We start from the raw sequence: 576,716 nt of genomic DNA, 5'->3' as shown, positions 1-576,716 counted from the left end.
CTAGAAGGTGTAAGTTAACTACCATGGCCAGCAAGATCTCCGGATCTGTCCCCCATTGAGCATGTTTGGGACTGGATGAAGCGTCGTCTCACGCGGTCTGCACGTCCAGCACGAACGCTGATCCAACTGAGGCGCCAGGTGGAAATGGCATGGCAAGCCGTTCCACAGGACTACATCCAGCATCTCTACGATCGTCTCCATGGGAGAATAGCAGCCTGCATTGCTGCGAAAGGTGGATATACACTGTACTAGTGCCGACATTGTGCATGCTCTGTTGCCTGTGTCTACGTGCCTGTGGTTCTGTCAGTGTGATCATGTGATGTATCTGACCCCAGGAATGTGTCAATAAAGTTTCCCCTTCCTGGGACAATGAATTCACGGTGTTCTTATTTCAATTTCCAGGAGTGTAGATGTCCTATCATTTTGTCCCTACCCTTACCAGTGTTTTCCACATATTCCTTTCCTCTCCGATTCTGCGCAGAACCTCCTCATTCCTTACCTTAGCAGTCCACCTAATTTTCAACATTCGTCTGTAGCACCACATCTCATCTGTTCCGGTTTTTCCACAGTCCATGTTTCACTACCATACAATGCTGTACTCCAGACGTACAATCTCAGAAATTTCTTCCTCAAATTAAGGCCGGTATTTGATACTAGTAGGATTCTCTTGACCAGGAATGCCCTTTTTATCATTGCTAGTCTGCTTTTGATGTACTCCTTCCTCCGTCCATCATTGGTTATGTTACTGCCTAGGTAGCAGAATTCCGTAACTTCATTTATTTTGTGACCATCAATACTGACGTTAAGTTTCTCACTGTTCTCATTTCTACTACTTCTCATTACCTTCGTCTTTCTTCGATTTACTATCAATCCATATTCTGTACTCATCAGACTGTTCATTTCATTCAGCAGGTCATGTAATTCTTCTTCACGTTCACTCAGGACAGCAATGTCATAAGCGAATCGTATCATTGATATCATTTCACCTTGAATTTAATTCCACTACTCAAACTTTCTGTTATTTCCATCATTGCTTCCTCTGTGTACAGACTGAACAGTAGAGGCGAAAGGCTGAATCCTTGTCTTACACCCTCTGTAATCCGAGCACTTCGTTCTTGGTCGTCCACTCTTATTATTCCCTCTTGGCTGTTGTACATATTGTATATGACTCGTTTCTCCCTATAGCTTACCCCTACTTTTCTCATAATTTCGATAATCTTGCACCGTTTTACATTGTCTAACGCTTTTTCCAGGTTGACAAGTCCTATGAAAGTGCCTTAATTTTTCTTTAGTCTTGCTTCCATTATTAACAGGTACGTCAGAATTGCCTCTCTCGTGCCTTTACCTTTTCTAAAGCCAAACTGATCATCATCTAGCCCATCCTCAATTTTCTTTTCCATTCTTCTGTGTATTATTCTTGTCAGCAACTTGGTTGCATGAGGTTTTAAGCTGATTGTGCGGTAATTCTCACACTTGTCAGCTCTTGCAGTCTTCGGAATTGTGTGGATGATGTTTTCCCGAAAGTCAGATGGTGTGTCGCCAGACTCATACATTCTACACAACAACGTGAATAGTCGTTTTGTTGCCACTTTCCCTGATGATTTTAGAAATTCTAATGGAATGCTATCCATCCCTTCTGCCTTATTTGATCTTAAGTCCTCCAACGCTCCTTTAAATTCTGATTCTAAAGCTGGATCCCCTATCTCTTCTAAATCTACTCCTATTTCTTCTTCTATCACATCAGACAAATCTTCCCCCTCTTAGAGGTTTTCAGTGTATTCTTTCCATCTATCCGCTCTCCCCTCTGCGTTTAAAAGTGGAATTCCCGTTTCACTCCTAATGTTATCACCCTTGCTTTTAATGTCACCGAAAGTTTTTTTGACTTTCCTGTATGCTGAGTCTGGCCTTTATATATCCTCACAATAATGTGTTAACTGTTCCAACTCGCGCCAGTAAACCTGTGCCTGCCAGAGTATCAGTTTCACAAACTTCTAAGACTGACAATGCGCTGCCATTGCCCCCAACAGAAAATTTTCCACCTGCACTGTCTGGCACATTCACTGAAGGATCTTCACGTGTTTCTGCCCAAAACGGGAAAGTTAGCACGAATGAAATGGAACCTAATGCAACAGTGACGAATCAACAGCCACTGGTGTTCTGAAATTTGGCAGTGGAAGTGATCCACATCCAGTGCTCTTGGGTTCCCCACCAAGGTGCAAAGAGAAAACGAAGGCAATGGAAATTAAATAGCTTCAGAAATCATGTAGAAGAACTAAAGCTAGACCAGCTTGCCCATGCCTTCAGGAAATACATTTCAGAGATTCTAATACTGAGGGGCTATCGCCCACATAAAAAAGATGAGTTAAGTACCGAAAAGACTTCAACGGTCACCCTAACAACCACATAACAAACAGTTGCTCACTGTGCATTTTTTGTCATTTCACTTGAAATTGTGTTTCATTAATCTGCCGCCGTAGGCATCACTGGATAGCGAGGCACCCTTCAAGTTACTCAACCACTCTCCCCCAGAGTTCCTCCTTTTAAGAGATTTCAATGTATATAATTACTCCTGTCCAAGATGTCGAGTAGTTGAAAGGGTATTAAGATCTGAAACGATATGCCTCCTGAAAACGGTCTCCATGACACATTTTTGCACAGTAACAGGGTCATTCTTCGTCATTGATCTAACTGTTTGCCGGCGGCTGTGGCCGAGCGTTTCTAGGCGCTTCAGTACGGAACAACGCGGCTGCTACGGTCGCAGGTTCGAATCCTGCCTTGGGCATGGATGTGTGTGATGTCCTTAGGTTAGTTAGATTCAAGTAGTTCTAAGTCTAGGGGACTGATGACCTCAGATGTTAAGTCCCATAGTGCTCAGAGCCATTTTGGTCTAACTGTTTGCTCTCCTGGTCTCACAGATTCTGGCCAGTGAAAGGTGGTGGATGACCTCCACTCTAGCGACCACTCCCGTATTTCTGTCCACCTTTTACAAAGATCAGAGTCTGAGAGAGAGAAAACTACCCAAGTGGTTGGTTTGCAGGCCAACTGGACGCTTTATAGCCAGTTGGCTGTACTTGAGCGCCAGCACAACGTCTGAGATTCGATCCATCACATCACCGATGTGATCCATGCTTCTGCTGATGAGTCCATACCACAATCGACTGGCCTTCACAGGAGGCAACCTGTTGCTTGGTGAAACAGTCAATGTCGTTGCGGTATATGGATCAGGCAGACGGCACTGTATAGATTCAAGTACAGTCTATTGGCAGAGAACCTTGGCGGCTTTCATTTAGTATGAGCGAAAGCCCGGCAGACAGTAAAGATGAGGAACAAACGATCATGGTACGAGTTTCTGAAGTCTGTTAATCAGTCAGGTTCCACCAATGGAGTATCGTAATCAGTAATGAAGACATCTGGGAAAGGGATGTTGAGTCCATTAGCCGCCATATGAGACAGTGAAGTCCTGGACGTTACGACTGTAAAGATCGCACAGATCATGACACAGTATTTTTACGAAGTTTGGGAGAGAAGCGGACATCTTTTCGATTGCTACAACGTGTGGGAACTGGACACAGCATTAACTGCAGCTGGAGGGACTGTCCCCGAGAGGACTTGATACAGTATGGTGTGCTATGGTACTTTATCCAGTACCTGAAGAAATCGTACTTACCTTTTTCGTGAGATATGGAGTGATGAAGAATAACCTGATGCTTGGAGCGAATCGGTAATGATCCCCATTCTTAAACCAGCGAAGGACAGCATACACCCTAGCAGCTGTCGTAATGTCGCTCCTGCAAGCTATGAAGGAAAGACACTAGAGCAGACGATCAACTTGCACCTTGTTTGAACTCTGGAATCTAGAAATCTCCTCAGTCGCTTCCAGTATGGGTTCAGAAGATATTTTGGGAATGAAAACGTGCTCGAGGTAGGCTGTATTCTGTTTATTATACATGCAATCGGCCAATTTCAGCTGTGGGTCATTTTCAAGTACCTGTAATATGCTAAAAAATTGTGACATTTACCAATGGAGATCTTAGTTTTTAGTCAGGCTAATATCCCCCATAGGAAGTCCGGCATATTTGTAGAGGTTTTAACATGAAAATGAATGTCACTTTTCCACATGTAACATGACACATGATATATGAGCTATGAATCAGCTAGTGCTATAAGTCTTACAAAGTATAAGTTCTAAACGAGGCTATCTTCCTCAAAACTATAGCTACTACTTCCATTTCGCATCAAGCTGCACAGTAATTTAGATTCCCCATAAAGGCAATGCAAAGTAGTCCCCTTCCATTCACTTAACCTGCAGGATCCAACATCTGTACTGTAGTATATTGTTGAAATAAATGCAGTGACATGGTGTAAGCCTAGTATGGTTTACAGTTTTATTCTAACATTTTATAAAAGTAAAGGGAAAAAATGCTACCAATATACAGGGTGTACACACTCTAGAGATTGCTCGATGAGATGATACCGAAAACCCATCGACCAGGGAAGACACGATTGAGATGCATCCGGACATTAATAGCGAAGTGGGCTGGAGCAACATTGTGTAGCACTCACATAACCCATCGAATCATCAATGGCACTTCTTCCAGCGGGGGAGGTAAAGTCACCCGCGATAAACGCCGATGATTCTGGACTGTTAGGCGACGTGAAAGGAAGATGCCCCAAAATATGGTCGCCCATTATCCCAGCCCACACGTTCTAGCTGCACCAATGCTGATGATTCGCTGTCACCATATTATGGGGGTTCTGCATACTCTATCCCACAGATGACTGTTATGAAAGTTGAAGATACCACTCCACGTAAAGGTGGCCTAATCTGTGAACAGGATGGATTATGTGAATCGCAGAATCATTGTTGCCTGCTGAAGAAACCAGTGACAAAACTGTTCCCGAAGTGGAAAGTCTGTCGCTAGTAAGCCTTGTACACACTGTAAGTGATAATGGTAGTAACAATTGTCATGGAGAATGTTCCACACGGTCGTCTGGCGTACCCTGTACTGCCGGGCCAACTGCCTGGTACTGACACAGCGGTCCCCTTCCACAGTGTTAATCACATATTCCTCCAAGTCTGATGTCTGAACATTTCGGCAACGTCCTTCATGATTTCCTGCTTTCTGAAACGACCCAGTATCAGAAAAACGGCGAAACACTGTTGCCAACATTGAATGCTGTGGTTGTTGCCGGCAGGGATAGGTCTTCTGATACAACTTTGCTGCCAGCCACCCGCTGCCATTCGCCTTGCCATATTTTAAATACTTGTTCGAAAGCTCTCAATTCGAATACGGAACCATTGTGTACAACGCTGTATCACATCCACCACAAGGTGATCAGTAAGAGAAGTGAATCCGACACAACATTACCAATGACCGTGACAGAAGAGGGAGCGAGGGCATGACGTTTGAGGAACAGTATCACACTCTAGGAGGAAACCAAGCGTACTGTAACTGTGGCTGAATGTTACAGCGCGCATTAGATCGCAGTCTCTGTAACAAAGTATGATTGAATAACTGGTGTCTAGTATTACCGGACATAAGTTCATTAGACCATTTTTGTTTCGTATCTTCTCATTGATCAATCCCTAGAGTTGGACATTGTGGAAAAAATCACCCTGTACATAATCTGTTACTGATCCTAATGATCCACATGTATTTGTTACTACATCATTATCATTTATAGACGGACTGGCACACTTCATTAAAAGGCCCGACGTAATCTCTCGCGGTTCGGACTTTGTACTGTAATTTATAAAACTTCATATGGCGTGACATATTATGTGTGAGTATTGATCTTCTACTTTTATATTGAAAATAGAACACGTATGAGAGCATGTATGTCATCCAGTAGCTTACTTAATGTTATCGACCATACATAGGATTCGAAACATCTTTGGTCATACCATAACAACTTTGCCTGTACTGGCAGCTTTCTGTGTCGGCAGATGGACGTAGTCATGCACAGTATTACGTTATTTTTGATCACATACGCGCAGAAGTATACATATACCTATCCACATGTGAAATGAACCTGGAAGTTTAAAATATGTTAGTAACTTGGGATACACTGCATATGTATGTGCGAGACCGTGGAGACATTTAATGTATGAACGAATGTCACCATTTTTGAACGTATTACAGTTGCTTGAAAATTACCCAAGGTTGAAATTGGCCAATTACACGGATAATAAACAGATTACGGTCTACGTGGACCATGTTTTCGTTGAGGCTGTGGACCCCCACCCTACTGCAGGCGGCTATACAGGAGGGTTTCCTACGAAAGTAGCATTTAACACCAATTGAAAAGGAATGCGGCACTACAAGGACAGTATCATCTGTCATTACACGAATGGCTATTTCGTGGTCGTCTTCCCATTCGTCTGAGGTCCTTCCTCGCTGAACCTCATTTCCAGAGCAGAGTAAGGACTACTCTTTCCGATAGATTTCCTCGGGTTCACGGTACAGAAGATGCTGAACTACACCACTATGGCATGACATTGGCCAAGGAGCCTACACGACAAGCCCTATACAGAGCGTGTGTGCAGAGACGGCGAGCTGTCGTTGTCTGCTCGGCGACGATTCAAACTGTTCGGTATACGGGCAGGGCGGCATTTACTGAATCCAGGAGTGTTGGGTTGGGTTGTTTTAGGGGAGGAGACCAAACAGCGAGGTCATCGGTCTCATTAGATTAGATAAGGATGGGGAAAGATGTCGGCCGTGCCCTTTTCAGGCATTTGCCTGAAGAGATTTAGGGAAATCACGTAAAACCTAAATCAGGATGGCTGGACGCGGGATTGAACCGTCGTCCTCCCGAATGCGAGTCCAGTGTGCTAACCACTGCGCCACCTCGCTCGGTCTATCCAGGAGTTATCCGATGAACGTGCACAGATAGGGTTCGCGCAAAGCACCGCCCTAGTGATCGTGATTTCAAATTCCAATCCGATTCTGATTCACTTACAGCTCTACAGACTATCCAGCACATGTACCCAGTACATACACTCGTCGATAACGTCCAAGACACCCTCCTCCAGTCGCAAAGATAGATACCTGCACACGTGGGGATTTGTGAAAATGAGATAGTTACAGAAGAATATACCCCTCTCAACGTAACCCAATGCCCTGGTGTCGTGCTGTCGTAGCTGGGTAGATCGGTAATGTGTAGTGGACTGACAAGACAGCCAGTCCACAGTGACGGGTAACCGAAAGGCACGCGCTTAAACTCACGCAGGATGGCGTGAGGTCTGAAACAGGATACGTAATGAATGCTATAAAGAAAAGTACGTAGCTTCTGGAATACTTAACTTTAATCCATAAATGTAGAACATTGTTCTTGTTGATACAGTATTATCATCTCAATATACTCGTAACTTGGTGATGGCGCCTTGCTAGGTCGTAGCAATTGACTTAGCTGAAGGCTATGCTAACTATCGTTTCGGCAAATGAGAGCGTAATTCTCCGTGAACCATGGCTAGCAACGTCGGCTGTACAACTGGGGCGAGTGCTAGTAAGTCTGTCTAGACCTGCCGTGTGGTGGCGCTCGGTCTGCAATTACTGACAGTGGCGACACGCGGGTCCGTCGTATACTAGCGGACCGCGGCCGATTTAAAAGGCTACCACCTAGCAAGTGTGGTGTCTGGCGGTGACACCACATAATGCGTCTTTGGGGGAAGAGTGGCAGGGTGTGTGATAGGTAACAAGCTGAGATCAATAAAAGGGGGCTATAAGGCTGTGGCGCACCTGCTCCGGTCTGTTAGTCTGTCTAACACGTCTTCGAATAGGTTAGAGCCCCCTGACGCATGGCTTTCTTCTCTGACTTGAAGAACCGCCAGTTTGTGATGTATGTGGCTTGCTGATTACAGTTCACTACATTTTAATTGACTGTAGTGCATATAATAACCACAGGCTACAAGCCGATTTATTAGCAGACTTCCCTCAATTTTAGGCGGTGATATGAATGTGGAACATGTTTTACGATCTTGTGGTTTGTTTGCCATTCTACCTATACTCTTAAGTAGAAGTTTTTAGTCTGTGTAGAGGATGGTTATTATATTAATGATCGGCGAATCGTATTTTCTGAAACTACTCTTTGTGTCTTTTCATATCAGGTTGGTGTTTTAATAGCCTGTCTTGAATCGTTTCTCTCCTTATACCTTTCGGAAGGACTGTGAGTGCTAATGCGAGGAAGAATGGAAGAGGAAGCACATCTTCATCTGATATGTCTTAACCCAATCCGTCTCAGGCAGTAATCGTAAGTGGGCTAATTACCACGATGTTCAGCGTCCTAAACAAGTAAAAATAACAACATATTATTTCATTCCTGTTTCATTATTTTAGAACCTCTTTTTGGTTTTTGTTATTATGACCATTTCAATATTTTGTGTCTTTAGGTCATTTTCCAGTTCTGATTCCTTATCTCTGAAACTACGGACATTCCAAGTAGCCGATTTGAACACACTGTCTATTCCAAGTAGTTTGTTCCGGTTGTTTCTTGAGGTCGTGTTCAATTTATCTGTCCGGCTTGCTTTCTGTCGAGAATCTGGGAATAATATTACAATCCTCCCATTATAGGCTGCCGGCCTGTTGCTATGATAGCTGGGTGCTGGGGCTGCCGCCAATAGGAGTCCCAGAATACTTCTCCTTCTTTTGAGTTCAGGCTGTCTCCCTCAGTGGTTGCCTTCGCTATGGCTGGGGATCCTTCTCTCCAGGTTTTGTAGTTGTCCTTCCCTGTTTTGCATCAAGGTTGCTTCCTCAAGAGAAATGCTTCGCAACCGTTCTGAGACCACTTCTGATCCCTGAGTGTAACCAGACATTAATTGGCAACCCCCCCCCCCCCCCCCCCCCGCCCGTCGTACCCACTATCATCAGAATTAGCGCCTAACTAAACTTTAGAACAAAACCGAATTTCCTTTGAACACTTAACAACATTATGTTTTTGATCGACGAATTAATGAGTCAAAGGGACAACTGGTCTTACTTATTTCTAACAACCTTTTTTATAAGATGATGAAGTAATTCTCAGTATATCGCGAATGGTACTTACAGCTCCTTGCCAGATAAGAAAGATTACTATCCATGTTGAGGGTACATACTTCATAACACTTAAGGGGGATACTTTACTGGTCATTCCACCCTATAATGCTATATTTGTTACCCCGTGACAGGACAGTCTTTCATCTGGTCTGTAATAATACACGTCTATCAGTATAACTTGAAATCGCGGGAAAAACACAAGTCGTGAGTTACCTGCTACACGAATTTGCAATAACATTGAAAGGAAAAACAATAATTAAATATCATGGGAGTTGGTAAAGTACACTGCAGCCCATATTTAATAACAGAATGGACACGAGAACAGTAGCATATCATAGAGAGAAGAATGGAAAAGTACATGAAGCGAAGAGGAATGAAGTGCTGGCAGCTAGTAATTACCCATACGAACACACCGATGATGCTACCGTACGGCAACGAGCTTGGCGAGTGTATGAACAATCACATTCAGATGTTGAGCCCGTCACAATTAAAACAAGAGTCAATGGACGAGGTAAATGACGAAGCTTGCGTGGAAGACAGTAAATACGCGAATGAATCTATTGAAATGCTGAGTCCATCGCAAATAAAGAAAGAACAGATATAGATATACGATGTAGAATCAGATCATGAAGACGTGCTAAGGCAGCATAGTGAAAAATTATTAAGCACATATAACCTATTACAACTTTTGACCTCATAAATCAGAGCACAGAGTAGTCACCGTAGGAATCAAATTGAAACATTGGTTAATCAGTCGGGTAGAATTGCTAGTGTCTTTGATAATAAACTCAAGTAGTGTTATTAGCCATGACAATAAAACTAAAATACAGAGTATTAAAATCCAAGCCGGCCGGAGTGGCCGAGCAGTTCTAGGCGCTACAGTCTGGAGCGCGACCGCTACGGTCGCAGGTTCGAATCCTGCCTCGGGCATGGATGTGTGTGATGCCCTTAGGTTAGTTGGGTTTAAGTAGTTCTGAGTTCTAGGGGACTGATGACCTCAGAAGTTAATCCCATAGTGCTCAGAGCCATTTGAACCATTAAAATCAAAGGATTTACAATGTAAATAAAAAGCAGACATTTTGAATACTAAAACCAAGGAAATGAAAGTGGAAACAGGCAACATAAACACTAGTGTTGCTATTATACAAGGAAAAATTAACGACATGAGTTCAGAGTTCGATTCGGAAATCTAAAATGTCCTGGAAAGTATGGAATCTACAGTACATACAATAGTACATGAAAAGGTTTCTAGTTTGACAAGCGACATTGTTGGTGAACATATAAAGTAGGAATACCACATTTGAGAAAAACCATATTTGATTCGGAAAAGGACTGAGTAAACAAGCAAATGATTATAAACAGGAGAATAATCAAAACACTCTCACATTTAAAGCACAATTCGCTATCTTGAAAAAAAAATTTTAGAGATAAACAGAATTATGTTGCTGAGTTGCTTGTAGTAAATTGTTGGATGGTGAAGACAAATCTGATTCAGCTAAAAGGCATAATCTCTGTTGATCCATCGTGGATAGGGACAGCGGCTGGTGAGATATTTATCAAAGAAAGATCACCAAACAGCCGTATGTTTTCAGAAGTTGTTATTTTACGTATACAACCAGTTTCGGCGTTTCATTAATGCTATCTTCAGGTCTATATGCACTCCATGTACAGAGAATCAGATACATCGACGCATGTGTAACTTGAGCCATCAATACCTGGGTTCCGTGAGTTTTTTGTGGATTGTGTACTTCGAAGACTTGTCAAGAGCTGTTGTCAAGCCTTCGAAGTACACAATCTACAAAAAAATTCACGGAATTAAATTACTGATGGCTCCGGTTAAACATGCATCGCTGTAGCTGATCCTCTATACATCGAGTGCATAGAGGCATGAAGATATCATTAAATAAATGCTGAAATTGGTCGTTTAAATGAAATAACAACCTATGAAAACATACGTCTATGTGGTTATTTTTCTTTGGTAAAAGGCATGATAGGTGGCACCCATTGAATTACTTGAAAACTACAGAAGAATTTTTCATGAAGACGTGACAGACCAGGAAAAGATTAACGTAATAATCAGTGTATTGGCGAGTGATGCCAAAAGATGGGGCCTGAATTTCGACACAAATCAAATTACTTTTACGGATTTTAAACAAAAGTTTACTGAAGAATAATAGTCTGAACTGAAACAAGATTGTTGTGGCGAGAGTTCATAATGCCCAGAAGGTATGGCAACAGGAGCAGAAATTCTATGACAAATTTCTGCAAATCAAGGTTCAAGAAATTAATCCATTTAAGAAGCAGACCATTCGTATCTTAAATCATTTACAAGCTATAAAAAAAGCTCCCGGAAGATTCAGAAAAGTACGTATGTAGTTATCACAAATTCTTTTCTAATAGGTCTACAAGTTTGCTTCTGCCGTTTTTTCTCAAAGTTCGGGGCTTTATTGTGAAAAACTTACCAAAAAATTATGATTCATAGTATTGCGTATCGCTGGCCACTACATTCTCCCATCTTTCAGATAGCATACGAATCGCGTGGCGGAAGAACTGGGCGTCTTTTTTGGGGATCCATGAATCGATTCAATTTTGCACTTGTTCATATGATCGGAAGTGCTGGTCAACCGGACTGTATGTCACTGATCGAAAAAGGTGGTAGTCAGAGAGAGCAACGTATGCAGAATGCGGCGGGAGGGATAGGACTTCTCATTTCAAAGTTTGCATATGTATTTTGACGGGTTTTGCGATATGGGGTCGAGCACCATCCTGCTGCAAAATTACCTTCACGTGTCTATCGCTGTATTGTGGCCATTTGTGTTTCAGTGCTGGGCTCGAACGCATCAATTTCTTTCGATAATGATGTCCTGTGACTGTCTTCGTCTGTTTCAGTAGCTACGAAAACGTTCTGTCTTCCACCGCCATGCCGGTCTTCGACATCAAAATCAGCGTTCTTAAGGCTTTGAAAACATTCTCTGCATGTTCTTCCACTAATAGTTCTCTCACCATTGGTCTTACCCAGCATTTTAAGAGCCGCAACTGCAGATTTCTTCATTAAAACAGAAAATTAAAACTTCCCGCAAATGGTGAGAAATGGCTACGTAAGTTGACGTACTTAATCGAGAATAACCTTACGATGCAATCACAAATCGACTAATATTTTTATGGCACTATGTTTTCAGATTTCTAAGCTTATTGTATTACACCTGTGACCTACCACCTGAACCCCACTTGCCGCTACTGCCGTCTATTGCAAAACGGTGGAAGCAAAGTTGTAGACGTATACTTTTTTAGAAGACCACTGGAGTGGGAATCGTGATTACTGACAGGCAAACAACAACTGGAATTATCACAATGATAATGGTCAGGATGACAATAGAAGATATCGCGTCAATGTAATGCGCCGAGGAAGAGATAGAGGACGATTTAATTCAGCCATGCACGGTATAGATTTTGTGCTACAAAGAATGGTCAGGATGACAATAGAAGATATCGCGTCAATGTAATGCGCCGAGGAAGGGATAGAGGACGATTTAATTCAGCCATGCACGGTATAGATTTTGTGCTACAAAGTTATAAGGACAAAAACAATGAGGAAAATAAGGGCTACATATGTTGCAGGCCAAAGCAATACGGAGAAAGTATCTCAGACCAGACGTAGGAAACAGCATTGAAATACGTATTATGAATTCTGTGCACAAGATAGTAACCATATAGATGTAGATATGAAGTCTTGGGAGTGCTAACGGCTTAAAAACATATGTGCACGGAAATAAATCACGGCAAACAGGTAATAAAAAAACTGTGTGATTACAGCCAGAGCTCCCACTAGTAACGGATAGAGCCGAAAGATCAGTTGTGAATGCACTAGTCCTGTCAGTGGACGAGTGTAGTGACGACACAGTAGCAAGCAACGAACGCGCCCCAATAGCTTGTAACGCCGGAAATGTATATCCTCCTATTTCCATCTATTGTACTATAATTTTTTTCCTTATTTTGTTACCTGAAGATATGACATTTCCGTGTCTTTATATATTGTAATTGTTCTACTATATATATATATATATATATATATATATATATATATATATATATATATATATATATATATATATATATATATATATATATGCATTTATGTCGATGTGTAATTGGTTTGTTTTGTAAATGTTATTTGTATTTTTACACTGAGTCTGGCCTAAGGAAAACTATGCTATCGAACGATTACATCGATAGGTCGTGTGGAGAACCAAAGTGTTTAGGATCTTTGGTAGTGTTAACTCTGCCGCATGGAGCGCGGGCAGAGAGGTCGGGCTGGAGTAGGGCGGTGGAGCAGGTGTGTTGTGTTACGCTCCCGGAGCTGCCGCGCTTTCGGGGTTTGGCAGCATGTAATTGCGCTCGACTGGCTATGATAGTTTCTGACACGGCGTCGCGGACGAGAAGCATTAGCTGGCGCACATCAAGAGCCTGTTTCGCCTGGTGACCGTGTCGAGAAGAAGGAGCGCCAACATCCGCAGCTTCTGCAACAGCGACGGCCGACAATGAGTGTCTGTCGCCACCTCCCCGATCGACGACTGCAAACCTTCATTCAACCAACAAGGAAGACTAAAAGCACATAAAGTTTTAGAACTGTATGGCAGACCTCAGCTCTTCAAACTGTTGCATCACAAAAATACAGCAACTTAGCATGAACCTTTGTTGCTCATTGTCCCAATTGCATTACCAAGCAGGGTCCCTTTTCTGGAATGAACCCAAGTGTCGTTGAAGTTCATATGCCAGCATTAAAGTCATATCATTCCATTTCACTGCTTTAATTCCAAAGTTCAGTTAAAGTATTCATATCTGGCTACAATACTAAGATTACACAAGCAGAAATTAAGAGTGCAAGTTTTGTTACCATATTTTAGCTTACCTGTGACTACAGCTCAGCTTGGTACGTACTAAATTTTACTATTGTTAATTGTGCAGAATCATTTAATTCAAGTTCAAAGTTAAATCTCTTATTTTTTAATTGGGTGGATTCAAGTAGCTTTTGAATTGATTGTTGAGGTAGCCCGAGACTAACCCAATTTTATTGAATTTCGTAGTGCTTCAGAAACAAAGTTCACTATTACTTTCAGTCACTAAATTAACTTTCAATTTTCCGGTTTTATTAATTCTTTTGCTAAATTGAGTCAGAGTGTAGTGAAATTTATTACTTCTGACAAACATCCAGTTTTCACACAGCACGTGTCAACCTTCAGTTGCCACGCTTTTAGTGCTAATTAAATGTGCTTAATCTTTCGTTTTCAGTTATTATACTAGTTGTCCTTATGACTGGCGACCGTAATTTTCCCCAAATCTCAAATATCTAATTAACGCCAATTAATTGTTAACGTAACGATCGCACATTTACTTTCTTTATTAATTTTACCCTTTTCTCAAAATTAATTTTCACCAATTTCATTTGCTTTTTTCCTTTCATTTAGTTGTAACCCTTTCCTCCCTCTTTACCGACAAATTAACTTCTGTGACGATTGCTTTTCCCACATTTCCATTAGGTGCATGTGGTTTAATTTTTCACTGTGATTAAGGGCGATAAGTGAGGGGGAGGTTACACGTGGCGACCTGGTGACTGGACAAGCTTCGGATTTGAGGTTGTTCTGGACACGAATTTTGCATTGTGCAAATCTTGTAACAAAGTACTTGTTACAAACAGGTAGTTACGTCAGCGAGAATAAGTAGTGGGAGGAATCCTAATTAGATTTGAGATTTGGCATTTTTATTGAAAATTGTTAAAATGAGTGAAGGCAACTGTTACCAAAATTTGGTAGACGGAAAAGGAACAACGGTCGTACAGTGGGAAACGCGCACCGCGGAACCCATTGTTCAGGGGCAGGGGGCTAGCATGAAAGACGCGACCGCCGAAACGCAACAAAGAGCAGTAATGGAATTCTAAACTTTAGAAAATGTTTCGGAATCGGAAGTGAAAATCAAATCCGAACCCCTTGATGACGAATACGGGGGGCAATTAAAGAGGCACCCGCTACGGAAGTAAAACCGCTGGTTTCCGCGAATTTAACTGATTTATTGAATTTTTTGATTAACGAAATCAAGGCTCAGTCTAGCAAGATAGAAACTCAGTCGGCAGAAATTAAAGCTCAGTCTGCCAAGCAAGAAGCTCAGTGCGAAAAAATTGACAGGAAGCTAGACAATCAGAACAAAGCTATTAATGTTGTTAACAACAATGTTGGAGTTGTTAACACAAACGTTGATAAAATCAAAGAAGATATTGTTGTGATTAATACCGAAATCGGCAATCTTAAACAGGAAATGGTAGGCGTTCAGGCGGAAATTGCGAGCATAAATACTCGTTTTGATTCCGAAATTAGCAGAATCGAGAAAAGTGTAGGAGAAGCAGTTGCGCCGATCATGGAGAATAAGGTGACGGAACAAATTCAATTAGTGCAAAAAGAGGACCAACATAAGGTGGAAACTTTAAAGGCTTTAGTGCCCACTCCCTGTTTCTTTGGCTTAATTGCAAGTGCCTTGTTAATTTGCCGGGTAGAATATCCATTCCATGCCATAATACCAAAATTTGCCAGAGTGACGCATTTTATTAAGACTGCCACTGCACCGAAGATAACGGAAAAGGCCAGTCACGCTATTGTTAAAGAGAGAATTTGCCACACACGACGAAGATTGGATGCCATTTCAGAAGAATTGTTCCATCTGCATCTGAAGATTGCAGCACATCTGTCTACTGTATCATGGGACTGGATTGATGGAGTAACCTCCGCCAAATCTGAATGGGTACACAAGGATGCAAGATCTCGGCAGATGTCAAAATTTGATCGTCTGGTGCAACAACAGTCGTCGCCACAGGGGATTACTGCACATCGTTCCGTTGTTAACCTCACGGACAAGAATTTGGACGACGCGACGCTGTCGGATTTAAGTAAGGGTTTGAATTTTGCACCTACACCTAGAGCAAACAGGGATAAACAAGGATAATGGAATGTAGTCGAATTAAGTCGGGTGATGCTGAGGGAATTAGATTAGGAAATGAGACACTTAAAGTAGTAAAGGAGTTTTGCTATTTGGGGAGCAAAATAACTGATGATGGTCGAAGTAGAGAGGATATAAAATGTAGACTGGCAACTGCAAAGAAAGCTTTTCTGAAGAAGAGAAATTTGTTAACATCGAGTATAGATTTAAGTGTCAGGAAGTCGTTTCTGAAAGTATTTGTATGGAGTGTAGCCATGTATGGAAGTGAAACATGGACAATAAATAGTTTGGACAAGAAGAGAATAGAAGCTTTCGAAATGTGGTGCTACAAAATAATGTTGAAGATTAGGTGGGTTGATCAGGTAACTAATGAGGAAGTATTGAATAGGATTGGGGAGAAGAGAAGTTTGTGGCACAACTTGACTAGAAGAAGGGATCGGCTGGTAGGTCATGTCCTGAGGCATCAAGGGATCACAAATTTAGCATTGGAGGGAAGCGTGGAGGGTAAAAATCGTGGAGGGAGACCAAGAGATGAATACACTAAGCAGATTCAGAAGGATGTAGGTTGCAGTAGGTACTGGGAGATGAAGGAGCTTGCACAGGATAGATTAGCATGGAGAGCTGCATCAAACCAGTCTCAGGACTGAAGACCACAACAACAACAACACCTAGAGCACCACTTTTGATAAGTTTTGTGAGTCGTGTTGAAGAAGCCGCATGACGCCTTCCTATGGAAACTGCAGAGGAAGTAAGGAGGGAAACTTGCCATGCTCCTCTGAAGGCTCCTCCTCAACACAGTAACATTACCTCCGCAGAAAGGGCTGCACTGCGAAATCTCCGAGAAGATCCGGACGTTGTGGTACTGAAGGCTGATAAAGGCAATTTAACTGTACTGTTACCTCGCAGTTTGTATGTGGATAAGATGTATGGTCTCCTAAATGATTCTGCCTACAGGAAGATTGATAACGACCCTACAGGATGTGTGCAGCGGAAGACATCTACACTCCTGCATTCTTCCTCGTTGCCTCCAGAGACGATCAAGCGCTTAAGACCTCATGGCAGCGTACCTCCAAGACTGTATGGCCTTCCGAAGGTACATAAAGACGGACTACCCTTACGGCCAATAGTGAGTAATATTGGGACCACCACTTACGATTTAGCCAAACATCTTGCATCCCTGCTGAGGCCATTTGTGGGCAAATGTCCACATCACATACGTAGCTCGGCCGATTTTATCAACAGACTGGGGGCTCTCCGCCTAAGTACTTCTGATCTTTTAGTTAGTTTTGACGTGGTGTCTCTTTCTACAAAGGTACCTCTTGCAGACTCCTTGGCACTGATTGGCACTAAGTTTCAGGTGGGAATCACTGCTTTGTTTCGCCACGCGCTCTCCTCAACATACACTCCTGGAAATTGAAATAAGAACACCGTGAATTCATTGTCCCAGGAAGGGGAAACTTTATTGACACATTCCTGGGGTCAGATACATCACATGATCACACTGACAGAACCACAGGCACATAGACACAGGCAACAGAGCATGCACAATGTCGGCACTAGTACAGTGTATATCCACCTTTCGCAGCAATGCAGGCTGCTATTCTCCCATGGAGACGATCGTAGAGATGCTGGATGTAGTCCTGTGGAACGGCTTGCCATGCCATTTCCACCTGGCGCCTCAGTTGGACCAGCGTTCGTGCTGGACGTGCAGACCGCGTGAGACGACGCTTCATCCAGTCCCAAACATGCTCAATGGGGGACAGATCCGGAGATCTTGCTGGCCAGGGTAGTTGACTTACACCTTCTAGAGCACGTTGGGTAGCACGGGATACATGCGGACGTGCATTGTCCTGTTGGAACAGCAAGTTCCCTTGCCGGTCTAGGAATGGTAGAACGATGGGTTCGATGACGGTTTGGATGTACCGTGCACTATTCAGTGTCCCCTCGACGATCACCAGTGGTGTACGGCCAGTGTACGAGATCGCTCCCCACACCATGATGCTGGGTGTTGGCCCTGTGTGCCTCGGTCGTATGCAGTCCTGATTGTGGCGCTCACCTGCACGGCGCCAAACACGCATACGACCATCATTGGCACCAAAGCAGAAGCGACTCTCATCGCTGAAGACGACACGTCTCCATTCGTCCCTCCATTCACGCCTGTCGCGACGCCACTGGAGGCGGGCTGCACGATGTTGGGGCGTGAGCGGAAGACGGCCTAACGGTGTGCGGGACCGTAGCCCAGCTTCATGGAGACGGTTGCGAATGGTCCTCGCCGATACCCCAGGAGCAACAGTGTCCCTAATTTGCTGGGAAGTGGCGGTGTGGTCCCCTACGGCACTGCGTAGGACCCTACGGTCTTGGCGTGCATACGTGCGTCGCTGCGGTCCGGTCCCAGGTCGATGGGCACGTGCACCTTCCGCCGACCACTGGCGACAACATCGATGTACTGTGGAGACCTCACGCCCCACGTGTTGAGCAATTCGGCGGTACGTCCACCCGGCCTCCCACATGCCCACTATACGCCCTCGCTCAAAGTCCGTCAACTGCACATACGGTTCACGTCCACGCTGTCGCGGCATGCTACCAGTGTTAAAGACTGCGATGGAGCTCCGTATGCCACGGCAAACTGGCTGACACTGACGGCGGCGGTGCACAAATGCTGCGCAGCTAGCGCCATTCGACGGCCAACACCGCGGTTCCTGGTGTGTCCGCTGTGCCGTGCGTGTGATCATTGCTTGTACAGCCCTCTCGCAGTGTCCGGAGCAAGTATGGTGGGTCTGACACACCGGTGTCAATGTGTTCTTTTTTCCATTTCCAGGAGTGAATTTTATGTTCAACCAAGAATATTTTGAACAGATTGACTGCGTCGCCATGGGTAGCCCCCTGTCTCCCTTGGTGGCCAACCTTTTTATGGAGGATTTTGTGGAGAGAGCACTTGAATCAGCAGCCCTCAAACCAACCGTTTTTTGGAGGTACGTGGATGACACTTTCGTAGTGTGGCCTCATGGAGAAGAAAAATTAATGGAGTTTTTGGATCACCTCAACTCCATTCATGAGAACATTCGGTTTACCATGCAATTAGAGAAAAATGGTTGCCTCCGTTCTTGGATGTGCTAGTTATACGGAAGAGTGATGGCTCTCTGGGGCATTCGGTTTATCGAAAGCCCACACATACTGATTTGTATTTAAATTCGTCCAGCTGCCATCACCCATCACAAACAATGAGTGTCCTTAAAACACTTGTACACAGAGCTCATGTAGTGTCAGATGCAGATATTTTGCCTGAAGAGCTTGCCCATCTGAAGAGGGTTTTCAAAGAGAATGGATATTCTACCCGGCAAATTAGCAAGGCACTTGCAATTAAGCCAAAGAAACAGGGAGTGGAGAAAGAAGAGAGCGCGTCTACTAAATCTCTAAATTTTCTTCCCTTTGTTGGCAACATTTCCTTCAAAACTGCAAGAATCCTCCACGGTTTCGAAGCGAAAGTAATTTTCCATCCACCATCGAAGATTTCCGACCTGCTGGGATCAGTGAAAGACGATCTGGTATTGCGGAAGGCGGGAATTTATAAAATACCTTGTCAGTGTGGCATGTCATATATAGGATAAACATTGCGAACAGTAGAAGAACGTTGCACTGAACATCAGCGCTGTACTCGCCTTTTGCAACCTAGCAAGTCTGCAATTGCTGAGCACTGCATTTCCACTGGACACTCAATGGAGTATGACAAAACAACAATTTTGGCCACAGCATCATCCTTTTGGGACTCCGTCATAAAAGAATCAGTGGAAATTCGCATGACAGACAATCTTATCAACCGTGACAATGGCTACCAACTAGATAATGCGTGGAACCCCGTCATCTCTAAGATCTGCTCCAGACGAAGATGGCCGCGGCAATTGACAACGCCGAAGACAGCTGAGTTCTGCAATTGCACCAGCGAGGGCTCTGCTGGCGGGCGGTGTGGTTCGTCTCTCCACATGATTTTGACGCATGCGCGGAATACTCACTGCACGCTATATATTACGGAACGGAGGGCGTCTTCGTCAGTCTTCGATGGCTACTGAGGATGGCTGGCAGTTGTCCAGTCGAAATATCGTGAATGGAAGCTAACGACGACCTGCTGCAAGCCCGAAATCTTTTTGAAAATGTTAAAACGCGTTACTGACAGAGTGAAAACTTGCGATTTATGTCAGAAGGAGAAGGTTACCAACTGTACGAGTCGTGGTCCTATGCAAAGTATAAGGCCCAACGACACCTTTGAATTACTGTGCGTGGACTTGTATGGACCTTTGCCCAAGCCATCAGGAAACTTTGCCTACATTTTAGTAGTGCTAGAAGCTTTTTCCAAATTCTTCAGTCTACACCCGATTAGGAAAGCTACAGCCAAAGCGGTCTATAGCAAGCTTGTGGACGATTATTTTGTTCATATTGGTAAGCCCAAGGTGACTCTATCAGACAATGGGGCACAATTTACTTATAGGTTGTGGAATGAAGGCATGGCAAGTAATGGGGTCGAAGTGATCCATATTTCAGCTTACTGTCCGGCTGTAAAGCCCACTGAGAGGTATATTCGCGAGCTAGGCCGACTTTGCCGTACCTATTGCCATCATAACCATAGGACATGGGGCAAATATGTAGCAGAATTTGAGAGAATTATGAACACCTTGAGACATGAGTCTACGGGATTTTCTCCAGAGGAAATCCTGTTAGATGATAAAAGTAAAAGTTTAGTGGAAGAGATAATCAAATTCCCTCCACGGATTGACATTAGTATTGGTGTGAAAAAAGATCGTTTGCGAGAAATAATGAAGCTAAAAGCCGATGCTCTCATACGTCGTCATGACGCTAAAGCGCGTTTTGCTAAGTTTGCGATCGGAGACTTAGTACTTGTAAAAGCTCATGAGAAATCGAGCGAGATAGACAATGAAATCTCTAAATTTAAGTTTGTTTATAATGGACCATATAAAGTCATTGGTATACCTCACACAAATGCTTATTGCTTAGAGTATCCAAGCTCTGGAAAACTATTAGGTATACGGAACATTGTAGACTTGAAATTGTACCAACCTAGGATTGATTAATACCACAGAATGGGTAATTTGTACAGTATGTAAATATAGAGAGTAAGATTTAACGATTTGCTAGATTGCCATGCTTTTCCCTGACCAAGAGGACATTAAAGAAGTTGTAATTAATAAGTAATTAATTTTGACTAAATGATTTAAGAGTAACTGATTATTAATCAATTGAAAAATCCAAGCTGCTAGTTTAAGTTTTCAGCTGAGTCACACTAGATTAAGGAATGTAAATATGATTTTGTAACTAGCTGTAAGATTTCATAAATATGTGACTTACTAGTCATTGCCGATGTACTTAGACGCTGTTTTAAGTTTCAGGTTAGTACATGCGTGTGATGATGGACAGTATTCAGTTATCCACTGTAATAGTGGTAATGGACTCCTTGAGATTACTCGGGAGTGAGTTCTTCCGAAAGAATTCAGTGAAACGGACGTTCTGGAAATGCCGTTACACAGGCGAGTAAAATCAAGCGTACCGCACAGCCGGGCGCAACAATACTGGCGAGGCGGAGCCGCTGTCTGCTCTTGTGCCGCTCTCGGCATTCTTTGTACTTGCGGGTGCGGAAGGCGGAGTTGTTTTTCTTCCCGGACAGCTGATGTGAAAGAATTCTGCTGTCAATATTTTTTTTCGGTCTGCTGTATATTATTTTCTTGTTTAGCGTTAAGTGGACTCTCATGACGAGAATATTAATTATGAAAAGGTTATATAAAAATGTGTATTCTATGTAGTTAATTATTAGTTTGCGTATTTTGATACACTTGTTTTTTATGACCATGTACTCTGGTTAATTTTGTAGATAATATTCCATTTCTTGATACTGTTAGGGATTTTGCTGATTTAGAATAGCTGAACCATTTTCTATGTTTTCTATGCATTTTAAAATGTTGTCAACCTGTTTTCTTTTGTGTAAGATGACAGACTGGAATAAGGTTAGGAGTGTCTCCACTCAATTATTGTGGTCTAAAAATTGGTTTATGGTTAATTAGCCTAATGCTAAATTTTCTTGATTTTTGAGCATATGCATTTCCGCTGCATTTTTTCCTTTTTGGGACATTTTCTGAGTCTGTTTAGGTTACACGAACATCCTCAGACAATGTGGGGCACGTGTAATGCCGGGAATGCATATCCTCCTATTTCCATCTATTGTACTATAATTTTTTCCTTGTTTTGCTACCTGAAGATATGACAAATGTAATGTATTGCGAATACATAGAAAGAAGGATCCTTTATTGTATGATTATATGATAGCAGAACAAACACTGGTAGCAGTTACTTCTGTAAAATATCTGGGAGTATGCGTGCGGAACGATTTGAAGTGGAATGATCATATAAAATTTATTGTTGGTAAGGCGGGTACCAGGTTGAGATTGATTGGGAGAGTCCTTAGAAAATGTAGTCCATCAACAAAGGAGGTGGCTTACAAAACACTCGTTCGACCTATACTTGAGTATTGCTCATCAGTGTGGGATCCGTACCAGATCGGGTTGACGGAGGAGATAGAGAAGATCCAAAGAAGAGCGGCGCATTTCGTCACAGGGTTATTTGGTAACCGTGATAGCGTTACGGAGGTGTGTAACAAACTCAAGTGGCAGACTCTGCAAGAGAGGCGCTCTGCATCGCGGTGTAGCTTGCTCGCCAGGTTTCGAGAGGGTGCGTTTCTGGGTGAGGTATCGAATATATTGCTTCCCCCTACTTATACCTCCCGAGGAGATCACGAATGTAAAATTAGAGAGATTAGAGCGCGCACGGAGGCTTTCAGACAGTCGTTCTTCCCGCGAACCATACGCGACTGGAACAGGAAAGGGAGGTAATGACAGTGGCACGTAAAGTGCCCTCCGCCACACACCGTTGGGTGGCTTGCGGAGTATAAATGTAGATGTAGATGTAGACATTTCTGTGTCTTTATGTATTGTAATTGTTCTACTATTTGTATATATATATATATATATATATATATATATATATATATATATATATATATATAGGGTGTTTCAAAAATGACCGGTATATTTGAAACGGCAATAAAAACTAAACGAGCAGCGATAGAAATACACCGTTTGTTGCAATATGCTTGGGACAACAGTACATTTTCAGGCGGACAAACTTTCGAAATTACAGTAGTTACAATTTTCAACAACAGATGGCGCTGTATGTGATGTGAAAGATGTGGAAGACAACGCAGTCTGTGGGTGCGCCATTCTGTACGTCGTCTTTCTGCTGTAAGCGTGTGCTGTTCACAACGTGCAAGTGTGCTGTAGACAACATGGTTTATTCCTTAGAACAGAGGATGTTTCTGGTGTTGGAATTCCACCGCCTAGAACACAGTGTTGTTGCAACAAGACGAAGTTTTCAACGGAGGTTTAATGTAACCAAAGGACCGAAAAGCGATACAATAAAGGATCTTTTTTAAAAATTTCAACGGACTGGGGACGTGACGGATGAACGTGCTGGAAAGGTAGGGCGACCGCGCAGCTAGTGCAGCAGGTGATCCAACAGCGGCCTCGGGTTTCCGTTCGCCGTGTTGCAGCTGCGGTCCAAATGACGCCAACGTCCACGTATCGTCTCATGCGCCAGAGTTTACACCTCTATCCATACAAAATTCAAACGTGGCAACCCCTCAGCGCCGCTACCATTGCTGCACGAGAGACATTCGCTAACGATATAGTGCACAGGATTGATGACGGCGATATGCATGTGGGCAGCATTTGGTTTACTGACGAAGCTTATTTTTACCTGGACGGCTTCATCAATAAACAGAACTGGCGCATATGGGGAACCGAAAAGCCCCATGTTGCAGTCCCATCGTCCCTGCATCCTCAAAAAGTACTGGTCTGGGCCGCCATTTCTTCCAAAGGAATCATTGGCCCATTTTTCAGATCCGAAACGATTACTGCATCACGCTATCTGGATATTCTTCGTGAATTTGTGGCGGTACAAACTGCCTTAGACGACACTGCGAACACCTCGTGGTTTATGCAAGATGGTGCCCGGCCACATCGCACGGCCGACGTCTTTAATTTCCTGAATGAATATTTCGATGATCGTGTGATTGCTTTGGGCTATCCGAAACATACAGGAGGCGGCGTGGATTGGCCTCCCTATTCGCCAGACATGAACCCCTGTGACTTCTTTCTGTGGGGACACTTGAAAGACCAGGTGTACCGCCAGAATCCAGAAACAATTGAACAGCTGAAGCAGTACATCTCATCTGCATGTGAAGCCATTCCGCCAGACACGTTGTCAAAGGTTTCGGGTAATTTCATTCAGAGACTACGCCATATTATTGCTACGCATGGTGGATATGTGGAAAATATCGTACTATAGAGTTTCCCAGACCGCAGCGCCATCTGTTGTTGAAAATTGTAACTACTGTAATTTCGAAAGTTTGTCCGCCAGAAAATGTACTGTTGTCCCAAGCATATTGCAACAAACGGTAAATTTCTGTCGCTGCTCGTTTAGTTTTTATTGCCGTTTCAAATATACCGGTCATTTTTGAAACACCCTGTATATATATATATATATATATATATATATATATATATATATATATATATATATATATATATATGGATTTATGTCGATGTGTAATTGGTTTGTTTTGTAAATGTTATTTGTATTTTTACGCTGAGTCTGGCCTAAGGAAAACTATGCTATCGAACGATTACATCGATAGGTCGTGTGGAGAACCAAAGTGTTTAGGATCCTTGGTAGTGTTAACTCTGCCGCATGGAGCGCAGGCAGAGAGGTCGGACTGGAGTAGGGCGGTGGAGCAGGTGTGTTGTGTGACGCTCCGGAGTTACCGCGCTTTCGGGGTTTGGCAGCATGTAATTGCGCTCGAATGGCTATGATAGATTCTGACACGGCGTCGCGGACGAGAAGCATTAGCTGGCGCACATCAAGAGCCCGTTTCGCCTGGTGGCCGTGTCGAGAAGAAGGCGCGCCAACATCTAGCTTCTGCAACAGCGACGGCCGACAATGAGTGACTGTCGCCACCTCCCCGATCGACGACTGCAAACCTTCATTCAACCAACAAGGAAGACTAAAAGCACATAAAGTTTTAGAACTGTATGGCAGACCTCAGCTCTTCAAACTGTTGCATCACAAAAATACAGCAACTTAGCATGAACCTTTGTTGCTCATTGTCCCAATTGCATTACCAAGCAGGGTCCCTTCCTTTTCTGGAATGAACCCGAGTGTCGTTGAAATTCATACGCCAGCATTAAAGTAATATCATTCCATTTCACTGCTTTAATTCCAAAGTTCAGTTAAAGTATTCATAGCTGGCTACAATATTAAGATTACACAAGCAGAAATTAAGAGTGCAAGTTTTGTTACCATATTTTAGCTTACCTGTGACTACAGCTCAGCTTGGTACGTACTAAATTTTACTATTGTTAATTGTGCAGAATCATTTAATTCAAGTTCAAAGTTAAATCTCTTATTTCTTGATTGGGTGGATTCAAGTAGCTTTTGAATTGATTGTTGAGGTAGCCCAAGATTAACCCTGTTTTATTGAATTTCGTAGTGCTTCAGAAACAAAGTTCACTATTACTTTCAGTCACTAAATTAACTTTCAATTTTTCGGTGTTATTAATTCTTTTGCTAAACTGAGTCAGAGTGTAGTGAAATTTATTACTTCTGACAAACATCCAGTTTTCACACAGCACGTGTCAACCTTCAGTTGCCATGCGTTTAGTGCTAATTAAATGTGCATTAATCTTTCGTTTTCAGTTATTATACTAGTTGTCCTTAGGACTGGCGACCGTAATTTTCCCCAAATCTCAAATATCTAATTAACGCCAATTAATTGTTAACGTAACGACCGCACATTTACTTTCTTTATTAATTTTACCCTTTTCTCAAAATTAATTTTCACCAATTTCATTTGCATTTTTCCTTTCATTTAGATGTAACCCTTTCCTCCCTCTTTGCCGACAAATTAACTTCTGTGACGATTGCTTTTCCCAAATTTCCATTAGGTGCACGCGGTTTAATTTTTCACTGCGATTAAGGTCGATAAGTGAGGGGGAGGTTACAAGCTGATGAGATCGTGGCCAGTGAAAATGTAGGTAAGCAAAGAGAGAAGTTCCAATAGTCCGCCCCTGATAGCTGAGTTGTGCCGGCACGGTAGCTCAGCGTGTTCGGTCAGAGGGTTAGCTGCGCTCTGTAATTAAAGAAAAACTGAGTTAATCAATCATCAACGAACTTAAACGGATGTCATACGACGTCCGCCCCGAACACATGCAACGAACAAAAGCGAACAAAATGAGATTTTGCAGGCACGGTAGCTCAGCGTGTTCGGTCAGAGGGTTAGCAGCCCCCTGTAATGAAAAAAAAAAAAACTGAGTTAATTGAGAAACGATGAACTGAAACGGGTGTCTTGCGACGTCCGCCCCGAGCAGATGCAACGAACTAAACTGAACAAAATGAGATTAAAGAAAAAAGCGTGTTTGATCAGAGAGCTGGTTGGCCTCTGTAATAAAAAACTGAGTGAAAGGATCAACAACGAACTTGAACGGATGTTACGTGACGTCCGCAACGACCAATCACAACGATCAACAACGAACAAAATGAAAAATAAAAGAAAAAAGTGATCAGCCCGACAGAATGTCAATCCTAATGACACGGGTTCGATTTCATCCCCATCGACGCGCAAGTCGCCGAAGTGGCGTCAAATCCGAAAGACTTGCACCCGGCGAACGATCTACCCGACGGGAGGCCCTAGTCACTCGATGTTTACATTTTAATAGCTTCAATAATAACAAAGTAGAAAATACTTCTCATCATGAATTGTTAGCAATGACCAATTGATGTGACCAGATCGACGATGTGTATAAGGGACTAAAGCAATGTACAGACTTTGAAAGAGATTGTGCTATCAGAAAGTCAAATGAAGATATAGGTAGAAAAGGGATCGTAAAAAGTAGCTCATAAACCGACAAAAAGGAGAATGGTGAAAGTGCGAAAAGTGCCGCACAGAGTTTGCGTGAAGAAAAATTCGAAGAGGTGATCGTGCAGCGGTGCGGTGCTATGCTGCTGCTGATAACATTCCACTCATCTCGTGAGTCTCTTCTCACACGCACGCCTCCTTTAAGTTACTGAAATGTAGTTCTCAGCCGGAAAAGGCTATAGAGAAAACAGATGTTCACTTCGTAACCACAAGTCGCACTAAAAATAGTTTTGTCGGTGAGAGGTTAATAATGATTAAATGAACGTAATTACGTGGGAAAAATTTCACACTGTTACGGTAATGTTGCGTACACCAGTTACAAAAGCCTTACGTTAAGCCGTACAAAGTCTGAACAGTCTACAGACGCGCATCATTCATAACCATAGCCACTTTATGGTAATTATTAGTTATCCTTCACAGAAAGTTTACAAACGGATTGTTTCTTTTAAAGTAGCTCGCTCAAATGTTGCTAAAATCAGCCACACGTAATAAAATGTTCACGTTCGCTAGTAAGCAACACGCTACGCGGAATTTAGATATTTAAAATGTCACCAAAAGTTCTGAATTTCAAACCGTACATTAAATCGAACTCTCTTCCACACTTAACGGCACTTCTCAAACATTTTGGTGCCGAAATATCACAATATTAAGCATTTTCATCGGAGCACATATCAGTAGGTTTGATGACTGTGAGATCCAAGCCCCGACCCTCCTCATCTCCCTACACAAAAGAAGTTTCAGTTCCCAAAATACTCTCCAATATGCTAATTGCTAATTAGCAGAGAAACATCGCAACTAATCGGAAATCATCATCTAACCCGCTCAGTCCCGCGCATATGTACAGAACTAATCAAAATTTATCACTAAATCCGACAGTAAATTACCATAAATAAATTTTGAAAACGCACAAATGTAAAATTAACTCCCTCTTAACAAAAATGTTTTACGGTAATCATAATCTTATTCCCCCAGTACCATAAACTGATTCCCCGGTACGAATGACTGGCACGCACGTCATTTCGAACATCCTCACGAGACTAGTTACTTCAATGTATAGTATAAAAACTTCACATAAAACATTATTTCATATTCACACTTTCATTCATTCTCATGACTAAGCACAATTATAATGGTAATTAAAAAAATTAGAAAAGTAAACAAGCAAAACTGCAAATAAAAATTACAGTATTTTGACTGCAGCTCCAGCAGTGTCCGTCAGCTAGAAACTACATACTCTCGGGCATCTGATGCCACCTGTCCTGCACATGACTCATACTGCACGTATGTTCACTGCTGTTATATGTGATCTCAATAGGCACGATGTAATGCGCTACGCCTCAGTAGGAAGGGAAGTAATATGTACCCCTTACAGACAGGAGAATGATAGACGAAAAGGAAATCATTAGCATTGCTGATGAAGTATTCCCTAACAATGAAAATATAATAGAGCAGACTGTTCTAAATAGCAAGACGATTTCTTACGAGTTATTGAAATAAAAGTCTCATTAGAACCGATGAAGACAGCTTACATGAAGAGCCTGCTGTGATAGAGAAGGAATTATGAACACAGAAGAATGCCGTAACTTTAAATGTTCAAATTAGGATAAAAGATGAGACAAATAATTTACCACATAACAAAAAAAAGCGTTTATGTCGGATCCAAATAGTGTCCCTGGGTGGTCAGATTCGAAAGATAGTACCGATGAAGAATATGGTGAGGCAATTAGATTTGATGAATTCCTGACTGAATACAGTTACGCACCAGAAGACGAGATAATTTCAAAGCTCGTACCGGAAGTATAGACAGAACCGAAAAAGAAAGGACCGGTGGATGATAATATACACTGGCAACATAGTATTCAGGCCGTTAATAATTTACAGAGCTCGGCACCAAAGAAACCACCGGAGACAGCTAAAGCACTGTAGCCAACATTCCTTTGGACGAAATTAGGCCTCTTTAAGACTTGTCGTAGAAAGATCAGCAAAATGAAATTACTGCTACTATAATTAGAGGGTGTGGGAGAGGTTTATGTCGAAATTTAAATGTATTTACAATGGTTTGAAGTACAAAGGACTCTTCAAACTAACCTATGATATCTGTTACATCCAAAATACAAGAAACTATTTGGTGTTTGCAGTGTGTTGGACTTAAAAGCTTATGTCCGTGGACAGAATAAGGAACACAGTTATCCAGGAACATGGAGACAATACTCTGTGAAATGTTGTTGTACAAGTATTCTTGTAAATATTGTTCTTGCGAATTTGAGTTCATACTGTCATATGAGTTACCATTACAATCCTGCTAATTTAAAAGCATAAGTTTCAGATTCTGTGCGATTTAACTGGGTTTGTAATAACCAAGATTTTCAGTAAAATGGAATGAAACGATGTGAAAAGAAACATGATAATCCAGAGTTTGCAATGCATAGTCATCTGCAGCATAATAATGGACATGACTAAGTCTACAGAAGGTGAAAATGGACTGCCGAAATTCTAAGTGGGAAGCAAATGGTTTTGCTAAGCGAATATGATAAAGAAGTGTTTATTAAGGACTGTCTGAATTGGTAAAGTGGCAGCAAAAATTTTTTGCTTACTGTAAATAGTGTGTACAATAATGTTTTGTTTTCTTTCAATGGACTGCTTATACTAATTAATAGATAACTATATACTTCAGATAAAAGTAATCTCTTTTAGGCCGGCCGCGGTGGTCTCGCGGTTCTAGGCGCGCAGTCCGGAACCGTGCGACTGCTACGGTCGCAGGTTCGAATCCTGCCTCGGGCATGGCTGTGTGTGATGTCCTTAGGTTAGTTAGGTTTAAGTAGTTCTAAGTTCTAGGGGACTGATGACCACAGCAGTTGAGTCCCATAGTGCTCAGAGCCATTTGAACCATTTTAATCTCTTTTAAACAGAGAGATTACTTTCATATCAAATAAGTTTATGAAAGACGGTTGATTAGTGACTTTCATAAACTGAAAAGGAAACTTCTATTAGTTTTCTGAAATTTAAGTCATTATAAGCGTAAATATTTGCCATAATGCAAATTAAATGAACTGCTTAAAGTTATAAAAAAACATTTAATGTATCGAAACTATTTTGTAGATAATATTGTATGTAATGAACTGAAAAGAATCTGTCTTGTATAGTTTTTTTTATAATTTTTAACGATGTATAAGTTTTCTATGTATATTTTCTACACACTGTTATGCAAAATTTTCTGTGGTAAAAAAACACTTACTATGCTAGTGTGTTTATACTGAACTTAAATGGTGGTAATCTTTGGCAATTTGATGAAATCATATTCCATGTAATGTAATCTGTGTATGAATTAATTGTTTTTCATGAACACTGTTTGTGGCTATGCTCATCACTGAATGAAGTGTTATAGATGTTTCGCTGATGGTATCCTTAACAGGAAACAACACTGAAACTTGGGGCATACGTAACACTTAAGTCAATCATCAACAATGTAACATCTGTATTCTTTAATTTCTTTGATTTGATGTATATGTAAATATTTTTTCCTATCCTGTAATTTGACACACTCTGGAAGTATTTTGTAAATGTCATTTTTTAAGCTATGTCACTTTATGTATTGGATTGCTCGTCCATGGTTAGGACATGCGGGATTGAACACGATATAAAATCTGGAACGAAATCTGTCTGCAACGAAAACGCTTAAGCGAGCTTGTGAAAATTGGAGTGGTGCTATTTGATGTGAGAAGTCTTTGTGCTGTGTAGTCAGTGACTGACTAGATCTCCACAAGTCAACACCCCGATTCATCAATGAGGCAAAGGTGTCTGCAAAAGTGGAGTACAAAATGTGTGAAAGCTTATGGGACTTAACTGTTAAGGTCATCAGTCCCTAAAAGTGGAGCAATTATGCCTCAGATGTATGTTGTTGTTGGCCGTTTATCATGACATTCACTGGGTTGCTCTAAAATCTGCATTTACGATTCCAAGAAAATATTTTACAGAAGATACTGCATCAAGAATCATCACTGCACCATACGACTTTGTTCAAACACCTCAAAATATCGCAACTGCATCCACCTTTGAGCAAAGTAATATTTAATCCTGTAAATGCGTGCATGGACCAGTGTTTGCTGAAGTGTTCAAATAATAAATGATTAGTACTAACAGTGTATTACAAACTGTGTCACTCACCATGAAGTGATCCTGTTCCTGCTACAAGAATGTTCCGAATTTCCCTTTTTGTATAAGGTGAAAGTGCTTAAATTATTAATTGCAGTTAATTAAAGAATTGCTAAATTTTATGGAGCAATAGGATTCGGTATTGTAAGAAGTCTTTTATGTGATGTTCTCCATGTGGTAGAGTTCTGAAGTTCAGTCTATAGTAAAAGGATTGAAAGACTTCATCAGGACGTGTGCTGTGAGACAGAACAGTTTTGGAGTCTCTCTTACGTTATAGTCAGTTAACCATGAAGCCACAGTGAAAGTTCATGTAAAAACTTTATGAATTATTTATTCCTTGCTGCGAGGGTTGGAACTTTAATAGTGGCAACTATTTATTTACAGCTCGTACAAAATAGATACGTGTTTCAAAGTTTTACTGGCCTTCAAAGTAGTCACCAGCATTGGGTATAACCCGATGCCAGCGATGGGGAAGTCGTAGGATACTCTTAGCAGTGCCAGTTGTGTTGACAGTTCGAACTGCGCGGTCTATTGCCCGGCGAATTTGTAGCAGTTCTGAAGCGAATGCCGTGAAGTGTTTCCTTCAGTTTAGAAATCGAGTTGAACTCACGAGGGCTTAAGTCAGGGGAGTGCATTAGGTGGTATAGCACTTAGCAGCCCCATCAGTCAAACAAATCAGCAACAGCTTGCACTGTACATGCTTGAGCATTGTCCTGCAAAATGATGGTCAGGTCCTGCAGAAAGTGTCATCACTTCTGTCTCTATGCTGTTCATTTTTGGAACACAACCTACGACCAGCTTAGACTCAGAAGTGATGTCACTTTCTGCAGGACCTGACCACCATTTCGCAGGAGAATGCTAAAGCCCTAGTGAGTTCAACTCAATTTCTAAACTGAAGGGAACACTTCACGGCATTGGCTTCAGAAGTGCTACAAATTCGTCGGGCAATTAGACCGCGCCGCTCGAACTGTCAACATAACGGGCACTGCTAAGAGTATCCTACGACTTCCACATCGCAGGCAAAGGGTTATACACAATGCTGGTGACTACTCTGAAGGTCAGTAAAACTTTGAAACACGTATCTATTTTGTACGAGCTGTAAATAAATAGTTGCCACTATTAAAGTTCCAACTCTCGCATGAAAATCATGAGTTGCATTATCTTACTTGGATTATAATAGACTCATGGTCCTTGTGTACAACTCATGATCTGTACAATGCGAAGATTTAAATAGAGTTTATGAAAACTATCAGTGCTCATGTTAGTTAAAATAACAGCGTGGTAACTGTATCGAAATTACCGTCATTCTGAAGCGAAGATTTAGGGTCACTTCATGTCCAAATTATGAGTTCTTTACCCTGTCGGGTGGTGCATATAATAAGCATTATCTTTGCACACTGAAACGCATGCCGTACGATAGTGTGAAGTAGTTTGTTGACACTGTACTTCTACAGATGTTAGCTCTGCTCATGATAGTTATTTTGCTCTAAAAAAAAAATTCGCGTCACGTTGGAAGGTGGCCCCAGTTTCAGCCGTTCTGCGCATCCCCCGCCATTAACTACTTGCAGCCAATAAGATTCATTCTTTTTCTTAAAGATAGCCGCAAGTTACAAACCAGCTTGCGAGAATCTCTCTCCCGCACGTTGCGTTGTTGCCGTATTTTGCGACAATCCAGTTTAGTTGTGCGACTGGATTCGTGATTTCCTGTCAGAAAGATCACTGTATGTAGTAACTGACGGGAAATCATCGAGTGAAATAGAAGTGATGCCTGGCGTTTGCAACGAAGTGTTTTGGGGCTTGGTCGAGCGTTTCTAGGCGCTTCAGTCCGGAACCACGCGGGTGCTACGATCGCAGGTTCGAATCCTGCCTCGAGCATGGATGTGTGTGCTGTCCTTAGGTTAGTTAGGTTTAAGCAGTTCTAAGGCTAGGGTACTGATGATCTCAGATGTTAAGCCCCATTTGATTTTGTTTTGGGGCTCCTCTGCTCCTGATCTACTAAATGATGTAGGAGGCAATCTGAGCAGACCTCTCAGACTGTTTGCAGATGATGCTGTAAATTTCCGTTTTATAAAGTCTCAGAGATTAACACAAATTAGAAAACGACTTAGACAAGATATCTGTACGCTGAGAAAAGTGGCAATTGACTCTAAATAATGAATCGACTGAAATCATCTACATGAGTACTTAAAGGAATCTGCTAAATTCGGTTTACCTTTAAACGATTCTAAAGGCTATCAATTCAACTAAATACTTAGGGATTACAATCACGAATAACTTAAAATGCAGCTGTCACATGGATGACGTTGTGTGGAAAGCAAACCAAAGACTGTGATTTATTGGTAGAACACTTATAAAATGCAACAGGTCTACTAAAGAGACTTCGTACACTATGCTTTTGCGCCCTCTTCTGGATTATTTCTGTCAGGTGTGGGATCCACAGGAGATAGGACTGATCGAAAAAGTTCGAAGACGGGCAGCGGATTTTGTATTTTCGCGAAATAGGGAAGAGACTACCATGGATATGATACGCGAATTGGGGTGGCAATCATCAAAACAAAGGCGTTTTTCGTTGTGGTAGGATTTTATCATGAAATTTCAGTCGCCAGCGTCCTCCTCAGAATGTGAAATACTTTGCTGGAGCCCACCTACATCGGAAGGATTGATCATCATAATAAAATAAGAGAAATTAGAGCTCGCACGGAAAGATTAAAACGTTCGTATTTCCAGCGCGCTGTTCAAGAGGGGAAGGATAGAGAAATAGCTCTAAGGTGACTCTATGAACGCTCTGCCAGGCACTTAATTGTGAATTGAATAGTAGTTATGTAGATGTAATGTAGATGCTTCACAAGCAGTCGAGGAGGTTTATTTCCCGCATTTATAACTTCTTCAAATGTGAATCTGAAAGCGATAATTCTATTTTTGACATTTTGAAGACTCAAGAACGAACTGCAGAACCACACGTCGGCAAGAGAACTGTACAGAGAATAGAAAGCAAAAGTGTCGGAGTTGTAGAAACCTCAGGGAAATTTGTTTTAGTGTCACGTGAAAGAAACTTGTAACTCAAGAAACCTGTAACACAAACAGATGGTTTTGACAACTGTGTTTTACAATGCTCCCATTTGAAATGTATATGTTACCGGCCAAACCTGATTTTAGGATGAACTAGTTTCGCCTAGGTCAAACTCGTTCATTCTGTCACCGATAGGATAAAACAGTTTAGCTTAGGTCGAATCGGTTTTTCCTAGTTAGAATTTACATGCTTTGGGATAAACTGGTAGGTCCTAGTCTGAACTAATTTCACCTAGTTTGTATCTTCTATAAGCTTTTCAAAGTGAACTGAATAAAGGAATAGAAATAAAATAGTCAATATGATTCATTAGAGTTATTTATTAACTAATCAGTAATTTCACATTTACCACTAGATCAACTTACATATATCCATACACAGAAATCACCTTATCTGCAATTTGCTTATTTACTTATTTTTGCAAGGTTTACTTTGGTGGCACTTAGAATTGCAGAGTACTTTGTTTTTCTTACAATTGCATTTGTTTGTTGTACAGTTTTTCATGCAACTGCCTTTCACGAAGCCTTGCCCTGATCCAACACAATGTTTTGTGGCTGCAGTCCTTAAAGATATTTCAATATCCTGGTTAATATCTGCCACATCTAAAAACCTCTGAATGCAGACGTCGAAATCAGTTCTAAAACCATAAGAAAAGTTAAAACAAATATTTTTTAAATATTTTATTACAAAAAATTATGGAAAATTTTAATAAAATTATACCTGCCATAATGTTTTCGAAATACGCCATGTTTGGTGCCAACTTTGTAGAGGCCCTCATCAGATTTTGAAGTATTACTCCAATTATGTTTCGAATGTCACCTCTGCCTTTATCTACATCTGGAATAGGTAGGCTATGGTTACGTTGTCTCCAGTGTCAGCTGATGGAGGGAATTTGTCAGAGGAAGCTTTCATTCTTTTAGCTTGCTTCGTTTTTAAAAAAAAAATCTGTCGCAATTTTTCTAGCGTTTTGAAGGTCGTTTGTGTCAATTTTTACAATGTTATCATCATCACTGTTTTCGTACTGTTCAGTATTGCTGACATCTTCGATTGCCTTCTTTAGGTCATCTTCATCCTGAATATCATTTATGATTTCTTGAGACAACGAGGAAGTGCAAAGTCCTACTCTAGGTTCGATTCCGAATAATGTTATGTAAGGTGACTGTTTTATGCCAGAGTGGTAAGCTCGATTTTTCATGAATTGGACCACTTCGTCGAACTGTTGCCCGTTAACCAAGAATTTATCATATTGTCAATGTCTTGGTTGGCACGTTCAACAAAACTTTGGCTGTGCCTTGGTTTTCCACACACAATTTTCAGTTCTGGCCAAAAATTTGCGAGTTCGCTTATACCATTATTGACAAATTCTCCGCCATTACCAGATAGAAAAATGTACGGCGCCCCTACAGTTAGGAATACGTCATTCAAATGATAAGCCCTCTTTGATGCTAACGCACGAAGGAGAACAAATTTTGTGAGATGGTCTTGGTAAACTAAAATGAATTTTAAATTCCAGTATGGTTGTGTTTGGAAATCAATCAAATCGACTTGGCATCTGCTATTCATTTCCAAATGGACAATTGGCTTTGAAACTAGCCCTGTTTTATCTTCTTTTGTTGACAAACATCACACATTGATAAATAGAGGCATATCATTTCCTTTGTGATGTTGGCATATTTTTTTTGATGTCTCGGCGGTCACCATGACCAACAGCTACATGAGCTGCGTTAATTACATCATAAAGTTCATCAGCTGGAACAAAATATTTTATATTCCCTTCACACCGTGCAATGCGCTTTTTTACATCACCAATTTTCAAACCAGCAAATCGTTTCAGTCTTCTTTTGTGTAATGATGTTCTTTTTTTTTCAATTTTTCCGTGTCTTCTACTTGTTTAACCAAATCCGCATATTCGTCTACTGATAACACACTATAAGGAGAAGACATTTTGTTTTCACTCTGCAAAATTTCCATCAGAAACTTTTCTCTCCACAGCTTTTGATTGGCTTGTCTAGTACACGAAGGCTCATCCATAATGAAACGCCTCACAATAATTATACTAGGATTATAATAAAATTTTTTAAATGCAACCAGCAACTTAACGCGCCCACTCGTCGACGCAAAATACCAGTCAAAACAAAGAACGGTGCGAGCGAACAACGGTTGAGAGGCGCGAGGGGCGATCCAGAGATGATTCGGGGTTCCCTGTTCGTATAGGTAGCGACATGCATTCCGACTAGATAAACTTAGTTCAGACTAAAGCATGTAAATTCTAACTAGGATATTTTTATTTACTTTATTTATCGTATGGCTATACATGCAACATTAATACATCAAGTGTTAGACATTAAAATCTTATAACAATCATAAATATAATTTATGTTTATATTGGTCAGTTAAAAGGTTATATCGAGGTCTGAGATCCATTCTAGCGCCGATGGGGATGCCTCCAGGAAGTCGGACCAGTTCCCTGCATATGCTCGCAAGGAGCATTCACCATGGATGTGTTGGATCGTCTGTCTAGGGGCACCGCAGTCGCATTCTGGTGACATCGCTCTTCCCCATTTGTGTAGTGAATCCGCACACCTGCAATGTCCAGTACGTATTCGATTTAATGCGGACCATGTTTTCCGTGTTAGTTCCATTCCAGAGATGTTGCAGTTATAGCTCTCAAACCAGGTCTGTAGTTGGTCATTTGTCTTTTGGTTCCAATCTAGTCTCCATTGTTTCATGTGGTCATAGTTATTATTTTGAAGCTGCTCAGCTGTGCGTATGGGTGGCTTTCTTGATTTCAATCGAGTGTGTCGCAGTTGTGAAAATTCTTCTTTAATTGGTAGTTCTGGTTTTGTCTCAATCTTTCTGAATTCGTGCAGTAGGGCCGCTTTTCTACGCAGGTCCGGAGGCAGGATATTACATAGCACCGGTAACCAGTACGTCGGCGTTGATTTAACAATTCCAGAAATCAACCTCATTGTGTTATTTAATTGCCTGTCAATAAGTTTGGTGTGACAGCTATTAATCCAGACTGGAGCGCAGCACTCAGCCACAGAGAACACTAAGGCGATAGATGAGGTGCGTAATGTTTTTGCGTTAGCTCCCCAAGTAGTACCGCTAAGTTTCTGGATGATGTTATTCCATGTTCCAATTTTTGCAGTGGTGTTCTCCAGATGTTTTCGGTAAGAAAGAGTGCGATCCAATGTTATACCTAAGTACTTTGGAAACTTATTATGTTTGAGGTTGGTGTTTCCGAGTTTTATGTTAATAATTTCATTTGCCATTTTGTTATTAAGAAGGAATGTAGATACTTCAGTTTTGTTAGGGTTTGGCTTGAGTCTCCATTTCTTGAAATAATTGTATAGTATTTCAACGTCATTATTAAGGACTTCCTCTGTATTGAAGAGATACTTGTCTCTGGTAGCCAGTGCTATGTCATCCGCATAGCAAAATTTTCTTGACTTTGTGTTTGGGAGATCTGCTATGTAGAGGTTAAACAGAAGATGGGCCAATACGGAGCCTTGCGGAAGCCCGTTGTTAATAAGTTTTGTTTTGCTTGTCTTTCCGTTTAGGGTGACCTGGAAGGTTCTGTTACTCAGCATATTATGTATTAAGGATGTTAGAATCTGGCAAGGAATCACTCTTAAGAGTTTGTAAATTATTCCATCTCTCCAAACAGTATCATATGCAGATGTTAAGTCTAGAAATACAGCACTTGTTTTCAATTTCTGTTGAAAGCCAGCCTCTATGTAAGATGTTAATGCCAGAACTTGGTCACAGCAACTACGGCCAGGTCTGAAGCCTGCCTGTTCTATAGGTAAGTTCTCCATAATAATGTTAACTAGGATAAACCGATTCGAACTAGGCTAAACTGTTGTATCCTATCGGTAACAGGGTGACCGAGTTTGGCCTAGGGGAAACTGGGTGATCCTAATTGCTGGTTTGGCCGGAACATATATAAGAAGGGAATACTCAACTTCACAAAAACTAATTACAATTATGCCTGAGTAAAGTGGTTTCAAAGGTAGCGCTTCGTCAATTGGTTTCAGATATGTTAAGAAGAATGTTTTTAATTGAAAGAGGTGAAATAGAAGCAGCACGAACCACGTCTGTTATAAAGATGCACGACACCCATAGGAGGAGGTAGTTCTACAGTTCTACCTTGGAGAATCATGAGTGAACCAGAATCATTCCGTGAATACCTGCTGCAAAATGAGTGATGATGCTGGCGGGTCTAAAGTTCACATAGGGAAAGGTTCACGGATACTTATTCTGCGTGCTGGCTCTTCTTCTGAGAGTAAACTTTTATTTAGATGTAAGAAAGTAAAAAGATGAAAGGAAGTAAAAAGGTCCTATTCTTTCAAGCTACACCTTCCGTATCTTTGAGATAGTAAGAAAGCGGCGTTCCTAGTTCCTTCTGCTTTGTACCCACGGTCTTGCACTATCGGTCTAAGGCGCTGAAGTCATGGACTGTGCGGCTGATCCCGGCGGTGGTTCGAGTCCTCCCTCGGGCATGGGTGTGTGTGTTTGTCCTTAGGATAATTTAGCTTAAGTAGTGCGTAAGCTTAGGGACTGATGACCATAGCAGTTAAGTCCCATAAGATTTCACACACATTTGAACATTTTCTTGCACTATTTCAATCGGTAACTACGTTTCAGTTGCTCATATATCTTCGAAATCGGTTTTAGCCTTCAGAATTGTTTCTTTTTCTTATGGATACTTGCACATGCAGTGAATGGCCAGTATATCGGTTCGACCTACCTGGACACACTAGTGGAGGATATTACATGGATCATCCTCCCAAGCCGCCTTCGTTTTTTTTTCTTTAAAAAATATTGACGATATCTCTGAATGGAACTACATTGACTAAGAATGTTGGATGGATTAATGTGATTATTTTTTTGACTAAAAATCTTCAGTTAAACTTTATGTAATAGCACAAACTTACAGTAACGTAACACCGTCCGAATAGGCCTTGAAGGCCCAAAGGTACCATCCAGCCGCCATGTCATCCTCAGTGGATATGGAGGGCCATGTGGTCAACACACCACTCACCTGGCCGTTGTCAGTTTTCGTACCGGTGGCGCTATTTCTCCGTCAACTAGATCCTCAGTTGGCCTCACAAGGGCTGAGTGCACCCTGTTTGCCAACAGCACTCGGTAGATCCGGACGGTGACCCATCCAAGCGCAAGCCTAGCACGACAGCGCTTAACTTTGGTGATCTGACGGGAACCTGTGTTACCATATGGGCAAGGCTGTTGGCACAACTTGCACGCAAGGCTGTTGGCACAAACTTGCAGTAAAATTTACAATTATATTTCAGTTCTTACATATATTGTTGCACCTGAAGATACGGCAGTTAAAACCCAAGTATTACCCACTGTCATAGGTGTTGTCACTCATCTGAAGCAAATTTAATTTCTACCAAATATACAGTAAAGAATGTAAACTCGCTGTTGAATTAAACTACACTTCCAAGAGAAAGTTTGTTTGGCAGACGTATACGGAAGCAACAGTACACAGTAGCGTTTATTATAGCCCGCTTCACGTAGGACGGACTGGGTGTTGTGTGATGTCCTTAGGTTAGTTAGATTTAAGTAGTTCTAAGTTCTAGGGGACTGATGACCATAGATGTTAAGTCCCATAGTGCTCAGAGCCATTTCACGTAGGACGGCACTTTTCGCGCATAGAGGCGAAGCGACTGGCTTTTAGCCTTCAGCAGTGTTTCTTTCTCTCATAGATATTTGCACATGCAATGAATGGCCAGCATATCGGTCCTATCTACCCAGACACACTAGTAGAGGATATTACATTGACCACCCTCCAAAGCAGCCTTTGTTTTAAAGGAAATATTGACAATATCTCTGAATGTGAATATCTTGACTAAGAACGTCATGTGCACCTATGATGGGTTAATCCGATAATTTTTGTGAGTAAAAGTTGTAAGTAGGCTGTTTATGTTTTCTTATTGGCAACGTTACGTAGTGCTCAATATGAAAATCACTGGCTGTGATGTGTGCAGTCTGTGGCTGCTTTGCATTGTTGTAATACTCGCCATTGTAGTGTTAGGCAGCTGGCTGTGAACAGCGCGTAGCGTTGCGCAGTTGGAGGTGAGCCGCCAGCAGTGGTGGATGTGGGGAGAGAGATGGCGGAGTTTTGTAATTTGTCATGAACTGATATATATATTATGACTTGTGATGATATTAAGGTAAATACATTATTTGTTCTCTATTAATATCTTTCATTTGCTAACTATCCCTATCAGTAGTTAGTGCCTTCCATAGTTTGAATCTTCTATTTAGCTGGCAGTAGTGGCGCTCGCTGTATTGCAGTAGCTTGAGCAGCGAAGATTTTTGTGAGGTAAGTGATTTGTGAAAGGTATAGTTTAATGTTTGTCAGGGCCATTCTTTAGTAGGGAATTTTGAAAGTCAGATTGCGTTGCGCTAAAAATATTGTGTGTCAGGTTAAGCACAGCCATATATAAATTGTTCAAAGGGGACGTTTCATATGTCGACCCTTAGCCTAGGATACCTCACTGGAATCTTCTGATTTTTTCTTGTAGTTTGTGTATTTAGTGTAGCTTTTGTTTATTGCTAGCGCGTAATTGTAGAGAGAATCTCCTTTGTAGTTGTAGTTTTTCATTGTTGTAGAGTAAAACAGTTGTGGCATGCATGTAGATTTGCACCAAGTATTTCGCAGCTGCAATTAACTAGACATTATTTCCATTGCTACGTTATTTTATTTTGCTCTTCAAATTGTGTTTTTCTGTGTTGTCGTGTGAAATACTGTGACAATAATGGCGTGTGAAAAACGTAATACTAGGCTCCAAAGTAAACTGAGAAATGACAGTGAAGACGAAGGCAGTGTGTTAGCGCCGCAGAGTAATGAATTAACTAATGTTCAAAGTAGTAATTTGGTAATTGCGCATAGGGAAATGGAGCGGGCGGCAAACAATGGCACGGACAGTGAAACAATTAGTGAAGAGGGAAGCATTATCGATCGATCGGTCGGCAACAGCTCGCCTCAGGAATCAGAAATAACAGGACACAATTTCGCAAATACTGTAGATTCAGGTTTTGGGTCATCACCGTTTTCTCAAATAAGTCAAGACACATTTTCTGCTTGTCAAAATGTGAATGTTGTCGGTGCAAATGCACTGCCGAAAAGCGTAGAGAAACAGATTCCAGACACTAATACATTATTATTGCAATTAATGCAACAAATGGAACAAAATCAGAGACAAACACAGCAAAAGCTTGAAAAGTTAGACACAATGGAACAAAATCAGAGACAAACACAGCAAAAGCTTCAAAAGTTAGACACAATGGAACAAAATCTTAAAAAGTTAGACTCATTGGAGCAAACTCTTGAACGAACACGTGAGGATTTAACTGCTGAGTTACATCACATTGAATCGAAATGTCAAAAAGTCTGTAACGACGTAAAAACACAAATTTGTGAGCATTTCCAACCTATTTTTTCGCGTCATGAAAATGCATTACAGAATCACGAAGCAGCCATAAAAGAACTGCAAACTATTGTTCATGAAAATCACAACACCTTGCAAGCTAAAATTGACGCAGTTGCATCTACCGATTCGGTTACGCAACTTGCAAAAAGTCAAGAAAACTTAAAAGACACAGTAGACATGATTGCAACACAAATGGACACTCTGAAACTTGGTTCAGAAAAACATAGAGAGGAAATGATTTCACTATCGGATAAAGTAGCCGAACTTTCAGATAAGTTCACTAACTTATCTACAAAGGTAGATGATGATCTGAATGACACAACACCTGTAGCTTTCATGGACACTGAAGAGTATGAACAAATTAGAAAATTCAAACAAAATCAAAATCAAATCAATACACAACACCAAAGAGAAATCCGGGAAGTACAAGATCAGCTGACACAGGTAATACAAGAATTACGTATTTCAGAGAACACTCGCGCTCCAACACGGGAAGAGGGACTTAGAAACACGGAAAAGCTGCAAAATAATAACACAGGGCATTTCGGAAGTAATGAAAGAAATTGGGAATGTGCACCGAATTTTGAGATGGAACGGCCGACACGACCTAACAATGACCGATATGCGACTCGCCGACATGATGATTTTGACTATAAGCTGTTCATTACTACACGTAAATTCAAAACATTTAAGAATTCTGGCAACGACATCCATCCACAAGCATGGCTCCATCAATTCTCTCATTGTTTTCCTCCCAACTGGTCATTAGAACACAGATTAGAATTTATGTGTGGCTATTTAGAGAATGAACCAGCTGTAAGAATGCGATCGGTCATTCACGATTGCCACAGTGAAGGAGAATTTTACCATGCCTTCCTCTCAGCATATTGGTCTCAAGCCACACAAGACCGCGTAAAACATGGCATCATAATGATGAAACATTTCGAACAATCTGAATTCTCCAGTCTTATGAAATATTTTGAAGACATGTTGCATAAGAATCAATATCTTTCAAACCCATACAGCCCCTCAGAACTCATCCGCATTTGCTTAATCAAACTGCCTGAACATTTACGACATATTATTTTGGCAGGACGTTGCAAAGACGACATTGAAGCATTTCAGGGACTCTTACAAGAATTAGAAATTGACACTGACAGTCGCCGGATGCGAAAACAGGAAAACAATCACTACAGGTCACATACGTCACAATTCCGTGACGACAGAAACAATAACTGGACACGACAAGGCTATTCTTACAACGCAAATCGTGACCAAAACAGACACCACCCATATGACAACCACTGGCAGAGTAATAATAGTTACAGAGAAAGATCGCATTTCCGTAGTAATGAATATGACAGAGGTAACCACAGAAACAGACAATATGGGAACCAAAACAATTATTACCAGGGGAGACAGAATAACTTCAGACGCAACAGTTCAGCGCGGAGTTACGATTCAGGGAGAAATTCTCCACCACGTGACCGACAAGGAAGAAACTACGGATTCTACCGAAATGACGACAGACGATATGATCATAACGACAGACGTCAATTGCATCAGAACTGGCGGGATTCAAACAGAGCAGGGCCCTCTCGGCAAGGCGAATTCGTAGAAGTTAGGTCTCCTAATCCCAATAACGACGCGCGCCAACAAAGAGACAGACAATGACTCGCACAGCAGGCAGCCGCGTGCGCCAAGTGGCTCAGAGAAAAATAACATAGACGCTAACCTTGAGAAAAATTCCAGCATTCCTTACCGACGTATACAACATGATAATTGCATTCAAATCAAACTGTGAGTACTAGGATGAGTAAAGGTTTACACCACATTTCACATGTAAAACCATTTATTGACAGATAATCTGCCTCTTAACTTTGTCTTTGCCATAAAACGTTTCACTTCACGTTACTAGTATGCTTTAGAAACTGTTACCATGCAACAATGTTTGAAGTTAAATATCCAATCAAGAACCAAGAGAACTTATTTAAACAGATATGACGAATGCATTGTTATAGTGAACAGACGTCACAGTGTTATTGTGTGTGTACATTCTTGCTTGTTTGTTGCACGATTACGTAACGACTATAAGGCTCACATACTTAGAACATTTACCAGTACTGCTAATGAGATTTTAATGCAACATTTTGGTTTACTTGAAAATACATTCCGGATTTAAAGTACTTTCTGAGAGATACCAGATGACACAGAGGTTAGTTTATGTGACAGCTACACGATTTTTATCACGACGCTACTAATGAGTGACAATTTACAATGTTGCTTTTGCAGTGTATCTGTTTTATATCTGCACAGTTTTCTGAATTCTTCTAGGAAGAAAAACATGTTTTAGTAGTAACTTTTGTGGTATAGCAACAATGAGACAGCCTTTTTCGTGGCATAACAATACGTTACTGTACAGTACTTTCCTCATCACGGCAATAAGCGTAATAACTACGATATCTATACGCAAAGCATTTCACTTTTGTTTATCATGAGGTAAGTACATTGACTTCTGCAGAACTTAGCTTTCGGAGGACGATAACTACGACACTTCCACAAAGATTATGTTACAAGACGCACAGTTTAGCGCTACAGTACACGTATTTGAGTGAGCAATTTTATACTTAAAACACTTATTTTCAAAGATTTTTTAATTACAAAGAAAGTTTTCCGTGATACATTTCATTCCATTGCTGTAATCTGTAACACCTGAGGGTATAATTACATTAATCCTCAGGGGGGTACACGCCTACTTTGTGTACCATGTGTGTGGCAACCACAAGGAACCCTAGCTAATATGGTATTTGCTTATACAACTTTACACATCGGTACCATATTTCTCTAACACACAAATTACACAGCTATCTGATCATTTAACTGAGAGATAAACTTTTTTTATTACATCAGTGACATATGTTTACGCAATTACAGAGTTGGATTACTTTACACTTACGAAATTGTATTTTGTCTGTACTGTGTGATCTGTTCATATTTTTTTGGAACCATTGTGATACTATGAGAGCTTTGAATGATGTATTTGGTAAAGGGATTATGATTTTTAAAGTACGTTTGAGGCAGATGACACTTTTGACATGAGCAGAGAATTTTTTTTAATTATTGGAGGAAGTTACGACGATTTTGAGATTTGACTGAAGTGTTATGATGTTATTATTACGACGACGATGTGTATTATGTTGTTGAGGAATGTTTATTATGCTACGTATTTCTCACGATGAAATATTGAAGAAGTGTCGACGAATATGTATATGTATAATGAGGTAAGGAATAATGAGTAGTGTTTAGGGACTCTGATTTATGAAAAGGATGTTGGAAACCAAGAAACGTACTTTAAGAGTTATGAAATGTGTGTGTATATTCGTGAATGTATTACAATGCAGACGAAATTTTTTTGGACACTGTTATATCAATAGCATTTTGTTTCTACAGATTTGCAACGCTAATTCTTGACCTGTGAAATATTTCTATGTGAGACTGTTGCAGAAACTGCTGTCGTAAATATTTCCGTAAGAAAGTTAAGTGACCACCTGCACGTAATGCGTCGTGGGCACGCAGCTGTTATTTACACATTTTGTTTAATATCAAGTTTCTAGCTGCACTGCAGCATTGGTTAAAATAAAATTTAATATATGTACTAATATAAATATTTTATGCCTACAGATCCAGTAAATAATTTTATGATCTATCCAAAACAAATGAGGGAGCACAAAAAAAAAAAAAAACATTTCCCTTCACAGGAATTGCATAAATAATTTTTTTACGATTTGGTAACTTATCTACTAGCGTAAGTTTTTGTGATGCATCACTCTAATGTTAAGATGTGACATAGGTATTAGACATGGCCATTTTAGTGTAATATTTTTTCTGCTTGCGCTATGTCATGTTTAGGTATAAGTTGCTGCTGTTTGCCAGGCATAGTGTTATTGAATTTGACTTTTGCTAATTTATACTGTAGCTTGCTTTGCAATTTTCCATTTTTTTCATTGCTGTTTATAATAATTGTTTTACGTGCTGCTGCATTGCCTCGTCCCTTAGTTTAGCATCTGAGCTCAGTAGATTTAAGTTAGCTTAAGAGGGGGTAGCCTCTAAGAGAATGAGTTGCGATGAATTGGAAGAAATGCATTGAGAAAACAGGTTTAGGTAGGATTTTCTTGGAAATAAATGTTGAGGTAAGAAATGTATGAACATATAAATACAGAAAGCATGCTTAGATAGAATTTGTTGGGTGGAAACAAAGGATGAAATAAGAGGAAAGATATATGAAGTTTTGGGTTGGACTGCAGTACCACCTGTTACACTGAAAACGAACCCTGTCCTTTCCTATTGGTGTTATCCCACTATGTGTTTGTGTACCCTTGTGTATTTGTTTTCTTCCTGTCTCTGTGTAGTTTCATAGAATTTTTTCTTCTATTAATATTAAGCTACATTCACTATGATGAGGAATACTGTTATCCTCAAATATAATTGGCATTCATAATATGTTATTTACCTTATAAATATGCTTACACATTATTTATTCTGTTTAATGCTCATGTGTGAAGTTGATGTTTCGAAAGTTATTGTGATCTTTTATGTATGTACTCCTGTCATAATTCCTGTAACACTGACGTATATGTCTATTTCTATTCTTTTGTAACGCCTGTTTTACTACAAATGTTATCTATATTATTATGTTTTTAATGATGAATTGTGTACCTTTGTAATTGTATTCTTATGTTATAAAATTGTAATTGTCACCAGTTCATGATATTATTAACTTGTTAGTTACATTTCACTGCACACGTTTCTGTTGGTCATAGTATGTGGACAATATGTGAGAAGTAGGGACTGTTAGTGTTTGCACGTGTGTTAATAACTCAGCAAGGGACTGGATAACAGCATTGCTGGTTCTAAGGACAATTTCAAAAACTTTGTGAGTGCACAAGTGGTGGTTTATGGACTTGCTATATTATCCGCAAGACTCTTCAATGGTGATTGTGCACCTGCACAGTCACAACAGATGGCTGCTGGCCATCTCTTCAAGGACTACAGTAGGTTTACATCTTTGATGATCCATCAATACCATTATTTCTACAAGGACTGCAGTGGGTCTGCACCTCTGGTGGCCCACCAATACCGTAATCTCTACCAGGACTACAGTGGGTCTGCTCTGTGATGACCTACCTACCAATATTCATCAAAACTTCGACTGACTCTGCAGTGGGTTTGCTCTGTTGTGGCCCATTACCTGTATGCATATCAAGAGTCAGCACTGTCTTTCCATTGGAAGGACAACACTACTTCTTCAAGACTGCATGGAAATCCACTACTTCCGTGTGCATTTTCTTTTACTGCTCAGACTTTGAAAAAAAACACTGCTATTCTACTGTTATGTACGATTAGGACTGTCTTTATGGACTGTGAGAAAATTTTAGCTTTTGACCAACATTGTATCCATAAGTGTGTGCATTTGACATGTTTGTTATTGTAATTATGAAAAATTTTATCAAATCATTATTGGCCACTGCCCAAAAAATATTTTGTAAAATTTTTTGTGGGGAGCATGGGGGCTATGTAAGTAGGCTGTTTATGTTTTCTTATTGGCAACGTTACGTAGTGCTCAATATGAAAATCACTGGCTGTGATGTGTGCAGTCTGTGGCTGCTTTGCATTGTTGTAATACTCGCCATTGTAGTGTTAGGCAGCTGGCTGTGAACAGCGCGTAGCGTTGCGCAGTTGGAGGTGAGCCGCCAGCAGTGGTGGATGTGGGGAGAGAGATGGCGGAGTTTTGTAATTTGTCATGAACTGATATATATATTATGACTTGTGATGATATTAAGGTAAATACATTATTTGTTCTCTATTAATATCTTTCATTTGCTAACTATCCCTATCAGTAGTTAGTGCCTTCCATAGTTTGAATCTTCTATTTAGCTGGCAGTAGTGGCGCTCGCTGTATTGCAGTAGCTTGAGCAGCGAAGATTTTTGTGAGGTAAGTGATTTGTGAAAGGTATAGTTTAATGTTTGTCAGGGCCATTCTTTAGTAGGGAATTTTGAAAGTCAGATTGCGTTGCGCTAAAAATATTGTGTGTCAGGTTAAGCACAGTCGTGTAAGAATTGTTCAAAGGGGACGTTTCAAAGTCTTCTAGTAACCTTCACTTAACAGCAAAAATTTGCAAAACAGTTTATGATCGTATTTCAGTTCTTAAATATGTCGGTTGGACGTGTAGAAGCGGCTGTAAGGCGTGAAACCACGTGTTGTTGTGTCGTCTTCATCATCATCATTCACCTCCATTACAGTCAAAGGAAGGCAATGGCAAACCACCACCGCTAGGACCTTGCCTAGTCAGCGGTGTGGGTCTCCCACATCGTCCCCTACGCTCCTCGGAGTATGGGACCTCACCATATATATATATATATATATATATTACTGGCAAAGGGAGAGCATTATAGGGTGGAGTATGGAATCATTAGTATTAGCATCCAACTAGCGTTTTATTAAATTATTACTAAAAATACTTTATCTGCACCCCTCTTCTCCCTAGCGACACTCGTTTAAACCATTTCCTGCGACCCCATTTGAAATGAATGACGTTAAAATATGTGCACTCAACTTATTGTTTGTGAATCACTTACTCATCGCCGGCCTCGGTGGTCTCGCGGTTAAGGCGCTCAGTCCGGATCCACGCGACTGCTACGGTCGCAGGTTCGAATCCTGCCTCGGGCATGGATGTGTGTGATGTCCTTAGGTTAGTTAGGTTTAAGTAGTTGTAAGTTCTAGGGGACTGATGACCACAGTAGTTAAGTCCCATAGTGCTCAGAGCCATTTGAACCATTTGAACTTACTCATCCAGACATGTGTTCGGGCTGGAATCTCACAGACTGGAATAGAATTGTCTTCAGTGATGAGTCCCGCTTCGAACTGAGCCCTGATGAACAGTGAAGCCGTGCCTTGAGACGCCTCGGACACCTGTGGGATACCAACCTGAGTGCTGCCCGCCGTAAGGACCAGTAACCAGGAGTGGTGGTCTGGGCTGCCACTTCATTTCATAGCAGGAATCCTTTGGCTGTCATCCGCACCACCTTACAGCACAGCGGCGCGGCGAAGATATTCTACGCCCTGTTTTGTTGCCCTTCAAAAAAATGGTTCAAATGGCTCTGAGCACTATGGGACTTAACATCTGAGGTCATCAGTCCCCTATAACTTAGAACTACTTAAGCCTAACTAACCTAAGGGCATCACACACATCCATTCCGAGGCAGGATTCGAACCTGCGACCGTAGCGGCCACGCGGTTCCAGACTGAAGCGCCTAGAACCGCACGGCCACTAGCGGCCGGCTGTTGCCCTTCGTGGCGAGCCGTCCTGGGCTTACATTTCAGCTAGATAATTCCCGTCCGCACAATAGGAGAGTTTGTAGTGCTGTTCTTTCTGTTTCCCAAACCATGCCTTTGCCTCAAGATCGCCGGATCTCTCCCCAATTGAGAACTTTCGGAACGTTATAGGCAGTTCTCTGCACCTACCTCGGGACTTTGAAGATCTAATGCCCAAATTGGTCAGAATTTGTCTCGATATTCCTTAGGAGGGCACCGAAGAACTGTATCCATCAATGTAAAGCCGAGTAACTACACGCGTAAGGACCAGAGATGAACCAACGCATTATCGACTTGCTCAGTTTGTGAAACTCTTCCTCTTGAATAAGTCATCCAATTTCGGCTGCAACTGTAATCATCTGTTTTTATGTTCATATACATCATAACAACTGATTTCTGTCTCATTCGAATAATTCCTTCTTGGTGCGTCTTTTTTTCTTATCTTAGGTTGTTGTAACTATCTTTTAAAATAATTTACTGCCGCGATCGAAACACAACTGAACACTTTTGTTTTTAACCCTTAGAAAATTTTATTTTACCCCTCATGAAATAATTACCCTCGGCTGAAGAACTACTGCTTCCCAAAGCCTTTGAGTCCCCCCGTACGTTGTGGACTGCTCTCCGTCTGATTCCTGCCCAACAGACGTGTCTGGTTTGGGTAGTCTGCCAGGAGTTTAAGCTCCCGCCAGCGTAATTCTCCGAATCACAACAGAGCGATCAGACCTCGCCACGGTTAGGTGGCAGTCCACGAGGGGGCGTTTTATTTAATTCATTTAAAACAACGTCAGTGGATTGAAATAAAACATACACCGCCTGAGAAAAAAAGTAAAGCACCCAAAAAGGAGGAGGAAGAAACGAAATGAAACTTCACCAGTTAACGGTTGTGTGGTGTTATTTCAATGATTAAAGTATGGAGTCATATTTACAAAGAACTTAGCAGTATGAGCCCACTGATCAATATGACGTTGCACCCTATATCGAAATAGATCAACGTGGACTGAACAAGTCGAGTGTTCCCGAGGAGTGGTTTTTGTGTGGGTAATATTAACATGGGTGGCACTACACGGGAGCACTGGACTCACCAAGTCCGCTTTCCCGGGTGGTGCTGGTGAAGGGGCATGTCCGTCTAAACTATCCTATCTTATTTTTGTTCTCCTCCTAAACTATGTCACAAATTTATAGTACCCTACTCCCGAAATCATGCACTTTTCTTTTAAAAAATAAGTCCAGCTGCTGCAAGTAAATAAAAGATAATACTAAAGAGAAGACAAAAGAACTCCACGCAGCCCCACCTCGAGGAGCTGCATGGACAACAGTGCCCGCGGCCTCAACTGCGCAGCATATTTCTGCTGCGCCGCGATGGACGTGGGCGCTGGCTAGGAGGTCTGTTTGGGGCACCATGGCCCTCATAAAATAGTAAGATGGCAAGTGCTAGTAGTCATCATGCACCTTGAAAGAAAAGTCTCCGACCAATGGTGCGGGAGACACAGAATGTTCCACAGAGTCGCAGGTATGAAGGGGTTACGATGTGCTTGGTGCATAATATGGCGATCTTCTCTTGTGGTGGTCAGACGTGGTAGACCGGAACCTTAAGGACGGATGTGGCTGCCCTCACATTCTCATGCATTTCAACATCACGCTGCTGTCACATCCGACTGCCTCACAAATATGGACATTACGCAATTCGACTATCTGGACAATTGGAAACTGACAGTGAAGCCAGTATCACACACTCTCTGATACCCGTTATACCTGTCACAGAGAAGCGTTAACTCCAGTCGTGTACGAAGGAAGGTCAAAAATTAAAGGGTTGCAGTTTCTCGCCTTACGGCTTGGTAACACTGCTAGTATTCAGGGCCGAAGTATTGTCGTCTGCAACAATTCCGTACAACGAATCACTCTTATTCCCGCATTAGTCGTTGTGTTGTAGCAGACCGCGAAACGTGGCAGCTCCGTTGTCGATCTGCGCCAAGGTAGAAATGGGGACAGTGATTCGCCTTTTGTTTGCGGGAGGTGTTACAGGTGCTGAAATTATTCGTCGAATGCAAGATCAGTATGGTGACATTTGTTTATCGCGAAGCAGAATCTGCGAATGGATAGAGCGCTATAAACAGGAAAGAACTTCTCTATGCGACAAGGAAAGATCGGACAGGCCATCGATGCCAACAGCTGAGGACAAGCTAGAAGTCGTTGAGGTTATGGTGATGGAAAACAGACGAATCAAGTGGATGAAATCGTTAATACCTTACATATCAGTCACGGTTCAGCTTCTTCCTTCTTGCACGACAGGCTAAATTTTCAGAAAGTGTGAGCAAGGTGGGTACCGAACGAATTGTCAGAGTAGCATAAGGCGCAAAGGATGGACATCTCTCGCAAACATCTGGACCGTTATCATCGCAATGGGGATTGATTTTTACAGCAAATGCAGACGAACGTGGATGCATCATCACGAACCGGAAAGTAAGGCGGCCAACGTGGTTTGCAAACACCCATCATCAATCCGAAGGTAAGAAATTTAAACGTCAACCGTCAGCTGGTAAGATTATGCTAACACTATTCTGGCACATGGAAGGAGTTGTAGCCGTTCATTTCACCCCAAGGGGCGAAACTGTGAACGTTGAGAACTACTGCGATGTGCTGCGAACTAAACTGGAACCTGCAATCAGATCCAAAAGTAGCGGACAACTTCGAAAAGACGCCATCCTGTAGCAAAATAACGCTCGGCCACATTCTGTCAAACGAACGGCCCAAACAATAAAGGAGTTGGGATTCGAAATGCTGCAACACCAGTCATACAGTCCAGACCTGGGTCCAAGCGATTTGCGTATGTTTCGACCATTGAAGGAAACTCTCAGGGGAAGAAGATCTGCAACAGATGCAGTGCAAAACTGCTTACGTGCGCATTCAAAAACCTTGTTTTCCGACGGAATCAAAAAACTTGTGAAACGCTGCACAAAGTGCGCTGTGTGCAGGGAGGTTATGTAGAAAAATAATGTATATTTCAATTGCCTATCATTACAATTAATATTCCTTTTCTAAAAAGTCACTTCACATTTTGTCTTCCTCTCGTATGTACCCTAAGATGGTGTGTATGTTGTCCGAAGTTTCACTGAAATACGGATACGTTTTCTGGGTGCTTTACTTTCAACTCAGCCAGTTTATTTACCATTCTGGTTATGGTTTCAGATTTCGTTTTCTACTTTGAAGAAAATAATTTTGGGTATTAGGCCGCGTGATTATAAAACACTAAAGCCACTAAACTGTCGGCGTTTAGACCGACTTGCTGTGGTCCCCTTCAGAGCAGTTAACTGCTGAATACTGGTGAATGTCTTGTCCTGTCTCAGTAATCTAGTCGCTACTGCAGACGTCGCATGTCTGGGATGTGGTTGGACAGTTTTGAAGAGAGGTTGTTGTGGAGGGAGATGTTTCGTTGTCTAGATTACTGAAGCGTGAGTAAACAAAAATCAAACGTAAATAAAATAAGCAAGAATCACACACCAGTAACATACAAAAAGCAACTGTTTTTAAAATGGAAAACCAAGATCAATATAGTAAATATGTTTCATACCAGACCACTACCAATGTTGTAAATAAGTTAAACGAAGGGAATATGGTAGTTAGTCTTTCCGATGGGAATGCGAGGCTGTCTCTTACGAGAGGGAGGAATTGAGTACAAAAAATGGAAAAGGATGTAAGTACCAAAAATTAAAAAAAAATGACTTTTATTCTGAAAAGGGTTGTATAAGCCAAGCGTAATGAAATGAGAAAGGTTGCAATTGCCAGAAAAATTCCTGCTAGTTTCAAGAGCAGTTCGAAGATAGCAGGAGTGTTCAAGAGCCAGCGGGGCTGAGATGGGAAGGGATGCAAGTGCCACCGACATGATGTATATGCCTCAGCTACGCAGTAGCTTTCATTGGTGACAGTACGTTGACACGGCGGTGATTTTGGTCGTTTCACGTGTGAGTCCTTCGGTTGTGTGTTTAGTGTACCAACCAGAAAATGGAAAAGCCTGTTAGGAAGAGGCTGATTGTTCGTAAGAGACGTGAAGCAAGAGAAAAGGGCCAGCCGTACATTAACAGTCGTGAGAAAGAGATACCTGCAAAACAAGCACCAGCAGAACAGGCAAGCTGCTCTTTAAGTACAAGTGTAAAAACATAAGCAGTGAACAAAAACAGTTACGGTTTTTGGAGTTTTATAAGTTGATGAAGAAAGCCAAGGAACATATTTGTTGAATCATATTCAAATGTTACCTTTTTTTTTTAATGCTTGTTAACAGTTTACTGTGAATCATTTAAGTAGAAAAATATTAGGCACAATCTCCTCTCTTACAGGTCATGGTATGCTGCACCACACTACTAAATTACAACAACTTTGTGAAAATGCAGATGTACTGAAAATGCTTTTGTCCCCAATCCTCTTACAAGAGCATTATACACTTTTAATCATTTCAGTACAATAAACGGTAAAAAATATAGTTAGAAAACTTTGTATTCACTAAATCACAGCCATAATGACGGTATTGGTCGCAGACGTCATGGGACGTACGAAAGTGGAGCAGAGAGTAGGTGGACTTGTACTTTTGCTTATAACATCCCCGATGGTTCATGGAAAATGTACAAGTGTGCAAAAAAACCTTCAAAGAAATTTTTTCTATATCTGAAAGGAAATTGATAATTTTACAAACAAAAAATAAATTAGGTTGCTTGGTTTTTGAGGACAAAAGAGGGAAAACACCTGCATCAAACGCACACAAGTTTAAATTTACGGAAGATGATCGAAATCTTGTAAGATATCATATAAACTCATTCCCCAGATAAGAAAGTCACGACAGCCGAAAAACATCAAGTAATGAGTTTTTGTCATCTGATCTAAATAAACACCCAATGTACGTGGCTTTTAAAAAACGAAATCCTGCAAGTGATGTTACCTACAGTTTTTACGCAAAAGTGTTAAAACAAGCTTGTGTTATGGTGCGATAATTGCGGAGCACAAAACAAAGACCAGATGATGTTAATGTCTGTTATTTATTTAGTCCACGAAGAATTTATCGTTCAATTGATGTGAAATATGTTGTAAGTGGATACAGCTACATGAGCTGTGACCGTGATTTTGGGGTGATTGAGAAAAAACGCAAAGCTGCGAAAGCGATAACACCTAAAGATCTTGAAACGTCAGTCGCAAGTGCAAAATTGACAACACCTTTTACTGTAGTATCTATGAATTATGATGACTTCATAGATTTTAAAGGCCTTGCTGAAGACTACCTAAATACAAAAGGTCTCGCTATAAGTAAAATTTCCCACTTCCGCATTTCCCCCAAGAATCCTAGCACAGTGAAAGTGGCATCAGTTTTGGGTCTTGAAGGTGATGTTATGGTAACTTGGAAAAAAGTTGTTTTAAAGAAAGATGCTAGTCTTGACAATGTACCGGATATTCATGACTTGCCAAAAATTCACTTTAAATCCAAAATCTCACAAGAAAAGAAGAATGATCTTTTGGAAATGATAGATTATATAGATAAAGAGGAAGGCAAGGACTTCTACAGAACCCTGTTGAAGAAAAAAGATGAAGAGACTTGCAACATGAAGGTGTAGGAAGAAGATGAGGAATAGGACTGCTTGGAGGAAAGAAGTACAGCACTGTAAGTTTATTTCGATTACTAAATGCAGATAACTTTGCATTTCATTTCTCATATATATACATGTTTTTAAAATAAAATTGATTTAGTCATAAACGGTCAACTGTATCAGAACAAATTTCGAAAGTGAATTAAAAGTCAAAACATTATGAATACACCTGAGACACCCAAAATAAATTTAGACATCTGATTCAGTTTTTGGTTTTCAGGTGGCTTATACTTATCGATGAAAGAAGAAGCGAAATAAACTGAAGACAAACAACTTTGCTTCAAAAAAAAATCCAAAATTTTATTTTATACCTTTTTTTATATTAGCCTACCATTGAAAGAGTAAAATTATATGTAAAGTTATTAAATGTTCTCAAAACTACAATGTACTTACCATCTTCTTTTAACATAAACCCTTGACTTACATCCTTTTCACAAACTTAGTAAGGCACTTCCAGTGTTTTCCAGATAACGAAAGAATGGCACTACTTTTTCCGTATTAGTTTTGTTCCCTTTATACACATTCATAAAAAACTGTTTTCATGTTTTGTTGGCGTGTTTTGATATACACATATTTTTTTAGAAAATTAATATAATCATCCAATATTTAAGACACATTTATTTGAAGATTGAAAATTCTAGTACACAATTAGAGTAGGAAACACAATCGTATAGTTGTTGGCATACAGTTTTTCATTTTATTTCATTTCTTCTTTTTCTTTTAGTATTTTATAGCAGTAGTTGAAGCAGTGTATTTCGTTTTGTAATCTGTTAAACATACAGTATTTGGTAGTCCCCGAGAAAGCTCATGGCAGGTGGCATTAGGCTCCAGTATTATCCACTCTTTGTTCTGTTCCTTTCGTTTATGCATAGAGGGGAGAAGGACTGTCTGTATACCTCCCTAGGTGCCCCATTCTCTTTCATCTCATTCCCACGAGATAAACGGTAAATGCAGCAGAATTGTTGTATCTACGTCAGTGTCGGTTCTCTAACTTCACCCAAGAGTGTTTAGTCAGAAGAAATTCACCGTATTTGAAGGATTCACAATCAAATTTCAGCATGTCTACAAATTCCATCAGTGTTCAATACTTTAGTATTTCATATACAGGGACAGTAGCCTTGTCTAGGATTGGTATCACTGGGGTCTATATTACTGTGTCCAGATTCGCGATATTGTCTCTCAGCATGTTCCATTGCCCTTCCCTGCTACTGATTTCAAGCACTTGTTCCAATTCATATAGCTTCCTATATTACCGCCAGGTGTTTGAGATATGTAACAGGATTAAAATGCTTAACGCTAATCCCATAATATTTTACTCATTTGTTTAATCTGATAAGATTAGAGCCTTCAGACTTTCTTTTACATCAGACCAGGGTTTCATCCGTACATTTTCTGCATCTTAGTTTAATTTAATAAGATAATAAGTAAAATTCTATAAATAACATTACTAACAATAATGGTAGTAACGGAGCTGCAAGAATCATTCTTCATATATCAAAAGCTATTTGTAATTATTGCTGCTGGCTAGAAATGAACAATGATACCAGAGCTACTAGCATTAATGAAAACAATATAGCAGTAGTTTCAGTAGCAACAAGCGAATACGAAAATCCAATCGTCAGTTCGGGAACAAAACTGAAATAAGTGACCTAACGAGTACCAAGGGAGGTAAATCTTGATTCGCTGATACAGCTATGGATTTTGGATTTTCGGGAAGAAGGGTGCTTAGTTGTCACTGGGTAGATCATTAGATTTATTTTAAAGCTATAGCTGTAATTCATTTCACTGATACTGCGAAGGAGATCATTCCAAAGTCGGTATACTATTTTTTTCTTTCACCTGTTTATGGGCACTACCTTGCAAATTTAAAGAGAACTTCCATTCAGTACTCTACTGTAAATTTCGCCTAATACCCTTTTGAAGACTGCGTTTAACATCTTATCTCAAAATGCTGCAAAGTAGCGATTACAGATCATCAGTTTCAGTCAGATTGTATTATAAGTATGGATTAAATTTGGTGATAGGTTTATCTTAAGTGTTAAGCCATTGTGAACAAATAATTATCATACCCTGCTTATAGACACAAGAGGCAATTTTTTGTAACGAATATGCACACGTCAAAAAAATATTTTCAACATCCAAGTTCCTAGAACTCCTGAAGATAGATGTTGACTGTGGATATTGTATCACAGACACAGTCCCTTTGACTGTTCAGAGATGTCACTAAACGCGTCCAAAGATGTAAACAACCATGCATGAGCAGCGCCTATAAGATGGAGGGGGTCCGACAGCCGATAAGTTCCAGTCATTCCACCAGAAAGGAGGTGCACGGCTCGTGTTGTCTGTAGGTCAACCTTGCCTAGACGGTCAATACCGTGGTTCGATCACGTCGGCAGTGTTACTTTGTGCCAGGAAGGGCTCTCAACAAGGGAAGTGTCCAGGAGTGAACCAAAGCGATGTTGTTCAGACATGGAGGAGATACAGAGGGACATGAACTGTGGATGACATTTCTCGCTCAGGCCGCCCTAGCGCTACTACTACAGTGCATGACTGCTACCTACGGATTATGGCTCGAAGGAACCCTGACAGCAACGCCAGCATGTTGAATAGTGCTTTTCGTGCTGCACAGGATGTTGTGTTACGACTCAAATTGTGCACGATAGGCTGCAAGATGCGCAACCTCACTCCCGACGTCCATGGCGAGGTTCATCTTTGCAATCACGACACCATGCAGCTCGGTACCGATAGGGCCAAAAACATGCCGAATGGACCTCTCAGGATTGGCATCACGTTCTCTTCACCGATGAGTGTCGCATACGCCTTCAACCAGGCAATTTTCAGAGACGTGTTTGGGGGCAAGCTGGTCAGAAGAACGCCGTAGACACACTGTTCAGCGAGTGCAGCAAGGTGGAGGTTCCCTGTTGTTTTGGGGTGGCATTATCTGGGGCCGACGTACGTCGCTGGTGGGTATGGAAGGCGCCGTAACGGCCGTCCGACGCGTGAATGCCATTCTCCAACAGATAGTGCAACATATCGGCAGCATATTGGAGAGGCATTCGTCTTCATGGACGACAAATCGGGCCCCCATCTAGCACATCTTGTGAGTGACTTCCTTCTGGATAACGACATCGCTCGACTAGAGTGGCCAGCATGTTCTTCGGACATGAACCCTATTGAACATGCCTGGGATAGATTGAATAGGGCTGTTTACGGGCGACGTGAACCACCAACCACTCTGAGGGATCTACGCCGAATCGCCGTTGAGGAGTGGGACAATCTGGACCAACATTGCCTTGATGAACTTGTGGATAGTATGCCACAACGAATGCAGGAATGCATCAATGCAAGAGGACATGCTACTGGATATTAGAGGCACCGGTGTGTACAGCAATTTGGGCCACAACCTCTAAAGGTCTCGCTGTATGGTGGTACAACATGCAGTGTGTGGTTTTCATGAGCAATAAAAAGGACGCAAATGATCTTTATGTTGATTTCTATTCCAATTTTCTGTGCAGGTTCCGGAACTCTCGGAACCGAGGTGATGCAAAACTTTTTTTGATGTTGTGTATGTAGAAAATGGCTCTAAGCTACTACAAATATCTCCAAAACAACAAATCTTTTCTATGGTTGTTTGTTGTTGCTCAGGATGGATTACAGAAAATTAGTGAAATATGTGTACTACCATATTCAGCGAACAACTTTGTTGTAGCTGTTCGTATATTTATTTTCCACTTCCGTGAAATTTGCTGTCGATATAACAGAACACAAAATAAGATTTTTGCGAACCAACTTTTAATGAAGTACAGATAGAAAAGGGAGTTCGCTTTGAGTTTCCTACATGAAACAGCATGGTCAGCAGACTTAATGCTTACACAAAACAATCGAAATATGCCTGCTGTCTTGGTCTGCAGCTCAGCTTCAATTTATTATCAGAGTTTTTGACAACTGTAACGGCCTGATTTGGCATGACCCTTTAGCCAAGAGCGTACGACAGTCCGATAGCAATACCAGGTACATTCGTCCCAGCATGGACGATGGAGTAGGTGGACAGAGACCTCGTCGTGTACCACGGGTATATGCCGGTCGTCTTGAAGACGATGTTGAGCGTGTACTTGTAGCCGCTGCTGGGGTTGATGTAACTCAGGACACGTGGAGCACGACTGAGTGTGGAGTTCCATAGCGGGATGTCCAGCTCCTGGCCGTAGCTGACGGCGCCCTTGAAGGAGCCAGACGCTACCAAGTACGTCTTCACCGCGGCCGCACTGCTCGCGAGTTTCGTCTCGTACACGAAAAGGTCAATCGCCTCGTCGTACATTCCATTCACCAATGGACCTGGAAAAAGAAACAACACGAATAGTCGCAGTTTTTTAACACAGGGTGATAGGGAAGCTAAAAAAACAACTGCCAACGCTTGAAAACAGGCGCAAATTGTTCCGTAATAGCCTGCTTGCAAACGTTCAAGAACCAACTTTGAGTGATGAATACAGGAGTATGCTACCACTGTGTACATTTCGAGCCCGTAGGGATCGCGAAGACAAGGTTAGACTAATTGCAGCGCTCACAGACACCTTTTAGCAGTCGTACATCCCGTGCCTCGTACGTGAGAGAAAAAAATAGATTTTTTTTTCCATCAGTCTCCTGACCGGTTTGATGCGGCCTGCCATGAATTCCTTTCCTGTGCCAACATTTTCATTTCTGAATAGCACTTGCAAACTACGTCCTCAATTATTTGCTAGATGTATTCCAGTCTGCATCTTTTACCTTCTACAGCTTCCTCTGATGCCATCGAATTTACTCCATGATGTCTCAACAGATGTCCTATCATCCTGTTCAACCAGTCCCTTTTTCTTGTCAATGTTATCTTTGTATTCCTTTCGTCGCCGGTTCTAGAGAGAACCTCCTCATTTCTTACTTACCAGTCCTTTTAATTTTCAACTTCCGTTTCTAGCACCACATTTCAAATGCTTCGATTCTCTTCTGCTCCGGTTTTTCCTACAGTCCATGTTTCACTACCAAAGGAACATTCTCACAAATTTATTCCTCAAATTAAGATCTATGTTTGATACTAACAGACGTCTTTTGGCGAGGAATGTTCTTTTTGCCAGTGCTAGTCTGCTGTTTATGTCCTCCCTGCTCCCTCGGTCATGCGTTATTCCGCTGCCTAGGCAGCAGTATTCCTTAACTACTTGATCTCCAATTCTGATGTTAAGTTTCTCGCTCTTTTCATGTCTGCTACTTCCCATTATTTTCGTCTTTCTTCGATTTACTCTCAATCCATATTCCGTACTCATTAGATTGTTCACTCCATTCAACGGATCCAGATTCACTTTCCCTCATGACAGCAATGCCGGCAGCGAAAATTGTTTCTGATATCCTTTCAACCTGAATTTTAATTCCACTCTTGAACCTTTTTTTTGTTCGCTTCTTCGATGTATTGGTTCAACAGCGGGAGCGAGGGTCTACTTCCCTGTGCTAGACCATTTTTAATCCGAGCACTTCGTTCTTGGTCATCCACTCTTATTGGTCCCCCTTGGACCTTGTACAGATTACATATTACCTGTCTTTTCCTATAATCTACCTTGATTTTTCTCATAATTTAGAACATACTGCACCATTTGACATTGTCGAACGCCTTTTCTGTGTCGACAAATCCTATTAACGTGTCTTGATTTCTCTTCAGTCTTGCTTCCATTATCAATCGCAACTTCCAAACTGCCTTCCTAGTGCCTTTAGCTTTCCTAAATCCAAACTGATCGTCGTCTAACAGACCCATAATTCTCTTTTCCATTGTTCTATACATCATTCTAGTCAGCAACTTGAGTGAGCAGTTAATAATTCTCGCACTTGTCGGCTTTTGCTAAATTCGGAATTGTGTGGATGATGTTTTCCCGAAAGGCTGATGGTATATCGCCAGTGTCATACCTTGTACAAATGATTTTAGGAATTCCAGTGTAATGTTATCTACCCTGTCTGCCTTATTTTATCTTTAACAGTCTAAAGCTCTTTTAAATTCTGCTTCTAATATTGGATCACCTATCTTTTCCCTCTCAACTCCTGTTTCTTCTTCCATCACGTCATCAAAAAAATGGTTCAAATGACTCTGAGCACTATGGGACTCAACTGCTGAGGTCATTAGTCCCCTAGAACTTAGAACTAGTTAAACCTAACTAACCTAAGGACGTCACAAACATCTTGCGGTTCCAGACTGCAGCGCCTTTTAACCGCACGGCCACTTCGGCCGGCCATCACGTCATCAGACAAGTCTTCCCCCTCATAGAGGCCTTAAATGTACTGTCCGGGTGTCGAACACCAAATCTTTGGACCTCTTGTCTGGTGCTTAATCACTGTGCAACCAGGCTCATAACAACCGAATGCTTTTAAGGAGCTTTGAAGTCAGTAGCTTACCTGAGCCGCAGAAGCTGATCTGCGATGGGATGATGATGGACGTTAGGGTGGCTGCGGTGGTGAAGTACCACGTCTCGTTGCGAGGTCCTAAGGTGGAGCCGTACAGCAGGTCCGTTTCCTTGGGGTTGCGCACCACCTCCTCGTAGCGTGCGTACTGCGCCACTGTTGCTGCAAGAGCACACTTCTCACTAAGCGATCAACTATTTATACGTTACTGAGCATACAATGAAATCTTTAAGTGATAAGTATGTAGCGAGACATCCTCCTCTAGCATTACTTTTCCTCAACAGTAGTTGTCGATACCACTATTATTTTTCGAATTTTGGACAGTTCAGTATTATTTCAGTCGTTTTTCTGAAAACTTTCATATAATTTTCAAATGTTCAAATGTCTGTCAAATCTAATGGGACTTAACTGCTAAGGTCATCAGTCCCTAAGCTTACACACTGCTTAACCTAAATTATCTTAACGACAAACACACACACACCCATGCCCGAGGGAGGACTCGAATCTCCGCCGGGACCAGCCGCACAGTCCATGACTGCAGCGCCCAGACCGCTCGGCTTATCCCGCGCGGCCATATAATTTCATACACAGGAAGTTATATTTCAAGCTAAAATTTATGAAAAGGAATTACTTTATAAAATATTTTAGTTTCGATATTTTAACCTATAAGTACTACTTCTGAATGTAGAGTTAAAATTATATTTTTAGAAACATTTGAAATTACGAATTACTTGCACACATAAAATTTCTATTATCAATTATAATTACGCAATCCTGTACTGTTTACTACGTTTATTTCTGGATTCATTTATGAAATAATAATCGAGACTAATAATGTAACGAAAACTACTAGGAATTCATTTACGTAATTCTGCAGGCTTTCGTGACCGTTATCACTGAAGTTAAAACTTCTGGGTTATTAGGCCGCGTCATATTTCTACTAAAATGATCGACGTTTCAACCCCTCTGCTGGGATCTTCATGAGGATCTTATGGTGTCCACTACTGCTAGAACAGTGTTTTAGCAGTAGTGGACACCATAAGATCCTGAGGAAGATCCCACCAGAGGGGTCGAGACGTCGATCATTTTAGTAGAAATATGACGCGGCCTAATAACCCAGAAGGTTTTAACTTCAGGAATTCATTTGTTAAGAAAAATTGTAAACCCTTTGGAATATTGTTATTTTCCGCAGAGTGTGAAAGTCGTAAGCTTGCCTCTGATGTGATCGGACGTATTTTTGTATAATAGGTGCGAATAACGTAAATTCGGTAAATTCGACTTTGTTAATGTGAAAAATCAAATACTGATTTTTTTTGTGTCATCAGTCTTCTGACTGGTTTGATGCGGCCCACCACGAAATCCTCTCCTGTGCCAACCTCTTCATCTCAGAGCAGCACTTGCAACCTACGTCCTCAGTTACTTGCTGGATGTATTCCAATCTCTCTCTTCCTCTACAATATTTGCCCTCTACATTTCCCTCTGTTACCATGGAAATCAATCCCTCATGTCTTAACAGATGTCCTGTCACCATGTCCCTTCTGCTTACCAGTGTTTTCCACAAATTCCTTTCCTCTCCGATTCTGCGCAGTAGCTCCTCACTCCTTACCTAATTTTCAAGATTCGTCCGTAGCACCACATCTCAGATGTTTGGATTCTCCTCTGTTCCGGTTTTCCCACAGTCCATGTTTCACTACAATACAATGCTTAACTCCATTTGTACGTTCTCAAAAATTTTTTTCCTCAAATTAAGGCCTACATTTGATACTAGTAGACTTCTCTTGGTCACGAATGTCCTTTTTGCCATTGCTAGTCTGCTTTTGATATCCTCCTTACTCCGTCTGGCATTGGTTATTGTACTGCCTAGGTAGCAGAATTCGTTAACTTCATCTGCTTCGTGACCGTCAAGCCTGATGTTAAGTTTCTCGTTGTTCTCATTTCTGCTACTTCTCATTACTTTCGTCTTTCTTCGATTTACTCTCAATCTATATTCTGTACTCATTAGGTGGTTTATTCCGTTCAGCAGATTATGTAATTCTTCTTCACTTTCACTCAGGATATGTCATCAGCGAATCGTAACATTAATATTCTTTCTCCTTGAATTTTAATTCCACTCCTGACCTGACCATTTCTTTTATTTCTATCATTGCTTCTTCGATGTGCAGATTGAACAGTGGGGGGGGGGGGGGGGGGTGAAAGACTACGTCACTGTCTTACACCCTTTTTGCTTTTTGGTCCGAGCACTTCGTTCTTGGTCGTCCACTCTTATTATTCCCTCTTGGCTCTTGTACATATAGTATTTTACCCGTCTCTCCCTACGGCTTACCCTTATTTTTCTCAGAATTTCGAACATCTTGCAGTATTTTACACTGTCGAAGGTTTTTTCCGGTTCGAAATCCTATGAACGTGTCTTGATTTTTCTTTAGCCTTGCTTCCATTATCAACCGCTGCCTCAGAATTGACAGTCTCGTGCCGTTACCTTTCCTAAAGCCAATTGATCGTTATCTGGCGTATCCTCAATTTTCTTTTTCATTTTTCTGTGTATTATTCTAGTCAGCAATTTGGATGCGTGAGCTGTCAAGCTGATTGTGCGATGATTCTCGCACTTGTCAGCTCTTGCAGTCTTCGGAATTGTGTATGATGATTTTCCGAAAGTCAGATGGTACGTCGCCAGACTCATGCAATCTACATACCAACGCGAATAGTCGTTTCGTTGCCCCTTCCCCCAATAATTTTAGAAATTCTGACGGAATGTTATCTGTCCCTTCTGGCTTATTTGATCTCAAATCCTCCAAAGCTCCTTTAAATTCTGATTCTAGCACTGGATCCCCTTTCTCTTATAAATCGAAACCTGTTTCCTGTTCTATCACATCATACAAATCGTCCCCCTCATAGAGGCTTTCAATGTATTCGCTCCACCTATCCTCTTTCTCCTCTGCATTTAACAGTGGAATTCCCTTTGCACTCTTAATGTTACCAACCTTGCTTTTAATGTCACCGAAGGCTGTTTTGACTTCCCTGTATGCTGAGTCTGTCCTTCCGACTATCATTTCTTTTTCGATTTCTTCACATTTTTCCTGCAGCCATTTCGTCTTAGCTTACCTACACTTCCTATTTATTTCGTTCCTCATCAATTTGTATTTCTTTATTCCTGAGTTTCCCTGAACATTTTTGTACTTCCTCCTTTCATCGATCAATTGAAGTATTTCTTCTTTTACCCATGGTTTCTTCACAGTTACCTTCTTTGTACCTATATTTTCCTTCTCAACTTCTGTGATGGCCCTTTTTAGAGGTGTTCACTCCTCTTCGACTGTACTACCTACTGAGCTATTCATTATTGCTGTACCTATAGCCTTAGAGAACCTCAAGCGTATCTCGTCATTCCTTAGTAATTCTGTATCCCATTTCTTTGCTTACTGATTCTTCCTGACTAATATCTTAAACTTCAGCCTACTCTCCATCACTACTATATTGTGATCTGAGTCTACGTCTGCTCCTGGGTACGCCTTACAATCCAGTATCTAATTTCGGAATCTCCGTCTGACCATGACGTAATCTAACTGAAATCTTCCTGTACCACCCGGCGTTTTCCAAGTATACCTCCTCCCTTTGATATTCTTGAAGAGAGTATTCGCTATTACTAGCTGAAACTCGTTACAGAACTCAATTAGTCTTTCTCCTCCCTCATTCCTTGTCCGAAGTCTATATTCTCCAGTAATCTTTTCTTCTATTCCTTCCCCTACAACTGCATTCCAGTCTCCCATGACTATTAGATTATCGTCTCCCTTTACATACTGCATTACCCTTCCAATATCCTCTTACACTTTCTCTCTCTCTATAATACCTTGATGGCGAAGGGGACACTGTGGCTAGGCCTCGTATTGCGACTCCTGCCCACTCTGCCCTCCCCCCTGCATGCCCTTATTCCTTAAAAAAAAAAAAAATGCCGCTTCCGGAAAATGCTGGTGCGCCGGCCCCAGATCGAATCCGTCCGGCTGATTAACGACAGTGGTCTGTGTGCCAGCCAGGTGGTTTTCCACATCCCACTAAGTGAATACCAGTTACATGATTCGCAAAAAAAAAAATCAGAAGACTTTCGCTCACTTTCACGTCAATAACACTATACGCAGACAAATCGGATACACATACTGCGTCCCAAGACCTAACGGGGTGTGGCCAGAGGAGGGGCATTAGGCCATCCCTTAAATTTACTATGCCACGTCACTAACCATGTCGACCCCGCGCCGATGAAGGACAAAGGCACAAGCAAAAGAAAGTTTGACACTTAGAATGCGAACTTGACGACTGTATGCCAGGGGATGGGCTGAAGATGGTACTACGTACCGAAACCGGTAGAAAATAAATAATTGCGCTTATAGCCTAAAACATGTACTGCTTCAGGAAGAAGTTCTGCGTCGAAGAAGTGACAGTAAATGATCGATTCTATTAAGTCAAACGATTAATTGTGTAATTCGTCGTGAGCATTTGTGTCTGCAATTAACCGAAAAATCTGTGAAAGTATTGTTAACAGTACAGCTATTGTTTACGACCTAACTGTATGTATCGCAAAACTCCTAAGGTGGGCATGTCATTTCGATTTTTGTAATCATTGATGTGCATATCAGAGAGAGCAAGTTATGTTACTGTTAAACAGTCGCTGGTCGTGTTGTGGCACAGTCTTCGCCTCTGTGCAGTGTAATACATTCTTAGTTGAAGTGTGGTGGGTGATGGACTTATTCAGGAGTGCTGTGTTAGCTTGTGATTGTATCTGTCAGATGAAGAAAGATTTATTGTAAAGAACAGCAAGGATGAATATGATGTATCTATTAAAAGGCGAAAAGAATATAAACCTAGAATTTATTTATTTTTTTTTTTTTTTTTTACTTTGTCAAGAGAACTTTATTCACATGCTCAGAGGTAGACCACCGCACTTCCCTGAGTCATGCATTAACACCGCAACTGATTAAGCTGTTTGGTTTTTATAGAAATTCCCTGTTAACATTATACCCTTTTTAAAACACTAACTTTTTTTTAAGCATAGTATTGTTCAGACCAATGTGTGTGAAGATAACGCGAAGCTTTACTCTGTGTTTTTGAATAGTTAAGTTGGGATATCATTTCATAGGAATAGTTACTCTCCTCATCCCATTTTTTATCATTACACATTACCACATTGCGCCACATGGCATGCAACAGTTTGAATACTGTTTAGAAATTTTATTTAAAAATAGAAATCCAGCTTAGCCACTGCCTGCTTGCTGCTTGATGTTTGCTGTTGTTCTTTCGAGAAATCTGGAACAATGTTATCAAGACGCGAGGTAAGTAGAAATTTAGATTATGGCCAGATAATTGTTTTACTTCAGTGCCACATTTAATATAAAGACAAGTTGTACTCAGACCAGTTACAGTTCAATTCAAATTAGGTTCTGTTTAGTAAAAAGTTAGCATACGAGCTTTAGTTGGCTAACAGTTTGTGGGTACATAGTTTTGGTAATAAGTAGATTTTATTATAGACTTTGGGCTAAATTTCACACAGAAACACTTAGTAGGGAACTTACAGGCTATGCTTGTAAAACAAATCCGCTTACACGTTCCTATTTATTCTCATACCGCCTCTAACCCCTCTGCTCATCGGCTACACCACAAATCTCTTCCCCTCTCTCGGATTTTCCCTCCAGGGTGTACGAGTGTTCTGCTCTGTTCGCACGAACTGCGTTACCATACTACAATTGGATTAATATTTAACTGAGAACATTGTATGCTATCATTTAAAGTAACCACTGCGAACGATGTGGTGCGAGTCAGTCAATTTCTTCGCGATGAGGAGCGAACAAAACCTACATAGCATAAAACAGCTACTTCAAAGAAAGAAAGAGTCAAAAGATCCCCATACGTCGACATCATATGCAAAAAAATCGGAAAGATGCGAGCAGAATTCTTGCTCTTAGCGTTCTGTGTAAACTTACTTACGTGTATAGATAATACTAACAGCTTCGTATGACACAACGGCTCGGTGCAAATCTTTCTACTGGACGCCACTTCGACGACTTGCATGTTCCTAACCCACCCCAGTTATCCAACTGAGGAAAGTGGACCTACATTTTTACGTGCAATTGGAACGACGTTTTGTTTCTGGAGATTCCTCACACCGTTGAGAGGTGAATGCTCGGTTAAAAAGGAAACCGAAGAATCGACGGTCCGACCGAGATTCGATTACGCGACCTCTCGGTTTCCTAGCACGCGCTTTACTGCTGGGGAACCAGGGCCGACGTATCTTTTCCATTTCATTGACTCAGAAGCTTAAATTACTTATTCTGCCAAGACACCGTAGACCTTAGTGCTCGGCATAAATTTCAGTGTGGTACTTCCACTCGATCTTGAGACCTTGGTATCTGACTTAAATTGCAACTCGATATCTCTACCTGTTGTTGAGAAAAAAGGGTTTTAAAAAACAGGCAGACTGATGGGCCGATAACAAATGGCAAAAAAATATGTTTTATTTGATATCTTCACGGTAAATGATAACAGCCAAACAGTTGCAGGATAAAGATTTATTAAAATTCTTGACCACAGTTTCGGTATATCTAAATATACCTTCATCAGAAGTAAAACACATTAAAATCACATTCTGCACTGGAGATACATAAAACAATTGTGCCAAAGGCGTCGTCAGTAGTTAAAACATCATCTCCATTTATACAACATAATTATAGACAGAGGGTTGATGCGAACATAGCATAGCATCACTATCTATCCAGCTCACAGGCGACATAATGATGCTATGCTGTGTTCGCATCAACCCTCTGTCTATAATTATGTTGTATACATGAAGATGATGTTTTAACTACTGACGACGCCTTTGGCACAATTCTTTTATGTATCTCCAGTGCAGAATGTGATTTTAGTGTATTTTGCTTCTGATGAAGGTATATTTAGATATACCGAAACTGTGGTCAAGAATTTTAATAAATCTTTATCCTGCAACTGTTTGGCTGTTATCATTTACCGTGAAGAATTTCAACAGTAGCTGTTTCAGCCATGTTTAAAATCTTTATTTGATATAATAACAAATTAACAATTTTAGTATCTTATCCTTTACTTGTACTGTGAAACCTTGTTTCTCATCAAATTTAATGGTTCTAACTCGAGGAGAAATACTCTAAATGTTGAGTGACTAACAGTTTGTGTAAGTAATTAACTGCAGCTGTAAATGTTTAAAGAACAGCACTTTTTTGCTGTCAGGTGTATGTATTTAAATTTATTTCATCACTGGAAGAATAGTTATACATCTGTTGCATAAAATAGGCTTGCTTCTCAAAGAAAACACATTAGCATACCAAATGTAGCGATGACAAACTGCCTGTGTTTCTCAAGATACTGCCAAATTATGATTATTTTACATTCCCCAGATTTTCATCGCTTTGTTTAGTATGCTAATGTGTCTTCTATGAGAAACATGCATTTTTGATCCAAAAGATATATAATTTTTCTTCCAGTGATGATGACTGAAATGATTTAAACCAGTCGAGAATAAATTTAAATGTATGCAGTTGACGGCAAAAAAAATGCTTTTCTTTGATGAATGTGTTTGCGAGTATCGAAATATGTGACATAAATGGCTGTATCTTTTGATTGCATTGACTTACAACCTTAAATTTTACTCTCCCCCCAAGGACCGTAGACCTTAGTATGTGACATGAACTTCAACTTGATACCTCCATCCATTCCTGAGAAAATAGGGTCTTAACAGTCGGATAGACGTACAGACGGACAGACAGACAGGCAACAAAGTATAAAATGCATGTTTGACCATCAGCTGCTTTTACTTTAAATCCAAATATCAACCGTTTTCAGTCACTGACCATCTTCACAGATACTATAGGGCTAAAATGGTTTAAACCACCACATTACATTTGTCATTACTTAAATAATTTGTAGATATATTGATATTCATGACATGCTCTACACTTTATTTAAGTAATGACAAATGGCATGTGGTGGCACATTACATGTGTCATTAATTAAATAATGTGTAGATATATTGATATTCATGACATGCTCTACATTTTATTTATGTAATGACAAATGTCATGTGGTGGCTTAAACAATTTGACCCTATAGTGTGCGTAAATATGATCCATGGCTGAAACCGGTTGATATATGGTTCAAATATCTCTAAGAACTATGGAACTTAACATCAGAGGCCATCAGTCCCCTAGCCTTAGAACTACTTAAACCTAACTAAACTAAGGACATCACACACATCCATGCCCGAGGCAAGATTCGAATCTGCGACCATAGCAGCAGCGTGGTTTCGCACTGAAGCGCCTAGAACCGCTCGGCCACACAGGTCGGCGTTGATATTTGGGTTTAAAATATAAGCAGCACATGGTCAAACATGCCTTTTACACATAACTTGACAGCTTTTGATAGTCACCTCCCAAACATGTTTAGGGTAACGAAGTGATTATGTAAGGGTTCCGTTTTTGCCGACTGAGATACAGAATCTTAAAAATGATGTAAATTACCGCAGGACTCGCAAATGAGAATAAATTCTAGTTGTTGTTGTTGTTGTTGTTGTTGTGGTCTTCAGTCCTGAGACTGGTTTGATGCAGCTCTATCCTGTGCAAGCTTCTTCATCTCCCAGTACCTACTGCAACCTACATCCTTCTGAATCTGCTTAGTGTATTCATCGCTTGGTCTCCCTCTACGCTGCCCTCCAATACTAAATTGGTGATCCCTTGATTCCTCAGAACATGTCCTACCAACCGATCCCTTCTTCTGGTCAAGTTGTGCCACAAACTTCTCTTCTCCCCAATCCTATTCAATACTTCCTCATTAGTTATGTGATCTACCCATCTAATCTTCAGCATTCTTCTGTAGCACCACATTTCGAAAGCTTCTATTCTCTTCTTGTCCAAACTATTTATCGTCCATGTTTCACTTCCATACATGGCTACGCTCCATACAAATACTTTCAGAAATGACTTCCTGACACTTAAATCTATACTCGATGTTAACAAATTTCTCTTCTTCAGAAACGCTTTCCTTGCCATTGCCAGCCTACATTTTATATCCTCTCTACTTCAACCATCATCAGTTATTTTGCTCCCCAAATAGCAAAACTCCTTTACTGCTTTAAGTGTCTCATTTCCTAATCTAATTCCCTCAGCATCACCCGACTTAATTTGACTACATTCCATTATCCTCATTTTGCTTTTGTTGATGTTCATCTTATATCCTCCTTTCAAGACACTGTCCATTCCATTCAAATTCTAGTAATGCATGGTAAAAAAAATGTAACTGGTAAAGTACGCTCATAACTCGAGAAGAATAAAATTTTAGGCTACATACACTCCGTAAGAATAGAGCTCTAGTTAGACGCCAGTTTTATTCTCACACTGTTAAAAGGCATTTTCAGTCACTGGATTTAACTAATTCGGTAATTTACAGGACTGGTTAAGAAGTTTTTTTTTTAACTTTTACTAAGTTTTCAGTTTTTCTTGCGTTAACTGTGTAGGCAACTAATTAAACATGTTCGACGCAAAATACAGAATCTCACTCTGAACCCTAGACAAGGGATTAACCAATTTTCCGTTTTTTTCTAAATCACTCCAAGTGAAAACCGGTATCTTACAGTTGTACAGCTCCACATAGAAAGTTTTTCGAATTAAGTTCAAGGCCCTCGAAATTCTTGCCATAGATATTGTGATCCATTTATTGGCTGTGTTCTTCCTTTACGTCAGTCAGTTGTTATACGTCATCTTGTTGTCAGTGATTACGACCGCATCGTCAGCATAGTGGATGTTGTTGATCCACTCTCCGTTCTCTTGATGTCTCATTTCCATATATTTTAAAGCGCCGTGAATATTTGCTTCTGAATTAAGGATGAATAAATTAGAGTTGGCACTAAGCCCTATATTATCCCTCACTTGATTTGTCTTGAGCTGGACACATCAGTATCTGAAGTTACCAGCGCAGTTTCGTTCCAATGTACGTATTCAATACGTCGGATGTCCTGACCTACAATAGTTTTTTTAGCAGCTGCATTAGTTCATGATACTGCACCTGAAGCATAACAGACCAGTTTGGAAAGCATATTGAACAGATCGGTACCACAACTCTCAGTTCATTGACGGCAAGTCAGCGCCCAGATTCCAATTAAAAAGATAATTATAATGTCAGTACCAGTAAGTTCTACCTCTTGGATGACGTAATATGTAAATGATTATGAAACACCAGCATATCAAACCTATAAAACTCGGTCAAATGGTAGGAACGCCTCAAACTATCGTATTCTGTTTAATTAAGAAATAATGAAATCGGGTTATACCACATTGCTCATTTTTGTTTTGTCGGCCAAAATACCTGAAGCAACGTTTGAAATAACATGAGAACCATTATTGTCCACATTTGTAACTAATTTATGTTACCAAATTTACTAATTTTCAAATTAATTATGAGACTTTGCGAAATAACGAAACCCAGTACATGTAAACAAATCGTCAAAAGATACTTTCTTTGCAAAAAAAAAAAAAAAACTCTTAATACTGGCCAATGGTTCTAATCGAATGTATATCAAAAAAATGGTACAAACACTGTGCTTACTGTTGTCATTGTGTAATTAATGAAACTGTTAAGATCATTGTTCGTTCTGCATAGCTGATGTAAATTCAAATGATAACACTGTTTTCTGCGTGAAACGAATAAAAGCGAAAATTTCTGCCTGTATTCATCTCAAATTAATTTGATGAAATTTTTTTTAATTGTAATATCTAAAAATTGTAATATCAACAATGAAGAAATTGTTTGGAAATGTCTATAAGAGCGTGAGTTGTGGAATTCGGGATTCTCTGTTGATCTGATATCCACGACGGACCGCCTACGTTGCTCTGAATAATAAAATGTCACAAACTGTAAATCGGAGTAACTTTTATTTAATTACTTAGCACGCTGTGTGGACATACGTCCACATCCTGATCCTGTGAAGAACTCCAGGACATCGAATGAGAAGAAGTTAAGTACCTGAATTACACCACTCATCTGAACTGTCTATATTTCGTCGAGTCTTATATCGTTTTTACTGTCAAGAAATAAAAGACATTTAGTTGAAGAAGTTATGTCTCATTCTCAGTCAAGACCCTTTCTTTTAATCTTCAGCAGTTCTGTACTAGCCTTTTCATTGCAAATATCCCCTCTGGAACCCAGCCTCTAACTCTGAACAGTGAATCACGTACCTTTTCTCTAACTTTCTTTGTATAGTCTTCGGTATATTACCTTCTGTTTGTGACTCCTCAAATGACATTATTATCTTCGCATTTGGTACGACAGTCTTCATTGGCAAGGGAGTAAAAGTGGAACACAAACATTGTTTGTGGTAGCGGCCGGTCTCATAAACGATGCAATATATTTGATTTAAGGTTGTAAATCTTTCGCCTAAAGGTTTTATAAATTAAAATCACATTAATTAGGAGATAATGGTTTTCCGATAACCTGGAGACGAATCTTACGACCACCTGATCCTTTTCACGTACAGCACTAGATCTGTGGGATATTACGATCAGGATGTTCCCACATTTCCGGTAGACACATAAAAGCTGGGGTAGAAGTGTTCTACACAGGCTAATTACTCCCTGACGGGTAAAGTACAATATTCTAAATCATTTTTATTATTCATTAATGTTTTCACTATTTCATACGACTGTAAGGCTGATGATAAAAGTTACAATAATTAGATTTTTTTTCATTAACGTCAGACATAATGTGGAGGGGATTATATTTTGTACCACAACTGTATGAACCACATCTTCCTCTCAAAATACACCCCCTATGCACATACTTGGTAGTTTGTACCATACATCTGTGACATTTCCCACAGTTGATTAAATATTGCATCATTATTCGTTTCGAAACAATAAACGAACTAACTGACTGCACAACGCAACTGTAACTTTGTTACCACACTGCTGTAGGGCTTACACAGTATTATTATTATTTTATTATCCGTGGAAGTTGTGAGACCAAAGCACTGGCAGCCAAAAGTCATCCAGTTTCTGCCAGTTCAGAAGTAAGCAGACCGAACAAGTGATTTAAAGACAGCAGGTCTAATTATTGAGCATACATTTTAATTTGGTTGATTTTAAATAGTGTGCAGGGTGTGGATGAAGCAAATGTCGGTAGGGAAGGAGGTGGTGTTTTGTTACAAGTGTGGATTGCTTTCTTTTGTGACAAGGAGTTGTGGGTAGCACTGGGTGATGCACTGACAATTGCTTCATCATTCCGTGAAAAAAAAATAGTTGGTAAAAATAAACAATAGAAGTTGCCTCTTTGACTCATTAGTTCCTGGTTTAGCAAATCGTCAAGAGAAACTAAATATCATTCATATTTCGTTATTTTGAAAATTGAACTGTTCGGATAAAACTGTTTTTCATTCCAAAGATTAATTATGATGATGTGGGTCAAGGCAAGGCGGGAGGGGGGAGGGGGTACTAGCTAACATCTGATTCCATTTAGGGGTGATGATCTCAGACAGATCTGGAACCACCGCCGTAGGAGAAGATGGGATACTACTGGATAAGAGTTGTATCGAACAACATTTGTTTCTAATCTTTAACGCTAGTGACAGAATCTGTCGTGCCATTGCGGAGAGATTTACAGAGGAACAAGACCGCTCACACGATTTTGAATCAAAACAACAGGGTGTCTCGGAGTGGCAATTTATCTGTTACCAAGAAATTTTTCGGTGCACAAATTTAATTTTAGAATGTTGTTTTTTATTTACAAGAAAGTAATGTTACATTTTATTGAATCTTTAGGAATAACATGTTATTCTCTATATTGTAGGCTGTGACAATGTCTAACCCAAGTAATAACAATGGGAACGTGAAGCTACCACAGCGGTACATTAAGGTTGTATCGGACAAAGTACTTTCTAGTCGTACCGGATAAAGCAGATGGAATAATCTTAATCTTTTCTGATTCTTTTTTAACAGGAAAAAGTGTTGACTTAAATGAGATGAAAGCAACATGAAGAAAGCCATAGAAAAAGACCAACTTCTTGAAATATTCTGAGAAGCGAGTGAGGAATGTTCAGTTCCAAGAAGTACATTAGGTGACAGGCAAAGAGGGTTTTATGAAATCTGTTTTAGGCAATAATAACATTTATGCCAGAGAACATTCAGTGACGAACAGGAGACAGTGTAGAATGATCATTTTAAAAATTTACAGATCCAGCTTGTGCCACCGACTAAAGACGAATTCTTAAATCTAGAGCACAAATATGCAGAACAACTGAAGATACATCATCGTTTCAACGAGACAAAATGGAAGCGGGTAAAGACTTTTACTATGTCTTTCTGAAAAGACATGAAGTCTTAAAAGGCTGAAGACAGTTCACAAGCCTGCAGCGAGCAGTAGCAGGTTACAGCAAAGAACGAGTTGGCAGATTCATTGACAAACTGTGTGAGCTGAGGGACAAGTTCGAGTTTATAAACATTTACAACCCAAGTAACACTTTTTTGCGACAAAAATGCCTTGTTTTAGACATTACAGTTTCTTTTTCGATCTAGCTCTCCAAAAATTAAAACTATCAAAATGCAAAGAGAAGAAGAAATATTAACAATTCAAGAAATGTATATTCTTCTGACACAGTGTATTGTAATTCTATTAAGTAACGTTTCATAGTGTTGTTTCTCGTGAAGAATGTTCCAATGCGACCTTCATAAAATACTATTATTGAGACAAAATGTTACTTATTCGACACTACCCGATCTTCCCACAGCATGAAAAATCAGCATATCTCTATTGCAGGACTTGTTCGTCCGTCTTACCGGATCCAGCAGCTGCCAACAGCAGGACGATCACCAGAGTCTTCATCATTGTGGCCGGAGGCGGAAACTGTGGTCTCCTTTATACGGCGCTGCGACTTCCTACTGCAGAGAACAGGGTTCCAAGAGATAAGACCTTTTCGACGAACTAAGACGCAAGTGTTGGGACTACGTTCGTCACACGATGGAATTACATTGTGGCAACAGCATTAGTGGTCCTGCAGCAAGGCGGAGACTGCAGCCGGGTGATCGCACTACACTGCGAGAGAAGTTACGTACACATGTTTTTGGACTCGCTGTCGAAACTCGGCGATAACAGCTGTAACGCAGTGATTTATGTAAGCAGAGATATCGCCAGTGGTGCGGCCAGAGCTACTGTTCAGTCCAATCCCTTCCACGAAGGAAGAAAGAGAAATCAAGTCATTTCTTCAATTTTGATCACAGATTCGAAGTCCTGATAAAATTCCGAGTAATCAAATTGCGTGCACATGGAGTATCGCCTCAGTTGTGCGACTGGATCCGTGATTTCCTCTCAGAAAGTAATAGTAATGGACGGAAAATCAAAGGAAAATCCGGCCTTATCCAAGGAAGTGTTACAGGCCCTCTGCTGCTCTTAATCTGCATCAATGATTTAAGAGCTAATCTGAAGAGCCCTCAGATTATTTACAGAGGATGCTGTCATTTGCCGTCTAATAAAGTCATCAGAATATCAAAAACAGTTGCAAAACGTCAGATACGATATCTGAATGGTGCGAAAAGTGGCAATTGTCTTCAAAATGTGAGGTCCTCCGCATGAGGACAAAAAGGAATCTCTTAAATTTAGATTACGTGGTAAATCACAAAAATTTACAGGCTGTCAATTCGACTAAATACCTACAAATTACAATTCCGAACAGCTTAATTGGGACCGATCACACAGATAACGTTGTGGCGAGGGCAAACCGAAGAATACATTATATTGGCAGAACACTTAGAAAATGCAACAGGTCTACTAAATATACTGCCTGCACTACGTTTGTTCGTCTTCTGCTAGAGTACTGCTGTGCTGTATGGGATCCTCACCGGATAGGACTGACAGAGGACATCGAAAAAGTTAAAGAAGGGTAGCTCCTTTTGCGTTATCGTGAAGTAGGGGAAAGAGTGCCACGGATATGATAAGCGTTTTAGAATGGCAATTATTAAAACAAAGGCGTCTTTTATGAGAATACAGGCGAATCTCGATGATAAAATCTTCTCGGATTGACCGCCGAGTCAATGCGTCTGACTGTATATAATTCAATGTAATTACAATGTAAGTATTGTAAATTTCAGGGATGTATCCAAGAAAATTTTAATGTAACTATAGGAACGATGAAATGGCAGTAGCAAAGTTGTTTATCTTTGCGTATGGAGGGGCTCTGCCAGGGGCGATTCTAGAAGTCGGTCAAGGGTGGAGCTAATGGGTGAGGGGGAGGGGGTTTGGGGGAATGGAATATCGGTTAACAAAAGGAGAGTTGGGGTCCTACAACCGACAAATTGGTAAAATTTGGTTTAGCTTAAAGTAGTTTTTGGTAACCGTTTTGGATTTCAAGGTAAAAAATGTGTATTAATAAATAATAAGACGCCCACTTTAAGTTAAATGATATTTATTGGTTTAGACAGTAAGCTATTTGATGCTCTTATGCTTTTGTTAAAATGTGTTTGAAATACATTGCAACCTATATTACTACATAATTAAATCTGTTGGAATAATATATTCACTGATTTCTGAAGGCATTTTATCCATTGTAATATGATAATCCGTTGGGGGGAGGGAGGGGCAATAGCCCCCATACCACCCCCTTGCCACCGCCCTTGGTCTCTGCTGCGCTGCGAGCAGAGAGGATGATGATGATGATGATGGTGTTTGGATTGTGGGGCGCTCAACTGCGGGGTTATCAGCGCCCGTACAAATTCCCAACCTTTTCTCAGTCCAATCTTGCTACTTGCATGAATGATGATGAAATGATGAGGACAACACAAACACCCAGTCTTCTCGAGGCAGGTGAAAATCCCTGAGCAGAGAGGAAGGAGAACAGTTTGTCATGAAAGAGTGCGGAAGCGTTTCTTTGGCGCTCCCCTGACGTGGTGTGCAGCTATGATCGCGCTAGTGTGCGCGCACCTAATTCGTTAACCCATACGCCGGCCGTGGTGGCCGAGTGGTTCCAGGCGCTTCAGTTTGGAACCGCGCGCCCGCTACGGTCGCAGGTTCGAATCCTGCCTCGGGCATGGATGTGTGTGATGTCCTTAGGTTAGTTAGGTTTAAGTAGTTCTAAGTTCTAGGGGACTGATGACCTCAGATGTAGTCCTACAGTGCTCAGAGCCATTTTTTTCCGTTAACCCTCGAGTCCTGAGAGCACGGAAGGAGTGAAAAGGCGGAGGAAGTTGCAGTTCTAGCTATTGCCGGTGCCATAATTGTCCGTGCCTCTGGAGACGACTCGGGGTTTTTCTCATTGAACAGCAGCAGCAGCAACAACGGCAGCTCAGCATTGTCGTCAGCTACATTCCCCGTCGTCCTGTTAACTAATAATGTACAGGCATTCATTACCCAGTGGCATTTCTTTCACAAAGCTTAACTTTCTTGAATAATAACTTGCAATAATTAAAACTTGTAGTTCACCTGCGTCGTCATTGTGCTCTGACATTATTACCAAGCAGGCCATTTCCTTCCAGTGCAATCACCGAGTGTTGTAAAAATATGAAAACTGATTAACTATTTACTGCCGGTTTTGTTTGTTTGCTAACGATCAGTTTCATTCTAAATATTGCTACCTCAGTAAATGTTCATTGTCGTACTCCATAGGCTTTACTAATTTGCAATTTTGAGTATTAACTTCACTGACTGAAAGTTACGTAAAAGTTCACTGGAAAAAGTAATAACTAATGACAGCACAAATTAAGAGTCAGAAATATTTATCCTGTATTTAGCTTAGCAATTGGTTTCTGCTGGCTAGGTACGCATCTCATTGTTGTTATGTTAAAAGTTTCTCATTTGCTGGAGGTAAATTCAATTCAATCATTCAATAATTAAAAGTAAATTGCTTGCCTTTTTGCCAGATATTACACTGCGATACGCTGAGGTTACTGAAAGCCATTCTTTATGTCACAAACCTTCAGTTACAGTCAATCATTTATTTAATCAGCAACTTCATTTACCTTTACTTTCCAAATTTAGTGTTTCAGAATAAGTAACTGCAAATTCAGCGCTTTGTGACTCATTGATTTTCTCGTGAACTGTTGTGTTGTGGAAAAGGGTGACAACCTTTTGTTGCCACGCCGGTGATTATTTGCTTAATTTTCTTTGCCGTAACCTTTCTTAAGATTCTAGATATTCACTGTCTTAGTGGGCTGCCGACCGTTTAATTATCCCTTTTTTGCTAATCAGTACTTTTTGTATTAAAATACTGCGTGGTACCCTTCCTCCCCCCCCCCCCACCCCCCCCACCCCCCCCCCCCCCCCACCCCCCCCGCCCCTGTGTGGTTCGTGAGTGACTGCACTATATTCCGCCCATTTGAAAAATTATTATCAGTATTTAGAAAAGATACTTCCTCCAGATGGGTCTGTCGTACACTTACCTCCAACTAACCGGTATTATTTTTCTTCGGTAACGATTGCCATATTCACTGTAAAATTTCATTAGGCATACGCGATACGGTCAATTATGTAGTAATCCAGTAGGCCGATGAGGAAGGGGGAAGTTCCAAGTTCCGTTCTTCATGGGTCTGCGAACTGAAGACCGAACTGGTGGTTCCCCACTCTGTTTTCCACACAACGTCAGAGGAAGTTACTGCACGGTGCATCACCTAGTTTACTGACCCTGACCCTTCAGAGCGAACCTCATGAATCACTGGCTACGCAGCGCGCAAACGTGCCGGGCGAGCGTTGATCTGCCACAAAGGGCATCGACTCTACACGGAGTGTAGATAGGGGTACTAATAACAGTAACGCAAGAAACGCTTATGGACAGAATCTACGCAAACCTCTGCGCACTGTTCTGCTTTGCTAGAGGAGAAATTGGTTCTGCATGGCAGCTGTAGTGTTCTTCTGGGAAAGGAACTTCTGTCACCACCAGCACTGCCCGCCTTTCAGTTTGCAGACAGATTATACCTGTCTAGCATTCCCTGTACAGTTCCCTTACATAAATAATTCACTAAACGCGTGCGTATACAGTGGAGTTATTTTCAGTTTTTAGGAGAGTACTTATTTGCGGTTGTTAAGTGAGCTGTTGCGTAAAAAATGTTCAACCACTTGAACTATCACACGCCTACCACACGGAAGACCATCTCACAGTGTAACACGCTGTCAATATGTATTCGACAAGGTCGATTTCATTTTCTCTGCTATCACTGGCCGGAATGCTTTTCAAAGCGTGAGGCTCATAAAATGCATCACCCTAGCGTCAGCTCTTGCAAAACCTAAAGAGACCGAGAGAGTTAAATTGGCTCCCTCTGCTACAGAAGTAGGTATCCTAGGTATTACGAAATTTCAGATATTTTAACGTACGTCAAACAGTGCATTACAGCATATTACTGTTCTACACTTGAACATGATGAATCCCATTCCATCACAAACAGTAACACTCGTCCTGGATAATATACTGTGGATTTGTGGTAAGTGGCTCTGGTCAGTGCAGACCATTCTACAAGTGCCAGCAATTTCTGAACGGAAAAGATTTATGTAGTCTACCAGTAACACAGTTAATAATTAAGAGAAGAATAATAACTTTTGGTCATTCATTAATTCACAACCAAGTGACTGCAACAGAATTACATGGCTTTACAACACGCTGTCAACGACAGACAGCAGCAAAGTGCCACAATTACAAGACCAATCCCTTACCTATCAGTACTATGTACGTCACAGCCAACATGACGCTTACGAACTATACACTTCTCAGCCACTAATTATAGGAATACATTTTACATAAAAGCTCACTTAACAACTGCATATAAGTACTCATTTAATAAACTGAAAATAACGCCACTATGTAAACACATCCTTAGTGAAATTATTTTGGCTGTTCAAATAAGAGAAATGGACAGGAAATTCCTGGGAAGTGTAGTCTGTCGGTAAACTGAAAATCGAGCAGCACTCGTGGTGGATGAAGTCGCCTTTCCTAGAAGAATACAGAGGGTACCTTGAGTACCTCTATCGGTTCTCCCTTCTATTCCAGTCTCGTATTGTTCGTGGAAAGAAGGATTGTCGGTATGCTTCTGTGTGGGCTCTAATCTCTCTGATTTTATCCTCATGGTCTCTTCGCGAGATATACGTAGGAGGGAGCAATATTGTGCTTGACTCTTCGGTGAAGGTATGTTCTCGAAACTTTAACAAAAGCCCGTACCGAGCTACTGAGCGTCTCTCCTGCAGAGTCTTCCACTGGAGTTTATCTATCATCTCCGTAACTCTTTCGCGATTACTAAATGATCCTGTAACGAAGCGCGCTGCTCTCCGTTGAATCTACTCTATCTCTTCTATCAATCCTATCTGGTACGGATCCCACACTGCTGAGCAGTATTCAAGCAGTGGGCGAACAAGCGTACTGTAACCTACTTCCTTTGTTTTCGGATTGCATTTCCAATGAATCTCAGTCTGGCATCTGCTTTACCAACGATCAACTTTATGTGATCATTCCATTTTAAATCACTCCTAATGCGTACTCCCAGATAATTTATGGAATTAACTGCTCCCAGTTGCTGACCTGCTATTTTGTAGCTAAATAATAAGGGATCTATCTTTCTATGTATTCGCAGCACATTACACTTGTCTACATTGAGATTCAATTGCCATTCCCTGCACCATGCGTCAATTCGCTGCAGATCCTCCTGCATTTCAGTACAATTTTCCATTGTTACAACCTCTCGATACACCACATAAATGATTTCAAACCTCTTACGACCTGATGCTAACATTCTTTCTGGCTTACAATACTAATATTGCAATCGTTGAGCACATGGTTCCGAATGGGGTGTAAACTCAATAAGATATTTAACTATAGAGAAGTGGATTTTAACCTTGAGCAGAAGTCCAAATCCAACAAAATCCCATCTGTTAGTGAAATCTGACACAGGCACCTTACGTAACACAGCCAACAAAAACCAAGGAACGCAAGTATTACACAATGGGGAAAAAGAGTAGAATCAAAGGCTACAGCCAAGTATCTAGGCTTAAAAATTGACAACCTGCTGAACCGGAAGAAAGACCACACAGAAAATCCCAACAGCAAAACCAAAACAGGGCAAAATGAAATTGCTTGAACTCAGGGAGCGAGGAACAGCTGCCCCAATAGAACTACACATACGTCCGTTAGACCAATACTAGAATATGTGGCAGTAGCATGGTATGGAAATGGAACAGAATAAAATCCACTGGTAGCAGAATGTTACGCGCTATCGGGCAAATACCGTACATATCAACAGCAACGTCACATATAAGACTAGCAACAGAAGCCATGGGAAAAAGATTAGTTAAACAAATAGCAACCTACGGAGACAATATGCATATCACTAGCGCTTTAACGAAAATTCCGCTCCAACTAAACGTACCAGGATACAAGTATCCATGCCGACCACTCATCACGGCAATAGCCACGGCAAAACTACATCCATGAAAGCACGCCAAAATTCAGTCAAGAAAGACAAAGACCTACCACAGCACTTACGAACACACTAAGAAGCTAAATATAAGGGGCGATCAAAAAGTTTCCGTTTGACGGCGTTGCTGCAGCGTATACTGAGGTGACAAAAGTCATACCTCCTAATATCGTATCACACATCCTTTTGTCTAGCGTAGTGCAGCATGGACTCAACAAGTCCCTGCAAGTCCCCTGCAGAAATATTGAGTTATGCTGCCTTCATAGACGTCCATAATGGCGAAGGTGTTGCAGGTGGAGGATTTTGTGGACTGACTGATCTCTCGATTATGTCTCATAAATGTTCGATGGGATTCATGTCGGATGATCTGGTTGGCCAAATCATTCGCTCGAATTGTCCAGTATACTCTTCAAACCAGTCGGGACAATTGGGCCCGGTGAGATGGCGCATTGTTATCCATAAAGATTCCATAGTTGTTTGGAAACATGAAGTTCATCATTTGCTGCAAATGGGCCCCAAGTAGTCGAATTTAACCAGAACCCAGTCCATTCCGTGAAAACACAGGAGCCACCACCAGCTTGCACAATGCCTTATTGACAATTGATTTCATGGATCCGTGGGGTCTGCCCGAAGCTCGAATCTTACCATTATCTGTTACCAACTGAAATCGGAACTCACCTGAATAGGCATGGTTTTCCAGTCGTCTAGGGTCCAACCTATATGGTCACGAGCTCAGGAGAGGAGCTGCAGGCTGTTAGCAAGAACACTCGCATCTGTCATCTGCTACCAAACCCATTAACGCCAGATTTCGCCTAACTACCCAAAGACTGGAAAGTTGCACAGGTCACATCAATATTCAAGAAAGGTAGTAGGAGTAAGCAACTAAATTACAGGCCCATATCGTTAACATCGATATGCAGCAGGATTTTAGAATATACATTGTGTTCGAACATTATGAATTACCTCGAAGAAAACGATCTATTGACACACAGTCAACATGGGTTTAGAAAACATCGTTCCTGTGAACCACAACTAGCTCTTTATTCACATGAAGTGCTGAGTGCTATTGACAAGGGATTTCAAATCGATTCCGTATACCTGGATTTCTGGAAGGCTTTTGACAGTGTACCACACAAGCGTCTCGTAGTAAAATTGCGTGCTTATAGAATATCGTCTCAGTTATGGGACTGGATTTGCGATTTCCTGTCAGAGCGGTCACAGTTCGTACTAATTGACGGAAAGTCATCGAGTAAAACAGAAGTGATATCAGGCGTTCCCCAAGGTAGTGTTATAGGCCCTTTGCTGTTCCTTATCTATATAAACTATTTGGGAGACAATCGGAGCAGCCATCTTCGGTTGTTTGCGGATGACGCTGTCGTTTATCGACTAATAAAGTCACCAGAAGATCAAAACAAACTGCAAAACGATTTAGAAAAAATATCTGAATCGTGCCAAAAGTGGCAGTTGACCCTAAATAAGGAAAAGTGTGAGGTCATCCACATGAGTGCTAAAAGGTTACACGATAAATCAGTCTAATCTAAAAGCCGTAAATTCAACTAAATTCCTAGGTATTTCAATTACGAAAAACTTAAATTGGAAAGAACACATAGAAAATGTTTTGGGGAAGGCTAACCAAAGGCTGCGTCTTATTGGCAGGACACTTAGAAAATGTAACAGACTTACTAAGGAGACTGCTTACACTAAGCTTGTCCGTCCTCTTTTAGAAAACTGCTGCGCGGTGAGGGATCCTTACCAGGTAGGACTGACGGAGTACATCGAAAAAGTTCAAAGAAAGCCAGCACGTTTTGTATTATCGCGAAATTTGGTAGAGTGTGTCACAGAAATGATACAGGATTTGGGCTCGAAATCATTCGAAGAAAGGCGTTTTTCGTTGCGACAGAATCTTCTCACGAAATTCCAATCACCAACTTACTCCTGCGAATGCGAAAATATTTTGTTGACACCGACCTACATAGGGCGGAACGATCACCACGATAAAATAAGAGAAATCAGAGCTCGTACGGAAAGATATAAGCGTTCATTCTTATATACGATATTGGAATAATAGAGAATTGTGAAGGTGGTTCGATGAACCCTCTGCCAGGCACTTAAATGTGATTTGCAGAGTATCCATGTAGATGTAGACATAGGTATGTAAACGCCGCTGCTCTCGGTCGTTAAGTGAAAGCCGTCGGCCACTGCGTTGTCCGTACGTACGAAATTTGGTATTCTCGGCACACCCTGGACACTGCGGATCTCGGAATATTGAATTTCCTAACGATTTCCGAAGCAGAATGTCTCATGCGTCTAGCTCCAATTAATGTTAATTCCCGTCGTGCGACCAGAAGGACGTCGGAAAACTTTCCACATGAATCAAATGACACCTCAGCCATTGCGTTGCTCTTTTATACCTTGTGCACGCGATACTAGTGCCATCTGTACATGTGCATTCCATGACTTTTGTTACCTCAGTGTATGCAACGTAGCGCGACTCCGGTGCGAGTACATAAGCGTCGACAGGTGGTCAGGGAATTAGTGTGGCATTCGTGTCTTTCAGACATGGGTGGGTAAATGTGGAAACGAACTATGGCGCAACGTGTCGTTATTCGTTTCTTGGCTGCCGAAGGACAAACACCGGTAGACATCCATCGTAGAAAGACGAATGTACAGGGTGGTCCATTGATCGTGACCGGGCCAAAAATCTCTCCAAATAATGAAAAAACTACAAAGAACGAAACTTGTCTAGCTTGAAGGGGGAAACCAGATGGCGCTATGGTTGGCCCGCTAGATGGCGCTGCCATAGGTCAAACGGATAGCAACTGCCTTTTTTAAAATATGAACCCCAATTTTTTATTACATATTCGTGTAGTATGTAAAGAAATATGAATGTTTTAGTTGGACCACTTTTTACGCTTTGTGATAGATGGCGCTGTAATAGTCAGAAACATATGGCTCACAATTTTAGACAAACAGTTGGTAACAGGTAGGTTTTTTAAATTAAAATACAGAACGTAGGTACGTTTGAACATTTTATTTCGGTTGTTCCAATGTGATACATGTACCTTTGTGAGCTTATCATTTCTGAGAACGCATGCTGTTATAGCGTGATTGCCTGTAAATACCACATTAATGCAATAAATGCTCAAAATTATGTCCGTCAACCTCAATGCATTTGGCAATACGTGTAACGACATTCCTCTCAACAGCGAGTAGTTCACCTTCCGTGTTGTTTGCACATGCATTGACAATGCACTGACGCATGTTGTCAGGCGCTGTCGGTGGATCACGATAGCAAATATCCTTCAACTTTCCCCACAGAAATAAATCCGGGGACATCAGAAGTGGTGATCGTTCGGGCCATGGTATGGTGCTTCGACGACCAATCCACCTGTCATGAAATATGCTATTCAATACCGCTTCAACCGCACGCGAGCTATGTGACGGACATCCAGCATGTTGGAAGTACATCGCCATTCTCTCATGCAGTGAAACATCTAGTAGTAACATCGGTAGAACATTACGTAGGAAATCAGCATACACTGCACCATTTACATTGCCATCGAGAAAATGGGGGCCAGTTCTCCTTCCTCCCATAATGCCGCACCATACATTAACCCGCCAAGGTCACTGACGTTCCACTTGCCGCAGCCATCGTGGATTTTCCGTTGCCCAATAGCGCATATTATGCCGGTTTAAGTCACCGCTGTTGGTGAACGATTCTTCGTCGCTAAATAGAATGTCATCGTCCCGTAATTTCTCTTGTGCCCAGTGGCAGAACTGTACACGACGTTCAAAGTCGTCGCCATGCAATTCCTGGTGCATCGAAATATGGTACGGGTGCAACCGATGTTGGTGTAGCATTCTCAACACCGACGTTTCTGCCGGCCAGAGTGGCCGAGCGGTTCTAGGCGCTACAGTCTGGAACGGCGCTACCGCTACGCTTGCAGGTTCGAATCCTGCCTCGGGCATGGATGTGTGTGATGTCCTTAGGTTAGTTAGGTTTAAGTAGTTCTAAGATCTAGGGGACTGATGACCACAGAAGTTAAGTCCCATAGTGCTCAGAGCCATTTTTGAACAGACGTTTTTGAGATTCCCGATTATCGCGGAATTTGTGTGCTACTGATGTGCGGATTAGCCGCGACAGCAGCTAAAACACCTACTTGGGCATCATCATTTGTTGCAGGTCGTGGTTGACGTCTCACACGTGGCTGAACATTTCTTGTTTCCTTAAATAACGTAACTGTCCGGCGAACGGTCCGGACACTTGGATGATGTCGTCCAGGATACCGAGCAGCAAACATAGCACACGCCCTTTGGGCATTTTGATCACAATATCCATACAACACGATATCGACCTTTTCCGCAATTGGTAAACGGTCCATTTTAACACGGGTAATGTATCACGAAGCAAATACCGTCCGCACTGGCGGAATGTTACGTGATACCACGTACTTATACGTTTGTGACTATTACAGCGCCATCTATCACAAAGCGAAAAAAGTGGTCCAACTAAAACATTCATATTTCTTTACGTGCTAGACGAATTGTAATAAAAAATGGGGGTTCCTATTTAAGAAAACGCAGTTGATATCCGTTTGACCCGTGGCAGCGCCATCTAGCGGGCCAACCATAGCGCCATCTGGTTTCCCCCTTCAAGCTAGACAAGTTTCGTTCTTAGTAGTTTTTTCGTTTGACTCTTATTTCGTGAGATGTTTGGCCCGGTCACAATCAATGGATCACCCTGTATACGGTGCAGCATTGTATGTTGAAAACAAAGTACGGGAAAACTGCGGCAAGGGGTGGTGCTGCTTCATGACGACGCATGTCGCCATATCGCAAAATTCATAATGCAGAAGTTAAACCAACTCAGGTGGGAGACACTCAAGCACTGACCCCATAGTCCTGATCTCTCCCCATGCGATTCGCGCGCCTTCGGTTTCTTAAAAAAAAAAAAAGGCCTAGAAGGGACGAGCATTCCTGTCGGACGAGGGTGTGCAGCAGGCAGTTACGGACTTCTTCACGAGGTACCAACATTGCAAATCCACAGCCTGCAGTCTGGGACGCTCTATCATCCGACCCAATTTTCTGTGACAGTATTCGATACCGAAGCCTGATTTCTTTCATTATCATGTTTCAGTTTGATTTACTTCGACACTCTCCTTAGGGACTGGACTTTATTCTGTTAGTTTAACTCTTAATGGAAATTTTTGTAATTTCTGATTTGTCGTAAAGCAATTCAATTACTCCTCAAGGGGCTACTGTTTGTGAACGATACCTTAACGAAGACACAGTGACAGTGCTGTGTGTTATTTTCCGTGTGTACACTACAGGGGAAAAAAATTGCACTTGGAAAAACGATGTCGATTTTGATCGGATGACGGCCTAGTAGATGTACTGATAATGGTTTCAGCGTCGTCCGAAAACAGCCTTTAATAAGGCATGCTCACAGTGAGAATGCTCAGTGTGGTGCAAACGAGTGAAGCAAGGAGGCAACCATACCACGGAGACGCACTCGTGCTGCCTACAGCCAACTGAGCGAATTTGAAGGGGTCAAATTGTGGCCTTCAGAATGGCAGGCTGGAGAATTGCCACACAACTTGGACGTGCTGCGTCAGTTGTGCAATGAAGCTGGTGTTAGTGCTCAGGTAAACATGCTCACGTCTGTAGACGAGGTACTGGACGTCCACGTAGCACAGATGTCCACCAGGGTCGTCGTATTGTAAGGGCAGCAGTGGCAGATCATACAGTTAACACAGCATAGATGAGAGGGCTTCTGAGCCCAGACGTGTCAACACGAACTGTTGCGAACAGGTTACTAGCAGTGGGTTTAAGGGCACACACGTCCATCCTGATCTCCATTCACGCTTCAGGATCGATGTGCATTGCTCGACAAGTGTCATCAGAGGATCATCTGGAAGATGTAATAGCACGCTGTGCTCTTCAGCCATGAAAGCAGATACTGCCTGCACGCAAGTGAAGGTCGTTTGCGCGTACGACGTATACCTGGTGAGTGTTGAGTCGTAGAGTGCATTCATCCAAGACACACTGGCCTCGTCCCAAGGGTTTATGGTCTGGGGTGCGCTAAGCTACAGCTCTTGTTCAACTTTGATGTTTCTGGGGGGCCGGCCGCTGTGGCAGCACCGGACGCCGTCGCGCACGCACCGCAACCTCCACGCCGCTCTCCGCTACCGCTATGGCCCACACAAAGCAAACGGCCCGCAAGTCCACCGGCGGTAAGGTGCTGCGCAAACAGCTCGCCACCAAGGCGGCGAGGAAGAGCGCGCCCGCCACCGGCGGCGTCAAGAAGCCCCACCGCTACAGGCCGGGCACCGTCGCCCCGCGAGAAATCAGGCGCTACCAGAAGAGCACAGACCTGCTCATCCGCAAGCTGCCATTCCAGCGCCTAGTGCGCGAGATCGCCCAGGACTTCAAGACCGACCTGCGCTTCCAGAGCTCCGCGGTCATGGCCCTGCAGGAGGCCAGCGAGGCCTACCTCGTCGGCCTCTTCGAAGACACCAACCTGTGCGCAATCCACACCAAGCGCGTCACCATCATGGACATCCAGCTCGCGCGCCGCATCCACGGCGAGCGCGCCTAAACCGCGCCGTGGCACCGCCCACGCACGCCCACCGCCCGTGTAACTCGAAGTGCACGCCGGCCCGGTGGCCGAGCGGTTCTAGGCGCTACAGTCTGGAACCGCGTTACTGCTACGGTCGCAGGTTGGAATCCTGCCTCGGGCATGGATGTGTGTTATGTCCTTAGGTTAGTTAGGTTTAAGTAGTTCAGAGTTCTAGGGTACTGATGACCTCAGATGTTCAGTGCTCAGAGCCATTTGAACCATTTTTCAAAGTGCACTGCAATACGTGCAGCAACTTCCGTGGCCAGCACAATTTCCGCATTTATATCCACTTGTGCGAAAAGTGACTTGGGCGACACGTCAACCAACAATTCTTACTGAACTACGTGAACACGTAAAGCAGATGTGGCGTAACGTATCCCAGGACAGTATTCGCCGCCTGTACGATAGACTGGATGGCAGAGTCAGCGCTTGCACTATCGTACGGGAAGGCTACACCACTTACTAATAGAGTGTTGCAACATATGTGGATAACTGGTACCTCAGAACCACTTGCGCTATTGATTTGTAAATGTAATCATTTCATGTATTCCATATTCGCTGCTACAACAATAAATCTTGACTGAATTGGAAACCTCTAAAATGGTGTACTGATTTTTTCCGGCAATGTATGATCTGGTTGCATTGGTTTGTAGCTCCTTACTGTCCCTCTTCTGTTTAATTAATTCATTATTAGGCGACGAAACACCTGTAGCAGCAGAGCAAGCCTGTCGGTGCTACGGTCCAGGGGCAGGAGATAATTAGGTGTGTGATATGTTAAGGAATAATGACAGTTGCTACATCTCCGAAAGCCACTTATTCCATCTTTCCATAGTCTGCGTAACAATAGACCAACTACAAAACCATGCTGCTCTACGAGCGAGGAAATGCTAAGTACTAACTCCTCTTTTCCAAGAGAATATTCGTAGCAAGAACTTGAGTTATCACACTCTCTCGTAATGTCAGCTAGAATAAATAGCGAGAACTGTCCCCAGTTTGCATCATTTTCGGTACTTTACCTTTCCCAATTCGTATACCTTGATGCATTCTGCCAATCATCCATTCCCTGACCATGTCGTCAGTTCAGATGTTGAAATGTGCAGGTGACATACTTCAGCCATATTTCACTACCTGGTTTATCGCTGTTTCTGGTGTCAGCTCTTTGCCAGTACTCTTTCTTATTTTGGTGTTTTTATATAAACTGTAACGTAACAGCTTTGACAAACGAACACCATGAAAACCTTAAAAACTTTTGACACACATATTGTGTCAAAGGATCGATAGCTACCTACCAGCAACGCTGTGAATCTTTGGAACCACATAAATGAAGCTATGTTGATATGTATTAAAAAGTCAATTTTCATTCCTTTAATTAAATAAGGTGAGGATCAACAACGGATTTTCCTTTTCCCTCTTGCTTGGGTGGTGTTGCACCACATGGCGGGCATAAGGGAAGGAAATGCAGACAGGTTAACCTTAAGACTGGACGTGGATGAGGTGTCCACAACTAGAGATGTCCATTTGTAAAGTGCTTAAAAGTGCATCGAACCATATACAGAATGGTGTGGCTGTTCAAGATACTTAGAGAAGTCATCTCTGAAATTATGGATCGTAGACTACACGGCTATCTGCTTATAGTATCTGTTGAAGTTTTTGAGCCAGAGCTGCAGTACTACCAATTTTTTCTACAGCCATTATGGTGATCCTTACTAATCAACATGGTCAGAGAAGTGAAGAACTGGTATAAATTTATTTTCCAACACAGTTTTCAACAACACAGCAACTTTCACAGCAAGAATTCTGCTACAGATACATGCGGGAAATAGACTGCCTACGCAGTAAACATAGCCATGATAGTTACTGGTTTTGGGGTAAATACACTGAAAAAATCATGAATACTCTAAATCACGAGAGTACAGGTTTTACTTCTCATGAAATATTGCTAAATAAATTCTCTAAAAGTCTGGTAGAAAAATTAATAGAATTCCCAGCACGTAATGAAAATACTATTGGTGAGAAAAAAAGGAATTATTTAGAGACAAGATAAGCAAACAAGCTTAAGCTAGAACTCTTAGACATGAAAATCTGAAAATTCAAAAATTTTAAATAGGGGATTTGGTTCCCATAAAGACTCGCAGGAAATCAAGCAAAATAAACCATGAAATAAGCAATTTTGAGTTTGTATACATTAGTCCATTTCAAATAGTAAACATACTGCTTGCCAAGATATTATTTGGCATTTCCTATTTCAAGAAAATGCTTGTAGGTCGAAAACATTATCGATTTGAAGCTATATGAACCAAGAGTTCAAGATGACAAACCACAGATGTAAAAGAGAGTCTGGCAAGAAAATAAGTAAATACGTTGCTAAAGAAAAATCGAAATTTCATTTACATTTCATGAATTACTCTGTGTATGTGTAAAGCTAAGTAACTAGAAAAATACCAATATGAGTTTTCAAGTTTCAGAAAAACTTGCATGATATAACAAGTTAATGTGCAGATCAACTAGAAGACAGTGTTTTACATAAACCTCAAATCGAAAAAGTAAATAAAAAAGAGGTTTGTGGAAGTTGCTTCACAAAGTTTTGTATTACAAAAATATGATATGTTTAGCGAGAAAGCTGAATGAAAAAGGGTAAGAAAATGAGAAACTGGTGAAGAAATTTAACTCACTGGGTGAGAATCTACAAAAATTTACACAATGTACAACAATGTGTTGAAAGAGAGTCACACACTTTGTAGAAAACAGTTGACAAAGAATTTCCATTATTTATATGTACTCCATAAAAAAATATATGTGTTATTTCATTAGCTGATAATCTGAATGAACATGTAACTATTGTTACACTGCTACTCAGGAAAAAGTTATATTATGCCAACATACATTTCCTTGGATATGTTCCTACAGGATAATTCAGACAATTGGCGGTATATGTAATGCAACAGCTTCATTTAACAAATAAACATTATAAAAATCATAAAATTTTAAGGTAAAGAATTTGTATCAAAATATCGATATATACCTGCTAACAATGTTGTGAATCTTTGGAATCACCTAAATGAAGGTGTATTAATATGTGTTAATAACTGTTCTGATACGAGGGTTGCCCAGAGAGTAACGCATCGCATTAGTTTTTTCTCAGCCGAAAATAATGCTACGTATGCCAAACGTTACGTATGTATTATTTGAGATCTCCTGAGTGAGCGCGCCGGTTGCCGTCACTTCCGACAGATAGCATAGCTGCAGGACAGTTTCAAAATGGCATCTGTAGGTGAATTACCTTACAATTAACGTCCCGTCATTGAATTTCTCACTGCAGAGAAAGAAACTGTGGGGAATATTCACAAACGCTTGTGCAATGTCTATGAAGCATCTGCTGTCGACAGAAATACAGTTAGTCGCTGGGCACGGAGGGTGAGGTCATCGGAAGGTGGTTCGGCATAGCTTCACGATTTGCAGTGATCGGGGAGACCATCGACGGCTGTCACACCTGACATGTTGCAGCGAACTGATGTTGTCATTAGCGAGGACAGACGCATTATGACTCGGCAGTTGGCACTGCATCTGGTCAATCAGCAAAGGAAGTTCACACAGTGAACCACTGGCACCGCCACCAGGACAAGGGTTAGTACCGAAAGGGCATACGCACCCTTGTTTCGCGCTGGAGGAAGACCATAGAACGGGATGAAGATAACACGGAAAAATAGGGTGTATAGATAAAACACTCTTCTTTTGTGAGTGTAATTCTCATTAAGTTCAATAAAGAATTGTAAAAAAATGCGGTGCATTACTTTCTGGGCAATCCTCGTAATATAACAAAGAATGTAAATATTGGAAATAACTAATATTGCTAAGGAACATATTTTGTGAAAGTAAATATTCAAACATTTAACTGTGCAAGGTGGGGCCCACAAAGGTTTCTCCTTTCTCTGCTTGTTTGGATGACCCAGTAACACCATGTGGTGGGCAGAATGGAAAGATTGGCACACAGTGTAGCCTTGAGTGCTGATGTGGTTCAGGTGTGATTTTTTTTGTAAAGTGCTTCGAATCAAATACAGTGTGGTACGGCTTAGAGAAGTCGTCTCTGAAATTATGGGTCACAAATTGCAAGATTTTCTGTTTATAATATTTGTTGGAGTTTTTGAGCCATACCTGCAGTACGAACAATTGTTTCTACAGGCATTATGGTGAGCCTTGTTAATCCACATAGTCAGAGACATGAAGAACTCATATACGAGGGCAGTTCAATAAGTAATGCAACACATTTTTTTTCTGAAACAGGGGTTGTTTTATTCAGCATTGAAATACACCAGGTTATTTCCCAATCTTTTAGCTACACAACACTATTTTTCAACGTAATCTCCATTCAATGCTACGGCCTTACGCCACCTTGAAATGAGGGCCTGTATGCCTGCACGTTACCATTCCACTGGTCGATGTCGGAGCCAACGTCGTACTGCATCAATAACTTGTTCATCATCCCCGTAGTGCCTCCCACGGATTGCGTCCTTCATTGGGCCAAACATATGGAAATCCGACGGTGCGAGATCGGGGCTGTAGGGTGCATGAGGAAGAACAGTCCACTGAAGTTTTGTGAGCTCCTCTCGGGTGCGAAGACTTGTGTGAGGTCTTGCGTTGTTATGAAGAAGGAGAAGTTCATTCACATTTTTGTGCCTACGAACACGCTGAAGTCGTTTCTTCAATTTCTGAAGAGTAGCACAATACACTTCAGAGTTGATCGTTTGACCATGGGGAAAGACATCGAACAGAATAACCCCTTCAGCGTCCCAGAAGACTGTAACCATGACTTTACCGGCTGAGGGTATGGCTTTAAACTTTTTCTTGGTAGGGGAGTGGGTGTGGCGCCACTCCATTGATTGCCGTTTTGTTTCAGGTTCGAAGTGATGAACCCATGTTTCATCGCCTGTAACAATCTTTGACAAGGAATTGTCACCCTCAGCCACATGACGAGCAAGCAATTCCGCACAGAAGGTTCTCCTTTGCTCTTTATGGTGTTCGGTTAGACAACAAGGGACCCAGCGGGAACAAACCTTTGAATATCCCAACTGGTGAACAATTGTGACAGCACTACCAACAGAGATGTCAAGTTGAGCACTGAGTTGTTTGATGGTGATCCGTCGATCATCTCGAACAAGTGTGTTCGCACGCTCTGCCATTGCAGGAGTCACAGCTGTGCACGGCCAGCCCGCACGCAGGAGATCAGACAGTCTTGCTTGACCTTGCGGCGATGATATCACAAGCTTTGCCCAACGACTCACCGTGCTTTTGTCCACTGCCAGATCACCGTAGACATTCTGCAAGCGCCTATGAATATCTGAGATGCCCTGGTTTTCCGCCAAAAGAAACTCGATCACTGCCCGTTGTTTGCAACGCACATCCATTACAGACGCCATTTTAACAGCTCCGTACAGCGCTGCCACCTGTCGGAAGTCAATGAAACTATACGAGACGAAGCGGGAATGTTTGAAAATATTCCACAAGAAATTTACGGCTTTTTCAACCAAAATTGGCCGAGAAAAAAAAGTGTTGCATTACTTATTGAACTGCCCTCGTAGATTTATTTGCTAACACAATTTTCGACAAGACAGCAACTTTCAAGGCAATAACTTTCACTGAACTAATTTTCTTAGAAGGGAACAAGGAAATCACAGTCATATAGAAGAACAATTTTTACTTGCTCAGAGTTTAAGAATACAGTGTTTGTATTTGCAGGAACTCCTAGACAAGGAACAATATCGCTGGCAGTGACTGAGACTCCATGCCAGAGATCTCTGACTGGCAGTTTAATTAATGGCAGGGTTGTGATATGTACGAGAATTCTTGTATGCATACGAGAATTTCGTCATTTGTACGATGTACGAGGCAAAAGTGAATATCGTACACGAACATAGGAGAATTTTGCCTAAAACTTTTTTTTAAGCGTTTAATCCGATCGATAACTGGAGTCATTACAGACGACTTACTCTACCCTATCCTATCCTAACTTAGTCTACAGATATCACAGAAACATACATGCCCACGGGGGAACTCGAACCTTAGTAGTTGCGGGCTCGTAGCTCGTCACACCACACCAAGTCGTGTGGCTATGGAGGCGTGTCCAAATTTTTTACCAAATATACATTATACACATTTGTTTGGAAAATAATCAATTCATCTGTTATATTTTAAAAATGATTAGAAACTGTTACGAATCCATGCAGTCTCTGTCAATCAACAAATTTCAGGCAGGAGAGAGAGCGCCAAACTACCGACATGACAAAACGATTAAAGTCGAGAATGAGGCTTAGTTCAAAGCCTGGCTCTGGAAAATAAATTAAATAAGCTAACAATAACGAATCACTTTGCTTTGCATGACATATTTCACTCAGTTCGAATTGTTGAGTTTCAGAAATAGAGCGGCCAACGAATCTCAAAGAACTACATGGAACTTAAATCCATGGAATATTACTGGAAAGCAATTAACAGTAGACCTAATTATCCTACAATACTGTAGAATTGTTAAGTACAAACGAAAGACATTTCATCAGACGGTATTGTTTCGTTTTCAACAAACGATATTCTTAACAATGCGTATTTTGCGTATAATCATTACGAGTATGTTTAGCTGAATTCATTTACTGTGTAGTTTCTTTTTGTAAGTGTTTCGGGTTACTGTGTGTTACTGTGAGTGGAGAAATGGGAAGTGACAGTGAATATGAAAACACAAGCACGAAACTTCCGTGCACGCCGGAGAAAAAACGTCTAAAAAGAAGTGAAATCTCGAAGACAGAATGGCCTGTCCATCGACAAGAAAAATTTCGTGATGAGTGGCTACATGTGCCAGGTTTACGTAATTGGCTGATGCAGATAGTGATCCGCTCAGGGCGCGATGCAGATATTGCAATACCAGCACGGTTTCCGAAATCCATTACATTAAAAACCATTCCAGAAGTAAGAAGCACCTAAACATGGTGCAGTCTGCTACCGTGCGACAGCCTTCAGCTGCTCAATGTGTCACAAACGCACAACCAGTTAAGAGGAAGGTTGTTAAAACCGAAATCAAATTATCAGCATTCTTAGCAGAACATAATGTGGCATTTTTAGCTGCTGACCATTTAACCGGTTTGTTAAAAGATATTTTTTCCAGACTCGGATATTGCAAGGGCAATGGCTCTTAAACGGCACAAATCACGTGCCATTGTTTCTAATGTTATTGGGACGTCACACAAAGAAGTGTTGGCGAAAAAACTACAACCCGCCAAATTTTGCATAATGACGGACGAGTCCACCGATATCGGAACTGTGAAAAATTCCTGCGTGGCGATCCGCTTTTATGACAAAGATTCAGGTAAGTAATAATAAGAGCTAGTTTTGAAATAATAACCAAATTAATTCTAAAACAAATTTTCCTGTTAAGTTACCACTTTGTATCACTTCTCCTTTTACAAGTTGTATTGAAAGTAAGTTTTGGGAGCTATAAAGTTTATGAAGATGGAGACTTAAATGTTGAGAAAGCTTCTACTGCAGAAAATCTCTACAATGGTGTAGTAAAAACGTTTCAACAGCATAATATTCCATTTGCCAATATTATTGGCTTTGGAGCAGATGGTTGCAATACTATGATGGGAGTTCGTAATTCTGTAGCAATCAGATTCCGAGATAGCTGCCCGGGAATTTTTGTAATGAAGTGTGTTTTGTCATTCGGTGCATATATGCGCAAGCGAGGCGTGCAAGAACCTTCTAAGAGCTTGTGAGGACCTCGCGAGGAATATTTATGGTTTTTTCAAACACAGTGCGAAGAGGCAGGCAGAGTTCAAGGAATTTCAGGTATTGTAGCATTTTATATCTCATAGACTTTATTTTACGTCAGATCGTGTGGAAATAGGCTAAATATTATGTTTTATTCCAGGTATTTTTAAACTTGGAACCACACAAAGTACTACATCCTTCACAGACACATTGGCTGTCAATGATCGCGGTTGTTAGGACACTGCTGGAAAACTGGGATGCTCTAATGCTGTTTTTTAACCAAAAATAGCTTTCTGAGCGAGTTCTAAGTGCTGAACAAGTTTTTAACTGTTTACATGGCTCCTTTGCAAAAATGTATTATATGTTCTTAAAGTGGATTCTACCAAAATTTACTACTTTCAACGAGTATTTCCAGTCTAGAGCAGTAGTAATTGTTGACCTTCATGACAAGATTAGAGCTCTCTATACAGAAATACTTCTGTATTTCATGAAACGCACTTATGTCATGGGAAAAAATCTCAGTGATGTTGACCCAAAAAATGCAGCTCATCCTCTGGAAGATTCACAACTGTATTTGGGTGTGAAAATTCTCAAGAACGTTGGCACGCCAGAGATAAAGAATCACCCACATCTTATCAAGAATTTTTATCATCGACGCGGGAACTTTCTTGTGGTGAGTACACCTCGTTTGCCTGAAATCATATATAATTTGTGTTTTGTTTTCTATACATTTGTGTGTTTATGTGTGGCGTACCTAATGAGAGCTATTAATTCTCAAATATTACAGACAGCTTCGTGCCAGATCAAATTACGGTATGATATGGAAGATAAAGTGCTGTCCAAACTAGCGGCACTCAAACCTACTAATGCCCTGTCACAAAGTTTCCGAGATACACCACCTTCACTCATGCCTTTAATGGAACTGTTGCCACGTATAATTCAATTCCTCCCTCAGATCTCGATTTAGCACAAACTACAGATGACCAGTGGAGGCGTCTCCCTCTGGTTTTGGCTTGTCTCCCAGACTCACTACAAAAGGAACAATCACCGGGTAAAATGTGGAATGTATTAAATAACGAATCTGAAGAATTTAAGGAACTGAGCGTTTTCGCTCTCTCAATTTTGAGTTTACCTCATTCAAATGCAGACTGCGAAAGAGTTTTTTCTAAGGTATGTAAAGCAATGAAGCTAATAACTAGTTAATAATATGATTTCATACTTGTCAGGTTATTGAAGTTTCATGTTCAACTTCAGGTAAACCTCATGAAAACCAAAATTAAGAACAGACTCCAAAGCAGTACACTGAATGGAGCACTTCTTGTCTCTGAATGCATTAAAGAACGACCAGGAAACAACGGAACATGTGTAACTTTTGAGCCAACACACGAAATGTACGAGAAAATGACGTCGGACACTCTCTATAAAACGAAACAGGAAGAAGAAGATGTAGACATAGAATTTGTTTCATAATTACAAATTCTTGTTCATAGTTTTATTCATTTGTAAATAAGGTTTTGTAAAGCTGGGTATATATATACTACACGAGAATTTCATGAGGTTGGTACGAGAATCGCGCTGTCTAGATATCACAACCTTGATTAATGGTTTCCAAAAGTGTAACTGTACCTCCATAGACTGACTTAGTATGAATGAAGAGTGTGCCTTTTCGGATTCCGGTTGTGTTACCGTACATCCTACATCCCTTATATAGTAGAGCACTACATTGGTGATGTGCGATGACTGTGTTTGCACTCAGTTCAGAACGTGTACAGCTATTGCGCTGGTACATTGCTGCCTTTATTCCCCCATATTACTGCGCATTTCATGCATTCAGATAACAATTCTCGTGCTATGATGTTCGGGGTTATGGATGACACTCTTCACACAAGTAAAATTATCAAAAGTGGTAGTTACATCCTTCACGAAAGTGCTCCGACAGTGAAGAATAGCGCCCAACAATGAAGTGTGGTAGGCAAACTACTTAGTGTTTTCATAATGGCCTCCACGCCACCCAAAAACCAGGCTATTTCCAGGCGACATCAGGCTGATCGACATCCAGTACTGTAACATTCCTAGTGAATATATTTTGTGAAACTAAATTTTCAAGCATATAATTACGCAAGGTGTCATCTGCTAGTGACGGTAACGAGCGAATGAAAAAAATAGATTTATTTGGTTGTTGGAAAACAACTCATTCGGTTGTAGTTTTGTGTATTGGGTAAATTATTCTTTTTTTTTTTTTTTAGTGAAACTAGTTTGTAGGAGCAACTGAATGATATCAGTCGCTTCAGTCCGCTGGACTACTCATTCATTCTTTGGAGTGAAACCAGTCTGTGGAAGCAACCAAATGAAAACAATCGAGTTGGTCGGTTGTAGTTTTGCATGTGGGCTGGATAATTATTCTTTTTTTTTCGAGATAAAGAAGTCTGTGGGGGCAACCAAATGAAAATATTCGACATCGTTGCAGCTCTGCACATTGACTGAATTATTCATTCTTTCTTTTCAAGTGAAAACAGTCAGTAGTTTTTCTGTCGGTTGTACCATGTATTCATTCTTTCAACTGAAGCCATTCATCAGTGTTTTAGCTGACTGAGCTATCCATTCATTCTTCTGAGTGAAACCGGCATGCAGTACTTTCATTACTTGAAGTAAAGCAGTGCTACATTATACCACCTGATGTTTGCACTATCCCCAGGTGTAAACGCAGGTTTATCTCAGTGGTATAACAAAGTTAAAACAAGCATTGTACATGTTCGTTTTCGCATTCGGGAGGTCGGCGGTTCAAACCCGCGTCCGACCATGCTGATTTAGATTTTCCGTCATTTCCCTAAATCGCTTCAGGCAAATGCCGGGATGGTTCCTTTGAAAGGGCACGGCCGACTTCCTTCCTCATCGTTCCCTACTCCAAAGGGACCGAAAACCTCGCTGTTTGGTCCCCTCCCCAAAATCAACCACCCAACCATGTTCGTTTAATTATATGCGGAATGCAGTAATTTTTATTTTCATCACTTAAAACTGATTCATTCATTGTTGTGAACTGAGTTGTTCCAAGCGATATTAACACAAAACTAATTAAGCTGACGTATCGCTGGGGTACGCGTGCCTTCACTTAAACTGACGACTCCATACAAAAATTTCGAAAATTCCGGGCATCTGGGTCAAATCCGGTTATTTTCCCGGCCACACAGTCTGTAGACGATGAACTGATCGATGGCCGCGATGTACAGCGGGGACGTGAGAGGTTCAAAAGGCTCTGAGCACTGTGGGACTTAACATCTGCGGTCATCAGTCTTCTAGAACTTAGAACTACTTAAACCTAACTAACCTAAGGACATCTCACATATCCATACCCGAGGCAGGATTCGAAGCTGCGACCGTAGCGAACGCGCGGTTCCAGACTGAAGCGCCTAGAACCGCTCGGCCACAACGGCCGGCGGTCGTGAGAGGGAGAATGTTTCCTCGCTTGTGTTCCAGTGCTGCCAATGCCAGCGAGCGCGCGCGTTCTACAGATTAGCTTACATCGGCAGAGAACAATAAGAATTTGTGAAAGCGCATGATGCAGACGCTCATGTTCAAACGTAGTAGTCATTTGCGGTGAATAATAAGAACATCAACGAAGTCAGTAGAGTAGAGGGCAAAAGACATTTAAAATAATCAGTTGTCTGGCGGGCCGGGCGTCGTCGTGGTGCATGCGATCTCCGAATATATATATACGACCTCTTCCCATTTCTGATATATACATATATACCTCTTCCCATTTCTGATATATACATATATCAGAAATGGGAAGAGGTAGAAACGTGTGGTTTGCGACACAACGTTCCTACACACCATACACACCAAAGGGTCTGGTAGCCCCTTAACAGAGTTCATTGTGTTAAGATGACAATATTTTCCAGACCAAATTGGGAATACATTAGAAAAAAATTGTTGCAAAAAATATCTTAATTAAATATAATGCACGCAAAATACCACTTTCATTTGTTACAAAAGTGCATTACTCCATATTTTATTAGTACCTCCTAAGAGCAGACATATCGTATTACCAGTGCTGTAAATTTTCTTCACTACGTCTGTATTCTTCAACAGCGTAAAAAAAGAAACATTCAGCTCACAAGTTTCAGCATAATTCGCTCTAGTCACTGATTTTGCTTTCACAGTTTCACCTATTCCCATTTCTGAAATATTCGTGATAGAAGTTGTAAGGATCATTTTGGAAGATCGTGTATTTGTAATAGGAGAGCGTCTTAGCGTGCTTGCCTCTGGTTTTTAAGAGGCTAAAACTTACGAACTACGGTAGAGTCCTCACTTAATAAATTTTAGCTAAGTTTTATTACAGTATGTTTATTTCGTATCTCCAGAATTTCCCCAGACACGAGAAAAGGTCTATGGTTAGCCCAGACAGTTGTATAAAATCTCTCCAGTACGCCTCTCCCATAGAACAAGAACCAGTCCGGGGAAACACAATGTTGCAAAATAATAAATCTCCCCTAAGCTAATTAACTGAAATGTATTTGTGCTCATTGTAACATTGATCGAGTATCCTCGCAGCTCATTTGAACACGAGTACAAAACGAAATTTTCATTCTGCAGCCGAGTGTGCACTGGTATGAAACTTCCTGGAAAATTAAAACTGTGCGCGTGACCGAGACTCGAGCTCAGGACTGACACCTATCGCCGGCAAGTGCTCTACCGGCTGAGCTACCCAAGCATGACTCACGACCCCGCCTCACAGCTGTACTCCCGCCAGTATGTCGTCTCCTACCTTCCCAACCCCCAGGACGCCTAAGGGGAGGAGGGGGGGGGGCGGGTTTCGTTGAACCACAATTTTTTTCTGTGCCGTGCTTTTGCCCAAGTAACTTTCATACTACATATTCCCTTTAAGTTATTGTTTGTTGGCTATTTTATGAAACGTTAGTGTCAATATATTTTATAGAAAATTCCTGCTTTGAAAGAAAAAATAAACTTATTATGGGTCCAACAACACCCCCTCCCCTTAGGCTTCCATGCTATAGAAAATTTCCCCTAGTAGGATTTCGTATTTCTCATCTCTACAACAATGCAAGTTAGTTCTTGTTGGTTGGTATTCTTGATATTCACAACAATCGGTTTTCTGTTATTTATCTTGTAAACTTGCAGTGAGTTAGTGTAGTTCCCGACTGTTCACACCCAGACTTAGAAATGACTAAAAGAATACGTGACTCGTCTTTAGAAAGAGTTCTGAATGAAATTTTAGATGAAGTTTCTGACTCGGGGAGTGAAAGTGAATATGAGGATAGTGTTATGGAGTATGATTCAGATCGGGAAAGTGATGTGGATGTTAGAGAAGATGAAGATAGCGCAGCTTCAGGCAGTGACCATCAGGATGTTATTGTGGCCAAGTCTGGAAGAAGGTACGTAACCACACAGCCTAGAATTCCTCGGAGGTCCGTTGCTAATATAGTAAAAGAGCAGGCAGGAGTAACTCCAGCTGGTGTTTGCCATTCACCTGGATAAGCCTTGAAGTTACTTCTTACGCCTGACATCAGTAAAACATTCAAATGAAGAGGCAGTTAGGCGAAATGTTATTTTGACTTATGAGAAAGAATAGTGTGATAGTGTGCCTTTATAGAAATCCTAATACTTATGGGGGCAAATAAGGACAATTCTGTCAGTGTACACGATCTTTGGTCATACCTAATGGGTCGGCCAGTACACAAGGGTGTTATGGTAAGAGAACGTTTCAAGGAACTTATTGCAATCGTAAGGTTTGATGACAAAAGTACCCGCCAGCTAAGAAGGGAAGCAGACAAGTTCACAGCAATCCGTGATGTTTTCAACAAAGTGAATGACAGGTTTCCACTACTGTATAAACCAGGGGTCCACCTCGCCATTGATGAGATGCTCAGCTTGTTTAGAGGGCGCTTCCACTTCAAAGTATTTATGAAGGATAAACCGGGCAAGTATGGCATCCTTAGACGTATGATGTCCGATGCAGTTGACAGATACGTCTTGAATATGGAACCCTATGCAGGTAATGTTCAGAATTTGTCGAAAGAAGAACGAGGTTCAGCAGCTGTCGTCAAACGTCTGGTAGCACCTGTGAAAAATACTGGTCGAAATGTTACTACAGACCGATACTACACATCGGTGGATTTGGCGGAAGAGTTATACCAAGACTACAAAGTTACTACAGTAGGAACTCTCCAGTCAAACAGGAAGCATATTCCAGACATAATGAAGAACACGTCAAATCGAGAGCTATACTCATCAATGTTCTTGTTCACAGACCCATCGACAGGTAGGCCTCCAGTAACTTTGGTGTCCTACATAGCAGAAACGAAACCAAGTAAAAACTTACTGATGTTGTCACCAATGCACCAAGATAAAGGCACTGTTGGAGGAGAGAAGAATAAAACCCAGATAAACGCATATTATAATTCCACTAAAGGTGGAATTGATACCATTGATCAAATGGCGCGTATGTACACCTGCAAGAGGGGAACAAAGAGATGGTCTCTATCTGTATTTTACTCTCTCATCGACATTTGTGCTATCGATGCAATCTAAGTAAACCAAAACAGTATTGTGGACAGTGTCATAAATACACTCCTGGAAATTGAAATAAGAACACCGTGAATCCATTGTCCCAGGAAGGGGAAACTTTATTGACACATTCCTGGGGTCAGATACATCACATGATCACACTGACAGAACCACAGGCACATAGACACAGGCAACAGAGCATGCACAATGTCGGCACTAGTACAGTGTATATCCACCTTTCGCAGCAATGCAGGCTGCTATTCTCCCATGGAGACGATCGTAGAGATGCTGGATGTAGTCCTGTGGAACGGCTTGCCATGCCATTTCCACCTGGCGCCTCAGTTGGACCAGCGTTCGTGCTGGACGTGCAGACCGCGTGAGACGACGCTTCATCCACTCCCAAACATTCTCAATGGGGGACAGATCCGGAGATCTTGCTGGCCAGGGTAGTTGACTTACACCTTCTAGAGCACGTTGGGTGGCACGGGATACATGCGGACGTGCATTGTCCTGTTGGAACAGCAAGTTCCCTTGCCGGTCTAGGAATGGTAGAACGATGGGTTCGATGACGGTTTGGATGTACCGTGCACTATTCAGTGTCCCCTCGACGATCACCAGTGGTGTTCGGCCAGTGTAGGAGATCGCTCCCCACACCATGATGCCGGGTGTTGGCCCTGTGTGCCTCGGTCGTATGCAGTCCTGATTGTGGCGCTCACCTGCACGGCGCCAAACACGCATACGACCATCATTGGCACCAAGGCAGAAGCGACTCTCATCGCTGAAGACGACACGTCTCCATTCGTCCCTCCATTCACGCCTGTCGCGACACCACTGGAGGCGGGCTGCACGATGTTGGGGCGTGAGCGGAAGACGGCCTAACGGTGTGCGGGACCCTAGCCCAGCTTCATGGAGACGGTTGCGAATGGTCCTCGCCGATACCCCAGGAGCAACAGTGTCCCTAATTTGCTGGGAAGTGGCGATGCGGTCCCCTACGGCACTGCGTAGGATCCTACGGTCTTGGCGTGCATCCGTGCGTCGCTGCGGTCCGGTCCCAGGTCGACGGGCACGTGCACCTTCCGCCGACCACTGGCGACAACATCGATGTACTGTGGAGACCTCACGCCCCACGTGTTGAGCAATTCGGCGGTACGTCCACCCCGTCTCCCGCATGCCCACTATACGCCCTCGCTCAAAGTCCGTCAACTGCACATACGGTTCACGTCCACGCTGTCGCGGCATGCTACCAGTGTTAAAGACTGCGATGGAGCTCCGTATGCCACGGCAAACTGGCTGACACTGACGGCGGCGGTGCACAAATGCTGCGGAGCTAGCGCCATTCGACGGCCAACACCGCGGTTCCTGGTGTGTCCGCTGTGCCGTGCGTGTGATCATTGCTTGTACAGCCCTCTCGCAGTGTCCGGAGCAAGTATGGTGGGTCTGACACACCGGTGTCAATGTGTTCTTTTTTCCATTTCCAGGAGTGTATGTGTGTAACACACATTCAGAAAAAATTGTGAAGTGTGTCTCATGCCTTGAAGTTGAGGACTCAGAGTAGTCTATTGCATATGAACACATCTGTATTTTATATTGTAATATGTCAATTTTTTATTCACTCAATCCAATATTTATAACAATTAACAACATTTATAAATCGATACCTTAGTTAAAATACATAGACCATTTTGAAAGTTGTAATTTTTCGTCAGTAAACTTATTTAATACCTGTGGATTCGCCGAACACCCCCACCCCCCACCCCCTTAGGCATCCAAGTTAGAAAAAAAGGCTTGGGCGTCTTAGGGTTAACAGAAGCTCTCCCGCGAACCTTGCAAGTCCTGGAAGACAGAATATTGCGGGGACATTGCTTAGCCAGTCTTGCAAGATTCGGGGGAGAGCTTCTGCAAAGCTGGGAAGGCAGTAGACGAGGTACTGCCACAAATACAGCTGTGAGGACAAGTCTGGAGTCGTGTTTGGGTATCTCAGTCGGTAGAGTGCTACCCGTGAAAGGCAAAGTTCCCGAGTCTGAGTCTAGCATACAGTTTTAATCTGCCACGAAGTTTCATATGTACAAGAGGTTGTAATGTAGTTAAAGTGGACAGTTGTAAGGTATTATTTTAAGTGTGTGTCTGCTCACTGTGTGCCAGACTTGGGAACGCGAGAGCCGCCTCGGATTCCCCGTTTCTTCGAATCGCTTTGACCAACCAGTCTTGTGTGCAATTTTTTACGCAGTTTCTCTACATTCTTCTAGGCGGATGCTAAGTTAGTTAATCATTTCAGCCTCATTTACACGATTCACAAACACTTACAAGACGAAAAACATATCTACATACTATCACTATTATGCAGACACATTTCGACACACATAATAATACCTTTAGAGGTAACCTTGTGCTGCATCATCAAGAAGCTGAAAAGTTTGAAATTTTTAAATGTATTTTGTTCGTTTCTACCTCATAAATGGAAACAAAATATAATACTGCCAGTGATTCTGATGTACCAATAGCCTGATGAAGACAAAGAAGCCTTAATTGTTACGTAAAAATATGTATGTATGAATCAGAGTAATATATTTGAATGGGAGAAATCACATGTGACTGAGTAAGACTTGATCCTCAAGGTAAATTCAATGCGATATACAGTTTCTGCTAGGATGATTCGTATTATGAAACTATATTAAGCAAAGAAATTCAAATGAAGTTAACGAATGATAAACATTTTTCGAATAAAATGCAGTTGATCAAGTCAGCAATTTAAAAAATTGTATGGTATGCGGTTTATGTCCACGTCACGTCAGCACTAACTGAAAAAGAATTATCGAAGTTGAGTGTTAACCGGCGGCAAGAGAGAGACATAATTCAAAAAATTTAAATGAAACATAATTGTAAGTAAAAAAGTTTTTTAATATAACTCATTTTTAAAAAGGACCTAGCCCCTTACAGATTCCTAACGCCATACAGATAGTCCTGCAAACATGTGTTTGTGCATTTTCAACAGCTATGACAATACTTGTAAAATTTAAAATGAAAAACGTGAGACTCATGTAATAGGTAACTGATGCATGAACAGTTCACCTAAGTCACTAACAATTTTATTGCACTTCAAATAATATATGAACTGATCTGTGATTTTTCTCAACGATAGGTACTCTCTATACTCCTTACTAGTATGTACTGTTTTCATTCTTGCATATATTTCGTAGCTATTAAAAATTCACAAGTACAAATTTTCAGTACCAGCTGCATAGAGTTAAGAATCTGTATGGGGCTAGGAGAGATCATTTAATACTTCTTGGTCTGTTTTAAAAAGTGTTACTTTAACAGTTTTTCATTTAAGTAATAATTTTCTGCTTTTTAGTGTGATTTTTCTATAGATTTCAAACATTTTGAAAAAGATTACAACAGAGACATGTAGTAACTATCAGTTTTATTATAGTTTCTCTTCAACTGAGTCAATCAAAATATTGCATCCTCTTACGTATATCACGCGAAAAGAACGCGACTGTAAAAAATGGAGAGAATGAACTCACAAGGAAGTTTAGCATCAATCGTTCTTAACTGCGAAACATTCGCGTCTGGAACAGGAAAACAGTAAATAGCAGTGGCACATCAAATGTTTTCCGCTATACACCAGAAAAGAAAGCCATTTAATATTGCATTGTCATCCAGTTCCGAGCTAAATTGAAAGTTTCGTGTCTTTAGCTTAGAGAATATAGGTGAAAATCAGTCGCAAAATTTGTACCGAACAGACATACACATAGACAGATCGAAAAACAAAGTACCCTCCGCCAACAACAGATTCGAAAGCGAGTTAATATTGCAATATCATGCAGTTCTGAGCCATGTTGAAGGTATCAAGTATGTAGCTTATCAGGACGTTAGTTTAAAATCGACTGCAAAATTTGTACCAAACGAACAGACAAAAAACTGAAGTAGTGAAAACATGGGTAAAAAGTGATAGTTCATTTATATATATAGATACGTTTACAGTGCAGCACCAGATATTAAAGCCAATCAAAAACTGATATTTAGTACCGCAAGTACGAAAATTCGTAGTTAAGTAAGCAAGTACATACTGTTTGAAAACACTTTACTTTTAGAAATATTCACTTTATTCACATGTTCTTGAAATCTGTCCGTGGAAAAAGGTTGTCAATCCTAATCATGGTTCTCGTACAACCAAAAAGGCTGAAAAAGTATACGAATAAAACCACTCAAACCAGGTGAGAGAAAACATTCATATAACGCCCGCAATCGACAGAGACTTGCGTCAGCCGGTTGTCTTGCATTAAATGAAACCACTCAAACCCAGTGAGTGAAAACACTCATACAACGGCCGCAACTGACAGAGTGTTGCTTCAGTTGGTTGCCTCGCATTGAGTGCAACCACTTAAACCCGGTGAGTAAGTGAAAACATTCAGCTGACCTGGCCGTAGACAACAGTTTCATTTTACTGAATAAACTGATTGAACGAAAAAACAATCTACTGACCAGTCGGTTGTTAAAAATAAACGGTTGTCCCATCACTATAATCGGCACTGCGCAGGAATTCATTGACTCCAGGTCTCATGCAGCTGGCTGCATTATCTCCTGACTCATCTACAAACCAAATTGCTTAGCCTTTTGTCCTTTGTGAATGTCGCCGTGGCAATCTACTGGACTGGGAACTCATCTTAAGCTGCCACCTTTTATGGCTGGATCAGCTATGGCTGTAGTTCAGCATCATGCAGTAGGGTGGTAAGGAGAGTTCTGACGAGGAATTCGCTGACATCAGCATCAGCACTTTCTTATCTATGGTTCCGGATTACAGGTGAGACAACCACGCATTTCATATTTCGCTGACAGCACCATCAGCACTTTCGTATCTCCAAGGTCATTCCTGGAATCGTGACATCCTGCCATGTGCCAAGGACAAAGAGGGGAAGGGACAGGAGGCCTCCCTGCACCACCTCGAACCACTTCAAATTTTGCATGAAACACTGCCCTGCCCCCAATGCCCCCACTCAGCAGCCAAAAGAGCACGAAGAGCAGGACTGTGTTCATTCTTTTGTGAGAGCGAGACTCGATTGCAAATCACGTGTATGTCATATTTCACTGACATCAGCATCAACGTCAAGCCACGAACACCCCCTTGCCCCCTCACTCCAACAGCAATTTGCATTGAGCACCTCCTGCCCCGTACCCTGTGCACCTACGCTCCTGCACGCCTCACCCCTCCGCAACCATGACATTACAATATTACAACTTACTTGCATGAATAACTGCATACACTTAAATTGTTTAAAATATCTGTCCACGCAAGAAGCATGCAAGTATCGATCTAAAAATATTGTCTACCTATAATTAAAATTTTGAACAGGACTGCACTTCAGCAGCTAGGCATTCAAGAGCTTCAATGGATTGGAAATAACAGCCAACTGGTTGCGAAATACAGGTTTGTTAAACCTTGACCATGGTATTGACAGTTTTAAAACTGTCTATTCCAGAAGCCTTTGTACCTACTAACAAGTATTACGACATTCTGTGTAGAGCAGACATGATATCATTACAATAAACAAAATTACAGGAAATGATGACAAATAATTTTAGTGTAGCATACTGGTGTACAATCATATATTATATACAGGGTGTCCGAAAAGACTTTCCCTGATTACATAAATTGCTAACTCAGGCTAGAAGTAAGATACAAATATGAAACTTGTGTCGAATTGTTTACAACTATCAAAGTTTTTTTCTGTTTTAGATTCGCAGTACATAAGTAGTGGATGAGGTGCAGAAGCCATGTTAACCACTCAGGAGAAGGCACAGTGTGTCCATGAGACACGATCACCAACCACAGTGCAGAGACACTCCCACTCAACATTTGGAAGGAATCCACCTGATGTCAAGAGCATTAAAGCCTCGTATGAGAAGTTCAAGAACACAGGATCGGTTGCTGACCTTCTGAGGTTTGGTCGACCAAGAACCTCAGCAGACAGGGTGGAAGCTGTAGAGCAGTCCTTTCTGTGAAGTCCGAAGAAATCGGTGCGCAGGGCCTCACGTGAATTACAGATGTCAAAAAGCTCTCTCCATGACATTTTACACAAACGTTTATTGTACAGTGCATACAAAGTGCAAATCGTTCAGGCCTTGTTGTCTAATGACAGTACACGTCGATATGACTTTGCGGTCGAAATGCTATCACGTATTGAGGACGATGATGGTTATCTCAGACGAATTGCCTTTTCCGACGAAGCGACCTTTTTGTCAGTGGAGTAGTGGATCGCCATAATGTGCGTATTTTGGGTTCACAACCCCCTGGCGAGGTCATGGAGTGCACCAGAGGCAGTCAAAAGGTGAATGTTTGGTGTGCGCTATTGCACGATCGAATTATCGGGCCATTCTTCTTCGCTGAGGCTACCATCACATCTGCAGTGTATCTGGACATGTTGCAACTGTATGCTGTTCCTCAGCTGCTTCAGTATCACCCTGATGTCTTGTTTCAGCAAGATGGTGCACCGCCTCATTGGGGTTTGGACGTCCGTGCCTATCTGAATATGACCTTTCCTGGGCAATGGATTGGTCATGATGGGCCAACGGTTTGGCCTCCACGCTCTCCTGACATAACCCCATTAGACTTCTTTTTATGGGATGATGTCAAGGACGAGGTCTACCGAACACGTGTACCACATCTTGAAACCCTGCAGCAACGGATAACCACAGTCGTTGAATCGATCCCTCCAGTGATGTTGGCTAATGTGTGGACGGAAATTGAATATCGCCTAGATGTGCTACGTGCTACTAAGGGTGCTCATGTGGAAGTTTACTCATGTGTGAAAAAAACTTTGATAGTTTGTAAACAATTAGACACCAGTTTCATATTTTTATCTTACTTCTAGCCTGAGTTATCAATTCATGTAATCAGGGAAAGACTTTTCGGACACCCTTATATACCTGATGTGGGCATCATTGACACTGTCTAGTAAATGTGCATGTAACCCACTTAATCACCATTTAAAATACATGATTTAAAAATAGTAGTTCTTGTTTAAACATATGTGACAAAGGATCTAACAATGTGTAGCGTACCACACGAAAAGTTTGTATGTATGTGGCATTTAAATATAAAACGTGACATTGGATACCACAGGGCGTAAGCAAGCCATGTACAGAGCTAATGACATTCACCAACTGGCTGAGGAGCAGAGGCACTAGCCTTAGGTCGCCTGTGGTAGGTAGCATTCCTGCACGTCCTGTATTCAAGTAGCTGCAATGAGTAGCATGTGTGATTTAGCAAGTACATATTCATTACTAGAATTAACGTATTAACCAAAATGTTGACAGGGGGAGAGGGAAGTGATCAAAAAGAGTGCCATTAAAGTCATGCGGCTGCTACCTATTGGCCTAACTATCATTATGTTTTGTTACTATTAAAGCAACAGCAGGTTGTAGGTTTTTCTTAAAAATATCCATGCACAGCACTCTCTCGCTGCATTTGCATCTTAACAGTGACAACGACTGATGAAGATGTCTACTATAAGTACCTAAAACCAAAAAGTCGGCCATTCGTCAATCACACTTCTAAGCATTCAGTATTCTCTACTAAATTCATTTATTTCTGTTCACAGCATGACGTGAAGGGAGTGCTGACAATGAAGATATAGAGGCAACTTGTTGTTGTGGCATTCTAGAAATTGTCGGCAATTACACTATGTGATCAAAAGTATGCGGATACCCCAAAAACATACGTTTTTCATGTTAAGAGCATTGTGCTGCCATCTCCTGCCAGGTACTCCATATCAGTGACTCCAGTACTCATTAGACATCGTGAGAGAGCAGAATGGGGCGCTCCACGGAGCTCACGGTCTTCGAACGTGGTCAGGTGATAGGGTGTCGCTTGTGTTATACGTCTGTTCGCGAGATTTCCACATTCCTAACCATCCCTAGGTCCATTGTTTCCTATGTGATAGTAAGTGGAAACGTGAGGGGATACATACAGCACAAAAGCGTACAGGCCAACCTCGTCTGTTGACTCACAGAGACCGCCGACTGTTGAAGAGGATCGTAATGTGTAATAGGCAGACATCTATGCAGACCATCACACAGGAATTACAAACTGCATCAGGACCACTGCAAGTATTATGACAGTTAGACGGGAGGTAAGAAAACTTGGATTTCATGGTCGATCGGCTGCTCATAAGCCACACATCACGCCGATAAATGCCGAGCGACTCCTCGCTTGGTTTAAGGAGCGTAAACACTGGACGATTGAACAGTGGAAAAACGTGTGTGGAGTGACGAATCACGGTACACAATGTGGCGATCCGATCGCAGGGTGTGGGTACGGTGAATGCCCGGTGAACGTTATCTGCCATCGTGTGTAGTGGCAACAGTAAAATTCGGAAGCGATGGTGTTACGGTGTGGTCGTGTTTTTCACGGAGGGGGCTTGCACCCCTTGTTGTTTTGCGTGACACTATCACGGCACAGGCCTACATTGATATTTTAAGCACCTTCTTACTCCCCACTGTTGAAGAGAAATTCGGGGATGGCGACTGCATTTTTCAACACGATCGAGCACCTATTCATAAAGCACGGCCTATAGCGGAGTGGTTACACGACAGTAACATCCCTGTAATGGATTGGCCTGCACAGAGTCCTGACCTGAATCCTACAGAACACCTTTGAGATGTTTTCGAACGCCGATTGCATGCCAGGCCTCACCGACCGACATCGATACCTCTCCTCAGTGCAGCACTCCGTGAAGAATGGGCTGTCATTCCCCAAGAAACCTTCCAGAACCTGATTGAACGTATGCCTGCGAGAGTGGAAGGTGTCATCAAGGGAAAAGGGTGGGCCAACACCATATTGAATTCCAGCATTACCGATGGAGGGCGCCACGAACTTTTAAGTCATTTTCAGCCAGGTGTCCGGATACTTTTGATCACATAGTGTATGTAAATATTGCCTAAATAAGTGTGTACCGGTGCTCACAGCAATCGGTGTGACACCTCTGGCTCTGACGTTCCTATCATCCACGCCACCTAAATGTCCTAACCATATGACCATAGACATAAATAACAAACGTGTTATATTTCGCATCAGAATATTTCCGGGTTCACATACACAGTGCGCCCGACCTCCTTCCACTCGCCACTACCCGAGCACCCGTCGACGTCATCGTCAATGGTGGAGCTCCCAACTGCTTTCGAGCAATATGTTCAGTGTTCGGGTATTTGTTATAACGAGAAATTAATTTAAAGTACTCTAACGATACGGCGGCGCCACACATGCGTCACGTCTGTGTAAAGTAGCCATCTAACACACAACAGCGTAACGTACAGAATTACTCAGTGGTCGGGTATTTGTTATAGCAAATCACTGTTGCCACAAACGATCGTATGATGTCACACACCGTCCATTAGCAATACAGTGCCCAGAATTACCTGTGATATTTATCAACCAATGGCAATATTACCGATAACAGCGTCACTAAAGCGGAGTTATTAAACGCAGTTTTCCGAAATTCCTTCACAAAAGAAGACGTAGTAAATATATCAGAATTCGAATCGAGAAACAGTGCCAACGTGCGTAATTCAGAAATAGCTTAAAGCACTTCATACAGGCAAGTCTTCCGGTCCAGATAGCGTATTAGAAGGTTCCTTTCAGAGTATGCAGATGCAACAGCCTCATACTTAGCAATCATATACAAGACTCGCTCGACGAAAGATCCGTACCCAAAGACTGGAAAGTAGCACAAGTCATGCCAACGTTAAGAAAAGCAGTAGGATTAATCCACTAAATTACAGGCCTATATCATTAACGTCGATTTGCATTAGGATTTTGTAACATAGACTATGCTCGAACATTATGAATTAGCTCGAAGATAACGGTCTATAGACACACAGTCAGCACCGATCTAGAAAATATCGTTCTTCTGAAAAACAACTAGCGCTTTATTTGCGCGAAGTTATGAGTGCTATCAAGAAGGGATCTTAAACTGATTCTATACTTCTAAATTTACAAAAGCCTTTTGACACTTTTCCTCACAAGACATTTTTAATCAGACTGCGAGCCTTTGGAATATCGCTTCAGTTGGATCCGTGATTTTCTCTAAGAAACGTCACTTTACTTAGTACTCGACGGAAAATCATCGAGTTAAACGTAGGTGATATCCAGCGTTCCCCAAGGAAGTGTTATAGGCCCTCTGCTGTTCCTAACAACATAGAAGATTTATGAGATAATCTGAGCAGCCCTCTTAGATTCTTTTGCAGATGATAATGTCATTTACTGTCTAGTAAAGCCTTCAGACATCAACAATGAACAATAACAGTGAATGATACCGCAATGCAGAATGCATCTCTTGCAGCGTCTTTATTATGAGATGGACGTAGAAGCTATTTTCACATACCAATAGACGAAACTGCAGAACGACCTTAACAGTACATACACGAAAAACTTTAATAGTAATAGCCAAACTAATCAAATTAAGATAACGTTGTGTGCTCCCCTACACACCACCAAAGTCCGCTTCTATTACTTACGTAAGTGTTACACGCATACAACCTGAATTTGCTGTAAATGGGAAAAATTTTTTGCTAGTCTCAGCCTGTTCTGATAAAAGTACACATCAAATTGAGCCCAGACGGTGATGTGAGCTGCCTAACCCCCTAACTTGTTAGTACTTGTCGAGATGGTGAAATATGAAAATATGTACATAGGAAAGGCAGCACTGCCGGAATAATATTGATTGTGGGTACCTGTCTTTAATTTGACGTGTTTCGCCTGTTTTAATACAGCGCTCCTGTGTCGTATTTGTCGGAGTCAGCGTAGTTTATGAAAGCCGTATGTAGACAGTAAACAGTTAATAATATTGTTTGGCGGGATGGTTTATCTGTGCACCTGTACCCAAATTGCAGAACATTGTGAAACAGAAGACAGCAGCAGTTCTGTAAGGTACACTACAGGCCATTAAAATTGCTACACCACGAAGATGACGTGCTACAGACGCGAAATTTAACCCACAGGAAGAGATGCTGTGATATGCAAATGATTAGCTTTTCAGAACAATCACACAAGGTTCGCGCCGGTGCCGACACCTACAACGTTCTGACATGAGGAAAGCTTCCAACCGATTTCTCATACACAAACAGCAGTTGACCGGTGTTGCCTGGTGAAACGTTGTTGTGATGCATCGTGTAAGGAGGAGAAATGCGTACCATCACGTTTCCGACTTTGATAAAGGTCGGATTGTAGCCTATCGCGATTGCGGTTTATCGTATCGCGACATTGCTGCTCGAGTTGGTCGAGATCCAATGACTGTTAGCAGAATATGGAATCGCTGAGTTCAGGAGGGTAATACGGAACGCCGTGCTGGATCCCAACGGTCTCGTATCACTAGCAGTCGAAATGACAGGCATCTTATCCGCATGGCTGTAACGGATCGTGCTGCCACGTTTCGATTCCTGATTCAACAGATGGGGACGTTTGCAAGACAACCACCATCTGCACGAACAGTTAGACGACGCTTGCAGCAGCATGGACTATCAGTTCGGAGACCATGGCTGCGGTTACCCTTGACGCTATATCACAGACAGGAGCGCCTGCGATGGTGTACTCAACGACGAACCTGGCTGCACGAATGGCAAAACGTCATTTTTTCGGATGAATCCAGGTTCTGTTTACAGCATCATGACGGTCGCATCCGTGTTTGGCGACATCGCGGTGAATGCACATTGGAAGCGTGTATTCGTCGTCGCCATACTGGCGTATCACCCGGCGTGATGGTATGGGGTGCCATTGGTTACACGTCTCGGTCACCTCTTGTTAGCATTGACGGCACTTTGAACAGTGGACGCTACATTTCAGATGTGTTACGACCCGTGCCTCTACCCTTCATTCGATCCCTGCGAAACCCTACATTTGAGCAGGATAATGCACGATCGCATGTTGCAGGTCCTGTACGGGCCTTCCTGGATACAGAAAATGTTCGATTGCTGCCCTGGTCAGCACATTCTCCAGATCTCTCACCAACTTAAAACGTCTGGTCAATGGTCGCCAAGCAACTGTCTCGTCACAATACGCCAGTCACTACTCTTGATGAACTATGGTATCGTGTTGAAGCTGCATGGGCAGCTGTATCTGTACACGCTATCCAAACTCTGTTTGACTCAATGCCCAGGCGTATCAAGGCCATTATTACGGCCAGAGGTGGTTGTTCTGGATACTGACTTCTCAGGATCTATGCACCCAAATTGCGTGAAAATGTAATCACATGTCAGTTCCAGTATAATATATTTGTCCAATGAATACCCGTTTATCATCTGCATTTCTTCTTGGTGTAGCAATTTTAATAGCCAGTAGTGTATATGTTAGCCGACACCCCTTGGATGCACGCTGAAAAACACCGTTTATTAGCTTTTAAAACACATATACGTGCTAGCACAGGGGCAAACATGTGCCTACCGATAACTTCGTTCACTACTGTGCTTGTAATTTGACATATAGTTAAACTATACTCATTGACGGGAAAAAATCGCAATATCAAGAAGAAGTTGTGCGACATAAACGAAAGTAGGTATGCGGATTTGTAGATCTGAAAGATAACGTCTATTCAAATTTCGCTCCGCGCGGGGCAGCTGCGCGGTCTTGGGCGCCTTGTCACAGTCCGTGCGGCTCCCCCCGTCGGAGGTTCGAGTCCTCCCTAGGGCATGTGTGTGTGTGTGTGTGTGTGTGTGTGTGTGTGTGTGTGTGTGTGTGTGTGTGTGTGTATGTTGTTCATAATTTAAGTTACATTAAGTAGTGTGTAGGCTTAGGGACCGATGACCTCAGCAGTTTGGTCCCGTAAGACCTTACCACAAACTTCCATTTCAAATTTCGCACCAGTCGCATAAGAGTGGCACTATTAGCGCCACTACGAGGATGTAAATCAGCTTTGCTTTAAATAAACGCTGTAACGGTGATGAGTTATTGTTAGCTAAGAATGCCTTTAAAGCAATAAAGAAGCCATTATCAACACCTCACTGAGTTTGAACGAGGTCGTTTAATAGGACTACGTGTTGCTTTTGCGATATCGCGGAAAGACTTGGCAGGAATGTAGTCACTGTACTTGATTGCTGGCAGCGGCAGTCACGAAAATGTATGGTTGCAACAACACCAGGCTTCAGACGGCCACGTGGTACTACCGAGAGGGCAGACCCTATATTGACCGACCAAGTGCAACAGGCATGGAACCAGTCACACAAATCTACATCCGGCACTTATACAATACAGTGGATACACGTTTGCATGCTTGCATTCAACGTTCTGGCGGTTACACCGGTTATTAATGTATCAGCGTTTCTCTTTTGCAGTGGCTTTACGTTAAACTGTGATCTTGCAACGTTAATCGCTTAAATATATTCCCGATATTTCATTCCTGTACGTTAATTACGCTTTGGTGTCGCGATTTTTTTTCCGACAGTGTATTTTTTGGTCTACAGTTGGAGGTATTCCACGTTTACCTTCAAGCAAACATTGCGCTCCACCTAGGAAAACAAACTGTTTATGCTGGAAGTTACCTTAGAATGCGCTTACTATAATGTAAGCTGCCATACCTAAATTTTGAAAATGGGTTCAGCTATATCGCTCACTGTCCATAGAGGTTTAATATGGCGCTTTTGTGTCATATTTGTTGTAGGGTGTGTAGTTTATTAAAGCTATATGCAGACAGAACCCTACAAAGCATTACGATCACGACGCGCTGTGTGAATGTGCTTACAGTCTGTCAGAATTACTTGAGGATTGACAGTTCGGCATGAACACGTGGAGCAGCCATGTTCCACGCGTAGTCTAACATTACATTCAACTAGCTCAAACTCGCCAGTTACTCGTTTTAAAAATGTTAGCGAAAACGCAGTTTTTTTCTGACGACGTGACCAAATTTTGGGTATGCGGGGAATTTATTGAAGTTAAGTGAACACATTAACGGACTGTTATCTCAGGAAAACATCAAATATTCATCCACTCCAAACCGGAACTCTGTCCGAGTTTTCTAACACGAGACAATTTCAGTTACATATGACGCACAGCGGTCCACGTGAAGTACTAAACGGTCGGCCGTATGGTTCGTTACGAGAAAGGGACACTTAGGTTGTAATTAAGCTATTATTAATTTTTCTGATTCACCTGCTTATTTCAAACGTAATCAAAAACGATTTTATGCTTGTTTAGCGCGGTGAGATAAAGTATCTTAAATAGTCGAGAAAGTACACGGGAGAGTGGTAATGTTATTACCATCCGGCGAACAAACCCAATACTGGACGCTTATGAGTATAATAGTACCCGTGCTGGTACGGAAATCACGACAGAACGGATCAGGCGTACCACAGCCTTGACCAGCAACATATTCGTATGTCAGACAGCCGCGACGCAGGAATCATAGGCAAATATAGCCCCAATCAGCGCACCATCCTTGCCTCTAAGGAAAATATAAAGTAGTTCTTTATCCTCGCCCGTAGAATTTATCCTCGACACTAATATACCTCACAAAAACTTAAACATCTGACATAGTCAGTGGAGACCCGTGAGTGTACATTCTGCATGTTCACAAATTCTTAAATTCACATAAATTTGAGAGTGTGAAACTAATAGCATCTGCTTTATAAGTGTTATGTTTATCAACACGTTTACACAACTACAGCCACTGCCAATAATAATAACTGTAATAATAATAATAATAATAATAATAATAATATTCCCCGTGGAGGCCCGGGAAAAGAATAGGCCTCCGGTATGTTCTGCCAGTCGTAAAAGGCGACGAAAAGAACAAACCACTAATAGGGCTAACCCCCCTTTTAGTGTGATTAGTTGGTTCAGGACAGAACTAAAGAAGCCTCGGACAAGCGCCGTCATGGTCGGGGACGACGCTTGAACCCTATGCCCGCCCACAATGGTAACGACACTGCTAGCCAACTGGAAAATGATTTAAATCCAAATAGAGGTGTTTTGCAGGATGTGCTTTCTGCAACCACCCTAGAAGGAAAACAAAGACAGAGGATGAGATGGTCAGATGAAGTTAATCGACACCTCATGTTCTGTTATTACCAAGCAACAAACCTAGGAACCAACACAACTGGATACAGATCACAAGTATACACAACATTTATTACCAGATACCCAGAATTAAAATTTTTAACAGAACAACGACTAGCTGATCAGATCCGTGTAATAATAAAAAATAACAGGATACCCCAGTCAGAATTAGAAAACAACAAGTACAACAAATACTGGAACAAAATAATGTGCAATCAGAATAAGAAGAAAATACAGTAATGGACTCAAACATCCCAGAGCAAACAAACAAAGAACAACACGCACCAATTAAACAATCAGAGGAAAACGAAATCTTAAGACAGCCACCAGAACAAGCACAAATAGAACACGAAGTGACACAGATGTTAGATATAGAAGAAAAATTTCAGCTAACATATATAGAATACAAAGACACAAATACAGACATTAGACCATTCTTGCATAGACCACCAAATAACCCACAAGTCGAAACAACAATAAAAACTATCAACACAATCATACACAACAAAATAAATGAAAACACAACTATGGAAGAGTTACAACTACTGGTTTATATAGGAGCACTCACTACACTAAATATACACACTAGGCAGAGATCAGAACCAACCAACACACAGAAGAAACCCACAAAACCAGCATGGCAACACAGGCTACAGATCAAAATAGAAAAACTGAGAAAAGACATCGGACAGCTAACACAATTTATAAGAAATGAAATCTCGGAAAAAAAAACGAAAAAGGTTAGGTAAAATCTCACAACAAGAAGCGACAGAGCAATTAGACGAAAAGAAGCAGAAATTACAAGCATTAGCCAAACGACTCAGAAGATACAAAAAAAGTGAAAATAGAAGGAAACAAAACCAAACATTCAACACAAACCAAAATAAATTTTACCAGACAATAGATAACACACACATTAAAATAAACAATCCACCAAACATAACAGACATGGAACACTTCTGGAGCAACATATGGTCAAACCCGGTACAACATAACAGGCATGCACGGTGGATACAAGCAGAAACAGACACATACAAGATGATACCACAAATGCCTGAAGTGAAAATTTTGCAACATGAAGTCACCCAAGCAATTAATTCTACTCACAATTGGAAAGCCCCTGGAAATGATAAAATAGCAAATTTCTGGTTAAAGAAGTTCACCTCAACACATTCACATCTAACTAAATTATTTAACAGTTACATTGCAGACCCATACACATTCCCTGATACACTTACACACGGAATAACATATCTGAAACCTAAAGATCAAGCAGACACAGCGAACCCAGCTAAATATCGCCCCATAACATGCCTACCAACAATATACAAAATATTAACTTCAGTCATTAAACAGAAATTAATGACACATACAACACAGAACAAAATTATAAATGAAGAACAAAAAGGCTGTTGCAAAGGAGCACGAGGATGTAAAGAGCAACTGATAATAGATGCAGAGGTGACATATCAAGCTAAAACTAAACAAAGGTCGCTACACTACGAATACATTGATTACCAAAAAGCTTTTGATAGTGTACCCCACTCATGGTTACTACAAATCTTGGAAATATACAAAGTAGATCCTAAATTGATACAGTTCCTAAACATAGTAATGAAAAATTGGAAAACCACACTTAATATCCAAACAAATTCAAACAATATCACATCACAGCCAATACAGATTAAGCGTGGAATATACCAAGGAGACTCATTAAGTCCTTTCTGGTTCTGCCTTGCTCTGAACCCACTATCCAACATGCTAAATAATACAAATTATGGATACAATATTACTGGAACATACCCACACAAAATCACACATTTGCTATACATGGATGATCTAAAACTACTGGCAGCAACAAATCAACAACTCAACCAATTACTAAAGATAACAGAAGGATTCAGCAATGATATAAGTATGGCTTTTGGAACAGACAAATGTAAGAAAAATAGCATAGTCAAGGGAAAACACACTAAACAAGAAGATTACATATTGGATAACCACAGCGACTGCATAGAAGCGATGGAAAAAACGGATGCCTACAAATATCTAGGATGCAGACAAAAAATAGGAATAGATAATACAAATATTAAAGAAGAACTAAAAGAAAAATATAGACAAAGACTAACAAAAATACTGAAAACAGAATTGACAGCAAGAAACAAGACAAAAGCTATAAATACTTATGCCATACCAATATTGACCTACTCATTTGGAGTAGTGAAATGGAGTAACACAGACCTAGAAGCACTCAATACACTTACACGATCACAATGCCACAAATATAGAATACATCACATACATTCAGCAACAGAAAGATTCACATTAAGCAGAAAGGAAGGAGGAAAGGGATTTATCGACATAAAAAACCTACATTATGGACAGGTAGACAATTTAAGAAAATTCTTTCTAGAACGAGCAGAAACCAGCAAAATACACAAGGCAATCACTCATACAAATACATCGGCTACACCACTGCAATTTCATAACCACTTCTACAACCCTTTAGATCACATAACATCAACAGATACGAAGAAAGTAAATTGGAAAAAGAAAACACTTCATGGCAAGCACCCGTATCATCTAACACAGCCACACATCGATCAAGACGCATCCAACACATGGCTAAGAAAAGGCAATATATACAGTGAGACAGAAGGATTCATGATTGCAATACAGGATCAAACAATAAACACCAGGTATTACAGCAAGCATATTATTAAAGATCCCAATACCACAACGGATAAATGCAGACTTTGTAAACAACAAATAGAAACAGTAGATCACATCACAAGCGGATGTACAATACTAGCAAATACAGAATACCCCAGAAGACATGACAATGTCGCAAAAATAATACATCAACAGCTTGCCTTACAACATAAACTTTTAAAACAACACGTTCCTACATACAAGTATACACCACAAAATGTACTGGAGAATGATGAATACAAATTATACTGGAACAGAACCATTATAACAGATAAAACAACGCCACATAACAAACCTGACATCATACTCACCAATAAAAAGAAGAAATTAACACAACTAATCGAAATATCCATACCCAATACAACAAATATACAAAAGAAAACAGGAGAAAAAATTGAAAAATACATCCAACTGGCTGAGGAAGTCAAAGACATGTGGCATCAGGATAAAGTTGACATCATACCAATTATACTATCAACTACAGGAGTCATACCACACAATATCCACCAGTATATCAATGCAATACAGCTACATCCAAACATATATATACAACTACAGAAATCCGAAATTATTGATACATGTTCAATTACCCGAAAGTTCCTAAATGCAATATAACACATACCGTACAGTTAAAAGGAAGTGACGCTTGATCAAGGTCCGCGTCACTCCATTTTTAACCGGACTTAACGTCTGAGAAAGTGAAAGATAATAATAATAATAATAATAAGAGGCATAACTTACCTGACAATCAAAATGGTTCAAATGGCGCTAAGCACTATGGGACTTAACAGCTGAGGTCATCAGTCCCCCTAGAACTTAGAACTACTTAAACCTAACTAACCTAAGGACATCACACACATCCATGCCCGAGGCAGGATTCGAACCTGCGACCGTCGCGGTCGCGCGGTTCCAGACTGTAGCGCCTAGAACCTGAAAAAAGAAAAAATTGTTTTTGTCGAATTTTTTTGTTTGTACATAATTAAGTACTGTTTAGGGCAATATTGAAATAATGTGAAAGCTTTCGTAACTCTCCATTTTGCAGTTTTGTGCAAGTGGGACTTTTCGCGATTATCCCTTTTTTTTCGGACAAAGGTACAAGATCCCTAACAGGATGTATTAGTTCACGAATTTACTTTCAGGCTGAAAATCAGATATCCATACGCTGCAGCCACGCAACAACTTGTGCTAACTGTAAATTTCCTTGTTAAATGTTCGCTTGTAGTCGCGTTTATTTGACTTCGTCACTCTCTCAATTAAAAGATCTGTTCTCAAAAGCTCTGGTTTCTTTGCGGCTAACTTTACCTGGTAATTTACATTTCTGTTTCCAGAACGAGAGTTTCACTCTACTGCGGAGTGTGCGCTGATATGAAACTTCCTGGCAGATTAAAGCTGTGTGCAGGACCGCGACTCGAACTCGACACCTTTACCCCGCCCCCGCCTTCTTTTTTTTTTTTTCTCCTGATCTCATTTTGTTCGTTACTGTTCGGGGGCAGCTAACCCTCTGACCGAACACTTTGAGCTACCGTACCGGCATCTGACTGAGCTACCCAAGCACGACTTACGACCCATCTTCACAGCTTTCAACTTTACTTTTCTGGCATCTTTTAAAATAGATTCAACATAATTCATGTTTACACTGCACATGAAAGCCAATTCCTACCCAGTAAACAAGCAACTCCAAACACAAAGCGCCTTTTGGGGAAATAATTAAACTCAAGCACTTATGTCGACCAACATGGTCACTTGATTAGAATATACACTCCTGGAAATTGAAATCAGAACACCGTGAATTCATTGTCCCAGGAAGGGGAAACTTTATTGACACATTCCTGGGGTCAGATACATCACATGATCACACTGACAGAACCACAGGCACATAGACACAGGCAACAGAGCATGCACAATGTCGGCACTAGTACAGTGTATATCCACCTTTCGCAGCAATGCAGGCTGCTATTCTCCCATGGAGACGATCGTAGAGATGCTGGATGTAGTCCTGTGGAACGGCTTGCCATGCCATTTCCACCTGGCGCCTCAGTTGGACCAGCGATCGTGCTGGACGTGCAGACCGCGTGAGACGACGCTTCATCCAGTCCCAAACATGCTCAATGGGGGACAGATCCAGAGATCTTGCTGGCCAGGGTAGTTGACTTACACCTTCTAGAGCACGTTGGGTGGCACGGGATACATGCGAACGTGCATTGTCCTCTTGGAACAGCAAGTTCCCTTGCCGGTCTAGGAATGGTAGAACGATGGGTTCGATGATGGTTTGGATGTACCGTGCACTATTCAGTGTCCCCTCGACGATCACCAGTGGTGTACGGCCAGTGTAGGAGATCGCTCCCCACACCATGATGCCGGGTGTTGGCCCTGTGTGCCTCGGTCGTATGCAGTCCTGATTGTGGCGCTCACCTGCACGGCGCCAAACACGCATACGACCATCATTGGCACCAAGGCAGAAGCGACTCTCATCGCTGGAGACGACACGTCTCCATTCGTCCCTCCATTCACGCCTGTCGCGACACCACTGGAGGCGGGCTGCACGATGTTGGGGCGTGAGCGGAAGACGGCCTAACGGTGTGCGGGACCGTAGCCCAGCTTCATGGAGACGGTTGCGAATGGTCCTCGCCGATACCCCAGGAGCAACAGTGTCCCTAATTTGCTGGGAAGTGGCGGTGTGGTCCCCTACGGCACTGCGTAGGATCCTACGGTCTTGGCGTGCATCCGTGCGTCGCTGCGGTCCGGTCCCAGGTCGACGGGCACGTGCACCTTCCGCCGACCACTGGCGACAACATCGATGTACTGTGGAGACCTCACGCCCCACGTGTTGAGCAATTCGGCGGTACGTCCACCCGGCCTCCCGCATGCCCACTATACGCCCTCGCTCAAAGTCCGTCAACTGCACATACGGTTCACGTCCACGCTGTCGCGGCATGCTACCAGTGTTAAAGACTGCGATGGAGCTCCGTATGCCACGGCAAACTGGCTGACACTGACGGCGGCGGTGCACAAATGCTGCGCAGCTAGCGCCATTCGGCGGCCAACACCGCGGTTCCTGGTGTGTCCGCTGTGCCGTGCGTGTGATCAATGCTTGTACAGCCCTCTCGCAGTGGCCAGAGCAAGTATGGTGGGTCTGACACACCGGTGTCAATGTGTTCTTTTTTCCATTTCCAGGAGTGTAAATGAGGTAGCGAGATCCATAAGGGCCTAAGGCACACCGCCATCAATTTTAAGTGACTATCAGAAAAACCAGTGATACAGCTTTTCGTGAATTTTGATATATGCAATGTGTGCCTACAGCACAGATAAACCCGACTCACCATAAGATCAACAGATTTCAGTAACATGAATAAATCCTACAACCTCCAAATCGACGAAGATAGCCTTTAGGCCCTTGTGATTCTCACAAGGGAAACTCTCTATCGCACCCCCATTAGATTTAGTGGTAAGACGACCCAGTGGATAGCCCGTCAAAAACTGAACACAGATCAAGCATGCAGACAGGAAGGTGTGCTGATCGGCACAGAAAGCGATACAGAAACAGTGAACGGTCCAAGCTGAACAAGTGCCATAGCAAGCACTCATTCAGAGGCGTGGCGTAGTGGCGTAGTGACGAACAATCGAAACGAAGCGTATTCGGTCAGATGGTTAGCTGCCCTTTGTAATATAATAAACTGAGTTAACCGATCAAGAACGAACTTAGGGTGTCTTACGACGTCCGCAAAAAAAACTTATCGTCCTATTTGTTTTTAATTTTTTTTCACATTATGAACTGTCCTTCCGGTCATGGAAATGTTTGTTCTCTTTCTGTAGCCTTTTATAGCGATTCTCATACTATACACTGATTATAGAAAATGAGTCATGTGGTAAGAATACGTTACTGTCGCAAGTAAACGTGATGAAAAGTGAGAGCAGGCGAGATACCACATAGACGTCTCACAAAAATGAAAACAACAAATAAACGGGTGTGAACTGTTACAACAAAGGAATTCAAGAGTCAAAACTTCCAAAACGGAACACAACCACCAGTCTTTCGGCTTGCTCTATATTGCACTTCTTCTCCTGGGACCGCTCGCTGTTTCTATTTTGCTTTTATTTCACAGTTCAGTACACTTTCTTCCTGTTTTCATGCTTGTACTTTGTTCATGTTTCGACGGGTTGTCCACTGGGCCCTCTTACCACAAAATCGGAGGGGGGTGCGATGGGGAGCTTCCCTTATCACCGCCTCAAATGGATTACTGTAAGATAATAATATACTACAGCTCATTCAGAAACCCACAAAACAGGTTTACTTTAACACATACTGACCTCCGACGTTACTACAGTGTGCAGCGAGCGAATTAGAATATCTGAGGAATGTGCGTGCTATTATACAGCAGGATTTATGCCGAGCGAACGTGGATACAAGCTGCTACTGTGTACCAGCACCTGGTGGCACTGACGTAAACTTCTAGTTGGGTGGACTGGCAATGGCACATAAATATGCACATAAATGCGGAAGCTAGCCATTCTGCAAGTTGTGCTGTTTGTCGAGTTTTCCCACAAGTGGTCCCTGTGAAATGTCCAGTTCTGTCGGCAGCCAGAACAGTGCATTGTGTCAGAACTCAGTGCAGTCAAATGTGATCACATTATGACGCTCGAACACTCGGTGCTTTCGTAGCTAGAGTAGCCGAAGGGTTTGGTGTTTCAAGAGCCACCGTCTCAAAAATAGGTACCGCAGAGAAGGCGAAGTGAAAAAAAAAAAAATTATCCGCCAAGTCACAACGCAGACAAAAGTGTGTTTAGTGATAGTGATAGAAGGTCAATGAAGAGGACTGCAGCAAAGAATGAGAGTACGATAGCTGCAGAAGTCACTGCAGAAACAAATGTCGCACTGCCAACACCAAAAACAACGCGAAGGAAGCTTCAAAAGCAGGGAACTGCATGGTGAGCTGGACTTATACAACCACTCGTCAGTGATGAAAACGTCCATAACGGGAAAAACGTGGTGCTGAAGCCATAATATCTGGACTATGGAGCAATCGAAGAAAGTCATTTGCTCATATGAGCCTTGTTTCACACTGTTTCCAACGTCTGGCTAAGTTTATAAGAGCGAACCATAGCAGTGTTTCAGTGATGATCTGAGCCGCCATACCGTGATACTCAATGGACCCACGTGATTACTCTACAAGGTCACATTACTGCTAAGAATTATGTAGCCATATTGGCCGATCAGGTCCAATCCATGGTACCGTACTTGTTTTCCCAGGGATGATGTGCTGTATTCCAAGACGACAGGGCCCATGTTCACACAGCTTGCATCGTTCAAGTCCCATACCGCGTGAATGAGGACGAATTGCCTCATCTCCCTATGACCAGCACAGTCAACAGATCTCTGCATTATTGATCCTGTGAGCCACATCCATCGCGAGCTTACCTGACATCAGGAAAAATATTGGATATCACTTCAGTGATGAATCATGCATTATTGTTAGTGAGACCATCAATACGAGTTGGATTCAACATTGGTCTTTCATTAAGTCTGCCTTGTAGGGTCAGTGGCGAAACCGTGTTTCCACTGTAGGGACTGGGAGAAGGAGAGAAGGCATTTAACAAGTCCTGCATGACTGAAGTTGGAAGTGGCGCAGAAGGGGAGACATTTGGAAAAGAACGGATACATCTGCAGGGGTAAGGCTTTTGGGTGACAGGTTCATGACTGTGTTTCGTATCTGTTTAGGTTCTGAATTCTGTGTGGTGATGGTGGGGGTGGGAGGGGGGAATTTTTGAGGGTGGGGTAAATGTAGTAGGTCTGCAAAGAAGGGTTTATCAGCTATGAGGAGACTAGAGGAAGGTTTGGAGGTTGCTGAACAGGTGGTGGATGGTGGTAGTCCAAGGTGGGAGTAAGAAGTGAACAGGGTGGAGAGTTTTTTGAGGTGGCGACCTGCATATTGCTCTAGTTTCTGGAGCGCGAGAGTTTCAGAGTGTGTTTTGGGATCCAGGAATTTGAGATTTCATAGCAGGAGAATTTTGCCCATGGAGAGGAGGTATTGCAAGGAGGTTTGAGCCTAATCTAGATTAGATCCACCTAATATACTCCCATCCAGATTGGATTCATCTAACCTAGTCACATCTGCCAACCCCATTCATCACACATATCCACCCACTGACCTGCAACCCACATTAAAATCTTTTTTTTTTTTTCTTTGATTTCATTGTGTCTTCACGTCAATTTCAGTTGGTATTCGCTTTTCACTATCAGCCTACTCCCTCAGATTTCATTTTATTTCCTCATACTTTGTACATTTCATCCTTTTCGTGATTTTTCCAACGTGTTTAGGTGTATTTTCGCGAATTTTCGGACGTAATTCTACGTTATTTGCGTATTTTTACGCGTTTTTGTCCACCACCATGGATCCCTGCTCCTTAGGTCTGCGTCAATACAGAAAAGTTTCCTTGTCCATAACCAGAACCCACTCCCACATACTGTTACTGCATTGTTGCTTGGCTTATGAACCTCCCAGACGCCCTTACCACCAAACTACCCACATCCGGCTGCCACCCTTCCTTCCACAATGAGCCCCATCTGTTCAGATTCCATCAACCCTTAACCCTTGCCAACACAGCCCTGCAAAACCATATAAATCAGGCCCAAATCTCGTTGCAATACATCCTTTCCATCCGCAAATTTCTCCTGCTATGAAATCCCAAATTCCTGGATCCCATAACACACTTTGAAACTCTTGCCCTCCAGTAACTAGAGCAATATCCCCAACACCACCCCAAAACACTCTCCAACCTGTTCACTTCCTACTCCACCTTGGACTACCATTATCCACCACCTCTGCAACAACCTCCAAACCTCCCCCACGTCCCCACATAGCTGACAAATCCTGCCTTGCAGGCCTACTCCATTCTTCACCCCAACCCCAACCCCTCCCCCACCACCACCACCACCGCCACCACCACACAGAATCCAGACCCTAAACAAACCCGAAATACAGTCATGAACCTTTCCATTGAAAGCCTTCCCTGCAGAAGTGTCAGTCCTTTCAAAAGGCCCCAGCTTTTGCCGTGTTTCCAAATTAAATCATGCAGGAGCCTCCCACTCCCTACAGTGGAAACAATTTTTCACCACCAAGCCAACCAATCAGACTCAATCAAAGACCAATGTTGAACCCTACCTGACTCAGTTTACTCCTCCATCCAACTGTGATCCACCCCCACTTGCCCCAAATCACCCCCTGTTAACTTTCCAGAATTTCTTAACCTTGGACCTTACTTCACCATCATTCCCCAATACTCTCAACATACAAACTAAACTTACATCCACTGCAAGAACCACAATCCACCACCTAAAAACTGTTCCCGACGTTATAATTCTATATGCTGACAAAGACCCAACCACTGTTGTTTTGAACTGCAAGATTACCTGGCAGAAGTATTCTGCCAGCTGTCAGATACATCCATCTATAAACCCTACCACTGCAACCCTATTCCAGAAATCCAGCAGGATCTCCAGTCTCTCTGCAAATCCTTACACCTGTCCCAGAGTCTCTCACTGGAGTCCATCTCTCTCCTCACCCCTACCACTCCCCGCACTCGTACTTCCACAGGCTTCCTAAATTCCATAAGCCCAGCCCCCCTATGATGCCCCATTGTGGACAGTTACTCTACCCACACTGAGACAATCTTTGCTCTCATAGACCAACACTTTCAGCCTATTACCCACAACCTATCCTCCTGTATAAAAGATATCAACTATTAGCTCCACTGACTCTCCACAGTTCCTGTTCCTTTACCACAAGGTGCCCTGCTCATCGCTATTGATGCCACCTCCCTTTAACTAACATCCCTAATGCATATGACCTTACCGCTATTGAACACTACCTTTCCCAAACCAATGGATTCCAAACCAACAACCTACTTCCTAACCACCACGACAAACTATATCCTCACCCACAATTACTTCTCCTTTGCAGGCATTACCTAGAAACAAATCCAGGGTATGGCTATAGGCATCGGCATGGCACGATCCTATGCCAACCCATTCATGGGCCATCAAGAGAAATCCTTCCTAATCACCCAGAATCCCACACCCTTCCCCTGGTTCAGATTCATTGATGACAACTTCGTGATCTTGATTGAGGATGAGAACACCCTCCCCACATTTCTCCAGAAACTCAACAACTTCTCCCCCATTTGCTTCACCTGGTCCTACTCAACCCAATAAGCCACCTTCCTTGATGTTGACCTTCACCTCAAAGATGACTGCATCAGTACCTCCACTCATATCAAACCTATCAACCACCAGCAATACCTCGACTTCGAGAGCTGCCATCCATCCCATACCAAGAAGTCACTCCCAACAGCCTAGCTACCTGTGGCCATTGCATCTGTAGTGATGGTCCACACCGGTAGCTGAGTGGTCAGCGCGACAGACTGTCAATACTAAGGGCCCGGGTTCGATTCCCGGCTGGGTCGGAGATTTTCTCCGCTCAGGGACTGGGTGTTGTGTTGTCCTAATCATCATCATTTCATCCTCATCGATGCGCAGGTTGCCGAAGTGGCGTCAAATCGAGAGACCTGCACCAGGTGAACGGTCTACCCGATGGGAGGTCCTAGCCACACGACATTTCCATTTTATCTGTAGTGATGAGCAGTCACTATGGGACCAATGACCAAGCAGATTGGTCGCTCCCCCCCCCCACCCCCCTCTTTAAACCAACCACCCAATCAGTCACTCTTGAAATATACCAGGGTTCTCACTGGCGCCTTCACAGGCTTTAATTACCCTCCAAACCTTGTGCAAAAACACATTTCCCATGCCTTATCTTTCCACTCAGCCACCACTTCCCAGACTTCCACCACCTGCCACAGAAGAGCATTCCCCTCATGTCTCAGTACCACCCAGGATTGGAGCAATTGAATTACATTATCTGCCAGGGTTTTCACTACCTCTCATCATGCCCTGAAATGAGAAATGTCCTACACTATCTTTCCCACCCCTCCCACAGTGGTATTCTGCCACCCACCCAACCTACACAACATCCTTGTCCATTCTTACCAACCCCTGCTCCAAACCCATTGCCTTATGGCTCGTATGCTTGTAATAGACCTCAATGCATTACCTGTCCCACACATCCTCCTACTACCACCTGCTCCAGTCCAGTCACAAGCATCACTTATTCCATCAGAGGCAGGGCTACCTGTTTGGAAATTTGTGGTAAGATCTTATGGGACCAAACTGCTTAGGTCATCAGTCCCTAAGCTTACACACTACTTAAACTAACTTAATGCTAAGTACAACATACACACCCATCCCCAAGGGAGGACTTGAATCACCAATGGAGTGAGCTGCGAGCACCGTGGCAAGATGGCTCAGACCGCACAACTACCCTGTGCAGCAGGACTACCTGTGAAACCAGTCATGTTACCTATAAGCTAAGCTGCAGCCACTGTGCTGCTTTCTACGAGGGCATGCCAATTGAAAAGCTGTCTGTCCACATAAATGGCCACCAACAAACTCTGGCCAAGAAACAACTGGAACACCCCATTGCTGAATACACCACCCAACATGATATTCTTCATTTCAGTGACTGCTTCACAGCCTGTGCCATTTGGATCCTTCCCATCAACACCAGCTTTTCTGAATTGCACAGTTCCCATTCCAGCACTTCACAGTCCTCTTTCCACCAACGCACCCTCCGTCTTTTTTGCCCCCTACCCTGCCCTCCATCTAACCTACTGACTGCACCTAGCTGCCCCATCCTCTCTCCACCTCGTCCTGTATGCTCCCACAAGCAGCACTTTACCATCCCCCCTTCCTACTGTGCTATCGCTTCCCCTCCCCACCTCAGCCTCCTCCTTACATCTCCTGTCATGTGCTATTGCTTGCAATCTGGCTTCAGCTGCCAGAGACTGTGGTCATGTGTGTGTGAGCTGCATTTGCATGAGTGTGTTGTGTGTATGTTGTCTGTTTTAGATGGACGCCTCATTGGCCAAAGCCCATTTTAAGACAGTCTTTTTGTTGTGCCTGTCTGCAACTCAGCATCTCTGCTATATGGTGAGTAGCAACTGTCCTTTCCAAAATACTGGGACATTCCTTTCTGGATTTTCCACTGTTTCACAGCATGGTAATAAGTTTCAAACAATGGAAAATCCAGGATGGAATATAACAATATTATGAAAAGGATAGTTGCTGCTCACCTTATAATGGAGATGATGAGTCGCATAGGCACAACAAAAAGACTGTCACAAAATGAACTTTGGGTCAACAATGTCTTTGTCAAAAAAGAAAACACACACACACACACACACACACACACACACACACACACACACGCGCGCAAGCTCAACTCACACATACATGACCACAGTCCCTGGCAGCTGAGACCAGACTACGCACAACTTATTTTCAATTTCTTTGCATTTTTGTATGTTTATTTTGACATTATACTTGCTCCCTCTGCAAAGTAGTGCATAACTCATAAAACATTACAATATTAAGTAATGAAATTTTTCATTCTGTATAAGGAAACACTATGCAGGTACATGCTTTTGTGGAAGTATTCCTTACATTGATCTGTAATGAAACTTTATATAATGACAAATTGATATGTTCACTGTGAAAATTATGTGATTAACAGTTATTAATTCAGTCAGATGTTTCTCTACAAGTGATAGCTTGTTCACAAATTCAGTTCGACCAACTCCTTTTCTGATCTAACAAAGTTACATTACAGTAAGGCAACAAGTATCCTTTACGTTAGCTCATCCAAAGTAACCCTCCTTTAGAATTCCTCTAAATTTACTGTGGAAATAGCACTCATTGTATCTGTAATACAAATATTCTTTTAACATAATGTGCTGAAAATACACACATTGGGGCTCAATAGTAAACTTGCATTTCAGCACCTCTGTGATCTCCCATAAATTATTCATACACATTTTCCAATTACACACCAGTCAAAATGCAACAGAAGTGAGATTTGTGTATAGGAATGCATCCATCAACAAACAAATAAACTCAAGTGCAAGTTTAGCAGTGGGTCACTAAGACTGTGTGTCTTTACCATAGAAAAAAGTGAAATACATGTGCAGTAATGTTACATAATACATAATGAAACTCTCCAATTATCTTGGTCCTTGAGCATTGACCTTACAACATGTGAACAGCGGTAGTGATCAGCGGAATCATAAACAGGAGGTTGGTGAGTGACAGATATATCAATCAAATCAATTGCAGAATTAATGAGTGTTTTGACAGACTAGGTGCTATATTTATAAACTCACATAAGTTTTTGGGCGAGGAACGTGTAGCCAAGGATGGACACATCTAAAGAGATGACCTTCAGCAAAATATTTATGGATGTTCATAAAATCATTAAAACTAAGGGAAACTGATATTTACTTGAGGAGATGTAAAAGAAAAATGTCTGTTAGCTGAAAAGAAAACTGCTAAAGAGTGTCTACAAAAATGTATGCTTAATACCATTAAAACAAGCGAAAATTCTTATTTGATGCAATGGAATATAGGTGGGTTCAATTCTAAATCTTCCAGCAGCCTAAGCTACAAACTTGATGAGTTACAAATTCTTCTCTCAGAATGTAAAAACATGAAAATTATTTGTTTAAATGAACACTGGCTTAGCTCTAATACAATAAATGCTTTAAATAAAATTGAAAACTTCAGTGTTGCAGCAGCTATTACAGGAAGAAAAAAATATACTGAGATTGCTGCATACTCTTGGACTCTTCTATAAGCTATGGAGTGAAAACAGATTTTAATTGTTTAAATGAAGATTGTATATTCAAAAATTGTTGCATACAGCTTAAAGACCTTAATATATAAATCATTTCAGTTTATAGAGTTCCAAAAAGGGCTTTAGTTGCACCGCTCCTCTATAAATTCCAGTGCTTGCTAGATAAACGAAAGAAATAAAAGAAGAAAAAAATTGTAACAGCAGCAGATTTTAATATGAACACTGAAAATGACAATAAAGAATTTATTGATTCAATTAAAAAGTCTGGTTTTAAACTAAATTTTTCAGACTTCACCAGAGAAAATAATCATTCAGCAACATGCATCGACAGGAGTGTAACGAATTAGTACTTTGATAAAGTATATAAATTCTGTCCAGGCTTAGGACTTTCTGATCACTCAACCTTGTTTATCTCACTGCCAAAAACTGATAAACATAATATATGAAAAACTTATATCAAAATAAGTTTCAATAAAACAAATATTGAAATATTCAATGAGAAACTAAGTAAAGTTAAGTGGTGTTTGGGGGAAGGTGATTCAACAAATACAAACTTTAGTACATTCTTAAACAGTTTTCTTGAAGTACTTAATGAAACTTTCCTGCCAAGATCATATTGCAACAAAACATCAAGTAACATAAGATGGATCACACCAGGAATAAAAATATCCAGTGAGAGGAAAAGAAAGCTACACAATCAACTGAAGAACAACAAAGATCCTGATTTTGCAAAATATGTTAGAAACTATAAAATCATTTTTAAAAAGTTGTGAAAGCTTCAAAAACAAATAGCAAATAACAGATTTATTCTAGGGCAGAAAAATAAAACAAGGGCAGTATGGTCTGTAGTTAAGTCTGAATTAGGTGTCCGAAACCACAAAAAAGACATTTCAAAAATCAAACTTAAAAATAGGTTGTAAATCCAGCTCATATATCTGAGTGCTTTAACGAATATTTCATAAATGTAGCAAAATCTGATTTAGACATAGCACATTATGAGCAGAAAGTAAATAGTTTTGGGTTAAAAGGCAATACTGGTGAATGTCTTAAAAAATTCAACACAGTTTGAGAAAAATTTGTTGAAAAGTCACACTCTCCTTAAAAGACAAAAACTCTGCTGGCTGGAATGGGATACCCACCAAAATAACTAAAAACGTTTACAACACAATAGCTCATCCTCTCTCTCTCTCTCTCTCTCTCTCTCTCTCTCTCTCTCTCTCTCTCTCATAATAAACAAATCCTTTGAAGAAGGTTACTTCCCTGATCTCTTGAAATACACGAAGTAAAACCATTGTTTAAAAAGGTTCAAAAGATGATATAGGAAATTATTGCCCCATCTCTATACTCCCTGTCACATCAAAAATACATGAAAAAATTGCTGCTTTACAGACACAAAGCTTCAGCACACAATGATATCATTTCACATAACCAATTTGGCTTCCAATAAACACAGTAGATGTGATAAATGAGTTTATTGGATAAATTACTTCACCACTAGATAGGAAAGCTAAGGTTGCAGGAATATTCTGTGCTCTTACAAAAGCATTCGACTGTAAACCATGCCCTGATGCTTTTCAGACTCAACAGGTATGGAATAAGGGATGTTGCCTTGAAACGGTTTGAATCATATCTCTTGGAGAGGAAACAAAGGGTAGTAATCACATCAAATGGAGCAGATTACTTCACAGAGTGGAAAACTGTGTCACAAGGTGTTCCTCAAGGCGCAATCCTTGGAGCCCTCTTATTCCTATTCTATGTAAATGACTTGCCTCTCAATATAAATACTCATTTAACTTTGTTTGCAGATGATACTTCAGGCCTAATTGAAAATGAAAATTCTGACACGTCATGAATACGTTAAGTAACCTGGAAACATGGTTCAGTCTAAACATTTCAAAAAACCACATGATGAGTTTTAAAACTAAACAGTCAAAAACTGAAGAAATCTGTATCACTCACAACAGTCAAGAAATGGAAGAACTTGACTCAGTCAGGTTCCTGGGACTAAACTTAGACAGAACTTTGAGTTGGAATCCTTGTACAGAATATCTAGCAAATAAATTAAACAGCCTTGCATTTGCAATGGAAGTTTTAGCCTGTGCCACTGATATGGCCACCAGGAAAATAGCCTATTACAGCTACTTTAAATCATTTATTCGATATAGCATAATTTTTTGGGGAAACTTGGGAAACATTACACGAATTTTAAAGTTGCAAAAAAAATCATTTGCAACATATGCTCTGCTCAGCCGAGGGCATCATGTCGACCATTATTTGAAGACCTAAAAATATTAACTGTCCCCTCTTTATACACATCTATGAGGTAGTTCTTTTTCTTTAAAAAAAATCATTTTGAACGCTCATACAGCACAAGATATAAAGAAAAATTTATGCTCACCTCTCATCGCTTAAAAATGCGTGCTCAGACTCCTCAGCATATAGTCAAGAAAATTCACAACACAATGAAAGAGTGTGACTTAATGGATATGAAGATGAATATTTTAAAAAGCAAGTTACATGATTTTCTAATTAAACGGTTCTACTACTCTGTGGAAGATTTCATGAGGGACGCAGTGATACTTTGAGCTGGATCGCTAAAATGGAATAAAAATTTATGATAGTTATAGGAGATGTAAATACTTTAAGTTTGACAAACTTTAAATAAGTAAATTCTCCACAAAGTATTATTGTAAGTGTGACAAAATTTTAAACAAGCAAACTGCAACCTTGAAATGTCTCCTATACATCAGACATATGTTCTGAAATCGTGTACATTATGAGATGAATAAAATACGTTCCAAACTCATAAATGCAAGTAAGTAAGCATGTGTCCATCTGACAGGAGTATTGACTAAATGGCTTCACACACTGCTGTGATTCACATCACTCAGACAATCTTTTCTGCATATTGTTCAATATGACTCTTCATACCTTCTGTGTGTGTGTGTGTGTGTGTAGCACAAAATAAATATAATTCAGATTTTATCACCAAGATATTCCCAGTAACATAATAGGGTATTTACATTAAGTTAAATTAACAATCACTCTTCTAGTGGTGTGTGCAGCACAAACAAGGCAGAACTCTTTCATGTGAACATGTTTGAAACATCTATGTGACTTACCAAATGAAAGTGCTGGCAGGTCGACAGACACACAAACAAACACAAACATACACACAAAATTCAAGCTTTCGCAACAAACTGTTGCCTCATCAGGAAAGAGGGAAGGAGAGGGAAAGACGAAAGGATGTGGATTTTAAGGGAGAGGGTAAGGAGTCATTCCAATCCCGGGAGTGGAAAGACTTACCTTAGGGGGGAAAAAAGGACGGGTATACACTCGGCGAGTGTATACCCGTCCTTTTTTCTTTAAAAAAAATCGTTTTGAACGCTCATACAGCACAAGATATAAAGAAAAATTTATGCTCACATCTCATTGCTTAAAAATGCGTGCTCAGACTCCTCAGCATATAGTCAAGAAAATTCACAACACAATGAAAGTGCTGGCAGGTCGACAGACACACAAACAAACACAAACATACACACAAAATTCAAGCTTTCGCAACAAACTGTTGCCTCATCAGGAAAGAGGGAAGGAGAGGGAAAGACGAAAGGATGTGGATTTTAAGGGAGAGTGTATACCCGTCCTTTTTTCCTTTTTTCCCCCCTAAGGTAAGTCTTTCCGCTCCCGGGATTGGAATGACTCCTTACCCTCTCCCTTAAAACCCACTTCCTTTCGTCTTTCCCTCTCCTTCCCTCTTTCCTGATGAGGCAACAGTTTGTTGCGAAAGCTTGAATTTTGTGTGTATGTTTGTGTTTGTTTGTGTGTCTGTCGACCTGCCAGCACTTTCATTTGGTAAGTCACATCATCTTTGTTTTTAGATATATTTTTCCTACGTGGAATGTTTCCCTTTATTATAACCATGTTTGAAACATCTTATAGATAAACCCTAATGACTTCTTTTTAATAGTCTGTCGGAGACTCAGTAGCTTGATGGCAAGAAGAATAGTGTAAAGTAATAGTGATCATGCTCATTGAGTAACACAGACTTCATTTTCCATTTACCAGTACCATAGAAATCATGTGAAATAGCACATAAAGACAATACACTTTTTACACTTTTGAGCAGACTGACCCAAAAAAAGTGTAAAATGCAGGAAAGGGTAAAATGCAGGAAAGCATAGGAAACACTAAAAAAAATGAATAAATTACTCTTACTGTCTTTCCCTTTACATTGCTTAAAATATGACATTAAAACAATTTAAATTTTGCCTATTTACAAAAATCTGAAATAATTAATAGTTTTTGTTTCAGCAATTAGCTCTATTGTTTCGTGAAATTGCATTGAATTCTACTGTGAGATAGTCATTATAATATAATGGCAATAAAACTTGTAAATCAATATTGGTTAAAACTCTAAAGTTGTCAGTCTTCATAAACAGAGAACAATAGACATGAAATCTATAGCTTGTTGCCAACAAGGAAGTTGTTCAATTCAGGAACATTCTGCATGAGAAAGAGGGTGGAGATTTTTATCATGTTACAGAGAATCTTTAGGAGAAAAGTGTACATCTGACATCAGGTTGCACGGACCTAAGACTGTGTGCCTAATAAGGATTAGTGTTTCATGTGGAAGTAACGACAGTTCATAAAAGCCCACTGTAGAGATGGCTGTCTTAAAAAATGATGGTGAGATTTTGGGAGTTGGTGGGAACTCGAAAGATAAGGCAACCTTGTACAAAAACAAATCTCCCATGCCTTATCTTTCCAGTCTCACACCACCTCCCTAGTCCCACACTCTGGCCACAGAGGAGCATTCCCCTCATAACTCAGTACCACCTGGGACTGGAGCAACTGAATAATTCTCTGCTAGGCTTTCAACTACCTCTCATCGTGCTCTGAAATGAGAAATGCCCTACCCACTATCCTTCCCACCCCTCCCACAGTGGCATTCCACCATCCACCAAACCTACACAACATAATCATCCATCCTTACACAACCTCTGCTCCCAACCCCCTACCTCATGGCTCATACCCCTGTAACAGACCTAGATGCAAGACCTGTCCCACACATCCTCCCACCACCACCTACTCCAGTCTGGTCATAAACATCATCTACCCCATCAAAGGCAGGGCTACCTGTGAAACCAGTCATGTGATCTACCAGCTAAGCTGCAACCACTGTGCTGCATTCTATGTGGGCATGACAACCAACAAGCTGTCTGTCCACATGAATGGCCACTGGAAATCTGTGGCCACAAAACAAGTGGACCGCCCTGTGACTGAGCATGCTGCCAAACAAGATATCCTTCATTTCAATGACTGCTTCCCAGCCTGTGCTACATGGATCCTTGGCACCAACACCACCTTCTCTGAATTGTGCAGATGGGAACATTACCTGCAATACATCCTATTTTCCTGAACCCTCCTGGCCTCCACCATCATTAGTCATTGTCCTCACCCACCCAGGCCCTTTCTTGTCCCATTCCAGCACTACACAGCCTCATTCCACCATCACACCAAGTCTTTTTACTTCTCTCCTCTTCTGTTACGCCCCTCCCCACCTCTCCCCAGCCCTCAGTCTAACCTGCAGCACTTCACTGTCTGCCATCTCTACCATACTATCCCTCCCCCTCCCCACCCCAACCTCTTCCTCACCCCCGCTCAGTCGCCACTCCCTTCATGAACTGGTGCTGCTGTTTGCAGTGTGGTTTCAGTTGCCTGAGACTGCAGTTGTGTGAGAGAGAGAGAGAGAGAGAGAGAGAGAGAGAGAGAGAGAGTGTGTGTGTGTGTGTGTGTGTGTGTGTGTGTGTGTGTATCTATTGTTGATGAAGGACTTACTGGCCAAAAGCTTTATTTGTGACATTCTTTTTGTTGTGCCTATTTGTGACTCAGCATCTTCGCTATATGGTGTGTAGCAACTTTCCTTCTCAGAATATTGCTGCTACTCTTTTTCAAATAGGAATATAATAAGATTTTATGAAAATTTGCTCATGAGGTTCAGCTTTAGTTTACACTGATAGTGCTTAACTCTTACAAGTTTCTCACTAAACACATCTTGATATTCAAATAAAAATTCTTTCAATTCCCTTTCTTGTTCTTGGTTAATCTTACTAGCCTCATATCTTTTGAATTTATCAATTCATACTACCCATCTTCATCTTCTTCCTCATCACTACTGTATTTTTCATCAGTTACATAGCCCCTACCCTCATTAGAACAATACTTTCTATATGACTGACCTTGCTACTGCAACTTAACAATTTCTTTTTCCCAGTAATCCCACTCTCTGTTTCTGTTAAAATGAGTTCCTCAGTTCTCCAACAAAACCATACCTTTACTTTAACAATCCAATCAGACTCCAAAATTAAGTCCTCTTTAAGCTCAGAAATGACAAGACAGCTTTGTACAAAGAGCACACTATCAGTTTCAAACTCTAGCCTTACTTATAACTGAATTATTTTACCGTGCTTTCCAGTAGCTCGCTTAATCTTGACACCAACAACAGGTAATTCAATAAAATTCTTGTTGTATTTAATTCTGTCTCTCAGTTTCTCATAAATTCCAAAGGCTGGACTGCCAGTGTCTATCCAACAGTCCCCCTCCCAGTTATCTGTTTTAACATAGATGCTCTGTAACTCCAGCAAGATAGTGCTGACAGGAAAATTGAAGTAACACTTTGTTCTTGTCAAAAAGGCAGAGAATAAACCATTATTCATGGAGAGAATCTGAAAATCGAGTGATGAAAGGTATTTTATGTGTCAGTTGCAACTACTGGTTACGCAAAAAGTGTTTGAAAGTACACCCAAAATTCATCATATTCCATGGGCATACCATGTATGTTTACTAGTTGAAAGAGCTGATCTTGTAAGTACAGTAGGCTTAAAAATGAAATTATAAAACTGCTTCAAAAGAGCATTGAGGCATTAAAAACCTAAATATTGACTACAAGGAAAGAGAATGATAGATTAATACAAGAACAGCAGTCCTGTGTGTGTGAAACCTACCAAATGGGATTAAATGAAATAGAATCACATGTGTGTGAAAAATCTCAGCCAAATATAACTCAACACTTTAAAAATATAAATTGTGAAATGTGATCAAAAACATGCAAAATCCATCCACTGGAATATCGATAAACAAATATAAATGGAAAACAATGACCTAAAAAAAGGACAAATGTGAAAGTAATGCTGCGAAGCTGATTGAAAATAATGAATTTCTTGTTACCGGTGACTCCATACTGAAAAATGTTACAGTTTCAGGCTGTGAAATCAAAGTTTGTCTTGGAATCCAGTCAAAAAGTATCAGTAAACATTTTCAAAACATTCTGAGTGTGGAACAAAGTGAACTGAAGTGGAAATGAAAAAAGGGCTAATACATATGTGTTTTAATTCATTTAGGGACAAATTCCATTCAGAACAGCAGTGAGGAACAAAAAAATAAGTATAACTTGAAACTTTATTTGCCCAGCAAAAACTGTTTTTACAAGCTCAAGAATTGTTATTGGTGGAACCTTGCACAGAAGGTTGATAAGTAATACATACACCTATATAAACAAGACAGAAAGAGGAATTAGGGAATAGTGTGACAAGCTGGGTGCAGTCTTCATTGACACACATAAATTTTTAAGTGATAAATGTCTGGGAAAGGATGGGGGGCACCTGACTCAGCGAAATGCTCTTAGATGTCTGCAGAATCATTAAAAGCAAGGGAAACTGAAAATTTCCAAAGGGTGTGATAAATCAAAAATGGCAGTTGAAAATAAGAACTATAAATAAAATGGAAACTATGATGCTCTTCAAATGATAAACAAACACAAAAGCTCTGTCCTGATGCATTTGAATATAAATGGTTTAACAGCAGAACGTCCAAATCTCAGGTACTCTAAAATAGATGAACTGCAAGTTATACTTTCAGAATTCATAAACATAAAGTAGTATGCTTATATGAACAATGGCCTGCAAAGGAACACATAGCAGTTTTAAATAGAATTAAAAATTTTAAACTTGCCAGCAGCTTTTGTAGAAACAATACATCTCATGGAGGCTCCTGTATCATATTTGATGCCTCAGTAAACTATAATGTGAAAGGGGATTTCAGCTGTCTACATGAAGAATGTATTCTTGAAACCTACTGTGAAGAGCAATATGATTTGAATACTGTGATAATATCAATGTACAGAATTCCTGGAAGATCTGTCACTAAACGTTTTTTTAGACAAATTTCACTCTCTATTAGAAAAAAAAGGTTGTTATCACAGAAGACTTCAATTTAAATACATCAATTGAATGCAGTGATGCTGTAAAATTTAGTAATTTAATCCATAAATCTGGGTTTAAGTTAAACTTTATTGTGTGCACTAGAGAAAACTTCCAATCAGCAACCTGCATTCTTATGAATTATCAGTTCGATGGTACAAGAAGGTTTTGCCAAGATCTATGGATCACTCTGCTTTGTTTATAGAGAGTCCAAAAACAGAAAAACTAAAATCTGAATCTGATATGAGAAGGAATTTTAGTAAAGAAAATTCAGATTTCTTCTCTGTTAAGTCAAGTCTTGTAAACTGGCTCACTGTACTCCATGCAACCAAAAAATATTTAGATTGTTTCTTTGGTGTGTGTTCAATGACACAAGTAAAGACTAACCTGGATTGGAATAACCAGGAGTAAGAGTTTTAGTGTCAAAAAAAGACAGCTGCATAATCTCTTTACTTCCTCTCTCGTTTTGCCATCTGCCTCCTTAAATTCATTTTATTTTAATTTTTGCCTAATTACCATTAATATGCATTAATATAATCTACAGTTCCATAAAGAGAACAATTGGTACTCAGTCTTAAAGAATATAGCACCAGGCCTAATTTTGTGCTTAGTTTTGTGTATGTAATTAATTTCCTAATTTATTTTGACTATTTGTAGTTAATATCTTTTGTTATAGGGTGAAATAATAATTGTTTCGTGACTTAGATTTATTGTTGACTGTTAAACAAATATAAATTGTGCACTAATTATGAATATTTGGAAGAATAACTGCTAGGATTCTTAAAGCATTTATTTGGCTCCATTCGAAAACATATTAGCAAAGCCAGCCCTTAACTAATTCCAAAATAATTACCAGGTTTGTCAAAAGTATTGTTTGTATAACTATATCTGTTAATTTCATTGTTTAAACAAATAATTTGGCTTAACCTTTGTGGTAGAAGAAACTGTTAAAATGAAGGAATTTTTTGATGTATTCAGTTAATTGAATGAGTTATGTTTTAAGTGCAATTTCTGTAACTTAAACACTGAACAATGTATAGTTTCAGTGCCTATTATTGTGAGGATATATAAAGGCTTGATTTTTGGTCCAGACACAGTCAGTCCATGGCCGATTTTCAGAGGGAAATTAGAACTGTTTCAAATAACAATGCATCAACTTAACAGTGGAATTAGTGTAACACAAATAGGTCGTGGCTTAAAACAATGACAGTGTCTGTTCAATTTCTTTGAAAAATACCACTTACCTTATTATTCTGCAAGAACTGTGAACTGTGTGGTTAGGTATTTACTGCTCATAGATGTTCAACAGCACACTATTGTAGCAGTACGCTGTTGTTTGGCTGCAATCTATTAATGAGGCTTAACATTTACCAGTAGTGAACTGGCCATATAACTGTGTAATATTGGGGGGTTGTGAACAGTGAAAGTAAAGAACTGTGAAACCCAACTGTGCAACTGTTGGCAATATCATTAATAGTAGTCAGTGTTTAACTTCCACGCCCCCCCCCCCCCAATTTTTCAGCCAGTATAACAATGCAGTAATTTGTAATTTTGTAATTTATTTTCGTGAAACATGTAATTACATGCATAGCAATTGGTAGTACAATACAACAATATACAATCCAATTTTACTTTATAATAGGAACTTAAGAATGCAGTCCAAATTAGTTGACATAATAATACTTTAGATTTTAATTTCTACAGTAAGCTATAGAAGCACTGCGCAATGAGCCATGATTTTAGAAGTTTTTTGAATGTCTCTCCAGTTATTACCTTCAGTTCATTTGGCAATGCATTGCAGAATTTTGCTCCATAAATATATGGACTGTTTGCAGTTTTTTTCAGTCTTCTGTGTATCCTATGGTAATTTAGTACTTGTCTAGTATTGTGATCATAAATTTCTGCATTACAACAGGTATATTTCTTATCTTCTACAGTTGATACTATTGTTTCAAACATATACATTGAATATATAACCGGAATTTTAAATTCTATAAACAATCCCTTACATGATGTTCAAGCATCTTTTTGGCTAATATTCTCAAGGCTCTTTTCTGGAGTTTAAATACACGGTCTACTTGAGTTTTGGAAGCCCTGCTCCACAATGCAAGACCATATGCTAGAAATGGATGTATTAAACCAAAATACATCATCCTCATTGTTTGGGTATTGACAAATGGAGCTATTCTTCTTAAAACATATAGGCTGTATGATGTTGTTGTTGTTGTTGTGGTCTTCAGTCCAGAGACTGGTTGGATGCAGCTCTCCATGCTACTCTATCCTGCGCAAGCTTCTTCATCTCCCAGTAATTAATGCAACCTACATCCTTCTGAATCTACTTAGTGTATTCATCTCTTGGACCTCCACGCTGCCCTCCAATGCTAAATTTGTGATCCCCTGATGCCTCAGAACATGTACTACCAACTGGTCCCTTCTTCTTGTCAAGATGTGCCACAAACTCCTCTTCTCCCCAATTCTATTCAATACCTGCTCATTAGTTATGTGATCCACCCATCTTATCTTCAGCATTCCTCTGTAGCACCACATTTCGAAAGCTTCTATTCTCTTCTTGTGTAAACTATTTATCATCCATGTTTCACTTCCATACATGGCTACACTCCATACAAATACTTTCAGAAACGACTTCCTGACACTTAAATCAATACCCGATGTTAACAAATTTCTCTTCTTCAGAAACGCTTTCCTTGCCATTGCCAGTCTACATTTTATATTCTCTCTACTTTGACCATCATCAGTAATTTTGCTCCCCAAATAGCAAAACACCTTTACTACTTTAAGTGTCCCATTTCCTAATCTAATTCCAGCAGCATCACCAGACTTCATTCGACTACATTCCATTATCCTTGTTTTGCTTTTGCTGATGTTTATCTTATACCCTCCTTTCAAGACACTGTCCATTCCGTTCAGCTAGTCTTCCAGGTTCTTTGCTGTCTCTGACAGAATTACAATGTCATCGGCGAACCTCAAAATTTTTATTTCTTCTCCATGGATTTTAATTCTAACTCCTTTACTGCTTGCTCAATATACAGACTGAATAACATCGAGGATAGGCTACAACCCTGTCTCACTCCCTTCCCAAACAACTGCTTCCCTTTCGTGCCCCTCAACTCTTATAACTGCCATCTGGTTTCTGTACAAATTGTAAATAGCCTTTCGCACTCTGTATTTTACCCTTGCCAGCTTCAGAATTTGAAAGAGAGTATTCCAGTCAACATTGTCAAAAGCTTTCTCTAAGTCTACAAATGCTAAAAATGTAGGTTTGCCTTTCCTTAATCTATTCTCTAAGATAAGTCATAGGGTCAGTATTGCCTCACGTGTTCCAACATTTCTACGGAATCCAAACTGATCTTCCCCAAGGTCGGCTTCTACCAGTTTTTCCATTCGTCTGTAAAGAATTTGTGTTAGTTCTTTGCAGCTGTTACTTATTAAACTGATAGTTCGGTAATTTTCACATCTGTCAACACCTGCTTTCTTTGGAATTGGAATTATTATATTCTTCTTGAAGTCTGAGGGTATTTCGCCTGTCTCATACATCTTGCTCACCAGATGGTAGAGTTTCGTCAGAACTGGCTCTCCCAATGCTGTCAGTGGTTCCAATGGAATGTTGTCTACTCCTGGGGCCTTGTTTCGACTCAGGTCTTTCAGTGCTCTGTCAAACTCTTCACGCAGTATCGTATCTCCCATTTCATCTTCATCTACATCCTCTTTCATTTCCATAATATTGTCTTCAAGTACGTTGCCCTTGTATAGACCATCTATATACTCCTTCCACCTTTCTGCTTTCCCTTCTTTGCTTAGAACTGGGTTTCCATCTGAGCTCCTGATATTCATATAAGTGGATCTCTTTTTCTCCAAAGGTCTCTTTAATTTTCCTGTAGGCAGTATCTATCTTACCCATAGTGATATATGCCTCTACATCCTTACATTTGTCCTCTAGCCATCCCTGCTTAGCCATTTTGCACTTCCTGTCGATCTCATTTTTGAGATGTTTGTATTGCTTTTTGCCTGCTTCATTTACTGCATTTTTATATTTTCTCCTTTCATCAATTAAATTCAATATCTCTTCTGTTACCCAAGGATTTCTATTAGCCCTCATCTTTTTACCTACTTGATCCTCTGCTGCCTTCACTACTTCGTCTCTCAAAGCTACCCATTCTTCTTCTACTGTATTTCTTTCCCCCATTCTTGTCAATCATTCCCTAATGCTCTCTCTGAAGCTCTCTACAACGTCTGGTTCTTTCAGTTTATCCAGGTCCCATCTCCTCAAATTCCCACCTTTTTGCAGTTTCTTCAGTTTTAATCAACAGTTCATAACCAATAGATTGTGGTCAGAGTCCACATCTGCCCCTGGAGTGTCTTACAATTTAAAACCTGGTTCCTGAATCTCTGTCTTACCCTTATATAATCTATCTGATACCTTCTAGTATCTCCAGGATTCTTCCATGTATACAACCTTCTTTCATGATTCTTGAACCAAGTGTTTGCTATGATTAAGTTACGCTCTGTGCAAAATTCTACCAGGCGGCTTCCTCTTTCATTTCCTTCCCCCAATCCATATTCACCTACTATGTTTCCTTCTCTCCCTTTTCTTACTATTGAATTCCAGGTCACCCATGACTATTAAATTTTCATTTCCCTTCACTATCTGAATAATTTCTTTTATCTCATCACACATTGCATCAATATCTTCGTCATCTGCGGAGCTAGTTGGCATATAAACTTGTACTACTGTGGTAGGTATTGGCTTCGTATCTATCTTGACCACAATAATGCGTTCACTATGCTGTTTGTAGTAGCTTACCTGCATTCCTATTTTCCTATTCATTATTAAAGCTAATCCTGTAACAACCTCTATTTGATTTTGTATTTATAACCCTGTATTCACCTGACCGGAAGTCTTGTTCCTCTTACCGCAGAACTTCACCAATTCTCACTATATCTAACTTTAACCTATCCATTTTCCTTTTTAAATTTTCTAACCTACCTGCCCAATTAAGGGATCTGACATTCCACGCTCCGATCCGTAGAACGCCAGTTTTCTCTCTCCTGATAATGACGTCCGCCTGAGTACTCCCCGCCCGGAGATCTGAATAAGGGTCTATTTTACCTCTGGAATATTTTACCCAAGAAGACGCCATCATCATTTAACCATACAGTAAAGCTGCATGCCCTTGGGAAAAATTACGGCTGTAGTTTCCCCTTGCTTTCAGCCGTTCGCAGTACCAGCACAGCAAGGCTGTTTTGGTTAGCGTTACAAGGACAGATCAGTCAATCATCCAGACTGTTGCCCCTGCAACTACTGAAAACGCTGCTGCCCCTCTTCAGGAAACACGCGTTTGTCTGGCCTCTCAACAGATACCCCTCCATTGTGGTTGCACCTGCACATACATTGTCTTGCCAATTTGCTATGTCCATAGTAGTTTGCTATCTATGCATATACCCAGGAATTTACACTCACTGCAGATTTTCCCTACAATATTACTATCTTGAGAATCAATACAAGTTTGCAAACCACCGACATTGAAGGGGATTATATTTGTTTTTTGTAAGCTGACTTTTAGATTGTCATTTTCAAACTTTTCCTTTGCAATATCTATAAATTTTTTTACCTCTATCCCAAGATTAAGAATATCATTTCCCCAAGAAAGGCCTGAAGTGTCATCTGCATACATTTTAATGAAGGTATCATTTTTTAAAATCTTTGGGAAGTCATTGACGTAACATATAAAAAGGAAGGGACCAATTATCGATCCCTGAGGCACACCAAATTTAATATTCCTGACCCTTGATGTATAACTTTTTAATGTTTCTCTATTATTGTGTGAGATTGAGGTACACTGTCTTCTGTTTTTTAAATATGATGTGATGAGGTGCAACAGTTTTCCACTTATGCCATCTCTGTCCGGTTTTGACAGAAGTACCTTATGATCAAACCTATTAAAAGCCTTTGATAGGTCTAGGAAAACTCCAGCTACTTGCATGCCTTCATCAATTTTGTCAAGAGCTTTCAGCATAAATTGAAGTGTTGCAGTCATGGTGCTATGACCAGTTCTGAAACCATGCTGAAAATCTCCCATGATGTTGTGCTTATTATAATGCTCTAACATATATTTCAGAATTATTTTTTCAATTAACTTGCTAAAAATGGAAGTTAAGGCGTGTGGTCTGTAATTTTCTACTAGTTGTTTATCACCTTTTTTGTTGAGAGGTTTAACAATGGCTAATTTTAGTATTTCAGGGAACACTCCTTCTTTTAAAACACTATTTATTAGATGCACCAAAGGATACAACAGATTGTTTTCATACTGCTTAAGTAAAAATGGAGAAATTTCATCCCAGCCAACGGATTTTGTGTTTTTACATTCTCTGAAGAGCTGCAAAATATCCTCTATTTCAAGTTCATGGAGTTGATTAGCTTCAGAATTGTCCTCAACAAGACTTTCAACAGGTACTTTATCTGTGGTACAAAAGTCAGATTCGATGATAGCTATGAACTAGTCATTAATAATGTTACTGATCTCTTGAGGATTGGTGACACAATATCTGTATGTTGATATTACCTTTTAGTTTTGTTTTATTGTCTCTTATTTCATTTACTATTGACCAGCAGGTCTCGGAGATACAATCTGAATTTTGTATTTTCGAGTTAATCTTTTCAGCCTTCAATTTTTGACTTCCTCACGAAGCTGGTACTTGTGTTGTTTGTATTTATCCCTATGCTCATTTTTTTGGCCTCTCTTTGTATCATATACATTTCGTCCATTTTTTCTTTCAGTTCTTTGGTAGAATTATCAAATTCCACGGGCCTTGACTGTCTTGCCTTATTCTTATTAATCTTTATCTTTCTGATGGGAATACTATTATTTAGATGATAAGATATTGTATCTAGAAAGGCATCCCATTTGTTATTCACTCCTTCAGCTTGAAATACTGGATGCCAAGATTCATGACCAAGGCTCTCTCACAGTTGATAACAGAGAGATTTCTTTTGTATTCATAAATTTTCTTTGGTTTTATACAAGGATCTCCCTTTAGCACTAATAGTTGGCCTAGATGGTTAGAGATGTGACTATTTGCAACAGCAGCTGTGGCAATATTTTCACAATTAGTAATAACATGGTCTATAGAGCTTGTACTAGTTGGAGTGATTCTAGTGGGCATGTCTCCCAACAGATCTTTTGTGCCATAAGAACAGATACAGTCTTTGAAGCATTTGCTTTCTTGGGAATCTTGTAATGTGTTGACATTAATATCCCCTAATAATATAACATTTATATGCTCTTGCCTGGATGTTAATAGGGAATTAAGAAAGAATTCAAAATTTCCATTTGGTGATCTGTACAATGCTAAAATAAAGTATACAACAGACAAGAATTTTAACTCAATTGCTACAACTTCACAGTGCAGATCAGTGGAATACTCTTTTACCCAAACGATATTTTCATAAGATTCTACTAAGTTATTTGTTCTCAGGTAGATAGCCACTCCTCCACCTTTATGGTTAGCACGACAGTAAAAATCAGTTAATGAATAATTTTTTATTTTAAACAGGTGTATGTTATCTGCAGATTTTTGGTGTTCACTGACAAGCAGTATGTGGGGGTGTAATAGCTGAAAGATAGTGGTCGAAAACATCAATCTTATTACCTAATCCCTCTACATTATAATGAAGGAAAGAAATATTGCTTTCCTCAGGCACATTTTGTTCAAATGTGTGTGATATCTTATGGGACTTAACTGCTAAGGTCATCAGTCCCTAAGCTTACACACTACTTAACCTAAATCATCCTAAGGACAAACACACACACAGTCACACACCCATGCCCTAGGGAGGACTCGAACCTCCCCCGGGACCAGCCACACAGTCCATGACTGCAGCGGCCTACACCGCTCGGTTAATCCTGCCCGGCTCAGGCACATTTTGTGCTTGATCACCCCCTCTTCTGCTTTTTAGTTTCCCTTATTATTTATAATGTTGCAAATATCAGTAATCATCTTAGTGGAAGTCTTGGAGCCTAACCTGTTTAAGTGAGTACCATCTTTCCCCAGACATTTGTTGCTTAAAAACTTATTTGGATCGATAAATATTGCTCCTATATTATTACAGATCTCACGAATACTACAATTTATCCTCTCTATACAAATATCACTCATAGACCTCTGTAGATTATTCCGCTGATTACAATTCTTCAAGACCTGTGTAAGTTTCTTGCTGATCGGATTAAGTTTCTAGTTTCACTGACAATTTCGTCCTCGGTGGTGCTGCATAGTGAATTTGTTCCTACATGAATGTAAACACCTTTGTAGATTCTTGTGGCTTCACATGAAGATCCCCAATGAATTCCGAATATTAAGTGATTATTTAATTGATGGATCTTGATACCACGGCGATCGTCGAGTCTCGATTTTAGCACATCAACATTTTTTAGTAATGAGTCACCTATAATGAGAAAGTCTTCTTGATTTTCCTATTCAGTACTGTGATGACTAATTGGTTTTTTTCTCTATGTGATGTTGTTCCAGTGATATTTGTTTCTTGAATATGTGTTTTCACTTTGCACTTCTTCACAAACAGTGGATATTAAAGGTTCAGAAAAATGAGCATCGTCACTTCAAGTTTTCACTGTTTAGATTGCTTACAACACCTTTCCTGCTTTTGATAGAAGATTTTACAATTTCAATATGACCATCACAAACCGTGGCACTTAATGATTCAGTAAACTGCTTAATGATTCAGTAAACTGGATATCATCACTTTGCAAGTTTTCACCGTTAAGTTTGCTAACCACACTGCTTCTGCCTTGGGAGGAGGTTTCACTTTCATCTTCTACACATACTGTGCAGTTAGAAGATTCTGTAAACTGGGCGTAGTCTATTCGCTGGTTTTCACTGTAACATTTGTTTACAAATCTGTTACCGCAATTGAAATGGTGTTTTTCATTTTCGCATTTTTCATAATTACTTTTTTCATGTCTCATCAGCTCACTATTTACTTGTTTCAGCAGTGCTATTTCTGATTTTAGATTGTCAATTTAAGTTTTCAGAGATTTAATAACTCGTTCTTTTGTGTTCACTGATGTCGCTAACGTTACGTTTTCCGTATGTAAACACTCGAAACATGACCATTGAAAATCGTTGCTGACGAATTGTAAACACGTTTTCGCACACTTTTCATGTAGACAGTAATTGCACATACACACCTGATTCCTTTTATAACATATTTTTGACATTTTTTACATGCTGTATATCGATACTGAGGACTATCACCAAAGTAATAAAGCAGGTGAATGTCACACGTCTTTAAGACAGTTGTATTGCCAGTAAATAAACTGGCAAACAGTTTATTCATAAACAAACAAAAAAGTAAACAAAAAGGGCCGTCTAGACGTTCTGAAATCCGAGTTTGGAGTAAATGTTAAAAGTCAAGGAATTTCACAAATTAAATTTAATAGTGATATTCTACATCTACATCTAAATACATCCTCTGCAAGCCATTGTACAGTGTGTGGTTGAAGTTACCCTTTACCACAACTAGTCATTTCCTTTCCTGTTCCATTCGCAGAAGGAACGAGGGAAAAACGACTGTCTATATGCCTCTGTGTGAGCCCTAACTTCTGGTATCTTATCTTCATGGTGCCTAGGTGAAACGTATGTTGGCGTCTTTAGGATCATTCTGCAGTCAGCTTCAAATGCTGGTTCTCTAAACTTTCTCAGTAGTGTTCTTCAAAATTAACATCTTTTTCCCTCCAGGGATTCCCACTTGAGCTCCCGGAACATCTCCATAACACTGGTAACAAATCTAGCCACTGGCATCTGAATTGCTTCGATGTCTTCTTTCAATCTGACCTGGTGTGGATCCCAAACACTTGAGTAATACTCAAGAGCAGGTTGCACTAGCATCCTATGTGTGTTCTCCTTTACAGATGAACCATACTTTCCTAAAATTCTCCCAGTATACCGAAGTTGACAATTCACCTTCCCTATCACAGTTCTCACATTCTCGTCCCATTTCATATCACTTCGCAGTGTTATGCCCAGATATTTAAATGATGTGTGTGTGTGTGTCAAGCAGGACCATACTAATGCTGTATCTGAACATTACAAGTTTGTTTTTCCTACTCATCTGCATTCATTTATATTTTTCTGCATTAAGAGCCAGCTGCCATTCATATTATTGCAAACCCTGTTCAGATGTCAAATTGCTTAAATCAGTTCTTTGTAAATGCAACAAAATCAGATGTGGCAATGTAAACAATCAATTTTTGAAAATATAATCTAATTGGATAGATAAAATATCTATTCACCAAGCGACAGTAGAACACACACACGTAAAAGAGGGTTATAATTAGGCAAGCTTTCGGAGCCAGTGGCTGCTTCTTCAGCAAAAGGGTTGAAGGGGAAGGGAGAGGAGTGAAGGAAAAGGACTGAAGTAGTCTAGGAAAAGGGGTAGATTTTGGAAAAGTCACACAGAACTGTGGGTCAGGTGAGACCAGATGGGATCAGAACATATCTCCCTTTCCCTTCAACCCTTCTGCCTGAAGGAGGATCCACTGGCTCCGAAGGCTTGCTGATTATATACCTCTTTTATAAGTGTGTTCTGCTGCCGCTTGGTGACTGGTGACGAGATTTTTCATCTATCCAATTACATTGTAAAATCTGATGTAGATATGACAGTCCATCAGAACAACATGAATTTCAAGCACATAGGTAACAGACAAAATACTTTTTAAAAAAATTCGATTGAATCACTCAGAAAGATGTGAATGACACTATATGATCACTAAAAAATAAAATTTCAGCTGGATGTGATGAATATCTCCCATAGCAATCAAGGTAGTATGTCATTATTTCACACCCATTGACTGTTATCCTAAATCAGTCCTTTGAAAAAAGAGTGCTTCCCAAATATCCTGTAGTATGCTGAGATAAAGCTGCAGTTTAAAAAGGGATCAGCAGAAAATATGGGAAACTATCGTCCTAAATCTCTCCTTCCTGTCTTTTCAAGAATAACTCAAAAACTTGTAGCAAAACAACTTGAAAAATTTCTTACAGAAAATGATGTTATTTCTAAAAGTCAGTTTGGTTTTCAAAGAGGAAAAAGCACAATAAATGCCATCAGAAAAATTTCAGAAAACATAAGCACCTCATTAGACACCAGTAAAAATGTTCCAGGCATATTCCATGATCTAACAAAAGCCTTCAATTCAGTGAACCACTCACTACTTCACAAACTTAAGAGCTAAAGGATCAAGGATACCGCACTAAGTAGTTCAATTCTTATATGACATAAAGGGAACAAAGAGTTAGGTTAACATGAAATTCAGTTAACTGCTACTCTGAATGGAAAACAATTTCCCAAGGGGTACTGCAGCTTTCAATACTGGGCCCATACTTATTCTTGTTGTACGTCAATGATTTGCCATCAAATATCAATGCTCATTCAGTCCTGTTTGCAGATGACACCTCAGTCCTGATAGAAAATGACGCTATTGAAAAGTTTCCAGAGTGTGACAAAATGTTCTAGGAAAACTTGAATCATGGTTCCATAAAAATGGACTAAAAGTAAATGCCACAAAGACCCAGATAATGCAGTCTCTAAATCATCAGCAGTGGCCTCTCTAAAGATAACTCATAATAATCAGTTGATAATATAAGAAAGCCATGTGAAATTCCTAGGCACAAACCGTGACAAAAGTCAAAACTGGAAGACACAGGTACACTTCTTGACAAATTAATTAAATATCCTAGCTTTCGCAACGCGTATTTTATCTGGTGCCACTCATATGAACACAAGAAAGAACATCTATCATAGTTATTTCAAATCAGTTATTCAGTACATGATAATTTTCTAAGGAAATTCTACAAGTAGCACAAGGCTATTAATTCTTCAGAAGAAAATCATTAGAAATGTGGGCTGTCCATAAAATGAGTCGTGGTGCCCATTATTTAAGCAATTAAACACCTAGCTGTGCTACCCTCTCTCTACCTTGTTTGTGTATGCTTCCACAAGCAACACTTCACTGTCCCCCACCTCTACCCTGCTGTCCCTCCCTCCTCCCTGCTCCAGCTTCCTCTTTACTCCCACCACCAAGACTGGTTCTCGCATCATGCACAACTGCTTGCTGGCTGAAAGCTTACTTGTTTGACAATGTTTTTCTGACAATGTTGACTGGAATACTCTCTTTCAAATTCTGAAGTTGGCAGAGGTAAAATACAGGGAGTGAAAAGCTATTTACAATTTGTACAGAAACCAGATGGCAGTTATGAGAGTCGAGAGACATGAAAGGGAAGTAGTGGTTGGGAAGGGAGTGAGACTGGGTTGTAGCCTCTCCCCAATGTTATTCAATCTGTATACTGAGCAAGCAGTGAAGGAAACAAAAGAAAAATTCGGAGTAGGTATTAAAATCCATGAGGAAGAAATAAAAACTTTGAGGTTCGTCAACGACATTGTAATTCTGTCAGAGACAGCAAAGGACTTGGACGAGCAGTTGAACAGAATGGATAGTGTCTTGAAAGGAAGATATAAGATTAACATCAACAAAAGCAAAACGAGGATAATGGAATGTAGTCGAATTAACTCGGGTGATGCACAGGGAATTAGATTAGGAAATGGGACACTTAAAGTAGTAAAGGAGTTTTGCTATTTGGGGAGCAAAATAATTTATGATGGTCAAAGTAGAGAGGATATAAAATGCAGACTGGCAATGGCAAGGAAATCATTTCTGAAGAAGAGAAATTTGTTAACATCGAGTATAGATTTAAGTGTCAGGAAGTCGTTTCTGAAAGTATTTGTATGGAGTGTAGCCATGTATGGAAGTGAAACATGGACGATAAATACACTCCTGGAAATGGAAAAAAGAACACATTGACACCGGTGTGTCAGACCCACCATACTTGTTCCGGATGCTGCGACAGGGCTGTACAAGCAATGATCACACGCACGGCACAGCGGACACACCAGGAACCGCGGTATTGGCCGTCGAATGGCGCTAGCTGCGCAGCATTTGTGCACCGCCGCCGTCAGTGTCAGCCAGTTTGCCGTTGCATACGGAGCTCCATCGCAGTCTTTAACACTGGTAGCATGCCGCGACAGCATGGACGTGAACCGTATGTGCAGTTGACGGACTTTGAGCGAGGGCGTATAGTGGGCATACGGGAGGCTGGGTGGACGTACCGCCGAATTGCTCAACACGTGGGGCGTGAGGTCTCCACAGTACATCGATGTTGTCGCCAGTGGTCGGCGGAAGGTGCACGTGCCCGTCGACCTTGGACCGGACCGCAGCGACGCACGGATGCACGCCAAGACCGTAGGATCCTACGCAGTGCCGTAGGGGACCGCACCGCCACCTCCCATCAAATTAGGGACACTGTTGCTCCTGGGGTATCGGCGAGGACCGTTCGCAACCGTCTCCATGAAGCTGGGCTACGGTCCCGCACACCGTTAGGCCGTCTTCCGCTCACGCCCCAACATCGTGCAGCCCGCCTCCAGTGGTGTCGCGACAGGCGTGAATGGTGGGACGAATGGAGACGTGTCATCTTCAGCGATGAGAGTCGCTTCTGCCTTGGTGCCAATGATGGTCGTATGCGTGTTTGGCGCCGTGCAGGTGAGCGCCACAATCAGGACTGCATACGACCGAGGCACACAGGGCCAACACCCGGCATCATGGTGTGGGGAGTGATCTCCTACACTGGCCGTACACCACTGGTGATCGTCGAGGGGACACTGAATAGTGCACGGTACATCCAAACCGTCATCGAACCCATCGTTCTACCATTCCTAGACCGGCAAGGGAACTTGCTGTTCCAGCAGGACAATGCACGTCCCCATGTATCCCGTGCCACCCAACATGCTCTAGAAGGTGTAAGTCAACTACCCTGGCCAGCAAGATCTCTGGATCTGTCCCCCATTGAGCATGTTTGGGACTGGATGAAGCGTCATCTCACGCGGTCTGCACGTCCAGCACGAACGCTGGTCCAACTGAGGCGCCAGGTGGAAATGGCATGGCAAGCCGTTCCACAGGACTACATCCAGCATCTCTACGATCGTCTCCATGGGAGAATAGCAGCCTGCATTGCTGCGAAAGGTGGATATACACTGTACTAGTGCCGACATTGCGCATGCTCTGTTGCCTGTGTCTATGTGCCTGTGGTTCTGTCAGTGTGATCATGTGATGTATCTGACCCCAGGAATGTGTCAATAAAGTTTCCCCTTCCTGGGACAATGAATTCACGGTGTTCTTATTTCAATTTCCAGGAGTGTAGTTTAGACAAGAAGAGAAAGGAAACTTTTGAAATGTGGTGCTACAGAAGAATGCTGAAGATTAGATGGGTAGATCACATAACTAATGAGGAGGTACTGAATAGGATTGGGGAGAAGAGAAGTTTGTGGCACAACTTGACCAGAAGAAGGAATTGCTTGGTAGGACATATTCTGAGGCATCAAGGGATCACCAATTTAGTATTGGAGGGCAGCATGGAGGGAGGCCAAGAAATGAATACACTAAACAGTTTCAGAAGGATGTAGGTTACAGTAGCTACTGGGAGATGAAGAAGCTTGCACAGGATAGTCACATGGAGAGCTGCATCAAACCAGTCTCAGGACTGAAGGCCCCAACAACAACAACAACATCTGTGACTCATTATCTCCAGTATACGGTGAATAGCAAATAGCAATCTATCCTTTTCGTAACATTGTCATTAATCTCTCTGGAAATAATTTAATAACCACCATCCCTCTCAACTTGTGAAATATTTAGGTTTCAGATCCACCCCCAACAACAACCTGCATAGCACCGCACTACCACCACTGTATTGTGACATTTCAGGAGTGCTTAAACCAAATGTATTTCACTCATCTCCATTTGTACTTCCTCTGAGAAGTGAAACTATTGTTTCTAGAATGACAACATACTTCCAAGCAGCAGTAATTGCTCTTAATTTGAAAAAAGAAAATTACTCTCAGTGCTTCCATTATTCACTGACATTCTTAGAACATAAATTATAAATGGTGTTCTGGGTCACTCTGCTAACAGTCAAGAATTTATTTTGGTAAAACTGCTTGTTGTCAATACTAATAAGATTTTAAATGCAGAAGTGAAGCAGGGAAATGGGGGGAGTGAAGCAGAAACAGGAATAAGTTACTCAGCACAAATGCAGCAAAAAAAAAAAAAATGTTCATTTATTGATCTTCTGGTTGTACTCTAGCACTCCCCACAATTTGTCATTGAAATACTAGGTCAGTCTTACATGAAGTGATATTCAACTCAAAATTATCTCTTAGGAACTATCACACTCCATTAGGTTCCAGGTGGATTCATTGCAAGGATGATATTTTTATCTTTCATACTATACACAAACAAAGAAAACATATTATTGTTTTACTGGTTCTACAGCAGTACAATCTAGTAACACACTCCCCAACACTTCACTGATTTTAAATTGTGCCATGTAACATTACTCTTGCTCATTAAATTTACACACAGTTCACAAAAAATATATTTCTTTGAACTGTAACATTACTTACCTAGTATTATCTTACATATAACTAACAGATGATTTCCCTAATATAAATATAATTCTTTACTTTGTCATCACAATATGTGTAAACGATTCCTTTCTCACTAATTTAATACTGAAGTAACATAATCTGGGAAGTAACTCCTTTAAATAAATCCAGAAGAGCAAAAAATAAATAAATAAATATAAAATAAAATTAAGAAAAATAAAAATATAACAAAATCAGGGAACTGACAATATACACAAATTAAGCAACAGATACCAGGCAAAATGTCAATATATGTCAGGGAATGTTTTTCTTGACAAATAACAGATTTGCAATTTAGGTCATCTTTCTAATAATATGAACTCAACGTATAGTCATTTTTGCATACAACATCAAGAGTATCTGAGTTATTTATAAAAGACAATTGAAACTCCAGGTTGGAATATCAACAATATTAGGAAAGGGTCATTCTAGGATAGTCTCCTAATATTGTTTATAAGCAAACAATTCTTCACAAAAGTGATTATTGCTAACACAAAAATTCAAATGCCAGCAACATATAAAATGGCTTATTTCTTCTTCATTTTGGTCATCAAAAGCTTTTCTTTTGAAACATACTTTAAAAAAAAGTATTGCTAAGTATGCAGTATATGTGATTGCTAAGTATACAGTATTCTCAAATCTTTTAGGCAGCTTTCTTGTAGTATTTGCTATCAATGCTTAGTAGCCTTCCTGCGAATGTTGGCAGACATCATCACATACGCCTTACTGAAAGTTTCGTACAATAATCTCATATTTTACAAACTGATAAGCAAAATGAAAGGGGCTGCTACTATTTATGAGTTATTTCTTTCAGAGTTTAGAAATGACTCAACATTTTTTTTTAATGATAGAAGTGACCACAGCTTTAAAAATTTCCATCTATATTGTTCAAACAGCAGCAAAAGCACAGCTTTTTAAAGAGTTTTATTATTTCATTGTACTGTGTTTTAGTTGTTGTAATTTGTTTCACATCACAGTTCTTAAAATTAAAAGTTTTGAGGAGTTCTTGCAGTCATCCTTGCAGTTCTTTTTATAGGTCAAGAAAACATCATACTTAAAAAAATTAATTATTTGTCAGGTAAACTTTCAAAATATCATTTGTTGCAGTAGCAAATGTATTTTCCAAAATGCTAATTATCAGTACTTTACCATAAAGAAAGATAATTGCGTAACTGTTAAAGTGACATTTATATGACTGTTGTTTGCAGTTGCAGATCAATATTGCAGAAAATGGCTTTCACACTATCATATACAATGAAACAGTGCCATGCTCTTTTTTGTCATTGACTACTATTGTTTTGCTTAAGTGCGTGTCTGTGTGTGTGTGTGTGTGTGTGTGTGTGTGTGTGTGTGTGTGTGTGTGTGTGTGTAGGGGCCCACGCGAGTGCATTTCTGATTACAGATTGTGCATACTTTCGCCTTCCATGCTAATAAAATTTTCTTTTGACACATAATGAGAACTGTTTGCAAAAAAATTGTTGAAATGAACCACAATGGCAGGACCAGCACTGTCTCCAAGAGTGGAAGTTGTATAGCATACTCAGAAATGATAGTGGCCTATTTTCTATCAACTGCAGAAGTGCAAATGTGACAAATTCCAATACACCCACCATTTACAATAACATAAGGAGTGACAGTTCCAAATGTAGCAATGTCTCTCCCAATAGCAGTAATTATGGGAAAGGCAATGCTATCATTGGTAGCATCACTGTTTCTCCTAACGGGGAGCCTTCAAACAAGAGTCCATTTCTGATGGTTGCAGCACCAGCATTAGGATTATCGCTAGAAACAACAGCAGTGACAGTCACACAGACAACAACTCAGGTAATGGTGTAAAGACAGCCAACAGGAATCTTGAATGCCCCAATGGCGATCGCTCAGGAAGCGACAATAAGCTGAGTGACACAAGGTCTAAATGTGATGGTGTTCAGAAAAGCTTGAGCCATAACAGTGATGGTATGTATATATTCAACTGGGGACCTAGAAGTGATGTAGAGGCTTTGTCCCCGCCATGGCCCTCAGTGGTACACAACCCCACAGTAGGCTACAGGAGTCCACTCACTCACCTCGGGTTATTGTGCAGATCGGTCCCCAGTGGAACCCCTCCCCCCCTCCCAGGAACATCTCATTTGAGATGAGTGTAACCTCAGTGGTTGCGTGGTAGAGTGATTATGGTGTACACGTATGTGGAGACAGTGTGTGTGCAGCAATCGCCTCTGGGAATGATGTAGGTGAAAGCGACAGAGACGGAAATGAAGGTGACAAGAAGTCTAATGACCATCAATACAATGATGTTATTGTCACCAAGAAGCTGAGGTCCCCAAGTGCAAGCCACAACAACACTGATAAGTGTGAAACTGGTGAATATGTGATGATCATAACAGTGAGAGCAATAGTGACAGAAACAAGGATAGGATTATCGAAGACATTACCAAATGTGTCCAGAGGCTTGTTGGCTGTTGTTACAAAGATGACAGTGGGAATTACTATATGCCTGACAGTAGTGGTCCAACTGCTGAAAGTAGTAATAAAACAAGTTCCAATGTCACTGAAACTGACACCACTGATGGTAGAGGTTACATCAGTGGAACACTTACTAATATAAAAGGTTTTAATATTGGTACTTTGTGGAGCTCAGTGGCACCCTGCCAGTCCCAGTAACAGCAATAAAAATGACACTAACAATGATAGTAATGATTCATGGTATTCTCACAAAATCAATTCAGAAAATTATTTATCTGTTGAGGATAATTTCACAAAACACATGAAGCTGGAACCCACTGCCAATCTTGATTTTGAGAGGATACAACATGAAAGCTTTGAATGCAATTGCTTTGATTGTACTGATATTACTAGAGAATAAATGATTGAATATGCTGACATTTGGTACAATATGTTAGGAATTACTTTCATTTATTGAGAAGGAAATACCTTACTGAGAATCCCATTGGGAACTTTCACTAAAAAAATTCAGTCAACATGCACATATGCCTTGGTATAGTGTTTATACCAATACTCTCATTTTTTATAGCACAAGCAAGCTATCTTATTTTTGTATGTTGATTTATGATTGTTGTTAGATCTAAATTTTTATTTCTTACTGTTAATATTAGTTTTATAAAGCAATTGATTTAGTAATGTCTATGTACAGTTTGTTCTTTCACACTGCAAGCAAGTTACATGAATGTGTTTGAAAGGAAACTATTATTGACTTAGTTCATGTCTTCATAGAGATACTATGAACAATTTATGTCTGATATGTGTTACACCGTCTATGTAAGAATAAAGTGTCTGTGGTAAACAGCCCTTTATTTTAAAAATCCATTTATAATCATTTCACGTGGAATCTCCAACTATCTGAGGATCACCTGTTGAACAAAAAGAAGCACAGTCCATACAGAAAGCAACTGCTAGTTGATAAGAAAATGGTGAGGGTCAACTAATTAATTGGCAATGTTTGACAGTTGATTAACTGTCCAGGTGTAACTGTTTGCTTAACACTATCTGATGTGAAACACTCAGCACCAATTTGCTAACTTCAACAATTACCGAGTTTCTCAGTATTACAGATGAGAGAGAGAGAGAGAGAGAGAGAGAGAGAGAGAGAGAAGGAGGGATTCAAAGACTATCTGCAAGTTGCTTCTAGCATCCAGTTAGAACAAAACCTGCCCCCCCCCCCTACACACAACACACACACACACACACACACACACACACACACACACACACACACACACACACACATATTCACGCATTACGTATATAAACATTTATGCGACCACTTTTGTGTGGTTCTTCTCCCAACAATTTGTCATTGATGTATTAGATCAGTGATAAGCAACTCAAAATCATTTTGTATGATCTGAACAACTGTAATTTTCTAAAGGAACTGACACACTCCATTAGGTTTCAGGTGGATTGATATTTGTAGTTTTCACAATATACACAAATAAAGAAAACATATTACATTCTTATTGGTTCTACAGCAGCGTAACCTAGTATTGCATTCCCCAACACTTAACTGATTTTCAGTGTCGCCACACAAATTTAGTCTGTATGTTCATTAAATTTACATATGGTACACAAAGAATATATTTCTTTGAGTTGTAACATTAATTACCTAACATTGCCTATAATTGCTTTAAAAACACACTTAACTAAAAGGTGACTTTGCTAATATAAATAATATCATTTATGTTGTCATCACAATATGTGTAACACAAATTCCTTTCTCAATAAGTAAGAAGTAAAGAGACATAACCCTGAAGTAATTCCATTCAAAACAAATATTATAATAAATTCAGAAAAAAACCATGCCACTGACAGCATACACAAATCAAGCAACAGGTAACAGGCAGCAATACATGTTGCGAAATATTTTTCTCCATGAATGGCAGATTTGCAAATTGTATCATCTTTCTAATAATACAAATTTCACATACAGTCAGTTTTGCATACTACATCAAGAGTATCTGAACCGTTTATAAACAAACATTTCTTGACAAAAGTAACTATTGCAGCACAAAAATTCAAATGCCATGAAATGCGTTATTACTTCATTTTCAACATCTGAAGTTCTTCATTTCAAACATTACTTACTTTACAAAAAAACCTGTCTCTCTATTGCTATGCAATACAGCTTAAAATATCAATTTGCTTTAAGGAGCTTTCTTTGAACTACTATTTGCTATCAGTGCTTGGCAGTCATTCAGCTTATGCTGGCAGTCATAGGCTTTACTGAAAGGTAGGTGTAACAGTCACAGGTTTCACAAACTGATTAGCACAATAAAAACAGCTTTTAGTATTTATGAGTGATTTCTTTTTAATTTAGAAAAGACAACATTTTTAAAAATAATAAAAGTGAGCACAGCTTTAAGAATTTATACCTCTATTATTCAAACAATAGGAAAAGCACAACTTTTTAAAGAGTCTTACTACTTCATAGTAAATGAGTTTTGGTGGCTGTGATATGTTTCGCACCATGGATCTTATAATTAAAAGCTTTGTGGAGCTGTTACTCTTATTCTTGCAGATATTTTTATAGGTGAACAACACATCAAATTTTAGGAGAAAGTTATGTGTCTGGCAAACTTTCAATATATTATTTGATACAGGGGCAAACATATTTTCCAAAATGCTAATTATTGACACTTTACAATAAAGGATGTTAACTGGCTAAATCAATAAAGTGACATTCGTGTGATCTGTATTCTCACTTGCAAAGCAATATTGCAGAAAATGGCTTGTCATGTTATCATATACAATGAATATATGATACCTATGGTAATGAAACAGATGCTTGCTATGCTCTTTTTTCAGTGATAAATTTCATTTTACTTATGTGAGTGTGTGTGGGGGAGGGGGGGGGGGGCATGCAATTCTCTGATTACAGCTTCCTCACAGCGTAAAGAGCAGACTGTAAATTTGCTTTTAAAAAAATATTGATTTTTAAAACTCATTAACTGTTAGAAATACAAATTTAGAACTAATATCTACAATAAATCATTTTACAAAAATAAAATGATCTCACTTGTGCTGTCAAAAAAATTACTTGTATTGGTATAAACACTACACCAAGGCATAGGTGCATGATGACTGACCTCTTTTTTTTTTTTTTTTTTTTTAATGAAAGTTCCCAATGAGATCCTCAGTAAGGTATTTTCTCAATAAATGAAAGTAATTCCTAACGTATTATACCAACTGTCAGCACATTCAATCATTTATTCTCTAGTAATACAATCAAAGCAATTGCATTCAATGCTTTCATCTTGCATCCCCTCAAAATCAAGACTGGCAGTGAGTTCCAACTTCATGTGCTGATAAATTATTTTCTGAATTGATTTTGTGGGAATACCATGAACCATTACTATCATTGTTAGTGTCATTTTTATTGCTGTTATTAGGACTGACAGGGTGCCACTGAGCTCCACAAGGCAACATTATTACAACCATTTATACTTTTAACTGTTCCACTGGTGTAACCTCCACCATCAGTGGTGTCAGTTTCAGTAACATTGAAACTTGTTTTATTACTACTTTCAGCAGTTGGACCACTACTGTCAGGCATACAGTAATTCCCACTGTCATCTTTGTGACCAAAACCAACAAGCCTCTGGACACTTTTGGTAATGTTTTTGATAAGCTGGTCTTTGTTTCTGTCACTATTGCTCTCACTGTTATGATCATCATAATATTCACCAGTTTCACACTTATCAGTGTCACTGTGGCTTCCACTGGGAGACCTCAGATTCTTGGTGACAACAACATCATTCTATTGATTGTCAATAGATATCTTGTCACCTCCATTTCCATCTCTGTCACTTTCACCTACATCAATGCCAGAACTAGCACTTCTGGTTCTGTTACCGTCATTTTTTTATTCATCACTATTACTGTTGCTCTGGCGCAAGCTTTTATGATCACCATCACATTTAGACTCTGTGTCACTTAGCTCACTGTCACTTCAGGAGTGATGACCATTGGATCACTCAAGATTTCTGTTGGCTATTTTTACATTCCCACCACTACCTGAGTTGTTGTCTATGTGACCGTCACTGTTGTTGTTTCTAGCGATAATCCTAATGCTGGTGCTGCAACCATCAGAAATTGACTCTTGTTTGGAAGGCTCCCGCTTAGGAGAAACAATGATGCTGCAAAGATAACATTGCCTTTCCCGTAATTACTGCTATTGGGAGTGACATTGCTACATTTGGAATTGTCACTCCTTATGTTATCATAAATGGTGGGTGCATTGAGATTTGTCACATTTGCACTTCTGAAGTTGATAGAAGATAAGCCACTATCATTTCTGAGTATGACTACACAACTTCCACTCTTGGACACAGTGCTGGTCCTGTCATTGTGGGTCATTTCAACAATTTTTTTGCAAAAAGTTCTCATGTGATGTCAAAGAAAATTTGATTAGCATGGAAGATTAAGTGCTGTTTGTTTATAGTGAGTGCAGGAATGTACATGGAGAACTACAGGATTCTCAATTTCTTGCTGTTTTTCGCCACATTACTTCTTCGAGATTTTATGTGCCCCCCTCCGCCCCCCGCACTCCCTTTTGTGTTTATGGGATAGTGACCAACACAACAATTACTGTAGAGCACAATCAGTATTGTGTTTTTCACCTTTCATTTCTGCTTCCTTACTTATTTGTTAGATTTAGTGTAACCACAGACAGAGACACAAGGCGTATACCTCTGACACAAAGAGAGTGCACCTTGTGTTGGAATGCTGTTTTTCATGAACTTATCATTTTTTTTCTGTAACACATTGGATACTGCTGGAGATTACATATAGTAATCTCTACATAATAAACATAAATTTTTAGCTATTTTTTGTATGGAGGTTGTTGTATATGAAGAGTGACCACTTTTTTAATTTATAGTGAGGGAGTGAACACTGAATCATTGTGATGTCATTAAAAAGAGATAATCTAACATTTCATTATCTTATATTGCTGTTGTTGGTGATCCAAAAAGTACTTCAATGTTTTGTTACATTTGAAATCAAAGCATTTACATTTGACCACAGAATTAATTATCAAAAATAATATATACTTTGTGTGTTTTGAAAGCTGCTGCTCTGAATTGCCACTAATAAACTTACACAAAGAGACTACATTTTATTCTTTTAATCCCCCTACATGTATCATGATGGTGTATTCGAAGAAAATAAAGGAACTGTACATCTGAGTGGAGCAGATACAACAGATTGCATTTGTCAGTTGTCACTGTAGTGAACTAAAAAGTTGATTCCCATTTCAGCAAAATGGTGACTGAATTTTCAGCATATGGAGTGAGTTATAAATAACTGTAGTATTTTCTTATGAACAAGAATATTTTTTATCTTCATGTTCTATATATCTTTATCAAACTCTCTCAAACAAAATTCAATTATCTTTAACTGACAAAGTGAACAGCAGTAGATCACAGAACAAAATATCACCACACATCTACACACACTGTTAAATAACCAAAGAAGCCTTCAATATAAATAGTTGTTTTATTGATTTCTTTGAAACCTTTTACTCTAACTATGGAGAAGTCAGGATTTCTTTGTCTGCACTTATAAAGACCACAAGGAATATTTCAAAACAGTGAAAAAACACATTCTTGAAATCTTCAGATTTTAATTTTCCATTTGCATAATGAGTATTGTCCTCCTTTCCAATGTAGCAACAAGAGTGGACACATGGACAGACAACATGTTACAAGTACACTGTAAAATACTGCTCTGATCAACATTACATAAAATTAAGGCAATAAATAAAGAATCAATATTTTACATTGTATAGTGTCATATTCTTCCACACATCACTGTTTTGAAAATGATTTATATCGAACAAAAAACCTACTTTCCTTTTCACAATCCTATATAGTGTTCCAGTATCTTATTCTTTGATCACATGGTCCAATGTGTTTATACACAGTGACAAATATTAATACAAACATATGAAAAAAAAAAAAAAAAAACAGAACCTAAAATTCATCCTCATGTAAAGTGTTCTACCCAAATTTTACTTGTACCTATATCAACCAAATGCAGTTCTTGCATAATGCCAATATGTTCAAAAATACTTTTCACTTGGAGAACGATCATTAAATATCACAAAATAGTAAGACCCTCAGATACAAGGGATGGAATATGAAGAATATGCAGGTACAGATTATTGGCACAATATTGTAACCACATGATACCCACAGTTCACTTCTGCCGGATTTATTGTTCTGGAGTACCCTAGCTCTTCTCATACTCCTCTTTTAATTTGGTAAGAAGAGCATCACACATCTTCTTTGCATCTCCAAGCAACATTGATGTGTTTGGATTGTAGAAAATGGGGTTGTCAACAGCAGCATACCCCACACCAAGTGATCGCTTCATGACAACAACCTACAAAAGTAATCATACAATAGAATATATTTTCTTCAAACACTTATGTAAATACAGTCAAACCTCCGTACAAAGACTGCCAGTAGAATGATAAACCGGGTACAGCAATAATTTTACATGGCCCCGACTTATTTCCTACATGTATGATGTTAATTACCCCTCATTACAATGATTAAGTAATTTTTGCAACAAACTACTACAATGAAGACAAAGTTTTGTGGATCTTACTATTTTCTGCTTCTTAGAATCTGACCATACTGGTATATATCATTTGTTCACTCTCTCGGCAAATAGAGTCACACAGCTCCATGTCTGAAGCAGTGTTAAGTGTATTGGTCTGTACATTGTTGAGCTTGAGTTGCAGTCAGAAGTGTTTGTTGGGCTCATACACAGTTCATTTCCTTTCTTTTTGTAATCTATGAAATGTTTTTAAGTTGATGTAAATACACTTTATAGTTGGCTAATAAGATATAGGCAATGGCTGAAACTCAAACAGATAAGATTAGAGACAAAAATGGAGGTTTTCGAAGACATCGATAACAGACTGAAAGAGGTCGACATGGTGAGGAAGTACATACTTGCAAATCAATGTTTCCTAGGGACAAGTTAAACCCTTCAAGAACAAGAACGAAGACAGCTGCTGCTGACAATGATGTGGACAGTGCTACACTGCAGTTGGTTTAATGAGACATGTTTGTAGAGCATACCAATTAATGGACAATTGATATATCAAAAATCCTTCAATTTCACTAAGTTGCTTGGCAGTTCTAATTTTAAAGCAAGTAACAGATTGTTGTAGAGATTTAAGGAGGGACATGGTGTCATTTTTTAAAGTCATTTCCAGCAAAGAAAAACTGGCACATTTAGGTGATGCAGAAAGTTTGTGTAAAAACGCAAGTGCAAACTGGTAAAAAAATACAGTCCTGAAAACATATGCAGTGCAGATGAAATGGGATTTCTACCAACTGATGCCAGAAAAGACAATTGCCTTTAGAGGAGAAAAATGTAAAGGAGGAAAGCAGTCTAAAGTACATCTAATGGTTCTTCTCTGCAGCAATGCGTCAGGGACACAGAAATCAACACCAGTGGTGATCAACAAATCCCTGATGCTTACAAAATGTAAGAAGCTTACCAGATAAGAGGACATACATTTTATTTTACCTTCCCTTATTTTGGTAGATGATTCAGTATCTTCAGCTACAATGTTATGAGCATGCACAGAGAGCAAATACAGTACAGTACTCTGTCAAATTAATTTTATATATTTTTTTCATTATTCTAAATAGGATTTTTTTTATTCCAGTCAATTGCGAGACAAATTGGAAAGCATGGATGATATCTGCTCTCTTTAGCAAATGGCTGATTTTGCTTGATAAAGAGATGGCAAGGAAAAATAATAAAATTGCGTATCTGGTGGATAATTGCAGTGGCCACAACAGAATACCAGCATTGAAGGATATAGATCTAAGCTACTTCTCCCTAAACTGTACTTTGTCCCTTAGGACACTAGACATGGGCATAATTAAGAACTGCAAGACAAAATACCATTCACATCTAGTCCAACATGCAACTGCAAACATTGAAAGAAAGGTGGGCATTCTCTACAGTTCAACAAGAAGTAGGCTTGTGACATGACTGCTAGTTCCTGAAACAGTGTAGTGCTGAATGTGATTGTGAACTGCTGGAAAAAAGCAGGTATATCCAAAAGGAAAGCTGTTGGTGAGAATGTTGTGGTAAACAGAAAAATGCAAGATGATGTTCAAAATGATCTTGAGACGTATTCAGCAGTAACTGATAAAACCATAGACATATCAGTAGTTGAATGTGTCAGTGGATGACGAGATATCTGTGTTTGAAGCATACAATGACAAATCTATCATCAAAGAGTTAAAGTGTAATTTGCCTGCTGAAGATTCTGGCAATGACAGTGATGTGATAATTGCATATCCTCCCACCTCTGATAGAGCTAGTAAATCAGTTGGAAACTATTCATCAAATAGCACCTTAAATCCCCAGTGTTCCAGCCAAACAATTGATTGCCTTAGGGGAAATAACAACAATATTTACAAGAGAATCATTAAGGGGAAAAAAAACTAAGGAAAATAAGGGAGTTTTTCTATACACAAGTGTAAGAAACTCTACTAATAAATGGAGTGAACAAAATGTGTGTGATTATTTGTCTTTTAATGAAGTTTCTTGTCAAAAAAGTACTACAGTACTGTATATACTGACCTTTAAAGTACAGTATTCTAGTAATAATCCCTTAACAGAACCTCATTATAACGATAACCCTGCTATAAATGAATACTGTTCTATCAAGGTTTGACTGTATATACAAAGGATTTTATAAAATGTCAATGATGCTGTATAGAGTAGACATCAACTCAAACATTTTTTTCAGTGTTTCTGGTTCTCACTTTTTTTCTGCATATGCTTTTTTCATGATTGATGACAACACCTGACTATGATCATGAGAGAGGTTTGTCTTCTAATTACACAGTAGTTTCCACCATTATAACTTCTAGACAATTTATCAACAATTACCTATTTATTCAAAAGGCTTGATGCTATTCAACTTTATAAATTGGTTGTTGCCTTAAAATATTCTATCAACAGGCAAGATCAAACAATGGAAAAACCAAGATGGAACATAACAATATTAAGAAAAGAATAGCTGCTACTCACCGTTTAGTGGAGATGCCGAGTCGCAGATAGGCACAACAAGGTCTTTGTCGTAAACATACCCCCCCCCCCCACACACACACACACACACACACAAGACTACAGTCTCCGGGCATCTGGGCAGCCTCAGCAGCCAGAGACCTGGTCGTGTGTGTGTGTGTGTGTGTGTGTGTGTGTGTGTTTTTTTCCACCGAGGATCTTGTTGGCCGAAAGTTCACTTTCCAATAGTCGTTTTGCTGTGCTATCTGCGACTCAATATCTCCGCTACATGGTAAGTAACAACTTCTTGATAGGTGACTATCAACAGTGCAAGACAAAATAACTTAATTTATGTATAGCAATGCAGAAAAAACATTATCTATACTAATTTTGTAAAGTAATGGAGAAAAGCAAAATATGGTGACCACAATAACTTTTCACACACATTCCCAGCTGAAACACAACACTGTAAAGAAAACCAGCTTACACTTCATGTTAATGATTATTTCTTATTATTGTGCAAAATTCACTTGATAACTAACCTGATCAGCTTTCCACACTCTCAAGACAGGCATACCAGCTATTATAGAATTTGGATCATCTTCAGCTGCACTGTTTACGGTATCATTAGCACCAATGACAAGTACAAGATCAGTCTCCGGAAAATCATCATTGATCTCTTCCATCTCTAGTACGTCATCATATGGCACACCAGCCTCTGCCAAAAGCACATTTAACTGGCCTGGCATGCGACCTATTAACAAGGAAAGCACTTTTCAGTTTATAGGTCATTCTGTGCATACTGTGGAGTGAGCTCTTATGCACAAACCACAAATCCTGCTGCTCTGCAATGTAAATATTACCACTGGAATTGTGACACACAAAATACAATTAATTGTGCACATTATAAGTAACAGAATCATTAGCTTCACTTCAAATCTTCCCAGATGTAAAACTTAACACACACATTCCCTATTTACTAGAACATAATAGCAACAACAGTTTCAGAGGCACATCAGATGCATTAATGTAACATTGTAACAACCTTTCAGAGCCAAGTCTTCTTCCATCATGAAAGAGAAGTGGCTGCACCACAGTAAATTTCTGGTTCATCCCCTGGAATTTTATGGCATACACAAACCATCTTTGGATGTAATCTAATCATACTTAAGTAACAGGAAACAGTTTGTATCAATTAAAAATAGATGCTCCTCACTGAAGGAAGTTCGGACTGGAGTGCCTCAGGGCTCGGTCCTAGGTCCTTTTCTGTTCATCATTGCAATTAATGACTTACCTTACCATGTAGGAGCAAATTCAATTGTGTGTTATGCAGATGATACAACATTGCTCAATACACACCATGACACAACAGAACTGCATCAAGCAACACAGGAAAAACTAGAACTAGTAATGGATTGGTTTTCTTCTAATGAACTCCTGTGTAATCCTGATAAAACACAAGAACTAATTCTGGGTCTAACTACAGCTGTTGAAAGCATATCAATAAAATCGTTAGATTCCACGTTGATTCAAAATTAAACTGGGGGATACACATTAGCCATATCTGCAAGGAAATAGCAAGAGTGTGTTATCTCATCTGGAGACTGACAATGTAGTCCCTGATGAGTATCTAAAGGTGGTATATTTTGGCCTCTTTCAGTCACACATTTCCTACAGCATATTGTTATGGGGACATTCTTGCTTTGCCAGTGAAATTCTGAAAATTCAAAAAAAAAGTAATCAGAATAATGAGCAAAGTTAAGCCCAAGGAACACTGCCGCCCCCTCTTTATCAAGCACATGATATTAACTGTTGTGAATCTATACATCTACACAGCACTGCTTTATGGCAAAAGCAACTTAAGTGAGTTCGAGGCCAGAGAGAACATACATCCCCACAACACCAGAGGTAAACTGGACTTTGACATACCAAGACAAAGACTCACAAAAACTGCAAACTCACACAAAATAATGAGTTTAAAACTCTTCAACAAACTTCCAGCATCTGCTCGGTCACTGACCAGTAATATTTTCAAACATAAGGTTTATGACTGGTTACTCAAACGCCCATTTTATAAGATAGCAGAATATTTTGAAATAATCATTGATATTAGTATATAATAATATTCCTAAAAGAAAAGGAATTAAATTGTAAAAACTTTACCGTAAAGTCATTGTTAATTGTATATTTAATGCTCAGACCTATTCTGCTGTAAGTGGTCAATGGTCAATAAACTGAAACTGAAACTTACTATTTCTGCATATACACAGCAAGATGGAGTTACCATGTCTGTCAGAAATCGATCCATACTTGCTGCCAATGGTGCTGCGAGCTGCTTTAAGGTGGATTCACACTTGACGGAACTTCACCGTCATCATCACATAAGAGATTCTCCTATGTAGTTCCAATCGTGGCGTTAACACACGCCATTAACGGAACGTCTTTGGAACGTCATGTCAGCATAAGTCAAGGTTTCTCGGAAAGAACGTTTTGATGGGCCATAGCGTAGCCTACTTGGTGAGCAACTGTTACATTAAGTACACAATGTGAACTAATATGAAAGTATTCCCCACTGACTGCTATTGCAAAAAGATCTTAATATGTATTGGAAGACAATACTAAGTTAAAATATTTTATTTTATACACTGAAGGAATCCACTGCAAAATAAACTATACGTAGCTTTCTCAGTGTGCTTTACTCACAATTTTTCCAGTGGAATAGCAACAATAAAAACCAGGAATAAAGCTGATGTGGCATACAGAAGTTTAAAATAAGATCCATAATAAATTAACGATGAACAGGAGGTAGCAGACATACATGTAAACATAGTTCAAGTACGCTAAAAACGTCCCATCTAGCCATACCATAGGCAAACCATCAGCTTCTGTCGAGGTGATATTGGACACCCAAATCTTGAATTTCTCTTTGTAATTTACATTTGTATCTTGCTTAACAGGTCACCAAAATTGTTGTTTAGACATTCTGAAACATATATAGAACAATGACTTCTCTTCTTCCAGCTCCTTGTGAAGAGTGTGGAACTCTCCTTAACTGTCTCAATCTTTCAACATTTTTCTAACCTAGACTCTTTTTTCTCTCTGTTCCTCATCATCAAGTGCAACGATAATCATTGCAAACTGCTTTGAACTAATTTTAGGCATTTCCTGACGATCTACCATGAATTATGAAATAGCACCTCTGCCAAGTATTTTATGAACCCTGTAACATCATGACATTCTTTCAATGTTGACATGCCATGTAGTGTGAATCCACCTTTGGGGCACGCACACTTGGGAGACTTCCTGTCGCACTACTGTTTCGTCTTTCCCATGACTAACTAATCAAAAGTTACACTTTTTTTAAATGATGAGAGTACAAACTGCTTTAACACCTTATACTTGTCGATTGCACTATAATAACCATTAAAAACGGGTCTACAGTCAGGAAACAGTTGCTCATCATGTGCACTACCTCAAAAATCTGAGCAACTGGAGAGCAAAATAAAGTGGCTCCACAAAAAGTCTCGCAGGTGCACACTGTATAAAATGGCCAGTTGGATGATATTTACACCCTAAAATATTCATTTTATGCTTTGAAAACTTCTATGAAAAAAATATGTATTCCAACATACCTTATTGTTCCAATTCACAGTGGTCCATGCAGGATTTACTTCCAATGTGTGAACAACTGAATAAACTACACTGAATTTTCTGACAGTTCATTTAACTTGTGTCCATAAAAAGTAACGCACATTTACTTGTGTTCGCAAAAAGCATCGCAAAACTTTAACTCCAAATACAGCCACTAAATGTAATCACTCAGGTCTCTTAATTAATTTAGTTATCTGCACAACTTATTATTTCTCCCTGTTCCACAGCAGTGAAGTGTCTGTATTTTTAATATTATTGTGTCACTGCCTTTTCCTCACAGGTTACAACCACGTTCATCATTAATTTATCACTGTCAGCTTTTTTATCAAAAAAATGGTTCAAATGGCTCTGAGCACTACGGGACCTAACATCTGAGGTCATCAGTCCCCTAGAACTTAGAACTACTTAAACCTAACTAACCTAAGGACATCACACACATCCATGCCCGAGGCAGGATTCGAACCTGTGACCGTAGCGGTCGCGCGGTTCCAGACTGAAGCGCCTAGAACCGCTCGGCCACTCCGGCCGGCTGGCTTTTTTTATCCACCCTATTTTCAAAAGAACTACTTTTTTCATCTGGCGTATCAAGTGAAAATATTTTACACATGGTCCACTTGATTGCTGAATCAGGGCAACCACATGTGTGTTGGTGAATACATTCCATGTAATCAGTGCACAAGATTTTAAACTCACATGATTATGACTTGTCAGATGCTGACTATCTCCTTTACTTTGGAGGAAGACACAACTTCCCAAGAGTCACCAACTTCAGAACCAAGAACAGTTGAAATTATGAAACTAGACTGACACTTCTTCCGAGGATGAAACAGCTTAGACGTTACCTTGCCTTTATGCATGGTGATTAGTTGGTGGACAATCTTGTCTCTGACGAAATTCCTAATTGCATAAATAACTTTGTCACAGCATTTCACGTGTTTGCTATGAAAGTAAATGTATTTAATGGTTTTGCAACATGTTTCATTCAATGTGCATTTTAGTTTAACACCAGAGTGCAGCCTGTAACAATATGCCCACATTTCTTTTTGATTACCATAAACATTTAGAAAATGCTGTCCGAATTCTGATGTATCAGGATCTTCATACAAGTGCTTCAGGCTTGCTTCAAACTATTCTAGTATTGACTTGCGGTCCCTTTCTTCCAAACATGTCAAGGTCTAGTTTTTAGGTTAAAGATAGCTCTGTGTTCCCTATAAAGAATGTTGGACTCACTGGATAGGGAATTAGGAAAGGAAGGTGTTTCCAGGTTAGTTTAGCTTCATTTAGTTAGCTACATATTGCATAGATCATATGAATGATGAGTCAGTTTACACGATTACATTAATGAGAACATTATTATTTTTAGTCCTACTAATTCAACTACACTGAACTTTTTTTTTAATGGCTACTAGTTTTTAAGTAGAAATTTGTCACTGGAATAGGAGGAGTTGTCCAGGAGAAATAATTTTAAATTATATTTAAAACTTGCTTTGCTACCTGTCAGACATTTTATGTTATTAGACAAATGAGCAAGAATTTTTGTTGCTGCATATTGAATTCCTCTCTAAGTCAAAGTCACTGACAGCTTTAACAATGGGTAATGAAGCTCATTTTTCTCCTGAGTGTTGTAGGCATGTACATCACAGTTTTTCTCAGACTTTCATGGATTATTTATGATGAAGTTCATTAGCAAATTTATGTATTGTGACAGTGTAGTTAAAATATCTAGCTCCTTGAAGAGGTACCTACATGACATCCATGGGTGAACACCACAGATTATTCTTATTGGTTCCTTTTGTGCAATCAATATATTTCTTTATAAGTGATGAGTTACCCCAAAAAATTATTCCATATGACATTCTTGAGTGGAAACAAATATGTCAGGAGGCTCTACTTTTTTTCCAAGATTAGCAATTATTTGAAGAACAAAAGCACCTGAACTCAACTGTTTGAGAGGCTTAGTAACATGCTTCTTCCAGTTCAAGTATTCATCAGTGTGTACACTCAAATATTTGGAGCATTTGACCTGATTCATTGACTCCTACTTATTTGTTACATCAATTGTCATTATGGCTATATAGAACTGAATTTAGTGTTTTTTTTTCCAAAATTTGGGGAGAGTCCATTTTCAGAGAACCATTTAACAATGACTTCACTTGAAGATGATGGACACAAAACTCAGCGACACATCGGAACAATACGACACTGCCACTCAGCTGATCACCCAAGAAGATTTCATCATTGAAATTGATCCTACTTCCTATAGGTCACTTTTAATGCTATATTCTAAGCTGATAGCCAGGCTGTTTCCTGCTCCTCCTATTAAAGTACTTTAGCCTCATCATAGAAATCTCTACTCAAGTCCACTATGTTCTCTGTCACCTAGCTAAGCTGGGCACTAGGTTTCATGATGCTTGTGACTTGGTATTCTTTGCCTAGCTTTTCCTGTAGCAATTGGCCACATCTCTCCCATGACTGCTCCCTAGCAGCAAGACTCTCTTCCTTCTAAGTAACAGCAGTTGGCCTCATCTCTCCCATGACTGCTCCCTAGCAGCAAGACTCTTTTCCTTCTAAGTGACTTTTCTACAGACTTAGCCTAAAAAGTCATTCCTACAAGTCTGCTTTACCCTAGTAAACTCAATAACTTGCCCTACTTCAGAAACAAGTTAAACTGATTGCTACTGGCCGGAAATTGATTTCTGAGATTTTCTCCTTTTTCCTACTGCTGATCACCTTCTCCCAGCTCCCACAATCTCTTTCCCCTTTGAACCTATCTAATTCAAAATATGCTGTTTCTAATTCTGCCTGGAGGGCACAAATCTTCCGTCCCTGTTCCACAATTTTCTTGCCCCGTTACATAATCTACAACTCCAGGAAAGACCTTCATTTGACACTTCTTTAGCTTCCCTACTGCATTCTCCCCAGTGAAACACAAACCCACATTTCTCCCATACCAATTAACTTATGGCAACATCCACATCTGTCACACATGACTCTACCCTTACAGTAAACTAAAAAGCACTACAACACATTTAAGTTGTAATGAAGTACTAATCAGTAAAAACTTGTCTTTTGGTGAGTTGTGCAGCTAGCTTCCAGGCATCAGGCAGATGCATAGCAACAAAATCAAAGTTCATTGAACAAACACTAGACAAAAACTATAAAAGCGCCATATTTTCTAACACCACTCTTAAACTGATGCTATCAGGATATTATTCAAAGGACTGTAATGGATCCAAAGCAACACATAATGATTATACAGTGAGCAGAAGTTAACACTTGGTTGTAAACACACCACTAATTTTCCCTAAATGTACATTTTAAATCATGGAAGACATTAAATGTATGAAAAGTCTAACAAATAGGATATTTATAACAATGATATTAAGCAAAACACAATCCAGAAGTTATGGAGAGCACTGCAGTGTATTCAAGACAACTCTTTAAGACTACTCCACCACTGTTGTTTATGTACGAGCACTTCAGTGCACCCATCGTCCACGGCTGCCAACTGCCAACTTAGGAGTGAATAACACATGAAAGATTACCCCAGGATGACTGGGTGGAAGGGGAGGAGGATAATAGCTGTATGGAGGTTGGAACTGTTTTAAACAAGGTTGTTTGTGGGGTTTTGGTTGACTGTTATCAGTGGGGAGTGTGGTGAAGAAATCATACACAGCTCTCCCATGCTATCTCCTTCTCTTACACCTGTAAACTTAATTAATCAACGACCAACCAGCTCTCTTCTGATCATCCAGCATCACCCTGGACTTGAAAAGCTCAACCACATCCTTCACCAGGGCTCCGACTACCTCCCCATTTCCTGAGATGATGACTATCCTATCCAAAATACTACCAACATCACCCAAAGCTGTGTTCCACCACCCACCCAACCTACAAAATATCCTTGTTCATCCCTATTTCAGTTCTGCATCTCATGGGTCATTGCCTTGTGACCAACCTAGGTGTAAGACCTGTCCCATATAACCAACCACCTCCTGTTACCGCATTCCAGTCAGTCATTTCCCACACTATAAAAGGCAAGAGCATGTGTGAAAGCAGCATGAATAGCCAATCCATACTGTGGCTAACTACAAACTTGGCCATCCAGTTGCCAAATGTGCTGAGCACTGCAACACAGCCATTTGGATACTCCCTTCCAGCTCCAGTTTATGTGAAATATGCAGATGGGATTTTTCTCTATGGCATATCCTGCACACTCGCAATCCCCCTGGCCTGAACCTTTGTTGACCTGTTTCCCCACCTCAACCTACCTTTTCCCTTCTCTCTTCCGCCTACACCACTCATTCCCCATTCAGGCCATGTACTGCCTTCTCCCACCGCTCTTCTTTCCCTCCCCCTTGCCTTGTGTATCCATCCCCACCCCCTCCCCACTTCCATCTGTCCAGGCAACTGACACCAATAAACAACAACCAGTCTCACAGCAGCTGCAGGAGTGTGCATTTGGATGTCTCTGATGTTGTGTGTGTGAATATATGCACTTTTACCAGAGAAAGTGCAAAAACTCAAGAGTCAGTGTAAATACTGTCTTCTGTTGCATGATTGTATGTGACACAAATCAGTCAGCTATAGGTGAGTGGTGCCTTTCCTTTATTTTACATATTATTCTATCCAGTAATTTCCATTGTCAATGACAAATTAAAATAGAAATCCTTGGGAAGTCTATAGTTTTCAGGTAGAGCCCATTATCTGCTCAAGACACATGTTCGTACTCAGTCATGCCATAAAACTTCAGAGTTAATTAAAGCTAATGGAAGTTATTTCAAAGAATAATGTAAGAAGAACATTAACTGATCACAACTTAATCAAGAACACATACCAAGAGAATTTATTGTGCCAACCCTATCACTTCTAACAAAAATGAAAATTATCTTAACCAAATTTGATATTCATTTTCATCTGATAATGTTTCCTAAGGAGAAAATTGCTTGCTCGATGAAGCTGAATAGAGTTTACCACTCTTGGTCAAAAATTAAAGCACTATGAATGTGGCCACTCTAAGAAAAATAATAAAATTTTATGTTGTCACAAGTGTATTTACTCTAAAATGATGTTACTTGATACAGCATCAAGATGTGTTTACATGAAATTGTTCCAAAGTATCATGTCTAAAACCAAACAATTTCTGCCACTTAATTCAGAGTGTATTAAGCTTTCAAAGCAATAAAATACAAAATATACAATAATCTCTAAAAATAATTGATTGATTCTACTTTGTCATTGAGGGTGGTGTTTTCTCTGAACATGAAACCCATGTAAAATGTCAGGTCTATATCCAGTATTCTTCCTGGAGTTGAAGCTCTTTTTTTCCATGTTTGCTTTAACAATACGTATGTTTTTGGACAGGGTCCGCCTTCGGCAAAACATAATTTTTTATTTTTTTTTTTTTTAACCCAAACATGTTTCACTGCAGTTGCAGCACCTTCAGTGGGCTTTTATTTTTCATCTGTTAAAGAGTGTTCCTTGCTGTTAGTATACATGTATCTATTACTTTTTAAATCTTAATTACAGATATTTGAAAAAAATAATACATAAATGAATTCATAATTTACATGTTTTTTCAAATATGTATGATGTATACAAACAGCAAAGAACACTCTTTATCTTTAACAGATAAAAAATAAAAGCCCACTGAAGATGCTGCAACTGCAGAGAAGCATGTTTGGGTTAAAAAAACAAAATTGTGTTTTGTTGAAGGCAGACCCTATCCAAAAACATATGTACAGTATTCTTCTATTTACAGTGCCCATGAAATTTATGATTTTACCTCAATAATTCATAAATTACTCATCATAAACATATGAAACTTTACACATCAGGTCATTCTTGACCTCCACTATTGAGACACTTCATAACATCAATAAGTTATGAAATATCTTATATTTATAAGTAAAACTGCAACAAATGACGAACACTGTGTGACTGATCTGATATCAACTGAAAATAATGATGACACATGGAACTTGCCCCACCATATTGTGCTCTGGAAACTGAAAATTAACCTATTTTTTGTTTCTGTGAACTGAAATGCAAGCATTACAATCATAAAGAACTAACACTTGTTCCCATTTCCTAAAGTTTGAAATTTGAGGATAAAATATAGCTTAACAGCTATCATTTGCTTACCAGCCACAGGATGGATGCCAAACCTTACTTTCTTCCCCTTCTTCTTCAAAATTGACACCATCTCAGCCAATGGATATTGCGCCTTGGCCACACACAGACCATACCCTACAACAATAATTTTATCTCTCAGAAGGAAATTCGTTGCCACATTACAATGTATAGAAAATATACAGAAAATTGCCCTATGACTGTTACATCTTTTAAAGTCTACTTACCTGGTGTAATAATTATATTTTTCGCATTTTTGATCATGTCCACTGTACCGTCCACTGAAACCTCGCTATGTGTTCCTGTAATTTCTTTTGGTTTCCCAGATCCTGTTGATGATGTACCATATCCTCCAAGAATTACATTTGGTAGGGACCTGTTCATAGCCTGCAAAAAGGAAATTTCACTTTTTATCACAAGTATTGTGCTGGTTTCATAAAAAATGCATTTTCTTTGATGTACATCTCTCAGTAATCAGACACTACACAGAACAACTGAACTTTTCACTAATCAGAAAGCTGAGGTCTCTAATGACAATGGCCTTTCAGTTCTTTATCAGATGTGCAGGTTTTGATTATTGATTTTTTTCTTATATTACTATGTCTGATATTGCAACAAGGACTCTCAAATTGCTAAAAAATAACTTCTATTAGAAATATTAAGAAGTAAGTTTACCCACAAGAATAAAAAATAATAATTACATTGGTTTTGTATCAAAAGAGAAATTCACTTGAGGAAACTAAAAAATTATGAAGGAGAATTGCTGTCCAATAGTTACTTTAGAAGAGGCAAAATTTCAGTACTGCCAATAAACAAACAAAAAATTCCGTACATTTCTGGTACCCTAGATTTCTGAATTAATTGTTCCTTACTCAGGCTGTAAGGAGGGGTAGTTTTGGGAAGGTGAAAGGAAGGTCTGGTCACTCAGACGCCAAAATGGAGGGACCTGATAGTTGTAAGGACAAAGGGAGACAATGAAGTTTGAGCTGTGTCTCTTTTCACCCTCAGAACAGGTGTGTATCTCTCATCCTGGCATCTGAGTGACATGCCCTACCTTTCTGATCTTCCTCCACCTACCATTCTCACTTTCCAGAGGAAGGAACTATTTTTTTCCAAAAGCTAAGTTAGTGTCTGTACTTTTCTGTTTGTATACCAACAATAGTAAAATTTTGCTCCCTTTAACAAAGTACTGATCAGCAATTCTGTCCCATAACTTTATAGTTCCCTCAAGTTAATTTTCCTTTTGACGTACTGGAGTAGTCTGATTCACAGATGCCAAAGAAATGATGATGTGTTACTATGTGTGCATTAAATAATTATAAACAGATTGAAAATCATACCTTGCACATAATGTATGATAGAATTGCACCTGAGGAGCCGATAAGAGCACCTACGATTGTCATGAGATTGTTATTAAGCATGAAGCCCTCAGCACACAATGCCCAGCCTGAATAGCTGTTGAGAACAGTGATGACAACAGGCATGTCTGCACCTGTTTGTAGGTAAAGTCAATGGAAAAAAGTAAGTAACATTTTATGTAATCTCAAATAATTGACACATTTATGACTCCAAAGGAAAAAAATAGAAATAACTTAAAATTCATACAATTACAATCTACATAGTTTATTATTAGAAAAATTAGTGACAATCAATTTTGTAAAAAGCTATAAAGGGCAAATTTCACCATTATTGCCAAGAGACAAATCTTGAATATTATGTACAATTTTCACTAGTACTTTCTGATAGTACGTCAGGTACAGCTGCCATGTACAACATCTCTGCAGACAAAAAATGTGATCCCAGAAATAAGTTACTACCGGATGAGAAAGAAAATACTCTACTTTGACTGACAGATCTTACACATTATGCTTCACGTCCAAATCAAAATAAGAGACATCTGGCAGACAACAGTTTCAGTACTTCAACAATTAGTCACAAGAAGAGCATTCTTCCCTTTGGAAAGCACTGTGCTAAAGACATCTTCAGTACACATTTTCAACTTACCAGTGTGCAATGAAATTGTTTGTCATTCTGGGAGCAGCTCAATAAGTTCTACTATGTTAAATCCAGAAATGGGAAACATTTAAAGAAGCTGGTTATGAGCAGTCAAAACACAATTTGAAAGACCTTGAATGTTGAGTTGTAACCAGTTGGTTAAGTATGAAAAAATGCAGTTTAGGAACTTAGAAAGGCAAAGAAGACAAATAAAATGTATGTAAAGCTTTTGATAGATTTTTTTCCTTTCCACTGAGTTTTTTCTTTAACCTTTCTTTCATCCCATATTTTACTTTGACAAAGACACTGTGATTCCTAATATTTGTGGTTCTGAAACTGTTCTATATTATGGAGCACAACTACGCAGTTCAAATGTTGACCTCAAAAGAAGACTAAATGGAAAAGTGGTAGAAAACACTGAAAGAGAATCACTGAATGGATATGGACATTTTTGAAAGTGCCACACTGGTGGCCAAAGAAAAGTTCTGAATGGAAACCACCTGGCAGATGTAAACGTAGCAAACCATGTCACTCTTGCAAAGATCACATCATTGAAATAATGGAGCATCACAGTGTACACGAAGAGGATGCCCTAAATAGAGAGGCTTGGCAGAAGATAACAGGAATATGGAAAAATATTTTAATTAGTTGATCTTTGTAATCCTGTAATAATAATAATAATAATAATAATAATTTTAATTTTATCATAATGGATGACCACGCAAACTGCGAAATTTTTCTGAAACAGGATGTCATCTTAGCACTGTTTGGATAACAGCCTATATCAATGAATGTCCAGTTAATGATTATGACAACAGCTCCATAATTACAGAAAAACAACAAACAAGGCTGAATTCACAGCAGTAAAGGTACTTAAAAACAACAATCAGTGTCAGAACAGTAAGTAAAAATCAGAAAAGTGCACAAACTGCTCTGAAAATCTGAATGTTATATTTAAATGAAGTAAATAAAGGCATGTTGTCTGTACCCACCTCCAATTGCTGCTGTAAGCGTGACTCCCATAGTAGAAGACAGAGCAGTGGTTGCACCCAGCATGGCAAGGCCTGTGCTCATTGAAGGATCTGCAAAATACATTGCCATAGCCCCTAGATTGGCAGCTAGAAGACCAGAGTTCAGAGCATGTCTTCCTGGCAATAGTAGTGGTGCTGAATTCAGTAAGCCTTGAAGTTTGCCATAAGCCACTAGCGACCCTCTGAAAAGAAAACAGTTTTCCCTTGCATAGTCTGAAATAAATGCAACTTTCAGAAGTTTTCTTCTTTGTAAAAACCATGGTGATAATAAATGAATGCAGAATTTACATGAAAGTAATTAATACAATAGTTTTATACAAAGTAGAAGCACAAACACTAAACCTAGATGTTACACACTTACTCAAAATCATAGAATGCTTGCTCATTATACTCTTAACAATTATAATAATGTTGGCATTTCAGAATTTTATGAAGGAGATTTCTTCCCCAGTGAAAGTAAGAAAAATGGAATAACAAAAACAGATCTGTGTGATGTCCACTTTTCACATTTGACCAGCATGATTCCTGCATCTATATTTGGTAACTAGGCGCGCGCACACACACACACACACACACACACACACACACACACGACGTACGACCATGGTATATCAAAGAGTAAAGATACATTGACCTAACACTGATTCTTTAAGATGTTTACTTATTGCAGATTTGTAAATAAATGACCACTAAGGTTCACCTCCATTCCATAACGTCACTTCCATTGTAACAGTGTATGCTGTTGCATGGAGCAGTTCACTTCTCTGACCCAGGAAATGATAACATGGAGTAACTGCCCAAACAGCAGGTATCCCAAACATGTAACAAAACTCGCATTGTTGTTCCGCCTTTGAGACAACCAGTGTCCATTGGGACCAGTGTTCATGCACAAATGACACAAATTTCAAACAGTTTAAAATTCTAAATGAGTAACTGAATGACCTCAGTTACCTGAGGCAGCAGTCATGTGTGTGTGTGTGTGTGTGTGTGGGGGGGGGGGGGGGGGGGGGGGGGGGGGTTGGTCTGTTTTTGACGAAGACCTTACTGGCCAAAAGCTTTATTTGTGACAGTCTTTTAGTTGTGCCTATCTGTAACTCAGCATCTCCGCTAGTAGCAACTTTCCGTTTCATAATATTGTTAACTAACAGCAAATACATTTACACAGTTGGTCATCATTTTTGGCCAAGCAGATGTAGGGTAGCACATGGCTTTACAAAAAGTGATAGTTAACCACACAATACATAAGATCACAACAAAAAAAATGTATTGAAATCTACATCCATATTCTACAAACGACTATGGACCATTTGTAAGAGGGAACTTTTCATTGTAGCATTCCAGTTATGTAGAAGCATGAGAAGAATGACTACATAAAATGTGTCTGTGCATGCTGTAATTAGTCAAATCTTGACTTTGTGGTCTAAATATGAGTGATACGAGGGCTATGCCGAAAGTTTTTAGCACCCCGTAAACCGTAAGGCGGAGGACAATGGGGTTGTTTTCATTCAAAAGAGCGATGTTTTTCGACCTCCGGACCTGCGCGTGCAGCCCCTGGCTAGCAGTGATCCCCCCACAGCGCAGTAAGAAAGCACAGGCAGTGCTGAGTGAGAGACGGTGCAGGATGGAGCTGTCGCGCCTCGACTTTCGCGCCATGATTTTTTACGATTATAAAAAGGGTTTAAGTGCCGAAGACTGCCATTCTTCTTTGCTGCACGTTTTTGGTGAAGTTTCCCCTTCTAGCACCACAGTTGGAAATTGGTTTCGTGAGTTTTGGAGGCGTCGGCAGTCAATTGAAGATGAATCATCCCGGTCGCCCAGCAACAGCTGTGACTCCTGAAAACATTGATGCTGTGAGGAAAATGATCAAAGAAGATCCACATCTTACATTTTGCGACATTGAAGGTGCCCTAAATATTGGATCAACAGCAGCACAGACCATCATTCATAGTCACTTAGGCCTTACTAAGAGATGTGCCCACTGGGTGCCACATTCCCTGACAGAAAGCCTAAAGGAGGTGAGAGTGGACTGGTGTCGTTTAATGCTCGAAAAATTCAATGGAGGGAAGTCCCCAGACACCTACAATATCGTCACAGGTGATGAAACTTGGGTCTACCATTATGACCTTAAACGAAGAGACAGCATTCTGTGTGGTGCTTTCCAGGGGAGGAACCACCCACAAAAGTTCGACGAAGTCGGAGCTCTGGAAAAAAGATGGTGGCAAGTTTTTTCACAAAGATCGGGCATCTCACCTCTGTGACCTCAGACACACGTCGTACAGTCAATGCTGAATGGTATGTGAATGATAGTCTTCCAAAAGTCAACGCCACATGGAAGTCACAGCATCCTAAGTCCAAGAGTGGGCACCTTCTGCTGCATCACGACAATGCATCTGCGCACAGGGCAGCCAGAACGATGGACTTTCTGGAGAAGGAAAAAGTGCGAGTGTTACCCCATCCCCCCTATTCACCTGACCTGCCCCCCTGTGACTTCTTTCTGTTCCCTAAGACTAAGGAAAAAATTCGAGGGCAGCGGTTTTCATCAGATGAAGAGGCCATTGCAGCATACGAGAGTGCACTAAGTGACATCCCAAAAGAAGCTTGGACTGACACATTTTCTAAGTGGTTTCAGAGAATGGAAAAATGTATACATGCAAATGGAGAGTATTTTGAAAAGTTGTAAACGTTTTTTTGCAAGTAAATTTTTTTCACACATTCTGCTAAAAACTTTCGGCGTAGCCCTCGTATGTAGTGAAATGCATTATATCCCCAACATCTTCACTTAGTACTGGTTGCTGAAACTTTGGAAATAGGTTTTGCAGAATAGTTGGTATGTTTCTTCAAGTGATGCCAGTTCAGGATTTCCAGCATTTCAGAGGGACTCTCCCATGAGTCAAATAAACCTTTCATCATTGGTGATGCCATTCTTTGTATACATTCAACATCCCTTGTTAGTCCTATCTGGTATGCATCCCACAGACTTGAGTAATATTCTATTTTGATCATATAAGTGTTTTATACTGGTTATATTTTCCCAGCATCCAAACAATAAACCTAATTTAGCCTTCTGCCTTACCTACTATTGAACCTAATTAATTCATTTCATTTCATTTCATACCCCCAAAAATTGTTACATCCAGATTTATGAATGAGTTGGCTAATTTCAACTGTAATTAATTGACATAGTCATAGGAAACTACATGTCTCCATTTTGTGAAGTGCAGTTTTTTTCATTTCTGAACTTTTAAAGCAAATTGCCTACCTTTTATGTCATTTTGAAATCTTATCAAATTTTATCTGGATACCTGTGAGGTTTTTACAGTATAGTTATACATAAGAAGATAAATGCATCATCTGCAAAAGTGGTTAGTTGTTATTAATACTGTCTGCCATATCATTAATATACAACATGAATAGTAACGGTCATGACACACATTCCTAGGCGTACCTAATGTTGCTTCTACAACTGTCAATGACTACCCATCTGGGAAAATATGCTGCAATCTTGCTAAACAAGAAATCCTCAATCCAGTCATAAATTTTGTTTGATGATCCTTTATGAATGTACTTTCATTAATAACCACTGACATTGAACTGAATCAAGTGGTTTCTGAAAGTGAGAAATACTGCAACTACCTGCTTGCCTTTACCCATGGCTTTCAAGGCATCATGTTAGAAAAATATGAGTTGCATTTTGTATGACCAATGTTTTCTGTACCCTTGCTGCTCAGCATGGAGGAAGTCATTCCATTCAAGTTATGTCATTACATTTCAGCTCAGACTATTAAATATTTCTTGTAATGCAACAACTTACATTTATCTTTACTGCTAATAACAAATGCAATGCCACGTAAAATGAGTTATCTTCAGCAACCATTTCAGTTAAATCCTAAGAAGTATTTTAATTTATTTTATAAAATAAATAATCTGAAACAGGAAACACGGAAAGCTGTAGTTTATGATACTTACTAACAATTTCATACTTACGTGAAGGTGACACCACCAATATAAGTGCCAAGAAATATTGCAGTCTTCACGACATTAGCTGCTGGGTCAATTCCAAAAGTTGGGAAATCATGAATGTAGGTAGCAAAACATGTAAGCACAGCTGCCAGACCCACAAGGCTGAAAGAAATGAATGTTATTTTACCAAAATATATTCTGCTTGATTTGACATTAAGTTATCACCCCAAAGACTTATTTAATACACACAACCACAAATTGTACAGGATGTCCCAGGAGGAATGATCAATATTCAGTGATTTGACAGGAATGCTCATCTGAAGAAAAAATCATCATGTGGACATATGCCTTATTCCGAATGGTTTCACATATAGAACACATTTAATATACACTTTTTTGGTGTGTGTGTGTGTGTGTGTGTGTGTATTGTGGTGTGTTTTGTTTTGTTTTCTTTTCTGAAGAAGGCTTTGGTAAAAAGCTCAAATGTAACAGTCCTTTCATTCATGTCCATCTGCAACTCGTGTTGTCTTTACATTGAGTAGCAATTTATCCTTTTCACAACATTGATAAGTAGTAAGTAAGAATTTTTAATGTGGATGTGCCATTCGATGCAACTTACTTCGGAATAATGTCTCAACCAGCACTGCAGCTCTATTGGCGTAATGGATTGTATTGCATGAAGTGGGTGAGGAGAGAAAGGAGGCAGGAAGAGTGGCTGATGGCCGACTGAGAAGAGGAATTAGAACAGAGAAAGAGGGATAATATTATAGGGTATGGTGTGTTTGTAGGAGTGAAGTCAGGGGCATGGGGATATGAGTGGAGGTAGCTGTAGGTCAGGAGAGAGTCAAAACTGTCAGTTTTTCTGCACAGTTCAGTGATCTGATAGACTGTTAACATAAGATAACCCTAAGCTGAAATCTCTTTTATACAGATTTGTAAAATTATTGAAGTCTGAAATATGCCATGTAAAACTGTGATTGGCAAAGAAGATATTGTGGGAGATCAACATGTTAAGCAAATTATCATTCCTGAATGTCTTTTTTCTCACATCAGAATTGTAAGCACTAAAATCTTGTATTATCCCCTTAATGTTGCCTGGGTCTGCAGAAGCTTGTAACTAAATTAAAACATGGTGGCACATACATTTTTATATCTTCTTGTAATAATCCAAAGTGTATTAACAGAAAAAATTGTTCTGTTTCCTTTCAGCAGAATAGCAAGTTCAGCAGCTTTAGATTTCAAAAACTTGATATTAAGGTACTGAAATAAAATTAAGTTTCCATCACATGTGGGGAGATGTACATTATTCTGGGGTAATGTGGAGGCATGTGGAATTAAAAGCACCGCACTAAGACTTAATTTTGGTTTTGCTGGTTTACCTTGTGGCAACTTCACACATGTTGTTACAACTTTACACATGTTTTTATGAATTGTCTATGTATTGGCGAAGTCAAGATTTGTTATACATAACTATTAGAGCTGTACAGATTGATATCCCTGAGACCAAAATTCTGAAACACTGTAGGAGTTGCTAAAAAGTAACAGAATATCTTGTTTTGTAGATCTGGAGTTTTCAATTTCTTGCCTAATGTGTAGCAGAAATATGTTACAAATTTCCACCAGACCATAAACTCCATTCTAATCCCAAAATTTGGGATGCACGGTATAGCCTCTTCAGTTCCGTGTTTCAACTTTGGCAAACTGTTAGTTACTGCCGGGATGTAGACACAGTTTTCTATAAGCTCCAAAGGAAAAAAATCACATGGTGTGAGCTCAGGTCAATGTGGAGAACTCCATCATATGGACCATTATGACCAATCCAACAGTCAGGGACTTTCAACATTCAATCACTCTCGTACAAAGAGACGCCAATGGGGAGGGGCTCCATTTGATTGCCAGATAAAAGTTTTCAGATTCACCATCTAACTGGCAAAAGAGCCATTCTTGCAACCATCCCTCTTACAGTAGCTTCATTGGAAAAAATGGTCCATACACTTGATGTTGGGACACAGTGCAGAAAACTTTTGATTTTAGGGAATCTATTCGATACTGTACAAGTTCATGAGGATATTCTGACCCCAAATAAGAACATTATGGGTATTTACCTTCTCAATTAGATGGAAAGTTGCCTCATCACTTGCCAACAGTAACCAATATGGATCCAAGGGTAAACGTTTTCTTTAAGCTTTCCACTTTGTCAACTTAAGTTGTAGACTTGCTTTCTGAACAGAGTTCTTAGGACTATGGAGGTCACATAAACTCTGGCATGGTCCAACATATTCTTCAGACACTTTTGGTCATCTCATGCCTTCACCTTTACACACATCTGGTTTTTCTTCAAATTGTTGATGATGATGATGATGATGATGATGGTGATTTGAGGTGAGGGGCGCTCAACACCGTGGTCATCAGTGTCCTGACGAAAAAACAGCATGCTAAACTCATGGGTGGGGACAAAGGCTGTCCCCATAGGCAGAGCAGTTTATAACGTATTAAAGTCTATCTCCCTTCCCCACCAATTTAGGGATGCGCCCTGACATTTCACAAAATTTCACCACTCTTGTAACACTGGAATCAGTATCTGCGAGGATGGTGGGCAGACCTCCATGAAGACAGAGGACTGCCCTAATATCAGTATATAGGACACACATTGACAAAATATGTTGAACTGAAAGTGGCACACCACAAACTTTACAAAGTGGTGGATCCTCTCCTCCAGAGGAGGAACCCATGTGTCAAAGGGCTATGTCCAATGCGCAGTTTGGTAACCAGAACCTCCTTCCAATGGTGAGGCTGACATGAAGTCCACCAAGCCTTTGTGGTCAATTTGAGCAACCACAATTTGTTTTCTGTCTCCTGCAACCATTCAGTATCCCACTGACGCATGATGCGTCTGTCAGAAAATGAGATGATGGTGTTCAATGAGATGGGACATTGATGGACAGCACCATCCTGACATGCTTCCTTGGCGGCTTTGTCCCCATGTCGTTGCCCTGGATCCTGATGATGTCAGGTATACAGCAAAAGATCACCTCCTTGCCATGGGTTTGGAGCCACTGTAAGGAGTCATGGATGAGCTGAATTAGCTGGTCTACTGGACACATTTGGTGAAGTGCTTGCAGTGCACTAAACAAGTCTGAACAAACAAGAAACCTTGTTCAGTGGTGTCTGTGAATTCTGGAGAGAATTTACAGACTCTATAAAAACCCTGTCAGGGAAAACAGCAGAACAGTGGAGGACATTCTCTTGCTGGGATCCATCTGCATAAACAACAATGAAACATTGGGACATACTTAAAATGGATGATAACAAAGTTGTAAAAACATAAGCTGGAGTACAAGTTTTCTTGTACTGTGTCAAGATTAAAATCACTTTGGGTCTCTGAAGAGACCAAGGCAGCAAAGCACTCCATCCCTGGCTGTTAATTTTGATGCCTGATAGATCCACATCCTTGAGAGGGTCTGTAGCACATATCCCAAATGGCTTGGTTTCATGGGGCCGATTCCTGAACAGCCGTTCAAAGGTGGGTTGGACCACTAAACTAAATGTCAATGACCTAGGTGACCCTGAGATTTTCAGCACCTGTCGAGCCAAAAGGAGATGTCACCGAATCCAGAGTAGTCGTTCACCAGCCTTTGCACATACACTCTGAACTGGGCTGGTCTAAAAGGCTCCAGTCAATATCCAAATGCTCTCATGGTGAAGAGCATGTAACATCTTGAGGTAGGAAGGACAGGCTGATCCATAGACCATGGTGGCATAATCTAAATGTGATCAAACAAATGCCCTATAAAACTGCAGGAGGCAGCACCTGTCAGCTACCCACGTTTTTCTGCTACGGCATTTCAAAATATTCAATAACTAGAAGCCCTTTGTTGGTAGGTCTTTCAGTTGTGGGAGTCAAGTTAATTTCAAGTCAAATAATAAATCCCAAAAAGCACATAGTGCCTTGAAAACATAAAATATTGTTCCCCACTGTGAGCACTGGTTGGTTAAAACCTCGATGAACATGGTTAAAATTGACACATGTAGTCTTCTTGCATGAGAACCAAAAACCAGTTGTCCTGGCCCAGGTTTCCAGCCTCCTAATGGTCAGCAGTAGCTGCCTCATCATCATTATAAGATCAGAGGAAGAGCACAAGATGGCAAAGTCATCCACAAACAAAGAGCATTTGACAGGGCTCCTGACTGTGAAGCAAATGCCATTGATAGCGATGACAAACGATGTGACACTGAGGACACTGCCTTGGGAGAACTTTTGTGGCAACTGCTTGCATGTCCATGGAAGAGGGACAGAAGAGGAGTGGCATCAGTCATGAATGAAGACAGCCATTCCACTTTAAGCCCTGTCTTCAGTAGTATCACCTGTATGGGTGGTAACCCTGTAATGTAGATGTGTCGGTGACTAAGATGCATTTCACGTAAGCAGATGCAGAACAGTTTCTCCAGGACCAGGAGCTCTAATTCTTCCAAATGTGAACGATATCCATTTAAATTCTACTCCAATACAGAAAACCCTGTGGAAGTCGTCGTTTAGCGATGGTTGCTCTTTCCTTTCTCCCTTGGAGGCGGTGATTTACCGGGGAGGTCAGGGGGACCGTTAGCTAGTTCCCAGCTTTCCGGTTCCTCAATTGGAAGTCCATATCCTCCTAAGCAGAGTCCCCATCAGAAAGGGAGAGAGCTCACCGATCTGAAGGTTTAACTACCACTTTCTTCGACTTGGAACTATGTTTTGAAGGACGTTTTTCTTTACTGAAGGGAAGAGGTGGTTGCCTGGATTGCGGGAATGGCTTAGTTGGCTTCTGATGGTGGGTAGTGGTTCATGGCTTAGGTGGTAAGCCCATTGTTGATGGCTTCCCAACGATTTCAGTTGCAAGTGGAGCATTTCCCGCACAGGCACAATGACAAACGCATGTGCTTGCACTTGAATCTGTGGTCTTGAGTTTGTATGGAGGCATCACACTTGGCGATTGGCATCTTAAGGGCTGATGCAAAAGAAGTTGTGAAAACCAGAGGTTGCATAGCTTTGGAAGTATGTTTTAGTTTCACCATAGGGTATGCGTCTCTTTCAACTCCTGAATTTTCCTTTCCTCATTGTAAACCTCACACTTCCTGCTCCACACTGGATGATCCCCAGAGCAGTTCACACATTTCAGAGGAAGTGTACAAGAATTGCCTTGTTCATGAGCTGAGCCTCCACAATTGCCACATGTAGCCCTCCCATTACATCCCATAGTGGAATGGCCAAATCGTTGACATTTGTAGCATCACATTGGGTTAGGAACAAATGAGTGAACCTTAAGATGAATATAGACTGCAAGGATATGTTCAGGTAATTCCGAAGTACTTAACTTAGAATAAATGTTGCTGATTTTCCCAATTTGCCAATGACTCTCCTCATACAGTTCTGCACTTCCATGATGCCCATATTTTTCTGTTCTTCAAGTAAACTTTGCGGGGTCCACCTCCATTATATTAGAGCAGGTAACCACACCCATACTGAAGTTAATATGCAACTCCGACACAACTCGGTGGTCATCTACGGCCTTACATCCCAGGAGCTTAGATATTTGGGTTGAATTAGCAGTTTTAACTATAAATGTTCCATTACAAAGTTGTTTGACACTTTTTAGAGACTCAGCAATACCTTCCAATGCCTTGTGAATGCAGAAAGGAGAGACCTTCTCAAAGGTTCCCCTATTTGCTTGATTATAGTGGAAGTGTTACGGCACACTAATGCTCCGTTACTATGATTCTGAGACTTCTTTTCAAGAGGGCTGACCAACCAAGCTCCCTTTGATGAGTGGGTGTAGGTACTACCTGATGGTACACTCATCCTGTAAGGAGTAATAGTTTGATGAGACCATTCCATAGGGATCCCGCAAGATGCTGGGGAAACAACCATCGACCCAGGCAGAGCCCTGCATGCCTTAGCAAGCCTTATGCAACTGGAGGGTGGCAGGTGTCCCAGAGATTGCCAATTAGAGACTGTTTTACCTCAACAGCCATTCACCTCATCAGCGTGTAGCACACCTTGAGGTTGAGGTTTTTTTTTATAGAGGTGTGTACCTTCCTCGTGGTCCAGGCAGTGAAGCCAAGACCCCCCATTATCCATAACACACAACATTCCACTGCTGCACTGCACAATGGTCACTGGAGCATGCCCAGAGCTTACAGTGACAGAGGGCTGGCAGGGCTTACCAGTCCCCGGCTCAGGAACCCCAGGGTCACAAGCCCGTACTCAGCAAATGAATGCTGAGCCGCTGAGGGGGTTTCAAATTGAGTATACCATCAGCAGATGTTCTTGCCACATCAGAGATCACACTTAGACTTTAAACGGAATGCACTTTGGACTGAAATTACAGATTCATTCTTAGCAAACTTCAGAACACAAAACACTTTATGCTCAGGAGTAATCATTTTGCACATGTTGCAATGGCAAAACAACAAAGCAATACTCACATAAGCACTCATCTAAATCTGTTTGAATTGCTCTTTTATTGTGAGCTGAACCAAAAGTACAATGCTTACAGCTGATACTACTAAAATTTATAACTGGGGTACCTTCCATGGACACCCTGTATTTTGTTTGCTATGTCATGGTACACAACTCTATTAACAAATTTCAGGAAGGCAAGAAACAAAGCATTAATTTAGGACCCACTAAGTCACCACACCCGTTTTCCAGCTAGCCCTAGTTGTTCGATGTGTACCATGTTTCACCAGTGAATGTTTTAGTTTCATCAAGTGCTATAAGGACAAAAAACAAATTGTGTCAATATTATTTCAAATGAAACAGGTGCCCTTCACACTTAGAATTTTTGTCAATGACATGACATATGACATACGTAAATCCAGCAATGACTAATCATTGTTATGAGTGTAATTTTTATGTGATGATTAACAGTATCACATTCCAGCTTATATTCATAATTTATATCTTTACATGTCTTTCCTGATCTCTTGAATGAAGCTGTTAAAGTATGAAATAGTTGGAAAAGGCACAACACCATTCTCACCTGTGAAAAGCTGCAACCAACTGAGGTAAATCTGTAATCTCAATCTTCTTAGCAATTGTTGTACCAATAGCTCCTCCAACCGCCATAGCTGCTGCCATCTGAGTGAGCACTTCTGTGTTTGGTGCCATTTGTCCCAGTGTTGCTGCAATACCTCCACTTACACCAATCTGAAAATTTATTCACACACAGTTCCACCCAATTTTCAGTTTAACCCAGATAAACTTGAAAGTACAAAATTTACCAGCATATCAAAATGAAGGAAAGTTGTAGAAAATTAAATTAACACCATTAAGTCAATAATATATAAGATGGCAAGATATACATAAAGATGCTCACGTATGCCAACTTGCGCTAAGAACTCAAAAAAACTTGAACAGTAAGCAAATTTCCAATGTTGATAATGTGCGTAGATGAACAGGTCAGAAATGACCTGAAAACTAAATCAGTTAATTCAATAGAAATCTGGCTACTTTAAAGCAATTTTTGGGAATTTCAGGATTGTATTATAGCAGAAGTTTGTGGCGACTCAACCATCAATTGTCTTAGCAAACTCTTTGATCAACAGGGCAGACCTCCTCTATCTTTGATCAACAGGGCAGACCTCCTCTACGGTATTATCTTTGACTGGCAGTTCACTCTGAATAACAACTGTATGTGTAAGCACTCTCCTGTGTACTGCAGTTTTTGCAAATTAAGTGTAATTACCTGCACTTGTTGCTTACCCTATTCACTACGAATGTCCCTACCCGGATCCTCTCCGCGTTGAGTTACCTTGCAACAAATGTCAGCACCTACTGCAGATTGCTCAGCACACTTATCCTATATGCCCACAATGGAGCCATCACACATTTAAAGTTCTGATGAACTCACTGAGTAAAGAAGTGACTTTCCTACTGTTTCATTTAGTGCTACAAATCTGCAAGAATGATCTATGGTTCCCACTGTGACGTTCGCCTGCTTTATTTCTTCGTTGATAGTCCTCGGTGCCGACGTACTGCATTGTTATACAGGCCAAAAATGGGGGTGGGGGTGGTGGAAGTTCAACATTGACTGCTGTAAATGATCTAGCCAACAGTTGCACAGCTGCATTTCACAGCTCTTTACATTCACTGTTCACAACCCCCAATATTACACATTTATATGGCCAGTTCACTTTTGGTAAATGATAATCCTCATTAATAGCTTGCAGGCAAACATTAGCATACTGCTAAAATAGTTTGCTGCTGAACATCTATGAGAAGTAAAAACCTAACCACACAGTTCACAGTTCTTGAAGAACAGTAAGGTATGTGTGACACTATTTCTCAAATAAACTGAACAGACACTGTCATTGTTTTAACACATGGCCTATTTGTGGTACACTAATTTCACTGTTAACGCATTACTATTCCTCTAACTGAAACAGACTTCCCATCTGAAAATCAGTCACGGACTGACTGTCTCAGGACCAGAAGTCGGGCCTTTATACATCCTCACAATAATAGGTACTGAAACTACACATCGTTCAATGTTTAAGTTACAGAAACTACAATTAAAATACAACTCATTCAGTTAACTGGATCTATCGAAAAATTCCTTCTTTTTAACAGTTACTTCTATCACAAAAGTTATGCCCAATTATTTGTTTAAATAATAATTAACAGATACAGTTATGCAAACAATGCTTTTAATAAATCTGGTAATTATTTTGGAATCAAATAATATGTTTTTGAATAGAGCCAAATAAATTCTTTAAGAATCCTAGTAGTTCTTCTTCCAATTGTTTATAATTAGTACAGAATTTGTATTTGTTTATAAGTCAACAATAGCTCTTAGGTCACAAAACAATTACTGATTTCACCATATAACAAAAGATATTAACTAGGAATAGTCAAAATAAATTAGTAAATCAATTACTTTCAAAAAAATTAGGCAAAGAATTAGTTCTGGTGTTATATTTATTGAGACCGAGGGCTAATCTTTCTCTTTCATGGAAATTCAGATTATTCTCAAGTATGTTAAAGGTAATCAGGCAAAAATGAAATTAAATGAATTTAAGGGGGTAGATGGCAAAACAAGAAAGGAAGTAAAGAGATCCCAGCTTGCTTTGTCACACCATGAGGTCTGAAAGTGATGCTTCCTGTGTTGTACTGTTGGTATCAGCAATGACCACTGACATGAACAATTTGTAATGACTGTCAACCTTCTGGGTAATTTTGGCAATGAGTGTAACATATTTTCATACCAACAAGACGCTATTCATCAGTGTGTTGCAGACAGACATACTGGGAAGGCATCCGAGTTTACCACACCAGCCATGTCAGGAACATTTCTGCCGAACCTATTCATGACATCATGTAGAGCCCAGCCACCCAGGCCATGTGATAAACCTCTTGTGGGATTTTCTTCCACACTGTATTTGGACCAGGGGACCTCATCTTCTACGGCTCTGCTCTCCAACTTCCCATGCCACCACATCCTTGCCAAAATTTCTGTGCAACTCTTATTGACTTGGAATTCATCCAAAACTACCAACCTTTTGCACAGAACAAATGGCAACATGGTTCCTTGTTGTTGAGTGTATTCTGCACAGCTACAGTATTTTTGACAACTGCTCCAAGTTCATCACACTACTGAGACATATAGGCAAGTATGCTGACACCATTAGTGACATCATTCAGACACCACCAACTACAAATAAATAGGACAGGCAAAGGCAGCATTGCTTCACCAGTTAGCAAGGACATCGAAGTAAAAAAGTACACTCACAAAGAATGACTAGGCACCATGACACTTTCTCAGATTTGGAGGTCCTATCAATATTAATTGATTCAACCCTAATGCCAGACCATGCACTTTGGACACTGGATCATCAAGTTACCATCACAGTTAAGATGGCCATGATCTCACACGAGAAAGAAATGACAGAACAAAATTCATTTTTGGCTGATAGGCTTCTAGCTGTGTTTCAACATCAACAATACATGGATTTCTCAGACATCAATTACCACCTTGAACCCAGCCAGGGATCACACCATGATAGCAACTACAGGCTGCTGAGCTGCCCCAAGTGCTGCCGAGAATAACATCACTCACAATCGCTGCGAGAGTGGCGACATTGAGTCATTCCAAACAAACACACTCCTGGTCCACATCAGCAAATTTGTTCTGGAAACACCCATGGCTGTCAACTATATTCTGCACCCAGGCAGGCAGAGTCAGTCACACCTCTATTGATTCCAAGCATGCTTCGTGTCACAGTTATAGGAACTGCCTCTCGAACTTTGGGCCTCAGACTGAAGGACATTTTCCCATAGCACGTTTTATTCAGCAACATCAGAGAGCTTGTACTGGGAGCAGATTTCCTTCAACATATCTTTCTTCTGATTTGGCACAGGCACCTCTTCCACACGTAGCAGCAGAGAACCTGTTACTGGTGTGACTGACGGACCACCACCATACACACAACTGCCTTCACAGATACCAAACCACAGCCACCCAATTTCATCAAAATACACGATAACCATGAGTTGGAGCTGGAATTACGGCAGATAACCCAATACCGTGAAGATGTCAGATGAGAGCTGCTCATTTTATGTGAAGGGAACTGTGACCTGTGCCCAAAATTCATTCAGATCTAGATAATCTTAATGCTATGCAATCTAACTTGCAACACTGCACATGCAAGCAACCACATCTTTCCAATACTGCCACCATAAACAGTTCAGCGGGTGCCGAGGCACCCATGCACACATGCACACTCACTCCGTCGGGACAGTAACAGCTTCAGTACAGTGCCTCTTCCTCATGGTACCGCCTCAAGACTATCATCAGACAGACCAATAGTCCCTGGGCTTCACCCATCTATCTCATCCCAAAAAAGGATGGCACGTATACAATTTGCAGCAGTTACTGAGTGATAGACACCCTTACGATTCTGGACAGCTATCCAATCCGAAACACTCGGAACTTCACCCATACCATAGCAGGTGCCTCTGTGTTCATTGTTTTAGATTGTAAAAATGTTTACTTGCAAATTCTTTGGACAAGGAGAACACACCCAAGACAGCACTATCATTCCATTTGGACTTTTCTTTAAGTATCCTACAGCCCACAAAAGCAGCACAGATTTGGCAGAGTTATAGACAACAGTCTTTTCAAGTTCACCTTCAGTTACACATACCTCTGTGACATCTTCGTCTGTTCACTACCCCATATGAACATAAGCAGCAGCTCACATTTCTTTTCAATACACTGCAATATTTTGGCATTGTGATCAGTGGTGCCAAGTGTCAGCTGCAGAAACCTCAAGTTACCTTCCTTGGCCATTCCGTTATGGTGATGGCATGCAGCCTACTACACAATGTACGGAATTTATCTGCCACATCTCACAACCACAAAATTACCACAAATTATGCCACTTTCTCAGAATGGTAAACTTTTACTGTTGGCACTTACCTCACGCAGTTGCCATATAGGTCCCATTAACAAATGCTCCAGTGGGCAGCACACATCCAGCAAGCAAGACCTTGTAAGGAGTCCACACATATAGTAAGCATTTGACCACATTGATTGACTGATTAACTGAGAGTGTTTATGGGATGAAATGGCAATGTCATCAGTCCTCCGATTCCAAAGTAACTCCCAGAAGACAGAGGGTCCACCAAAAATTGACGGATCCAGTCAGGGTAGTCAAATATTAAAATAATGAAGTTAAAACACATGCAGTAAAAGGCATAATGGGTGACTGGGGAAAAACGGTGGTCTTAACATGGGGGAGTGGTCATGGGGTCCCAGACCAAGAAGACATGAAGAGAGGTTCCAAACACAACCACCCTGCCTCTGCTCCAGGAGTAAAGCAAAGCCTTATATCTGGAAACAAAAACCACTTTCATGGAGGAAACTGAGGACCAGTTCAACCATCTGTGAATTGTCTGCTAATATTAAAATAAGGAATCGGGAAGACTGTACTTAGCATGAAGGGCTAAAAAAAGGGGACATTCCACCAATATGTGGGGTACTGTCAGTCTGGCTCCACAATCATATTGTGGGGGTAGTTCGTTACGCAGGAGGAAACAATGGGTGAGCCTGGTATGACCAATGTGTAGACGGCATTTAATTGTGTAGAATTTATTACTATGAGCAGTAGTGCACCAGATGTCATTTCACATTTGGGCAAAGAGAGATTTGATGTACATCCGCATATCCACAGCTGGAATCATGAAAGGGAATGGGGGGTAAGTATCTGCTTGTCTAGCCAAATGGTCAGCCAGTTCATTCCCTGGGACACCCACATGATTTGGGACCCAGAAAAAGACAACTGAGCAGGTGGCATGGCCAGGGGCAGGGAGAAGGTCATGGATTGCAGAGACCAAAGGGTGATGAGAGTAGTATCGGTTAATAGCCTGCAGGCTGCTCATTGAGTCTGACAAATTAAAGCACTGTCGAGTGATGCCTGAGAAACTAAATGGAGGGCTCTGTGAATGGCTAGAAGCTCTGCTTTGAACACTCTTCATGATCCCGGAAATAAATGGTGTTCTAAGCCAGTAGGGGACGTGAAAATGTATCACACTTTATAGATTGTCCTAGAACCATCAGTGTAGAAGATGGTTGTACCGTAGAACTGTGCAAGGATGCCAGGTACAAGATGGCAGGAAACCATAGGGGTGACAGAGACCTTAGGACCTTGGAATAGGTCGGTTCTAATCTGTTGTCCAGACACCATCCAAGGCTACAGGAGGAAATACACGGGGTGCATTCCAGTGAGTGGAGATTGATATCCTGGCAGAGGGGAAGTGAGACACATGCCCACATGCAATCCTCCCATCCATGGGCTGTTTGCCAGGAGGGAGACATCCCTTGTTTGCAAAGACAACAGGGTACACAGAATGGTCGGGGAACTGGCAATTGGCGATTGTGTAAGAAACCAGGTGTTGGCTCCATTGTATCTGTAGAGGGGGAATCCCCACTTCTGTGAGAAGACCGTCAATGGGACTAGTGCAAAAGGGACCAACAGCCAGACACACCCCACAATGGTGAACAAGGTCAAGTAGTTGCAAAGTGTAAGGAGCCGCTGAGCCATAAACCTGACTACCATAATCTAGTCTGGACAAGCTCAGAACACAGTAAAGATGGAGAAGAGTGGTATGGTCTGCAACCTAAGATGTTTCGACCAGGAGGCAGGGAGAATTAAGTTTCCGCATGCATGAAGTCTTTGTTGTGGTTGTGGTCTTCAGTCCAAAGACTGGACTGATGCAGCTCTCCATGCTACTCTATCCTGTGCAAGCTGCTTCGTCTCCAAGTACCTACCTGTAACCAACTTCCCTCTGAATCTGCTTACTGTATTCATCTCTTGGTCTCCCTCTATGATTTTTACCCTCCACGCTGCCCTCCAATACTAAATTGGTGATCCCTTGATGTGTGAGAATGTGTCATACATATGGGGCAGCCATGTTAGCTTTCCATCAAAAATAAGGTCCAAGAAACATGACTGTGCTACAACATTGAGAAGTTGGCTGCGTAAATAAAGTTCAGGTTCGGGGTGTACTGTGGGTCAAAGACAAAGATGCATACCTGTGTTTTGGAGTGAGAAAACTGGAAGCCATGGGTGATGGCCCACGCACAGGTCAGTCGGATGGCACCTCGGAGGCAGCACTCAGCAGATGCTACCGAGTGGGAGCTGCACCAGATGCAAAAATCTTCAATGTATAACATCGGGGTAACCATAAGCCCAACAGCGGTTACAAGCCCATTGATGGCTAGGAGGAAGACACTCAGTACAGAAACCTTAGGGTACCATTCTCCTGAATCCGAGGGCACTGAGTGAAGTGCCAACTCAAACCCGGAAGAGCTGGTGAGATAAAAACTCGCAGATAAAAATCGGAAGGGGGCCACAGAAGCCCCAGTCATGGAGGGTAACTGAAATGTGATGGCACCAAGCCATGTCGTATGCCTTTGCAGATCAAAGAAGACCACTAAAAGGTGTCGATGGTTAGTAAAAGCCTGTCAGAGTCAGGAGGAGGTCATGTCACTCAGTCAATGGTTGTCACTGACAAGGATGGGGTGACATTCATAAATAAGATTTAAAACTCTCATTGTGAGGGGGGCAGATGGCACCTCCAGGGTATCTGGGGGTGGGGGCTTGTCTTGGGACTTATGTTTCTTCTTCTTCTTTATGTTTCTTCTTCTTCTCTTTTGGAGATGGAGGAGGGCAGGGCACAGAGGGAGTACAGGTGTCTGCAAGATCTGGAACCGAAAGAGAGAAGGCGACCCTTGGACACATGAGTGGGGCGTCTCATGGCTGAGTTGTGGTAGGAGGCTTCCAGCCTGAAAGACACCGGGGAGAGGGATCCAGGGGGGATACCCCCATCACCAGCAGGTGCCAAAGAGGGGGGGCACTTCTTGGGCTAGGGAGGCGGAGCAGCTCCTAGACAGGAGGTCATGGGAACTGCAGGGGACAGGGAGGGGAAGGGGGAGGGGGAGGGGGCTGGAGTAAGGAAGAGGCAGGAGGGGGAAAAGATGTAACAGAGGCAAAAGTTGAAGATAGTGACACTGGATGGAGTTTCTCACACTTTTGGCGAGACAATCCAGTCTTGAATCTTCTTCTCTCTCTTCTATCTGGGCAATCCAGTGAGCAAGGGAAGTGGTGGTCATGACAAATGATACACTCAAGTGGTTGAGCACAGGGGCTTCCATCATGGAGAGGGTGTCCGTAATCACCACAGAGAGGGTCCACAGTACAGGGGACATGTGCCCAAAACACAAGCATCAAAAGCACCTCATGGGTGGTGGGACATACAGCTTCACGCACATCTGTAGCACATAACCTTGACCTTCTCCAGGAGGGTAGCACCCTCAAAAGCCAGAATGAAGGTGCCAGTATTGGTGCAGTTGTCTTTGCGACCCTTCTGGACATGTCAAACATAATGAATGCTGCGTCACTCCAGATTAGCCTGGAGTTCCTCATCAGTTTGCGGGATGAGGTCCCTATGAAAAATCACTCCCAGGACCATATTCAAAGATTGGTGAGGAGTAATAGACGCTGGGACATTGCCAAGATGATCACAAGCATAAAGAGCTGCACATTGGGTGGCAGATGAAGTTTCGATCAACAGGGTGCGTGACTGCATCTTACTAAGAGACTCCACTTCACCAAACTTGTCCTTGATATTCTCAACAAAAAACAATGTGTTTGTGGTGGTGAATGTGTCCCCATCTGTCCTAGTACAGACAAAGTAGAAGGGAAAGTGTTTCATCGCAAGATGGCAAGCCTGACCCTTCTCCCATGGTGTAGCCAGGGAAGGGAAGGCTGACAGATCATACAAAGCAGCATTCAATTATCCTTCACCATTCAAAGAGACAGCCATTTGAGAACAGCCAGATTTTTGCAGCTTGATAAGCTTTATGTGCCAAGCATCTGCTCTGATACTGCCCACTCTAATCAGGGGCTCGCCCCATGGGCACCGTCCAGCCACAGCAAGGGCACCTGGCACCGCTGCCATTGCTGGGAGTTCCAATGCTCCAAGAAGCAACCACTCCTTGACATATATGGGGAGGGAACAGTTCAGGTATCAGTAGTGTGATCCCTATGTCATCAAGGGGCTCAGCCAGATGGGTACATAACAGCCCCACCACCCAGACTGGCTACAAGTTCTGGTGACCTAGCATGGTGGAAGGGAGGGAGTTCTTCCCAAAATGGCTCACACTAAAAACAGGAAATTTAGAAGTGGAGGTCAAACCTCAACTGGGAACCTAAACACCAAAAAGCATGAAAGAACCGGCAGAAGGAACAAAACTGCAAGCAATACAGGGAACCAGGTGGATAGCCAGGTCGATACAAATCAGGACACAGAGAGGGGAAGGAGGCTGCAACAGGGAAAGACTGAGGATTGGGAGGGAGGACAGCATGAAGAAAATGCAGACAGGGAAAGAAGAATGGGCTGCAATAGCTCAGGAGCCCGTGTGTGCCACGCACGAGCTCATGAAAGAACTGTGAGCCTCGGGGGTGGGGGGGTGGGAGGGTGGGGGTGGGGGGGGAGAGGTTGAAGACAGTCTTTCTCAGGCTATGACACTACCACACCCACACTGTGACCAGACTCCATCTGTAACGCTTCAAAAGATGACCATCTTGATTATGTTGCACAATTTTTGATTGACGTAAGACATGATCATGGTGCAGACAACATTATTGCCTCCTGAATCTCTCTGTGGATATTACTGTGATGAGCTGGCCAAGCCACATCTACTGGAAACACAATTACTTGAGACCTTACGCAGCACCACAACTGACTTGCAAATCAAACATAACACCATTCCTGGTTCATTGTGTGTGACATATGTCACAGAATAATCTTAGGCAAAAGGCCAGTTTTGACTGACTGCATGGGCTGTCATTTTCGGGTGTCCTTCTGACAACTAGATTAGTCACAGACCATTTTGTACAGCTGAATGTGAAATGTGATTGTAAACACTGGACCCAAGATTATACCCTATGCAATGAAGCTCTAACACTACTGATAGACTTTGTACCAGCAACACAATCACCCACACTCTATCACAAGATTAAGCAGCAAATCAGACCAAGAAACAATCCCTTACTCTCCATACCATCAGAGAACAGCGATGGGCATTGCCTATATGTATATGCCTAATACAACACAAGAATAAAAGGTATATCAATGACATATATGATATGCCTAATGCAATACAAGAATAAAAGGTATATCAATGACATACATGAGTGTGTGTGTGTGTGTGTGTGTGTGTGTGTGTGTATGTGTGTGTTTGTGTGTGTTTGTAGGAGGGGAGGTAGTAATACTTAATCTGAATAATTTACTGAGGCCTATGTAAATACTTACAATTCCAAGGTTATTGCCAACACGAGATGTAGTCTGAGAACTGAGACCAGCCAAGGCTCCAACACAGCACAGTGATGAAAGTAGGTACGCCATTTGGTGAACCTCTGGATAACCTTGCGCAGCACCCAAAGCATACAAGCCAAGGAATGATGCTCCGGGGATGGCATACAGGTAATTGTATTCTGGAGGATCACTCGGCCTATACAGATGGGACAAATGAATTATAAAATGACAACACTTGCATTAATTTGAAACAGTGATCTATTTACTTTCCAACATCATAAAGAGTAACATTGTTATTTCTACTACTTCAACACACTTATTGTGACTTCAGAACTGCCAGAAAATTTATACCTTATCAATAATTTATGTTCAGCAATAGGTATAAAATGAGATCTGCAAAATCAATGGATGTGATGTGACTTTTCAGCCATTTCCAATGGTTCTGTTGCAAACACTCTTCTCAGGTTTTCCGTCAGTCATATTAAGCAAAAATGAAATGAAATGAGCATATGGCATCATTGGCCAGAAGGCCCCATCCGGGGAAATTCGGCCACCCAATGCAAGTCTTATTTCAGTCAACACCACACTGGGTGTTTTCCACGCCAGTGATGAGGATGAAATGATGAGGACAGCACAATACCCAGTCCCCAAATGGAGAAAATCTCCAACCTGGCTGGGAATCGAACCCGGGCACACTTGCAGGGGAAGCGAGCATGTTACCGCCCAGCTAAGTAGGTGCACAATACTGTGCAAATCCCACAATATGATGTGAAAGCAAACTGGAACAAATAAATATTGAAAAACAAGAAACAGGCCACAAATGAGAATAAAGTTTTATAGAATTTATAAAACAGTAGGCAAGTCAAACAAGAAGAAGGAAAGAATAACAGAGAGAGGATGGAGAGAGACAGAGAGAGAGAGAGAGAGAGAGAGAGAGAGAGAGAGAGAGCATTGGAAAGGAGGATGAAGATGTGCCATGACTTACATTATTAGACTGAAAATCAACTGAGTATTGTAATGAAGAAATTAGAATCATGCATACAGCAACCTGACTGTAAGCATACAATTATCTTACATGTGCTGTTCATCTGAGAAGAACACATTATCATTCCTATACTGTGCACAAACGCATTTTCAATGTAGTGACATTTCTCAGTAATAATGAAGATAGGAGTGTGTGACAATGCTGCCATACAGATTCTGGAAGTAGAAAGCCCAGTACTTGCATTGTTGATAAAAATGAAAATTAGACATATTAACAGGTATGTGATTGACTCACATTTAACTCAAGCAACTTAAAATAAGGTCAGAATATACTATTACCACTACTAATTCTACTACTATTACTATTACGCTGTTGTTCACCATTCAGCAACATACACACATTGCAATGCATATTTTTTACTACCAGCATTTGTTTTAATATCTTGAACAAATGAAGAAGTACTCTAGAACTGTCAAGATACGGTTGACCTGTCCAGACGCAGGTAACTAAACAGATCAATAGTGGAGGATTTTGTATTGAAGGGTGTTTGAATGTACCTAAAAAAGAAAAAAAAACTTTTCTCATGATGAGTGCCTGCATAAACACTGCATAAAAAGTAATTTGAAGAATTACGTTGATTTGATAAACTTAATGATCATTGTGTGTGACTGGAAACTGATTTAGCTAAACCCTTCTGTGGACTGTAAAATAAAAAACCAATTATATGCCAAATCCTTTAATGACACAACTTTGAAACATAGAAAGATCTTGATTGCACAATTTTTTTAATTAAAGACTGAGGCTGTAGAATAAACTGTACAAGGAAATTAATGATAGCAAGTATATGCATAATGATGTGAGTATGCATCTTAGTATTCAATATACATCAATTTCAAGTAGTATTGCAATTAAATTTAAACTAAACTTTAGTACACAGTGCATGAAAGTGAACACACAGACTGAATATAAGACAGATCTCATCTCATGTAGGCATATTTGACAGTGCCACTGTCTGTTCGAAAGGAACCAGTGCTGAAATGAATGTGAAGATTGTTGTTGTTGTTGTTGTTGTTGTTGTGGTCTTCGGTCCAGAGACTTTTAAGTTATCAAATAAGCAAATGAAGGCCATTAGTTGGTGCTAGCACTAACCATAAAAAGGAAGTCAAAGAGTAAATTTACAAACAACTATAAATTGTGATTAACTACATGTCAGAACCTTGTGAACACCATGACAAAGATACATTTATGCTACTTTTATAGAGGAGAAACTCATAAATTGACAGCATGAAATGCATGTTATTAGGAAACATCATGAACAATGTTACAGAGGTAGCCATTCGTCAATAACGAAAACGGAAGACATATTTGCAACCAATAACTGAAATGGTACAATATAAACATGAAACTGATGTACAAGTTGTCAAAGAATAAGTTTAAATCAATCACTAAATTAAGCATTACATAAGTATCACAAATGTAGTCATATTAGAACAGATGAAAATATCGTAGATGACATATAACAGAATCATTTAGGCGAGCCTTGGTTATTGGCAACAACTTGAATTGAAAAGGAACAATTATACAATAGAAGGGATTTTTGTATTTTTTTTTTTACTTAATGGTGTACTATTAGATTGTAGAACAGCTGTTACCAGTTTACAAGCACAACAAAATGAAATGTTCGATGAGTATGACCAACAGCAATAACATTACAATAGTCACACAAATAATGGATGACATACAATGTAATCATTTAGGTAAGCCAACATGAGTAGCAACAATTTGAAATAAAACTGAAGCTAATAATACAATTTTTCTTTATTTTATATATAAGAACATAAAGGTATAGTATCAGACTGTATAACAGCTCAGCGTGAAGTGGATGTGTGAGGACACAACATCTTAGCATCTTGTGGTTGAGGATGTAGAGTTAGGATCATTAGTTGACAAAAACTGATGCTTAGGCAATTGTAATGCTGAAACAATGATCATGCTATTTTGGAATTGATGGATTCCATTTGGACATGTATTTGTATGAAATGCAATGTGAACACATAAACAGTATGCTAATGTAGAACTATGTATAACAAAGTAAGCATGTTGAAATGGCCGCGAAACCCAAACATTAAACTTTCATTGGGTTAACCACAGTGTAATGTGCATGCACGGGTATCTATATTCAATGCGAGAAGCTAAACTTACTGTGCCCAAGATGTGGAACGCGTGGTAGGAAGCATGGATGTGTCATGAAAAAATATTTAAGTAATTCATATGAATAGGATAAAGGACTAATGTTGGCAAATGCAAAATACTGATGCACTACGCATCATCTGTTATTAAAGGATCAGATACACTATGGTGGCAGCCTGCGAGAACAGTGGGTCCATCTCTTGCGGGTCATGTGAATCTATAGAGGAAGCCTCGCAAGAAGCTACATCAGTCTAGTCCATGAAAATGATGGCACCATCTAACATGGCTGAAGATATTGACATACATTCAGCTATAATGGTTACATTGTGTATAGCTCACAAATTCTAGGTGATTATGGCTAATCTAAGCAATCTTAGATCGATTGGGTCAAATGCGAGATAAGTTTCGTATAGTGTCTTCAAATGAATCTAAGAACCAGTTCCTACTGAAAAACTCCTGCTCATTAAATAACCAATGTGACTGACAAGATTCAATGTGTATTTATTTCAAATTCTTCCAAAATGTTTAACAAATGACTGTGAGAGTCAATGTGCAAAACTTCAAGTCCTTCCGCTACTGGCAACAAGCCATGCTTCTTAGTTTTCAAATGCTGTCCCAGAGCACTGGCATTACTGGTATATGAGTGCTGTCTGTATCTAGTACTGAAATCTCTCCCCATCTTACCAATATAGAAATTATTGCAATCTCCACATTGTATCTTATACACATCTGGTTTTAATAATACTTCATGGTTTCTGTCCTACATCATGCCTTAATTGTATATATAAAGAGCCTTTCATTTTCAACAAAACACTGAGATTATTCCTTTTCAAAACTATCTCAATTTTATCACATTGGGTGTCATTCTTTGATAGCCTAAGGAAATGACCATTTTTCCCTGTTTTTGGCTACCATTTTCAAAACTATCACAATTTTATCACAGTGGATGCCATTCTTGGATAGACTAAGAAAATGACCTCCTTTCCTTGTTTTTGGCTACCCTGGATTTCTTCTTCTGTATAGAGTAAAACAATTTACAAATACTTTCAGATTTATACTCATTTGCTACACCTACTTGAACAATAGTCTGCAGTTCATTATATGTTGTCTCCTCATTTATATCCAACATCAAAATTCGGTGTATCATAGAGTGCATTTGTAGTCCATTTGTAGGTGCTCAGATGACATGAATCTTCATTAATTATAAGATCAGTGCAAGTGGCTTTATGAAATACTCCAGAAGTAAGATTAATTGTCTTTCTTGGTAATAGAGAGATTGCAGTAATTTAGTGAATCATTCACTTCCACTTTGAAAAAAAATTTAATATTTTAGAGCATGGAACTAAAATCGGCACATAAACTATAAATGACCTTGTCACATCCTTAATACAATAGAATATGCCATCTACAGAATGATGATACGTTTTCATTTTTTGTATGAACTCTTGAGTGGATTCAAAAAACATGTATTCCAAATTATTGACAAAAAGCTCTGCCAGGGTGCAAGAAAGTGAATTACTCATCGCTAAACCATTTGGCTGTGAGCATATACTGTCACTGAATGTAAAGGCATATAAAACAGTTCTAGTAATTCAATTAATTCCACAAACTCACCATGGAAATCACATCATGGATCAATAAAGCCTTTCCAATTATATCAAGGGTTTCAATAACTAGTACACTCAAGTACAGTACAAATTTCCTCTCATTAAAATGAGAGGAAATTTACACATGTGATGAAGGCACAACATAGGACAGAAATCAAGAGTATTTTTAATGAACATGATGTACATAACGCACAATGTGGAGATTGTGATAATTTCTATATTGGTAAGATGGGGAGAGATTTCAGTACTGGATACAGACAACACTTGTATCCCAGTAACACCAGTGCTCTGTGACAGCATTCTAAAATGAAGAAGCATAGCTTGTTGCTGATAGCTGAAGGACTCGAAGTTTGATTGTCATCCCTCATAGTCATTTGTTAGACATTTTGGAAGAATTTAAAACATTTACACACCGACTTTATCAGTCACATCAATTACTTAATGAACAGGAGTTTTTCAGTAGGAACAGGTTCTTACATTTATTTGAAGACACTACATGAAATGTATCTCGGGTTGAACCAATTGATCTAAGATTGGCCACAATCAACTAGAATTTGAGAGCTATGTATGATGCAGCTATTATAGCTGAATGTATGTCAGCATCTTCCACCCTGTTAGATGGTGCCACCATTTTCATGGGCCGATCTGATGTGGCTGCCTTGCCAGGTTTCTTCTATAGATTCACTTGACCCCAAGAGATGGAGCCACTGTTTTCACAGGCCACCACCAGGGTGTATCTGCTTTGCTGTGCAGCTCCTTTAATTACAGATGATGTGTAGTGCATTGGTACTTTTCATTTGCCAACATTAGTACTTTATTCTATTCATCTGACTTACTTCAAAATTTTCTCACAGCACAACCATGCTTCTTCCCATGAATTCCACATCATGGGCACAGTAAATTTAACTTCTCACATTGAATATGGATACCTGTGCATGTACATTACACTGTGGTTAACCCTATGAAAGTTGAATGTTTGGGTTTTGCGGCCATTTCAACATGCTTACTTTGTTATACATAGTTCTACATTAGCATACTGTTTACATGTTCACATTGCATTTCATATAAATACATGTCTAAATGGAATCCATCAATTCCAAAATAGCATGATCATTGTTTCAGCATTACAATTGCCTAAGCATCAGTTTTTGTCAACTAATGATCCTAACTCTACATCCTCAACCACAAGACGCTAAGATGTTGTGTCCTCGCACATCCACTTCAAGCTGAGCTGTTATACAGTCTGATATTATACCTTTATGTTCTTAAACATAAAATAAAGAAAAATTGTAATATTAGCTTCTGTTTTATTTCAAATTGTTGCTACTCGTGTTGGCTTACCTTAATGATTGTATTGTATGTCATCCACTATTTGTGTGACTATTGTAATGTTATTGCTGTTGGTCATACTCATCGAACATTTCATTTTGTTGTGCTTGTAAACTGGTAACAGCTGTTCTACAATCTAATAGTACACCATTAAGTTAAAAAAAAAATACAAAAATCCCTTCCATTGTATAATTGTTCCTTTTCAATTCAAGTTGTTGCCGATAACCAAGGCTAACCTAAATGATTCTGTTATATGTCATCTACGATATTTTCATCTGTTTTAATATGACTACATTTGTGATACTTACGTAATGCTTAATTTAGTGAGTGATGTAAAATTATTATTTGACAATTATATTTTATTTCTTGTCTACAACAGTTTCATGTTTATGTTGTACCACACCAGTTATTGATTGCAAATATGTCTTCTGTTTTCATTATTGACTGATGACTACCTCTGTAACACTGTTCATGGGGGGGATGCTTCCTAATGACACGAATTTCATGCTGTCGTTATATGAGTTTCTCCTCTATAAAAGTAGCATAAATGTATCTTTGTCGTGATGTTCACTAGGTTTTGACATGTAGTTAATCGCAATGCATAGTTGTTTGTAAATTTACCTTTCGACTTCCTTTTTATGACCACCTGCTGACCTTTGTTCGCTTATTTGATAGCTTAATCACCACACTCAGTCTGGCACTGGTTGTCTTCAAACAGACAAACACACTGTCAAGTACGCCTACGAGAGATGAGATCTGTATTATTTCAGTCTATGCATTCACTTTTGTGAGCTTTGTACTATGTTTTGATTTAAATGTAACTACAATACTAATTGATATTTCCATACATGGAATAAAAAGATATTTGCTTCTGTTATTATGTACCTACTTGCTATTATCAGTTTTCTTGTACCCTTTATTCCACAGCTTCAGTCTGATAATGATATTCTGAAATGCGTAATGCTTAATAAAGCATTGTGTGATCAAGACCTTCCTATATTTCAAAGTTGTCCCAAATCTGAAAGGTCAGCTCTCTCTACCATGGATGTATTTCTCCATCAAGTAATGAAATACTTTAATATTTGAGATTTTTACACTTTTCTAAAACATCCAAGCGAACAGTAAATTGTCACCTTTTTAAATTTTCATTTGGAAAAATATCAGTAGTAAATGTTTGTATTTGTACTTTTTAATGGTATTATCTAATGATTTCAGTCATCCATAAATTACTGTATACCCTGTTTTCTGTTGAAAACACTCTCCTACGAACCAGAAGGTCTGCTAGTGGATGCTGTGTGACAGAGTTTGAATTCTAAAAAGGCATAATTTTGAGTACTGTTTCTTTGTCTGTGTTCGAGTGTTCAACAGTCTCTTTTTTTTCCCCCATCAAAAGCAATGATCAACAACTTAAACTTTGCAAATAGTGACCTATGCACAAATTTATGATTCACTGAAAATCATTTTATTTAACATATTTTGATAGTTTGTTGTCTAATGACAATGTTATGGAAAATTATTTAATTATTGTGGATAACAAGACACAATTAGTAGTTTGAAAGCTCAGTCTCATAAGATTACAAATTATGAGAAACTTTAATTACATTAGAATTTATTTTGACTTTGAACACTACATCAGAATAGCTTATATAAATAATAACTCTTTGGTATTTCAGTTTTGGATAGGGTGATATTCTTTTTCTTTTATTCATGCTTTCTGAAAATTCACAGTTGTTATGCATAGTGTGGTCTACATAAAACAGCAGTATATTGAATGTTTTGCTTCAATCTAATATTACATCTATGCACTTGAATGAATTACTTTGAGTTTGTGAATTGCGCACATGTGCTGTTGTGGGTTATATTCAGTAATCTGAACTATCAGTATATTCCAAACAACACAGTACACATGTATGTGTTAAAATTATTAAAAATTTCTCGTTACTCAAATTTTACTTTTTATGAAATTTTATTAGTAAATATGGTTAGCAGTATTTTTTGTGTGTTTACGTAACAAAATAATTGTGGGCATTACATTAAAATTGGGTAAATTTGGTGGAGCAGTGGTTAGTTTGGTCAGAGTAATGTACAAGTACTGTGTGTCAGATTACACAACTGAACCAACCCCTGCATATGCCTATTAAATAGTGCAATTAACCAGGTAATCATTCATGTTTCTGTAGCGAAACAGTTGTTTTACAGCTCTTTCCACATATGTGACGTCAAGCTCTATATCGACAACCGCAGAAACTGCTATCGATTTTTGCTAGCATGCAACACAGGCACCTCACAAGACCTCATGCACGCATATCAGAGATTCATAAAAACATGTCACTCTTGGAATGATTTATTACAATTATTGCTATAACTGAAAATCATATACCATTTTATCGATGCTTAATGTGTTCATATAAGAGTGCTCTCTCACGAGTGAGTTGGCATAATCAACAATTTACAAAGTAAGCATGAAATGTGCTTGTAATATAATTTTCAATATGCCATTAAAAGGTAACAGAGCACTGAAAATTTATCACAAACACGCCACCATCAATATTAAATGTCACTTAATGATGCATCAATGATATAAGCCTTCAAGAGATACTAAGATAACAAAGGATAATGATGATGTTTCTCAAATCAAAAAGATGTAGAGTCACATCACACCACATGCAAGTTTGTTGGTTTTTTTTTTTTTTTTGTGTGTGTGTCAGCACTGTCAACACATCTGGGACTTTCCTACGAATGTGATGTAAGTGTATTCTGAAATATTCAGTGTCTTTTAGATTTCTGCCTAATTAGAGAATGAAGGATGAAACAAATAGCAATTTCGGAGTATGTGGTTCGTCAAGAAGCTCAGAGATCAGCTTAATTTATCATGACTGAAATGAGCAGCAATAAAATTCATTGTCTTCCTTCTCACAAATATTTGGCTCTTTGTTTCCAAATTCATGGTGACTTCCAAGTGTATGGTTAGGCATGAACCAAAGAGAACAGCTTAAACTGCTGTGAGTGAATCGAGTAGCAATAACATTAACATTCTTCCCTGTCATAAATATCTCACTGTTTGTTTATGAATATGTGGCAAATTCTGAGAGTGGGGTTAGGCGGGAATCTAGGAACACAGCTTTAAATGCTGTGACTACAACAAGCTGCAATAAAATTCGTATTCTCTCTTCTTACAAATTTCTGGATCTTGTATCCGAATGTGTGGTGATTTCTGAGTGTTTGATTAGGACTAACCTAAGAGGACAGCTTAAATTGCTTTGGGTGAAACAAAGAACAATAACATTCATATTCTTCCTTGTCACAAAGTTGATAACCAATCAAACTGTCATTGATATAACATGTAATGTCAAAATGACATCACATATGCAGGAAGTAGTGTGAAATGAGTTGTTACCTGTTTCTGCTAACCAAAGGACAATGAAACTAAATTTGTAACAGGCAGAGGTTCTTTCATCTAGCAAAGCAGAACAGTTTGGGAGATAATTATACTATACAGGGGTTGAACAGAAAAATTAACAAAGAACCAGGGTAAAGAAAGATACACAACAGGACTAAGGAAATTATGTAACTACAACAACATGTAAGTGTGCATCAAAAGAAATTCTATAAATGAAAATTTAAAAAGCTAGAATAGAAGATCTGAGTGTGAAAATAACTGAAAAAGAAGGAAAAATAGAAATTAAAATTATCGTAAGGGAAACAAAATTCAACAAAATGACACAGAAATAACTAAATTAGTCACTGGAAAGCAGGAAAACTTTAATTGATACTATTGGAATGTCAACCACAATGTCTGCCTTATCCTTTGATGCTCTTGGTGATCTCCATACTATCTCTTCTTCTCCAAAGCTGGTGAAGAAAGAACAGAGGTTTCAAAAGCTCACAACTTCATACTTATTTCTCCTATTGTTGGCCTTGACAACTGGTTCTTCTTCCTTGTGAATCTATCTTTTTGATTTATGGGATTTTCTAATTATATTTACTTACATTTCACAGCTCTCAATAAGTGATACACACCTCTTAAACATATCCAGCATCCTCTTAGTTACCAGGAAGCCACCATAAACATTAATGAAAGAGACAAATGCTGCAGCTGCTGCCAAAGTCTAGAAAATAAGATCAACAGTAACAACAATTTTAATAACTATCTCACATTTACTTACTAATTTTACATACTTTACTTTATGCCTGAAATTTTGTTTCAGATAACTCATTAAACAAATGCATTGATAACATACACTTACTGAAATGGTTTAATGAGAGACAATAATGAATGATAGTGGGGAGCGAAAAAAATTAAAATTGTTGGGCATGTTATAACAGATACTATTTAAAATATGGCAAGAAATTAAGCGTCATCTCTCTGGATATCTTAAATCTATTTTGATGGCTTGGGCTCCACTCTATCCGCAAGATGTATTTGTATGTCTGAAGGCAGCACTGACATAGCTTAGAGACGTATAAGGCATTGGGGAATCATCCTAAAGCACAATTCCTTAACTGTTGTTCACAACTCATGGACTTACATACTTATAACTGAATCCAACACGCACACTTTTTGCTTGATGGTGTCTCAGATGTACTAAAATACGTCCGAGCCCAGTAAATATTGGTGCATGCACACGCACACACTTGCCCCCCCCCCCCCCCCCCCCCCCCACACACACACACAAAGCACACAAAGAGCACTCTCATGCATGTGGAGTATCAGGAGAGATGGAGTGTTGCAATATCTTGCAGAAGATACAGGTTACCTCTTAAAACTATGCCATCTGGCGACACCACAGTGGTGTCGTGAGCGTAGTATCGCGCAGTGGCCGGTGACAGCAATTTAGTATCTTTTGCATTCTGTTGGTGTTCTGTGTTTATGTAACAATAAGTTACAGATTTCAACAAGTTTTTTTGTTTTTATAAGTACTTGTGCCATTTCATCGTGGCGGATGAAAGAGACAATAAGATTATTTATGATGAATGCGTGGACGTCTTGTCTGACGTTCTGGATGACATGGCTGGTTGGGAAGAAGACACTGTATATCAAAAAAATGAAAGTGAAGCAGAATTGTAGGAAGATAGTGAAATTAAATCCAAGAAGAATTTGGCGAACACTACGGTTGCCAAATAATTTGGCTGAATCAGATGAAGAAGACAGTACACAGTGGTCAGACTTTGATTTACCGAGAACCAATAATAAATTTGCAGGATCCCCAGGTCCAAATGTATTTCCCAAAGATGCACAGTGTGTCAAGGATATCATAGGATTATATACTGGGAATGATCTATTTGAATGTATTAGCAATGAAACCAACAAGTACTACAGTCAAAATTGCTATAGAAGAAAACTGGATTTAAAAAATACCAAATTTGTCGACGTTACAGGACCCGAACTTAGAAAATGATTTGGGCTTGCTATCCTTATGAGAATTGTGAAAAAGCAAGGATCAATGATTATTGGTCAACGAATCTGTTGATAGACACACTGATATTTCACAAAACGATGTCCCGTAACTGATTCAGACAAATATTATCATTTCTACATTTTTCCGACAGCAACAATAAACCGGATAATGCAGACCGGCTTGTCACAGTGCAATTTGTAATTGATTATTTTTCCAAAAAGTTTAAAGAAACATTTAATCTAAGTCAAAACATCTCAACTGATGAAGTAATGAGACCGTGGTGTGGACGGTTAAATTTTAAAGTTTACAAACCGTCGAAAATTACAAAATACGGCATACTAATTTGGATGCTGTGTGATTTGCATACAGGATACATTTCCTCATTTGAGATATATTCCAGTGCTGGACAGCCTTTAGCAAAAACTGTGATGGAACTATTGACACCTTCTGATGGAAAGTGGCATCACCTCTGCTTGGATAATTATTGTAGCAGTGTAGAACTTGCAGAGAAGTTACTTGAAAAGAAAATTCGAGTTTGTGGAATGATATGGCAAAATAAAGGATTTTCGGAAAATTGAACTGCACAAAAGTCAATGTGTCTGAAGCTTGTCATCAACAGAAAGGTGACAAGAGGCCAGCGACAAGCCAAGTAATCTGAATTAGAGCTGCCGGCACCACGTGAATAAATTTGTACAAGACATGCAGACAGCAAAGTGTTAATGTATCGCAAAGACATCTACCCTAAAACGCCGAACTATACTACTGTAGCATTTGTGCATTGCACAAGAAACCAAGGTGTCTTACGAGTCACATAATCCCTTATCAGCTGATGGCATCATCTGGCAGACAAATCATGTAACCACTACTCTGTTTATCGCTAACTTACGATGAGTAGCAACAAGCCTTTCGCAATACCATCCGACACTGCAACAGCTTCTTGCAAAAATGTAAGGGCTGCCAGTTTAATACAATTGTATTTAATGTATTTATGCATTTGTAAAGTAACTATGGTTCATGTAATAATATGGATAATCTAAGGACTTGTATGACATGTTTGTAAAGTGTGTGGGATGAATTTTTGGATAATAATGAGACTATGTATTTGTGCAACATACTCTATTTGAGTAATGGCGGTAGAAGAGACAAGAACAACTGCTGTAAATTGTTTCTCTAAGTCGATTTTTAGCACAAGGACTGGTGAAGTACAACTTAAGAGGAAATTAATGTGAAGGTGGTTTTTATTATTATTATTATAGATATTGAATGGAAAGACACTTTTCTGGATCATCCAAAATAGTGTGTTTGAGGTGCTCTCACAATGTAACACCCACAAGAAGTGTATATTATTTATAATTATATGTTAGTGAAAACCCAGTGCACAATACTGGATGCTACATTTTGTGGCTTGTTAATCTTCAATGCAACTACAAAACTGGGATTGAACACATTGTTTCTTTGGGTGGTGTAGCAATTAATAACAGAGGTTGATGTCAACTTGTCTAATCAGTTGTCAAGAGTTATGGAAGTCACATTTGAAGAAAATAGCAATGCTAGTTAGGCAGCGTAGTTATAATGCACCACTTGAGTGACATAAGTTATGTTTCTAGTTTACATCAGAGGGACTTAGTCAAAATTTCTTACCTCTTTTTAGTAGATGTGACATAACTCTCTTATGTAATGGTTAAAATCAATTATGTGCAATACACATGTAAGTTGAAAAAATGTGTATTATTGACAGTGACGCCCTCTATTTAATGCAGAATCTGTTCAGCTTATTTTGTGTTAATTATAGTTGTATGTCTTACCAGTGCTGGTGGTAAAAGCTACAATAATAATTAATAAAAATAATAATAACTAAACAATATACAAAACACTGGTCTGGGTGGTAGACAAAAGAACATAACAAAGTGGACCTCCTTTGCTTCTTAGCGAGTAGGCTACTACATTGAATGTGAACTAAATTCCAGTTAACTTAACACAGGCCCAAATGACATTTGCTTTCATACAGCATTACATCTGTGGTGTTTCAGAATCATTCTTTGCTACTGATTAATTCATAGACTGGGATTATTAATGGAAATAATGTTATAATAAATGAAAAGCACTACATTGCTCATGTTCTACAGGGTTAATTTGCTGCATTAATTGGTTTTTGGTTTACAAGGCTACTTCCAAGTAATTGTAGTTTGTAGTTTCATGATAAATTATATGCACTTGGATGAAGTGATGATTTCTTCTACTTGAATGGTGCCCTAAAAGGAAAGCAGGAGCCATCATATCACATTGTTTTCAATACAGTTGTACCCTGCCCTCACTATTTGTCAATGTGCACCAGAAGTCACGATCTCAGAATTTTTTCCCATAGTTTAAACGTTTAATGACAATGTTCCTGCACCTATGCACGTCTCTTTGCACTGTAAAATTGATGATCAGAGGGAGATGTCCAAAGCAGTGGTATCTGTACCACTACTAGGTTGGTGATTCTGAGTTACATACCTTGTTACCAGTTGTTATTATCCAGAGTTGCATTGACAAGCAGTTTGGTGCACTGCAGCCTGTCAGTCAACTGCAACAATTTGTAACAATCTACAACAGCTGACTGTGCCCCTGTCATCTACAGTTCTGTCACATTTTGTCTATCTTGCTCTCACTTGTCAGGCAGGACAGCAGTATATAAAGTCCAAGAATATCTCAGTCAGAAAACATGCCAAACTGTTTCATTCATCAGGGTAACAGGAACACTTTCTCTCCGACACAGCAGGCATCTCTAACTCAGTTGCTCATCAATAACTGTCTTTGCTCATTTAATTGTTTATATTTAAGGTGTTACAGACAACACTGCATGGTATATTTGCTTTCTTCTACTTATATGCTTTAGAATACAAACATGACTTATTTACATAAGTTTGTAAACTGGTAGAAGCTAACTTTGAAGAATATTAGTTTTAGTCCTGGTGAAGTGTAGGGGCACTTGAGGCAACACTGACTGTATGAATTAGCTTAGGAGATAGAATGACGACAGACTAACCTACATTCATAACATTTTTTAGATTTAGAAAAAACTTTTGACAATGTTGACAGTAATTTACTCTTTGAAATCTGAAGACTGCAGGCATAAAATATGGGGTGTGAAAGGTTATCTACAATTGTACAGAAACCAGATATCATTGTAAGTTAAAGGACATGAAAGGAAAGCTGTTAATAAGAAGGGAGTGAGACAGGGCTGTAGTTTATCGCTATGTTATTCAATCTGTATACCGAACAAGTGTGAAGAAAACCAAAGAGAAATTTGGGAAGGGAATTACAATTCAAGGAGAAGAAATAAAATGTCCATTGACATTGTAATAGTGTCAGATGTGGCACGGAACTTAGAGGAGCAGTTGAATGGAATGGATAGTGTCCTGGAAAGAAGTTCAAACAGGCAGTCTTCCCTTCCTCTGTTGTGTCACCTCCTCCCAATCCACTACCCCCATCATCATCATCATCATCATCATCATCATCAACTGCACTGACTCACTACTGCTGTTGCTGCCTTCCATTCTTATCCCATGCACTTTCTGCCTCTCCCTCCTGCATTTCTATCCTGTGCTCCTGATGTCTCGCTTGTGGCTATCAGCAATGCTTTTCCAACCCTTCCTCCCACACTCTGCCTCCATTCCCACCTTGCCCAGTACCTGATACAACCACCCATCCCCAGTCAAGCTGCAGAACTGCAGTCTCATCATACTATACTTAGGCAGCACACTTCACCCATACTGGTGTGCACACACATGTGCATGTGCATGTGAACTCTAGCTTGAAAAAGGATTTGTCCAAACTCAGCAAATTTTTATGGAAAATCCCCTTAAAAACTCATCTGCTTAGATGACACTAGATAGGTAACGGTCACCATATAAACTTCTGTCCAGAGAAAACCATTTTCATGTTGAAAACTCATCTCATCATCTGAGCAGCAGTGTCTTTTTGAGGCACTTTTTGAAGCAATGCTATGACAGGTTTGCTACTTATTTTCAGGCAGAACCAACATGTTGCTTCAAGATAATTTTGTTACTCAACTGATAAGCTAAGAATATTTCATCACTGTAATTTGCGAAGTAAATATGTATTCCCTTATATTATTTCAATACTACAGTAAAAATGTTAGGCTGATAATTACCACTTATTCCATCCTGTGTTTTTCCATTGCTCAGCACAACAATATTACACATATTACATTCTAATGTAACTACTACACTCATACCCAGAAAACTTATGTGATAACATTACCCAGTATTGAACACTGCAGCTACTGCGGAATACGATGCACAACAGCAGTGAAGAAAAAGACAAGAAATGTATAATCTTGTACAATCTGAGTACACCTCAGCACTGGACATTCTTTCCAAATTAATTAGTTGCTTGTAAATTTTGTAATTAATTATGTCAGACTACGTCATCCAGCGGTTGCAGACAAATTTATGAGGTACTTATAAAAATTAAGTACAGATTTGGTAATAAACTCATAAAAACATATTTTCAGACCAAAATGTATTTTTTCAAGAAAGAGCATATCCTAAACTATTTTTCTACATAGTTGCCACCTTTGTTCAGACATTTGTTATAGCAGGAAATCAACTTTTCTACACCCTCTCCATAGAAACATGTTGCCAGTCATGACAGCCACTGTTGAACACATTTTTTTGTGTCAATCACAGTCAAAACACCTTGCTCCAAAATCACGCTTCAAGTTCAATAACAAGTGGTAGTCAGAGGTACGAGATCAGGGTTGTACAGTGGGTGATTGAACTGTTCCCAACCAAATTGCTGAATAACGTTTTGACTGACACTAGCAGAATGGGGAGGTGCGAAGTTCTCTCAATGTTTCACAGTATTGCACCGCACTGACGGTTTCACCTCTCAGAAGCAACTCAACAAACAGAATGCCCTGTCTGTCCCAGAACACAGTGCACATGATTTTCTGAGATGACAACATTGTTTTGAGCTTTTGTTTTTTGGGGGATCGTTAATGCCTCCATTCCATTGATTGTTGTTCACCATAAATCTCTACAAACTGATGATGAATTTCTGTGGGCTTAACATCTTTGTATTCAAAACCATATTATGAAATGCATTTCACAATCACCGGGCTCAGATATTGTGCTAAACATTCTGAACAATCACTGAAAATTAAAACACAGCACAATCTAGCTGTCATGGTATCAGTGGAAAAACTATGAACCGCAGAGGTAAGTGTGAATGTGCAGAACTGTGATGCTAGTGCTGCAGTGTTGGTAGAAGGAAATGGCATTTACTTTCTGGACCACCTTGTAAAACATAGTTTTAATTCCTATAGCATGGAAACAATTTATCTCCCAACATGGATTCCTAATCCACTCATCATCTACCCAGTGATTTCCAGATAGCCTATCAGTTTCAAAAGGGAATTTATACACTCCTATATGCATCAGTGATTACAGATATTTTTATTCAAACTACACTAATTTTCATTTTTATCACTTCCTCACTAGTAATCAACAGAAGTTCTCACCTGCACAGTGTTCTGTGGCATAACCCCACCGCCCATAAGCAGCAAACCTCCCACAGCTGTGATGCCAGAGATGGCATTGGTGACAGACATGAGCGGTGAATGAAGAGCAGGTGTTACTCCCCACACTGTGTGGTAACCCACAATACCAGCAAGGCCAAATGTTGTCATCATGGTAGTAAATGCTGGATTAGGTGAGATCATGCCTAGGCCCATTATGCCACTGAGGCCTAGAAAACAAGTAGAACGTTTAGACCATTAGTTATGACTGACTACATATATGACAGCCTCAAACAGATATATATATATATATATATATATATATATATATATATAAAATTATGTTTCCTAATGATTCAAGCTGCAGGAGTACTATTTTGAAGCCCCAACGTAAACCACTTACTGATGATTATTCTTAACTTACAAATCAAGAATACTAATGACAGAAGGTACAGTTTACATGCAGTGGTCCGTGCTTCACAAACTAAACCTACTTTTTCACATCATACAATAATATATTGTTTTATAATAACAAACTCTACATGACACAAGATGTCTGTTTCATTGTATACTACAAATTATAAGACGAGGCAGTGGTTTTACTTATAAGTGCTGTGATGAAAAATATAAGTACATTTCAAAGTTGCCATGAGCTAAAACTGTTGTTCTAGCAATCAATTGCAGTAAAACTTCCAATTGGTGGAAGAGGAACAAGAATATACATTCACAGTAGGAAACAACACAAAAATTTATATGATGAACATGTGGTAAGAATTATTTGTGGAAATATACAGAGTACACATTAAATGAAAAGCTAAGAAGCAAATTTTAAGAAATTTGCCTAATACTAGAAATATCAACTGTGCTGGATACAGTTTGTTCACTGGAAACTTACAGTTTGTCTTGCAGAGTTCTTGGAATGACAACAATTGGTTTCATTTACAAACAGAATGTTTCACAGGCAGAAAATTGGTTGTGCTGAATTGGGACATATAGTCCACCAATGTAAAAGGCATGCACAACATGTCACTTACGTGCTGGCCTGCAGGCAACACATCTTCAGGAACTACACACAAAAATTCCCAGATGAAAACAACACCAGGTTGTTTTTTGTGGGTAACTCTGAAGGCTGCCTCTGCAATGAACAGCACACAGTTCCACTACAGTGGCACCCGTCTCATCACTAGGAGGCACAGCGAACAAAGCACTACTTCTTCCACCGTGTCATATGCCAGCAAATAGGCCGTGCCAGATTCATCTGTCCACGCAGCACTTAGACAGCTGTCCTCCCACAGAGAATCGAGTTCTCACCAAATTCCAGCCATTGGAACATCATGCCTCCAGAGCCACAATGAGCCACCAACCTCCAGCTATGAGCCTCAGTATCTCAGACTCTGGGGCATTCACTGGTGTTTATTGACTTCAGTGATAGTGGTTAAGGGGAGCTGTCCTCATAATGGTCCACCTGAATTAGAGCTTGAGTCAAAGCAAGCTGGGATATTTTTAATTTTCCTCTTCGTTTTGCCATCTGCCTCCTTAAAATTCATTTTTTTTCATTTTTGACTAATTACCATTAACATACATGAATATAATCTGAATTTTCATAAAAGAGAAAGGTTGACCTTCAGATTTAAACAATATAACACCAGATCTAATTATGTTTTTAGTTTTATGTATGTAATTAATTTTCTAATTTATTTTGACTATTCCTAGTTAGTATCTTTTGTTATAGGGTGAAATCAGTAACTGTTTCATAACTTAAATTCTATTGCTGAAGTATAAACAAATATAAATTCTGTACTAATTATAAACATTTGGAGGAAAAATAATAGCATTCTTAAAGTACTTATTTGACTCTATTCGAAAACATGTTAGCAAAACCAGCCCTTAATTAATTCCAAATTAATTAAAAAATTTGTCAAAAGTATTGTTTGCATAATGATATTTCTTAATTTCATGATTTAAACAAAGAACTCAGCCTAATTCTTGTAGTAGCAGAAACTGTTAACAAGAACCAGTTTTTATGATGTATTCAGTTATTTCAGTGAGTTACGTTTTAATTGTAATTTCTGTAAATTTAAGTTCAAACAATGTGTAGTTTCAGTACCCATTATTTTGAGGATATATAAGGGCCCAAATTTTAGTCCCAAGACAGTCAGTCCACAGCTGAGTTTCAGACGAGAAACCTGTATTGGTTAGATCAACAACAATTCATTGGTGAAATAAGTGTAACACAATTAGGCCATGTGTTAAAAAATGACAGTGTCTGTTCCATAAGTATCTTGTTATTCTTCAAGAACTGTGTGGTTAGGTTTTTACTGCTCATAGATGTTCAATAGTAAACTATTGTAGCAGTATGTGGATGTTTGCCTGCGAACTATAAATGAGGCTTATCTAAAGTTAAACAATAGTGCAGTGGCCATATTAAATGTGTATATGGGGGAGGGGGGGGGGGGGTTGTGAACTGTGAGAGTAAACAACTGTGAAACAAAAATGTGCACCTGTCGGCTATATCATTTTAAGTAGTCCGTGTTTGACTTCCACTCCCCATTTTTCAGCCAGTATAGCAACAGTGTATGTCGACACCCACCCACACGAGAGAGAGAGAGAGAGAGAGAGAGAGAGAGAGAGAGAGAGAGAGAGAGTTGGCGAACCATATCACAAGCTGTACTACTTACACTCAGTAGTTGTGGTCTGCACCAGACGTATTTATTTCAAGATTTTGTATCTTTGTCACAAACTCTAACAGAAAATTATACAGTATCCAGTACTGATCACAAAGATAAATTCCTTGCATTAAGTTTATAAGTTTATTATGCATTTTGCAATATTAGGAGACTGCAGTAATAAATCATTTCTTTTAAGTTTGTAGAATCGTGGTGTCTCTGGTTTTAGATTTACCTGGATAGTTCTTCCTATTTAAGGTCAATGTAATAATGATTAAAAGCAACAAAAATTCTCCAGCAATGACAACACATACCCAAGACCAAAAAACAATACAACAGAGGTAATGATAGTGCACTGACATTCAGCTAGTTGGTTGGCTGGTTGGGAGAGGGGACCGAACAGTGACGTCATCGGTCCCAGTGGTTTAGAGACAGATGTGGTAGGGAGTCAGCTGTGCCATTTCAAAGGAACCGACCCAGAATTTGCCTGAAGTGATTTAGGGAAATCACAGAAAACCTACATCAGGATGGCCAGACACAGCTTTGAGCCGTTATCCTCCTGAGTGCAAGACCAGTATGCTAGCTACTGCGTCACCTTGCTCAGTACCGACATTAAGACACTGGAAGACAACAATGTCACTTCCATGGCTTTGACTTCTTCAGTGAGAGAAACAGAGAAAGATCAAACACATAAAAGAAGCAACAACGGTGAATCCACTCTTGAATCATAATTCAGTTTCTCAACCATTGTGAAATCTCACTCAGCCGTGCAGAAATGTTGACTGAAGAAAATGTATAAACTGAACAATATGATGCCTGCAATTGAAACACTTAGAGATGCAGAAGCATTCATTGGTAACAATGAATTATGTGAATACCTGATCATCAACATGTCATAATGAGTGTATTATTGTCAAACAGTGTTAAATGAATTATTACCCTGTTTGGAATTAAGGCACAAAATAACTACAGTAACATTTATAACAGAAGGGGTCATACACTTGCTAGATATTAATGCAGTAACAACAAAATCAGGGCCAAATAAACTTATTACTACCCTCACAAATATTATAAATATGATTTAAGAACTGCCGGTTCTCTGCAGAATGGCTGCTACCTGATGACACCTATCATATAGACTGATACATCCAAGAAAGATTCTAGTTTGGTGGTATGATGATGGTTTCACTCACTTTTCATCAGTCAGAGCTTGTAAAATATTGCCGAGAAGCTCTTGTTTGAAGAAATGTACCAGAATGTCTAGTTAAATGAGCAGAGTTCAGCAACAAAAATTGTATTTTAGTCCATCATACATTCCAAGAATAAAATGAAAATGACTTGTTTCAGATCACCTTTTGAGGAAGTGCAGTGTTTAAATTTGTTGACTCAAGAGGTAGGGTTCAAATGGCCTAAAGCCACCCTCCTTTACGTTTCCCTTTTCTAAATCACACGAGGTGAATACTTGGCTCATCTCTGGAGAGGTTTCTTAAACAAAGCTACTGCCACTATCCTTCACTGCCTTTGTACAGTTCAAATGTGCAACAACTGACTGACTTAATGTTAAGCACTGATCATCTTCATTTTATATGTATCATACCCATCAAGTCAAACTGGCAACCCTTTGTAGTACACAAGTCTTTTTTATAGGGGAGAAACATTGGCTAAGAGGCTTTTGAGGTGTTTCCTCATTCAGCCACCCTCCTACAACCAATCACTTGAGCATCTTACAGATGTAAAATTGGTATGTAACACCTATGTACTGGTACTCTACATATTACACCATTAGCTGAATACCTGTGCTTCACTTTACTATCTGTGCTCACTGTCAGTCTAATGACATGCTTGTGCAGTTTTCACATACAGGAACAGCTCGATACCATCATCCAGTTACAGTGAATTAATTTTCCAAAATATGTTTGTGGAAATTATGTCTCTATTAAATACTGTATATACTTTTTTTCTGTCAAGTCCAATGGTGCGCATTCAATCCTTGAAGTGACATCTGGAGAAAAGAAACACACACACACACACACACACACACACACACACACACACACACACACACACACACACCAGTTGGATGGCCAGCGTTCCACATCAGTGCCCAAAACAAAATTTTAATACCTTTAAGGGCTTGAATTTTGAAAAATCCTTTCTGAGTAGATGCCTAGGTTGTGTAGGAAAGGTTCCATCCAAATGTCATGCTTCTAAGACCAACACTTAGGAATACACACTCATATGTCAGTCAGTCAGCCAGATTCATACAAAATGAAAGCTGAATATGTACAAAACAAAGAACTGTATTTGGGCCATTTTTGACACACTGACCTCATAAGTACCCCGCATGCAGGAATGTTCACCCACTAAATATGAAGAGCTACCTTAACTTTCCCCAAGACCAATGCTTTTCAGAGGAGGAAGATTGATTTCTTAAAACATTTTGTAACCTTGCAGTTATGAATGTTGACTTACCTCCAGTATACATAGCTGCATCCTTGAAGGTATTGAGAAAATAATTTGGCTCTGGCTTGGCAACTTCCTGAACAGCAGCTTTGGCTTTGGCAGCTGGTGCGGCAGCTGGCTGTTGAGGAGGAGGGGGTGGCCAAAGGAGTTTCCCTTCATGCAAAACTGCACTTCCTCTAACTACTTCATCTTCCATGTTTATATCAAAATTGTCCTTTGTGCCCATAGAGAGTAGGAACTTAGAAACATTATTGGCGTAAAGTGTTGAGCTTTGAGTAGGTAGTCTGCTGGGTAAATCAGTAAGCCCCACATGGACTATATCCTTATACGTGTAAACTTCCCCTGGATGTGTTGTTTCAACATTGCCACCAGCTTCAGCAGCAAGGTCCACTATAACACTGCCAGGTTTCATGGCTTCTACATGTTCCTGAAAGAGTTAAGATATATATTTACTGTATGTGGGGCATACAAACTGTAATAATTACTAACAGCAAATGATATGGCCAAATATATTTCTCCATGATTAACAGTTTTGAGAAAGATGTAACTAATCATGTACAGAATTTACAATACGTAATATGCAGAAGGGGGAACAATATTTGTAACAGATATTGATAGGTAGTTCGCATGCTCGAGTAGTGAAAACCATTTTTTTTTTTTTTTTTTTTTTTTTTTGTTTTATCCTGTTATGCAAAGAGGATAATCTGTAAGTAGCATCTTTTTGATGCTACAGAAATATTATTTTAGCACAGAAAGTTTAAAAATATTGTTTGCTTAAACAGCCAATTACACAAATTTCAGAACTAATTTTCATATTAAACCTGTATCTAGCTTAGTGACACCTGGTACATACAGTAAATAAAAATACTTGAAAGTTAAACAACAACAGCTGAGCTGAAACCATGTCTCTGACCTTTAATTTTTATTTCATAGTCCGGTGTATTTCATTGTTTTGTTTGAATGCTAAACTGCTTCTTTGAGGCTTACTGATTTTATGCACTTCTCTGACCTTTAATTTTTATTTAACAGTCTGGTGTATTTCATTGCATAAAAGCAGTAAGCCTCAAAAGAAGCAGTTTAACATTCAAACAAAAGAATGAAATACACTGGACTATGAAATAAAAATTAAAGGTCAGAGACATGGTTTCAGCTCAGCTGTTGTTGTTTGACTTTCAAGTATTTTTATTTACTGTATTTTACAGGTTTGGGCAATTTTGGGCTTACAGATTATATTTCTCACAATCTTTCAGCTACACTTCTCACAGCTTGCTTTGCATCCAAATTATGCAAAACAGTACATTTATATTCTAAGATACGGTCTTGATAATTAGTTCTAGTTAGTCTTTTACAAGAAACTCCTGATTTGGTTCACATAGCTTGCTTTTAATTTCATTTACTTTTATTGTCATCATTCTAATATGTGCAAGACGAATACTTCAGCAGAGTAATTTACATGTTTATCGTTTCATCTAATCTTTACCTTGTGTGTGTGTGTGTGTGTGTGTGTGTGTGTGTGTGTGTGTGTGTGTGTGGGCGCGCGCAAGAGCTGGGGGGGGGGGGGGGGGGAGGGGGGATATATCAGTCATCTTGCTCATCTGATGCAGGCCACCATGACTTTCCCACCTGTGCAAACCTCTTCACTTTAGGGTAGCACTTCATAACATACCACAGTTTGAGCTTGTAGGAACTTGGCTACAGATGTGTGCAATGAAATACTACATGGAGCCATACATTAGAGCTGACTACTTTATTTACGTAATATATGCACACTGTTGTTGACCAAACATCCCACTGTAACACATGCCAAAGTCCAGACTAAACGACCAGAGATTATCTACTAAGCATCACTCAATGGCCAGAGATGTCATGCTAGGGATTCTTGCTGGTGAAGTGGCTGCAGACGCCCCCCCATCCCCCACCCCCACCCCGCCCTACGGAGGAGTACAGGATGAGAGGAGAGAAGAGAGCTGAAATTTTGCTGTGATCATCATCATGTAGGTATGAATGACAACACACATCAGGGCTGGCTGCAAGGCAGGGCGCAGGTGGACCGTTTCTTGCAGGGTGGAGACACATACGTGCGGGACCGGCTGTGCTGTAAGCTTTGTTAGTATGACGCATAACCAAATTGTTTCTTGCAGTGATTGTAGGGTATGAATCATCAGTGTGAGAATTCATAACTGTGATAGGGATCACATGCCATACACTGCAGTTGTCATATGTTATGAGAGATGGTTGCTTGAAACAAGCAAATTACATGCCATGAGTTGGTCACTTAGCTGTTACAGTCATTGAGGAAGGACACAGATACTGTGGAGATGGCTTCTGGTGTATAACAATTTGTCCACTAGATGCTGGTAAAACCATGCTATGATGCTGGAATGTCTTGTTCAGTACAGTAACATTGTTCTCCAGGTGACACAGACGATGCAGTATGATGTCATTGAGGGTGTTTCATATCAGGTAAGTGGGCGCCTTAGGTAACACATCAAAGCAACAAATTGTTTTCAAAAATTATATGAAGTGAAATTTATTTTCTGTTTAGTGGAATAACGTAAAGCGTTTATTACTGTGAACATCCATTGTGAAGAAGTAAGAAGCTTCAAGTTATTGTGGAGATATGAAATAAATGAATGGATGTACACATCATAAGAACATAGTGTCCTTTTCCAAATAATAAACTTGGATATACTTCCTAGACATCTTTACAAAGAGCTATATTCTGATGAGAATTTATAAACAGATGAGTACTAAAATTATTATTTTGTACCATTTCTCTCTCACGATATTAAGTGCATTACACTAGCAATACAGGGTGTCCCAAAAAGAGTGGCCCAATTTTAACTTGTAATAATATTGAGACAAATGTCACTAGGTAACTGAAACAGTGCTAGATGTAAACGGCATGGTCTAGAGTTTCAGAAAAAATCTGCTGTGTTACGGCATCGTTTAGCCCTCAAACCATACCAATTACAACTGGTACAAGCTCTTCGAGATACTGACAAAGTGAAGCGAGTGGACTTTAGCAATGCTATTCTAGAGGCAAGAACCATCAACCATGGACCTTGCCATTGGTGGGGAGGCTTGCATGCCTCAACAATACAGATAGCCGTACCGTAGGTGCAACCACAATGGAGGGGTAGCTGTTGAGAGGCCAGACAAACATGTGGTTCCTGAAGAGGGGCAGCAGCCTTTCCGGTAGTTGCAGGGGCAACAGTCTGGATGATTGACTGATCTGGCCTTGTAACACTAACCAAAACGGCCTTGCTGTTGTGGTACTGCGAACTGCTGAAAGCAAGGGGAAACTACAGCCGTAATTTTTCCTGAGGGCATGCAGCTTTACTATATGATTAAATGATGATGGCGTCCTCTTGGGTAAAATATTCCGGAGGTAAAATAGTCCCCCATAGGGTTATAAATACAAAATCAAATAGGGATAGTGCAGGAGTAGCTTCAATAATGAATAGGAAAATAGGAGTGCGGGTAAGCTACTACACACAGCATAGTGAACGCTTTATTGTGGCCAAGATAGACACGAAGCCCACGCCTACTACAGTAGTACAAGTTTATATGCCAACTAGCTCTGCAGATGATGAAGAAATTGATGAAATGTACGAGATGAAAGAAATTATTCAGGTAGTGAAGTGAGAAAAAAATTTAATAATCATGGGTGACTGGAATTTTGACAGTAGGAAAAAGAAGAGAAGGAAACGTAGTAGGTGAATATGGATTGGGGCTAGGAAATGAAAGAGGAAGCCACCTGGTAGAATTTTGCACAGAGCATAACTTAGTCATAGCTAACACTTGGTTCAAGAATCATGAAAGAAGGGTGTATACATGGAAAAACCCTGGAGATACTGACAGGTTTCAGATAGATTATATAATGGTAATACAGAGATTTAGGAACCAAGTTTTAAACTGTAAGACATTTCCAGGGGCAGATGTGGACTCTGACCACAATCTATTGGTTAAGAACTGTAGATTAAAACTGAAGAAACTGCAAAAGGGTAGAAATTTGAGGAGATGGGACCTGAATAAACTGAAAGAACCAGAGGTTGTAGAGAGCTTCAGGGAGAGCATTAGCGAATGATTGACAAGAATGGGGGAAAGAAATACAGTAGAAGAAAAATGGGTAGCTTTGAGGGATGAAATAGTGAAGGCAGCAGAGGATCAAGTACATAAAAAGATGAGGGCTAGTAGAAATCCTTGAGTAACAGAAGAGATACTGAATTTAAATAATGAAAGGAGAAAATATAAAAATGCAATAAATGAAGCAGGCAAAAAGGAATACAAATGTCTCAAAAATGAGATCAACAGGAAGTGCAAAATGGCTAAGCAGGGATGACTAGAGGACAAATGTAAGGATGTAGAGGCTTATCTCACGAGGGGTAAGATAGATACTGTCTACAGGAAAATTAAAGAGACCTTTCGAGAAAAGAGAACCACTTGTATTAATATCAAGAGCTCAGATGGAAACCCAGTTCTAAGCAAAGAGGGTAAAGCGGAAAGGTGGAAGGATTATATAGAGGGTCTGTACAGGGTAATGTTCTTGAGGACAATATTATGGAAATGGAAGAGGATGTAGATGAAGATGAAATGGGAGATATGATACTGCGTGAAGAGTTTGACAGAGCAGTGAAAGACCTAAGTCGAAACAAGGCCCCGGGAGTAGACAACAGTCCATTAGAACTACTGACAGCCTTGGGAGAGCCAGTCCTGACAAAACTCTACCATCTGGTGAGCAAGATGTATGAGACAGGCGAAATTCCCTCAGACTTCAAGAAGAATATAATAATTCCAATACCAAAGAAAGCAGGTGTTGACAGATGTGAAAATTACCAAACTATCAGTTTAATAAGTCACAGCTGCAAAATACTAACATGAATTCTTTACAGACAAATGGAAAAACTGGTAGAAGCCGACCTCGGGGAAGATCAGTTTGGATTCCGCAGAAATGTTGGAACACGTGAGGCAATACTGACGCTACGACTTATCTTAGAAGAAAGATTAAGGAAAGGCAAACCTACACTTCTAGCATTTGTAGACTTAGAGAAAGCTTTTGACAATGTTGACTGGAATACTCTCTTTCAAATTCTGAAGGTGGCAGGGGTAAAATACAGGAAGCGAAAGACTATTTACAATTTGTACAGAAACCAGATGGCAGTTAGAAGAGTCGAGGGACTTGAAAGGGAAGCAGTGGTTGGGAAGGGAGTGAGACAGGGTTGTAGCCTCTCCCAGATGCTATTCAATATGTATATTGAGCAAGCAGTAAAGGAAACAAAATAAAAGTTCGGAGTAGGTATTCAAATCTATGGAGAAGAAATAAAAACTTTGAGGTTCGCCGATGGCATTGTAATTCTGTCAGAGAAAGGACTTGGAAGAGCAGTTGAACAGAATGGACAGTGTCTTGAAGGGAGGATGTAAGATGAACATCAACAAAAGCAAAACGAGGATGATGGAGTGTAGTCGAATTAAGTCGGGTGGTGCTGAGGGAATTAGATTAGGAAATGAGACACTTAAAGTAGTAAAGGAGTTTTGCTACTTGGGGAGCAAAATAACTTATGATGGTTGAAGTAGAGAGGATATAAAATGTAGACTGCCAATGGCAAGGAACTCATTTCTGAAGAAGAGAAATTTGTTAACATCAAGTGTAGATTTAAATGTCAGGAAGTCATTTCTGAAAGTACTTGTATGGAGTGTAGCCATGTATGGAAGCGAAACATGGATGATAAATAGTTTGGACAAGAAGAGAATAGAAGCTTTCGAAATGTGGCGCTACAGAAGGATGCTGAAGATTAGATGGGTAGATCACATAAGTAATGAGGAGGTATTGAATAGAATTGGGGAGAAGAGGAGTTTGTGGCACAACTTGACTAGAAGAAGGGATCGGTTGGTAGGACATGTTCTGAGGCATCAAGGGATCACCAATTTAGTATTGGAGGGCAGTGTGGAGGGTAAAAATCATAGAGGGAGACCAAGAGATGAATACACTAAGCAGATTCAGAAGGATGTAGGCTGCAGTAGGTACTGGGAGATGGAGAAGCTTGCACAGGATAGAGTAGCATGGAGAGCTGCATCAAACCAGTCTCAGGACTGAAGACCACCACAACAACAACAACATTCTAGAGGACATGGGAGATGACACTTTTATGTCACAGTCGATATTCAGTGATAAGGCAACTTTCCATATTAGCAGTTTGGTTCACAGTCATAATGTAAGTATACAGGGGCTCGAAAATCCTCATGAAATAACTGAACGTGAATGTGATTCACCAAAAGTGAATGTTGCTACGAAGTCTTTCGCGACGTATTTCCTGAGTAAAAATTTCTCGGTGTACATGCCGCGTCAAATCAGAATAAATCTCCGAGCTTTCGACCACTACCTCCATGGTCGTCGTCAGGGCTAAAACTGACTGTCGTGAACTAGTGAGGTTCCCACTTTTATATGTAAAGGACGGCTTCTTATTGGCTGGAATACGTCAGCGATATGGCGCGTAGCGAAGTGGTGCCCTCTACTTCCATAGATGTACGAGTAGTTGCTATCCCACGTTGCTTGCAGCGCCATCCCTTAAATCAGGAGGTAAAGTGCGAGAAGTTTTTCTCTGCGATTTTTCTTTATCCAGTGCGCTCTTCCAAGTGTTGCTAAGTGCATAGCCGTTGTCTCTATTAAAGTTATTATCGCTAAGTCTAATTTCGACTGCTTCCCGGATCACAGAGTCCCAGTAATTCGATGTGTGGGCTATTACTCTGGTTCCTTCAAATGAAATCTTATGCTTGTTAAGCAGGCTATGTTCAGCCACCGCTGATTTTTCCAAATATCTGTATTTCAGGTGGCGTTGGTGCTCAATGCAGCGGTCTGCAACGGTTCTTACAGACTGGCCCACGTAATTCTTGCCGCATTCGCAAGGAATAGTATAAATTCCCGGCACTCTTAAGCCGAGACTATCTTTAACTGGTCTCAACATTTCCTTAATTTTCCTAGGTGGTCGGAAAACTGGTTTTATTCCTTGCCTCTTCAGGACTCTGGCTATCTTGCTCGTTGTAGCACCGCAAAAAGGAAGCCGCGCTATGTGTTGGTCCTCTTCTTGTATGTGGCCGGCATCGTGTCTTACTTTCTTGGACAATACTGATTTAATTTCACCGGCAGAATAACCATTCCTCTTGAAAACAGTTGTCAAATGGTTGATCTCGGGACCGAGGTGGTCCTTGTCGGAAATAGTCCTGGCTCTGTGTACTAAAGTATTCAGCATAGCTCTCTTCTGAGACGGATGATGGAAGCTATGGCTATGCAGATATAAGTCTGTATGGGTTGGCTTCCTGTACACAGAATGGCCCAGTCGTCCATCCGGCTTTCGCTCTACCAACACATCTAAAAAAGGTAACTTCCCTTCCTTCTCGACCTCCAATGTAAATTTTATGTTTGGATGTACACCATTCAGATGTTCGACGAACTGCTGCAGCGTGTCGCTGCCGTGTGGCCAGATTAAAAAAGTATCGTCGACGTATCTGTAGAAGCATGATGGGCGGAGGTGAGCACTGCTCAGGGCTCGTTCTTCAAAGTCCTCCATGAAAAAATTCGCTATTGCTGGTGACAATGGCGAACCCATGGCTGTTCCATCCGTCATTTCATAATAATTTCCACTGTATAAAAAATAAGTGGTCGTCAAGGTATGCCGGAACAACTTCAAAATTTCTGAGGAGAAATGAGCAGACAACAATTGTAATGTGTCATCCACAGGTACTTTGGTGAACAGAGAAACCACGTCGAGGCTGACCATGATATCACTTGGGCCTATCTTCATCTGTTTTATGATATCAACAAACATTTTTGAATTTTTAATATGATGTGGGCAGTGACCAACTATAGGCGCCAACAATTTAGTTAAGTGCTTTGCAAGCTTGTACGTAGGAGAGCCAATAGCGCTAACAATCGGTCTCAACGGGACGTTCTCCTTATGAACCTTTGGCAAACCGTACAGTCTTGGTGGCCTAGGTGCTCTCGGCCGTAAGTTCTTCACCAGTTCGTCGGAGAGGCCAGAGTTTTTTTAGTAGCTCCCTTGTCTCCCTGCTGAGCGCCGATGTGGGATCCCGTCTGAGAACCCGGTATGTGCTGTCCTCCAGTAATAATCCAACTTTCTTATGGTAATCTGTAGCATTGAGGATTACCGTGGCGTTCCCCTTGTCAGCAGGTAAAACAACTAGATCTTCATCCTTCTGCAACAATTTCAGTCCTTGTCTCTCCTCTCTGCTGATGTTTGACTTAGGCGGCTTGGATGTCGCTAAAATCCGGCTAGTAGCAAGCCTTACGTCATCCGCTGCTTCTTGAGGAAGATGACGAACTGCTTGTTCCACTCCACTAATGATCTCAACCACCGGTAACTTACGTGGAGCTGGGGCAAAGTTCAATCCTTTACTGAGAGCCGAGATGGTAGCTTCATCAAGTTCCTTGTCAGAGAAGTTGATAACAGTGCGGTGAATGCCGTTGGACCCAGTAGTTCCTTGATCACGGTTAAGCCGCTCAAATTTATCGGCCTGTTTCGCCGTAGTCCTGCTTAAATTGGCTCGTTGGTGTGCCGCCAAAGTCATATCCACCCATTCCCAGTCCAATGGTGAGAGGACTTCGGCCAGAAATAAATGGCAACTAAATAACAGGCGAGCGTTCATGTCTAGTTCATACCTGGTATGACGTATCCTCTCCTTCACAATAGCATGGCTGGTCTTTCGTAATATTCTGTTTACTGCAGCGCTTCTGATGTGGTGTTTGACGACTGCAAACTTCGGTACTACCTCCTTGTCATGACAGCGTTGTAAAAAAGCCAGATTGCTCAGCAACTGAGACTGTTTCAGGCGCAGCTTCTCCAGGTGACGAACGCTGCGCGTTATGTCCTCCCCGTAGAGGAAACTAATATGGCTACGAAGTCTTTCGCGACGTATTTCCTGAGTAAATAATAACTTTAATAGAGACAACGGCTATGCACTTAGCAACACTTGGAAGAGCGCACTGGATAAAGAAAAATCGCAGAGAAAAACTTCTCGCACTTTACCTCCTGATTTAAGGGATGGCGCTGCAAGCAACGTGGGATAGCAACTACTCGTACATCTATGGAAGTAGAGGGCACCACTTCGCTACGCGCCATATCGCTGACGTATTCCAGCCAATAAGAAGCCGTCCTTTACATATAAAAGTGGGAACCTCGCTAGTTCACGACAGTCAGTTTTAGCCCTGACGACGACCATGGAGGTAGTGGTCGAAAGCTCGGAGATTTATTCTGATTTGACGCGGCATGTACACCGAGAAATTTTTACTCAGGAAATACGTCGCGAAAGACTTCGTAGCCATATTAGTTTCCTCTACGGGGAGGACATAGCGCGCAGCGTTCGTCACCTGGAGAAGCTGCGCCTGAAACAGTCTCAGTTGCTGAGCAATCTGGCTTTTTTACAACGCTGTCGTGACAAGGAGGTAGTACCGAAGTTTGCAGTCGTCAAACACCACATCAGAAGCGCTGCAGTAAACAGAATATTACGAAAGACCAGCCATGCTATTGTGAAGGAGAGGATACGTCATACCAGGTATGAACTAGACATGAACGCTCGCCTGTTATTTAGTTGCCATTTATTTCTGGCCGAAGTCCTCTCACCATTGGACTGGGAATGGGTGGATATGACTTTGGCGGCACACCAACGAGCCAATTTAAGCAGGACTACGGCGAAACAGGCCGATAAATTTGAGCGGCTTAACCGTGATCAAGGAACTACTGGGTCCAACGGCATTCACCGCACTGTTATCAACTTCTCTGACAAGGAACTTGATGAAGCTACCATCTCGGCTCTCAGTAAAGGATTGAACTTTGCCCCAGCTCCACGTAAGTTACCGGTGGTTGAGATCATTAGTGGAGTGGAACAAGCAGTTCGTCATCTTCCTCAAGAAGCAGCGGATGACGTAAGGCTTGCTACTAGCCGGATTTTAGCGACATCCAAGCCGCCTAAGTCAAACATCAGCAGAGAGGAGAGACAAGGACTGAAATTGTTGCAGAAGGATGAAGATCTAGTTGTTTTACCTGCTGACAAGGGGAACGCCACGGTAATCCTCAATGCTACAGATTACCATAAGAAAGTTGGATTATTACTGGAGGACAGCACATACCGGGTTCTCAGACGGGATCCCACATCGGCGCTCAGCAGGAAGACAAGGGAGCTACTAAAAAACTCTGGCCTCTCCGACGAACTGGTGAAGAACTTACGGCCGAGAGCACCTAGGCCACCAAGACTGTACGGTTTGCCAAAGGTTCATAAGGAGAACGTCCCGTTGAGACCGATTGTTAGCGCTATTGGCTCTCCTACGTACAAGCTTGCAAAGCACTTAACTAAATTGTTGGCGCCTATAGTTGGTCACTGCCCACATCATATTAAAAATTCAAAAATGTTTGTTGATATCATAAAACAGATGAAGATAGGCCCAAGTGATATCATGGTCAGCCTCGACGTGGTTTCTCTGTTCACCAAAGTACCTGTGGATGACACATTACAATTGTTGTCTGCTCATTTCTCCTCAGAAATTTTGAAGTTGTTCCGGCATACCTTGACGACCACTTATTTTTTATACAGTGGAAATTATTATGAAATGACGGATGGAACAGCCATGGGTTCGCCATTGTCACCAGCAATAGCGAATTTTTTCATGGAGGACTTTGAAGAACGAGCCCTGAGCAGTGCTCACCTCCGCCCATCATGCTTCTACAGATACGTCGACGATACTTTTTTAATCTGGCCACACGGCAGCGACACGCTGCAGCAGTTCGTCGAACATCTGAATGGTGTACATCCAAACATAAAATTTACATTGGAGGTCGAGAAGGAAGGGAAGTTACCTTTTTTAGATGTGTTGGTAGAGCGAAAGCCGGATGGACGACTGGGCCATTCTGTGTACAGGAAGCCAACCCATACAGACTTATATCTGCATAGCCATAGCTTCCATCATCCGTCTCAGAAGAGAGCTATGCTGAATACTTTAGTACACAGAGCCAGGACTATTTCCGACAAGGACCACCTCGGTCCCGAGATCAACCATTTGACAACTGTTTTCAAGAGGAATGGTTATTCTGCCGGTGAAATTAAATCAGTATTGTCCAAGAAAGTAAGACACGATGCCGGCCACATACAAGAAGAGGACCAACACATAGCGCGGCTTCCTTTTTGCGGTGCTACAACGAGCAAGATAGCCAGAGTCCTGAAGAGGCAAGGAATAAAACCAGTTTTCCGACCACCTAGGAAAATTAAGGAAATGTTGAGACCAGTTAAAGATAGTCTCGGCTTAAGAGTGCCGGGAATTTATACTATTCCTTGCGAATGCGGCAAGAATTACGTGGGCCAGTCTGTAAGAACCGTTGCAGACCGCTGCATTGAGCACCAACGCCACCTGAAATACAGATATTTGGAAAAATCAGCGGTGGCTGAACATAGCCTGCTTAACAAGCATAAGATTTTATTTGAAGGAACCAGAGTAATAGCCCACACATCGAATTACTGGGACTCTGTGATCCGGGAAGCAGTCGAAATTAGACTTAGCGATAATAACTTTAATAGAGACAACGGCTATGCACTTAGCAACACTTGGAAGAGCGCACTGGATAAAGAAAAATCGCAGAGAAAAACTTCTCGCACTTTACCTCCTGATTTAAGGGATGGCGCTGCAAGCAACGTGGGATAGCAACTACTCGTACATCTATGGAAGTAGAGGGCACCACTTCGCTACGCGCCATATCGCTGACGTATTCCAGCCAATAAGAAGCCGTCCTTTACATATAAAAGTGGGAACCTCGCTAGTTCACGACAGTCAGTTTTAGCCCTGACGACGACCATGGAGGTAGTGGTCGAAAGCTCGGAGATTTATTCTGATTTGACGCGGCATGTACACCGAGAAATTTTTACTCAAAAGTGAATGTTTTTTGTGCTGTTTCTCAAAGCAAGGTTTATAGGCCCTACTTTTAACAGGACAATCATATCCTGCATATCAGCAAGATGGAACACCACCACACTGGCACAACAACGTGCACCATTTCTTCAATGCCAACGTGCCTCAATGTCAGATAGAGCGTACACGACCGTGAGACCAGGCTTTACACTTTTGGCCACCTATGTCCCCTGACTTAACACCATGTGATTTCTTCCTGGTGGGATGTGTTAAACAATGTGTTTATGTTCCTCCCTTACCTTGTGACAATGATGAACTAAAAACCAGAATATCAGCTGCTGTAGCTTCAGTGGCAGAAGACACCTTACGCTCAGTTTCGGATAAATTCAGCTATCGGCTAGAAGTCATCTGTGCAGCCAATGGAGGACATATTGAACACTTATGATGGATTTTTATAATCTTCTGTCTTTTCTGAGTAATTTAGTATGCAATTTGTTGGTGTTAAGCCCTACTTCCTAATAAATAATTCTATTTAAAATTGGGTCATTCTTTTTGGGACACCCTGTATTTCAGCTAAAAGAGTGCATTAGAAATAACAGACAATCATACATTTTACTCCATCAACAAAGTATATTCCTGTATTGGTGGTTACAATTTACACCCAACATCTTAATTGAAGGGCTTATTTCACAAGTGGTACAAGTCCATTACCTCCACTTTTCTGATTATAGTGCTTCTGACATTAATGATCCAAACAAACAGAAAGAAAGGTTAATCTCTAGCAAGAAGCCATTTGCTTGAATATTTCTGGTATCTCAACTGCAGATTTTTCAGAACTCATTTAACTTTAGGACTCTGTATCTTAAAATAAACAAAAATGGACATGTACCACTATTGAAATAAGCCCTTCAATTATGAGACAAAAATGCTGGCCGCCTTACCTTCAGCAACCTTGCTTTAGGACTATTGGTTTGTTCCTCAGAGAAAGAAGAGGAATAAGTAGGAAAAGCATGAAGAAGCAGGTTACTCAGACCCCAAAATTAAATGTTATACATTTTTTACAAGAAGGAAATTGATAGGACCTGTGCTGTGGTTTGCAGGCATAAGGCTAACTGGTCACTGCCCAGAACAACTGGAAGGCGTGTTGGCCTCAGTGAACAGATTTCAGGCTGCTGCTCTTAGCTACAGTGGTGTTGGGGCATCTGTGTCAAGAGCTGTCACACTTCTGGTGCTACTGGAGTCCCCCCGGACACTCTGTTCTTACTACATCTCCCAACATGCAACATCTGACAAGTTTGTCTTCAGTCAAGGACAAATGGTGAAAGATGGTGGAATCACTTAAAGCTGGTTAAAAGGCAAATGTGGGAACTGGCTGAACAACTATCTCACTACTACTTAGCAACAAGAGTGAAGTACTATCCAGTGTGATAACACTTTTGAGCTAGCATGTCTGTTGGCCAGTGGGCAATTTTCATGCTGAGCTTGGACAAGCACAAAAGTTGGGTGTGTTGGTCATTGAGAGCTCCAGCATGAGTGAGTGGGTAATGGAGCACCTTAAGGGAATAGTAATCACCTACATCTAAATATATGCTCCACAAGCCACTGTATGGTGCATTGTGGACGGTGCCTTGCGCCACTGCTAGTCATTCCCTGTCCTTCCATTTGCAAATGGAGCGAGGAAAAAGCGAATATCTATGTACCTGCACACAAGCCCAAATTTCTCTTATCTTCGTGGTCCTCACACGAAATGTATGTTAGTAACAGTAGAATCACTTTGCAGTCAGTCTAAAAGGCCAGCTTTCTCAACAGTGCCACATGAAAAGAATGTTGTCTTCCTTCCAGATATTTCCACTGAGCTCACGAAGCATCTCTGTAACACACTGAAGTGCCAAAGAAACTGGTATAGGTATCCATACTCAAATACAGAGATAAGTAAACAGGCAGAATAAGGCGGTGTGGGTGGCAATGGCAATATAAGACAAAAAGTGTGTGGCACAGTTGTTAGATCAGTTAATGCTGCTACTATGGCAGGTTATCAAGATTCAAGTGAGTTCGAACGTGCTGTTGTAGGCAGTGCACAAGTGATGGGACAATAGCATCTCTGAGGTAGCGATGAAGTGGGGATTTTCCCATATGACCATTTCATGAGTGTGCCATGAATATCGGGAATCTGGTAAAACATCAAACCTCCAACATCACTGCGGCTGAAAAAATAACCTGCAAGAACAGGACCAACGATGAACGAAGAGAATCATTCATCATGATAGAAGTGCAACCCTTCTGTAAATTGCTGCAGATTTGAATGATGGGCCATCAAAAATTGTCAGCGTGCAAACTGTCAATGAAACATCATCGATATGGACTTTCGGAGCTGAAGGCCCACTCGTGTACCCTTGATGACTGCACTACACAAACTTTACATTTACACCTCACCTGGGCTCATCAACACTGATATTGGACTATTGATGACAGGAAACATGTTGCCTGGTGGGATGAGTCTCTTTAAAACTGTATCGAGCAGATGGATGCATATGGGTATGGCGACAACCTCAAGAATCCATGGGCCCTGTATGTCAACAGGGGACTGTTCAAGCTGGTGGAGGCTCTGAAACAGTGTGGGGCATGTGCAGCTGGAGTGATATGGGACTTCTTATACATCTAGGTATTACTCTGACAGGCCACATGCACATAAGCATCCTGTCTGATCAACTGCATCCATTCATGTCCATCGTGCATTCTGACAGACTTGGGCAATTCCAGCAGAACAATGAGACACCCCACACATCCAGAATTGCTACAGAGTGGCTCCAGGAACACTCTTCTGAGTTTAAACACTTCTGCTGGTGACAAAACTCCCCAGACATGAACATTATTGAGTATAACTGAGATGCCTTGCAACATGCTGTTCAGAAGAGATCTCCACCTCCTTGTACTCTTATGGATTTACGGACAGCCCTGCAGGATTCATGGTGTCAGTTCCCTCCAGCACTACTTCAGACATTAGTTGAGTCAATTCCACAACACATTGTGGCACTCCTGCATGCTTGCGGGGGTTCTACATGATATTAGGCAGGTTTCCAGTTTCTTTGGCTCTTCAGTGTACTCGCATGTTGATCATACCTACTAGTAACAAATCTAGCAGCGAGCACCGATCAAGAATGAGTTGGACTAGTGTTCTACATCAGTCTCCTTTATATATGAGCAACATTTTCCTAAAATTTTCTCAATAAACCAACCAACCATTTGCCTATCCTGCTACTGTCCTTACATGCTTATTCAATTTCTTATCACTTTGCAACTTTATGCCTAGATATATAACTGACGTGACTGTGTCAAGCAACACACTACTAATGCTCTATTCAAACTTTGGAGGTCTGTTTTTGCTATTCATGTGTCTGGAGCTGAGTGGTAGGATTAAACCAGTGGCTCAGATGATTTTGCTATAGTGAGGAATGTGAATTTTATGATGTCAGATGTAAATTCTTGACCTGAAGTAACATACTGAGAACTGCAGAGTCCCTTCTGATGGGGTAAGACATGCACTACACTAAAGAAATGGTTACTCATGTAGCAGAGTATGTCTGGCATACACATGAAGGTTTCTTTGATTAGATACCCCTCCTTAGACCATTCATGAATTTCCTAATGAAATCGAAAAGAAATCAGCCACATTACTTTCAGAGGAGAACTTTCATCCTTGCAGATAGGAAAGAGAAAACGCCAGTGTGATATTAATAAACTGCACAAACATCCATCGCAAGGTTACAGAACAATGAAAGGTAATAATCCTCACATAGCAATGGAACAGAAAGCAAAAGTGAAATCCTAAATTCAGACTGGAATATATATGACATGAATGGATTAGACACCAGTGATTGTCGCATACTTATTACTGTAAAGAACTCTCGTATGATATCTGGTGAGGTCATTGCAGATTCCAAATGTGAAATAATCTGGATGAAGTTAAGCATCAAATGTAGATCCTTGGTAATGGACGCTTTCATAAGCCACCAGTGTAAGAGACTGTAGTGGCAAAATGCTTCAGAGACAACTTTGAGAATGTCATGAATAAGTTTCCTGGTTACGCTAATGTAATAGAGAGGGTCCTCCACTTGACAGTTATGCAATAGGAGAGCCTAATGATTAAAACTACTACCAGATCCATATGAGATGATTCTGAATGTTTTGTCCGAAAATTACTTCAAGCAGATAATTACAGAACCAAATCATCAGGAAAATATCTTAGACCTCGTAGCAACTAACAGATCTGGACTCTTTGAATCAGTTAATGTAGAGGAGGGCATCAGTGATCCTAAGGCTGTGACAGCACCAATTATTAATAGTGTTACAACGAAAGACATCATTCCATGGGGCTGTATTTTAAAATTTTACTTTGTCGAGCACTACTAGTTTCAACCATGGCCAATTTTCAAGTACATCTATAACAGGTGAAGGAGACATCATCTTCATCTCATTTTTTTATGATGTATCCCCATCTGTTGTAGATGCATTTGAAAATGGGCCATGCCCTAAGCTTGTAGTGCAGAATAAAGCACAATATTTGATCACAGCCTTGTGGATTATGCCTTTCCTCAAATTTATCATGGCTGCCCACTCAGAAGATAATGGGTGTTGTTGCAAGGAATGTTAATAAAGGTAGGAAAATATTTTTGCTTACTAAAAGTGACAGATGCAGACTGGAGAGTATCTCAGTAGTCAACATCATCTATTCAGCTTGAAGACCAAAGATCAGGAAGATAAATCAATAACATTCAAAACCACTGTACAGCCATGTATGGGCCAAGCAAGATTGTGAGGTATGGGAACGTTCCACCATGGTTGAATGGAACGATAAAAAAGTTGCTACGGAAGCAAAAACAATTTCAATCACAGATTTAAGTGAAACCAAAGGCTAGTTAATAAATGAAAGCTGAGTGAAGCCAAGAAAATGTGTAGCAAGAGCACTGCAAGAAGTGTTCAGTAAATTCAAAAGCAAAATTTTGCCAACCATTCAAACTAAAAATCCTACGTTTATTAGGTCCACTGTCACCACACTGGCACTGAAACAAAAGATAAAAGAGAGAAGCCTGAAATAACAAATTTCAACTTCTAAGATCGATTCATCACAAAAGATTATATCACGGGTATCTTCTTTCAGTACTGCACAAAATGCCTAAAATGGCAGATATCGAAATAAATGATCACAGAATAGAAAACAGACTAAAACTGACAACTGTAGGGTGCCCCTAAACGAGTCAGGTGTGCACAAAACATCAGAGACTGCTATCCAGGTAGCTGGTGTGTGCAGGGTCACACAAAGTTTTATTTTTTCCCCTTTTTTTAAGATTAGGTGACACACTATCCAATCCAGATAACAATAGCCATAGGAAGCCAAGAAGTATCAGTGTAAGATCGAAAGAAATGCCTCTCGCAGATGAGAGTATTAAAATCCTAGTGGTTAACTGCCAAAGCATTTGCAAGAAAGTGCCATTGTTGAAAGCACTCCCCTGAAAAGCAGTGAACCTCACATAATACTAGTTATAAAAAAGCTGGTTGAAAACTGAAATTCATAGTAGTGAGATTTGAGGGGAAAATTTAAGTGTATATCGAAATGACAGGCTAATGGGAAATGGATAAGGTGTATTTTTCAAACCCGCCAAGATACGACATTGAAGCTGCATGTAAGATTTTTTAGGCTGGACATAAAATAGTAACTGGCTCCTTCTCTCACCCACCAGACGCATTTCCTGATTTGACATAAAACTTCAGAGAAAACCTCAGTTCGCTTGTGTGTAAGTTCCCGAATCATACCGTAATCATCAACGCAGACTTTAATCCTACAATTACAGTTTTGCTAGTGGTTGGTGTGATAAGATATCCTGTGGAACATTAATAAATGCCATCTCTGAAAACCACCTAGAACAGATAGTTCGGAACCCCACCCATTACAGAAATATATTGGATCTAATGTCAAGAAATAGACCTGACCTCTTTGATGATGTCCACATTGTGATCATGATGCAGTTGTGGCAACAATGATTACCAAAGTGTCATATCTCAATGAGGAACTTGCAAATTTCAGCACAGGGCAGGAGCATGTAGAGGAACTATGGCTCGGGTGTAAAAACACAATTTACTGCACACTGGATAGATACGTACCCAATAGAACAGTTCATAGTGTGAAGGACCCTCCTTGGTATACACTCACTATAAAGAAACTTCTGAAGAAAGAGAGACTATTGCATAATAAACCTAATACAAAGCATAGGACTATAGATAGAGAGATGCTAAAGAAACATGTTTAGCTGTCAAGAGAGCAATGCATGAAGACTTCAGTGACCTACAAATGCAGAATATTGTCAAATGATCTTTCACAAAACCCAAAGAAATTCTGGTTGTCCAAAAAGGTTATTAGTATCACCAAAGTTAGTATCCATTCCCTAGCAATTAAGGCAGGAACTGAATGATTCTGGGCAGCTATTCAATTCTGAACAGTCAGGTCTTCACCCATATCTCAGCAGGTGCCTCAGTGTTCAGTGTGTTAGATTGTGGAAAGTCTTATTTGCAAATTCCTATGTACAAGGACATACCCAAGACAGTGAACATCATTCCATTTACACTTTATTAATTTCTTTACATGCAGCAGAGACTTGGCAGATAGTCACAGACAAGATTCTTTTCAAGTTCACCTTCCACTACACACATCACATACATCAACAATATCTCAGTCTTTCCATTTCCCCACATGAACATGAAGAGCATCTCTCACTTATTTTCAAAACATTTCAACATTTTGGCACTGTACTCAGTGGTAACAAATGTCAGCTGCAGAAACATGAAGTTACCTCTCTTGGTCATGCTGTTAGCAGGAGCAGCATACAGCCTATTACACAAAGCACAGAACTCAGCTTGCGGGTGCCAAGGCCATGAACTACACCAAGATTCTCAGAATGGTAAACTTTTATCATAGGCTCTCACCTTACATAGCTGCCATTCAGACTCCATCAACGAATGTTCAGGCAGGCAAACACACATCTGGCAAATTAGATCTTGTGTGGGCCCTGCAGATGCAATGAGCATTTGACCAGGCTATGACATTGCCACACCCACTACCTACTGCCTCTCTGTTGATCATTGTGATGTGAGCAATTCTGCTACTGATGTAGTGCTTCAGCAGACAACAGTAGGAGTACAGCAACAGCCACATTTTTTCTCCAAGAACCTGACTGATTCTCAGCATGAGCGGTCAGCATACAATAAGGAATTGTTCATGATGCATCAAGCAGTGCACCATTTAGAAGATGATATTGAAGGCAGACCATTTATCATCTATACCAATCACCACCCATTGACGGACTTCATCTGCTACACATCAAGAAAATTATACTATCCATGGTATTTCTTATCATGATTATATTGCACACTTAATGACTGATATCTGATATCTTCACTGTGCAGACAACATTGTCACAGGCTTCTCTCCTGGATCATTTCACTCTCAGTGGATACTGATTAAGATGCGCTGGGCATGGTACAACTACAAGACACAATTATTTTACCTCCTACTTGACACTACGGCTCACTTGCAGATCAAACATTGCACTGTTCATGGTTCATCAGCATAAGTTTTAAATGACATGTCACAAAAACACCTTAGACCCCTCATCCAGTCATTATGTGGGAGGCTACTTTTGACAGACTGCATGGACCATCACATCTGGGTGTCCATGCAGCAGCTAGATTAGCCACAAACTGTTTCATGTGGCCCAACATCACACATGATTATAAGTATTGGGCTCAAGCTTGTACAGCTTGCCAATGCTCTAAAATAGGTTGGTATCCACAGCCATAACACAGTTACTATTTGATATCCAAGGTTCAGTCCAGCATGTTTACATGGATCTTAATGGACCCCTCACAGAATCAGAATTTTTCCATTACATTCTCTCAGCCATCAGCAGCAAGACACACTCCTCCTCCTCCTCCTCCTCCTCCTCCTCCTCCTCCCCCCCCCCCCCTTACCAACTCAACGACATCTCATGTCTCACTCAAGAACCATATTTGCACAAAAGAAGTGGCTTAAAAAACACTTGTTTCATCAGCTCTCGAGTTCATCAGCCTTCGATCCTTACCAAGATGGATTAATAGAAAAGATTGGGAAAGACAGACAGACAGAGAGAGAGAGAGGGGGGTGGGGGGTGGGGGAAGCCAACAAAGAAGTTTTTAATCACTTGGCTGTTTTAGTCTCTGTGGCAGTGTTATGGACAGGCTCCACTGCCTCCAGTGGCAGATGCTATAAAAGAGAAGCTGTGCCGCACAGAGAGATTTGCTGTTAAAATTCTATGAGTGAACATTCCAGGAAGAGAGAGGCAAAATATTACCTCCTTCCACCTTATTTCTCAAATTACCACACTGATTTGGGGAGGGGCAGGGGGGGGGGGTGAAGCTATTAGTACCAGAAGTACCCTCTCCCATCCACCATAAAGTTTCTTGGGAAGACAAATGTAGATATAGAGGAATCCATTTGTTGTGAGGGCAAGTAAGGAAGGAAGATTGGGTCATTAGAGAAGGAGCACAAGCACATATTGTGTGAAGTATGGGGAAGGAAATTGGCCATGCCCCTTCAAAGGAACCATCCTGCCATTTGCTTGGAGGGATTTAGGGCAATTACGGAAAACCTAAATCTGGACAGCCAGATGCGGGTTTGAACCATTGTCCTACCAAATGCGAGTTCAGTGTGCTAACCACTGTGCTATTTCACTCAGTGTGAGGATGTGAAGAAAGGAATATGGAGAGGGAGGCATCAGAGAGTAGGAGGTCAAAGTTAGTACACTGATAAGTACAGTACCAGCTATAGAACACAGACGATGAGGACAGAGTGAAAAGTAGAGGTTGAAGAAGGGTTGGAGGGAAGGATCACTGGGAAGTAGAGGTAGCAAGTGCAAAAGTTAGGAATGTGGCATTGGCAAACTAACTCTGGTGGAGACAGAGTTGTGTTTAGTGGGCAACGACATGGTAGTGTGGAGAGGGATTGAGAGACAGAAAAGTAGAAGTGGGAGACGGTAGAAAGGACTGTGATGACAATGACTAATGAAGGTTTGTTAGTCATTGTCATCACCCATCAGCCCCTTCCCTGTTCCCATTCCAGCACTACACAGCCCTCTATTCCACCCAAGCATTTTTTACTCCTCTCCTTTCCTGCTATCCCCCCCACCTCTCCCCCACTCAACTGTCTCTCCACTATATGATGAGTAGCAACTATCCTTTTCATAATATTGTACATGTTGGTCCAACTTCTGTGATTGCCATTTTTAGCTATTCAACAGAACTGCTCACCATAATATTCATTAGCATAATAACTACAGGCTACCATAAATTCAGATACCTATCATCATTCCTCAAAGTTTTAATATCCCACTTCTTTACGTACTGATTCTTCCTGACCATTCCCTTAAACTTCAGCCTACATTTCGTCATACCTCAATCATGATCTGAGTGCTCCTGGTATGCCTTACAGTCCATTATTTAATTTTGGAATCTCCGTTTTACCATGATGTAATCCATCTGATATCTTTCCATCTATAAGCCTTTTCCAAGTATTCCTCATCTTGTGACTCTCGAACTGTGCATCTGTTGTTACCAGCTGAAATATTTATTGCAGAACTCAAGGCGATTTCTCCTTTCTCATTCTTATTAATGAGCTGATATTTTCCTTTATCTCTGTGTTCTATGTCGCTTCCTACCACAGCATTCCCCCCCCCAATGATCCAATGATTATTAGCTTCCCATCTCTCTCTATAAACCGAGTTGAGTTACGTGTTCAATACTCTCATATATTCTTCTCTCTCTCTCTCTCTCTCTCTCTCTCTCAGAGTGTGTGTGTGTGTGTGTGTGTGTGTGTGTGTGTGTGTGTGTGGGTGGGTGGGTTGGGGGTGGGGGGGGGGGGGGGGGGGTTATTCTAACTCAAGAAAGGATTGACTGAAAGCCAATAAATTTTCTTTCTCTTCTGTGCACCAGTCAACGACTAAACTCTGCCACTATTCGGTGTGTGGTATTCTTTACTCCTAAAATTATATACATTGTAACACAACTTTCCCACTATAAATATACATTCAAATATTTCGTTCCAAAAAATTATCAGAGTACAATTTTACAAATTTTTTACTAACCTTAAGAATTAGCAAAGGTGCTTTCTTCCCTGGAATCAGTGCTGTGGTTATGATAACATCTACTTCTCGTGCCTGTCTGGCAAACAATGCATGTTCTGCCTCGATGAATTCTTTTGACATTTCCTTGCTGTAGCCACCAGCACCTTCGCCTTCTTCCTGCATGGAAAATGAGGAAAAAATACCAAATGAGATGTTGCATTAGTAAATGAAGTCCAGTATTTTGAAAACAGTCATAAAACTAAATGACTATTTTGTTCCATATCAAAATATATCAGTAACTGAATGGAAACTGAAGAGAGTTAGAATTTAAATGTATAACTCCACCTTAATGGAAATTTCCAGAAATTCAGCTCCCATAGACTCCACTTGTTCCTTAACAGCTGATCGTGTGTCAAAGGCACGAACTATTGCACCCATGTTCTTTGCCTGTCCAATGGCTGCCAAGCCTGCTACACCACCTCCTATCACGAGGATCTTGGCAGGTGGTACCTTACCTGCTGCTGTTATCTGACCTTACATAATGAAAAGAAAATTCATGTGTTATTGAAACAATACAATCACAATAATTTACTTTCCTCAAATTAATAATAATAATAATAATTTAAAAACACATACTGTCACACTATAATCAAAATAAAGTCCAAATTTGGAAGCAGGGTAGTACAACATTTAGCAATAAAATCATGTTTATTACAAACACGAATGTACAGCTAGAATAAAACCGAACTGAACACCTGGATGGAGAGGGCAGCTGTTTATACAATCACTGAATATTACAGAATATACAAACATAGGGAATTTTGAGAACCTTCCAGAACTGATATATATTAAATGACAATTTCTTCTTAAATTTCATTAACATGACCAGTTAATTATTTCATTATCCAGTTGTATTCTGCTTTAATTAAAAAATATTCTAATTTTGCAACAAATGAATAGACCCATGTGTAAATTTATTTCAATATTTCCTTTGTTCTTTCTTTTACTTACTGCACCATCAACGTCTTTCAGTTTTTTGCTTGAAATTAATTCCCCTCAAGTCTGAATAAAATCAGTACCTCATATGAGCTTATTTGCAATTCATCAATCATTAAGGGGAATGGTACACTATCGTTTTATTAATTGTTTATAACTCCACAATACACATAAAAATGAGTTTTCCCATTTGTGTTTTTAATATTTTTCCTTATTGTGTGTGCCACTTTCAGACCATGATTTATTAACTTTCAAAATAGTTGTTATGAATGGAGCCTTAGATACTACCCTGTAGTTATAGTATGGTATCTAATATGCAAATGGCTCAATCAGTATACTGACAAAGCCACATGAATTTTTCTTTCTCATGACTGCCCATACCTGTTCTTCACTTGTTTAATAGCCAAAGTTTTATTTTCAAATTTTGTGTTTTACTTCTGCTCTGAGAGTATTTCCATAGCTGTAAATAGTAGTTGCACACAATAAAAGTTGTAAAGAAACAAAATTATAAAGAAACACAAGACACAAGAAAATCCAAAACTTGAAAGTGTAATAATAATGCAAAAGTACCTGTGAAAAATCGTCCAAAATTATTTGCAGCTTCAATTACAGCTCTGTAACCTGCGACATTTGCCATAGAGCTAAGAGCATCAAACACTTGAGCTCTCGATATCCGAGGAACACAATCCATTCCTGAAACAGCAATAGGAAAACGTAAATAGTGTGTCACCAATGGTGTCACAACTGTTTCCAGATATATAACAAAGGAACAAGAAATCACAGCTGGTTACATTAATAATGGAAACACATGAAATATATTCTAAATATAGATGGTATCAAATGAAAATTCAATTGAGGAAACTTATAAAAAATGAGACGTAAAGGCTATCAATTGCCCTCACTATATGAGATGTGTAGAACTGCTGATAAATACATACAAGAGTAAAAGTGCCACTCTTCTAGCTTTCAGAATCATTAGTTCCTTCCTCAGCAAGGAGAGGGGGATAGGTTGTGAAACATTAAAAGTAAGAGCAGGTCATTCATACCTCGGGATGTGAGCGACTCACCTGTAGAGAAGATTTTTATGTTTGTCTGTTGGCGGTACTACAGATTTTGCCTCCTGAAGGTATATTCTGGCAGCAATTACGTCTCATGCAATATGTAGAGTTTATTAACATTTTTCACCCAAGAAGGAAAGTGAGGTAGCACAAATAAATGTGAAAGTGAGAAAGGTAAAAGCTGAGCATAAAAAAATGAATAGTCAATCAAGATACAAGCACAACGTACAAATAAAGAAAACAGTAAATGTGCAGCTTTTCAGAGATCCAGTTGATTGCTTAAAATGAAGCTACTACAAGTAAAATCAAATGATAAGGATTTGAAGAATTGATGAAGAAAAATGGGTGAATTAGGGAAGTAATTAATATTTTAATTTAAGGAAAACAGAGGTGAAAGTAGGAGGCAAGTCAGTGAATGAAAAATTGTGTAATTGTTTTCGAGCAGTGTGGCACATTTAGTGTACTAACTGATATTCATTTTTCAAACTAGTTCTATGTGCCACAGTTAGTTACTACTGAGGATAATTAATAACAATTTCATTATTAAACACTAAAACTGAAGAAAGTTAACCAATCACTACAGATGAATTATCTGATACACATACATGCATGTAACTGCATAAAGATTCATCATACATCAATCAACTATAAGTAAGGGATCACCTCTCTTTCTCTCTCTTTTTTTATTGTTTGCACCCTGGAATATCTGTCATTGCAAAACATTAGAGTATTAACAACTCAAGATTCAAAATATTCACCCAGTTTGCTGAAGAAACCATATGAATTGCATTACGAATAAAATAATTTTATAATAAACATGGGACACCACTCCAATTTACAAAGAAAAGCAAAAAATGAAAAAGCTTGTGTCCACAAATCAGCATGGATTCATAAAGCATGACTCACATGCAACTCACATGATATCCTGCCAACCATGGGTGAAAGGCAACAGGCAAACTGCGTATTTCTGGAAAGCACTTGACAGTGCTCCACTGCAGACTGTTAATGAAGGTAAAAGCATATGGAATAGGTTTCCAGATATGACAGTGGTCTGGAGACTTCTTAAGTGATAGACTCCAGTACATTGTCCTCAATTGTGAGTGTTCATCAGAGACAAGGGTATCATCTGAAGGCTGTATATAGAACACTAGGGTGACCCATTCTTGAGCATTGCTTGAGTGTTTGTAATCTCCAGCAGGTCAGACTAAAGAAAGACACTGAAGCAACCCTGAGGCAGGCTGCTAGATTTCGTATTGGTATATTTGGACAGCCTGTAGGCATTACAGAGACATTTTGTAAACTCAAATTGGAATGCCTGGAGGGATGACAATGTTCTTTTCATGGAATACTGTTGAGAATATTTAGAGGACCAGCATCTGAAGCTGACTGTAGCACGATTCTACTGCCACCAACATACATCTTGCATAAGTGACAGGAACATAAGAGGCATATAGATAGTCACTTTTCCTTCACTCTGTTTACGAGTGGAACATAAAAGGAAGTGACTAGCAGTGGGACAAGGTACCCTCCACCATGCAATACACAGTGCCTTGTGGAGTACATATATACTAGGTGCAGAAGTATGAAACCGGAATTTCCCTATAGATGGTGCCAGCTGTCAGTGTAGGGCCCGTGAGACCACATCTGCAGTGCCATCTACTTCCTGTAATGGCTGACATCGAATGTCAACACACAGTAACCCACATTCCATACATCAATGCCTGTGTCAAACCCAATAACATATCGAGTTTTGGGCCTATGAACTATGATTTGCAGACAGCATTGGTTTTCTGATATCATTTGAAGAAAACTGCTGCAGAGTTGCATCAAATGCCTGTTGAAGCTTTCATCAAACATGCTCTCAGGAAACCACAGTGTTTTGAGTGGGTCAAGAAATTCAAAAGTCGTAATTTTGATGTGAGAAACAATGATCACAGGAAACCACTGAAAAAGTTCAAAGACAATGAATTGCAAGCCTTATTGGATGAAGATGATACTCAAACTCAGCAGGAACTCACACTACTATTGAATGTAATGCAGAAAGCTGTTTCTCTTTGGTTGAAAGCTATGGGAAAGGTGCAGAAAGTGGGAAAATGGTTTCTGCACGAACTGAATGAAGGACAGCAAGCAAATCTAAAGACCACTTGTGACATGCTGCTCACCAGATACAAAAGAAAGTCATTTCTCCATCGAATAGTGATAGGTGATGAAAGATTGACATATTTTGAGAATCCTAAGTGTCATAAATCATGGGTGAATCCAGGGAAACCATCAACCTCCACTGCACGACCAAATCACTTTCAAAAGAAGACAATGCTCTGTGTTTAGTGGGATCGGAAGGGTGTCATCTATTATGAGCTGCGAAAACCTGGTGAAACCATTAACACTGATCATTAGCATCAGCAAATGATCAATTTAAATTGAGCATTATGTGAAAAATGACCGGAATATAGAAAAGGCAACACAAAGTCATATTTCTCCATGATTACACCCCATCACACATAGCAAAACATGTCAGGGAAACAATCAAGGCTGGGAAATACTAGGGGATGCAGCCTATTCTCTAGACTTGGCTCCATCTGATTGTCATCTGACACACTCTCACTGAGCAATGCTTCAATCTTATGAAAATATATGAAAATGGCTCGCCGACTGGTTCGCTTCAAAACAAGAACTGTGTTTTTTGGCATGGTGTTCATTGCCTGTCGGAGAGGTAGGAGAAATTTAAAAATAACAATGGAGGTTATACTGAACAATCAATCTACGGACCTGTAATTATTGCAACCAAATTCCAGTTTCACACTTCTAAAACAGGTATATGTATATGTAGAACATACATAAACAATAAACTCATTATAATTTTGACAGGAAATGAATTCTACAGTTTTATAATCACTGGTGGTTTGGAAATATATTAACAACACAGTCTCAGTGTGGTTCCATGGTGAGAAAAGAATGATGAAATTCTTTGTGAATCTGATGCCTATCCATGTTGTTGTTGTTGTTGCTATGGTCTTCAGTCCTGAGACTTGTCTGTTGCAACTCTCCATACTAATCCACCCTGTGCAAGCCGCCTCATCTCCGAGTAACTACTGCAACCTACATCCTTCTGAATCTGCTTAGTGTATTCATCTCTTGGTCTCCCTCTATGATTTTTACCCTCCACACCTCAATCCAGTACTAAGTTGGTGACCCTTGATGCCTCGCAACATGTCCTACCAACAGATCCCTTCTTCGAGTCAAGTTGTACCACGAATCTTCTTCTTCCCAGTTCTCTTCAGTATCCCCTCATTACTTGCATGATCTACCCAACTAATCTTCATCATTCTTCTGTAGCACCACACTTTGAAAGCTTCTGTTGTCTTCTTCTCTAAACTAGTTATCGTCCACGTTTCACTTCCATACATGGCTTCACTCAATACAAATACTTTCAAGAAAGACTTCCTGACACTTAAATCTATACTCAATGATAGCAAATTTCTTTTCTTCAGAAACACTTTCCTTGGCATAGCCAGTCTACATTTTATACCCTCCCTACTTTGAGAGTCATCAATTACTTAGCTTCCCAAAAATCAAAACTCATCTACTACTTTAAGTGCCTCATTTCCTAATCTGATCACTTCACCATCACCTGATTTAATTCCACTACATTCCATTACCCTCTTTTTGCTTTTGTTGATGTTCATCTTATATCCTCCTTTCAAGACAATGTCCATTCTGTTCAGCTGCTCTTCCAGGTCCTTTGCTGTCTCTGACAGAATTGCAAGGTCGTTGGCAAACCTCAAAGTTTTTATTTCTTCTCCATGGATTTTAATTTCTACTCCAAATTTTTCTTTTGTTTCCTTTACTGCTTGCTCAATATACAGATTGAATAACATCAGGGATATGCTACAACCCTGTCTCACTCCCTTCTCAACCACTGCTTCCTGCTTCCCTTTTGTGCCCCTCAACTCTTATAACTGTCATCTGGTTTCTGTACAAACTGTAAATAGCCTTTTGCTCCCTGTATTTTACCCCTGACACCTTCAGAATTTGAAAGACAGTATTGCAGTCAACATTGTCAAAAGCTTTCTCTAAGTCTGCAAACACTAGAAACATAGGTTTGCCTTTTCTTAACCTATCTTCTAAGATAAGTCATATGGTCGGTTTTGCCTCGCAAGTTCCAACATTTCTACGTAATCCAAACAGATCTTCCCCAAGGTCGGCTTCTACCATTTTTTCCATTCCTGTAAAGAATTAATGTTAGTACTTTGCAATGTCAACTTATTAAATTGATAGTTTGGTGATTTTCACACCTGTCAGCTCCTGCTTTCTTTGGGATTGGAATTATTATATTGTTCTTGAAGTCTGTGGGTATTTCACCTGTCTCATACATCTTGCTCACCAGATGGTAGAGTTTTGTCATGGCTGGCTCTCCCAAGGCTATCAGTATTTCTAATGGAATGTTGTCTACTCCCAGGGCCTTGTTTTGAATTAGGTCTTTCAGTGCTCTGTCAAATTCTTCAGCTGCATCACATCTCCCATTTCATTTTCAACTATGACCTCGTCCATTTCTATAATAATGCCCTCAAGTATATCTCCCTTGTATAGAAGCTCTATATACACTTCCACTTTTTTGCTTTCCCTTCTTTACTTAGGACTGGTTTTTAATCTGAGCTCTTGATATTCATACAGGTGGTTCTCTTTTCTCCGAAGGTCCCTTTAATTTTCCTGAAGGCAGTCTGTCCATAAGAATATTGAATTTACCATGTAACGTGAGAAAATTGGAAGTCTGCTGCTTTTGTGTGTGGTTCAGGGGGAGCACATTGGTCTTTAGGACATTATTTTTACTGTAAACTTTCCCATAGCAGTATGGATTTACAAGTGATGGCACCCAATTGCCAAGGTCATTTACAACGATATTCTTTGAACATTGATTCACAAGTCCCATCTTGTGCCCAACAATGACAATCTCCAGAACAAGCTAGTACAAAACTTCTGGATGAACTGACACACTTACAATCGACATTAATTCAAGCAAGTTCTCTATGACAGAATGCAAGATTAGCTACAGCAATACAAAGAGTACAAAAAATACTTTCTTCCTTATGTGGGGTACTTTACTTAAATAACAGAACTATAAAGAAATATCAAATCTATTTGAATTGATCTTCCATCCACCACCAAAGACAGTAGTCTTTCAGTGTATTGAGGAATGACCTTACTAACATGTGCATGAATCTAAAAAATTAGTCTGAAGTGGTCAATGTTATATAAAACAAACCCCACACATTAAACAACAACAAGGCATCAGATATTGGTGGCATACCTGCCCTCTTCAGCCAAATAAATATGTGCTGTCAGAGCACTGTATTTATATTCTCCAATGAATTAGGACAATATTCATATCCTGACTAAGACCTTATCTTTCTACTGGGATCCTTATGCATCCCATTTTAAGCTACATACTGCATGTGTCATATTTCCTAAATTGCTAAGAATAATCATTATAAAGTCAAAGATCCATATCTTCTAAACCAGGAAATTACTTTGGGACTATGTGAGAGAAGTGACTACCAGATTTGAATTTACATTTTTTTGTTTACAAATTAGGTGCTACCTGCATACCTGATTTACATGGTGTATTTCATAACAGATCCGACTTTGCTGCTCATAATTTCTGCAAATTTTCAAGATTTTTATGAGGACTGGGTCCATGGCCTTAACGTAATTATTGGACCAAGTCATTTCACTCACAGCTGATTAGAATATTTCTTGTGATTACTATTTTGACATTTTGTCACTTTCAAGCATAGTGGGATGTAAAGCTCCACACTAGAATGTTAAGGTATGACATGCTGGAATATAGTTGGATGATGGTATAAGTATACTGGCTCTTCCACATACCATGTAAGCAAGAGCCATTTGGCAAACACAGTAACAGAAATCAGCTAAAAATATAAATGTAAATTTCGTGTGACTAGGGCCTCCTGTCGGGTAGACCGTTCACAGGGTGCAAGTCTTTCGATTTGATGCCCATTCGGCAACTTGCGCATCGATGGGGATGAAATGATGATTAGGACAACAAAACACCCAGTCCCTTAGTGGAGAAAATCTTCGACCATGCCGGGAATCGAACCCGGGCCCTTAGGATTGACATTCTGTCGCACTGACCACTCAGCTACAGCTTGTATGCTGTTTGCTGTATACTGTATATTGTGGCTATAGTTTTTATTTTTACAGAAGCTTATAGCTGTTACTGTGCTAGCCACATGGCTCATGCTAACATGGTGTGAGGAAGAGTGGATATACTTATTCCACCGTACACATTTGAATTCTTACAACTGGTTACTATGTTCTCATGTGCCACTATGCTTGAAAATTACAAACCTTCAAAACTGCAATCACAATACATATTTTTAACATCCATATGTGCAACAACTATGTAGTTATCTGGGTAGGGAGGTTAACAGAGATACACAAAAGATGGTTGACAAAAGCCACTTCATTGCAAATAACACTGCACAAGCTAAAACATATGTTTACAATACAATAATCTGACTCAGACTGATGGAAGCAAAGAATGTCTGTATTAATCTGCTTCAGGTAGACATCAGAGGCTGTATATTTGAAATGTTTTTTGACTGCTTCACAGTCCTCACAGATCCTTTATTGTATGATTATATGTTAGCAGAACAAACACTGGTAGCAGTTACTTCTGTAAAATATCTGGGAGTATGCGTACGGAATGATTTGAAGCGGAATAATCATATAAAATTAATTGTTGGTAAGGCAGGTGCCAGGTTGAGATTAATTGGGAGAGTCCTTAGAAAATGTAGTCCATCAACAAAGGAGGTGGCTTACAAAACACTCGTTCGACCTATACTTGAGTATTGCTCATCAGCGTGGGATCCGTACCAGGTCGGGTTGACAGAGGAGATAGAGAGGATTCAAAGAAGAGCGGCGCGTATTAATCTGCTTCAGGTAGACATCAGAGGCTGTATATTTGAAATGTTTTTTGACTGCTTCACAGTCCTCACAGATCCTTTATTGTATGATTATATGTTAGCAGAACAAACACTGGTAGCAGTTACTTCTGTAAAATATCTGGGAGTATGCGTACGGAATGATTTGAAGCGGAATAATCATATAAAATTAATTGTTGGTAAGGCAGGTGCCAGGTTGAGATTAATTGGGAGAGTCCTTAGAAAATGTAGTCCATCAACAAAGGAGGTGGCTTACAAAACACTCGTTCGACCTATACTTGAGTATTGCTCATCAGCGTGGGATCCGTACCAGGTCGGGTTGACAGAGGAGATAGAGAGGATTCAAAGAAGAGTGGCGCGTTTCGTCACAGGGTTATTTGGTAAGCGTGATAGCATTACGGAGACGTTTAGCAAACTCAAGTGGCAGACTCTGCAAGTGAGGCGCTCTGCATCGCGGTGAAGCTTGCTGTCCAGGTTTCGAGAGGGTGCGTTTCTGGATGAGGTATCTAATATATTGCTTCCCCTTACTTATACCTCCCGAGGAGATCATGAATGTAAAATTAGAGAGATTCGAGCGTGCACGGAGGCTTTCTGGCAGTCGTTCTTCCCGCGAACCATACGCGACTGGAACAGGAAAGGGAGGTAATGACAGTGGCACGTAAAGTGCCCTCCACCACACACCGTTGGGTGGCTTGCGGAGTATAAATGTAGATGCAGATGTATGCAGTCCCCACAACTACATTCTGCATATTTTGTTGTATGAAACAATTGTCTAAACATAAAATGCTGTGATACTGAAATTACATTAAAATTAGTCATGTTGCATGGGATCCTACGGAGAGGGTCTTGAGATGTGGAAATATCTATGGCAAACTGAAATAACTATGAAGTACACACCAAAAACATTCATCTTCTTGGCAGCCAATGCGTCCACAAGTTCTTTATTTTGTCCAGGATAGATAAATGATATAAGAGTTGTTCCATTCCTGAAGTTTGGAACTTCCGTGAGAGTGGGTTGGCGCACTTTCAATACTAAATCTGAAAGTTAAACACACACAAGCTTCTGAGTTTCGAGTTGTAATAATCTATTTATTCTGTAATAATAATAATAATAATAATAATAATAATAATAATAATAATGACAATAATAATGATAATTAGAAAATTTGAAAGTAATTAAATCAAACTTGATAATTTCTTCATTAAATAAAATGTACTCAAACCTTAATGAAAAATTTACATTGATGACAATTGACAGTCATTTGAAATCACATCAAAATAAATTTGCTGCATTCATCAGTTGTATTAGTTGGAGGTGTTCTACCTACTGATGACATATGAACATCTGTAGCAGACCAAGACTAGAACCTGGATTTCCTGCTTATCACAAGCATTTGCCTTACTATTAGGCTATCCATGCACATCCCCCATACTGACCCAAACTTCCATATCTCACACTTTTGACATCCCTATACCTTAATCTCCTACACTGAATGCTTGGTGCTTAATTACGTATTCTGGGATTATTGAGAATAAGACTGTGGGAATCTAGACCTATAATTGACCAGTGCCTACCTCGGCAAGGAACATTTACAATAAAGATTATTGACAGCCATTTGAAATTAAACTGAAATAAATTTGTTGAATGCGAGTAACTTGGTGTCAGGTGTATCAGTTGCAGATCTTCTGCCTGTTGGTGACATATGAAAATCTGTGCCTGGCCAGATTTCATCGTGAGCAGTCACCTTACCATGCATGCCTCCCAGACTAACATGTAGAACACCTGCACCTAGTACAGCTACCACAAAGTTATTTACCTTCAGAAAAGTTATTTCTATCTTATTTCAAATAGCTGGTAATCCCCATCAATGTAAATATTACATACCGGCAGAAACTACATGATAGTTCATAGATCATGTTTCCCCATAGTCTTATTTTCACAAATGCTGGAATACAGAATTAAGCCGTGAGCGTTCAGTGATGAATGTAGGTGACTATGGTATCAGGATGTAGACAGAGTGACATATAAAAGTTTGGGTCAGTCCAGGAGGTGTACATGGATAGCCTAATGGTAAGGCCACCACTCGCAATAAGCAAAAAATCCAAGCCACATCCCAGTCTGGCACAGATTTTCATATTTCACCAACAGATAGAATATCTGCACCTAATACAGCTTACACAGAGTTAATCATAGCCAGCAAATTTATTTCAACTTAACAAAAAATTTCAATGGTCTTGTCTTTCACAGTTTTGTTCTAAATTATACATGTGGTTTCAATCAGCTTAATTTTTTACTTTATCTTAAAGAGGTTTTACTTTAAGTGAGCTATGCCACATGATATAAGTCCTCCATTCAGTCTTCCCACCTTCATAAACTACATCATTTCTAGGACATCAAGTAACCAAGAAAATATTGTTCATTTTATCTGTTACATTATACACAGGGTAAACCAGAAATTGTGCACTCTAACATCACAGCACAATTCCTTGCATTCAAGCAACATAAACAAGTCACTACAAAATCTCTTAGCACACATATTTTGTTAGAAAATTGTCGTCAAAGATCGGCAATACAAAATATCATAATCAAATGGTTCAAATGGCTCTGAGCACTATGGGACTTAACATCTGAGGTCATCAGTCCCCCTTCATAATCACATGCATGACAAGTGTCTCAGTTCAATATTCTGTAGCTGTGCTGTCCAGTTAGTGCAATGGGTGGAGTTTTGCATTACACACACACACACACACACACACACACACACACACAAGGGAGGATTCGAACCTCTGACAGGGGGAGCTGCGCGAACCATGGCAAGGCGCCTTCGACTGTGCGGCTACCCTGTGTGTCCAAGTTCAAGTGTTTGATTCTTAATCATTCTACTACAATTACAGCAGGTCTTACATAAAATATGTGCAACTACTTAATACTAACACAGAAATTAGAGTTCTTTTTTATACTTTTCATGATGTATTTTGTCTTTAAATGTTTACTCTGTTGTCTTCCACACACTCCAGGGGACTGATGACCTCAGATGTTATAGTGCTCGGAGCCATCTGAACCATCCACACACTCCACCTCTCCATCTTTTCCTTTCTATTGTCAGTATAGCTTTTCCTTTTCTTCACTTAACACCCCTTCCCCCAATGTAAAATAAAATGCTGACACCAACCCTCTTCTCCTGGCTCTATCCCTACTTCTTTTATGTTGGGTAGTTACCCTGCAATCACACAAATAATGTTTTCTAAGTATATTCTTTCACAGTACTTCATCAATTACATCTGGACCTAGTTTCCGTTATGAATTCCTGACATTAGTTTGAATGGTTAGTACCAAGTATCTTTCCCATTAGATTTCTTTAGTGAATTCATCACCCATAGGGATAGCAACCTGCATCACATGTAGCAAACTCTGTTGTTATTTTTTATCATCATCATCATCATCATGAAATGTTTGCGTCTTTCAGCTTTCACTCAATTGGCTGCTTCTTTCTAAATGGGGTGTGTATGTCTAACATCACCACAATGATAAGTTTTGTAGTTACTCATTCCCTATGACAGGTAATTAACTGTAACTGACTATTGCTCTTGATGAGTATTTATGGTATGTCAGACCAAAAATTCCTATTTTCAATGTTAAAAAATTGTAGTTGTAGGATACGTATGATTTACGAAACAGTGTATTCTGCAGCTTTATTGGGCAGATCAAAATTAGATAAAAATAAAATAAGAAACTAAACTTAGAGCCAGAATCAAATTCTTGAACTTGAGTATTCTAACAAAAAATTACCCATTTCATCAACTGTGCAGCAGAGTAAAATAGCATTAAACTGCTGTACATAAGACTACACACTGTTGCCCAACTGCCTTTCTTTGATGTCAATTTTCTACCAAAAGTAAGATGAGATTTTGTTAGAGACATTTTGTACATGTAAAGAATATAACTTGCTATTATCTACAGCATCTTAATAAATATATTGTATCTAGTAACCATTAACAAACAACACAAAAAAGTAGATTTGTAACTACTTCTATACCTGAGTGAAATGCAGTTGTTTTATCCACTATTTTGGCTCCTGCTTGTGTATAATCATCATTACGAAACTTTGCTTCTGAACCCGCTCCTTCTTCTACTTGAACAGTGAAGCCCTTCTTGACAAGAGTAGCAGCCACGGCTGGAGTTAAGGCCACTCTACATAAATAAACCGATATTCAATAAAATATAATGATAAAGTTTTAAATACTCATATGCTAACATCATTCATAATTTCTAAACTTGGTGTCAGTCAAATGAGATAACAGAGTGCTCCAACAAATTAATTCAGACTTGCGTCTCATCTGTACAGGATACAACAATATTCACCTATTCCTGAGGCAGGAAGAACTGCAGCAACACTCAAACTTCTAGAGATTTTGTAAAACGTCATCACAAAATCACTAAAGTTGCTTTATGGATAATACTTTTCATTGACTAGTGGTGATGAAGTGATCATCTTGTGGTTCACAAAAATCAACACAACAATCACATTTGTGCGAAGTTCCTTGATATGAAATACAAATACAAGAGGTAGCTATATATGAGAAAGACACCAATCCTACATGTTTCTACATTATGCCAAAAACCTTCATTTGTAAATAATTGCTTTATTGATGATTTATATTGCCCAGAAGATGTTCACCCAATTAAAACAAATTGCCAATTCGAAACATTTCCTGTAGAGCAGTTTTGAGAGGAAGGGGGGGGCTTAATGGAATTAATTGTCCAATTTTTTAAAGCTGTAAACCAATATTTGAACAGCATATTAAAAAACTCTCTTCATCCAGAGGAACAGGCTCAAATGGAACAAGAAAAGGAAAAAAAGTGCAAACTGTTGATTGAGTGATTATTACATGGTCCCATTTGATTACATCATGTATGGAGCATATACCTGTAATATAAGACAAGTCAGTTTAATCTAATGTCTTAATATTTAGCCTGCACATTACAATCTAAGTCGAAGAATTGGGAAATATTTGTCTGCAGATTTGTATTTAAGTCTCAAAGCTATTTAGAAACAGTAGGTACTCTTCAGATCTGGTGCTCCAGATACAGAAGGGAAATCAATGTCAACCTAAATTCCAAATCTGGATACACACCGAGTTCAGGAACAGCTTGCAGCAGCTTTCCCTTCGTGCCAACACATCTGTGTTTTGTATTTTCTTTATTTATGCGTTTCTCCTGATTAAAGGACAACATTATTCAGCTGTAACACTATCCATCATTCAGTTGTGGTAGAGATTCAATGGATATTTCATTTCCATCTTTCAATCTTTATCCATTATCAAAATAGGGTGATTGCAGACAGATTTTTCTGTAACACCCAGCAGATGGCTAATATTCCCATCACACATACTGATTATAAGCAGGATAACATTAGTAATTCATTGTTTTAATTTTTCACCTCAGCCTGACTTTCATTAAAGAAGTCAAAGTTAATTTCACCTGCCTGAAAGACTACACCCATATTTATTCTGGGATGCAAAAGATATTCTCCTTATTGATGACATTATGCCTCCAAGAGCAGAGGTAATCAACCTGGTCCCTACCACCCAATGGTAAGTATTTCAGCTTTCAATGGAGGCTGTAGGCAGTAAGGCCTTTTTAAAAAATTTCATTATGGTTTCATAAAATTAAGTACTGGGTTAGTAATTATTATTATATGCTTTAACTTGTTGTAACTCTGCTTTATAAAGATTATAAAATGAAGTTACTTCACTATGTTATAAATCATCTTAACTATGGAACCAGATGGTGGTTAGAAAATTTTAATACTAACAGAGATACAAAAGTGGGCAGTAGGCGAAGAAGGTTGAATACCCCTACTATAGAGGGTAAAACAACAACTCATTTTTACACAAGTCTTCTGGACCAGCAGGGAAAAAGTTGTAAGAAGGTACCTCTATTGAAAAAGAGGACAATGCACTTATTTTTTGAGGACAATGCACCTGACAACAAAAGTACTTTGCAAGGCAAAACTAAGAACAAACTGTTACAAAAACCCACCATCTTCAACAGTTTGACATCCTCTGACTGCCACCTGTCTCCGAATCTAAATAAATTTGTAACTGGTATGCATTTTGAATTCTTCAACAGTTTGACATCCTCTGACTGCCACCTGTCTCCAAATCTAAATAAATTTGTAACTGGTATGCATTTTGAATCCTGTGAAGAGTTTATGGCAGTGACAGAAGGGCATTTTGCAAATCTTCCACAACCACATTTAAAGGATGGAATCTACTTGCTAGAAAATTGTTGGGCAAACTGCCCTGATCCAAAAAGAAACTTTTAAGTGTATTTTGACCCTAAAACAGTCTTTCACTGTCAGGATGAAGGGTTTTCACCATGCTCTCGCAGAACTAGCACTTTCAATAGATTATGTCTTCATCTGAAAGAGAATTGCCATTTAATTCAATAATCTTCACTCATGCACAGTAACATAATTCTCACTGCTCTCGCACACAAACTGAGTACTAATGAAGGCTCTTAATGACCTACATTAATTAATTAATTAATTAATTAATTAATTTGCCATATTCTGTTGATCCTACTATGAAGGCATGAAGGTGAACCTTCAGGTACGTGGAATGAGTCATGGTGTATGTCAACAAAAAGACAAGAAAATCTTAGAACTTACTCTGCATCTGTATTGACAATAAGCTATAACTATTTTGTTCAACACTATTTGTGCCTGTGCCCGATAAACGTATAGTAATAACTGCAACTTTATAAAAAAGCTGCTACTTCCTCAGTCAAGTTAAATATCTGTTGTTTATCTTCTATTGATATCTTGATATTTATTTGTAACAATGAAAATAACCAGTTTTTGAAAATATAATGTAATTGGATACATAAAAAAATCTACTCACCAAGTGGCAGCAGTAGAATGCACACATAAAAAAGGAAGAACACACACATAAAAAAAGGTTTTACTTATGCTTATAAGTAAAACCTTTTTGTGTGTGTGTGTGTGTTCTCCTGCCACTGCTTGGTGAGTAGATTTTTTTATCTATCCAATTACATTAATATTTACTTGATTACACTGGGAGCATTCAAAGAAGATTGTGGCTAACATTTGTTACTAGTGCTCTTTCTCTGGGGGACGAGTATGCCTCAACTCTTCTGCCCGCAAAGAAACTTCTTTACAATGCTGGAGAACTTAAAAAGTTTGTCAATCTATGGGTTACGGACACACTTGGTTTATGAAAGGCAGATGTCTTCCAAATGATACCAAGAGTAAAGTATAAGGCATGATCAAATGGAAACAAAACAGATGGAAAACTTAAGTAAACTGTTTATTAGTTCAAAGATAATTACCATAACTCAATATATTCATCCCACTGTAAGATAAGATGGTCAGTGACTTCATGGAAAAATGTTTGGAATTGCATATGCAACCATGATTGAATCCAGGCGTGCACCTCTTCATCCATAGCAAATCGACGCAATGGACGTCATTCCTCAGGACTCCAAAAACATGTAACACACACGGAGAGAGATCAGGGCTGTATGGAGCATGTGTAAGAGCTTTACAGAGGACCCACATGTTTTGACTATGCTGCAAAAGTTTCACTGGGAAGCCCTTACACATCCTCCATAAAGTTCCATCTCTACGCATGTGATTTCAGTTATTTGTGAATCTCTGAAGAAAGACATTTATGCCCGCTAATTTGCTTCAGACAAAAAGGTGATTGCTTGGTACAAACATGGTTCCTTAGGCAACTACAAACATTTTCCATGAAGACATTGACCATCATTCGTTTTAGTGGGATAAATGTATTAACATTATGGCAATTAGCCAATTACCTTTGCAATAATAAACAGTTTACTTACTTTTTCCATCTGTTTCATTTTCATTTGATTGCCCCTTATAAGGAGGCTAGAAGACTACAGCAGCCATGAACTGATGCCAATGTGGAAACAGTTGTAACGTAGGTAATGTTAGTTACAATGTAGTTTGGTTATAATAAAGGGAAACATTCCACGTAGGAAAAATATATCTAAAAACAAAGATGATGTGACTTACCAAATGAAAGGGCTGGCAGGCTGACAGACACACAAATAAACACAAACACACACACAAAATTCAAGCTTTCACAACAAACTGTTGCCTCATCAGGCAAGAGGGAAGGAGAGGGAAAGACGAAAGGATGTGGGTTTTAAGGGAGAGGGTAAGGAGTCATTCCAATCCCGGGAGCGGAAAGACTTACCTTAGGGGGGGGGGGGAAAAGGAAAAAAGGACGGGTATACACTCGCGCACACACACACACATATCCATCCACACATATACAGACGTCTGCTTGTGTCTGTATATGTGTGGATGGATATGTGTGTGTGTGCGAGTGTATACCCGTCCTTTTTTCCTTTTTTCCCCCCTAAGGTAAGTCTTTCCGCTCCCGGGATTGGAATGACTCCTTACCCTCTCCCTTAAAACCCACATCCTTTCGTCTTTCCCTCTCCTTCCCTCTTTCCTGATGAGGCAACAGTTTGTTGCGAAAGCTTGAATTTTGTGTGTATGTTTGTGTTTGTTTGTGTGTCTGTCGACCTGCCAGCACTTTCATTTGGTAAGTCACATCATCTTTGTTTTTAGATATATTACAATGTAGTTTTATAGTTAAATAAAAAATTAGCTATATTGGTAACTTCAGTAGCTGTTGCTGCATTATATTTAGTGTGAGAGTATCCCTGAACTTTTTTTTGAGAAAGAGAGCACTGTCAGTAACAACAGAGGTCTGTCTACAATACGACTACTGTCAACACCTTGGTAATGAATACTACTACTTCCTTTGTAGCTAACATGGATTTTCAGTCCTTGAATCTAGATAACCAGGTAATTTGCAGGTACAATGGCTGTTATGATATATTTTAATTTTCTCTTGAACTGACATGGATTTCCAACACCACCCCCTTTTTGTTTGCTTATGTTAGCTGAGAAGTCATTTAATATCTTGTATGAGAGTATATAGCACAACTATGAACCATAGAAAGGAGGCAAAAGTCTACATAAAAATTGTCTACTGTGGTTGTGCAAATCACAATTCAGTTGAAACTGGTTTTTACTATCAGTAACAAAAACACATCAGGGAGTAAATATACTGGAAAGGGAGTGTAAGAATACCAAGATCTCTAAAGAGACCTCTGCAAGAACGTGCAGTTATCCACTTTGCTCACTTTCATTGAACAAATATTTAATTTACTGCAAGGATACTGAAACAGAAGACAATGTACTGCCAAATTTTAAATGAGTCAAAGTAAAATTTTCCACTACCTCTTCTCATTCTGCCATATCTCTTTGGGAACCCCTATTTTGAGTTGCTTGTATGGAGTGCCACGAACTGGAGGTGCAGGTGCAGCAACTTTTTCCAGCAGATGCCCGGTGCTGGAGAAGAGACGCTTCCAGAGATGGCAGGGGGGAGCCTGAGTAATGCCACAACACAGTGGTAGCATTGCCAGGCCCCTGGGGCCTGGATGGTTTAACACTCTCAGCACTCCCTGGCGCATCTCTTACTCCTGCACTGCAACAGTTAAACAGAAATTCAAAAGTCAGTCATTACATGGTTTCAGATCAATGAATGTTATTCTGACTATACCCACTGCCATGCAACTGAGCTTATATGATTGATACACACACTAAAGGGAGTAATTCTTTCAAGTAATGAAAAAATTCCTACCCCCACAGCCATGGGCTCACTCTCAAATATCTACAAGAATATTTATTTTGCCATAATATCTGCATTTATTATTTATTTATTTGTTTTACCTGGCAAGATTAAGGCCTTCACATCCTCTTTTACATATTTTTTAAATCAACATTATGGTATGTATACTACTTGAGCAATATATGATGACAATTTTATGGTAATAAATAAGTAAATAATAATAATAATAATAATAATAATAATAGAGTAATGAATATATGGAATTTCGGGCATGTCTGCTATTAACAGTGTGTTAAGCAATTGGGCTCAATTCACTTTCTGTTGGCTTTCATTTCAAACAAACAATGTTTAAGCTAATGGAACTGTATGTAACATCCACATCTAATTCTGCATCCATACTCTGCAGATCACTGTATCACTGTGAAGTGCATGGCACGGGCAACTTCACAGTGTACCTGTATTATGGTTTCTTCACTTTCCATTTGCATTTGGAGACAGAAAGAAACACTGTTTAAAAGCTTCTGTGCACATGATAATTGATCTAATTTTGTCTTCACTGTCCCCGTGAGAGCAATACATAGGAGGCTGTAGTATATCTATAGGTCAGTCATGTAACAATCAGAAGTTGAACTAGCGATTCATATACACCATATAATTGACTCCAAAACAACAGAAGTCCATAGCTGATATCTAGCAAATGAAGCACTGAAGCAACAGATTCATTTCAGTATAAGTAAACAAAAAAACTTGCAATTTTTAATACAAGCATTCGCAGTTTTTAATGAAAGCCATATCATTAGGATCAAATTATGACATTATGATCACAGGGCTTTTCTTACCAAGTAAGTTAGAAGCAGTAATATTCTTATGAAAGAAAAAATATGTAACCTAAAAAATTAAGCAGATAGTTATACAAATTCAGCTTGTCTATTGTGCTGTCACTATCCATTTTCTAAAATATATTTTGGGACTAAAGGAAACTCTAAAATGATAAATCCATCAAGCAAATATATCTCCTTTTTATTAAATGAAAGGAAGCCAATCATTCTTATAACATTACACTGCACTATGCTACTGTGTTCCCAGCAGACTATTATATTTTGTAAAACATTATTTCACTACATTTATATCAGTCAATCACTTCTGAGAACCATGCAGATTTCATGTTCACAACAGTAGCTCAGTGTTTTACATAGAATTTCATAGGCTTGCTTACTACACTCCAGTACACACTGATCTCTGTTTCCTTCCTTGCTTTCTACTAACAACAGTCACACTGTTTACACCAAGGATGATTCTTCACAAACTGTATACTTTATCCAATGTTACTACTCCCCATCACTAGAGAGGAATGTGCGCAAAGCCAAACTGCATCAGCTGATAACCTATGTTAAGGTTATCTGACAACTGTCAACAAGTTTAAAATACTTTACCGAAGATGTCGAAGCAAAACACATGCCCCCCTAAATGTTTTCATTTTCAAGTGTTACAAAACATCTACCCTAAAATAACAATATTTGTAAAACATCACTCATGTGGCAGGAAGTAGCAAAAATTAAAAGATATGTTTCATGTGAAAACCATGGCTCATGGCTGCCAAATTTCAATCACATATTTATAAATTGTGATCATAATGGCATCAAAACGGAGGATGGCAGAGAGAAGACTGAAATACTAAATGTCTTCTTGCAAAATTGCTTCAACGATGAAGATTGCACTGCTGTTCCTTCTTTAAATCTCTGCACAAACAAACTGATGGATATAAAAATAAGTGACCACAGCATATTATGCGAAAGTACTTGCTACTCTTCTAGCAGCAATCTACTATAGGTCACTGCAGGAGTGTAGCATGTCTAGTGATAGGAAAAAAGCATAAGTCTTCTCAGTTTTCAAGAAGGATGTCAAAACAGACACACAAAACTATAAGCCTATATCACTGATGTCAGTATGTTGTACAATTTTGAAACGTGTTGTGCTAGCAAATTATGACTTTCTTAAGACCAAAAGTCTCCTCTTTATGAATCAACATGGTTTCTACAAACAAGGATTGTGTAAAACCCACCTTACTCTGTCCATCCACAAGACACTGAAACAGTACATACAAGCATCCAGGTTGATGCTGTGTACCTTGACTTCCAGAAGGGCAATCCATTAATCGTCAGCAGTTCAAATGTGTGATGATTCTATCCCTTAGGGAAATAGCAGAAGGACACAGGACGGAACACCAAGTGTACTTCATCTGTACGCCTGGGGAGGGGCAAGAGGTGAAGGGTGCTCATTCTACATGTTGAAGAGGCTATTCTGACAGTATCTGAGGGAAGAGGGTGCAGCCAACTGCAGATTGTGGCACACATTTAAACAAATGATGCATGACATCTAGGCTCCAAGGTCATACTTACATCATTTCAGTGATTGGCAGAGAAGGTTGAGAAGACAAGCCTTGCACATTTTGAGTTTCAATGAAGGTCACAATTTGCTGTATTGTTCCCAGTAATGATAATGGCCTTCTGGTTCCAAGTCGAGTGGAAGGACTAAACCAGAGGTTTTGAAGGTTCTGTGACAGGTTAAGTTGTGGCTTCCTAAACTTGTGCTGTAGGGTAGAGAACTGTAGGGTTCCACTAAATGCGACAAGTTTTCAATACACATCAGAGACTGCTATCCAGATAGTGGAATGTGTGTGGAATGCAAACAAGGGCTTTTTAGATTATGTAACTCTCCATCCAGGCCAAATAATGACAGCTTTCAAAGACATGGAAATATTAGTGTAAGATCCAAAGGAATGCCCCACCTCCCATAGACGTTAGTATAAAAATCTTGGTATTCAACTGTCAAAGCAATCGCAACAAAGTGTCAGAGTTTGAAGTGCTCCTGAAAAGCAGCAAAGCTTACAAAATACTAGGTACAGAAAGCTGATTAAAACCTTAAGCTGACAGAAGTGAGATTTTTGGGGAAAATTTAAGTGTACATTGAAAGGACAGTGTGTGTTTGTCACAGTAGACAAGAAACTTAAATTTTTGTTGCAGAATCTTAGAACATATCCGGAGCTTAAACGTAATGTGGTATCTCTAACAGAATGACTTCCTCGATGCCAAATAGAAGGGATTCCGAAAATATCGATCACATGAAACCCAACTCTCACGTTTCTCACATGATATACTACTGAAAGCTTTGGATCAATGCAGTCAAGTAATGCAGTATTTCTTGATGTCCAAAAATCATTTGACTCTGTACCACATCTACACTTATTATCAAAAGTACAATTGTATGGGCTATCAAACGAAATCTGTGACAAGACTGAGAATTTTTTTTGTACGGAGGATGTAACAAATTATTTTGGAAGAAAATAGCTTCAGATGTACCACAGGGAAGTGTGTTGGGACCTTTGCTGTGTTCATGTTGTATCTTAATGACCTTGCAGACCAATGTTAATAGTAACCACAGGCTTTTTGTAGATCATGCAGCTACCAATAACGAAGTACTGTCTGAAAAGAGCTGCATAAATATTCAGTCAGATCTTGATAATATTTCAATGTGGTGCAACTTGCTTTAAATGTTCAGAAGTGTAAAATTGTGCATTTTGCAAAAAGGAAAAACGTAGTATCCTATAAGTACAATAGCAAGGAATCACAGTTGGTATTGGTTATCTCATACAAATACAGTGTGTTAACTGTAAGACGGCAGAGTTGTGAGGGGAGTGCGGGGAGAGGAGGAAGCAAGCATTGGTTGGCGAGGGGAGAGGAGCCTTTGGGGGCGGGGAGGGGGGGGGGGGCGGCCACGCCTAGCAGTTGCAGCTATCAAAGACATGTAAATATTAGTGTAAGATCCAAAGGAATGCCCCACCCCCCATAGACGTTAGTATAAAAATCTTGGTATTCAACTGTCAAAGCAATCGCAACGAAGTGCGCGTCATGCTTACACGAAAGCAGACGAAAGGCTTGGAAGTAAAACTCGCTTTAAAAGTTGTTCCTAAACGAAACTGAAATCGTCATGTACAAAATATATATATATGTTTGTCTACTATGCGCTCAAAAACCGTTCATCCGATTGCAATGTACAGTAATATGAATTTGTTTCGAAATAATACAGCAACCAGTGGTGTTTCCATACAAAGCAATACGGTAGCAAGGAAAAATGAAATATAAGGTAATTCGGACGAAATAGGGGGCTCCTTCAAAGTGATCGCGAACAAAATATCTGAAATGGAAACTCACCTTTTCTTGCCAGGCTTTTGTGGTGATACGCCAGGATGATTCTTGGAAAACTGTTTGAATCTTCCAATGCTACGCATGCTTTGTCCTGTGTATGTAGCAGCTCCACTGTAGATTTGTAAATGGGGTGAAGCAATTTTTTCTACTCCCTTTCCCTTTTCGCAGCATTCAATCACACGCAATATAATTTTGCGAGCATCGCTACGTAATACTGGTTTCCTTCTAACCGTAGGCCTACCGGTAGGGGTTGTTGGCGACTCCCGAGATGGGCCAGCAACTGCCTCTTCACTCATTTTGATAATGTTTAGCATAACTGCACAACAAAAACGCGCAAAACAATAACGGAGCAGACGACAATGGCTACCTTATACAACATAGTCAGCAGTGTAAACTGCGTTCCTACCGAAGCCTCCCGACGTTTACCGACTTCTACCGATTCAGGACTAGGGAGAGGTCTGCTATCTAAAAGTTTACACACTGTACCTTGATATAACACTTCATATGAAATGTGAAATGGGGTGATCACGTAGCCTCAGTCGTGGGTGAAGCAGGTGGTAGACTTCTGTTTACTGGTAGAATACCTGGAAAAAGCAATCAGTTTACAGAGGAGATTGCTTAGAAATTACTCCTAGAATATTGCTCAGGTGTGTGGGACCCGTAACAAATAGCGCTGACAGGGGATGTCGAACATATACACAGTGCAGCATGAACGGTCATAAGTTTGACTGATACGTGGGAGAGTGTCACAGAGATGCTGAAGAAACTAAACTGCAGACTCTTGAAGATGGATGTGAATTATCCTGAGAAAGTTCTTGAAATGATGATTCTAGCAACATAGTACAACCCACAACGTATCTCTCCCATAGTGATCGCGAGGACAAGGTTACATTAATTACAGCACGTTGTTGTTGTTGTGGTCTTCAGTCCTGAGACTGGTTTGATGCAGCTCTCCATGCTACTCTATCCTGTGCAAGCTTTTTCATCTCCCAGTACCTACTGCAACCTACATCCTTCTGAATCTGCTTAGTGTATTCATCTCTTGGTCTCCCTCTACGATTTTTACCCTCCACGCTGCCCTCCAATACTAAATTGGTGATCCCTTGATGCCTCAGAGCATGTCCTACCAACCGATCCCTTCTTCTGGTCAAGTTGTGCAACAAACTTCTCTTCTCCCCAATCCTATTCAATACTTCCTCATTAGTTATGTGATCTACCCATCTAATCTTCAGCATTCTTCTGTAGCACCACATTTCGAAAGCTTCTATTCTCTTCTTGTCCAAACTATTTATCGTCCATGTTTCACTTCCATACATGGCTACACTCCATACGAATACTTTCAGAAATGACTTCCTGACACTTAAATCAATACTGGATGTTAACAAATTTCTCTTCTTCAGAAACGCTTTCCTTGCCATTGCCAGCCTACATTTTATATGCACGGACGAATTTAACCAATGATTCTCCCTCGCTCCATATGTGATTGTGACGGGAAAAAACTCTAATAAATGGTACAATGGGACGTACCCTCTGGCATGCACTTCACAGTTGTTTGCAGAGTACAGACGTACATGTAGATGGCACACGCAACAAGTGAGGCATTCTGCATCACGATGTGGTTTTACTGTTAAAATTACGACGGGTGCGTTCCTAGAAGAATCAACCAATACGTTCCTCCCTCCTGTGTGTATCTCACAAAAAATTCGTGAAGGTATATAGGGTTTCGTGCTCACTCACTCACAGGCTTAGCAACAATCATTTTACAGAGCGTTAAGTGACATGTACACGAAGTGCCCTTCGTCACAACAATTAGGTGGCTTGATGTAGATGTGGCTGACTGGGGGCCGGCCGGAGTTGCCGAGCGGTTAAAGGCGCTACAGTCTGGAACCGCACGACCGCTACGGTCGCAGGTTCGAATCCTGCCTCGGGCATGGATGTGTGTGATGTCCTTAGGTTAGTTAGGTTTCAGTAGTTCTAAGTTCTAGGGGACTTTTGACCACAGCAGTTGAGTCCCATAGTGCTCAGAGCCATTTGAGCCACTTGAGGGCTGACTGGGACAATAGTAAAGACAACATGAAATGTATTTATAGTTGCGAATACGGATAGCCATCAGCTGCATAATGGAGTAACGGCAATGAAAATTTGTGCCGGACCGTTTCTCGAAACCTGATTTCCCGCTTTACGCGCGCGGTCATCTTGAGCGCTTTGGCTATCCGTGTACAACTTACCAGGTACAGCCAGAACCCACTACCGTATGTCGTCGATCAGGCGTCACAACCGACACTGGTACACATTGTGTAATCCCTATACGAGGGGGGAGGGGGGGTCTGGCATTGTAACTGGTATCGACGGGTCAAAACGTTATTACAGTGCCTGTGCTGAAGTACGATGCAATATCCTAATAGTAAAGCATGGAGTTGTCTACGAATATCCAGTGTGTGGAGGAACAACCTCCATCATACACCTACCGTATGACTTAATTACTTGTAAATTTTCCAGAGAAATAGTTCGAAAGCCTACATATCATGGAAACATGTTATATTTAATGTCATTAAATCGGAGCATTTTAATGATGTCGCTATCAGTGACGATGAGGCAGTTGTAGCAACGTAGATTACGAAAGTACCGAAGACAACTACAAAAAAGTCGAGAGAGAGATGGTCAGGAAGCGAGCTAAAGATGCAATCATGTCGTATCTGCTCAAGTAGGGATTCAAAACATTCATCTTTGGGCACGAGCGTGAGGAGGAACTGTGGCTCGAATTTAAAGGGATAGTTGAGCAAACACTGGATAGATATGTATCTAGTGCAACACTTCACGCTGGGATGGATCCCCAAGGTACACAGTCACAAAAAAGAGTGAAAAGTTAGTCAGGGAAACACGCGAAACATGAATTTTAGGCGCTTGGAGATGAACGCCAGTTATTCCGCGAAGGTTCGAAGAAGCTGTATTAAGTGAAGAATTCGGCCCCCTTAGGTATCTTGCCCATATGGACCGCGAAAATAAAGCTACACTAATTACAGCACACACGGAGTTATTAAAACAGAAGCAAGCCCTGCCATGTTGTACATGGTCAGCACACTCTGCCATTCACTTCACAGTGGCTTGCAATATATGCAGATGCACAAACGTTGTTTTGTTCTCCGTGAAACAACTCTTTCTCAATACATTCTGAGAGACGTTAAGACAAACACATTGAACACGAGATATTCAGTGAACATTTTGTCCCCGACATTAATTGCATTCATGTTTTCACTACACGCGACTGCTTTTCAGTTTTCATCCTAGCGAAACACTGTGTAACACGTCTGCTTCTTTGTTGCCCAGACTGGTTTTCTGACTATTTTCTGAGTGCTGATGCGCTCACAAAGCAAACAAAAAGGAGAAAAAAGCGGACGCGAGGCGTAGGCATCGGCGATCCGCCTGTCTGCGAGGTTCTCGCCTCAGAGGTAAGCTATTTTGGTTGAACTAGTTTTGGCAAAAGTGGCGCACACAGGTAGTCGCAGATTGGCTATTTCACGACACGGCAGAATGGTGGAAACGCGATCGCCGTACTGTATCGTCGTTACTTGCACTACAAGAAAAATTTGAGTGGAAAGGGACTATCAATGCAGTGCGCGCCGAGAAACGGTGTAAGCGCCAAGCAGTTTAGCACGGACTGATCTCTTTCAAGAATCACTGAAGAGAACTTCGCAACGGCTGAAAACTGGTGGAAATCACACCACCAAATGCTGCGCTTGTTACCGTATTTTACGGACTATAAGACGCACCTTAATTTTTAACAATTTTTTTTAAAAAATAACATTTTCATGATTTTCATTAATAGATTGCATAGCCTGACTAAAAAAACTTCGTTTATAAAACCGAACTGACCTTTAAAACCCCTGAATGTCGTCATCTGAACTTTCTTCTTCGTTGTCGTCGCCGCCGCCGCCAATGTTATCCACATGTAAGATGGTCTTCACTGCCATCGAGAGTGTTACTTAGGCCACACTTCTTGAACGATTTAACAATAATGTCTTCTCTCACTCTAGACCACGACTTCTTTAACCACTGAACACTTATTTGTTTGTTGGTCGTTTTAGAACTCTCTTCGGTGTGAATTCATGCTGAATTTCATCCCTCATCCATTTTTTTCCATTCCTCTCTCATACACACTCTAAACTGTTTATTTATCGAGACATCAAGAGGTTGCAATTGTGAAGTCAGTCCTCCCGGAGTAACAGCAAGCTCTGCGTTTACCTGTCTCATTTTCCCTCTCACAGAATTTTTCAAATGACTACTGGTTCAAAAGGCTGTGAGCACTATGGGACTTAACATCTATGGTCATCAGTCCCCTAGAACTTAGAACTACTTAAACCTAACTAACCTAAGGACATCACACAACACCCAGTCATCACGAGGCAGAGAAAATCCTTGACCCCGCCGGGAATCGAACCCGGGAACACGGGCGCGGGAAGCGAGAATGCTACCGCACGACCACGAGCTGCGAACAAATGACTACTAAACTGATCTGGTACAAGAAGAGCACTCTTCTTCTATAAAGCGCCTTCCCTTCTCTCCCACACTCTGTTAATCCACAATTTCATACTAGTCGCGTCCATCCAACCCTTGTCATGTACGTGAACAATCAACGTATGGCGGTATTTCCGAAGGTTCTGGCATTGTTTTACGCTCGAAAATGATCACTGGATTTAGTTAAGTACCGTAAGCACATGAAAGGACACCAGTGTAGTGCATTTTTTCATGTCCACTTGTTTTCATAGTTACGATTTTACCACCCATCATGGCAACAGTTCTGTTACTCAGCACATCAAATGTCAGATGAGTTTCCTCTATATTCACTGTTTGGTATAGTCCCACACTGGTTTTCTTTCGAGGCTGAATAATAATGCAATGCAATGAAATTATTTTCTCTTCATACTCTTGTGGTATTTTCTGAGATATTTTGGTTTTGTTTCGCATGCTAAGTCCATGACACTCGATGAACCTGTAGCACCAACCAACTCCACCATTTCAATACGTCGTCATCTAGTTTTGGCCATTTTGCTTTCACTGCTCTATTTGCACATAGTCTTCCTCGTTTCTTCTGATTCTTCTTTACTAGCTCGCCAATCGCGAATGGTCTTCTTCTGTTGGTGGAGGGCCGAAATGCCGCTCAGCTGCTCTGTTTCCATGTTCTTCTGGATATGCTATTACTTTCAATTTACAGCCCGCGTCATATGAATACCTTTTATTTTTTCCATTACGAAAGTAGCTACTAATAAAAATATTGATCTGTTATCGATAACACAAATCAGTTTCAGTTCAAGTTCACTGGCACCGTAGACCGCAATGACGCATCATAGGCTAGATGGTGTTTTTGTTCAAATGGTTCAAATGGCTCTGAGCACTATGGGACTCAACTGCTGAGGTCATTACTCCCCTAGAACTTAGAACTAGTTAAACCTAACTAACCTAAGGACATCACAAACATCCATGCCCGAGGCAGGATTCGAACCTGCGACCGTAGCGGTCTTGCGGTTCCAGACTGCAGCGCCTTTAACCGCACGGCCACTTCGGCCGGCTAGATGGTGTTTTGGGTTTGTGACGGCGGGGCGGGAGGGATGCAGTGTTAGCAAGCTTGTGAATCCCAGCATCTCGTGTTCGTCGCATCGTTGCACTGCTGCTGCCGGTTGAATCCAGTGTTGCCAGATTACGATACGTTTTCTGCGGCATCGAATATATGGCCATTTTTAAGACCAGCGGGAATTTTAAATCAAACACTGGACTTTTTATATTAATTTCGAGTATAAGATGCACCTGAATTTTGGAAGCAATTTTTTGAAGAAGAAAGTGCGTCTTATAGTCAGTAAAATTAGGTATATTTTTCTGCGAAAACATCAAACGATATCATTACACTTTACTGGCACCACATTCCCTGGCGCCAAGAAATTCTTAAAAATTTTTAAGTGGCATGTAAGGGTTGCACGGTTACGGGGAAGAAAACTGGGTGTTCTTACTTCGATGTTGTTGTTGCCTCAGTTTGAAGACTGGCTCTGAGCACTATGGGACTCAACTGCTGTGGTCATAAGTTTGAAGACTGCATTAATGCAGCTTTCCTCGACGGTCTATCTTATCCAAGGATCTGCATCTCTTTGAACTACTGCTACCTAAATCCATTTGAAACGAGTCACAAAAGTCAAGCTGTGGTCTCCCCTTACAAGTTTTGACCAACAGTTCCCTCCATTACCTGATTAACGCTTCCTTGACGTCTTAGGATGTGTCCTAGAACCGATCGCTTCTCTTGGTCAAGTTATGACGTAAATTTCTTTTCTCCTTACTTCGATCCAGTACCTGTTCATTACTTATACGACCTACCTTTATCGTTCCATTACTTACGAGTGTACGATCTACCTCTCTAATCTTCAGAACTACACTCCTGGAAACTGAAATAAGAACACCGTGAATTCATTGTCCCAGGAAGGGGAAACTTTATTGACACATTCCTGGGGTCAGATACATCACATGATCACACTGACAGAACCACAGGCACATAGACACAGGCAACAGAGCATGCACAATGTCGGCACTAGTACAGTGTATATCCACCTTTCGCAGCAATGCAGGCTGCTATTCTCCCATGGAGACGATCGTAGAGATGCTGGATGTAGTCCTGTGGAACGGCTTGCCATGCCATTTCCACCTGGCGCCTCAGTTGGACCAGCGTTCGTGCTGGACGTGCAGACCGCGTGAGACGACGCTTCATCCAGTCCCAAACATGCTCAATGGGGGACAGATCCGGAGATCTTGCTGGCCAGGGTAGTTGACTTACACCTTCTAGAGCACGTTGGGTGGCACGGGATACATGCGGACGTGCATTGTCCTGTTGGAACAGCAAGTTCCCTTGCCGGTCTAGGAATGGTAGAACGATGGGTTCGATGACGGTTAGGATGTACCGTGCACTATTCAGTGTCCCCTCGACGATCACCAGTGGTGTACGGCCAGTGTAGGAGATCGCTCCCCACACCATGATGCCGGGTGTTGGCCCTGTGTGCCTCGGTCGTATGCAGTCCTGATTGTGGCGCTCACCTGCACGGCGTCAAACACGCATACGACCATCATTGGCACCAAGGCAGAAGCGACTCTCATCGCTGAAGACGACACGTCTCCATTCGTCCCTCCATTCACGCCTGTCGCGACACCACTGGAGGCGGGCTGCACGATGTTGGGGCGTGAGCGGAAGACGGCCTAACGGTGTGCGGGACCGTAGCCCAGCTTCACGGAGACGGTTGCGAATGGTCCTCGCCGATACCCCAGGAGCAACAGTGTCCCTAATTTGCTGGGAAGTGGCGGTGCGGTCCCCTACGGCACTGCGTAAGATCCTACGGTCTTGGCGTGCATCCGTGCGTCGCTGCGGTCCGGTCCCAGGTCGACGGGTACGTGCACCTTCCGCCGACCACTGGCGACAACATCGATGTACTGTGGAGACCTCACGCCCCACGTGTTGAGCAATTCGGCGGTACGTCCACCCGGCCTCCCGCATGCCCACTATACGCCCTCGCTCAAAGTCCGTCAACTGCACATATGGTTCACGTCCACGCTGTCGCGGCATGCTACCAGTGTTAAAGACTGCGATGGAGCTCCGTATGCCATGGCAAACTGGCTGACACTGAGGGCGGCGGTGCACAAATGCTGCGCAGCTAGCGCCATTCGACGGCCAACACCGCGGTTCCTGGTGTGTCCGCTGTGCCGTGCGTGTGATCATTGCTTGTACAGCCCTCTCGCAGTGTCCGGAGCAAGTATGGTGGGTCTGACACACCGGTGTCAATGTGTTCTTTTTTCCATTTCCAGGAGTGTATTATGCAGAACAACGTTTCAAAAGCGTATATTCTCTTCTTGTCTGAAGTACTTATCGTCCACATTTCACTTCCGCACAAGGTCACACTTCAGACAAATACCTTCAGAAAAGTTCCCAACGCTTAAATTTATATTCGACGTCGACAAACTTCTCTCTTCCAGAAATGTTTTTATTGCTACTGCCAGTATGCATTTTTTATTCTCTCTATTTCGGTCATAATCATAGCTTGCTGCTCAAACAGCAAAACTCAACTACTACTTCTAGTGTCTTACTTTCTAATTTAAACTCCTCAGGACCATCTGATTTAATTCGACCATGTTCCGTTATCCTTGTTTTACTTTTTTATGATCAATTCATACCCCTTTTCAAGACAGTACGCATTGTTCAATAGTTCTTCCTTTTCCCGTTAGTCTCAAACCTTAAGATTTTAATTTTTTCTCTCAGAATTTTAATTCCTTCGTTGACTGCAAAACAAAATAAACTAGTAAAATAAGTTAGGGTTTCCTATTAAACTGTCCGCCTCTCGCAGTCCCAAAGTTCAGATGTGCCAAAAAGATTATAGCAACTATTTTTTCACGGTGAGTAGCACGTTGAAACGTTTTCTGCACAACCTTTCAAGATGTAATTACTGCGGAATGGTACTATGTGTAACAAACACTCCACAAGTGACAAGAGGCGCTTAAAACCATCTGTTTAAAATCCAGACCCGTCAGCTGTGCCTTACATTTCTTCCATCTGCACAGCTCGCCAGAATATGATTTGCAAATTTGTATTACTTAACTGCACTAGCCCAAACAGGAACATAATGCACGGGAACAGTGATTACACATAGTCTGCTGAACTGAACATTGTCATGGCCACAATAGCTTTTTAAATTATTATTTGCTTACCAGTTTCAATTTGGCACACAGACCAGCTTCAGTGTATATATTATGTTAAACTACAGTGCACATTGGCAGTATACAGTATTTGACTTGTTGCTGTTGCAGGATTTAATCCGAAGATGGTCGTCTGTCTCGGAAAAACCAGTAAGCAAATAGAAAATTACGGCGATTCTGACAGATTTCAATTCACCTTGGCTAGGCTCCATAGTTCTTTATTACCTGCCCAATAGTGCTGTTCTCGCTCCATAATACTTTTCACGCCCTCACTCGGCACATTCCGTCGACATCGGGACCGTTAAAGAGAGCACCAGCTTGGTTGAAGATAGAAATTAAAATGATTCGGTCATGGCTGTTTCGATGGAAACATGTCGGCATTCGCCTGAAATTTAGGGAAACCACGAGTAACCTACATTATGACGCCTGGAAGGAAACTTGTGTCCTACTCCTATCGACTTACGGTGCGGTTCTGACAAATTCATGACAAGTAATATTACTGAGGCGTGGCGCCTTATTTCGCTCCTGTCTAGAGCCTGTGTATCGGGAGAATGACTCATACGTGCTCAGTGACAGATGGTCTGAAGCGGGTTCAGTCGAGGACGTAGTCCTAATTTTCATCTGTTAAGTGGACAGCGGTACACAGATATTCAAGAAACAGATCAAGAGAATGTTTTCGTGACTGTTATATTTTTTTCCTGGAGGCTTTTTTGTTTATTTATGTTTGTACAGTTTTGCATATGCTTTAAGTAGTATGAATGATGCGTGAATGTGGTCTAAAGTAAATATGTAGATCATTATTATACTGAGGAATCCTGTAGTGTGGGAAAGTTTTAAGACTGTGGTTGCAGACGACGACGAATTTTGTATCATAATATGTTAAGTAAGTTTATGGTAAAAAGAAAGCTAATTTGAGTGCAAAGGAAAATAGTTAACGAAAAGTATAAACAAAATAACGAAAAGTATAAACAAAATATCAGAATGTTAAATATTTATTTCGGGAAAAAGTACAGTTCGAAAGTGTGTTGCCGGCCGGAGTGGCCGAGCGGTTCTAGACGCTACAGTCTGGAACCGCGCGACCGCTACGGTCGCAGGTTCGAATCCTGCCTCGGGCTTGGATGTGTGTGATGTCCTTAGGTTAGTTAGGTTTACGTAGTTCTAAGTTCTAGGGGACTGATGACCTCAGAAGTTAAGTCCCATAGTACTCAGAGCCATTTGAACCATTTGAAAGTGTGTTATTTGTTGATTGGTTTGTTGTGGAAAGCGCGGACTAACGCGGGAGAATAATGTTTTTCTATTGGCCTCTAAGAAAACTGACCAATCAGAACGGAGTATTCTTCGTGCGCCTTTTCTCTTGAAGATGGAGAATGCTAAAGGGGTCGGAGCCCAGGCTTGCAATGGTACGGTCGTGTGTAGTATGAGCTCCGAAGGAAGTTATAATTTGCCGGTTTTTATTGTGCTACATGTTTCAAAAGTGTTTTAAAGTGAAGGCATATTTTTCTTGTGTTTTTTAGAAAGTACTAATTTTTTAAATAATTTTGTGTATGAGACAAGACAACAATTCCGCATCGTATATTGAGCATATCGGTGACTAAAAACTTTAATGTATTAGACACCGATAAACTTAATAGTATGGCGAGCATTTTCATTTAAGAACAATCTGTGCTTAGTAGCTGTTCAAATTTCGGGAAATACGTTACCATAAACTTGCTAACGTGAATGAAAGAGTTTGTGCATGGCTGTGTTAGGATTAGCATGGGCTTGGCTGTGAACGCGTTATTCTCGAGTTCAGAATATACCGAAGTTTTGCCAGTATTTGCATCTTTCATTAAAATTAGACCTTTTCCCGATTCTTGGTATAGTTACGTTGTATGCAGCCTGGTGCGAGTTGCAGTACGGTAGGTTTCTGCTCGGCTTTCCTACCGGCGATCTGCTGCAACGAGTTCGCAAGTAGGTGCAGGTAATGGACGAAAGTAACCGCGCTGCCGCACTACAAATAATTTTACGAATGCACGCAGCATATTCAAGCGTTGCACCGGAATATTTCCTTTCCCAGAATAATACGATTAATTAACTGAAGGTGATCAGAACGATTTAGACGGATTAAGTAAGGCAGAAACTATTCATCTGGTACCTTACTACACAGAACTGAACAATGTTAGTGTGCACCTGAACTAATGCCAGAATAGGTACTTGATGACTGCATCTTACTGTGGGTACTTGATCCAGTTTGATAATGCGCGTAGTACGTCTCCGCGGCGCCAGAGGACCCTATTTCTTACGCAATAGGGACTAAGTGACGTTAACAGCTCCTTGTTGACTGAACACACGTCCCAGCGGGGTCCCATCACGGGCGCCAGAATGCGCTACACCGCCAAGGATCTGCGCCGATTTTTCTTTTCTTTTTCGGGAGTGTCCGTTAATTTATCTAATCTGCAGCAGTCACAAGCAACGACTACGATGTGCGGACACGTATTCGGTATCAAATGACAGTTAGTATATCTACACTGCTGTAAAAAAGCAGCACTCTCAAAGACAAGGTCGTTTTATTGGCAAATGATTATTGTGACAGGTAGTTCACCAATGTACAGGTATATGATGATGAATTCAGACCAAATGAAACACACATGTTACAGAAAAGAGGCTTAAACAGTCGCGTCAACACACAGTGCACCCCCTCAGGCAGCAACGCAAGCGTATATTCCCGCATGCAAACGACAATGAAGGTGTCGGATGGCAACCTAACAAGGGAACCTCCCCATCGCACCCCCCTCAGATTTAGTTATAAGTTGGCACAGTGGATAGGCCTTGAAAAACTGAACACAGATCAATCGAGAAAACAGGAAGAAGTTGTGTGGAACTATGAAAAACATAAGCAAAATATACAAACTGAGTAGTCCATGCGCAAGATAGGCAACAGCAAGGATTATGTGAAGCCAGGAGTGCCGTGGTTAGCGTGAGCAGCTGCGGAACGAGAGGTCCTTGGTTCAAGTCTTCCCTCGAGTGAAAAGTTTAATTTTTTATTTCCAGACAACTATTATCTGTCCGTCCGTCCGTCCGATGCGAGGTGACTGCGCCGTAGTATGGGGACGCTACATCTAAACAAAGATCGAAACACAGGACGTCAGTCGACTACAGCGCACGGAAGAGAGAGTATTCCTGCTAACGAGGCTCCCTGGCTGGCAGTTGACTGTTCGCTACTTTGGACGAGAATTCATTAAATACGTGAGATGTATTCCGTGGGCAATATGAATCCAGCAAATATAGCCCGCGACTTCAATAACAAGGTCAATGAATATTGGAGAGGCACGTCCTATCGTCTACTAATTGCACGGTTTTGCGGTGCGTTCGCAAAACACAGACACTAAACTTATTACAGTGAACAGAGACGTCAATGAACGAACGGACAGATCATAACTTTGCGAAAATAAAGACAGTAAACTTTTCACTCGAGGGAAGACTTGAACTAAGGACATCTCGTTCCGCAGCTGCTGACGCTAACCACGGACCACGGCGCTCCTGAGTTCATACTATCCTTGATGGTGCCTGTCTTGCGCATGGACTACTCATTTTTTATATTTTGCTTCTGTTTTTCATAGTTCCACACAACTTCTTCCTGTTTTCTCGATTGATCTGTGTTCAGTTTTTCAAGGCCTATCCACTGTGCCAACTTATAACTAAATCTGAGAGGGGTGTGATGGGGAGGTTCCCTTGTGAGATAGACTGTCCCATGCATCTTTTGTTGGAATTTGGCAATTTTTCTTGCAGACTCTGCACAGCGAGTAAGTTCCCGCTTCGCTATGTCCCACATGTGTTCAATTGGTGAGAGGTCTAGTAATCTTGCGTCAGGGCAGTAGTTGTACACCACGTAGGGCACGTTGCGGCGTAGTAGCCGCATGTGGCTGTGCAGTGCCCTGCTAAAAAAATCACACCAACTTCCTGTCGAAGAAATGGCTGTAGCACGTGGTTAACGACCTGTGCAATATAGTGGGCACTGGTCACTTTATCCTGCAGAAACACCATGTATGATCGCGAGTTGTAACTGATGACCCCTCGAACCATGAAGCCTGGCGTGGGACCTGCGTGTCGTGGGTGAACGCATTTGGGATGGAGCGGTCGCCAAGTCTACATTGCAGAGGCGAATCCAGGCTATGGGGCTGCAGCTCCCCGTCACCCTTTAGAACTACACCTGGTTCTTCTCAAACTATATATATATATATATATATATATATATATATATATATATATATATATAATAGAGGGAAACATTCCACGTGGGAAAAATATATCTAAAAACAAAGATGGTGTGACTTACCAAACGAAAGCGCTAGCAGGTCGATAGACACAAAAACAAACAGAAACATACACCCAAAATTCAAGCTTTCGCAACAAACTGTTGCCTCATCAGGAAAGAGGGAAGGAGAGGGAAAGACGAAAGGATGTGGGTTTTAAGGGAGAGGGTAAGGAGTCATTCCAATCCCGGGAGCGGAAAGACTTACCTTAGGGGGAAAAAAGGACGGGTATACACTCGCGCGCGCGCGCGCGCGCGCGCGCACACACACACACACACACACACACACACACACACACACACACACACACATATATATATATATATATATATATATATATATATATATCTTGGTCTTTAAATATGTCTGCTTGTGTCTGTATATGTGTGGATGGATATGTGTGTGCGTGCGAGTGTATACCCGTCCTTTTTTCCCCCTAAGGTAAGTCTTTCCGCTCCCGGGATTGGAATGACTCCTTAACCTCTCCCTTAAAACCCACATCCTTTCGTCTTTCCCTCTTCTTCCCTCTTTCCGGATGAGGCAACAGTTTGTTGCGAAAGCTTGAATTTTGTGTGTATGTTTGTGTTTGTTTTTGTGTCTATCGACTTGCCAGCGCTTTCGTTTGGTAAGTCACACCATCTTTGTTTTTAGATATATTTTTCCCACGTGGAATGTTTCCCTCTATTATATATATATATATATATATATATATATATATATATATATATAGAGAGAGAGAGAGAGAGAGAGAGAGAGAGAGAGAGAGAGAGAGAGAGGATAAAGAAAGAGAGAGAGAGAGAGAGAGAGAGAGAGAGAGAGAGAGGATAAAGAAAGAGAGAGAGAGAGAGAGAGAGAGAGGATAAAGAAAGAGAGAGAGAGAGAGAGAGTGAGAGAGAAAAAAAAAGATTCTTTGCAACATAGCTTCATACTTAAACAGTCCCGAAAATTTTCCCGTTACTGTAGTTGGTAATATAATAGAATAAGAAAACTCCTTCGTTTACTCTACAGAATTTGGAGACCTCACGGCAATACAACAGAATGGCCTTGACGCAGTGGTAACACCAGTTCCGCCGGCCGATGTGGACGAGCGGTTCTAGTTGTTTCAGTCTGGAACCGCGTGACCGCTACAGTCGCAGGTTCGAGTCCTACCTCGGGCATGGATGTGTGTGATGTCCTTAGGTTAGTTAGGTTTAACTAGTTCTAAGTTCTAGGGGCTAATGACCTCAGATGTTAAGTCCCATAGTGCTCAGAGCCATTTTTTGAACATCAGTTCCCTCAGATCACCAGAGTTAAGAGCTGTCAAACTTGGCTAGCACCTGGATGGGTCATCGTCCGGGTCTGCCGAGTGCTGTTGGCAAGCTGGGTGCACTCAGCCCTGGTGAGGCCAATTGAGGAGCTACTTTATTGAGAAGCACCAGTCACGAAAACTGACAACGGCTGAGAGAGTGGTGTGCTGACCACATGCCCCACAGTATCCACATCAAGTGACGCATAAGGGCTGAGGAAGACACGGCGATCGGTCGGTATAGTTGTGTCTTCAAGTCCTGTTCAGACGGTGTTTTCTTTCCACGGTAGTACAAAATTTCTATGAGTGCTGCCCCCTTCCCCCCCCCCCCTCCCCCACACGAAAACGCTTGATTCGAGTGCCTCGCCATACAAGTGTACGTCCATCACTCAATGCAGACAGAACCTACTGCCATCACTGAAGACAACAGAGTACCATTCCACTCTCCAGTCGACTGTTTGACGACACGAGAGTAGCCGTGCTTGGCAGTGTCGTGGTGTCAGTGGTAGCCTGGCCAGATGCACAGGTATCTTAGTCCAACTGCACACAGATGGTTTCCATTGGTCCCTGATGACGCAGCACGTGCAACAGTGCCCAGATTCAGCAAGATAACAGGCCAGAGAGTAAACCATTTGAGTTGAGATTCTGAGTCGCACCGACGATAACCCAACATGTTCGAAAAAGGTGTTTTGAAAGATGAAGCTTGCTTTCACGGGAAGGTAAGCCCACAAAACGTGACGATCTGTGGCTCTGAGAACCCCAAGTTTAGCATGAAAATTGTGCGCAGCAGTCCAAAGGTAAACTGTGGTGTGGTCGGCCTGTTTTTCTTGGCAGAGGCGTCAATAACCTCGCCTGTTTATCTGGACATGCTGGATCACTGGATCAGTTTGCATTTCCATAGGCCTAAGAACTGCAACCCGACATCATGCTGCAGGTGGATGGTGCCCTCCTCATTAAGCCTACATTGTTAGGAAGGTCTTTAACGACATATTTCGAGGTCGATGAGCTGACAGGGAGGACCCATTTCCTAGCCCCCAAGGTCTCCAAGCATAAGCCTATTACATTTTGTTCCTCGTGTCTTTGTGAAGGATGCTGTCTACCAGACGGTGGTGCAGGGCCTGCAGGAACTGCGATTTCCCATCATAGCATTTATTGCACACCTTACTGAGGACATGGGAGAAACTCAAATGGTTCAAATGGCTCTAAGCACTATGGGACTTAACATCTGAGGTCATCAGCCCCCTAGACTCAGAACTACTTAAATCTAATTAACCTAAGGACATCACACACATCCACGCCCGAGGCAGGATTCGAACCTGCAACCGTAACACCAGCGCGGTTCCGGACTGAAACGCCTAGAAGCGCTTGGCCACAACGGCCGGCTGGGAGGAACTGAAATATCGCAAAGACATCCTGCGTGCCACAGATGGAGTACACATTGCTAAACGGCTATTAAAATTTTAGGTGTGTGCGAACATTATGCCGCAATCTGCATGTTGCTACCTATCCCCATTCCTGAAACATACGTGATCGAAGTTGTAAAGGTCGTTTCCGAACACTCTGTCTAATAAGACTGTGATAAACACAAAAGACTTGCCGTGTGGATTCACCGTCTAAGTAGTGTCTACGATTTTAAAGAAAACAGCTGCGATCAAAGTCTGTTTTAAATTCTATTCATTACAAAACTTAAAGTTCGCTGAAAAATTCGTGAGATTTAAACTCCAGAAGCGACCGTATGACCGGAGGAGCGTTGCGTTTAATGAAGCTTGCAGCAGACCGCGTTATATTCCGAAAAAGATCTTAGGACTGGTTCGGGGAGGCCGAAAAACGCGGCGTGGACATGGTGGTAGGCGATTTGTCTCCACCAGGCACCGGCACGCGCCTTGTGGCAATGGGAGTCAACTGGCTCCAGTTTCGCGACAGCGATAGCTGAGGCCACAGACGGAGGAGAGGAATGCTGTTATGTTGTCCCGGCAATTACCACTATGCCCTCTACTCAAGAGACACAGCAGAGGGAAAACGTGAATTCTGCCCAGTGTCTCTGGAACTACGCTTGGATCACTGTTCAAGAACAAGGCGTATTCCACATTCAAAACCACCACTTCTGGGTTTTCATACCCAGCTGCTGACATCATCAGTATTGAAACATCATCGTCATCAGTCCCCTACACTGGGCTACTTTGGGGACGTATCTTGATACTGGCGGGAAGATTCCCAACATCCTCACCCTAAAATATCAGACGCCTCATATTCACGAAATTTGCCGCTTTACTTCACATAATGTACATACACTGATGAGCCAAAACATGATGAATGCCTGCTTAACAGCTTGTTTGTCCGTCTTTGGAACGAAATACATCACCGATTCGGCGTATCTGGGATCCGACAGTTTGTTGGTAGGTTTGAGGAGCTATGAGGCATTGGATATCTACGCACACGTCATTCAAATCGCATAAATAACGGGCAGCTGATTTGCATATGCGGTGATGGCACCCAATTGCGACCCAAATTGTTTGCATTTGGATTTGGTCGCAGAGGAATCAACGTGAGTTCATTAAAATGCTCGTCAAACCCATGTAGCACGGTTCTGGCTACGAGACACGGACAATTATACTGCCGAAAGATGACCTTGTCTTCGATTACTATCACAGGAACCATAGCATAATATTGTTCCCACGAGCCTGCGTTCGTGGCGCGCTGAACATTTCGAGCCCCGTTCATCTCGATGGTGGCGTTTGTGGAGATGACCTTCGACCTATTGTAGCAAAAATGTGATTCGCCCGAAGAGCCGACACGTTCCCATTGATCGACGGTCGAATCCCGATGATCCCGTGCACACTGCAGTCGTAATTCTCAGTGTCGTTGGATCAACATGTGAACACGTAGGGGTGGTCTGTTGCGGAGCTGGATTTTCAACGATGTATGGTGAACCGTGTGCTCTGAAACACTTGCGTGTGCACCAGCATTGTACTCTTTCGGCAGAGATGCCACAGATCACCAATTGTCGTACTTTACAGAGCAGACTAGCCTCCGACCTCAACGTGCTGTGAAGAGTCGTGGACGTCCAACTATTCAGCGCCTAGTGGTAATTTCTACCTCTTTCCATAGATACTCATGACAGTAGCACGTGAACTTTCGACCACCTTTGCCGTTTTCAAGATACTCTTTCACAGTCTCTGTGTAATAATAATCTGCCCTTTGTGGAAGTCGCTTATTTAAATGGATTTCCCCATTTGAAGCCAATATCTTCATTAGGGTGGTTCCCCACTCGTGTCTGCTCCACTTACATACTTCTGTTACCCGCAACAGCACCAGGCGGCATCCAACGTCGCGGTCGACAGTGTTGATAATGTTTTGGCTGATTGGTGTGTGTTGGACAAAATGATAAGGACACCCATCTGCGACGCTGTAGAGCTGACTTTGGCACGCATAACAGGCCTCAGTCCTTTCGGCAATCTAGGCATACAAATCCTGAAAGGTGGCCGGTGGGATTTCATACCTTGACTACCGAAATTCAAAACAAATACTGGATGAGGGCAAAAGGAACGTCTTGTTTTTCCAACATGTACAACAAGACGCCGGTATCATTCGAACATGACGTCTGCGGAGGTCGGGGAATACGTATCATGTCATGCTCGATCTTACCAAAAACAGTCTGTGACTGGTCTGGCCGAGTGAGTTGAGGAATTGTGCTCTTGAAAAAGGAGTGCCCTACAATTTTGTTGGGTTTTTGGCACTGGATGCTGGAATCAACATGAAACGGTATGACATTATTCAATGGCCCAACTGGCCACCACGAACGGGTGACATCCAGATGCTGAGTCTTGCCAAAACTAATGTCAAATTGAAAACAAATGGAGCATTCTCTACATCGAAGCGTAGTGCAGGTAGTTTGAGATCCAGCCCAGTCATTTCTCCCCACAACCTACCCCCACCCGCCCAGCCCTCTTGGTCATGATATGCACTAAAGCACTCCTGTAGAATTCACTTGCCATTTGTCTCAGAAGAAAAGCTAATATCTACAGGAGAGATCCTGATGCAATTATTAACACAATTCGCATATTACTGTGCACGCATGTAATTCAGTACTGCACAAGGCCTAACCACACTCTTAGAAATAGTGCTCGACAGTAAATCAATAAATCAAACAGAATATTCAAAAATGTTAGATGGTTATATCGACAAGAACCTGAAAAGGAAATCACATGGCACAGATCACCTTCAACGCCTTAGCACTGCAACTTTTGCTTTACGGATAATATCAGGTTTACGGATGAACACTTAAAAATTTTCAGTTGCTATTCCTATTCGTTTACTAATGTCTTATGGCACCATGCCAACGGCCTTGCCGCAGTGGTAACACCGGTTCCCGTCAGATCACCGAAGTTAAGCGCTGTCGGGCTGGATGGGTGACCATCCGGTCTGCCTAGCGATGTTAGCAAGCGGGGTGCACTAAGCCCTTATGACGGAAACTGAGAAACTACTTGATTGAGAAGTAGCGGCTCTGGTCTCGTAAACTGATATACGGACGGGAGAGCGGTGTGCTGACCGCATGCCCCTCCATATGCGCATCCAGTGACGCCTGTTGGCTGAGGATGACACGGCGGCCGGTCGGTACCGTTGGGCCTTCCAAGGCCTGTCCGGACGGAGTTACAGCGTCATATTCTGGGGTAACTTGGCATTGAGGAAAAAGGTTGGTTGGTTTTTGGGGAAGGAGACCAGACAGCGAGGTCATCGGTCTCATCGGATTAGGGAAGGACGGGGAAGGAAGACGGCCGTGCCCTTTGAAAGCAACCATCCCGGCATTTGCCTGGAGCGATTTAGGGAAATCACGGAAAACCTAAATCAGGATGGCCGGACGCGGGATTGAACCGTCGTCCTCCCGAATGCGAGTCCAGTGTCGAACCACTGCGCCATCTCGCTCGGTTTGAGGAAAAAAGTGTTTGTTGCACAGAAGCGTGTATTAAGGAAAATGTATGCTATCCACTCTAGATCCTCCTGTAGACAGTACTTTAAGCAGTGCAGCATTCTGGAACCAGTCTCACTATACATTGCTCTCTATGAAGTATGTCAACAAACAATCACTGTCTGCCCAATAAAGTAAAGCACCCAGAAGGGAATAACGAATTACATTAAAACTTTACGGATTGAGAGGATACGTGATGTTACTGCAGTCATTACAAACTCGAGTCAAATTTATAAAGACAATTGGCAGTATGAGCCAAGTTATCAGTATGACGTTGCTCCCCATGCGGCTTCGACGCATTCACGTAATCGGTTGGAAAGGGAGTCATAAAGCTTTTGTATCCTCTCCTGAGGCAAGCTGGCGCAGAGCTGTTGTATATGCTCCTTGACATCCTGTATACCAGCGCTGGGACGAAGTTAACGTCCATGCTGGTCCCACAAACGTTCTATCAGAGTCAGATCTGGGGATCTGATCATCACGAAGGCAGTTCATAGATGCATGTGCTATATGTAGACGAGCGTCGTCCTGTTGAAAAACGCTACCACGTAACAGTCACATGAGAGGGAACACATGGGAAGGCAGGATGTCCGTGATCTAACGTCGTATCGTCAGAGTTCCCTCAGTCACTAACAGCCATAACCTGAAGCCATACTCGATAATTCCCCACACAATGACGCCAGGAGTAATAGAATAGCGTTGTGCCTTCTCGAAACATTGGAAGAATGGGACCTATCCCCAGGTCGCTGTCATGCTTGCCGACGATAGTCATCCGGGATAATGCAGTAGCGCGATGCACCGCACATAACGTCGGCAGTTCATGCTTGTCGGTCAAGGCACCACTCCAAACTTCTACTGTTGGTAGTTTTACAAAGAATCAGGAATCCGATGTATCGATATTTAAAGAAAAGCCACTTCGGCCTTCGGCAAACCGAAGAAAGTATCGATATAGCGATATATCGACGGATAAAATATCGATCAACCCCGGTCTAGAAAAATATCAGCTGCACATCTAAACTTCCTGGCAGATTAAAACTGTGTGCCAAATCGAGACTCGAATTCGGAACCTTTGCCTTTCGGAGGAAAGTGCTCTACCGTCTGAGCTACCCAAGCACGACTCACGAACCGTCCTCACAGCTTCAATTCTACCAGTACCTCGTCACCTACCTTCCGAACTTCACAAAAGCTCTTCTGCGAACCTTGCAGAACTAGCACTCCTGGAAGAAAGGATACTGCGGAGACATGACTTAGACACAGCCTAGGGAATGTTTCCAGAATGAGATTTTCACTCTGCAGCGGAGTGTGCTCTGATATGAAATTTCCTTGCAGATTAAAACTGTGTGCCAGACCGAGACTCGAACACATTGTAAATATACTGCCGGTTTTAGAGCTCTATATTTAAGTATTGATTAATTGTTAGGTATTCTGTACATCAACAAGCCAGCAGCCTGCTTATCCCTCTTAGAACAAGAACTCAAAGGAAAACGATGCATGTTCACACTTAGCGATAACCACTTCGCTGACAATGGTAGCGGCATGTATGTAGTACAATAAAAGGTGTTTGACGTGTCCGCCGTTCGGTTTCGTCGCATATCAAATTTGTCCGGAACACTTTAAGTTGACTGCCTTGTTTTCTTCATTTCTGCCAACGCCGGCGGCCTAGCAATTTTAGTATTAGTATTAAAATTGCGTAGTGAAAGTAAACGTTGCAGTTTCTGTTAGTAGCCCCGAGCGTCGATTACGTCAGCATTTTCCCCTCACACGTCTCCGCCCACCGTAAAGACCGATCTTGTCATTTAGATTTTTGTTCATCATTTTCAGCAACTGCTTTTCAAGAATGCTGATGTGAAGAAATTCTTCTTTTTTAACGCAACTGGTGTGTGTGCCACCTACACTTGCTTCACACAGTCAAAGAGAAATACTGGACATGATGAAAGTTCAAAAAATAATAACACTCCTTCATACAGTGCATGTAAAATTATGTTCTACTGCAGTTTCAAAAGAACAGTTTCGAGTATTAACCGAAAAAAAACACACAAAATAAAATTACCGGCTCTCGACATGGCCACTTCGATATCGACATATCCTGGAAAAACAATCGCATACCGATATCGATAATTTACGAACAGCCCTACTCTAAACGTAGCCGTTACTATTGTGCAACAGCAGCATAAGCATGTGACTGTAACTTCTTACAAGGGAACCTCCCCATCGCACCCCCCTCAGATTTAGTTATAAGTTGGCACAGTGGATAGGCCTTGATAAACTGAACACAGATCAACTGAGAAAACAGGAAGAAGTTGGGTGGAACTATGAAAAAATAAGCAAAATATACAAACTGAGTAGTCCCTGGGCCACATAGGCAACATCATGGACAATTTTAGTTCAGGAGCGCCGTGTTCCCGTGGCAGCGTGAGCAGCTGCAGAACGAGAGGTCCTTGGTTCAAGTCTTCCCTCGAGTGAAAATTTTACTTACTTTATTTTTGGATAATTATTATGTCCGTTCGTTCATTGGTCCCGTGGTAGCGTGAGCAGCTGCAGAACGAGAGGTCCTTGGTTCAAGTCTTCCCTCGAGTGAAAATTTTACTTTCTTTATTTTTGCATAATTATTATCTGTCCGTTCGTTCATTGACGGCTCTGTTCACTGTAATAGGTTTAGTGTCTGTGTTTTGGGACCGCGTCGCAAAACCGTGCGATTAGTAGACGAAAGGACGTGCCTCTCCAATGGGAACCGAAAACATTTCCTCCACAGGAAAACACATCCGATATATTCTATACGACACTAGTGACGGCATGTGCGTCACATGACAGGAATATGTTGTCGACCTACCTAACTTGTACACTTGGCGAATGGGTAAAAAGATTCTTCTACCTTGCCAGATTTAGGTTTTCTTGTGGATGTGATAATCACTCCCAAAAAAGTGATGAAAACGTAAGAGTTTGTCACATAAACTGAAAATAAAAAAATTAAACTTTTCACTCGATGGAAAATTTGAACCAAGGACCTTTCGTTCCGCAGCTACTCACGTTACCACAAGATCACTGCGCTCCTGCGTTCCGAGTGTCCTTGATGTCTATCTTCCCATTAACTACTCAGTTTGTATATTTTGCTTATTTTTTCACAGTTCCACACAACTTCTTCCTGTTTTCTCAATTGATCTGTGTTCAGTTTTTCAAGGCCTATCCACTGTGCCAACTTATAGCTAAATCTGAGGGGGGTGCGATGGGGAGGTTCCCCTGTTAGTTCGGCTGCTGGTAATCTCCGACCAATGGTGTGGAAGGACACAGGACGTCACAGGGAGTCAGGTAATTGTTCTCGGATGGCAGGTGCAGGAGTGAAGAGGATACGATGTGCTTGGTGCTCAATACGGGCGATCCTCTCTTGCTGTTGGTCAAACGTGGCCGACCGGAACCATGACGAAGAGTATGCCTGCCCCACGTCCCCGTGCACTCCAGCATTGGGCTACTGTCTCATCGGAATGCCGCACAAATCTGGATATTGCACTAGTCAACCAGCCGGACTAATGGAGACGCACAATATGTGCCCATACGAACTCTTGTCACGTATGATAACGCTGTGCCACACAAGTGCGCGCCATCTCTGCCTCTTTGTTCAAATGTGTGAGAAATCTTATGGGACTTAATTGCCAAAGTCATCAGTCTCTAAGCTTACACACTACTTAACCTACACACACCCATGTCCGAGGGAGGACTCGAACCTCCGCAGGGACTAGCCGCACAGTCCATGACTGCAGCGCCTGAGACCGCTCGGCTAAACCCGCTCGGCCCTCTCTGCCTCTTCCACAGTGATCAGCCAACATCTGATGCTGTTCACGTTCCTTACATACAGCATACTACACACACTAAACTCCACCTGGTGGTCGTTGTACCAGGCACAGACAACTGCATCTCCAATCATTTACAGATCCGCCGACAATGGAGCTATATTCACAACCGATCATGTCTTCTGGGTGCTTCACGAGGTTTTGTCCGTCTGTGTATAGTAGACCTACTAGAAGGAGAAATGCTTAACACGCAGCCTTAGTGCGGCACAGAAAGAACTGAGATATTAAGCCATAACAATCTTTGACCGCCTACCCATTGGTGTTGTGTGGTGTGGTGTGTGTGTGCGCGTGTGTGTGCGTGTGTGCACGCGCGCGCTTGTAAGAGATACGTAATGGACACAGTCAAATACAAATCACAGCACCCGTGTCTCTAAAAAGACAAACAAGTAACTTGAGTTGGTTGGTCGGTTCGTTGATTCGGGGAATGGGACCGAACAACGAGGTCATCGGTCCCATAGGATTAAGGAAGGATGGGAAAAGAAGGAGGGCGTGCCCTTTCAAAGGAACCATCCCGGCATTTACCTGAAGCAATTTAGGAAAGCCACGGAAAACCTAAATCAGGATGGCCGGACACGGGTTTGAACCCTCGTCCTCCCGAATCGAGTCCATTGTGCTATGCACTGCGCCACGTCGCTCGGTCAAATAACTTGAGCAATCATGTGAAAGATAAACATGTTGCCATACTACCAGCTGGAAAGACGTACTGAAATTGTAAAACTGACTCGTTCCGTATCATAGTGAGACGTAGGAATTGCGGTCCGCCGGCCGGTGTGACAGTGCGGTTTTAGGCGCGTCAATCTGGAACCGCGTGACCGCTACGGTCGCAGGTTTGAATCCTGCCTCGGGCATGGATGTGTGTGATGTCGTTAGGTTAGATAGGTTTAACTAGTTCTAAGTTCTAGGGGACTGATAGCCACAGATGTTGAGTCCCATAGTGCTCAGAGCTATTTGAACCATTCATTTGAATTGTGGTCCATGTAATATGTAAATAAGAAAGTAAGCAAGTAAGTTCGAGGATTTAGTGAAAAGTAATGCCTCCACCTTCGTTAATTGTGTTCGGATGGGAATATTTTAATAAACCAAACGCAGAAATAATCATTAGAATGATCTTTAATTACCAGTATTCACTTTTCCACATAATCACCAGCCAATTGTATACATTTCTGCCAACGACGAACAAGTTTTCTGAAGCCGTCACGGAAGAAGTCGACACACTGTTTTCCCAACCACAATCTCACAATTCTCTCAACGTCTTCATCAGAAGCATAATGAAGTCCCCGCAGATCGTCTTTCATTATCGGGAACAGATGGAAGTCAGACGGTGCTAAATCTGTACTGTATGGAGGATGCCGTACAGTGGTGAGATTCAGTCTCTGAAGTTCTGCTGTGGTGTCTGCTGTGGTGGCACGTGAAGTGTGTGGTTTGGCATTGTCAGGCTGCAGGAAAACATTTACCTTTTCCTTTCAGACCCTTTTAGCCGTCCTTTCAGAGTTAGCAGCGTTGTGATGTAACGCTCTGAATTTATTGTTGTTCCACGATCAAGGAAATCAACATGGATAACACCGTTTGCGACCCAGAACACTGTGGCCATGATTTTTCCAGCTGAGGGCTGCGTCTTAAATTTCTTTTTCTGGGGCGAATCTTTGTGTCGATATTCCACAGACTGACATTTCGTCTCTGGGTCGTAATGGCGCACCCACGTTTCGCCTCCTGCCACAATTGAATGGAGAAAGGCGTCACCTTCATTCATGTAACGCGAGAGGAGTTCCCGGCAAACTTCAAGTCTGTGCGCTTTCACTTCAGGAGTGAACATCCGGCGTACACATCGTGCTCAGATCTTCCGATGGGGTTGTGCTTGCAATTTCTCTCTGAGTGATACGAGTATCGTCCTGAATCAATCTGTCAACATTTTGCTTGTTAAACTCGGTGACTGATGTCACAGGACGTCCAGCTCTTAGTTTGTCACGCAGGTCAGATGTTCCCGCCTCAACATCTTTAAACTTACTCGCCCAACGACGTACAGTACTCACATCAACACAATCACCATAAACTGCTTTCATTCTCTGATAAATCTCCTTTGGAGTGACACCTTCTGCTGTCAAGAATTCAATGACTACACGTTGCTTAAATTGCATTGACCGATCGTCTGCGCAGGGTTCCATACTTTTCACTGTAACAACACAACCATTCAATGCTAAGGCTTCCCGCAAACTGGAGCTGTAGAGAAGAGGCTACGGAACAAGCCAGTACCTGCCGCATACCAATGCTGCCAACTGTTGAAGAGTTACGAAGGTGCAGGCATTACTTTTCAGTCAACCCTCGTAACTTTCAATATCTATGTGTGATGGAAGATAATTATTTCACAATAATTTTTGTAAATAGTAATTACAATCAAATTAGTTAGCGTCCAGAATGTAGTAAATTTCACGAATCACATTCCTACAGCTGGTATAACTATCCGCAATATATAATATCGACAGCAAATGCAGCACTCAAGCGCAATTTCCTGATTAAGAAATATAAATTACGTTAAGCTGAACAGTAAAATAAATTCACCACCACATAAATTAAATTCCAGAATGAGTTTAACAGATCGCACTACATTAAAACGGCTGTCCGGCGTAAGACTAAAATCAAAAATTGTGTACACTATAAAACAATTGCCCAACTTGGGTTTAACAACAAAATTTCAAAATATAAACACTTCAATAAATGTTACAGTACAACAGGAAGATTTCCAGGTCGGTTTCGTTGGAAGTCACTTCTAGAACTCTCCAATATACGAGCACCCTGACTTACTTTCTTCAGTGTAAATGACTTCCAACTGTTTCACGATAAGATCAAAGCCACTTGTGAGTTTCCTTTTCACGGCGATTATCAAAATCTTATCTACTTACGAAACACCTTAAAAGTTCAACTTTCATATGACACAGAATTAAGCGAATCTTCAAGTATGTAGGGCAGTATCTCAACGATACTGTGTAGGCGTCCTTCCGCGTCGTGAAAAGAAGCTATGTCAGATAACGTGGCGATACACTGATTATAGCCGCCGCCGTGATACACGTGAGACTTCTAATTTTCGATAAGCGATTTGGGATATCGACAGAAAGAAAATTAAGATTTTACATCCCGTCGACGAAGAGGTCATTAGAGAAGAAGCACATGCTCATAATGGGGAACGAAATATTGGTTGTGCTTTTCAAAGGAACCATCCCAGCACCTACCGTAAGCGATTTAGGGAAGCCACGGAAAATCTAAATCTGGTTGGATGGACGGGGAGTAGAGCCCCTCCTCCAGAACACGATTCCATTGTCTTAACCATTATCCATTGCGCCGCCTCGCACGTTTGGTGATGATCATATGATCCTCCTGGGTAAATGATATTGCTATTTTTAAACAGAAAGTTTTGCAATGTGGTGCAATCAATGATCCCACATTTCAGAAAGGTTTCGCTTCGTTAACAGCAGTGCTATAAACGGCGGTACGACACTGTCCCCTCCCTCCCCCCCCTCCCCCCCCCCCCCCCCCCCACCTCCTGAGATGTAACTGTCTCAGGAGTTTGAACGTTATGTTCAAAAGTAGGGCCAGAAGTTATCCTACAACAAACGCCTCTGTTAGAATGTTAGTCTCATTTTCCAGAACCTAGGACCTTTTTTACTCAGGAACATACTGAGATATCTGTCATATGTATCACAATATGATGAGTCCAATATTTCAGGACAGGCAGTTAACCACCACTCTGCTTGGTCAAATTTATAGTAGAAACGTGTTCCCCTTGAATACTCCATTTGGAAGGTTGTATTCAGTGCTCCAGAAGTTTGAAAACGTTAGCCGGGCCGGCAAGAACAGAGTAACCATAGAAGCAATGACGCTATAGCAATACCGACAGTAGTGGTCGTATTCTTAATTATCAGCGTTCAGCAAGGTCTTTAAACACAATACAATAGACAAAACGTAATGTTGCTGTTAAGTACCGGCCTAAAATCTTCTATCACTCAAAAAATAATGAACATTCGTTTTTTGTGAGCGACAATTGTTCAACGCTGCTGGAAATGGTTGACAATTGAAGTAACGAAGTAAGAAATGAAATTTCCACATTTAAATGTTTGTGTCGCAATAATTCCTCAGTACTACTTGTCGGCATTAAAAGACTCGTGCACGCCCAGTAAAGGTGTCTAGACAGAGTGCTTTATCTTTCAAGGCTGACACCTTGGGAAGAGGCGTAGCTTTCCTGGGTTGCAGACAGGCCGATAGCGGCACGACGGACGTGCTGTACATCGCGTAGCACTAGGCATCTTTTCTCCAACAATTTATGACAGACTTGCAATAGCCACAAGCATGGAAAGGTTTCTCTTAATTATTTAAGACTTTCCATTATATAACCTCTCATTTTCGCTGTTCTCGTGTCCAATTAATCACAGCTCAAACACCTGGTCAAAATTTTGGCGGTATAAGGCCGCAGCGTGTTTAGCTGATATACCTATGACTCTTTCCCAATTCTGGGATTGTTCTAGATTCTACGTCTGAACGATTCTGTTAGTTTGGCATTGAAAATGCAATATTTAACAAGCACTTCCGTTGAGTTTTCTCCAAGAGTGCTGCACAGAGAACGGAAGTCCTTAGGGCGTTATATGGGGGTTGACAGTATGAAGCAAACGGTATCACCTCCCCACCATTAGCTGGTTTCGTCGTGTTCGTAACTTGCGGGCATAAAATGTAGTATTAAATGAGAAATTGATACAGTTTCTTAGGTATTTCTTCTACAATCGCAGGTGCAATTAATTCCTAACATATGGTGCTTTCTTTACGCCATCAGACACGAGGCATCATTATCTAGTGATCATCTAGATGGGAGGGAATGTCAGCAGTCCATCAGTCTTCCGACTGGTTTCAAGCGACCCGCCTTGACTCTCATTTGTCAATTTTTTCATCTCAGAGCACCACTTGTACTAAACTTCCACAATCATTTGTGAGATAGATTCTAATCTCTGTTTTCCCCTAAAGTTTTTGTTCTCAACGACTACCTCTAATACCATGGACATATTCCCTAATGTCTTAACACATGCCCTATTATCCTCTCCTCTCTTCTTCTCCATTTTCCTCGACTCGACGGATCTGTGGAGAACCTCCTCATTCCTTACCTTATCAGCACTAAATGTCAAACGATCTCTTATTTTCTGGTTCTCCCACGATTCACCTCCACACAATGACGTGTTATAGACGCTTATTGCTAGAAGTGTTTGATGCTAGCAGACTCCCTTCTGGCGAAGAATGCACTTTTACCTGTGCCCGTCCACTTCTTGTATCATTCTTGGTTCGTGCGCCTAATGTTATTTCGCTTCCAAAGTAGCAGAGATCTGAAACTTCTTGGCAGATCAAAACTGTGTGCAGGACCGAGACTCGAACTCGGGACGTTTGCCTTTGCGGGCAAGCGCTCTACCGACTGGGCTATCCAAACACGACTCACGACCCGTCCTCACAGAGTTACTTCCGCCAGTATCTCACTTCCTAGCTTCCTAACTTTACAGAAGCTCTCTTGCTGTAAAGTGTGGAAGGTAGGAGAGATAGATACGGCGGAAGGATGGATCGTGAGTCGTGTTTGGGTAACTCAATCGGTACAGCGCTTGCCTACGAAAGGCAGAGGTCCCGAGTTCGAATCTGTGTCCACTACACAGTTTTGAACTGCCAGGAAGTTTCATATTAGCGCACACTCCCAGCAGAGTGAAAATTTCATTCTAGTATAAATCCATCATTTCTTCTACTACATGATAAGTTTATCACCAGTCCTACTTTTGCTATTATCCATCACATCCTTCTTTCTTTGGTTTACTCTCACTCCATACTCCGTGCTCATAGACTGTCCACTGCATTCAGAAGGTCCTGCAATTCACTCTAACTTTCACCGAGGAACAGTGATTCTTATCATTAATATATTTTCAGTCTGAATTTTAAAACCATACCGGAATCTTTATTTCCGTCATTGCTTCTTTGATATACAGGTTGTAGAGCAGGGGAGAAAGAATATATCCATGCCTTAAGGCCTTTTTAACAGGAGAATTTCTCTATTGGTCTCCCATTCTCATTTTTCTCTCTTCGTTCTTTCACATGTTATACATTCCCATCCTTCCCTAAAGCGAAATTTTATGAAAATTTCGATAGTCTTGCTCCGTTTTACGCTGCCGAAATCTTATTCAGGATCGATAAATCTTAAGAAGGTGTCGATTTTTCTTACCTCTTGTCTCCATTGTCAAGTGCAAATTTACAACTGCCTCTCTGGTGCCTTTACCTTTGCTAAAATCAAACCAATCGTCATCAATCAGCCGCTCAATTTTATTTTCAAATCTTCTGTACCTTATTCCTGTGAGCAACTTGGATGATGAGCTGTTAAACTCATCACTTCTAACGTTTGTATGCCTTTGGTATCTTCGGGGTTGCGGGGATGGTATTCTGAAGAAAAGTTCCAAGGTGCGTCTACAGTCTCATAGATTCTACATACTAACATGAATATCTGTTCGGTTGTCACTTTTCCCAACGGCTTAATAAATTCTTAGCGAAAATTATCTTGGTCTTCTGCCTTGTTTGATCGCAACTCTTTCAGAACTCTAATATCATCTCTTCCGAATCGACTCCCTATTTCTTCTGTTGCGTCAGCAGTTCCTCTGCCTCACAATGACACTCAACGTAATCCATTCACCTACCCGCGCTCTCATTTGCGTTCAGTATGCACTCTTAATGTTGACACTCTTGCGTTTACTTTTACCCAGAGTTATTTTGACTTTCCTGCAAATTTCGTCACTGCCAGGAGTGTCTTATCTCGTAATGTATTTAGCTGATTTAGTATATCATGGAGGAGAGCAGCGTCGGATATAATTTTTGCTACTGAAGATATAATTTGTATTACAAATTGGCAACAGTGACGAACCATAGATTTTACGTTATTTGACGTTATTGATTTTACGTCGTCTTGCTGTTGTAAATGCACTGATGGAAAAAAATCGGAACACCAAAAAATAATTAATGTAGAGTAATGAAACTTGAGGAATACATTTATCTAGGTAACATATTTACTAATAAAATTATAAACACTAGTAAAATTGTTACCTTCTGAAGAAGACAAATTTATATTTGTCGAAACCTAGATAAAGAATTTCTTTATCCATTGCAACTGGTTGGCTGCTTATAATTTTATTACGTGAAACCGTTGCTGTTGTGCAGCTATGTTTAAAATATTAACATATTTAAGTGATTAACTTTGCAAGATCATAGGTTAATGTAAGTGCGAAATAAGTCATTGCAAATGTGCAATATTGGTACATTAATAACGGTGTAACCGCCAGAATATTGAATGCAAGCATGCAGCAAACTTCCATGCGTTGTGTTTACAGCTGCCAGATGTCTGCCTGTTGATGGAGTTAAATGCATATTGCGCGGTCAATACGGGGGCGATTAATGCTCGTCTTAAAGGCATTCTTGACTACCATCAATTCACCACGTCCAATCTCAAAGATAAGTAACGCTCACCACCGTTAAAGTGTGTATATATAGCAAACTTGTTTTGCATCCTCATAATGACGCTACTAACGGCGCTCTTACGCGAAATGGCAATAGACATCATCTTTCCAATGTAGAAAGACGCCTACCAACTTTCGTTTATATGGTACAAGTCCTTCTTGGTGCTGCGATTTTTTTCTGCTAGTGTATTTTACAATACCTGATGATGGCCTGTGGACCGAAACTGGTTGTATAATAAATCAATTTTTACCAGCAGCACTTGGTGGTGGATCATGGCATTTTTCAATTATTTACGTTTAGTTTTGGGGCACGCGTTCTTGAAAAGGTATTACCGTGCCTTTGTGAAAAATTTCCCATAACTGCAGACTGAAGTACACCTCCACGCCCATATTGCCATCATACTGCACTTGCTCCCTGTCGTTAGGTGCCTACGGACATCATCTTCGGAGGTGGTCAAGGACTTGCGCCGATTAAGATAAGCAAATCGGTCACAAGCGCTATCGACATGTGGAAATCTCGTGGATGTCGCCGATAGCTGATGTAATCTCTCTCATCAATTACGACAGTGTCCCGATAGATAACTGAATGATTTAATTACGTAAAATTTCACAAAGCTGATATGGTAACAGGCGACCCTGCAAGGACAGTTGTGAAGAAAGCTACAATGTTAGTTCGCATGTCGATAAACTGTGTTGAAAGTCGAACAACGCGATTAATATAATATCTCGACAAATTCCAAATTGTTTATTGTCTTTTGAAAAATCTCGATACATCGAAACGATTGACACGACGTATAGCCCATGAGCATTATAGTAGTTCTTTTAAAATCCTTTTCCTACTTCCTCCGACCACATATTGCAAATTCTCTCGACTACAAGTCCCGCCAATAGCAACCCCTGTTTCAGTTTTCATTACAGTAAAAGTTTTGTCTTCAATTCCATTCTTCCCGGAATTTGCTTTCCTGTCTTCCCTAAAAAATTCTTAAATGCATACCTTCATTGTTCGGTGAGAAACCTTCGATTTTTCATTAGTTTTCGCATTAAAAGTCACTTTATCGCTGCCGTACGCCTTAAATACATAATGACCGTAAACTTTCCACTCCATACGCATTGGAAGCTTGGTTTCAAAAACACCAGTTTACCAAATGTCGTAGCTAATAACAACCGTAAATGTAAAACAGTTTATTACATTCTTTTCTCTTCTGAAGTCCACTATCTTTTGAGGCTGTCCTACATATTCTGAAATTGCCGTGGACACTGCTGCTATGAACAGAAAATTCAATGACATCGGAACTTACTTTATTTCATCTTCTCCTTTATGCGTATCTTTGCATGGATTTGTTTCGGTAACTTTGGCCATCTCCATGAGCTGACTGGTATTCCTTCCAGGTTAACTTCAACATCTTGCATAACTACATACTATCAGTTTTATTATGTGCCACATATCCTTATCTAAGAGATAATTAGCTTAAGTGGTGACTGATTCACTTCATAAAAAAGACACTAAATCATGCTTTCATGACTTAATCTTTTGCAAGCACTGAAGTTAAATCGAATCAGATACTCCGCCTGAAAGGAATTGGATACTTGTGAGGGGAACTAGCAACAATTAATAATGCAGTCAGCTCATTTTTTTAATTAAATGTAATTCCACAAGATTCATCACCAGTCTTCAATCATCGAGAATAATACTTAATAATACTTAAGCTTTTTTTCTATCTTTTATGCGATAGTACTATCCATCATTCTTCTTCGCCCTTTCTGCGGAATCTATACTTGTGGAAGCAAATTAATCATTTGGAGAAATTCACTAACTTAGGAATAGTGCTGAAGAAGTTTGAAGCTTATTTCTTCTAAACATCCAGAAACAGTCGATAACTAAGTACTGGAGCGTTGTACTCGTAAATGCATTAGATGATTTCCGACGGATGCTTTTGAAAGCCTCAGTGGTACGACGGGAGGAATACTTTAGCTTATGATCCACTTAGCAGTCACGATTGTGCAACACACTTTTGACAGCCCCAAAATTCACCCTTGCAAGAGACGTGAACGAGATGCCGAATATGGAATAGGACACTTGTGACGTTGTAACGTAGAGTTTTACTTCTCGGAACATTTCCGAGAATGAACAACTGGGTTAGACCACATCAGATTTTCGCAGCGTGAACCAATGCGATGAAAGATAGCTTTCTACGTCACAGACTTAACCCAACAGACAACATATTGAAATACACTTTCTAAAGCTACAGTATTTGGTTCAAATGGTTCTAAGCACTATGGGACTTAAGATCTGAGGTCATCAGTCCCCTAGACATAGAACTGCTTAAACCTAACTAATCTAAGGACATCACACACACTCATGCCCGAGGCAGGATTCGAAACGGTGACCGTAGCAGCAGCGCGGTTCCGGACAGAAGAGCCTAGAACCGTTCTTCCACAGCGGCAGGCCAATATTTGGTGGTTTCTGAGAAACTCCTGTGCTACGAAAATATGTAGTTTACGACACCAGCGCGGTGTCTTGGGTCTTTTTGGTACAATTTGTGACAGCAAAATGTCGGGAAACGATACGTCGGTGGTGTTAACGGTTGTGCCGAGGTGGAGAAAACGGTTGCCGTACCACAGAAATTAAGCATCATCATGGCGTGGCCAATACTTGGATATGTGACTGACCGTGTTCGCCATGCGCAGTTGACAATTGTGCCTTTCCCTTTACGGCAGAGGGTACCGAAGGGGTGTTGGCGTAAAGTCCCCGATCATCAGCCTTTGCGCCAATGTGCTGATTCAATTCCAGACCTTTCCGCAGTGTTCCACGAAGCGAGGGCATGTGACACTGGAGATGGTGATCCGCCCGTCCGATGGAGACGTTAAGCTCTGTGGCCGCTCTGGTGCTATTCGAGAGTAGCAGTCTTTCGCTCTCTCCTGTTTAGTCTGCACATCGAAGTAGCAATGACGGAAATAAAATAAAGATTTAAGTGCAGGACTAAAATTCACGGTGAAAAGATATCAATGATAAGATTCGCTGGTAACACTGTTATCCAGAGTGAAAGTGAAGAAGGATTGCAGGATGTGTTGAAATGAATGAACAGTCTAATGCGTACAGAATACGGATTGAGAGCAAATCGAGGAAAGACGAAAGTAACGAAAAGTAGTAGAGATGAGAACAGGGAAAAACTTGACATCAGAATTGGGGATCGCGAATTCAAGGAATTCTGCTATCAAGGCAGCAAAATAACCCATGACAAACGAAACAAGGAGGACATAAAAAGCAGACTAACACTGGCAAAGAGGGCATTCAGGGCGAAGAGAACTCTACTACTATCAAACACGGGCCTTAATTTGAGGAAGAAATTTCTGAAAATGTACGTCTGGATCACAGCATTATATGGTAGTGGAAACCGGATTGTGGTAAAACCGGAACAGAAGATGATTGAAGCATTTGAGATGTGGTGCTACAGTAGAACGTTGAAAATTAGGTGGATTGATAAGGTAAGGAATGAGGAGGTTCTCCGCAGAATCGGAGAGGAAAGGAAAGGAATATATGGAGAACACTGACAAGAAGAAGGGACAAGACGATACGAAAACCGTTAAGACATCAGGCAATAACTAGCATGGTACTAGAGGGAGCTGTAGAAGATAAAAACTGTAGGGGAAGACAAAGAATGGAATACATCCAGCAAATAATTGAGGACGTAGGCTGCAAGTGTTGGTCTGAGATTGGCACAGCAGGGGAACTCGTGGAGGGCCGCATGAAACCAATGAGAAGACTGATACAAAAAAGGCTATAGGCGGACACCGGGTTCCGCCCTCTACCTTCTCTCATCACCTGCAACACGAAGAACACACACACACACACACACACACACACACACACACACACACACACACACACACTACAGGTACCTCCACTTATCCACACAACACACACACACACACACACACACACACACACACACACTACAGGTACCGCCACTTATCCACACACACACACACACACACACACACACACACACACACACACACACACTACAGGTACCTCCACTTATCCACACAATTGTCATACTACCCAAAGGAAAGGTGCCTAAGGGCCTGAAATATTGGAAAAACCTACCTAATTAGGCGTGCGCTGAATCTGTCATACGAGGTCTCCCAGCCGGTCATATCGTACGTCTTTACGTTCTCACCATACATGCAAGAGCAAATGCATGTATGAAAACCAATAAAAGAACCCAATACATTATGTTATGTACTCCTTAGCTCCTTAAAAGACAAAATACTGTCCGTGTGGATACTTGTCTTGTTGAGAACAAGCCCACTTCCTGACTAAGAGCGCGTGACATCTCCACGATCCTGCCCATGTCGAATCCCGGCACGTATTGGTAGCCTTGTTAAACCAGACAGAACATGATCAGCTCAACAACAACGAATATTGAAATGCGATTTCTGTCTGTGAAAGCTGCTGCGTAATCTTTCCTTATATCCAAGGACACAGTACTGAGCTTCATGCCAGAATGTTAGTTCTTGCATACAACATTCATGGTGTTAAAATTTTAAAGGAAAGTTTTGCATACTGACAAGGGAACCTCTCCATCGCACCCCCCTCAGATTTAGTTAGAAGTTGGCACAGTGGATAGGCCTTGAAACATTGAACACAGATCAATCGAGAAAACAGGAAGAAGTTGTGTGGAACTATGAAAAAATAAGCAAAATATACAAACTGAGTAATCCATGCGCAGGATATGCAACATCAAGGAGAACGTGAGCTCAGGGGCGCCGTGGTCCCGTGGTTAGCGTGAGCCGCTGCGGAACGAGAGGTCCTTGGTTCAAGTCTTCCCTCGAGTGAAAAGTTTAATTTTTTATTTTCAGACAATTATGAAAGTTCAGACACTTACACATAATCAACTTCGGTCTCCAAAATTCCAGGACATGTTCAGATTTGCTTGGACATATTCAGGATTTGACGGTCTACACACGGAAAAATTTGAAAACGCTAAAAACATATGTTTTGACAGAGCACAGGGAAAACTGTGTGACTGTGAAACTGTGAAACTGTTGCATTCATTTTTTGCAGTTTATGTGACAAACTCTTATGTTTTCATCACTTTTTTGGGAGTGATTATCACATCCACAAGAAAACCTAAATCGGGCAAGGTAGAAGAATCTTTTTACCCAATCGCCAAGTGTACAATTTAGGTGGGTCGTCAACATATTCCCGTCATGTAACGCACAAGCCGTCACCAGTGTCGTATAGAATATATCAGACGTGTTTTCCTGTGGAGGAATCGGTTGACGTACGATCTTGCGATCAAATGTTTTCGGTTCCCATTGGAGAGGCACGTCCTTTCGTCTACTAATCGCACGGTTTTGCGGTGCGGTCGCAAAACACAGACACTAAACTTATTTCAGTGGACAGAGACGTCAATGAACAACGGATAGATCATAACTTTGCGAACGTTCCGCAGCTGCTCACGCTAACCACGGGACCATGGCGCTCCTGAGCTCGCATTATCCATGATGTTGCATATCCTGCGCGTGGACTACTCAGTTTGTGTATTTTGCTTATTTTTTCATAGTTCCACACAACTTCTTCCTGTTTTCTCGATTGCTCTGTGTTCAGTGTTTCAAGGCCTATCCACAGTGCCAACTTATAACTAAATCTGAGGGGGGTGCGATGGGGAGGTTTCCTTGTGAGTATCCCATTTATCTTGATCGACCCAAACACCTTTTGTCCAATCGCAAAATAAAAAAATCACCGAGTACATGAATATTAATAGGAAATCACCGAGTACATGAATATTAATAGGAAATCACCACAACTGTATTGATACAAATTTATTATGTTACAACACGTTTCGTTCGAAAGATCATCTTCAGTTTAACAGCAGTCGAACAAAACAAAAATTAGGGTAAGAGAAAATGGGGGTGAACCGTAAACATAACTCAAGCCAGAGATATCTCCACATACGTACACATATGACATAGTACCCAGGGGAAAGCTATTGTAAGGCACAAAGAAGGCCCTGCACTATTAGGAGGGGGTATTAGACTTTCAAAAGACCTCGTTTTTTACACTTGAGACAGATTTCATTCCTTTTCCTACCTGGTATAAGATTGATTGATACGTAAGCAGCCGGACAACGCCAGGTAATGAGCTAATGACACAAAGAACTAGAGATCCGCCCAAGCTTCGCACAGGTACCACTAAGTACCTACCGTTGAACGGGTTGTCTGGCGTAGCAGTAATAAATTATATACAAAAAACTTCCGCGTTAATCTGCTTATCTGTAAAAACCGCTCCAAAATACCTACAGTAGTTCTTGAGGTTAACCTGAACATACAGACGGAAACCGCGACGGAGGACTTTATAACATCTGTAGATTCATGGTGTCCGTACTCGACAAAAACTGTAGACACACTGTCCACTCACATTGGTGTGACCGCCTATCAAAAGCCTCAATAAGCGCCTTTGGCAGCGCGGACCGCTGCGAGACGCGCAGAAAGTGTGTCAACGAGGTTCTGGAAGGTACCGGCACGGATGTGGAGCCATGCCAACTTCAGTGCCGTGGTCAGCTGCGCTAGGTCTCTCGGATGAAGATCCATGGAGCGAACAGCCCGATAGAGGCGGTCCCTCAGTTTCCAACTGGGTTTAAATCCTGGGAGTTTGGTGGCCAAAAGAGTAGAGTAAACGCATCCTGGTCCTACTCGAACCACGCACGTACACTGCGAGCTGTGTGACACTTTGCACTGTCCTGCTAGTAGATGCCATCGCGCCGAGAAAAATCCAACTGCATGCAGGGGTAGACATGGTCCCCAAGGACAGATGCATACTCATGTTGATCCACAGTGATTTGCAGAACGACAAGATCATCCAGGAAATTCCGCGGAAACATTCACCAGATCATAACGCTCCCTTCTGCCTCCTGGGCTCTTTCGACGATCCAACGGACGTCTGGCGGACGGAGCATGAAACGTGATTCATTTGAAAAGGCTATCTGTCCCCACTCAGTGGACGTCCAATTACGGTGTTGCCGTGCAAATTCCAGCCTTCGTCGCAGATGAACAACAGCCAGCATGAGTGCGCCTGCTGCGGAGACGCATTCGCAGCAATGTTCGCTGAATTGTCATTGAGGGGACACTTTTGGTATACTCTGTTTATCGTAAGAATAAACCTGATGTAAACAAACACAAACGCTATGATTGGTCAGAAGACGTAGCACACGATTACACTGGTGTTGTTAAGCTCTTGGAAGTACATATACGTGGATACTCTGCAAATCACATTTAAGTGCCTGGTAGAGTGTTCATCGAACCACCTTCACAATTCTCTATTATTCCAATCTCGTATAGCGCGCGGAAAAGAACACCTGTATCTTTCCGTACGAGCTCTGATTTCCCTTATTTTATCGTGGTGATCGTTCCTCCCTATGTACGTCGGTGTCAACAAAATATTTTCGCATTCGGAGGAGGATGTTGGTGATTGGTATTTCGTCCCACTTATGTATTAGATACCTTATCACTAAGATACGTTATATGAAACTTTTAAGATACTCTAATGTCTTAACAACCATCAACATTTTTCTTAATCACGCTTTGGCTATGTAGTTTTTATTTCAAAACTCGTGTACAGCCACAGTCTCTGTACTGTTGTGCTCTGATTGTCGCGCTGTTAATACGCGGTATGAAAATGGCTGAGGCTGCTTCCTGCTCCGTAGTGAAACACGCGTGTAGAATACGGTTAAAATGTGCTGAGAAATAGGTTGTGCTTAATGTTATTCATAAATTTACAGAAAAAATCGCCTTCAAAGTTTTCCGAGGGACTGTATTTGATGCACTTGAGGTACAGCGGAATCGGTAGTGTAGTAGACTGATAATCCGGTGTAGTTAAAGTCTCGCCTTGTTCGCCCTCTTTTCGTTCAATTTGCAATACCTAAGTCTCGTAATTGTAAAAATCACCATCTTTTTTATAAAATTACTGTTTTAATTTGAAATATAAATTCTTGATTATCGATATTTTATGAAATAGTGTTAATAAAGGTTGCTTAAATTAATAAAACATAATTTAATTTTTAGGACAAAAACGAGAAACCAAATACTCTTTTATTTGGACTACGTCCATCGTTTTACACCACAGATGTAGTCTGACACAAACCAGTGAGATTAATGCCGTAGAAACATGGAAAACAATCGTTTTCACAGTATCGAGCACATCATACAAAAGCTGCATTTTTACATTTGCCACTGTACCATTACAATATGAACTCAACAGAACTGATCTGGATCCAAGTTAAGGGCTCTGTAGCGAGAAATAAGACAATTAAGCTGCCATACGTACTAGAATTACCGGAACTAAAACACCCAGCTTTTTCACGTCATTGCCGAACGCTGGCGGGACATAGAACGGCACGTCATAAAAGAAGAGGAGCAAATGCTGCGCCAAGGTGGCTTCGTGGATTCTGTTGTTGATCGACTCGTTATCAAAGGAGCAGAGGACATTTCCAGAACTGAAATGAATTTCTTGGTTTCGAATAAGCAAGGAGCTAAGAGTTACCAGACGACTGACTGTAATTAATACCTTCAGTGGCTTCAGTATTCAACAATACGGGGAAATCCCTGCAGTATGTTTTTGCATCACACATATCTCGTTCAGAAAAATTACTCTGTGTTTAAATGAAGAATTTTCATCACTCTAGTTTGTAATTAGAATACTATGTTAGGTGAGAACGAGAGCATTTTATGCTTTCCGTCTTGTCATCTAAGAAGTGTGCGGTAGCCCATGAGTTTTGTCGATTATTATTTCATTCTCTTTAGAAATTAAATGACATTCGAAGCTATAATGTTTCTCTGCTCACCTAGTTTTACGTCTAACCTGCAACTGCTCACATCACTGCAGGTTAGTTGGACCAACTGGCTGGCCAGTGCTGTCCAGGGTACATGCGCCGCTAAAGCTGTTGTCCCGCATTATCGCTCAGTCCATGTGCTTGTAACACAGCATAAAACGTACCCTTATGATCGTACTTGACTGCACTGCATACTGCTTGGCTTCCGCTTCGCGTGAAACCAAATCCAATGAGATTCAAACAAAGGCGGAAGAATACATGGCGTAATGTTTACATCAGGTTTATTCTTATGATGAATAGAGTAAAGGCACTCGGTTCATCCGGGCGGACAGTTGCTCAACAACTTCAAGTCTATTCGCCTGCACACATCTCCACAGCCGTCGTTCATCCATGTCATCTATGGCCCCTGTCCGCCCCGATAGCTGAGTGGTGCCCGCACGGTTACCTCAGCGTGTTCGGTCAGAGAGCCGGTTGGCCTCTGTAATAAAAAAACTGAGTGGAACGATCAACAAACGAACTTGAACGGATGTCATGTGACGTCCGCAACGACCAAACACAACGATCAACAACGAACAAAATGAAAAAAAAAAAAAAGTGGTCAGCGTGACGGACTGTCGTCCTACGGGCCCGAGTTCGATTCCCGGCTGGGTCGGGGATTTTCTCCGCTCCGGGACTGTGTGTTGTGTTGTCTTCATCATCATTGCATCCCCATCCGGCGCGCAGGTTGTCCAATGTGGCGTCGAATGTAACAAGACCTGCACCAAGGCGGCCGGACCCGCCCCGTAAGGGGCCTCCCGGCCAATGACGCCAAACGCTCATTTCCATCTGTGGCCCGCGCACCACAGCTCTCTCGGCGCCGGTTTTGGATAGCGCCATTTCAGCATGTACGGTATACTTTAACCACGGCGGAACGTGAACAGTTTACAAACTTAGCCGCTTCAGAAATGCTTCCACCCTTGGCCCAAAAGTCAATGATCACGCCCTTTTGGATGTCAGATAAATCGCTCCGTTTCTGCATTAAGACAATGAGTGCACTGTTTTCCGCGTCCTCCCGACACGCTTTGCTACTGCTACCACCTGTCGTGAGTGGTTATTACACTTTGACATTGGGCCTACGTGGTGGTCTCATTAATTTGACCGTTCAAATGGCTCTGAGCACTATGGGACTTAACTTCTGAGGTCATCAGTCCCCTAGAACTGAGAACTACTTAAACCTAACTAACCTAAGGACATCACACACATCCATGCCCGAGGCAGGATTCGAACCTGCGACCGTAGCGGTCGCGCGGTTCCAGACTGTAGCGCCTAGAACCGCTCGTCCACCCCGGCCTTAATTCCATTAAGGTGGGGAGAGGACGCTAATAATCTTACTTCTTACCCTACGTTATTACTATACAATGTGTCACCGTGTATATATACAGAGGAATGTGTTCTAAGAACCGTTTGATCCAACAGAACTATATCCGTGGAGATATGTTCCGAGTATGCAACTAATTGAAAGCAAATTAGTATGGCAAATTGCCATACATGTTTCTTTTTCTACATATAATAAATGTATTACGTGGTAGTTACTGTATTTTATTATGTTACGTTTGTTTTAGGTTACAATCAGCTTTGGCAGCACAAATCATCGTTAAGTGTTACTTACGATCTTCAGCGCTGTTAGCCCATGTGCTCCACTTGGCCGATTTCCGGCGTTCTTTCACCCACATTTGCTTCAACACATCGCATACATCACTTGCACCTTACATTTTGTGTTCAACATACGTATGTTTTCGTTATGTAGCGTTGCCAGCTATCGCTGTGTGTTTATCTCTCGTCTTTTGCTTGTGTTGTGTGCGCGATTTGGTATTTTGATTTGTTGTGTGTGTGTGTGTGTGTGTGTGTGTGTGTGTGTGTGTGTGTGTGTATGAGAGAGAGGGGGGGAGGGGGAAGTAGATTTACAAAGGGCGTTCAAAAAGTTTTGCACAGTCCTCTCTATTTTTTTTATTTTTTGCAGGAGGAGAATGAAAATTTTTGTGAACATACTTGGAACATTTAGCTATAAGTTGGTATATAAAAGTATTTTCTTTTGTTTACAGGTGAGCCATAATGGACCGTGAAGTAGAAGTCAGGCTGCGACAACGGTCGGTGACGGAGTTCCTCTTCACGAGCGGCGATGACTCTTCCACATCAATTCACAGGATATTGCTCCCTGTTTATGGGAAGGACACAGTGGATCGCAGCTGTATCCAGTCGTGGTTGCAGAGGTTTAAAGAAGGTGATTTCTCTCTACTGGACAATCCACGATGCGCTAGACCATCGACGGCAGTGAGTGATGTGAATAAGGAGACCATTGATCAAATCATCCAAACTGACAGATGTGTAATGACACGACAGCTTGCTGAAACGACTCGTTTGTCATGGGGCAGTGTGATATCACTGGTACAGTCACTAGGGTACAGAAAAATCTGTGCACGTTGGGTGCCTAGACAAGAGAAATGAAAACGATGAGGAAGAATGTGTGCGAGGGTCTCATGAAGACCTTTACTGAAGAATGGAATCTGTGTTTTGACGGCATCATTACCCAGGATGAGAAATGGTTGTTTTTATCCGAACCTGACAGAAAAAAACCAGTTCGTGGAGTGGCGTCATCTGGGTACCCCTCGGAAGAAGAAACCAAGACTTTCACGAAGAGCAGGCCGATAGGTGATGGCCTCCTTCTTCTGGGATCAGTGTGGTGTCATTTTCATTGACTTTTTGGAACCTGGCTCCACAACTGACCGGGACCGTTACTGTTTGTCACTGGACAAGCTGCGACGTGCCATCAAGACCCACAGACGACAGCTTCAGGGTCAGCTCATTAGACTACACCATGACTATGCCAAAACCCATACAGCCCTTATGACGGAGGAGAACATCAGAAAAATGGGTTGGAAAATAGTTCCTCATTCTCCCTACAGTCCGGAGTTGGCTCCGTCTGATTTTTCCTCTTTTGTCGTCTGAAGGCCCACCTGCGCGGAAAACATTAGCCCCTGTGTCAAGCGATGGTGTAAAACTCAATCCCCAGAATTTTATCAAAGTGCATTTACATCATGGAAAGAACGTTGGGCCACATGCGTCACAGCTGATGGAGGCTACATTGAGTAGGCTCAATGTATAGCTAAATGTTCCAAGTATGTTCACAAAAAATTTCATTCTCCTTCTGCAAAAAATAAAAAAAATTAGAGGCGACTGTGCAAAACTTTTTGAACGCCCTTTGTTTCGGATCTCTGTTTGTTATTGTTTTAGTGGCCAACATGATTAAGAGTGTTGTTGCATGGATTTGGTCATTGAGCACCTTCTTCCTTGCCATGGCTCTTTGTATGCGACAGTTTTCGTGCATTGTCATGAGCTTTCTGTTGCGATTATTCAGTCTAACAATTGTCATCTCAAGTTCCATGTTGGATCGTTCATGTCCATGTTTTATCTAGTGTTCGGAAAGTGGAGAATGACTATTTTCATATTTTCAACTTCTTACTTTTTTTATATCTAGTTTGAAATTCGTACCTGTCATCCCCAGATATACTGATTTACATTCTTGTCACTGACTGGTACATATTCCTGCTTCTCGGTATTTATCTAGTGTCCTCTTTGTAAATGTGATGAAGTGTGTTTCTTGTTCTGTAAGCAATGCGAAATCCCTGTTGCTTTAATATATTTGGTACCTTGTGTGTTGCTTTGTTTCTGTGTGTTCAAGTGTACTATTTTTTTCTGTTAGTCAAGTCATGAGTGACACTGTTTCGCATTTCCTTGTGTGCTGTACTATCTGTGGGGTGCTTTGGTGTTTGTCTTCTCAGCTTGTTTTCATTTTTCTTTAGTTGTGTTTTAATTCTTTGGTTGAGTTTTTTTAGCGATGAGTTATATTGTTTGTAATTTTTTTCATAGCATTTTTTGCTGGTGGGATGTTATTTACTTTGTGTAACATGTGTCGTCGGGCTGCAAAACACACACACACACACACACACACACACACACACACACACACGCACACAAGACAAAAGATAAATACACAATGACGTTAGCAACACTACACACCGAAAACACACATATGTTGAACACAAAATGTAAACTGCAAATGATGTATGCGATGTGTTGAATCAAATGTGCCGGCCGCGGTGGTCTCGCGGTTCTAGGCGCGCAGTCCGGAACCGTGCGACTGCTACGGTCGCAGGTTCGAATCCTGCCTCGGGCATGGATGTGTGTGATGTCCTTAGGTTAGTTAGGTTTAAGTAGTTCTAAGTTCTAGGGGACTGATGACCACAGCTGTTAAGTCCCATAGTGCTCAGAGCCATTTTTTTTAATCAAATGTGAGTGAAAGAACGCCGGAAATCGGGCAACTGGAGCATCTTCAGGAGCACACACATAGGCTAACAGCGCTGGAAATCGTAAGCAACAAAAAATAATGTGTGTGAAATCTTATGGGAGTTAACTGCTAAGGTCATCAGTCCCTAAGCTTACACACTATTTAACCTAAATTATCCTAAGGACAAACACACACACCCATGCCCGAGGGAGGACTCGAACCTCCGCCGGGACCAGTCGCACAGTCCACTGCAGTGCCTAAGACCGCTCGGCTAATCCCGCGCGGCGTAAGTAACACAGAACGATAATTTCACATCACGAAATTTGTGCTACAAAAGTTGATTCTATCCTAAAAAACATGATAAAAAGTTGAAAAATGTATCAAAGTATTTACCACATAATACATTTATTATATATATAAAAAAACATGTATTACAGGCCACTGAAGATGCTTCACAAATAAAAGAAGCGAAACACATACGGCAATAAACGAACTGCCTTCGATTAGTTGCACAGACGAACATACCTCCACGAATTTTGAAGCACCTAAAGAACGATGGAAAACAAAAAATTACGAAAATGATATTGTTCGATTTTTTTAATGGGTTGGAAGTCAGTTCCTGTAGTTCTTGAGAGATACGATGCATCATGTTGTCGTGGCTAGAGAACAATCAATTTTTTCTTTTTTTTGTTAACAAATGTAAGGGTCACGTCAATGTGAAGACAGTTTTACTCGTATAAGCCACTGCGTTCTTCCGTCATACCTCAGTGGAAAAATTTAAGTTAGTCATATCTCTTCAAGAGTAACCTCGCAGACAACATCAGTTACCTGCACGTTATCATCATATTTCCGTTATCTGTTAACACACATCCATTGCAAAAATGTTGCACAAATGTGAAGTGAGTTCTTATCTCTGAACAGGTAGATTATAGAAGAATTTAAAGTATTACATTTTACTGAGTGATGAGTATAATCTCGTTTGATTAGATGATTAAAGAGTTCGCGTCTGGCGCCTTTTATCTCTTAAAAATACTTAGATCAATAATCTTTGTGGACGTGACGAAGTATGATAAAGAAGTCTCAGTTGTTACTAAGTAAGCGGACTCATTGTGCAGTGTTAATGAACTGGAAAACTGTGGGTAATAAGGGAAAAAAGGACTATCGAGAAAGCAGTATTGTGATGTGTCCTGGAATAACGAGTAAATGATTTTTATCACTATCGCGGTCGATGAAGCAAGAGAAGTGTACAAAGAAGAAACCTAACGTTTCGTTCATCTTGCACTCAGTATCTGAACACGTTCAGGGTACTCCTCAAAAAACTGTTTGTGTTGTGTTTAATATGATCTGGCCTGGGGAGTAGCTGTTAAACCGCTGTGTACACGTTAGCAAAAGTTTTTCAGATTTCGTACTTGAATTTAGCACTCCGTATTTAATCAGCTTAGCAGCTCATGCATCCAGGCTGGTGATAAACATTCAGAAGAATGGAAAAGAAAACTGAGAGTCTGTTAGATGGTCACTTTGGCCTTAGGAACGGTAAAGGGACCAGAGAGGCCGTTTTGACGTTACACTTTATAATAGAAACAAGACTGAAGATAAATGAAGACATACACGATATGTCCACCTAGAAAAAGCGTTCGACAAGAAAATCGTTCCATATACTCTAAATTCTGATAAAAATTGGAATATGCTAATGGGAAAGACGGATAATATACAATATGTACGTGTACAAGAAGGAAGATTGTAAGTCCAAGAAAGGAATTCTCGAATTAAAAAGGGTGTAATAGAGGGATGTAGTCTTTTGCCCCTACTGTTCAATCTCAATATCGAAGAAGCAATGACGGAAATAAAAGAATGCCGATGATACAGGGCGGTTTGAAAAGTTCTAGGAACGGAATAGAAAAAAGTTCTTACATCACTGAAACTTTTTTTTATTTTTCAATGTAGTCTCCTTGTTGATTAATGCACTTGGTCCAACGATGTTCCAGTGCCTTAATCTCATCTCGAAAATGAGTTGCGAACTCCGGCTATCAATTCTTCGTTTGAAGTGAATTTTAGTTCACCAAGAAAAATTTTCAGTTTTAGGAAGAGATGGAAGTCTGACGGAGCCGTATCAGGTGAATATGGCGGGTGTGGCAACAATTCATACCTTAGTTCGTGTAATTTTGCCATGGCGACGGCACATCTGTGCTGGTGCGCACTGTCTTGATGGAAGATGACTTTCTTCCATGCTAAACCTGGCCTTTTTTCACATATCTTTTGTTGCAATTTATCCACGAGGTTAGCATAGTGTTGTCCAGTGATTGTTTGCCCAGTGAGGAGATAATCTACAAACAGAATCCCCTTCGCATCCCAGAACACTGACGCCATGACCTTTCCCGCAGAAGGAATTGTCTTTCCTTTCTTTGGTGGCGGAGAATCAGCATGTTACGACCGCTTTTGCTGTTGTTTTGTCTCTGGGGTATAGCAGTGCACCCAAGTTTCATCTGTGGTCACAAACCGGCGCAAAAAAGGTTGTTCATTTCTCCTAAAACGGGCCAAACATTGTCCGATAAGTCCATTGTATGTGTTTTGATCCAGCGTCAAGAGTCACGGTACCCATCTTGCACACAATTTTTTAATTTCTAATTCTTCAGTTGAAATGTTATATACCCTTTCAGATGACATCTGGCAAGCGTGAGAAATTTCAGGCACTTTCAATCGACGATCCTCCAATGACCATTTTATGCACTTCTGCAGTGATTTCTCGAGTAGTGACACATCTTGGCCGACCACTGCGTGGGTCATCATCTAAGCTCTCCCGACCAAATTTAAATTCATTTGTCCACTTGGCAACAGTTGAATATGAAGGAGCAGAGCCCCCCCCCCCCCCCCCCCCGTGTATTCTGGAAATCGGCATGAATGTCCTTTGGTTTCAAACCTTTCTTTACGAAGTGCTTAATAACTGCTCGAGTCTCGATTTCTTCCATCTTAGCAAATCACTACGCGGGAACAACAACAGAGCGTCACCGCTACAGCTCTCTTCCAAGAGTACTGACGTGGTTCGTGTTTACAGGCAACAGTCCAATGAATATCACGTGAACAACTCGTTGCGCTAGCACTGACCTCTCGTGGTGATTCCAAGAACTTTTCAAACCTCCCTCGTAAGATTGGCTGATAACATTGCTATCCTCAGTGGAAGTGAAGAAGAATTACAGGACCTATTGAAAGGAATAAACAATCTAATGAGTACAGAATATGGACTGAGCCGGAAAAAGACAAAAGTAATGAGAAGTAGCAGAAATGAGAATAGTGAATAACTTACCAAAATTTGCGATCACCAATTAGACGAAGTTAACGAATTTAGCTACCTCGCAAGCAATACAACCTATGAGGGACAGTCTGGAACCGCGCGACCGCTACGGTCGCAGGTTCGAATCCTGCGTCGGGCATGGATGTGTGTGATGTCCTTAGGTTAGTTAGGTTTAACTAGTTCTAAGTTCTAGGAGACTGATGACCTCACAAGTTAAGTCCCATAGTGCTCAGAGCCATTTTGAACCATGAGGGACAAAGCAATGAGGACATAAAAAGCACACAACCACAGGCGAAGATGGTATTCCTGGCCAAGAGAAGTCTACTTATCTCAAACCTTAATTTGAGGAAGAAATTTCTGATAACGTAATTTTGAAGCGCAACAATGTATGATGGTGCCCGCCCGGTTGGCCGTGCGGTCTAACGCACGGCTTTCCGGCCGGGAAGGAGCGCCTGGTCCCCGGCACTAATCCGCCCGGCGGATTTGTGTCGAGGTCCGGCGAACCGGCCAGTCTGTGGATGGTTTTTAGGCGGTTTTCCATCTGCCTCGGCGAATGCGGGCTGGTTCCCCTTATTCCGCCTCAGTTACACTATGTCGGCGATTGCTGCGCAAACAAGTTCTCCACGTACGCGTACACCACCATTACGTTACCACGCAAACATAGATGTTACACTCGTCTGGTGTGAGACGGTCCCTGGTGGGGGGGGGGGGGGGGGGGCGAACCGCACAATAATCCTGGGTTCGGTGTGGGGGGGGGGGGGGGGGGGCGAACCGCACAATAATCCTGGGTTCGGTGTGGGGCGGCGGAGGGGCGAAGTGGACTGCCGTAAGTTGTCGTGGGGTTGTGGACCACTGTGGCGGCGGCGGGGACAGAGCTCCCCCGTCGTTTCTAGGTCCCCGGTTAACATACAATGCAATACAATGTATGATGGTGAATCGTGGACAACGGGAAAACTGAAAGAGAAGAGACCCGAAAGGTTTGAGATGTGGTGTTATAGAAGAAGTTGAAAATTAGGTGGACTGACAAGATGAGGAATGAGGAAGTTCTCCACAGAGTCGGCGAAGAACGGAACATGTTGGAAACACCGACAAGAAGAAGAGACAGGATGACACGACATCTGTAAAGACATCAGGGAAATAACCTCCGTGCTACTAGATAGTACTGTATAGGGTAAAAACTGTAGGGGAGGACAGTGGCTGGAGTACATCCAACAAATACAGGTAATTGAGGATGCTAAAGTGCAAAGATTAGAATTTGAATATCAGACGGCGAAGGCAAGTATTAGTGAACGTGAAGAACACGATGTAAACGATGTGTTGATAGAGAGCAACAGACTCTTTGCTAATTACGTAAAAAGAAAAGTGTCGTCATTGAGTGATTATTGAGTGGATTTGGGATGACTTGGACGGAATTTGTATTTGGTCTTATGAATAGGAGACTGCTTTAAACGTGGGTAAATTTAATTTAATGCGAATTGGAATGAAGCATTTTTATAATATACGAATACAATATTAATCCTTTGTTGCTTCACTCTGTCACGTCAATTAAAGAATAAAAAGCACATCTCTTTTGTTGCTGGTCTGACGAACGGGCAGTTACGGTTTATTGGTAGAGTTGTGAGAAAGCGTAGCTCATCTATAAAGGATGACCGGGAACAAAATGCTTGTCGGATTGAAGAAAGACCATCGAAGCAGTTCAGAGGCGTGTTGCTAAACTTGTTACCAGCAAATTCAGTCAGTAAGCAAGCTCCTTGAGCTTGCAAGCTGGCCACACGATACTCAGATGTCTGTAATTTTTTTTTATATTTGTGGCACGTGAAGTTTGGAAAACAAATATGAATCATCCAAAGCAGTTCGCTGAAAGTCTAAAAAAATTCTGGAAAAAATCGACTTTGATGTCTGAGTTTATTCGAACCGTTGGGAAAGAAAGCAGTTATTGAGATCTAGGACGAGCTGGGCACAACACCATATCGATATGGTGGGTGAGACGATCATTTTATTGCCGCAGAAGTTTTCAACTGATTCCTTTGATTATGCGGCATCCAACTATAACAAGGGTGGGAAGATGAAAAATGGTCCCCAGTTTCGAAGTTGTACGGGAAAAGCGAACTGTTTGCTGTGTTGCTTTTGTTCGAGGCTTTATCAAGACCATTTTCATAACAAAACGCGTTTTCTGTACTTTTCCTTGAAAAGACCTTGTAGGATTGTTAGATTAGTGGAAAAAGCACATTTTACCAAAGGAAAAATTCTACCTAGTTGGTTGGAATTTCGATACAATGCAAACAAGGGACTTTATAGGCGTCAGGCAACAGATCTGTAGGTAAGAGTTGGAATGCCCTGTTGGTTCTAATTTTTTTTCTGTCACTGTTATTTTAACCTGTGGTAATATCTCGAATATGTGAAAAAAATCATTGTTATTTTGAACAGCCTAGTTATTTCTCCACGGTAAAATTGGAATCTATTCTTTGTTGATAACGTACTTCATTGTATCCTGTGGATACTATTAGACGTACTGGAACGAAGTAACCGCAGACAGACATTTTGCGAAACTCAGCTCGCTCTGTTCATTCATGAGATATAGAGCGGCGTAGACAAAGGCTTTCGGGCTCATGTCGTGTTGCTTGATTTCCAGATGGCATACGATACCATTTCGCTTAGTGAACAAAAAGACTGAGCATGACGAGTATCAGGCGAGATTTGTGATGTGATACAAGATTCCCTTGCAGATAGTACTCAACACGGCGTTCTTAACGGAACAAAATCGACAAGTGTAAAGACAATTCAGGGAGTGCGCCACGGAAGTATTTTCCCAGTAGCTCCGCGTTCTGGCAATGATGGGTTAACGGGACCGACCGCTGTACCATCTTCTGCCAATGTCGTCATGTGGCTGCGGTACGGAGGGGCATGGGATCACCGTACCGCACTCCTGGTGTCTATAGAGAAGATCGAACGAAGAGAAGCGTGTTTCGTCACGGATGCTCAACAAACTCCAGTCGAGGGTGTATTTGTGTCGTGTGGATGACTTTGATTAGTGCTTGTACAGTGTTACGGTTTGTGAAGTTGTGGACGAAGCGAAGGGAGAGGGTGAAACCCGGTGCTGGCACGTAGACTACGGGTCACCAACAGGCTGTACGTGGCCCTCCTTCATGATACACTGCGGAAAGATTTGAAATTTAAGCTTTACACCCCGCCACCTGTCTTCCCCTTACCGGTCAAATACTGGCAGTGAAAATTTTCCACCACGGGGTTGGAACTGGCGTCGCTCCGTGTCGAGCACTATCGCATAAGCGTGGCACCACAGGGTGAGCGCCTTCGCATAAGCGTGCGTTAGCGACCTCTACTCCTGTTGCAAATAAGTCAGAGACACTATGGACGGATCCCAACGAATTGCTTTATGACGGCTTAATACGGTGTAGCACATCAGCCGGCCGGTGTGGCCCAGTGGTTCTAGCTGCTTCAATCAGGAACCGCTTGATAGCTACGGTCGCAGGTTCGAATCCTGCCTCGGGCATGGATGTGTGTGATGTCCTTAGGTTGGTTAGGTTTAAGTAGTTCTAAGTTCTAGGGGACTGATGACCTCAGATGTTAAGTCCCATAGTGCTCAGAGCCATTTGAACCATTTTTTGTAGCACATCAGCTCTAACGAAAACAGTTCTGTCACAGTGTGAACACTGCTGTACGTTCGTTTGGTTCCAGTAAGAATCTACAATTACCGCAGCATTTCTCTTGCTAAAAGCGAACGCTTCACTTCAGTCTGTGTGGTTTTTTTTTTTTTTAGTTTTTTGCCATCGTACTCTAAAACAGCGGCCATGTCCACTGATTTCCCTCTTCACGTACTACGGCTCCTTGCAATGCAGTCAGCTAGCTATACACCGCAATTACAAGTACAGTGAATGGGATAGTGTCACTTATTGCAGTACAGTGAATGGGATAGTGTCACTAATTGCTCAATTCATTTGCATCAAAATTGAATAAAAGGCAAGGCAGAGTAAGCTTATAGCTTTTATTTCTCAATTTCTTCTTTACAAGATCGATGGGAGGCGGTAAACAGTTCCGGCATTCGCCTTACAACCAAGGAAAACCTCCCGAAAACCCTGGTCGGAACTGAGGGGCAGCTGCCCGTAGACAGCTCGTCGCAGTGCAGGGGGCCACGACGCTGAGCAGATACGTAGAGTTGATGAAGTGCCGCATAGGGTCGCTGAGGTGTCTCGTAGTCGATGAGGTGTCTCGTAGAGCGGTCGATGCATCACCGACCGGTGGCGTAGTGTCGCGCTGCCCCTGAAATTCAGTCCAGCAGCAGGAGAGAGCAACACGGGGTGACGGAACTGCGAGTTTTCACCTGAGTGTAGCCAAGTCTTACTCCAAAGGTTGGTCGACGAATTCGTGTCTGTGACTCTTCACATCCGCGGCTCACACGTCTGGACGATTAAGCGTTGGCGACTTATACGCCTCTGTGGCTCAATACATCTGCCTGGGACTACTCTTCTAACTCCTACATGTCTGGAGCGGTACATCCTGGGACATTAAAAGTTCTGCCTACAGGGCTGTGACATTTAGAACCACATACCTAAACCTTCTACCGGTCTGCTCTACACATCTGCGATTCAAGTCATCGGGGACGTTACGCTTCATGTCACAGAATCTTCGCTATGAGTCTGCGGTCTGCGAGTCTGTACGATGCATCAACGAGTCTTAACCGTCCGCGATTCTCCACCCCAAGCCCACGAATCTACCCCACGCAGCCTACGCTACAAGTTCACGGGACAACACTTTCTGTCCACTCGCCAACGGTCAGCCCCGATAGTCTGAAGCATACTGTGCAGGCGTGCCATTACCCGCGCAGTTTTGTTCTCCTGACCGAAGCATCACGTAAGCTCGTGAACACAAAGAGTACAGCCTCGTGGACGTTTATCGCAGGCCCGTGGATGCGCAGCGTAGACTCTCGGACGCGTAGTGTAGAGTCGCGCGTGCGTAGACTGCTGAATGCGTAGTACAGACTCACAGACCGCGAACTGCTGGCAAAAGATTCTCAGACGCCCAGCGTACAGCCCTCGACGACTTGATTCACAGACAACCAGAGTACAGAAACGTATGAGTTCTAGATACGCGGTCATAAATACCTCAAAGTCACAGCCCTGTAGCACAAATAGTAGAGTTCCAGACGCACTGCCCCACAGATGTAGAAGTCGCAGAAGAGCAGGCCCAGACAGATGTGTTGAACCACAGACGCGCTAAGTCGCCAAAGTGCCGTCGTGTGAGACGCAGATGTGAAGAGCCGCAGACGCGAATGCGCCGACGAACCTGTGGAATCACAGACTTGGAGCTATTCTCTCGTGAAAACTCGCAGCTGCCATCACCCCGTGTCGCCCTCTCCTGCTGCTGGACTGGACTGAATTTCAGGGGCAGCGCCTCTCCTTATATAACCACTGTGGCTCTGTTGATCGGCCGTTTCCGCGGAAACTGAGTGCGATATTGTTACTTCGCCGCTCTGGTTCTAATACTACAATAATCGGTAATACGCATCACGTGTACCCTTCATGTAACGCCTACAGACAGAGTGATCCAAAGCATTGCGATGACATAGCTTTCAACTGTTCTGGTGCATTTAATTACTGATAGCAATTTGCAACCTCTAAGCAGTCGCAGAAGCGTATTCTCCGTTCTTGACCCTCATTATGATTTTGCGACATTCTCTAAAATTTCCACGTCGCGATTCTAAAATCCTTATCGTTTGGATGTTTTCGACTGAAACGAAATACATCACTCGTTCGTAATCTTTGCGAAATACCATATCGTTATTAAGAATGTTCGCACCTGCTTCCATTTCATTACATCCTGAAAATGGATACTACTTTTTTACGTACTTAGTTCTAAGTTGCATGGCGAACACACAGCCAATACAAAAACCGATTTTTGTCCAATCTTTCGAAACGTTTGCAGAAATTTCCGTGTGTGAGATTATGGTCGTGTAATGAATCAGAACACGAACTCCAACGCTTTACCACTGAAACAAATTCGTGTAGATAATATACAGGCTATATGAAGAAGTACAATGAGAATATAGCAATGCCAGAGATGCAACAAATCACTGGACAGACTACCTCAGCCAGAGAATGGGAAAATTTGTTGTTTTTCGTAACATCTGACGAAGTCAGGTCGTGCTTTTTTACGACTCTATGTGAATACCGTAGTATCTGTGACGGTCGTCAAACATTGTCAACTCTTTCCTGTAGCGTCTTATGAAAGTGGTCGAATGGCTGTTAAATAACTAATGTCGAAAAGGTGTTAGATGTCCACAACCCTTCGATGAAAATGGACGTCGTAACTGTGATCGTTGCGTGAAGCGGAAGATGCAGAAATCTGAAGCAGAACTAACAGACATTACAATTATCGGGGCAGGAAAAGCGATTTGGACTAACGAACATGGAATCTGTTGCATCACGTTATTGGCCGCGCCAGATCACCACGTCTTCCATGAGGATACCTGTTAGATAAACGTATCATGGTGCACTTGTCGGTGATTATCGTGTTACGCTGTGGGGAAACACTGAAATGGTTAACAACTGCTCCCGTGGTACTTTCAGAACGCAAAATGGTAAGATAATAAATGGTGGTGTTTCTACGGAGCGTTCCATTTTCCAGCAACTGCAGTCAGTATTTTGGTCCAGCACACAGAAACAATGTTCTGAAGTGTAAGGATGTTTCGTAAGTTGAGAGACAAGCGTTACTGTAATTAACGGCTTACAAAGGATGGTGAATTACAGTTTTCGCTTCATACATGGTCTAAATCATACTTTGTTCTTATTTTGCCGTTTAACAATGTTCTGAAATGTAGGGATGTTTCCTAAAGTTGCGAGACAAGCATTACTGTAATTAACGACTTACAAAGGATGGTGAATTACAGTTTTCGCCTCATACATGGTCTAAATCATACTTTGTTCTTACTTTGCCGTTGATGCATGTCAACAAATGTGACAAAATACTTGTAGATGTTAGCATCTGTTAGGAAAGGTACCTATTCAGATGTCATGAAGGGTAATTTATCTTTGAGTTCCAAATTTTGGAAAACAGAAAATCGCTGCTCCCTTCTACCTGGCTTCAAATGTCTCTCTCATTAAAGGTAATTCTTTATCTACATGACCAAAACCACAAGCTACACCATAGTTCGGATTCCAGCTGCACTGAGTAAGTCGATCTCAAGTGAACGGAAGGCAAGAACATACGACTCCCAAATGGACCACGAATAGTAAAGCATTGCAATGTTCAAAACAGCCTTCTGATCTACGGCTCTTTTATTTCTATGTCTATTACGACGAGAAAATCACCGAAGTTTTCGAGCTCTCTCATCAGTAATCGCCTGACATAAGCGCCATAACATATTGTATATTGTACTTTCCTTACAAACAAATTGTCAGAAACACTTGAGAAAACCAAGAGCTCCAACGACAGTAGAACATTAATTTTTATTTAGTTCTTCTACTATTACTGGCATGTTACGGCAATAACGTAAAAGCTGTGAATCATATTGTAACCTGCACCAAAATAACGTAACGATTGGAACTGTGGTCCATGTGGAGGCAGGTGTACTGTTTTAAACAACACGTTCTCTACGAATGAACTGTTTTTCGCAGCAGACTGGCTCCATACAAACAGGACCGCTTCAAGTCCTGGAGGTAGAACGAGATGCTCGAAACAGTTAACTTACATGCGCAGGATACGTAAGCTCTGGGGTGGGTGCGTCCGAACGTTGTGTGTATGCGTAATTGCGCAGAACGGTGCGTAATCGGCAAAGGAGCACATTTGAATCGAATGTGTGGTCATCGAGAAAACAGTTTGCCTGGCTTCTACCAGGGGCGAATATTCATAGTTAGTACTACCAACATATATCACGTGTAAGGGCCACGAAGACAAAATAGATAAATCAGGGTTCCTCCGGAAGCATGCAGGCAGTTGTTTTTTCGTTTCCCCATTTGCGAGAGGAACTGGAAGTGGGAGAACTTTTTGTGATACAGGGTATACTTTGCCATGCTTGCGGAGGATGTATGGAAGTGTGGAAGTAGACTTCAGATTTACCTTTAATGCAGACATTCCAATCTGGTCACAAACCTATTTCCTCTCCTGAAACACTGAGGGAACTTTCCTTTGTAGTATCATTTGTGGAAGTTCCAGTTACGTCTGCCTATTACTGTTGCCGTCCTGTTTCCATTAGTGTGTTTTTAGGGTGAACGCCAAAGCACACACACACACACACACACACACACACACACACACACACACACACACACACACACAGCGTTCCGGCATACAGTTGTGAAAGTGGGATAAACGCACCTGGTTGGGCTATAAATAACACCATAAGGAAATGACCAGAGAAGCGTTAAATTACACGTAGCACGTGACTGTCAGCGATAAATGACTTAAGATGATGCAGTTAATGGCAAGTAATAGACTGTCACCACCACAAGCTGCAAGAGCACCTGTATGTCAAGTCACACATTAACAGGCTTTAAATGTGTTTCTGAGAAATTATCTGCCTCTTTGTTCCTGTCCGAGTTTCTAATTCAATTGGAAGTATTTCGAAAATGGGTGACGAAAAACAGAAAACAGGTTTTCCGAAGGAAGAGTTCTTACTACAACATTACTTACTACCATATTACTTAATTTGTACACGAACTACCAGCCACATACCAGGGTTTGCATCTGTTTTATTTATGCCGACGATCTGGAATCTCCACCCAGCATAAGACATCTGAAGGCTCGAGAGAGAACTTTCATCTGCTCTCCCCGACATGGGAGAGTATAACGAAGCCAACAGTCTGACGCTAAATCCTAATAAAACAATAGCCAGAGCTGTCCCCTTCGTAACAAACATGCCAACTACTTGTTAAAATTCTCATGGTCGGGAAATCCTCTTTCTCACAGCTCTTCCCCTAAATACCTAGGGTTAACTCTTGGTAAGAGTCTGACATTCTACAAGCAATATAAGAGTGTCAGGTTGAAAGTAACAGCACGAGACAATATCCTAAGAAAACTCAGAGACTCAAGTTGGGGAGCAAGACCACATATGCTTCGCACGTCGGCTCTAGCCTTGTGCTGTTCGACAGAACAAATCCTTCCCCTGTGCGATACCAACCCTGACATTGCTCTTCACGAGACTTGTCGCCAGGTGACAAGATGCTTGACGTCATCTTAAATCGAGAAGATCCAAGAAATGGCCGGAATAGCACGACTCGACATCAGACGAACAGTAACAGCTAATCCGAAAGGAGCAAATGTATCTCTGAAGACAGACACTCATTTCACGGGCATGTACCTGTTGCTGAATTCCTTTGCAACAGGGAAGCACCGCCACCCCATTGAAGTCAAAGGCACAAGAGAGGCTTTCAACGCTCGCACGACAGAGCTAAACATGATGGATACCACCAAAAGAAAAACTGCCTGCGTGGTGAACACGGAGATCACTTAATCGTCTTTGCGTGGGAACTGGCCGAACTAAAACTGCTGTGTTGAAATGGGTTCTCTGCATTAAATAATGTGCGTCCTGTGCGTGTGTCGCTGAACAGATCACGAGCCATTTTCTTCACTGCCTCGTTTACGCCACCTTGTCAGGCATCGTGATCTGGCAACAGCACGCCCAGCAGCAATATGCCTTACTGAGGTGCTAAACGTCATTTATATGGTTGTCACCGACACGCTAACTAGAAAACGGTAACATTAATGATGAAGCGTTCCGGCAGTTACACAACATCATCTGGTGACTATTTTCAGTTTCATCTAAACAATACTACTCTCGAGAATACATCATCACTAGACAGATTTAATGCAGAAAAACTGAGTGCTGAAGTTACACATATAAATGGCCGGCCGTTGGAACGACATGCAATCTAGAAAAGAAGTTACATGTTTTGAGTTATGAGGAATCAAAAATTGGCTCTGAGCACTATGGGACTTAACATCTATGGTCATCAGTCCCCTAGAACTTAGAACTACTTAAACCTAACTAACCTAAGGACATCACACAACACCCAGCCATCACGAGGCAAAGAAAATCCCTGACCCCGCCGGGAATCGAACCCGGGCGTGGGAAGCGAGAACGCTACCGCACGACCACGAGATGCGGGCTATGAGGAATCCATGGGAATTCTAGGCAGCTTCTGTTTCAAGTTGTCACGTTGGAATGCTGGTCCTACCGCTGCAGCAGGAAGTTACAGGTGCCCTTTACAAGTTTCAAGTGTAGCACCTGCCGTTTGGCTCATGTGCTAATAACAACAGCTTAGATCCACGAACAATACGAGACTGGAATAGAAGGGAGAACCGATAGAGGTACTCAAAGTACCCTCCGCCACACATCGTCAGGTGGTTTGCGGAGTATGGATGTAACACGCTGGCAGTGGCCCAATTTATAATGTAAGAGTGTTCCCGACAATATTATGTGTAGTCATGTGCATAAATTACACTGAGGCTTATTGACAGTAGAGGACAGGAGTGTCATGTCTTCCTTGCGTATGGATTGCTACATTGGAAGAAAAACCGGCGTAATACTACACTTGTGCGCAAAACTTAAGACCGAAAGTGACTTTCGCATTATGTGTCACGGTCAAGTAATATAGCTCGATAAAAACGGTACAGCATGTAACGGATTTATGACGTTTCCCGGGACATTACAAATGGTTCTTAATAGGGTGTGTGATCGTCAAGGACGACAATGCATGCTCTCCAACGTGCTCCCATGGCTGGCCGGCTGATTTGGTGCAGGGGTCCAAACAGTGAGGTCGTCGTGTAAGTAGGCTGTTAAGGTCTTTATGTGGGTGACGCCACGTAGCGCTCTGTATGAAAATCACTGGCTGTGCTGTGTGCAGTCTGTAGCTGGTTGGCATTGTTTGAATATTCGCTTGTGTAGTCTTGGGCAGTTGGATGTGAACAGCTCGTAGGGTTGGGCAGTTGGAGGCGAGCCGCCAGCAGTGGTGGATGTGGAGAGAGAGATGCCAGAGTTTTGAGAAGTTACTATGAGCGGACGATCTGGACGTGTGTCCGTCAGAAAAACGAAATTTATAAAACTGGATGTCACGAACTGATGTGTGTATATATATATGATAACTTTTGAACACTATTAAGGTAAATACATTGTTTGTTGTCTATCAAAATCTTTCATTTGCTAACTATGCCTATCAGTAGTTAGTGCCTTCAGTAGTTAGAATCTTTTATTTAGCTGGCAGTACTGGAGCTCGCTGTATCGCAGTCATTAAAGGTAAAGGTTATTGTTAGTCAGGGCCATTCTTTTGTAGGGATTATTGAAAGTCAGATTGCGTTGCGCTAAAATATTGTGTGTCAGTTTAGTGATGATCAGAATAAGTAAAGAGAAAACTGTCTGAGTACGTTGAGTTTTGCTCAGCTGTTTGTTTTTCCAACACTGTCATTCTTTACATACAAAGGGGAAGTTTCAATCGGTCCCATCGTATTAGGGAAGGTTGGGGAAGTAAGTAGGCCGTGCCCTTTCAAAAGGACCATCCCAGCATTTGTCCGAAGCGATTTAGGGAAATCACGGAAAACCTAAATCAGAATGGCCAGACGCGGGTTTGAACCGTCGTCCTCCCGAATGCGAGTCCAGTGTCCGAGTCCACTGCGCCACCTCGCTCGGACGTCCTCCCATGCTGGTCAGAAGGATGATAACCTGTTCTTATGGTAGGTCGTTCCATTCCCCCACCAGCGAAGTTGATAACTGATGGATAGACGTAGGTGCATATACACATGCCGCAGTGCGTCTCCCTAACGCGTCCCACACGTGCTCGATGGGATTTAAGTCTGGGGAACTAGCAGACCAGTCCATTCGTAGAACATCCTCTCGTTTCAAGAACTCTTCCACCTGCGCAGTTCGGTGCGGTCGCGCATTTTCGTGTATAAAAATGAAGTCAGGGCCCAATGCACCCCTGAAAGGATGCACATGGGGACGCATTACAGTCTCACAATAGCGTTTGCCTGTAACTGTGCTGTGTTCAAAGATTTGGTGGTCAGTGCACCCATGTAACATTTTGGCTCCCCATACCGTAGCACATGGACTACAAAAACATTCATGTTCCACAGCGATCCTGGGTGCATGTGCACTCCCATCTCTCACCATATGAGCATACGTCCAGAACCAGTGCGCTGAGAGAATCTGCTCTCCTCCGGGAAGAACACACGTCCACACTCCCGTCAGTCCAGTCCCTATGCTCTTGGCACGATGGCAAATCTTTGAACACAGTACACGTAACGATCAACATTATTGTGACTACTCTGTACTTTCCAGGGGTGCATTCGGCACTGACTTCATTCTTGTGCATGACAATGAGCGACGGCACCGCACTGCGTCAGTTGAAGAGCCCTGGCAAGAGAGGACATTTAGCGAATGGACTGGCCTTGTCCGTTCCCCTATCGAGTACGTGTGGAATGTGTTGAGGAGACGCATTGCACCACTTCTACATTCATCTACGACCATCCATCAGTTGTCATCCGCGCTGGAGGAGGAATGTAACCCCCTACCATAAGAACTCGTTACCAACCTTGTCGCCACCGTGGGACACTGTCGCACTGCCGCCCGTGGTGAAGAGACGCCCTATTAAGAACCATCTCCCGCCATTTGTAACATCCAAGCGACCATCATAAATAGCGGCTACTTCTGTGTAATTATTGTCTTCGAATGCATGTGTCATTTCTGTTCTTCTCATCGCGTATTTCTTTCAGTTACATTATGTACCAGGCCTTCCCTAGAAGTTCTTCCTATGTATGTCCGAAGTTTCATGAAGCTTATGTTACCTGGCAGTGACACGTCATGTGAAAGTTACTTTCGTACGTAAGTTTTGCACTCCGGGTTATGTTCAAACAGATACCACCCAATACTCTACATAATAGCGTCCATTGTTAACAATTACCGTCCCATGGAAATCTTTTTTGTTTATCCTATTGTTTGTTATCTGTTATGATAACCAAGCGGGGTAAAACTTTTGAAATGTCAGTCAACCGGGAAGCAAATGTTGTCACCGTGAAATGGATGTGTGATGGCGCAATGTCGTTAAATATGCATTTGGGAGAACAGCGGTTCATATCCCCCGCCTGGACTTTCTGATTTAGTTTTTCTGTGGTTCCGCTGAACCGCTTAAGGAAAATGTCGGGTTGGTTCCTTTGAAAATGAGAATGCTGTTTTCCTTCGCTACCCTTCACCGGCCTGTCTCAACTGATGTAGCACATGAACAGGACACAGTGAACAGGGTAGAATGTTCCAGATTTCTGGGTGCACGTATTGACGAAAACTTCAACTGGAAAAACATATTACTTGCGCAAACATTTTTTTAAATTTTATTTACGGCCTTAGGACATCATCCACTAAGTCAACCTTTGAAATACTACATGATACGCTACAAATTAAATGACAGATCTAATCACATACAGGAGTGAACAGAAGTATTGTAACGACAAAAATACAACACATTATCATCCCTGACACGGTGTAGCAAAACCGTTGGGCCCGCGTGGTTAAGGGTGCCATGTCACGGATTGCGCGGCACCTCCCGTCGGAGGTTCGAGTCCTCCCTCGGGCATGGGTGTGTGTGGTGTTCTTAGCCAAGTTAGTTTAAGTAGTAAGTCTAGGGACAGATGACCTCAGCAGTTTGGTCCATTAGGAATTCACACACATTTGAACAAAACCGTTGACACTCGAAGTAGCTCCCAATCGTCTCAGAATGGATAAATACAGGTCCTATATGGTTTTCAAGGGAATCGTGTACCATTCTTCCTGCAGATTAGTGAAAAGAAAACTACAAGTACTACATAATACTGAGATCCGGTGACTGTGGTGCCCACGGCAGATACGACAATTCATCGTCGTGCTCACAAAACCGACCTTGGACGATACGGGCTGTATGAATGGGGACCCTGTAGTCTTGAAATACGGAATCGCCACTGGGGAAAAAACACTGTACTACTAGTTGGACTTTAGCAATCACAATCGTCACATAATCCTTGGCAGTAACGCGATCTTGTAGCGTACGAAGGAACCCATGAAGTAAGACGACTTGGCTGCCCAAATCATCACCGAACAAATGGTTCAAATGGCTCTAAGCACTATGGCACTTAACATCTGAGGTCATCAGTCCCATATAACTTAGAACTACTTAAAGCTAACTAACATAAGAACATCACGCACATCCATGCCCGAGGCAGGATTCGAACCTGCTACCGTAGCAGCAGCGCGGTTCCGAACTCAAGCGCCTATAACAGCTCGGTCACAGCGGCCGGCATCACCGAACACCTCCCACGTTCCGCTCTTGGGATGCAAACTCCGCCAGAAGTTGGAAACAATGTAGAACAAGTCTCATCCGTCCAGATGACTTTCTTCCATTGCTACATGGCCTAGGTTTCACTGCAGTGTCGAGTTCGACCTGCAATTTCATGCTTCTGGAGCTCCATCCGTGTTCTTTCCGCGTTGACGGGGTTCGCGACTGCGACATTCAGTTCTGCAGTAACTTCTGCAGTTGACGTCGTCTTATTTTTCATCACAATCGTCTTCAATGACCGCGCGTCACGAACACTCGATACACATTTTCACTCTTATTGAAACACAGCGAATGATGTTTTTTTTTCGCTTCCCTGTATAAATCTGCAATACGGTGTCTCTTTAACAACCTAACACGTCGGCGCCCTCATAGATGCGCTCGTTCTAGGAGCACCAACAGTTTGCCCGCGTTCGAAGTCACTCAGGTGCGACACAGTGCACCCACAACTACACGGAACAGTGTTCTGACCACGACCGATTCTTACAACGTATTGAGGACACTGCACAGGTGTCGTTCGCGATCAAATACAACAGCCCAACCTGCAGGCTTGGCTAACATCTGCATTAATGGTCAAGCATGCGTTTCTCTCGGTGTTTCCAAATTTTTGTTCAACCACTGTACACACCCATGATTCATATAGAATATTTACAGTATTTGTGTTCAGCCTTAGAAAGTTATATATACACTCCTGGAAATGGAAAAAAGAACACATTGACACCGGTGTGTCAGACCCACCATACTTGCTCCGGACACTGCGAGAGGGCTGTACAAGCAATGATCACACGCACGGCACAGCGGACACACCAGGAACCGCGGTGTTGGCCGTCGAATGGCGCTAGCTGCGCAGCATTTGTGCACTGCCGCCGTCAGTGTCAGCCAGTTTGCCGTGGCATACGGAGCTCCATCGCAGTCTTTAACACTGGTAGCATGCCGCGACAGCGTGGACGTGAACCGTATGTGCAGTTGACGGACTTTGAGCGAGGGCGTATAGTGGGCATGCGGGAGGCCGGGTGGACGTACCGCCGAATTGCTCAACACGTGGGGCGTGAGGTCTCCACAGTACATCGATGTTGTCGCCAGTGGTCGGCGGAAGGTGCACGTGCCCGTCGACCTGGGACCGGACCGCAGCGACGCACGGATGCACGCCAAGACCGTAGGATCCTACGCAGTGCCGTAGGGGACCGCACCGCCACTTCCCAGAAAATTAGGGACACTGTTGCTCCTGGGGTATCGGCGAGGACCATTCGCAACCGTCTCCATGAAGCTGGGCTACGGTCCCGCACACCGTTAGGCCGTCTTCCGCTCACGCCCCAACATCGTGCAGCCCGCCTCCAGTGGTGTCGCGACAGGCGTGAATGGAGGGACGAATGGAGACGTGTCGTCTTCAGCGATGAGAGTCGCTTCTGCCTTGGTGCCAATGATGGTCGTATGCGTGTTTGGCGCCGTGCAGGTGAGCGCCACAATCAGGACTGCATACGACCGAGGCACACAGGGCCAACACCCGGCATCATGGTGTGGGGAGCGATCTCCTACACTGGCCGTACACCACTGGTGATCTTCGAGGGGACACTGAATAGTGCACGGTACATCCAAACCGTCATCGAACCCATCGTTCTACCATTCCTAGACCGGCAAGGGAACTTGCTGTTCCAACAGGACAATGCACGTCCGCATGTATCCCGTGCCACCCAACGTGCTCTAGAAGGTGTAAGTCAACTACCCTGGCCAGCAAGATCTCCGGATCTGTCCCCCATTGAGCATGTTTGGGACTGGATGAAGCGTCGTCTCACGCGGTCTGCACGTCCAGCACGAACGCTGGTCCAACTGAGGCGCCAGGTGGAAATGGCATGGCAAGCCGTTCCACAGGACTACATCCAGCATCTCTACGATCGTCTCCATGGGAGAATAGCAGCCTGCATTGCTGCGTAAGGTGGATATACACTGTACTAGTGCCGACATTGTGCATGCTCTGTTGCCTGTGTCTATGTGCCTGTGGTTCTGTCAGTGTGATCATGTGATGTATCTGACCCCAGGAATGTGTCAATAAAGTTTCCCCTTCCTGGGACAATGAATTCACGGTGTTCTTATTTCAATTTCCAGGAGTGTATGTCTCCAGTAACATCACGCATCGTGAGTAGCGCTTAACAATAAAATGTGGAGCGGAGATATTCATTTCTTGGTTACGTCTGACGAATGCGCTCGGAGGAAAGCCAGCGAGTGGTCATTCGGCTATTTGTAGCAGTTCATCCAATCGGCCGATAGAGAGTTTAATTCTGTCAAGTGGCCACTTCCAGGCTGCGGAACGTGGGTTGCCTGTACTGCTCCACCTTGATTGTAATACAGCGATCATTCTAAAAGTAAAAGGCAACTTAATCCGACGAGGCGCACAATTTTCCCACCACCCCCACTGCCGTGTCATAGAGCTTCCTAATCGCTTGCACCCGTATGATGCTAAAAACAGTCGTTTATCGTTTAGTTGTACGGTTTTAAAATATGGAACAAAATGAATGGTCTAGCGAAGTGGGAGGTTTGCAGTACAAAAATGAGGAAAAAGTCCACCTTATCAAAATTTGGAGAGATAACTGAACTTTATGGAAACGTGATGAATGAAACTTCAGTTCGAAAATGATGCATTAAGTTTAAGGGTGGACGAACGAATATTCATACTGAAGCACGATCAGGCCGACCTTCAGTTACAGCTGACGAATCAACGGTTCACTACTGATCGGCAGAAATTGTGGTTTCTTCAGATTCCACGGTCAGTTGGTTACCTAATTGTTAGTGGGCTATAGAGAAGTGTGTGCGAGGTGCGTTCCTCGACTTTTGTCAGATGAACCAAGAAACAACGTACTGGAGCTGCACTGACTTCCCTCTCTCGATGCGACAAGGATGGCGAAGAGGTTTTGAACCACACTGTTACTGGTAACAAGACCTAATATTTACATAAAAATCCAGAAACATCGCATCAGTCAATCGAACGATATCTTCATGATCCCCAACAAAATAAAAAACAAGGCAAACAAACTCTGATCACCAAAAAGGTTATGGACACAGTGTTTTTGGATCGAAAGGGAGTCCTGCGCATCGATTTTGTGCCCAGTTGAGAGACCGTAAATGCAGCGGCCTCCTGACAGACCCTTCACCGGCTGCACAGCACGGAGTAAAATAGACGACGTCGACTGTTGCCCTGCGGCAGTGACCCTTCTTCGCGGTAATGCATGCTCACAGTCTTCTACTTTGAGGAAAGATTTGCTTCGGCATGCACTTTGCACTGAGGTGACTAATGTCTTCGGAAAGCGACATACACAAATACAGATCGCAGTAATATCGCGTACACAAGGTATAAGAGGGTAGTGCATTGGCTGAACTCTCATTTGTACTCAGGTGATTCATGCGAAACGGTTTTCCACGTGATTATGGCCGCACGACGGGAAATTAACAAACTTTGAACGTGGAATGGTAGTTGGGCCTAGACGCAGTGGACACTCCATTTCGGAAATAGTTCGGGAATTCAATATTCCGAAATCTACAGTGTCACGATTGTGCCGAGAATACCAAATTTCAGGCATTACCGCCCACTAAGGACAACGCAGTGGCCGATGGCCGTCACATAACGACCAACAGCAGTCGCATTTGCGTAGAGTTGTCAGTGTTAACAGACAAGCAACACTGCGATAAATAACCGCAGAAATAAATGTGGGACGTGTGACGAACGTATCCACTGGGACGTGCGGCGAAATTTGGCGTTAATGGGCTACGGCAGCAGACGACCGACGCGGGTGCCCTTGCTTAACAGCGCAACGTCGCCTGCAGCGCCTATCCTGGGCTCTCGACCATATCGGTTGGACTCTGACGACTGCAAAACCGTGGCCTGGCTAGATAAGTCCCGATTTCAGTTGGTAAGAGCTGATGGTAGGGTTCGAGAGTGGCGCATACCCCACAAAGCCATGGATCCCAGCCGTCAATAAGGCAATGTGCAAGCTGGTGTTGGCTCTATAAAATGGTGTAGGCTCAGTTTATATGGAACGGACTGAGTCCTCTAGTCCGGCTGAACGGCTCAATGACTGGAAATGGTTAAGTTCGGCTACTTAGAGACCATTTGCAGCCATTCATTTTCCCAAATAACTATGGATTTTAATGGATGACAATGCGCCATCGAGTGAATGATCTGGCCACCCAGATAGCTCGACATGAATACCATCTGACATTTATGGGACAGTTGAGAGGTCAGTTCATGCACAAAATCCTACACCGGCAACTCTTTCGCGATAATGGACAGCTATACAGGCCGCATGGTTCCATAATTCTGCAAGGGACACCCAACGACTTGTTGAGTCAATGGCACGTCGAGTTGCTACACTATGCCGGGTAAGAGGAGGTCCGACACGATGTTGACTTGTCACCTCACTGCATGGCTCGGACTTAGCTCCGAGCGGTTTCCATCTTTTTTCCCAAATCGAAGCAACTTTTGGACTGAAAAAACTATGAAAATGGCAACGAGCTGAAAAATGACGTTAGTGAGAGCTTCAACAATTTTGCGGCAGCTGAGTCTGAAGAAGATCTCAGAAAACTTGTGGAGCGCTACAACAGAGCTTCAGATTTTAACAGTGAGTACGAAGAAAATTGTCTACGAATTCAAAAAATTTTGTAAAGTAAGTTTCATTATCTTCAGCAAAAATGTCTGAAAAAAAACAAACACTTGCGGAACAACGGCTTTACTGAAATGTATTCCGATCGAGACACAGAACATCAAACATTTTAAATAATTTTTAATTAATTTTGTCGCTGTTCTAGAGAACATTTCAATTTGTTTGTACATAATATTAGCCGTGCTTTTTTTATGGTTTTTTTGTATATTATGCACAGCGGTGTACACAGTTGTATAATGTGTGTATGCAACTTGCAACTTGTACAACTGTATTTAATGCTAGTTGTGTGCATTATGTAGCCTAAAGCCATTTAAAACCAAAAATACAATGATATGGTTTAGGTTGCCCTTTGGTGGTACGACGCCTTTTGTAGGTAGAAGTTTGCACTCATATGTGTTGCAGTATAAAAAGAAAATCGCTTCTTTCAGAATCTCGTTATGAAACATCTAAAGCGTGAATTATCGTCATTTACAGGAATTTATCTTTCACCGGGAGCACGGCACAGAAATCCCGTGCTTTAAGATCTGATCACATTTCCTATACCATAGAATACGGATAGGCTGCTCGCGTTTATGATATATAGCGCAATTAATCTCCCGTTTAAAAAAGGAAGTTACCAAGTTCATCTCAGTCGTTTTAGGCCACGAGTCGCAAGTCTAAAAAATTATATGTTTATACTTTGATTAAACTAACTTTGTGACTGACATTTCAGCGACTCAACTGGTAGGGGCCAGCGAATCTTTTTTCCTCGGGAACCACCTGATCATGGTGTTGCCCGTATTGTCACGTGTGGTTCACTGCACGCCTGAAACACTCCCCCCCCCCATCCCCAGCCCCCCTCTCTCTCTCTCTCTTTCTCTCTCTCTCTCTCTCTCTCTCTCTCTCTCTCTCTCTCTCCCCCTTATCCTACTGCAATCTCAAAAGTTATTTTATTCGAGCTATAGTAGAAGCATATCGCGCCTACGACTTAGAAACCTCTAGTCTAACAGGTAGTTGTGTTAACACGACCAGCATGTGTAATTACGTAAGGTCTGTTCCTGCTTGTAGACACTACCTGTTATCAGCGCGCTAAGGCTACAGATAAGGCTTGCACAACAGGTTCACAGTCCCAACGTCCTTGCCCCAAGCGAACTCATTATTAACGAAACCCAAACGCGTGGCAAGAATACTCAGTTCGGCCAGGAATGTGGAAAACATGAAAACCATTGCTTCTTTGGGCTGTCACATTTTGCCTACCCCCACCCTCTACATTATTCTGGCATGGCATCCACTGACTTCTTCCTCTTACCTCGCATGATGATTCCACTGCGTGGCAAACATTTCCAGAACGAAAAGGCGGTGATTTTCAGGTTGCAACGTTTCCTGAACAGCCAAAATGCAGACTTCTACAGCCAGGTCTCCGTCAAGTCATCGATCGTTGAGGAAAAACGTGTGGCATTCAAGGGTGGCTAGAACTTCAGGAATCATTAAGTTTCTCGGCCCAGATCAGTTTCTTCGAAGTGATGAATATAAGCGATGAGCCGTTACAGTAATTGCGGGTTTATACCAGAATTCGGGGCAATTTTCACCTGGTTATCTTGATTCAGAAATTCTATGGATCCTTTAAATCGCTGTAGACGAACGCAAGGAAGAAACTACTGCAGACAATACAGGGTGATTCAAAAAGAATACCACAACTTTATGAATTTAAAACTCTGCAACGACAAAAGGCAGAGCTAAGCACTATCTGTCGGCGAATTAAGGGAGCTATAAAGTTTCATTTAGTTGTACATTTGTTCGTTTGAGGCGCTGTTGACTAGGCGTCAGCGTCGGTTGATGCTAAGATGGCGACCGCTCAACAGAAAGCTTTTTGTGTTATTGAGTACGGCAGAAGTGAATCGACGACAGTTGTTCAGCGTGCATTTCGAACGAAGTATGGTGTTAAACCTCCTGATAGGTGGTGTATTAAACGTTGGTATAAACAGTTTACAGAGAATGGGTGTTTGTGCAAAGGGAAAAGTTCTGGACGGCCGAGAACGAGTGATGAAAATGTAGCACGCATCCAGCAAGCATTTGTTCGCAGCCCAGGAAAATCGACTCGCAGAGCTAGCAGAGAGCTGCAAATTCCACAATCAACTGTATGGAGAGTCCTACGAAAAAGGTTAGTTATGAAACCTTATCGTCTGAAATTGGTTCAAGCACTGTCTGCAGCTGATAAGATTAAAAGAATCGATTTCTGTGATTTTATCCTTGCTCAAATGGAAACAGATGAATCTTTCGTTTCAAAGATTGTGTTTAGTGATGAAGCAACTTTCCACACTAACGGGAAAGTCAACCGTCACAATGTCTGTATATGGGGCACTGAGAATCCGCGGGAAACAACTCAGTATGAACGTGACTCGCCTAAGGTGAACGTTTTCTGTGCCATTTCAGTTTTGGTCCCTTTTTCTTCGAAGGTGCTACTGTAACTGGACTACAGTATCTGGAGATGTTAGAGAATTGGCTGTTCCCTCAGCTCGAACAAGAAGCACAACAATTCATATTTCAGCAGGATGGAGCGCCACCACATTGGCACTTATCTGTCCGTAACTACCTGAACGTCAACTACCCGAGGCGATCGATCGGCCGCCAGGCAGCCCGTGACAGAGCACTTCATCACTGGCCTCCAAGAAGCCCTGATCTTACCCCCTGCGATTTTTTCTTATGGGGGTATGTTAAGGATATGGTGTTTCGGCCACCTCTCGCAGCCACCATTGATGATTTGAAACGAGAAATAACAGCAGCTATCCAAACTGTTACGCCTGATATGCTACAGAGAGTGTGGAACGAGTTGGTGTATCGGGTTGATATTGCTCGTGTGTCTGGAGGGGGCCATATTGAACATCTCTTAACTTGTTTTTGAGTGGAAAAAACCTTTTTAAATACTCTTTGTAATGATGTATAACAGAAGGTTATATTATGTTTCTTTCATTAAATACACATTTTTAAAGTTGTGGTATTCTTTTTGAATCACCCTGTATAACCTTGTGAAATTAAAGCTTTCTCCATTTCTAGCGACTCTCTTTATTGTTGCCTTTGATCTTATTTTAGAAGAGACCTTGTATCGCGCAAAACAATGTATCTAGAACGTCCGACTATCCACGGACCTCCTGCAGCCATTCGCTCACTTTGAGTCATCACTGCTCTAACTGGTTTGATGGGCATGCACCGACTATGGTTCAAATGGCTCTGAGCACTATGGGACTCAACTTCTGAGGTCATCAGTCCCCTAGAACTTAGAACTACTTAAACCTAGCTAACCTAAGGACATAACACACATCCATGCCCGAGGCAGGATTCGAACCTGCGACCGTAGCGGTCGCGCGGTTCCAGACTGTACCGCCTAGAAACTTCGGCCACCCCGGCCGGTGCACCGATTATCTCTCCTGTTCAAACCTCTTCATCTCTGATGTCTCAGCATACGCCCTATCATCTTGTTGCTTCTTCTAGTCAATGTATTCCACTTACTCATTTCTTCGCCGATCCTACGGATAACATCCTGATCTTCTGATCTCGTAAATTTTAGAATACTGAGTACAAATGTAGCTCCAAACACTAAGCTGGAAAATTACTGTACTACATTGTCATCACATCTACTGTGAAATCTGATAACGTCGCCAAAAGCCTATGGTTTCACTGTTACACTTGTGAACATTGGCAAAATTAGCTGCCAAACAATATTCAGGTTGATGTCTAAAACCTGTGAGTCCGCAGACATACCATTAGTCTTTCGGAAAACTGTTATACACATAATCCCCAAAGTGTCAAGGGTAGATAAGTATGAAAATTATCGCACATCTAGATCAACAGTTCAAGCATTCAAGTTGCTGAGAAGAATAATGTACAGAAGAATGGAAAACAAAACTGAGAATCTGCTATGACGATCACCTTGGCTTTAGGAAACGCAAAGGGACCAAAGTGGTATAGTGGTGTAAAATGCCTGGGCATTTACAAGTTGGGGCAAATGGCCAGGATAAATACATGGGCAAAGGCCCGAAATTCATAAATGCCCGGGCATTTATGCATTTTAAAGATTAATTGAGAAGCGGCGCCTATGAAAAAAACATTTATGCTGGTATTTTATATTGGAAAAGATGTTCTGCAAGTGGTTGAGTAATCAAGTTGAAAAGGCTGCTTCAGATTAGGAGAGAGTTATTTGGGGAAATAAATTGGTCTGAAAACGTAACTTATAAGGTCTCCAATGAGATCAATTCTTGGAGTAGTAAAAAAAAAAAACACCATTCAAGTTCAAAAGTAGTTTCTGAAATAAAGTATAGGTTGTATTACATAGCCAGCCTATAGGTAGTAATCTTGCTTCTATTATGTTACTGCAGAAAAAAATAAAAAAATTGCTCAATAAGTTTCTTGGTCTTCGTAAGTTGAAGAAGAATCATGAAGTTCCGACTCTGTCACAGATTCTCCTGAATCTGATTTCTCGCTGACTACTAGATTACTTTCCATTTTGTCTTTGCTTCGACCTTCAGTATGGGTTTTTCCATGGGATCAACAGGCTAAGGTCGTGTTCCTGCTCCAGTCATCAATTTCCATTTGTAGAAGAGTTAGGTTAGTTTTGCAGCCTTCTTTGATCTTTCTTGTTTTTACTGCGGATCCATCCAAAAGTGCTGAAGGAACGCTCTGCGGCAGCAGATGTAACTGGTGCGCCCAGAACTTTTACAGCAACTTCTGCAATTCACAAGCTCCTCTTAAACCCAGCAACCACAATACACAATTCACACGATGTTTTTTGTCGTCTTGAGGATGATGACCCACTTCTCCCCACACAAACTGTCTGAACCAAATTCTCTGTTTCTCCCTATAATCAGCCAAGTGCTCTCCAAACTGAGTAATATTTAGTCCAGTGTTCTTTGCTGTGCCACAAAAAAATCTTGTTGCATCAAGCATCTTGATAGGCTTCAATCACTATCGTGTACTCCTAGATCAAGAAGATTAGCTGCAAGGCGGATAGAACACACAGCGAATTCCTTCCTAGCTCGGAATTTAGACTGACTTTTCTTCTGCAAACTGCAGTGGAGAGAGCGGTAGTTTCTCGATGAAAACCCCTTTCAACTTATTGTACTTTGTGGCTATTTTGTGAACTTGAGGCTCGTTTACCTCTTAAGCTGTAATCAAATTAACAATTGGGTTCGTGGGCTCTATCATTTCCTTAACTCTCCCCCATAAAACATCATCATCCCGAACTCTCTTCTTTATTTCAAGCTGAAGGCACAGCACGCGGTGTATGTGTTTGTGTGTGTGTGTGTGTGTGTGTGTGTGTGTGTGTGTGTGTGTGTGTGAGAGAGAGAGAGAGAGAGAGAGAGAGAGAGAGAGAGAGAGAGAGAGATATTTTACGCCAATGTCCTCGGTTATTTCCAAACCTTCCCATAGTATCTCATGGTGAGTGCATGTGACACTGTTGATGATCCGTCCGTTTGATCCCGACGATACCACTGGTGCCATTCAAGGGAAGTAGTGAGAGAGAGAGAGAGAGAGAGAGAGAGAGAGAGAGAGAGAGAGAGAGAGAGAGAAATCGTAAAAAGAAAAATCACAACATGCTTCTCTCTTGTTTCCTTTTGTTATTAAAATATAGTAATAGTGTCAATGAACGGTATAAGTAAATTTCAGTGTAAACATTTACTAAATTTTAATATTGGGAATATCGTCCCAGATCCTATTTTAATTGGTAAATTATACATTCTAGCACTAAAAACTTTAAAAAGTACTTTCTTATAAATTCCCAGATATTGGGAATTTAAAACTGCTTTGGCAAATTCCGGGCAAATGCCCTTCTAGAAATGTCCTGTGCACTGGCCATTTGGCCGGCCCTCTTCACTAGAGTGGTAGTTCCGCTTGATAATGGAAGCAAGGCATGAAAAAAATTGAGAGGAATCGTCGACCTAAGCACAGCACTGTATGCCATTAAAACATGGACTGTAGGAAAAACTGAAAAAAAGATAATCGAAATGTTGGAGGTGTGGTCCTATAAATGAATGTTGAAAATTACATTGACTGATAAGGTGAGGAATGCGGAATCACTCCGAAGAATCGGCGAGAGGAGAGGAAGATGATGGGGAAAAAAACTAACTGGAAGAAGGTACAGGATGATAGCACATCTGTTGAGAGATTAGGGAATGACTTCCAGGCCGGCCACTGTGATCGAGCGGTTCTAGGCGCTTCAGTCCGGAACCGCGATGCTGCTACGGTCGCAGGTTCGAATCCTGCCTCGGGAATGGATGTGCGTGATGTCCTTAGGTTAGTTAGGTTTAAGTAGTTCTAAGTCAGGGGACTGATCACCTCGGATGTTAAGTCCCATAGTGCTTAGAGCTATTTGAACCATTTTTGAATGGCTTTCATGGTACTGCAGGGAGCTGCAGAGGACAAAAACCGTAGGGGAAGACAGAGACTGGAATACATTCAGAAAATAATTGGGGACGTAGGTTTCAAGTTGTACTCTGAGATGAAGAGATTGGCACAGGAGAGGAAATCGTGGCGGGCCGCAGCAGACCAGTCAGAAGGCTGATGAATCCTTGAAAAAGTTCTTGAGCATCGTTTTCACATAAAAAGATAAATCTCTTTCTTTGCTTTACTAATACATTTATTTTCTGAAATAGTGATTCAGTCGTAAACCATGAGTCGATTTATTCTTGTCATTGGTTTTTGTGGTTTTAATCTCTTCTATAATCAGCGTCTGGCGAGGCAGTTTTCTTGTTGACTCCTTGTACGAAACCCAAGTCGTATGCTGTAAAGTTTAACACTGTTTATGTTTCATATTACCATATATGTTGATAACGTTTCGACACATATCCGGTATAAATTCCAAATGAAGTAGTACGTGGGGCAGTAGACGTCAGCGAGGTGTCACTGACTTAAAAAAATTCATGATCAGAAATTTTTTTAGAAAATCTTGCATGCTTGGTGCTCCGCACTTTGTAAATATTTGTTGAAAGACATCTTACTGTACACCGTGAGCTGTATGTAAAATATTTAATTGCCAGACCTTATTGGGGCATAGAGTCCATCTTCAGTGGCGTCTCATACAGAGGGCAAACAAACAACGAATTGATTTTTTTTAATTTTACACGTCTAGTTCAGCAGGGCCACATTGAGGAGCAAATCTCCAAGGTCGTGGAACTTGTCAGTACATAAAATTACAACCTAAAACTAATAACAGATAAAATAAAATATTTATGAATTCAAAAAAACACGCCATAAGTTATGTAAAAACAGTCAACAATATAGCATAGAAATCAGCTGAATTTTTCAAGGAACTCCTCGACAGAATAGAAGAAGTGACTCATGAAGAAACTTTTCAGTTTCGATTTGAAAGCGCGTGGATTACTGCTAACATTTTCGAATTCTTGTGGTAGCTTATTGAAAATGAATGCAGCAGTATAATGGACACCTTTCTGCACAAGAGTTACGGATTTTTGCCTAGTATTAACTGAGTGAAAGCTGCTAATTCTTGGGAATAAACTGATACTGTTAACAAGAAACGACAGCAAAGAATATATATATATATATATAGAGGCCAGCGTCACAGTACCCAGACTCATGAACAGGAGTCGACAAGAGGTGCGCCAGCTTACACCTTTTATTGCCACAACCGCCCGTTTCGGAGCCTAAAATGTCGACAACATATGTATACAAATGTTATTATGTTTTAGATATCGATATACTTACGTTGTTTCTTGGGATCTCTGTATCACATTTCACTGACGATGAGCTCTGTACCCGAATAAGGTTTGGCAGTTAAATATTTTACATGCAGCTCATGGTATACAGAAATACATCATTTAACATAAATTCCAGAGCTACCTGCTTTGGTGTCTCGCCTAAAAATTTGTGTGCACTTTTGTTGTATCGCCTCGATTTCTGTTTCCTAGGAATGCTCGATGAAGTACGGAGCGCGTGAAGTTAACATTCAAAACCTAGTGTGTGCAGTTATGCCGCCTGTGACCAAGCAAGTAACTGTGTGTTAGATGTTTACGTTTAACAGTTAAAAGGCAGTGTTTCAGTGTTTCTGCCACGATTACTGTACCAATTACCTGACCACTAACTAGCTAGTCAACAACTGGCCAGGCCCTTTTCGTAAGAACTTCCAGTTACCTGGCAAACAAAACGCAAATAGTTTTTCAACCGTTTAAGAATTGTTTATTAGCAACTTGCTACACTTTGATTTCCTCCAATCATCGCGCGAGAAGCAAGGAATGCGCTTAGTGCGCTGTATTGTTCATAAAGACGTTTTTACCTTTATGAATGACTATGTACTCATATTGCGGTGCTTATTCTTACGCTTGAGTTTTTGTCGGCACACATTCTACGTTTCTGGATATGTGTATAACAGTATTTTACGTAAATGGTATTTTCTTATTACTTGACTTAGGTTGCAATGTTCCTCCGTTTCCTTCTGAGAACTTCCGTGGCGTCTCACTGGCCGCCTTGGCCGAAATTCACGCGCTCTTAGCCCTTGAGACAAATTACTTGACGCTGTTAACGAGGGAAACGTTTATCTGCGAGGCCGAAAAAATCTTCTCTGCTCCAGTTCATCACCATATTACACAGTTTCCCGCCACAAGTAGTGTCTACTGGCAACAGAAGCTCCTCCATCTTCTCTGGTCTTCCCACACCACCTCTCTGCCCCTACGCTAGCCCAGACTCCCTTCTAACTATTTTGCTCCTCTCTTTTTAGCCACTCGTCACTTGGCCTTCTTGTTCTCTTGCCCTCCATCTTCATCTCGAGCACGTTCCTAAGCACCCCTAGTTTCATCCACTCTCCACACTTTCCCGCACCATTGAAGTATTTTCTTCTCTCGTTGTACTCCTTATGTTTTTATTTCCCTAACAATTTCATTTTTTATCTTCTGCATTTTTGTTTCAACTATCGACTTCTCAAAAACTTCATTTCACCGGGACGCATCTTAATTCTGTCCTTTTCCTTCAAGGCTCCGGTTTCTGCAGCGTACAACAGATTTGGTGTACAATGTGTTTGGGAAAGCACATTCCTGCTTTTCTAGAGCTGTTTCGTGAGAAGAAGGTGAAACACAGCCAAATCAGCTGCACTAGTAAAAAGTGTTTGTTAAAACCCCTTGACGTACGTTTCGACGTCTTTAAAAACGTAGTCTCAAAAGGATCAGAAATGGTTCAAATGGCTCTTAGCACAATGCGAATTAACTTCTGAGGTCATCAGTCGCCTAGAACTTAGAACTAATTAAACCTAACTAACCTAAGGACATCACACACAACCATGCCCGCGGCGGGATTCGAACCTGCGACCGTAGCGGTCGCTCGATTCCAGACTGTAGCCACTCCGGCCGGTCAAAAGGATCAATGACTGATATCTAAAATGGTTAATATTACATACATGTTAAAATAAACTGACATAACATCAGTGACTAGAAAAGAATTTTTATACATACCGGTTTCACTGATTGACTGTTCCGTCAGTTCTTGGTAGAATATTTTATACGTTGTGAATAAAAACACATATTCTACAATATTGTAGAATATTACACCTGTGTTGTGTGTTTTCATTCGTAACTTACTGGTTACATAATGTTGTAAGATATGTTAAAAATGTAGCCATAAGGCACAAGCGAAGATAAAATTGACTACCGCGTAATAAAATCGCATCATATCGTGCTGACTGTTGTTAGAAGGTGTTTCACAACTGCAGCTAGTGAACCGACGTCGCACCGATATCTCTTTAAGTTGATGAAATTTTAGGACGCAGTAGGGCAGTACATGTAGGCCCAGGATAAGTGCGCAAAGGTAAGGGAAAGAATCGCACTGAATTAACTAGAAAACAACAACAGTATTAAAAGATTGACATAAAAACGGGAATAGACTTAGTGCCCATATAACATTAAGAGAAGACAAATCTACAGCGTTTTATTTCGTTATCGTCCAAAAAATTTTGTAGGAACCAATGACGTAAGTCAAGTATAAAAAACCTGAAATACGCCATTTGTAAGTGATAAAGGTGTATATGTGTGTGTGTGGGGGGGGGGGGGGGAGGAGAGGGCGGAGGGGGCAGAGAGAGAAGGGAGAAATAAATGAAATAATGGGAAAAGATGGGGGGGGGGGAGATTCAAGTAGTTACCTGCAGCGTAATCGACACCATAAATCCGTAGAAAAGATTCAGACACCATACACCGACGTTACTATAAAAATACACCGACAAAAATTAGGAGTTACATAATTTGCGGTCTGCAGTAATCATCACCGAAATACAATCTTATATACAGCAGGAACAGTAAAAGTCTAAATCAAAAAATTATATTTAATTAACACCTCGTTGCAAGAGGCAATAATAAATAGAGAATGGGAAAGAAGAAAATGACATCTTCATTACAGCCTGCATGAATAGAAGCCATCCTGTTTTGGTGTCAAAAATAAGAGCCTGAAAGTATCTAAAAAAAATTCTTGTTTTTAAGTTGCACCTGTTCATTTTTGGCGTTCTTTGTTCTGTATCATTCATCTCACACTTCTCATAAAGCTGTCAGCTTGCTTTGCACGTTCACTTCTGCCCGTCATTCCTTCCATGTTCCTGCACTATAGTCCTCAGGTACTTCAAGCTCTCCAGCGTTTTTAGCTGCTCCCTATCGAGTGTTGTCTTTGCTACAGATCTAGCCAGTTTACTTACTGTGACGACCAGCTCACACTTCTGTGCATTAATTTTTTTTTCTGTAACCCCATAGCGAAGAGAGGGCTTCCGATGATATGACTGCTCTCCGGATGCTGTTGTCCAAAACTGAATTTGCGAGTGGTTTGCTGTACTACGGTCAGTGTACCGCTATTACAACCCGCGATTGTCGACAGCGACCTCTGCCATCGGCATGTAGTTGAAACTGGCGGCGGCGCGAAAGAGACCGGAAGAGGAGGATTGGTCTTCCTGGTCTGGATTTTGCAGTGATTTTCCCAAATCGCCTGAGGTGATGTTCCTCTGAAAAGGACATGGCCCATTTTCCGTCAAGAATTTGTCCATGCCGAGCATGGACAGCCGATGGCCATTTTCCTGAATTGAGGTTTTATCAGAAGACCCTAAGCTGGTGTCAGGTGTAAAGCGCATGGGCTATGTAACCTCTGAGATAAGTCGGGTAGCCTGACTCTCTCTCTCTCTCATAAACACACACACACACACACACACACACACACACACACACACACACACGTGCGCGCGCCAACTCAACATACACATCTCAATTCAAGGCGTATTATCACTCTCAAGGGCGTCTCTTAGGGGCGCCAGTGTTTACCCCATACACTAGGAACAATAAATATTTTAGAAGGTGGTAGTATAGCCTGATTAGAATAAAACATTCCACATAAGATATGTCCAAGTTTTAATTGTCACATGGATACAGCTGCTTACAGAAATACGATTTCTTCTCTCGTGTGGTTGTTTGGCCGACTGCTGCACGCCTTAAGCGACTTGCGCTTCGTTGAATATGAGATGAAATAATTATGGCAACACACAAACACCCAATCCCTCAGCGAAGGAAATCAGTAAACAGGCCGGGAATCGAACTCGGGAAGCGGCGATCTAGGGACCACATCGCGAGTTGTACTAAACTATGTGCGACTGGTCCAGTGCTCAATAGTCTTATTTCATCCGAACATGGAAATGAACAGTCTGCATGGAGTACAATTATGCAGTACATCGAAACCATGCGCGGAATTTCTGCATGTATCCACATGCAAGAATATAGCTGACAGTACATATGCACGACCTCTATCTTCATCATTTACAGCTGATTCACCGCCCTCGAGAAGGAAGTATGGTGCGGTGTGACAGTCAGCTGATTAGACCTGTTGTTTTACTGTATCGTCTTTCAAGGCCCCTTAATCTAGAATTCCTTGAAAACGAGTTACCACCATTATTGGAAAAGGTTGCTTTGTGTACAGTGACCGGCACGTTCGGCCAGAATGATGGGCTATTACACATTCTAGTAGCCAGGCGACACATCATCGAAACCTAACATTTCCCGGAATACGGATCGACAGAAATGGTCTCGTTTTTTAGCCACCAAAAGTCCGCACCGAAGTCTACAAAGGAAAACACAAGGGACGAATTGATCGTTCCTATTATGAAATGTGTTGTCCTATAAAAGGAGGCCAAGAGGATATCAAAGAGCTATAGTAGTGGTGTTATGATGATTCGAAAGTGCATTGTAGTTGAAGAGGAATTTATGAAAATCAATTTGAAACGTAATCAGTACATCTCATTTGAGTCCTTGTCTCGATTACATTCCATCAGCTGTGTCTCCGTAACCAATAAGAAATGGGCGCGTTATATGGAACGTTTTACTCGAATCGGTCTATAGATCACCTCTTAAAATATGAGGGGCAGTCAAATGAAAACAAGACAGATGGAAAAACAAGTACGTAAACTGTCTTATCATTTCAAAAGTAATCGTCTTAACTGTTAATACATTTATCCCACTGTTAGGCGAGACTGTCAATGCCTCCATGAAAAAATGTTTGTGATTGCCTGCGCAACGATGACTGTATCCAGGCGGCTATTCTTCGTCCGAAGCAAATCGACAGCACGAATGTTTTCAGGGTTCCAAAAATTTGGACATCGGATGAGGAGAGATTGGGACTGTATGGAGGATGTATAAGGCCTCTCCAGCGCAACTTCTGCAGCGTAGTCTAAAAATCTTTGCAGCGTGTGGATGGACATTACCCTGAGACAGAATAAATACAGTTCGTCAACATTCCTGGGCATTTGGACTTGATGGGGCGCTTCAGGTTTTGTAAAGCGTCCACGTACCGTTGTGCGTTAAGTGTGGCGCCGTGTTCCAGAAAGTCAATGAGCAGCGGGCCATTGTAGTCAAAGAAAAAGGTCACCATGACTTTCCCGAAGCTGGTGTGCCTCTTGTTTCGACTACGCTGCAGAAGCTTCGCTGGAAACCCCTTACACATCCTTCATACAGACCTGATCTCTCCCCCACGTGATTTCCAAAATTTTGGAGACCTGAAGGAAAACATTCGTGGCTCTCGATTTGCTTCGGACGACGAGATGCATGGCTCTGGGTACAATCATGGTTCCGTCTGCAATGGCTAACATTTTTCCTTGAAGGTATTGACTATCTTGTCTCACGGTGGGATAAATGTATTAACAACTTACTTACTCCCCCCCACCCCCCCGGCTCGTTTTCATATGACTGCCCCTTATATGTACTATTTCTCCTGTGACACACTGTACATAAACGATTCAGTGAACAAATCCTGGAGCTGCATGAGGTTGTGCGACAAAACCTAGAAAAGTCACGCGCAACTATTGGTGCAGGGACTGATTGTTGATTCTCAAAGTATATAAATGTTACATGCTTCACATAAATAGGCGATGAGACATATTACTCCGATTGACGATAGACCAATGGAACCTCAACCGTAAGATACCTAGTAATGAACGACCGAAGAAACGTGGAGTGGAATGACCACACAAAACTAACTGTAGAAACAAAACTCTTGTTCGACTGATTCTTGGGTACTGCTTATTGGACTGGGACCGTTGCCAGGCTGGATTAATAGTAATACAGAAGATGCAGCCAAGGGTGGCGCGTTTTGTCACGGAATAATTTAGAAAGCGCGAAGCGGTCACGCAGATACTCAACAAACCCAAGTGGCACAGTCTAAAACTGATAAGGTTTACTGTTGGAATTCTGAGAGCATACCGTCGAAGGAATGTTGTCAACATATTACTTCCCCCACCGCCCCCCATGTTTCCTGAAATGACTACGACGAGAAAATCAATTCTTCCCACGCACCATTTGTGAATGGATCAGAGAACAAAGGAAAGTACCCACAGAGAGACGGTAAGTTGACTTGCGTTGTATAAATGTAGGTTAGAACTCAGTGAATAAAAAAGTGAGAAAAGTGATTGTCATGTGTTACTCACTTCTTTTTATTCCTTTTAAACGCAATCACAGAACCCACTCTTAACAGTGAACGGTTTCTGCCATCTTTAGAAACCCTACGTCTCAAGCAGCATATGGTGAACAGAGCATCCAGTGGACATTATGACAGCCGTATGATACTTAAAGGTACGCCCTGTCGCTCAATGATCAGTAGCGCCGTAGCATAATGGCCAACACTTTAGGCCAGGGTCTCCGAAGTACGGTTTGCCGGCCGCATCCGGCTCGCGTTTGAGCGAAAGTTTCTTTAAGGCAGCGCGCGATTCTTCCCGTTCCAGTAATACTTAACTTGCTTGTTACGGAGACCGCTAGGAGCTCTGCCTTCATTTGTTCATAAATAACAAAGATGCTACCAGGAGCGCTCTGCCTGCAGCTGATTGTGACTTCCTAGCTGTGTTTCCTGTGTTGTTCTTTCAAGTTTTCTATCTTTCGAATACATATACAGTATGTCCGTTGAAATTAAAAAGAGAAAAGTGGATAGCGAGGTCGTACCTCCAATAAGTGGGCCGTGAAATATAGAGAGACAACAAACCAAATGTGTTACGTGTAACGAAGTTATCATTATTCTTAAGAAATACAATATTCGTCGCCACTACGAAATAAAGTATGGTGCATAGTTTGATACATTCAAGGACAACCTTCGCAAACATAAACTCGAAATACTGAAACGTGGACTTCGTTTTCAATAAAAACACTTTTAGGAAAAGTGTTCAGGAAAGTTAAGCCATTACGAACTGCCAATAAAATCTCCGAACAAGGCAAGCCATTCACTAATCGTGATTACATATCAGCTGCATTTTAATTACAGCTGAAGAACTGTTTTCTAACAAAACTGAAGAGTATATAGCTGTCACTCTTTAGCAAATACAGTGGAAGATATTGCTTCTAATTTATAAAAATCAGTTACAAGAAAGGCGTCTAGGTTTCCTTGGTTCCCAACAGCCCTGAACGAATCTACAGACATCTCTGATACTGCTCAAGTCATATTTTTTAGAGGTATTAATACAGACTTCGAAGCTACGAAAGAACTGCTACATCTGATTTCCTTTCGTGATACAACAGAAGAACGTGTCTGTCAAGGGGTACAGTCAACCTTCCTGTTTCCCAGTTGAAATGTGTTACAACAGATGGTGGGAGAAGTATGTGTGGCAAATATCCATGTTTCATTGGGAGAATAAGAACAAGTCGTCAGAGCGCCTGGCAGCTATGCCGGGGAACCGGGTTCAGTTCCCGGTACTTCCAGCGATTTTTCCATTGTGGATACACTCAGCCTCGTGATGTCAGTTGAGGAATTACTTGATTGAGAAGTAGCAACTCTAAAGTCTGGGAAGCCTACAACAGTCGGGAATCTGTGTTCTGACCCCATGCCCTTCATAGCGTATTCGAATAACGCCGTTGGCAATGGAGGACACGGCGGCCGGTCGGTATTGACGGTGCCTTATCTTATTTATGACGCTTAATATGGTTTCTGAAGATAGCCAACGCTTGGCTGAAACTGTTCACATTTAAATGTTTTCTGTGACACTATCTAACAACAACAAAAATTGTACAGCGAACTATTATATCGTTTTTCAGTTCGCTTATTCGTTATTTCGCCGAACACGGACGCTTTTTAACGTTTCAAGCAGGAAACACACTCACTACCGATCACTTTCTGATTTTTTAACTAAGTTGTGCCACAGCTGCGCGCCATAATTAGAAAGCGTAATGAGCTATCTATCGTCACCATATGTTAGAGCCAAATGCATTGATGCTGTCCAGGTGGAAAACAGCTTTCAACAACCAGCATTAATCAGATTGCTACATCATCACTGTCTTACATCTACACGCACACATATACACTGCAAACCACTGGGAAGTGCATGGTAGAGGGTACTTGGAACTGTATCACATGCTAAGATTTCTTCCCGTTCCAATCGCGTATGCAGTTGGTCAAATCTTACTTTCGCGATGTCTACGGAAGCGATACGTAGTGGGCTGACGTATATCCTAGATCATCCATCTACTACTTTGTAAGTAGGCTTTTGCGGGGTAATTAAAGACCTCAGCTATAAACAGTTGTTTGCGGCATCTCTTGGCTGTTTCAAGAAATCACGCAATGAAGTTTGAATAGATTCCCATAAATAAGATATTGCATGATATCCAAATGATTTTTTTTCCATATTCCTCATTATTTTCTCATGTATGACGTATCTTTAAACTGACAAATTACATCCACAATTCTATTCTTAAAATTTCGTCAGTGCGTACTTAACATTGTTTACTTACAAAGCTAGAGCACTTAACATCAGTTACCACTGACGTACCGCTGTTTACTTGCTGGGCCAGTTAATGAAACATTACTGCGAAACCTCTCCAAAATACAAATACAAGCCGGCCGGAGTGGCCGTGCGGTTCTAGGCGCTACAGTCTGGAGCTGAGCGACCGCTACGGTCGCAGGTTCGAATCCTGCCTCAGGCATGGATGTGTGTGATGTCCTTAGGTTAGTTAGGTTTAATTAGTTCTAAGTTCTAGGCGACTGATGACCTCAGAAGTTAAGTCGCATAGTGCTCAGAGCCATTTACAAATACAAAAAACATGAACGTATTTTCAGTTGCGAATAGAGGCAACCATCAGCTTTTTAATGGAATAAAGACAATGAAAATGTGTGCCGGACCGGGATTCGAAGATTCGTCGTGAGCAGTCGCCTTCCCTTTTTTTTTTTCTTCTTAAATCACATTTTGCTCGTTTTCGTTCGTTGCATCTGCTCGTGGCGGACGTCGCAAGACACCCGTTTCAGGTCGTCGTTGATCCATCAACTCAGTTTATTTATTACAGAGGGCAGCTAACCCTCTGACCGAACACGCTGAGTTACCGTGCCGGCATAACCATTACACCAACGCAGTACATCCCATTAGGCTAACCGAGCACGACTCATGGCCAGACCTAAACTTCCATATATTGTCAACCAAGTGTCTACAACACACACACACACACACACACACACACACACACACACACACACACACACACACACACTCTTAATGTAGTATCAGTGAGCGTGCTGTCCGTGTGGAATGGGGAAGACGCGCGATCTGTCTTGAGTTTGACTGAGGGTAGACTGTGGTTGCACCGAGGCTAGGTACTAGCATTTCGGAAACCGCACGACTTGTCGGGTGTTCGAGGAGTGCTGTGTTTAGTGTCTTCAAGGAATGGTGAAACCACATTCAAGCGACGTTGGTTTGGGCGGCCACCCCTCATTACAAATGTCGGGCGTCGTAGGCTGGGCAGACTCGTAGAACAGGACAGGCGGCGTACTGTAGCGGAACTATCATCAGACTTTAATTTTGGGCAGAGTACAAGTGTGTCTGAGCACACAACCCACCGAACACTCCTAACGATGGGCCTCCGCAGCTGACGACCCATGCATGTGCCAATGTTAACACCACAGCATCGGCAACTACGACTGAAATGAGCACGTGACCGTCGGCACTGAACGTTAACACAGTGGCAGAGCGTTGCATGGTCCTTCTTCATCATGCCGATGGGAGGGCGCGAATCCGTCCTCTTCCAGGGGAACAGCTCCTTGACAACTGTACTGCCGGCCGGAGCCAAGCTGGCAGTGGCTGCATTACGGTCTGTGGAACATTCACGTGGGCATCAATGGGTCAAGCGGAGCTCGTGCAAGCCACCATGGCGGCTGGCTCTGAGCACTATGGGACTTAACATCTTTGGTCATCAGTCCCCTAGAACTTAGAACTACTTAAACCGAACTAACCTAAGGACATCACACACATCCATGCCCGAGGCAGGATTCGAACCTGCGACCGTAGCGGTCGAGCGGCTCCGGACTGAGCGCCTAGAACCGCGAGACCACTGCGGCCGGCCACCATGGCAGCCAAGGAGTATCGTACACTGTTTGCTGACCATGTGAACCGCTTCATGGCGATCATATTTACCGACTGCAGTGGCATTTTTCAACAAGACCATGTGCCATGTCACAACGCCAGGAGGAGTGTGATGGAGTGGTTCGAGGAACACAGTAGGGAGTTCCAATTGATGTACTGCCCCCCCCCCTCCCCAATTCGCCAGATGTAAACCCGATCGAACACATCTAGGATGTGTTTGAACGTGGCGTCAGAGCTCATCGCCCCCTTTCCTGAATTGGGAATTCGGTGACTTGTCTGTGCAGATGTGGTGCCGATTCCCACCAGCGACCAACCTAAGGCCTCATTGCTTCCATACCACGACGCGTCGCCGCCGTTATCCGTGCCAAAGGTGCACATGCCGGCTATTAGGTAGGCGGTCGTAATGTTCTGGCTGATCAGTGTATATTCCTGTATAGGGGAGACATTTCACTTGAAAGCCTCTTGCCCGTTGTCGGTTAATAAACACGATACTGCAGTTCAGACACTGCAGTATCGTACAAATATCAAAGGTCCTTTTACGAATAACGTTTTCGACAGTAAACAACCCTGTATGTGCGCATTTTGCATATCACAGTAACGCAGCTGCCAGACATTGGTGAATATGCGCTCCTTTTCTTCTTACTTATATGCTCAAAACACTTTTTACAGCTTTCACATGGAGGGCCTGTATGTTTTCATACACCACCACCCGCCCTTGCCCCCGTATGTAGGCCTACTATATTTCTTTCCATCATTTCCCTTTTTCTTCATTTGTTCCTGAATACATCCATGTTTTACCCTCTTCTGACACCTCTGTCGGCTCCGCTTATCATTTCCACGAACTCTATCTGATTGCAGAATGTCATGACGTGGTGCATCTTCTGACGTATGCATTTCTGTGATGTTCCTCTGAAGCTATAAGCTTAACGTCTTCCACATATCCCATAATAATTTCATGCACAAAAATAAAATACATCCACCGACAGTTCGCAGTATCTACTACTCAACACAAAACGCGAAATATAAACATACAGACAACATAGGCGTTATGGAATACATAAATGCGGTAATCATGTACGTTTAGCAGAGAAATACATAACTGACGTTTCTCCGTAAGGTTTTCAAGGTATGGATACAGCTGAAGATAATGCTTTATAAGAAACCAATGCAAGGACCATACTACAGCATGTCAACGATGTTAAGGATGGTGCGTAACATACCTGCCATCGCACTGTCACCGTAAATGGTCGTAGACTATGGTAAGCGACGCGACTTAAAATTGTTTTCTTTGTTAACGAAGTTTCCACGTTTAGTAACACCTTTTAATGCACATTTCCGTTCAGGGAGGTTTTTCTTGGCATGACAGCCGCACACGTTACGACTGCAGGTAGCCACATTTGTGGCACTTATCGCTGATCACATGGACACATCCTAACAAAGTCGCCACTAGGCAGAGTCTGAATTTCGAGATAAAGTTGCCATCCCGCGGAATATCGTGGAAATTTCAACTAATAGGACTAAAGCACATGACTCACTGTGTTTTTCATGCAATAACTCAGTTCCCCAACAACTGTCTATTACCACTGTTTACTGCCAAGATCTAAAATCTTCAAGCCGCTCGGTTTGAGGCGTCATATCACGGACTGTGCGGCTGGTCCCGCCGGAGGTTCGAGTCCTCCCTCGGGCATCGGTGTGTGTGTTGTTCTTAGCATAAGTTAGTTTAAGTAGTGTGTAAGTCTACGGACCGATGACCTAAGCAGTTTGGTCCCTTAGGAATGCACACACATTTGAACATTTTAGAATCTTCAAGCGTCTGCCAATTCAGGCTTTTTAGCATTTCCATGACATTCTCCCCGGAGTCAAAGCTCTCGTCATGTTTGCTGTCCTTCTTCGTGAAATTTCATTGTCCCCTGTTAGTCCTACTTGGTTTGGGTCCCACACACTTGAACAATATTCTAAGATGGAACGTACGAGTTAATTGCAGGAAGTCTCCTTTGCAGACTTACTGCGTTTTCCAAGCATCCTACCAATGATCTAAAGGCTGCCACCTGTTTATCTACAACTCAACATGTGTTTCGATCCATTTCATATCCATAAAGATTTTTACATCCAGGTATTTGTGAGAGTTGATCGATTCCAGCTGGGTCTCATCTATATCTTCGTAACAGGGCACAACGTTTTGATTTTTGGTAATACGCGATTTTATATTTCTGTATCTTCAGAACAAGTTGACAATCAAAGAAAACGAAACAGTCTTTGTTCGAAAAGTTGTTAATTCAATTTAATAATCGATTTAGATCTTTTACTGTCATCATATTAATCTGCCTCCTCCAACTTTGTACAAGAAGCAAACAAAATTTTAGCCGAGATAGGCATTGTCACAAAATACAAAAACGTGATAAAAATGTGATTAAGTCATGATCCGTGCCGTTAGCGTACAACAAAATCTTAGGACAGTGTACTAGCGGTGGACCTATAACAAGGACCATGACTGTTCATCGGACTTTTATCATGTTTTTGTATTTTGTGACGATGCTCGTCAGGCTAACAATTTTATTTGCTTCTTTTAATAAGTTTTAGGACACAAATCAATCTGGTTCTGGTCGTAAGCATCAAAACCGGTCATTGAACTGAACAAACAAATATGTGTATGCTATATCGTTGCTACCTTCAACGCCATCACGTCACCCCTCACCAAGTTGGCAATCTTTGCATTAGTTTGAAATCTACTCAAGATACGCCTCCACACAGTACAAATGGCTGTTAATTCTTCAAACAGATCCTCCTCTATGACACGTGATTAATTTTAATACCGAAGGGATTTTTTACGAGATTCAATTGAAAGAGCGGAGAAAGGCAAAGGGCATACGACTTCCAACAGATAAGACAACTCCGTTTTCCACCTTGGCCTTGTTTCACACGTGATGTGCCATTTTCATGTGCTCTCATATCCTCGTAATTTTAGTAGCCCTGTGTAAGCACTTGAATTTGGCACATCGCCGACATCAACTGCGAAATAAACGGCTGTGATCATAATACAGCCAACGTCAATGGAAATGTCTCTTGACAAATTTAAGGTTATGGCACTTGATATGGAAAAACTTCAATCTGATCATACCTACTAATGCACTGATGTGTTTAATGTAATCTTCTAGTTGAGAAAAGCCTTACTGTAAAGCCGTACTCAGTGACCTGTTTCGAGAAATTTTGATCATCTGATGCGATTACTTTCCTGTTGTATGTTGAGTTTCTGAGAATGCTGAGTGCATTTGAACTGGCTACGCCATGGATTTCAGTGCTCATCTGTTTCCATGTGTACTGCAGAAAATGTAGTTAGAATCATCAGTTGTAATTACGATGCAAATGACGTCGCTGTCAGCACGGGATGTGATTATTTGATGGACTCTCGCTCTCCCTCTTCTCCCCCCCACCCCTCCCAATCTCTTCATCTCGGTGTATTGGAAATCGATGACAGCTGCACGGCCAGCGAAACCAACATTACTGGTGTTGCTTCCAGTCAAGGTTGCATTCGACAGTACAAATCATGCACATGCAAGAACTCTCCAACCAACAGATTCCCGTACACAGCAGACGTCTCACATGCTACAATTCCGGGATATTTTAACTGCTGGTGTAGTTTCCAGATCACTCTGAAGTGCTTGGAAAAGTATGCTTTCGATTTTGCTACTTTTACATCACCGACTGTTTAGTATACGTATTCTGGTACTCGTCTTTAGTCCACACCATTTTTCGCATTCCTCCTTGCAGCCGGCCGGTGTGACAGAGCGGTTCTAGGCGCTTCAGTCTGGAACTGCGTGACACTACAGTCGCAGTTCGAATCCTGCCTCGGGCATGAATGTGTGTGATGTCCTTAGGTTAGTTAGGTTTAAGTAGTTCTAAGTTCTAGGGGACTGATGACCTCCGATGTTAAGTTCCATAGTGCTCAGAGCCATTTGAACCTCCTTGCAATGTTTAAGTAGTCCTAGATGCTGTTTCTTTATTTTTGAGTCATCAGTCTTCTGACTGGTTTGATGTGAAGTATATCTCCTCACTTTATAATAGTGAAGGCATCCATCGCCATTATTATTATTATTATTATTATTACTGTGTAAAATTACTTCTTCCAGCTGCCATAATTAATTTTCTCCCCGCTAAGTACACGGTGCTCCTCTACGACTTTAGTTATTTGAGCAAGGAATTAATCCCTGCTACTGGAAAATGGCACAAGTCACACGTATCAACAGTTGATACACAGAACTCAGTCTGAATCACTTACCTCTGTTTGTAGTAGAATTCAAAGATTCATTTGCACTTCCAATATAATGACCTACTGAAACTTTCTGAAAGTCTAAGCTCATATGCCGGAGGTTTTAGTACGCTTCAGAATGGCTGGTCTTCCAGCCACGCTTATCTTAGTACCAAAATCTCTGCACTGAGCTCTGTCTTTAATTTCAGCAATTCCTTCAAAAACTGAACTAAATAAATTTGAGTGTTTGTAGGCTTGGGGGGGGGGGGGGGGGGGCGGGGTTGCGAAGGTGTAAATTTTTAATTTTGAACAATTACAGGTATTTTTAACCTTTTAGCAACTTCACTCAGCCTATCACAAGTTAGTGTGTGTACCGAAGACCTTGATATCAGGCACCCACGTAATCCTACCAGGCAGTCAGTAACAGGTTAGTACAGTTGATAGAAAACTTATTGACACGGAAAACGCAGCTAGTTAACGCAAACATTGACATACTGTATAAGTAATATCTAATGAGTAACAGACCATTATTATTCATCTTATGCATTTATGACTTAACATTTAGTATTAGCTGCAATGTAAACGTTTCCAAATATGAGTTACAAAGGATGAAATTCTATCTGATAAAAACAAAATCTGGACAGAATACCGGTCTGCAGCTTGCTGCTAATGCAGACAATTGTAAATCTGTGCACATCTTTAGTCAGCCATTTCCTAAAATTACCCTGGAGCTACAATTTGTACAGACCTGATTCGAAACGATCACATAGTTCAGCTGTTTGTAAAGCTCACGAGAATCTTCAATATATGGCGATATACTGGCAAAGTGCAGGTTTCCCACAAAAGAGATTGATTGCGAAGCACTTGGGTGCTATATACTGCGACGTCGACTGAATGGGACGCATATCATGCCGCACTCAACAGGTGACTTCGTGTCTAAATAAAGGTGCGCAGGAGAGGAACGAAATGATGAAAAAATCTTAACTGACATAGAGAGAAATTAAATAAGAACAGAGAGGCGCATACGCAGTAATTGTTCCCACGCTCCATCTGTGAACAAGTTTAAAAGAAACGTTAGTGTACGAGGTGCATTCAAGTTCTAAGGCCTCCGATTTTTTTTCTAACTAACTACTCACCCGAAATCGATGAAACTGGCGTTACTTCTCGACGTAATCACCCTGCAGACGTACACATTTTTCACAACGCTGACGCCATGATTCCATGGCAGCGGCGAAGGCTTCTTTAGGAGTCTGTTTTGACCACTGGAAAATCGCTGAGGCAATAGCAGCACGGCTGGTGAATGTGCGGCCACGGAGAGTGTCTTTCATTGTTGGAAAAAGCCAAAAGTCACTAGGAGCCAGGTCAGGTGAGTAGGGAGCATGAGGAATCACTTCAAAGTTGTTATCACGAAGAAACTGTTGCGTAACGTTAGCACGATGTGCGGGTGCATTGTCTTGGTGATACAGCACACGCGCAGCCCTTCCCGGACGTTTTTGTTGCAGTGCAGGAAGGAATTTGTCCTTGAAAACATTTTCGTAGGATGCACCTGTTACCGTAGTGCCCTTTGGAACGCAATGGGTAAGGATTACGCCCTCGCTGTCCCAAAACATGGACACCATCATTTTTTCAGCACTGGCGGTTACCCAAAATTTTTTTGGTGGTGGTGAATCTGTGTGCATCCATTGAGATGACTGGCGCTTTGTTTCTGGATTGAAAAATGGCATCCACGTCTCATCCATTGTCACAACCGACGAAAAGAAAGTCCCATTCATGCTGTCGTTGCGCGTCAACATTGCTTGGCAATATGCCACACGGGCAGCCATGTGGTCGTCCGTCAGCATTCGTGGCACCCACCTGGATGACACTTTTCGCATTTTCAGGTCGTCATGCAGGATTGTGTGCACAGAACCCACAGAAATGCCAACTCTGGAGGCGATCTGTTCAACAGTCATTCGGCAACCCCGCCAAAACAATTCTCGATCATGTCGTCAGACCGGCTTGTGCGAGACCACGGTTGTTCCGGTTTGTTGTCACACGATGTTCCGCCTTCATTAAACTGTCGCACCCATGAACGCACTTTCGACACATCCATAACTCCATCACCACATGTCTCCTTCAACTGTCGATGAATTTCAATTGGTTTCACACCACGCAAATTCAGAAAATGAATGATTGCACGCTGTTCAAGTAAGGAAAACGTCGCCATTTTAAGTATTTAAAACAGTTCTCATTCTCGCCGCTGGCGGTAAAATTCCATCTGCCGTACAGTGCTGCCATCTGTGGGACGTAGTGACAATGAACGCTGCCTCATTTTAAAACAGTGCGCATGTTTCTATCTCTTTCCACTCCCCAGAAAAAAAATCGGAGGCCTTAGAACTTGAATGCACCTCGTATGGTGCCTGTGCATACTACAGATGCCGATATACGTGTAATTCGGTTTCTTTCTCACGCTTTCGCATTCTCATAGATGTTATAACAGCTAAGCAGTTAAAGGTAGAGCGTTTCTCCTTTCTTTCGCAGCCGTCTGCTTCCATATAAGGCGGTGCAATCCTTCTACCTTACACAATTCGTGCGCACATTGTTAATAACTTACCCCCACGAACCGTGGACCTTGCCGTAGGTGGGGAGGCTTGCGTGCCTCAGCGATACAGACGGTCGTACCGTAGGTGCAACCATAACGGAGGGGTATCTGTTGAGAGGCCAGACAAACGTGTGGTTCCTGAAGATGGGCAGCAGCCTTTCCTGTAGTTGCAGGGGCAACAGTCTGGATGATTGACTAATCTGGCCTTGCAACACTAACCAAAACGGCCATGCTGTGCTGGTACTGCGAACGGCTGAAAGCAAGGGGAAACTACAGCCGTAATATTTCCCGAGGGCCTGCAGCATTACTGTATGGTTAAATGATGATGGCGTCCTCTTGGGTAAAATATTCCGGAGGTAAAATAGTCCCTCATTCGGATCTCCGGGCGGGGACTACTCAAGAGTGCGTCGTTATAAGGAGAAAGAAAACTGGCGTTCTACGGATCGGAGCGTGGAATGTCAGATCCCTTAATCAGGTAGGTAGGTTAGAAAATTTAAAAAGGGAAATGGATAGGTTGAAGTTAGATATAGTGGGAATTAGTGAAGTTCGGTAGCAGGAGGAACAAGACTTTTGGTCAGGTGAATACAGGGTTATAAATACAAAATCAAATAGCGGTAATGCAGGAGTAGGTTTAATAATGAATAAAAAAATAGGAGTGCGGGTAAGCTACTACCAACAGCATAGTGAACGCATTATTGTGGCCAAGATAGACACGAAGCCCATGCCTACTACTGTAGTACAAGTTTATATGCCAACTAACTCTGCAGATGATGAAGAAATTGATGAAATGTAGCCGGCCGGAGTGGCCGTGCGGTTCTAGGCGCTACAGTCTGGAGCCGAGCGATCGCTACGGTCGCAGGTTCGAATCCTGCCTCGGGAATGGATGTGTGTGATGTCCTTAGGTTAGTTAGGTTTAATTAGTTCTAAGTTCTAGGCGACTGATGACCTCAGAAGTTAAGTCGCATAGTGCTCAGAGCCATTTGAACTATTTTTTTTATGAAATGTATGATGAGATAAAATAAATTATTCAGGTAGTGAAGGGAGATGAAAATTAATAGTCATGGGTGACTGGAATTCGAGAGTAGGAAAAGGGAGAGGAGGAAACATAGTGGGTGAACATGGATTGGAGAGAGAAATGAAAGAGGAAGCCGCCTGGTAGAATTTTGCACAGAGCATAACTTAATAATAGCTAACACTTTGTTCAAGAATCATAAAAGAAGGTTGTATACATGGAAGAATCCTGAAGATACTAAAAGGTATCAGATAGATTATATAATGGTAAGACAGAGATTTAGGAACCAGGTTTTAAATTGTAAGACATTTCCAGCGGCAGATGTGGACTCTGACCACAATCTATTGGCTATGAACTGTATATTAAAACTGAAGAAACTGCAAAAAGGTGGGAATTTAAGGAGATGGGACCTGGATAAACTGACTAAACCAGAGGTTGTACAGAATTTCAGGGTGAGCATAAGGGAAGAATTGACAGGAATAAGGGAAAGAAATACAGTAGAAGAATAATGGGTAGCTCTGAGGGATGAAGTAGTGAAGGCAGCAGAGGATCAAGTAGGTAAAAAGACGAGGGCTAGTAGAAACCCTTGTGTAACAGAAGAAATATTGAATTTAATTGATGAAAGGAGAAAATATAAAAACGCAGTAAATGAAGCAGGCAAAAGGGAATAGAAACATCTCAAAAATGAGATCGACAGGAAGTGCAAAATGGCTAAGCAGGGATGGCTAGAGGACAAATGTAAGGATGTAGAGGCTTATCTCACTAGGGGTAAGATAGATACTGCCTACAGGAAAATTAAAGAGAACTTTTGAGAAAAGAGAACCACTTGTATGAATATCAAGAGCTCAGATGGAAACCCAGTTCTAAGCAAAGAAGGGAAAGTAGAAAGGTGGAAGGAGTATATACAGGATCTATACAAGGGCGATGTACTTGAGGACAATATTATGGAAATGGAAGAGGAGGTAGATGAAGATGAAATGGGAGATACGATACTGCGTTAAGAGTTTGACAGAGCACTGAAAGACCTGAGTCGAAAGAAGGCCCCGGGAGTAGACAACATTCCATTAGAACTACTGACGGCCTTGGGAGAGCCAGTCCTGACAAAACACTACCATCTGGTGAGCAAGATGTATGAAACAGGCGAAATACCCTCAGACTTCAAGAAGAATATAATAATTCCAATCCCAAAGAAAGCAGGTGTTGACAGATGTGAAAATCACCGAAATATCAGTTTAATAAGTCACAGCTGCAAAATACTAACGCGAATTCTTTACAGACGAATGGAAAAACTGGTAGAAGCCGACCTCGGCGAAGATCAGTTTGAATTCCGCAGAAATGTTGGAACACGTGAGGCAATACTGACCCTACGACTTACCTTAGAAAATAGATTAAGGAAAAGCAAACCTACATTTCTAGCATTTGTAGACTTAGAGAAAGCTTTTGACAATATTGACTGGAATACTCTCTTTCAGATTCTAGAGGTGGCAGGGGTAAATTACAGGGAGCGAAAGGCTATTTACAATTTGTACAGAAACCAGATGGCAGTTATAACAGTCGAGGGGTATGAAAGGGAGGCAGCGGTTGGGAAGGGAGTGAGACAGGGTTGTAGCCTGTCCCTGATGTTATTCAATCTGTATATTGAGCAAGCAGTAAAGGAAACAAAAGAAAAATTCGGAGTAGGTATTAAAGTCCATGGAGAAGAAATAAAAACGTTGAGGTTCGCCGATGATATTGTAATTCTGTCAGAGACAGCAAAGAACTTGGAAGAGCAGTTGAACGGAATGGACAGTGTCTTGAAAGGAGGATATCAGATGAACATCAACAAAAGCAAAACGAGGATAATGGAATGTAGTCGAATTAAGTCGGGTGATGCTGAGGGAATTAGATTAGGAAATGAGACACTTAAAACACTAAAAGAGTTTTGCTATTTGGGGAGCAAAATAACTGATGATGGTCGAAGTAGAGAGGATATAAAATGTAGACTGGCAATGGCAAGGAAAGCCTATCTGAAGAAAAGAAATTTGTTAACATCGAGTATAGATTTAAGTGTCAGGAAGTCGTTTCTGAAAGTATTTGTATGGAGTGTAGCCATGTTTGGAAGTGAAACGTGGACGATAAATAGTTTGGACAAGAAGAGAATAGAAGCTTTCGAAATGTGGTGCTACAGAAGAATGCTGAAGATTAGATGGGTAGATCACATAACTAATAAGGAGATATTGAATAGAATTGGGGAGAAGAGGAGTTTGTGGCACAACTTGACTAGAAGAAGGGACCGGTTGGTAGGACATGTTCTGAGGCATCAAGGGATCACAAATTTAGCATTGGAGGGCAGCGTGGAGGGTAAAAATCGTAGAGGGAGACCAAGAGATGAATACACTAAGCAGATTCAGAAGGATGTATGTTGCAGTAAGTACTGGGAGATGATGAAGCTTGCACAGGATAGAGTAGCATGGAGAGCTGCATCAAACCAGTCTCAGGACTGAAGACAACAACAGCATTGTTAATAATAGTGAACGGCATTAAGCTCACCCCCACTAAGCTCAAAGATTCGACAGCCGGTATAGCTATATAGTAGAATTCTCGCCTACCAGAGAGGAGGCTTAGTTACGATTCCTGACAGATGCAAATTTTTCAACAAAGGTGCATGTCCTACGAGCATTTCCGTGAATAGTAAAACACAAAGATAAAAAATGGTAGCGTTCGAGTCTCTTTTCGGTCCTTTTTTCAGTTCGGTTCGAATAACTACGTCACTTAAATATGAAATTCATCAAATTTATGTTAACTGCACATTTATAATTGTCATTTTTATGAAAAATGAACGTCGTCTTATTTCTAATTACAGATTGCACACAAAAATCCAGTTTTCATTAAAAATGCAAATTCTTAATTACCGATTTTTATGGAAAATTGTTTAAATTTAAAAAAGCATTACAAATTGAATTTTTAAACTCAGCTTTCTGTATTTTACACTTCACGGAAATGCTCGTAGAAAATGCAACTTTGTTTAAATATTCACCACAGCCAGGAATCGAACCCTGCCAGCATGTCGTAAAAAAAAAGAAAAAAAAAGCCTGTGCACGTAGTGCTTGTCTTCCCGACATGGCATCGTACATAGGCAGCAGAACAACATTCGCATTGATTGAAACCCATTTAAAAGTAATCAGCAATAAGTTACAAATAAAATAATTATGTCATTTCAAACAGGAAATGTATGCGTTCCGTAAGTCATCATAAAGTCATACAGTTCAAATCGATTTCTTCAGAAATTTTGACTTCTGGGTCCCTTTACCGAACGTACTGAGCTGCTACCTGCTCTGACTACGCGCGGCGACGTCACAGAGTAGCACACAGCCTTTCTTTTTTTAGGTGGTGTTGCCGCAGCCGCCCCCCCACCCCCCTAAAAAAAAAAAAAAAATCACCCATGGCAGGCGTGGATTCTACGTAATCACAGATCCATGCGGCTCATCGAGAAAACGGTATTGCTTTACGTTATTAACCATGCTCAGAAAACTTCAAAGGCGATTTTCTCGATAATTTTTGGGAGTCACATCGAACAACTTTGGGAGTTTTGATACTTGAGTTCTCAACTTCACGTATCATAAATATGAAAAAAATACAAAAATTCGATTGGCGGGCGGTCTTCTAGTCAGTTAATAACAGGCAGAAATTCAGTCTGGATTTAGATCGAACTTCCTTGACTCTTGTTCAGAGGCATACAATGCTGCATTCATTTTTCATAAGCTACCACATGAATTAAAAATCTTAGCAGCAATCCTTGCTCTAAACTGACAAATTTCCTCATGGCTCATCCCTATTCTGTTGGTTACTGTAAAATATTTTAGCAAATTCCCGTTGTATTGTACGCTCTTCTAAAGTACATTCAGCAGCATGTCTTCTGTATACGATTCGTGTAAATTTTACTTTATTTATTATTAATTTTTCTGGTGTTAATTACATGTACTGACTCGTTCGACGAGCATGGATATTTGCTCCTCAGTTTAATTCTATGGAACTAGACGTGCAAACTAAAAATAAAAAATAGAACATTAGGGTTCGTGGGACCTAAATTAAAAAGCAGATAGCTTGTCGTTTCTACAACTTAATGATAAAGTCAATGAATAAAACTTCAACTAAGCACAAAATATTGTTATGTTATTCGTGGCTCTAATTTTCAGGAACTGTAGCAGAAAGGGTGGACATTAATAAAACCGACAAACTGCAGGTACAGATTCCTGACTGGTAATGGAGGAAGAAAGATCCTATATACATGTGCCCGGAAGTGCAGATATGCAGTAGATGGCGCTGACGAACGATAGTTCCTCTAACCACGTGCCGCCATGTGTTTCTTGCGTGTTGCAGTTTGTGTGACTGAGGCAGCGTACTGTAAGCAGCATAGTGGTCCGGTATTCAAGTCGGAAACAAGCCAAGATAATGTTTGTGTACGGCTAATCAGATAGGGACGGTCGAGAGGCAGTACGGCTATACAAAAACAAATACTCTCGCAGACACCAACCACACCACGCAACATTTCAAGCCCTTTTTGGGCGTTTGTGTGATCATGGGTAATTTTAGAAAGACGAACGTGCAGGGAGGCGGCGGACTGTGCGCAAACCAGATTTGGAGGAGCGTATTCTACAGGACATTGAGGCGAACCCCAGTACAAGCTCCACGGAAGTGGCCCGCCAACATGGTACAAGCCACAGTACGATTGTGTGTATCCCTTACGATTATGTGTATCCCTCATGACAACCGCTACCATCCCTATCACTTGCAACGAGTTGAACATCTGTTGTGACGTGGATTCCATGCAGGTCTGTCCTGTGTTCCGGGACTATTTGTTGTCGTTGCAAGCACACCGTCCATTTCGGCACACATGTTCATAGGACCTTTCCTCCTCCATTTCTACTAAGGAAATCGTCCATGCAGTTTGCAGGTTTTATTAGTATTCACCCTGTATTGTTGACTGTTCTAATACATATATCAGCAGCTTGTTATCTGGATAAGATTCGTGTACATTTTTTGGTTAATTATTATTCACTTTTATTATGTTAATACCGACTCGTTTGATCGCGATGAAGATTTGCTGTTCAGTTTCATTCTACGGAACAGGACGAGCAACATAAAAAACTTTAACATAAGGGTTTGTAGGACCTTAATTAAATCGACAGACAGCTTGCCATTTGTACAACTACAATCATGCTCATAAATTAAGAATAATGCAGATACAGGGTGAAACAACGCTCTGGTGGGCGGTTTGCGGGTTTAAATCACCTCGGGGTATGACCATGCACTGTATTTGACCTGCGGTCGTCGCACGGTGGCGCTGGCAGCAGTCCATATTCGCAGAGGAGTGTTGGTGCATGTGAGAGTACGGTGCAGCGAGTAAGTGTGCAGATGTTTTCAAACGTGCTAATGGTGACTGTGTGTTGAAAACGGCTCAAAGAACACATACTGATGACATTATGAGGGATAGAATAATAGGGCGACTGGAGACTGGTCAAACATAACAGGTCGTAGCACGGTCCCTCCGTATGCCACAAAGAGTGATCTCAAGATTATGGCAACGATTCCAGGCGCTATAGTAGGGGACGTCCACATTGTACAGCACCACAAGAAGACCGATATCTGACCATCAGTGCCCGCAGATGGCCACGGAGTACTGCAGGTAGCCTTGCTTGGGACCTTACCGCAGCCACTGGAACATTGTCTCCAGACACAGTCTACAGACGACTGAACAGACATGGTTTATTCGCCCGGAGACCTGCAAGGTGCATTCCACTGACCCCTGGTCACAGGAGAGTCCATAAAGAATGGTGTCAAGAACAAAGTACATGGTCATTGGAGCAGTGGTCCCAGGTTATGTTCATGGACGAGTACGGGTATAGTCTGAACAGTGATTCTTACCGGGATTTCATCTGGCGTGAACCAGGAACCAGATACCAACCCCTTAATGTTCCTGAAAGGGATCTGTATGGAGGTCGTGGTTGATGGTGTGGGGTGCGATTATGATTGGTGCACGTACTCCCCTGCATGTCTTTGACTGAGGAACTGCAATAGGTCAGGTGTATCGGGACGTCATTTTGCACCAGTATGTCCGTCTTTTTAAGGGGTGCAGTGGGTCCCACCTTCCGCCTGATGGATGATAACGCACGGTCCCACCGAGTTGCCATCGTGGAGGAGTACCTTGAAACAGAAGATATCACGCGAATGAAGTGGCCTGCCTGTTCTCCAGATCTAAACCGCATCGAGCACGTCTGGGATGCTGCACGTCTTCAAACCCCTACGACACTTCAGGAGCTCCGACAGGCACTGGTGCAAGAATGGAAGGCTATATCCCAGTAGCTGCTCGACCACCTGATCCAGAGTATGCCAACCCGTTGTGCGGCCTGTGTACGTGCGCATGGGGATCATATCCCATATTGATGTCGAAGTACATGCGCAGGAAACAGTGGCGTTTTGTAGCACATGTGTTTCGGGACGGTTTTCTCAACTTATCACCAATACCGTGGACTTACAGATCTGTGTCGAGTGTGTTCCCTATGTGCCTATGCTATTAGCGTCAGTTTTGTGTAGTACCACGTTGTGTGGCACCACATTCTGCAATTATCCTTAATTTATGAGCATGAGTGTATATGATAAGGTCTACGACTAAAACTTTAACCAAACACAAAATATTGTCGCAAAATATTTTGACACAAGGAAATTACGATTGGAGAAACAGTGAATTTGTTAAATCGCGAAGTGAGATCCCAAAAATAACACGTTGTTGCAAGCTACTTTACCATTTAACTGTAGTCCTATATACAGGGCCACAATTATTGAACTATATGAAATAAAATCTTCATAACTTCTGAACGGTTTGCCTTAGGACGTTTAAACTGCACGGTTGGCCGGGGGGCATGACGGGAATTAGTATGCGCTGTATGGTTCGGTTCAGCAACGAAGCCCACTTTCATTTGGATGAGTTCGTCAATAGGCACAACTGGCGCTTTTGGGAGACTGACTGAGAATCTGCATTTCGCGATTTAGAAGTCCCTTCACCCTCAATGGGTGAGTGTGTGGTGTGCAATATCCAGTCATGGACTAATCGGTCCGATATTCCTTGACGGCACGAAGACTACCGAACGGTACATGGAAGTCTTGGAAGATTATTTCATCTCCATTATCCAAAGTAAACCTGATTTCGACAAGATGTCGTTCATGCAAGACGGAGCTCGACCCCATCGAAGCAGGAGAGTGTAGGATGTTCTGGAGGAGCACTTGGGGACCGCATTCTGGCTGTGGCACAGCCAGAGGCCACTGGCATGGACCGCGATTGGCCGTCATATTCTCCGGATCTAGACACATGCGACTCCTTTTTCTGGGGCTGTATTAAGGACAAGGTGATGGCAGTGACGTTTACATGTCGAATAAAATGTGTGCACGCCGTAGTTTGTGACTAATTCACGTTTCTTTCATATAGTTCAGTAATAGTTAACTTGTAGCTTGACCTCATACTAACTATAGTACAGATTACGGTTGACAAAAAAGATGTTTAAGGCACAGTTTTTCCACAGGCTTTATGTGGTACGACATGTATCTTTCAACCCCACAATAAAACGTAAAACATCGGTAATGGCACAAACATGCTGAAATATGTCTAGGAACAATTTTTTTTGTATAATCAAGTGGATCCTAATTCCCGTAATATACTATAGCCACGCTTGACGTAAATCCCCGTCTGGTCATCCAGATATACGATGGGATGGTACCATTGAGAGGGCACGGCCGATTTCCTTCCCCCAATATTCTTCATGGTTCAAATGGATGTAGGAAGCAGTTAAGTACAGATGATGAGGTTTGCATAGCATGGACTATTACGTAGAGCTCCATCAAACCATTAATCGGACTGAGAATCGAAATAGCAACCTTCCTTTTTTTCGGACGATCCTCTCTAAAACTACCAGCACAACAGCCACATTAAATTTACTGCAGTTGATTCTGTACTCCGACTCCAAAGACTTCGACGCCGTCTCCGTGTATATTCTTGGGGAATTAAGGATTTTCTGCAGGAATCTGAAAGATGGATAAAGGATTTTTTGCAGGAATTTGAGAGGTGAATGCCTTAGTTGCGTATTTTCGTTTTAAATGAGGAAAAAATAATCTCGAACATACGGACAACATAGGAGCGATTCAGAATGGTAAGTTTTAGCTGTATGACTATTCACAAGAACTATCAATAATCTGCATAAGTGGAGCACGCTGCTTAAGAGGAAAGGCGACACCGCTTTCGCAGCAAATATCACGCAGGCGTAAAAACAGGACACTTTCTCGCAGGCGAAGGCTTGTATGTGCGAACTGTACGACACGGACGTGCTGGTTATAACACTAACATCCACGAATTAGCATCACTGCCTCTGTAACTGCACCACATGTTTCGCAGGACTGTCCGAACAGAGCTTCACTTACACAACACTTGCTGAGTGTGCCAATGAAGACAAATTAGCCAGCCTTTCGCGGCCATCAGGAGTACTATTACACGCTGGATGGTAAGTGGAGCTCATGCAGCCTTTCGGAGACGGCAACGACAACACTCACCTAAGGGCATCACACACATCCATGCCCGAGGCACGATTCGAACCTGCGACCGTAGCAGCAGCGCGGTTCCGGACTGAAGCGCCTAGAACCGCTCGGCCACAGCGGCTGGCCGTAAACTACACTGACGGACGAAAATCGCAGCACTAAAACAAATTAATGTAGAGTAATGAAATTTCGGGATTACATTTATCTAGGTAACATATTTAAGTGATTAACACTGCAAGATCACTCGCTAGTGTAAGTGCGAGATAGACCGGTGCAAATGTGAAATGCTGGTACATTAATAACAGATATAACCGCCAGAACGTTGGAGGCAAGCATTCAACGTCTGTTGCACTTGGTTGGTCAATATAGGGACAGTTAATGCTGTTTGTGGATGACGCTGGAGTTGTCGCGCGATCATGTCCCTTAGTGGTCGACTGGAGATAGTCCAGGGCAACACGTGAACACTCTGTGGTGCAAGCCGGATTACAATAGCGGTATGTGGCGAGCGTTATCCTGTTGGAAACCAACCACTGCAATGCTGTTCATGAATGGCAGCACAGCACGTCCAATCAGCAGACTGTTATACAAATTTGCGGTTACGGTGCGTGCGATAACTACGAGTGTGCTCCTGCTTTCATACTAAATCGCACCCCAGACGATAACTGGCTTCGTCCTAACCAACTCAAGGCCATCACTGGTATCAATGGAGAACTAGCTTTCATCAAAAACACAAACACCCATCTCCACTTTGCCTTCCAGTGAGCTCTCGCTTGTCACCACCAAAGTCGCAAATGACGGTTGTTTGTGGTCACTGAAATGTACGCTACAGGGCGTCTGGTTCCCAGTTGTCCTTTAAGTAACCGGTTTGTAACTGTTCCTTGTGTCATTGTAGGGCCAACAGCTTCTCGATTGCTGCTACAGATGCAGTACGATGCGCCAGAGGCATACACCGAACACGATGGACTTCCCTCTCAGTACTGCCACGTGGCCGCCCGGAGCCCGGTCTTCTTGCGACTATTGCTGCCATCAGTCATGTACAGTGGCTACATTCTTGCCTACTCTTTCTGCAATATCGCAAAAGGAACAATCAGCTACTTGTAGCCCAATTACGCGCCAGCCGAGCGGTTCTAGGCGCTTCAGTCCGGAACCACGGTGCTGCTACGGTCGCAGGTTCGAATCCTGCCTCAGGCACGGATGTGTGCGATGTCCGTAGGTCAGTTAGGTTTAAGTAGTTCTAAGTCTAGGGGATTGATGACCTCAGATGTTAAGTCCCATAGTGCTTAGAGCCATTTGAACCATTTGAACCCAATTACGCGTGATATTGGCGTCTCTGTCGCCTTAAAGGCATTCTTGACTAACACCCAATCACCACGTCCAGTCTCAAAGGTAACTAACTTTCACGACCATTACAGCGTGTATTTGACGCAGGCGTGATTTGCATCCTCATAGTAGCGCTACTAGCGCCACTCTTATGCGACTGGCGTGAAATTTGAATAGACATCATTTTTCAGATGTAGAAACACGCCTACCCAGTTTCGTTTATGTCGTACAACTCCTCCTTGGTGCTGCGACTTATTTCAGTCAGTGTACTTTCAACTGCACGACGGTCTTTGCAATTTTGGCTCATTTATTTAAATCTACACCCGTCCCTATTTGACTCCATGACTTTGCTCCTACCTGCTTTGCTTTCTTAAGAATTACTGTCAACGTGCCTCCCTGCAAGCCTAAATAGACATACCAAATGGAGGGTTTATGTGGTAATCAGCAAAGATGTCCCTTTTCGCATGAAAGCCGTCCCGTGAGGTAAAACCACTGTATGCATGTGTGTTAATCGTCATCGGTCATGAAAAAGTTTTTGGCGCGACGGAATAACTGGGTGCAGCTTCTAGTAACGAAATAAACTTGTAAAACATTAATAGTTGTTTTCCGTAGAAATTTTGTTCAAAAAAGTACGCTGTGTCGACCATAAGAGCGTTCTCACTTACGACAAGGCTGTTTTCTCTAATCAGGGGATTTTTAAAGACAATGCAGACTCAATGAAAGTTTGTGTTAGACATTTCACCTCCGAAGGCGCGAAATTTATAATCTTACCTTGGTCCGACTACGACTTCTTTCAGGTACATGCATTCCTGATTTTGTCTTTGAAAAGCCTCTGGAATTAATTCTGGTAATAGTCCCTTAACACTAAACAAAAAAGACTTGTTGTCACCAATAATAATCATAATAATCATTGCCATCACGAGAATAAAATGCGCATATCCACATGAAAAAGGTTAGACACAACATTGTGATCAAACTTGAAGCTCCGTTCATGAGCGAAACTTCAAGTCAAACTTGAAGGCGATTTGGAGAACATCCTGAAAGAAATTAAACGATGATGAAGTAAATTCTTGGCTCAAATAAAAAAATAACCGAAAAAAGATTCTATAGGCATATTCAAAGTTTCCCAGCAATAAGGTTTACAACTCATCTACATCGACATAAACACAAGACAAGCCAACGTATGGTGCATGGAGGAAGGTACCTTGTATCAATACTAGTCATTTCCTTTCTTGTTCCACTCGCAAAAAGAGCGAGGTAAACCCGACTGTCTATATGCCTCTGTACGAGCCCTAATTTCTCTTATCTTCGTGGTACGATATGTACGTTGGCGACAGAAGATTCGTTCTGCGGTCAGCTTCAAACGCCAGTTCTCAAAATTTTCTCAGTGTTCCGCGAAAAGAGCATCGTCTCTCTCCATGGATTTCCATTTGAGTTCGCGAAGCGTCTCCGTAAATACCCGGGCTGTTGTTCGAACCTACTGGTAACAAATCTAGCACTGGTCCCGGCGGAGGTTCGAGTCCTCCCTCGGGCATGGGTGCGTGTGTTTGCCCTTAGGATAATTTAGGTTAAGTAGTGTGTAAGCTTAGGGACTGATGACCTTAGCAGTAAAGTCCCATAAGATTTCACACACGTCTGAACATTTTTTGAACAAATCTAGCAGTCCGCCTCTGAATTTCTTAGATGTCTCCCTTTAATCTGACCTAGTGGGGATCCAAATCACTGGAGTAGTACTCAAGAATGGGTCACGCTAGTGTTCTATGCGTAGTCTTCTTGCAGATGAATGACACTTTCCTAAAAGTAGACCAATAAACCGAAGTCGACCATTCGTCTTCCCCCTGCCGTCCTTGCGCACTCGTTCCATTTCATACCGCTTTGCAATGTCACGCCTAGATATTTAATCGATGTCACTGAGTCAAGCAGCCACTACTAATACATTATTCGAACATTAAGGGATATTTTATCCTACTTACATTTTTCTACATTTAGAGCAACCTCCATTCATCACATCAACTAGAAATTCTGTCTAAGTCATCTCGTATCCTCCTATATTCACTCAATGGCAGCACCTTCCCGTACACCGTAGCGTCATCAGAGAACAGCCGCACATTGTGTTCACCCTGTTAGTTAGCTCATTTTCTGTATATAAAGGATGAGAGCGCTCCTGTCACACTTCCCTGGGGCACTCCTGACAATACTCTTATCTCGGATTACTCGCCGTCGCTGATAACGTACTGGGTTCTGTTACTTAACAACTCTTCAAGCAACTCACATATCTAGGAATCTATTCCGCATGCTCGTACCTTCGTTAACAATCTGCATTGGAGCACTGTGCCAAACGCTTTCCGGAAATCTAGGAATGTGGAACCTACTTGTTACCCTCCATCCATGGTTCGCAGGAAATCATGTGAGAAAATAGTACTGAGTTTTGCACGAGCGAAAATATATATTATATATTAAGGAATAAACATGGAGCCACCAAGTTCAAAACAGGACTCCGGGAAGGCCCAGACAGAAGCACTGGAAGTAGTATACAGGATTATGTTCAGTCAAAACCTTAACTTAAGAAAGCTTGGCATTATAAATGGAGAATTCTATCCAAGACAATTTATTATTATTCTAATACTTTTATTATGGTCTACTATCGCTTTTATCTTTATAATGATTAACGGATTTCGTTCAAATTTCTAACGTCTTCACAACACTGTAGATGCAAAGCAACCCGTCAGTTTGTGTGCAGTGCGTAGCCTCCGTACGTCGTTAATTAATTTAAAAAAGATTACAAAAGGTAAACTGTTGGGTAATACAAGGTTCTGAAGAAAGAAAAGCTACCCACGCAGAGAGAATAAAAGTCTTATGGAATATCAGGGAAACGAATCTAAAAGCACTACATTACCCAACAGAGCCCACAGGAAAATAATAACAATAATAATAATAATAATTTACTTGATATCCACTGCTGCAAAAGGGCACTTCCAGACTTCTCTGCGCATTTCGGTTTTCATTTACAGAGAAACAAGTATTTCAAGCATATTTTATAATGCCAGATGCGACCTCCTGATAGGCATTCGTTTTGATCTTTATTTTATGTATGTGTAGTTATTATAAATTACAGTACCCCACAGCGTATTACTGTCTGTATATCATGATTAGGGCGACTATTCGAATGCTTCTTGTAAGTTCCATTCCGCCAACTGATTTAGGAATTGTTATTTGTTTTGATTAGATGACAAAGGAGTAGAAATTGGAGGAAGAAGAGTAGGGTGCTTGAGATTTGCTGATGACATGGTCCTTCTAGCCACAGGGGAAAAAGAATTACAGGATTTGGTGGACACCATTGCAACTAACGGAAAAAAATATGGAATGAAAATTAACACAAATAAAACAAAAGTATTGGCAATAGGAGGAAATAAGGAACTAAAAATTGTGCTGAATGGAGAAAAACTAGAACAGGTGCAAAATTTTAAGTATCTTGGAAGCAGGATAGACACCGACTGGAAGTGCACCACAGAAATTAAAACAAGGATAGCAATGGCAAAAGAGGCGTTTTATAAGAAAAGGAGAATCTTCTGCAGCGGTATGGACAGAGAACTCAGAAAGAGACTCATAAAATGTCTTGTATGGAGTGTTATTCTATATGGCGCTGAAACATGGACTATGAGGAAAAAAGACAGAGAAAGGCTGGAGGCTTTTGAGATCTGGACATGGCGGAAGATGGAAGGAATAAGTTGGATGGACAGAGTAAAAAATGAAGAGGTACTGAGAAGAGTGGGAGAGAAAAGGCAGTTACTAGATGTAATAAAGAGAAGAAAAAGAAATTGGATTGGGCATATATTAAGAAAGAATGACGGACTGATAAAAACAGTTTTAGAAGGTTATGTAGAAGGGAAAAGGAAGCGAGGAAGGAAGAGATTCCAGATACTGGATGACATGATGGACGGTACAACATACAGCAGCCTTAAGAAGGAAGCAATGGATCGCAGAAAATGGAGAGGCAAAGGACCTGCTAATATAGCAGATAACTGATGATGATGATGATTTGTTTTGATACAATTTATTCAAAAAGGGAGGAGGGTAACTTATATCTCTCAATTAAGAACTTTTGGAAGTGGATTACTGGGGATAGCTTTGGTATTTACCTAAGAGCCAAGGGAACCCCGTCGAATCCATGACTGGGACAGCATCACAGGAACTAGGCTCAGAGAGGGGAAACACAATGTACGAAATCTTAAAGGCTTCAGTATCGTAACTACTCCTCCAGACCAAACCTACAGAAAACTAATTTCTCAAGACTGGAATAAGAAACGCTGAAAGTGGCAGAATCAGAGATATTTTCCTTTTTTGCCCGTAAACAACTGGGCGTGCCATGTCCAATGACGTGAGATAGGTTGGTACTGCTTGAGAAGCCTGCATATAATTCGAGATACATCCGATAGGTTTAGCAGTGTATAACTTCCTTTGTTCGTGATATGAAAAACGTTGAGTGTGCTGAACTTGTCTGACCGCAGGAACCTTTGCCTTCCGCGCTTAAGTGCTCTACTAATGTGTTTGCCAGCGATAGGCAAAGGTCCCGGATTCTAGTCCCGATCGGGCACACAGTTTCAATCTGCCAGGATGTTTTGCGTCATAACCTGTTTCTCGCTCGCTCTCCTGCAAGCAACAGTCCGCTTCTTTTCAGTTATTTTCGCCGTGAATCTTCTTGTCCAGTGCTTTATGATGGAAAGGAACGTCAAGATTAGAGACGTAAAGGAGAATACTGAGCTATGAGTTCAAGGAAAGCCGTGTGTAACGAAAAAGACTGCTGTTGCTCAGAAAGAACCATCACAAAGAGTTTTAATTTGAAATCATTAGAATTTAACTGCGTATTGTGCTGCGTAATGAAATAAACCAAAATACCATGTGAATTTGGGGTCCACACTGCATCATCTTCCCATCCAACGAAATACTCCTCGCCTTTCATTCACTAACAAGAAAGAACTATTAGCAATGGTCGAATTTGTTAAATTTCTCGTTGTATTAGTGATATCAATTCTGAAATCTTTGTCACTGACCAGAAATAGTGAGGTGATGGTGAGGACATCCAATGAGTCCTCGGAAGTGAAGCTGGTGCTTACATCTTTATCTACATTTTCTTTATATATAAAATGACGGCAAAAATATCGCAATTGTGCGACAAACGGAAGTTTGGTTGGCTGCTCGGTAGGTTGATGTGTGGGAGGGGACCAAACAGCGAGATCATCGGTCTCATCGGACGAGGGAAGGATGGGGAAGGAAGTCGGCCATGCCCTTTCAAAGGAACCGTCCCGGCATTAGCCTGAAGCGATTTTGGGAAATGACGGACGCGGGTTTGAACCCTCGTCCTCCCGAATACCAGTCCAGAGTGCTGACCACTGCGCCACCTCGATCGGTCGAAAATTCGTAGGCATGTTTCTACATCTGAAAGATAATGAAGATACAAATCAAGTCTGATTTACATACAGGCTGTAACCGTCGTAAGCTTTAGTTACCTTTGAGATTGGACGTGGTGATTTGTCTAAGGCGACGAAACACCATTATCAACACTTCACTGAGTATGAACGAGGACGCGTAATAGGGCTACGGGATGTGATGTTACAGAATGACTTGGAAGGAATGTAGCCGCTGTACATGATTGCTGGCAGCGATGGTCATGAGAATGTATGGTCGCAAGAAGACCGGACTCCGGACGACCACGTGGCATTACCGAGAGGGAAGACCATCTAGTTCGGCGTACGGCTCTGGCGCATCGTACTGCATTTTCAGCCATTTCAGCAGCAGTTGGCACCACAGAACACAACGAAATGTTATAAAGCGGGTTATTCCAGACAGATGGCCTGTAGCGTGCATTCCCCTGGCCCGAAGCCAACACCATTTGCGGCTTCAGTGCTGGCAAGCGAAAGCTCATTGGAGGGCAGGTTGAAGGTTTGTGTCTTTTTGATGAAAGCTAGTTCTGACTCGGTGATGGCCTTGAGTTGGTTGTAAGGAGGCCAGTTGAGGGCTTGCAACCAACCTGTCTGCGTGCTAGACACATTGGACCTACACCTGGAGTTATCGACTGGGACGCGAATTCGAACGAAAGTATGAGCACTTTGAGCGCAAATTTGTATGTCAGTCTGATGGTTCGATCTGTTGTGCTGCCATTCATGAACAGCATTCTAGGGGGGGTTGTTTCCAACAGGATAACGTTCTGCCACATACCACTATTGTAACTCAACATGCTCTACAGATTGTCAACATGTTGCCTTGGCTTACTCGATCACCAGAACTGTCTCTAGTCCAGCACATATGGTACATCATCGCGCCACAACTCCAGCGTCACCCACAAACAGCATTAACCGTTCCTATACTAACCGACCAACTGCAACAGGCATAGAAATCCATCGCACAAACTGACATCCGGCACGTACACAACATAATGCATCCACGTTTGCATGTTTGCATTAAACATTCTGGTGATTACACCGTTTATTAATGTATCAGCATTTCACATTTGCAGTGGCTTATCTCGTGCTTAAATTAACGTGTGATCTTCCAAACGTTACTGTGATAATTTGCATTCCATCGAACAAAAAGATTTGCAGCGTTAATCTGTTATGGTTATTGTGACATTTCGTGCTTTGAGTGTTTCCCATTTCCAGTCTACAGTTACTTTGAATATCGGTCACGACGGGAATCAGAGATACAGAGACAATTGGTCTCGGTCGGCCGCTGTGGCCGAGCGGTTCTAGGCGCTTCAGTCCGGAACCGCGCTGCTGCTTCGGCCGCAGGTTCGAATCTTGCCTCGGGCATGGAGGTGTGTGACGTCCTTAGGTTAGTTAGGTTTAAGTATTTCTAAGTCTAGGGGACTGATGACCTCAGATGTTAAGTCCCATAATGCTTAGAGCCATTTGAACAATTGATCTCGCGACTGCAGTTCAGAAAGAACGAGTCAACTTGGAGCCAGGCAGGATTGTTTAGCTTAGTTAATCACGTTCATACCCTTCCACGTACAGTAGCCACAGCCAACCAAAGTCCGAGATCGTTAAATGCGTAGCAACCACCTGTAACGGCAGGAGCCGCACACGGCGAACATGACTTGGGAAGGCGGCCGTGAAACTTGCAGCCCAACTCGGGGGGAAAAAAATTGACGAGGTCGCAAGAGGCCGCGTGTGAGCAAGTACCCAAGGTCGGGCAGAGAAGCGGGTTCAGCTAAATCGAGTCAGCTCAGCCGCGGCCACCTCTCTGTACGAGGTCACCCAACCATTCGCATTCAAGTTATAGGTGATAAAGAAATTAAAGATTCTACTCCAAACCGTTCTAATAGCCTGTAGCACTTCTTTCTACTCAACTTTTATTATCTTTTGGAACCTGTCCATATGGCCATCTCAGCAGTGTAATGTCCAAATAAGACAATAATACGAACGGAAGTAAATCACAACAGCCAGTCCTCGCGCAGAGAAAAAGTCCGACATGGCGGGGAATCGAACCGGAGCCCTTCAGTTAGCAAATTGCCGCGTTGACCGCGCAGTTACTGATGAGAACGTCTGTAACACTTAGTCGGGTCGTTGGAGAGACGTGTCTTATTTCCGCTAACGTTCAACCACGCGAGTAGAGATGATACTCAGTAGGTGGTGTCTTTCAAGACATCCTGTTGCCGCGGGCTTATGCATTTGAGCGCTGGTGAACGGCGCACTACGAAGTTATTACCCGAATGGGACAGAAATCGATACATCTCATGCACATGTACAGACAAAACAAATGATTAAAATTTCAGAAAAATCGGTTGATTTATTCAAGAGAAAAAGGTACGCTAATTGAGAAAGACAACAACGCGTTGGTTCACCTCTGGCCCTTGTTCATGCAGTAGTTCCACTCGGCTCTGACTGACAGAGTTACCGAATCTCCTCCCGAGGAGTAGTGTCAAATTCTGTCCAATTGGTGCGTTAGACCGTTAAAATCCCGAGCTGTATGCTCCAACCGCAATGCTCCAAACGTTCTCAATTGGGGGGGGGGGGGGAGATCCGACCTTGCTGGCTAAGGTAAGGTTTGACAAGCACGAAGACAAGCAGTAGAAACTCTCGCCGTGTGCGGACGGGAATTATCTTGCTGAAATGTAAGTCCAGGTGGTTCGCCATAATGAGCAACACAAAGGGACCGCAGAATATCGTCGATGTATCGCTGTGCTGTAAGGATGACGCCGACGACACCCAAAGCAGTCCTGCTATGAAATGCAATGGCACTCCTCGTTGTCTGGCCATATGGTGGGCGGCAGTCAGGTTGATATCCCACATCGTCTCCAGACACGTCTCTGCTGGTCATCGGGAATCAGTTCGAAGCTGGATTCATCACTGAAAGCAGTTCTATTCCAGTCAATGAGACTCCAGGCCGAAGACGTTTGGAGACACTCCGGAAGAGGTGCAATACGAACCTGACTGTCGCCATACGGAACGATAACAGTGTGTCTCAAGTGTCACTTCCTTTCATAGCAGAACCCCTTTTGGTTGTCACCCACAATATTCTAGGCCCCATTTTGTTGCCCTTCACGGCAAGCCGTCCTGGGCTTGCAAGATTATGCCCGCTCGCACACGGCGAGAGTTTCTACTGCTAATATTCGCGCTTGCCAAACCCAACCTTGGCCAGCAAGTATGCCGTTTCTCTCCCCAATTGAGAACGTGTGGAGCATTACGGGCAGGGTCGTCCAACTAGCTTAAAATTTTGACGCTCCAAAGCGCCAATTGGACAGAATTTGGTACAGTATCGATCAGGGGGGCACCCAACAATTCTGTCAGTCAAAGCCAAGCCCAATAACTGCTTGCATAACGGCCAGAGGTGGACCAACTGGTGCTCAGTTTCTGAAGCTCGCTCTCTGAATAAATCATCCAACTTTTTTTCTGAAACTGTAATTATTTGCTGGCTGCTGTGGCCGAGCGGTTCTAGTCGCTTCAGTCTGGAACCGCACAACCGTTACGGTCGCAGGTTCGAATCCTGCCTCGGGCATGGATGTGTGTGATGTCCTTAGGTTAGTTATGTTTAAGTAGTTCTAAGTTCTATGGGACTGATGACCTCATATGTTAATTCCCATAGTGTTCAGAGCCATTTGAAGCACTTCTGTAATCATTTGTTTCACAAGCTGCGACGTAGTCGGTAATACAAACCGTGGTCCAGGTACTCTCAAAGGCTTCTTTTTATTCCAGTCTTTGATCACAATATAAAGTCCTTCGATGATGACAGGTTTCAGTTAGTAACGGCCAGTTGGAAAATGACTGTGTGAATGATGTGGCCTATTTTACATCGTATTTTAGTTCTACGTGACGATCCTTTGCTGAGTGCATTTATATGTTTTGACGCCGCCATTACGGCTTTACCACAGTAGGAAATGGTGTAGAACAGATCTGAAGACGGTCATTACTGACTGAAACCGGTCATCGCAGAAGGACTTTATATTGTGATCAAAGACTGGAATAAAAAAAAGATTTAATCATTTGTTTGTCTGTACATGTACATCACATCTGCCGATTTCCGTGCCATTCGCATAATTCCTTCGTGATCCGTCTTTCTTCTTTGTCTAGGGGTGTATTTAGCGCGATCAGAACAATTATAACAGAATCATATTTATGTTTGCACATTTCGTATAATGTGGGCGTGGCGGTGGAGCGGATAGAGCTGTATCCTCTGGCCCTGTAGGTGATTACAAACTATGTAAATTTGCGCAGGTGTGGCTATTCAGCCGCCAAATAATTGTTAAAATGCATGGTGAAACCTTCAGTTGTCACTTACTTCGCACAATTCGCTACTAGTAGCGCATTTTTCCTCGTTCCGTTTCCCTAGGATGGCCCCAGCTCCACTCAGCCTGTTACCAACTGAATAGTGCGGTGCTTTCCAGGGGGGAGGGGTGCGGGGGTAAAAAGCTGGCGGGACGGTGGGGTTGCCACCATTCCCTTCTTAACGCCGCAACAAAGAAAGGCAGCACTCTATTTGCAGTCAGGCCAATGGCGACTTATTCTTGGTTTTGTGGTGGTATCTTCAGTCCGGAGACTTGTTCGCTGCGCATTTCCACGACTTCTACCATGTTAAGTCTCTTCCTCTATGCACAACTACTGTAGCCTACAATTCCACTTTTAAGCTTAATGAATTCAAGCATTTATGTGCCTCTACAATCCTTATCGTTTCAGGTCCCCACCACAACACACACACACACACACACACACACACACACACATATACACACACACACACACACATATACACACACACACACACACACATATACACACACACACACACACACACACACACACACACACACACTCTTTCAATACCAGCTTAATAAATTGAAAATATTGCCAAACTAATAATACTCGAAACTTCCTGGCAGATTAAAACTGTGTGCCCGACCGAGACTCGAACTTGGGACCTTTGCCTTTCGCGGACAAGTTTTCTACCATCTGAGCTACCCTAGCACGACTCACACCCCGTCCTCACAGTTACGTCAGCCAGTACCTCGTCTCCTACGTTCCAAACTTTACAGAAGCTCTCCTGCGAACCTCGCAGAACTAGCACTCCTGAAAGAAAGGACATTGCGGAGACATGGCTTAGTCACAGCCTGGGGGATGTTTCCAGAATGAGATTTTCACTCTGCAGCGGGGCTGCTTGGGTAGCTCAGCTGGTAGAGCACTTGCCCGCGAAAGGCAAAGGTCCCGAGTTCGAGTCTCGGTCCGGCACACAGTTTTAATCTGCCAGGAAGTTACACATCAGCGCACACTCCGCTGCAGAGCGAAAATCTCATTCTAATAATACTCGATTCTGTGAACACGTACTGCCAACGTAGTTATCTACCTGAAGAATGGAATATCGCCCGAATATGCCGAATTTATAAGAAAGGAAACAGGCATGAATGACAGCATTACAGAGGTCTTAGTCCTCTTAATGCATGTTATACATTATATGCTACAATTTTAACAAAACGACTATCGGCAATTGCTGAAACTATTCGTATATTATCAAATGCCCGAATTGGTTTTCGCAATGGAAGATCATGCTCAGACTGTATCTTCACATTGATGATGATGATGATGTCCCATACTCAAAGGAGCGTAACGGACGATGCGGGAGATCCGCTAGGCTAGGCAAGGTCCTAGCGAATGTGGTTTGCCATTGCCTTCCTCCGACCGTAATTGGGATGAATGATGATGATGAAGACGATACAACAACACCTAGTCATCTCGGGGCAGGAAAAATCCCTGACCCCGCGGGGAATCGAACCCGGGAACCTGTGCGCGGAAAGCGAGAACGCTACCGCGAGACCACGAGCTGCGGACTTTCACGATGACACAGCTACTACAAAAACACCGTAAATTCAATTTACAGACTTTTCTTGCCTCCATTGACTATAAAAAGACGTTTGACAAAGTAAATCCAAACCAACTGAGATATATTTTAACCCTAGGACGCCCAAGCCTTTTTTTCTAACTTGGGTGCCTAAGGGGGGGGGGGGGGGGGCTCGGCGAGTCCACAGGTTTTAAATAAGTTTACTGACGAAAAATTACAACTTTCAAAATGGTTTATGTATTTTAACTAAGGCATCGGTTTATAAATGTTGTTAATTGTTATAAATATTGGATTGAGTGAATAAAAAATTGACATATTGCAATACAAAATACAGATGTGTTCATATACAATAGACTACTCTGAATCCTCAACTTCAAGGCAAGAGACACACTTCACAATTTTTTCTGAATGTGTGTTACACACATGTTTATGACACTGTCCACAATACTGTTTTGGTTTACTTAAATTGTTGTACTTCTGCTTCTTTGTTTTACCTTTACTTACACAAATATGGCACCGACCTTCCCTGCAGGAGGCTGACGTGCTTCTGTTGTCACTTCTTTGATTTTCTTTTGTAGAATAGTCTCCATTGATTGAACAATTTGGTTAGATAACCCTCTTGCATTGGCACTTCTTTCTTCTACCTGCAATTTCATTAGTTCCATCCCAGATTGCAGAAGATAAAGTTTCCGTTTGTTGTGTTTCTTTTCAATCCATCTTGGATGTTGCTGGATGTATATGTTGGTTGCATTGATAGCACAAATGTCGGTGAGAGAGTAAAATACAGATAGAGGCCATCTCTTTGTTCCCCTCTTGCAGGTGTACATACGCGCCATTTGATCAATGGTAGTATCAATTCCACCTTTAGCGGAATTATAATATGCATTTATCTCGGTTTTATTCTTCTCTCCTCCAACAGTGCCTTTATCTTGGTGCACTGTTGCCAAACATCAGTAAGTTTTTACTTGGTTTCGTTTTTGCTGTGTAGGACACCAAAGTTACTGGAGTCCAACGTGTTGGGAACTGCACTAACTCACTGCAAGTTTACAAGATAAGTAACAGCTGACTGACATCAACAATCACTTCCTCTGAAAGTAAACCGATTGTTGAGAATATCAAGAATACCAACCAACAAGAAACTAAATTGCATTGTTGTGGAGATGAGAAATACGAAATCCTACTAAGGGAAATTTTCTATAGCATGGAAGCCTAGGGGGGGGGGGGGGTTGGACCCATAATAAGTTTATTTATTTTTTCTTTCAAAGCAGGAATTTTCTATAAAATGTATTGGCGCTAACATTTCATAAAATAGCCAACAAACAATAACTCAAAGGGAATATGTAGTATGAAAGTTACTTGGGCAAAAGCAGGGGACACAAAAAAATTGTGGATTCAACGAACCCCACCCTTAGGCGTCCTAGGGTTAAGAAACAGAGGTGTCCCAGCCCATCTTAAAAAAATAGCCAGATATTATAATCTGAACATCTCCAGTCAATGGCATTTTTGGGATAACATCTGATGCGAATTACGATCGAAACTGACAAGCAGATCATAGAACAAGTTAATATATTTAAATATTTAGGGCGCAATATTAATGTAGCGGGAGAAATGAAATAAAAATAAATTAGACCCGTTTAACTTATTCCGTCGAACTCTGCTCTACGGATGCGAAAATTGGACCCTTACGAAGAGAAGTGGAAAGAGAAAACAATTTTGAAGGAGGCAGAACGAACCTGAAGCCCCAACCCCTGATGATGATGATGAATACTGTGAGAGCTTATGGCCATAAAGCCCGCCACTATATCCTTTGCGGCAGAGACGCTCGCTTGCAAGTATGGGCAACAAATTGTGAGCAGGACAGAGGCAGCCATGCGAACGCCCGTGGAGGCTGACATGTTTACCGCTCAGCGGCGCTGTCAACAACCGTCCGCCGAGTCACTGGACGCTAATCGCTGGACCTTGGAAGTCGCCGCAGCCCGCACGTCGCTACTGCGCTGCCCAGTGGAACTTTCAAGCGCCGGTCGCGACCTTAGCTCTCCACCGGTTGTGCCACTGTATTTTGTCTGACTTACTTTAAATGCGATGTTTCCGGTCAGCTCCTCGGAATATTTGAGTCAGCTGTTCGTCGCGCCAATGCACTTTTTGCAGCCTGCCCCCTCCCCCCCCCCCCCCCCCCTTCTTGCGGGTATATTAACAATTTGCTCAGTACGTGCCTGGCTGTTGTACAAAATGCAACGAGAACGACGCATACGTCTCCGGACCGTTACATTAATATCACAACGTATGGGGCAAAATTAAATACAAAATAAATTAGACTCATTTAACTGATTCTGTCGAATTTTGCTTAAGTTCTACGAGGCCTTTTCGGAAAGTGAGGTCCGATCGATCACAAAATGGAAACCACTGTGAAAATCAAAAATGTTTTATTTGCACCAGTTAGCTACACCTTTCATCTACTTCTCTACATAGTCGCCGCTCCGATTTAGACATTTGTCGCAGCGTTGTACGAAGTTTACGATACCCTCGTCATAGAAGGCAGCCGCCTGTGCTTCCTGCCAATTCTCTACGCTGGTCTACAGCTCGTTATCTGTGCCAGACCATTGTCTTCATAGACAGCTGTTCGTGTGAGCAGAGATGAAATTCGGGGAGAGTCAATTACGGGCTCTATTGTGGGTGATAAAACACTTCCCATCGAAAACGCTGCAGGAGCATCTTCATTGGCCCTGCTGAGTGCGGCCGAGAATTGTCAAGCAGAAGGTACAGCTCGACACCTATGTTACGCGAGCTGTATGACATGTGGCGAAATCTCACACCAGGCCCTCAAACTTGGTGGGAGACACTATTGTCCTTAGCATCTTTACGTGCTCACTGTGCGCTCAGAACTGAAAAGAGCGACACGACGCGATCGACGGGCATACTAGAGACACTGCCCAATGCCGTCTGTGCAAAGCTTCATCGGATTTTCACTGTGGTTTGCATTTTGCACCCCATCGGACCTTACTTTCCGAATAATCCTCGTACAAGGTTATGGCTATACCTGCACTGCTCTGTGGATGCGAAAATTAGGCCCTTACGAACGGAAATGGAAGGAGAACCAATTCTGAAGGACATGGAATGGACAAAAACACATTCTGATACAAAATTATTCTCCGTCCACTGGTCACCTTCCTTGCGAAGCGGTAACTGCTCCATGCACTGGTTCCTAACCTTAGTTTCACTTCCACTTTTAACGATCTAATTATCCCATTATAGTTCGTTCACAGCACACGGGTCTCTATTTCACATCAGCAGACATTCAGCAACCTTAAGTACTGCAGTTACGGCCTTGTTGGTAATTATTTGTAACTGCAATTACCAACGATTTTTACAGTGAAACTATAATGATCAATCTCGATGTTACAAGGATTACATACTACTGAGCCACAAGTGACAGTGGTTCCTTTTCTTCCAACCTTAGTAAGTCCCTGCAGTCGCACTTTCCTCTGTACCCTCGGTGGCTCAGATGGCTAGAGCGTCTGCCATTTAAGCAGGAGATCCTGGGTTCGAGTCCCGGATGGGGCACACATTTCCAACAGTCCCCGTTGATGTATACCAACGCCTGTCGGCAGCGTAGGATCTTAATTTAATTATCATTTCTTAAAAATAAGGTTTATACGCTGATAATCCTAAACATTACGACCACTGCCCACCGCGACGTTCAATACCGCCTGGTGGCGTTACTGCCACGTGACGCGCTAATAAGGTATGTAAGCGCAGCAGACACGAACGGGGAATCACCTTAGAGGAGATATGGGCTGCAAATGGGGGGGGGGGGGGATCCATTGAAATACGAGACTTTGACAGATTATTATTACGCAGAGTCTGTAAAAGACTACCTTGGCGATGCTGGTCGACTGTTCACATGCCATTGTTGTGATCATCTGCCGAAAGAGGTAGGAAGACGTGAAACTATCACTACGCGCTAAATGGTTGGACGTCCACGACTCTTCACAGAACATGAGGGTCGGGGGCTTGACTGCTCTGTAAAATAGGATACATGGTGATCTGGGACATCTCTGCAGAAAGAGCACAATGCTGGTGCATGCACAAGTTCAAAAATGGTTCAAATGGCTCTGAGCACTATGGGGCTTAACTTCTGAGGTCATCAGTCCCCTAGAACTTAGAACTACTTAAACCGAACTAACCTAAAGACAGCACACACATCCATGCCCGAGGCAGGATTCGAACCTGCGACCGTAGCGGCCGCACGGTTCCAGACTGTAGCGTCTAGAACCGCATGACCAGACCGGCCGGCCTCTGAGTTATCCCGGAAGGTGTAATGACGTGAAAAAGATGAATATATAGGTGACCACGAAAAGTGTATTACCATTCAAAGCAGTTTCTCACGATACCTTTTTCTTCCAGTAATGATAGTCCCGAAGGTGTGCAGGATGGTATCTGTGAGGTCTAAATGCAAGACACGGGTGCTGACAATTGAAGCTGTAAGAACACGTCACGAGTTGTGTCTTGCATGCTCAGTCAGTAAGTGTCATTACTTGTTGAAGCCAAAGTTCTGAGTTTGTGGCCCGGTCTGGCACACAGTTTTAATCTGCCACGTAGTTTGATTCCCTTTTACATTCGCTGAATATCTCGGAAGAGAGAGACTTGAGGGTAGCTGCAACAAAGCAATCACACTACAGATGACTCGTCACACTTTCGTGTGGACTCTACTGACCCATTACTATCCTACTTTTTTTTTTAAGGCGTGCTCCACAATTCAGTACAGAGGAAAGAAGAAACATTAGGATTTAACGTACGTCGACGATGATATCATAAGAAACGGAGCACGAACTTAGATTAGGGAAGTATGGGAAAGGATGGAGAAGGAAATCGAGTATGGCGTTATCCCATACTACTATGTGTAACCATTCAATGTGGGTGGATGTAAACCACATAATCGATAGACCGATACAGATAATGTAGATACTAGTAATGTCGAACTACGTTCTGAACACACAACGTGTTGAAACAACTCACGAATATTCATCCATAAAGCGAGCCTTACGACCACGGGAAAACGTTAGAAAGACGTAATAGGCAAAGAAGAAGAGAAAGCAAAATAAGTAAATGAATATTTAGTAGTTGATAGGTTCTTTGTAGTAAGCAGAACAATAAAGGAAGATGCTTCACATGTTAGCAATCTGTGACAAAACTTGGAATGTGGAATGTTTCATCCGGGTCAACCAGATAAGAGAGAACATTCCAGAGATTAAAAACCAGTTACGGATTAGTACAGCATGAAATTATCTCCTTGGCAACCCTGATATCATAACGAAGAGTTCCCGCAAGGTTACCTAGTTACGCGTTTGGATGTTATTTTGGACAGGAACACAAAAAAGGACTGTATATATGAGTCTGTAATTTTTAACGATTTATTACCATACAGAAATAATGTATGAGAGGTAGAGGCACCCAGAAAGCATTAGGAAATATTCAAGGCCCCCAAAGCATCAGGAAAGTAGTATAGACGCAATATTTTACTTTCGTATTTACGATATGCGATTCGGATAATGATCAACAGGCCTGAATCACCAGTCTGTCCACCCCTCCCAGCAGTTAAACGCCTGGTGTGGGCACCCCTGGCCCCTGGTAGGGGAAACAGCAACACACACACACACACACACACACACACACACACACACACAAGAATGTCCCTCCTTTATAACGCTACACATGGCAGCCCTTGCTGGTATCGGTAGCCAATGCTCCCCAGTCTATTAAATAAAAGCTGGCCGTAAAAGATCTGTTCAGTACACAGTAACGATCGTACGACAGCGTTTCCTTCATAAACAGTGCAAACCCCAGTCTATTAAATGAAAGCTGGTCAAAAAAGATCCGTTCAATAACACAGTAACGATCGTACGAAAGAGTTTTCTTCATAAACAGTTCAAATGGTTCAAATGGCTCTGAGCACTATGGGACTCAACTTCTGAGGTCATTAGTCCCCTAGAACTCAGAACTAGTTAAACCTAACTAACCTAAGGACATCACACACATCCATGCCCGAGGCAGGATTCGAACCTGCGACCGTAGCCGTCTCGCGGTTCCAGACTGCAGCGCCTAGAACCGAACGGCCACTTCGGCCGGCTTTCATAAACAGTACGAATCATACTGCGCGACTCTTTTGCTTACTCACAAAGCAGCGAGCTATTTTTAAACTTATTCTCAGCAGAGAACACGTACCTATCGTTGCCCACATGGGAGCTGGATTCACCGTCTCCTAATATTCCACATATGCAAAGAAGAAAATAGACCCAGAGAGTGCTGTAGTCAATCTCTGGAAGTAATCACGAAGCTGAACAACATCTTCAAACATCACAGTACTTTTTTGAGGCATAATATTAACTGTGGAGTTCTGCACTGAAACAATTAAAAAGATGCCATGGAAATGTGTAACACCTGGGAGTAGATTTCCATACAAATAATAGGCAAATCCGATTATTAAAAAAAGAGCCTAAAAGGAGCCGGTAGTTTGCGAGATTACAAAAACAGCAGAGGCGAAGTGGTATATTGAAGAGGATGGTAAGACTTTACTCGGTAATAAGTGTAGCCCCCTCCCCCCCCCCCCCCCAAGTGCTGTCCTCCCTGTTTTGAATCGCTTCACAATTACTCTAATGGAAATTATTTTTCTGTTTAAGCCACTGAAGTTTTTTTTACCCAACGATGTAGAATTCATAGTATCAATCTAAGATGATAAAGTTGCCAGTATAATTATGAAGAACATCTGACAAGAGAGTTTATGATTTCATTATCTTCGCATCTGTTTGGGCGGCCGCGACAAAGTCTCAATTGACAGATTTGAAATATACATTCCGTACACAATCCGAATATGCTGATGAGAGACTAACCCGCTTAAGAGATGTAACAAACATTTTAAAATATTTTATCAAATATTACACGTTTTTGTGGCGGAAATAGTTTAGGGACACGTTTTGAGCATTTTTTTTCCCTATTTCTCCTGCTTCTACATCTCTCTGTACTGCCTTCTAGCAAATGGGATCTCTTTCAGCAGTGTGGTGTAGCGTGGATCATCATCTCAGATTGTTCCTAGTGTGGAAACTGAGAAAAGTAAACACATATTTGGAAGGAGAGACAGCATTGGTCGTATTTTTTCGTTTTATTAACCGCAAAATCGATTTTCGGTCACTTAGTGACCATCTTCAGTGTTAGAAGTTAAAAATGTTTTCACATTACGATCAGAGTATAAAACAGAAAATCACAACTACATCTGCATTAAATTGGTAGGCACCAGTGCCTACAAATTTAAATTATATATTACAGGTATGTTCCTACCAACTGTTATGTTCATATGCAGATGTAATTGTGATTTTCTGCTTTATACTCTCTGATCGTAATGTGAAAAAAATTTGCGGTTAATAAAACAAAAAAATACGACTAATGCTGTCTCTCCTTCCAAGTATATCCATTATCTGGTGGTGGTGCACAGGAAACTCCATGGAGTCGCCAATCAATAAACACACATTATTTAACAGCGGGCTTGAGATATCAAAACATCAGCTCTCTAATTCTTCTGGGCTGTAGACCACATTGTCAGTATATAAAACTCTGACGTTTCGGCCGAAATCGCAAACGGCCTTCCTCAGGGCTTTGTGCTGAGCTAGAATTCGTACTCAATTCAGCACAAGCCCTGAGGAAGGTGGTTTGCAATTGCGGCTGAAACGTCAGACAATTTTATGTATTGACAACGCGGTCAATAGCCCAGAAGAATTGTACTGGCCATAAAAGTCAACTGTCGTCAGTGCGACATGATTTACTTCCGGCTGTCCTCTACGTCTCGTAAGCTTGGTCAACGATGGCTGACCACTGGGATCCTTGCCGAATAGGATTAACGGAGTACATCGAGGAAGTTCAAGGAAGAGCAGCACGTTTCGTATTATAGAGAAACAGAGAAACTGTGTCACGGACACGAAATTTCAGTCTCCAACTTTTTCCTCCGTATGCGAAAACGTTGACAACGACCTACGTAGGGAGAAACGATCTTCATGATAAAGTAAGGGTGAAACGTTCCCTTAGAAAAATTCTAAATGACTGTGCTTAAACTGACACAATATTTTTAGCGCAACGCAATCTGACTTTCAAAAATCCCTACAAAAGAATGGCCCTGACTAACAATAACCTATACCTTTCATGAATCAATTGCCTCACAAAAATCTTCGTTACTCAAACTACTGCAATACAGCGTGCGCTAATACTGCCAGCTGAATAAAAGATTCAAACTACTGATAGGCATACTTAGCAAATGAAAGATTTTGATAGAGAACAAACAATGAATTTACCTTAAAAGTGTTCAAAAGTCATAATATATATATATCAGTTCATGGCATCCAGTCTTAACAAATTTACTCTCTGATGGACACACGTCCAGATCATCCGCTCTCAAAACTCCGCCATCTCTCTCCCCACATCCACCACTGCTGGCGGCTCACCTCCGACTGCGCAACGCTACGCGCTGTTAACAGCCAACTGCCCAACACTACAATAGCAAATTCCAACAATGCAAACCAGCCACAGACTGCACACAGCACAGCCAGTGATTTTCATACAGAGCGCTACGTGGCGTTACCAATATAAAAACCTAAACAGCCTACTTACAAGGGAAATCAGAGCTCGCACGGCAAAATACAGGGTACCGTTTTCTCCGCCCGCTGTTCGAGAGTCGGATAATAGAGAATTATTGTGAATTATTGTTATAGGAACCCTCTGCCAGGCACTCAAGTGTGGTTTGCAGAGTAGCCTTGTAGATGAAGATACATGCAGAAGGAATGTGCCACGTCTACAAAAAGAAATAGCGATTGCATTATACGAATTACGCAACGGCTAGAGCACCCACCGATCCATCATACGATAAAACACACATCATTCTGTTTTACAATCTTCGACGCACGTTCTTACCAATAAAGTAAGTCGAGACACCACACAAACTTCGTATAGGCCTACAGAGTGCCATAATTCTTTAAGTAATGACGCGAATTTAAACATCACACATCATTCATATTCGTTTCCTTGTGATTGCTTGTGTCTTTTTTATTTATTTATTTAGTTTTTGAGTCATCAGTCTTCTGACTGGTTTGACGGGGTCCGCCACGAATTCCTCTACTGTACCAAGCTCTTCATCTCAGGGTAACATTTGCAACCTAAGTCCTCAGTTATTTGCTGCCTTTAGTCCAATCTCTGTCTTCTTCTACAGTTTTTACCCTCTACATCTCTCTCTAGTACCATGGAAGTTATTCCCTGATGTCTTAACAGATGTCTTACAATCCTGTCCCTTCTTCTTGTCAGTGTTTTCCATCTATCCCTTTCCTCATCGATTCTGTGGAGAACCACCTCAAACATTACGTTATCAATAATCCTAATTTTCAACATTCTTCTGAGCGGCTCATCTCCAATGTTTCTGTCCTCTGTTCCGGTTTTCCCACAGTGCATGTTTCAGTGCCATACAATACTTTGGTCCAAAAGTAAATTCTCAGAAATTTATCTCTCAAATTAAGGCCTATGTTTGACATCGGTAGTCTTGTTTTGGTCATGAATGCCCTTTCTGCCAGTGCTAGTCTGCTTTTTATGCCCTCCTTGCGATGTCCGTCATTGGTTATTTTGCTGCCTCGATAACACAATTCCTGAACTTCTACTTCGTGATCCCTAATTCTGATGTTCAGTTTCTCACTGTTCACATTTCTGCTACTTGTCATTACTTCCGTCTTTCTTCGCCTTACTCTCAATCCATATTCTGTACTCATTAGACTTCATTCCATTCAACAGATCCTGTAATTCTTCACTTTCACTCACGACAGAAATGATATCAGCGAATCTTTTCGTTTTCAGTAGTCGCAACGATTTATAGTTTGAAGTCAGAAGCATTTTCGGACCGTTCGCTGACGAAGTTATTGCGCACAGAAAAGTATCGCCGTTGAGGAACTTGTAAACGTATTTGCGATATTCGCTGTATGCTATCCACTTGACGCGCATACGTAACAACCTAGTTCGTCAAATTTAAATTTTGAAGCAGGTGTCACACTGTTCATATCGGGTCGCGAAGTATTTTGAACCTAGTGGACAATGTACGACGTACAGCGCAGGACACAAACATTAAACCTTCGAAATCTGCTCCAGTTGCCAGATATTTCAAAGTTACAGATAATAATCCGGCAGGAAACAAGCTATTGCGCGAAAAACGAATGTCTGAAAGTCAGGCTTGTTTGACAAATTGCCCACCAATCAAAATTTCTCTCAAACACGTCATACAAAGCAGGACACAGCCAAATAATTTGACAAACACTTTAAGTTTGACAAATTGTTTGCTCGTCTACCGGAACTCTTATATGATGCAAAAAAAAAAAAATAAATAAATAAATAAATAAAAATTGCAGAAAGGCTTGGACATAATTTCTGCACTATGTAATGAGCTGCAGACCTCTCTAAATCTTAATAAATGAAAGAACGCCGATAACAAAAAGAAATGACAAGTTAGAGTCTTTTTTTTCTTTTTTTGTGAAATCTTATGGGACTTAACTGCTAACGTCATCAGTCCCTAAGCTTACACACTACTTAACCTAAATTATCCTAAGGACAAACACATACACCCATGCTCGAGGGAGGACTCGAACCTCCGCCGGGATCAGCCTCACAATCCGTGGCTGCAACGCCTTCGACCGCTCTGCTAATCCCGCGCGGCCAAGTTAGAGTCTGATTAACAAGTTTAGTGTTGAATATTCGTAGCACATCACATCGTTTGAATGTTTAGGCTTAGTGCTAAGAAACTTTGCGAAATGGGACGAGCAGGTAAAAGTCCGGATTAGGGAATGCAAAAGGGAGATTTGTTGTAAAGGTTCTGGGAATGTGCAGTTCGCCTGGAAAAGAAATAAGACGATAGTGAGACTTGTTCTAGGGTACAGCTACAGAATTTGAAATCCTTATCGAGTGGGAATGACGACAGACATCCTACGAAATCAGAGCCGCGCTACTGTAGAATCGGAGGAGGTCAGTACAGCCCATACTAAAGTAGCAATAGACAAGTTATTCTCGCGAAACCGTGTTGGGAAAATTTAGACAACCGGTACTAGAGAGAGACTACGCGAAAATTCTACTGCCTCCCTCGTGTATGTGGTGTCAGCATCATGTGAAGAAGGTACGAGATAGACCACGTACAGAGGCACATAGTAATTTCTGCCTCGGTCGATTCGCGAATGGAACACAAATATTGGCACGTAGTAAGTTTTACCATTCTCGTTAGAGTGACAGAATATACAAGGTGAGGCATTTAAAACTTGTTTGTCGGAATACTTGGCAAAATACACATCGGATTAAAGAAAGGGTGATAGTAAACGTTGTTCACCTCGAGGAGGGACATCCATTAACATAACGCTCGACCCTGCTGCACCACCACCGCGGGTGAGAGAAGAGGTGACTTTGAAATCTTAAATAGGAACCCCTATTTTTTATTGCAGATTCGGATGTTTTCGTGAAAAAATATGTAGCTTTTGTATGAAACATTTCTTTCGTTTCGTGTTAGATGTCGCTGTAATCGACAGACATGAAAATTTGGTGACGTCGTTGCTAAACGGTAATATCTCACAAAAATACACGTCCGATTAGGAAAATATTTGGGAAAAAGCCATCATGTGACTCCGTCTACCCTCCCGCAATGCATTCTTACATTACATTTAGCGTTACCCATGAACAGCGACATGGACCTAGTAGTGTGTTCCCTTAGGGTTGCTTCATTTTGGTGAGTCCCCTTGCCTTCCACTATCTGGGGGTACTTGATTACAGTGAGCCCCTTGTCTCTCACAAGTGTTTCAGTGCAGCAAATGTTCGAAATGTTGTCCGTTGTTTCTAGCGCTCATTGCAACTCCGTGTCTGCAGGGCAATCCGAGATGTATTAGTGCCTCTGCGCTAATGTTTGCCCATTCATTGCGAATTCGCTGCCACATATCTTCGGGGGTTGTTGGTACATCAATATAAACTCTCTCTTTTAGCCATCCCCAAAGGAAAAAATCGGCAGAAGTAAAATCGGGTGAACACGCAGGCCACGTTTGAGGACTCGTCCAATCTATCGACCCGGATAGTTTCGATTCAAAACTTGTCGAGCTAGCCGTGAATAAGCCGCTAGGCAACCATTGTGTTGAAACCACATATCCATTCTTGTTTGAAGTGTGACATCGTCCATTAGTATGGGTAAAACATTATCCACAAAGTCGCTGTACATTTGACCAGTCAGATTACCTTCTATGAAGAACGTGCCAATTACATGCGCACCTAAAATACAGCACCAAACGTTGACATTCCATGGGCGTTGATGTTCAACTTACCTTACCCAATGGGTGTTCTCCACTGACAAATAATGCATATTATGTAGAATCACTTGACCACGATTCGTAAAATTTGATTCATCAGAGAAAACTATCCGTGGAATGAAACTACGATTGACTGCCAGTTGTCCTGTATCCCGTTGCAGAAATTCAGGCGATTGTGAAAATCGGCACCATGCAGTTCTTGATGCAACGATAAATTAAATTTGTGCCATTTGTGTGCATGCGGTATGCGTAGAACACTTCTTTGCGAAATTCCTGAACCTCGCTTAATTTGCCGAGAACTAATGTGAGGAAATGCAGCAACCGCAGCTAAAACATTTTCCTGTGTTATTTTCGTTTGTCACAGACGGCGGTTGGACTTTTTCTCCCCGTTTCAGTCAACAGGTTGGCAATACTGCGGAACGTCGTTGCAGACGGAACATTCCTATCGGGCAACAGAGTAGCATACCTTTGAGGAGCTTCGTCAACATTTCTATGAGCCTCAAAGTACGCTGCAATGATATCGACCCTCTCTGCAATTGTTAACATCATGGAACAATTGCGACAAGATCTGTACAGTTTGAAACACTGAAGTAATATGCGACAGTCTGACCGCAGACTTAGCGCATGATCATGGTCTGTTCAAAAATGGTTCAAATGGCTCTGAGCACTATGGGACTCAACTGCTGAGGTCATCAGTCCCCTAGAACTTAGAACTAGTTAAACCTAACGAACCTAAGGACATCACAAACATCCATGCCCGAGGCAGGATTCGAACCTGTGACCGTAGCTCATGGTCTGTGCTACATTCGATTGTGGGAGGTGTCACATGATAGCATTATCAAAAATTTCTAAAAAGTACTTCGATTGTCCTTATCGGATGTGTATTTGTTTGAGATAGTACCGTGTTGCAACAATTGTCACCTCATTTCCATGTTTGCATATTACAGCGCCATCTATCATGAAACGAAAAAAAATTTTTCATACAAAAGGTACATATATTTTCACGGAGAATCCAAATCTGCAATAAAAAATTGGGGATCCTATTTAATATTTCCAACTCACCCCCCCCCCCCCCCTACCCGCCCCCGGGGGTGCTGCAGGTTGGTCGAGCGTTATGTTAGTCGATGTCCATCTTAGAGGTGAACAGCGTTTACTGCCACTTTCTTTTAATCCTATGTGTATTTCGCGAAATATTCCGACAAACAGTTCAAATGCCTCACCCGGTATATGCAGTAATAGCCGCACAAAGTATGATCCCTGTTTCCCCCTCACACGAGAACCGTCGCATCAGTTAATCAAGTGCACTGGTGTGTTGAAGTAATAATACCAAAGTGGCTAACGATAGAAAGTGGTCAAGTGTTTTCTTTCTTATACAATTACCTTTTAAAGGGCGGATGACAACGTAAGATACTTGATACTGTGGTATCGCCCTGAACAGTGCTCCACGTGATATCCGTATCAATCTGAGGCTATTGTAGCTCGTGAATATACGAGTAATTGTGACTGGCGCAATAGCATCGCATTACGCAAGATTACTGCGGGTAACAGTTCCAAGAAAGAAAACCAAGTGTTTCCTTGTTTCCTCCGTTAAGCGTACAATGGAACGGCTGGAAAGGATGTTTTGTTTTAGGTACATAGCTTTTCGAGATTGGTTAGGTACTACTTTCGAAGAAGTGTTACTAGTTTCGAAGTACCTCTGTGTAACTCGTTATGAATCCGTTAAGACATTGGCACAACACAGTATCGGCAAAAATTTTGCCAACTTTTGACGACATTGAAGGAAAAACACTCTTTCTCTTTTCAGATCCTGGAGTGCATAAAGCTCGTCATACATAGCATCATCTCCGTGTATTTCGCTTTCATGCCGAAATGTAGATGCGAGCCATTAACAAAGAAACCTGTGTTGCATAACTGTCTACAATGGCGGTACCTCCCATTCGAACAAATTGCACGCTAAATGAGGTGTCTCATTTGAAACATTGTTCAACTCCTTCAACTAATGTGTTAGTGAGAGAGAACTCAGTCGCAAATATGAGTACTTTCTTTTTAAGACCACGTAGCTTCGATTAATTGTGTTTATAAATTTAATCCTTTTGGAACACATCCTTGAATAAGACAAAACACCAACTTTTAAACTCGAAACAAGACATGACAGTCAAGTTTTGAAGAAACTAAGTCCTGGACTTTACTACTTACGAAAGTAGCGCATTTTTCTGCTAGCCTTTATACAGCTCATGTATGGTTATGAACCGTATCTTCATGATGAAGTTATCAAATAGTCTAAGGAGAGTCCATATTATTGTACTTCAAAATGGCTCAAATGGCTCTAAGCACTATGGGACTTAACATCTGAGGTCATCAGTCCCCTAGACTTTGAACTACTTAAACCTAACTAACCTAAGGACATCAGACACATCCATGCCCGAGGCAGGATTCGAACCTGCGACCGTAGCAGCAGCGCGGTTTCGGACTGGAGCGCCTAAAACCGCTCGGCCACAGCTGTCGGCTATTGTACTTAATCATTAAACAAAAAAGTAGTAGAAACTCGGCTCCTAAATTATTAATCATTCTAATTAGAAGAAAATAAACAGCACTTACTTTGGACCAGCGATTTAACAGAATACGAAATAATAATGATGATAATAATAATAATAAGAAGAAGAAGAAGAAGAAGAAGAAAACTATTTTGGCAAGAACAACAAAATTCATACTTTCGAAAAACTACTACTCGAAAAAACTATGAAAACTATAAAAAATCTGATAATGTGATGTGCAAAGAAGTTGGTGTTCAGTAACGAATATGGAATGAAGGTTAGAAGTCTGACAATCTGCACTGCGAAAGCCACACACAACGAAAGCGAGAATAGTGCAGTCACAAAAAGCTCTCGTTCTGTAATGAAAATATAAAGGAAAACTTACATAGTCGATTCATCTATAAACGCTTTATTATTGAATCAAAACATGATTTTTTGTTGTTGTTTGGTCTTTTTCATCATGTTTAGATTCCTCTCCTCGGAAAGGTTTAGTAAAAACTTTTATATCTAATCTTTTCAACCAACTATCGGAAACTGAAATAGCATAAACTCTAGAGTTCTCGAAAAAGCTTGGATTTTTCTTGCAATAAACACCAATGATGAAATCTGCTTTGAAAATCATTTTGTATCATGATTAAAATGTGCCTCCCACTTAAAAATAATCTATACATGCACCCAAGTGTTCTGAAGTCCCTTCCACCCACGTACATTTTTTATAAAGTGTGTCACATATCAAGTTTTTAATAGTTTCAATGAATTTTCCTGGTTTTGATTGCAATAATTATTGGTATGTTCGCACTCCACAACTATAAAGTATAAATATAGTAATGACACACTTAAAACCGATTAGACAAGCCCCAGGTCTCCGCTTTGTGAGTTGCAATGCCACCCAAAGAGGTGGACTGAAGTTTTGTTTCTATCATCAGGAGCCGAAGCTGCACGTAGGTGTATTTACCTTTAGCGCTTGTTGAAGATGTGAAATGTATTCACAGTTGCGAGTATGGGCAACCATCAGCTTTGTAATGGAATGACGAAAATGAAAATCTGTGCCGGACCGGGGCTCGAACCCAGATTTCCCACTTATCGCAAGAGGTCGCCTTACCATTTGGCTACGCGAACACGACTCACGGCTACACCCAAGCTTCCATATGTCGTTAACCTTGTTTGGGCCAGGCCGCGAGTCGTATTCGGATAGCCAATGGTAAGGCGACCTCTTGCGATACGTGGGAAATCTGGGTTCGAGTCCCGGTCCCGCACAGATTTTCACTGTCGTCATTCCATTATACAGCTGATGGTTGTCCATATACTCACAACTGCGAATGTATTTCATAAAGTTTATAGACGCCATAGTGCCATTTCCGTCGGACATGTATGCATCGCAATTCGGCATAACACAGGCACTGCAATACCGTACTTACTGAAACTAGTTCGATGTGAAAAAAAAAGTCATGACTGGCACAACAGTGATCATTGCAGTCAACAAAATACCAAGTAAACGTTCTACTGGCTTCGAACAAACAAGATATGAAGCTGGATCCACATTGGTGGCACCATACGTTGCTGCTATCTGAGATTGCACACCCAGATCGTTGACCGAGCTGAAAAACTGCTCGCCCAACCGGTTACGGGCGGCAGACGGGTCTACATGAAACCCTAACCACAGCGCAATGTGCCATTTCCAAACTGCGCAAAGTGCCGTCAGAGGCGCAAGATTCGTTATGCCTTCAACATCGTCAGAGCCACCAGGAATCACAGACCGAGTCTTTGGAATCCAACAGAGCTACAAAATCAAACTTTTATATCTGTAATATAAGCGACAAAATAATAAATGAAATACGATGCAAAAGAGCGAAGCGAGATCATTTGACTAGGGTTCCACAGGACAGCGAAGGCAGTTACAATGCTCAAATACAATGGAAAGAAGCCTTAGTAAGTGGCACAATCCAAAGCATCTTCTGCCATGTACTTCAATGGTTTGGAAAGACTAGGTACAGATTTAGATTTTAATCTCGCGCACTACCTTCGCATATGCGAAAACAAAAAGGGTTTGATATCGCCAACAAAAACACTATTCTCTGATGAAAATTTATTCCCAGCAAATCGAGCTGAAGGCGTGGCCCGCCCGGCCCCACATTTGGCAATATTTCTCTCACATTACCAGTGTGACAATCTTTACTCACGGTGTAATACTGTGGCTTCATGTTTCTTCTGAATGAGCGACTGACCATTGTAAATCTTTTTTTTTTTTCGTAAAAATCTAACATACTATGCATTTTCGGAACTTATGTTGTCCTATTTCAATAGAGGAAGTAGACCTCTGTGCGACAAAAGATGAGATGTTTTAGGAAGGCTGGAACTTCTTTGTATTGTGTAGAATATCGCAGACACATACTACTAAACGGCTAAAACTTATCACTGCATCCCATCTGCAAGATGCCTATCTAACGGCTTCCAGGGGCAACAAAATTTTATTTTAAGATCCATATATATTATAAAAATAGATATACGTATGTGTCTATGCTCAACGTTTCCTTCTAAACCACTGGACCGATTTCGACTTCATACACGTATCCCATACCGTAAGGCAACAATCGCGGCGTTGGTAAGAACTATCTACCTATCATAGTTCAGAAGATATGACGTAATAAACAATGAGATGCGTGAAAACACGCTGCATCACCCATGTTTGAATTTATTACTTCTGTATTAGTTACCCGATTCGCAATAAATTTCGCATACATGATTCGTATATGTCGCCAAATGCCGCGCGGAGTGGCCGTACGGTTTGAGGCGCCCTGTCACAGATTGCGCCGCCCCTCCCACCGAAGGTTCGAGTCCTCCCTCGGAAATGTGTGTGTGTGTGTGTGTGTGTGTGTGTGTGTGTGTGTGTGTGTGTGTGTGTGTGTGTGTGTGTGTGTGTGTGCTGTTCTTAGCATAAGTTAGTTTAAGATAGTTTAAATAATGTGTAAGTCTAGGAACCGATGACCTCAGCGGTTTGGTCCCTTAGGAATTCACACACATTTGAACATTTTGAACATATGTCGCTAAATGCACATACAAAATTAGATCATGGTACCACACATAGTTCATAAGACATGACGTCATAAACAATGAGATGCGCGAAACACTGCCGCATTGTGCGTGGCGTGTAAATTTGTTTGTACTTCTTTGTTACAAACTCTATCTGCAACACATTTTGCAGACAGTATCCACATATGCCGCTGAATGTACCTGAAAAATTATGTCATTGTGTGGCCCATATTTCAGGAGATATGACTTAATAAACACTGAGATTCGTGAACAACTGCCACATCATGAATGACGTTTAAATTTGGTACTTCTTTCGCACTAGCTCTATTCGCAACATATTTAGAAGGCAATATCCACATATCCCGGTGAATGTAAATACGCAAATAGGCCTATATCACTGTACGACAAATAGTTCAAGAGGTGTGACATGATAAACATCGAGACGCGTCAAAAATGCCATATTACGCATGAAGTTTTAATACATATATTCTGCACAACTGGGATACAACTAGTCGGCTTTGACCAATGACGTCATATTTTAGTCATGGATATTAGTTTATTTCCGAGGTATGGTTTTGAACACTATGCGACTTAACTTCGCCGGCCGCGGTGGTCTAGCGGTTCTAGGCGCGCAGTCCGGAGCCGCGCGACTGCTACGGTCGCAGGTTCGAATCCTGCCTCGGGCATGGATGTGTGTGATGTCCTTAGGTCAGTTAGGTTTAAGTAGTTCTAAGTTCTAGGGGACTGATGACCACAGTAGTTAAGTCCCATAGTGCTCAGAACCATTTGAACCATTTTTGACTTAACTTCTGAGGTCATCAGTCGCCTAGAACTTAGAACTAATTAAACCTAACTAACCGAAGGACATCACACACATCCATGCCCGAGGCAGGATTCGAACCTGCGACCGTAGCGGTCGCTCGGCTCCAGACTGTAGCGCCTAGAACCGCACGGCCACTTCGGCCGGCCGAGGTATAGATAATAAATCTGTAATTTTCTGTGGCAGAGCGTCATAATCGTAAATAAAAATAAATGAATGTGTTATTCAGGTATAGATATTATGTACGCTTTTTTGTCGCTTGAGGCAATTTCAAATCATTTGTGTACACAAGCTGAAATATACCTTTGTCTGATAGCGGGTCGTTCCGATTGCTGTTTCCTCTGCAATTGAAAAAAATGGCTCTGAGCACTATGGGACTTACCATCTGAGGTCATCAGACCCCTAGAACTTAGAACTACTTAAACCTAACTAACATAAGGTCATCACACACATCCATGCCCGAAGCAGGATTCGAACCTGCGACCGTAGCGGTCGCGCGGTTCCGGACTGAAGCGCCTAGAACAGCTCGGCCACCGCGGCCGGCCCTCTGGAATTGATTCGTATCCTGTACTATGTAGGTCAACTGAAGAATAGGATACTAGTTCTAGCGAAAGCAAGACATACATAGCACTGGCATCTTGAACCTCAGTGGAACTACCAAAGTTGTATCCTATTCTTCCGTTGACCTGTATAGGTGAACTGAAGTACGGGATACAGATTTTACGTTTGGGCTTCGTTAGTACTAGTGTCCTATTCTCCAGCTGAAAATAGCGACATACGTTAAAATTGTATCCCGCACTTCAATTCATATGCATATAGGTCAACTGTAGTATAAGATACAACCTATACAGGGTGTTACAAAAAGGTACGGCCAGACTTTCAGGAAACATTCCTCACACACAAATAAAGAAAAGATGTTATGTGGACATGTGTCCGGAAACGCTTAATTTCCATGTTAGAGCTCATTTTAGTTTCGTCAGTATGTACTGTACTTCCTCGATTCACCGCCATGATTTCATACGGGATACTCTACCTGTGCTGCTAGAACACGTGCCTTTACAAATACGACAACATGTGGTTCATGCACGATGGAGCTCCTGCACATTTCAGTCGAAGTGTTCGTACGCTTCTCAACAACAGATTCGGTGACCGATGGATTGCTAGAGGCGGACCAATTCCATGGCCTCCACGCTCTTCTGACCTCAACCCTCTTGACTTTCATTTATGGGGGCATTTGAAAGCTCTTGTCTACGCAACCCCAGTACCAAATGTAGAGACTCTTCGTGCTCGTATTGTGGACGGCTGTGATACAATACGCCATTCTCCAGGGCTGCATCAGGGATTCCATGCAACGGAGGGTGGATGCATGTATCCTCGCTAACGGAGGACATATTGAACATTTCCTGTAACAAAGTGTTTTAAGTCACGCTTGTACGTTCTGTTGCTGTGTGTTTCCATGATTATTGTGATTTGAAGAGAAGTAATAAAATGAGCTCTAACATGGAAAGTAAGCGTTTCCGGACACATGTCCACATAACATATTTTCTTTCTTTGTGTGTGAGGTATATTTCCTGAAAGTTTGGCCGTACCTTTTTGTAACACCCTGTATATGTGAGCTGAGGTATTCCATGCCAATGTCTCTTTTTTTGCTTTCGCTAGCACTAGTATCCTATCCTTCGGATGAGCTATAGAGTTTAACTAAAGAAAAGGCTACTAGGACTTTCTTCTGCGAAAGAAGCGATAAATGTAACATTACATTGGAAATATGGATATGAGTGATATACGTTCACGATCTGTTTTCTTTTTACTGCACCCCTCGTTTCTCAATATTCGTCAGCGTCTTTGCAATGCGTCGTCTATTGTATCTTGTGACGCTGCTTTGCAGAGCTCAAGGGTTGTATGCCATTCTTCAGTATTCACAGCCGGCCGTTGTGGCCGAGCGGTTCTAGGCGCTTCAGTCGGGAACCGCGCGACCGCTACGGTCGCAGGTTCGAATCCTGCCTCGGGTATGGATGTGTGTGACGTCCTTAGGTTAGTTAGATTTAAGTAGTTCTAAGTTCTAGGGGACTGATGACCTCAGATGTTAAGTCCCATAGTGCTTAAAGCCATTTGAACTATTTGAACCAGTATTCACATTCAACTTAACGATATCCATGACATCTAGCAGCGATTTTGGCAGTTTTCAACTGCCAAGCGCAAACGGCTGTAGGCAAAAACGTTAACCGTCTATAGAGCTATCAAGAGGTGCTGTCATAGAAACGTTTACTAAATCGCGTTGTAGGTACGCGAAGCAGCTGAACCCACCGTACAGAGACTAAGTTTCTTAATTTGGGTACTGAACTTACACATTTCCTCTTTAAGTATATTTCTTTGTAGGACTGTTTCATGATTTCAAAGACGTTTTCAGGAATGTGTGTGAATGAAATAACGATATTACACAACAAAAAAGTTCATTTTTTGTTTTCTTTTCTAGTAGAAAATTAGCAACATGAATAACCGCGCAACGCCGTGTTTGTCAGCTAGTTTCATATAGTTACTGAACGCATTGAAAAATTTAAATGTTGTCATACCTTACTCATTATGGAGTATAATTCTACTTTAACACAGACAGTATTAAAGTGAGAAACTGTATGTGTGTTGAGGCAGCGTTTACTCATGGCACACAAATTACCCAGAGGCAGCGTCAGCTCATATACATACATTAATCTTTGTTCCAGAGACCATGAATACATTTCGTAATGATGTGGAACGTGTCACGTTAACATAAGTTTTCTTTACGCAAAATAATGCTGTCATTCAGAAATTCTTTTAATTGGCTTTTAAATGATGGTTATCTATCTGTCAGACTTTTAATGCTATTTGTCAAATGACCAAAGATTTCTGTGGTAGCATAATTCACCCCTTTCTGTGCCAAAGGCAGATTTAATCCAGAATAGTGAAGATCCTTTCTTCTAGTGTTGTAGCTTTGCTGTTATTTTTGAATTGGGCTGGGTTATTAACGACAAATTTCATAAATGAATATATGTATTGCGAAGGTACTGTGAGCATCCCGAGCTCCATAAATAAATGTCTGCAAGGTGATCTTGGGTGGGCTCTGATTACACGCTTTTGCGCAGTGAATACTCTCTCTTACTGACGAATTGCCCCAAAATATGATGCCATATAAAAGCAGTGAATGAAAATAGGCATAATAGGCTAATTTACTGATATGTTTCTCACCAAAATTTGCAATAACCCTAATAGCATAAGTAGATGAACCTAACCGTTTCAGCAGATCGTCGATGTGTTTCTTCCAATTCAATTTCTCATCAATGCACACACTCAGAAATTTTGAATATTCTGCCTTAGCAACAGACTTCTGTTCACAGTCTATATTTATCAATGGTATTATGCCATTTACTATACAGAATTGTATAAACTATTGTTTTCTAAAAATTTAGCGGGAGTCTATCTGCAGAGAACCACTTGATTTTCTGAAAGACACTATTTACAATTTCCTCAGCTGATTCTTGCTTGTTTGGTGTGATTACCATATTTGTTTAGTAACACAGACAACAAAATTTTCATCCAGTATTTGAGTGTAAGAGCACTTAGCGACTTCTAACAAATTTTACGCAAAATTTCAAATCTTTCCGAAACTTTTTCTCATTGACACCCTCCACAGAACGATGAAAATAAATAGATTTATCGCTTACTACATTTGCATCGTTCATTCAGTAAAACTTCAGCATCAGCCTCCACGTTATAGTTTAATACTTTCTCACTTTTAACTTTATTCGCAACACATTTTGAAGACGGTATCCACATGTGCCACTGAATGTACGTGCAAAATAACATCACGGTGCGACACGGTTCAGGAAATATGGTGTCATAAACACGGAGCACGTAGTCAAATTTTCAAAACTATTAACTCATTTGTTACGTAATCAGATGTTTACTGTGTGCAGTTAACTGCTGCTACTCTACTTCTTCTTCTTTTTCTTCAAATGGCTCTGAGCACTATGGGACTTAACACCTGAGGTCATCAGTCTCCTAGACTTAGAACTACTTAAACCTAATTAACCTAAGGACATCACACACATCCATGCCCGAGGCACGATTCGAACCTGCGACCGTAGCAGCAGCGCGGTTCCGGACTGAAGCGCCTACAACCGCTCGGCCTCAACGGCCGGCTTTCTTCTTCTTCCTCGGCGGCCATACTGATCATTATTCTGCTCAGCGTCGTTCCATCCTGCCGTTGTTGCACACCATCGAATCACCCAACCTTAACATTTTGCTTGTACGTTCGGTCAGCTGTTACGTCAACCCTGTCTCTTTTCTCCTCCTCATCGTCAATAAATTTAATGACAGCCAGCTGCCACGCATACCCTCGACATTATTTATCGCGATCACTATGCGTGTTTGCACGACGAGGTGTAAAGACTTTGAACTGGGAGGTGACTGTACCTAGTTACGCGACGAAGTTCGTCCCCACTACGGTCTGGTGTAAGATTCACTTGCGTGCTATTTGACACTTGAAGATATTGTATGGCCTGGTAGATATGAATAAGAGTCCTGGGTGGGTTGCTCACAGGTCAGGTAAGTACATACTTGCTTTCTTTTCTTTTTCAGCTAACACGACTTATACATTGAGCAATCCTTCGTGAGAAAAGTGGTAGGCTGCTCCGTCATGGATTGCACGTTTAACTGTAGGTCCCCTCCTCAAGTGGCTATTGAAAACCGGTTCTCAGGCCGGCTGAATGCTGCTAAGTGTACCATTTTAACATGACCGCTGTTTGTGGTTTTGAAATCAATCATACAATAAATAAAAGCTCTCCTGCTTGTTTGAGGTTTTGAAATCAATCATACGATAAATAAAAGCTTTCGTATATCACATCACTGAAACTGACATACAAGTCTTCCCAATAGGTAACGTTTTAGATGTACATTTATAACACGCCAGACTATAGTGCAAGGATACAGAGGTTCAAAGCTACCTTACATGTATACGTATAATCCGGTGCGAGACGAAAACGTAGCTTAATTTTATCCATTGTTGTGGTATAGAAAGAGCGAAGAAAATGGCACTGTGAAACGGGGACACAGTGTCATTGGAACATAGCTGAAAACGTAGTTCATCAAGTAACGTAGCACGAAGAAATACGCTTTAAAGTGTCTCCGTTATCATCAGAAGGAATTACGAACCCCGTATTGTACTAACGACGCACATGCAAAATTTTCCTGCGCGTGAAAACATGTCTGAGGTGTAAAATTAGTTTTGCGTTACTTCAGTGTTACATATAAAAGATATTCCTGACCCATACAGTTCTTTTCATATGAGAGACATTCCATGTTGTGGCACGGAAAAGAAAGGAACGGAAGAAAGATGTTCCTACCGGAGCACAAAAAAAGGTGAATATGCTCGTGTTTAAAAGACTGACTGGAAAGTTGGGGTACCAGCTGCCTCACTCTACCTTTAAAAAGTTGACATGCGAACATCGCGCTTTTTTATGCGGAGAGAGGAGAGAGAAGGAGAGAGTATCAGTGGAAAGGAGTCAGAAAAGTAATAAATACTGCAAGAAAGTAGACACTGGTTGTGGCATAGAAAGAGCGAAGAAAATGGCACTGTGAAACGGGGACACAGTGTCATTGGAACATAGCTGACAGTGACAGAACAGTGCTAGGAGAAGAATGAAGGAGACAGTGCAAGTGAGAGAGCAATAAAAGAGAAGAAGGTGCAAGTGGGTGAAAGCCAGTGATAACGAGAGAAAATCTATAACAACGAGTAAGGGGAGAGGGAGGGAGGGGGGTGGGGGAGGGGGAGAGAAATAAATGAAACAGTATTAAAAGCAGTCAGAGAAAGCAAAGACAGTGGGAAGTGACACGAGACAGCAGTAGTAGGACAGAACACAGGAGAGACGAGGTATTGGCAATGAATTGGGCTGAATGAGTGAGAATGGTCAAGTGAGATTGAACGGATATGAGCGACTTATAGCGATGGACTTCTGGGTGTGGGTGAGCTACAGTTAGGACAGCTTGTGAAAATGAGAAGCGAGATGCATGTTAAAAAAGAGCACGAACATGTTCGCAAGCCAAAGTTTCTGTGAGAATTTTTAAAGGCACTAAGGAAGATAAAATGCGGCAGCTGGGAGCCTCACATTTCTGTCAGTCTTTTAAACAGGAAAAAATTCACCTTCTTTGTGCTCTAATTCTAGTGTTTTCCTGCTGGTTCCATTTGCGCAAGGAGCTGGGAAAAATTGAATATACTTCCGTTTGCCCCCTAATCCCTGCTAAGGTCACCATTCCTGCGTGTCATATACAACGGAAGACGTAAAATTATTGCATAGTCTATATAAATTTACCGCTGGTTTCACGAGGACTTCACCTTCTTCTCCAACGGTCTGCATTAAGTTCCCTGAGCACTTAGGTTACTCATTCTTATGGGCTGCAATGACCAGTTACGACACTAGCGGCAGGTTTCTGAATTCTTTCGACGTCTTTCGCCACACTGACTAGCGTGGCACTTAATATTTCATATGAGATGAAACACAGCACACGAGGATTTGTTTCGGGTAAACAGTAACTCAGCAGCACCGATTACAAAAGGGGAGGTTATGTAAGTAGAAATACGAACGCCAAACTACCTCGCTGCGACCTCCAGGGGAAATCAGTTACGTATTTCGGTATGAGCACCAGCAGCTGGAACAATCAATACTCTAACGTGCAACGTTTTAAAATTTTTGCGTCCTGCTGATAGTGAGGACAGTAGGGACACAGGACCTCTCTTTTCTATAACGGCGTGAAAAATAAATTGCCGCTGTCTAGTACTGAAATATCCTTCCTGTAATCCCCCATCCCCCCCCCCCCCCAAAAAAAAAGATCTGGAAATAATCTATATCTATTTTCAGCAAACGACTGACGTGCATAGCAAAAGGTACTTCCCACTGCACCACATATTTGGGTTTCTCCCCGTTCCAATCGCGTGTGTGACACCGGCAGAATGACAGCTCAAATTTCTCTGTGCGCACTTAATCTCGTCCCTCGATCTTTTTTTAATTTTTTTTCCTTGAGTCAACAGTCTGACAGGTCTGATGTGCTCCGCGAAGAATTCCTCTCTTATGCCAACCTCTTCGTCCCTGCGTTTTCGGTTATTTGTTGGATGTATTCCAATCTCTGTCTTCCTCTACAGATTTTACCCTCTACAGCTCACTCTAATGCCATTTGGAAGTTATACCCTGATATATTAGCATACGTCCTTGTCATAACATTTCTTTTTTCGCCGATTCTGCTGAAAACCCCGTCATTCCTCACATCACAAGCCCACCTAATTTTCTACATCCAACTGTAGTGCTATATCTCATACGCTTCGATTCTCTTACTTGGTTGTCACACATTCCATTACTCACTACCATGCAATGATGTGCTCCAAACGTCCATACTCGGAAATTTCTTCCTCAGACTGAGGCCAATTTTTGATACGACAATCTTCTCGTGGTCAAGCATGTTCTCATGCCTGTACTAATCTTCTTTTGCATGTCCTCCTTGCTTTGAAATTAAGTTCATGGCTAATATTATTTCTGCTACTTAATATTTCTTCGGTTTACTCTCAATCCCCATTCTGTACTCATTAGACTCTTCACTCCATTCAACACGTCTTGTAATTATTCTTCACTTCCATTAGAGTCCTAGCTTAATACTGGTCCTTCATACTCAGTAAGTAGGTTTTCAAGGCACAGTTGAGCCCTTGTTCTGCGATAGTTCAGGTTTTTCAGTATCGTGAGCCTAACTGACAGTTCATACTGCTCTTCTTTGTTTAGGTTAAACGTCCCCTATTAGTCTTAATTTGTACGGCTCCATGTTATGCCAATGAGCGGAAAATTACCACTTGCTTTACCTTCGATTGAGCCTATGTGACGATTACTTTTCATATCCCCGCAGACTTTACACGCAGGCGCCTGTATGGGTTCACTGAATTCGAATGTCGTTAACTGATGTAATACCACATTTTTGCGCTCCATTAAATGTACAATTTTAGCTTTTTGAACATTTATAGCAAGCTGCCAGTCCTAGCGCCACTTTGGAATATTAAAAATATCTGGTTGAATAGTTACGCACATTTCTCAGATAAGTAGGTCATTGTAGATAATCGCGTCATCCTAAAAAAGCTTGAGATAACTATTGTCTTCGAGTCAGTAAGATACAACATGCGCAGCAAGGGTCCAAAAAAACACACTTCTATGGGACACTCGAATAGAGTTACTTCTACATTTGATTATGACTTTCTATGCAACATTAACATGCTACGTATTCCCAACCAAGAAATCCTCAATCCAGTCATAAAATTCGGACAACATTGAAAGTGATGGTACTGCCGTTAGTAGCTATTGTTGTGGAATTGAGTGAAAAGGAAATTTGTTTTTGATTCCCTCTTGTGAATAAGAGTTCGATGACTACAAAGAGCGATTATCTTAACCGATCTGCTCTTTGACGTATTAGTATACTAATAGTGGTGGTGGGTAGTGTTTAACGTCCCGTCGACAACGAGGTCATTAGAGACGGAGCGCAAGCTCGGGTTAGGGAAGAATCGGGAAGGAAATCGGCCGTGCCCTTTCAAAGGAACCATCCCGGCATTTGCCTGAAACGATTTAGGGAAATCACGGAAAACCTAAATCAGGATGGCCGGAGACGGGATTGAACCGTCGTCCTCCCGAATGCGAGTATACTAATGACTTATATGATTTGCTGTCTTTAGTTGTCTGTAAGACGTAAACCAAAAACAAGCAAATTATTTCATTCCCGAAGACGCAACTGAGAACTGCACGAAAAAACGTTCTTCCTAAGCCAAGCGTGTTGGCTAAACAATCTGACGAAACCATTAATTTGAAAAATGTACTTGAATGTGAAAGCGTTCCTTTGGCAACTTCTGTACAACGCTGGACCACATCAAATTTATGTCGTAGGAAACAGTTATTTATTTTCCTCTGAAAATATTTTACTTCCTACTTACAACCTTTTATGCAGGGTGCGGAAAAATTACTTCGATCGTTGATACAGAACAATTTTCAATATGAAATCATTGGTCTGAAACAGTTCTTGGAAGTTAGTATCAGGAGAATATCGTAAGATTTGACATACACAGACTTCCTTGTGGTGGATGAATAATTTTACATACTTCAAACCTGTGCAGTACCGAAATTGTTACCAAATAGTCAAGGCAACGCTTTCTTAACAAATGTACCTTCTGAATGAATGACGCAAGTGGAAATAATGAGCTGTTGCAGATATTTTATTATCTGCCTTAATTGCTTTAATTATTTAAAATGACCGGTTTCGGTTCAACATGAACCATCTCAGATCTGATTGTATAGTTACGACTGTCAACTGTCCAACATACCAGCAAAATTTACATGCTACACCAAAGAACAGGCATGTAAATTTCGCTGAAACATTGGATGGGTTTGTAAACGGTACGTCAGATCTGAGTGTGGTTCATGCTGAACCGAAACCAGCCTTTTGTTTTTCAATTAAAGCAATCAAGACGGACAACGAAAATGTTTAACTTATGATTGCAGATTTTCTCCATCATATGTCAATTTTTGCAAAATGAGTGTCCCAAAGATCTGTCATTAATGAAAAATATAAAACTCTAAAAGTAACGTCTAGCGTTATTTTCCATTTTCCTCTACCATGGCGACATTAATGGCACCTAAATAAACCAAACTGCAAGATTTTTTATTCAAATTTCCGACCCCGAACTCTCTTATCTAACGTATATCTCTCCTAGTTTATGGAAGTTTGGCCGCAACCTGTATAAGTTCAATAGACAGCCCGTATGTTTTCCCAGCTGTTGTCATCTTGGAAAATTGCTGTTGACCATAATACTGTATCAAGCCATAAAATGAAATAGAATATGGAAACTAACTTTGAAAAATATTCCTTGGGATTTGGATTACTCTCAATTAACATGAAAACTATAAGAGACTATTTAATGAAATGTTCACGATGTTTACGAGGGCCGAGCAAGGTGGAGCAGCGGTTAGAACAATAGATTGGCAGTCGGGAGGACAACGGTTCAAACCTGCGTCCGGCCATCCTGATTCAGGTTTTCCGTGATTTCCCTAAATCGCTTCAGGCAGATGCCGGGATGGTTCCTTTGAAAGGGCACGGCCGACTTCCTTCCATCCTTTCCTAATCCCACGGGACCAATGAGTTCGCTGTTTGGTCCCCTCCCCAGAATCAACCAACCAACCATATTTACGAGTAAACACGTCAGCGAATGAAACAATAAAGGATGAGTATTTTAAGATGCTTGTAATGAGCGTAATAAACTATTGTTTGTTTCCTGTCGAACTGGCTGCAAAAATATCCAGGAAATGTTCTGGAAGTGAGGGCCAAGGTTTCTGGCACAGCAGTTTCAGCACAGTTACGCAATGTTTACGTGGCGGTGAAGGCGAAACTGCGCTGTCCCAGAAACCTTGCTTGTCGTCCACTTTTAGCATATTTTCTGGATATTTTTGTTAAAGCTTTTACCGCGCCCAGGACGAAGCCTTATTTCACGGTGCCCTTTGCAAGGGTTACCGAGAAACACTATTTCATTAAAACTCAATCAACAATGCACTTCGTTTCTGTAGACAAAATTGGTACAAAAGTCAAGCCGCTTTGCGTTTTGTCACCCTCCCGATACCAACTATTTTCGTTTTGGGGCATGTTAGTACGTACACGTTTTGGGTAAAAATTCCCATCGAAGTTTTTCTTCTTTCAATATCGGCACGGTACACTGCGCTGCCAGGTTTCATGTCGCGGCACGTACTATTGTAGTGGGGATCGAGAGCGAAAGTTGCAGCAGTTCAACCTGTTTATCGCAGCACAGGACAGCTGCACACTAACAAAGTGTGCTTTCAGCCTTTACGTAAGCTCGAGTCACACCAGGGAACAGAAATTTGTCTCTCTCGTCTGTCCGTAGTCCAATCACTTCTTCGTCTTAAACAGGTACGACCTGCAGTCCAGGACTATAACTTTAGTGAACAACTATAAGCTTTAACACCGTGAAAATTAATCACAATGACAAACAAGAATATCACACTGTTCATTGACAATAACAGCGTTTCCCTCTCACCATCTGTTTCAGTAACTACACATTAAAAATAGAAAAAAAAAATCTTATTACAAATTCCTTCTCGTCGGTTACATACACCGAGCTACAAGTTCGCTTTTCTGTAGTGCAGCACAGGCAGTAAAAATGATCATTGAACACTGACGGTGTAAAACCTATCGCCAACATATTTTCTACGAGCACGACGTTGTTCAATTCGTTTTGGAAGCCCGACGTTCTATAACTTAATTCACGATTGTATGATAGTGTAAACGCGTTAAATATGCCATTATTATACTGTTCTGACATGATACGCATTCGAATTTATCCGAGCCCTACTGTTTATGTAAATAATTTATCGCAGGATGTATATTTTGGATATCTGCCACGCGACTGGAGTAGAACAACTTCGTGGACTAACACTTGAGGAAAATGCCTTGTAAGCATCGTACAAATGAGCGAGGTTATTGCGTCTGCAGTCGTTTAGCTTTCCTCTAGAACACAATGACCGGGCAAATTGATACAAATGAATGGCTGCGTGGGACAAGTATGCGCATAAGTAATTTTCTTCTTTCATTATGGCCAATATACAAACTCAGTATCCAGGAAGTAATTTCACAACTACTGGCGTCATAACACGTGTGATATTCAATATTAACTGTGAACAACACTGCATTAAGTCAACAAAGAAGCAACCGACGGTCAGAAAAAAAAGTGCGTTGTGGACTGGCACGCACGTAGTTCATTTCTGGTGCCGCGCTTGCGCGTGGGAGCTCGTCCATTCGTTGGTGTTTTCCCACGGCGGTTCTATTTTCACGCAGAAAAGCAGCAACACGTGCTCAAATAACTTGTCACACATACGGTGGCATACAAACAGTCTCTTAACACAAACAGTACGAGCTTCTGGATCTGTCTCGCGAGTAGATGTTAGTCATAGGCACACACACTACATTAGTTCTTGAACAATAAATAGAAAAGCTTTGTCGGTTTTCAAACATCACCGGAAGACACCGGCCGGTTGATGATGCTTCGAATCACAGATTATCCCTGCACGGCCGTTGCACAGCTTTCTATACGAAGACTATTACACACTTCACGAGAAAGGAAATTCGGTTGGTGTGCAGATCATGGGAGGCGACAGAAACGGGAGCGCCGGTAGCTTCGTTTCGTTGCGAAGGGCGGGAAAAAAAATAGCAGCTTGTGACAACCTACCGTACACGAGGTCCAACTCGCAGCACTTCGGCAAGGAACTGAGAGCCACTCTGCGACAAGTGCCGCACGTCTCTGGCAGTGCTACCAACCCAACGCCGAGATGTCACTAGCGGCGGTCGAGATGAACAGCGCGCAAGCACACACCCAACACGCACAGTAGCGCATGAAGTCACGAAGAACATTGATGGCAGAATTCATTGGAATAAGGAAAGCTCTTACACACTGAGACCCTATCGCAGCATTATCACACTACATCTGCATCATATACTCCGCAACCACTGTACAGCGCAAGGCAGAGCGTACATCGTACCTATATTACCGATTTGCTGTTCCATTCGCAGATTTAGCGAGATAAATATGCCTGTGTATTTCTTTGTATGTGCCCTAATCCCTCTTATCTTATTTTCATAACCCCTACGAGCGATGTACGACGGTGGCAGCAACCTTTTACTTTCCCTATGCGTTTCTGTCATACTTTCGTATGGGCTAACCATCTGTTTCGATCCCAACAGTGCGTCTCTGAATTCTATCGTCTTCTGTGGTCGTGCCTGCCTCATAATCAATCTCAGATACTAGAAACATACCATAGAAATGGTCGCACTACGACAGGAATGGCTAAAGGGTAAATGTAAGCATTTGGAAGCATACATCACTAGGGGAAAGACAGATGCCGCCTACAGGAAAATTAAAGAGACCTTTGGAGAAAAGAGCGAAGAATATCAAGAGCTCAGAGAGAAAACCAGTCCAAAGCAAAGAAGGGAAAGCAGAAAGGAGGAAGGAGTACATAGAAGGTCTGTAAAAGCAAGATGTACTTGAGGACAATATTATGGAAATGGAAGAGTACATAGTTGAAGGTGAGATGACAAAACTCTTCCATCTGATGATCAATATGTATGAGACAGGGAAATACACTCAGACTTCAAGAAGAATCTAATAATTCCAGTCCCAAAGAAAGCAAATGCTGACAGGTGTGAAAACTACCGAACTATCAGTTTAATAAGTCACGGTTGCAAAATACTAACACGATTTCTTTACAGAAGAATTAGGGAAAAACTGGTAGAAGCCGACCTCCGGAAAGATCAGTTTGGATTCCGGAAAACTGTAGGAAAACGCGAGGCAGTACTGACCCCATGCCTTCTCATAGAAGATAGGTTAAGGAAAGGCAAACCTACGCTTATAGCATTTGTAGACTTAGAGAAAGCTTTTGATAATGTTGACTGGAATGGTCTCTTTCAAATTCTAAAGGTGGCAGGGGTAAAATACAGGGAGCGAAACGCTATTTTCAATTTATACAGAAACCAGATGGCAGTTATAAGAGTCGAGGGGCATGAAAGGGAATGTACTGGTTGAGCTGGTGAGACACGGTTGTAGCTTATCCCCGATGTTATTCAGTCTGTATACTGGGCAAGGAATAAAAGAAAAAGTTGGAGTAAGAATTAAAGTCCAGGGAAAAGAAATAAAAACTTTGAAGTTTGCCGAAGACATTGTAATTCTCTCAGACACAGCGAAGATCTTGGTAGAGCAGCTGAACGGAATGGACAAAAAAAATGGTTCAAATGGCTGTGAGCACTATGGGACTTAACATCTGAGGTCATCAGTCCCCTAGAACTTAGAACTACTTAAACCTAACTAACCTATGGACATCACAGACATCCATGACCGAGGCAGGATTCGTTCAAAAAAATTGCGATGTGAGCTCCTCAGCAATTTCGTAAGTAATTGGCTTTCCATTGGTAAAGGAAGTGCTTGACTGAAGCATTGAAATTTATAATCGTTCTCGTCAAAAATATTCAGTTGCTGCAGTTTAAGCTGTGCTCTTAGGATCCTGTCTAATCACACCCTCGGAAAAAACAGCAAAACTTTTTGACGATCAAATGTTATATATGAAAGCTTAGCTTTTCTTGTAGATTTATGTAAGCATACTAATTTAAACCATTAACTTTTCTTATTTATGTGTTCGCGCTACTTAACAATGATGTTGCTATTGGCTGGCTACATCACATGTCCTATGCTGTGAAAATCTGCTGCCATTGGCTAAGAAGATCGCGTAACACGAACTACAAGTGGCTGACAAAAGTGCGTCACAGTCTAGATTTCAGTGCTTCGGAAACTACGTGCTATATTTGGTAGAATTTGTGTTTACACGCCCATAATACGAAAATACGCAGTGTAAGTGTTGTCGCGCATCGAAGAGCTTTACAAAACGTTTTGTTTTTTTGCCGGGTTTCGTTTCCTAAAATGCCGGGACGTTGTATGCCAGTGTACAAAATCTTCACTATTCAAAGGAAGTTTTACAGCACCGAGGGAAATTACATTGTCACTTAACAGGGAAAAGTATATTTTCACCCGAGATAAAGTGTATTTTTAACCAGGAAATATACTGGAATTTTTTTTCTCGTCCGCGTATACACACTGCTCATGGAAACTATAGGCCGACCGGGGTGGCCGAGCGGTTCTAGGCGCTACAGTGTGGAACCGCGCGACCGCTACGGTCGCAGGTTCGAATCCTGCCTCCGGCATGGATGTGTGTGATGTCCTAAGGTTAGTTAGGTTTAAGTAGTTCTAAGTTCTAGGGGACTAATGACCTCAGAATTTAAGTTCCACAGTGCTCAGAGCCATTTGAACCATTTTTTGGAAACGATCGTAAACTTGTCGAATAGCATCCTGTGATAGATTGTCCCAAGCATCTTTTGTTGCACTTCGTCAATGCTTCTTGCAAGGTCTGGAGAATGAAAAAGTTCCTGCTTCCCCTTGTCCCATACGTGTTCAAATGGCGAGATGTAATCTTGTTGGTCAGTGCAGTTATTGCACACCACGAAGAGAAGGTTGCGCCAATGTAAGTGGACTTGCATTGTCCTGCTGAAAAAGCACATCACCTTCCTATCGAAGAAATGGTAGTAGCACAGGTATAACAACTTGTGCAATGTAGCAGGCACTGGATACCTTACACCAGATGTGACTGCGAGTTGTAACTGATGGCACTCACACCATGATATCGGGGGTGGCACTGTGTGTCGTGGGGCGATGCACTCCAGAATAAGACGCCCAGCAGGCCTACGCCGTCCATCACTCGCATACAGGCAGAACCTCCCCTCATCTCTGAAAACAACAGTCGACTCTTTCACGACACCAGAGTAGCCGTGCTTGGCGGTGTCGTAGAGTCAGGGGTAGCCTGGCCAGAGACGTATATGATCTTCGTTAGTCCTGTTGCAAACAGCCGTTTCCTGATGGTCCTTTGTGACACATCAGGTGCGACATGTGCCCAAATTTCTTTAACTAGTTCGTCGAACTTTTTTTACCTGGAGCGTTACTACGGGGCTATTCGGAAGTAAGGAACGATAGGTCTCGAAATGGAATCCGCAGTGAAAATCAAAAATGTTTTATTTGCAATAGTTAACTACACTTCCAGCTACTTACTTCCTTAGTCGCCGATCCGACTTAGACGTTTGTAGTAGTGTTGTACCAACTTTCCAATACCCTCGTTATAGAAGGCAGCCGCCAGTGCTTTCCGCCAATTCTCTAAGCTGGCCTACAGCTCGTTGTCTGTGCCAAAATGACGTCTTCATAGCCAGCGGCTCATGTGAGCAGAGATGAAACTCAGATGGAGACAATTACAGGCTGTATTGTGGGTAATCAAACATTTCCAACTGAAAACGATGCAGGAGCATCTTCATTGCCCCCTGCAGAATGCGGCTGAGAATTGTCTTGAAGAAGAAAGCGCACGACAGTTATGTAATGTCGGGTGCATAGCTTCACGCGAAATTTCTCACCAGGCCCTCGTACTTGGCGGGAGACACTATTGTTCTAGGCATATTCATGTGCTCCCTGTGTGCTCAGAACTAAAAAGAACGACGTGACGCGATCGACGGGCATACTAGAGACATTGCCCAACACACCTGTGCAAAATTTCATCGGATTTTCATTGTGGTTTCTATTTCGCCACCGATCGTTCCTTACTTTCCGAATAACCCTCGTATACAGTGTGGTCCATTGATAGTGACCGGACCACATATCTCACGAAATAAGCATCAAACGAAAAAACTACAAAGAACGAAACTCGTCTAGCTTGAAGGGGGAAACCAGATGGCGCTATGGTTGGCCCACTAGATGGCGCTGTCATAAGTCAAAACGGATATCAAGTGCGTTTTGTTTTTAAATAGGAACCCCCATTTTTATTACATATTCGTGTAGTACGTAAAGAAATATGAATGTTTTAGTTGAACCACTTTTTTCGCTTTGTGATAGATGGCGCTGTAATAGTCACAAACTTATAAGTACGTGGTATCACGTAACATTCCGCCAGTGCGGACGGTATTTGCTCCGTGATACATTACCCGTGTTAAAATTGACCGTCTACCAACTGCGAAAAGGTCGATATCGTGTTGGTGTATGGCTATTGTGATCAAAATGCCCAACGGGCGTGTGCTATGTATGCTGCTCGGTATCCTGGACGACATCTTCCAAGTGTCCGGACCGTAGGCTGGATAGTTATGTTATTCAAGGAAATAAGAAGTGTTGAGCCACGTATGAAACGTCAACCACGACCTGCAACAAATGATGATGCCCAAGTAGGTGTTTTAGCTGTTGTCTCGGCTAATCCGCACATCAGTGGCAGACAAATAACGCGAGAATCGGGAATCTCAAAAACATCGGTGTTGAGAATGCTACATCAACATCGACTGCATCCGTACCATATTTCTATGCACCAGGAATTGCGTTAGGACGACTTTGAACGTCGTGTACAGTTCTGCCCCTGGGCACAAGAGAAATTACGGTACGATGACAGATTTTTTGCATGCGTTCTATTTAGCGACGAAGCGTTATTCACCAACAGCGGTAACGTAAACCGGCATAATATGCAGTATTGGGCAACGGAAAATCCACGATGGCTGCGACAAGTGGAACATCAGCGACCTTGGCGGGTTAATGTATGGTGCGGCATTATGGGAGGAAGGATAATTGTCCCCCATTTTATCGATGGCAATCTAAATGGTGCAATGTATGCTGATTTCCTGCGCAATGTTCAACCGATGTTACTACAAGATGTTTCACTGCATGACAGAATGGCGATGTACTTCCAACATGATGGATGTCCGGCACATAGCTCGCATGTGGTTGAAGCGGTATTGAATAGCATATTTCATGACAGGTGGATTGCTCATCGAAGCACCATACCATGGCCCGCACGTTCACCGGATCTGATGTCCCCAGATTTCTTTCTGTGTGGAAAGTTGAAGGATATTTGCTATCGTAATCCACCTACAACGTCTGACAACATGCATCAGCGCATCGTCAATGCATGTGCGAACATTACGGAAGGCGAACTACTCGCTGTTGAGAGGAATGTTGTTACACGTATTGCCAAATGCATTGAGGTTGACGGACATAATTTTGAGCATTTATTGCATTAATGTGGTATTTACAGGTAATCACACTGTAACAGCATGCCTTCTCAGAAATGAAAAGTTCACAAAGGTACATGTATCACATTGGAACAACCGAAATAAAATGTTCAAACGTACCTACGATCTGTATTTTAATTTAAAAAACCTACCTGTTACCAACTGTTCGTCTAAGATTGTGAGCCGTATGTTTGTGACTGTTACAGCGCCATCTATCACAAAGCGAAAAAAGTGGTCCAACTAAAACATTCATATCTCTTTACGTACTACACGAATATGTAATAAAAAAGGAAGTTTCCTATTTAAAAAAACGCAGTTGATATCCATTTGATCTATGGCAGCGCCATCTAGCGGGCCAACCATAGCGCCATCTGGTTTCCCCCTTCAAGCTAGACAAGTTTCGGTCTTTGTAGTTTTTTCGTTTGATGCTTATTTCGTGAGATATTTGGTACAGTCACGATCAATGGACCACCCTGTATAGTTTTACCCAAATCATTATGGTAGTCTTCATCTTGTCTGATTTCTTCGCGACAACTTTAAAATATCTTCTGCATATTACCAAGCGCGATGGTGCAATGGTTAATGCTCTGCATTCGGGAGTACCAGCGTTCAAAACTATACAGATTTAGGTTCCACGCTGTTTATCTAAATATGACCTCTTTTTTAGCCATCTTTGTCCAATACGGGCCTGTGCTCCGTCGTCGTCAATATGCTAAACTCTGTTCTTCTGTCCTTTCCTTCACGCAGACCAACATAGGCCTATACTTTGCCTGACAACAAACGTAAAGCATCCAGAATACATGAAACAATGGCAGTGTCGATCGAGTTGCTTTTCACTTTCACAGGTAGAACGGCGACCAGAAGGCATTCCTGTTGTTCTCGTTTATTGTTGCTACCAGGCCTAGTAGCGTATGCAGGTTTCTGCAAGAGTACAAAAATGTAACGGACACTGAACAATTTGAGGTAGGGAGTATGGAGTCGGAAAAGCTAGATTAAGGAGGTAGGGAAGTAAAGTTGTCTACCGCTTTACCTAGCATTACTGTTTTCCAGCTTATTTACTATTAACATGCATATAAGTTTACACGTACTGTGCTGTTTGGTTCAAATGGCTCTAAGCACTATGGGACTTAACATCTGAGGTTATCAGTCCCCTAGACTTAGATTACTTAAACCTAACTAACCTAAGGACATCACACACATCCTTACCCGAGGCAGGAATCGAACCTGCGACCGTACCAGCATCGCGGTTCCGGAGTGAAGCGCCTAGAACCGATCGGTCACAGCGGCCGGCTACTGTACTGCTTATTTAGATGTACATTCTTTATTTCCTGTAAGGAAACAAGGAGAACGAGCCTGATTACTAGGAAGTCGTGATGCTGGTTTTGTTTACTTTACTTGTCGTATTTACGTTGTCCCGTGACAGAAGATACTATGCCGGCCGGAGTGGCCGAGCGGTTAAAGGCGCTACAGTCTGGAACCGCACGACCACTACGGTCGCAGGTTCGAATCCTGCCTCGGGCATGGATGTGTGTGATGTCCTTAGGTTAGTTAGGTTTAAGTAGTTCTAAGTTCTAGGGGACTTATGACCACAGCAGTTGAGTCCCATAGTGCTCAGAGCCATTTGAACCATTTTGAACAGAAGATACTATGAGTCAACGACAGACCAATAAATTACTCAGTGCTATTCACAGACGTACAGTATAATACGATGGAGCTGACCGACACAGTTTTGCAGAACTCACTGACATGCACCTTGTGTATGGGAAAGTACGTTGCGATGTTCTCGCTGCTGAAAGGCTGTACAGGAAACGATTTCCTAACAGGTGCCACCCGTCACGACGAGTGTTTATTTCTCTCGATCGACGAATGCGGGAGACTGGTTCACGGGAAAGAAGAAACGAGGGACCTGGCAGCATGAGGACCACTCGCACACCCGATTTTGAACAGCAGGTGCTGGAACGCGTTGCAGCGGACCCCACTACAAGTATTCATCGTATTCCACATGACATGGGCGTTGCACATGCTAGTGTGTGGCGAGTGCACCACGGACAACAATTACACCCAAATCACCCAGAACGAGTCTATGCAATGCTTGTGACTGACTTTGCACGAAGGGTCGCATTGTGTCTGTGTTTGCCAACAATGGCCTGATCGACCATATTTCCTCCATATCGTGCTGTTTACTGAATAAGCCTCATTTTATCGTGACGGTATTTCACACGGCAGGAATAGCCACGTGTGGGATGAGGAAAACCTTCACGCTGTAGTAGAGTCACGCCATAAAGTACGTTTTGCTGTGTATATCTGAGCCGGCATTGTAGGCGACAATCTCATTGGGCCATATCTTCTGCCTGGCCGTCTAAATGACCCCCTGCGCTTGAAGTTCGTGCAAAGAGCTATACCTAACTTGTTGGAGGACGCACCCTTGGCTGTTCATGGGAGGATGTGGATACAACAAGATAGCGGATCGCGGCACTTCAGTGTGAATGTTCGCAATGTAGCTGGATTGGAAGGGGAGGTCCTACTCAATGGCATGCGAGGACACCTATCCTGAATCCCCGTGATTATTCTCTATGAGGGTATGTAAAGTCGCATGCGTATGAGATCGCAGTGGATACAGAGTTGAAATTAGTTGCCAGAATTGCAGCTCTATGTGATGTGATTCGAGACACACGAGGGATATTTGTTAGGATGTGTCATAATCTTGTTCGCCGAAGCCATGCTTGCTTCGAGGTCGATGGCCGTCAGTTTTGTAAGATACAATACAAATGATACGTTCATTGTGTCAGTGATGGTATTTGCAGTTAACTGTAATAATGTAAATGAAGAAGTACACAGTAAGGTGACTTTATTGCTATTACACTACTGGCCATTAAAATTGCTACACCACGAAGATGACGTGATACAGACGCGAAATTTAATCGACAGGAAGAAGATGCTGTGATATGCAAATGATAACCTTTTCAGAGCATTCACACAAGGTTGGCGCCGGTGGCGACACCTACAATGTGCTGACATGAGGAAAGTTTCCAACCGATTTCTCATACACAAACAGCAGTTGACCGGCGTTGCCTGGTGAAATGTTGTTGTGACGCCTCGTGTAATGAGGAGAAATGCGTACCATCACGTTTCCGACTTTGATAAAGGTCGGATTGTAGCCTACCGCGATTGCGGTTTATCGTATTGCGACATTGCTGCTCGCGTTGGTCGAGATCCAATGACTGTTAGCAGAATATGGAATCGGTGGCTTCAGGAGGGTAATACGGAACGCCGTGCTGGATCCCAACGGCCTCGAGATCACAGGCATCTTATCCGCATGGCTGTAACAAATCGTGCAGCCACGTCTCGATCCCTGAGTCAACAGATGGGGACGTTTGCAAGACACCAACCGTCTGCACGAACAGTTCGACGACGTTTGCAGCAGCATAGACTATCACCTCGGAGACCACGGCTGCGGTTAACCTTGACGCTGCATCACAGACAGGAGCGCCTGCGATGGTGTACTCAACGACGAACCTGGGTGCATGAATGGCAAAACGTCATTTTTTCGTATGAATCCAGGTTCTGTTTACAGCATCACGATGGTCGCATCCGTGTTTGGCGACATCGCGGTGAACGCACATTGGAAGTGTGTATTCGTCATCGCCATACTGGCGTATCGCCCGGCACGATGGTATGGGGTGCCATTGATTACACGCCTCGACCACCTCTTGTTCGCATTGACGGAACTTTGAACAGTGGACGTTACATTTCAGATGTGTTACGACCCGTGGCTCTACCCTTCATTCGATCCCTGCGAAACCCTACATTTCATCAGAATAATGCACGACCGCATATCCTGTACGGGCCTTTCTGGAACAGAATATGTTTGACTGCTGCCCTGGCCAGCAGATTCTCCAGATCTCTCACCAATTGAAAACGTCTGGCCAATGTTGGCCGAGCAACTGGCTCGTCACAATATGCCAGTCACTACTCTTTATGAACTGTGGTATCGTGTTGAAGCTGCATGGGCAGCTGTACCTGTACACGCCATCCAAGCTCTGTTTGACTCAATGCCCAGGCGTATCAAGGCCGTTATTACGGCCAGAGGTGGCTGTTCTGGGTGCTGATTTCTCAGGATCTATGCACCCAAATTGCGTGAAAATGTAATCACATGTCAATTCTAGTATAATATATTTGTCCAATAAATACCCGTTTATCATCTGCATTTCTTCTTGGTGTAGCAATTTTAATGGCCAGTAGTGTATAGCCTTAAGCTAGCTTCTCTGACCGAAGTTTCCCTACCTCAAATTGTTCAGTGGAGCTTGCTCTATGACCTGTTAAATTTTTGCACGCTCTGACGGAAACACACAGTATAATGGGCGTGAACAGCGTCATATACTAAGTGATCACTGTAAATAACACCGGGATGGCACGTACAAGTGCGTGAAATCGTTATCAGCACCTGACAGACTTTGGAAGGGGATTTATTCTGGGTCTCCATTTGGCGGGATGGTCGAATCGCTCCGCATACAGTCTTGTGGGGCATTCGAATGTGACGGTGGCTCATTGTTGGACTGCTTGGGAACGTGAGGACAGGCTTAATCGTAGTCGTGATTCCGGTTGGCTGTGACTGACCCCACAAGGGAGGATCGCCATATCGTGCACCAAGGACATGAAATCTCTTCAAATCTGTCAGTAATCCGAGAGCAACTAGAGGACTCCCTGCAACGTTCTGCGTCATGCCGCACTTCTGGTCGAACACTAGCAGCAGCCAGACTGGGGATCTACGCCCCTTATGAAGGCTGCCGTTCACACCATAATACAAACGCATGTGCCTGGAGTCTTGCCGTGACAGGGAAGCATGGAGTGCTGATGGAAGACGTCGCATTGTGTTCAGCAACGAATCATAGTTCTGCACTACCTCGGATGCCCATCGGCCTGGGAAGACACCCCATTCTTCCAGTGTTTTGTACAAGCACGGTGTTGTTACTCCTGGCATCACTGTGCAGGTAGTCATCAGCAATGGCTTCAGGTCACAGTTGGCGGTGACTGAGAGGAACTAACAGCACAGCGGTACGTCACAGACATCCTGCATCCTCATGTGTTACCTCCCATGCCATTTTTCAACAGTACAAAACTCATCCACACATTGCACGTCTCTCTATGAACTGTCTGTTGTTGAGGTATTCAGGATCCTCGATCTGCACCCAATATGTGTGGCACCAGCTCGGACATCAACTCCGCTCCAGTACCAGATCTACAATATCAAGGACGAGTGACAACAGTTGTGGGCCAGCATAACTCAGGAGAGGGTACGAGGACTTTAAGACACCCTTCCCAAACGAATCTGTGCGTGCATCCACGCCAGAGAGCGTGCAACGTCATATTAACACGTGGAGTCATACTGCCAAGTTCTTTTTAAATTTGACTCGATTTTGTAATCATTGAAATAACATCACATACCCTCTTAACCCGTAGAGTTATATTTCGTTTCTTCCTCCCTTTCTGGGTGATTCACTTTGTAATATGTATGTGTGTGTGTGTCAAAAACTAAGGAATATTTTCTCATTTACTCATCTTCAAACGGAGTGATTCCTTTAAAAGGACACGACTGATTATCATCTCTGTCCTTCACACCGACCGAGCTTGAACTCCTTCTCTAATGTCCTCCCTGTACCCTGTCGACGGAAAGTTTAGCCCTTATTTTCCTCTCCTTATTCTACATAGTTACAGCTACTCCACAATTTGCGCGTCCACCTCCCAAATTTTGCTCTATGCTTGACGCAATGAAGTACCACGTCTAATCAATTTCAGTGCGAATATTTTATGCGTTTAGTGCTCCAAATCTATCATATGAAATACAAATCTGAACAAAAGACCCAATTAATGAGATCTTTCAGGTTTGCGCTGTGTGACTGATTTATGGTGTACTTACGAGTGTTCTGCCGAGATGTGGATTATTCAGGACCACGTTTCGACGACCATTGCGCTGTATGGTATCACAAGATATTTAAATATACTAACTGCCTCCATTTTACGTGCAGTATTTGCCTTTCCATGTAATGTGGAGCATTTTTATGTTTGTCATGAATTCTGTTTCTTTCTAGATGAAATTCTGAGACCAGTTGTGCTCGATATTCTTTCGAGAGGGTTTATTTGAGTAGCTGTTTCTGTGAGGTTTTCTGAAATTGTAAAATCTTCTGCAGTAGCCTGGCGATCTATCTTAATGCCATTCTAATGTTATCCATTTTGAGGATGCGAGGTAACGGTTGTTTTGATTTAACAGTAATCATTGGGCATTCAACGTATTTCTGTCGTACACACAGCTCAACACCGCGTTTCGAAAAACAACGCTCTTATCATCAGTGTGTTAAACTTATTTCATGAGACTAAAGCGCTAAAAAGTCTAACGCCATAATTGGGGCGTTCATAAAACGAAACAGAATAAAAACACATTGAACTATGGCTCCTCTTCTTATTTTAAAATCGTCGACTTTTGTCAGTAGCCGTCCCATCTCACGCCACACACCGCACTTGGCTGTGTCCTGCTGTTTCAGGTAACGACGCTTCTGCAGAGGTATGGAGGTTGCCGTGAATAACAATTTTACGTTCTTGGAGGCCACATTTGATCATCAGGACTCGGACTGGTACGATGTGAGGTGTGAGATGGGACGGCTAATCGTAGAAATCGACGATTTTAATGTAAGACGAGAAGTCACAGATCCCAATGTCTTCTTGTTATATTGCGTCTTGTGAACGCCGCAATTATGTTGATAGGCTCTTCAGTGATCTAAGTTTTACAACCTGATGATAAGAGCCTTCTCTCGAGACGCATTGTTGAGCTCTGTATAGGACAGAAATATGGTTGAATGTCACCGATTATTACTGTTCAGTCCATCTGATTTCACTCAGTTTTGTGATTTTTTTTAAGTTTCATATGCGAGATTCCTACATTTTTTAAACACAGTTATACACTATATTTGATCTATATAAAATGTATTACGGTATGTCTTTCGAAGCTTCTTAAACGATTTAATTTGAGTTACATTGGTTCCTACTAAATAATTGCCACTGTTTCATGCCTGTTACTGGGGTTCGCGAATTGTTTTCCCATGCGTTATTGACGAAAACTGAAAACACTAGTGAAATTTAAGAGGATATGCGAAGTTATATCTGGAGGAGAACAGGCAGCACGTGGAAACAGTGTAGGATGTTGCAGCTCTTACGTAAAGCTTCACATCTGGCCTCGCCCTGGGCGCAGAACACAGGTGCCCGTCTCGTGTGAGCGCACGATGCTGGTTGTTATCGTTTCCCGTAGTTTTGGTAACCTTCCACGGCGGAACGTCGGCGGACTCGTAAACAGCTGCCAGTCTGCCTGCCTGCGGTGCAAAAATTCTACTACCGAGTGTATAGTTCAATAAGTAATGCAACACATTGTAAGGGGGTTCGCCACCCCTCTGGAGCAAATGCAATCTCAATATATTGCTCAATTGCTAGATCGACAATTCACAGACGCTGCCTGAGACATAAAATATCTTTGCCCCTGTCAAAAGAGAGCTGCAGTAGAGTCGCAGGTCAGAGCAGTCTCTGCCGCAGTTACAGTCGCTCGCTGCTACAGTGTCGTTGTAGTCTGTCGCTAGTACAGCGCAGTTTATAGTTAGTAGTTGTTAAAGTCACAGTGCAGAACAAATTGTAAAATTTTATTATATGGAACTGAATAATAATTGTGATCAGCCGCAGAGGTAAATGATACCATGAAATGAGATGATGATGAACAAATGAATAATTGTTAATACAGGGTGTTACAAAAAGGTACGGCCAAGTTTTCAGGAAACATTCCTCACACACAAAGAAAGAAAATATGTTATGTGGACATGTGTCCGGAAACGCTTACTTTCCATGTTAGAGCTCATTTTATTACTTCTCTTCAAATCACATTAATCATGGAATGGAAACACACAGCAACAGAACGCACCAGCGTGGCTTCAAACACTTTGTTACAGGAAATGTTCAATATGTCCTCCGTTAGCGAGGATACATGCATACACCCTCCGTCGCATGGAATCCCTGATGCGCTGATGCAGCCCTGGAAAATGGCGTATTGTATCACAGCCGTCCACAATACGAGCACGAAGAGCCTCTACATTTGGTACCGGGGTTGCGTAGACACGAGCTTTCAAATGCCCCCATAAATGAAAGTCAAGAGGGTTGAGGTCAGGAGAGCGTGGAGGCCATGGAATTGGTCCGCCTCTAGCAATCCATCGGTCACCGAATCTGTTGTTGACAAGCGTACGAACACTTCGACTGAAATGTGCAGGAGCTCCATCGTGCATGAACCACATGTTGTGTCGTACTTGTAAAGGCACATGTTCTAGCAGCACAGTAGAGTATCCCGTATGAAATCATGATAACGTGCTCCATTGAGCGTAGGTGGAAGAACATGGGTCCCAATCAAGACATCACCAACAATGCCTGCCCAAACGTTCACAGAAAATCTGTGTTTGTGACGTGATTGCACAATTGCGTGCGGATTCTCGTCAGCCCACACATGTTAATTGTGAAAATTTACTATTTGATCACCTTGGAATGAAGCCTCATCCGTAAAGAGAATATTTGCACTGAAATGAGGATTGACACATTGTTGGATGAACCATTCGCAGAAGTGTACCCGTGGAGGCCAATCAGCTGCTCATAGTGCCTGCACACGCTGTACATGGTACGGAAACAACTGGTTCTCCCGTAGCATTCTCCATACAGTGACGTGGTCAACGTTACCTTGTACAGCAGCAACTTCTCTGACGCTAACATTAGGGTTATCGTCAACTGCACGAAGAATTGCCTCGTCCATTGTGTGTCCTCGTCGTTCTAGGTCTTCCCTAGTCGCGAGTCATAGGCTGGAATGTTCCGTGCTCCCTAAGACGCCGATCAACTGCTTCGAACGTCTTTCTGACGGGACACCTTCGTTCTGGAAATCTGTTTCCATACAAACGTACCGCGCCACGGCTATTGCCCCGTGCTAATCCATACATCAAATGGGCATCTGCCAACTCCGCATTTGTAAACATTACACTGACTGCAAAACCACGTTCGTGATGAACACTAATCTGTTGATGCTACGTACTAATGTGCTTGATGCTAGTACTGTAGAGCAATGAGTCGCATGTCAACACAAGCACCGAAGCCAACATTACCTTCCTTCAATTGGGCCAACTGGCGGTGTATCGAGGAAGTACAGTACAAACTGACGAAACTAAAATGAGTTCTAACATGGAAATTAAGCGTTTCCGGACACACGTTCACATAACATCTTTTCTGTGTTTGTGTGTGAGGAATGTTTCCTGAAAGTTTGGCCGTACCTTTTTGTAACACCTTGTATAATGAAAAATCAACAGTGTAATTAAGTCAACCATCTATTACAAGGTAAGAAACTTCCTGGCAGATTAAAACTGTGTGCCCGACCGAGACTCGATCTCGGGACCTTTGCCTTGCGAGGGCAAGCGCTCTACCAACTGAGCTACCGAAGCACGTCTCACGCCCGGTACTCACAGCTTTACTTCTGCCAGTACCTCGTCTCCTACCTTCCAAACTTTACAGAAGCTCTCCTGCGAACCTTGCAGAACTAGCACTCCTGAAAGAAAGGATATTGCGGAGACATGGCTTAGCCACAGCCTGGGGGATGTTTCCAGAATGAGATTTTCACTCTGCAGCGGAGTGTGCGCTGATATGTTTCATATCAGCGCACACTCCGCTGCAGAGTGAAAATCTCATTCTATTATAAGCTAAATTTTTATTGGCATGCGCCCAGTTAAGTCACTTGTCTGAGATGTTAATATGAATTTGTTCCAATCTTTTCTTTTGTGATTCGTCAGCACCAGTTGACCCAGATTTGTAATACATTCAAATTTCACGTGTAATGGATTGTAGCTCTTTATCAATAACACAAAAATTTTGAGAATATAATTGTTTTTACCAGTTAACTATAAAAGTATAATTTCCCCTTAAGTCATTGCCAGTCCCGATCTCGTCATTTATCTAAATTAAAATATTCCAGAATTCTTGTCAGACCATAGTCATGTGCTCTTTAGTAATCAGACGACCAGCTGTGCAGCTGTGTCACTAAGTAAAGTCAGTTTTTCTAGTAATTCAGATCTCAGACAAATGTTATCCAGTATTAGTAGACATGCCAGCATTGAACTCAGGTGTGCCATTTACGAGCAGATATATAGACAGCGTTATCCAGCGACACTATCACAAGGTAAGAATTTTTCAGTTTATTTCTCACGGACAGGTTCAGAATGATTTCACAGGGCCACGGCGTAGCGCTGCTTACATCAAAATTTATCAGTTTTTCATGAGTTAAGATTTATCAGTTTTCATACGTCAGAATTTAATTATTCACATATAATTATTTTTATTTTTATTTTCTGTTCGGGAAGGTTACATATCATTATTTTATATTTCTTTATTTATACAGAAGGTTACCACATTTCCTTCTGAATGACAGATGGTTTTATTCAGGATTCCAATAAACCATATTATTTCCCAATCTTTTGGCTGCGAAACCCTATTTTCCAATATAGTCTCTGTTCAATGCGGCGGACTTACGCTACCTTACTGTGAGGGCCTGTATGCCCGCGTGGTACCACTCTACTGGTCGACGTCGGAGCTAACGTCTTGCTGCAACAGTAACCCCCCAGTCATACACGTACTGCTTCCCGCCGCTGAGAATGCGGCTTTGAAATTTTCCTTCGGAGGAGAGGTGGTCTGGTGCCACTCCACGGATCGCCGTTCTGTTTCCTGTTCGAAGTGACGAACCCATGTTTCATCGCCTGTGACTATGTTCGACAAAAAAATTGTCAAGATCAGCCTTATAAAGCTCGAGCAGGTCCACACAGATGGTCCTTCGTTGCTCTGTATGGTCTTCTGTTAGGCGGCAAGGATCTCAGCCGTCACACACCTTTGCGTAGCTTCGCTGGTGGACGAAGGTGTCAGCATTACCAACAGAGACGTCCAGTCATGCAACGAGGTTTTTGATTGTCATCCGTCGATCACTTCGAATGAGAGTGTCCCCACGTTCCAATACTGCAGGGGTCACAGCTGTACGTGGCTGGCCGGTTACGCGGGAGATTGGACAGGTTTGCATGACCTTCTTGCTATGATGACAGATGCCTTGTCCAATGACTCGCCGTGCGTTTGTTCACGGCCATATCTGCGTAGACATTCTGCTAGCCCCTCTGAATATCTGCAATGCTCTGGTTTTCCGCTAAACGAAACTCAATGACAGCTTCTCCGTGATAGGCGCCATTTTGAAGGCACGTATAGCGCCGCCACCAATCAGAAGTTCACGAAACTGTATAGGCTGATACGGGAATATTCCACAATGCCCCACAACAAATTCCGCATTTTGCAGCCGAAGCTGGCCCAGGAAAAAATGTATTGCATTATTTTTTGAACGCCCTGTGTTCCATGGTCCATGGGTGTTGTTGAGGATGTCTGGTATTAATGGACAACATAAGTAGTTTCCAAAGACAATTCATATTTTGTTGTCAGTCGGGCCGGCCGGAGTGGCCGTGCGGTTCTAGGCGGTACAGTCTGGAGCCGAGCGACCGCTACGGTCGCAGGTTTGAATCCTGCCTCGGGCGTGGATGTGTGTGATGTCCTTAGGTTAGTTAGGTTTAATTAGTTCTAAGTTCTAGGCGACTGATGACCTCCGAAGTTAAGTCGCATAGTGCTCAGAGCCATTTTGTTGTCAGTCAACACCATTAAGTGTCTGGAAGGAAGAGGAACGGGAAGGCGAGGGGTTTGACAACAGTCACCATTGCATCCAGTCTTTTAAAAAAAACTTCGAGCGAGCAATGTATGGGAAAAATTAAAGAACAGGAGCACGGCAACCAACCGCAATCTCACTGGTTTTGCATTATTTTTGCATATCCGGATTTCAGCTATAAACAGCCATCTTCGGTGCATTTCAGTGAGTTACCATCCAACAGTACATGCAACCACACCCAGATTTCAGCTATAAGTAGTCATCTTCAATGCATCCGTCACCATATGGTGGCATCTACTGCTACGAATTTGTTGGATTTATAACTCACGAAAATGCAGTGGAAAAGGCTGTTTATAGCTGAAATCTGGATATGTAAGAACAATAAAAAAAAACAGTGGGACTGTGACTGACTGCTGTGACCCTATCCTTCCTTAATTAATCTACAATTGCAGTGCCCAACGATTCCTTGTGGAATCAAAGTTGGTCAATGTGTAGGAGTGTAGTGGCACATCTCAGTACACGTAACTTGCAGCCAGACAAGCAGTTTGGTTCCTCGAAAGGAGTATCCACAGAAAATGCAATTTATTATTAGTGTGAGATACTAACAGCGCTAAACGATAGTCTGAGCACTGTAGATATTTTTGGTTTAACAGAAGCATCTGGCTGTGTGGACCAAGCAATGCTTTTGCGTAAAATTCTTCATTTGTGTGGCCATATTGTCCGTTGTTGCTTTATAATTCCTGAGGGCATATTTGTTCCGTCGTTACAACTGGTACAAGAAAATGCGTGTTTTCCTCCTCAGACATGTTTCGCTTTATTGAAAAAAAAAAATGGTTCAAATGGCTCTGAGCACTATGGGACTCAACTGCTGAGGTCATTAGTCCCTTAGAACTTAGAACTAGTTAAACCTAACTAACCTAAGGACATCACAAACATCCATGCCCGAGGCAGGATTCGAACCTGCGACCGTAGCGGTCTTGCGGTTCCAGACTGCAGCGCCTTTAACCGCACGGCCACACCGGCCGGCGCTTTATTGAAGTAAAGCATCATCAGTGGTATGCAATTAAGGTTATTTACAATTTATAAGATCATTACGTTTCCACAGGTTATTAAATGTGATGGTTTATATACATTAAAATGAATCTTCTTAAAGTGGTAATAGAGGCAACCAGTGTAAACGTAATGATATTTAAATTGTAAATATCTTTAATTACGGACCACTGATGATGCTTTACTTCAACAAAGTAACCTTTGCATAAATTTGAACATTGTTGCATCAGGGAAAAAACTCAACAATGGCTCACTTCATATCCGGAAAGTACGAAGCTGAACGTTGTTTAACAGTTGTGGAAAGTGGCGGGTGTCACATCGATTTCGGCGCCATTGGTTTCCTTATTATATACCAATTATCAGCCGTTAACATGACAGGTGGCTCAAAAATGTTTTTCTACGCACATGAGACAAGTGTCACTGTGAAATACTTGGGATGTAGTATACATGATGTAGCTAATGGGGTAGTAGTATCAGCATGTGGCTTTCAAAGAACAAATTAACGTTTAACAGCTGCAAAACCCATTGCTTACAGTTTATGACAGGGAACTTTTGCAAAACCTTTATGTTACTGTCTCAAGGTAGTCAAACAGTCATTGCGGGCGATCATTTTAAATTCTTAAAATTAGAATTTAAAACAGTCTTGACTGCAATTTTTTTGTTTGAGTGAGTAACCGGTTTCGAGTCTTTCATAGAGTCATCTTCAGACTCGAGAGCGGTGGATGGACACTGCCAGACGAGTTCCGTCGACCCCGACGCTCGTGTAACTGCAGTGTCCATCCACCGCTCTGGAGTCTGAAGATGACTCTATAAGAGTCGGAACCGGTCACTCACTCCAACAAAAAAATTGCGATCAAGACCGTTTTAAATTTTAATTTTAACAAATTTTAAGGTCCCTGACTATGTTTTCAAAAATTTCAAAAATTTTAAATTCTTATGACTGTGGGTTGATATAAGGCTTCTTGGAAGAATCACGTTCAAGATTTAGTGCATAAACTGAACGCTGTTCCCTTGGCTGTAATATTGATCTCCACTAAGTCTGTCACTGAAAATCGAAAGCTTTCTACTTCCCTCATTTCACTCTGTTATTTCGTATGGCGTATTTTGGGCAACTCTTTTCTCTCACCAATAAAATTTTTAGCCCAGAAGAGGCTGTCAACTGTCAGTGTGGTGTCTCGGAATTCTACCTCTGCCATCCCTCTATACGTATTCCATCATGGGATTTGTTCTGATAATACCGATTCAGTCAGAAGAAGCTGCAACATTCATTCATCGACCACTAGAGGAAAATAGGATAGGAACGGCGATAACATTTTCTTAAACATTGTTCGGAAATGTGTGCGCTATTCAGCATGTTTCATTTTCAATTGGCTTCCTGCAGAACTTGAAAAGACAAGTCATAAACCCAATTGTTCAAGTTGAAAGGCCTCCTTGTGGGACACTGTACAGGAGTTCCTCGTAATTGTTGAGAACTTCGCCGTAATATATTATTAATTCCTATATTCTCACAATGTTTTCGTGTTTTATGAATTTTTAAAATATTTTGTTTATAAATTTTGTAATTAACGTTTTGGAAACTACGTACTGGCTCGTTCCATGACCATGTAGCTTTGGTTCACATGGTCCAATGAAACATGACAGATGAATTAAAAAATAATGAAATGCTACGAAATACACTGGCATCCAGAATTAAAGCAACGAATAGAAATTTTGCAAGGTTGCGTTTATTCTGCCGCAGAATAGTATAAACAGGTGATAGTAAAGTAGAAACAGTGTAAAAATACAGAACATAAACACTGCAACATGTATGACAGTAGGAAAATGAATTCTTCGTTTTTTTTTCCAACGTAACGGATTTGCGCACACATTCCGACAACTGATTAATGTTCTCAGTATGGCGTGTGATCAACACTGGCAGCAATACAGGCCTGACAACGACTGGGCATTCTGTGAATGATGACGTCAGGTTCATGTTGAGGCAAGAACGCCCATTCTTCCTGCAGAACTGCACGTAAGTCTTGGAGAATGGTTGGTGGATGATGATGTGATGCAACCCGTGTCCCTGGTACATCCCACACATGCTCCATGAAATTCAAACCGGGAGAGCGAGCGACCCATGCCACGTCAGCCACCCGTGCTCTATGACGTCTAGCATAATCGTCCACCAACATGAAGTCTGGCCCACAGCACCTCGCAACAACCACACATGATGTCCCAAGATCTCATCACGATACCCGACAGCAGTGAAACCTTGCCACTTTACTTGCACAGTTTCGTGGAGAGATGTTTCAGTGGTCAACATAATGCCTGCCCACGTCATTAGGGATCCTTCTCCATACCGATCTCTTTCCATAATGTCTGGATCCCAAAATCATGTTCCACGTTCCCTCCAGATGCAAATCCGTCGGTAACCACACTCCAGAGCAAATTGGGACTCATCTGTGAAAAGAACATTTGCTCACTGTTCGATCATTCAGGTGGCATGTTGGACTCCACTCTAGACGTTCCCTTCTGTGAAGACGCATCAGAGTTACACATACAGCAGGTCTCCCGCAGCAATGGCCACTCTGCCGAAGCCTTCTTTACACCGTTTGCATCGATACAACACGTCCAGTGGATGCTGCAAGATCAGGCGCCAGTTGCCGTATAGTACGAAGGCAGTACTGTCGTGCCCTTACGGTTAAATAACGATCCTCTCTTTCTGATGTCACACATGGCCGATCCTGGTCTTTGGGATACAGTTTCGGTCTCTATAAACCGTCGTCACATCCGGGAAACAACAGAACGATTTCCATTAAGACACTGGGCCACATCAGTTTGTGACTGTCCTGCTTTCGTTCTTCCTATGGCCCTACAGCTCAGAGAGTCTGGCAGGCGTCTTCTCTGTACAATGCTGCACCATGTGTCACGACTGTGTACACAGTGATTATGTATGTGGGACTACCCTTCAAACACTACCCTGTTTGACAGGTGCACTGAGCGCAGTGGTTAGCACACTGGACTCGCATTCGGGAGGACGACGGTTCAATCCCGCGTCCGGCCATCCTAATTTAGGTTTTCCGTGATTTCCCTAAATCGCTCCAGGCAAATGCCGGGATGGTTCCTTTGAAAGGGCACGGCCGAATTCCTTCCCCAATCCGATGAGATCGATGACCTCGCTGTTTGGTCTCTTCCCTCAAACAACCCCCCCCCCTCCCCCAAAAAAAAAATCAGGAGGTGCACTGACGTCATCGTTGGCGTGGTCATCCGTTGACCGGAATGCCATCTTCCACGACGAACGCTAGCGTACGGTCATCTGTCGATAGTTTGTACGAGTACATCGTGAATTAGACACGGGACGGGGAAATAGCGGTTTGTTGCTTTAATTTTGGACACGACTGTAGCTCGTTTCCTTCTGCACCAGAATATGGTTTAGTTGTGAATTACGTAAGCAATTTTTATTACCAGTGTTATACACTACTGCAATAAAAAATCGAAACATTGTGAATGAAGTAGTATCTACATGATAGTTTTTCACGCTATAATATAATAAGCGTAGGAACATATGCATATGGATAGACTATTCCTCGTAGTTTTTGAGAACTTTTCACTGTATTGTGATTAGAGACAGACTATTTAGACCAACATTTTAAATATCTCGTTCGGGCTTTTATGTCTACAATGCAGCCCTGTAATTCTAATTGTCCATTCGGACAGATGTCATCTTAGGATATAGTGTTCTGCTCTAGTTCTTCTCCTAATTTCTTCAATGGGCTTTACCCATATGGTCTTCTATACACAATTTGTGGCCCTCAGTACATAACTCGTAAGATTATTTAACTAGTTTATTTAATGGATTAAGTACGTCGGATACCACCATCTTTTCCAAAATAAATGAACGATGGTTCGAAATTAGGCAGAGCAGAATGGACTGGTTAGCATCCAGACCACTGTACGCTCGATTGTTTACTGCCAAGTTGCGCAAAGCTGGTCCCTTAAAGGAGGATTCCTAATTCCATCATTTGTCTTGTGACCAAGGGAAACTCTTAGAGAACCTTGCTCGGAATCTGAAATTGGAATTATTTTTATTTTGGGAGAATAAGTCCCAAACGAAAATATGAAGGCCTAATATGATTCCAGAGTCTTTACAGTCCCGATGTGTGAGGGACAGTCAATTGAAACCCGAACACCCACCACAACGGGGCAATGGAATGGTCCCACTCAAAACTTATCACCACAGGCGTTAAGACATTTATCCCACTGGGAGACGAAAGAATAACGGGACCGGCCGTTGACCTATCCTCAACTGCAACCATTCTTCTACTTCCTCGTGCGACTGAAACCGATGCGCACATCCGCCTTTCTTCAGGGCGCCAAAGACGTGAAAATCCATCCGGCTGTAAGGCGGATGTTGCAGTGTTTCCCATCCAAATCACTGAAGCCTTGCCTTCACCCATCCTGATGATTCTGTCCGACAGCATTCTAAGAACCCGAGGGCAGAGGGCAAAGCCAACAGTGGTAACTCCCACATCTTCGCCGCCAAGCTGATCAGGTCATGATGACCTTCTTCTTCGACTGCAGGGGCCGCCTGCTCGTCGATCACGTCAAGCATGGAACGATAATCAACGCGCAGCTCTATGAAGTCATTCTGCAGAAACTGCGATGGGACATAAAATCTAAATCACCAGGAATGCTGTCGGACGGAGTCACCCTGTTGCACACTGCCAATCGTTCGAAGACTACGCTGGGAAACACTGCAACATCCTCCGTGCAGCCCGGATATTTCATCGTGTTATTTTCACATCTTTGGCGGCCTGAAGAAAGTCGTGTGTGGATGTCGGTTTCAGTCGGACGAGGAAGTTCAAGAGTGGGTGTGGTTGTGGATCCGTCAGCGGCCGACTGCGTTACACGGAACAGGAAGTGATCGTCTCGTCTCCCAGTCGGTAAATGTCTTAATGAGTGTGGTGATTACTTTTGAATGGAACCATTCCATTCCGGTTTTCATTTGACTGCACTCTGCAATCAAGTTGGAGGTCCAAATCTGTGAACTCTTTTAGTAATGTACTGTATGGTATGAGGCTCTTGTTGGGTCTCTTCACGAAATGACCTATCCGCAAGTCGGAACTGTTCTCTAACTTCGGGCCCCACAGAACACAAACTATGAATTTCCAGGCTCTGGTCTATACTCTTGAAAAATTATCAGTTTCCTGCCTTGCTCTACTTTTAAAAGTGTTCCGCAGGCGCAGTCTGTGCGTCCGATTTACACTGTTGATTAGTGGGCTGCATAACAGTTAGGAGCGAAACACAGTCCGAACAAGCCACCATTCTCAAACTTCAACGCTCCACGACGCCGAAGATATGTACTTCCGAACATTTAAGCGCCCGTACTGAAATGAGCGGACAGCTATTCCCTCTCTTGCCGGATGTAAAAGCCTTTTAGTTTTGTATTTTGGAAGGTAAGCAAACAGGCGAACTTTCATTGGGCATAATGTTTTCCTCGCTCGCTGAGTGTAAGTGGGATTGGGAGTCTGAAGTGCGGGACCATTGCTGTTATCTCGATTTTTACTGATCTTCGTGGTTCTAGCTGCTCACTGGTTGCAAAACTGATCATTTGTGCGTGATGCTCTGCTACGTTACAACTGAATGTAGACATAACGAGTTATGTATGTCATAAAGCTTCTGCCTACAAAGCAGTACGAGGAGCGATCTATGATCACGGGACATGTGATAAGCATGTCGCCAGTCCCTGCAGCCGCAATTCCCAGTAGATGTATCCTGAGGGTACCGCTGCTTCTTTATTCAAACAGCTCCTCATTTGTCCTCACGAGGCTGAGTGTTGTCGGTCTCAGAGTTCCTACCTACGAGACGTTTAAGTCTATACCGCAGCCGTATAAGTGTGCATCGATAATGAGTGGTCGAATGTCAACTTAGGAAACAGTGTTCCTTGTCTCGAATGAAAAACAGCCCACAGGTGCACTAAATTATGTTTATTTTAAACATAATTTCTGCCATAATAATATAGCCTTCTTCAGAAGTCCTAAAAAATCATCAAAATAACATCTAGACCAGTGATACAATCTACACATAAACTTCAAAATTACGTAAGAGATAACATAGAACTTACATAGACACTAATAAATGAGAAATGTCTTAACCCAGCGGCCATGGTCAAGGTTTAAAATAAACATAATTTGGCGCAGCCGCTGGGCTAAGACATTTTTCATTTATGTGTATGTAAGTAATATGTTATCACTTACGTAATTTTGAAGTTTATGTATAGATTGTATCACTGGTCGAGATGTTATTTTGATCATTTTTAGGACTTCTGAAGAAGGCTACATTATTATAGCAGAAGCCATGGTCAAGGTTCAAAATAAACATAATTTAGTGCAACTGTGAGCTGTTTTCCATTCGAGGAAATTTCGTAACGGTTGCTGTTCTCGCTGCCATGATGAAAATAATGGAACAGTGTTCCATCCTACTTTTTCTAATTTTTTTATTGGAATTTACCCATACGAACATCTGTTGGGTTGGTGCTTAAGTTCGTAGTGTACTTTAAGTTCAATGAATAAGACAGATACACATAACAGAGACTTTGGTCATTAATATTATGCTTCACTGTTTACAACAGACTGCCGACGCTGGGCTAACTTTTCGATTACGCGACTGTAGAAATCAGGTCGTTTTGAGGCAAAGAACTCGTCGAGCCATGCTCGGAGCACATTTTCTCCCAACGAGACTCATGCATAGTTTTCTTTGGTCAGTCTAGAAGAATACGGGCATGTGTTATCGTGGAGTAACATCACTTCACTCAGTCGTCCTGGTCGTTGTTCTAGGACCACGCCTGCAAAACGTCTCACTTGTCGACAATAAATGTCAGCAGTGATGGTTACACCTCAACGGAGCAATTCGTAGTACACCACACGGTTGCTGTTCCACCAGGTGCATAATACTACCATTTGTGGATGCGCGCAGGTCTTTGTGCGGGAATGGTGCTCTGTTTGGGCCCAACCATTCCTTTATTTTCTTATGTTAGCATAAAGACACCATTACTCGTCATCAGTAACAACACAGGATAGGAATGGTCGGTGTTTCGTTCACGAGCCAAGTGATGACGAGCAAGCAGAGCAGCACATACAGCCATCCGCTGATTTTTGTGCTTTTGGGTAACAGCATGCGGTATTCATACATCCGATTTTTGAAACTTGCATGCAACTGTCGCATGATGGTCGAACGACCACACTTAATCACATTTGTCAGTTCTCTGGTAAACTGACATGGATTATTGTGGATTAATGCGTTTAAACGATCTTCATCAAATCCCGAAGGTCTTCGTGAACGTGGAGATTCGCGAATGTCAAAACGACGCTCCTTAAAACGAGAAAACTATTTTCTTGCTCCATTGTGTCCAATGGCTTTATCCCCATACACTGCGCAAATATTTTCTGGCTGCCTCCGCTGCTGTCACGCCCCCTCTCCCCCTCCTCCCCCATTGAACTCAGAAGAATATATGAGTTGGCTCTCCATTTTCAGCAAACACAGCTCCACGGCCACAGCTCTGCTCACAGTTTCCAAATGACAAAATGACTATATGTAAACTCAAACAGCAACAGTGAACTACAAATAAAAGATAACAGTCGGTAAATAAACCCATAGCAACCAGAATATCAACGAGCAAAACAAAAACGCTACGAACTTATGCGCCAGCCTAATGAGATTTTCACTCTACAGCGGAGTGTGCGCCGATAGACGAGGTACTGGCAGAAGTAAGGCTGTGAGGACGGGGCGTGTGTCGTGCTTGGGTAGTTCAGTTGGTGCCGGCACGGTAGCTCAGCGTGTTCGATCAGAGGGTTTAACTGCCTTCTGTAACAAAAAACTGAGTTAATCGATTCACAACAAACTTAAACGGATGTCTTACGACGTCCGCCCCGAGCAGATGCAACGAACAAAAGCGAACAAAATGAGATTTAAAAAAAAAAAAAAGTTGTTAGAGCACTTGCCCGCGAAAGGCGAAGGTCCCGAGTTGAGGTCTCGGTCCGGCACACAGTTTTAATCTGCCAGGAAGTCTAATATATACAATTTGTAATCCTTAGTGCTTAAATCCTAAGATATGCAGTACGTACTAGTAGCAAGATGGAAGAACACACGGTACAGGGAATCGAATTCAGGTCATTCCACACCGAAGACAGCTACGGAGTTAGTAATTTTTACTGAATTGTCCAGAATTTATCATAAAGACAGTTTACACTAAGAGGAACACTACATTCCGAGACTTACTTCCTGAAGGATTAGCACCGCAGGAAGGAAGTCAGCTGATGTGATACAAACAGAAATGGATATCGATTTAGAAGTCATTGGGGACTCAGTATTAGAGTCAAAATTTGATAAAGCTTTGGAAGCCTTGCTCTCCGCCAAGGCAGAAAGAATAGGTAACATCTCTTCTGAGTTTCTAAAATCGTTGGGGGGAGTGGTAACCAAACTATTATTCAAGTTAGTATGTAGAAACCATGAGACTGAGACTTACCATCGGACTTTCGGAGAGATATAATCTACACAATTCCGAGCACAGCAAGGGCAGATAAGAAAAAGGAAGAAAGATTAGGGGATTAAACGCCCTGTCAACATCGAGGTCATTAGAGACGGAGCACACGCTCGGAATATTTCAAGGATGGGGAAGGAAATCGGGTTTACCCTTTCAAAATTACGATTTCGACATTTGCCTGGAGCGATTTAGGGAAATCACGGAAAACCCAAACCTAGATGACAGGAAGCGGATTTGAACCGTCATCCTACGGAATGGGAGTCCAGCGTGTTAAAGACTGCACCACATCTCTCGCTATGGCAGATTAATAAGATAACTATCGCACAATGAGATTAACAGCTGATGTATCAAAGTTTTTGTCAAGATTAACATATATAAGAATGGAAAACAAAATTTAGAATATTTTAGAAGACGATCATTTTGGCTCTAGGAAAGGAAAAGACGCCAGAGAGGGAGTTCAGCGATTGTTCTTGATAATGAAGGCAAGACTCAAGACAAATTTACATACCATTATAATTGGTTAAAATGACAGTCTATTTGCAATCTAGACTGTTATTTTAACCAAATTATAGCACCAAATAGCTGTTGAACAATGTTGTCTAATTTATGAACAATTTACCAAGTCAGGTACGAGGAGAGCTAAAGATTTTCAGAAAGATCAGAAAGAAAATCATGGAGTTAAATTCTAAAATTGATTTTAACAAACAGTGCTTAAATTTCAAAGTTATACCAAATTGTGCGAAAAGAATAGTCAACATAAGATCTAATGTCAATAAATTTGTACAAAGGAAAAACTGTTTCCTTTGGATCAAATACGAAATTAGGGTGCCTTTAAATAGGAACATTTCTTGGACCTTAGAATGTATAAATTACACCTCTCATTAAATAAATCATTATCTCCCCTTGTGTTTTCTATTGTCCTTAGCTTAATAGATCAAAAAATAAAAAAACTGCGATCTTGACTGTTATTTTAACCAAACTATAGCGCCGGATCGCTGTTCCCCTACGGGAAATGTTGTCTAAATTTATGAGCATAGTATTTGTCTATGCAGAAAAAGCGTCCGACAACGTAAATTGATGCAAGATGTTTGAAACTTTCAGAAAAATAGGCGTAGCTATTGGGGAATACCGCTGATAGACAATACGCAGTAGTACCGAGGGGAACAATATGATTGGAAGACCAGCAATGAAGTACTCGGATTAAGAAGGACATAAGGCAAGGAATAGCTTCCCTGGTACTAGAAAGAGCCATAGTGCAAAAACAGTAGGGGAAGACAGACGCTGGAATATATCCAACATGTGTAGCTTCACATCAAACCAATCAGAAGACTGATGACCAAAAAGGATCCTACAGACTGCACTGAGAGAACTACACAATCAAACAAGCTCTAAAGCGCGTCATATCAAGTGAGATGGTTTGCCTATCTCTTCACGTATGTTGCAAGCAGACTTTCCGAGCAGTTCCTCCGGCGGCCCGAGCACTAAGTATCCTCCGTACCCCGATGTATTGACGTCAGAAGGCAGCCGTATTAATACCTCGCTGGAACGTGGCGTCGGATGAGCAAACAAGCCGCCGGTAAGCCAGCAGCAGAAAGGAGGAAGCCCCGCGAAAAATATTTTTCAACACTTCACTCCGAGCGTTGAAAAGGGCGAAAGAGAGTGCGCAATACACTACTCCCTCAAAAATTCACTCACTAAAAATTTACGAGTCTATATTTACCTTCTTCTTCTCCTTTCTTCAAGAGTTGGATATTTATCTATTACGTCCTATTTTTCAGCGACTCTGTCGTCTGTCGTTAGTTACTTTCTGAGCTGTCTCTCTCTTTCTTGATCTTTCCCCTATTGTAGCGTAATTCATTATCATTTTAGACATTCAATTATCGTTTATTCTTGTGATATATTCTCTCAATTTAAGTTTATACTCTATGATCTGTTCATTTATGCTTTTAAATCTTTGTGTCTCGTTGTTATATTCCTTATATAAAATACTCTCTATGTACAGCTACTCTTCTAAAAAAAACTCAATTCCGCAGCTTGTATTGTTCATCCATTTCCAGCTGTTATTGTCCAAGTCTCGCTCCCGTAAAGTATAAGTGGTATTTCTGTTGTCTCGTAGGACTCTACTAGGGTTTTTTTGCTCATCTTTTTATTGGTGTTCCGTTTACGATTCCATTACGTACAGGATATTTGAAAGTCTTTACATCAAACGACTAGAGGTAATAGATCACGTTGTGGGCAACAAATTTTGTTGGAGACGAAATGTTCTCTGACGCTTCCTTCGTCCTTTAGTATTCTCTGACCCTGATATGAGGAGATTTCACCGAACTAGCAGGGTCTCCTATCCAGGTGTGCTGCATACTACCAATTCCAGTAAATTGATAGAGTGAGTTTTAACAAGAAATGCTTACGAATGAGTGTCTCTAAGTGCAAAAAGATATTTTAGAAGCTAATTAGAAGTTTTAATTTTGCTGGACCTATACCTTTTCACTCAGAGCAGATGACTAGATCAGAGGCAACACGCAGGCCATATGCACTCCGCAGAGTGCCTAAGCCCTGCCATCTGCCAGGGGCATAACCAATATAAAAGGGCGTCTAGCGTTGCCGGTAAGTGTCAGTGAATATTTTATCTCCAACAAAAGTTGTTCCCCATGATGTGATCTGTCATCACCTTCAGATGTGTGATGAAGAAACATTGAAACACCCTGCATATCCTCTTCGGCCCGTAGGCGCACCATGGGAATCGTGAGAAATTCACACCATAAAGTTAGTAAACGGTTTTTACCAACTCAAGGCCTGTATCACACATTCGTTTAGGTTGCATAGCTTATATCTGCTGCTACATCATACCACACTCCGCTTACAGTGCCAATTACGATGGTTTGAAGCTACGACTCACCAGAATGACGAAGAATGCCTCTAAATGTACCTAAGAAGGATGTATTTCACGCACAGGAATTGTGAACGAGAAGTGAAATATATATTTGTGTATACTTAAAAAAACTGCTTTTTAAAAGTCCATGCAGGAAACTCTGCATGTGTGTTATAAAATATTTTTTCTTCTATTGGTTAAGATCTGAAGTACACATATGTGTAGCATAAATCTATTAGAAAATATAAAAAATAAAACAATTTAACTTATAATGTAACTATGTGTAACAACAATATTTCCTTTCTTATTTTATCAGCATGACAGGAGAGTATATATATATATATATATATATATATATATATATATATATATATATATATATATAATGCAGAGAGTATGTATGCGAGTATGTGTGTCTGGGGTCTACTCCCAAACTCGTGAATGGATTTCAACCGAATTTGGCACAGAAACAGTTGGCCTCATGTGTATCTGCACTGTGGGAGCAGAGATACCAGCAAAAACGCATTTTTCCAGCCCCTGGTGTGCAGGCTACCCTGTATGGGAGGGTGGAGAAGGTTAGTGTTTAATGTCCAGTCGACAACGAGGTCATTAGAGACGGAACACAAGCTTGGATTAGGGAAGGATGGGGAAGGAAATCGACTGTGCCCTTTCAAAGCAACCGTCCCAGCATTTGCCTGAAACGATGTAGGGAAATCACAGGAAACCTAAATCAGGATGTCCAGAGACGGATTTGAACCGTCGTCCTCCCGAATGCGAGTCCAGTGTTTACCCTGTATAACAGACATGTGTGGGAACAGTATCGGTCTGCCAAATCAATCTGTTTTGCAGGTCAGCCTACATGCCAAGGGCAAGAAATGGTTTTCCAGCACCCAACATGGAGGGTATCCCGCATGACAGGCACGTTGTGTTGGAGTAGTATTATCCTGCTTCATCGACCTGCTTTGCCTGGCAGCACTTACATCAGAGGCAAATAAACGATCTTCAAGTCCCTGATGTATAGACTGCTCTGAATGACTGCCATGTTACTGTAGTAGTGTCTGCCTGCTGTATTGAACTGTATTGCCTGGGTTACCCATGACAATGAATATGGCTGGGGCCACGTTGAGAAGGTTAGAGGAGAGGTGGAGAAAATGGATAGAGAGGAGGAGGGAGAGATGCATGAGGGGCAGTGGACAGGTGGAAATGAAGAGGGGAAGGCAGAGATGGAAAGAAGGGGAGGAGGAGGAGACTACAGTCAAAGGGAGGTGGTGGAGGTAATGAATAAAGAAGGGGGAAAGGAGGATATGAAACTGAGAGAGCAGCGAGGAAGAGACAGATCAGGTTGGAGGATGAGGTGAAGAGGGAGAAAGAGGCAGAGAGACGAAGGGAGACAGAGGTGGACACAAAAAGAGGCAGGAGAAGGTTTGTTCAATATATGTGTCAAATGAAATGCATACGTGAACATACCAGTGGTGAAAAGACTAATATACACACATTGATCTGTGACAGTACACACCGGTATGCCTTACCGGTACCTCTGACGAAAAGAAATCAGAACTGCAGGTTTTGAGATGTGAGATAAGAGAACTTTTGCTGAGGTTGAAGCTATGTAAAACAAATCTTCTATTTACACTTCAAAAATGCTCATAAAAGCACTAAAAATTACGTTTTAAGAGGTTTAAATTTACAAAACTTCCTTCAGAAGACCACAGTATCGGAAACTCTGTTTTTACAGATCAAGCAATATATACATATATAAGCTCGTCATCTGTCAATGTAAAACTTGGAATATTTTATATTTTATACAGCGAGTAAAGTTCATTTTTGATTACTGGTATTATTTATGGATAGAAATTAAAACTGTGATACTTACATAAAGAAGTCGCACAAACAGGGATATTATAAAAATGGGAAATATGGTAAAACTTTAAATTTACGCTTTGATAGTTAACATGAGAAGAAAATTCAGGAAAAGAAAGGAGACACAGGAAGAATACTCACAAAAAAAAAGTATTGCCATATTTAATGACAAACTATACTTGCCTTGTACCCCGCAGACTGACGTCAAACCAACTATCCTCAGGTTGAGCCGCCTTATCGGGCTCCATTGCTATTTGTAGCTGTGCCAGTTTTTCGTACTATACCGTAATTTATTTAAAATTTAAAATTATATCCGCTATGGATAATGAATTTGTTATTTCTTAGATTGGTCTATACAGTGTATACACACACCAAAGAAAGTTTTGCATCACCCCGGCTCCCAGAACTCCTGAAGATAGACGTTGACTGTGGATATTGTATCACAGACACAGTCCCTTTGACTGTTCAGAGATGTCACTACACCTGCCCAAAGATGTAAACAATCATGCATGAGCAGCGTCTATTAGACGGAGGGGGTCCGACAGCCGATCAGTTCCAGTCATACCACAAGGAAGGAGGTACACGACGTGCTTAGTTCAACCATGACTAGATGTTCAATACCGCTGTTCGATGGTGTCCGCATTGTTACTTTGTGCCAGGAAGGGCTCTGAACAAGGGAAGTGTCCAGGCGTTTCGGAGTGAACCAAAGCGATGTTTTTCGGACGTGATATAGATACAGAGAGACAGGAACTATCGATTGATGTGCCTTGCTCAGGCCGCCCAAGACTACTAATGCAGCGGATGTCGCCTACCTACGGATTATGTCTCGGAGGAACCCTGACAGCAACGCCATCATGTTGAATAATGCTTTTGGTGCAGTCACAAAGTGTCGTGTTACGACTCAAACTGGGCGCAATAGGCTGCATAATGAGCAACTTCTCTCCCGACGTCCATGCCGAAATCCATCTTTGCAACGACGACACCATGCAGCGTGGTACAGAAGGGCCCAACAACATGCCGAACGACCGCTCAGGATTGGCATCACGTTCTCGTCACCGATGAGTGTCGCATATGCCTTCAACCAGACTATCGTCGGAGACGTGTTTGGAGGTAATCCGGTCACGCTGAACGCCGTAGACACACTGTCCAGAGAGTGCAGCAAGGTGGAGGTTCCCTGCTGTTTTGGGGTGGCATTATGTGGGGCCGACGTACGCCGTAACGGCTGTACGATACGTGAATGCCATACTCCGACCGATAGTGCAACCATATCGGCAGCACATTGGCGAGGCATTTGTCTTCATGGACGACAGTTCGCGCCCCCATCGTGCACATCTTGTGAATGACACCCTTCAGGATAACGACATCGCTCGACTAGAGTGGCCAGCACGTTCTCCAGGCATGAACCCTATCGAACATACCTGGGATAGCTTGAAAAGGGCTGCTTATGGACGACATGACCTACCAACCACTTTGACGGATCTATGCCGAATCGCCGTTGAGGAGTGGGACAATCTGGATCAATGGTGCCTTGATGAACTTGTGGATAGTATGCGACGACGAATACAGGGATATACAGGGATGCATCAATGCAAGAGAACGTGCTGCTGGGTATTAGATGCACCGGTGTGTACAGCAATCTGGACCACCACTTCTGAAGGTCTCGCTTTATGGTGGTACAACATGCAACGTATGGTTTTCACGAGCAATAAAAAGGGCGGAAATGATTTTTATGTTGACCTCCATTCCAGTTTCATGTACAGGTTCCGGAACACTCGGAACCGAGGTGGTGTAAAGCTTTTCTCATATATATATATATAGAAGGATACTGAAAATTGAGTGGACTGACTCCGCATAATCGACGAGGAAAGGTGTGTATGCAAACAGGGACATGAAGATGGCACAGGATAACAGGACATGTGTTCAGACATCAGAGAATAAGTTCCTTGTTACTACACTGAAGCAGCAAAGAAAATGATATAGTCAAGCGTATTGAAATATGTAAACAGGCACAGTACAGCGCTCGGTCGGCAACGCCTATATAAGACAAGTGTCAGGCGCTGTTGTTAGATGGGTTACTGCTGCTCCAATGCCAGGATATCAAGATTTAAGTGAGCGATGGGACACAGCATCACCGAGGTAGCGATGAAGTGGGGATTTTCCCGTACGACCATTTCACCTGTGTACCGTGAATATCAGGAATCCAGTAAAACATCAAATCTCCGACATCGCTGCGGCCGGAAAAAGATCCTGCAAGAACGGGACCAACGATGACTGAAGAGAATCGTTCAACGTGACAGAAGTGCAGCCATTCCAGAAATTGCTGCAGATTTCAATACTGGGCCATCAATCAAGTGTCAGCGTGCGAACCTTTCAACAAAAACATCATCGATATGGGCTTTCGGAGCCGAAGGCCCACTCGTGTACCCTTGATGACTGGACGACACAAAGCTTTAGGCCTCGCCTGCACCCGTCAACATCGACCTTGGACTGTTGATGACTGGAAACATGTTGTCTGGTCGGACGAGTCTCGTTTCACATTGTGTCGAGCGGATGTACGCGTACGGGTATGGAGACAACCTCATGAATCCATGGACACTGCATGTCGGCAGGGGACTGTTCCAGCTGGTGGAGGCTCTGCAGTGGTACGGGGCGTGTACAGTTGGATTGATACGAGACCCCTGATATGTCTAGATACGACTATGACAGGTGACACATGCGTAAGCACCCTGTCTGATCACCTGCATCCATTCCTGTCCTTAGTGCATTCCGACGGACTTGGGCAACTCCAGCAGGACAATGTAACACCTTACACGTTTAGAATTGTAACACCCCTCTGAATTGAAACACTTCCGCTGGCCACCAAACTCCCCAGACATGAACATTATTGAGCGTATCTGGGATTCCTTGCAACGTGCTGTTCGGAAGAGATCTCCCCCCACTCGTACTCTGCGGGATTCATGGAGTCAGTCCCCTCTAACACTACTTCAGACATTAGCTGAGTCCATGCCACGTCAGTACAACATTTGCTCGTTTGTTGTTTCTTTCTAGAGAATCGAGCTGCCTCATACCCGAAGTTTCAACAATACAGTGTTTTATTGGTTCCTACTGATTATCCCGGAGATACCAAGAGAAGATAACTGAGAAAACTCACACACCAAGAGCTTAACAGCTCATGCATTCAAGTTTCTGACAAGAAAATACACACAAGAATGGAAAAGAAGATTGAGGATCTGTTAGTTGACGATCAATTTGGCTTTCGGAAACATAAAGGCATCAGCGAGGCAGTTCTGAAGTTACATTTGATAATGAAAGCAATACTCAAGAAAAACAAAGATACTTTTACAGGATTTATCGACCTAGAAAAAGCTTTCAAAGATGTAAAATTGTGCACAAAATTTTCGAAATTCTGAGAAAAATAGTAACAGTCTATAGGATAAGACGGGTAACTCACAAAGTGTACAAGATCCGACAGGGAACAACAAGAATGGAAGATCAAGAACGAAGTGCTCAGACTAAAAATGACGTAAGACAGGTATGCAGTTTTTCGCCCTACTGTTCAACCTATACATCCAAGAACCAACGACAGAAATAAAATATAGGTTCAAGAGTAGGATTACAATGCAGGCTGGAAGAATATCAGTGGTATGACTCGCAATGACATTGCTGTACTCAGTAAAAGTGAAGAAGAACTACAGGACTTGTTGAATGGAACGAATAGTCTAGTGAGTACAGAATATGGATCTAAAGTAAAGCGAAGAAAGACACAAGTAATTAGGAGTAGCTGAAAGGAGATAAACGATTAACTTAAAATCAAAATTGGTGACCACAAGCGGATTAAGTTAAGGAACCCTGGTACCGTGGAAACAAAATAATCTGTGGCGCAAGGAGCAAGAGGACCATAAAAAGCAGACTAGAACGGGTAAAGAGGACGCTCCTGACCAGAATGAGCCTACTAGTATTAAACATAGGCCTTAATTTGAGGAAGAAATTTCTGAAGATTTACGTTTAGGGCACAACATTGTATGGTAGTGAACATGGACTGTGGGAAAACCGGAAAAGAAGAGAGATGTGGTGATGTAGAAGGATCAGGCAAAGGTCCCGAGTTCGAGTCTCGGTCGGGCGCACAGTTTTAATCTGCCAGGAAGTTTCATATCATGAAAACTGTTTAAGCTGATAGGACAAGAGGGAAAGAAATGAACATATGGGAAACACTGACAAGAAGAAGACGCAGGATGACAGGACTTGAGACATCAGAGAATATCTTCCGCGGTACTAAAAGGGAGTGAAGAGGTAAAAACCGTTGGGAACGGCAGAGATCGGAATATATCCGACAAATAATAGAGTGCAAATGCTACTCTGCGTTGAACTGGTTGACAGAGGAGAATGGCGGTTCGCAACAAACTATTGTATGTCTCAGATACGTGAAAAAACTTAATCATTGTGATAACTTCAACAATGAATCAACAGAATCATTAAATCTGCTACGGATGCTATACTAAACATGCTTTACACGTTTTCCTCAATTCATTAGGCACTGCCCATTATTCGATGAAAGTTTTACAACAGCCAAACAGCTCTAAAGTTGTCTATTGTTGTGCTTTAGCTGCTCCTCTATCATATACAATAACCTGAGATATATACCACTTAATATTAATAATGTAGCTCCCTGCTTACTGTACTTCTGTCGTAATGGCATGGACTCCTTGGCATTTAAACGTGTAACGTTACGGGATTTCTTGCAAGTGAAGTAAAAATAAGGAAGAATGAGATCCATAAAGTTTCTGAAAGTTATTACAGTATGGTCAAGTGGTGAAAACAGGCAGATTGATTGACAGTTGACATAAAAGTTTTAAGAGTACGGTACAGCGACATGATGTAAAAAAACTATACTGGAGGAACCGACGTTCCGACCATGTACAAAAATGTGGCCTAAACGCTGGTTTCTCCAGTACAGTTTTCTACATTATGTCGCGGTAGCATACTCAGAAAACCTTATGTCAACTGACTCTGGCCGCGGAAGCATATGCAACTATATTACGCTGATTGATAGTGTATTTTTCTTGGTTGTTGTATGAAGGATATGTTTATAATCCAGTATTCCATATTGTTAAACTGGTTTACTTCCTATAGCGTGTATGTAGTTCATGAGACGCTTTTACGTGCACGTTCGATGTTCTCTACTATTGTCACTTGATATAGATTCCAAACACACGAGAAATACTCCATAACAGGATTTACAGTTATTTTTGGAGTAGCCGTAGTTTTTCACTGAACTGAAGCGTGTCGCTTTTTCGCCTCTCAGCAAATGTCGCAGTTACCTTGGGTGAAGCGTTACATAAGGAAAAGCACTAGAAATCCAAGCAAGCGAGAGGCTTCCATAAGTTTGTAGAATATCGCTAGACTGCAGTTCGCGTGGGAGAGAAACAGTTAGTAAAACGCTTGTAATATTTCTATCGATAAACCAGTTTCTATTAATGTGGAATACGAAGCTAACACAAATTACGGTACAAACAACCACAGATTTGTTGACTCATAGAAACGGCGACAAATTTGAACTGGCGGTAGCTCTTCTAAGAGCAGTGGGAAGCTTGAAAATAGCAGAAATTATTAAAATACGTTTGGATTATTTAGAAATAGCAGTCATTCTTCCCAGGTTCGCTCCATCAGTGGAACAGGAATAACCATTATGTTGTACAGTGTGAAACGTCCTTTGATATGTAGTTCACCCTCATTTCCAGTGCGTGCATATTTCTGTTGCTAATTTCAAGACATTTCTTTACCACGTACAATGTTTGCAGCCAGCTATACATCCATTTACTGCACTCTTCATATACTGTGCGGTGTTCTGCAAGTCTAGTGAACCCGGTGTTATTAGACATGCGATTCACTAATGAACTGGATTCAGCTGTGACTTCGCAGATGATGTTTTTACACTTTCCAAGTATGCGGTATAAATCTTCGATATAATGCATCTTGAAAAAATAGGGGCAGAAATCCATTCCAGTACGATTATGCCATAGGTGGTAAATCATTGGAAGCGGTAACGACCGTAAAATACTTAGGAGTTACTATCCGGAGCGATCTGAAGTGGAATGATCACATAAAACAAATAGTGGGAAAAGCAGGCGCCAGGTTGAGATTCATAGGAAGAATTCTAAGAAAATGTGACTCATCGACGAAAGAAGTAGCTTACAAAACGCTTGTTCGTCCGATTCTTGAGTATTGCTCATCAGTATGGGACCCTTACCAGGTTGGATTAATAGAAGAGATAGACATGATCCAGCGAAAAGCAGCGCGATTCGTCATGGGGAAATTTAGTCAGCGCGAGAGCGTTACGGAGATGCTGAACAAGCTCCAGTGGCGGACACTTCAAGAAAGGCGTTACGCAATACGGAGAGGTTTATTATCGAAATTACGAGAGAGCACATTCCGGGAAGAGATGGGCAACATATTACTACCGCCCACATATATCTCGCGTAATGATCACAACGAAACGATCCGAGAAATTAGAGCAAATACGGAGACTTACAAGCAGTCGTTCTTCCCACGCACAATTCGTGAATGGAACAGGGAAGGGGGGATCAGATAGTGGTATAATAAGTACCCTCCGCCACACACCGTAAGGTGGCTCGCGGAGTATAGATGTAGATGTAGAAACACCACTCACTGAAGCGTCCACCATTAGAGCACCAGTAATTTGCTCACATTTGAATCTACTAAGCTCCGACATGATGCACTCACAACTACACGAAACACTCTTCTGACCACCACTGACACATGTAACATATTAGGGGCACTGTACAGGTGCCGTTCGTACTCAAATACAACAGCGCAATCTGAAGGCTTGGCTAATATCTGCAGTTATGTTCAAACATGCATTTCTCACTGTATTTTTATATCTTTGTTCATCCGCTATATAAGAAGTCATTCTTCCCTAGCGTCAGTAAGAAGCCTTAATATGCAGTACAATGTAAACACCCACTGGCCAAGTACTTTACAGATATTTGTAATGTATTTACTTACGTAGAGAGTGAGACGTGTCATTAACACCTTAAATGTAAACAATTGTGCAGCAGGGATGGCGGTTATCACTGAAAAACCGGACTTCGGTTATATAGTTTTTCTTTGACGCCAGTTTAACCTGACTGTTAAAACTGCTCGAAATAACCACTTTCTGAATTAACCGATTTTCAGTTTTTTTATTCATATTATTTCTCGTAATAAACGTAGAAATCAAACAAAGACTGGTAAATTTTGACTCATTTCCAAGATATCCTGAATCAAAATATTAAATTAAATAGGCAAATAAAATAAAAGTCTCTCTGTCCAACCTTCCTACTACTTTTCTCAAAAAGCGATTGAATACCACAAAAATTCATCAGTATTCTCATACAGATTCTAATTTTTTGAAACTCTGCTCGAAAAGCATTTTGTAATCGGGGAACATTCCACTCTTTGAGCATTACAACTATTTAGTGCTGAAGGATGAAAACTGATGTTGAAGAACTCTATTTTTCGTGTTAATTTGTCCGTTTTCAAGGGCTACAAGCAGAGAAAAAAAATGGCTCTGAGCACTATGGGACTTAACATCTGTGGTCATCAGTCCCCTAGAACGTAGAACTACTTAAACCTAACTAACCTAAGGACATCACACACATCCATGCCCAAGGCAGGATTCGAACCTGCGACCGTAGCAGTCGCGCGGTTCCGGACTGAGCGCCTCAACCGCGAGACCACCGCGGCCGGCTACAAGCAGAGAAGTTTTTAACTTATTACTGTCACCATAATTTCTTTCCTCTTTTATTATTTCATTGCGTGGCAAACAAATGAAGCATTGTACTTCACTGCTATGTCACTTCGTAAAAATATTTCCACACTACGATTAGTGCCATTCTGCAATACAAAGGATGTGCAGCGACGACAGCGAAAAACATCGAGGAAGCAAGTTCAGCACACTGCACTTACACGCATACCTTAAGTCACGACACATGGCAACATGCACTACGCATTTTTAATACATGCGACACATCTTCCGCAAACCGTTTTTCGCTGTCCTGTTTACATGTTAAGCCGGCCGCGTTGGCCGAGCGGTTCTAGGCGCTTCAGTCGGGAACCGCGCGACTGCTACGGTCGCAGGTTCGAATCCTGCCTCGGGAATGGATGTGTATGTCCTTAGGTTAGTTAGGTTTAAGTAGTTCTAAGTTCTAGGGGACTGATGACCTCAGATATTAAGTCCCATAGTGCTCAGAGCCATTTGAACATTTTCTTTTTTCTTTTTTGTGTTAAGGCCTGAAGCGGATTTGCTAGTCCAGTTAAATATGGCGTCTGGAAAACAGCTGATCCAGTTTCTGATGCAGTCAATACAATCGTTATTTCTCTTCACTTGGACATCACAGGTGGAGTTTCACGCTCAGTCTAATATTTCTGCTTCTCCTTCACTGCACAATATAACCATATTAACCGAATATTCTAAAAACAACTTGACAAACCAACCACGTTTCAGAACCGGTTGCGTTTACACGGGAGCGAAAATCGATTTAAAACCAGCAATTAGAAGCAGATTTCCAGAATCGATTTTGAAGTGTTTATATGGCCAACCAAAGCGGTATTGGGAAATCGGTTTACGAATTCCGGTTTTGAGAGCCCCGTGTAAACAGGGTGATGGACGTTATTGTCTCAGCAACGTTGTACCAATTATTCTGACAGATGTTTGTTGCTCGTTTCTGCCGGCATTGTTATTAGCAGAGCACTGATCGCTTTTCCCATTTTCTCTAAGAAAGCGATGTTTCAAACCAGTGCAAATTTTACGAAAAAAATATTCATTTTTTAAACAGTTTATTTAAAAACGAAAACTTTTGGGCACTGCTGGTGTGGCTAATTGATATTTCTGTTTTTTACTCCGTTATTACTAAAAAATAAAATCACCTGTTATAACCGAGACCAAACGAGTACCTTAAAATACCGGTTACTTGGAACTAAAATACCGCTATCGTTTCTCCTGTCCCTACTGTGCAGTGCCCACTGCGCTATGCAACCGAATACCGCGGTCCTATCCGCGCTGCCACCGGCCCGCTTCTCTTTAACGGCGAAAGTTGGCAGCATTTCCACTTGCCAGTTGCCGCCATCCGCCTGCAGGGTTCGCGCACGTCAGGGGCTCCGATATTACCGGCAGCGGCAGTCGATAACGAACCATTCCTACTGTGCCGTATAGTGTGCGTTCAAAGCAAGTGGCGGTATGTCTTCCACCATCTCCAAGCTGTCCAGGGCAGTGAGCCTGCTCTCGCCGAAATCGCCCAGTTTCGCCGCACCCGTCTACATCTAGCACCAGCGAAACTGTGAGTACACTATTTGTCGCATAAAACCTTGCAGTAAACAGCTTCTAACGGAGCCCTCTTCTCACACGTGTTTCATCTGCGTGCGACGAGAAAGAGCATTTGTTTGTCAACACAGGGCTGTATACAACAGAGAAACAGATAACGTTTGTTATGTGAACTTCGTTTTTTTTTTTACTAGTAGCAATGTTGGTTTCGTTCAGAATTTACGGTGTCTTAAAAATTAAGCACATTAGTACAGCCAGTGCGAGCTCAGTGATCAGCGTGCAATTGTAATTGTTTTGTTCTTACAATAATGTGCGGATATTAACAGCGTAGACCCTAGCAAGTACCTGCTGTACTTTGACCAAACTATTCTGCGAGCTCCCCTGCTAAATGCCAGTTGCGCCATGACCTACTACAGCTGCTCAAAGTAGACTGACACATGTGTGCATAATACTTGCAGTCACTAGACGTTATATAATTTTGCGTGTTCGTGTGTGTGTGTGTGTGTGTGTGTGTGTGTGTGTGTGCGTGCGTTGGGGGGGGGGGGGTAGGTTTTACAGCCTAGACACCTGTTATCCCATGTGTCCAGACAGACGGAATCGGGCATCGCTACTTACCACGTGAGTTTCGGAAGAAAAAAGAAGGCCCAGTAATTAATTTCCGCTCGAGATACCTATCTATGAAAAGAGATAAATCTGCCGGTCTTTGGTAATAATGCTTGAAACTATTCGGTTAACTTCAGCGTATTTTGGCCGTGAAAACAGCCACTGTAACATTTGAAATCGTGAAGTATGCGCGTGCTGTACCTGTGGCCATTGCGCATGCGTATTTTTGCTGGAGCCACCAGAAGATTGTGCTAGGCTTTCTTAATGAAATACTCGACTTTACGTGAGGTCGTGGTCGTGAGAGACTCTCATGAAGTACAGTAAGGATTTTCGCAAAAGACTAGCGACTGCTGATGTAGCACATCGTTTCGCTCTCTGGAATGCCTCACAGTAATCTCTGTAGAAAGGGTACTTAATATCTAGTGACGTTTGAGTGCAATGTATAAAAAATCATGACGGCGAGAATGCCCACTGGAGTCACTTAACCGTGACGGCGAGAATATCAACTGCAGCCATTTAATTTCATCAAAAACAAAAAAAAGTGAGAAAAAGTGCTATTTTGTTGTAACTAGTTTCGGGCATGAAGCCATCGTCGGACTGGCTGATATGTTACAGTGCTTAAACACTTTTCTGTCACGTATGTGGTAGGTGTCGAGTGCAAAGTCCTGTCCTATCACCCAGATCTAGGTTTCCTGTAGTTTCCCTAGACCCCCTAAGCCAAGTGACAGGGTGGTTCGCGATGAAAGGGATGAAAGGCTGATTTTCGCCCTACTCCTCTGAGTACGAATTAGTCTCTAATTATCTCATCGTCGACACACGCTAAACCTTAGTCTTGCTTCCTATTTGGAATTATCTTAAAAAATTGGCGATTGACGATAGTATGATAATTCCAGTCATCACATTGTTGGTTTCGGCAATTATTCGTCCTCTTCAGATGTGACTAATGCTCTAACAGGTTCGTTATGATAAATAACAATTCAAAGTGCATAATCAGGACTTCTACATATCTGGATGAAGGTTTCAGTGGATTAATCACATCTAAAGGTGGCACTGAACTGCCGGAACCGGTAATGTAAGAACCGTAATTATTTAACTAAATTATTGTATAAACATTTATAAAGTCGCATACTTCTGTTTGGCAATATGTCATTTCTTAAAAAAATTAGCAAGCATTATGCTCCATTGATCGCTGGCATTAAAAACTAGGAGTAATTCGTTTACTACAAAAATGAATAGGCCTATATAATTTATAGCCCTAAAATTGTATTTATTATGTGGCGGAACTGAGCTGGGACTATCACTTATAAAAGCGGAATCTCTTGGACTAAATTGAAAACGTAAATATTACAAGCTGTGTTTTTACATACGCGAGCTGCCGTTTTACACAAAACAATGTTCCCCGCATACTGAGGAATTGTAATTCCTTTAGATTTACGGTAACTGAAGGACACTGAAGTGATGTTGTGGTTCGTTTCCTTTAGGAACGTTGTAAATGTGAATAGCGTAGTTAGAATTGGGCCAAAGGATGTACCCGTTGCTGATTGTGCTTCGCCCTTTGTGGCCTTCCGGTGATAAGTTGAATATCTCTGTTGGGGATTCCCCAGTACGGAAATGACCTCCTATCTCTGGCTGTACCGAAGTGCGGAATTTTAGGAAACTAACAACGGAGAGTGATTACAATATTAAGAGTGCAACAAGCACTATGATTCTTGATATTATGGTGTCCCGAGAATTGAGCACAGCACTGCCTGCATTAAGTGCAAACACCAGTTACAGTATCACGGTTTCTAACTGTTGCAGAGTTATAACAAGGGATACCATTCAATCGTTTTCGTTTAAATACCCCAAAAATTCAATTGAAAGAACGAGCATTCTATGTTTAACTGACAGAAGGGAGTGCAGGAAACCTTATACACTCCTGGAAATTGAAATTAGAACACCGTGAAGTCATTGTCCCAGGAAGGGGAAACTTTATTGACACATTCCTGGGGTCAGATACATCACATGATCACACTGACAGAACCACAAGCACATAGACACAGGCAACAGAGCATGCACAATGTCGGCACTAGTACAGTGTATATCCACCTTTCGCAGCAATGCAGGCTGCTATTCTCCCATGGAGACGATCGTAGGGATGCTGGATGTAGTCCTGTGGAACGGCTTGCCATGCCATTTCCACCTGGCGCCTCCGTTGGACCAGCGTTCGTGCTGGACGTGCAGACCGCGTGAGACGACGCTTCATCCAGTCCCAAACATGCTCAATGGGGCACAGATCCGGAGATCTTGCTGGCCAGGGTAGTTGAATTACACCTTCTAGAGCACGTTGGGTGGCACGGGATACATGCGGACGTGCATTGTCCTGTTGGAACAGCAAGTTCCCTTGCCGGTCTAGGAATGGTAGAACGATGGGTTCGATGACGGTTTGGATGTACCGTGCACTATTCAGTGTCCCCTCGACAATCACCAGTGGTGTACGGCCAGTGTAGGAGATCGCTCCCCACACCATGATGCCGGGTGTTGGCCCTGTGTGCCTCGGTCGTATGCAGTCCTGATTGTGGCGCTCACCTGCACGGCGCCAAACACGCATACGACCATCATTGGCACCAAGGCAGAAGCGACTCTCATCGCTGAAGACGACACGTCTCCATTCGTCCCTCCATTCACGCCTGTCGCGACACCACTGGAGGCGGGCTGCACGATGTTGGGGCGTGAGCGGAAGACGGCCTAACGGTGTGCGGGACCGTAGCCCAGCTTCATGGAGACGGTTGCGAATGGTCCTCGCCGATACCCCAGGAGCAACAGTGTCCCTAATTTGCTGGGAAGTGGCGGTGCGGTCCCCTACGGCACTGCGTAGGATCCTACGGTCTTGGCGTGCATCCGTGCGTCGCTGCGGTCCGGTCCCAGGTCGACGGGCACGTGCACCTTCCGCCGACCACTGGCGACAACATCGATGTACTGTGGAGACCTCACGCCCCACGTGTTGAGCAATTCAGCGGTACGTCCACCCGGCCTCCCGCATGCCCACTATACGCCCTCGCTCAAAGTTCGTCAACTGCACATACGGTTCACGTCCACGCTGTCGCGGCATGCTACCAGTGTTAAAGACTGCGATGGAGCTCCGTATGCCACGGCAAACTGGCTGACACTGACGGCGGCGGTGCACAAATGCTGCGCAGCTAGCGCCATTCGACGGCCAACACCGCGGTTCCTGGTGTGTCCGCTGTGCCGTGCGTGTGATCATTGCTTGTACAGCCCTCTCGCAGTGTCCGGAGCAAGTATGGTGGGTCTGACACACCGGTGTCAATGTGTTCTTTTTTCCATTTCCAGGAGTGTAGTTTGGTTCAGCCCTTAACGGGCCGAGTGTATGTAGCCTGTAAAACATAGCGGTCACTTAGTTCGTGAAACCAGCATTTACTCAAAACCATTATTGCCTGTCTCATACGTACGCTGACAGATGGTGTTAGTGGATAGAGGACGAATTTAGATCGTAACAGGGCGCAACGTAAAAGTCTGGTTTCCACCTTCCAGCGTCCTGGATTCAATGCATAGAAACTAATGATGATTAAGAATGAAACATGTCACAGTGTTCTCTCAGTATTTACCCCCCCCCCCGACGTCAGGTAGAATTGAAATCTAGAAAACGCTTAATCAGCTGAAAAACAGTATAGGCAATTTAAAGAAAACATCCTTACTAAGAAGATCAGCTGGACAGTAGAACGTAAGATATCACCACCACTGCCCCAACCATTGCAGTCAGCCACTTCCATTGCTGGACAAAACTGTGCTCTAGACTCCTACATGAGTGCCAATGATCAGCCATTAATATTCAAGTTGTTTCTGTATGTCTTCTACCAACCATCAATTACGCTGTCGGCCCGGTCTTAATTTCTTGGAATTCAACAAGGAACTTCCTTGATCCATCCACCTATTCTGCCCTTCTCCATTTCATTTTCATTACTCGTTATTGCACTCCAGTCTGTCCCAAATCATTATCAGCTTCTCAGTGGTCTTTCCCCACATTGTTTTTTTTTTTTTTTTTTTTCATTTCATTTCCTCGTCTTCACTAATTCTGCATACCTAACGACTTTGACACCGACAGAATGGGGATTGTTGGGCTAGTCTTCCTCCTTCGCCACAATGTCTTGTTATAAAGAAGCTACTACTGCGGTAGGTTTTCCAATTAGTCAGTTCCTGCTGTGTGGTTTTGCTTAAGAGACAGGTCCCTCTTCCGACCGGGATCCTTTGCTTTCAGATATTTGGCCAACGGCCATCTGTCCGATGAAGCATAAAACGTGATCCATCTGTCAGACCGCAGTGTACATACAGTTGCGGCATTGGCGTGCAAATTCCAGCCTTCATCGCCTATGAACAGCAGTTAGCAAGGGTGCATGCACGAAGCGTTTGCTGCGGAGCCCCATACGCGGCAACGTTCGCTGATGGTCATTGAGTAAACACTGTTGGTGTGGTGTCACCGCCAGACACCACACTTGCTAGGTGGTAGTTTTAAATCGGCCGCGGTCCATTAGTGCATGTCGGACCCGCGTGTCGCCACTGTGTGATCGCAGACCGAGCGCCACCACAAGGCAGGTCTCGAGATACGAACTAGCACTCGCCCCAGTTGTACGGACGACGTAGCTAGCGATGCACACTGACAAAGCCTCGCTCCTTTGCCGAGCAGATAGTTAGAATAGCCTTCAGCTAAGTCAATGGCTACGACCTAGCAAGGCGCCATTAGTAACATTGCATGTATCTACAGAGTCTCACTTGTATCGTGAAGAGCGATGTACCACAAGTTTGGATTAAAGTTAAGTATTCCAGAAGCTACGTACTTTTCTTTATAGCATTCATTACGTATCCTGTTTCAGACCTCACGCCCATCTGCGTGAGCTTAGCGCGTGCCTTTCGGCTACTTCCGTGGCGTGGCTGTCTTGCTACGCCACAACAGTTGGTAGCCCCCGTGCACGGTGTACTTAAACCACGGCAACACACGAACAGTTCACGAACTTAGCCGTTTCGGAAATGGTTCCAACCTTGGCTCTTAAGTCAATGCCCCCGCGACTGTTTATTCACGCTCCTTCGCTAGTGCTGCCTTCTGCCGTCAGTGATCGCTTATTTCACGTTGACTCTGAACCTAGGTAGTGGTCACATTAATATGAGGCGACCGTGTATGACGGATAGTGAATATTCCTTCAGTATCTTTGTTAGGCGCTATCACAAGTTTCGTAAGCATAGCACAGTGTTTCACATTACGAATGAATGACTGATGAGGCTTCCAGGCTGGTGCAAGCCTTTCGATTGGACGCCATATTATTCAAATGGTTCAAATGGCTATAAGCACTATGGGACTTAACATCTGAGGTGATCAGTCACCTAGACTTAGAACTAATTAAACCTAACTAACCTAAGGACAGCACACACATCCATGCCCGAGGCCGGATTCGAACCTGCGCGGTTCCGGACTGAAGCGCCTAGAACCGCTCTACACATTGTCTTGCGTGTCAGTGCCGCGGTGTAATAATTCAATCAATTAGCGCAACAAGTGTCAGTGGGCCCAAATGGGCTCCATTCCTGAGCTTCACAACTCATTGACATGGGAGATGGTCACGGGCAATCAAGCGTTGGCATTTATGCGACGGTTGTCAGGAATCCGAAAACCATGGGAAAGTTTGTCGAATATTGCTTTTAACTAATGGTTTCCTTCATCTTTTATATTTTTTCTAGAAGTTTTTCAGGCAATTCTACGTCAATTGCATTCATAGTCGTTGACCGCTTTCCGACCGTGGGAAACAATTTAGGTCATGAAGAATTTTGCTTGTGACCTGTTAATCTTGACAGAGAGGTTCCTCGAATTTGGAACTAGAGCGTCTGCATACTTCTTGTTGAACATAAATCCATTCGGGTGGTTATACAGGTAGTACTTAGTGAGTAAGCAATCTACGAGACTTGTTTTGACGCAGCTGTCAGTCGCTTACGTCACTGTTTCAAGTAAATGCTGAGGAAAAATTTGAATACAAATAAAAGTATCACATAAAAACGCCCGCTTTGTGATGCTGTTAGAAACAAATTTTCTGGTTCATTAGCATAATATTCTTGAAAAGAAGTTATAAGAGGAATATAAACAAAACTACAACAGAATTTAAGCGAATCAAATGCTGTGATGCTGAGGCAATTAGATTAGGAAATAAAACACAGAAAGCAGTTGCTATTTAGGCAACAATGAAACTGACGATGGCCGAAGTAAAGAGAATGTAAAATGCAGCCTAACAATAGCAAGAAAAGCGTTTCTGAAAAAAAAAGAGAAACCTGCCAGCATCGATTATAGATTTAAATGTTAGGAAGTCTTTTCTGAAGGTATTTTTTGTGTCTGGAGTGCGGCCTTGTGCGGAAGTGAGAACTAGACGTTAAGCAGTTCAGACAAGTTGAGAATAGAAACTTGAAACGTGGTACTGCAGAAGAATCCTGAAGATTGTATGGGTAGGTCGGGTAACTAACGAGAAACTTCTGAGCCTATTTGGGGTGAAAGACAATTTATGGCGTGAAGGAATCGTCAACTCGGTAATGGAGCGAAGTGTGGGGGACAATATTGGACAGGTCTAGGCAAGGCTGGGATTAAAATTCGGGGTGGAAGGATATCAGTAGTAAGATTCGCAGATGACATTTCTGTCCTCTTTGAAAGTGAAGAAGAATTACAGGGTTTATTGAATGGCCTGAGCAGAATATGGATTGAGAGTAAACCGAAGAAAGATGTAAGTAATAGAAACGGGAACAGTGAGGTTTCATAACTGGTGATCACGTAGTAAATGAAGTTAATGATTTCTGGTTCCTAGACAGTAAAATAACACTTGACAGACGGAGCATGGAGGACATAAAAAGCAGACTATCCCTGGCAAAAAGGGCATTCCTTACCAAGATAAGTGTATTAGTATCAAACATAGGTCTTAATTTGAGGAAGAAACTTCTGAGAATGTACCTTCGGAGCACAGCATTGTGTGGTAGTGAAACAAAGACTATGGGAAAATTGGAACAGAAGAGGATCGAAGCGTTTGAGATGTTATGCTGCAGAAGAACGTTGAAAATCGGGTGGATCGATAAGGTAAGGAATGAGTAGGTTCTCCGCCAAAACGGCAAGGAAAGGCGTATATGGAAAACACTGACAAGGAGGGGGGACAGGATGTAGGACATCTGTTAGAACGTCGTGGAATAACTTCCATTGTACTAGAGGGAGGTGTAGAGTGTAAAAACCGAAGAGGAAGAGAGAGACTTGAGTACATCCAGCAAATAATTGAGGACGTACGTTGCAGTTGCTACTCTGGGATGAAAAGGTTAGCACAGGAGAGAAATTTGTGGCGGATAGCATCAAACCTGTCAGAAGACTGAAGCCTCAAAGTTAAGCAGATATGAAGGCGCTTGCACAGAATAGAGGGGAAAACTACATTAAACCAGATTTCGCACTGAAGACCACAAAGTGGTTGACTAGCAGTCCGTTCATTTGGCTTCACAACGCCTATCTTTAAAACGCCGGAAGTATTGGGAAGTCACTCGCTCTCGGTGTTTCCTTCCGCCATTACAAAGCTGTTGATATACCTTCTCCCGTTCCCCCTTGCCAGCGCCATATCTTTCATTCGCTCCCCCTTCGCTGGCCAGCGTGGCATCGTTGTAAAAGAGCCAGGTCGTGTCGGGGGAGGGGAGAGGGCTGCCCTTGCAGTCGGCTGCACGTGCTGCAGCTGTTCCGCCTACGTTGCCGAACGGACGAACGACCCGAGGCAGAGCGGATCACAGCCAGGGACGCCTGGCTCTCGCAGATAGCGGTTTCTGCTCCGTGGAGCACATTCGTCGCACTTGGCGCGTTCGGCTGCGCGAAACTTCCCAGCGAAGCGTGGCGCGCTGCTGGGTGATTGGGCATGATGATGACGCGCAAACGGCCTCGCAGACGCGCCTCGTCGGCCCCTAATAAAACCTCGTAACGGCCACTTAACTGATCTCCGTCTCACGTTTCAGCCACAAGGGCCCTATTCCGCGAAGGAATTCGCTTGTTGTCCGTATCTTCCCAGCTGTACGGGAAAAGACATTCTCTCTCTCTCTCTCTCTCTCTCTCTCTCGCGTGTAGTGGGAATCACGTGGCTAAAGCCGTGTGACAATTAAAAGCAAGTGCGCCCTGTAACCGCAACAGGGCAAAGCCGGAAAATGATCGCGAAAAATTGTCTTCACTGACAGGTGCGACAGCTACTTCACAAAACTCGTCGTTTTTTCCCGTTACAAGGAAGAAACCGCTCGCAGTGACGGCGGAGACGGTGGCGGAATGTGTTTGCAAAATATTTGTATTTAATTAGTCTGAAGGGAGAGAAAAGCTGCTTATTTTTCTTGATGACAAGAGAAGACGGGCTGCAACTGGCCATTCATACACTGTGACATGTTTACTACAATTAGAATTTACCGATCCAAAAAAAGAAAAGTAATGGGATTCATAGGAAAATGTCCCTGTAAGTGATAAATAACTTTTCAAAACCAGCCAGTCGAACAGACTATCTGTTGTAGGTATTTAGGCTGTGATATCTATTACAATAATGACAACGGTGAAATGATGTGGAACATGTAAACACAGTCTAAAAGGGAACTCGGATTTCGTAAGTTGCTGCTGTGCCTGTACTTTGTGCAAGCGAAAGGCGATAAATAATAATAAAAAACCTCATTTCGAAGTGGTAGAAATGAAATTTCTTAGATCGTTCAGTTCTTCAATAAGGAACAAAGAAGTTAAAGAAAAGCTTAAAATTTTATGTATCAGTGATTTTTTTGTGGATTGTATGAGATGGGCGAAGAGCGTAGAAAGACTATAAATAGTGTGGGAAGTAGAATAAGAATAAGGAAAATAATAAGTTCAGCTGATCGAGACCTGGGAGTAACGGGAACGGGTACTATGCTCCAAAATTCTTTGAAGAAGAAGAAGAAGAAGAAAGAAAACCGAAGAAACTGTAAGTTGGTGGGTTATCTACCACAAAGAAAAAAAAAGCAACCAGTTCATGAGAAATACTCATCAGTTACTGTCATCAACTCGAAGGATAGTTTGAAGCCTGCAGCGTTTACTAGCACGCAAGGGCCTATTAGATGGTATACCATTGCCTTCCTACGGCGACTTGCGCAACCGTTACCTGGGGGGAAGTACAGGTAATGTGGATTTCGAAAAACATTGCAACTCGCCATTTTTTCCGTTAACAAAAACCGCCAGAAGTGAAAACTGGTACATAAAACTCCGGAGACCGGGAATCGAGCTTGAGACTTTTGAATCTATTATCTGGAACTTTACCACAAAACACTAAGTCACACATTACGAGGAATACACTTAAATGTGAGGAGAGTTTGTCGCTCGAACTAGACCAGAGAGGTAGCAAAGAAACACCCAGTCGGAATATCTGAGCCCACGTTGATGAAATGTGGCGGTTGATAATGGTATTGAATGTATGGTAACAATGCTTAGTATAGCAACATAATGATGTTTGATGCTGCACATTGCTCGGCATTAAAATTTCAACACCAGTTTACGGGTCTTGCTGGGTACTTATCTAGAATAAGGTAGGAAACAACGAAATTATTGTGCATAAGGTATGCAAAATCATAGATGGTTTAGATGGCTCTAAGCACTATGGGACGTAACATCTGAGGTCATCAGTTCCCTAGACTCAGAACTACTTAAACCTAGATAACCTAAGGACATCACACACATCCACGCCCGTGGCAGGATTCGAACCTGCGACCGTAGCAGCAGCGCGATTCCGCACTGAAGCGTCTAGAACCGCTCGACCACAGCAGCCGGCTGCAAAATCGTAGGAAGAATACAGTACTACATGAGTTGAGTGCTAAATTTAGTAGGCAAAAGCTGCCATATCTTGACAGGAACAAGAATTTCACACGACTGGGCTTTGAGTAGAACTAATCTTGGATTACTGACACGACTACGTCATTCAGTGCTGCTTCAACTCGTATTGGCTGGCGAGGGGTGTCGTGGCAATCTTTCGGCGACCCGTGGCCGAATTATTATTTTTTTTTCCAGTGGCTGGGAGATCTGGGGAACATACTGGCCAGAGCAGAAGTGGAACACCCGCTGTATCGAGGCAGGTCAGTACGGCACGGGCGGGATGTGGTCTTGCGTTACCCTATTAAAGAAACTTCACAGGTACCTCAAAATAGGGCATAACGAAGCCTAAGATCATCGTCTACGTGAACCAGAGGTGATCGCGTTAAGTTCTCAATCGCACCCCATACAATCACGCTAGATACTGGGCTCATGTGTCTATGACGAAAGTAATCTGATAGCGTTCGTTCCCCTCGGAGCCGATGCGACCATAGTGATGATGTTCGTGGAGCCGAGACCCTTCAGAAAGCCGTCGTGGTGCTTTTCCAGTGCCCAGTGTTGTAGTGGGAGGCACCACTGTCGAAGCAACGCTCTCCTGCAGCAGCAAGGAAAGCGGCAACAATGATCTGCTCAGAGTCCATTTTCTGATTCAAGGCACGACATGCACAGCCGAGAGAGCAATATACCTGTCCTTCGGGCGCTAATCGCGTCTTTCCGTTGAGATTCTGCATGGCTTTGATTACCTTCCTGAACTCGTAGATTCCATGTTCGCATGAAAGTCCTGACATGCCGACGTAGCAGTATAGCAGAACGATAAACCGTACTGCTGATAGGTTGCGATCCCGCCGCTGTCGGATTCCGATATATAAGCCCCTATATACACTACTATATATACATATATATACAGGAAGTGCAAACTGGCTAAGCAAGGATGGCTAGAGGACAAATGTAAGGATGTAGAGGCTTATCTCACTAGGGGTAAGATAGATACTGCCTACAGGAAAATTAGAGACCTTTGGAGATAAGAGAACCACATGTATGAACATCAAGAGCTCAGATGGAAACCCAGTTCTAAGCAAAGAAGGGAAAGCAGAAAGGTGGAAGGAGTATATAGAGGGTCTATACAAGGGCGATGCACTTGAGGACAATATTATGGAAATGGAAGAGGATGTAGATGAAGATGAAATGGGAGATACGATACTGCGTGAAGAGTTTGACAGAGCACTGAAGGACCTGAGTCGAAACAAGGCCCCCGGAGTAGACAACATTGCATTGGAACTACTGACGGCCTTGGGAGAGCCAGTCCTGACAAAACGCTATCATCTGGTGAGCAAGATGTACGAAACAGGCGAAATACCCTCAGACTTCAAGAAGAATATAATAATTCCAATCCCAAAGAAAGCAGGTGTTGACAGATGTGAAAATTACCGAACCATCAGTTTAATAAGCCACAGCTGCAAAGTACTAACACGAATTCTTTACAGACGAATGGAAAAACTAGTAGATGCCGACCTCGGGGATTCCGTAGAAATACTGGAACACGTGAGGCAATACTGACCTTACGACTTATCTTAGAAGAAACATTAAGGAAAGGCAAACCTACGTTTCTAGCATTTGTAGACTTAGAGAAAGCTTTTGACAATGTTGACTGGAATACTCTCTTTCAAATTCTAAAGGTGGCAGGGGTAAAATACAGGGAGCGAAAGGCAATTTACAACTTGTACAGAAACCAGATGGCAGTTATAAGAGTCGAGGGACATGAAAGGGAAGCAGTGGTTGGGAAGGGAGTGAGACAGGGTTGTACCCTCTCCCCGATGTTGTTCAATCTCTATATTGAGCAAGCAGTAAAGGAAACAAAAGAAAAATTTGGAGTAGGTATTAAAATCCATGGAGAAGAAATAAAAAGTTTGAGGTTCGCCGATGACATTGTAATTCTGTCAGAGACAGCAAAGGACTTGGAAGAGCAGTTGAACGGAATGGATGGTGTCTTGAAGGGAGGATATAAGATGAACATCAACAAAAGCAAAACGAGGATAATGGAATGTAGTCGAGTTAAGTCGGGTGATGCTGAGGGTATTAGATTAGGAAATGAGACACTTAAAGTAGTAAAGGAGTTTTGCTATTTGGGGAGCAAAATAACTGATGATGGACGAAGTAGAGAGGATATAAAATGTAGACTGGCAATGGCAAGGAAAGCGTTTCTGAAGAAGAGAAATTTGTTAACATCGAGTATAGATTTAAGTGTCAGGAAGTTATTTCTAAAAGTATTTGTATGGAGTGTAGCCATGTATGGAAGTGAAACATGGACGGTAAATACTTTGGACAAGAAGAGAATAGAAGCTTTTGAAATGTGGTGCTACAGAAGAATGCTGAAGATTAGATGGGTAGATCACATAACTAATGATGAAGTATTGAATAGGATTGGGGAGAAGAGAAGTTTGTGGCACAACTTGACCAGAAGAAGGGATCGGTTGGTAGGACATGTTCTGAGGCATCAAGGGATCACCAATTTAGTATTGGAGGGCAGCGTGGAGGGTAAAAATCATAGGGGGAGACCAAGAGATGAATACACTAAGCAGATTCAGAAGGATGTAGGTTGCAGTAGGTACTGGGAGATGAAGAAGCTTGCACAGGATAGAGTAGCATGGAGAGCTGCATCAAACCAGTCTCAGGACTGAAGACCACAACAACAACAACAACATACACTACTGTTCAAAATTGAAGCAACAAACGGACATTTTGCAAGGTTGCGTGTATGAACACAGCAAAACAGGTGATACCATAGTTGAAACTATGTAGAGAATACAGAACGTAAACAAGTACAACATGCATAACGGTAAACATAAATGTTGGAAAAAAAAGTTCAAATGTGTGTGAAACCTTATGGGACTTAACTGCTAAGGTCATCAGTCCCTAAGCTGACGCACTACTTAACCTAAATTATCCTAGGGACAAACACACAAACTCATGCCCGAGGGACGACTCGAACCTCTGCCGGGATCAGCCGCACAGTCCATGACTGCAGCGCCCAAGACCGCTCGGCTAATCCCGCGCGGCACATAATTGTTACTCGTTTTTTTTCAACTTAACAGATTTGCACACACATACCGACGACTGGTTAATGTGCTCACTATGGGGTGTGACCACCTCTGGCAGCACTACAGGCGTGACAACGTCGGGGTATGCTGTGAATGATGTCGTCATTCTCACGTTGAGGCACTAACGCCCATTCTTCCTGCAGAGGTGCTCGCAAGTCTTGGGGAGCGGTTGGTGGACGCTGACATGATGCAACAAGTCTCCCCTAGTGCCTCACAGTCATGCTCTATGGGATTCAAATGCTCTGAGGTGGAGCATTATCATCCGTCAGTGCAAAGTCTGGGCCCACAACGGTTCGCACATGAGATCCGAAGATATCGACAGGATACCTGACAGTTAAATCTTCAGATTCACCCGTACGGTTTCACGAAGAGCTGTTCGAGTGGTCAACGTAATCCGTGCCCACACCATAGGGATCCTCCTCGATATCGGTCTTTTCGCACAATGTTTGGGTCCCGAAATCGTGTTCCACATTTCATCCAGATGCGAATCTGTCGAGAAACATTCTGCAGATCAAATCAGGACTCATCTTTGAAAAGAACAATGGCCCACTGTCCGACCGTCCAGGAGGTATGTTCACGTCTCCACTCTAGACGTTCCCTTCTGTGAAGACGCGTCAGTGGTACACATGCAGCAGGTCTCCGACAGTAAAGGTCACTTTGTTGAAGCTTCCTGTACACTGTCCAATGGGTGCTGCGAGGTCAGAGGTCAGTTGCCGTGCATTACAAAGGCGGTACGTCGTGTCCTTACAGCCAAATAACGATGGATGGCTCTGAGCACTATGGGACTTAACAACTGAGGTCATCAGTCCCCTATAACTTAGAACTACTTAAACCTAACTAACCTAAGGACAACACACACACATCCATGCCCGAGGCAGGATTCGAACCTGCGACCGTAGCGATTCCAGACTGTAACACCGAGAACCGCTCGGCCACTCTGGCCGGCGCCAAATAACGGATCTCTCTCTCTCTCTCTCTCTCTCTCTCTCTCTCTCTCTCTCTCTCTCTCTGATGTCGCACACGGTCGGCCCTGCCCTAGTATTCGGGATACAGTTTCGGGCTCTATAAACTGTCGCCATATCCGAGAAACAACAGAACGATTCTCATTAAGCCATCGGGCCGCATCAGCTCAAAATGTTCAAAAGTGTGTGAAATCTTATGGGACTTAACTGCTAAGGTCATCAGTCCCTAAGGTTACACACTACTTAACCTAAATTATCCTAACGACAAACACACATACCCATGCCCGAGGGAGGACTCGAACCTCCGCCGAGACCAGCCTCACAGTCCATTAATGCAGCGCCTGAGACCGCACGGCTAATCCCGCGCGGCCCACATCAGCTTTCGACTGTCCTGCTTCCATTCTTCCTATGGCCCACCACCGCAGTGAGTCTGGCAGGCGTCTTCTCTGTGCCATACTGCACTGTCTGTGGCTGTGTACACTTTGATTGTGGATGAAGACGATACGGCAAACTCTACCCCGTTTGGTAGGAGCGCTGACGTCATCGTTGGCATGATTGTCCGTTGACCAGAATGCCATATTCCGCGCAGGACACGATCATGTGGACATTTGTTGACAGTTTGTATAATTGTATCGTGAATTAGATACAGAGCTGGGAAATCGCGGTTTGTTGCTTTAATTTTGGACACCAATGTGTTTGTAAGCACGAATTTTTAGAAGATGACGGGAAATGTTATATGCAGCACCAGTAATAAGGAAAAATGATTAGGATGTAGAGTCCCATCGACAGGGAAGCCTATTAAGCTATGGAAAAGGGTGGGGGAGTTATTCGTCCGTCTATTCGAGCGACCACTTCCCCTGTGTCGTTCGTCTCCTGCACCACACCCCATCCCCACGTCTTTCGAGCTGGAACATACCGAAAGCTGACCGGGGGCTTTACTCCTCCCTGGCGACCTTTCCGGACCACGATTTTCTCAGTTGTGACAGTCAGGTCGAATACCTCACGGCTGTTATCATCAATGCTGCCGAACGTTCCATTCCTCGTACTACCTCTTCTTCACGTCGCGTTTCCGTCCCCTGGTGGAACGAGGCTTGTAGAGACGCTATCCGTGCTCGACGACGTGCTTTACGCACCTTTCGCCGCCATCCTACGTTGGCGAATTGTATTGGATACAAACGGCTCCGAGTGCAATGCCGTAGAGTCGTCAAAGACAGCAAAAAAGCTTGTTGGGCCTCTTTCACCAGCTCCTTTAACAGTTTTACTCCCTCTTCTGTCGTATGGGGTGGCCTGCGCCGGCTGTCGGGCATTAAGGCCCACTCCTCGGTACCTGGCCTGACCTCAGGTAATGAGGTCCTCGTTGATCCTGTGGCTGTCTCCAACGCCTTCGGCCGGCTTTTCGCGGAGGTTTCAAGCTCCGCCCATTACCGCCCTGCCTTCCTTCCCAGGAAAGAGGCAGAAGAGGCTCGGCGACCTTCCTTCCACTCGCTGAATCTGGAAACTTATAATGCCCCCTTTACTATGCGGGAACTCGAACGTGCGCTTGCACTGATCCGGTCCTCTGCTCCGGGGCCAGATGCCATTCACGTTCAGATGCTGGCACACCTTTCTCCGGCGGGCAAAAGCTTCCTTCTTCGTACCTACAATCGCGTCTGGACCGAAGGTCAGGTCCCCATGCGTTGGCGTGACGCCGTCGTTGTTCCTATACCCAAACCCGGGAAGGATAGACACCTTCCTTCTAGTTACCGCCCCATTTCTCTTACAAGCTGTGTCTGTAAGGTGATGGAGCGCATGGTTCATGCTCGGTTAGTTTGGATTCTTGAATCTCGACGGCTACTTACCAATGTCCAATGCGGCTTTCGTCGCCGCCGCTCCGCTGTTGACCACCTTGTGACCTTGTCGACATTCATCATGAACAACTTTTTGCGAAGGCGCCAAACGGTAGCCGTGTTCGTCGATTTGGAGAAGGCTTATGATACCTGTTGGAGAGGAGGTATCCTCCGCACTATGCACAGGTGGGGCCTACGCGGTCGCCTGCCCCTTTTTATTGATTACTTTTTAACGGATCGAAAGTTTAGGGTACGTGTGGGTTCCGTATTGTCCGACGTCTTCCTCCAGGAGAACGAAGTGCCTCAGGGCTCCGTCTTCAGCGTAGCCCTTTTTGCCATCGCGATCAATCCAATTATGGATTGCATTCCACCTAATGTCTCAGGCTCTCTCTTTGTCGATGACTTCGCGATCTACTGCAGTGCCCAGAGAACATGCCTCCTGGAGCGCTGCCTTCAGCGTTGTCTAGACAGCCTATACTCATGGAGCGTGGCAAATGGCTTCCGGTTCTCTGAAGAGAAGACGGTTTGTATCAACTTTTGCCGATGTAAAGCGTTCCTTCCGCCATCCTTACATCTCGGTCCCGTTGTTCTCCCATTCGTGGAATCAACTAAGTTTCTAGGGCTCACGTTGGACAGGAAACTGTGTTGGTCTCCGCATGTCTCTTATTTGGCGGCCCGTTGTACACATTCCCTTAATGTCCTCAGAGTTCTTAGTGGTTCATCTTGGGGAGCGGATCGCACTGTCCTGCTTCGCTTGTATCGGTCCATAGTCCGATCGAAGCTGGATTATGGGAGCTTCGTCTACTCCTCTGCTCGGCCATCCCTCTTACGCCGTCTCAACTCCATCCACCATCGGAGGTTACGACTTGCGACCGGAGCCTTCTACACTAGTCCTGTCGAGAGTCTTTATGCTGAAGCTGCCGAATTACCATTGACCTACCGGCGCGACGTACTGCTGTGTCGGTATGCCTGCCGGCTGTTGTCTATGCCCGACCACCCCTCTTACCAGTCCTTCTTCACCGATTCTCTCGACCGTCAGTAAGGGTTGTATGTGTCTGCCCTGCTGCCCCCCGGAGTCCGCTTCCGTCGCCTGCTTCGACAATTGGATTTTGCCCTCCCTACCACCTTCAGAGTGGGTGAGAGCCCGACACCACCTTGGCTCCAGACTCCGGTTCATATTTATCTCGACCTCAGCTCACTCCCGAAGGAGGGTACTCCGGCTGCAGTGTATTGCTCACGGTTTGTCAAACTTCGTGCTCGACTTGCCGGTCACACCTTTATTTACACCGATGGCTCCAAAACTGACGATGGTGTCGGCTGTGCCTTTGACGTCGGGGCCGCCACCTTTAAATACCGGCTCCTCGATCAATGTTCCAGCTTTACGGCCGAACTTTTTGCTCTCCATCAGGCCGTTCAGTATGCCCGCCGCCACCGCCATTCATCGTATGTACTCTGCTCTGACTCACTCAGTGCTCTTCAGAGCCTTGGAGCTCCCTATCCGGTCCATCCCTTGGTTCGAGGGAGCGTATCCAGGATTTGAGAATAAGATTTGTGTGCTTATCGACATCCAGCAAACTTTACACTTAATTTCAAACTTATATCTACATCTACGTTTATACTCCGCAAGCCACCCAACGGAGTGTGGCGGAGGGCACTTTACGTGCCACTGTCATTACCTCCCTTTCCTGTTCCAGTCGCGTATGGTTCGCGGGAAGAACGACTGTCTGAAAGCCTCCGTGCGCGCTCTAATCTCTCTAATTTTACATTCGTGATCTCCTCGGGAGGTATAAGTAGGGGGAAGCAATATATTCGATACCTCATCCAGAAACGCACCCTCTCGAAACCTGGCGAGCAAACTACACCGCGATGCAGAGCGCCTCTTTTGCAGAGTCTGCCACTTGAGTTTATTAAACATCTCCGTAACGCTATCACGGTTACCAAATAACCCTGTGACGAAACGCGCCGCTCTTCTTTGGATCTTCTCTATCTCCTCCGTCAAACCGATCTGGTACGGATCCCACACTGATGAGCAATACTCAAGTATAGGTCGAACGAGTGTTTTGTAAGCCACCTCCTTTGTTGATGGGCTACATTTTCTAAGCACTCTCCCAATGAATTTCAACCTGGTACCCGCCTTACCAACAATTAATTTTATATGATCGTTCCACTTCAAATCGTTCTGTACGTATATTCCCAGATATTTTACACAAGTAACTGCTACCAGAGTTTGTTCCGCTATCATATAATCATACAATAAAGGATCCTTCTTTCTATGTATTCGCAATACATTACATTTGTCTATGTTAAGGGACAGTTGCCACTCCCTGCACCAAGTGCCTATCCGCTGCAGATCTTCCTGCATTTCGCTACAATTTTCTAATGCTGCAACTTCTCTGTATACTACAGCATCATCCGCGAAAAGCCGCATGGAACTTCCGACACTATCTACTAGGTCATTTATATATATTGTGAAAAGCAATGGTCCCATAACACTCCCCTGTGGCACGTCAGAGGTTACTTTGTCTGTAGACGTCTCTCCATTGATAACAACATGCTGTGTTCTGTTTGCTAAAAACTCTTCAATCCAGCCACACAGCTGGTCTGATATTCCGTAGGCTCTTACTTTGTTTATCAGGCGACAGTGCGGAACTGTATCGAACGCCTTCCGGAAGTCAAGAAAAATAGCATCTACCTGGGAGCCTGTATCTAATATTTTCTGGGTCTCATGAACAAATAAAGCGAGTTGGGTCTCACACGATCGCTGTTTCCGGAATCCATGTTGATTCCTACATAGTAGATTCTGGGTTTCCAAAAACGACATGATACTCGAGCAAAAAACATGTTCTAAAATTCTACAACAGATCGACGTCAGAGATATAGGTCTACAGTTTTGCGCACCTGCTCGACGACCCTTCTTGAAGACTGGGACTACCTGTGCTCTTTTCCAATCATTTGGAACCCTCCGTTCCTCTAGAGACTTGCGGTACACGGCTGTTAGAAGGGGGGCAAGTTCTTTCGCGTACTCTGTGTAGAATCGAATTGGCATCCCGTTTGGTCCAGTGGACTTTCCGCTATTGAGTGATTCCAGTTGCTTTTCTATTCCTTGGACACTTATTTCGATGTCAGCCATTTTTTCGTTTGTGCGAGGATTTAGAGAAGGAACTGCAGTGCGGTCTTCCTCTGTGAAACAGCTTTGGAAAAAGGTGTTTAGTATTTCAGCTTTACGCGTGTCATCCTCTGTTTCAATGCCATCATCATCCCGGAGTGTCTGGATATGCTGTTTCGAGCCACTTACTGATTTAACGTAAGACCAGAACTTCCTAGGATTTTCTGTCAAGTCGGTACATAGAATTTTACTTTCGAATTCACTGAACGCTTCACGCATAGCCCTCCTTACGCTAACTTTGACATCGTTTAGCTTCTGTTTGTCTGAGAGGTTTTGGCTGCGTTTAAACTTGGAGTGAAGCTCTCTTTGCTTTCGCAGTAGTTTCCTAACTTTGTTGTTGTACCACGGTGGGTTTTTCCCGTCCCTCACAGTTTTACTCGGCACGTACCTGTCTAAAACGCATTTTACGATTGCCTTGAACTTTTTCCATAAAAACTCACCATTGTCAGTGTTGGAACAGAAATTTTCGTTTTGATCTGTTAGGTAGTCTGAAATCTGCCTTCTATTACTCTTGCGAAACAGATAAACCTTCCTCCCTTTTTTTATATTCCTATTAACTTCCATATTCAGGGATGCTGCAACGGCCTTATGATCACTGATTCCCTGTTCTGCATTTACAGAGTCGAAAAGTTCGGGTCTGTTTGTTATCAGTAGGTCCAAGGTGTTATCTCCACGAGTCGGTTCTCTGTTTAATTGCTCGAGGTAATTTTCGGATAGTGCACTCAGTATAATGTCACTCGATGCTCTGTCCCTACCACCCGTCCTAAACATCTGAGTGTCCCAGTCTATATCTGGTAAATTGAAATCTCCACCTAAGACTATAACATGCTGAGAAAATTTATGTGAAATGTATTCCAAATTTTCTCTCAGTTGTTCTGCCACTAATGCTGCTGAGTCGGGAGGTCGGTAAAAGGAGCCAATTATTAACCTAGCTCGGTTGTTGAGTGTAACCTCCACCCATAATAATTCACAGGAACTATCCACTTCTACTTCACTACAGGATAAACTACTACTAACAGCGACGAACACTCCACCACCGGTTGCATGCAATCTATCCTTTCTAAACACCGTCTGTACCTTTCTAAAAATTTCGGCAGAATTTATCTCTGGCTTAAGCCAGCTTTCTGTACCTATAACGATTTCAGCTTCGGTGCTTTCTATCAGCGCTTGAAGTTCTGGTACTTTACCAACGCAGCTTCGACAGTTGACAATTACAATACCGATTGCTGCTTGGTCCCCGCATGTCCTGACTTTGCCCCGCACCCGTTGAGGCTGTTGCCCTTTCTGTACTTGCCCAAGGCCATCTAACCTAAAAAAACCGCCCAGCCCACGCCACACAACCCCTGCTACCCGTGTAGCCGCTTGTTGCGTGTAGTGGACTCCTGACCTATCCAGCGGAACCCGAAACCCCACCACCCTATGGCGCAAGTCGAGGAATCTGCAGCCCACACGGTCGCAGAACCGTCTCAGCCTCTGATTCAGACCCTTCACTCGGCTCTGTACCAAAGGTCTGCAGTCAGTCCTGTCGCCGATGCTGCTGATGGTGAGCTCTGCTTTCATCGCGCTAGCGGGACTGGCAGTCTTCACCAAATCAGATAGCCGCCGGAAGCCAGAGAGGATTTCCTCCGATCCATAGCGACACACATCATTGGTGCCGACATGAGCGACCACCTGCAGATGGGTGCACCCTGTACCCTTCATGGCATCCGGAAGGACCCTTTCCACATCTGGAATGACTCCCCCCGGTATGCACACGGGGTGCACATTGGTTTTCTTCCCCTCTCTTGCTGCCATATCCCTAAGGGGCCCCATTACGCGCCTGACGTTGGAGCTCCCAACTACCAGTAAGCCCACCCTCTGCGACCGCCCGGATCTTGCAGACTGAGGGGCAACCTCTGGAACAGGACAAGCAGCCATGTCAGGCCGAAGATCAGTATCAGCCTGAGACAGAGCCTGAAACCGGTTCGGCAGACAAACTGGAGAGGCCTTCCGTTCAGCTCTCCGGAATGTCTTTCGCCCCCTGCCACACCTTGAGACGACCTCCCACTCTACCACAGGTGAGGGATCAGCCTCAATGCGGGCAGTATCCCGGGCAACCACAGTCGTAGTCCGATCGGGGGATGCGTGGGACGAGCTGGCCGTCCCCGACAAACCCCCATCCGGACCCCCACAGTGATGCCCATTGGCAACAGCCTCAAGCTGTGTGACCGAAGCCAACACTGCCTGAAGCTGGGAGCGAAGGGATGCCAACTCAGCCTGCATCCGAACACAGCAGTCGCAGTCCCTATCCATGCTAAAAACTGTTTTGCACAGAACGTCTGAACTAATCTACAGAGAGCGCAAACAAATCGACAAAATTTAAACGGTTATTAAAATACAAGATTGCCTAGTAAATGCAGTAATGCTGCTACTTGCGCACTGCTGACACTGCTCGGCGGCGGAAGGAGACTACGCGAATTTACACTATTCAGGTACTAAAACGCGATGCTACAACTCTCAAATACTATAATACGCCCGAAATTTATGAATTAAACAATGCAAGTACCAAAAACACGCAAAGAAATTAAGAATTAAACTATGTAACAAATGAGTGAGCTAGGAGTATACGACTTGCTGCTGCAGCTGCTTATCCAACGACGGCAGGCAGCACACTAACTGTGACCAACCGACACTGGCCGTTCAAAACAAAAACAGAAGACAAACGACTACACGAATTTACACTATTCAGGTACTAAAACACGATGCTACAACTCTCAAATACTATAATACGCCCGAAATTTATGAATTAAACAATGCAAGTACCAAAAACACGCAAAGAAATTAAGAATTAAACTATGTAACAAATGAGTGAGCTAGGAGTATACGACTTGCTGCTGCAGCTGCTTATCCAACGGCGGCAGGGAGCACCCTATTCCTCGCTGATACCCCCCACAAAATGATGAAAAGAAAAAAAAAAGTTGACATTCATCAACGCCTGTAAGCAGCTAATGGTCTGGATTTCATCGTAATTAAAAAAAAAAGTTTATCGTTTACTACATTTTCGCCGCTGATGCAGTAAAAATTCAGCTCCAGATATGATGTTTCAATTTACTAGCTCTGCATTACCGATTCTACTCGCAACACACGTTGCAGACAGCATCAACGTATTATACCACTGAATGTACCTGCAAAAGTATATAATTGTACGACACATAATTCAGAGGATATGACGTCGTAAACACTGAGAGGCGTTAAAAACTAGCCTTTGATTAAAATGGAGGGCGAATTACCCAGACGTATTCATCTAGTGTTTCATATGGGAACATTTAGCGAATTCCAAAAAACCTTAAGCATAATTTCAATTTTTTTTGCAAGCTTATTCGCGCATACATGCTTAACGTCAGATAGTAAACACATTAACTCATTTGTAATTTAACCAGACGTCTTAAACTGTTTTATACAAGAGAGTTCGGTTCTTTAGAGAATCAGTTTACTGGTAATATTCTAGCCTGGGCACTTCGAACCCTCCTGTGGTGTGTGAATGTGACGAATTCTACAGCGATCAAGAAACTACTGGCGGACATGCTAAATCGAGTACCTCCCTGGTTCTAAAATATTTGGTTCTAGCAATTGTTGCGCAACTCACTTTGCGGAAATTCCCCTCGCTCTGACTCGCATAAAAAAGGCGCACGTGTCTGATAGCCCATTTTCCTAGTGATAGCTGTATCTCGGCTGCTAATTTCCCCGCGAATGCGGGATACCCGTTGCGTAAGTGGTTTGTGCACACGTCATCTGTGACAGCTACACACTCACCAGATAACTGTTTCAGAGATATTACCCACAGAGAACTTTCCGCTCATTAACTGTATCAGATTTATCGTACACCGATTCTCCACTTATCGGTCGGCCGATAGGCTATTCGTCTGTCTCTTAATGATAATCTCGATGAGTCAGTTATTGGTATCGGCATTTAAAAACTTGGTTTTTAGGAAGTATCATGCCCTGGAATAAATTTCTAAAATGTCAATAACCGTTGCATTTGCTATTGCACGGAACCGCACATAGGCTTGTCAGCTGTCGCTGACGGTACAGCATCAACTGACAGCATTGGCCCAATTACCACGTAAACATTGGTACGGGTGATATTTCACTGAAGAACTCCGATACTTGGGTTGCACGTGAGCACAAAACACTTTCTCTTACTGTGTCCCTCACCCGTCTGAAAGGGGTCTCCGTGTGGTGGAACATTTCTGCACCAAGGAATTGAGCATAATCTCTTTCAAACAGCAATCATCGCTGCTCGTCTTGGTTGGATCCTAAGGTCAGCATTTTGAGATGGGTATCAGATGCAAGCGTCCATGTAGTTTTTCTGTGGCCACTTTTTCTTCGTTTTCGCGCATAAGCCTTTTTTTGCATTTTGTAACAAGCTATTAAGTCTGCAAACCGCCAAAAATGTAATTTTCATCTCCATTTACGTGACTACTCTGCTATAAACATCTAAATGTCTGGCAGAGGGTTTATCGAATCACCTTAAAGTTATTTCGCTACCGTTCCTCTCTCGAACAGAGCGCGGAAAAAACGAACTCTGATTTCTCGTATTTTATTACAAATGAGCGTTTCTTCCTGTGTAGGTGGGCACCAAAAAAGTTTTTGCATTCAGAGGCCTGTCTGTGTGTTGCTTTCAAGCGATTTCCCACGCTCGTTTAGGCAACATCGATAAATCGTCATTTAATCAACAGGCTAATAATGTAAACAGCTAAAGACAAGCTTAAGATTCAAAGAAAAACTGCGCCCTTCTTTTTTAGTAATTCTTTTTGTATTCAGGAATATCCAAGGAATGTTCGAGAAAGTGAATTCGGGTAAGCATCTGGAAGCAGATCGTTTATCCGCTATGTGACTATGCGATCTGTACTCTCTTGAAAAGTTGTTTTCCTTCCTCCCTTAGTACTGTCGTAAGTTATTGTTTCATCTTCGGCCAGTCAAAGATATTGGACGGATATGCGTGTTGCTTGTGGTTTACTGGCGACGTATTCAAACAGTACGGTGCCTTGTTCCTGCCTAAGCGTACAACATGGCGTTACTTCGCATCCTTTGCCTTTGCCGGGTATCGATTGTCTTCAGCGCCTTTTGAATTTTGCAGTAGACCCGCAGAGGCAGCGTTTCACAGGTAAACACTGTGTCTCCCGCAAATAGACCTACCTCTATCGACATTCGTGTTAATCTAAATGATTTACTTACCCTGTGGATAAACGTAGTCTGCTTCTCTTGATCTCCAACAGTGTAGTCACTCGTTACGTAGAGATATCCTTGAGCGAAACATATTTATTAAAATAGTTCACGTTGGCATCCTTCCTCTGTTAACAGAGTTGACATTTACCATGGAAGTACAGCAAAGAAGTGTGGTTAAAAAAAACCAGCAGAAGTGATTAAAACTATGTGTGATAGAGTATGCACAACAGCTAGATTAGTCACACGTTTTGTTTAATCGACATTAATCAGAAATGGAGAACAGAATTTATTCCAAGTCACCCCCACTAGCACATTATAAAACTATCAGATACGAGTTCGATCCCGAGAAATAATTGCCGCAGTGACAGATAGCTGGCGGATAGTCCACAGAATCGTGCCACGGGTTATCCGTGCAAGTGGGAATTAATACTGTTTGTGACAAAAAGAATCTGCATCTTCATTCATACTACAAATTTCAAACATATTTTGTGGAGTTCGTGCTGTTGTACAGCTTTAGTGAACGTCAAGAACTGTCATACACGGTACACGGTTCTAATGGTGTATTTTATTGCAGACGCTCGATTTCTTGGATCAGACCATCATCGGGTCCACTGTACCAAAGAACAGGAACGCTTATAAGAAAGTATATAAAATCAGAGTACACAGCCGTTACGTGAAACAACAATGGATACATCACAAGTGAGGTATTGATAATCGATGTACAAGATCGCCCTTCAATACTCTCATTATGAGGAAATTCAGTCACATTGCTGGTGTTTATATAAACGAATACTAGACTTTAACACCACACCTATATCGAGATGTTTAGAGGGGGACCGCTATCTTAGATGGGCAAGGAAAGGGGGTAGAAATTAGTCGACATTTCGTTGAATAACCTCCAGGGCATGCAGGGAAAACCTAAATTAGCACGGACAAGTAGGGTTCGAGAGCAGTACAATCCCTTAAAACCAATAAGCCCTCACACTCTGCATTTTCATTCATATCGCATATGGAAATGGACGTATATTAGTAGTGACTGTTAAGCTTTATAAGTTTTGTTCTGTGGATATATAGTTCAGCGTCAGACTACCAATGCAAAGGTCTGAAATTAAAACCTCAGTAAGTCTTGTTTTTTTTTCTGACACTTTTTCACCCTCCAACGATGGTTTGTTAAAGTGAAAAATGCCATGCTGAGACGTGACGGGATTTTTTCCACATTATGATGTACTGTACATAGATCGTTTATAAATGGTTGGGGAACAAATTCAACACAGCGTAAAATGAACATGTTTTACTACAAAAGAAAATTCAGGACCTGAAGGTGACAGCTAAGACTGTCGAAACCGGTTGTTTTGAATAAAAAATATTTTGTGCGGTCCGGGCTTTTGAGTGGTTTTGAACACCAGCAAGTATCGCTGATGGTCCGATTAGTTGGCGTCACCGTGGGCGTTGGCGCAGTGGTTAGCACACAGACTGGACTCGCTTTCGGGTGGACGACGGTTCAAACCCGCGTCCGGCCATCCTGATTTAGGTCTTCCATGATTCCCCTAACAGAGAAGTGCCAGGATGGTTCCTATGAAAGGGCGCGGGTGATTTCCTTCCCTAATCCGAGCTTGTGCTCCGTCTCTGATGACCTCGTTGTCGACGCGACGTTAAACATTAATCTCCTCCTCCTCCTCAGTTTGCGTCATTTCTTGGGTCAACGTACGAACTTGTTTTGTTTATCGGAATCGGAAGTTTCCAACGTCGTCACAGGGGGGTCTGAATTTCTCAATCTCCTTATCGTGCCTGACTAAACAACACTGCTACGTCCCTAAAGGCCACGGGATGACGTAGGAGCAAGTCAAGCGTTCCCCTGCTGTGGGCTCGGTATTGCGTAATATGAACACGTTCCGGATGTCACGTCGGAGACTTAACCCTTGAAAGTCGTCAGTTCATAATCGGGCCCGCAGCCGTGATAGGTGATTCAATTAAACCCAGCAGGGATAGATAACAGTCCATCAGAATTTCTAAAATCATTGGCGGAAGTGTCAACAAAACGAGTATTCATGTTGGGATATAGACTGTAAGAGACTGGCGATCGGAAAAACGTCATCCTCACAACCCAGAAAATTGCAAGAGCAGACAAGTATGAGAATTATCGCACAATCAGTTTAATAGCTCAAGCAGCCAAGTTCCTGACAAAAATAACATACAGAAGAATGGAAAAAATTGAAGACCTCTTTGATGGTGATGGTGATGACGATGACGACTTTGGCTTTAGGAAATGTAAAGGCACCAGAGAGGCAACTGTGACGTCGCGGTTGATACTGGACCCAAGACTAAAGGAAAAATTAAGACACGTTCATAGGATATGTCGACCTGGAAAAAGCGCTCGAATACCAAATGGCGTAAGATGTTCGAAATTCTGAGAAAAACAGGGGTAAGCTATAGGGAAAGACGGTTAATATACATCGAAGAATCAATGACGGAAATAAAGGAAAGGTTCAAGAGTGGTATTAAAATTAAACGTGAAAATATATCAATGATAAGCTTTTCGGATATCATTGCTGTCCTTCGTGAAAGTGAAGAAGAATTACAGGATACGCTGAAAGGATAAACAATCTAATGAGTGCAGAATATGGATTGAGAGTAAGACGAAAGTAATGAGAAGTAGCAGGAATGAGAACAGTTAGAAACTTATCAGGATTGTTGCTCTGGGAGTGTTACGTAGGCAGCAAAATAACCCATGACGGACGGTGCAAGGAGGACAAAAAAAAGCTGCTAGCACTGGCAGAAAGGGCATTCCTGGCCAAGAAAAGCGTGCTAGAAGCACACATAGGTCTTCATTTGAGAAATTTCTGAGAATGTGCGTCCGGATCACAGCATTGTATGGTAATGAAACAGAAACTGTAAGAAAAGCGGAAAACAGAATCGAAGCATTAGAGATGTGTTGGTACAGACGAATGTTGAAAATTGGTTGGACTGGTAAGATAGGGAATGGGGGGGTTCTCCGGAAAATCGGCGTGGAAAGGAATTCATGGAAACACTAGAAGAAAGAAGGGACAGGATGGCGGGACATTTGTTAAGTCTGTTGGGACTAGACGGAGCTGTAGAGGATAAAAACTGTAGAGGAAGATAGAGATTGGAGTGCATTAGCAGGTAATGGAGGACGTAGGCTGCAAGTGCTACTCTGAGATGAAGAGGTTGGCACAGCAGAGGAATTTGTGCCGGGCCGCCTCAAACCAGTCAGAAGATTTTGGTAAGGTCTTATGGGACCAAACTGCTAAGGTCATCGGTCCGTAAGCTTACACACTAGTTAATCTAACTTATGCTAAGGACGAGACACACACCCATGCCCGAGGGAGGACTCGAACCTCCGACGGAGGAACCAGTCAGAAGACTGATGGCAGAAAAATGGTACGTCCAACTTGAATGATACGTGTTATAAACAATTATTTTATTTGTCAAAAGCGGCAACAGACTAACATTCATTCTGAAGTGGCTGCACGTAACTGACGGCTGTTTTCTTTGCATTTGGCTTGCATGAAATGCTGTTTATAGAACGCTGTTGAGAGCTGAGAAAAGAACCCTGGGGATCAGCTAGCCTAGCTGCCCCGTCACACATATCGATTCTTGACAAATGAATCACCCACCATTCATGATTCTTTATACCAATGTTTTTCAAACTTTTTAAATACGCGACCCGTTTCCAAGTAAAAATATTCTGGCGACCCCCAGAACCATATTAAAAGTACGTCAACGGTTTCAAAGGCTACGAATTTAATTTTCTTTCTATTGATACTATACTGATCGAGAAATAAAGTGCAATGTGAAAAGAGGTCACAGAGCTCTGCGGGCAGAGATGTAGTTTATAATCATTGCCGCGGTAGAGGCGTCGGTGGGGGGTGAGAAAGGGTCAGAGGGGGCATAGTCGCGTGTTTTCTGTCACTACAGTCAATTGTCAGAGTACGTCAGCAAGTACGGACGTGATTATTGTCTTCGCGCTTCGCTGTGAGCAAGCATAAAACGGACAAGTTTCTTGAAAGACCTCTGCAGCCGTCAACGTCTGATACAAGTGGCAGCGGCGGAAGCGAATAAAAAAAATCGAAAAAATAGACTTTATGAAAACAGTATCTTGCAACTGCTTTCTCCGGCGACCGCGACCCCCTGAGCGATAGACGATATCTAACAAGTTGTAGAGAATTTGATGCTAAAAATTACACACAAAAAACACATTTCCTCAAAAAATTGTAATACTACATACTGTATACAGTATTATACTAAAAGAGTGAATTTTAGAAGAAAATTAATTTTTGTATTGTAATTTATATTCGAAAAAATTATTGCTGTAGTGTGTAGCTACACTACCGGTGAGGTACTTAAAGTACCATCGTCATGTCGTTCTACGATCTCACTGTATGTAATAAAATCTGACGAGTTGGAAAATACAGATCTTTTTTGCATGTATGTTTAAGACGACAAAAAGAATCTGACGAAAAGATATCGCATCGTCTAAAATTAGTTGTGCGACAAACGAACGTTAGTAGGCGTGTTTGTACATCTAAAAAATGATGTCTACTCAAATTTCATGCCAGTCGGACGGCCACGTGGCACTACCGAGGGGAATGACCATCGTATTAGTCGTTTGCGACTTCAGAGGTGTAGAGCGAGAGCTCATTGGAAGGCAGCGTGGAAGTCTGTTGTGTTTCCTGTTGAAAGCTAGTTCTGCTTTGGTGCCACTGATGGGCTTGTGTTGGTTAGGAGGAGACAAGGTGAGGGACATGCAAGCAACTGTCTGCGTGCTAGACACACCAGACATACACCAGGCCTTATGCCTGGGGTGTGATTTCATGTGACAGCAGGAGCACTCCCGTGGTTATTCCAAGTACCGTACGTCAGTCTTGTGATTCGACCTGTTGTGCTACCATTCGTTAACAGCATTCCAGAGGGTGTTTTCCAACAGGATAACTCTCGCCCACATACCGCTGTCGAAAACCAGCAAGCTCTACAGTGTCTACATGTTGCCTTGGCCTGCCCGATTACCACAACATTGTTGTTGTTGTGGTCTTCAGTCCTGAGACTGGTTTGATGCAGCTCTCCATGCTACTCTATCCTGTGCAAGCTTCTTCGTCTCCCAGTACTTACTGCAACCTACATCCTTCTCAATCTGCTTAGTGTATTCATCTCTTGGTCTCCCTCTACGATTTTTACCCTCCACGCTGCCCTCCAATGCTAAATTTGTGATCCCTTGATGCCTCAGAACATGTCCTACCAACCGGTCCCTCCTTCTTGTCAAGTTGTGCCACAAACTCCTCCCCAATTCTACTCAATACCTCCTCATTAGTTATGTGATCTACCCATCTAATTTTCAGCATTCATCTGTAGCACCACATACAAATACTTTCCGAAACTGCTTCCTGACACTTAAATCTATACTCGATGTTAACAAATTTCTCTTCTTCAGAAAGGCTTTCCTTGCCATTGCCAGTCTACATTTTATATCCTCTCTACTTCGACCATCATCAGTTATTTTGCTCCCCAAATAGCAAAACTCCTTTATTACTTTAAGCGTCTCATTTCCTAACCTAATTCCCTCAGCATCAGCCGACTTAATTCGACTACATTCTATTATCCTCGTTTTGCTTTTGTTGATGTTCATCTTATATCCTCCTTTCAAGACACTGTCCATTCCGTTAAACTGACAGAATGACAATGTCATCGGTGAACCTCAAAGTTTTTATTTCTTCTCCATGGATTTTAATACCTACTCCGAATTTTTCTTTTGTTTCCTTTACTGCTTGCTCAATATACAGATTGAATAACACCGGGGAGAGGCTACAACCCCATCTCACTCCCTTCCCAACCACTGCTTCCCTTTCAAGCCCCTCGACTCTTATAACTGCCGTTTGGTTTCTGTACAAATTGTAAATAGCCTTTCGCTCCCTGTATTTTACCCCTGCCTCTTTAAGAATTTGAAAGACAATGTTCCAGTGAACATTGTCAAAAGCTTTCTCTAAGTCTGCAAATGCTAGAAACGTAGGTTTGCATTAAGTCACTGTATTGACCGACCAAGTGCAACAGACATGGAACTCCATCCCGTAAACTGATATCCAGCACCTGTACCACACAATGCATACACGTTTGGATGCTTGCATTCAACATTCTGGCGGTTACACCGGTTACCAATGTACTAGCATTTCAAAATTGCAGTGGCTCATTTCGCGCTTACGTTAACCTGTGATCTTGCTATGTTACATCAGTTAGATATGTTATCTAGTCAAATGTGTATCCAAAATTTTATTATATTTTGGTGTTGCAATTTTTTCCGTCGTTATATTTCGCTCCCCCTCAGTTCCGTGTTAGAGGTTTTTCGGTGCAGATGTCTCGTCTGCGCTTACTGTTTAGGGGGGACGGAACATTTAGCCTGGCGGTTGTCGCGCATGCGCACGTCCGACACACGGACACACGTGCTAAGTGGCGCTGCGCTGCCGATGGGACCGCCAGGCACACTCGCCGCGTCCTTGAGATAGCCGAGTCCCGACCTGTTGTTCTCTCTCGCTTCGCCAAGGCTGCCGCAGGTCTGGGAGCCTGCCCCCCCGTATCTCTGGTGGTCCTGGACCTGTTCTGCCTGACCTCGCTGGTGGGTCCTCAGCCGCAGGCTTGTAAATCAGCGCGCACGTTGCCAACCAATCAAAGCGCCAACAGCCCTATAGTCTGTTACAGAAGTCGTGAAAATTACCGAGATGTCTGTGGGTCGCAGAGCAAAAATTATACAACATCCGACAAAATTGTCTCAGTGAGGCCAAAGACATACCGTGAAGGTCTGGTCCTGCAAATTATAATTGTCTCCTGACGTTGCTACTGTCAGGAATGCAGGAGGAGGCATAGGTTATCTTCAGTTAGGAAGATTTCCATCAATTAGTAATAAAGTGACATTTATTAAATATGAAGAAACTTCCTGGCAGATTAAAACTGTGTGCCGGACCGAGACTCGAACTCTGTACCTTTGCCTTAGGCAGGCAAGTGTTCTACCAACTTTTTTTTACTGATCGTTGTTTCGTCGTTGCGGACGTCGCAAGACATCCTGTTCAAGTTCGGTGGGTGGTTCTTCCACTCAGTTTTTTTATTACAGAGGCCAACCGGCTCTCTGACCGAACACGCTGAGCTAACCAAGCACGACTCACGCCCCGTCCTCACAGCTTTACTTCTGCCAGTACCACGTCTCCTACCTTCCAAACTTTACAGAAGCTCTCCTGCGAACCTTGCAGAACTAGCACTCCTGAAAGAAAGGATATCGCGGAGACATGGCTTAGGCACAACCTTGGGGAATGAGAGGTAGAGCACTTGCCCGCGAAAGTCAAAGGTCCCGAGTTCGAGTCTCGGTCCGGCATACAGTTTCAATCTGTCAGGAAGTTTCATATCAGCGCACACTCCGCTGCAGAGTGAAAATCTCATTCTGGAAATATGAAGACATTCTCAACTTAAAGGACTCTTCTTCTTGTGAAACGTCCAGCATAATATACAAGGCGTGTTTTTTAAGTAAGTTAAAAAAATGGCTATGAGCACTATGGGACTTAACGTCTGAGGACATCAGTCCCCTAGAACTTAGAACTACTTAAACCTAACTAACTTAAGGACATCACACACATCCATGCCCGAGGCAGGATTCGAACCTGTGACCGTAGCGGTCGCGCGGTTCCAGACTGTAGCGCCTAGAACCGCTCGGCCACACATGCCGGCTTAAGTAAGTATAGTTTTGAAATTAAAAAAAGACGTGCTAAGATGTCTCAATAATTTTATTTTTATATGAAAGCCTGTAGCTTAATCTACGCACTGACACCATTACAGTCTGATCTTCCTTGTTTACGTTGTGTACTGAGTGTTTAAGATGCCTCCGATAATCGTGAGTCCCGCAGACTGTGAATTTCGCGGGAAGAACATCTACATTTATACTCCGCAAGCCACCCAACGGTGTGTTGCGGAGAGCACTTTGCGTGCCACTGTCATTACCTCCCTTCCCTGTTCCAGTAGCGTATGGTTCGCGGGAAGAACGACTGCCGGAAAGCCTCCGTGCGCACTCGAATCTCTCTAATTTTACATTCGTAATCTCCTCGGGAGGTATAAGTAGGGGGAAGCAATATATTCGATACCACATCGAGAAACGCACTCTCTCTAAACCTGGACAGCAAGCTACACCGCGATGCAGAGCGCCTCTCTTGCAGAGTCTGCCACTTGAGTTTGCTAAACATCTCCGTAACGCTATCACGCTTACCAAACGCGCCGCTTTTCTTTGGTTCTTCTCTATGTCCTCTGTCAACCCGACCTGGTACGGATCCCACACTGATGAGCAATACTCAAGTATATGTCGAACGAGTGTTTTGTAAGCCACCTCCTTTGTTGATGGACTACATTTTCTAAGGACTCTTCCAATGAATCTCAACCTAGCAGCCGCCTTACCAACAATTTTATATGATCATTCCACTTCAAGTCGTTCCGCACGCATACTCCCAGATATTTTACAGAAGTAACTGCTACCAGTGTTTGTTCCGCTATCATATAATCATATAATAAAGGATCCTTTTTTTTATGTATACAGGGTGTTATAAGATTTCTTAGTGCTAAAGGCCTAAAAGCGATCGATATTCATCGTGAGATCTATACAGTTTACGGAGAAAACATTATGAGTGATGGAATGGTAAGAAAATGGGTGAAAGCATTTAAAGATGGCCGCACAAATGTGCATGATGAACAACGGAGTGGTCGTCCTTCGGTCGTTAATGAAAGTTTCGTGGAGGAAGTGGACAATAAGGTGAGAGAAAACAGACGCTTTACGATTTCTTACTTGCGGGATGACTTTCGTAGTGTTTTGTATGACATTGTGACCGAGCACTTGAATTGCCGAAAATTGTGCGCACGTTGGGCACCGAAAATGTTGGCGGATGTGCACAAAACCAAACTTAAGACAGTGCATTGACTTTCCTTGAGCGGTACCACAACGACGGTGATGATTTCTTAAGCCAAATTGCTACGGGCGATGAAACATGGGTGGCCTACGTCAGACCAGAATCAAAGTTGAGCAAGGGCATCGTTTTGCTGCAAGACAATGCCCGTCCGCATGTGGCGAGTCAGACCAAAGATCTCATCATATCTTTTCGATGAGAAACTCTAGATCATCCTACGTATAGCTCCGATCTTGCGCCCATTGACTACCATCTGTTCGTGCACTTGAAGAAACACCTGGGCGGTCAGCGTCTTCAAGACGATGACAAAGTCAAAACAGTGGTGATGCAGTGGTTAAAAAGTCAGGCGGCAGACTTCTATCAGAAGGGTATTCAAAAACTGGTACAACGTTATGACAAGTGCCTCAATATTGACGGAAATTATGTAGAAAAGTAGATTAAGGTACAGGCTTTCATGTAAAAATTAAATTATTGAGATATCTTAGCATGTTTTTTAATTGCAAAACGGTACTTACTTAAAAAAAGACGCCTCGTATGTTTGAAATTAATACATGTCGTCTAAAATATTAAAATTTCTATCATTGTGCCTACGTAGAGTCCACAGCTGGCCAACGATGCCTGTCTCGGAGACGACAACGAGGCATCGACCAATCGCTATCCACATGCGTGATGCCCATGGGTTGACAGCTGCGGCCCCTGGCAGACCTCGTACAGTTCGTAATGCCAACCCATACAGCTGCTGCGCAGCGAGTGTTCGAGCACGCTTATCGATTGTGGTGCGGTACTCTGGAGTCGTGAGTACCGTCACGACAGCTACTTTCTTATATACAACCGCATCATCTACAAACAGTCTTAAACAGCTTCCGACACATTCTACTAGGTCAGTTATTGTGAACAGTAACATCCTTTTTGAAGTACAACCCAAATTACCACTACATATTTCGATTTTTGTTTTGTTGAGTTCTGTCTACAAGGAAGTTCTGAATCCAGTTGCAAATCTGGTCCAGTACTCGGTAAGCTCGTACTTTTTGCAATAAGCGGCTGTGTCAAACGCCTTCCTGAAGTCTAGGAACGTCATCGACTAGAGTGCCGATGTCTACAGCACTCTGGATCTCATACAGGAACAGAGCGAGCTCAGTTTCGCGAGATATTTGTTTGCAGAATCTATTTTGATTTTAATTGAGATTTCCGTTCCCAAAAAGTCATAACTTATATGATTATAAAACATGTTCCGTGACTCTACAACACTTCGACGTCAACGATGCTCCAGCGAATTGCGATAAGTACTGCTATAAGGGGAGCAAGTTCTTTCGCATAATCTCTGTAGGAAAGTATCTCATGTGGTCCTTATGCCTTTCCAGTACAAAGTGAAGCTCATACGTTGATTGAAACCAGGGACCATGCTGCGATCTTCCGCGGTGAAAGAAGTTGGGAAAACCGAATTCAGTATTTACGACTTACGTTTGTCATTATCCGTATCGGTGCCATTATGGTCACTGAGACAATGAAGAGATTATTTTGAGTCGCTCACCGATTTTGCGTAAGAAAGAAGCCTCTTAGGGTTTTTTGGTCTAATCTGTTGGCAAAATTTTACTTTTAAAGTCATTAAACGCTTTTCTCACTGCTCTTCTTACGCTCATTTTCACTTTATTCACCTTTTGTTTGTCAGCTAGTTTTTGATTTCCCTTGAATCTGTCATGAAGTTCTGTGTGTTTTGTTTTGTCTGTTAGGTTTATTCGTTTGCCAGGTTTATGGAGCGTTCTGACTTTGGCTTCTTTTCATTGCTCTGGCACTGTTCCGAAATGCCTAGCTATACATCCAACAGGTGACTAATTGTCGAGAGTAAGAGAGTTTGTGGTGCGGCATTTTACAAATTTTCAGTGTATTCGGTCTTTACCGGGTGCCGAGTTTTTGCGAGTGGCACGGTTGTTCTTGTTCGGAGACGGGTTGTCGCTGATGCTAGCAAGTTTTCAGCTTTTCCATTTACTATGAGTGCGAAGTCGTCACCAAAAAAGCGTGTGCATATGGTGTTCGTTAAATTGGTTTTAACACGAGCGCTATTCGGTGGTAGTTTGCTGAGAACCCTTCTGATGTAATTACAGGAGGGCTTGTTAAAGTGTCATTGGTTGGGCCTGTAGTTAGATAGTTTTCCAGAACTGGTAGTTTTTCCAGAATCGATCTAGTCACATTATCTGTGCCGACATTGTGTTCTCCAGCGTGTTAGGTGGCGTCTGATAGCAGCGTTCAGTCTGTTTCACTCTGTCTTGGAATTTGAATCGCAACATTTGTCTGAGTTTTATCGATATGAGAATGTACCGCAGGATGGCCTCTTCTCTGCGTCCCGTCGATGACTGTCATTAGAGAAGGAGCACAGTTTCAGAATGGAGAAGGATATCGGCCGTGTTCTTTTCAAAGAAACAATCCTGAAATCTGTTTTAAGCGATATAAGGAAAAGATTGAATACCAAAATCTGGACTGCAGGACGGGATTTGAACCTCCTCTGGAATACGAGTCCAGGTGACATTTTGCTTCTCGCATTGATAGCAGCACTTCGGTGACTATGTGCAACAGGGTTTTCGATAGCACTGAAGTTATTCAGAATTGTCCGAGCAGAAAATAAATCACTGAAGCAGTTGTCGTTTGCAAGCACAGACTTTGTGCTTCTAAAAACTTGAGTTTCTCTGTCAATATGTTTTGGTCGGTAATTTAATAAACCATGTCATACGACGAAGTCAGAAAGCACACCTTTTCCCAAGCAATTAAGTACTCGGTGAGTAAAGGGTACGTGGTTATAGAATCAGTGTTCTATACCCTTGTGTGTTACCACAGGGCCGGCCGGTGTGGCCGAACGGTTCTAGGCGCTACAGTCTGGAATCGCGCGACCGCTACGGTCGCAGGCTCGAATCCTGCCCCGGGCATGGGTGTGTGTGATGTCCTTAGGTTAGCTAGGTTTAAGTAGCACTAAGTTCTAGGGGACTGATAACCTCAGAAATCAAGTCCCATAGTGCTCAGAGTTTATATATATATATTGTTACCACAGGTACCAGGTCATTGTGTAATGGCCCTAACTACAGCTTACCAAATCAGAACGAGACAGTAAAGATTCGAACAGTTCCACCATTCTGCCGTCTACATGCATTGTTGTTGCACCAGCACAAAAGTAGCTCGTAGGTCTCGAGTGCATTGTTTTTGAAGAGAGGCTGCATGGAATTGCCGTGAACGGGCTGAGACCTTCATTTCGTACAAATAATAAAATCGGTAGTTCTTTCATTATAAACATATTCTTTCAGAGAAAATAGCAAACTGAGTTCTACACTGTTGCGTAACCACGCGAACTCCTATAAAGTTCACACGATAAATCGTCTTTACAGTCACATTAGTCAATTCAACCATTTATCGCTAACTACAGTATTAATACTATTATCACATCACAAGACAAATTAGATATTCCTGCTTTCATTATATAATCTGCTTTGCTCGCAGGTGATCGAGCTTAACCGCACACACATTAACGCCATGCCGTCATTCTTAGCACATTCGTTGGCACAAACCACTTCGCTGGACGGTTATTAGTTACAATGACGATGACACGCGAAATGATTGGTGTCTCCTTAGTATGTTTGTTGTTTATCTAAAATTAACTGTAAATACGGTGGTTACAAGTGACCACATTTAAATTAGTGTAATTTTATTCATGCTAAACTTTCGGGTAGCAAACTGAAGCAGTAAATTGTATAAAACACAGGAAAACAACGAACATTGCTTTTGTTTTGAAACTTATAGACTTCAGCTTCCCTCTATTGAATCGTATGCATTCCTGCCTGCAAATTAACACTTCATTCATAGCTTTTGCAGTTGCTACGTTTGATGTTAATCGAATTTTACTTATTACACCTGCGAAGTTGTTTGGTTTAACTGACACAGATGTGAAATGACACTTTAAAAAAATTTGGAGCAGTTAAGTCTGTCGAACGGGCAGACCATCCATTGCCGCAAATCGTCGTAATCACACAATTGGAATGTTCAAGACTGCTGCAAAAAATTCGTTGTTTCAAGTATCGTGTGTTTTTTGAATCGTCTTGAAAGAACACGTCCAGAAAGTTGTGGTTCCGACGCTGTAACTCAGGAATAAGAAATTCTCTAAGCGTTTTTCTGTAACGATCGCCATTAACGATTACAGTAGCACAATTTTCGTTTAAAAAAATTACTAGCCCGTTATCCATAATCTTGATATCAAGTACCATACAGTATTTTTAGATCTACGTATAGGGTGTACTTGAATCTCACATGCGTTTTGTCTAGTTTATAGTCTGTTTATTGACGTAACCGGATAAACGGAAGTGTGGTTCATCAGTGGTTATGAGCCTCTCCCCCAGAATTATATTTGATTAAATCCCGGCCGGCCGCGGTGGCCGAGCGGTTCTAGGCGCTTCAGTCTGGAACCGCGAGACAGCTACGGCCGCAGGTTAGGATCCAGCTCCAGCCATGGATGAGGGTGATGTCCTTAGGTTAGTTAGGTTGAAGTAGTTCTAAGTTCTAGGGGACTGATGACCTCAGATGTTAAGTCCCATAGTGATCAGAGCCATTTGAACCATTTGAAACTAAATCCCGTCGTAGTGTTACATAACTCCAAACGAGTTTTGAGAATCAGCTGGTTTCAACATGTTGAATACATGAAGTTTATAAGGAAACAAGTTCAGAAATATTCTCTGGATGTTGCGCACTCTTTCTCTTTTGTCAGAAATTTTCTCTGGATATTGCGCACTCTTTCTCTTTTGATGCCTATTTCTTGAGACAGCCTACTTATGCACTACTGGCCATTAAAATTGCTACACCAAGAAGAAATGCAGATGATAAACGGGTATTCATTAGACAAGTATATAATACTAGAACTGACATGTGATTACATTTTCACCCAATTTGGGTACATAGATCCTGAGAAATCAGTACCAAGAACAACCACCTCTGGCCGTAATAACGGCCTTCATACGCCTGGGCATTGAGTCAAACAGAGCTTGGATGGCGTGGTACAGGTACAGCTGCCCATGCACCTTCAACACGATACCACAGTTCATCAAGAGTAGTGACTGGCGTATTGTGACGAGCCAGTTCAAATGGCTCTGAGCACTATGGGACTTGACATCTATTGTCATCAGTCCCCTAGAACTTATAACTACTTAAACTTAACTAACCTAAGGGCAGCACACAACACCCAGTCATCACGAGGCAGAGAAAATCTCTGACACCGCCGCGAATCGAACCCGGGAACCCGGGCATGGGACGCGAGAACGCTACCGCACGACCACGAGCTGCGGACTGACGACCCAGTTGCTCGGCCACCATTGCCCAGACGTTTTCAATTATTGAGAGATCTGGAGAATGTGCTGGCCGAGGCAGCAGTCGAACATTTTCTATATCCAGAAAGGCCCGTACAGGACCTGCAACATGCGGTCGTGCATTATCCTGCTGAAATGCAGGGTTTCGCAGAGAGCGAATGAAGGGTCGTAACACATCTGAAATGTAACGTCCAATGTTCAAAGTGCCGTCAATGCGAACAAGAGGTGACCGAGACGTGTAACCAATGGCACCCCATACCATCACGCTGGGTGTTACGCCAGTATGGCGATGTCGAATACACGCTTCCAATGTGCGATTACCGCGATGTAGCCAAACACGGATGCGACCATCATGATGCTGTAAACAGAACCTGGATTCATCCTAAAAATTACGTTTTGCCATTCGTGCACCCAGCTTCGTCGTTGAGTAAACCATCGCTGGCGCTCCTGTCTGTGATGCAGCGTCAAGGGTAACCGCAGCCATGGTCTCAGAGCTGATAGTCCATGCTGCTGCAAACGTCGTCGAACTGTTCGTGCAGGCGGTTGTTGTCTCGCAAACGTCCCCATCTGTTGATTCAGGGATCGAGACGTGGCTGCACGATCCGTTACAGCCATGCGGATAAGATGCCTGTCATCTCGACTGCCAGTGAAACGAGGCCGCTGGGATCCAGCACGGCGTTCCGTATTACCCTCCTGAACCCACTGATTCCATATTCTGCTAATAGTCATTGGATCTCGACCAACGCGAGCAGCAATGTCGCGATACGATAAACGGCAATCGCGATAGGCTACAATCTGACCTTTATCAAAGTCGGAAACGTGATGGTACGCATTTCTTCTCCTTACACGAGGCATCACAACAACGTTCCACCAGGCAACGCCGGTCGACTGCTGTTTGTGTATTAGAAATCGGTTGGAAACTTTCCTCATGTCAGCACGTTGTAGGTGTCGCCACCGGCCCCAACCTTGTGTGAATGCTCTGAAAAGCTAATCATTTGCATATCACAGCATCTTCTTCCTGTCGATTAAATTTCGCGTCTGTAGCACGTCATCTTCGTGGTGTAGCAATTTTAATGGCCAGTAGTGTAGATTTCTGTGGGCTGTACGAATTTGTTGCTGAGAAAATCCATTCGATTTAAAAATGCTCTTGAGGTATGTGAGGTGTCCTTAAGACCTTAGTGGATCGGGCGCACTGTATATCCGATAAAGACAATTTGCAAGAATAGCTCACATACCTCAAGAGCATTTTTAAATCGAATGGATTTTCTCCGCAACAAATTCCTAGAGCATACGATGCAAAACCTAAAATGCAGGTATGTGATGGGGAAGAAGATAGTAATTCCTTCAGATCTAGTGCGCTATTGCCGTATGTGGGTGCTCTTTCCTCGAAGATAGGCCGTATGCTTGAGAAACAATGTGTTATGTTGATCTTCCGACCCCCTACAAAGACTGCAGCTTTACTCGGCTCTGTGAAGGACGATTTACAGCTTTGTAAAGCGGGTGTGTATCAGATTCCTTGTGGAAATTGTCATAAGTCGTACATAGGTCAAACAACACTCACCGTTCACGAGAGGTGTGTGGAGCATCGAAGATACACATACTTACTACAGCCAGAGAAGTCAGCTGTGGCCGAACATTGTATTGATACAGGGCATTCCATGAATTACAGTGATGTGAAGATTTTAACATTCACCTCTTCTTTTTGGGAATCTGTCTTCAAGGAAGCTATAGAGATTAGATTAGCTAATAATTTAAGAAACAGAGATAATGGTTTTAATTTGGACAAAGCATAGAATCCGGCTCTTAGGGTAATCAAACCGCAGAGCAGTCGTCATGGTGTCAACGCCGCCGATCATACGTCGATAAGGGAATCGAATGTCTGTACGCCTTCGGCACAGGCGGCGCATATGTTGTAAGTAGGCTGTTTAGGTTTTTTATTGGTAACGCCACCTCTGTATGAAAATCACTGGCTGTGCTGTGTGCAGTCTGTGGCTGCTTTGCATTGTTGTAATACTCGCCATTGTAGTGTTAGGCAGCTGACTGTGAACAGCGCGTAGCGTTGCGCAGTTGGAGGTGAGCCGCCAGCAGTGGTGGATGTGGGGAGAGAGATGGCGGAGTTTTGTAATTTGTCATGAACTGCTATATATATTATGATGATATCAAGGTAAATACATTGTTTGTTCTCTATTAATATCTTTCATTTGCTAACTATCCCTATCAGTAGTTAGTGCCTTACGTAGTTTGAATCTTTTATTTAGCTGGCAGTAGTGGCGCTCGCTGTACTGCAGTAGTGGGAGTAACCAAGATTTTTGTGAGGTAAGTGATTTGTGAAAAAATATTGTGTGTCAGTTTAAGCACAGTCATTTGTAATTGTTCCAAGGGGACGTTTCAGTGTAAGCGTACTTCTCTGCCGCCGACCGGCATCTGTGGTCCGCATGCGTAGTACCGCCGCGGTGGAGCATATAAGGCCGCGATTGGCATCTTGTCGTCAGTCTTGTGACTCACTCTGAGGATGGCTGGACGATACAGGGCCGAAATATCAGCGGAGGAAATGTTATTTGCGCGGCTGCATGCCCGAAATTTAATGGAATAAGTTTTAGACATGCTTACCAACATCACAACGAAACATCGCGCGAATCGGATTAATACAACCCTCGAAATTAAAAAATTCCCGATACTTCTTGAACACAGCCCGAACAATGCACGCGCATTCAAATGTGGTGATAAGGTGAATATTCTCAATAAAAATCGCCTTCATTGAAGGTGTCGGCGAGCCAAGTTTTTAAGCAGTAAACCTTTACTGGAAAAGACTGCTTTTGAGCAGGCGGCGTGGTTGCGTTGTGTTAAGGGGGAGGTGGACAAAGGAGATGCTGAGGCCATTGTGTGCTTCGTTCCGGAGGCCCTGCCAGAAGCCAGTTGTTGGCTGCGGATAGTCTCGGCCGCGTCGAGTGAGACCATGGGTCACTACAGACCTCACCAGTATAATCTCAGCAGACAGGTGTCCTTTTCTAAGCTGTTCATTTTTGGAACACAGCCTGCGATCAGGTTAGAGGAAGAAGCGGCGACACTTTCTGCAGGACCCCTGCCGTAATTTTGTATGACAATGCTCGGGCGCGTATGGCGCAAGTTGTCACTGATTTGTTCGATCGATAGGGCTGGGAAGTTCTGTTAACACCCGCCTCACTCCCTGGACATAAGCTCTGTGACTTCAGATTGACTCCTAAATTGAAGGAAGCACTTTATGACGTTAGTTTCAGAACTATAAGGGGATTTCAAATGATAATAGAACACCCGCCACAACGGGACCATGGAATGGTGCCATTCAAAAGTAATAACCACACGCCTTAAGACAGTATCCCACTGGGACACGAGACGATCAATGCCCTCTTCGTAGATGGTCATCGGCCGCTGACGGGTCCTCAAACGCACCCACTCTTACATCTTCTCGTCCGACTGAAACCGACGTCCACCCATATCTTTCCTCAGATCGCTGAAGATGTGAACGGTCTGGGCTGTACGGAGGCTGTTGCAGTGTGTCCCCAACAAATCGCTGAAGCGTAGCCTTCTTCCGATTGGCAGTGTGGGAGCGGGCGTTATCGTGCAATAGGATTAAATAGGCTGAATCCGCGTGACAGCATTCCTGGGCGTTTCCGAATTTATGCCGAGTCGCAGTTTCTGCGAAGTATCTTCATAGCGCTGCACATTGATTTTAGTTTCCACGCCCGAGCAACTATACAAGCAATGGGCCCCGGCAGTAGAACTTGTGTGAACAACTGTGGATATCTTTGGCTGGGGAATGAGGGATGTTTCCACAGCTGGCTTTGCCGTTTGCCATCGTGGTCGAAATGATGGCACCAGGTAAGGTTGCACTTGTATAAGTCGTAAATAAATAGTTGCCACTATTAAGGTTCCAACCCTCATATTTTCCTTCTGCACCAATGGAAATCTCTGCTTTTACACCTAAATGTTACGAAATTACATGTTCTAAAGTACTGCGGAGCAAAAATGTTTGCTCGTTAACTTGCTAACTGCTAAATGTGAAGCACGATTCCTCTCGACGCTGTTTAGCTGTAAGTAATTCACTAAATACGGTGTTATGAAGGCTTTGCAGAGCTAACGTAAGTAGGTCGTTCAGATTTATGTTCAGTGTAGTGTTAAGCAAATAAATTTCTGGGAGAGTTGATTGAAACTACGTGGCCCTGTATTGGATGCCGTTCGGAAATTCCTAATCATTAAACTGTCCAACAAATCCCAGCATTGCTATTTCATTTAGTTCTCGAGTGTTCTGCTGGACATGCGGTAACCCTGCAAAGTTTCAGGTTTGGCGTTTGTTTTCTTTTCTGACAGAGCAGTCTCGCGCCTCTCTTGACTTTACGACGGTGGTTCAACAAATAAACAGCAGTGCACTTTGTGGTAGAGGTTTTTCTAGCGTGCTTTCACGTTTCGTCTCAGTTAGAATAGACAGTACCTCTCGCATTTTCTGCTCAGGGGGACACAGTATATTATGCTTTTAACTCTCCACTAATGTACCACGGTTGTGTTCCTTGCCCACAAAAATTCACAAAAACTGCTTTCAACCTATCGTACAGTGTGTTAGCTCTCAGAACGGGCGCACAAGTTAATTGGGCGATGTCGCACTGTGAATTTCTATCAACTGAAGCACCCGATCTCGACTCACAATTAAACTGATACTTTCCAACCTAATCTAGACCTCGGGCTACGCAGTAGATCAGTATCATTACTTGATGGAGAAAAACATCCTCGGTAGAGGCAGACCACCATTCATATTTGGCACAACTTCTGTATAGAAAAGTCTTGATCGCACAATTCAATATTTTCAGTATTCTTCTCTCCTAATGAATGCACACGTATGACGTTATACGCCACATCATCAGTACGTTATTGGACAAAGAAAACTTCCGGTATTTGCGAGTTCAACCGTTGACCTGTGAACATTTTGTACGATGCAGTACACATTTTACGTGACAAGCCAGAGATCAGTGAGGTATGACTGAGTCAGTCTCTGATATTACATTTACACTCCTGGAAATGGAAAAAAGAACGCATTGACACCGGTGTGTCAGACCCACCATACTTGCTCCGGACACTGCGAGAGGGCTGTACAAGCAATGATCACACGCACGGCACAGCGGACACACCAGGAACCGCGGTGTTGGCCGTCGAATGGCGCTAGCTGCGCAGTATTTGTGCACCGCCGCCGTCGGTGTCAGCCAGTTTGCCGTGGCATACGGAGCTCCATCGCAGTCTTTAACACTGGTAGCATGCCGCGACAGCGTGGACGTGAACCGTATGTGCAGTTGACGGACTTTGAGCGAGGGCGTATAGTGGGCATGCGGGAGGCCGGGTGGACGTACCGCCGAATTGCTCAACACGTGGGGCGTGAGGTCTCCACAGTACATCGATGTTGTCGCCAGTGGTCGGCGGAAGGTGCACGTGCCCGTCGACCTGGGACGGGACCGCAGCGACGCACGGATGCACGCCAAGACCGTAGGATCATACGCAGTGCCGTAGGGGACCGCACCGCCACTTCCCAGCAAATTAGGGACACTGTTGCTCCTGGGGTATCGGCGAGGACCATTCGCAACCATCTCCATGAAGCTGGGCTACGGTCCCGCACACCGTTAGGCCGTCTTCCGCTCACGCCCCAACATCGTGCAGGCCGCCTCCAGTGGTGTCGCGACAGGCGTGAATGGAGGGACGAATGAAGACGTGTCGTCTTCAGCGATGAGAGTCGCTTCTGCCTTGGTGCCAATGATGGTCGTATGCGTGTTTGGCGCCGTGCAGGTGAGCGCCACAATCAGGACTGCATACGACCGAGGCACACAGGGCCAACACCCGGCATCATGGTGTGGGGAGCGATCTCCTACACTGGCCGTACACCACTGGTGATCGTCGAGGGGACACTGAATAGTGCACGGTACATCCAAACCGTCATCGAACCCATCGTTCTACCATTCCTAGACCAGCAAGGGAACTTGCTGTTCCAACAGGACAATGCACGTCCGCATGTATCCCGTGCCACCCAACGTGCTCTAGAAGGTGTAAGTCAACTACCCTGGCCAGCAAGATCTCCGGATCTGTCCCCCATTGAGCATGTTTGGGACTGGATGAAGCGTCGTCTCACGCGGTCTGCACGTCCAGCACGAACGCTGATCCAACTGAGGCGCCAGGTGGAAATGGCATGGCAAGCCGTTCCACAGGACTACATCCAGCATCTCTACGATCGTCTCCATGGGAGAATAGCAGCCTGCATTGCTGCGAAAGGTGGATATACACTGTACTAGTGCCGACATTGTGCATGCTCTGTTGCCTGTGTCTATGTGCCTGTGGTTCTGTCAGTGTGATCATGTGATGTATCTGACCCCAGGAATGTGTCAATAAAGTTTCCCCTTCCTGGGACAATGAATTCACGGTGTTCTTATTTCAATTTCCAGGAGTGTATGAACAAGAAGACTCAAACTCGGTATGAAGAAATTTTCAATAAAGGCGTCGCCTTCGAAATACAGTTCAATGACTAGAGAAAACGTTTATTATCCACCACCATGCTCATTGGGTTTTGGTAAAGCGGTAACTGCGGCAAACATTTTTATGAGTAATCTTTAGCCTCTCCTTTGGAGCTAATCAAACGTTTGTCGCAAACAGTAGGTACTTGCGCTATTCAGTAGGAACGGGATGTGACAGTCTGCTTCCTCAAAAGTATCCAGAAGGACGCGTTTATTCAGCCAATAGTTTCGAAGTGTGTGGTGTTGTCCACATTCTGCATGGAAACAGTTGCCACCACATTGTTCAGGTCGTTTGTTCAGTCGAATATTTTTCTGCGAACAAACTGAAAATGCTAACATTCGAGGTATTTAAACACAGTTTAAGAAAATACTGGGAGTCGATGTTGTGACTTCGTTGAATTAAAACTGAACTACGTGGTGCGTTCATCAACTAAGAAATGTAAAACGTTTCCTGCGTCCGTGAAGTTGCTGCAAATCGCTTGCTGCCAAATTAAAGGGCAATGGTGGCAATTTGGAATTGTAGATCGTACTACACAAGTCTAATTACCTAGGACTAGGTTGGCAGAAGAAAGCAAAAATTATTTTGTGGCCGCTTGCAATACTTAATCGGAGAGGATTCAAGTCTAAACACTGAAACATGGGGTGCGCCCATCACTTATGGGCAGAGCAATCGAAAATAATCACGGGGTTGAGTCAGCAGAGTCGTTTATATGCAACTTTTTTTGGAACCGTAACATATTGCCAAGTTTATCGACTAGTAATAGAACGCCAATGGGCGATTTTGTTTACAAAATGATTAGTGGTTAATTTTCAGGAAAACACCTATGTAAATAAAAAAAAATGACTTGTGATGGCTCAAATGGCTCTGAGCACTATGTGACTCAACTGCTGCGGTCATTAGTCCCCTAGAACTTAGAACTAGTTAAACCTAACTAACCTAAGGACATCACAAACATCCATGCCCGAGGCAGGATTCGAACCTGCGACCGTAGCGGTCTTGCGGTTCCAGACTGCAGCGCCTTTAACCGCACGGCCACTTCGGGCGGCGACTTGTGATAAGCCAGTCGAACAAGTTTCTCAACCTGTTTATGTTGCGATGTCCATTATATCTATAAAATGCTACACAAATAAAACTAAACAGCTATGTGTGGAAGATTTGAATTCAATCGCCGGTCGCAGTGGCCGAGCGGTTCTAGGCGCTTCAGTCCGGAACCGCGCTGCTGCTACGGTCGCAGGTTCGAATCCTGCCTTGGGCATGGATGTGTGTGATGTTCTTAGGTTAGTTGGGTTTAAGTAGTTCCAAGTCTAGGGGACTGATGGCCTCAGATGTGAAGTCCCATAGTGCTTTCAGCCATTTGAACACAGTCACTGCCATGCATTAACGTCTTTTGAAAAGCGTGTAACTGTAAGATCATCATAGATTACAATAGAAGAGACTTCAAATGAACCAAATGTGATGGTCATGGTTGCTGACAGAGCTTTGCTTCCACTCCAATTGCCGAGGTTTGTCTAGCGTAGAAGGTGAAACGTTCTTTGGTTATATAATCTATCGATCGCGCAACTGACCAGTTTCCCGTATTCCCACTTTTCTTCTCATTTCTTTTTCAACTAGAGTTGTGTTTTGTCTCTAATGACCACAAATCGACGGTTTTCCTGTTCTTTTTTCCGTAGGTGCATTTGACTGCCGGCCGAAGTGGCCGTGCGGTTAAAGGCGCTGCAGTCTGGAACCGCAAGACCGCTACGGTCGCAGGTTCGAATCCTGCCTCGGGCATGGATGTTTGTGATGTCCTTAGGTTAGTTAGGTTTAACTAGTTCTAAGTTCTAGGGGACTAATGACCTCAGCAGTTGAGTCCCATAGTGCCCAGAGCCATTTCAACCATTTTTTTTGCATTTGACTGACAATATTGTTCTATTAGAACATGGATTGGAATCCATCAAATACGGTGTGGATGGTTGCTCGTGATACATCAACGCGCCAAGGAATTATTTCGAATAAGAAATATAAAGCCTAAAACTGATTTTACTTCAAAAGGCGACATTTTCAAAAAGTGAAAACGAAAGTTATCCTTTGCGTAAGTGATAGTTCGAAGAACGTTCAAGGCAAACTATCAAGGCTAGAACTGTTAGAATAGTAAATTTTCCCCCACTATAGGCGTTTTCTCTAGGAACCTCTTGCTAAATTTTCCAACACTGGCGATGCCCTGATACTGTGCTCGTGTGCAGGAGATTTGCGTCATCGCTTGTCTAAAACTCTTGATGACTGGCCAGTAATTACTTTTACATCCTTAGGTATTTTAAATGGTTGCAAGCCCGACTTTGTAAAAGATAAAAGCGCTGATATCTTAAGAATCTGTCAGCAGGATATTATGCAACACTGCGATAAACAGCATTGCTAACATTGTGCTGTTAAAATCAGCAGCGTGATCGCACTAGGGGGAAAATTAGTTGCGTAACGACGACCTTGAGAACAAGGAGACTATCTTATCTAAGATAATTAGCCGTTAGCCGTTGTTTAAGCGTGACGTAATGGTATCTCCTTGGCTCCGGTCAGGAGATTCTGTCGCATACGCCAGCGTTCACATACGTAAGACTCCGTTCAAGCTTACGTAATTCGTTTACCTAGAATACAGAAGCTATTGATTAGGCCTCTAGTCTGTAGCAGTATGAAGCATTTAAATTTATTGTGAAAAGCTGCACTTATTTTCCACGAACTGTCCTTTTTGTATTGCGGTTTAATTTTCCACGAACTGCCCTTTTTGTATTGCGGTTTACTAAAACAAAAGCGCTACCATACTACAAAGATAAAACGCTAAATACTTTATGAGCGTTGACTGCAAAAGGCAAATGTACGAAATCTAGCAACAGATTGGAGCCAGAGGTGTTCCCCGAAGTTTTCCGGGCGCATAGAATTTCCATCATCTTTCCGCTAGCGTCCGCGACAACACTTTCATTTTCCGGTATTTCGGCTGCTAAACGTATAGCCATGTTCAAGACGAACTGGTGAATGAACTGAAACCACTCGAAGCTGTTCATCCATAAGACGGCTTTTCAGTGCTGCTGTGTTCTCAGTACTCTGCTACATGTCTCCACATTTGTTCAGAGCGCGAAATCTTGGTGAAATTGTTTCAATTGTTCATGATCAGATGGCACATGGTCTTTGTGGTAAGCCGTGCTTCCCTCCCGGATCCCAAGTGTCATACGTCAAAATCCGTTCCATTTAGAACGAGGTGGTTTGAAGAGAGAACAACTAAGTTTTTGGTAAACGGCACAGCTGTTAAATCTGCGACAAGTACTTTACAGTTACAGAGAAACGAAGAAAGGTAAACAAGGCCTTCGTTCCCCAAGATTTAAGTGGGACTGTAGTTCAGCTGAAGCTCTGAACCCATTCCATGTAATTTCGATGGATACAACTGGATACTTTATTTTCAAAGGCTCTGCTGAAACATTGTCAGTGCAGACGTCAAAGATCTCCAAATGCAGTATGACCCAAGTGTCTCATACTCATCCACTTCAAATGGCTATTAAAAATTCTTACTCTCAAACAGAAGAATGGAAAAATTTCACTGTCTACAAGAGAGGAAAATGCATTGCTGATGTATTCAAGGCCGTACTTCATCTGAAAGACCAGCAATGTTTATCAGCTGCAAAACAGAAAGCCCTGTTGACGACGTCGCCATTTCTTCCTCAACGGCCCAGCGAGTTCTACAGCAAACTTTGCAACATCTCTTCCCAAAAAGTAGTTGCGTAAGAAAAAGAAGTGAATACTGAGAGCTATTTTTCTTGAATTTTTTTTGTTATCCCCTTGTAAAAATAAAAATAAAGTAAAAGCTCCAAGAAATGATTTTTGTCTGCAGTTCTACTAGTTACATTACCGCTGTATTTTTATTTTTGTATTATTACAAACAAAATTTAGTGCCTCACTATTAATGGTATTTGAAATAAAAGCTTTCTTATTGACACTTAGAACCAGTAAGTTTCATGGTATGGCATCTAGAATGTGCTTAATAAATTATTTGCTTTCTAGTTTCTCACTTTTTTTTTTTGCAGTAGGAGCTTGATTCTGTGGTGTTAGAGTACCTTCTCGGGTATAAAGAATTTACATACAAATAGCGAGACAGCCGCTGTGGCCGAGCGGTTCTAGGCGCTTCAGTCCGAAACCGCGCTGCTGCCACAGTCGCAGATTCGAATCCTGCCTCGGGCATGGATGTGTGTGATGTCCTTAGGTTAGTTAGGTTTAAGTAGTTCTAAGTTCTAGGCGACTGATGACCAGTCCCATAGTGCTCAGAGCCATTTTGAGCAAAAAGCGATACACTCAAAGACAAAGGAATTTTCCGAATGGGACGGAAATTGATAGATGTGATAAGCATGTGCAGGCAAACAAATTGCAGTGTCAGAAAATGTGGATGAGTTGATCAAGAAAGAGAGCCTCCTCACAAATTGAGCAAGTCAATGACGCGATGGTCCATCTCTGACCCTTATGCAAACAGTTATTCGGCTCGGCACTGATTGGATCTCCACATGAAGGAGATCGTGCCAAATTCTATCCAGTTGGCGCGTTAGATCGCCAAAATCCTGAGACGGTTGGAGGGCCCTGCCCATTATGCTCCAGACGTTCTCACTTGGGGAGGGATCCGGCGATCTTGCTGGCAAGGTAGGGTTTGTCAAGCACAAAGGCAAGCAATAGAAACTCAAGCTGCGTGTGGGTGGGCACTATCTTGCTGAAATGTAAGCCCAGCATGGCCAGCCGTGAAAACAAAACGGGGCGTAGAATATCGTCCACGTACTGTCGTGCTGTAAGCGTGCCGCGGATGACAACCGAAGGGGTCCTGCTATGAAAAGAAATGGCACCCCAGACCACCAGGCTTGACTGTTGGGCCACGTGGCGGGCGACAACCAAGTTCTCCGGGGCGTCTGCCAGACTCGTCTTCGCAGGTCTTTGGGACTCAATTCGAAGCGGCACTCATTACTGAAGACAAATTCTTCTGCAGTCAATGAGATTCCCGGCCGAGACACCCCGGACAGCCGTGGGGTACCAACCCGACTGTCGCCCACTATGCGGTCCAACAACCAGGAGATAGGCTGGGATGCCATTTCTACATCTACATGGATACTCTACAAATCACATTGAAGTGCCTGGCAGAGGGGCCATCGAACCACCTTCACAATTCTCTATTATTCCAATCTCGCATAGCGCGTGGAAAGAATGAACACCTATATCTTTCCGTACGAGCTCTGATTTCCCTTATTTTATCGTGGTGATCGTTCCGACCCATGTAGGTCGGTGTCAACAAAATATTTTCGCATTCGGAGGAGAAAGTTGGTGATTGAAATTTCGGGGGAAGATTCCGTCGCAACGAAAAACGCCTTTGCTTTAATGATGTCCATCCCAAAGCCTGTATCATTTCTGTGTCACTCTCTCCCATATTTCGCGATAATACAAAACGTGCTGCCTTTCTTTGAACTTTTTCGATGTACTCCGTCAGTCCCACCTGGCAAGGATCCCACACCGCGCAGCAGTATTCTAAAAGAGGACGCACAAACGCAGTGTAGGCAGTCTCCTTAGTAGGTCTGTTACATGTTTTAAGTGTCCTGCCAATAAAACTCAGCCTTTGGTCAGCCTTCCCCACAACATTTTCTGTGTGTTCTTTCCAATTTAAGTTGTTCGTAATTGTAATACCTAGGTATGTAGTTGAATTTATGGTTTTTAGATTGGACCGTTATAGCGTGTAACCGAAGTTTAACGAGTTTCTTTTAGCACTCATGTGGATGACCTCACACTTTCATTATTTAGGTTCTACTACCACTTTTCGCACCATTCAGATATCTTTTCTAAATCGTTTTGCAGTCTTCAGATGACTTTATTAGTCTATAAACGACAGCGTCATCTGCAAACAACCGAAGACGGCTGCTCTGATTGTCCCCCAAATCGTTTGTATAGATAAGGGACAGCAAAGGGCCTGTAATACTACCTTGGGGAACGCCTGAAATCACTTCCGTTTTACTCGATGACTTTCCGTCAATTACTACGAAATGTGACCTCTCTGACAGAAATCGCAAATCCAGTCACATAACTGAGACGCTATTCCATAAGCACGCTATTTTACTACGAGCCGCTTGTGTGGTACAGTGTCAAAGGCCTTCCGGAAATCCAACAATACGGAATCGATCTGAAATCCCTTGTCAGTAGCACTCAGCACTTCATGAGAATAAAAAGCTAGTTGTGTTTCACAGGAACGATTTTTTCTAAACCCATGTTGACTGTGTGTCAATAGACCGTTTCCTTCGAGGTAATTCATAATGTTAGAACACAATATATGTTCTGAAATCCTGCTGCATATCGACGTTAACGATATGGGCCTGTAATTTAGTGGATTACTCCTACTACCTTTCTTGAATATTGGTGTGACCTGTGCAACTTTCCAGTGTTCGGGTACGGATCTTTCGTCCAGCGAACGGTTGGATATTACATCTACATTTATACTCCGCAAGCCACCCAACGGTGTGTGGCGGAGGGCACTTTACGTGCCACTGTCATTACCTCCCTTTTCTGTTCCAGTCGCGTATGGTTCGCGGGAAGAACGACTGTCTGAAAGCCTCCGTGCGCGCTCGAATTAATAATTATTGTTAAGTATGGGGCTAATGCATCAACATCCTCCGAAAGGAACCTGATTGGTATGCAGTCTGGACCAGAAGACTTGCTTTTAAGTGATTTGAGTTGCTTCACTACTCCGAGGATATTTACTTCGACGTTACTCATGTTGGCAACTGTTCTCGATTCGAATTCTGGAATATTTACTTCTTCTTCTTTTGTGAAGCCATTTCGAAAGGCTGTGTTTAGTAAATCTGCTTTGGTAGCACTGTCTTCGATAGTATCTCCATTGTTATCACGCAGAGAAGAATTTCTTTTCATAGCAGCCCGCCTTTGGTTGTCATCTGCGGCAACCTAACAGCGCAGCGGTACGTTTTCGATATTCCACGCCCCGTTTCGTTACCCTTCACAGCAAGCCATCCTGGGCTTAAATTTCAACAAGATAATGCCTGCCCACACACGGCGAGAGTTTCTATTGCTTGTTGTCGTGCTTGCGAAACCCTACCGTGGCCAGCAAGGTCGCCAGATGTCTCTCTCAACTGAGAACACTTGGAGCTTTATGGGCAGGGCTCTCCAATCGCACCAGGTGCACAGAATAGATCCCACAGGAGAACATCGAATAACTCAATCTATATCAAGCCGAATAACTGCTTGCATAAGAGCTAGAGATGGACCAACGCGTACATGACTTACTCAATTTGTGAAGCTATTTTTTATGAGTAAATAATCCAATTTTTCTAAATTTATAATGATTTGTTTCTCATCACATCTAGAGATTTGTACAGATTTCTGTCCCATTCGGTAATTCCTTCGTGGTGCGTCTTTTTTGTTTGTCGTAGACTGTGCATTGCTGTTTGATTCCCCTGAAAAACTTGAGAAACTGTGACAATTATCGCGGTGGCGCCGGGGTTAAGACTGAGTTCGTTTGTTGGAGGAGCATGATTCAAAACTTTGGTCGTAGGTCGAGATTTAGATTCGCTCGTATTATTTCAAGATAATAGCGCAATGGGTCCGTAGACCTCCGGGACGGTCCCTTCCCCTACCGTTCTCATTATCTCATAACATGATGTCAACTGGCCACTGAACTCAAGTGTAAAATTATTCACAATAGGGCACTCATTTAAGGAAAAACTTATGAAGATTGCAGTTGACATTCGTATATCTTCGGACATACTAGCATATACCATTTTCTTGCTCATCAGAAATTTTGTAGCAAAAAATTAAGGAATGTCTCATTTCCAATACAGTGAAAAGAAAAACAAAAGATTTTAGGAACAGTTAATCGTTTCACTGAAACTGTGCAAAGGAATGGTATCGTCAGCAGTAACACATTAGAAAACTCACTCCGAAGTCGTTCTAACTTGAGTTGAATGTCACTACGTTAAAAACATACATGCTATTTCAAACGTTAAAGACCTAGGAATTTAAAAAGCACGCCAAGAAACGCAAGAAAGACTTAATAGCCGGAGAGAATGTTACATTCCGTGACATCGGCTATGAACAATGTTAAACTTACATCTTAAGAGTGAACAATGAGAACTTAATAGCATGAAAGGGCACAATTAGTTCAAGAATCGTTAAGACCAATATGAAATATCGTTACCGTTTCTAACCAGACTGGCTATATCTCATTAAGTGGTATTCTCAGCAATACGGCTCTTGTTACAAAGCGTTTGCAACGCTTTGGTAGACGGACTCAAGGAATCCATTAAAATACACCACTGGCCATTAAAATTGCTGCACCACGAAGATGACGTGCTGCAGACGTGAAATTTAATCGACAAGAAGAAGATGCTGTGAGCATTGACATAAGGTTGGGGCCGGTGGCGACACCTACAACGTGCTGACATGAGGAAAGTTTCCAACCGATTTCTCATACACAAACAGCAGTTGACCGGCGTTGCCTGGTGAAACGTTGTTGTGATGCGTCGTGTAAGGAGGAGAAATGCGTACCATCACGTTTCCGACTTTGATAAAGGTCGGATTGTAGCCTATCGCGATTGCGGTTTATCGCATCGCGACATTGCTGCTCGCGTTGGTCGAGATCCAATTACTGTTAGCAGAATATGGAATCGGTGGGTTCAGGAGGGTAATACGGAACGCCGTGCTGGATCCCAACGGCCTCGTATCACTCGAGATGACAGGCATCTTATCCGCATGGCTGTAACGGATCGTGCAGCCACGTCTCCATCCCTGAGTCAACAGATGGGGACGTTTGCAAGACAATAACCATCTGCACGAACAGTTCGACGACGTTTGCAGCAGCATGGACTATCGGCTCGGAGACCGTGGCTGCGGTTACCCTCGACGCTGCACCACAGACAGGAGCACCTGCGATGGTGTACTCAACGACGAACCTGGGTGCACGAACGGCAAAACGTCTTTTTTCGGATGAATCTAGGTTCTGTTTACAGCATCATGATGGTCGCATCCGTGTTTGCGACATCGCGGTGAACGCACATTGGAAGTGTGTATTCGTCGTCGCCATACTGGCGTATCGCCCAGCATGGAGGTATGGGGTGCCATTGGTTACACGTCTCGGTCACCTCTTGTTCGCATTGACGGCACTTTGAACAGTGGGCGTTACATTTCAGATGTGTTACGACCCTTCATTCGATCCCTGCGAAACCCTACATTTCAGTAGGATAATGCACGACCGCATGTTGCAGGTCCTGTACGGGCCTTTCTGGATACAGAAAATGTTCGACTGCTGCCCTGGCCAGCACATTGTCCAGATCTCTCACCAATTGAAAACGCCTGCGCAATGGTGGCCGAGCAACTGGCTCGTCACAATACGCAAGTCACTACTCTTGCATAAAAAGTTCTCGGTTTACTTGCCGCGTCAAATTTGGATAACATCACAAGCTTTCGATGACTACCTCCATCATCTTCGTCAGATGACGGAGGTAGTCATCGAAAGCTTGGGATGTTATCCAAATTTGCCGCGGCAAGTAAACAGAGAACTTTTTATGCAAGGACTCCGTCGCGAAAGACTTCGTAATCATATTAGTCACTACTCTTGATGAACTGTGGTATCGTGTTGAAGCCGCATGAGCAGCTGTACCTGTACACGCCATCCAGGCTCTGTTTGACTCAATGCCCAGGCGTATCAAGGCCGTTAACCGGTCAGAGGTGGTTGTTCTGGGTGCTGATTTCTCAGGATCTATGCACCCAAATTACGTGAAAATTTAATCACATATCAGTTCTAGTATAATGTATTTGTCCAATGAATACCCGTTTATCATCTGCATTTCTTCTTGGTGTAGCAATTTTAATGGCCAGTAGTGTAGTTTGCAGTAATAACCAGCTGTTCCTTTTAATATTCTGTAGAACGTAGCCAGTACAGTGAGATGCACCTGCATCCTTCTTTGGGCCACAGAGATAGAAGTCGGAAGGTGTGCGAGGTCCGAGCTGTAAGGTGGATGAGAAAGAACAGTCCAGTGAAGTTTTGTGACCTATCTCGGGTGCGCATGCTTCTGTGAGGCCTTGCGTTTTGTGACGACGAACTCGCTGAAGTCGTTTCTTCAGTTTCGTAAGTGTAGCACAATATACTTCAGAGTCGATCGCTCCACCATGAGGGATGACGTCAAAGAGAATAACCCCTTCAGAGTCCCAGAAGACAGTCGCCATGGCTTTGCCGTCTGAGAGTGAGTCTTTGAACTTTTTCTTCGGAGGAGGGCCGGTGTGGCGATACTGCATGGAGTGGCATTTTGTTACCGGTTCGAGGCGAGCAACCCATGTTTCATCACCAGTGATGACATTCGGCAAAGAATTGTCACGACGAGTCTCGTAACTCAACGCATTTGGTCCTTCATTGCTCTTTATGGTCTTCCATTAGGCGGCGGGGAACCAGGCGGGCACACATCTGAGTAACCGTATTTGATTGTGATCCATCGCTCATATCGAATGAGAGTGTCCGCACGTTCCACCATTGAAGAGTCGTAGCTATGTGCGGCCGGCTGGCACGCGAGACATCGAAGAGGTTTTCGCTACCTTTTTGCGATGATGACAGACGCCTCTCCCAACGACTCATCATTCTTTTATCCACTGATAGGTCTCCGTAGACATTCTGCAAGCGCCTCTGAATATCTGCTATGCTCTGGTTTTCCGCCAGAAGAAACTCAGTGACAGCCCATTGATTGGAACATACCTCCGTTCAGTCACCAACTATCGGAACTTCATGAAACTATATGGGCTGAAGCGAGAATATTCACGCTCTGCAATACGTTCCGCATTTATTCAATCGAAATTGGCCGAGAAAAAAAATTGCATTGCTTCCTGAACGCCCCTCGTATACTCCGGATATAACAAACAGTGTGGCTTTGTACGCGCGACAAATTTCGAACTGAAGCGAAATAATGTTTGACGTGATTTGGTACTGTAGCGTAGTCGGCGTTTCTTGTTTATAGGCGGAGAATGAGAGGAAAGCATAATACAAACGGAGAGAACTGATATGGCCTGGCCGTACCAAATATTCTCCACCCTTACTGGACAACACGACAACACTCCAGCAATAAGTCGGTAAATACCTGCAACCGCCAGCTCCATCAGCAATCTTGCCCGGGCATACCGCAGTATTGCCGGGCACTGCAGTCAAATTGCAGTAATGTTGACGGCAACATAGGCAGCCAGACATTGCTACGTTTGGTTCATAATTCTCCCGATCTTTTCTCTTCAGCGACTGGAAAATAAACACCGCGATTTAAATGCGACTGCCTACAATGGAAGCGAAAGGCCGATACGATAACCACGTATGACGCCCGATTAAGGACCGATGACTTGACTGACCAAACATGGCTTAAAGTCATGTGCTCCCAGCCCGATATTTCAACCCGATGGCACATAATGACGGCAAAAATTAACAGATTTTCCGACTGAGCTTTCGTCAGAGGAACAAATACTACCAAACTGCAACTGCCTCCCGATTGGGTGTTAACAGAGAACAATGTAGGCACTCACCACAGAGAACGTCGGCTAACGTTATCACACTGCGTCGGGTCGGGAGAAAAATACTAACCCATTGTGGCTTAACTGCCTTAAGGCTTACTGCCTTAAGCACATTTTACACGAGCGACTTTCCGGTCAAACTCGACTACTCGAAGTGCCTTTCGGGCCTGCGCGTTAACTCAGCAACCAACGACGAAGCGAGTGTGTCTCAGATTGTGCCGACTATGGTGTTCTAAATTTCAGAGTATGCGGCACACTGCTCATGCGCAGAAACAAGGAATTATGGCAGCGCCTACTAACATCTGAAGTTAACTTATTCTGGCAATCTTATTCCTATTACAGAAATGGATGTTGTGCTTTCGTGTTTTCTTAATCTGTATTGTGTCGTTTGCTTTCTTTTCTTGACACATTGAATAGTTATAAAAGGCCCTGGTGTTTTTTGCCTACTAGTGTTCTCATACAAGGGAGACGAAATATCTGATACCGAAAAGATATTTACATTTTACAGAAAGAGGGCTAGATTATGCATAAATAAGAACATATATAGATAAACGTATTTTGGTGATGATTATTTCAACAGTGGAAAGGAAGAATTATTCGACGATAAAAATAATTTTCCACATTATTTGCTAATTAGCGAGAACAGAAAAGCAAAAAGTTGCTATTTACTGCGTTTTAGATATTGTTTAATGTGTTTGCAAGAATATACACTGTTTCAAAATGAATAAATAATATGCAAAATGAAAGAGGAACTGCAACAGTTTTTCTTACAAATGTTCAGTGTAAGCACTATTCGTCAGACATAGAGTCGATAGGTGAGTTTTTCCCAAACCTTAAGTCGAGTAGACAAGCTAGTAGCGGAGGTCCATAAACACGATCCTTTCTTGCTGCCTAAGACACACCAGCTACAGTTGCTTCAGCGAAAAAAAGACCCATAAACTTCCCCCGGTATATTGTGCAAAAAACATTTAATTTAGGGGAGTCTCGTTGCAACTGTATTATCTCGTGGGGATTTGCTGACTACCAGTTCCGCACATTATGTTTTCAAATTTCCACTTGGGTCAAATGTCGTTTAACCGCTGAAGACACGATCCAGAAAATCTCCCATCCTCGTGCAGCAACATTTCGTTTGCAAAGTGGCACGTAAAACGTAGTCTGCAGGCTGACAGTTTGTAACAACTGCAAACGATAAGGACCTAGTTGTAAGACTCTCCTTAAGTCTCCACACACACGTCACTGGACTTGCTAGTTCACGACTAATCTTCCGAACTAATCTCTTCGGGCTTCAGGAAGACTCTTAATCGTTCAACAAGTTCTTCAGCCACTCTTGGTCGTTCCATAACTGACTGAGTTGCTCTCATATTTGACATGTTGTTCGTAATTATAAGTTGAGTGTAATAAACGTTGCAAAACCTAAAAATACGTATATTCATTCTGTAACACCCTGTATTTTCTCAAACAAGTAAATGTACATGTTCTGAAATTTTTGGATGACACTTTTCTTATTCTTTCAGTCCTCAGGAGCGTAAAGAATTTACTAGGCGATCTTTGACAAGAACTTCTACTACGAATTCTGCTTTGATTATTGATAAACTCTATTACCACTGCGCCGGCCGAAGTGGCCGTGCGGTTAAAGGCGCTGCAGTCTGGAACCGCAAGACCGCTACGGTCGCAGGTTCGAATCCTGCCTCGGGCATGGATGTTTGTGATGTCCTTAGGTTAGTTAGGTTTAACTAGTTCTAAGTTCTAGGGGACTAATGACCTCAGCAGTTGAGTCCCATAGTGCTCAGAGCCATTTATTACCACTGCTTGTTCCTACATTTTGCTACTGTTCTCGGATTTATTCGTAAAAAAGATAGTCTGTTATAGACTCACTTTCACTGTTCAGATGCCAAAGTGTACAGCCGACAGTTCTCACGACATACGGAATTTTGGCGCTGACTTGTAAACGAAAATGATCACCCGAAACAGACGAGAGTGCAGGAATAAAACGCCAGGGGCACTGCATTAGACTCACTTGTCTAAAGTAGTCAATTGCATTACATTAACCCTAACAGCATAAATAGCCGAACCTAACCGTTTCAGCAGATCATCGATGTGTTTCTTCCAATTCAATTTCTCATCAATGCACACACCTAGAAATTTCGAATATTCTGCCTTAGCAACAAACTTTTATTCGAAGTCTATATTTATCGATCGTGTTATGCCATTTACTGTACAGAATTGTGTATACTGTATTTTCTCAAAATTTAGTGAGAGTCCTTTTGCAGAGAGCCACTTAATAATTTTCTGAAAGACATTATTTACAATTTCCTCAGCTAATTCTTGTTTGTTGAGTATGAATACTATATTTATATCATCAGTAAAAAGAACTAGCTTTACATCTTCATGAACATAGAGTGGCAGGTCATTAATGTGTATTAAGAACAGTAAGGGACCCAAGACTGAACCGTGTGGGACACTATTCTTGATGTCTCCCCAGTTACAGCATTGCTAATTTTTGCAGACCATGTTAACTGTTAGCTTCAATCTTCTGCATACTTCCACTTAAATGTGAACTAAACCATTTGTGCACTGTCCCACTCATATGAAAATACTTAAGCTTATCTACAAGGTGTAAAACTTCGCTTCCGCCGTTTTTTTCCCCAACATGTGAGGCTTTAATGAAACAAATTGGTCACACATGTATCATTCAAAGTATTTTCCATCGCTGGCAACTACTTTCTCCAATCTTTCGGGCAGTGTACGAATCCCGCATCGAAAAAATTGTTCATCTTTTGAAGCGATCCACGAATCGATCCAATTTGTGACTTCTTCATGAGATCGGAAGTGTTGGACATCCAGGCCAAGCGCCATTGATCTAAACAGGTGATAGTCGGAGGGAGCAATGTCTGGAGCATACGGCGGGTGGGGTAGGATTTCCCATTTTAACGTTTCCAAGTACGTTTTGACCTCTTTTGCAACGTGGGGTCGAGCGTTGTCGTGCTGCAAAATCACTTTTTATCGGGCCTCTCGCTGTATTGCGGCCGTTTGTCTTTTAATGCTCTGCTCAAACGCAGTAATTGCGTTCGATAACGAGCACCTGTGATTGTTTCACTTGGTTTTAACACCTCATAGTACACGACGCCGAGCTGGTCCCACCAAATGCAGAGCATGATCTTGGAGCCGTGAATATTCGTTTTGGCCGTCGACGTGGGAGCATGGCCGGGATATCCCGATTATTTTTTACGTTTAGGGTTATCGTAATGAACCCATTTTTCGCCCCCGCTCACAATGCGATGCAGAAATCCCTTCCGTTTGTGCCTCTGAATCAACTGTTCACAAATACACAAACGCCGTGCAATGTCTCTTGGTTTCAGCTCACACGGGACCCAAGTTCCTTCTTTCTGAATCATACCCATAGCCTTGAGACATTTTGAAATGGCTTGCTGTGTCACTCCCACTAATCGTGCCCATTCTTCTTGAGTTTGACGCGAGTCTTCACTCAGCAAGGTCTCCAATTCTGCATCATCGAAGACATTCTCTCTTCCACTACTGTGCCGGGCTAGAACATTAAAATCACCGTTCTTGAAGCGTTGAAACCACTCACGACACCTTTCACTAATAGCGTCCTTACCATATGTACTTGAGAGCATTCTTTGAGACTCAGCCGATGTTTTCTTCATTTTGAAACAAAACAGTAACGCCTCAAATGGTTCAAATGGCTCTGAGCTCTATGGGACTTAACTTCTGAGGTCATCAGTCCCCTAGAACTGAGAACTACTTAAACCTAACTAACGTAAGGACAGCACTCACATCCAAGCCCGAGGCAGGATTCGAGCGTGCGACCGTAGCGGTCGCGCGGTTCCAGACTGCAGCGCCTAGAACCGCTCGGTCACTCCGTCCGGTCCAGTAACGCCTCCCGCAAATGACGAGAATTAGGCTCGTAAACTGACACTTTCAATCAAGAACAACTTTATGATATAGACACAAATCGACTAATGTTTGAATGAGGTTATGTTGACCGAGGTCCAAGTTAACTGCCTGACGTCTGCGATCTGTTTCTTTCGACCGCCACTTACCGTTGTCGCCACCTATCGGCAAACCGCGGGAGCGAAGTTGTACACCTTGTAGAATAATTTCATGATTCACAGAGTCAAAAACATTTGAAGGACCACTAAATATACCAATGGGTGATGTTCGATTATTCAGAGCATTTAATATTTGATCAGTGAAAGCGTATATAGCATTTTCTGTTGAAAAGCCTTTCTGGAAACGAAACTGACATTTTGTTGGTACTTCATTTTTACAAATATGTGAAGCTACTCTTGAATACATTACTTTTTCAAGAATTTTGGATAAAGCTGTCAGAAGTGATATTGGGCGGTAGTTGTCAGCACCAGACCTATTCCCTTTTTCATGCACTGAGCTAAGAAAGTCTACCGTGTAAAAGGAGCTTGAAGACCCGAACACACGACCTCATGCATATTGCCCACGCCCCTGTTCAGAGAAGAGCAGCGCGCTGTCAGTGCTGAGCCACCACGTGGTGTCTTGAGGAGAGCCTACTCAGCGAGGGCGCCCTGAAATAGCAACCACAAGTGGCCGCTCAGCTCACAGCGCCGCTGGCTGCAGTGGCTGCCCCATCCCCATGATTCCGGCCAGAGCCGCGGCGTGACGTCACAGGCGCGGTCGTTGGCGTCAGTGGGAGGCTGGGCATGGCCGGGCCGGCGATGTGGTGGGGGGAAGCGCGGGCAGGCTGCCCGCCTGGGAGCAAGGACGAATTTTACGCGGCGCACACCACGTGGCTGCCGCTGTTCGGCGATAGGCGGATGTTCCCTCGCTGCCCTGCTGGCACTGTGCGCGCGCAAATTTTTCGTTGATATAGAATGCTGAGAGTATGGATGGGCTAAGCTGTGACTTCTCGATATCATAGATTGTGATTGCTACTTTTAACTGAGGCTTTTAGTTGCGATTTGTCACAGTTTAGAAATAGTAACACAGAAATCACATCTTGTATCCCTCCGCACTCTATTGTCATTAAAATGTGATTTCTGTGACATCCGCGATTTGCAACCGTAAATGTTCCACTGTGATTAGTCATAAGTAGTCACTATCAGGCACTGGCAAATACTGTATATCAGCGAAACTGGTTTTTCACGTGTTCTGGTTTTTACCTAACTTTTCGATATTTCAGCCCCATGTTCAGTACCGAAGTACAAGTGGTTTGGTATTTTTATAATTACATTCAAATCATTAATTTATTTATTAATTTGCAAAATTTTCGAAAGCATAATGCACCAAAGTATATATCGGTGCTACTGTCAGGTAAAGCACAGCATGTAAAATTTTTCTCAGAAGAAATTATAATTGGCTTGCTCTGCGTGACTATCACGCATTCTTAGACAACCAACAAGCATTCTGTAATGATAGTTGGATGTCGTAGTCAATGCGAGCATTAAACGTGATCGTAGGGAGTTAGTTGGTGAATTCTTATTCAGTTTGTAGCGAGTTGCCATCGCTGATGGTTGTTGTTGTTGTGGTCTTTAGTCCTGAGACTGGTTTGATGCAGCCGTTCATGCTACCCTATCTTGTGCAAGCTTCATCTCCCAGTACCTACTGCAACCTACATCCTTCTGAATCTGCTTAGTGTATTCATCTCTTGGTCTCCCTCTACGATTTTTACCCTCCACGCTGCCCTCCAATGCTAAATTTGTAATCCCTTGATGCTTCAGAACATGTCCTACCAACCGGTCCCTTCTTGTCTAGTTGTGCCACAAACTCCTCTTCTCCCCAATTCTATTCTAATAGTGACAAATTCTACATAAGCAAGCGGGATACAGGCGTCCTTCACGCGCAAAGTACGTTTATGATCGTACCCGAACTGTCGCTTGGAACAGGCAACAATGTACCACAACTGTCGCTTGGAACAGGCAACAATGCAATCCACGTCTGTGTCTCGACTGCGGTTGCCTAATTACACTGACAAAATTACCCATATTGCCTGGCGAAAGGATTTGCCTCCGAGCACTGAGGTTGAACACAATAAAACAGTAAACATAAAAATTATATGTATATATTATTGCTAGGTATGGCTTTCAACAAATTTGTATTACCTGAACTTTTTGGTAAAAGTCGTATGTTGCAAACTTCAAATTATAGCGAATGCATAATTTGCTGTTGGGCATAAACAATCAGTTTCTTTCTCGCTTTAGAATATAAATAATTCATGTGACTGAAGACTTTCCTCATAGGCATGGCTGCATGGAACCGCCATTATCCTTTTGATATTTTCTCATATTGGTCGTTTCATCTCTGTGTAAAAACGTTTTCCGCGAAAACTAGTCTGTGAGCATAAAAGCTGGACTTCGTAATTGTTCGAAAGTTTTATTTAGTATGCGGACCTCTTCGTATAAACTATCAATGACTTCTTCGGTACCCAGCACTCTTGATGCTATTTTTCTCTCGTAGGACTTACTTTACTTACCTTGTATCCCGAATGTGAAAATCTAAAAAGTAGAATTTTCGTAGTCAAACCATTTTAAGATAACTTTGATAGGTTACAAGAGCTTCATATTTGAGCTTATTTCCGCAACCATTTCGTTGTTAGCTTTTTCACCGGACACAAACGTTAGTACGTGATTAAATATCCTCTTTTAATGGGACCATAATATTATATAATCCTACGGGATTCACGTATTCGGATTCTAAGAATTTAATACGTCTCTGAAATAAATTTAATAAATGATATGCTTCGAAAGATAATAATTTCATTTTGTGTCTTGCTGCATTATGCAAGTCATGGCAAAAGCATTTAGCTTTAAGGATGTTTATCGACTTGATTTTGCAAACCAGTAAAGAAATAAGCGATATGAATGGAATTCTAAAATACCGAACCACTCATACATCGGTACTGAACAGCGAACACGGGGCTGAAAACCTAACAGTTAGGTGAAAAAACTGAACACCTGGCAACCCAGGCCTCGACGTGTGCGAACCGTCATCGTTAGTGAATCGGACTATATCTTCTTAGCTCGTTTCTTCGATCATAGTTGGGTTATATATGCGTAACGTGAGACACGAGCTTGTTAGAACGAAGTACTGTACGAACATTAGTCAACAGATAACGCACGACGGGATGTTAAATACTACTTCTAGTTACGACTTGTCACTGAAATAGCGCCGGCCGCTGTGGCCGTGCGGTTCTGGCGCTGCAGTCCGGAACCGCGGGACTGCTACGGTCGCAGGTTCGAATCCTACCTCGGGCATGGGTGTGTGTGATGTCCTTAGGTTAGTTAGGTTTAAGTAGTTCTAAGTTCTAGGGGACTTATGACCTAAGATGTTGAGTCCCATAGTGCTCAGAGCCATTTGAACCACTGAAATCGCGGCCAGACTAGATAGCGTGACAAGAGTCTTAGAAAGAAGCACAAACTTCAGCCAACAGATGGCACACTGTGTTGAATGTTAAATGCTACTTTTAGTAGCAACTTAAGACTTCGGTTGTGTCTGAAATCGCACCTACATACTGTTTGTGAAAACTGAGACCTCTGTCACATGAACTCGCAAGCTGTTTCAGTCTTCAGTCCGATTTGACGCAATTTGCTTTGATGTAGTTGTGGTCTATCCTGTGCAAGTCACTCCATCTCTGCTTAACAGCTGCAGCCTACTTCGATTTGAATACGCCCTTCTGTAACGAAACTGACGATTCATTGATGCCTCAGGACGTGTCCTATCAACCAATCCTTTTACTAAAATTTGCTCCACAAATTTATTTTTTCCCCCAATTCAGTATTTCCTATTCGAACTACTCATCTAATTCTGTACCACCACATTTCAGAAGCTTATATTTTTGTCTGCTCATCTTTCTGTGGATCCCAAGTCATGTGGGTGCTTCACGGTCTGAACTTGCCCACCGTTTGATTGGAGAAACGATTACCTGAACAAAATTCACTTTCACGATTCCAGATATGGATCTTTCCTTACACGGAGATGGAGTGACATCTGGCGAACTAATAAACTCCGCACTTAGGGGCTACTGCTGAATGACGCTCCTCCTTTCGTTTCTCCCCGAAAGAATCCACCGTCCTATGTCGCCTCCGCATTGGTCACTGTTTCATTTTATTTAACGATGTTCTCCCATTTTTGTGGTTCCAGTAGTAGGGGTAAAATACGGGGAGCAAAAGGCTGTTAACAACTTGCACAGAAACCAGATAGCAGTTACTAAAGTTGAGGGGTATGAAAGGTTGACAAGGGAGTGAGTGATACAGGGATGTAGCCAACCCCTGATGTTACTCACTGAGCCAGCAATTTGGAGTTGGAATTAAAGTTCGGGGAGGAGAAATAAAAACTGTCAAGCTTACCGATGACATTGTAATTCTGTCAAAGACGGCAAAGGACTTGAAAGAGCAGTTGAACGGAATGGACAGCATCTTGAAAAGAGGATATAAGATGAACATCAATAAAAGCAAAACAAGGATAATGGAATATGGTCGAATTAAATCAGGTGGTAGTGAGGGAATGCGATTAGGAATCCAAACTAGTGGAAGAATTTTGCTGTTTGGGCAGCAAAATAAATGATGTTGGCCGAAGTAGAGAGGATATAAAGCGTAGGCTGGCAGTGGCAAGAAAAGCGTTTCGGAAATTTGTTAACATCGAATATAGATTTAAGTGTCAGGAAATCTTTCTTGAAAGCACTGTATTTCTGTGGAGTGTAGCCATGTATGGAAGTGAAACATGGACGATGAACAGTTTAGACAAGAAGAGAATAGGAGCCTTAGAAATGTGTTGCTACAGAAGAATGCTGAAGATTGGGTGAGTTTACCGCTTAACTAATGAAGAGGTAGTGTGGAGAATTGGGGAGAAAAGAAATTTGTATCGCAACTTGGCTAGAAGAAGGGTTCGGTTGGTAGGACACATTCTGGGACAACAAGGGATCACCAATTTAGTGTTGGAGGTAAGTTTGGGGGGGGGGGGGTAAAAATCGCACAGGGACACAAAGAGACGAATACAGTAAGCAGATTCAGAAGGCTGTAAGCTGCAGTAGCTATTCGGAGATGATGAGTCTTGCACAGGATAGAGCAGCATGGAGAGCTGCATCAAACCAGTATTCAGACTGAATACAACAACAACAATAACAACAACAAAAACATCATCTCCCGCTAGATGTTAAAATGCTATCGATGCAGTTAGAATACGGACAATAAAGAATGTAAAGTTGGTTATTCTGGGCGCCAAATTCCCCCTCAAGACAAATTTACGAGTATGCTCAGAACTTTTTCTGCAATGCCAAAGCAACGAAAATTTGTCTGGAATAGGCTCCTTTGCTTAGTTGCATACACTTCTTGTGTGCTCCTTACTTACTTTTTTTCTTGTTTAATTTTGATTGAGAGACAGTAGGGTATATTCTTCTAATGTCTTATTGATTCTTATCACATGGTTCTCGTTTTTCTCCTTCAGGTGTGTTGACCTAAGCGCAGCATTGGTCCGGCAGACAATATTTTCTTGTCTGCTCCTATGAAACATGCAAGAATTACCCCCCCCCCCCCCTCTCACCCACTCGTACTTAACCTCCAGAATTGTTTCAGTTCAGCCGGTGAGTCCGTAGATGGTGGAACAAGGGGTGTACAGTATAATTGGTTTGCTTTCCCACCCGAGTTTTGCGATAATTAAGCCAGCCCTTCCTTGAACTGACTTAGTCGCCGCGTAGGAATTCTTCCTATCTGTTATGTGGAGATGCTCTCGCAGTTTTATGTCCCCTTGCAGAGCCGTAGCAGCGCCAACGGATTCTGAAGTGCAGTACTGCTGTCTGTGTTTCACGTAATGAAGCGGGAAGAAGTTTTTTGTGCAAATAATTTTTGCGCGTGATACTGTTATGGTGCGTTTGTTTAAGAAACGCCGTAAAATGAACTTCTTCACACTACTCATAAGCTAACTATTAACGGTACGACCGCATGACTGGATCGAAAGACAATGGCGCACAGTCTGTAGCTTGTGGCTGCAATCGGTATAGTTTATATAAGGTCGTACATCTTCGGTTAAGCCAAAGTTATTCATTTATTACTAATATCAACGTTTCCTGTCATTGTAAAATTACTGAAAGATAGTTGTTATGACCCGTAGACTCCTCCAAATGTCTGGTGGCAAAAGGCAACTTTTGTTAACAAATATTTATTAATAACAAACAATTACGTGTTTCGTGCGAGAATGAATGTACTTCCGTATCTATGCTGACGTCACGAGCGATTTCTGCATCGGCATCGCATCTCACTAGCTCTGAAAGCTCCAGATGGCCAACCGCCTCTGCTAGCCAGCCAGCGTGGGAACTATCCCTCGCTCCTTACTCCATACCTAATGTAGCCCTGATACGTTCACATCAAGTAAACGGGTACCTTACGAAGATACTTCCAGCTATTACGCCAGTTGTGTTGAATTGTTTCTGAATAAAGAGGATATTGCTGCAAATATACACCGGTTTCATATACAGATGCTGAGAAAAGTAGTTCCACGTGTCCGCACACATCAAACGCATAGCGCCTTGCGGTTGTTTGTATTAACGTCGTAGCGCCGACAGCGTCTAACATCTGCGACTGTTGACAGAAGAGTGAGAAGACAGAGCAGTTCCTAGCTGCCTGCGTAACAAATATACAGCAGATTCAGAAATAACTACGCCTATTTGAAGTGACCTAGAGATGGTTTCGCAATTCGTATAAAACATTATTTGCTGTGTTTAACTGCAGCACAACTACCGGAAGATGAACACCAAATGGCAGAAACCGATATACGCTGACGAGCTTCCTTGTTAAGGACTGAATCAGTTTTGGTATTCCGGTCATTTGTTTGATACGGATGGCCGAGCGGTAACGAATTGTTCTGCTTCCGATTTGGGCATCACGATGACTGTTTCTCTTCGATTAAATGCAAGAAGTGGACAACTTCTTCATCCGACGTCTCGCCCGAGAACCATTTTACAACTTCTTCCTCGGTCTAATATTCCTTCATGTTCTTCGCCGCACAAAAAGTCACTCCGTCCAGATTAGCCAATATGTTTAAAAGCAAGGGAACCCACCAACAAAAGCACGTTTCAAAAAATGTATGGGAGAATATGAGTTATAGTAGGGGAATCCGCTAACTAGAACCGCATTTACAAAATAGATATTGGAGAGTTCTAACCAACCAGAAGCATTATCGAGTAATCGGTTACGTGAACTTAGTAATTGAGGACGGTGATGTAAGAAAAACATCCTTCCGCATGTCATTTGGTTTTTGCTTTGTCGCATATTTTCGATGTTTTTTTAACTAACAATTTGCACGAAGAGCCTCTTATCGACATACGTTCCAGTATATGTACACTTTTAAAATCTCATTAGCGTCACTGTAGCTGTCAGAAGCATATTTAAAACATGCATACAGGTTAGTCAGTCGATAACGAATCTTCCACTCCACGATAATATGCACGCTGTTCCAAAGTTTCCTGACACATTAAAACTTTTTGCTCTACCGGGACTCGAAACCTTGCTTTTCGAGCACTATGCTCCTATCACGAGATGTGCCCTTATAGCTCATTAGGGAACGGTAATTCCAACGAAAACCAGGGGATGGATTCGATTCCCAGCCTGCCTGGCGCGCCGATCACGAAGTTTCCAAAGAAAATGGCAGAGCTTCTTATGAAGAGCTCTAAGCTCAGCTCTGTCTAGTGTGGGGTTAGATGACCCGGGAAGAACCTAGATGTCGAAAGAGTGTCAAGGTGTTCGGCTGTGCGTCCCTGGCCGGTGTTTTCTGTGCAATTCAAGGCCGCCTTTCGGGCGGAGGCGATTTCTCGTTTAGTATTCGGTAACTTTCGTCTGCAGTCGCATTCCAACAGGCGACTGATTTAGTTCCCCGGAAATAGTTGAGTCACGGTGGTAAGTTGATTTTTTTTTAGCGACCACCACTTACATTAACAGTACAGCACTTTAGCGCTGAGCCACGGGTTGACATGCATATGGAAATCGTCCTCTTTATAGCGGCTGAAACCTATTTCGGGTGGCCTTAACTTTGGAATATCTTGATTGATGAACGCCGTCGGCGGAATTTTCTTCATCAGTTCGTTGGATTCCGTTCACAAGACGAACTATTAATCAGCTGTTGAGTGTTTACTATTTCATGGGGCCAGTAACAACGTTCGGCGTCGATGTACTTATCCCTCTAATGCGTGATTTTGTCAGCAGAGTTAAAAAGCAAGGATATACTTTGCCACTAGTGTTGCCAGAAGGTTTTGTAAAGGCTGGGGATATTTTTCAAAGATCAAGAATACTTAAGTTGTAAACCATGAAGAGGTTAGGTGATAGTAGAGAGCCTGTGTACAGAGTGTTCTAAGAGGAGTGGCCAATACTCAGCAATATGGCAGGAACGCTCATTTGAAGCCTTATTCCAAATTGTTTCCGAGAGGTAACACGTTTGATGTACATTTGTTTTTGGGCAAGTGGCGTGCACGTATGTGTCTCACCCAGTCAACCTCATTGACCTACCTACCTACGTCTTTGCTTTAAACGTCTTTGCTCAGGGTGTCTTTCTCAAATGCGAAAAGGGATGGGCCAAAAATTGAACCCTGGGGGACTCTCTTCGTGATTTCTTCTCAGTGACTAAAATTCCTAACCGTTCCAACATTAAATAACAATGTACACTAAATGTGCTCTTTTGCGGAAACCATTCTGAACAGGGCATATGTCCATAAGAAGTGTTATGCTTCAAATCAGCGTTCCTGTCACATTGCTGAAACTGACCATTCCCTCTGGAACACCCTCTATAGTAGACTCTCTACTTGAAGGAGAGTGCATTCTTAACTGGACGAATGTTCAGCAGTATGGGAGGTTTTTTAGAACAGTTGTCATTAATTCTTCATTCTCAGTTGCATATTTTGAAATACATGACATGTTCGCCGGCCGGAGTGGCCGAGCGGTTAAAGGCGCTACAGTCTGGAACCGCACGACCGCTACGGTCGCAGGTTCGAATCCTGCCTCGGGCATGGATGTGTGTGATGTCCTTAGGTTAGTTAGGTTTAAGTGGTTCTAAGTTCTAGGGGACTTCTGACCACAGCAGTTGAGTCCCATAGTGCTCAGAGCCATTTGAACCATTTGAACCATGACATGTTCTGATCTCTCTTGATCATCGTCATATCTGTAGTTGCGCCAGCAGCGCATAGTATCTGTGTCAGAACCTCACATGAGTACTTTGTTGTGATGTTCTGACACAGACACGACCGGTTGCTGACACAAATATGTAGATCTGAAGATGACCTATAGAGATCGAAACATACTATCTATTTGACGGAAAATGTGCAAATGGGACTGAAGAGTAAATGAAAATTGTCTTAAATATCAATGCAATTGCTGTTCCCTCATGACGAATATATTGGCTGTAGTGAAAATCGGAGGTAATGACACTATAATTATCATCGATATACGGAAAATCTGTATCAGGGTAAGTGGCTCGATGCAGTTATAGATGATTATTCGCTAATGACACTCTTGTGTACCAGGAGGTATTGTCGTTGGATAATTGTAAGAAAACACAGAACGACTAAAATAGCATGTCGGCTTGTATTGAGGAGAGCTCTTCTTAAATACCGATTAATACCACATAACGCTTGTGTGCGAGAGTAAAACTCCCCGGTAGTTTCCGATCAGAAAAATAATTCCGAAGCCTGTCGCACAGTTTAAATACAGAGTGGTGAGACTACGAAGAGGTACTAAATTGAGTGAACGCATTAAGGTATATATTAAGAAAGGGAAATAGAGGAGTTAAATACACTCCTGGAAATGGAAAAAAGAACACATTGACACCGGTGTGTCAGACCCACCATACTTGCTCCGGACACTGCGAGAGGGCTGTACAAGCAATGATCACACGCACGGCACAGCGGACACACCAGGAACCGCGGTGTTGGCCGTCGAATGGCGCTAGCTGCGCAGCATTTGTGCACCGCCGCCGCCAGTGTCAGCCAGTTTGCCGTGGCATACGGAGCTCCATCGCAGTCTTTAACACTGGTAGCATGCCGCGACAGCGTGGACGTGAACCGTATGTGCAGTTGACGGACTTTGAGCGAGGGCGTATAGTGGGCATGCGGGAGGCCAGGTGGACGTACCGCCGAATTGCTCAACACGTGGGGCGTGAGGTCTCCACAGTACATCGATGTTGTCGCCAGTGGTCGGCGGAAGGTGCACGTGCCCGTCGACCTGGGACCGGACAGCAGCGACGCACGGATGCACGCCAACACCGTAGGATCCTACGCAGTGCCGTAGGGACCACACCGCCACTTCCCAGCAAATTAGGGACACTGTTGCTCCTGGGGTATTGGCGAGGACCATTCGCAACCGTCTCCATGAAGCTGGGCTACGGTCCCGCACACCGTTAGGCCGTCTTCCGCTCACGCCCCAACATCGTGCAGCCCGCCTCCAGTGGTGTCGCGACAGGCGTGAATGGAGGGACGAATGGAGACGTGTCGTCTTCAGCGATGAGAGTCGCTTCTGCCTTGGTGCCAATGATGGTCGTATGCTTGTTTGGCACCGTGCAGGTGAGCGCCCAATCAGGACTGCATACGACCGAGGCACACAGGGCCAACACTCGGCATCATGGTGTGGGGAGCGATCTCCTACACTGGCCGTACACCACTGGTGATCGTCGAGGGGACACTGAATAGTGCACGGTACATCCAAACCGTCATCGAACCCATCGTTCTACCATTCCTAGACCGGCAAGGGAACTTGCTGTTCCAACAGGACAATGCACGTCCGCATGTATCCCGTGCCACCCAACGTGCTCTAGAAGGTGTAAGTCAACTACCCTGGCCAGCAAGATCTCCGGATCTGTCCCCCATTGAGCATGTTTGGGACTGGATGAAGCGTCGTCTCACGCGGTCTGCACGTCCAGCACAAACGCTGGTTCAACTGAGGCGCCAGGTGGAAATGGCATGGCAGCCCGTTCCACAGGACTACATCCAGCATCTTTACGATCGTCTCCATGGGAGAATAGCAGCCTGCATTGCTGCGAAAGGTGGATATACACTGTACTAGTGCCGACATTGTGCATGCTCTGTTGCCTTTGTCTATGTGCCTGTGGTTCTGTCAGTGTGATCATGTGATGTATCTGACCCCATGAATGTGTCAAAAAAGTTTCCCCTTCCTGGGACAATGAATTCACGGTGTTCTTATTTCAATTTCCAGGAGTGTATTTGTGAGAACTCTGGGAAAATACGGAGGAGATCGCGCACAGGTCACAATTTGGAGCAATTCTAGAGTTTTTGTTAAGCAGACAAGACAGCAAGTGCTGAAATAACTCAGAAACAAGGATTATAATGGCTCGGTACGAAACTGTAAGAGAGATTCTCAAGGGACTTAAATGGGTGTCTTTGGAAAGAAGAAAGTGTGACTGTGAGACTCTTACTGATGGCACCCAAGTTCATGTTAGGAAAGGATATTGCTCATGCCCTTTCATAGGAACCATCCTGACATTTGGCTTCACATTTTAGGAAATTATGGAAAAACAATCTGGATGACCAGACGAGGATTTGAACTGCCATCCTACTGAACACAAGTCCACTGTGAGTCTTTAGAAAAGAGTTGACATTGTACTTGCCTAAGTCTGTTGCGTGAATGTAGATAACATTTAATTAGGAAGACTGTGCTACGATTCTTCTAGCTCCATCAACTACGTGGCCGAAGGATCATAACATTAATTCCGGAACTTTTAGGGACAGTTCCGAGAAACATTTTCATTTTTCCATTTCTCAATGAGCGAATGGAATAGGACAGAGATCTCTAATGTTGGTATGAAGTAGATTCCGCCGTGCTCTGTTCCGCAATTTGCGGAGTTTGTGTAGTTCTTTTATATCCTGTCAAAACGGTATGGGATCTATTCAGTTACCTTACCACCAAATAAAACGTGATGAAAACGTTTGTTAGCACTGGAAGAATGGATCTACTGTTAATTTTTCGCTGAGGCAACGAAGTCGGTGACGTTCACATATACTTAAATATGTTTGCGTGTTCTAACGTTTGCATTTTCCCTCTACTCTACCCGGTCGTGCTGTTTGAGGTACGTCCCGTTGCAGAGCTCGGTACTTCATCATATTAATGTCAGTGGATCCGAGGTATTTCCTAATTGGATGCGCATGGACCAAAATTTCCATTTCTGATATTTGCCGCGCAACCAAACATTGGTCGGAAACGGGGAATTAATTCTCAATTTCTGTCTTGAAAAATATGTTCCAGACAAAAGTATGCATGCTGAAACATGTGCTTAGTCCATGTCGGTAGCTGCGGAGTGAGCGCGGCAGATTGCTAACCGAAGGGGCTCTGGTTCGATTTCCGATACGGTTGGAGATTTACTTCGCATGATGTGTTGCACTGTCCTTATCTTCGTACCGTTGTAACTGACTCAAAAATCGCCTGCATGATGTCATATGACAAGTCTAAGCCTCTGTAGTTTCGTACCAGGGTACGGATTGACCCTAAAGGATATTCTGAATTGTCAAAGCACACTGTCGTATCGTCTTTCCACTGTTGATATGATTGTATAGACACGTACCGAAAGCCAATAAATTAAAAAATAAAAAATATTTGGTTATGTGTGTAACTTTAGTAGTCTGCAGCCATGTTTAAAATCTTGAAAGTCTGATAAATATAAACGTCTAATTGATCTTTCCCGCTGAGAGGAAAGATTATTGGTCTCAAGTTAGCTTTCATACAGGTATCACTTTTTGCGCAAGAGAAAGCAGGAAAGCTGCAGCAGGGTTTGAAGGAACCCCGTTTGAAAGCAGAGCTTTCTACGTTGCGAAACCGGTCTCTGGATATTCCGGACACGCCCTTTTCGGAGCATCTGGCTGCGGTCAGTTATCGTCCGATAACATGAACACGTGCCGGTCTGAAGTGGATGCAGCAGGCCTCTCTCGTGAACTCTGCCTTATCTTTATTAGCGCACTTCATGCCAAATCCTATCTCTGAAGCTCATAATTTAGGTCAAATAGAGCATGCATACTCCTCCAACACACACACACACACACACACACACACACACACACACACACGTTAGGTTAGTTAGGTTTAAGTAGCTCTAAGTTCTAGGGGACTGATGACCACAGATGTTAAGTCCCATAGTGCTCAGAGCCATTTCAACCATTCCTTGCAAATGTAAATACATGTGTTCTAAATGTTTCCAGTAGCGTTACAGCTTCAGTTTTTCTTATGTTACCAGCTAGTGTCAAAAACTAATACAAAGACAAACGTTAAAGTATTCGAATATATCTGAACGCCTGCATGATGTCATATGACAAGTCTAAGCCTCTGTAGTTTCGTACCAGGGTACGGATTGACCCTAAAGAATATTCTGAATTGTCAAAGCACACTGTCGTATCGTCTTTCCACTGTTGATATGATTGTATAGACACGTACCGCGCGCGACTGCGTGCGCAGAGAGAGAGAGAGAGAGAGAGAGAGAGAGAGAGAGAGGGGGGGGGGGCGCTATTGTACATACTAAACTATAATGTTGTGCAATAGTGGACCGAAAGGAAGGTAGCTGCCCCCTTCTCCCTCCCTCCCTCCCTCCCCCTCTCCCCCCCCCTCTCTCTCTCTCTCTCTCTCTCACACACACACACACACACACACACACACACACACACACACAATTCACGCTACTGATAGAAGACAAAGGAAAGTCGAACTGAATTCTCATCCTACCCTGTCACACACACAGTTCGAAAAATCAGAACATGGATATTGTTTGGTTGCAAATGTGCAGGGTGACAATTATTTGAACTATATTAAAAAAAAAGGTAATTTAGTTACGAACTGCAGCGCGTGCACACTTTATTCAACATGTAAACGTCACTACAGATATTTGGGTTTAGGTTAAGAGAATTTCGGTATGCCTGCCATTATTGGCCATGATGTGGCGCAGACGAATAGTCAAATTATGCGTGACCCGCTAGAGTGTCGGAACATGGATGCTGTCGATGACCTCCTGAATAGCTGTTTTGAGCTCAGTAATGGTTTTTGAGATTAGTACTGTACACCTTGTCTTTAATATAGCCCTACAAAAAAGAGGCGCATGTATTCAGATCCGAAGAATTTGGCGGCCAATCAAGCCCCTTGCCAGAACGTGGTCCCCAAAGTGCTCCTCCAGGACATTAAGCACTCTCCTGCTTCGATGTGGTCGAGCTCCGTCTTACATGAACCACATCTTATCGAAATGAGGCTCACTTTGGATAATGGGGATGAAATCGTCTTCCAAAACCTTCACGTATTGTTCGGTAGTCACCGTACCATCAAAAAATATCGCACCGTTTATTGCGTGACTGGACATTGCACACCACACAATCACCCGTTGAGGGTGAAGAGACTTCTGTGTGGAATCCCAGTCCCCAGAAGCGCCAATTTTGCTCATTGACAAACCCATCCAAATTAAAGTGAGCTTCGTCGCTTAACCAAACCATACAAGCGCGTACTAATTCCCATCGTGCCCCGCGGCCAACCGGGCAGTTCGAACATCCTAACGCAAACCGTTCAGAAGTTACGACGATTTTATGTCATGTTGTTCAATTACTGTCACCCTACACGTAGCTATTTGGCTTGAAATATCACAACAATTATCACTGCTCTGCGACAGTCTCCTTGCAAATGTAAATACATGTGTTCTAAATGTTTCCAGTAGCGTTGCAGCTTCAGTTTTTCTTATGTTACAAGCTAATGTCAAAAACTAGTACAAAGACAAACGTTAAAGTATTCGAATATATCTGAACGTTACGTGCCTGACAGCAGAGTAATAACACACGAATCTCCCACAAACTAATCCCTCTCAGTTAGATTCCGCCCCCCCCCCCCCTCTCCATAGACCCGCGGCCGCCTCACCCGGCTGTAAACCGTGTTACGCTCTCTTGATTTACACCTCACGTACAGATAGATTGCAGATTTTATTATCATGATTTTAAAAAGTAGTTATCATATCTGGCAGTACGCTGCCATACAAATAGTGTTAACAGAAAAGAAAACAACAAAATTTTTGTAGCATATAACGTATGTTCTATTTCCGTACCATATTTCACATGACACACAAAAGCCAACAATGAAACTCATAACATGCCTCGGTCAACTAATGCAACCGTTGCAGAATGACACTCCTTTCGCAATTGTTAAAATCAGAGTGGGTAGCTTCGCTGAGTGGTAATTGTAATGGAGGGGACCTGAAATTAAAAGAATTAGAGATATCACTCTGAAAGTTGCGGAGCTTTATTTTTAATTTGCCCACACCCTAGAACAAAAACAATGCCTTGCGTTAACGTGTCACGGACTAATTCTGCTTAAACCTCGAAATAGTAAGTTGAGATTTAGAACGGACTTGTACGACGAAGATGATCTTGAACATAATTGAATGTCGATGTAAATCTTCTCATTTGTTTTATACTGTAACTTCCATTCGCAGTATATTCACTGGACTTACGACAGCTCGACAGTTTGCGTAATTTCCTCGTACATCGTTAGACCCTGCACGCCAGCAACATGACGGCGAAGAGGGAAACAGTTTTATTTTACTTATTACGAAAGAGAGCTGTTGCGCTGCAGACTCTGGATGTATCGAAAACAACTGTCGACATTTAAATGCTGAAAAAAATCTATACATTGTATTACTATTCCTTCAGCGGTGAAATATGTGATGATATTTATTTTACCGATAGTGAACATATAAATATTTTTGTCAAGAATCGATTTTTCCGTGTGGAATTGTATCACAGCAGAGTTTGTCACGCTGCAAATTTCCTTTTAAGAAGGAATAAACTGGTTTTTGTGCCCAACTGGTTCTAAAATACACTCCTGGAAATTGAAATAAGAACACCGTGAATTCATTGTCCCAGGAAGGGGAAACTTTATTGACACATTCCTGGGGTCAGATACATCACATGATCACACTGACAGAACCACAGGCACATAGACACAGGCAACAGAGCATGCACAATGTCGGCACTAGTACAGTGTATATCCACCTTTCGCAGCAATGCAGGCTGCTATTCTCCCATGGAGACGATCGTAGAGATGCTGGATGTAGTCCTGTGGAACGGCTTGCCATGCCATTTCCACCTGGCGCCTCAGTTGGACCAGCGTTCGTGCTGGACGTGCAGACCGCGTGAGACGACGCTTCATCCAGTCCCAAACATGCTCAATGGGGGACAGATCCGGAGATCTTGCTGGCCAGGGTAGTTGACTTACACCTTCTAGAGCACGTTGGGGGGCACGGGATACATGCGGACGTGCATTGTCCTGTTGGAACAGCAAGTTCCCTTGCCGGTCTAGGAATGGTAGAACGATGGGTTCGATGACGGTTTGGATGTACCGTGCACTATTTAGTGTCCCCTCGACGATCACCAGTGGTGTACGGCCAGTGTAGGAGATCGCTCCCCACACCATGATGCCGGGTGTTGGCCCTGTGTGCCTCGGTCGTACGCAGTCCTGATTGTGGCGCTCACCTGCACGGCGCCAAACACGCATACGACCATCATTGGCACCAAGGCAGAAGCGACTCTCATCGCTGAAGACGACACGTCTCCATTCGTCCCTCCATTCACGCCTGTCGCGACACCACTGGAGGCGGGCTGCATGATGTTGGGGCGTGAGCGGAAGACGGCCTAACGGTGTGCGGGACCGTAGCCCAGCTTCATGGAGACGGTTGCGAATGGTCCTCGCCGATACCCCAGGAGCAACAGTGTCCCTAATTTGCTGGGAAGTGGCGGTGCGGTCCCCTACGGCACTGCGTAGGATCCTACGGTCTTGGCGTGCATCCGTGCGTCGCTGCGGTCCGGTCCCAGGTCGACGGGCACGTGCACCTTCCGCCGACCACTGGCGACAACATCGATGTACTGTGGAGACCTCACGCCCCACGTGTTGAGCAATTCGGCGGTACATCCACCCGGCCTCCCGCATGCCCACTATATGCCCTCGCTCATAGTCCGTCAACTGCACATACGGTTCACGTCCACGCTGTCGCGGCATGCTACCATTGTTAAAGACTGCGATGGACCTCCGTATGCCACGGCAAACTGGCTGACACTGACGGCGGCGGTGCACAAATGCTGCGCAGCTAGCGCCATTCGACGGCCAACACCGCGGTTCCTGGTGTGTCCGCTGTGCCGTGCGTGTGATCATTGCTTGTACAGCCCTCTCGCAGTGTCCGGAGCAAGTATGGTGGGTCTGACACACCGGTGTCAATGTGTTCTTTTTTCCATTTCCGGGAGTGTATTTTTCTGCCAATGCACTTCACTTACCTTGCACAGAGCTGCGAAGAAATTGGATAGCGTAGGAATAGAACTGATACCAAGCAGAGCTGTAACAGTGTGTTAACCGTTCTTTCGAAATTTATCATAATCTTTTCAGAGAAAATAATCTTCTAGTTAAATTTCGATTCAGGCACCGGTGGGTACTTCGGGAGTGGAGCATGTTGGTTGCTGAATTATCGTGTCTTACATTCCCCACTTGAGTGCAGACATGAGAACTAAATTTTGTAGGGGCTACAAAAATTTATTTTGTCTGAGAGAACTGATGGCTGTCCCTTCAGTATATGAATAAAATACACTACAGGGAGCCTCTCTTGTCCACCCCCCCCCCCACCCCCCTGTGTACGCCTGTGCTTGAGTGGTATATACCTGCGACCCCAGCTTTCCCAGTATCTTAAGCAAAGCACGTGACGTGTTTTAGCAACAAATGTGATATTATTAAGACACCTTCACATTGATTGTTTTTTGACAGTGTGTTGTTGCCAGGTACGGGTAGGTCAATAATTAACTTTATTTGCTTGTGTAATATCATCTTTGCCAGACGGTCTAAATATATTGATTTTTTACTTTTGACTAGTGTGCTTCACTACGTGGCACAAGCTTTTCTAATGGCTGTTGGACGACTTCGGTAACAGTTAGATCAACTGTAGTGAATGCGATTAAGGCATGTCCAATGTGGCGTTGGCGAGAGACACTGATCAATTTTGACAGCTGACACCAGCATCATTTAGTAGCGTAGTTGTAAATATCTCGAAAAAGCAATACGACACACACTATTGTGGCAATATGATGGTTGTCAGTGATACGTTTGTTGTATCAACTACAGAAATGATCTGGCCGAGCCTAAATGTGCACCGTAAAGCTGTAAGCACCACAATTAAAGCAAATTACTTTTAAAGGTTTGCCAGAAATAAGCTACGGAACATCATGTTGCTATTTGGCTCGTATTTTTATGAGAATACTTCGTCTTTTTTATATGCCTACTTTATTAATTTTTTTTAATGGCTAACCAAAAGTTGAGGAGAGAATTTGTATCAGGCACTGAAGTTCAAACGAGACTTTCATTTGAATACCACCATTTGTTCAAATCATTTATTCAGAAACTGTAGGACATAGCGTCATACTTGCGTATTCGTATGACTGAAAGAACATCAGTTGTACTGGAATACTGCCACGTGCTGATTTCAAATCACCAAATTTGAACTATGGGAAAGAACAACTTGCACTATGAAGAAATCGAGTAGCGTCTGGGGTTGCAGCAGTGATCTCCAGAGATAAGCGTTGAATGATCTCTGACTCTGTTATTCATCGCTGACTTTTTACGATTTACGTTATTGTGCGGCGAGTTAGACTTGTATGTGTTGGTATCAGTGTTTCGTAGAGATGGGCATATTTTCGCTTGAAGTATCGGAGAATGGTGAAATATTGGATCACCACGTTGTCTGGTATATCCTCATTCCGGCAACAGATACACTACGAACTGTTACGGCATACTGTCATGACAGGATCACCGCTATCTGTGAACTGGCTGAAAATGGACTGCAGCTGCTTCCGATCGATTGCCAGTGTGTATTTTAAGATCTTTATCTATCTCCGCAGGAACTGCGTTGAAATTTTTGCATTTTCAAAAAGGACCTTTACAGGAATATCTCCTGTACTACGGTTATCAGAAAGTGGTATAAATTAATGAGCGGTTCAGAATTTTCTTTAGGAAGCAGTCGCCATATTGCTTACGGCGTTCGTCGAACGGTTCGTATGTCGCTGGTCAAAGCTGGCGACTGTTATCGAACACTCCTCTATATCCAAGTGCTCTTATGATCCTTTGATAACCTATCATGGTTCACTCGTCTCTTTTCATCGACCAGAAGATCTGTTTGGTGACCACTGTTCTCTGGGAATTTTGGTTCCATCATTCCTTTCGTTTGTGAACTCGTTCACCTAAGCTAAGAGGAATCTACACTTTCGAGGTAGTCCAAACCAGTGTTTTGTCTATTAGAATTATCCTTCCCGTAAAGTAATTATCCAAGCTGAATAAGGTACGTGACATGTTCAGTGCCCAAAATTGTGGGCCTTTGACAGGATAAAACCCCTTGGATTTTTCCAGCTTTAGATATCGACGTTGGGATTATGTTTCACCATGATTTTGTCAGTGTTGGGCTTGACGAACAGTAACGTAATGCTTTACCTCAGATGATAACAATACTACGAATTGCAGGTACCGAACCCTCTGAGACGTCTTGAACCAACAACACCTTTGGCGCCGAACTACCAGACAACATGAAGCGTAAAATGTCAAATTCGGAATCGAGAAACATTCCCCAACGTTTGTAATAATGCTCTTCATTTTTTTAGGAATGTTGCGAACCTACAGTGCAGTGTCATATTAAGAATGCATTGTACATTCTCATCCTCCGCCCGACTTAACAAGGAGCCTGAGTGTTACGTATATTTCTCTCGAGCTGAATGAAATATAGAATTAATGAACATTTTGTGTGGAAGACCTGTGCCTTTCTTAAAACGCGCCTTGTTTCGACAAGGGAACCATAGACTGCAAAGGAAATGAGAGTAATTTCTTTTGACGAAGATGGCCTGAGGCTTCTCAGCTTTCATGAGAACGCCGTGGCCTTGGAACTCTTCGCGTGGGGCATGACAGCCTCGCCAACACACTGGCGCCGCTCGCCTTCGTAGTTGGCGAGGGTCGCCGACCGGCCCTGGCTGGACTGGTACAAGCGCAAGGTCCTTGCCCCAGCTTGCTATCTGCCCGAGGCGTGACCGTCCGCAACTTGTTGGTCGCGCATGCGCACACGGTGGGCCACGTGGTGAGCCGTTGCCGAAAGAATTTCGCCGCCAGGATAATTGTGCAAGGCGCGTGTAGGAGGAACAGTAGGATGGCTATTTTGCAGCGTCCGCTCTTGAAATTCTAAGTGAGCATTTCCATGATTCGAAAGAAAAAGTTAATGCCTCCCCTTCCTTTCTCCCTCCCTCCCTACCCCCCTCTCTCTCACTCTGTTTCTCTCTCTCACTCTGTTTCTGTATATATGTATCCTGTACGAGGCAGGTTGTACCGACATCAATAACAATATAATATCGCGAAAACAAAGTACATGGAAATGTATATTCGAAGTCCGGGATTAATAAACAACCGATAAAGCGCCATTAACCGATGATGCTGTTTAACAGGCCGGGGATTCGATCCTCAATAAACAAGTGGATTACGCCAATGACTACACCAAAAAGTCAACAAAACAAAAACCCACAAACTAATGTTGTAGGAGTAGATGTTCTTGTTATTAATGCTTTAAAACTTACTGAAAATTTGCAAATAATCAGACCACAGTAGGAAGATAGGGGTTTTCACCATATATATCGCTTTTTTCTCAAGTGCATTGCTCTGAATGTGGTTGCTGATTTTGACAAGTAAAGCCTCGGAATGTTTGCTGGTTGGATACTTCCAGTCATTAATGCCACATGCATAAAGTATATTCCTGACGTAGACCGCTCTGAAATGTGCCATAGTAGCATTTGCAGTGTTACGTTGGCTCGAGGGATTGGCGACATGTTCGTAAACAAATTGGCCTGTATGAAATCGTAACAGGGTATAGCAAATATTAACAACGGAAATTGCAAACGACTGAGGTGAGCTAGCCTCACGCAGGAATTCGCCACACATTTAGACCAATGAGGCTGTCTAGTGTTGCGTTGCGTTTCGCAAACTTGATGTATGTTATTATAACAGTTTTAATCACTCAGCTGGCTGTGATCAATTTAAAATGATGTACTATGATGTTTTAAATCAAATATCACACAGCCTGATACTTTGTAGGCACATATTTGGTTTAGTAGGTTAGCATTGTAGCTCGTTAATAATTTCCTTAAATTAATAAAAATGTCATAAATTTTGTCTTGGCGAACTTGTGGACCAAAAGGTAGGATACCATTAGTCAACTTTGACAGTATGGCGGACACCCCCGCTTCGAGCGTATTCAGTATGGCGCCCATATCATCACTCGTTACACCTGCAAAAAAATATCAGTAATACGCTGAATATCTAACTACAACAATAATATGAAACTAACGGGACAATCACAGAAAATAGAGGGTTTTAGGCGGGGATGAACGCAATATATGTCAGTAACAGCCCCGATACCATTCAAAACAAATATTCAGCCAAAACTGCCGTACACGAAACCATCACCAATCAAGCCAATCAAAAAATTCAAAAAGGACGCCATTGGTATCCTGCTTTTCGCTTGACCAAAATCGTTCAAATGAAGACAGTAATACTAGTAACACTGTGCTGCAATTTTTGCTTGGCATACATAGCTCAAACGACGTTCATGATACCGATAACCCACATGTGGCAGAATTAAGTATTAACAAAACCTAATGAGACCAAAATAACAACACTGTGATAACAACCACTACAAAATACTAAGCATAAATTTCAGCTATCAACAAAAACCACAGAAATCATAAACTGCTCCACGCCCCCCCCCCCCCCCCCGTCCCGGCCCCCACCCCAGCCCTTACACACACACACACACACACACACACACACACACGACTAGTGGATTTTTCCGCAAGATCCATACTTTGGACCATGTGAAAAGCCAAACAATTAACTTCTAAACCATTAACAACATGAGGAATTAACAGTTTCCAAACTGAATACAAATTAGTTGCCAATAACTAACAACATTAACATAACTCACAGACAAGGCAACAAGAATGAACTCCCAAAACACTGAGTAACACACAGCACAAAGTCCAATGCCACACTAACATCACTTCCAAACAATTGAGAAAGATAAACATCCTACAGTAGTGTACGCCACCGCTTACTGCAAAATGGCCATTTAAAACGTGCTATGCCTGAATGATGTCACACAACACTGTTACGTCACAAGTCGAAGCTGATGGGTGTATCCCAGCTTTCGGTTGACCCCAAAAAATCTATTTACTGGATTGGTTCTTTCAGAATCATTGTGTATCATTTCACAGGCGCTGTGCTGTGCATTGCGTACATATTATGACTTAAATGGATACTGAACATATTTGTTTCATTTTATTTTTTCTTTGATATTCAGCCATGCAGCCAATTTTGCCATGTTGCATCAAAAATCAAATCTTTTTTTATTTGAAGCTAATATTCCATCAGCTCACATCCAGTACACATGTATTTACTTTTTTTCATTCCGTTTTCATGTTCTGGGAATATAGTAACAGAAGATTTCAAAACACATGGCCATACTCAGTGAGTCTTGAAGTCCTAATTGTTCAAGTTGGTGATACAGTATACTGTTATGTGAACTTGTCTTCTGTTGCTTGTTACATTCTGAAACTGGCTTTCGCATATCTAATTGTATGTGATGCTTAATTCCTCCACAAATAATTCATTTACAAATACACAGTGATAGAAAGTCTGATATTCTTTGGTGAAGTCACTTTTGGAAATAAGAAGGGAATATTTTATTCCCCACTTCTGTACCTTACTTTTCAGTGTAAGTGTGACTACTGGGCAACTGGATCAATGATTTAGATCCACTGATTTACTTACATAGGAAATACTTGGCAGATTTTCAGCAAAAAGGAAATGTTTGTTGCATTATTGTTTTTATTTGGTTGCGGCATTCAGAGGACAACATGCAAATTTCAGTTATTTATACAATGAAATTTTCTCTTTCCTTTTTACTCCAGTATTGCTTCATCTTTTCCCAATGATTCTTTTTCCTCTCCATGATATACTTTGAACCATTTCTCAGTTTTTCTTTTATTATAAAATTCTTCCCATTATTTCTTCTTTTGTTACATTGTTTCAGTGTAAGTCTTTCTTGATCTCTTGAATGCAGCTGACTGTAGACTCTTTGCCAAAGGCAGTTAGAAGATCTGTTTGGTTAATCTGTTGTCATCATTTATAAGCAAAAGACTAAATGTTGTCAATCTCCTTCATATTGCTGTTTGTTACATATACTGTCAGTTTATTATTATTACTGATGTTATTTGTTTTTGTTACTATTATTTTTCCATCTTCAGATTGACCAACTAGGATCACGTAACGTCAACTTCTCTTCTTTCTTTGTTGTTTTTTATTTTTTCGTTGTGCCTACTCCTTAATATTTTTGTCTTTTCCTTTCTTCTGTCCATGCCATTTCTGAATTCTTATTTTTTTATGGCTTGGAAATCTTCAAAATTTGTTATTTTATTTGTAATAAAACCTTTCTCTGTTATTTCAAATTCTTTGAAATTGTCTTTCCCATTCTTTATTATTGTGTTATTGTCATTATGTTTAGTGATGTTAGTGATCTGTTTTCAGTAAAATACTTTTGTGGAAAGCATGTTCTCTTCATAAGAAATTGTGTACATTGCTTGTTACAGATTCTTCTGGAAAACGAATTGAAGTGAAAAAGCCTGTGGTAGATCTAGATGGAGATGAAATGACACGTATAATATGGGCAAAAATTAAAGAAACACTGATACTTCCATATCTCAAGGTGGGCACAAATAATCCAAATCCGTAATAGTACTTTAAGAATGTGATACCAGTTCTCAATGTAATTAAACATTTCATCTGAAGAATCTGTTGAAAAAAGAGATTATCAAATTGCCTGTAGTGATTTATTCATATAATAAACATTACATTATATAATAATATTCCATAGGCCCTGCTTAGAGAATTATTTCTGGTATAGAAAATTATCACAGGTGTGTGTTTTATTTGAAATCAGTACAGTTGAAAGACTCCTTTATAAGAATATTGTAATTTAAAAATAGTAATATTTGTTACTTAAGTTGCTGCTTGCTGTTTCAGCCTTGATTTAGTGGTGACTCTTTTATCCTATGTATGGTGCATTTATATTTATTTTCGAACAATGGATTTATTTCAGGTGGAGATATTGTACTATGATCTGGGATTGCCTCACAGAGATGCCACTAATGATCAAGTTACTATTGATGCATCGCATGCTATTCTGAAGCACAATGTTGGAATCAAATGTGCTACTATTACCCCTGATGAGGAACGTGTCAAAGGTAATTAATATAAGCCTAATCTGTCTTCATCTCTACCAATAATAAAACTGTAGAACAGTCATATCTGTCTGTTTGTCTGTTTGAATACGCTGATCTCCAAAATTACTAGGTGTATTTTCATGAGGCTTTCACATGTAACTTGAGCATAGCTTGGAACAGGATATACGATTACTTCATCAAAATTGGTGCAAGGGTACGTTATAATTAAACTTTTATGTGATACGAGGACACACATTTACTCTTTAAAAAAAACTGTTTACTCTTTGACATTTAAACTGTGTCATATTTGTGAAAATGGTTTTATTGATTGATATTTTCTACGTAATATGATTCAACATTAAGAATACAATGCTTATAAAATCTTCAGCATGTTAATCCATATTTCCATACTGATAATATTAAACGAGAGAGTAATTCTAGCTGTTATGTTTTCACAACTAAACTGTTGAGCTGACCGCAATAAAATTTGGTACGGAGATTCTGAGGAAGAACATTATTACATTTGTTGCACAACGTCCACATTGAGTGATGAATAGTTACTTCAGTAGCACAATGCATACAGAGTGATTTAAAAAAAAAGTTATTTAATCACATGCTACAAATGAACGCCTCTTACATGATATGCTCAAAGTTTTGTCCTGTATCAAGACACATGTGACACTGATGCTGCACTGAATGGCTCACCCTCTCAGAGATACCTGGTGTATATCGAAGACATCCTGCTGCTGCAACAATCGTGCCCACTTCGTGGTGTAACACATGTTTCATATACTGGGCCTTTCAGGTAACCCTACAGGAAAAAAAAAAAAAATAATAATAATAATAAAAACTGGTTGGGAACAGATTGGGTGTGTGTGGTAGCCATGTAACTGGCCCACTGGGACCAATCCAGCAGCCGGCAAAGTTTACCTGTGTATTTGACCTCACATGTCTGCTGAAATGCGTGGGAGCTCTGTCATGCTGAAATTGAATGCGAAGACAAATAAGCATGGGAACATCATTCAGCATGTCTGGCAGAAACTCTTGCAGGAATACTAGATATGTGTGATGATCAAGTGGGTCTGCAAGAATGCATGGCCCAATTAAACACTCTCCAATGATACCAGTTTGCATGTGACTGTAGCACCCTCTCAGGGCATTTGCCACTTTGGTTTCGTGCATGATTACTGATCCTTGTTGTATGCCCGTTGTGCCGTGTCAGTATGTAAAATTTTTTTTGAATCGCCATGTAGGTGAGCACCCCTGCCCACACATCTCCTCACAGTGGTGCACATGATGCTGTGGCTGTGGAGCATTGGGGGTTGGGAGGTGCACACACACACACCACTAGACGTGCTTGCCAGAACAAGTAGTAACTTGATGACAGCTGACATTATCACATGCACATCAGCTGACTCGCTCACTCACTCATCATAATAAAACTACTGATAAGTGAACACAGCCACGGGTAACAGCTAGTTACTAGTATAATGTCATAATGATAAAATGCTTAAACTTCAATGAAGAATGTATGGTTGACTGATGCTACATTTATATAGATTGGTTAAGTCTGGCACACACTGGCTTTTACTAATAAGAAATTAAAAAATTTAGAATTCTGATCAAATTGTGTGTCTACTAAGTATCTTCTCAGTTGTGTGACTCAATTCGTGATTTACTGTCAGAAAGGTTGCAGTTGGTAGTAACTGACGGAAAGTCATCAAATAAAACAGAAGTAATATCTGATGTTCCCCAGTGAATAGTTTGTTCCTTACCTATATAAATGATTTAGGTGATAATTTGAGAAGCTGCTGATGCTGTCATTTATTGTTTTGTAAAGTCGTCAGATGATCAAAACCAGTTGCAAAATGATTTAAGCAAGATACCTGTGTGGTGTGAAAAGTGACAGTTGACTCTAAATAATGAAAAGTGACAACTCTACCAGATGAATATCAAAAGAATTCAGCTAAATTTTGGTTACGCAATAAATGACACAAATTTAAAGCCTGTGAATTCAACTAGATACATAGGGATTAAAATCGTGCATAACTTAAATTGGAACAATCACATAGATAATGCTGTGGGAAAAGTCACTTACATAATGTTGTGGGGAAAGGAATTGAAAGACTGCGATTTATTTGCATAACACTTAGAAAATACAACAGCCTCTACTTAAGAGGCTGCCTATACTACACTTGCCCTTGTTCTTCTGGAGTATTGCTGTGTGGTGTGGTGTCCGAAGGACGTCAAAAAAATTCAAAGAATGACAGCTCATTTTGTTTAATTTTGAAATAGGGTATGATATGTGAGTTAAGGTGGCAGTCATTAAAACAAGACAATTTTTTTGTGGCAGGGTCTTCTTGTGAAATTTCTGTCACCAACTTTCTACTTTGAATGCGAATATATATATTTTTTGGCACACACCTGCATAGGGAGTAATGATTGTCATAATAAAATAATAGAAATCAGGGCCCACAAGCAGAGATTTAAGTGTTTGTTTTACTCCCGCGCTGTTTGAGGGTGGAGTAGTAGAGAAATAGCTTAAAAGTGGTTCGATGAATCCTCTGCCAGACACTTAATTGTGAATTGCAGAGGAATTGTGTGGATGTGGTTGAAAGATGTTGCTGTAAACAGTTTAGATAGCAATTCTATAAAGATTGTACTTGCATACCTATTTTACATCAGTAAGTGTTTTAAAACTACAGATTACCATGATATAAATAGCTCTACACTGATGTAAACTTCTCATTGCAGGAGACACTTTAATTCTTCAACAATCGAATTATGCTACTGAGCTCACGGATTGAATAAAAACTAATGTTCCACTAAAATTATTCTTTGATTGTGACTCCATCTTGTTGTAAAGCCCTTAAATAGTTTGACAACAAATATTTCAGTGATGTGGCCAGCTACCCCTGTCAGGAACTTGAAAAACTTCTTGTTAGTGATCAGCTGTATGAATTATTCTTTATTCTTTACTGGTTTGGGTCTCGGAGACTGTTGTTACAGGAAGAAAAAGCAGTACATCAGGTGGATAAGCAATTTTTTTTCCCTTTAAATGAATTTAAAGTCCTCAAAGTTATGAGATGTTTAATTAACTATATGTAATACACTGTGATCCTTAACAGCATAAAAAAGGCCTCACACTAACTCACAACAAAGTATGAAAGAAATAGGGTGAGTACTGATCCCATTTAACTGAGATCAGTCCTCAAGCTGTTTATTTCGTACTCATTTGTGAGTTATTGTGAGGCCACTTATATGCTGTTTAGATTCGTGGTGTATTATTCATGGTTAAATAAACATATTGTTATTTTGTTGACTTTAAATTCATCTAAAGAAGAGATGAGTTACTTGTCTATCTGACTCACTGCTTTTTCTTGCTGTGACCAAAATGGGTGAAGAATAAAGAATTACTCATACAGTTCTTAAAGTTTGGTAACTGTTGCCATTTGCCTTCATGAAGTATTACACTGTAGGAGAATTATTCTGAAACTAGTTCCAGCTGTGGATTTTTAATGTTCTAATTAACGGACATTTACTGTCCCAAAAAAGCTGTTTAGTTGTTTTCCGCTTAGTGTTATAATATCAGTTATTATTACTCAGATTAAAGACAGTCACAAAACTACTACTGTGTATTTGTTTATGGACAGCCAGTTGTGAAACGACCACGTTAAAGTCATGGATGCCATTACATCAGGTTCAAAGAAAGTCCCTTGCAGTTAAGTACATGATTATTATCTGCTGCAGTGTCTGTCTCACATGCTTCCATTATCTTATAATTTTTTCTGTTAGTAACTAAGTGCATAACTTGAGTGTCCATCGCACTACTCAGTGTACTGCCTCACTGAAGTCTGATCATAAACCCATGTGGGTGTCAGGGGTCCTCAAATAATGGATGAAATCCAAATGTACAACTTAAATTGAGAATAAGAAAACCTACTACAGCAGCTAGACCCCACTTTTGAAATATTGCAGTTGACTCTGTCTCAGTTTCTCCAGTTGGGATAAGGAAGTAATTATTTATTGTAAAGGTTTCATCACTTAATGACAGTGACTTCTAGTGCACTGTTAGTAATCAGATTGCAAGCTGAATGCTCACTCTTCCTTTTCCATATTAACATGTGATGAACCTCAGAATAATAATAATTTTTGTTTCAGAATTCAATTTGAAGAAAATGTGGCTCAGTCCAAATGGAACAATCCGTAACATTCTGGGTGGAACAGTTTTCCGTGAACCAATAATTTGCAAGACAATTCCACGGATAGTTCCAGGTTGGAAAAATGCCATTGTGATTGGCAGACATGCTCATGGTGACCAGTACAAAGCAAAAGACTTTGTTGTGTCCAAACCAGGAACAGTAAGTTACTTTCTGTAATCTTGGTATTACAGACATACCTTCACAGCAAGTGTCAATGATTATTTTGGAAACTGCTTCCTGTAACATATCTGTAAGAGCTTTTTTATGACATTTCATAAACAAGTTCCAAATAATCAAACTGTCAGTATTCTTCTAAAACCTGTCACATTTAATGTGAATCAAAGGGGAAAGCTGATGAATAAATGTTATAAAACTGCTGAACTGTTTGGGAACAAATTAATTTAGCAAATTATGCAGCCTAATGACAACACAAGTTTTTCAATAAGTCACTGTAATCTACCCCACATGGCCGATGCATGAATAACATAAAAGCAATGTTCAAACTCAATGAATTAAACCACAGGGCCAAATTCAAACTGGTTTAACTGAAAATTGAATATAAATAAAGTAATATTCTGATTTATGTAATGACATGTTGGTACATTAGACAGAACATTTTGTTTTTTTGTTTTCTTAGAAGTAGTACTAAATTTGCCACTGAATGAGGCGGTGCAGTGGTTAGAATACTGGACTTACATTCAGGAACATGTCGGTTCAAATCTCCATCTGATCATCACGATTTTGGTTTTCCATGAATTATCACTTATGGCAAATGCCAGGATGGTTCCTTCGAAAAGGGCATAGCTGATTCCATCCTTTCCTAATCCGAGCTTGTGCTCTGTCTCTAATGACATAGCTGCTGGCAGGCCGTTAAAGACTGATCTTCCTTCCTTCCTTCAGTAAATTTGTCACTCATTTTTAGGTATTTTCAAATCTGCAATCAAGTAATTAACTTCACAACAGCCTAACCACACACAATCACCCATAAGTATATGTGTCTACCAGGGGATAATTTCATCTTTTAAGAAGCTTGAAATGACTGGTGGACACTTCGTGTCCAGGACATGCCTTACGTCACTCCTTGGTTAGGCCTAGACTTAAAATAATGCAGGAAATCAGTTTCAGATGTACAAGATAAGAGCTGGACATGGGAATAAGTAGCAGTGGCAGAAGACCATATTGACATATGCCATGCATCTCAATGGAGCTGTATTGAACACACACACACACACACACACACACACACACACACACACACACACACACACACACACACACACACAGAGATCCATCCGCACATACACAGACACAAACAGACATTTGCCTTTACAAATGTCTGCTTGTGTCTGTGTATGTGCGGATGGATATGTGTGTGTGTGCGCGAGTGTATACCTGTCCTTTTTTCCACCTAAGGTAAGTCTTTCCGCTCCCGGGATTGGAATATATATAATAGAGGGAAACATTCCACGTGGGAAAAATATATCTAAAAACAAAGATGATGAGACTTACCAAACACAAGCGCTGGCAGGTCGATAGACACACAAACATACACACAAAATTCAAGCTTTCGCAACAAAAGGTTGCTTCATCAGGAAAGAGGGAAAGACAAGAGGATGTGGGTTTTAAGGGAGAGGGTAAGGAGTCATTCCAATCACGGGAGCGGAAAGACTTACCTTAGGGGGAAAAAAGGACAGGTATACACTCGCGCACACACACACATATCCATCCACACGTATCAGTGGGTTACGTATTATAGAGTATATATAGGCGGGATAAAATTGTATTACGGTAAAAAGGGGAAGGTGAATAAAAAGTGAGACTACTGGTAAAAACAGAAAGAGAAAATAAAGAGAAAATAAGACGACAGGAAAGATTTCGAAATGCAACAGCGACAATAACAAACGTAATTTTTGGGTTCAAATTAATGATATGGTTATAATAGAGGGAAACATTCCACGTAGGAAAAATATATCTAAAAACAAAGATGATGGAACGGTCAGCCTTCAGATCACGGATCCGGCGGACAAGGGTTCCACGACAGTGGTACTTGATCGTCGGGAGTGTGTGGCTGAGGAACTGCGTCAGCTTTCAGACAACACCACATACAAAGTTTGCCAAGGTAATCCCATTCCTGATGTCCAGGCGGAGCTTCAAGGAATCCTCAGAACCTTAGGCCCCCTACAAAACCTTTCACCCGACTCCATCAACCTCCTGACCCCACCGACACCCCGCACCCCTACCTTCTACCTTCTTCCTAAAATTCACAAACCCAGTCATCCCGGCCGCCCCATTGTAGCTGGTTACCAAGCCCCCACAGAACGTATCTCTGCTTACGTAGATTAACACCTTCAACCCATTACATGCAGTCTCCCATCCTTCATCAAAGACACCAACCACTTTCTCGAACACCTAGAATCCTTACCCAGTCTGTTACCCCCAGAAACCATCCTTGTAACCATTGATGCCAGTTCCTTATACACAAATATTCCGCACGTCCAGGGCCTCGCTGCGATGGAGCACTTCCTTTCACGCCGATCACCTGCCACCCTACCTAAAACCTCTTTCCTCATCACCTTAGCCAGCTTCATGCTGACTCACAACTTCTTCACTTTTGAAGGCCAGACATACCAACAATTAAAGGGAACAGCCATGGGTACCAGGATGGCCCCCTCGTACGCCAACCTATTCATGGGTCGCTTAGAGGAAGCCTTCTTGGTTACCCAGGCCTGCAAACCCAAAGTTTGGTACAGATTTATTGATGACATCTTCATGATCTGGACTCACAGTGAAGAAGAACTCCAGAATTTCCTCTCCAACCTCAACTCCTTTGGTTCCATCAGATTCACCTGGTCCTACTCTAAATCCCATGCCACTTTCCTTGATGTTGACCTCCATCTGTCGAATGGCCAGCTTCACATGTCTGTCCACATCAAACCCACCAACAAGCAACAGTACCTCCATTATGACAGCTGCCACCCATTCCACATCAAACGGTCCCTTCCCTACAACCTAGGTCTTCGTGGCAAACGAATCTGCTCCAGTCCGGAATCCCTGAACCATTACACCAACAACCTGAAAACAGCTTTCGCATCCCGCAACTACTGTGCTGACCTGGTACAGAAGCAAATAACCAGAGCCACTTCCTCATCCCCTCAAACCCAGAACCTCCCACAGAAGAACCACAAAAGTGCCCCACTTGTGACAGGATACTTTCCGGGACTGGATCAGACTCTGAATGTGGCTTTCCAGCAGTGGTACGACTTCCTCAAATCCTGCCCTGAAATGAGATCCATCCTTCATGAAATCCTCCCCACTCCACCAAGAGTGTCTTTCCGCCATCCATCTAACCTTCGAAACCTCTTAGTTCATCCCTATGAAATCCCCAAACCACCTTCCCTACCCTCTGGTTCCTACCCTTGTAACCGCCCCCGGTGTAAAACCTGTCCCATGCACCCTCCCACCACCACCTACTCCGGTCCTGTAACCCGGAAAATGTACACAATCAAAGGCAGAGCCACGTGTGAAAGCACCCACATGATTTACCAACTGACCTGCTTACACTGTGAAGCTTTCTATGTGGGAATGACCAGCAACAAACTGTCCATTCGCATGAATGGACATAGGCAGACAGTGTTTGTTGGTAATGAGGATCATCCTGTGGCTAAACATGCCTTGGTGCACGGCCAGCACATCTTGGCACAGTGTTACACCGTCCGGGTTATCTGGATACTTCCCACCAACACCAACATGTCAGAACTCTGGAGATGGGAACTTGCCCTTCAGTATATCCTCTCTTCTCGTTATCCGCCAGGCCTCAACCTCCGCTAATTTCAAGTTGCCGCCGCTCATACCTCACCTGTCTTTCAACAACATCTTTGCCTCTTTACTTCCGCCTCGACTGACATCTCTGCCCAAACTCCTTGCCTTTACAAATGTCTGCTTGTGTCTGTGTATGTGCGGATGGATATGTGTGTGTGTGCGCGAGTGTATACCTGTCCTTTTTTCCCCCTAAGGTAAGTCTTTCTGCTCCCGGGATTGGAATGACTCCTTACCCTCTCCCTTAAAACCCACATCCTTTCGTCTTTCCCTCTCCTTCCCTCTTTCCTGATGAAGGAACCGTTTGTTGCGGAAGCTTGAATTTTGTGTGTATGTTTGTGTTTGTTTGTGTGTCTATCGACCTGCCAGCGCATTCGTTTGGTAAGTCACATCATCTTTGGCACCCCGAAATAACTACTGTGACATACATCATTTGAACCTGTTCACTATATTAGTCTCTTGGTCTCTCTATACAATCCAACAATCCAACCCCCCTCCCACACACACGCTTCCCACCTGTACTAAATTGATGACTCCTCTGAATGTATTCCATCAACTGATCCCTTCTTCCACTTTCAGTCAACTTGTTCCCTAAATTTTGTGTCTCCAAAATTTGTTTCTGTACCTCCTCATTAGGTACATGATTTATCCATCTGATCTTGAGAATTCTTCTGTAGCATACATTTCAAAAGCCTCTACTCTCTTCTCTTCCGAATTGCTTGTAGTCCATGTTTCATTTCCATACAAGGCTACACTCTAGATAAATATATTCAGAAAAGACTTCCTAATAAATCTATGTTTGATGTTAACAAACTTCTCTTCTTCAGAAATGGTTTCCTTGCAATTGCCAGGCTATATTTTATATCTTCTCTAGTTTGGCTGTCATAATTTATTTTGCTGCCCAAATAGCATAACTCATTTACTGATATCAGTGTCTCACTTCCTGATCTGTATAGTTTCCTCAGCATTGCTTAATTTAATTAGACTACATTCCATTACCCTTGTTTTGCTTTTGTTCATGTTCATCTTACATCTCCCTTTCAAGACACTGTCCATTACATTCAGTTGCTCTTCCAAGTCCTTTGGTGTCTCTCATAGAATTACAATGTTGTCAGTAAACTTCAGTTTTATTTTTTCTCCCTGAACTTTAACTCCTTCTCCAAATTTTTCTTTGGTTTCCCATACTATCGCTTATTGTACTGATTGAATAACATTGGGGATAGGCTTAGAACACTGTCCCACTCCCTTCTGAACCACTCATTGCATTTCATGCCCTTCAAACCTTAAAGCTGCTGTGTGGTTTTCGTGTGAGTTCTTTATGACCTTTTGCTCCTTCTGTGTGTGTGTGTGTGTGTGTGTGTGTGTGTGTGTGTGTGTGTGTGTGTGTGTGTGTGTGTGTGGGGGGGGGGGGTCTATTGTTGATGAAGGCCTTAATGGCTGAAAGCTTTAATTGTGAGAGTCTTTTTGTTGTGCGTATCTGCGACTCAGTATCTCCGCTATATGGTAAGTAGCAACTTTCCTTTTCATAGTATTGTTACAGTCCAACCATGGATTTTCCATTGATTGACTTTTGCTCCTTGCAGGCCACATTGTCAAAATCTTCTGAGTCCACAAATGCTATAAGCGTAGGTTTGTCTTTGTTAAACCCATCTTCTAATAGAAGTTGTAGGGTCAATATTGCCTCCCATGTTTCTGGCTCTCCCAAGAAAATCATAGTTCTGAGGGAACATCCTATACTCCAGGGGCCTTGGTTTGGTTTGTCTTTCATTACTCTGTCAAATTCTTCTCTCATTATCACATCTCCCATATCATTGTCATCATCATCATCTTCTTCTTCTTCTTCTTCTTCTCTTGTTTAGCCACTTTGCATGTACCTTTGACCTTCTGTCTTTCAGCTCTCCCTGCCTTGCTTACTAGTGGTTTTCCATCTGAGCTCTTGATATTTATACAGCTGTTTCTCTTTCCTTCAAAGGCCTTTTCAGTTGTTCAACACATAGTCCCTATTTTTCCTCCAGTTTCACCTGCTTCGGTAGACTTGCATTTGTCCTCTAGCAATTGCTGCTTAGCCATTTCGCTCTTTCTGTCAATCTCGGTTTTTTTAGATGTCTGTATTCCCTTCTGTCTGCTTCATTTGTTGCATTTTTATGTTTCCTCTTTTCATAAATGAAATTCAATATCTCCTGTAATATCAAAGGATTTGTGGTGATCATTGTATTTTTATCGATGTGATCTCTGCTGCCTTCACTATTTCACCTCTCACAGCCACGCATTCCTTCTGTTATATTCCTTTCCCCCATATCAGTCATTTGCTTTGTAAGGCTCAACATGAAAATGTGTACAACCTCAAACAGCAGAAACTCCAGGTAGTAATATCAACAATGTAGGAAAAGACAGATTGCTACTTACCATAAAGAAGACACATCAATATAATTGCGTAGGTTTCCGTGGCCAGAGTCAGTCGACATAAAAGTTTTCTGGGTATGGTACTGCATCATAATGTATAAAACTACTGCTGGTGGAGAAAAACCAACGTTTTGGCCACGGTTGCAGCGGCCTTTTTCTGGTTCTAAGAAGAAGAAGAAGAAGAAGAAGAAGAAGGCCGTTGCAACCATAGGCCGAACATTGGTTTTTCTCCAGCAGCAGTAGTTTTATACATAATGACGTGGTATCATATCAAGAAAACTATTATGTCTAAAGACACATCAAGGTGCATAAAGGCACAATTAAAAGACACTCACAAGTAGTTGTTGGCCACAGCTTTTGTCAGCAGGAGACAGAAAAAACACACACACACACACACACACACACACACACACACACACACACACACACACACACACACACACACACACACACACACCCCCGCCCGCCCGCGCGCACGTGCGCGACTGTCAACTCCAACATTCCGGCCCGAGATGCTGGAGTTGACAGTCGTGTGTGCGTAAGGTGTGCTTGTGCCCTTTTGGTGTGGGTGTGGGTGTGGGTGTGGGTGTGGGTGTGGGTGTGCATGTGCATGCGCACATGCCTTTTATTGACGAAGGCTGTGGCTGAAAGCTACATGTGAATGTCTTTCAATTGTGCCTGTCTGCAAGTTGATGTGTCTTCATTATGGTAAGTAGCAATTTGTCTTTTCCTATAGTGTTGATATCTCAACCACCTCAGGTTTTTTCAACTTATCCACGTCTTGTCTTTTTAATTTCCTATCTCTTTGCAGTTTCTTCTATTTTAATCTACAGCTTATAAGCAATAAATTTTGGCCTTTGTCCACATCTGCCCCTGGACACATCTCCCAGTTTAAAATGTGGTTCTGAAATGTCTGTCTTGCCATTTTGTAATCAGTCTGAAACCTTCCAGTGCCTCCAAGTCTCTTCCACATATAAAGCCATCTTTTATTATTCTTAAGCAAGGTGTTGGTGATGATTAAAGTATACTCCATGCAAAATTCTGTCAGTTGGGTTCCTGTTTCAATCCTTTCCCCAGTCCATATTCTCCTAGTATTTTTCCTTCTGTTCATTTTTCTACTGTCGAATTCCAGTCACCCATGACAATTAAATTTTCCTCTCTCTTACCTATCTGAATAATTTCTTTTCTCTTATTATACATACTTAAAAACTGTTCACCATCTGTGGAGCTAGATGGCATGTAAACTTGCACTGCTGTGGTGAATGTTGACTTTATGTCTATCTTGGTTATGATAATGTGTTCACTATGATGTTTACTTTACCTGCATTCCTATTTTCTTATTCATTATTAGACCTACCCCTGCATTAACCCTATTTCATTGTGTATTTATTGCCCAGTACTCAATTAACCTGCCATTGAACTTCACTAATTCCAGTTATATCTAATGTCAGTATATTCTTTCCCTTTTTAGATTTTCTAACCTACCTATCCAATAAGGGATTTATTATTCCACTCTCTGATCTCATAATTCCAGTTCTTTTTTTCCTGATGATGACATTCTCCAGAGTGGTTCCCACCCAGGACTATTTTATCTTCAGAACATTTTACCTAAGAGGTTGCCATCATCACTTCACTGCACAGTAGAGTTGTGTACCCTCGGGAATTGTAACAACTGTAGTTTGCCCTTGGTTTCAATTTTTCACAGTATGAGCTCAACAAAGCCATGTTGGCTGATGTTACAAGATCAGACCAATCAATCATCCAGACTATTTCCTCTGCAGTTTCTGAAAGGGCTGCAATTCCTCTTTGGGAACCATGTGTTCGTCTGGCCTCCCCATGTATACTGCTCTGTTACAGTTGCACCTATGGAATAGCTATCTATACTGTTGAAGCATGCAAGCCACCCTACTTCAGCAAGGTCCATCATTCATGGGGGGACCAAAAGCGCCAGAAAGATCTAAAAATATGCCTGTGACACATTCATCTTTTCAAGAGCATCAGGTATCAGTTTTATGAATTCCTCTATGATTTGATTGTGTACTTTTTTCACTGTAGAAACCAAACAGTGATTCACTAGTTGTATTTATTCAAGCAATTTATTAATCTGTCTTTCACAATAGGTTCTATTATTGTTGAGATTGATGACATCAGGGAAATGGGGTAGTAGTTTTCTATGTCTTCTGTATTTCCTTTTTTTTTAAACTGAGATACAGGTCTTGTCTGTTTCAAGTACTCTGGAAATTCCCCTGATGTGAATGACTTGTTCATTATGTTTCTTAAGGAAGCATGCATACTATGTATGCATTGTTTCAGCACACACAGTGGTATTCCATCGAAGCCCACTGAATTTTTGTTTTAGAATGTGTACAGCTTTACTGATTTCATGCTTTATGGCTGGTAGTAACACCATTGTATGTAGTGCATACTTATTGACAGGTGTTATCTTTGGTTTTGGGAAGTTTTGATGTAATTTCTCTGCAGTACTTCAAAAAATGCTTCTTCAGATTGCTTGCTAGGTAGTGTGCTTCATTCATTACTTTATACACCTCCCTTATCAGTAAGTTATTATAGCTTTATTCGTCTCTTCCTGTTTCCTGTTATCCCAGATGGCTTTGCTTTTATTCTCTGCATGATGTCATTAAATGATTTTGTTTGCAGCAATCAGGACCTTCCTATAAATCTTCTTTCACCTGTGTTGGAAATTTAAGATCTTGGCTTATTATGACTCGTTTCATGGAACTGAGGTAATTAAGAGTTGGAAGGACTTTAATACCTGGTGTTATTCATTTGTTTTTTTGGGACACACACATACTGATGTGGGTACTTTATGAAATTGCTCTTTTCAAAGATCAGTTTAAATAATGTTGAGAATTTAGTATTTACATTGGTTTCTGTACGCACTTCATCCCGAATGTGGTTTGCCAGTTCTCTTGAAAAATCTTGTATTTCGATTTCTGGTAAATGTCTTCTGTGGATCTTCATTTAGTTTTTTTTTCTTTACTGTTATTATGTGGCAGAAACAATCTGCTGAGTGTCCAAAATCTTTTACAGCTATATAACACTTTTCCCTGTTCATATTTGTATCTAGATGGTCAATTACTGATGCAGTCATTATAGTAAACCTTGTTGCGCTGTAATAGGGACATGCTAAAACTCTGAAGGATATTTGAGTGTGCTATTAGTTTTATTTATGATGTTTGTGTTTATGTTTATGTCTACAAACTAAATTATGTTGACTTTTATAGTTGAGGCTTTATCTACAACTTCTGTTAATTCTTTGAATGAAATGTGTCTAAAGTACCATTAGGTTATTGACACACACACACACACACACACACACACACGCACATGCGCGCGCGCGCGCACCCACACACAGACACACACACCACGAATTTTGTTCCTCGCGTGATACATATTCATGATCCTTGCCCCTTTGAAGTAGTCCTACACTAAGAGTCTTGTCTTTTCATACAACAATAATTGTACATATTGGATTTGTGTGTATCTACACCAGTGCTCAGTAACACAAATTACTGTGCAGTTCAAATATTGAAGCTCAACTTAAAATTGCTGCATTGATTGCATCTTTTGATGAAAGATTGTTAAGTCTGTGAAATATGTGTGCCATTTGATGTGTTAGGATCTACCTTATGGGTGATTATTGAAGAATTTGTATAACTGCTGGAAACACCCTTTACACAGAGGAACCTGTTACCTGGATTTAATCTAAAAAGACCTGCCGCGCGGGATTAGCAGAGTGGTCTAAGGCGCTGCAGTCATGGACTGTGCGGCTGGTCCCGGGGGAGGTTCGAGTCCTTCCTCGGGCGTGGGCGTGTGTGTGTGTGTGTGTGTGTGTGTGTGTGTGTGTGTGTCCCCTTAGGATAATTTAGGTTAAGTAGTGTGTAAGCTTAGGGACTGATGACCTTAGCAGTTAAGCCTCATAAGATTTCACACACATAAAAAGACCTACTTCTCCTACCCATGACAACAAGTATGTGGGTTTACTGTATAGTATGGCACACTAACTTTGCCAACATGTTACTTTGGTGCTGAGAGGAGCCCTCAAACATGTTACTGATGTGATATACATCATTTAGAAATTCACCATGGTTTCTACAGACTTTTCAGTGACCCATGACACATAAGAGTTCTGTCTTTAAACTTGAACTTACAGATTGCTATTTTGTGTCTGTAATCTGCATTTGTTTTTAAATTGTGTTGTAATTTTGTGTTTGTATTATTTCATTTCTTTGGATTTATTTTAAAACTTGCTGTAATTGTTGTGTAATTCATCATCACCATCATCATTATCGTCATCATCTTGGGCAGTTTCCAGCCTCTGGCTGGGTCTGTAATTAATAACCTAATTGTGATAAAGAATAATCCAGTTCCACAAAAGACAATATTGTATGTAAAATACAAGAACTATTCACATCATCATAGAGAAAAATATTGACCAGTGAATAAAGCGCACTTAACAGTTGAGTTCCGTAATGTATTACGGAAAAAAACACCTTAATTGGTTTTCTCTAAAATGGCCAAGGCAGATTGGTCTACACCATATTGCAGAAACACAACTCCAGTGTTTATTTCTTTTAATTTGGAGGTCGAATGCTTCTGCAATAGGACATGTTTCTGAACTGGTTTTATGATGTAAAAGTGACTGACATGATGAATGTAATGACAACACTTTTCTTTCTTTCTTTTAGGTTGAAATGGTGTACAGGAGTAATGATGGGGAAACCACGACCATAGAACTTTTTGATTACAAGGGTCCAGGCATTGCCATGGGAATGTACAATACAGACGAATCTATCAAAGCCTTTGCACATTCAAGCTTTCAAGTGGCATTACAGAAGAAATGGCCGCTATATCTCTCTACTAAGAATACAATCTTAAAAAGATATGATGGTCGCTTCAAGGATATCTTTCAGGAGATTTATGATAAGTAAGTTGAGACTAGCAGGTATATATTGTGCTCCTTCCAGAACACTAGGCTATACTAGGTCTAAATAAAAAAATGGTTCCCATTAAACCTGTTCAGATATTTTGAAGATGGTGAATGGGTGTGGTTATTTTGCTAACAGACCGTAAACAATAATTTTGATCAGCTGAACATACTGGGTTGTTATTGTAGACGTCAGGGTGCCACTTGAATGGCAGACAGTGAGCCTTTTGCTGTCACTGCACTATCACTTTTAGTAGTTAAACTTAGTGTCGGGAGACTTGTAATTACAACCTACTTTGAGATTTGATAACCCCTTCATTATTAGAGAAACTTTTGGATTCCATGCATATAGGGTGTATCGAAATTCTTGTAAAACACTTCTAGGCTTGTAGAGGGGAGTGAATACGTAATATTTCGTGAATAGGAACCCATGCCAGGAAACATACCATTTCCATGCTACAGCCATTTGAAAGGCATGTTTGCTAGGTAGGTATGCAACAGGGTAGTCGTGGTGGGGGGGGTTAAATCAAATCAGCTGATGTCATTTGACGTCATTCCTATCTTTCTGACCTGGTTTGAGTGTCATTCCTCCTCCTGAATGGCTTGCTGCGTTTATCAAGATCGTTATCTACAACGGCCGATTCCATCACTCACCCTTTTCACCACAATTACACAATGGCTTCGAAAGAGTACCTTCACTGTCAAGCAGGTGTGAATGTGGTCCTTCACTGTCAAGCAGGTGTGGCTGTGGTGCTCCAAGGAGATGTCACACACCCAAGTTGGAAGAGGCCATACGCATCACATCAAAGAGAACCCATCGGCGAGTACATGAGTAATTTCTTTGGCTATTAATGAATGGAATTGTAAAACAAAACTGGGTCATGCCTGATCAATTACTTGTAAAAGTTGTCGCGTTATCAACATATTTTCAAATGGTTATAGCATAGAAATGATATGTTTCTGGAAATATGTTGGAGTTAAAAATATGATCTAATCATTCCCCTCTACAAGTCCTAGAAGTTCATGATGAGAATTTCTGAGCACACTGTAGAAGAAGAGATTCCGCTATATTCTCTGGTAACAGGAAAAGGGTATTGCTTCTGAATTGCTACTACTAGAAAAGCTTCCCACTAACATTTAAGCTTAATAAATCATTTATGCATTGCAATTCTGCTAATCTATTGACACTTTTGGAGCTGTGAAGCATGTTAAAAAAGCAACGGAAATTTTTTAATTTTGCATATTATAGTTGTTGTTGTGGTCTTCAGTCGTGAGACTGGTTTGATGCAGCTCTCCATGCTACCCTATCCTGTGCAAGCTTCTTCATCTCCCAGTCCCTACTGCAACCTACATGCTTCTGAATCTGTTTAGTGTATTCATCTCTTGGTCTCCCTCTACGATTTTTACCCTCCACGCTGCCCTCCAATGCTAAATTTGTGATCTCTTGATGCCTCAGAACATGTCCTACTAATCGGTCCCTTCTTTTTGTCAAGTTGTGCCACAAACTCCTCTTCTCCCCAATTCTATTCAGTACCTCCTCATTAGTTATGTGATCTACCCATCTAATCTTCAGCATTATTTTCTGTAGCACCACATTTTGAAAGCTTCTATTCTCTTCTTGTCCAAACTATTTATCGTCCATGTTTCACTTCCATATATGGCTACGCTCCATACAAATACTTTCAAAAATGACTTCCTGATACTTAAATCTATACTCGATGTTAACAAATTTCTCTTCTTCAGAAACGCTTTTCTTGCCATTGCCAGTCTACATTTTATATCTTCTCTACTTTGACCATCATCAGTTATTTTGCTCCCCAAATAGCAAAACTCCTTTACTACTTTAAGTGTCTCATTTCCTAATCTAATTTCTTCAGCATCACCCGACTTAATTAGACTACATTCCATTATCCTTGTTTTGCTTTTGTTGATGTTCATCTTATATTCTCCTTTCAAGACACTGTCCATTCCGTTAAACTGCTCTTCCAAATCCTTTGCTGCCTCTGACAGAATTACAATGTCATCGGTGAACCTCAAAGTTTTTATTTCTTCTCCATGGATTTTAATACCTCCTCTGAATTTTTCTTTTGTTTCCTTTACTGCTTGGTCAATATACAGATTGAATAACATCGGGGAGAGGCTACAACCCTGTCTCACTACCTTCCCAACCACTGCTTCCCTTTCGTGCCCCTTGAATCTTATAACTGCCATCTGGTTTCTGTAAAAATTGTAAATAGCCTTTCGCTCCCTGTATTTTACCCCTGCCACCTGTAGAATTTGAAAGAGAGTATTCCAGTCAACATTGTCAAAAGCTTTCTCTAAGTCTACGAATGCTAGAAACGTAGGTTTGCCTTTCCTTAATCTTTCTTCTAAGATAAGTCAGCTGTGACTTATTAATCTGATAGTTCGGTAATTTTCACATCTGTCAACAACTGCTTTCTTTGGGATTGGAATTATTATATTCTTCTTGAAGTCCGAGGGTATTTCGCCTGTCTCATACATTTTGCTCACCAGATGGTAGAGTTTTGTCAGGACTGGTTCTCCCAAGGCCGTCGGTAGTTCTTATGTAATGTTGTCTACTCCTGGGGCCTTGTTTCGACTCAGGTCTTTCAATGCTCTGTCAAACTCTTCACGCAGTATCGTATCTCCCATTTCATCTTCATCTACATCCTCTTCCATTTCCATAATATTGTCTTCAAGTACATCGCCCTTGTATAGACCCTCTATATACTCCTTCCACCTTTCTGCTTTCCCTTCTTTGCGTAGAACTGGGTTTCCATCTGAGCTCTTGATATTCATACAAGTGGTTCTCTTTTCTCCAAAGGTCTCTTTAATTTTCCTGTAGGCTGTATCTATCTTAGCCCTAGTGAGACAAGTCTCTATGTCCTTACATTTGTCCTCTAGCCATCCCTGCTTAGCCATTTTCCACTTCCTGTCGATCTCATTTTTGAGACGTCTGTATTCGTTTTTGCCTGCTTCATTTACTGCATTTTTATATTTTCTCCTTTCATCAATTAAATTCAATATTTCTTCTGTTACCCAAGGATTTCTACTAGCCCTCATCTTTTTACCTACTTGATCCTCTGCTGCCTTCACTACTTCATCCCTCAGAGCTACCCATTCTTCTTCTACTGTACTTCTTTCCCCCATTGCTGTCAATTGTTCCCTTATGCTCTCTCTGAAACTCTGTACAACCTGTGGTTTAGTCAGTTTATCCAGGTCCCACCTCCTCACATTCCCACCTTTTTCCAGATTCTTCAGTTTTAATCTACAGTTCATAATGCATAGATTGTGATCAGAGTCCACATCTGCCCCTGGAAATGTCTTACAGTTTAAAACCTGGTTCCTAAATCTGTCATACCATTATATAATCTATCTGATACCTTCTAGTATCTCCAGGATTCTTCCATGTATACAACCTTCTTTCATGATTCTTGAACCAAGTGTTAGCTAAGATTAAGTTATGCTCTGTGCAAAATTCTACCAGGCGGCTTCCTCTTTCATTTTTTAGCCCCAGTCCATGTTTCCTTCTCTCTCTTTTCCTACTCTCGAATTCATCACCCATCACTATTAAATTTTCGTCTCCCTTCACTATCTGAATAATTTCTTTTATCTCATCATACATTTCATCAATTTCTTCTTCATCTGCAGAGCTAGTTGGCACATAAAATTGTACTACTGTAGTAGGCGTGGGCTTCATGTCTATCTTGGCCACAATAGTGCGTTCACTATGCTGTTTGTAGTAGCTTACACGCACTCATATTTTTTTATTCATTATTAAACCTACTCCTGCATTACCCGTATTTGATTTTGTATTTATAATCCTGTATTCACCTGACGAAAAGTCTTATTCGTCCTGCCACCGAACTTCACTAATTCCCAGTATATCTAACTTTAACCTATCCATTTCCCTTTTTAAATTTCCTAACCTACCTGCACGATTACGGGATTTGACATTTCACGCTCTGATCCGTAGAACGCCAGTTTTCTTTTTCCTGATAATGACGTCCTTTTGAGTAGTTCCTGCCCGGAGATCCGAATGGGGGACTATTATACCTCCGGAATATTTTATCCAAGAGGATGCCATAATCATTTAACCATACAGCAAAGCTGTATTATAGTAGGTTTGTGCAATTTTTCCATTGTTGTGTTGGTTACCATGCCTGAAAAGTATCTGTATTGTGTTAGCCATATCACATATTTAGTCTGTTGTTGTGAGCTTTCTTCAGTAACATTACTTATGTTTCAGTTATATCAAAGATTAATTATTTTGTTTAAAAATGTTTTGTAAAACCCTGTCACCAGTTTTGTAAAGGCCTCGTTGCCGACTGCTGTGGAGGCCGAGTTGCCACGGTTATTACGATAGGCTGAGTCTGTGAGTTTTTGAAATGGCACCTGGTTCAGTACACCGCTAAGGCAATTTCTCCCTGCCAGTATTACATGCTATGCCCCAGGATCAGAGAACTATAGGAGAACAAAGGATCTACAACACCCCAACAAATTAGTAACAAAGTCACACAAATCGTATAAAAAGATTTACTTATCTTTGTGACTTGTCGGATATTGAGGTCTGCAACACTGCGTGTAATACAACGCAAAAAGGCCCTCAATGAATAAGAGCAAATAATCGTTGGTAAGCTTCACAGTTCATAGCAAATGCAATTTACGAGAACTGTCCCCTTGTATGAGTTTACTAAACTGTGTTTCCTGTCTAAGTCAGCCCTGGATGATGATCTATGTCCAAGTGAGCAAGAGCTGCTCTTCTCTCTTCCGAGTTAGCTTCTGTCCATTGTCATCCGGTCATTGGCCGATTGTACTTGGCTGGCGATTGGCTGAGGTGAAGGCGATATCTTCATCTTCAGCACTGCCTGGTGGAACTTGGGAGGTGGTGAGTCTCTATGGCACTGGCACCATCTCGCATCTTTGTGCCTGTAGTGCTTTTGCCCTGGCTGTGGCTCGTTCAGATAACACAGCAAAATGGATCTTACAATTTGTAATATATTGTTATGAGAAAGCAATAAAATGCAGCAAAGTTTTAGAAATGTTACATGTTGCTTTTGGTGAGTCTGCTGTAAGTTCATCAAGGGTTTACAAGTTGTATAAGGATTCTGAAGCAGGCTGTGAAGATGTTGATGATGAAAAGGACCTGGACACCTCAAAAAATGATGAAATTGTGTAAAAAGTGAAAGACACTATTATCAGTGATGTCTGAATCGCAATTTGAGTGCCTGATGATGTTGATATATAAATTGACTTGTGGCATGAATTTCTTATGATGATTGGAGTATTTTGTGGTGAAACAGTTCATGGGTTTTCATTAGAATAATGTACCTACTTACATGTCATTGCTTATTTATGAATTTTTGACGAAAAACGATACTGTAGTGCAGCTCCATCCTCAATATTAGCCAGTCGTGGCCTCGTTTGACTCTTTTCTGTCCCATTCTTAAAAATAAAGGAAACCTTAAATAAATAATAAAATATTGGAATTTACTGGTGCATTTATTGTGTGTACAAACAGTAGCATTCTCTGCTGAGGCAGGCAGAACAATTCTTTCATATGTGTGCAGTAAATATGCTTTCGGTGTGAAGTGTTCATTCATGTTGACAATCCCTTATCTGTTATTCTTTTTATACAGCTATTGAAACATGCTAAATGTATGTGCCTTGCATATGAATTGTGGAAGTGGTGACTCGCTTTTAAATGACATTGAAAATTGTCCAGTAACTGTTTATTAATGCAGTGATATATGAAATACAGTAATTTTAGCTTCTGTAAATGATAATTTATTTTTGTTGCAGGGAGTACAAAGCTGAATTTGAGAAAAACAAGATCTGGTATGAGCACAGACTAATTGATGACATGGTAGCACAAGTTCTGAAATCGAGTGGTGGCTTTGTATGGGCATGCAAAAACTATGATGGAGATGTGCAGTCAGATATAGTTGCACAGGGATATGGTAAAATAGTTTAAATAATTATTTTTTTACTGTTAGTACACTTTATCTTTGTTGCAAACACAGTATTGTAGAAGGATACATAGTGTTGCCAGTGATGGAAATGAAATCAGCATTTGAGCACCTTGTGAGGCACCTGTAAAGCTTCAAGCTGACATACAGAATGGATAAATGTTTAAATTTTTAATGTTAACCACTTCTGAAATGGTGTTGTTAATAGAAAAATGTGTACATATTGCTTCAGTAGAGTTTGTGACTGACACTGTAGGCAGAACTTAATTAAATGTTTGGCTATGAAGGTCGGTAAATACTAATCTGGGCATGATGCATGCTATAGCCATCAGTCTTCACTTTGAAATGCATCAGTGTGGGAAATTGAGGGAACAAATAGATCATGTCTTCTACAATATTATGGGTTGTTTGGTTAGTGCAGACTTGTGGGTGTAATACCTACATACGGAACCAGCTATTTCTTTGAAAATTGTGGTTGTGTGGCAGCAGGGATCTAAAAGTTTAGCCCTATTCTTAAACATTCTTATCATAATATGTATATATCCCGGGGTGATTAAATATTGTTTGTCTTCTGACAATGATCAAATATTATATTATTTAAATATAGCCTAATTTTTGTGTCCTCTACTAAAATGATCTTCTTTCATTTAGTGTGCATGTTTGCTATCAATTAATTGATTTCTTGCTAGATGACACAGTTATCTTCTACTCCTTAAGCTCATGTTAGCGCATCGTATTTCAGACTGTTGCACTCCATGTACGGGCTTTCACCCATTATCTTCCCCCGCAACATGTGATGTGCCTAACATTACTGATATACACAATATGTATGTGGTGTGAAAATTACGTCCACTTGTCCAAGTCTTTCGTGTGTTGCTCTTCTTGGCCATCCTGTGACATCAAGTTGTGATAGAAACACGGGGAAAAGAGAAGTGTTTGACCAATAGAAACTTATGAATATGGATAAAGCAAAAGGTAGAACTTGTACTCCTGGCAGAGGAGAAAGAAAGGAAAGTAAAGAATAGATTTGTTAAGGTCGAAGAAAGAGAGAAGATATCCCTGAAAGACAGAATCCCTTACCACCCACCACTCCAAGGAATTACCATGGCTTCTACATTTCTTTCTGTGATGGCGGAGGGAGACGGTGTTCGGCATTCCCTACAGAACGGACTTGTCACAACTTCACCGTCACATACCCCGAAAATTGAACTTAACAAATCTTTATTGCAAGTTTAGATAGAAATAACAGCAGGTGGAGAAGAGGGGAAAAAAAGGAAAAGAAAGAAATTAGTAAACTGTCATCGTCAGAAGTCAGTCCATCTATTGACATTTCTGTCAACCACCCATAAAGTACCTCTCAACTTGAAGTCTATAATCTTGCTTTTACAAGCAAGGATGCAATGTAGTTAGTAAAGAAGATGGAATAGTAATACATTCAAAATACAGAATAATCTAAAGGGGAAGGAATGGCTTTGGAAAAACCAAAGATGAAATACCAAAGCCATTAACCTGGACTTCCGATGGGTGTCATTCTGCCAAATTTGTCAAGTGTGCAAATTCTCTTGGGGATAAATATTTCTTAACTGTATCAACATTGTATAATCCCTTTTCCTTGCCTGTATCTGGATCAATATTATTATTATTAGGGGTAGCTACTAACACCTGCGATTGTGTATTGTTGTTGTTAGTTGTACTCTGTTATGTCTGTTGTTGACAGGGGAAATTGTGTATTGTTTTTATCACCCATGTTTTGATTAGAATCGTTCACATCTTCATTATTTCATCCATAGAACTTTATGTAACAGTTCTCGTAGCTACTGGTTTGTATAATACACAGAATGACACACAATATGTATAAATAATCTTTTCACAGAAAAACACATATTATTAACACTGAGTGCAATTTGGAGCACATTACTATAAATTAAAAATACCTGTTTGATATTTACTTTAGTTTTTTTATACCTTCTTACATAAGTTGATCTACACAATACATTTTGCGTCAGTGCCCTGTCCTGCCATGTAACTATTAGAATTAGATTCCTGCACAGTCAAATAATCTTACAGAGCATTGGAGAATCCATCCAGTTCATTGCAATATGAACTTAAGAAGAAGGACCAGAAGACTGAGAGAAATAAACATAGAATAAAATAAATGAAATGCCAGTAGTGATTACATGATCTCTGTTGTTGAAAATAATCCTGCAGACACAAAAAAATTTAATTAATTTTAGCTTTGATGTTATAATGCCACTAAAAGCTACATGAATCACACAGTCTAAACCCTGCACAAAGTTCTCTATGTAATGTTAATAGTTTCTGGTCGATGAATAAAAATAGCAAAAGTCTCTTTAAAATTAATCACACTCTCACTGAATTATGGTGTTAATAAATATTTGTTTGTCCTATAGGCAAACTGAAGTTGTTACGCATGGTAACCAACACTCCAGCAAGTGGTGTACTCAATAGTGTACCTGTATGAGTATCTAGGTAGAAAAATAATCACACATGTTCAATATTTAATTACTTTTAATGTTGATTTACATAAAATTGTCCTAAAAGCAAAAAGAAGGCATTAAACAAAGTTGCAGCACTGAAGTAAGTGGTGTGATCACCTTTTGTAACTATCTGAGTTGTTAAACCTACATAAAAACATAAGTATAATAAGTATATAAAACACTTACATTTTTCATAACAAAGCTTGAATAGAGAAAGTGAGAATCAGATGAAACATATCTTACAATACTTCAGGAGACACAAGTGTTATTATTATTATTATTAAAACTTTATGTAAGCCTTAGTTGACATGGATGTAACAAGATGGCTTTTCCTTGCGCCGCCAAACAGCTGGAATAGCTTGAACTAGTGGTTCGACTAGCTATGTCATAGCGTTTGCCCAAGTCCCACAGAGGACCAACTGAAACCTGGGGGAGAATGTTCCTATCATTGTATTAACATTTGCAGTTTGAAATAATGAAGTTGGCCAGTATGCAAATACATAAATTCTGCTGCCTTTATTATAACACATCATATTTATTTATACTTTCACAGATGCTGCACATGGCATCTTTCTCCTAGGCAAGCATGCTTCTTCAGCTTTTTATTTTTCCTCTAGGCATTCCTACTTTATCATTCTGCACTTTGGGTCAAGCTCATTTTTCAGATGTCTGTATTCTCGCGTGCCAACTTATTTTTCTGTATTTTTATATTTTCTTTTTTACCAGTTAAATTCAATATCTCATGTGTTATCAGATAAATTTATCTGGGCCTTGTCTCTCTGTGTAATGGATCCTCTGCTGCCTTCACTATGTTGTCTCTTGAAGTTGCCCATTCACATAATATTGTATTCTTTCCCCTGTATCTATCAATCATTGCCTAATGCTCACTTTGGAATTCTCAACAGTCTCCAGCTCCCTTATCCTTAATTTCATATGTTTCTGCCATTTCTTAAGTTCTAATCTGCAGTTAATAACCAATTAAATAAGTCGAAGTCCACATCTGTCCCAGGGAATGCTTTTTGGTTTAAAATCTCTTACTTAACATTACATAATATAGCTGAAACCTTCTGGTGTCTGTCTCCAGGACACATCCATAAGTACAACAAACTTTCATGATTCTTTAATTGAGTGTTTGCAATTATTAAATTATGCTCTGTGCACAATTTTACAGGTAGCTTCCCCTTTTACTCCTTTTCTGTAGTCCATGCTCACCTACTACATTTCTTTTCTTCCTTTTCCTACTATTGAATTCCAGTCCCCCATCACAGTTGAGTTTTCGCCTTTGTTAATATACTGAATAATTTCCGTTATCTCATCATACATCCTTCCAATGTCTACATCTTTTGTGAAGGTAGTAGAGAGATCAAAGAGAATTTGTAATAGGGTGTTGGGTCTTTGTGTACTGTCTGTCGTGGCTATAATAATACATTCAATATGTCGTTCAAAGTAGCTCAACTGCATGAGAAAAGCTATAAACTTTTTAATACCTTAACTACCTCCATGGTGAACTGTTAGAATAGTTTCAAATAGGTCTTTGTGTCTGCTGCTGCTGTTATTGTTGTTGTTGTTGTTCTTCTTCTTCTTCTTCTTCTTCTTCTTCTTATTATTATTATTTCACTTGTTTCAGGTTCTCTTGGGCTTATGACTTCAGTTCTCATGTGTCCCGATGGCAAAACTATTGAGGCAGAAGCAGCACATGGGACAGTCACAAGGCACTACAGGTGAGGGAGAAAATCATCTCTCTTAGCAAACTTTTTTCTTAAACCTACATATAATGATGTCTTAACTTTTACAGAACATTGTCACAGCAAAATCATAGTTTTTGTTCTATGCTTGTTTCTCTCCTTCCAATCCTTTTTAGGAAGTCCTTACTTTCCTATTTACCTTGTGCAATCCTTTGTTTAAGGTGAACTTCTTGTTGAGTACTTTTATAAGTACCAAATCCTTACATAGCCATGGTGGAAATACTGCCACCATTAGCAGAAATGCTGAACTAAGATTGATTTACTTGCAAGAAAGATATCCACCCAGCCTAACTGTATAATGACTATTAACTTAAAATTTCTTCCTTGTGAAATAGCGAATGAGAAATACATTGCACATCTACTGTATTTATTTTGAAGCTAACATCTGGAACAGCTTCCATAAATCAAGAGAGGAAATATGAATCAAGATGGTTTGTAATGTCCTTGTTTTATCACTACTATATCTGTGTTTTGTGTCATACCGCCACTCCTACGTCTGCATCCAAATTATCTCCCTTTTATCCATTAGATCTAAATTTGTTTGTGAAGGCTTTAATAATAAATGTCAACATCTGCTTCGGCACAAGCCTTATTCCCATGGAATATTTCCTCTTGTTTTCAAAAAAGGTTAGATCATGAAATTTTCTGTGGAAGTGTAAACCAGTAGTGATCAGCCAATGCAGAGCTATAATGGATTGCTTGTAGCAGCAGCAGCAGCAGGAGCAGGAGCAATATAGGAACCTTATGTGTATTTGAATACAGCATTAGTAGTTTGTTGCTTGCTCAGTTAAACATCCAGGCATAATGTTGCAAAGTGGTATGAAATGGAATGAGCAAGTAAGGATGGTAGCAGGGAAGGTAAATGGTTGACTTTGGTTTATTGGGAGCATTTTGGGACAGTGTAGCTCATTTATAAAGGAGGCTGTATATAGCACACTAGTGCGACCCATTCTTGAGTACTACTTTGATTGTTTGGGATCCCCACTAGGTCAGATAATAGGAAAACATCAAAGCTTGGGCTAAAACAACAGTAGAGATCACAATAACATTAATTTATTATAACCAGTTTTGGCTTATGTTAAAGCCATCCTCTAATTTTTTGGGTTCCCTATGGCTGGTGCTTAAGGATCCTCATTTTTTCACGTGGTGCCACAGTTGTAGACTGTACAGTGTATGATCATGGTATCGTGAAAAATTGAGGAGCTGCCAGCACCAGCCCTAGCGGGTCCAAGAAATCTGAGGATGGCTTTAACAGTAACCTGAAACCAGTCATAATAAACAAACCTGAATGTGATCTTGACTGTTGTTTTAACCTAAGTGTAGCACCAGACTGCTGCGCTCCATGGACAATGTTGTCTAAATTTATAGACATTGAACCTATTCAGAGGCAGGCTTCTAGATTTGTTACCAGTAGGCTATCGACATGCAAGTATTACAGAGATGCTTTGTGAATTCAAATGGAAATACTTAGAGGGAAGTCAGCATTCTTTTTGTGAAACAGTATTCTGCAAATTTAGAGAACTGGCATTGGGAGCTGACTGCAGAATGATTTTCCTGCCACGAGTGTACATATCTCATAAGGACCATGAAGACAAGAAAAGAGAAATTAGTGGTCATATGGAGGCATATAGATAGTCATTTTTCCCTTGCTGTATCTGTGAGTTGAACAGGAAAAGAAATGACTAGTAGTGATACAAAGTATCCTCCACCATGCACCATACATTGACTTTGGGGTATATACATAGATATAGATGAACCTGCTTTCTGCATTCAAGCCTTGGTCTTCCTCTACACTTCTTACCATTACGAAACTGATAATTTCTTGAGGTCTCAGGAGGTGTGCAATCGAACAATCCCTTTTTCCAGACAAGTTGTGCATTAATTTTTCTCTAATTTGATTAAGTTAACTCCTCATTTGTTATTCAGTATCCCCACCTAATCTTCAGCACTCTTCCACAGCACCCTATCTCAAAAGCTTATATTCTCTTCTTGTCTGCGTTGCCTATTATTCACATTTTGCTTACATACAAGGCTGCACTCAAGACAAATATCCTTAGAAAAGTCTACCTAACATTCACAATTTGTATTATGTGATAATGCTTTTCTTGCTGTTACCAGTCTGCATTTTATATCTTTCCTACTTTGGCCATTATCATTTATTTTGCTGCGCAAATAGCATTACTCATTCAGTGTCTCATTTCCTGATATAATTCCCTCAGGGTTACCTGATTTAATTCAGCTCCATTCCATTGCCTAGTTTTACACTTGTTGACCTAAATCTTAGGTGTAGTTCACAAAGGGATGATACAATATATGATGTGACACAATGCAAAAGTCATGCGACATGATGCTTTTCAGTGCAACACATGTTCCCACTGGGGTCATACAACATGCAGTACAATACTGCATTACAAGAAGTAACAAGACAGCATGAATCATGTTTCTGCCTTAGTTGAAGTCATGGGTCCTTCTAAAGAGGAAGTTAGCGTGCATATCAGTATTTAAAGCTTAAAAAATCGCTAAAGGAAAGGAAGTACTGGGTGCACCCTTACAATGCTATTAATATGAAATATAGTTCGATGGTGATGTTTTTCATTGTTCAGCTGTGATGTTTCATTAGCTCCCTGGACATGAGCACAAATTCCATGAATTCTAGAGAATGAGTCTAGACAGTGCACACTTTTTGGGGCCACTGTTATCAGCTACTCTGAAAAAGCAAAACACACACTTTTTAACGTGCTGTTTCTTCTGCTGTGAAAGTAAGTTGGTGAAAGTGCGTGAATGACGTAAAAAATACCTCAATCAGAAGTTTATATTTAGTTAGGCCACCTAGTGTCATACTTTTTTCAGTCAAATACAGACATAAATAATGGTTACAAGTTACAAAGCTACAACTGTTCAATATCCTAAGGTAGAATGTGATTCAGCTTCAGATGTAGACACAAGAAATGTACTGGATTTGAAGCTAAATCAGCCACTTTATATGTTGTAGCACTGGCTGGTGAATTCTGTGTAGGGATAGGGAATGTTTTTGAAATGTAAGAAGCCCATAATGAAGAGGAAAATTCCAGTGTCGGTTTTGCCCAGCTGCTCATTTAAAAGAACAGCAATTTTGTCTTTAGGTCTCTTTCACATGTCACTACGTTCCTTGGGATCAGAGATCATGGACTGAAAAAACATCCATTCAGCATCATCAGCTAAGACTCATGGCATCTTTTCATTTCAGTAAGTTTTTTAATCTACACCCAGTCTGTAAATTCTTTCTCAGCAGCACTCTTGCTGACTTCAGCTTTTTTTTTGGGGGGGGGGGGGGGGGGGGGAGGGGGGTAGGTGGTTGCACTACCACATCATATTCAACACATCACTTGTTTCTTCTAATGTTTGACAGCTTCCTAGTTCCTGAGAGTCCGTGCCATACAGTGTTGCATTAAAACTGCCATGTTGTTTTCATTTGCCTCAAGCATAGGTACATGCCCACAAGAGAGAGATCTCTTCATGTATGGGCAAAGAAATGATAAGTCGCGGAGGGTCGAGGGGGGGGGGGGGGATGTAGTAATATGGTTTCTTGAGTGTAGACAAATGTTATTTGAAGCTGCATGTTTAAATGCACTGAAATTTGGGCTTGCTCAGTTCATATACCTGCAGTTAATGTTTTCAGAACCTTGAATAGGGGCTCCTCCATTTTAGTTTAGAATGAAGTGCTTTTTAGAATATAGTAACATTTTACAATCACAGACCAAAACCATAGGGTTGTTATCGGAATAAGAAGCTGCAAACTGAAAATAATTAGTTAAAAATGATAGTACAAAGTCCACATCAAGTTCTTACCTTTTTTATCTTCCATTATACCCAGTTGGTTACATCTGTCACACCTCCTAATCCGAAGACAAGGGCTTTTCCATCAAACTGGATGAAAAAGATCATCTTTGAACAGTGCTTCTGTGTGAACAACATGTTGACTATATGCAGTGCAGAAAGAAATGCACAGGTCAAGACATCTTTCTAACCTGAAAGCATATGTGCAAGTGGATGCCTTGACTTGTATCATCAGCATACAAAAAGGAAACACGAGGCGACTCCGTATATCGCAACATGCAGCACAATGTCGAGTGTGGCGCTGCCAAATGTCAAAATGTATCAAGTACTTGCTTGAGACTGGAAAGAGGTATGACTCTCCTTCCAGTGTTCAAAAGAATTTAGATATGTTAGCTGCATTTCTTATGCACTAAATGTAAACTGGTCAGTGAGTACATTTTTCATTTCAAAATATGCTTAGTTTTTCACTTTACTTCAAAGTAGCACAGCAACTACGGGCAATAGGAACAGAAAAGAAGTTCATTATCGTGCTGTGATAACAGACTAAAAAATGTGAAAAAGCCAGATTTTTCTACCAAATAGTTTCCTCAATATTGAATGAGAAAAATTGCATAGTGGAGAACACATGCGAAATCAATGAACAATGGCTTTTTATTTTTTATTCAAAAAGTAAACATTTTACTGAGGAAGTAACTGCGTACAGGTGTAGCTTTGCTTCATCTAAATAAAACAATTTTTTATAGGGCACATCAGAAGACTTGAAATTTCCCTCTCTGTGTTTCGTATGATACCAGTTGTGTGGAATGACCAGCACGCCTTGTTGCGCCGGGCTATGTGATAGAGATTCATATCCTGTTATACCATAGTTGTCCTGAAGTGAATCAGATAAGTTGATTTCACTGTGTTTCTATGTTCTCTGCCGATGTGGGTTCTGTGTCACATCGCATATTGTATCTCCTCAGCATCATGTGTTGCATTTCTGGGTATTGTTTGTTGTAAGTTTTCTGTCTTTTCTGTGCATTTATTCAGCTATTATCATTTATACAGGTTACATCAGAAGGGGCAGCCTACATCTACAAATCCTGTAGCATCAATTTTTGCTTGGACACGGGGACTGAGCCACCGTGCAAAGCTTGACAATACTCCAGAACTAGCAAGGTATGTTGTATGAAAACTTAAGTATCTTAATATATCAAAAAACAAAGATGATGTGACTTACCAAACGAAAGTGCTGGCAGGTCGAAAGACACACAAACAAACAAAAACATACACACAAAATTCAAGCTTTCGCAAAAAACTGTTGCCTCATCAGGAAAGAGGGAAGGAGAGGGAAAGACGAAAGGATGTGGGTTTTAAGGGAGAGGGTAAGGAGTCATTCCAATCCCGGGAGCGGAAAGACTTACCTTAGGGGGAAAAAAAGGATGGGTATACACTCTCTCGCGCGCGCGCGCGCGTGCGCGCGCGCACACACACACACACACACACACACACACACACACACACACACACACACACACACACACACACACACACACACGTAAACATTTGTAAAGGCAAAGAGTTTGCCTTTACAAATGTCTGCTTGTGTCTGTATATGTGTGGATGGATATGTGTGTGTGTGCGAGTGTATACCCATCCTTTTTTTTCCCCCTAAGGTAAGTCTTTCCGCTCCTGGGATTGTAATGACTCCTTACCCTCTCCCTTAAAACCCACATCCTTTCGTCTTTCCCTCTCCTTCCCTCTTTCCTGATGAGGCAACAGTTTGTTACGAAAGCTTGAATTTTGTGTGTATGTTTTTGTTTGTTTGTGTGTCTTTCGACCTGCCAGCGCTTTCGTTTGGTAAGTCACATCATCTTTGTTTTTTGATGTATTTTTCCCACGTGGAATGTTTCCCTCTATTATATTAATATCATTAACTTAAGTATCTTAATATTGATAATGCGATAACATGATCATGAAATATGTATAGAGTTTGTGTGCAGCACTGACGCAAATAATTATGTTGCTGTGTTTCACTAGCAGAAAAGCAAGCACATATGTTGTAGTACACCAACACCTACTGCCATTGAAGATGCTTAAGACAAAATTATATGGCGAAACATAAATTGCATTCATCCTGTAGCACAAAGACAAAATTATGAATGTGGAACTTCTGTATTCTTTCATTATCTTGTGATAGAGAAGTTATTTTACTTGAAGGTATCAGTAACACAGGAGAAAAGTTATTTGTTAAAAAGTATTTAACTTTCTGGATTCTAGTGAATGAATCTTACTATATATGTGAAATAGATGGATAGCAAGAGTCGTTTGAAAGGTGCAAATGTGATAGGTTTCAAATAAACAGACAAATTGTGAACTGCAGTTAGGTGACATGGATCAAAGAATCACAGAATGTTAGACATTTGGCCAAATAACATGCAGCATATCCTCCATGTGGGGTAGCTGAAGAGTAGACTGTGCCTCTCACAATGTAGATAGGGCATGGTAATGGACGTGTGGTCCATGGGTAGTGTCTTTGGCTAATAACCATAATGTCTTGGGTCCCAGGTTCACATCCAGCCACTGCTTAATATTGAATAAAAATGATGAATAAGAAACATCAGCAATGGTGACTGAAGACTTCTGGTATAAGGAGTAATCCTCCTTCCGCCAGTGGCCTTGTCAAAGAGATTGAGGGGGTGGACAGAGTTTCAGGGCAACCTCTTGTTGAGGGGGTGGGAAACTGCCCCTAAAATGTGAAAGAACTGGCAATAATCAACAGCATAAGGAGGCAGAAGGCAAAGAAAACCACTGCATTAAAGACACTCAATATGTATCCACAGGACTTGTGGCCTGTAATTGAAAAAGTGTTGTGATGATGTGCCCATTGCTAAAAGATTCCAGATTGATTCCCCATTTAGATCTCAGGGAGGGGACTTCCAGGGGCCAGGTAACCATGAGAAAAAGACTGAATTATCACTGAATGACTTAACATGCTAAGAGATAGATTGTGGAATATCATAAGTATGAACATGGGAGAGAAGCTAGACAGTTTGAGAAAAAGAAATGCAAAGGCTCAGTCTAGATATGGTGGTGGCCAGTGAAATTAAATGGAAAGAAGATAAGAATTTCGGGTTAGACTAATGTACACACTGGCGAGCAGATTGATGCCGTATTCCTGGACTTCAGGAAGGCATTTGATACGGTTCCGCACTTACGTTTAGTGAAAAAAATACGAGCTTACGGAATATCGGACCAGGTTTGTGATTGGATTCAGGATTTCCTAGAAGAAAGAACACAACATGTCATTCTTAACGGTTCAAAATCTGCAGATGTAGAGGTAATTTCGGGAGTACCGCAGGGAAGCGTGATAGGACCTTTATTGTTTACAATATACATAAATGACTTAGTTGACAACATCGGTAGCTCCGTGAGGCTATTTGCAGATGACACGGTTGTCTACAAGAAAGTAGCAACATCAGAAGACTCGTACGTACTCCAGGAGGACCTGCAGAGGATTAATGCATGGTGCGACAGCTGGCAGCTTTCTCTAAACGTAGATAAATGTAATATAATGCGCATACATAGGGGCAGAAATCCATTCCAGTACGATTATGCCATAGGTGGTAAATCATTGGAAGCGGTAACGACCGTAAAATACTTAGGAGTTACTATCCGGAGCGATCTGAAGTGGAATGATCACATAAAACAAATAGTGGGAAAAGCAGGCGCCAGGTTGAGATTCATAGGAAGAATTCTAAGAAAATGTGACTCATCGACGAAAGAAGTAGCTTACAAAATGCTTGTTCGTCCGATTCTTGAGTATTGCTCATCAGTATGGGACCCTTACCAGGTTGGATTAATAGAAGAGATAGACATGATCCAGCGAAAAGCAGCGCGATTCGTCATGGGGACATTTAGTCAGCGCGAGAGCGTTACGGAGATGCTGAACAAGCTCCAGTGGCGGACACTTCAAGAAAGGCGTTACGCAATACGGAGAGGTTTATTATCGAAATTACGAGAGAGCACATTCCGGGAAGAGATGGGCAACATATTACTACCGCCCACATATATCTCGCGTAATGATCACAACGAAAAGATCCGAGAAATTAGAGCAAATACGGAGACTTACAAGCAGTCGTTCTTCCCACGCACAATTCGTGAATGGTACAGGGAAGGGGGGATCAGATAGTGGTACAATAAGTACCCTCCGCCACACACCGTAAGGTGGCTCGCGGAGTATAGATGTAGATGTAGATGTAGATGTAGATGTAGATGTAAATTAATGCCAACAGCAGCAGCAAATGGTATGACAGGAGTAGACAATGAGTTACTGTGGACAGATCAATGATTGGACGTTTTCATCAGAAGGGATGTAAAACCAATTCCTATAGCAACAGTTGAGGTATACATGCTGACAGAACAAGCTTAAGAAAAAGAGATAAAGAAAACATTTGAGGGTATTGAACAGGCAATCCAGTATGTAAAAGGAGATAATGATATAATAATCATGGATGATTGGAATGCAGTAGTAGGGGAAGATATAGAAGAAAGAGGTACGTGAGAGTATGGGCTTGGTGGTGGGAATGAGAGAGGAGAAAGACTGAGCTGTCAGTAAATATCAGATGCACTGTTCAGAAATCACAAGAGGAGGAGGAAGAACACTTGGTAAAGGCCTGGAGATATGTGGAGATTCAAACTGAATTTCATCGTGTTCAGACAGCAACTCCAAATGAAACTTCCTGGCAGATCAAAATTGGATATTGCACTGTAAGGAGTACACGGGAGCAGATACAGACCTGGATTATAATTTAGTAATAATGAAGAGTAGGCTAAAGTTCAAAAAACTCGAAGAAAAAAGAGGCAAAGAAGAGAGATACTGAAATACTGAAGAATGATAAGCTGCATTTGAAGTTCTCTGAGGCTTTGGATACGACAATAATGAATACCACAGTTGGCAGTTTAGTTGAAGAAGAATGGACAGCTCTATAAAGGCAATCACAGAAGTTAGATAGACAAACATTGGTAAAAGAAAGGTAACAGCAAAGCAACCTAGGGTAACAGAAGAAATACTTCAGCCATTTGATGAGAGAAGGATGTACAAAAATGTTCAGGAAATACAGGAATACAGAAATACAAGTCACTGAGGAATGAATTAAATAGGAAATGCAGGGAAGATAGAGTGAAATGGCTGCAGGAAAAATGTGAACAAATCGAAAAGGAATGATTATCAGAAGGACTGATTCAGCATATAGAAACAACTTTATGTGAAATGAAAAGCAAGGGTGTCAACATCAAGAGTGCAATAGAAATTCCACTGTTAAGGGCGTGTAGGGAGTTGGAAAAGTACATTGAAGGCCTCTATGACTTGTCTGATGAAGTGACTGAGGAAGAAATGGGATATGATATGGAAGACATAGGGGATACAGTAATGGTCATTTTTACAGAACTGTTTAAGACATGTGATCAAGTAAACATAGACCACATTCCTTTAAAATTTCTAAAATCTTTAGGGAAGGTGGCAACTAAGTGACACTTAAAGTTCGGATGTAGAATCCACGAGACTGGAGATATACCGTTAGACCTTTGGAAATATATCAACTATACAATCCTGAAAATAGCAAGGGCAGATAAACATGATGATTATCGCTTAGCTTAATGGCTTGTGCATCAAAGTTACTACCACAAATAATATATAGGAGAATGGAAAAGAAAATTGAGTATCTATTAGACAGTGATCGGTTTGGTTTGTAGGAGGCAGCCACAACATTCACAGGATTTGAAAAACTGGAAAAAGCTTTCAGCACTGTGAAACTATGCAATATGTTCCAAATTCTCATAAAAATAGGACTAAGCTATAGGGAAAGATGGATAATATAAAATACACACAACAACCAGGAGGTAACACTTTAAATGGAAGGGCAAAAACAAAGTGCTCAGATTAAAAAGGATGTAAGAGAGGGCTGCAATCCTTCACTCCTGCTGTTCAGTCTGTACTCAGAAGAAGTAATAAAGGAAATAAAAGAAAGGTTCAAGTGGTAGAGTAAACCAAAGAAAGACAGAAGTAGTGAGGAGCAGTAGAAATGTGGTTTGGATAAACTCAGCATCAAAATTGGGGACCATGAAGTAGCTGAAGTAAATGAATTCTGCTACCTTGAAAATGAAATAATACATGATGAACGAATGGAGGAGGACATAAAAAACAGAATAGTGCAGGCAAAGAGGGCATTCCTGGCCAAGAGCAGTCTGCTAGTATCAAATATTGGCCTTCACCTCAGGAAGGAATTTCTGAGAAAGTGTACGAGGGTTGGAACTTTAATAGTGGCAACTATTTATTTACAGCTCGTACAATACAGGTACATGTTTCAAAGTTTTACTGACCTTCAAAGTAGTCATCAGCATTGTGTATAACCCATTGCCAGTGATGTGGAAGTCATGGGATACTCTTAGCAGTGCCAGTTGTGTTGACAGTTCGAGCAGCATGGTCTATTGCCCGACAAATTTGTAGCAGTTCTGAAGTGAATGCCGTGAAGTGTTTCCTTCAGTTTAGAAATAGTTGAACTCACAAGGGCTTAAGTCAGGGGAATTCAGTAGGTGGTGTAGTGCTTAGCAGCCCCATCAGTCAAATAAATCGGTAACAGCTTGCACTGTACGTGCTTGAGCATTGTCCTGCAAAATGATGGTCAGGTCCTGCAGAAAGTGTCACCACTACTGTCTCTATGCTTTTCATTTTTGGAACACAACCTATGACCAGCAGTGACTCATTATTAGGTAGTATACAGTTCTTAGTGATTGTATGTAGCATTGTGAATGTCACTGTATAGTTATTTGCTTGTTACCTGTGGCAAAGTTTTGTAGTGCAGTGTAATCTGCGTAACTGGCAAACTTAGTTTTCCAGTTGATGGTGAGTTGCTAGGCATCTTGAGCCTGATAATGATAAAACAAAAAGTTTATACCATCAAAAAAGGGGACTGGTTGAAGTCATTTCTGAAAACTTTTACTCATAGTCACAGTGTTCCACATTCTTATGGATAAAAGTTTTAGTTAGATAGTTATTTGTATATTCCATGGGTCACAACTGTGACCTCATCAGATAGCGAGTATCTCAGTCAACTGTAATACAAATTTCTCAGTGAAAAATATATGTCTATGAATATGATGTAAACAAAAAGGATAGTTTGGTGGAGGGATAGCTGATATGAAAATAATGTATTGTTAAATACCATAGTATGCATTTTTACAGTGCATTATTATTTATATATACACTGCAGCTGGTTGTACGTAGGAGAAAAGAAACTGTAACACATAACAAAATGTTAGCAACAATACTGATTGCATCATATATTGATTTAATCTTACCTACCATCATTTTTATGGATTTCAAAGAATTTATCGCTTTGATTTCAGGTTCAGTGAAAATCTTGAGGCAGCATGTGTTGACTGTATAGATAGTGGCAAAATGACCAAAGATCTGGCAATTTGTATTCATGGAATGCAGAATGTGAAGGAAGGCATGTACCTACATACAGAAGATTTCTTGGACGCCATTGCAGAAGAACTGAAACGCAAAATGGGCAGTAAATGAAACAGCTTCTAGGAACATAATTTCACAACCATAACAAAATACAAATGTACTTTATCTCCAATGACAGATGTGGCAAACATAATTAATCAGCATACTTATATGCTGCTTGCAGTAAACATGCATTTCTAATTCCATCCACGCAGTAAAAATATGAAATGAAACTGAAGTGCAAAAGATGTGCTGTTTAACATCAAACATAGTATACACAGTTTCTTTTACTCTTCCAGTTCCCCCATAGGCCTGCTCAATACTAGTCAAATGCAGAATATTAATGAATGTGTACACAACAAAATTTGCTAGAGTTCTGCTACTTGTAGTTAAACAGATTGCTAATCCTCGTTGCAAACTTGGAATTGCAGTAAAATTTTTGGAAGAATATCTTCTTCAGTTCTGTTTTAGCTTTTGTATGTGATAGTATCATTGTCTGTAAATTATTAGCCTTCGATTGTGTGCCAGTTGTTTTTTAAGTATAAGATGGCACAAAATCTCTATGTGAAAGTTCAAAATGGGGACCACTTTCTTGGCTATATGATCATCGTGCCATAAGAAGGTACAAAGAACAGATACTGTTGACAGTCACTATGTACAGAATTTGTTTTGTGAAACTGCTTATAATGTATTGAGCATGTTCTGTGTGTGTCTCATCACTTATTTAAATTTTATTTATATTCATGATTCTCATTGACATTGGAGCATTAATTTTTCAGCTGTAGAAAATCTCTGCAGTTGATATGAACAGTATTCAAATTCATCTATAAAATAATCGTGTGTTCAGATGTCTGAAATACTCATCATCATCTCCATACTGGAACTTTGTAAGGAAAAATGAAATAAAGATACAAAAATAATGATAAATGCTTTTATTAAAACCACTTTATAGACTGACCTCTCAAAGGAAGTACTGTAGACACAAACATTGTGATGCTTTCTACATTAACTCTTGAGCTGGCACACCTATGTATAAAGTGTGCCAACCACAAATAACATTGTTTTGCACCATTCTGTTGTTTTACAACTGTGAGTCCACTTCTATTCCTTCGTTATTGCTTCAGCTAATGCAGTGATAAGCTGTGTTGTTATACACCCATGTGAGCAGCAGTGATATAAAATAAACAGTGAGCCAGGTGAGAAAAAATTTATGATCCGTGTGGGAAAATGGCCAAGATTCTGAGCTAGCAGCACAACCCCTAATGAGACAGTTGCCTATGAAATAATTACTAATTGAATAATTGTTTGGTGGGGATTTGATGCAAACTGTGCTGTTTAATGCTCCGAGTGGGTTGTTTCTGCATGTTAACTCTTGAACATGATAACGAGAGTGATACAATGAAAGTTTATTTTTATTATTGTTTAATTAAACAGTGATTTACCTCATATAAGTTTATTTCATCATTGTTTGATTAAATTAAGATTAAACTGTGATTTTGCTCATAATGTTTACCTTGGTAACATCCTTTACATGCACATAAAGCACACCTGCTTGTGTTATGAAAATCGGTGTGCCTGCTCAAGAATTAGTAACCATATTTCAGAATTAACTAATAACTTATCATTAACTATATTTAATTCTGAAAAAAGTGTATTTACCAGCTGCTAAAATGAAGTGCTTTTAGACTTCACAATCTTTATAAGGTAATGCA

At 41.8% G+C, this 576,716-nt stretch overlaps 3 protein-coding genes and 1 non-coding gene across 5 annotated transcripts; 1 reads left to right on the top strand and 3 right to left on the bottom strand.

The window, feature by feature from the left end:
* Positions 1 to 58,408: 58,408 nt before the first annotated feature.
* On the bottom strand, positions 58,409 to 75,238 carry LOC126458342 (uncharacterized). Its single transcript, XM_050095307.1, has 3 exons — positions 74,967 to 75,238; positions 61,135 to 61,302; positions 58,409 to 59,061 (listed from the first exon to the last, which is right to left on the bottom strand). The coding sequence occupies exons 1-3, from the start codon at positions 75,013 to 75,015 to the stop codon at positions 58,703 to 58,705; spliced, it is 576 nt and encodes a 191-aa protein (XP_049951264.1). The 5' UTR covers positions 75,016 to 75,238; the 3' UTR covers positions 58,409 to 58,702.
* An 88,663-nt stretch (positions 75,239 to 163,901) lies between these two features.
* On the bottom strand, positions 163,902 to 412,113 carry LOC126458340 (NAD(P) transhydrogenase, mitochondrial-like). Of its 2 annotated transcripts, none has more exons than XM_050095305.1 (19): positions 412,016 to 412,113; positions 263,517 to 263,763; positions 258,249 to 258,403; positions 255,109 to 255,249; positions 246,759 to 246,881; positions 245,538 to 245,725; positions 245,214 to 245,369; positions 223,143 to 223,560; positions 218,008 to 218,234; positions 211,102 to 211,190; positions 200,968 to 201,166; positions 191,132 to 191,298; positions 184,137 to 184,274; positions 180,114 to 180,334; positions 178,467 to 178,618; positions 177,354 to 177,513; positions 177,139 to 177,243; positions 167,886 to 168,097; positions 163,902 to 164,682 (listed from the first exon to the last, which is right to left on the bottom strand). In XM_050095305.1, exons 2-19 carry the CDS (start codon positions 263,747 to 263,749, stop codon positions 164,530 to 164,532), a joined length of 3,237 nt encoding a protein of 1,078 aa, XP_049951262.1. In that variant the 5' UTR covers positions 263,750 to 263,763; positions 412,016 to 412,113; the 3' UTR covers positions 163,902 to 164,529. The 2 variants fall into 2 exon arrangements, with proteins under 2 accessions (XP_049951262.1, XP_049951263.1); XM_050095306.1 differs by lacking the exon at positions 412,016 to 412,113 and adding an exon at positions 265,124 to 265,255.
* A 14,736-nt stretch (positions 412,114 to 426,849) lies between these two features.
* On the bottom strand, positions 426,850 to 426,924 carry Trnaa-cgc (transfer RNA alanine (anticodon CGC)). Its single transcript has one exon. It is a non-coding gene; the product is annotated as a tRNA-Ala (tRNA).
* Positions 426,925 to 452,608: 25,684 nt separating this feature from the next.
* LOC126458339 (isocitrate dehydrogenase [NADP], mitochondrial-like) lies at positions 452,609 to 575,931 on the top strand. Its single transcript, XM_050095304.1, has 9 exons — positions 452,609 to 452,801; positions 537,483 to 537,598; positions 537,992 to 538,136; positions 542,277 to 542,476; positions 553,246 to 553,484; positions 559,287 to 559,444; positions 563,579 to 563,672; positions 568,560 to 568,670; positions 574,899 to 575,931. Exons 2-9 carry the CDS (start codon positions 537,542 to 537,544, stop codon positions 575,074 to 575,076), a joined length of 1,182 nt encoding a protein of 393 aa, XP_049951261.1. The 5' UTR covers positions 452,609 to 452,801; positions 537,483 to 537,541; the 3' UTR covers positions 575,077 to 575,931.
* Positions 575,932 to 576,716: the final 785 nt, after the last annotated feature.

The sequence above is a fragment of the Schistocerca serialis genome, chromosome 2 (genome assembly GCF_023864345.2).
Source record: "Schistocerca serialis cubense isolate TAMUIC-IGC-003099 chromosome 2, iqSchSeri2.2, whole genome shotgun sequence".
Lineage (NCBI taxonomy): Eukaryota > Metazoa > Arthropoda > Insecta > Orthoptera > Acrididae > Schistocerca > Schistocerca serialis.
Note: the sequence above shows the minus strand (reverse complement) of the source record. Positions and strands in the feature narration are given on the sequence as shown.

What these genes read in the sequence shown, in the direction of transcription:
- LOC126458340 (XM_050095305.1), bottom strand. Translation starts at nt 263,749, where the DNA reads ATGCGCCAGGGAGTGCTGAGAGTGTTAAACCATCCAGGCCCCAGGGGC. An exon ending in TGCCACAGAACACTGTGCAG is followed by an intron (nt 211,191 to 218,007) that starts GTGAGAACTTCT and finishes CTTATTTTCTAG; the next exon opens with ACTTTGGCAGCAGCTGCAGC. An exon ending in ATTGGTGGTGTCACCTTCAC is followed by an intron (nt 180,335 to 184,136) that starts GTAAGTATGAAA and finishes TTTTCTTTTCAG; the next exon opens with AGGGTCGCTAGTGGCTTATG.
- LOC126458339 (XM_050095304.1), top strand. Translation starts at nt 537,542, where the DNA reads ATGACACGTATAATATGGGCAAAAATTAAAGAAACACTGATACTTCCA. An exon ending in TGATACTTCCATATCTCAAG is followed by an intron (nt 537,599 to 537,991) that starts GTGGGCACAAAT and finishes GATTTATTTCAG; the next exon opens with GTGGAGATATTGTACTATGA. An exon ending in AATACTCCAGAACTAGCAAG is followed by an intron (nt 568,671 to 574,898) that starts GTATGTTGTATG and finishes CTTTGATTTCAG; the next exon opens with GTTCAGTGAAAATCTTGAGG.
- LOC126458342 (XM_050095307.1), bottom strand. Translation starts at nt 75,015, where the DNA reads ATGATGAAGACTCTGGTGATCGTCCTGCTGTTGGCAGCTGCTGGATCC. An exon ending in GTTGGCAGCTGCTGGATCCG is followed by an intron (nt 61,303 to 74,966) that starts GTAAGACGGACG and finishes GTGCTCTTGCAG; the next exon opens with CAACAGTGGCGCAGTACGCA. An exon ending in GATCAGCTTCTGCGGCTCAG is followed by an intron (nt 59,062 to 61,134) that starts GTAAGCTACTGA and finishes TTCTTTTTCCAG; the next exon opens with GTCCATTGGTGAATGGAATG.